Below are 576716 nucleotides of genomic sequence, written 5' to 3'. Positions count from 1 at the left end.
ATGAGTTGAATTGTTGGAAACCTGCTATTTGTACAGGACAAAGAGAAAAAGAAGAGAATAGTTTCCTTTTTCCCATGGAGTTGATAAGATTATAAGAGGTGCCAAGTGAAACAATAAATCTGACAGCAATGTAAGTGTCAGGTTGAATTTAGAGAGGGAGAGACAGGGTGCAGGGAGAAGAAGAAGAAAGAGAGATTGAGAGAGAGAAGCTTGCAGCTAGAAAATGCTTCATTGAAGAGGCAAGTCTTAAACTGGTCAGTGAAAAGAGGCAAGACTCAGACTCAGATGGAAGAAGGTGCTCTGGACCCAACAAATGGTGCAAGTGTGGAGAGAATATATGAGTCAAGCCCAGCTGGGCAACAATGAGGAGAAAATCAGACCCAGGCCTGTGTAGCAGGAGCTGTACCACGGGCTTTCTGGTGAGGTAGCAAAGCCAAATGTTTAAAGTGATATTTACATATGAATCCATAGTGATTATCTTTTGTTTCACTTTCCGTATTTCAATTACTGAGGTCAACTGCAGTCCAAAAATATTAAGTGGAAACTTCCAGAAAGAAGCAACTCACAAATTTTAAATGGCACCCTGTTTTGGATAACAAAACAAAATCTTGAGCAGCCCCAATCTGTCCCACCCCCTCCTGCCTGATATGTGAATCATGCCTTTGTCCAGTGTATCTACATTGTATATACTACCTGTCCATTAGTCACTTACTAGCCATCTCGGTTATAAGATTGATTGTTGTGGTATCACAGTGTGTGTGTGTGTTCAAGTAACAATTATTTACCTAATAGTTGCTCCAAAGTGCAAAAGTAGTGATGCTGACAATTTTATTGTTGTTTGTTGTCGCATTGTTCAATTTTATTTTTAGTTATTGTTGTTAATCTCTGAAGATGCCTAATCTATAAATTAAATCTTATCATAGACATATATGTATAGGAAAAACATAGTATGTGTAGGGTGTGGCGCTATTTGAGGTTTAAGTTATCCACTGAAGGTCTTGGAACATATCTTCCACAGATAAGTGGGACTATCCTAAATGAATGATGGAATAAATGAATAAATGTGAGAAGAAACAAGTCTTCCTTGCAGAATAATTCCAAATAACATACGTTAATATTCTCATCTCCAAGAAAAGAGGCCTTAATTTACTTCAGTCCTTAACTGGCTGAGTAGGTAAGACATAGTTGCTTTCAAAGGTCAGAGCATTGAAAGGGACAAATAGCGTCACACAGTGGAGAAATCAGTCAAACACCACCTTAGCCAGACAGTCAAAGCTGACGTTACTGGTGGATATAATGATAAAATTTGATTAGGCTGTTTTACCTCTGTGGTATTCTTTTCAAAACAACTTATAGCCCCAATTGAATTGTGAAAAAAAATATCCTAAACTGGGGGACATTCTACAAAATACCTGATTAGGACTTCTTAAAACCGTCAAGGACATACAAAATAAGCAGTCTGAGAAATTGTCATAGACCAGAGGAGACCAAGACCATGGGACAACTAAATGCAATTTGGAATCCTGGATTGCGTCCTGGAGCACAGAATTAAAAAGTGCTAATGGGAAAACTGGTGAACTCCAAACAAAATCTAGAGTCTAGCTGAGACTGATAACCGCTGTTGTCTTGTCTTGACAAATGTATCCATGGATGATAACCTTAGGAAAAGCAACATTGGCTGAGGAGTATGTGGGAACTTACTGTGTTGCAACTCTTCTGCAAATCTTACATAATTCCAAAAAATGTTTACTGAGAAAAAAAATTTATCCTACAGCTAAAGTTTTGGAAATTTTTAGATTTGCAAGCCCTTTTCATCCCTGTGATGCTGGCATCATTGTTTGTAGTATCCAGTGGTTGAGCAAATGCAGACCAGTGGAAATCCCTTTTATGGTACAATGGTTCAGAGCCCATGAACTATGATGAAAGCCTGTCCCTTCTACCCACTAGCTCTGTGGCCTTGAGCAAGTTACTACATACTTTTTCTGTGTCTCAGATTCCTCATCAGTAAAGCAGAGATAATAATTGTACTTTTCTTCTACCTTATTGCAAGGATTAAATGAGTTACTGTATGCAAACTGCTTAGGATAGAGCCTGGCAAAGAGAAAATACCATCTAAATATTAGTTTTTATCACAAACAGTCACTAATGCTTTTAAATAAAATTGTCCTTTGATCACAATGATATCTGCAAACATTTACAATGTATGTAGATCATGCTATGACATGGATAAATTTTGAGTACATGATACTAAATGAAATAAGCTAGTCACAGAAAGACAAATACTTACGATTCCAATTATGTGAGGTCCCTAGAATAGCCAGATCCACAAAGACAAAGTAGAATGGTGTTTGCCAGGGTAAGGGGACAGAGGAATGGGCTTTAAGTGTTGAATGGGGCCAGAGTTTCAATTTTGCAAGATGAAGACTTCTGGAGAAGGATGTTGGTGATGCTTTCACAACAATGTGAATGTACTTAATGCCTCTGTCTTGCGAATTAAAAAATGTAGACAAGGCAAATTTTATGTTATGTGTATTTTACACAATTAAAAAGAAAAAGAGACTAAAAAATAAAATACATGTGTGACACATACTATTTCCTCAGTCTGCAGCAATGTGGATGAGTCAGGGATTTATATCCTGAAGAGCAGAACTAGTTCTACTTACTGATTTTCATGTCTTTGCATCAATCTTTGCCTTACCTTACTCCCTACCACAGGGGCGGGGATGTACCCACAATGGCATGGTGACACAGGAAGGCTGACATCCTGGGTTAGGTGTCAGTTATGCTAGGACTTCCAAGAGCAGAGACCCCAGGGGAGAGGGGTGACACTGTCCATGGAGGCTTCCAAAGCATGGGCTGCATACCAGATCAATGGAACCCAGGGAATCTCCGTGGATCATACAGACTGGGAGAGGATGACCAGGGCTACAGGTTACAACATGAAGTCCTTTCCTTCCTTCCTTTGTTGCTTCCTTCTTTCCTTCCTTCCTTTTCCCTCCATCCCTTCATCCCTCCCTGCTTTCCTTCCTTCCTTTCTTCTTTGTGTTTTACTACAGAGGAGGGCATAGCCATGTGATCATATAATTTAGTCAAACCATGAAGTGAGCCAAGAGCCACCAGGCACCTCTTTTTAAAAAGACTCAGCATTAAAAAAAAAAAAAGACAGTGTGGCACATAAGGAGGCACAGTCTGCCACCTTGCTTCCTACTTCCATTGACTTCCTTTTTAAAGTCTCCATCAAAGGCCAAAACACCGTGTGTCTTTCTGAGAAGTGTGACCTAATGGAGGAGAACTGAGAACCTGAGCTCTGGAGGTAAAGATCCAAGAGCAATTCCTGGCCCTGCCATATCCTGTGTGTTTTGGAGCAAGTTACTTTGCCTTTTTTTGTGCCTCCAGTTCCTCCCTCGAAATTATGGCTAATAAATAATGCCTTCTTCATAGGGTTGTTTTGATGATAATTTGAGACAAAAAAATAATAGAAGACTTCCTGGCATATTAAGCATAACATAAATGTTAGTATTATTGTGATCAAGAGCATTCAGTGTTGTGATCAGGAGTGTTCAGTGTTGCAAAATATTCAAGGCAAAGGAAGAACAAACAGGATGGGGCCACGGGACTGTCCTATAGGAGCCAAGTCAAGGCAACTGTTGTAGGGGCTGGTAGTTGGAAGGGGCTAAAAGCCAGATTACAGAGATGGGAGTAAACATACATGGTTCCTTCCTGCTTCTGTGTTTTCATTCATATTGTTTGACTCTTGAATGTCTCGATCTGCCTTTGAAGTTTGACTGACTGCTACATTAGTGCCTCAGGCACATGCAGACAGGAAGTTTTGGGTTTCTTGTTGATTATTTAAGACGCTTGGTGCAGCAAATGTTAGGCCCTTTGTTAATTCTCCAGCAGGGGCAGAGGACCCTGACGCCCAGAACTTCACCTGGCCTTTCTTCTTGTCTCCCTGGCTGTCCGCAGGTCAATCAACAGGGTCCTTGGCATATGCACAGAAATAATATGGAAGGTGTCGATCTTTTTTCTGAGTGCTTTGTTTTGGAAATTGGGGCCTGTCCAGGAAGGTAAAATGAGCCAGCGGAAGCGTCAGAGAGCAAAGGCATTTTACCAATGAAAGAGAAAGGGAAAGAGAGGGGCCAAGCTGTGTCCATTCTGTGCTGGGAAAGCACAGACCATTTCTAGGTCTTGGTGAGTTTTCCCTCAGAATCCTGCAAGGCTTCAGGGAAAGTGCTTCATCTTCCCTGGAGTGCTGCCTTCCCCTAGGACTGATAAATCCCCTGCTTGAATGTGGTTGAGAGGAGACAGGATCACAAGAGTTTTCAGTACTATTTAAAAATAAGAGAGCTGATTTTTTATAAACAAGTTCAGCTGGGGCAGGGCATGGGCAAATGGTCCAACCACTTTGGGCAATGGGGTGGAACACCTGGGATGAGGAGCCACTTTAGCTGCACGGACAGAGAGCAGAGAAGACAGGCCTCGGTGAAGAAGCAGGATCCCAGATGGGCAGGGATTTAGCTCAGTGGTTCCCCCGCCTGCCTTGCAAGCGAAAGGTCCCAAGTTCGATCCCCAGTACCAAAAAAAAAAAAAAAAAAGCAGGATCCCGAAGACGAAGGCCATGGGCCCTGATCTCTAAATGCCAGCTGAACAAGTAGTAACCAACTCAGTAGAAACCGACAGCGAAGAGGAAGGACACTCCTTGGAAAGAGGATACTGTGCCAGGAGACTCAGCTTTTCCTGCATCTGTAAGGTAACATAAGCCATTTGTCACTTTAAGAGAAGAACGAGGCAGGGGGAAACTTACATGATTATGGATGCTGAGAAGTCCTACAATCTGCCATGTGTAAACTGGAAACCCAGGTAAGCCATCGATGTATCAGTCTGACTCTGAAGATCTGACAGCCAGTGGGGTTATGATGAATTTTCAGTTCAGCAGTAAGGAGATGAAGGGAGATGGCCCAGGTCAAGGAACGAGGCAGCAAAAAGAGGAAAATTCCTTCTTTTGCTTGCTTTTGTTCTGTTCTGGCCCTCAAAGGATGGGATGATGCCTGCCCACACTGGGAGGGGCCATACACTGTACTGAAGGCCAGTTACCACGCCAAATGTAATCTCATCCAGAACACCCTCGCAGGCACTCCCAGAATAATGTCCAGTCTGGCATAGAGATAAGGGCAGCGATGGGCCTGGTGCTTCTAGAAAGCCAAGGGACACCAAAAATTGCCAGCCGAACACCAGATGCCAAGGGAGAACGTAGAACAGATTCTCTCCTAGCCTTAGAAGGAAGCACTCTTGCTGCCATTTTGATCTTGGACTTTTAGCCTCCAGACTGTGAGACAATAAATTTCTGTTGTTTAAGGCACCTACTTTGTGGTTCTTTATTACAACATGTCTAGCAAACTAATATATGTAAAAACAAAACCACTACATCTCCATGTGTTCTATAAACAAGTAATGACCTGGTGTACAGAAGCAAAGTGTCCCGAGACAACCCTGCTATGAGGGAGTCACAGTGAAGCCACCAGCAAGTTTGGTGCAATGTTGATAGAGTGCTGGGTCCTTCATAGGGCTCTGCAGAAAAACAAGGAGCAGACCAGAGGGCTGCTGTCTTGTGTCAGAGTCCTTTGCTCCTTTGGCCTCTGGGACCATCCTGCCTTTAATAACATAATTTAAGGCCGTAATTCTCTTCAGGCAATTAATGATTCTGCAAAAACTCAGAACTACAATGACCAAATTATGAAAGAAACAAAATTTGGGTCTGCAAATGTTCTCTTTTTATATTTGCATCATGAATTAGTGACGAGTTGGCAACATCAATTGCAGGTCATTTTGTGTTTTTCCTAGAGGAAGTGGGGTCCAAATTTGTTAGCCAACCAGTCTAGAGATGTCTATGGAAACCCCACTCTGACCCTCCCTCCAAGAACACCTGCAAGTGTTGATCAGTTCTTTCCTCTGGAGCTCTCAGACTTTCAGTCAGGTGTATTGTTTGTGTCAAAGCCTCTAAAACAGCAATGAGTCAAATGACCAAAACCCCCCAGGCACTAGAAGGAGATGCTGTTGAACCAGACTGACTCAGACTGAGATGAGTTGCTCAGTAGATAGAAGCAGGGGGCCTTGGGATAGGGTGGTAAGATCTACCAAAGGCCAATCTACTCTTATAAAAGCTCTGGAGCAAAGGAGAAGGCACAAGACTCAGAGAAGAAGGCGGGGCAAGGGTGGGGACACCGGGGAACAGGAGCAAGTCATCTGCAGAAGCAGCGATTAGGTGCTCAGTGGCAAGCAGCAAACAGTCCCAAGGTGCAATAAATGATAATGGGAGAAAAAATATCAAGGTTCTACAGATTCAGAGAAAGGGGAACACACAGCTACCCACACCACCCCTCATCCGGGGAAAGAGAACTAATGTTTGCTGCATACAACAGTCTCTATGAGACACCAGAACCACCAGGGGCGTCACAAGGAACAGATTCTTCAGTGGCGGGGACTCATTATCTGGAATTCCATTTCCTTTACTGTACTTAGCTATGGTGTCTGCTGCCTGTTTATTAATAAGTGCCCACTTAGAAGCAGGTGGAAAAAAAAAAAAGGAAAAAAAAAAAGAAGGTGGAAGTCATTGTCTATTTTTTTTTTTTTTTAAAGCCTTGGGTACTTTTATGTGAAAATCTTTTTTTTTTTTTCCCCATTAAGTTTATTGGTACATTTTCAGTATAAAATACAGTTACATTCATCATTGGGATCTTGTACCATTACATGAGTATCTTGGTTCTTATTTTTTTCCCCTTCCCTTACCCTCCCTTCACCCCCTCCATCCTTCCCTATTTGCAAAGACCTTGTTTCCATTTCTTTTCCTCTTCTCATATTTTTTCCTTTCCCTTTTTTCCCTTCCCCTACCCCTCCCAATTCCCCTGCTCTTTTAGACCTTTTCTTCCTGTTACACAATATCAGTTATACATTTTTTAAATTACAATATTAAGATCTAGGAGACATTACCACAGATTTTACAGAATTTAAAAGGATATAGAAAGCATATTACAAAAAATCTTTTTTGAAATAAATTTGACAACTTCTAAGAAGCACCTTGGAAGACAAATTAATGAAACTAACTCTGGAGGAAATATAAAATTTGAATAGCACCTATTAAAGAAAGTATATTCCTAGCTTGAAAACTTACCTATATGACAACAGCAGGCTCATAAACATTTTAACTGATAAGTTATATCAAACAATTAAAGCAGAGAAAAGAAGGAACACTTCTCCCCTCATTTTAGGAACTCAACATTGTGCTAATCCTAAAACTGGATAAAGATAATAGAAGAAAAAAGTATGAACAAAGATAGAAATTTGTTTAACAAAACAAACTATTGGAGGTCAGATCTGGCAGGATGTAGAAAGTGGTTTTGTTATAGGGATGGCAGTGTTGGTTCAGCATTGGAAGGTCCACCCCCAAAAGTCATCATTTTAACAGAGGAGAGGAAAAAGCCCTATGATCCTGTCAGTAGTTGGAGAAAAAGTATTGGACTAAATTCTACAGCTGTTCGTGGTAAAAGCTATCAGGAGACTAGAAGTAGAACAGAAACTTCTCAAGGGATTAAAGACATGTACTCCATGCTTCCAGCGAGAATGCCTTATATAAATGGAGAAGATACAATGCTTTCTCCTTAAGGTGGGGAACAGGGGCAGATAAGCTTACTCTTTATTTGTCCATTAAACTTTGAAACCTAGTCCCCACCAAAATAGTCTGGCAATAAAATGATACAACTAGGATAGGATTGGCAGGGCAGAAGCAAAATCTTTATATGTAGATGAAATGATCATCTACAGAGAAAATACTAAGAAATCTCTAGGATCCCCTAGAACTTGTACTTGAATTTAGCAGGATTAGAAAACACAAGGTATATATAAAAATTCAGGTCTGTGTATACTTGCTATAAATGAAGAACTGGATATTGAAATTTAAAAGTTATGTAGGAGTACAAAGGACCTAGAAAAGTTAAAAACAAAAACAAAAACAAAACAGTATTGGAAGACGTTTAGTGCCCAATTTTAAGACTTCTTCTAAAGCTACAGTAATCAAGGCAGTGTTGGTGTAAGGAAAGATATATAGATCATTGGAATAGAATAGAGAATCTAGAAATAGAACCATACATATATGGTCCACTGAGTTTTGAAAGATTATTTAACATTAGCATTTTATAGAATATAAACTCAATTCAAGAGCTGAGGAAGAGATAGTGTTTTCAGCAAATGGCACTAGAACACCTGGTATCCATATATAAAAAATTAATCTCAACCCTTTTTTTCCATACATGAAAATACCTTGAAGGGATCTATGAACCTAAATAAGAAGGCCTAAAAGTATAAAACTTTAAGAAGAAATTATAAGGGAAAATATTTATGAATTCAGGGTAGGCAAGAACTACCTAGGATACAAAAAACATGATGTATAAAATAAAAAAATTGATAAATGAGATTCAATCAAAATTTAGAACTTTAAATGACATCATTACAATGAAAAGTAGTCCTTAAACAGACCATATTTACAATACATATAACCTATGACCAGAATATATAAAGAATTCTTAGAGCTCATTAATAGACAACCCAATTAAAATGTAGACATAAGAAGATGACAAATAGCCAGTATAGCATAAGGAATGGTGTCCAACTCTAGAATCAGAAAAATACTAATCAGTACAATAATAAGACTGAATTATACATTCATTGGGGAGATGAAGTTAAAAGTTTTAAAAGCCTTGTCATGACTTTTTCTTTTTGTTGGATTCTCCCCCTTTAGGTTTAATTTGTCATGCCCAATGGATTCATTCTGCTGGGTTTCCTGGCGTTGTGATCCTCATTGTCTTTTCCTAGGATATTGTCTAAAATTTTTTGGAGTGCCAGTTTGGTATTCATGAAGTTCCTGAGGTGCTCCTTGTCATGAAAGTATCTTATTTCTCCATCAATTTTGAAAGAGAGTTTTGCAGGGTACATCAATCTGGGTTGGAGGCTGTTTTCCTTTAGGGCTTGAAATACATCACTCCAAGTTCTTCTTGCCTTGAGGGTTTGCATTGAGAAATCTGCTGTGATTCTGATGGGCTTTCCTTTCTATGTGATTTGTTTCTTTTCTCTCACTGCTTGTAGAATTTTGTTCTTCTGTTGGATTTCTGGAATCCTCACTATTATATGCCTATGTGTAGATTTTTTTTTTGATTAAGGCTAGCTGGAGTCCTGTATGCCTCACTTATCTGTATGTCAAGTTCTTTTCCCCTGCTTGGGAAGTTTTCTCCCATCACGTCTGTGAACAGATTTTTTATGTCATCTGCACTCTCTCCTCTTTCTTCATTGACTCCAATCAGTCTTATGTTATTCTTCTTTGCATTGTCTAGCAGCTGCTGGATTGATTTCTTGTGTTCCCTTACAATTTTACAGCAATTTTTCTTTTCCTCCTCACTAATTGCAATCTTTTCTTCTATATCTGAAATTCTATCCTCACATTGGTTCATTCTGCTGCACAGACTTTTGATGGAGTTTTCAATCTCTTGGAAATCTGTTTGTATCTGTTTTATGGATTCCATTTTTTTCCTATGTTGGGATTCCATCATGTTCCTCAGATCCTCTATTTTTTTATCTGTGTCCTCTCTAGATTTATTAATCATGTCTTGCACCATGAGCAAAATCTTTGCTGTTATCTGAGTAATTATTTCTGATTTCATTTTTCCCAGATCCTCTTTTGTTACCAGTTCAGAGAGTCCAGGTGGTTGAGTATCAGAGTGTTGCATCTCGTTTCCCTTTGGGGTTGCTGTAGGTGATCTAGAACTCTGTTTTTGAGGCTTGTTTATGTGTTTTCTCATTTCCACGTGGGGATGGGGTGTGTGCTTCTGGCACCCACACAGCTCACCTTCTCTGCCCTAGGAGCTTGGGATGGCAGCGGGGGAGCTTCCTTCCGGGTTCTGGGACTGGCTCAGCTTCTCTGCCCTAGGAGCCTGGGATGGCATCGGGGGAGCTTCCTTTCTGGTGCTGGGACTGGCTCAGCTTCTCTGCCCTAGGAGCCTGGGATGGAGGCGGGGAGCTTCCTTCAGGGTGCTGGGACTGGCTGAGCTTCTCTGCCAAGTCATTGTCTATTAAGCAGAGGCTCTATGAGAATAGAAGCAGGTCATCTAGTCTTGGTATATTCTTTTGTGCCATAAACATAGCCCCTGACTAGCTAGCAGCCCTGTGGAATCTCAGCCCTCTAAAGACTTCTTCACAGGGAAGCTCATCACCTGTGACTATGGAGGGAATTTGTTTAAACAGTATTAAACCAGGAATTTCTTCAGCTCTAGAATTTGCTTAGTCTGGGGGAGGCCTTTCAGAGCACTTAGGGGATCCCAGCATGTCTTTAGAATGGAATTTCCCATAATGGTGTTTGTACTTGAGTTAGGGGATAATACCAGGGAGGGAGGGACATGCCTAAGGTGACAGCAAGTCAGTGGGTGAACTCATGGCTTTCCTCACCTGCACTCTAGGACATGTCATTATGTTTGATGAGGGTGTTGAGTTATAGTGCAGCCACATGTCCAAGCTGAGAGAAAATTCAGGTGTTATCAACTCCAGTTTATATTTTCATTTCAGAGAAACTGTAGACCAAGGAGGAAAGACTTTCCCAAGGGATTTTTAGTGGTTTCTAGGGATCACTAGGGCTAGAATTCAGATCCTTCCAAGGCCAGGTCCCAGGCCACTTGCCTACACTGGCTTCCACCATTTCCATACCTTCTTTTTTGCTGGAACTTTGTCGTGGTGAAAGCACTGACGTCAGGGCCTCTGGATGGAAACAGAGAGAGGAGGCAACCAGGGCTGCAATTCTAGTTCAACTGTGCTACAGTTGGCCTCAGACTTCATCTGTCTATGTTGATTTTTCTGGAGCCAAAGAAATATGACTACTTAAAGTTCCAAGTCATGTACAAGGCAGTGCCATGTGCTGCCTGTGCCTGGATTAGTCTTGTCAACTATTTACTTCTGTCTGAGACACATAAGCTTATGTGGTTACTCACCACATCCCAGGCTAGGGCAATCTTCATGTACCAGTTTTGCAGATACTTGGGTTGCTAACCTGCTCAGAAGTTTCTAAGTGTGTGTGTGCCTTTCATCCAGGATTATCCTGCAGAGTGGACAGGCTGCCAGGCAGATAGCCTGAGGCTGACCCAAACTCCCTGCCAGAGTCCACAGTGGCCAGATGGTGTGGTCAAGTCTAGTTACATGACCTCTGTAGGCTATAGTATCCTTCTCTGGACATCAGGGTTTATGATTCTTATAAAAATGTGGCTACTGAAAAAAAAAAATATGGCTACTGAGAGGACCAAGTGAGGAACCAATGGAGAAATGCTTAAAAATGAGTAAGAGCTAGGAAGCTAGGTACCCTGGTGGCCCCTTGTTCATTTCACTATTCTACCTACTATGAGATGACCTGGTTATGGGCAGAGATGACCTGTCATCTCCTGCCAAAAGATATTCTGCAAGTCAAAGGTTTGTTGTCATTTTCAAAATTTAGCAAAGTGGGCAAGGATGCTCCCACTGGAATCTGGATCCCTGGGCACTGGGGGAAAATTCTGACCTGGACCCCTTGGTTGCCAGGACAGGATACTGGAGCAGGCCTGATTCAGGACCTGGTTGGCAGTGTTCCTGCTGGGAGGCTGGAGTTTACATAGAAGAATGAGGTTGAACAGGAGCAACTTCACGGATACAGGGAAAAATACACCCTTGATGTGGGTTTCCAGGGTGCCTTGATATACTTGGAAAGTGCTCAGTTAGAAATGCGGTTCTTGATTCCCATTAAGACTTAAATGCCCTTGGAAGTGATAGCCTAGTGTGAGTTAGAAACACATGCATTTCTGTGTTAGTGAGTTTGCCAGATCCTTGTGGATCAAGAATTTGATTCAGGCTGGAGATAGGGGAGGAGGGAAGAACATGAAAGAGAGAGGAGAGAAAGAGAGGTATGCAATTCAGACCAAGAATAGTGCTGTGCAGTTATCAGAGGTTAGTTTCTGGTCTAAAATAAAGTTTGGCGATTACTTATAACTTGAAAATGGCAGAATCTCCTGCCTCCTTGGGACCCAGCAGTCTTGAGATGATTTAATTAATTGACTTTTTGTTCTTACCCATTTTGACAAAACATCAAATTCATTTTGTACTATTAGATGATCTGTTCATTTAGTGTATGTGTGGTACCTATTTTAGGAAGTCTGACAACATATTAATTTCTGTCATCAGACATTCCCATTCCAAGATGCTTTCTCTGCTTGCTGTCTTTGCCAGATCTTTGCATTGTTTCTCTTGTTTTGCTGCTTAGAAGGGTGTTTCATAAGTAACACATGCACTATGATTTCTTAAGATGATAATCATGATGATGATGAGAATGTTTTAATTAGCCAATCTCTTAATTTTTCTTAAACAAGTCTGAGGTCACAGTTTCCTTGACCTGCTCTACAGTTAATATGCAGCAGGGAGAGAAATGAGAATCCAGTTCCTTACATATTACTGGCACCAGGATTTCTTATCTTTGGCTATCTGCCTGGTTTCAGTCAAATGGCTTCCCCTCTTGGGTCTTGGTTTCTGCATGTATACAAAGAGGGGGTGGATCATAAAGCCTTAGGCAGATGCCTATGAGGGTCAAGATGCCCAATGAATTGGTGAAACAGGACTGATGGGGACTGTGGCGAACTGGAGAGGCTGTGCCTATCTAGCGTGGGAGCTCCTGAGTACAGATGGTAATGCCTAAGGACCCAATTCTGTCAGAACACTCTCCTCCCGAGAAAATTCAGAAATTTGTATTTTCATTTTCAAGTGGTGATAACTAGTTAATATTTTTTAAAAAAAATGTTACAGGGCAAACAAATCTCAAACAGATTGTCATCTCCAAATAGGAATGTAACGTTTGGGAATGGTTGTACACCATGCAATGCTATACTACACTGTAACGTCCAGGGGTGGACAGTAAATCACTGCTCTGCTGCATCATGCCACTGCTCTACTGAAACATGCAGCTCCTTGCAATCCTAAACCCAGAGGCAATCCTAAACCCAGTGTGGGTAAAGAACTAAAGCAGCAGTTTAAAATAAGACAATTTAGGGCCAGGGAATCAGCTCAGTGGTTGTTCTGCCTGCCTCAAAAGTGCAAGGTCCTGAGTTCGATCCCCGGTACCAAAAAAAACCAGACAATTTATTTGAAAATGGGGAAGGGGGAAGAGAGATGACAGACAGCTACTTTGGATGAGTAAGGAGAATTTGAAAGTAACTCATGGATTTCTTGTCTGCAGCTCCTTTTATTGAGATCTTTGACCTACACAGGCTCCTGGTATATGATTGGCTCCCTGGTTTATCTTCCATTCTAACCTTGGATTTCTTCCGGCCATGCAACTTGTCCCGGTCCTTTGGTAGAGGGTAGGATTATAATTCTTTTTTTTTTTTTTTTTTTTGTACTGGGGATCGAACTCAGGACCTTGAGCTTGCCAGGCAGGTGGTGGCACCACTGAGCTAAATCCCCAGCCCATGGTAAGATTATAAATGGGGAGCCTTTATGGACAGGTAGGCTAAAGGATTAAGTGAAGGAGAAGTTTGTGATTCTTATGTTAATTGTGCTACCTAGGAACTTCCTGGTCCTCAGTTCTTTGCCTTTGTCTTCCTAATTGCTTGAGTTTAGCTGCCTTTGCTGTTCTAATTGCTGAAGTCTGGCTGCAGAGGTCAAAACTGCCTTATTAATTTTTAATAAAGCTCAATGAGGCCTTTATCCTACCTACAGTACCCCTCCCCCCCCAAGAAGATCTAGAAAATCCTCTCAATGAATAGGCTGTAGTTCTTTGGATAATGTTAATTCATGGTAAGAAGAGATATTCTGATTCCCTTTCTAGTCTTAAAGATACCATTTCTAGTCTTTAAAGTTAAAGTAGTAATATAGGGATAGGGCAAGTAATTAAAAAATGATATAGGGCAAGTAATCCAAATAAGCAAAAATAATCCAAACAAGGGAAATATTATAACTTCCAACCTGCTAGATATCTGAAACACGAGTTTATGTTCTCTAAATTTGAACAATGAATTCTAGGAACAACAGGCTGAGAGTAGGAAAAATTTATTGAGAGAAAGATAGCTTCTATCTAAGAGAGACAAAAGGGTTGAGAGAAAATGGGTTGGCTGCTCACTCAACTTTTCAAAGGTGTTTTATGGGACAAAGCCATGAGGTGAGGCGGGCTCAAGGTGGGATAAAACTATAATCAACTAGTAAGATTATATGTACAGCCGCTTAGGTAATTTGATCCAATGAGAATCACAAGATGGACAAAACTATGAAAAACCAGTAAGATTATGACAAGTATAGTCCCTTTGGTAATATTGATTAAATGGGGATCCAAGGGGGAAACAAGTCACATAGCAAGTGTATAAGGGATGAGCAAGGATTTTCAGTGGTAAGGGTTGGGTCAGGGATCTTTCTTGGAAGATCTTGGTCCCCCACCCAGGTAAATGATATGTATTTAGAATATCAATCACTGCTATTCTTCCTGTGTGTGTGGTAGTTTCTCTTCTTTTACAATGCTGGCCTTCAGTGAATGTGTCTTGATTGTCCTCCATATTGGGTCCTCAACTGTCCTCCATGCTGGTTCCTTGCAGGCCAGCCATATCTAACTGCAAGATGTCTAATTAACTTACCTATCTACAGTAATATGTTGAGGAGGGACAGAGTCTTTGGAAACCTTCTCCCGAGTAGAGGATACTGCCAGTTATTTTTCTCATTTCTTCTATTTTTGGTCAGAGATCCAGTACTGAAGGGATCTCTGAGTGTATTCTCCAGTTTCCCTATGGGCTGAATTAGTCTTTCTTATGTGGTTCAATAGTTCCTAGCATCAGTTTCAGAGTAAAGTTTTGCTCTGGAAAGGTACTTAATGTCTCTTGATAGAGTTCTCTACCAGACAAAATGGCCCCGACGGTCCTACATTCTAAAATGGCTGCCATTCCTAAAATGGTTCCCGCTTATGGAATTGAGCCACTTGGGGGCGGGGGGGGGGAGTGAAACCTACCCCCGCTGGAGAAGCAAAATCTAACTTGTTGCTCCACCCTGCTACCCATGTGATCCTCACCTTCCAGTCACCTGGTGTCCCTGTTGCTCAGCTCTCATCATACTCTCCCCACTGCACTGCCCTTTATAAACCTCACCCCAGTTAGTCTTGTCCCCTCTTGCCATTGTTCGAGGCAGCTTGGCAGCTCCTTCCCCAATAAAGCCCTTCCTCGAGTGCTCCTGTTTCGGCTTGTTTTCTTTCATCTCTGAGCTTTAGCTTCCTCATGCGTAAATGTGGATAACCATACCAACTTTGTAGCATTATAATGCAGATTAAGTACAATAGTGTTTATTAAAGAGACCACAGTGTCTTGGGACAAAATAAGTACAAGGTCTGATTTTTAAAATTGTGTGTTTAAATTTTTAAAAATATATTGTCATTATCCCCCTCAAAATACTACTTTCAGGCCCAGGCATTTAGCTCAGTGGCACCGCACCTGCCTCACAAGGGCAAGGTCCTGAATTTGATCCCAGGTACCAAAAAAAAATAAACAAAAAATACTACTTTCAACTTTTAACATTCTTATTTCATCTTTCTTGTCATTTTCTGAAGCAGTTCTGGGAGTCTTCTTTTGTGTCTTTATGAATGTGATAAAAAATTCAGTGAATGCTGCTGCCAAGTGCTATCCAATGGAAAGGCAGGCTTGTAAAAATATTATGGTGTGTTCTCATCCACCTTATTCACTTATTCACATGGTACCATGTGACTTCTGGCTCTTCAAAATCAAAATGACCATGAAAGGTAAATGTTTTGAACTGATTCAGGACGTTGAGGCAGTGACAATAGCACAAGTAAGGACCTAAGAGAAGACTTTCAGGACTACTTCAGAAAAAGCAAAAAACTATCAAATTAGTGTGTTTGAAGCAAGGGGAAGTATTTTTATTAATGCATCTTTTTCTGTAATAAATTGAAAAAATTTTTAAACATTCACTGCAGGTTTTTTTTGTAGTAAAACATTTGTTGGTACATTTTAGATATATGTAATGATAATATTCATCATAGGGAATCTGTACCAGTACATGGTGTATCTGTTAGGCCTGTCCTAAATCAACAGGAAAAATAAAAAGCCTGCTTTAAACAAATACCAGCAGCTTCCCAGTGAGGCAAATGGACTAAAAAATATGGTTTACAACCCCTTAAGGTCCAGTAATTGTGTAAATACCTGAACAGACTGGCCTTGGGCAGCTAAGTCACAGATATGTCACCCCAGATTCCTTAGCCCCTTCAATACCTATATAAGCCTAATTCCTTTCCCAGTTAATTGCTAATATCTCTCTCTCCTGGTGTCAGCCCATCCACCCACAGTTGAAATCTCTCACAGTTAGCTGCCATTGTCTCTCTCCCATTGTCAGCCTGTCCACACACGGATGTGGTAAACTCTGCTTTTCCCAGCTAGCTGCTAAAATCTCCGGATTTCTAGTCCTTGTTAATTGGGATAAACTTTTCTTTCTCTCACAACGAAGAACCTGTTTTTGTTGACAAGTGGATTCTTTGTAACAATATCTTGCTTCCCCCCCCCCACTCATTCCCCCTATGTAAAAAGCCTTTGTTTCCATTTTTCCTTCAATTTTCTCTCTTTTTTCTCATCCCTTCTCTTCCCGCCCCCATCCTCCTCCCTTGTTCCCCTTCTCATTTGGACATTTTCTTCCCATTTACAAATGTCTATTGTACATTTTAGTCCTTATTTCCACTTTCAGTTTCTCACATCAGAGAAACAATGTGGTATTTAAACATGTATGTTTTTATGTCACTTAAGAGCATGGTCTCAAGGTTCATCCATTTAGCTGGAAATGTCTCAATGTCTCAATCCTTCTTTATGGCAGAGTAGTACTCCATTGTATAAAAAAACACATCTTTTTTATCCATTCATTGATTGATAGGCATTTGGGCTGTTTCCAAGATTTAGCTATTACAAACTGTGCCATTATAAACATGGGTGTGCATATATCATTGTGGTATGAGGCTTTTAATTCTTTTGGAAAGATACCAAGAAGGGGAACAGCTGAGTCAAATGGAACCTCCTCCTGTAGTTTTTGATCAGACTTTGTATTTCATTCTTCTATGGAGAAATAATACCCATTCTTTAAACCTTCATTATTCAATATAGTAACTAACCACCAACCACATGGGGCTACTGAGCACTTGAAATGAAGCTGGAACACATTGAGATCTCTGGTAAGTATAAAATACAGAGTTTAAAAATTTTATATGAAGAAAAGAATATAAAATACTAATTACATGTTGAAATTATCATATTTTGAATATATTGAGTGTAACAAATGGCAGAGGAATGAGACCACCTGAGCAGGCTAGTGAAAACAAAGAGGTACAGACTTTATTCACGTGGGCAGAGGTGGACTCATGGCAAGCAAGAGGCCGCCAGCGCTGAAAGAAGAAAAGGCAGGAAGCTTTATAGGGCGCTGGAAAGAGAAGTCTGGCACGTCTATCACATACAGTGGTCAGAGCAAATATTTGTGGTTGGGGTCCATGCAGCGATCAAGGCAGATGTATGGATATTTTCAGGTAAGTTGGCATTGAAAAGATGTTGTACTTTCTAGTTGTTACCTCTATGTTGGGAACAATACATTCTGTGTGCTGTGTTCTATCTGCTCTGAGACAGCACTGGCTTTTGTCAAGTGGAGACAGCACCTGCATCGGCTGCCTGTTTTGTTGTGGTTTTTTTGTGTCTTGTCAAACTGTAGCTTAGAATTAAAAAGCAGATTCATTAACCATTTCAGGTCAACCCTGACATTGAGTTACACAAAATATATTGTTCAATTAATTTAATCTGTTTCCTTTAAATGTTTTTAAAGTAAAAAATTAAAATTTTAAATGATACATGTGGCTTACATTGTATTTTTCTTGCATGGTGGTATAAAAGTTTCCCAGAGTGGATGGTCTAGCACCCAGAGATTTTACCTAGCAGGGTTCCTCCTATAGATTCATCTAAGAAGAAAAACTCAGGCACAATTTGGTGGTAGGGTACAAAGACAATCTGGACTGATAAAAAATGGCTAGGATTATTATTAGCCAATACTCAACCCGGACATAGAGTTGCTTTTCCCTCATTTGAGATGAACTGAAGTGGAATTTTGCTCTGATTCCCTATGAAGAGACAGTGGTAAATCACAAATACTCAGTGAGCATTTGTTGTGTTTATTCCTCCAGCTGTGGGTCACATAATTATAGCACCTGCCAAACACCAGAGCCATATCTTCTAGGATCAGACCCAAGGAATTATTCCCACTACTATTGACATTGTACTGGTGTCCCAATACAATTAAAAGAGAGAATTCAATTTGATATATAAGAATGGCTTTAAGAAGAAAAAAAAAAATCCTTGTTTGCAGATAAAATGCCACTGTGTTTGCTAGCACTGCCGTAACAGAATACTGGGAGGCTTAAATCACATGAATTGATTTTCTCATAATTTTGTAGGCTACAGGTCCAAGGTCATGGTGTTGTCAGACTTGGTTTCTTCTAAGGTCTTTGTTTTGGCTTGCAGATGCTGTCTTCTTGCTCACATAGTCTTTCCTATGTGTAGGCAAATTCTTGATGTGTTTTGTGTCCAAATTTTCTCTTCTTAAAAAGGACACCAAGGGCTGGGAGTTTAGCTCAGTGGCACCACACCTGGCTTGCAAGTGCAAGGTCCTGAGTTCAATCCCCAGTACTGGGAGGGGAGAAGGACACCAGCCAGATTAAATTGTGCTATCCAGGGCTGGGGATTTAGCTCAGTGGTTCCACCGCCTGCCTTGCAAGCACAAGGACCTGAGTTTGATCTCCAGTACAAATCAATCAATCAATCAGTCAATCATGCCTATCCCAATGGCCTCATTTTACTTCATTCACCTCTTTACAGGTCCTATCTCCAAACATAGTCACATTCTGAGGTTCTGGGACTTAGGACTTTAACATATGAATGTAAGGGGACAGAGACACAATTCAATTGATGAAAGCTTATGTACTTGGAAAACCTTAGAAATCAATGATGGTGCTAAATCAAAAAATTTTGGAAAGATAGTTGGATATAAAATTAACATATAAAATCTAGTACCTATGACACACATAATAATAACCTGTTAAACGATACCATAATAGAGAAAATACTACTTACAACAACAATAAAAAGATTAAATACTTTGGTAAAAACTTTGTTAAGTTTATTTTTGTTAGAAACATGCAAAATCTATACAAAGAAATTGTAAAAAAGATTCTTGAAAGACCCAGAAGTAGACTTTAAGAAGTGGGAGAGCCGGCCTGGGGATGTAGCTCAGTGGCGCCAAGCACAAGATCCTGAGTTCGATCCCTGGTTCTGCAAAAAAACAAAAACAAAGATCACACCTGTAATCCCAGCACTCAGAAGGTAGAGACAGGAGGATGACCACAAATTCAAGGCCAGTCTGAACTACATAGTGAGACCTTGTCTCAAAAATAAATAAATAAATAAATAAAAATAAATGGGAAAGATATTGCCTATTGCTGGCTAAGATGACTCACTGTTATAAAGATAGCAGTTCTCCCTGGGTTAAATGTCAAATCTGCTGTAGTACCAGTAAAAATACCAACAAACTTTTCTCCTTTTTCTCTTCTTTCTCCCCCTCCTTTTCCTCTTCCCTTTCTGTTTCTCCACTTCTTCATTCTCCACCTCCTCCTTCTTCTTTGAGTCAGTCAAGTTTATACTAAAATTCATATGGAAAAACAAGCATGTAAGAGTGGACAGAAAAGACTAAAAAAAAAAGTCTGAGGGACACTATTCCATGTTAAAACATATCATAAATTATCTTTAATTTTAAAAGCATGATATTTGTATATGCAAATAGCAGTTAGTAGAAAAGAACAAAAAGTTTATCAATAGACTTAAGATCATATGGAGAGATTTGGTGTATGATAGAGATAACACCTCAAATTACTGGAGCAAAGATACTTTTAAAAATAAATGGTGTTGGGCCGGGGATTTAGCTCAGTGGTTCCACTGCCTGCCTTGCAAGCACAAAGTCCTGAGTTCGATTCCTGGTACCGCCAAAAAAAAAAAAAATGGTGCTGGGAAAACTGTATCCATTTGGAAAATAAAAATCTTAGATACACATACACCATACACAAGTATAAATTCCTAATGGATTTGAGATCTAAGTATAAAACATGAGAATGTAAAAGTGCTAGAGAAAAACATGAATGAGTTCCTTTCAAACTCAGTTTAGAGTTTAATTCAGTTCACTCTGTCCCCAAAACCCAGAGACAACAAAAGAGAAGATTAATCAACTTGATTACCTTAAAAAAAATCATGGCAAAAAAAAAAATTTATCCTGGGTCCAGGATTTAGCTGAATGGTTCCGCTGCCTGCCTTGCAAGCACAAGGTCCCGAGTTCAATACCCGGAACCAGAAACAAAAACAAAACTGGCTAGGGATTTAACTCAGTGGTTTTGTCGCCTGCTGCGCAAGCGCAAGGACCCAAGTTCGATCCTCAGTACCAAAAAAAAAAGAAAATCCCAAGACACTATCATGTAACTGTGGGCAAGTTCTTAAAAAAACAAATTCGTCCTAACAAGCCATGATAAATAAATACAATGTGGGATTCTAGATTAAATCTTGGATGGGGAAAAAAGACATTATTTGGAAAATTAGTGAAATGGAAATAAATCTATAAAGTATTGTATCAATATTAATTTTCTGTTTTTGATAATAAAAGTATTTGTGCTATATAAAATGTTAATATTAGGGAAAAAGAGGTAAAGTTTACATGGAAACCGTACATTATGTTTTTGAATTTTCCATCATCTAAAATTGCTTGCAGTTTTTATTTCCTATTTTCTGTTTTAATCAGATGTTACAATGAGACCCTTATTCTCAGTTTCAACTGAGGGACTGATAGGACTTACTGTGATTCCAATTAAATGTGAGACACCTTTTTTTTTTTTTTTGGCAGTACTAGAGTTTGAACCCAGGGCCTGCTGTATACCAGGCAAGCACAACAACTGTATTGGGCTATAAACGGCTATCCATGCCAGGCACAGAAGTTGTTAAGCCATCCAGCGAAGAAAACCCTGTGCTGTCCCTTTTCTTTTCCTTCCATTCTCCAACTTCCACCTCCAACATTGAGCACAGGTAAAGTCACTGTTGTCATGTGAGAAAGGAGTTGTAAGAAAGGAGAGAAGACAGCAGTCACAGCTTCCTTGGCCTGGTTGCAAGGTTCCAGCCTGGAGAACATCTTATCTAAAGCAAAGATTTAACTCTAAATCAATTCCAGAAATATTGTGTTTGCAATTTTAGTGACCAAAGGCTTCCTATGAAGAATGAGTAGAAAAAAAGAAATGTCAGAGCTATTAGAATTTTCATCCAAGGGCAAGAGGATATTTTCCTTGTTGAATAAAGTTTATTTGAGCATCAAATAAAGTTTATAATGGGCATAAAAAAGTTTCATTTAATGTCACATTATGCTTATAGGACATATAGATTATACAATTTATGCCTTTATTTAAGTACCTTAAGTGTACTCATTTTAAAGTCTATGTCAGACAGTTCTATAAGATTAATTTTATCTGGAATGAATTGATGTTTTGAATGTTAATTCTGTAAACTGTCTTTATAAGGATTGGGTTTCTGCATATGTTTTGGGATTTTGATTTGCAGTCTTATTTGAGTTTAGGAAGGCTTATTTATCCCCTCCCTCCCTCTCTTTCTTCTATCCCTTGCTTTCTTCCTTTCCTCCCTCCTTTCCCTCCTTTCTTTTTTCTTTTCTTAAATTCTTTTATTGGTACATTTTAGGTATACAATTCATTTACATTTATCACTGGGTGCTTGTACCTGTACATGATGTATCTTGGTTCTTATTTTTCCCCATTACCTGTGCTCCCTTCCCTATTTACATAGACATCATTTCCGTTTTTTTTTCTTTTCTCACAATTTTTCTTTTCCCTTCTTTCCTTTCCCCTTCCCCTCCCTTCACCCCTTCATCTTTGGACCTTTTTTCCTATTTCAAATTATCAGTTATTCATTTTAATCATTTTAATCCTTATTTACGCTATCAGTTTCTCACACTAGAGAAACTATTCAGTATTTACACGTGTGCCTTATTTATTTCACTTAAGAGCATGGCCTCATTATGCATCCAACTATCTATGAATGACTCTAGTTTTTCATTCTTTATGGATGAGTAGTACTCCATTTTATAAAAGAACCACATCTTCTTTATCCAGTTTCCAGTTGATGGGCACTTGGGCTGTTTCCAAGCTTTAGCTATTACAAACTATGCTGCTATAAACATGGGTGCACATATATTGCTGTGTTATGATTCTTTTAATTCTTTTGGGAAGATACCCAGCAGGGGAATAGCTATGTCAAATGGTACCTCTAGTCCTAGTTCTTTGGGGTATTTCCATACAGACTTCCACAGTGGTTGCACCAGTCTGCACTCCCACCAGCAATGGAGAAGGGTTCCTTTCTCCCCACACCCCTGCCAGCATTTGTTATGGGTTGATTTCTTGATAGCAGCCATTCTTTCTGGGGTGAAGTGGAATCTTAGTGTTGTTTTCATCTGCATCTCTCGAATGACGAGTGATGTTGAATATTCTTTCATATATTTATTTGCTGCTTTTACTTCTTTGTCTGAGAAATGTCTGTTCATTTCAGATGCCCATTTTTGAATTGGGTCTTTGAATTTGGGGGGTCTGATTTTTTTCAGTTCTTTATATATTCTAGATAGTAGTCCTTTGTCTGAGGTACAGCTGCTAAAGATTTTTTCCCACATTGTATGTTGTCTGTTAGCTCTGTTGGTGGTTTGTTTTGCAGTACAGAAGCTTTTTAGTAAGATGAGATCCCAGTTGTTGATTCTTTGTGCTAGTTCCTGTGCTACTGAGGTTTTGTTCATAAAGTCTTTTCTTATGCCAATGTCTTCAAGAGTTCTGTCTAACTTATCTTCCAGCAAGTTTAGTGTTTCTGTTTTAATATTTAGATATTTAATCCACTTCAATCTTAGTTTAGTGCACAGTGATAGGTATGAGTCTAATTTTAATCTTTGGCAGGTTGAAATGCAGTTTTTCCAGCAGCATTTATTAAATAGGCTATCTTTCCTCCAGTGAGGATGGTTGGCTCCTTTGTCAAAGATGAGGTGGCTGAGTATGTCTGGAGTTGCTTCTGCATCTTCTAATCTATTCCACTGATCCTCAGGTCTGTTTTTGTGCCAGTACCATGCTGTTTTTATGACAGTAACTTTGTACTATAGTTTCAAGTTGGGGATTGTGATACCCCCAGCCATGTCTCTGTTGCCTAGAATTGCTTTTGCTATTCTAGGTCTCTTCTGGTTCCAAATGAATTTTTGGATTGTTTTCTCTAGTTCTGTGAAGTATATTGTTGGAATTTCAATTGGCATTGCATTGAATCTACATAGTAGTTTTAGAAGTATGGCCATTTTCACTATATTGATTCTTCCTACCCAGGAGCAAGGGATGTCTTTCCATTTTCTTGTATCCTCTTTGATCTCTTTTTTTCATTGTGCTGTAGTTTTCAATGTAGAGGTGCTTCCTTTGTTAGATTGATTCCTAGATATTTCATGTTTTTGGATGCTATTGTAAAAGGAATTGTTTCCCTAATTTCTCTCTCAGTGAGTCTGTTATTTGTGTACAAGAAGGCTATTGTTTTGTTGAAGGCTATTGTGTTGACCTTGTATCCAGCTACTCTACTGAATCTGTCAATTAAGTCTAGAAGTCTTTTGGCGGAGTTTTTTGGGTCTTCTATATAAAGTATCATATTGTCAGCAAATAAGGACAGTTTAACTTCTTCCTTTCCTATCTTTATTCTTTTTATTTTTCCCTTTCCTAATTGCTGTGGCTAATGTTTCCAGAACTATATTGAATAGGAGTGGTGATAGTGGGCATCCTTGTCTGGTTCCTGATTTTAGCATGAAAGTTTTCAGTTTTTGACCATTTAGTATGATGTTGGTTATTGGTTTTTCAAAGATAGGCTTAATCAAGTTGAGATAAAGACCTTCTATTCCAATTTTCTGTAGCATTTTTGTCATGAATGGGTGTTGGATTTTGTCAAGCGCCTTTTCTGTATCTATTGAGATGATCATATGGTTTTTGCCCTTGACGCTGTTAATATAGTGTATTATATTTATTGATTTATGAATGTTGAATCATCTTTGTATCCATGGGATAAATCCGACTTGGTCAGGGTGTATGATCTTCTTGATGACCTTCTGTATTCTGTTTGCCAGTATCTTGTTGAGGATTTTTGCATCTATGTTCATTAGGGAGATTGGCCTGTAGTTCTCTTTTTGTGTTGGGTGTTTCCCTGGTTTTGGAATCAAAGTAACACTTGCTTCCAGGAATGAATTTGGAAGTATTGCTTCCCTTTCAATTAAATTGATGAGTTTAAAGAGTAATGGTGATAGTTCTTCTTTAAATGTCTTGTAGAATTCAGCAGTGCAGCCATGATGACCTGGGCTTTTCTTTGTTGGCAAATATTTTATTACATTTTCAATTTCACTCATTATAATTGGGGTGTTTAGAATTTCTGAATCTTCTTCATTTAACTTTGGCAATTCGTATGTATCTAGGAATCTGTCCATTTCTTCTGTGTTTTCCATTTTATTAGAGTACAGGTTCTCCAAGTAGGTATTGATGATCCTCTGGATTTCTGTTAGATCTGTTGTGACTTCACCTTTTTCATTCTTAATTGCATGTATTTGCACCTTTTCTTTCCTTTTTTTGATAAGATTGGCTAAAAGTTTATCAATTTTATTTATTCTTTCAAAAAACCAACTCTGATTCATTGATTTTTTTTGTATTGTTCTTTTTGTCTCCATTGGATTGATTTCTATTCTGATCTTTATAATTTCCTCTTGTATGAGCTTCAGATTTGTTATGCTCTTCTTTTTCTAGCAGCTTGAGGTCCTGCATTAGGTTATTTGTCCAAGTTTTCTCTGTTTTCCTAATATGGGCATTCACTGCTATGAATGTCCCGCGTAGAACTGCTTTCATTGTGTCCCATAGATTCCTGTATGTTGTACTGGCATTATCATTTACTTGTAGAAACTGTTTAATTTCTTCTGTGACCCATTGGTTGTTTAGGAGGGTGTTATTCAGTTTCCATATGTTTGTGGGGGTTTTGGGATTTATGTTTTTGATCTCCAATTTTATTGCACTATGGTCTGATAATATACAGGGGGTAACTTCAGTTCTTTTACACTGACTTAGACATGTCCTGTGAGCTAGTATGTGGTCTATTATGGAGGATGACCTGTGTGCAGCCTAAAAGAATGTGTATTCCTATTTTGTGGGGTGGAACACTTTGTAAACATCTATTAAGTCCATTTGTTCAATATCTTGGTTCAGTTCTAGAATTTCATTGTTAACTTTTTGTCTAGATGATCTGTCTATTCGTGATAGTGGGGTATTGAGGTCCCCCACTACAGTTGTGTTAGTGCTTATTTGGGTTTTCATGTCCATTAATATTTGTTTTGTATAGTTGGGGGCATTTGTATTTGATGCATAAATATTTAGGATTGTCATCTCTTCATCTTGTATTGTTTCCTTCACAAGGATGTAGTGACCATCTTTGTCTCTCTTAATTAGTTTTGGTTTGAAATCTACTTTGACTGCAAATAAGATTGCTACCCCTGCTTTTTTCCGGGTTCCTGTGGCATGGAGAACTGTTTTCCATCCTTTTACTTTCAGTTTATGAATTTCTTTTTGAATAAGGTGTGTTTCTTGTATACAGCATATTGTTGGATTTTGCTTCTTAATCCATTCTGCCAGCCTATTTCTTTTGATTGGTGAATTGAGGCCATTAACATTGATGGTTATAATTGATAGATATTGATTCATCCTTGTCATGATGTTTTACTTTTGTTGGCTCTTTTATTTCTTATTTTTTCCCCCTTTCCCTTTAATGTCTTACCTTGCCTGGTGGCTTCCCTCTGTTGGGCCTCATGGAGTTGTGACCTTCATTGCTTTTTTCTAGGATATTGTTTAGGATTGCTTGTAGTGCTGATTTGGTGTTCATGAAATTTCTCAGGTGTTCTTTGTTGTGGAAGTATCTAATTTCCCCATCGATTTTGAAAGATAATTTTGCAGGACACAACAGTCTAGGTTGGAAGTTATTTTCTTTTAGGGCTTGAAATACTTCACTCCAGGCTCTTTTTGACTTGAGGGTTTGTGTTGAGAAGTCTGCTGTGATTCTGATCGGCTTTCCTTTATAGGTGGTTTGTTTCTTATCTCTAACTGCTTGTAGGATTTTGTTCTTCTGTTGGGTTTCTGGGATCTTGACTATTATATGTCTAGATGTAGATTTTTTTTGATCATGGCTAGTTGGAGTTCTATATGGCTCACTGTATGTCCAATTCTCTACCTCTGTCTGGGAAGTTTTCCACTATTACTTCTGTGAACAGTTTTTTTATGTCAGTTATACTTTGTCCTGTTTTTTCGTGGACTCCTATCAGTCTTATGTTATTCTTCTTTGCATCGTCTAGCAGCTGCTGGATTGATTTCTTGTGGTCCCTTACTATTTTTAAGAAATCTCTGTTTTCATGGTCTTTAACCACGATCCTGTCTTCTATATCTGATATTCTATCTTCAGATTCTCTTAATCTGCTGTGGATGCTTTCAATGGAGTTTTTAATTTCCTGAATATCTGTTTGAATCTGTTTCATGGATTCCATTTCTTTCTTATGTTGAGTGATCATGGTTTCCATTTCTTTCTTATGCTGGGTATTCATGGCTTCCAGCATGTTTCTGAGCTCATCTATCTTTTTTTTTTATCTGTTTCTGTTCTAGATCCTCTAATCATGTCTTTCACTCTGCTGACCATCTCTGTGGATATCTGGGAGATTATTTCTGCTTTGAATTTTTCTAGAACCTCATTCATCTGTTTTGTTACTTCCTGTGCTATCAGTTCAGGCAGTCCAGGTGGTTGGTTATCGGACTTTTCCACCTCATTTCCCCTGGGGTTTACCCTTGGTGGGGTGGAAGTCCGAGTTTGTGCCTTGCTTAAATATCTTCTCATTTGTGTTTTTGGTACTGTCCTTGGTTTAACTTCTGGGTTGATACTTCGAAATTGCTTATTGTAAGTATCTTTGTTGCTTGTAATTAGAACCCTTATGGAATGATTGCTTCTCAGAGGTGTCTTCCAGATATAGCTGGTCTTTAAGTTTTGAGTCTCTAATGACTCTGAGCCTATCTCATTTTCATTATACCAGGAAGGATCACTGGCTAGATCAATAACAACACCTTAGCCCAAGTGATATAATCAGCAATACCATAGCATCAAGTACATCTTATAAAATGACATTTTGTGGTAGTTATTAATCTATCACCTTTAACTGTGTGAATTAAATCAAAATCGAGGACCAACCCAACATATGTTTATAGTGAATAAATTCTTCAATATAACAACTTTATCCTTTGGGATGGGGAGTTAGAAGGAGTTGGGGGTCCCTCCCTTCTTCTTCTTCCTCACTCTTTCTCTCTCTCTCTATCACACACACACACACACACACAAACTCTCTCCTCCATATCAAGCAGCTTTGTGGTTGTCCCTGATTCAGAACTGGACCACCGGACCCTAGAGAGGTCTTGCCCCGTAAGTGTTTGGGGATTCTGCAGATCTGGATGCAGAGAAAAAGGACAATCAGACTCAGTTCTTGGTCACAAAGCAATGTCTTGTTTTTCTGTCTCTTTAGTCTAGAGCTTTGGAGATCCAGAGCCCTGGACTGTAGAGGTTGGTTACCTAATATCATGGGGAAGAAGAGAGCCCACACTAGGTCCTTCAGAGGCCTCTTTCTGGTCCCTTCTGCTGTCTTGGCTGGAGCTATCTTGATCCTCCTTGCCACCTCCCTCCATATCCACTGCCTGTCTTCAGACCTGGGGCCCAGCAGGCTGCAGCTTCCACTCTACTCTCCACTCAGTGCTCCTACTTCATGTTTATAAATATGTTAATTTTTGTTTTTCATGTTTGTTTGGGTAAGTATTTTTGATTATCTTGTAACATATTTTATCTGTCTATATTCAGTAATCAAAGAGTGAATGCATGGCACCATTTTGACAGGAAGTACCTGCAGTTTCTAAAATCCAAACAAATGTTTCTGCTACAAGCTGAAAGAGGGAGAAGAGCTGCCAAGGCCAAGCTGGGGACTTTATGAGGCTTAGAGTGTGCAGAGAGGAGCTCAGAAGGCCATCCAGGCCAGAGACACAATAGCAAAGGCACAGGGGCCAATGTTCTTGCTTAGATATCCCTGGCCAGAGCTGAGAGCCCTGTTACATGATCTCACATGGACCCACACTTCTTTGTAGTTTTTATCACCATAGTAATTAAGTGTATGAATTGCCATAGTTCACATATTCCCTTTTGGTCTAGCAGCACTCACTCATTTGGGGTGCCGAAGAGACGTCAAGGTGTGGAGATCCACTTCCCTAGAGTATCACATTGCCATGAGGTGTTCCTCATTGTCTCCCTGAGCTCTGCTACTGAGTGGTATGTGATGCTGCTGATGACTTGGTCACAAAGCAATGTCTTGTGACCACTCCATCTTTGACCTCTTTTATTCTGGGTGCAATCCCTCTCTGTCCTCTATTTATTCTCAAAGGCACTCTCTTCCTCTTTTTCTTTAACAACCATCCTCCATGGCCCATTAAATTCTAAGTCAGAATGATTAGCAATGGAAAAACTAATTTCCCTTCCTTGAGGGCAAAGAACTATTAGTCTCCTAATTTTTCAAGGAGATAAGGGAAAATTAATTATATTCTGGCTGCAGAGAAAGACAAAACAAAGTAGTAAGATTTCCAACTAATTATGGATTTGTTTATTTGTCCTTCAGTTATATCAGCTCTATCATGTATTTTGAAGCTCTATTGTTCAATGCATAAAGTTTAGGATGGATCTTCTTCTAGTAACAACACCCCTCTTCTGTGTCTATACTGTTCTGTGTTTGGCTGGTTCTTCCCTTGGCAATCAGGTTGACCCATGATACAGACAAGGTCAGGGAGAATTACGCACCCTCCCACCCTGGCAATGACTGGCTTAGGAGTATAAGCATAGTGCCAAATGAGCTGATCAGAGATATTGAGTACATCACAGAGTTTCATTGGACTATTGATCCAGTTTAAGTCCCTTAGATCTTGAAACATCTTTCCTTCCCCAGGTAACAGAAGCAAAAATGCACTTTCCCAGACAAAATGGAGCTCCCAAAAATACAGCACACTTCCTCTTTCTTTTCCTTTCAATTTATGCAGGCTTCAAGCCCATTTGGATGGTGCCACTCACAATCAGGGTGGTACACATCTTCAGGTTGCTGGACTCTAGCAGCTGGGCCTGGTAGGAGCAATAGAAGCTGACTGAATGCCAGCCTCTGCTATATACCAAGTAGATGAACACTATTTTCATTTTGGACATTTATATTTTAATTTTTTGTGGTTTTTAAAAAGAATTTTATTTTACTTTTTTTTTGGTACTGGGGATTGAACTCAGGTCCCTGTGCTTGCGGGGCAGGCCGAGGAACCACTAAGCTAAATCCCCTGCCCCAAGAATTTTATTTTACCTTCATTTATTTTATTTCTTTTTTTTTTTTTTTGGTACCGGAGATAGAACTCGGATCCTTCCGCTTGCAAGGCAGGTGGCAGAACCACTGAGCTAAATCCCCAGCCCCAATTAATTTTATTTCTATAACTCTACATTTCTTTATGTAAATCAAAGTTTCATTTTGGTATAAAGAACTTCTTTTAATATTTCTTTTTTTTTTTTTTTTTTTTGGTACTGGGGATCAAACTTGGGTCCTTGCGCTTGTGCAGCAGGCGGTGAAACCACTGAGCTAAATCCCCGGCCCTCTTTTAATATTTCTTGTACTATAAGTCTATTGACAATGAATTCTCTTACTTTTTGTTCACCCAAGAAAGAATTTCTTTCTCTCTATTTTTTGTTGTTGTTGTTTGGAGTCAGGGTTTTACTATGTAGCCTAGGCTGCCATACCAGACTGGGCTCAAACTTGCAATCCTTCTGCCTCAGCCTCTCAAAGGCTGGGATAGTAGCCATGTGCCACCATGCCTAGTTATTGCTCCCTCATTTTTGAAAAATAATTTAATTGTATATAGGTTTTCGGAATGATAGGATTTGTTTGTTTGTTTTTCCATTATCTTCTGACTTCTAGTAAGATGTCTGCTGTAATTCTTTCTCTCTCTCGCTCTCTCTTTTTCTTTCTTTCTCCTCCTTTCTTTTCTTTCTTTCTCCTCCTTTCTTTTCTTTCTTTCTTCTTTCTTTCTTTCCTCTTTCTTTCTTTCTTTCTTGGTAGTACTGAAGATTCACAGGGCCTTCACTTTGAACTACTCCCCAGCCCTTAACTTTTTTTTAAATTTTGAGACAGGGTATCATAAAGTCCCTGAGTGGCCCAGGCTGGACTGGAACTTGTAATCCTCTTGCCTCAACTTTTCAGAATGCTGGGATTACAGACCATACTCAGCTCATAATTCTTATTTTTGTTTCTCTATACATAAAATATTTTTCCCTTTACATTGCTTTCAAGATTCTCCTTTTGCTTTGTTTTCAACAATTTTAATATGATATACCTAAGAGTGTATCCTCTTCAGTGTTGGTATTTATCATGGTGTTTGCTGAAATACTTGGATCTGTAGTTCAGTGTCTGTCATTAATTTTGGAAATCTCTCAGCTGCTATTTCTTCTATTCTCCTTTTCATTTATTTCTTGAACTCTAAATATGTGATGTTAGAGCATTTGATATTGTTTCACAGATCTTGGATGTTTAGGTTTGGATAATTTTTATAGATCTATCTTTAAGTTCACCAATTATTTCTTCAGCTATATCAAGTCAATATATTAATGAGCCCATTAAAATACTTTATTTTTTTGCTATATTTTCATTGCTAGCATTTCCATTTGGTTCTTTCCTATAGTTTTTGTATTTTTGCTGATCTCGCACATTGTCCCTATTTTGCATTAGAGCCTTTAACATAGGAATCACAATTGTTTAAAATTCCCTGTCAGGTAGTCCCAACATCTGTGGTGAATGTGGTTTTGTTAATTCTATTCTGTTCTAGTGGGTTTCATAAAAGTTGCAAACTTGTAGTGTTTTGTTTTGTTTGTAAAATTGGGAGCAATACTTTTTCCAGTTTGGGGCATGTAGAATAGAAACTGGGAGTCAGAGTTGAGTTAATTTAAAGGAAAAGAAAATGAGAAACTGCCAGATGATTTTCTTCACTTGCTCTGTGAATAGAATTGACAACTACTTTTTTTTTTTTTTGGTACCAGGGATTGAACTTGGGACCTTGTGCTTGTAAGGCAGGCAGTGGAACCACTGAGCTAAATCCCTGGCTCAGCATTTCTCTTGTAGTACATTTCCATTTGTTTTTTCCTGTGGGGTAAGTGATTCCTAGTCCCATTTACAGATGAAGTTCTGGAGAGTTGAGAAAGGAGTCTGGCTTCCCTCACATCATGCTAGCCTGCACAAGAACATATGCACTGCCTCCTGGGGTTATGAAGAGGGACTATGAGATTAGGAGGAAGCTGCAGGAGGAAGTGGTGCTGTTCCTTCTCCCTAGGCTGCACTTAGGAGGGCAAGCATTTAAGGACAGAGCTGAGGAAGGATTGAAGAGTGTAGGGAGAGGGGGAAAATCTGGCATGGCTCAAGTAAGCTGAGATTTTAGCTGACAGATTTCACAAGACTCGGGAAGAATTGGATTTTAGGAAAAAACCAGTAGCTGGAGAGACCTAGAAAGCTTCCCATGAAGCCCTTTTCTGACCACGTGTGGGAGGTAGAGTCCTCAAAGCCTTGGAATGTGGACCCAGTACCAGGGCAGGCATGGAGTTTTCCCTAATGTTGGGAGGTCCAGGCTTTGGTTCTGTGTATGTGTGTGTGTGGGGGGGACTGGAGGCAGAGAATGTGGGAAAAGCAATGATGGAAGTGGAGCTGCTGGTAACACTGTAGTTTCTGCTCAGTCTGAGCTCACCATCCCTCTTCCTCAGAGACACTCCCAGGCCCACTACTCCAGGCCAATGGTGGAATTGCACCTCCTTCCTTCTACACACACACACACACACACACACACACACACACACACACACAGATGACTTATTGAAGGTTACAATTACATTTTTACCCACTCATGCATTCATTTGTTCATTCAAAAAATATTCACTATTGCCCATCCCTGAACACTATAGTCTGGTCTCTGAAAATAAAGAGGATGGACATGGGAATGGATTAGCTTAGTGGCCTTTAGTGCTCTGTTCCTCTCTCTTGACCCGAGGAAGGGCCTGAGTGTGGGAAGGGGTAAGGATCTGTTTTCTAGAATCCCCACAGGTAGGTAATGCAGTGGTGTTTCCCGGGGAACCTGGCCAGGCACCAGATCCCTGCTGCGGGGGGCCATGAAGGAGGCTCATCTTCGAGCATTCCTTTCAGAGTCTCAGCATGCCAGGTTACTCAACATGCCAGGTATTGTGCCATGCAGTCCTGCCCTGATCTTCTCCCCCGCCCACTGTGGGCCTCTGCCAGACTCTTTTTTTGCACAACTGGCCTTCCACTTCCAGGCCTCCAAGCCGCCTTTCCTCCTCCATGCCCACCCAAATCACGTAACTTCATGGCCTGTCTCCTTCTAGAACCTCATCTGAGTCATCCAGTTAAAATTAAACATGCTACCCTCATGGATCGCACATTGTTTTACTTGTGCCTCTCTTTTACACTTAACTTCTTTCAGGCTTGTTTCACTAGAGGCTGCTTCTGAGAACTGGATTTTGACTATTCTCCCTGCCTCCCAGGTTGTGGTCAACTGTGTTAAAATAAGACTAGACCATCTCATGCGTGATGCACACACAAGCCACAGCCTCTCATCACTCTCAAGATCAAGTTGAACCTTCAAGGCTGTGCATGCCCTGCCCTCTTCCTCTTGCCTCAACTATAAACCCCTTGAGAGCAGGGACCAGGGCTTAGTGATGTTTTATTCTTTAACATTTCTAGCACTTGCCTGGCACAGAGTACTCAATAAATCGATATCAGAATGAAATGCTCATTGAGTAAACTGGTTTCTACAAAGCCAAGAGCAGTCTCATTTCCTCTTCCACACAAACTGGCCTGATGTTCTACCTTTGGTGGCATAGCTGGGTGAGGAAGTGGGGTGTAAGGGGTGGTCCACCCCCAGTGCCACACTTTTTGGGTGGTATTATTGGCCAAAAGGAAAAGTCTAATGTAGCAGTTTAATCCATTCAGATGTGTTGGAGTGTGGCAAATTCAAGGACTACCCCAGCAGCATGAACTGTTGCTATGGTACTCTCTACTGTCATCATTCCATATTCTTTTAGTGTGATTTAGGAAGAACATTTTTTTACTTATAATTATTTGAAAAAAATTCAGATTATTTTCTCTATCTTAAGAGGTTCCTAACCAACAAATTCTCTACATCAGCAATGGACTGGCTGCTGGTTACTTTCAGTTCTTGGAAGAGCAACAAAAGTTTCTGCCAGCTTTTGTCTCAGAGAGCCTCATAAGAAATCGAGTGAAAAGTCCCAACATTGCTTTTTACTTTGTGGGAAGAGGAATCCTTGAAGCTAAAGAAGATTTGGCAGAAGAGCCAGAGGCCACATTTTCCTGGTAATAGCACATCCAAAGTCTTCTCTTCAACCCACGGACCTGAGCACATTCCCTCACATCTCCACCTCCTCCTCACATTGTCTGAGTCTGAGCATTTTCCATTCTGTGTCTTAGTTCCCACGTCTGTCAAGTGGAGATGTAATACCTGGTTCTCAGAAGACAAAATGGAGACTCCACAGTGAACTACTGTGTATCTATGGAAAGCACCTAAGTAGTGCTCTCCTGACCCCTTGGCTTTTATTTTTTCATTAAGTTTATTGGTACATTTTAGGCATACAATATGATGACATTCATCATTGGGAATGTGTACCTTTACATACCCTCTTGGTTCTTATTTTTCCCCATTCCCCTGCCCTCCCTTCAACCCTTCCATCTCTTCCTATTTTCAAAGACTTTGTTTCTGTTTTTTTCCTTTCCTCATATTTATTCCTTTCCTTTCTTTCCTTTCTCCAACTCCTCTCACTTCCCCTTCCCCTTCCCCTTTGGACCTCTTTTCCCTATTTCACATTATCTATTATATGTTTTGATCTTTTATTGTGTGCTATATCTGACTTCATAAGCTTCTAAAGGAAATGTCCACATACTTGGGATATGATTGTATCTGATGCCAGCCTGATTACCCCTGAAGCTTCCACCTTCCCCAAAATGTGGAAGTGAACTTGAAGAGACCATAGTCACTGGTCTTGAATTCAAGCCTAAAAAATCACAGACTAGGCCAGGCATGGTGGCACACGCCTGTAATCCTAGCACTTAGGAGGCTGACGCAGGAGGATCACCGTGAGTTCGAGGCCAGCCTGAACTACATAGTCTCAAAAAAAAAAAGCACACAGACTCAGGATCTAGCCAATTAACCTTGCTTTGAGGTTGTGGCAACCTTGCTTTTCTTTATCCCTAAAGTGATGGAATTATGGGAGAGTTAAAAGGAGAGTTGGATTTTTAAACTTTTTTTTCTTGACCATGGAAATTTTTTTTAAGGAAAAGCTGACAGAGGATACAACTATGTGAGGAAACTCTTGGAGCTGCTGCTGTGTTTAAAATAGGAATCAGAACATGGTGCCTACATTCCTTCATCAGTATAAGCAAAAACTGTAGGGCTTCTATGAGTCAAGTTAAAAAAAAGCCCACAAATATGGCCCAGTCATCCCACTCCTATGTATTTACCCCAGAGAAATGAAAAACATATGATCACACAAACACTTGCATGCAGGTGTTTATTGCAGCCTTTTGGTAATAGTTCCAAATTGGAAACAACCAAATGTCCATCAATAGGTGAATGGGAAAAGAAAGTGGTATATTTGTATACTGGAATTCTACTCAACAATGAAAGGAATGAATGAACTATTGACATATGGAGCAACACTGATGAACCTCAAAATTTTGATGCTGAAGTGAAAGAAGCCAGGCCATAAAAAAATATACTATATGTGGCAGTTAATCTTAATTGTCAACTCGACTAGCTTGAGACTCCTGGAGAGATGATTAGATCATGAGGGTGACACATTCATCAATGGATAAATCCACTGATATTCATAGCTAAATGTGCTGCTAGGAGGTGGAGTCCAGTAGGAAGAGGTGGGTCAAGGGTGTATCTCTCACTGGCACTTTCCACCTATGTTTTGCTTCCCAGCTACTATGAACTTTGAGCAGCTTTGCTCCACCATGGCCTTCTGCCATGATGTTTCTGACAGCAAACCATGAACAGAAACCTCTGAAACCTAAGCAAAAATAAACTTCTCTTTCTTTAAATTGTGGTGTCAGGTATTTTGTCCCATAGATGGGAAAGCTAATATGCTATACTTTATTATTTACCATATAATTCTATTTATGTAAAATTCCAGAAAATACAAACAAACCTATAGTGATAAACAAACCAGTGGTTGCCTGGAGATGAGGTCAGGAGGAAAGAATTACCAAGGAGTATTAGGAAACTTTAGGAGTGATGGAAAATGTCACATCTTCACCAAGATGCTGATTTTATAGCTGTATACATATGTCAAAACATACCAAATTGTATGCTTTAAATGTGTGCTATTTATTTTGTTATTACATGTGAATAAAGTTGCAAAGGGAGAAAAGGCCACCAGACTATTTTACCTTGGAGAACTAACTTTAAGAGCATGAAAATTCTTAGCAAACTTTCACCAAAGCTGGATCGGTGACCTTGTTCTCTCCAGAGACCAGAGTCCAATGTTGAGTCCAGTTCCTGTCCTGTTGGTATTCAATGACCCAGCTGGTGAGACATTCTAGAAGTTTCTAGAAAGATGCATGGGAAGCCTCTTTCCCCTTTTATTGGCAAATAATGTGAGAACCCACAGTTTTCTATATTTTAGTGGCTGCCAAGTAAATGTCTAAATGTCTAGCTTTTGCTGTATCCTATCCTGGGAGGGCTGACTGTGCTCCCACGAATGAGCCTTTCAATAAAACCTAATCTCCCCCACCTCCAAGTTTTCTTTTTGTTTTATGATCAGATCAATTTCTTCAAGAGGCCCCTATGTAAGAGGCTCCTTGAAGACAAGCATCTTGTGGACCCATCCTGTGGAAGCCACTCTCTAGGCATGGGGTTAAGGGTGATCAGCACATAGGGTGGGAGTGCTGGCTCACAGATTTTCCAAACATTTGAATGACCTGAAAACAAATAACTTTGTTGTAACACCTATCAAGAGAGGAGCAGATGTTTGCTGACTTCTATCTTGCCAAGAGCTGCTCCACATTTGGCGGCACTCAGAGATTTACCAAGAAAGTACTAACCAAGCAATAAGTTCTTGTAGTTTGATTGTTTTCTTTTCTTTTTTCTTTTTTTGGTACTGGGGATCGAACTCAGGTCCTTGCGCTTGTGCAGCAGACAGCAAAACCACTGAGCTAAATCCCTGGCCCTTGATTGTTTTCCTTTAAAAAATTCTTTCCCAGTACATGTTATATGTACAATAGTGGACTAGGTACTGGGAACTATGCAGGAAGCTCATGACTGAGGGGCCATGATCCAGTCAAAGACAAGACAGGGCACCAAGCATCACATCAGAGAGGTGAAGGGCACACCAAACACTTACTAAGTTCCTATATGCTACCAAAATGATAGGAAATAAAGGAGGGTCCAGCATCATTAGGCAAGACAAAATGGGGTTTAAGGCAAGTCCTAAGAAACTATAAAGGAGAGGAAAAAGTGACAAGAAAGCCCAATGGTGAAGCTAAGAAATAGTAAGAGACATAGAGTGAAGTTTAATTGGATTGGGCACAATGTTTAATATGACAATAATTACATAAAATTGGAATTAAAAATTACACATGGATTCCAGAGGTATATTCATGTAAACTGTCTTCAGTGATATATCTCAGAATCAGAACATTAGTGATATTGAAATCACAGAGTGATTGCAAAAACCACCCAGTTGGACTCTCTGAAGTGGTAACAGAAAAAGTAACAAAGAAGATGAATGAGGCTCTAGAAAAAATCAAAGAAATAATTTCCCAGATAACTACAGAGATGGTGACCAGAATGAAAGACAGGCTTAGTGACTCTAGAGCAGATACAGATTTAAAAAAAAATAGAGAAGCTCAGGAACATGATGGAAACCATGAATGCTCAGCATAGGAAAGAAATGGAATCCATGAAACAGATTCAAACAGATATGCAGGAGATTAAAAACTCTATTGAAGGGGCCGGGGGTTTAGCTCAGTGGTTTTGCCGCCTGCTGCGCAAGCACAAGGACCAGAGTTCGATCCCTGGTACCAAAAAAAAAAACAAAAAAAAAACAAAAAAACTCTATTGAAAGTATACACAGCAGAATGAGCCAATGTGAAGACAGAATATCATATATAGAAGACAGGATTGTGGTTAGGGATCATGAAAAGAGAAATTTCTTAAAAATAGCATGGAAAGAAATCAATACAGCAGCTGCTAGATGATACAAAGAAGAATAACATAAGATTGATCAGAGTTGATGAAAAAGCAGGTGATAGTACAAATGACATAAAAATCTTGTTCTCAGAAGTAATGGCAGAAAATTTCCCAAACAAGGAAAAAGAATTTGACATATAGATAAGTGAGTTATATAGGACTCCAATTAGCCATGATAAAAACAAACTTTCACAAGGCATATAATAGTCAAGATTTTAAAAATTCAACACAAGGACAGAATATTAAGAGCTTTTAGAGAAAAGAAACAAATCACCTATAAAGGAAACCCCATCAGAATCAAGCAGACTTCTCAGTGAAAATGCTCAAGTCAAGGAGAGCTTAGAATGAAGTATTTCAAATCTCAAAGGAAAACAACCTCCAACCCAGATTGATGTGCCCTGCAAAACTACCTTTCAAAATTGATGGACTTCCATGACAAAGAACATCTGAAGAAATTCATGACCACCAAATCAGTACTCCAAAGTGTTCTGAGGATATTCTAGAAAGAGACAACAAGGATTACAACTCCATGACCCCCAACAGAATGAACCCACCAGGCAAGGCAAGAAATTAAACAGAAAAGGAAAGAAGGAAGCCAACAACAGGAAAATAACATGACAGAGATAAGACAATATATATCAGTTATAACCATCAATGTTAATGGTCTTAATTCACCAATCAAAAGAAACAGACTGGCAGAACAGATCAAGAAGCAGGATCCAACAATATGCTGCATACAAGAAACACATTTAATTAAAAAACAAATTCATGGACTGAAAGTCAAAAGTGGAAAACAATATTCCATGTGACAGGAACTCAGAAAAAAGCAGGAGTAGCTATTCTATTTGCAGACAAAGTGGATTTCAAGCCAAGACTGATTAAGAGAGACAGAGAAGATCACTACATCCTTGTAAAGGGAACAATCCAAGAGGAAGAGATGACAATCATAAATATATATGCACCAAACAGCAGTGCACCCAACTATATAAAACAAATATTAACAGATATCAAAAGTCACATGAGCATTAATGCGGTTGTAATGGGGGACCTTAATACCCCACTGTCAAAAATAGATCAACTAGACAAAAAATCAACAATGAAATATAACTGAACCAAACTTTTGAACAAATGAACTTAGTAGATATCTACAGTGTTCTACTCCACATCAGAATACACATTCTTCCCAGCTGCACATGGGATGTTCTCCAAAATAGACCACATACTAGCACTTAGAACATGCTTAAGTACATGCAAAGGAATTGAAATTACCCCATGCATATTATTAGACTATAGTGCAATGAAATTGGAAATCAAAGGCAGAAGAAACCACAAGAACTTCATAAACACATGGAAATTAAATAATACCTCCTGAATAACCAATGGGTCACAGATGAAATTAAAGAAGAAATCAGACAGTTTCTACAATTAAACAATAATGACAATACAATATACTGAAATTTATGGGATGCAATGAAAGCAGTCCTAAGAGGGAATACCCATATGGGGAAAACAGAGTGAGCTCAAATAAACAACCTAATGTTGAACCTCAAGCTTCTAGAAAAAGAAAAGAAAATCAAGCCCAAAGCTCATACAAGGGAGGAAATTATATAAATCTGAGCAGAAATTAATGCAATTGAGACTAAAAAAATAATACATGAACCAATGAATCAAAGAATTGGTTCTTTGAAAGATTAAATAAAATTGACAAACCCTTAGCCAACCTTATCCAAAAAAAGAAAGAAAAGACTCAAATCCATGCAATTATAAATGAAAAGGGTGAAATTACAACAGATCCCACAGAAATCCAGATCACCAATACCTACTTCAAGAACCTGTATTCTAATAAGATGGAAAATACATAAGAAATGGACAGATACCTAGATACATATGAATTACCAAAACTGAATCTAGAAGATATAGAAATTCTCAATAAAGCAATATTAGCCAATGAAATTGAACATGTAATTAAAAACCTACCAACAAAGAAAAGCCTGGCCCTGAGGGACTCACTGCTGAATTCTATAATAAATTTTGGGAAGAGCTAATACCATTACTTTGCAAACTCTTTAAAAAAATTGAAAGGGAAGCAATATTCCCAAATTCATTCCTGGAAGCAAGCATTACCTTGATTCTGAAAGCAGAGAAAGATCCAACCAAAAAGGAGAATTATAGGCCAATCTCCCTAATGAACACAGGTGCAAAAATCCTCAATTAAAATAATGGCATATCAGAGAAGGATATCAGAAAGTGAAAAGAAATCCCTCGTTCTTAAGTAGGAAGAACCGATATAGTGAAAATGGCCATACTTCCAAAATTGCTATATAGATTCAATGCAATCCCAATTGAAATTCTATCAGTATATTTCACAGAACTAGAGAAAACAATTCAAAAGTCCATTTGGAACCAGACTTGAAACTATACTATAACTTGAAACCATACTACAAAAATTACTGTGATTTAAAACAGCATGGTACTGGCAAAGAAACAGACCTGAGGATCAATGGAACAGATTAGAAGGCAAACAACTTCAGACATATTCAGCCACCTCATCTTTGATAAAGGAGCCAAACACCCTCACTAGAAGAAAGATAGCCTCTTTAACATATGGTGCTGGAAAAATTGGCTTTCCACATGCCAAAGTTTGAAACTAGATCCATATCTTTCACCATGTACTAACATAAAATAAAAAAGGATCAAAGATCTAAATATTAAAATGGAAACACTAAATCTGCTGGAAGAGAGAACAGGTAGAATGCTTGAAAACATAGGAGTAGGCAAAGACTTCATGAACAACATGGGAAATACTACAAATAGTCAACAACTGGGACCTCATCTTATTAAAAAACTTTTGCACAACAAGAAAAACCACCAACAGAGTGAAGTGAACCCACAGCATGGGAAAAAATTTTTATCAGCTATTCATCAGACAAAGGACTATATCTAGAATATATAAAGAACTCAAAAACCTCAGACTCCCCAAATTTAAAGACCCAATCCAAAAATGGGCATCTGAAATGAAAAGACATTCTGAGATGAAGAATTAGAAACAGCAAATGAATATATGAAAAGATGTTCAACATCACTGGTCATTCAAGAGATGCAGATGAAAACAACACTGAGATTCCACTTCAGCCCAGAGAGAATGGTTGCTATCAAGAAATCAACCCATAACAGTTGCTGGTGGGGGTGTGGGGAGAAAGGAACCCTTCTCCATTTTTGGTGGGAGTGCAGACTGGTGCAACCACTATGGAAATCAGTACAGAGATACCTCAAAGAACTAGGGCTAAAGGTCCTATTTGACCCAGCTATTCCCCTGCTGGGTATCTTCCCAAAAGAAATAAAAGAATCATACCACAGCGATATATGTGCACCCATGTCTACAGTAGTACAGTTTGTAATAGCTAAAGCTTGGAAATAGCCCAATTGCCCATCAACTGGAAACTGAATAAAGAACATTTTTTTTAATAAAATGGAGTACTATTCAGCCATAAAGAATGAGAAACTAGAGTCATTTATAGCTAAATGGTTGCATATTGAGGCCGTACTCTTAAGGAAAATAAATAGGACACACGTGTAAATACCGAATAGTTTCTCTAGTGTGAGAAACTGAAAGTGTAAATAAGGATTAGAAGGATTAATAATGAATAATTGATATTTTGAAATAGGAAAAGGTCCAAAGGGGTAGGAGTGATGGGAGGGGGAGGCAAAAGGAAAGAAGGGAAAGGAAAAATTATGAGAAAAGAAAAAAAAAATAGAAACGAAGTCTATGTGAATAGGGAAAGGTGGAGGGGGTGAAGGGTGCACAGGTAATGGGGAAAAAAATAAAAACCAAGATACATCATGTACAGGTACAACCACCCAATGATAAATGTAAATGTATTGTATACCTAATATGTACCAATAAAAGAATTTAAGGAGGGCCAGGGATTTAGCTCAGTGGTTTCGCCGCCTGCTGCGCAAGCTCAAGGACCCGAGTTTGATCCCCGGTACCAAAAAAAAAAAAGAATTTAAGGAAAAAAAATCAGCCAATAACAAATGCTGGAGGGGTTGTGTGGAAAAAGGAACCCTTCTCCACTGTTGATGGGAGTGTAGACTGGTGCAACCACAGTGGAAATCAGTGTGGAGATTTCTCAAAACACTAAAACTAGAGGTTCCATTTGACCAGCTATTCCCCTTCTTGGTATCTTTCTGAAAGAATTAAAAGCATCATACCACAGCAATATATGTACATCCATGTTTACAGCAGCACAGTTTGTAACAGCTAAATCTTGGAAACAGCCCAAATGCCCATCAGCTGATGAATGGATAAAAAGTTATAGTTTTTTTACAGAATGGAGTAGTACTCTGCAGTAAAGAAGGATGAGCTACAAAGTGATCAAGAAAGGATTTTCACTTTTCCATATTGTTTAAATATCCTATAATTAACTGTATTTCTGAGAGACCTGTATGCTCTTTACTATTTATTTTATAACTTATTATTGTGCTGAAATATATATGTCATAAAAGCTACCATCTTAACCTTTCTTAAGTGTAAAGTGGCATGAAGTATTGGAGGCCAATCAATCCTCCAATCTGTTTAGAAAGGGAGTCAGGCGAGGGCTAAAGAAAGACAATAGAGACATAATTTCATAATACATGGGGTGCTGAGAGATGAGTGCCTCAGAGTGGGCAAAGACAAAAATACTCCCAAGCTAGCCATTGTTTATTGGGTACATACAATAATGGGAAGGAGTATCTGGTGATTTAGAGGTGGTGGTAATTTTATGTTGATGAGGACCTTAGGTCTATGAAGATCTTATGTTGATGAGGGTCTTATGTTGCTGAGGACAGTGAGATGAGCAAACCATTCTTTCAATAGCAGGTGGGATGAGATAGCAGGCTGATAAGTCCTCCCCCTAGGTGAAACCTTTCTCTCTCTCTCTTGTTTTTTTTTATTGCTACTCGATTTTCAAAGAACCAAGATGTCTTCAGCTGATGTAATCTTGCACTTGAGTGTCACAGTGTCACGGGACCATTGAGGCCACAACTTGTGACCAGAGGCAAAACGGAGGTATGTTTCCACATGCCATAGCCAGCTCGCAGGCAAGGAAACATTGGGCCTTAGACAGCCCTAATCATAATTTAATTATGAAATGATTTTTTAATTATGAAATGATTTTCCCCCAAAATTATATAGAATGGCTCTCGACAATGAAGTACATTCTCATAGATGTGCAATCGTCACCACCATCCAGCTCTAGAACTTTTTCATCTTTAAACTGAAACCCTGTGCCCACTGAACAATGACTTCTCATTTCCCCCGCCCCACACTCCCTGGCAGTCACCATGCTATTTTCTGTATCTAGGAATTTGACTAATTTAGGTGCTACATATAAGTGGAATCCTACAGTATTTGTCCTTTTGACTCTGGTTTATTTCACTCAGCATAATGTTTTCAAGGTTCATGCATGTGCTACAGCATGTCAATATTTTCTTTTAAGGCTGAATGATATTCCTTTGCACGGATATATTACATTTTGTTTATACTTGTTGTTGTTGCTTTATTTTAAAACAGCTATTCTAACAGGTGTCTTATGTCTTTGATTTGCATTTCCCTAGTGATTGGTGATGGACATGTTTCATGTGGATCTGTGAATTTTCAGTAATAAAAATAATTAAACAAGTTTTGCAATAAATAGAAAAAATACAGTAAAAGGCCTGGAAAACCTCCACATATATATCTTATCTCATTAAATGTTTCCAATTTTCAACAGATGTTTTTCCTTCCACCATATGGAGTGGTTCTCAATGGTGACATCAACAGCTGCCAGGCTTATCTCTGAAACTGTAACCCTTCTAGGCAAGCAGTGGCCTCCAGGGAATCTTTGGGACTGCAGAATCTCTTTGTGTTGGTGACCACATGGGAGGAAGGGGTCAGGGATGTAAAAAGGTATAGAAGAGGTGAGGAAGAAGAAAATTCACCCAATTAATATATTAAAGAAAGAAGTTACAGGCTTCTGAGAATTTGCAGCTGTTTTCTTTCTTTTTTCTTTTCTCGGTACCGGAGATCGAACTCAGGACCTTGCGCTTGCCAGGCAGCCGCAGTGCCACTGAGCTACATCCCTGGCCCTTGCTGTTTTCTTTCTAGATGGGCTGAGAAAGTGACCTCTAGCAGGGCAGTTCTTCTGCCTCGGAGGGAAGGCAGCCCCTACACAGTTAAAGGCAGTTTACAGTTGGGGAATTTGCTGTTTCCCAAATGGTGGTGACAACACAGTTCTGGCTGGGTTTGGAATTTGCTTGACCTAAGGGAAGTTTCTAAAAATGCTTTCCCCCTCCCCTTGAGCTGTTGATTAACTTACATAGTTGAGAGACTTTCTAAAGGCTTGTGGACAGTCTATCTTCATTTTATGGAGCTTTGCATTTGTACACTGAACTCAGTTTTCCTTCATTACCAACTGTCCCCATCTCTGTCAGATCTGGTAACTAGGACTCTGATCCAGGGAGGAGACATCAGTAAGACGAAGCAAAGCTCAAAGGGAACATTGAGACTTCTTGGCCGAAACTTTAGACCATTAAGGCTAAAAGGCTCAAGCCATTCTAGTGATATGACTTACTCTCGATCTGGATAGTTGTACACATTTTGCTCAAATCAGAAATAGAGTGGGTGATCTCTCACCTGCATCCTTTCCTGCCTTACTGCTTTCACAGCCGAATTCAACCTCCTGGAATAGCATGGTGTTTATTAGTTTAAAAATGAACTAACTCTTCAGTTCCCAGAAGGACCATGTAACTGTACTGGGAGATTTCCATCTGGGGAACATGACCTCAGAGTGTGACTTGCTCAAAATCTCTGTATAATTGTAGTCCTATGAAAGAAGTTTTGAGAGCCCACTGATAAGGGACTTTGCTCTGCCATACCTTTTGTGTGGACCATCATTTCTTCTTTCTGACAAATTGTTTATGTGCCCTGCCAGGCCCTGTTGAGGTTCCATCTCCTCTTTGAAGCCTTCCTTCACCCCCTAATCAATTCAAACTGTCCTCCTTGGAGTCCCCAGCACCTCAAGCCCACTTAGGACATCCGAGAGGGGTCCCGTGCAGACACTTGCCCAATGTCGAGTACAGAAGCAGGCTTCGGTCATCTGTTTGTGATGCTTCTCTCTCATGTTGTGGTTTCTTATGAGGCAGAGCCAGGCTCCACTTGTTTCACCCTTGTTGTCTTAGGAGGATGAGAGACTAGAAAGAGGACACCAGCACCACTACTAAGGGAACACATGGTATGCTACTCCCGGTATTTCTATGGATGCCACTTTACACTGTGCTTCTTTACTTCCTAGAGTCAGGAGGCGGAAGTTCGGGGTTTTTACTGAGAAACCCCATAGGCCTATAGTTCTAGGCACTTTCCCAGAAACTTGAGCCTGTTCCCGTACTGCATCCTGCCAAGCTCCTCTGATGACAGCCAATCACAGCATCTCCTGGGGGATTCCTGACTTGGGGGAAACATGTACTGTCTGGAGCCAGATCCAGAAAAGAGCTAGAGATGCCAGAAGACTGAGGAGGGAATTGCTAAGGGGCTGGGGGCAGCTGATGTGCATCATCCTTCTCTGGGCAGGTTGTAGGGAAAGGTAAATAAAGAAGACCATTTACAGAATCCTGTGAGGGCCTGCCAGCACCCTGTCCTTGGTGCCCTGGAGTGTGGGTTGACCCGTAAGAGTCAGCTAACTGAGACACCTTTCTGTTTCCTTTTATTTTTTTTTCAATTTTTATTTTCTTTTATCAGTACATGTTTGCCATACATAATATTCAAGTTTATCGTAGGGACTTTGTACCTATACATAATATTTCTTAATTCTTCTTTTTTCCCATTCCCTCCTCTCCCTTCAAACCATTTTCCCCTCCCTGTTTACAAAAGTTTTGTTTCCACTTTTCCCTTCCATTCTTTTTAAAATCCCGTTTTCCTTTCTTCTCTTTCCCCTTCCTCCTTTCCCCCCTCCCTTGTTTTCCTTCCCATTTGAACAAATTCTTCCTACTTCTCAATATCTATCCTCCATTTTGCTCCTTACTTACCCTTTGGGTTTCTCACACAAGAAAAACAATAAGATAGATAAACTTGTGTCTGATTCATTTCACTTAAAATTATGGTCTTGAGGAGCACCCATTTACCTAAGATTGTCTCAAGTTTATCTTTTTTAATGCAGAACAGTACTCCACTGTATATAAATACCACATTTTCTTTATCCATTCATCTATTGATGGATATCTATAGGCTCTTTCCTAGATTTAGCTATTATAAATTGTACTGCTATAAACATGGTATGCATATATCACTGTGGTATGATGCTTTAACTCTTTCGGGATGATACCTAGAAGAGGAATAGCTAGGTTAAATGGAGCCTCTAGTTTTAGCTTTTTGAGGAATTCCACACTGATTTTCACAGTGGTTGTACCAACAATGAAGAAGGGATAAGTGAAGTTATATTACAAATCTTCAGTGATTAAAAAAAACAACAACAGGGCCAGGGATTTAGCTCAGTGGTTTCACCACCTGCTGCTCAAGCTCAAGAACCCGAGTTTGATCCCTGGTACCACCCCCCCCCCAAAAAGTATGATACTGGCAAAAATAACAAAACAGAAAAACAGACTCGAGGATCAATGGAACAGAATAGAAGATGCAGGAAAAATCCCAAGCACACTCAGCTACCTTTTCTTTGACAAAGAGGCCAAACACCTTCACTGGAAGAAAGCTTTTTTTGTAGTGGTCCATGCCTGTAATCCTAGCATTTGGGAGGCTGAGGCAGGAGGAATGCTGTGAGTTTGAAGCCAGGTGGGATTACATAGTGAGATCAGGGACAGCCTGAACTACATAGTAAGACCCTGTCTCAAAATAAATTTAAATAAATAAATAGTGCTGAGAAAATTGGATTTTCACATACTGAAGATTAAACCTAGACCCATATCTCTCACCATGCACTAAACTAAAATCGAAATGGATCAAAGATCTAAATATTAAAACAGAGGGCCGGGGATTTAGCTCAGTGGTTCTGCCACCTGCCTCGAAAGCGCAAGGTCCCAAGTTCAATCCCCAGTACCAAAAACAAAAACAAACAAACAAACAAATATTAAAACAGAAACATTTAATCAGATGGAAGATGGAATAGGTAAAACTCTTAAAGACATAGGTATAGGCAAAAACTTTATGAACAAAACCCCAATCGCACAGAAAATATTGCAAAGAATCAACAGCAGGGATCACATCAAATAAAAAAAGCTTTTTTTTTGGTACTTGGGATTGAACTCGGGACCTTGCACTTGTGACGCTGAAAAAAGCTTTTGCACAGCAAAAGAAACTACCACCAACAGAGTGCAGAGACAACCCACAGAATGGGAAAAAATTTTGACCAGCCACTCCTCAGATAAAGGACTAATATCTAGAATGTATAAGAACTCAAAATAATCAGATCCCCCCAAATCCAAAGACCCAACCCAACAGTGGGCATCTGAAATGAAAAGGCACTTCTGAGATGAAGAAGTCGAAACAGCAAATAAATATACGAAAAAACATTCAATGTCACTGGTAATTGGAAAAATGCAAATTAAAACAACACTGAGATTCCATTTCATTCCAGAAAGAATGGCCATTTATTTATTTTAAAGTCTCTCCCCCCTCCCACCTCCCTAGCTCCCTGCCTGCATTTGGAGCAAACAATGAATGATTAATCAAAACCTAGTTGTGGCTTTAACCAATTTTATTCTTTAAATCTTTGTATACCTTTCAAAAATTATCAAAAGTAGTGTAACAATATCACAGCAAGATGGAAAACAGAAAAGAAAAACCTATGTGCTCATAAGTGCATTATTGTGACACAACCATCAGGTGTGTTCTGTCCCATGTTAGTGTCTCTACTCAGTCCAAATCCTAGCTAATGTGAAATACTGTGTGTTCCATTTTTTGTTTTTGTTTGTTTTCCCTCCTCGTGTCATAGATATATTTTCCTTGGAACTCTGTGGTTTCTGTAAATCACTTCAGTGTCTGTAGACTATAAAAGGATGGAAATCCTTTAAAAATGGTCTGTTATATGCTTTATTTAAACTTTTACGTTTAGCAGAACTATTCCTTTAAAAAATGTATTGGCTCTGTCCCATGCTCAACTCTGAATCTCCTATTTAGCTGTCTGTTTCCTGGATTTTGGTATCTTGGTCCCTGGAGAGTCTGATGGCCTCTTCAGGGCTCCTCCCTAATCTACAGGAAAGCACAGAAATTTCTTCCTAAGCACATTTAATGTGTGGCCCTTCAGATCTAGCCTGTGGACATTGCTCCTTTTGCATCCCATATGGCAGACAGTGAGGGACACAGGCAGGCCTGGACCAGAGTGGTGAGACCTGTGAATGAATGTGTGGGTCACTTTAAATGGTTTCTGACCCATGGCAGATGAAGTGTGGCCCATCTTAAGCAGCCATGCTGGTGGGTGATGGTCTTGCCAAAGACAAGTCCCACATACCTTGAAGAAGTGAAAGACTAAATTAAAAATGATATGGAAGGGCCTGGGATTTAGCTCAGCGGTTCCGGTGCCTGCCTTGAAAGCGCAAGGACCCGAGTTTGATCCTCGGTACCAAAAAAAAAAAAGATATGGAAATCTTAACTGACAGTTAACAGGAAGTGATGAAGAGCATATATACAAAACCATGTGTAGTGTACATTTTGGAATTTTAATGGAATTTTTCAAAGATAACTTTTATTAGTTTTATTTTCTACTTTCACTCTGACTTCAGGACAAGATGCGACTGTATGATTTTGGGGAATGACCTAAGCCAGCATTTTTGATCTTTCAGCATTTGTCTTGTAGCTTCTACCAAGGGGAAGTGAAACAGTCACATTTTGTCCTAAAGTCAGAATGAAAGGAGAAAATGAAAATAATAAGTATTATCTTTGAAAAAGTCCATGTCCCCACTTACAGGCATGCATCAATCACTTGCAATGAGATGACCTCTCAGAGAGGTGGGCTAATATTGTAATGGTAGGATCAGCCAACACACACTGAGTCAGTGACAGCCCTCCAGGAGGTGGAGACTCAAAGACAAAGCAAACTCTGGCTCCAGACTATAATCCAGAGAGGCCAGGCTGCTGGATTCGTAGACTTTGTCTTCAGGGATGTTGGACACTATTAGCTCTTTCTTGCAAACTACATTAGTTGGCATTCATTCCATCAATAAAAAATTAAAAATTATTTCTACCATCTTGTATGTTAATTATTGAACACTAATTTAGATTTTGAAATCAAATGGTTAGTGCTTCAGATGCTAACTAACCACTCCTAGGATGTAGATTAAAATAACCTTACAACTGGGCTGGAGATTTAGCTCAGTGGCACCTGCCTCAAAAGCACAAGGTCCTGCGTTTGATCTCCAGTACTGGGAAAAAAAAAAAAGCCTTACAACTGAAGGACTTATAATGGAGGACTGTGCTTCTGAAAGAAACAAGGAAGCTCCCTGGGAACTGGTGTGGAAAGACCCCCAAGGCTTCAATGGAAACAGCAAGGTATAGACATGTGAGTGAATGATTTGGTGTATTTTGTGTATGTGGAGGTGGAAGGCACAAGCGTTTATACTTGAATTTGCTTGTGATCACATGAAGAATAAATGAAAGAATGCCTAAGTTACTTCTGGGAAAGGGGTTGAAAATAGGGCTAATAGGGATGGTGTCTTAGTTACTTTCTTGTTGTGGGATAAAACATCCGCAAGTTAAAGGGGAAAAACTTTATTTTAACTCACAGTTTGTAAGGTCTCAGTCCATAGACAGCTGGCTCCAAGGCAGGGTGGCACAGCAGAGGGGCATGGTAGAGGAGAAATAATCCATGGTGTGGCAGACAGGAAGAAGCAAGAGTTGAAGGTAGGACCCACCTCCTCCCACCAGGCTTCATCTTCCAGCATCACACCCAGCTATAAACTCATCAGTGGACTGATACATTTTCGAACATCCATGATCTAGTCACCTCCCCAAATCTTCACCTATGAATGTATGAAGCTTTGGTGGAGATATCTTGATATGAACCATAACAGGTGGAAATGGAAGCAAGACTTTCAATGGTAATACCTTTTATATTATTTTGGTTTCCTAACCACATGAATGTATCACCTACTTTGAGAAAACAAATATGTAAGTTTTTACACATATACATCATACTGTTTATATAAAAGTATTTTAAATTACATTTCATGACAGACAATAGGAATGGGGTGCTCATCCCTGCCCTCATTTTAAAACAGCACTTCTCAAACCATGGGGCCAAGAATGCCAAACCACAGGATAAACTTACCTTGCTGGGAGATCTTGAAGGAAAACAAGCACAGACATATTCTAGAGTAGAATGTAGCTTTGCTAAAAAGCTTCCTTTAGTTCTTCAGCATGGATAAGCAGTAACCAGGTGATGTCTGTACCCAGCATTATGCTGTGATGGAGGTGATTCATCTGCAAGAACCTTGGGACTTTCTAAAGCAAATTTCCTTTGGTCTCCACAACACCTCTAGGAAGGTAGTTTTATTCCCAAATGACACAAGAAGAAACTAGGGCTCAAAGGCCACTATTTGATTAATTTAATTGAAGGAGCTTTCAGATCAGTCATTTTACTCTAACACACAATTAGTAGCTGTTTTGTAAGGAATTTGTGTTCCTGCATTTAGTTAAAGAAAAAGAGCCATGTCTTGCTCTTTGTTTTTGTTTTTTCTGTTTTTCATTTACAAACTGCCATTTTCCTGAAGGATTGAAGGAAAGTCTTCATAGGTTAAAAATAAGGTCTGTGGAGGACAAAAGGAGGAAAGATATACTGAGATATGGCTCTCATCTTTCTCATAGCCATAGCTAAGAGAATCTTGAGTTGGTCCTGCTTTGTGGTTCTTGCTAGGTCTCTCAAGGGAGCAGAGGTGCTGTGGGCAGCTGGTAGAGTGGCAGGCTGGTGGCACCGTGACAGCAGATAGTGCTAGCATTTCTGGCTTTCTGTCCTTCGGTGATCTGCAAAAGAGAAACTCTAGACCCTCTCCAGAGATGCAGTGTTATCAGCAGAAAGGCATCAGTTGATGGTAAGTGTTGCTCCTTATCAGTGGTTTCCACCTCTGACTCACCTGCCTGCAACACTCTTCAGTCCAGAGTTGGCACTTTCTAAAGGGCCACGGGAAACAAGAGCCTCCTTTCTGTACCATTTGCACCCTGATCCCAATGTCTCCTATTGACATCACATGATACCCTTCTAAGAACCATGGCTTTTCATTTTTCCAGCGGATTCCTGTTAACAGAGGAGGAAGAGAAGACCTGTGAGAGGTGAGGACTCTGCCTGGGGGAACAGGAGGTAGAACCAGGCCTGGCCTGAGTCAGGAAACCCTAGGCATGACTTCTTCTCTCTGTGGCACATGTTGAGGAGAACTCTCCACAACTCTTTGCTAGCAGAGCCTGTGTCTGATTTGCTGCTGTTTCCAGTGCCAGGGACATTTGGGGTGGCCTCAAGGGGCAGGTGACCTGTGCAGTAACACAGGGCTCCATGACCAGAAAAGGTCCATGATTGGTTTGATACTCTGCTGTTACCATCTGAAAACTCTGAATTACTTTATCTTTATCTTTATTTATTTATTTATCTTGATTTTTAAAAATTTATGTTGTAGTACAATTGTCCACCCTTATCCAAGACCTGATACTGAACTATATGTACTGTTTGTGCCTATGTATACAAGTATATACCTATGGTAAAATTTAATTTATAAATTAGATACAGAAAGAGATTAATAACAATAACATAGAATGATAACAATGTACTATAATAAAAGTTATTTAAAATTTATTGTCTGTTTCTAGAATTTTCCACTTAATATTTTTGAACCACAGTTGAAAACAAGTAACTGAAACCACAGAAAGTCAAATCATGAATAAGGGAGACTACTATAAAATATATCTAACAAAAAATTTTTCATTTTAAACCATTTTTAAATATACCATTCAGTAGCATGAAGCACATTCACAACATTGTACAACCATTACTATTACCCATCTCTGGAGCTTTCTCATCACTCCAAAGAGAAATGTGTACTCATTAAATAATAATTCTCCCTTACTCCCAGCATATCTATTCTGTTGTCTGTCTATGAATTTGCCTATTCTAGATTGTTCATATAAATGAAATCACGCAGGATTTGTCCCTTTGTGTCTGGCTTATTTCACTTAGCATAAGATCTTCACATTTCACCATATTATAGCATGTCTCAGAGTTTATTATTTCTTTTTAAGGTTGAGTCATATTACTTTGCATGGATATACTACAGTTAGTCTATTCATTTATCCCTTCATAGACATTTGTGTTGCTTCAGCCTTTTAGGTATTGCATATAATGTGTCCATGAACCCTGGTATACAAATTGCTATTCATCCAATTGGGGAAACATAAGTAAATAGAATTTGGTAAATAAAAAACCTTCAAGCACACAGAGCCAAAGGAAGAAAACAGAAAATTTTGCAGGTGGTAAAAATTTAGGGAACTTCTTCTGAAGGATACAATTTCTTGGTTGATTTCCTTTTTCATTTGCATCAACCTGTTCATCCCTGACTAGTTGTCAGACAGCTCATTGACTTAATAACCGTTTTGGGAAAGAGGGGAGAGGGAGCAACATGACATTAAGTCTACCTCCTTGACTAAGAGCTGCAGCCCAAATTCAGAAATGCTAAATGTGCACCTTAACCTGGGTAGTTATTGAAGCTGGGGGAGGGGTAATATGTTATTCTCTCTTATTTTAATAAGCTTTACATTTTAATAAATAAAAATCATCTGAAGAAACATTAAAAGACTATCTTGGAGTAATGGAAAAAGGATTCATTTACATTCTAACTTAACTCACCTTCCTTGGCTCATTCTCCATTCCTGGGAGTTGGACATTTGTAAATTTGTTCAAGTTCCTGTCTGCACACAGAAGGCCTCCCAGGGCCCTGGAGGGTCATAAACAAGTCACCCTGGGATAATTCCCCTCCTCTCCACCTTCTGACCCCAAACAATGCAGTGAAGTGGATTCCAGTAAAATTAATTTTCCTAATGGGAGAAGAAACAAGGGGTGAGGGTAGCCCCTTCTCTTCTTCCTAGGCAACACACTGTCTTCTGCCACTCGCAGAGGGCCAGCTGTAGCTGAGCTCCCAGGGAGAGAGACTGGGCTGTAAAATGATGCTGCCTTCAGCCTTCAGCCCCTACTTCCTTATAGCCGGAATTTTAACAAAAAAGAAACATGAAACCAGATAGCGATACTCTATCAGGCTTTCATGTGGTTCCTGGACATCTGTTGAGAAACCTCACACTGTGGAATGAGTCACCTGGGTTCGGCCTCGCATTGGCTGAGAGAGTCTCCTGATCCTGGGGAGGAAAACTGGTCTCACTTCCATGGCAAGGAGCCGACAGCACTGCTTGGCTCAGTGATGCTGGAGCACTTGGCTACCATTACTGCCTCCCAGCTTCCTCCTGGCCCTGGCGGTGTGTGTGTGCCTTCCCAAAACCAGCTGCTAAGTTTGGAGGAGAGTCCTAGCTCATTCAGAAAGATGAGAAAGTCCCTGGCTCAGCCAACAAAATCTGGGTGAGCATCAGTCCCATAAAGAACAGAGGATGAGAGCTGCATCTGGTTTTAATTTTCCAACTGGTCAGTTCTGGGGTGGCAGTCCTGATGTGATTGAAAACCTGTGAAAGCTTCTTAATCCTGCAGGAAAAAAAAAAAATCTCATTTTCCATATAAGCAGCTCAATCTCATGGTTTAGATCTGAAGATGTGGGCCTGGAAGGTAGCTCCCAGAATGGCCTGAAGAAGCGCAGAGTACTGCCTGAACACTGCAGGCCCATTTCCCTAACTAGTGTGCGCCACTCTTCCTATGGCCACTCTTCTTTCTTGTCTAGAAGGGCTTGGCCATGGTAGCACAGGATCCTGTCCTCCAAGCCAGTCCTCAGGCAACTTTTCCTTCCCCTCCATCTCTTCTGGCCACCACCCTCTGTGTACTATGGACACATTTGTGTCATCTTTCTGGAAACGGATTTGGAAAGAAGAGTACAGCATTAACTGGTCATAGTGGCCCATGTCTGTAGTCCAGCACACTGTGAAACTGAGGCAGGAAGGTCACAAGTTTGAGCCCAGCCTAGGCAACTTAGCAACTTAGTGAGACTCTGTCTCAAATTTAAAATAAAAACGGGTTGGAGATGCAGCTCAGTGGAAAGGCACTGAATCCAATCCCCAATTCCACAAAAGAAAAAACAGAGTACAGATGTTATCTTTAATATCTCTGCCTGCAGAACATCTCGAGCAATGGCAATGTCCTAAGGAGGTGTGGGGTTGGGGACCACACAATGTCTTACAATGTGAGAGCTGGAACAATTATAACTCCCTTTGAAAAGAAAAAGTCTTAATATACACTCGAGTTGGTGTTGACCTAACAGGCCTAATTCCCTTTAATCCTTACTACAGGCTACCTGAGGTAGTCCTGTATCCTCATTTTGTAGGTAAAGGCAGGTTAAGTAACGTATGGTTACGTGTGTGGTAAGTGACCAAGTTATTATTCATACTCAGCTCTGTGAGCCAAAACACATGTTCTCACACTAAGCTACATCCTGGAGGCACTTTAGACAGCATTCTGCTTAGAGCTTTCATTACTCAGTGAGGCTGAGGCTCTGGGTTTCTAAGGGACTTGGTAATGTTGTGGCATTAATCAGTGGAAGGGTGGGGACAAGAAGCCAGATGTCCCATCTCCAGGGTGGGAGTAATATGGTTGACAGAGCTTGTGCTGATGGAATGGGCTTCAGCAAGTTGATTAATACCACAGAACCACCCTGACTCTGTCTAAAATCGGCATGGGAAATATCTACGTTGTGGTTTGTAGTGAGGGGTGAATGAAGTTGTCAATGCAAAGCTCCCAGAGTAGAACATGACCTTTCTTAGGGACTTAATAAGGCTGCTATTATTATTTACTCTGGCAGTGGTACCATCCTATTTCACTTGTGGAGTTCCTCTTTGTTTGCTAAAATAAGTATGCCTCGTTTCCTTAGCGGAGCAAGGTAGAGCTGAACACAGGGAAGGCCCTTAGGGGTTCTTACTAATTGGCAGATGGAGTCCCTTACTAGGTCCGTAGTTTGGAGTAATAATCTAAATCCAAACTTGAGCTTTGAGAACTGCTGAGTCTTGGCCAGAGCCACTCTCCTGTGAGGAAGAAGATGGCAGTATACTGATCAATGTCTTCATGAGCTCAGGATGGAGGAGTTTCCTGAGACTTGTACCTTATAATCCTCAAACTGGGATAGTTTTTAGAACTAGTTGATCCCACAAGATGGCTGCAATTCTGAGCCACAGTGAATATCCTTAGGGAAGTTTGGGCATTTGGCAAGGGGGGTGACCCTGACCTGTTGGCATGCATAGGGCGCCAAAAGTGAAAGTGGCTGGGAATTTGCCCTGCCTGCTTGGCAGAGCTCCTCTCACTCTGCCCAAAAGTGAAGCAAAATTCACCTTGCCCGATTAAAGGAGGACTTAACAATGAACCGACAGCAGCAACTATTAGGGGAATTTTTTAATTCCTTGCCCTTCATTAAAGCCCTGAGTCACCTCTGTTCTGCTGGGTGTCCCCTGGAGCCAGGCAGCTGCAAGGAGACTTGGGGCAGAAGTGCAGGTTCCTCATTGGCAAGGCCCCTTTAGCAGTTTGGGGACATTTACCATGTGCAGTTTTGTGTAATTTTTTCTACAGAAGGCCCTCTAAATTGCATCAGCTGCAGAGTTTCTCAGTTCACCCATGGCTGTTCAGGGCTAAACTTGGGCCTCCAAAGATCAAGGAATCACTTCCAGAAGAGATTTTAGGGCATCCTCAGAGGCAGCGCCCAGAGCCATCCCTCAAGTGTAGTGAAGACATTTCTGGGAGAAAGTATGCAATTCTTAAACCCCTGGGCAGGATGGGCAGGGCTTATTAGGCCCTCAGAGGGCTGGGTCCTGGTGGGGAGGAGGGGAAAGGATGGAAGGAGTACAGAGAGCTGGGAGAGCAATATTTTGAAAAATGGGAGACTGGTGGGCCTCCACTGGACTCTTGGCAAGTAAAAATCCCCTTTGAGGCTTTGTTCTCAGCACAGCTCTGAAAGAGGTGCGACTAGCTGGTGCCCCCTAGGGCTTGAAGGCTGGAACATGTTCCATTATGGAAAAGGCACTGTAGGGCCCTGAGCTATGAGGGCTTGGGCCAGACTTCCTCTGATGGGCCTCAGTTCCCTGAGGTGTAAAATGCTCAGTTGAGGGCCAGGGATTTAGCTCAGTGGCACCGAGCCTGCCTAGCAAGTGCAAGGTCATGAGTTCGATCCCTGGAACCAAAAAAATAGCTCAGTTGAATCTTAGGAACAGATCTAGCTGAGAAGTGGGTGAAACAAAGAAACAAAGAGAAGACATTGGTACTACTTCAACCTCTAGAAGAAATGCCCCATTTCAGTTAAAAAAAAAAAAAAGAGCAAGTGATCCCTGACTGGGATGAGGTCTTTGTGTTAGGAGCAGCCCCAGGCAGAAGACAATCTGGATCTGCCTGTCATCCTCAATGAGCGCAGCTTCACCAGCTCCCCTTGCAGTTTGGCCAAACAGAATGGACAGGAGTGCAGGAGGCTGGGAGTCCTAGCCATGGTTGCTGGCTGTTACTGTCTCTGGGCCCCAGGATCCTTTCAACACTCATGAGGCCACCTTCTCATCCCCTCAGTGCTGGTGTGGATGGGAGGTGCCTTCCTGCTCCTGTTCTTATGGAAGGTGTTGTAAGCCTGGCTTTAAAAAGGATAAAGTTCCATTCATACTTAAAGCATACTTACTTACTTAATTTCTTGAAAGGAAATCACAGTGGGGCTCTATAGTCCTGATTTCTGGGGATAATTTCAGCACCATCCATGGAGCTTTTATACCTGGCCTAGTGAGCTGGTGAACCCTCGTCTAAGAGATGTGTTCTGCAGGATCACACTGTTTTATAAATGGGTCAAATGTAACCTCTTTGTATTGGCCTAAAATGTCCCTGGGTTGCTTACTTACAGCAGGTAGGGCCATTAGCTCCAAGCTGCTAGAGCCACTGATTCTTTTTTTTTTTTTTTTTTTTTTTTTGGTACTGGGGATTGAATTCGGGACCTTGTGCTTGTGAGGCAGGTGCCGGAACCACTGAGCTAAATCCCTGGCCCAGAGCCACTGATTCTTACATATTTAATTGCTTTTATACAGGTAGTTCCCAACTTTCCAACTTACTGACGTTTTGACTTCACAATGATGTATTTTGCTATGCTAATAGAAAACATATTTTGAATTTGGACATCTTGGCCAGTGATGTGCAGTACAATGCTCTTCAGAGCTGCTGGGCAGCATCAGTGAGGCACCGCTGGGTCAGCCACACAGCCATGATGCTCAACAGCCAATGGTAAACCCTACAGTGTGCCATATTTGATAAATTCCCTCGGGTATTCAACCCTTGATTATAAAACGGGTTTTGTGTTAGATGATTGCCCACTGTAGGCTAATGTAAGTGTTCTGAACACACTTAAGGTAGGCTAGGCTGAGCTATGATGTTCAGGAGGTCAGGTATACTAAATGCATTTTCAATTTAAGATATTTTTACCTTACAATGGGTTTTTTGGGGAACACTGACTCCACTGTAAGTTGAAGTGCTCTGTATAGTTCAAATAAACATATTTCTGGCCATTTAGAGCCTGTCTGGTTTGCATACTCCACAGAACTGTGCAGCATCTGCCCAATGAGGATGAGACAACCCCTGTAGCTGAGGAGGACCCCATACCGCTGCTGTACTTTGGAGCTCTCTGATCCCGAGACTCCCCACCTTGCAGAGCCACTTCACCACAAACCCCTACTGACCTCCCCGTCTGCCCCAGGATTTCCAGTACCCTCTTCCCTTCCTGGGGTGGGCTTGCCTGCTGTCTCTGGAAGGTCTCTTGCCTCCCTTGTATTCCACACTGTCCAAGTTCCCCCTAGTAAAGCTTGCTTGTGTTATTACTTCTGTAACCCCATCTCTTCCTTGATCAACCCGGGAATTCTCAAACTTACCACTCTGTCTCAGCTTCCTCTTGAGTCAGCTGTCAGTATTTTCTCAGTGCTTATGTAGGTGCTGTGCAGACATTACCTGCACTGTTGGGAAGTTTTCCAGCATGAGGTTTGCTCCTCAGGTCTAGGGCTTTAGGGACAGACTCCTGGGGAGCCAGAGGGAAGAAACCCACACTCAAGGCAAGTATCCCAGGTTTCAGGCTCTCTGTGACCTTGGTCAGACAAAAGCGACTGGAGAAGATGCCAAGGCCGTGCCAGCACAGGGACCAGGGCAGACAGGCACCAGGGTGCTGTCACGGTGGGGGTGGAGTTACGGAGAGGGAGGGTTGGAGCTGAAGGGGCCCACTAGGATCCACAGGTTCAGCTTCATTGTGTAGAAAAGGAATCTGGATGTTGTGTGCAGTGACTTTGCCAGTTCCCATGCTAATCACTGGCAGAGCTGGTGCCTGGTCCATTACATTTCAACCACAGTGCCATGCTTGGTTATGCACAGGCTGGTTCATCTTACAGTATCCTTGAGATGATTTGCCATGATAGAGGTACCTGCAGACTGACCAGTAATGTATTTTTATCTTACAGCTGTGAAATCCAAACATCTTGTTCCCCTGGTCTCAGAGACTGGTTCAGGGTCAGAAGTATTCAGTGGAGCTGATGATAATAGACACTGATTTTGCTGGACTTGCTGAGAGTGGGGTGTGTGTTCTTCCTAGATATATACAAACCTGGGTAGTCTGGACCTAGAAACACCAAAGAACCCTTGCCTCACATAGAAATGAGAATGGGAAAGCCCAGAGAACAAAGGTTGCAGGGTGGCGGTGGGGGGATGAGAGAGAGGAGAGAAGGAGACTCAGTCCTGGTAATGCTGCTTGAGCTCCTAAATCCAGCTTCACCGCAAGTTCTTCTGGGACTTTTTAGTTATGAGAGAGTTGAAATGTCTCATTTTTATATAACAAATTTGAATCAGATTTCCACTCATTTGCAACATACAATGGGGTACCAATTCTGCCATCCCCCTGTTCTTTTCTACCATTATTCTTTGGCTTTGGTTTTTTAATCATCATGCCTTCCTCTGACAATCTCAGAGTTCAGCTCAGTTGAAAGAACATTTGCTTGTTAAACAGGAATATTACTACATCCCAAGATCTGCGTTATTCTGTGGGAGAGAATCAGAGATTATTAGGACACAGTTCCTGCTTTCAAGGAATTATAGACTCACACTTTGCTATTAAGTGAACTGCAACACACAGTAGTATGTGCAATTATGTAAGTCTACACAAGGCCAGGAACATGTCTAGGAAGAAGGAATTTAGCCTGGGCAGGCGAGACCAGCTACCATGGGGAGATGATACTAGAACAGGATTCCAAGTGACAAAATGAGAGGGAGATTGGAAGAAATATACTCTTGAGAGACAACAGATCTTCCTCCATCCTTCGCTGGCCTGGCTTTAGGTGAATTGGTTCTTTGGATTCCTCCTCTGTGAACTAGACCTTTCCTACAAATAATATCTCCCTAGAGAAGCTTGGATCAGTTCTTTGGGGCTGAACTAAGGCTATTTAGCCCAATGGGCAATGCTGAGCTTCCTAGCCTGAGAAGAGAATATTTCTTTTTTTTAATTTTTGTTTTATTGGTACATTTTAGGTATACAATATAATTACATTCATCATTGGAGATTTGCACCTTTACATAATCTCTTGGTTCTTATTTTTTCCCCATTCCCCTGCCCTCCCTTCGACCCCTCCATCCCTCCCTATTTATAGAGACTTTGTTTCCATTTTTTCATTTTCTTTTATTAATTCCATTCCCTTCTTTCTTTTCCCCTACCCCTCCCACTTCCCCTGCCCCTTTTCTTCCTATTTCACATTATCTATTATACCTTTTAGTCCTTATTTACACTTTCAGTTTCTCACACTAGAGAGACTATTTGGTATTTACACCTGTGTCCTATTTATTTCACTTAAGAATATCACCTCAATGTGCATCCATTTAGCTATAAATGTCTCTAATTTCTCATTTTTTATGGCTGAGTAGTATTCCATTTTATTAAAAAACCACATTTTCTTTATCCATTCTCCAGTTGATGGGCATTTGGGCTGTTTCTAAGTTTTAGCTATTACAAATTGTGCTGCTATGAACATGGGTGCACATATATCACTGTAATATGATTCTTTTAATTCTTTGGGGAAGATCCCCAACAGTGGAATAGCAGGGTCAAATGGGACTTCCAGTCCTAGTTCTTTGAGGTATCTCCATACTGATTTCCACAGTGGTTGCACCAGTCTACACTCCCACCAGCAGTGGAGCAGGGTTGAGTGGGGTATTTTAAAACATGTATTGGGGGCTTTGACTTTTGTGTTCATATATTGGAGCATTCTTATCTGGAGAGTCAGAAAGCTTTACTTTTTTTGTGAGGTCTCAGAGAGCTGAGACAGGATCAAATCCAGGTGGATTTTATTAGGCCTTTTTAAGACTCTGGCCAAGCTGCCCAGTCTTCCCTCCTGATGCCGACACCAATGAACCATTGTTCTCAGGACAGTACCCAACCTTCTGTGTCTCCACCATGCTACTGCCTCTTCCTTATTACCATCCTGGTGGCTTCTCATCCTCACACCTCACCTAGACTGCCACTACTTCTGAATCCACAGTCCTCTTCTGGATACCCAGTGTATATGAAGGGTTGTGGGAACGTAGAAGAATACATTTGTCTCCAGGAAGGGCCCTGGCAAGTCCACATTAAGGGTCCTTCCTGCAAGACTGATATATTCCTTTATATGGTCCCACAATCCTTCATGGACACTCTAGGGGAAGAAGGAAAGGGGAGGTTACGGGCCAAGCCCAGGGTCTCTCAATCAGATAGAACTGGCCTTTGCTGTCAACAGTCAACAGTGGTCAATTCTAAATGCTCACCTACTAGGGTTCTATACAGAATGAAATCATTTGTGCCCTGAGATACCATAAAGACCCCTCTGGAAGGATCTAGTCGAAACGGACAACCCTTGTCAACTAACCACACCACTCATAAGCCTCCTGGCATCCCAACATCATAACCATTATTAAATGTTCTGTTAGTTACTTTTCTCTCATTGCTGAGACAAAATACTCATCACCCAAAGTTAGAGGGGAAAAGGTTTATTTGGCTTATAGTTTGTAGAGGTTTCAGTCCATAATCAGCTGGCTCCAAGGCAAGGTGGCAGAGGGCAACAGTTCATGGTGGCCCAAAGATAGCAAAGCAACAAGAGATCTTAACACCATCTTTTTGTCCCTTTTATCTTATCCAGACTACTTAGGCAGGTTGCACTCATGCCCTTAATCCTTGTGCCCTTCGGCCTCACCCAATCGTGAATCAATCACATTCTATGTTATAGATGGTACACATTTATCCACTCACTTAAACTCCTTTTTGTGAGGAAAAGAAAAGTTTATTCCAGTCAACAGAGATTAAAATCAGGGAGAAATTCTAGTAGCTAGCAGGGAAAGAAAACTATGCTTATATAGATTTTGAGGAAGGGGCTATAAACAAAAGGAATGTTTATGATTTGGATGCACAAGGATGGTCTGCTCAGGTGTGTAGACAATCACTGGACTTCTCCATGCCAGAGGGATGGTATACTTCATTTTGTGTCCATTCATCCTATCTACTGAGAGGTTGCTGATGTTTACTAAAAGCAGCCTGTTTGCTTTGTCCTATATGTTTAGGCCAGGCATAACACTCTAGATTCAGCCACCTCTGAAAATGCATGAGGCTTTGGGGAACATCTAAACACAAGCCATAACGGATGTGTTGTTATCAGTGAGCCTCTTGGGAAAGAGACTGAATGTTTTTATCTTTCTGTCTTCAGTGCCCCACATAATATCTAGTTTATAGCTTATCACAGACATACCCAAAATATAGGTGGAATGAATCAGGGAGTGAGTAAATGCAGGAGTGAATGAACGAGCCCTTCCCCCAGACGAAAAGGGGTGATCAAAACAAATCTGGGCTCTAATCAGTACAGCTATGGGCAAATGAGCTGGCCTTTGGAAGTCTTGCCTTTCTCCCCTGAAAAGGGAAGACAGTGGACACCTGAGGTGAGGCTCTAATATTGATTCTAGAGGTCTGCTCTTTCTAACAATGGCAAGCTTCCCCAAGTAACTTCAGCTCCCTCTTGAAATACTTTTAGTTTGGTGACTTATCAGAATCTTGCAGTAATTAGAGAACCAAGTGCCCTGAAGGCCTTTCTAATGCAAAGGTTCTTTGTGTTGACCTCCCAGGGTCCTGCTATGATTAGAATAGGGCTGGCTGGTCATCAGCCAGCACCTGGCACTCCCTCCCTCCTTGCACACTCCCGGGAGGCTTCCCGGAGGATGCCTGCTGCTAGCCACTGGGACCTGGTGTCCAAGCCCAGTGACGCCTGGCTACTGCTGGGCCACCTTGTGGGCTCTGGCATGGTCACTCAGGAGATGTTAAACCATCAAAGAAAACAGCTCCTTGCTTTGTGAACTTCTCCAGACTACAGCAGACGACAAATATTCAAGCTGAAATCTACCAGAAAAGCCTGGAAATTGAACTTCTGGAACTAGAAAAAGAAACAGCAGATATTGTTCATCCTTCCTATTTGGCTGAGAAGTGTCACACCCTGCAAAGCATGAACAGTCATCTGGAAGCAGTGCTAAAAAAGAAGAGGTCCCTCAGGCAAAGGCTGTTAAAGCCCATGTGCCAGGAAAACTTACCTATGGAAGCGATATATCACAGATACATGGTACACTTGCTACAGTTGGCTGTGACTTTTATTGAGAAATTGGAAGCCCATCTTGAAACAATTAGAAATATCCCTCATTTAGATGAAAATATAAAGAAAATGAGCAAGGCTTTTGCCAAGGTGAATATTTTCATAAATGAGACAGAGGAACTGGCAGAGAATATACTCAAGTGGCGAGAACAACAAAAGGAAGCTACTTCTCAGATCCCCAAAATGTTAAGATGAAGAAAATTATGCTCATAAATATGACATAGTTATGAAGTCTGTTTCTGGTTGATTGTCACTTGGGTATATAGGCTTTGCTGCTACCTTACTGAAAGAGCCCTGTTTTTATTGGAGTACCAAGATTCAGGGTTCAATAGGACCAAACTTACTTTTCCTTTGATTTTTATACATTCTTAATGTACTTTTCAGAAAGCTAATTCAAATAAAATATAGCTGAATTGATTATCATAAATGAGTTAACCATTCCTCAGGTAGAAAATTCTTTATTTTATTATGCCTTTTTTTTTAAAAGTCATCTTTCTAAATTGTCTTCTTGAATCTGAAAATGTCTGTGGCAATTATTCCTATGGAATTGTCATGGTGTTCAGGAAAGAATAACATAGCAGGCCTGTTCTTGTGAAGGCCTACTGACAAGGCTGGTCCTTGGCTGACCCTTCTGGGTGCTCAGGTCAGGAGGGTTCCCTCCACTCTCACTAACAGTAATGGCTCAGTGTGACTCAGCTGTTTGTATAATGTGGCTTATGCTGAACACTTGCTTTCCTTGTGGGAGTTGAGAATTTTGATACATGCCAGTTAAAAGGATCCTTTGTGACTAGTCCCTAGTAAAACCCTGGGGCTGTATCTCCAACAACTTTCCCTGGTAGGTAACATTTCATGCATGTGGTCACAGTTCAGTTGCTAGAGGTGTGTGGCATAACTTGTGTGATTCCACTGGCAAAGGACTTGTGCCTGGTTTTCCTCAGACTTCGCCCCATGAACCTTTTCTCTCTGCTCTTTTGATTCATGTGTGTGTTTGTGTGTTCCTGTGTTCGTGGCGCTAGATCAAACTCAGGACCTTGTGTGTGTGCATGTGAAGCACCTGCTTTACCACTGCGCTATAGCCCAGCCCTTGCGTTGTGGGCTGTGCTATAATAGACCATGGTTATGAGTATGGTGATGTGCTGAGGCCTGTGAATCCTCATAGCAAGCCATGTTCTTGTACTCCCTAATGCACTGTTCAATTTCTGAGGGTGTTCACTGGCAGCCTTAGGAACAGGCAAAGAGGAAAAGGAGACCAAAGAAAAGGAACAACACATTATAGTAAATTTCTTACTGTTTATCCTGTAAAATGCTCAGACATTTCACCTGAATTATTGTTCATATGATAGTTCATAGAATACTGGTCATGTACTACTAACAAAGATGTATTGATTTGTATCACAGCTCTAACCACTTCTGGGTTATTTTGTTTTCAGACCAAGGATTCTGTTTTGCTTTAAAATGTGTACATTGGTGTTTTTATACTGTTGCATTTGCTGCATCACAGGGGTCCACTGAGCCTTGTTCATCACTCTCCTTAGCAAGAAGACTTCACATAATAGATGAGTAAAATAGATACTCTTAAGGAAGCAAGATTATTGCCAGAAAAATGCCCTGCTAAAACAACAAGAATTGGGCTAGAGATTTAGCTCACTGGCTCTGCTGCCTGCCTCGCAGGCGCAGGGCCCTGAGTTTGATACCCGGTACCAAAAAAAAAAAAAAAAGAATTATGTTTTGAAGTCTATATCACTAACTTTTACAAATGGTATCTAGAAGAGCAGTAGTAATATCATTTTCTTTTTTTTTTGGTACCGGGGATCGAGATCAGAACCTTACGCTTGTGAGGTGGGCGCCAGAACCATTGAGCTAAATCCCCGACAGTAGTAATATCTTGAACATTATGTAGACCTTAGCAAAGGCCTTAATTGTATTTCATCATAAGTCTGTTCACACCCAGCTTTTTTTCCTGATGTGATGTCCTGTATGTATTAGTGTGTGTATATACATATACAGTATTATGTGTCATGTCACCTACCATGTTGCAAATATTGATATGCCTGGTTTTGTATATGTTTTTCTCAAAATATCAAAATAAATATGTAATTCTTAACTAAAAAAAAAAAAGGATAGAGCTAGACATTCCATTCAGTTCTCTCTATATAAGACCACATTACCTCACCACATTGACAATACCTGGGGGACCACATATACCTCATATAGGCCAAGGTCACTTCTCCAAAACTGGTGCAAAGACAATGCAAAGAAAAAATTCAACAACGTAACTAGAGGGTATAAAGGGAAGTGATCTGGTTGGAGATGTAAAACTAGAAAAGAGACCAGTGAGAGTGGGTGGGTCAGAAGATGAATTGAGAGAATTGGGAAGTGGAAATGAAAGAAGGGGCTTGTAAAGAAGTTATTATTAGAAACTGGACAGTTGAACTCCAGGGCCTGTTTCCTGTTCAATAGATGTGTGTCAGTCCTGGTGACTGAGTGTGCTTTTGTCAGGGTAGTGGGGACCTTTCTCGCTGTGCCACGAGAGGAGAGGATGCTGAGCTTGTCATTCTTGGGTCTTTGTGCTTCAAGGTCAAGAGTGTTAGAAGGGTACCTCTCCTAGGATGTACACTCCTAATCCCCTTTGACCTTGTGGACAACCTGGTAGCCAAAGACAGCTGCTCTGGACAGACAGATTGTAGAGTATGGCAGTGGGCAGCCTATATAGGGCAAGCATCAGCATCCAGGAGGATATTCTTCACTCATGGTTAAGACCAAAGTGTTCTCAAGAGTGGGGAGATCTCAGAGAAGCCTTTAGTGTCACAAGTCCTTGCCAACAGGTTAGTTTAGTTTTCTGGGGTCTGTTACTCCAAGGGATTTTGGCTAAAGCAGTGTTCTTGAAGGCATGTTTCCATGGTTTTCTGTTAGTGCCTCCAGTGGAAGAGTAAAGCCCATTTCTTTAGTGCTACAGTGAGCCTGTCACTGAATTGATGACTCCCAAATGCTCTCCCAACCTCCTTCCCCATCTCCATTGCTTGTTAAGGATGCTGGAATTGTGAATCACTTCCACAGTCTTCTCTGCTGATAGGTGTGGCCACATGATGCCCCTTTAACCCATAATAGAGAAGCAGAAGCCTAATGAGGAAGGAAATGGGGGAGTTTCTGAGGAAGATTATGGCTTCGTGATAAATGAAACCGAGAGAACCTACTCAGGCTTTTTCCTTCCTCCTCCTGTGCTGTAAATACTAATATGATGGCTGGAACTGCATTAGATATCACGTAATTAGGAAGGCAGGCTCAGAAAATGGCAGTGACCTCTGCCCTGGCATGACTACTTCCGTGAACCAAGGCCAGCAATGTCCTCTCCTCTGGCTTCTTGTCTGTTTTTAAAATACTCAAATGGTGAAAGTGCTAGAATTGAGTCTTTTGCTCTTTGGAGCTCAATGGAATTATATGTGATATCCAGGATTTCTCAGCACCTTTAATATGCCAAGGGGTATTTTGAATCTCTAGGAGGACAGGATGTTCAGCGATTTCAAGCTTCAATGATTAAGATACATTAAAAATTTGTGTGTGTGTGAGAGATTAGTGTTTCAGGTATGTCCCTCAAGAAACTCTGGATGGAGGCATCACATCTGGTGTGATGGACGGGCTCTGAATAGCCTCTTCCCTTTGAGTGTGGGCAGAGCTTGTCAGTTGCTCCTAACCTGCAGAACATGGCAAAGATTATGGGATGCACTGCCATGATTAGGTTGATAGATAGATGAATGGTGCATTGTATGCACATATATGTAGCTGTGTCTTGCTTACATGTGCTTGAGAGTCTCCTGCTGGCCCTGAAGCAGTAAGCTGCCATGCTTTAAACTGCCTATGGAGCCAGGCACAGGGCAAGGAGCTGCTGCAGGCTTAGAAGCCAAAGTCCTCAGTCATACAACCATAGGGACTGCATTCTGCCAAGAGCCACAGGAGCTTAGAAGAGGTCCCCAGCCTCCCATGAGCCTGCAGCACACCCTGCCGAAAACTTCATTGCTGCCTCGTGAGACCCTGAGTTTAAAAGTTAGCTGTAGCGGGCCAGGGATTTAGCTCAGTGGGTTTGACGCCTGCTTCGCAAGTGCAAGGACCTGAGTTCGATCTCCAGTACCTAAAAAAAAAAAAAAAAAAAGCTGTAGCAAGAATTCTGATCCACAGAACTTGTGGGTGTTGTTTCAAACACTCAGTGGAAATTGTGCACTGCAATAGAAAACTAGTACATCTGGGAAAGCACCAGCCCAGTACAGCGTTCCAGCCTGCATGTTGGCTCTGTTATTCTGGGTCTGGACTGGTGAAGTTAAGGCTTTCTCAGTGGCCCTGGCTTTCAGCACCTTTTCCTCAAACAAGGATGCCCTATCTCGAAGGCTTTTTACATATAACACCCTAATCCAATGAAACAGCTCAAACACAAGCTGTTCTGCCAGGAGTCCCTGGTCCTCAGTGGCCTGAGTCTTCAGAAATACCAAGCTGCCTCCTAAGGAGAGTTCATTCAGTGTCCCATCTACCCCGAGAGTGCTCGCTTCAGCAGCACATATACCATCTATCCTGACAGAACTTGGCTGTCTTCCTTCGGGGACATGGTTATTACTTCCTGGTGTTTTGCTTATTAATTGTTGTGCCCAGATTGTGAAGTCCCAGAGACCACCAGGAGGCCATTTCCGATGTAAGCACACAAGGGTCGTTTATTCAAGCTTAAGCAGGGACTCTCAACTGTCACCGACACAGCGGATCGAGATTGAGAGCCCTGAGTCCCTAACTAGCAGGGTTTTTATTGAGAATACAACAAGCTTTGGTTATTAGTAGCCAGGTGATTGGTTAATACTCAATACATATGAAGTGTAGGGTTTTGGTTGGCTAGGCTTTGGGGGTCGAAGGGGATTACGTATTGGTTTTTGTGAGGGAGAAAAGGGGCAAAGATTAACGGCCGGTTGTTACATACTGATCGTTAGCAGACCCACTAATGGCCGCATCTATCTTGTGTGGACAGTCAGCTCATTAACTGCTTATCCTACAGATAGTGTGCCTGGAACGCTCTCTCCCCGGGTACACAGGTGGTTGGGTAATAAACTCAGGAATTTCAAGTGGTGAATTCCTAGTTTAAGCACAAATTTGAGAGAACAAAGGAGACGGCTCCAAAATGGAGTCATTTTGGTCCCACATTCCCCCCTTCTCATGATGCTATAGAGGGCCAATCATGGGCCTCTGGGGGTTAATTTTATCAAGTCGGTAGGAATTGGCTGGTATTGGGACCTGAGCACCATTAACTGAACAGCGTTAATTCGTTTTTTGATGAACGAAACTAGTCTATTGAGCATACAAGGTCCAAAGGTCAACAGTAGTAACACAATAAGCAAGGGGCCTAGCAGGGTAGAGATTAGGGTAGTTAGCCAAGGGGAAGAATTAAACCAAGATTTGAACCAGTTTTGAGATAGTTCTTTTTCTCGCTTACGTTTGGCGATGTCCTCCCTAACTTTAGCCATGGACTCTTTGACCACTCCTGAATGATCTACATAGAAGCAACATTTTTTACCTAAGGCAACGCAGAGTCCTCCCTGTAGAAGGGGGTGTCTCGTAATATTGTCCTGCGAATTACATGGTTGCAGCCCGGTGTTCGTGAATCGACCGGGGGGAGGGTACACCCCTTTTTTGTTTCCCCACATTCAGGCCTTCCCCGTGACTCTAGGTTCCAGTGTCCGATATCCCAGCTGTCAGTGGCTAGCCGACAGAGATCAAACTCTAGAGCAGGCCACCAGGTTAATGGTGGGCTCACTTTGGACGAGCTGTTAATAATGTCACCTGTGGCGGTACTGATGATCATCCAGGTTAAATTTAGGGGAGCATGTGGGTTCTGTCCTCCTAAAATCGGTGTCAAAAGTACAGTTACCACAATCATGACCTTTGACGACGCAGCTTGAGTTTGAGGGGATTGTCTTGGTCTTTGGACACCTGCCATGATGGAACGAAGTCCTCTAGGACAGCGTGAGGATCTCGACCTTGAGAGCGGTGGGCGTGGTCAGGACTGTGACGTAGGGTCCTTTTCAACGGGGCTCAAGGTCCCTTTGTCGGTGTCTCTGGACGAAGACCCAGTCTCCTGGTCGATAGCGATGGGGCTCGGGAGGCGGTCTAGTTTGATATAAGGCTTTTAATTTAGGCCAGATATCCTCGTGCACACTTTGGAGGCTTTTTAAAGAAAGTAACAACTTTTGGTCATCAAATTTAACAAGCACATTTGATTGAAGGTTGGGAATAATGGGAGGGGGAATTTTAAACATGATTTTAAAGGGAGTTAATCCCATCTTATAGGGTGAATTGCATACCCTATAGAGGGCGAAGGGAAGGAGAGTCACCCAGTCACCGCCAGTCTCTAAGGTTAATTTAGTTAAGGTCTCTTTTAATGTTCTATTCATCCTCTCTACCTGTCCTGAACTTTGGGGTCTGTATGCACAATGTAATTTCCAATCCGTCCCCAATATCTGTGCTAGGGTTTGACTCACCTTGGAAATAAAGGCGGGTCCATTATCTGATCCTAGCATTACTGGAAAACCATACCTTGGCAGGATGTCTTCTAGCAGTTTCTTAGTCACACTTCACGCTGTTTCATGTTTGGTAGGAAACGCTTCTGTCTATCCTGAAAAAGTGTCTACAAAAACTAACAAGTATTTATAACCATACCTTCCAGGTTTTACCTTGGTGAAGTCCAATTCCCAATAGGCTCCAGGTCGGCTTTCCCTCAGCCTATTTCCTGGGTTGGCCCTATTGTGGGTGGCATTTGTCAATTGACAGGCTTTGCAGGTAGCAACAATATGTTCAATTTTAGAATTAGCATCACGGATCTTAATTTCAGCATGTCTCAGGAGATCTTGCATTTTTCGAGTGCCCATGTGGGTGGTCCGGTGTATCTTGGAGAGAACTTGTTCTCCCAGCGCTTTAGGCAAGATGACTTTACAATCAGAAGATTTTCACCACCCGTTGAGGCACTGAGGCATAGGTAATTGTTTTATCCAATTTAAATCTTCTTCAGTGTACTGGGGTTTTTCTGGTAGGGCTGCACTTCCCGGATCGGGCAGCTGAGTGGCCAGTGTCAGATTAATCTTTAAGGCTATTTTTCGGGCTGTCTGGTCAGCTAAATTATTTTCTCTGGCAATTGGAGTGTCGCCTTTTTGGTGTCCTGGGCAATGGATAATGGCTAATTTTTTAGGTAGCCAGAGGGCTGTTAAGAGGGCAAGGATCTCCTCTTTGTTTTTAATAGTCTTTTCTTCAGCTGTCAGGAGTCTCCTTTCTTTGTAGATGGCCCCATGGACGTGTGTAGTGGCAAAGGCATACCGGCTATCTGTGTATATATTTAACTTTTGGCCCCGTCCTAGAGTCAATGTCTTGGTCAGAGCTATGAGCTCCGCCCGTTGTGCTGAGGTCCCGGTGGGCAATGGTTCTGTCCAAATGACCTCAGTCTCTGTCACCACTGCTGTTCCTGCATACCTGCGGCCATCACGAACAAAGCTGTTCTCATCAGTGTACCAGGTATCATCTGCATCTGGCCATGGTTGGTCGCTCAGATCTGCTCGAATTTCATGTACCTGGGCTAGGATGTCTGTGCAGTCGTGAAGTGGAGCCTCCAAGTTTGGGTCTGGCAACAGTGTGGCTGGGTTTAAAGCAGCTGGGGCCTGAAAGACAACTCGGGTTGGATTTAGGAGTAAGCTCTGGTAGTGGGTCAGGCGAGCATTACTGAGCCATCGATCCGGAGGCTGTTTTAGGACTCCCTCAATAGCGTGAGGGGTGGTCACGCACAGTTTTTGGCCTAATGTCAACTTGTCAGCATCTTTGACCATTAGAGCCACTGCTGCAATCATTCTTAGACACGGGGGCCATCCTGATGCAACTGGATCAAGTCTTTTTGATAGGTACGCCACTGGGCGGCGCCATGGCCCTAGATGCTGGACCAGGACGCCCTTAGCGACTCCTTTGTTTTTATCAATGTAAAGGTGGAATGGCTTAGTAATATCGGGCAAGCCCAAGGCTGGTGCCGTCAGCAAGGCTGTTTTAATTTGATCGAAAGATTTTTGTAGCTTTTCTGTCCATTGAAAAGCCTGATTGTCTTTGGTTGCCTCATAAAGGGGCCTTGCGAGCTCTGCGAACCCCGGTATCCATAGGCGGCAGAAGCCCGCCGATCCCAAGAACTCTCTGACTTTCCGAGGAGAATCTGGTGTGGGTATCTTAAGAACTGTCTCTTTTCTAGCATCCGACAGCCATCTCTGCCCTTCCCTAAGCATGTACCCCAAGTAGCTTACCTCGGGTTTGCAGATCTGGGCCTTTTTGGCGGACGCCCGGTACCCCAGTTCTCCTATGACTATCAAGAGTCTCTTGGTTTCACTTAGGCAGTCTTCCCGCGTTTTAGCTGCTATGAGGAGGTCATCTACATATTGTAACAGAGTTAGTTGGGGGTTCTGGAGGCGAAACTCACCCAGGTCTTCATGTAGGGCCTCGTCGAAGATGGTGGGAGAGTTTTTGAATCCTTGGGGTAATCGGGTCCATGTCAGCTGTCCGTTGAGGCCTTGTTCTGGGTCACTCCATTTAAATGTAAAGATGTGTTGGCTTTTGGGTGCTACCGGAAGGCTAAAAAAAGCATCTTTGAGATCCAAGACTGTGTACCATCGATGGCTCGGGGGAAGTGAACTCAAAAGGGTGTATGGATTAGGCACTGTGGGGTGGATGTCCATAACCCTCTTGTTCACTTCCCGGAGATCCTGCACTGGCCGATAGTCATTAGAATGAGGTTTTCGCACTGGCAACAAGGGGGTGTTCCAGGCTGATTGACAAGGCCTAAGAATCCCCTGAGCAAGCAACCTCCTGATGTGTGGAGTTATTCCCTTCTGGGCCTCTAGGGCCATAGGATATTGGCGAACTTGTACAGGATCTGCCCCAGGTTTTATTTTTACAAACACTGGTGCTCTGTGTGCAGCTAACCCCATGCCTCCAGTCTCTGCCCATGCTTGTGGGAACATGATGAGCCATTGTTCTATGTCAGGATCAGGAGGGGCCCTCTTCTGATGTAGCAGATATTTATCTTCTAGGTTTATGGTTAGTACCTGAATGGGCCTTCCCTCTTGATTAAGGACTTTTGTGCCCCCGGGTTGGAAATGAATTTGAGCCCCTAATTTAGTCAGTAAGTCTCTTCCCAATAAGGGGTAGGGGCAGTCTGGTATAATCATAAATGAGTGGGTTACTTGGCCCACTCCCAAGTCTACTGTTTTTTGGGTTGTCCATGAATACTTTTTCATGCCTGTAGCTCCTTGAACCCAGGAGGTCTTATCAGAAACATGGCCACATGGTTTAAGTAGGACCGAATGTTGAGCCCCTGTATCCACTAGGAACTCGATAGGTCTCCCCTCCACTTTTAGGGTTACCCTGGGCTCGGGGAGGGGTGCCGAACCCCGTCCCCCCTAATCATTTAATTCATCCATAGCCAGGATAGGGGCCTTGGGGCGTCCTTCCTGTTGTTTCTTTTTGGGACAGTCTCTGGCCCAGTGTCCATACTCTTTGCAATGAGCACATTGATTTTTCCCCAACTGGGGGTGCTCTCTGCGTCTCTCTTTGTTTTCTCCTTCCACCGCAATCTTTTTTAGTCTACGTTCACGTTCCTTCTGTTCTCCCACAGTGGCAGCCAGAAGGATCTGAGCTAAGTTTCGGGTCTGGCGGTCATCAGCTTTTTCTCGTTTCTCCTCTGCGGTTTTTCTATTGTTATACACTTTCTCTGCCACTGCCACTAAGTCCTGAATACTCTTTTCTCCTAACCTATCTACTTTCTGTAACTTTTTCTTAATGTCTGGCGCCGCCTGGTTGACAAAATGTATTATTACAGCTGCCTTTGTCTCAATTGCTTCTGGGTCCATAGGAGTGTACCTACGAAAAGCTTCCTGAATTCTTTCTAGGAAAGCAGCAGGGCTTTCATCTAACTTTTGTTGTACATCCCCTACCTTAGCCAAATTTGTAGGCTTCCTCGCTGCTGCTTTCAGACCTTTTAATAGAGCCTGGCGATAGACCCGAAGCCTCTCCTTACCTTCCGCCGTGTTGAAGTCCCAGTTGGGTCGGGACAGAGGAAAAGAAGTGTTGATAGTGTCAGCATCGGTGGTGGGTTGACCATTGTCACCAGGAACCAATTTCCTGGCCTCATTCTGGATCCTCTCTCGTTCCTCAGTGGTGAACAGGACCTGCAGAAGCTATTGACAGTCATCCCAAGTGGGCTGATGGGTAAACAAAACAGTTTCTAACAGGTTAATCAAATCTCTAGGGTTATCAGAGAAATTGGCATGTTGTTGGCGCCAATTATAAAGATCACTTGTAGCAAAGGGCCAGTAATGGTGAGGCTGGTTCCCATGCTCATCAGGGGGCCCTATCGCTCGCAGCGGACAAACAGTAGAGTCTGCTGGTCCTGCCGGCGAGGCGGCGCGCCGGTGACGAGTATTTTGGGCGGGACCATTACGGTTGCCAGCACCCGGGGCGGGCTCTTCCTCCCTAGCCCCGGCTGGGACTGGGTCATTTCTTTCAGCCTGCTGTTGCGGAAGAGAGGGGAGAGAGTAAGGGGGAGGGAAAATAAGATCTTCTTCGGTCCCTCCCTGGAGGACAGGGTAGAGTGGCGCGGTCGGCTTGGTTTCGGTCTGCTTCTCGTCATCGCGCCCTCTAGGAGTCTTCTTACTGGCTGTCAGGATTAACTCTGGCTGCTGTTGCTGTGAAGGCAAAAAAGGCTTAACCCACGGGGGTGGGTTAAAGATCAGAAATTCCCAAATGGCAATGTAGGGTACCTGGTCGGGATGAAGGATGGCTTTACGAACTCCGCGTATAATTTGCAAATCAAAAGTTCCCTCGGGGGGCCATCCTACCCCAAGGGTGGGCCACTCCGAGCTACAGAGGGTGATGAACTTAGCCTTTTTAATTTTTAAACTTAGGTTACGAGCGCTCTCCCTAACTTCCTTGAAATGATCTTTCATGAGGGAAAGGGGGTAGTCACAGTCTGTCCCATCGTCTCAGTCCAAGTCAGTACAACACACAGACAAACACAACAGAAAAACACGCGAGACAAAATCGTCCTCCGCCTGATCGGAGGCAATGCAAATGGGACGACGGCCTCCTGCCGTGCCGCGGGAGCGACCCGCACCGTCCCTCCAGGAGTCTCACTGACTCGTACTCTTGGGGCACTCCGTCCCCACCAGCGGAATCCGGAACGTCTTCCAGGATCCCGGGTCGGCGGCCCTTGCAGCGCGTCCGCCTAGACCGTCTGCCGACCTTCCCAGAAAATAGGCCCAGACTTTACAAACACAAAAAACACTCACCAGCCGGCGTTGACCCTCCGGTACGGGAGTCCTGAAGGTCTTGGGATCCCGGACGAGCCCCCAAATGTTGTGCCCAGATTGTGAAGTCCCAGAGACCACCAGGAGGCCGTTTCCGATGTAAGCACACAAGGGTCGTTTATTCAAGCTTAAGCAGGGACTCTCAACTGTCACCGACACAGCGGATCGAGATTGAGAGTCCTGAGTCCCTAACTAGCAGGGTTTTTATTGAGAATACAACAAGCTTTGGTTATTAGTAGCCAGGTGATTGGTTAATACTCAATACATATGAAGTGTAGGGTTTTGGTTGGCTAGGCTTTGGGGGTCGAAGGGGATTACGTATTGGTTTTTGTGAGGGAGAAAAGGGGCAAAGATTAACGGCCGGTTGTTACATACTGATCGTTAGCAGACCCACTAATGGCCGCATCTATCTTGTGTGGACAGTCAGCTCATTAACTGCTTATCCTACAGATAGTGTGCCTGGAACGCTCTCTCCCCGGGTACACAGGTGGTTGGGTAATAAACTCAGGAATTTTAAGTGGTGAATTCCTAGTTTAAGCACAAATTTGAGAGAACAAAGGAGACGGCTCCAAAATGGAGTCATTTTGGTCCCACATTAATCATTCTTTCTTGTTCTCATTTGATATTTAAAATAGATGTGTTCCTATGAAATTGCTAGAAGAATAAATAGGTGAGGTGAGCAAATAGGTTTTGTCAGGCCCTTTTGCCGAAGTACACTCTCAAACTAATTTTTTTCTTTTTAATAAAAAGAAAGTTCGTTTACCTGAAGGTTTTTCTTTGGAGTACTGGAGGTTGGGTCCAGGTTCTCATGCATATGAGATAAGCACTCTACCACTAAACTCCATTCTTCAGCCCTTTAAAAATTTTCATTTTTAAACCGGGCATGGTGACACACACCTCTAATCCCAGCACTCAGAAGGCTGAGGCAGAAAGATTGCTGTGAGTTCAAGGGCAGCCTGAGCTGCATAGTGAGCTCTCAAGGCCTGAACTACATAGTGAGACCCAGTCTCAAAAAAGAAATTTTTTTTTTCATTTTTAGGCAGTCTCACTAAATTGCTCAGTCTGATGTGTTAGCTACTTTTCTCTCATTGCTAAGACACAATACCCAACACCCAGGGTTAAAGGGGAAAGGGTTTATATAGCTCACAGTTCATAGAGGTTTCAGTCCATAATCGCCTGGCTCCAAGGCAGTGTGGCACATGGCAGAGGGGCCTTGCAGAGGACAAATAGTTCATGGCACCTAAACAGTATAGCAAAAGCAATAAGGAACCTTAACAGAGTCTTTCTGCCCCTTTTATCTTAGAGTACTTAGGGCAGCACTCATGCCCTTAATCCCAGTGCCCTCAGGCCTACCCCCACCATGAATCAGTCACACACTGTAAATTCAGCCAGCTCTGGAAAAGCACAGGGTTTTGGGGGTAACTCTAAACACAAGCTCTAACAGCCTCACCTTGAACTGACAATCCTCCTGCCTCTACCTCCCAGATAGCTGGGATTCCAAGTGATTACATCACTGTGCCCAGACCCGAAGATTTTAACATTTCATCTTTTGCTCCAAACACTGAAGCTGTCACCTTCAAGAAAGAAATGATCTCAAACCCATGTTTTGCAAGTACATATTTGCCACTTTCATCGACCCTTCCTAGAACTGCATTCCACCGAGCACAGAGGCTGCCATTGTTTCCCACTACCAATAGTTACTGACCTGGAGCTCAGGTGACCTGTCAGAATTCACAGGTGAGCTCCCTCCCTGCAAGCTTCCTGTCATGAAGCCTCTTGCCCAGCCCTCCTCAGCTCTCCTCCATTTGCTAACACACATTTGGCCTCCTTTTTATAAAGAGACAGACTGAAGATTTGTCTACATGGCAATTAGAATTGCAGAATTGTTTTAAAGGAAACAAACACCATCACCAAAAGCCCAATGGAAATACCAACCACAAACAGATAAATTTTGCAAAAAGAAAAAGACAAAGTTAATATTCTCATTATAAAATGAGCACTTTCCTTTTCACTAAGAATTAAGTGGGTTCCCCTTTAGAAAAGTTGGCTGAGGACAGAAATGTTAAGTTAGGAAAGAAGAAATACAACTAACCATGGCCTTTTCAGTAACTATGAAAAGATAAAAATATCCCAATTTACATGAATCAGAGAAATACAAAACTTTAAATTTTAAAATTTATTTCAACATGAGTATGTAGCTCAATGCAAAGTTCCTGGGCTCAATTGTTCCCTCAAAAAAAATTTTGTTTCAAGAGTTTTAAATTGGCAAAGATAAAAAGGAATGTTAAACCTAATGTACACAAAGATTAGAAAAGATGGGCACCGTCACAGCAGATTTTTAGGACTCTAAGACCTAATCAAGAAGCCAGTGATTAGTGTTATGCCTGGGCTCAGTACCGCCATTTCTATAGACCCCAGCTTCTTCCTGTGGAGACACATCAACCACATATTGCTGAGTGGAGAAACAGCCGGACCAGTGTGATTCCATTCATCTATGATCACTTACAGTGTATAATCAGATCTGTACAACATACAAACGAGGAAGGGTTTATGAAATTGGTTACAGCAGTTTCCTCTGATGGTGAGATTTACAGGTATCTTGTTACCAAGTTTGAGAGACCCGCCTGTTCCTATTTCATCCTCACACAGCAACTTGACAGAAGCCTACAGCCCCTTCCTTCCCCTTCTGGAAATTAGGATGGAGGAGTCCTTGGGCTGAGCTGGATTTTTAGGGCACATTCACAGTGGGGAAGAGTAAATGTAGTGTGAAGAACATTTTACCTACTGAGAAAGGTCACTCATGTTGAACAGGGAAATGATTTCTGATCAGAAGAAACCTGTGCTGCAGCTAACTGGGTAGCAAACGAAAGGCTCCTCCTGGCTCTGACCCCTCCTACACCTAAAACACGTCCGGCAAGTATGAGTGCGACCCCATGATTTCCTTGTCTTTTGTGTGTGTGTGTGTGCAGGGGATTGAACTCGGGTCCTTGCACTTGCACAGCAGGCGGCGAAACCACTGAGCTAGATCCCCAGGCCTCTTCACTGTCTTTTGATCTCAGTAGAGTTTCTGTGACCCCTGCTTCTCGCCATATGTAAATAAGGTGAATCTTAGTGTACCTTTCTATCCAATTGCATAAGCTGAATGTATCTACCTCAACCAATGAACTAATGCTAAGTTTCTTGCCATTGTATCCTCACCACCTCCCTTTCCAAATCTACATAAACCCTGTTCACTGCCCAGACAAGGCTGATCGCTTTGTGGAGAGGTCCCCCCATCGGTCCACTAGCAAAGTAAACCTGACTTCCAGGATGTGTGCTCGATTCTTCTCTGCCCGACTCTGTTATACCACCTATAGCTACAACAGTGTGAGTTATATTTGCTACAATAATGATAATGCTAAAAATAAAGAACAACCACCTTAGGAGCCTGAAGAAGCTTCCTAGACTGAGCTTCCCTAATAACCAACTTGCTCATGTGTAATTTCTCTTTTTTTTTCTTTTCTGGAGCGTTTATCCCTACCCTCTACTCTTTTGTATTGTGTGAATCTTTTTCTTTCTTTTGAGAATGAAAGGTTTACAGTGTTCCGGAAATCTTGGAAAGAAATACACAGAGACACAGAATTCAGGTAAAATAATAAAATTTCTACTCGTGAGCGGGCGGGACTGCCAGAAGGGTGAGACTGCCAGAAACTGGTCTGGTTAGTATCCTTGCGCACCCCTTTGTTCAGCGTTTCCCTTTTTACATCCTTTTTAGCATCTCATCCCTAGTGGTCCTTGATGTGTAAATACAATTCCAGTTCCTATTTATAAGTCACAAACACGAGATAGGCACATATACATTGTAAATTCACCCTGGCATTGCAACTTTGTTAGGTTAATGAAGTTACTGGTTAAAGAGTTAGATTACCTTCCCCTTAAACAAGGAGAGTTATGGGAAAAGCAAATTTTAAAAGAACACATTACTTATTTTGCTTCTACAACTACCTTAATATTCAATCTATTAAGTTATCTAAAACTTTTCCCTATCAACAGGAAGCAAGCCAACCAAGCCACAGTAAATGGTCTAGCAGATGGTGTCCTCCCACCCCAGCCACCCTACAACATACAATGATCCAAATGGGCAAGTAGCTGAGGTATATAACAAACACGTGAGCATCTTGGGATGGGGACGAGTAGTGGGAGGTTTTCTGGGCTTTTCACTCCATTTTCTTGGAAACAGTTGAGCTTATTTAAATGTGTCTGGATGGACAGTGTTATGAAGAACAAAAATGAGAATTTACTTTTGTTTTTGTTTTTTGGTACCAGGGATTGAACTCAGGACCTTGTGCTTATGAGGCGGGCACCGGAACCACTGAGCTAAATCCCTGGCCTGAGAATTTACTTTTAAAAATCAGTTTCAAAATTTCTTCTCTCTGGACCCAAAATTCACCCTGAAGAAAAGATTGAGAGGAAAAAAAAAAGTGAACCTTGAGTTTTCAGTGAAGGTGGGAGAGGGTGACCCTTTCTTCTGCTCAGGGGCTAGAAACCCCTCAGTCCAGGTGGACCTGAGGGACGTTGGTGGACAAAGACTCTGGTGACCTTCTAAAAGGACTTCTTGGCCCAGGCAGACCCCAGGTTGCTTCATCTTCTGGTTTCAAAAAGAAGGCAGACAAGGGTTTTCATATCATTCTCCCATGGGTGACTGATTGGAATATTTAAACGATGTATGAATGAAATGAACTTGAGCAGGAGCAGCCTTGGAGATCATCTTATTGAGTCTCATTTTGGAGATGACCATCTAAGCCCCAGAGGAGGAAATGACCTGTCCAGAGGAGCCCAAAACCTGGACCATGTCTAGAACTGCTAATTATGATGTGGTCTGACTGACTGAGTGCCTGATTGTGCTAGGGATTGAAGCAAATGCCTTTGCACTGAGCTACATCCTCAGTCCTTTTTTATTTTGAAACAGGGTCACTATGTTGCCCTGTTCAGCTTGAACTTGTGATAGTCCTGCCTCAGCTTCTCAGAGTGCTGGGATTACAGGTGTGTGCCATTATGCTCAGCTGGTGGTGTGATTTTATTAACTAGCAGCACCTGATGGCCCTTTCAAGTAACCAGAAGTAGTTAGGTTAATCCCCTGCTACCCTGCTTTTTTCTTTCAATTACTTGTGCATTCATATTTATCTCATCTTCGTTATTTTCTAGGCAATTTGGGGAGTTATACAGAGAGTATTTTTTAATGCTAAGTAGTTAAGACTTTGTGAGGTATACTTTTATGATGTAGTTTTAGTTGTCTTGGCTTATGCTCAGGAAATTTGGGTTGAACATTTCCACCTTCTGTATTTTATTGATATTTTCTTTTCCTTTTTTTTTGGTACTGGGAATTGAACACGGGTCCTTGTGCTTGCGCAGCAGGCGGCGAAACCACTGAGCTAAATCCCCGGCCCTTATTGATATTTTCTTTGAAGCCAAATGTAAGATCAATTTTTGCAAAGATTCCAAGCCCAAAGTAAAAATAATGTTTATTTTCATTTGTAAGGCACTGGATTCTATGCATGTGTTAATTGGAAGATTATAATCTTCGCATGCGCCATGTAATTTATTTTGTTTTACTAAAACTTTCAAATTCAGAATATATTAAGGTATTTCACTACATTATGTGTTGTGCACAGTTTAAGTCCTTATATTTTCAGTTTTTGTTTTATGCATCTATATGTTATTTGGAAGATCAAAATTTATAGATGTTTTATTTTTTCACAGTGTACATTACACTGTACTCTAATAGGTCTTACAACTGTGATTAATGCTTTGACTTTAAATTTCACTTTGTCTGGTGTTTATCTATTCCTGCTTTCTCTTTGGAGTACATCTGTTTGGTTTTCCTTTGTCAATCTTTTATTTTCTCTAAGTATGTTGCTTATTTTAATATAAACTACACGTGCTAATTATAAAAAGTTTGTGTAATTCAGAAAATATGAAGAAGAAAGCACTAAATCACCAAAGTTCTACTACCTAAAGATATCACTGGACTGGTTTCATTCTGGACATTTTTCTATGCCCAGAAAGAAAGCAAGATCTTAGAGGAAGACAGAAGCAGAGAGAAAGACAGAGACAATGAAACAGATAAAAGCAAATTATGTAGGGCTGGGGATTTAGCTCAGTGGCACCGTGTCTGCCTTACAAGCGCAAGGTCCTGAGTTTAATCCCTGGTACAAAAAAAAAAAAAACAGAACCCAAAAAACAAATTATGTAAAGATAGTATCATACTATATGAAACATTTTTAAAACTAGTGCTACATTTAATTTTAAATAAATTTAACAGGAACAAAAGCTTAGGTCAAACTGTGTTTCGGATCATTGTACCTCTCAACAAGGAAAATAAATTTTTAGAAGACGCCACCAAATTTAAAGGAACTTGAAAAGTTGAATTCATTGAGGATTTTACAAAATGTTATTCCATATAGACAGGATTGACTGATTATATTATAGGAAAGAAAGGATAAGCATTCAGATACATCCTCCTTCTTGCTCTCTTCTTCCTCTCAGCTGCAATGCTGATAATATTCTAACTGTCTGAGTTTACAAGATTTCCAATGTGGGACTGCATAACTCTGTAATCATAAAACTCCCCTAGCCCCAAGCGTGATTGAATGTGAGTAAATAGATAAAGATGCTTGTTAGTTCCGGGACACTAGATAAGATCTGTATCAGCCATAATTATTCAACTCTTTGTTCAAAACCTGATGTTCGAACACCGCTATCTATAGAACAATCTACAAAACATCTGCGGACCATCAGTATGTGTCAGACTAATTAACATGCAAATGTAAGACCACTAACCTTTGTTCCCTCTTCTGTAAATTTCGCCTCTTAACTCCCCTGCAAGCCCCTATAAAAAGAGTCTTGGACTTTGGACTAAGCCTCTCTAAACTACTCTGCTTTGGGAGTGCCGTCTGGCCAGACTAAGGTCTGTTTCACTTTCCAACTTGTCCGGTGTGTTCCTTCCTGGGTGTTCTTCACTGCAGTCAGCTCCTTGGAGCATTTGGTAAGGACAGCAGTCTTACACCATGTGCATTCTGAAGCTTTAGCTATCTTGGGTGTTTGATAGCATTCTTATACCTGAGCAGAGTATCTGCTCCCATGGATCCCTTGGTACAGGGCTCATGGTTCTGCAATCACTGAAGACTGAACTCGTGAATCAAAGGAGGAGGTTGGGGGAGTTTATTGGAAATTAAAAAAAAACAAAAACAAAAACAAAACAAACCTCCTGGTTTTCCAAGAGGAGTCCTAAATGGTGTAGCCTTACCTGGCCCCCATCCAGAGTTAATATAGATATACAGAAGGCAGTAATTTCTAGATTGTTTAGGGGTCACCTATCAGATATTTCTGTGGACCTAAAATGATCAATTGGAACTCAGACTTAACCCAGCTCTTCAACAGGCAAGGCTTACGGGAAACTGGGATCTTAGGAAAAAACTGGCTCATTTGCATTATAATTTCCTTGAAATTCAGGAATTTAATACGGAGTGGCTGCACCTCCTTTTAGTAGAGAGTTGTCTGTGTTCCTTGCTGCCTGAGGAAGTTCAATTCAAATTCCTCAAACCTCATTCTTTGTCCAAAGTCCAAATTCGCTGTCCATTCTGTTTTTGTTTTCTCTTTTTTAAGAGCAGGAAGAATTTATTGAAAGATAGCTTCTGTCTAAGAGAGAGAGAAGGGAGACCAGAGAGTGGGCTGCCTGCCCACCTAGATGTTTTATTGAGCAAAGCCACAAGGTGAGGCGGGTACAAGGTGGGACAAAACTACTACTATTAGATAATTAATAAGATTACAAATATAGTTGCTTAAGTACATTTTTTTTTTTTTGGTATGGGGATCAAACTCGGGTCCTTGCGCTTGCGCAGCAGGCAGCAAAACCACTGAGCTAAATCCCCAGCCCTGCTTAAGTAATATTGATCAATGGGAAATCATGAGGTGGGGCAAAACTATGGTCAACCAATAAGATTACAACAAATACAGTCCCTTAGGCAATATTGATTAAATGGGGAAGCAAGTCACTTAGCAAGCATATATGGAACAAACAAGGATTAGCAAGCATACATGGAACAAACAAGGATTTCCAGGAAGGAATGGACTGAAGATGTTTTGGTCCACACTCAACCTGAATGCCTATTTGGAATATTAATCACTGTTGTTCATCCCTAGGGGAAGTATGTGGGTGTAGTCCTTCCTCTTTTTTGAATCTCAACCATCTGTAAACGTGTCTTCTGCATTGATTCCCTCCAGGGCTCAGCCCTGTCTAACTGCCTATATCTCATTAATTTAGCAGTCTACAATGTTTCCCCCCCTCTGAAGAAGTATCCCTAACTTTGGTTAGGGGAGAAGGGGTGTAGTTTCCATCTAACTGCTTCAAGCTGAGAAGGGTTGATATAGAGAAGACCACAGTCAGGGGCCCTCTCCAGAAAGCTAATCTAATGGGCCTCAGAAGTCATATTGTAGTTTAGCAGTTACGAACTTTTTACAAGGTTGATCTAGTAATTCCCGTAAAAAGAGTATAGAACATTTTTGGTTGATTTCATCTGTATGATCTCTTGGAGTTTGGCAGCCTCTAGGCAAGAATAAACAAAATTTTCAAGAAATTAGAGCATGTATAATCAAAGCGTAAATACTAGAATAGAAAAGCAGATTGGGGAAAGAGCTGTGAGACCAAAGTGACTCCATTTTGCTAATGTGAGACCAGAATGACTCCATTTTGCCAAAATGGAGTAGTCTCCTTTGTTCTCTCAAATTAATGATTAAATATGCTCGATCTGGGACAAAAGACACAATCTGTAACACAAGATTCCTAAGTTTATTACTCAGCCATCTGTTTACCCAGGAAATGAATATCCTGGGCCCATTATCTGTAAGAACAATCTGTCAATGTGCTGTCAGTACTGGGTGGTAGTGACCATTAGTCACCGTGTCTGCTGGCCATCAATACGTGACAGTCGCCCACTAACCTTTGTCCTTCTTTTCTTTTGTAAAACCTACATGAAATCACCCCTTACCCACCGCCCCCATGAGTTCAGCCAATCAAAAATGTACACTCCAAGCTCGCTAAATGTTAACCAATCATGTAATTGCTAAGTGGAAAATCTCCAAACCTTGCTGTAACCTCTATAAAAACCCCACTAATTTGGAACTCGGGGCTCTCAATCTTGATCTGCTGTGTCGGTGACAATTGAGAGTCCCTGCTTAAGCTTGAATAAATGACCCTCGTGTGCTTACATTGGAAATGGCCTCCTGGTGGTCTTTGGGACTTCGCAATCTGGGCACAACAGAGCCATATTTAGAAACTGTTCATAAGGGACTGAAATAGTGATTATAATCTACTGGCTTTTAGACCCCTTTACTGATAGAAGTTATCTATAAGTCTGATATTTTGTCTTAAGTAGAAGATAGTTTAGTGGCTTTGAAGGACAATTTTAGCTAAGACGTTTAAAAACTCTTGTTGAGCTCTTGTAGAATCTACCATAGTTTTTCCTAAGGACCCGTAACAGTGGTCAGCTGCCAATATAGCTGGAAATTGCCCAAAGAGGTCAGCAATTGGAGCCTCTTTTAGCTTTATTACAATGGCATTATTTTTATGCATCTTTTGGTTATACTTTTTTTTTTGGTTATACTTTTCTGCTGGGTGTTTATGACCAAGTCAAAATGAGACCTATATTAATTAAAATTAATCTCTTGTTATCTATCAAGGTCATTAAGTCTCCTTAGGCATTACTTTGGAACCATGCATACACCCTCTCTGTTCAGTCAGTGTCAGCCATCAGGATGGGTCACGGCCTTGCTTCACCATGTTTGTTTCTGTGAAAGCGTGGGAGATTTTCCCTCTTGGTGACCCTCCTTTGGGATACTGTATACCTGTTGATTTTTGTCCTCTGGCATCCAGCAATCTCCCTGCTCAGGAGTTTGAGTGACTCACCAGAGTTGTAGGATCCTGTAGAAAAGGTTCCCTCACCTCCTGGGTCCTCATTGACCTTGGAGGGTTAGGGCCAAATATTGGCTATCACTGTCTTTTCTTAATTTTTATCAACCAAGTCTATCTCAGGCCCTTCCACTAGCAAGCTATAAGCTAACTAAATAAACTATTTTTTTACACCATCACATCTATCTATGTCTATGGGGTCAGAGTAATGGGATATTTGATTTTAATCATCCTGTAGTTAACAAAAGGTCATTCACTATCCAGCAGATTTTTGAAAAGAATTTATAGTATTGTAGACAAGTTAATTAGATATATTAAAGGCAGTTAGAGAGGGCTGAGCCCTTGCGGGAGTCAATACAGAAGACAATTGACTGAAGGTCAGCATTTAAAAACTGAGGAATGACTACTCTCACATACTTCCCTAGTGATGAATAGCAGTGATTGATATTCTAAATAGACATCCATCACCTTAAGTGGGAACCAAAACCTTCCTTGCCCATTTCTTTTCCAGAAAATTCTTATTCATTTCATACTTGTAATCTTATTGGTTCATTATAGTTTTGCCCCACCTCATACCCACCTTGTGATTTTCCACTGGACTATAGTTTTGACCCACCTTGAACCCACACACCTCATGGCTTTGCTCAAAACACCTTTGAAAAGCAAGGTGGGTGGGCAGTCCCCTTTCCAGGCGTCCCCTCCTGTCCTTCTCAGGCAGGAGCTGTCTTTCCCTCAATAAATTCTTCCTACTCTTAACCTCTATTATTTCTAGAATTCATTCTGTTATACTAAATTGCCAGACTCTGAGCCAGATTTGAGTCCTTTTATTGCCAGTGATTGAGAGCGGCTCACACTTGAAAATTCTTGACAATGAAAAGCAGCTTGTGGGTTACTTTTTTTTTTTTTAAATTAATTGGTACATTTTAGGTATACAATACGTTTACATTTATCATTGGGTGCTTGTACCTGCACATGATGTATCTTGGTTCTTATTTTTTTTCCCCATTACCTATGCACCCTTCACCCCCACCACCCTTCCCTATTTACATAGATTTCGTTTCCATTTTTTTTTTCCTTCTCATAATTTTTCCTTTCCTTTTTTCCCTTTCCCCTTCCTGTCCTACCACCCCTCCACCTTTGGACCTTTTATTTTTTCAAATTATCAATTATTCATTTTAATCATTTTCATCCTTATTTACACTTTCAGTTTCTCACACTAGAGGTACTATTTGGTATTTACACGTGTGTGTCCTATTTATTTCTCTTAAGAGGATGGCCTCAATATGCATCCATTTAGCTATAAATGTCTCTAGTTTCTCATTCTTTGTGGCTGAGTAGTACTCCATTTTATAAAAAAAACTACATCTTCTTTATCCAGTTTCCAGTTGATGGGCACTTGGGCTGTTTCCAATCCTTAGCTATTACAAATTGTGCTGCTATAAACATAGGTTCTTTTAATTCTTTGGGGAAGATACCCAGTAGAGGAATTTGTGTGTTTCTTTTAAGTGGCTCTTCTAGTTGGGGAGGGCTCAGAGAGGGGGAGCACAAGCGGAATTTCACATGAGCAGAACTTTGCTAAGTTAGTGGGGGTCAGGGAAAGTTTCACACAGTTGAGTTTAAAGAAAATATCACAGAGGTGCGGAGTATTCTGTTCACAAGGTCATGAAGATAACATATAGCTGCAGACTGCTCTACCAAATGGGAAGGTCATAAAGATAACATACAGTTGCTCTACCAAATGGGATGTGGCAGCATCAACCAAGGAGACTCTCAAGGAGGGACAGGGAGGTGACCACCTGGAATCACTAGACTTTACATGAAATGGGGCGAATGGTGATGAGTCATAAGATGGAGTCAGGTCGGGTATTACAAGTCTTTGGTTTTAGAGAACATGAACCAGCATCTTGGATATTTAACAGGTTGGGAGTTATAATATTCCCTTACATTATTTGGAGTATTTGGAGGTCCTATACCATATGCCCTATAGCAGTAGATGTGTTTTCTGAGTCCTCTCATCCCTGAAAATGTGAGCTTTTGCTTTCTGCTTACCCTTCATCTTGGCTGGATATGAGACAGGATATTGTGGCATAGCAAAACTGGCTGGGGAAGTAGGTATGACCTGTTAATTACAAGATCCCAGAATACATTCACAAAACCATTTCAAAAGCCCACATGTGGACTCCTTACAAGAACTTGAGCAGGTTTTCAATAGGATAGCCTAGACTTGAAGCCAGCCTGAGGAGTGGATGATACAAAAAAGCAGTCCACATTGAGTTTTTGCTACTGTATTCACTCTTGCATGTGGCTCACCCTCACACTGTAGGGTATACTTTTATTCCTACTTTTACTTGGCCCAGACTCTCTCTGCAGAATCTGTTTCTAACTTTTGATAAAACTTCGCTGTCTTGATCAATTCTTTGCTCAGGACAGAAAGAATCTAGAAATCACCCCTAGAAGGAGACTCTAGCACCCTAAAACCTGGTAATAAATAGTGTCCACTTAGATCATATTCTTTTTTTCCTCCAGATCATATTCTTTTTCCTTCTAGACATTTCTCTTTTGTTCTCACACTGACTGGTCCCAGAAAGACATCTAAAACCTACCTCATTTTTCTCCTTGTAGGTACTTTTTTTGGTTTTGAACAGAAAAAAAGGATATTTTGTTCCTGAGCTTAATGGTTTAGCCAGAATGTGTCTGAAGGTTTACCATTACAGACTTTTCCCAATAAATGGCATATATTTTCAATCTTCACACTTTCAGCTGGACCCATAATAGTTGTGTGACTTTGGAGAGATCACTCACCCTGGGCCTCAGTTTCTAGAATCACAGAGGGCAGCAATATTGGTCTTAATCACTGCACAGCATTATTGTGAGGGTCAAATAAAGAAATGGATATGAAGGCATTCTGCAAATTGCACAGTGAATGCTATTATGTCATTATTTAGGTGTAGGTGGCATTAAGCCAATGCTTTCATAGCTCCCACCTAGTTCCATTAAAAATCAACTCAGAATTTCCCAAGGGATGATTTGACTTCTTGTTCATGCAGAAACCTGACATTTCCTCTTTGCTCTGGTGGCTGATCTGGGATGGTTTTCTAGAATGTAAATTGCTCACAAGTTGTAAGCAAGTTCAAATTGATGAACTCTGGGGAGAAGATGGTAGGGGATTGGGTTGAATGAACCTCAACCTGAGAATGTAATATTATGAACTTGAAAGGCTGTAGCCATCTTTGCAATGGTTCCTCCCAGTACTATACATGCATGATGACTTATGGACACTGTGTTGGGTAGAAGGAATTATGTTGGTACAGTGCCCTGGGCAGGGTTTCTCTAAATGGGTTCCCCTGAGACATTTAATGATACAGGGTCTGTTCCCAAGTCACCTTCCTTTGGGAAGCTGCCACATTTGTATATTGACTCAACCTCTTAGATATGCTGAGGGAGTATTTAAGTTTTTAAAAGCTCAGAGAAGACCCACAGTTAAGAAACTTGAACAATTTTAATGTGGTATTTCTTGAATTTATTTCATCATGAAACCCCAACCCTCATTTTAGCATATGGGCTGCCACAAGAAGTAGGAAGTGTCATAGAGAGCAGAGCTGGAATGTGGGTCACACACACAAAGATTTGACTACGTCAGACAGCCTGGCTTGTTTAAATTCAGCCTTGGGCTGGAACATCATGGCCTTGAGTATCATTGAGCACATGATGGCCTCCAGTGGGAATGAGCTACAGTCTGGCCAGAGATGCAGCTAGGAATGAGGAGGAACACATCAACTGTGCAGGCTGCCTCTGGCTCAGGAAATCTCTTGGGGGAGCAGTAGAGGGACCAGGAAGGAGGCAGGCTGAAGGGTGAGGTGGGATCCCTGTGCAAAGTGTATGGTCTGGTGGCAGAGAAAGCTCTGAGTCAGGCTGCCAGCCTGTTCAAATCCCACCTGCACCATGGACAAGCAAGCTCTGTGAGGCCAGGCAAGTCTCTTCCAATCTCTGTCTCATGGTCCTTGCATGAGAGGGGGATGGTAATAGTTCCTGCCTTATGTGTTTGTAGAGAGCTTTGCAGAGAGCCTACCAGATCAAATTTTCAATAAATATTAGCTATTAGTTCTATGCTAATCCCTATTTTCTTTTCTGTTGTGTGGATAACTGCTTCCTTGTCAGGTGGCTCTCTGGGATATTGGAGTCAGTCTCTAGGGGTGGGGGAGGAAGGTGCCTCTCTAGCAATTTGTGTGCACTATGGTGGGAAAACAGCACAGAGAGGAAATAGCTCAAGGCCAGGGCTTACCCCAAAGTCCCAGCTGCCCTCACCATGCCTCAAGCTGCTCTGGTCCATGTAATCTGTGCTGCCCTGGAGCGCAAGCCAGATAGGCTCCCCAACACACACACACACTTCCTCCTTGGAGCTCTTCGTGTTCCTGTAGCCCAGTGGCATACAGAAGAGAGAGGTGGAGAGCTCCTTCCATGGAATCTGGCTACCAGGACCATCCTGAGCAGAGGCAGAAGGATTTGAAGGCACCTCAGGGCCCTGTGAACCAGAATGTTCTTGTCTGAGTGCTCAGAATTGTTAGAATCTTTGCATAAAGGCCATTGGGCCTCCAAACTGATCCTTGGTACCTGGGGCAGGGTAAAGCTGTGGCCCATTACTTTTTTTTTTTTTCACATAAAAATAATATTTATTAACTCAGACTGTACAAAATATTTAGTCAAACCAAAACAATTCCACAAAAACTTAAGTAAAATCTTGTATTCTAGATAGGACAGGAGACTGCCTTTAGCTTAAGATGCAAAAGAAAAGCAAAATGGCTGCCATTTCCTATTGTAGAACAGCCAGCCCTGTGGGGATCTGAGGTGCGAGGCACTGCAGTTGATCTAATGTTCCTTAGGTCAGGGGCAGCCCACTGCCCAGAACTCAGCTCAAGCAATGGCTTTGTTGCTATTACAGCAATAGGATCCTTGGTATAAAAGTTCAAACAAAGCTCAAAGCCCACAGTCCTCCCTGGAGGTGGCAGTAAATTATAGGTGGGTGAAGGTAGGATTCCTCATGGGTGAACTGAGGCCACAGATCAGACCCTTGCAAGGGGCCACTCACTATGCTCTAGGGCCTCAGGGAACACTCTACCTAACTCTCAGTATTTCTGATTCTTTGCTGCTAGAAGCTACTTGGTCAATGAGGTACCAAGGAGCCCTACAGGGACTGAAAATGAGAAAAGGGGACTGCCTGAAGCCCAGTCACTGTGGAAAAATGGAAAAAAATGGAGTCTCCCTGATCTTTTATCAAGAAATTCCTAAAATAAAGGGGTAAAAGAATCTGAGTATATCACAGTTACATAGATTTGTGATAAAAGACTCAGTACTATAAAGACAAAAGTTTCCCCTAATAAATCCATAACATGTAAATTCAGTTTAATCTCAATTAAAATTTCCAATGAATCTTTTGTGACCTTAACTAGAACAATCCATAGTCAGTGCCCTACCAAACATCCAGTCTTAGAAGAATAAATCAATGGAAGTGTATTTTCAAGGAAAAAAATAAAGGATGAAACATGGACTCTATTCTGGAAAGAAAAGGAAGGATGGTTTGTGGGCAGAAGCCATTGTGGTCAGTGGCTAGATGTCTTCATGAGACATCCAAGTGGAAGAGGTGACCGTAGAAGTGAGCTGCTATGAAATAAAGAAAGAGTGACTAGTGTTTTGGTCACAGAACTGAGAATTCCTTGACTGAGTACCAGGTTTTATCAGAACTAAAATATGATCTAGTGGTTAAAATAAAAAAGGTGACAGAGGTAGTGATAACACAGTCACTGGAGGAAAAGACCTGAGCAGGAGGTCAGAGATGGAAATGAGGCTAGTGGCAGGGTGGTATGACTGACTAGCATCCATATCGAAATAGCACGAGGTTCCTAAAAGGGAAGGGGAAAGCGACTCTGCAGCAGCACTTGGGCAGCAAGGCCATGGCCACCTCCAGACCTGGGACACGGAGGGCCAGGGTTTGGAGAAAGACTTCATGGGGGCTCTCCTGTGTTTGCAAGGACCTTATATATTCCAAAGAACTAAGAATAGCCACATTTCCATTATTTGTCCCCATTCACCTTACCTCCCCAACTCTCCCCTGATGATTAAAACTGGTTTATAGTCATCATAGGAGACTTTAGAAATCTGGACTTTTTATATTAAAAATGAGGGCCGGGGATTTAGCTCAGTGGTTCCGCCACCTGCCTCGCAAGTGCAAGGACCTGAGTTCAGTCCCTGGTACCAAAAACAAACAAAAAACTCTATATTAAAAATGAGTGTAGCTGTACATAGTGGCACACACTTGTCATCTCAACATTCTGCGAGGCTGAGGCTGGAGGGTTGCAAGTTTAAGCTCAGCCTGAGCAACTTTACGAGCCCCTATCTCAAAGTCTCAAAGTAAAGAATAAAAAGGGATAGGGATGTAGCTCAGTGTGAAGGCCCTGGGTTCATCCCCCTGTACCACACACGCACACACACACACACACACACACCCTGGGTTCATCCCCCTGTACCACACACACACACACACACACGCACACGCGCGCTATCCACACACAGAGAAGGGGGAAGGTGACATGTGAGAAGCTGGAGGAGGGTTTTTCAACAGCAGCATCCTTGACATTTGGGCCAGATGATTCTCCCGTGTGAGCCTGACCTGTGCATTGTGGGATACGCAGAAGCATCCCTGGTCTCTACTCACTACACGCCAGCAGCAACCCTGCCTCAGTCATGTTAAAATATTTTTTTCAGATACTGCCAAATGTCCCCGGGGATAAAACTGCCCCTGATGAGAACCCTTGGGGTAGAGGTGAGCCGTAGGAATAGAGTTGGGATAGGATGTAACTGGAATGGACAGGGAAGGTGACAGAGGATGAAATCCAGGCAAAACCGCAGTCTCCGTTTATGGCCCCCATGGCACTCCATGAAGCTTCTCTAAATTTTAGTGTAGGCTCAGTGCTCTCTCATGGCTACCTCCACCACCTCAGATTTCCCATTAGTTGACCATGTGCCAGATATTAATGGCAACATTCCTGCCTGATACTGAGAAGCACTCGTGGTGGGAGAGAAGGGGTGTCACATTCTTTTTGAGACCAGGAACTCCTAGCTTTCAATTAGTCCCCAATTTTCTATTTAAAAATATGGCCTCTAAAACGGACATAAGGCTATTGTTCCTCTTCATGATAGCCCACCCTAGGCTGTAGGGTATATTTTCTTTCCTCCTTTTTTACTCAGCCCAAACTCACTCTGCAGAGCTAATTTTTCCCTTACGCTTGTTTTTTTTTTTTTTTTTACCTTTAATAAACATGAAACTTTTCCACTGTTAAAAAATGAAAATGGGTCTTCCTGTAAGAGCCTATGTTCCCATTCAAATGTACTTAAAAAGTTGAGATATATAATCAGCAGTGTCCTTATTCAAGGAAAAACAATCTAATATGACATCATTTATTAATATCAAGACTAATGTGAATGTACTTAATGCCAATGAACTGCACACTTAAAAATGATTAAAATGACTAATTTTGTAATGTGTATTTTATTACAATTAAATTAAAAAAAATATGACAAGAAAGGATACCCAAAATTAAGGCAATCTTTATTTACTTTCCTTGTAATCATATCATGTAAGGCATAAGTGGTGCTTATTTGACAGGATACCGGTTGGTATTTTCATTGGTTGGATTTTCATTCAGAAATGTATCATGTTAGACTGGCGTCAATGTGAGGCACTCCTCTGGCACAGGCTTTTACTTTCTTTTTTTTTTGGTACCGGGGATCAAACTCAGGACCTTGCGCTTGTGAGGCAGGCGCCGGAACCACTGAGCTAAACTTCCGGCCCCACAGGCTTTTACTTCTGATAAATGCATTTTTCCCTCACTGAGCCTGGCTCAAACTCAGTCACTGTTTTAGCAGCATGAAGAGCAGTGTGGCAACTTCCCTGAAGGTCACCTGTTTTACCACGTGAAGTAAGAGGTGTGCATGGTGGCTCCTGGTTCTCTCAGGCCACATTCTGAATGATGACTGCGATGCCTTGGCCGCCTCCAATGCAAGCTGAACCAACAGCGTATTTTCCACCTCGACGCCTAAGAAAGCAAGCAGTGGCTGAAATCTACTCTGATAGTTAGATTAATTAAAGTGAATTAATAGCAGTCAGATTTGGATTATTCATTCTTACTCAGTTTGGCTTCTTAGTCTTTCCCATAATACTCAGTTTTGGTTTATAGGCACAAGAGCTGAATATTTTTATTCAAAAAAAGAAACCCAAAAAAGTAACACAGAAGAAGGCAATCGAAGAAGAGGATGGGTAGGTTTAGGGCTAGAAGAACTGAAACAAATACACGAACTTATGTGTGCTGTGGAAAAAGAGTGAAAACAGGAGATAATTTAGATAAATAAGGGAATTCGAAAAACGAGGAAGGGACATTCAGCTTCTCTGATTTACATGGTTTTAGATTCTTATGGCACTTCAGAATATAAGTAATTAATCAAATTTGTCCATATGAAAGAGCAAACAGCTGGTCGTGGTGGTGCCTGGGAGGCTAAGGCAGGAGGGTCCTGCGAGTTGAACACCAGGTTGGGCTACATAATGAGTTCAAAGCCAGGCTGAGCTATATAGAGAGACCTTGTCTCAAAAAAGAAAGAAAAGGAAAGCAGATAGTTTAGAAAGCATTTATGTCCATTTCATAAAAATTAGACTCATAGAAAAACGTCTGTTCCCATTCTTCAGTCCTGACATGGTGACACTGAGAATATCATCTAGGAATTATTGTCATACATGTCCAGCGCTCATTTCAACCCAGTGATCAGTAAGTGAAACTAGTCCCATTTTCTTTAGTCTAACAGGGAGTTGGTGGAACTTTTCAGCCTCACATATTTGGTTTCCTTTGCAATTTTCCTGCTAATAGAGAAAATGACCTAAAATACACAAGGCCAGAAGGAGGAGCTCTTCTATCTAAACTAGAGTATCAAACATGCAGAGGGCTCCCCCCGCCACCCCTGGCCCCCCGACATGGCAAAGGGAAGTCTTAGACGCAAACTGCCAGTTTGCTTAGGTTCCCTAAATAAGCACTAAAATGCAAAGTGCCCTGTGAACCAGGGCCTCCTCCTGTGATCACTGCTGGTCATCAGCACCAGGTGGGCGAGCCTCACAGAGCAGAGCTCGGCCCCCAGTGGAGAGTGAGTAACAAGTCCACTGACTCATCTGCAAGGCACTGCAGAGTTGACAGAGGGAAAAGGGGCAAAAGGTTGGACTGTTCTGAGAAAACTGAAATTCGTGTGTTTCTATTAAAAAAGCACATCCAAAATGGAACTACCTTAATTCATGAACCAGGTGTGCGGTAATTCTTGTTCCAGATCCTCCCAATGGGTGACCCAAAGCAATGGCTCCTCCATTTACATTGGTTTTACTTGGATCAAGATTCAAACTCTTCTCAACAGCCAAGTACTGGGGAGCAAAAGCTTCATTCACCTTAGAAAAAAAAAGGTAACAGTGGTAAGAGTCTTTATTCACAAACTTTTAACCAAAGTGGTCCAGTCCTACTGAGAAGCGAACTGTGCTATTTCTTCCTATTGAAATTACATCATGATGCTATTTGAACTTATCTTTAATCATTGTGTAAAGATATCAGGTTTTTCCAGAGAGCAAGAGAAAGAGAGAGAATAATAGTCAAAATAATCATGTTCAAGGTTATCTAGAAGTATCTTCCTTTACAAAAGATATAATGTTTAAAAGCAGGTATATTTAATAAATGATATTTTGCATCAAATACATTCCTTAAAGAAAACATCAGTAATCTTATAAATGGACACTACAGGCAGGGAGATAATGTAGAAAGCTCATAGGTTTTGGAGACAGATAGATGGTTCAAATCTTGGCTGAATCATTTATTCGTGTGTGATTCTCCACATGTTATTTAAACTCTTTATACTCACATTTGCTCAACTACAAAATCCATCTGCAGTATCATGCTGAAAGTCATTGTTAAAGTTAAATAAAATCATGGACTGTCTAGCATATTACCTGTCAGACTGCAAGTACTTGACAAGTGGCTGCTATTATTACCCAGTACTAAGAGCCACTCTTCCAAGAAGGAACTGGCAGTCAACAAAGAATAAACCTTCAGAGCTTGAGACACAGAGAGAATGGTTACTATGTTCAAATGAGGCAGAAAGGAAAAGTGTCATATTGTTATATTTATACTTACCAAGGCTGTCTATGAGAATTGTCTTGCTTCATTGGCAGTACTATAATTTTATCAGGAATTTTGTTTTGTTTTGTTTTTTTGGTACCGGGGATCGAAGTCAGGACCTTGCGCTTGCAAGGCAGGTGCAGGAACCATTGAGCTAAATCCCTGGCCCTTCATCAGGAATTTTATAAAAAAACTGATTCTGAGGAAGGTAACATTTGCAGAGTTGGGCCAAACTCAGTCTTGTTCTCTTTCCTACTATATTTTGGTACTTTTCCTAAAATTATTTGTCCTAAGATCCAACATTATTCATTTGTTTTATATCATCATACTCAAGGAGATGGTGTACTAAGAGACCTAGAATATGTTACGAAGAGTAAGCTTCTGAACCAGGGGAACCAGGCTGTCCTTAAGTATCTATATATCTAGAAATGATAATGAACAGCTTTGCAGACTTGCTGTATTTTAATGGTTTTAAGCATGAAGTCTAATGTCAGAAATTTAGCGTTACCTACTTGCAGTCACAAATACAGTGGTACTTCAGTTCAAGAACTTAAGTTTTTCCACGATTCTGGTCACAAACTGAATTGGATGAGATCCAAATAAAATTCAATGGTTAGGTTCAATGTTGACCTTATGGCGAAATTTGATTAGATTCTCATCCAATTCAGTTTGTGACCAGAATTGTGCAAAGAATTAAGTTCGTGAACTGAGGCATCACTGCACAGTATGATAATTAAGCAGTCCCCTGAGTTTCTGAACTACTAAGAATGAAGATTTACAGATAAACCATTATTCACCTGAAACCATGGTTTCCTGGGTGAGAGATTACTAGAGGAAACCACACACATACCTACCCCTTCTTTATCATTTAAATAGATTCCTTTGTCATATTAATTATTTCCCAGAGGCAAGCAGCATAGCTTAATTACCTGAAATTTTCAGATACTTCCCCAAAGTGAAATGTATATAATTCACTGTGTATTTTCTACTCTGTCTCTTCTTTTAATTATGGTAAATGCTTAAGACATCTTTGTTCTAATATTAATATTTTATATAATCACTCTTGTGGCAGGAAGTGTAGCTCAGCAGTAGAGTATGTGCATAAGTCTATCCTCAGTACCACACACACCACTAGTAAATTTAAATTTCCAGTGTCTTCTATCAAGCCACAACTATGGTGTAAAAGCCAAAGATAGGTTTGAGGAGGCTTCAATTTGGGGGAAAGGGCAAGAAACTTGATTTGGCACTAGGTCAATTCTTTTGTCCATATTTTTTTCATTTAAAATGGGATTATGGTTACTTATTTCTCTCCTACCTTCTGTAATACTCAGTTCAATAGGCATATCAACAGTCTAAAATGTAACAGAGTAGTACAAAGTTCCAAGAAGTTCCCAGGACTTTATAGTTAAGTAGGAGCAATCAGGCTGTTTAAGTTATTCAAATATAAGCATTTTAATCAGGCATGGAAAAGTACTAGCACAAGGCATATAATATTTACGTAGATATGCATCATTGGGAAAGGCGAATAGTACCTGCACAAAGAGTTACAAAATCCTAAACTAAAGCCAGTGATGCTATAGAAGTAGGTGGTTCACTCCTGTTGTAAAAACAGAACACTTACCTCTACCAAATCCATGTCCTTGAGACTCAGTCCTGTTTTTTTCAATGCCCCACTGATGGCAGGAACAGGACCTATGTAAGAATAAGATTCTCTTATAGAAATCGTCATCTTATTTATCTGTCAAAATTCTTCCTTACTTAATAAGGAAGAAATAATGTGACAGAGTTAGCAGTAGCCACAAATCTTGCTGCCCTGTCAGCACGTGTTAACTGATGGGACAACGAAGAAACAGAAAATAGGACCAAGGTGAAAGGCTGTTTGACTCTGTAGTTAAACTGCAGGTGTGAGACTTCTATGAAAAGATCTACCATGTATGGCTTTAGGATTTCAAAAGTCCAAAGAAGTCGCTGGTGGGGTTTACAGTCAGTTACAGATCACACTTGATCTCAAACAGCCGGGCACAATGAGTGCTCTCCATAAGTTCATGGGATAGAAAATTTGGAGACGAATCTGGATAAAAGGCAAGAAATAGCAGCAGCATCTCCACAGAAGCACAGCACAGAGGGGCTCCCACTTCGGGGAAAACTACCTAAATAAAGTACGAAAACAGTCCTAACTCCAAAGGTAGGGAGAGGATTTAAAGAAAACATGATCCTTGACTCAAGAAATGCAAATCTACCTAATAAGACTTTTGATGTAAACTTTAACTCTTATATTTCTGATGATTACCACTGAAAGTTTAATATTGCTCCTAATTTTAAATAAATCAATGTTTTTTTCCAAAAGGTAAAAAGTCTCACTAGAGAAGATTATCTCTTCTGTTCATTCTTGAAGTATGAAACTGCAGTACATGTCTACAAAGAAAAACTGTATCTTTTGTTGAATACAAGTAGTCAAACTTATGTAACAAGTTTTACAAATATACCTAAGGTAAGATGTAAAATAAATCTTTTTGTTTGTTTGGTTTTTTTTGGTACTGGGGATCAAACTCGGGACCTTGCGGTTGCAAGGTGTAAAATAAATCTTTATAAGAAAAATACAATTCAATATAAATAAAATGTTAAGTTATAGTGCTCTTTGGACACGTCTGCTTATTGAGTAGGACCATCCATTTAATGTCTTTTGATTTAAAGTGGCAGTTCTGGGCTGGGGATTTAACTCAGTGGTTCTGGCGCCTGCCTTGCAAGCGCAAGGTCCTGAGTTCAATCCCCACTACCAAAAAAATAAAAATAAAATTAAAAAATAAAGTAGCAGTTCTATGTGGCTACTAATTTATATGGAACTGAATTCCAGATTCTCTCTGCATACGTGTCCAAACATAAAAACATGATTGATAGTAAAAAGTAAAGTACCAGATATCCAGCATGGTCAGAGGATTGTTTGTCAGCTTTCCATCACTATAATGAAATATCTGAGATCATTAACTTATAAAAGGAAAAGGGATGATGTATCCTTCAGTGTTAAAAGATACACAGAAAGAGAAGCTGAAAATTCTAAGTCACTGTATCCACGATTCTATCCTCAGAAACATCAGTAAACCAGAATCAATCAGCTCATGTTAACTCATAGTTACTATAGTCAAATATAACAGTATGCTGGGTCATAATCCTTCTCAGGTGACTCTACTTACTGGGACTAAGGAAGGTTTAGTATTCTTAAAAGTAGACCTCATTTCTAGTCCTGGATCCTGCCATTAACAGGTACAACTTTGGGCACTTCTTCGGGTTTCAAAGTTCAATTAAAAAATGCTTTAAATTGACTGTTAATCTTTGCCTTTTTAAGTACTAGAATTCTATGAATGAACCCCTAAAAAGATAACACTAGAACAGCTAAAGCTCAGCGGCTTAAAGTTCCACCCACCCACCTCCACCACTGCCATCCCTGAGGTGTTTCAGGCAGCAGGGTCTTTCTGGAACTGTGCACTTCCTCAGAGCTATTGCTGTTCTCTTCAAGTTTCTTCAAGTCTTCATTCATGGATCTGCAGCTATTTTGCAGGGCCACAGACTGCTACATGGTAGGTGTCTGCAGAACCAAGGACCACTGGTCTTACAAACTGGATTTCCAAATGAGTCCCCACTATCCTCCCTGCTTGTTTATCTGGGGCACTTCTCTAGTTACCTTGCTTAATCCCATGCTACAAGTGATAGGCAAGCTTCGAGGTAAAGAAGGCATCTGATATTGACATACTTAGCAGGTATAGCTGTGCTCAAACCCTGAGGAAAAAACCCAATCCTGCCACAGTGGTGTTCATTGTACTTTAGGGCAGATATCCAGGCCTAGGAAAAGAAGGAAGAAAAACATATTTTCTTTGCTCACCAGCTAATGCTAACCCGTCAGAACCCATTAAGTGAGGTTAAACTGGATGACTATAAAGTAACTACTTATCTAAATCAGATAAATGTGATGGATCATCAAAGCATGTAGGTATTCTGAAGAAAACCCAATTCTTAGGCTCCATTTAGCTATAAATGCCTCAAGTTTATTCTTTATGGCTGAGTAATACTCTACTGTATTAAAAACATCTTCTTTATTCATTTTTCAGCTGATGGGCAATTGGGCTGTTTCTAAGATTTAGTTATTATAAATTGTGCTGCTGTGGGGCTGGGGATTTAGCTCAGTGGTTTCGCTGCCTGCTGCGTAAGTGCAAGGACCCAAGTTTGATCCCTGGTACCAAAAAAAAAATGTGCTGCTGTGAAAATGGCTGTGTATATATCACTGTGATATGATGCTTTTAGTTCTTTTGGGAAGATACCTAAAAGGGGGATAGCTAGGTCAAATGGAACCTCTAGACCTAGTTTTTTGAGGAATCTCCACACTGATTTCCTCAGTGGCTGCACCAGTCTACACTCCCACCAACAACAGAGGATATTTTTTCCCCACAGCCCCACCAGCATTAGTTACTGGTCAATTTCTTGATAATGGCCATTGTTTCTGGAGTGAGATGGAATCTCAGAATTGTTTTAATTTCCATTTCTTGAATGAACAGTGATGTTGAACATTTTTTCATATATTTATTTGCCTTTTATACTTCGTCATCTGAGAAGTATGCATTCATCTCAGATGCCCATTTTTGATTGGGTCTTTAAATTTGGGGGGTTTGATTTTTCCGTTTTTGTTGTTGTTGTTGTTGTTTTATTTTGGTACCAGGGATTGAACTCAGGACCTTGTGCTTTCAAGGCAGGCACGGGAACCACTGGGCTAAATACCTGGCCGTCTCAGTTCTTTATATATTCTAGATACCAGTCTTTTGTATGAGGACAGGTGGAAAAATTTTTTCCCACTCAGTTGTCTCTTTACTCTGTTCATGGTTTTTTCTGCTGTGCAAAAGCATTTTAATAGGATGAGATCTCAGTTGTTGATTCTTTATATTTCCTGTGTGATCAGGGTTTTGTTCTTAAAGTCTTTGCCTACACCTATGTCTTCAAGAGTTTCACCTATACTCTCTTCCAGGAGATTTAGTGTTTTTGTTTTAACATTTAGATCTTTGATCCATTTTGATTTTACTTTAGTGCATGGTGAGAGACATGGGTCTAGTTTTAGTCTTTGACATGTGGAGAGCTAGTTTTTCCAGCACCATTTATTAAACAGGTTGTCTTTCTTCCAGTGAAGGTTTTTGGCCCCTTTGTCAAAGACAGACAGTTCAGTGTGTTTAGAATTGTTTCTGCATCTTCTATTCTGTTCCATTGATCCTCGGGTCTGTTTTGTTTTGTTTTTGCCAGTACCATGCTGTTTTTATCACAATAGCTCTGTAGCATAATTTCAGGTCAAGGACTGTGATGCCCCCTGCCTTGCCTTTGTTGTCCAGAATTGTTTTTTCTATTCTAGGTCTCTTCTGGTTCCAAATGAATTTTAGGAATGTTTTCTCTAGTTCTGTCAAGTATGCTATTGGTATTTTGATTAAGATTGCATTAAATCTGTGTAACAATTTTGGGAGTAGGTCATTTTTACTATGTTGGTTCTTCCTACCCATGAGCAGGGGATATCTTTCCATTTTCTGATATCCTCTTCAATCTCATTTTTCAGAGTACTGCAGTTTTCAATGTAAAGATCTTTTACTTCTTTTTTAAGATGATTCCCAAGTATTTAATTTTTTTTCAAAGCCATCATGAAAGGCATAGTTTCCCTAATTTCTCTCTCAGTAAGTTTGTGATTTTGTGTACAGGAATGCTATTGATTTTTGATTGTTGATTGTATCCAGCTACATGATTGAATTTAGTTACTAAATCTAGTAGTCTTTTGGTGGAGTTTTTAGGGTCTTTTATGTAGAGTATCATGTCATCTGCAAATGATAGTTTAACTTCTTCCTTTCCTATCTTTATTCCTTTTATTTCTTTCTCTTGTCTAATTGCTTTGGCTAATATTTTCAGAACTACATTGAATAGGAGTGGTGACAGTGGACATCCTTGTCTTGTTCCTGATTTTAGAGTGAAAGCTTTCAGTTTTTGACCATTTAGTCAAATGATGCTGGCTGTTGGTTTATTATAGATGGCTTTTATCAGGCTGAGATAAAGACTATCCCAATTTTCTATAGGGTTTTATCATGAATAGGTGTTGGACTTTGTCAAATGCTTTTTCTCCATCTATTGAGGTTATCATGTGATTTTTGTACTTGGCTCTGTTAATATGGTGTATTACATTTATTGATTTGCATGTGTTGTACCACTCCTGCATCCCTGGGATGAGTCCTACTTGGTCAGTTTATAATCTTCTTGATGATTTGCTGCATTCTGTTTGCCATATCTCATTGAGGATTTTTGTATCTATGTTCATTAGGGAGATTGGCCTGTAGTTTTCTTTTTTTGGTTGGATCCCTTTCTAGTTTTGGTATCAGGGTAATACTTTCAGGAATGAATTTTGGATTACTGCTTTTCTTTCAATTTCATTAGAGTTTGAGGAGTAGTGATTAGATCCTCTCTAAATTTCTTATAGAATTCAGCAGTGAATCCATCTGGGCTTTTCTTTGTTGGTAGGTTTTTATTTACCTCTTCAATTTCACTGACTGTTATTGGGTTATTTAGAATTTTTATATCTTACTGATTCAGCTTTGGTAATTCATAGGTATCTAGGAATCTGTCCATTTCTTCTGTGTTTTCCATCTTATTAGCATAAAGATTCTTGAAATAGGTATTGATGATCTTCTGGATTTCTGCAGGATCTGTTGTGATTTCACTTTTTTAATTCCTAACTGCATGGACTTGAGTCTTCTTTTGATAAGGTTGGCTAAGGGTTTGTTAATTTTATTTAATCTTTCAAAGAACCAACTCTTTGATTCATTGATTCTTTGAATTTTTTTCTTAGTCTCAACTGCATTAATTTCTGCTCTACTCTTTATAGTTTTCTCCCTTGTATGACCTTTGGGCTTGACTTGTTCTTTTTTTTGGTACCGGGGATCAAACTCGGGTCCTTGCGCTTGTGCAGCAGGTGGTGAAACCACTGAGCTAAATCCCTGGCCCAATCTTTTTCTTTTTTTTTGGTACCAGAGATCGAACTCAGATCCTTGCACTTAAGCAGCAGGCATCGGGCAGCAGGCAGCGAAACCACTGAGCTAAATCCCTGGCCCTTGACTTGTTCTTTTTCTAGAAGTTTGAGGTTCAGCATTAGGTTCTTTATTTGAACTTGCTGTTTTCCTGATGTGAGCATTCACTGCTACAAATTTCCCTTGTAGGGCTGCTTTCATTACATTTTATAAGTTCCAGTATGTTGTATTGGCATTATCATTTAATTATTGAAACTATCTGATTTCTTGTTTAATTTTATCTGTGACCCATTGGTTGTTCAGGAGGGTGTTAATTTCCATGTGTTTATGAAAATTTTGTGGTTTCTTTTGCCAGTGATTTCTAATTTCATTGCACTATGGTCTGATAATATGCATGGGATAATTTCAATTCCATTGTATTTACTTAAACATGTTCTATGTGCTAGTATGTGGTCTATTTTGTTTTGGGTTTTTTTTTGGTACCAGGGATCGAACTTGGGTCCTTGCGCTTGCACAGCAGGTGAAGAAACCACTGAGCTAAATCCCCAGCCCTATGTGGTCTATTTTGGAGAACATTCCATGTGCAGCTGACAAGAATGTGTATTCTGATGTGAGGTGGAATACCCTGTAGACAACTAAGTCCATTTGTTCACAAGTTTGGTTCAGTTCTGATATTTGTTCATTTTTTTATCTAGCTGATTTGTCCATTTGTGACAGTGGGGTATTGAGGTCCCCCATTACAACTGTATTAGTGCTTATATGATTTTTCATGTCTGTTAATATTTGTCTTATAAAGTTGAGTGTGCTGGTATTTGGTGCATATATATTTGTTATCTCTTCTTCTTGGCGTTTTCCCTTAACAAGTATATACTGACCTTGCCTCTTTTGATCAGTCTTGGCTTGAAGCTCACTTTGTTTTCAAATACAATAGCTACCCCTGCTTTTTTCTAGGTTCCTATCACCTGAAGTATTATTTTTCATCCTTTGATTTTCAGCCTAGGACTTTATTTTTGAGTCAATGTATTTCCTGTATGCAGCAAATTATTAGATCTTGTTTCTTGACCCATTCTGCTAGTCTGTTTTTTTTGACTGGTAAATTGAGACTATTTACATTGATGGTTATGTATTGGCTTATCTTTACCATATTATTTTCCTGCTATTGGTTCCCTATCTTTTTCCTGTGTTTAATTGCTTGCCTTTCCTGGTGGTTTCTTTTTATTAGTGTTCTTTGAATTGTGGTCTTTGTTATCTCTTTCTAAAATATCTTTCAGAACATTTTGTAGAGCTGGTGTGGTGGTCATAAATTTCTTCAGCTGTTCTTTGTCATGGAAGTATCTTATTTCTCCATTGATTCTGAAAAATAGTTTTGCAGGGTATATCAATCTGGGCTTGAGGTTGTTTTCTTTCAGATCTTGAATTTCATCCATTTATTTATTTAACATTTGAGCACAAGTATCAACACTTTCTCATGAACCGAGATGCAGCAAAGAACCAAAAAGATGATTCTGGCCCTCATGGAGCTTACTGGTGGCAGGATGGGGAGGAACAAGGTTATCTATTAGGGAACTCTACGTATTACAGCTAAAAATGAAGCAGAAGAGGGAGGGTATAGGGCATACTGGATAGTCAGAAAAGATCTTACAAGCAAACAAAAGCTGATATCCAAAAGAAGGGTTCTTAGCAAAGAAAAGAAAGTAAGTACACAGTCCCTGTGGTAGAAGCATGACTGCTATGTTCAAGAAACGGGAATGATACTATTTTGTAGCCTCAAAGTTTCAGATCTTGAAATACTTCCTCCAAGCTCTGCTTGACTTAAAGGTTTGTGTTGAGAAGTCTACTGTGATTCTAATATGCTTTCCTTTATACACTGTTTCTTTTCTCTAACAGGTTTTAATATTCTGTTCTTGTGCTAAATATCTGGGATCTTGATTATTACATGTCTTGGTAGATTTATTTTGGTCATGGCTGACTCAAGTTCTATATGCCCTGTTATCTGTGTGTCCAATTCTTTCTCCATGGTTGGGAAGTTTTCTCCCATTACTTCTGTGAACAGGTTTTTTATGTCCTTCTCACTGACTCTTGCTTTTTCACTGACTATCATCAATCTTATGGTGTTCTTTTTTGCATCATCTTGCAGCTGTTGGATTGTTTTTTTTATGTCCTTTGCTATCTTTTTGGGTTTTTTTTGGTACTGGGGATCAAACTCAGGTCCCTGCGCTTGCGAGGCAGGCGGTGGAAGCACTGAGGTAAATCCCTGGCCCTGTCCTTTGCTATCTTTAAGAGATCTTTCTTTTCATGATCACTAACTGCAATCCTATCTTCTAGGTCTGACAGTCTGTCTTCACTTTCTTTCATTCAGCTTTGCAAACTTTCAATGGAATTTTTAATTTTCTAGATATGTTTGAATCTATTTCATGTATCCCATTTCTTTCCTATGTTGGGCATTCATAGTTTCCAGTATTTTTCTAAGCTCTTCTATTTTTAAAAAAATCTATGTCTACTCTAGATTTGCTGAGCATGTCCTTCATTATGATCATCATCCCTTTTTTTACCTGAGAGATTATTTCTTTTTTGATTTTCTCTATAGCCTCATTCATTTGTTTATTTACTTCTACTGCTATCATTTCAGAAAATTCCAGTAAGTGGCTTCTGATTTCCTTTATCTCATTGACCCCTGGATTTGTTCTGGGTGGGCTGGAGGTCTGGGGTTGTATTTTGCTTCTGTGTCTTGTCATTTTCTATTTTTAAATTTTAATTTGTTTTCTGTGTTGATACTTTTAAGTTTCTTATGTTAGGTAGCTTATCACTAGTGTTGAGGCTTCCCTAGGAAATGTCTATTACTGAGAGATGTCTTCTAGGTGTAGCTGGCTCTTGGTCTTTGTGTCTGTCCCAAGATCCTATCTTCTCAATTTATTAGGTCTGAGAAGTTGCTATTTGGCTCAGCTTCCAGTCCTTTGGTACTGGACAATGGTGACAATTATAACCTCAGAGAATCACAGTGTTGTCATACAACGGCAAAAAACTGATTACAACAGGTATGGCATCCTGGCTAAAGTAGTGCAATTAACAATATTATCAAGCACAGCCTAGAAACTGATAAACAGTGGTAACTGCTAATTTGGTACCTTTAAGCATAAGAGCAAGATCTATAGCTATATAACAACATCGAACATAAACCAGGAACTTGTATGCAGTGAGTTTACCTTTGGTAAAGTGATTTTACTCTGTGGCGGGGGAGGCGGGGCAGTGTTAAGAGGGATAGAAGACAAAACAAAGTGACAACTGGAGAGAAATATAGTAGAAGCAAGGCTAAAGGACAGTGGATGATCACCGAAGCTTTGGGAAACTGAAGAAGAGGACAGGATTGAAGGAATGAAGGAGAACGCAAAAGAATACCAAACCAAACCAGAAAGACTAGCAACAATGTTCATTCACATAAAAATATAAAAAAAATTAAGACAGTTGAGAGAAAAAAGATGAACAAAGAAAACACACAATAAAAGTAAAAACCTAAATAATGAAGAAAAAAAAGACAGAAAAGGAAAACAAAATGAACAAACAAAGAAAAAAGGAAAAAAACAAACCAAAACAATAAAATTCCTATGGTATCCACAGTTCTGAAGTAATTTCCCACTACTTGTCTCCGCTGCCCAAGCCTGCTTGTGCTGCTGGTTGCAAGTCTGCAAGTCAGAGGGAGGGCTGACTTCCCGGCCCAAGGATGCCTGCATTATTGGTTGCAGGGCGGGGAAATGGTAATTTCCCACTCCTTGTTTTCATTACCCAAGGCTGCTTGCCACTGGTCGCAGCCACGTCTGCAGTCTGAATTCCTCTCTCCTACCAGTTTGTAGGGCAGGAGAGGTTGTATTGTTCCACTTGCTATCTTCAACCCTGCTGCTGGTCCCTAACTTTGTGGTCACTAGAGGTTTCAGATAGCTGCTATGGAGAAAAAACACCTTTTATTTCTAATTCATTATTGTCAAGTCAAGACTATATATATTTGTAGGGAGTTCCAAATTTTCTCCAACTAGTACACCTGTATCAACCTAGATAATTGTTTATAATTCTTCATTTTGCTAATAATCAGTCCTATCAGCTGAGCCATGGGAGAATTACTCTGACTTCCTGAGAGAATGTTTAACTCACAGTGAAAAGGATACTTTAATTACAGAGACCTGGATTCAGATCCTGACTCCATCACTTACTTGTCTGAAACTTTACAAGGCAACTTCCTTACACTTCAATTGCCTCATTTACCAAAAAGTCTCACTGTAGCAGTGAGCTGGGAAGACTGAGATTCACTAGTGAGTATGTGTACAGCCACCAGGGAGCAGTGGTGCCATCTTCAGTCAGCCTTCGCTCTCTCACCCCAAGATTGCCTGTCAGCACCATGCAATTCTGTTATTTTCTCTGTGTTAATTTTTAAATATCTCAAATCAACAATAAGACATGATTGCTACCCACAGGGAGTTTACATGGTCTTGATTTTCCTAAAATGATTTTTTTTTTTTTGGTACCAAGTATCAAACTCAGGACCTTGTGGTTGCGAGGCCGGAGGTGGCACCACTGAGCTAAATCCCCAGCCCAAAAAGATGATTTTTTTAAATGACTGCTTGAAATCTTCATTTCTCTACAAGTCACCTTGATGTGGCTTTTTCAGGAATCTGAATTCCAAAGAAGACCTATCTCCAAAAATAGAACAGAATCAGTTCGTTTCATTATAAACTTACCAATACCCATAATAGATGGATCACATCCAGACACAAAGTAGCCCACGATTCTTGCCAGTGGGGTGAAGTTATGTTTTTTAACAGCTTCTTCACTAGCTATGATAACAGCCCCAGCACCATCAGATATACCCTTGAAAACAAAAACAGCAGACACATGAACTGGTAAAAGAATCCAGTTAAAGTTTGAATGCAGTATTTTCTTTCTCTGGCAGTTCTAGAGGTTGAGCCTAGGGCCTCACACATCCTAGGAAAGTGCTCTACTACTGAACTACATCCTCAGCCCTTTTTGTTTTGAGACAGGGTATGGCTAAAGTGCCCAGGCAGGGCTCATACTTGTAATTCTCCTGCTTCAGCCTCCTGAGTAGCTGGGATTACAGGCACTACCCTGGTGCCTGGCCTGTCACAGTGTTTCTAATGGAGTAGAATTAGGAAAAGGGTGGTACACAGGAAATGGTGGCGTAATTTTGGATACAACTTGTAGTACTGTGGTAGATTGGGATTATTTTAGGCATAGAATACAACTTCACTAAGGCACAACAGGAAAGGATGTCACAGTAAAGCTTATAGGTAGATGGGGATAGATATAAAAAGAAATTTGATATATTATATACACATGAATGAAAAAAAGTGAAAAATAAAATAAGAAATCAGAAAGATTTCCTTCTAATATTTTGAAAAGACTAAGAATTAAAAGAGTATCAGGGCCCCTAGCTAAAATATTTTGTGTTGGACTATTAAACCCAAATTAACAGAGTAAGAACACTCTGGTTTAAGCTAAATACCTAAAGATTAGCATGAAAGTATCTAAAAGAGACCCCATGTTCATTTTGCATGAAACATAGCAGGAAGAGTTCAAGCTGATCTGGGGTGACACAAACCGATGCATTCCCTGCAGTGACTGTCCCTTCTTTCTTGAACACTGGAGGAAGTTTCTGTAACTGCTCCAGGCTTGTTTGGGGCCGAGCATGCTCATCTACTTGCATTGTTTGTTTTCCTTTCCTTGTCTTCACTTCTATTGGCACCATTTCATCATTAAAGTAGCCAGCATCATTAGCTGAAATATAAGAAAGTCTGTCATAAGAATGAAAACCAAAAAAAAAGAGAAATAAGAAAGAAATCAAACATATGCTTCAATTTAATTTCTGGTCTATTTTCCACTCACATGGGCCTTTACTACTTATACAAACTTGCCTTCCCTACTGGAGGATTTAACACACTGTCATGCGTCTATGCAGATACATTTTGTACCTTTAGAAAAATTATTCTTTTGGGTTTTTCACACATTTTTTTTTCTTGCAAGATACCATTAGACTGTTAGGAATATCAGTCTATTAGTTACAGATGAAGTGGCACTAAATAGATTTTAACTTTCTTTAGGTAGACTAAGAAGATTAAAAAATTATCAAGTTGCATATCCCACCAAATAATCTATAATTGCAATTTAACAGTAATACACAACTTGAAAAATTATAGGAGCTATCACCAATACAAATACACACATAAAAGCATCTACTTTGAATGTCTATTAGAATGGACTATAGTAATCTACAGTTTCAAAAGTAGAGTAAGTCAGAAATAATACAACCTTAATCTGATTCTACTTTAGGCAAAATATTGCCCTTATATGCCTTTATTTGGTTTTAGAACCACCTTTTTAGATAAATAGGCAAAGAAAACATTGTTATCTCTACTTTATTGATATTCAGTGAACAAATGACTAGGTCAGACAACCTGTAGTTAGCAGAACTAAAAACATAAATGATAGCTCTCAACCTCTAGATCAGTAGTGTTCCACTGGAACACAGATGAGCCGAATGGCATCAGCTCCAATTCACTTTCCCTCTGAAATGTAAGATGGGCTGCAACTTCATTACTTCAAGTATTTAATACCCCAGATAACAGTTTCCATTTGCTTATAATAACTTTAAAAATCCTTTTCAGGAGATAATAAATTCCTTCATCTTATTGTACTGATGAGTCAACTACCGTTGTGTTGCTCATTTAGGCCTGGCTCAAGGGCACTGCAGCCAAGGTTTTGGACCAGTCAAGTGTGAGTCAGGTATAATGATTCTCAATCAGGAATGGGAGGAGGCATAAAAGGACACCCATGGGTCTTTTCTAAACCTCTCAGTCTTCCTTGTGACCACATGATGGCTCCTAGGAAAGGACATCCTCTGTGCCAGTTGTGACAGTAAGCAATCACCTTTGATGGAGTGTGTTGCGTGCCTCAGCATGCTGTACTGACAAATGAACCAGTGCAAGACTAAAGCCAAGTGTCCTCAAAGGGCCAAGGAACAATACTACTTTTTAAATAGTATTAACTTCTTTCAAAAGAGAAGTTGCCAGTTAACTTTGCAATATTAGAATATCCAATCATTTAAAAACAAAGAAATAATATAAAAATGTGATTTTTTTCAAAGGTATGAGTTTAAACTATTATTATACGTTCATTATAACCATGTGTGTGCGTGTGTCTGTATATGCTACTGGGAACTGAACCTAGGGCATTTGCACTGGACTGCATTCCTAGCCCTTTTTTATTTGGAGACAGAATCTTATGAAGTCACTAAGTTGCCCAGGCTGGGCTTGAATTTGTGATCCTTCTGCCATAGGCCCCAGACAGTGAGGATTATAGGTGTGTGCACCATGCCTCGACTTCATTATAATTTTAGAGGGTGAAAATCTTTCCTATATTTTTATCTGCAGATATTGATAATCACGCAGTTTTGCTAACCAGCTTTCCATCTCTGCTGTGACTGCAGGGCATATTTGTCACAATCTTCTCTGCTTATTTTATGTTGTACAGCAAGATTCTCTGCAGTAAGTGCCATGGCGAGTTTAACATGTGGATCTGTTAATCCTTCCCACAAAGAATCTTCCAGCTAAAAAGACATTAATAAAGGTGATTTGTTAAAGCATTATATTTTTAAACTAAAATGTTATAATTTCTTTAAACAAGTCAATCCCAACATAGTAAAATGAGATTTTCTGATAACATTTTCTATTATTATTCATATTTGGTTCTTGGATTTAAAAAAAAATCAATTAAAAACCCCAAATGTCTCATAATAAAATATACATATTCTGTCTCTAAATATGGAACGCTAAGGAGAGCCAAAAGTTAAGCATGCGAGGTAAGAATACAGGAAGTCACCCCACAATCAAAAATTAAACTCTTAAGATTGTATTTCATAAGAAACCTGACACTGAGTTCTTATGAAATGTTTTCCTGTAGCCATCTCTGTAAAGTAGTTGTGAGCGCTTTAGGAAAGAAGAGATCTGTACTCCTTGGTCATCCAAGGCTTTCAGTGACAGGTATAGCTGGTCCTATCAGCTACTAACAGGCAGAAAAGAACTGGGATCGGATCCCTGTGCAGCAGAAAGATTGTTAATTATTATCTAAGTAGTTAGAGTTTCTAATGGGTATGTACCATATGCTGCCTCAGCACCTTCAGAGCCACTGATTTGTCCTTGCAAAGAATTTCTTAAATATATTTAGCATCTAAAATACTGCTAAAATACTCCTACTTTCTAAGTCTCATTCCTTCCAGGTTCAAAAAGAGCCAGGTGAGAAACTGAGTGAACAGTGTAAGTCAACCATTATTACAAGAAGATGATAAATCATAACATGTCATCATGGGAAGAACTATGTTCTTTATCAGTATGAATATTCTAGGGTCATAGCTCTCAAAGATGGAAGGATCAGTTTCTGTCTGATTGATTTAGGACAATATAATCTGATCTAAGGACAGTATTTCCTGTGATGAAGAAGAAACCTCATTCAATGGAGACTGCTCCAGAAATACAGCTTCTGTAAATCACGGTAGAGATTTAATTACTCAGAATCCTAGCCACTGAGTACAGATTAACTTACAGATTGTCTATTTTTTGTTTTTGAGACAGGGTCTCTCTGTGTAGTTCAGCTTGGTCTTTTGAGTTTTTTGTTTTTGTTTTTGGTACCGGGATCGAACTCAGGACCTTGCGCTTGTGCGGCAGGTGCCAGAACCACTGTGCTAAATACCTGGCCCAAGACTCCTTTTTTTTTTTTTGGTACCCGGGATCGAACTCGGGTACTTGTGGTTGCACAGCAGGCAGCAAAACCACTGAGCTAAATCCCCAACCTCAGCTTGGTCTTGAACTCACTATGTAGCCCAAACTGGTCTTGAACTTCAGTGATCCTTCTGCCTCAGCCTCCCAAGTGCTGGGATTATAGGTGTACGCGACCACACCCAGTGCTCTTTGCCTTTTGAAACCACTTCTCTTTCTCTACATCTCCTACACCTATATCTACTAGTTAAATCTAATTCCATGGGGTTCAAATGTCAAAGTCAACAATGAAAATAGAGTTCTGAAATAATTTGCAAATTTCAAATTGTCACATCTTGCCAGTATTTGATAAACAAAATAGGTTACAAAATTAAGTATTCTCTTCCTTAAAAAGTCGTGTTTTTAAAGTCACTCATATAATAACATATGAAATAATGCAAAACATTTTCAATGGTTCCAACCTTGAGATCAGCCCCAAATCTGGTTCCAAAACGGATGTTTCTGACACAGAAGGAAGCCTGGCTCATGCTTTCAGTTCCTCCACACAAGACTACTTCAGCGTCTTTAACACAAATTTCCTGTTTAAAAACGACGACAACAAAAAGCTCATTTATTGGGCCCAGAGTATATATTCAGAAGTACAAATATTTTATAAATTAATGGCAATTCTAATAAATGTTTTATCCTAGCTTAGCGTGTCAAAGGAAATACCTTAAAGTACTTGAAAAGCCAATGTTAATGTATCTATTCCCAAGATATAAGGGAAAAAAACCACCAAAACCATTTGTACACCCTACCTACCCCTGCCTACACTTGGACTAAGAAAGGTAACTCGTGTGTGTGTGTGTGTGTGTGTGTGTGTGGTGTGTGTGTGAGAGAGAGAGAGAGACGCTGAGGGATGAGCAGACTGAACGCAGGGTCTCACATACAGGTAGGCTAGCACTCTACCACTGAGCCTCAGCCCTTATTTCATTTTTATTTTATGACAAAATCTTGCCAAACTGTCCAGGCTGGCCATGAACTTATGATCTGTCTCAGCTTCTCAAGTAGCTGGAATTAGAGGCATGCACCACAGCTCTAAGTTTAAGAAGAGTAATTCATAACTCAATATAAATCTTAAAATCTGCAGAGATTTTTATCTGGCATAAGTGTACAATAGATAATAAAGGGCAAGTCTATTTAAAAGGCATAAGAAAAACTTATCCTCTTAACAGATGCACTTGAAGGAGCCCAGAGATCACTATGAACTATGTCAATCTGAGGGATTTAGAAGAAAGTACCTATTTTATCTTCTCTTTCCACTATTTGCATTTCTCAGAAAAGATGCAATCCAAAAAACCTCTGATGTTTAAAATTAATGCCAGGAAAATGTATATATTGTTATAAATACTAATGTGAAAATAATCTATTTATTACTCTTGTTTATTTCGTAAGGAAAGGAGAAGACTTGTATTTTTTTAATTTTTTTGGTACCGGGGATTGAACTCGAGAACTTGCGCTTCCGAGGTAGGCAGCAGAACCACTGAGCTAAATCTCTGGCCCAGAAGACTTTTATAAATAAAACTGGATTTTACTATACTCTTGTGCTCAAAGGAACACACATATTTACTCTACTGTCATTTAAAGAGATCATACTAGTTTGTACTTCTACCAACAGTATTATGCAGATCCTTTATAACAAAAAATATTTTCAAGGACATTCTTAAATTCTTCAACTCTGCTCCTTGCCTTACTGTCTTTATTCAGTATTCTTAGACTTGGGTTCAAATCCTGCCTCTATGATTTAGTAACCTTAATGTCCTTAATAATCAATTTCCTGGCCCAATAAAAATGAGAACAGTAATATGTTCTTGCTTCACAAGATAGTTATGAAGATTAAACTAGATAGTGAGTGTAAATTGAGCACAGTGCCTGGTAAGAGGACGCTGTAAAAATGACAGCTACAGGCTGAGGCTGTGGCTTAGGGGTAGAGTGCTTGCCCAGCGTGGAAGAGGTCTTGAATTCAATTCCCAAATCACAAACACACAAAACAAAATGATAGTCATGCTGGGGATTTAGCTCAGTGGTTTTGCCGCCTACTGCGCAAGCGCAAGGACCGGAGTTCGATCCCCGGTACCAAAAAACAAAACAAAATGATAGTCATGATTAGCTTTTTAAAAAATATTATGGTGGGCCGGGGATTTAGCTCAGTGGTTCTGTCGCCTGCCTTGCAAGCGCAAGTTCCCAAGTTTGAACAAAACTTACCATTTTAACCATTTTTAAGGGCTCAGTTCAGTAGCACTGAATATACTCACATTGCAGTGCAATTTTTCTTATCATTCACCTCTAGAACTGTTTTCATCTCACGAAACTAAAATTTCATACCTATTAAACATGAGCCTCCCTTTGTCTCCTTCCCCAGCTCCTGGAAACTAGCATTCTACTTTGTTGTCATGAATCTGACTACTCTAGTACCTTGTGTAAGTGAAATCTTATAGTATTTGTCCTTTTGTGACAAGCCCTTCCACTTGAAGCTTCTACTTCAATCACATTGAATATTTTTCCAAGAAAAGTCAAATTTTATCTCATCTAATGGGTACTGTAAAAAGTAAAAAAGCTAAAATAGTCTATTGACATGGAGCATTCATTCTGGTAACTCTTAATATAATGTTCAGAAAATTACATAAAATGTTGCCCATACCTGACACCCAGTCACAATGGACTGGAAACCAGAGCCACAGAGCCTATTAACAATGAGAGCTGGGGTTTCTTTTGGGACTCCCACGCGTAAACCAATATGCCTTGCTGCGTATATGGCATCTGAAGAACTCTGGACCAGAGAGAGAGACAATGAAAATAATTTCCTCTATGAATTCAGGCATTAAGAACAAGCACAAAAGACATGGAAATGCTGGTAATCTATCACATATGATAAACTATAAGTCTTTAAAGTAGGACACAATGCATATAAGTATATTTTATATAATACGTGCCTATGATTTGAAGAGAGACTATAATTTGGCCAATCGTGTTTTTTGCATTTTTTTGTGGTAAAATAAATATAACATAAGCCTTACAACATTAACCATTTTTAAGTATGGCATTAAAAAATCTTTTCCCATAGCACCTAAAATGGCCTCTACTAGGGACCCAATGTTTGTACACTTTGAAAGAATATACAGCTTCAATTATCTGCGTGGATAATCTATTTTGTATACCACACACAGCAAAAAAGAGGGGAAGGGAGCTCCTTGTTCCCTACAACAAACACTGATCAAGCCCCTAAAACGTGAAGTTATGGGAGGTGTGTTTTACTGCCTGGGTCTGCCGCTCTCCTGCTATAGTTTGGATCTGGAGTGTCCCTCACAGGCCCATGTGTTAAAGGCTTGGAGTCCAGCCCAAGCTGGGAGATGGTCAAACCTTTAGAAAGGGGAGCCTAGTGGGAGGAAGTTAGGGAGGCATTTCCCTTCCTGTATCTCTTCCCTTCTGGCTGCCATAAGGTGAACAGCCCTTTTCCACCATACACTCCAGCCATGATGTATGCATGGCCATAGGTCCAAAGCCAACAGGGCCAAGGGACCAATGGACTGAAAACTCTGAAACCATGAGCCTTTCCTCCTTTTAAGTTGATTAGCTCAGGTATTTTGTCATAGTGATGGAAAGCTGGGTAACACATCTCCTTAGGTGGCACACAGAGAAAACCAATTAATTTCACATTAAGTCTAAGAAGTCAATTTTAAGAAGCACTTTTTAAGAAGCAATGAAATTCATCCCTAGTCAAACATATGTACACAGTTTCCAGAATATATGTTGCTTTGACTCAATACTTCTGAAGCCAAAGAATTACTCAAATTACAAATTTCATGAATGTATAACTATTAACTTATTCATCATGTGGCACAGTAAAGGAATTATTTTTGGAAAATGATCAGGGTAAGTAACAGAAGTGAACAATGCCCCCTGCCCTACTAACCTGTATGACATTGCCTACAATGACACTGTCAACAGTTTCAGGTGGGACTTTGCCAGCAGACAGAGCAGCCCTGGCAGCAAACTCATTCAAATCAATAGCACTGTAGTCTTTCAGAAGACCTCCGTAAGCTCCAAAGGGTGTTCGCTTAGCAGCAACAACAAACACACCTAATGCAAGAAGAGATTTATAAGCAAGCACAGATCAGTTGGTATCTCTTAACATGCTTTAAATAATCTTACTGTGAAACTTTACTGTAAAGTACAATTTTCAGTTAATAGTCACTGCCTATTTTTGTAACAGTGGCTTTTGCTTCATTTATCTTTACCCTTTCCACGTAATTCTTCCAATTTCATTAGTTCTGCTTCTCGTCATGGATGAATATGTTCTGATCTGACCACAGATAACAATGAAAAACTCCCCACAATATAAAAGAAAAACTATGTGAAGGTCCTAGAAATGAACAAAAGTAGACAGATATGAAAAACAATTGAAGAAGGGAACAGCACACAGTGAATGCCCCATTTATTTATTTATTTATTTATTTATTTAATATATATATATTTTTCCATTTATTTATTGAAAGCTAGCACTCCGTGCTGCATGGATTGAATAGAACTCTGAAATCTAGTCATAATGGCCTGCAGAATCAGAGAAGAAAGTTCACGGCAACTACAGCCATTGAAAAGTGATGAGAATCCGAAAAAGAGGAACACCAAAGAGGAAGAGTATAGATTTTACATAAAATTGCCCAAACATCTGACACTTGAATCACACAAATGTGGATCAGATCACAAGTATCTCAGCCAAGTTTAAAAACACTGACTTTGAATTTGAGGGGCTGCCTACCATAGGGAAAGACACAGTTTGTAGTATGAGTTCAGCCAGAGTTGCTGCTTGCAAAAAATTCACTGAAGAAATGAGTCTAACAAATGGTGCTGGAAAAACTAGACAGCTACATTTAAAAATATCAATCTAGACACAGATTGTGTACTTCTCACAAAAATTAAAAATGAATTATAGACTTAAAATATAAAATGTAAAATAGAATTTATAGAAGATAATAGAAGAAAACAATCTGTGTGTTTGATAATTTTTTTAGATATAACACCAAAAGTATAATCCACAAAGGAAAAATTTGTTAAGTGGAACTTCATTCAAATAAAGAACTTCTGCTCTTCAAAAGACATTGTTAAGAGTATGAAAAGACAAGCCCCGTCTGGAAGAAATATTTGCAAAACACTTAGCTGGCAAAAGACTGGTATCCAAAACATAAAAAGAGCTCTTAAAGCTCAATAATAAGAAAAACAAAGAAGAAAACAAAATCAATTTAAAAATGAGCAAATGATCTGAACAGATACCTTATCAAAGAAGTTATAGAGATAGCAAGTAACTATATGAAAAGATGCTCAATGTGATATGGTATTAGAGAACTGCAAATTGTAACAATGAGATACTATTACACAATTATTTCAATGACTAAAATCTCAAACACTGACAACATCAAATGCTGGTGTGGAGGTGGAGCAATAGGAACTAATTCTTTGCTGGTGGGGAGGCAAAGCAGTACAATACAGCTACTTTGGAGGACAGGGAGTTTCTTACAAAACTAAACAAACTCTAACCAGGAGTCAGACATTGTGTTCCTTTGTATTTACCTAAATAACCTAAAATCTATAAAAGAACTTACTCTTAATTGCCAAAATTTGAAGCAACTAAGATACTCGTTGATAGCTGAATGGATAAACAAATTGGGGTGCATACCATGGAATACCATTCAATGATAAAAAGAAATGAGCTATAAAGCCATAAAAAAGGAATCTTAAATGCATACTGCTAAATGAAGGAAGTCAGTCTGGAAAGCCATATGCTGTATAATTCTTTTATTTATATCTGAAAAAGGAGAAGTTATGGAGACAATAAAAAGATGAGTGCAGGGCCGAGGATTTAGTTCTGCCACCTGCATCGCAGGCACAGATCCCCAGTATCAAAAAAAAAGAAAAGAAAATTCAATTGCTAAAGATTTTTTAAAAACTTAAAATGGTGAAGACACATTAACTCAGGCTTGGCAAGGTGTGCTGACAGCAAGAGAAAACAGCAGTAGGAGAAAAACAAGAACTCTGCCCTCATTTCTAACAGCATTGCCAGGTTAAATATTCACTCATTTTCCTCCAGCAACTATAGAAAACAACCAGGACACATTAAGGAAAACTGCTGTGGCATCCTTTTCTGCTTCAGGAGCCTTGGCTGCTTGCTCTGAGGGGTTACAGGAACCTTCCCAATAATCCAATGAGCAGTAAACAATATTTGGTGAAATATTGGGTGAAAATCTCCCATTAAGCAGTAGGATGGGTGCTAAGAAAAGTCTGGGGTATTGGTTCTTGACTGAAATCTGATCAGCTAATGACAACCTTTACCAATGTTAAATATGGTCCCATTCAAATGTGTCTTTCCTTAACAGTAATCAGTCCCGTGCCCTGCTTTCTGACTACCAGTCAGTCCTGTAAGCACTTCATATGTAACTTGAGAGAAACCTGCTTTAACCTTAATGTATTCTAACTAGTCTATAACCATCACTTTTTCTTTTTGTTTTTTTTTTGGTACCGGGGATCGAACTCGGGTCCTTGCGCTTGCGCAGCAGGCGGCGAAACCACTGAGCTAAATCCCTGGCTAACCATCACTGTTTGAAGCTCAAAGGCTTGAGTTCTAGTCATACCCAATACCTACCTATGTTATTACAAATGATCCACTTTACCTTTTCTGGACCTTAGTGTCCTTAACTATAAAAGCAGAGTAAAGGGAGAAAATATGACTACCATGTCAAACATTGTTAGTAAACATTGTTGGTAAACCGTATCACAAATTTATAAACTTCCTATTTAATATAGGTGTTGGTGTACATTTTTTTTCCTTTATTGGCTCATTGTTTTCACAAAATTTTCAATGAAGTCTGTCTGCATTACTAGAAAAAGGTAACAGCTACTGGTAAAATATTAAAACGAGACATTAGTAAGAATATTATTTTTTAAAAATAGCTCATTACAAAGGCAGCTTCTAAACGAACTGGGTTTAAAAATATCAACATGCTCCTTTATTAAGTAAATGTAATTAAGTTCCGAATTGGGAAGTGCACTGGTAAGTGAAATCTATATTGTAGAAAACTGGACACACTGCATTTTGTGGCAGAATATTTACTTTGCATTTGATTTGTTCACATGCCATTTTTGGCTCTTCTGACTTCCGAATCCCCAAACCAATGCCTACCTGACACCCTCTACTTGGGTGCTTCACAGGTATCAAAAACTTCACCTAAAACTGAATTCTGAACCTCCCTTTCCAACTCTACCTCCCCGTTTTCCTCACTCCGTAAGAGGTAACATCAGAAACTAGTTCCTCAAGCCAGAACCTTTAATCATTCATTACGTTTCCTTCTCTTTTACTCACCACACTCAAAATCACTTTGTTCTACCAAATGCACCTCCAAATCTGTGTCAGGTCATCCTTCCTTACCCCCTTTCGCCCACTCCATTGACCCCACACAGTCAACACCTTAATTTGCTATTGCCTGGACCTCCGCAATCCTTAAACGGTCTTTTTATTGTCCCAGAGCCTGCAGGAAATTAGGCCCAGTAGAAACCAGACGCTGTCATTCCCCGCTTTAAATCCTTGTATTGCCTTCCACGGGATTTACAATAAAACCCCACCTTTTTCACAGAGCCCACTGGTCCTTAGACCACCAAAATGTTCAGTTCTTAGATCCTGTGAAACCTTCCCCTGTCTCGGTGCTTTGATAAGTCCTCGTTGAATATTCTTCCATTGACTCTGATCACTTGTTATGAAAATGAAGTTTATATAATTTTTTAAAACAAGCCAGTAACTCTGGAAATGCCTGCACTGCCAGTAGTCTCAAACGAAAATAAGAGACAGACGTTTCGGGCAGAAGTTCTGGGGGACCTTTGTTTTTGTTTTGTTTTGTTTGTTTGTTTTTTGGTACCGGGGATCAGGCGGCGGCACCACTGAGCTAAATCCCCGGCTGGGGGGACCCTTTTGAAGCATCAATTCGCCCCAACACCCCCCACCCCCAGATGGTCCGGCTCCTCTAGCTACTCTGGCCCAAGCTACTCTAGCTTTGGGGGGCGCCCCCGAAGTTGAGCTCGAAGCCATGGGTCACTACACCGCGAAGGAGCGACCTCCAAGGTCAGAACAAACTGACCTTGGTCTCTAATAAATCCGCTGAAAATTACACTGAAATCGTTGTCGCTGAATCTTACAAGCACGCCCCTTAACCCAAACGATCTCAAGTCTGCCCCACAGCCGAGGAGACTAAACTTCTCCCAAGACCACTGACTGTCCACTGAGCCCGAAAGCGGAGGCCCGGCCCGGCGTGGGATCAGACCCGCAGGGCGAGGAAGGGGTTGCGCTCACCTCGGAGCAAGGCCATGGTGGCAACTTGGACCGCACGAAGACCACTTGTTTTTGCAATGCCCAGAGGTTCAGAGGTGACCTGGAGCCGTAAAGTCCGCAGCTTTCACTCCCCGCGATGCCACGCCCCTGCCCTTTCACCCACTTCCTGCAGGCTCCTTGCTCGGCCCCGCCCCGGGCCCGCTGTGGGCGCCAGGCTCCCTTTTCGCCATTCCGTGGGAACCAAGGATGCCACCATCTCTGGGCAGCAGGCTCGGGGAGACAGGCATCATAGTTTTTACGGACTTTGGAGAGGCTCTTTTTTTACAGACTTTCTAGAGAATTCCTTTGCCATCACCCGTTCCATGCTAACCTCGTTTTGTAAAATCCCCAACCCGTCCCTCCTCGCCCTTGGCCCTTAGATACAGCATAAACAACTACTAGTGGTCTGGACGCCCAATGCCTCAAGGGCTCCAGAGAGGTGGGGCGGGCGGCTGCGGGGCTAGGGGCGGGACCGGAAGTCTAGTGGGTGGGGCGGGAGGGGGATTGGCTGCTCAATCCTGCGGTTGCGCAAACTGTTGGGCGGAAGTCGAAGTAGTTTAGCTGGGGACCCGGCGGGTTTCTGGGTAACTGGGGCGGCTTGGGCGTTAGGAAACGGGGAGGAACGAGTGTGGTAGGGAGGGGACAGGGCTCTCCAGTGTCCCCAGTGCAGCCCCCAGTGAGCCCGCGGTATTTTCCTTATATGATCAGGCGCCATTGTGGGCGGTGTTGCTTGCCTGGAGCCTGAGAGGATTATGAAACGTGTCAGGCGAAGTGGGGCCAGGGGACCTGGTGTGGGAGAATTAGGGGTGAGGGACAAGCAGGTGAGGGTAGGCTAAGAAGAGGTTGAGGGAAGGCCCTGCCGCTGTAACGGTGAGTCCTGGCCAATGATGACTAGACCACTGCGCAATCTGAGTTCTGGGAACCAGGTGATGGAGTGTGTTGTAACAGACTGAGGCCAGGCAAGCTGGAAGCGGCCTGGGCAGAGGAGAGGGGAGAGCACCTTAGAGCCAAGGCTTTGAGGCAGCCAGGTTGCCCAGGGCTTGGTTGACTGCGTGAGAACGGGTCCTGGGAGGCAGTGATATTTTCTCAGTTGTCAGCCACTGCTTGCCATGGAATCCTGCTTTTCAAACTCTGGCGGCACTGTTGTAATGTTGGTTTAAAAAAAAAAATCTTATGGTGAAAACTTAACTACAGTGTATAGGAGAGCAGAAGGGCTTGTTCAGTAAACACTCGTGAATTTGCTGTTTCACATCAATCCCTCTGTTCTTCAAGCTAGCCATCTTTATTTTTTAAAATAAGATGATACTCTACTTAAACCCACAAATACTTCAGCTCACATTAGAGTTGAATATTTACAGTTCTTTTAAAGACAAAATTTCTATGTGGCCTTATATACAAATCTTAAGTTAGATGAACTTCACAAATACACTTAGAAAACTTTTTACATTATTGTATGAAAAAGTAAAACTATATATACACACACACAGTCTTGTACACACTTCTATTCAACTTTCCTTTGTCCACCGCATATTTAAGAAAAGGGGGGCTGGGGATTTAGTTCAGTGGTGCCACCGCCTGCCTCACAAGCGCAAAATCCCGAGTTCAATCCCTAGTACCAAAAAAAAAAAAGGTCTCACAATTTCCCATTCATTATACAAATCACCATCACATACTTTCAAAAATTACTGTTTTCTCTAGTTAGAAATGTCCCTAATGTGTGGGTCCTAACACATTGAGTGAAAAGTTAACATGTTAAAACATGTAAATACATGTAAGAATATTTACATAGTCTCAGTATTAGAAGAGTAACTTACAATGGAGAAATCTTGTATTAAGTAAACGATCAAGCTTAAGGTCACCAGTAATAGGACCAACTCATGGGCGCCCCTACACCGAGGACAACCTCACTGATGTAGTATTTCTCCCAAAAATGTCTAACCTGAATCTAATCATAAGACTCAAATTGAGGGACATTATGCAAAATAACTGATGTGAGCTCTTCAAAAATAATGTGCAAAACAAAAAAGCTGGGAATGGTATGATTAAAGGAGAGTAGAGATGTAACAATTAAATGTAATGTGGAATCATTAATTGAAACCTGGATTCAGCAAAACCTCAAGGACAATACTGGGAAAGTTGGGAAGACTTAAACATAATTTGTATATGGGATAGTAATACTGACATTAATTTTCCTGATTATGATAATTATACTGTAGTTATGTAGGAGACTGTCCTTTTTTCTTAGTAGATATACACTGAAATACTTAGAGGTGAAGAGTTATGATGTCTGCATCTAACTCTCAAATGCCTCAGAAAAATTAATGGACAGAGAAAGAAAAAGCTAATGTGAAATATTACCAATTGAATCTAAATGAAAAGTATATGGCTATTGTTTTATTTTTACTGCTTGTCTATAGATTTTAACGTCTTCAGAATAAAAACTGGGAGGAAAAATCCTTTAAGAAAGCTACAAACTTATTTGAAACACATTATTCTCTAAAGTATTTAGTCATTTTCATGTTTACATAACTAAGCAGGTGACATTGTACAATGCTCAGTATGTCTATCAAAATTAATTACAAGTTTTTACCCTAGACATGGAAACTCTCATGAGATATAAAGTTAATTGTTCTAAGACATTTAGCTTTCACTATTTTTATTTATTTATTTATTTGGTACCAGGTATTGAACTCAGGTCCTTGCGCTTGCACAGCAGGTGTTGGACCCACTGAGCTAAATCCCTGGCCCACTTTCACTATTTTTAGAAATGCAGTATTATCTTTCTGTACTTTTTTTTGGAGGGAGGGGGGTGTTAGCATAAGATTAGAAATTAGCAAATCTGTTGTCAAATACATAAATCCTAGTGTTAACATTTTATCAATTTCAGTGCTACCTGGACTCAGTCTTATCTCCCACATTTTCTGGGTAATTTTTTTATGGTTAAACAGTTTTCCTTGCCTTTTTGTAACACTCATAATTGATGGCAGCTTACCCAACAGTGGCTTTAGAAGTCTCAATAGGAGAAAATATGGAAAGCTAGTGAAGTCAGTAGGGACTAAGACAATTTTTTAAAAATGAGCATATAAATCTGAAAGAGTAACAACAGTAATGTATGTGCTCACTGTTACTCTAACAGTTTTGGTGAGAATTTCATTTTTGTTCATTGAAAAGCAATTATTAGCTTGAGTGTGGTTTGTCCTTGCAATAAATACCTACTCTTCAGAAAGTTCAAGTTGCCAAACAAGGTAAAAGAAAGAAAATGTAGACAGAAAATAATATAGATACTCATTTGCTGAATTCCCTCATTTTAAGTTTTATTGTAAGTCTTGGTGAGTTCCAGTAGACTTAAGACATTGAACTGAGTTGAACTGAAATCTATTTGTTTCTCTACTTGTTTGGAAGTTATTTGCAGCATCTATACCCTTAACAAGCCTTAGTTAGAATTTCATTTAGTCATATAATTTTAAGCTAAATCCCGTACCTCCTTGGGTCTAAGTTTACTCTGTAAAATACTAACGTTGGTGGAAGATGACCACATTGCATCATCTTCAGCCAAACACTTCCATAAACATATCTATAGTTGAACAAATTGGGTTGCTCATCGTCCTCCATGCTCATCGTCCTTGCAACAAATTTGGTTGTTTGTTGTCCTACTCTTCATGGGAAACTGCACAGCAAGGGCATAATTTATGGAACTGGGGCATCTTGGTAAAAGGGTGTTAAGATGTGGTCTTTGGAGAGGGTCCAAAGGTTCACCCTCACTTTGCTGTCACAAAGTAGGGGTGTCTTTGATGAGACATCTCTATGTGCAGTCATTGGTCTGAGAAATGGATCTGCGCTGTTGTCACAGCATCACTCAGCAGTACAATCCTGTAGGACCATTGTATGTGTAGTCTGTCTGCTGATGGGAACATCATTATGTGACATCTGAAAACTATAAACTTACCTAGAAAGGGGGCAGATTGGAGCCAGGGTAAAGCCACATGTCATGAAGTCCCAGTCCCTCCTAGTAGTTGGGAGAGAGGTTGTTAAGCGATCCATGGTTTACACAGCAATTTTCTTTTTATCTGTGCCAAAATTACAAAGTGGTCATTTCACCTCACTTCATCAGTTAAAGAGCAACCTTGTCTGATGCTGGTGCTTGTAAGATTATTTATGTGCAAAAGAACAGCATGGCCTAGCAGGGTACACCAGGCCTACTTCTAATACCTCTAGGACTACCTCCAGTGTCAGACCAGTGGATGTTTGGCTGCTTTTCTTTCTCAGCTGTTACTAGGTAAGTCCATCTTGATTGAAATTTGGTACTTCCTCCATAGTTTTCCTGATAAGCTGTTAAAGACAGGACTAGATATGAGTATGAGCAGGAGATGGAAGCTGGTGTCTCACACATACTAAGTACATGCTCTACTGCTAAGCTACGCTCTAGTCCATGGTGAACACTGTATTTCAGTAGTGGTTCCTACTGAAGAGTGTTTAAGAGGACCATCCCTGTAGATGTGTTGTTAAATCTGGGTGAGGCTGATTACAGGCCTTTATAAGTGATTCTAATGTATGTTTCTAGTTAAGAAACAGTATCCCATGTTCCATACAGATGTTCAGTTTTTGGGCTCTCTTTCCATTGGTCAATTTTTTTTTAATTATTATTTTTTTGTACTGGGGATTGAACTCAGGTCCTTGTGCTTGTGCAGCGGGTGGGGAAACCACTGAGCTAAATCCTTGGCTCCATTGGTCAATTTTTCTCTGTGCCAGCCACACTCATCTTACAAAGGCGTGATTGAAAAACAGGGTGAATGTTTACAATTTTAAAAATGTATTATAGTAAATGGCAGATTGCCATTAATTTCCCACAAAATACTCCTTTTGCACTGATCCTATCATTCTTGCCACTTGTTGAACCAGTTCTGGAAATCTTCTGGCTTTAGTTGTGATGTTGTAGCTGCCCTGCACATCCTGAATCAACTCAAAATGTTTTTTCATGTTGTTTTCACTTTGGGTAAGAGCCAGAAGTCACACAGTACCACATATAGTGAATAAGGTGGATGAGGATACACTAATATTTTTGTGAGGCTACCTTTCTGTTGGATGACACTTGGCAGCAGCACTCACTGATTTTTTTTTTTCTTTTCTTTTTGGTATTGGGGATCAAACTGAGAAGCCTTGCACTTACGAGGCTGGCGGCGGATCACTCACTGTATTTTTGATCACACATCATAAAGACATGAAAGAGGACTTCCAGAAGTGCTTCAGAAAGTGGCAAGGATGATGGATGTAACTGAAGCGAGGGGGACTAATGGCAATGTCTCTTTTACTATAATAATTTTAAAATTTTGAACATTCACTATGTATTTTGATCATAGCTTGTAGTTACTAGAGTTTCATGATGTCTCAATATCTGCTACGGAAAACCTTCCCATTTTCTCCACGAGGGCCCTCCTCATCTGTGTGCTTTTTCCATATACATTTGATAATGAGCTTGCCATTTTCCACAAAAACTGACTTGAGATCTTGATTTTTTTTTTTGCTTAAATTCTTTTATTGGTACATTTTAGGTATATAATACGTTTACATTTATCATTGGGTGCTTGTACCTGTACATGATGTATCTTGGTTCTTATTTTTTTCCCATTGCCTGTGCACCCTTCACCCCTCCACCCTTCCCTGTTTACATAGACTTCGTTTCCATTATTTTTTTCTCATAATTTTTCCTTTCCCTTCTTTCCTTTCCCCATCTCCTCCCACCACCCCTACCCTTTTGGACCTTTTCCTGTTTCAAAGTATCAATTATTAGTTATTAATCCTTTTAATCCTTATTTACACTCTCAGTTTCTCACACTAGAGAAACTATTCAGTATTTACACGTGTCCTATTTATTTCACTTAAGAGTATGGCCTCAATATGCATCCATTTAGCTATAAATGACTCTAGTTTCTCCTTCTTTATGGCTGAGTAGTACTCCATTTTATAAAAAAACCCCACATCTTCTTTATTCAGTTTCCAGTTGGTGGGCACTTGGGCTGTTTCCAAGCTTTAGCTATTAGAAACTGTGCCGCTATAAACATGGGTGCACATATATCTCGGTGGTGTGATTCTTTTAATTCTTTTGGGAAAAACCCAGCAGGGGAATAGCTAGATCAAATGGAACCTCCAGCCCTAGTTCTTTGAGGGATCTCCATACTGATTTCCACGGTAGTTGTACCATTCAACACTCCCACCAGCAGTGGAGCAGTGTTCCTCTTTCCCTACAGCCCCACCAGCATTTGTTATTGGTTGATTTCATGAAAGCAACCATTCTTTCTGGGCTGAGGTGGAATCTCAGTATTGTTTTCATCTGCATCCCTCAAATGACCAGTGATGTTGAACATTTTTTCATATATTTATGTGCTGCTTTTACTTCTTTGTCTGAGAAATGTCTGTTCATTTCAGATGCCCATTTTTGAATTGGGTCTTTGAATTTGGGGGGCTCTGATTTTTTTCAGTTCTTTGTATATTCTAGATAGTAGCCCTTTGTATGAGTTACAGCTGCTAAAAATTTTTTCCCACATTGTAGGTTGTCTTTTAGCTCTGTTGGTGGTTTCTCTTGCAGTGCAGCTTTTTAATAAGATTAAATCCCAGTTGTTGATTCTTTCTGTTACTTCCCGTGCTAAGGTTTTGTTCATAAAGTCTTTTCCTATGCCAATATCTTCAAGAGTTCTACCTAACTTATCTTCCAGCAAGTTTAGTGTTTCTGTCTTAATATTTAGATCTTTAATCTACTTCAGTCTTAGTTTAGTGCATGGTGATAGATATGGGTCTAGTTTTAATCTCTGGCAGGTTGAAATCCAGTTTTTCCAACACCATTTATTAAATAGGCTATCTTTCCTCCAATGAGGGTGATTGGCTCCTTTATCAAAGATGAGGTGGCTGAGTATGTCTGGAGTTGTTTCTGCATCTTATAATCTATTCCACTGATCCTCGGGTCTGTTTCTTTGCCAGTACCATGCTGTTTTTATCACAGTAGCTTTATAGTATAGCTTCAAGTTGGGTATTGTGATACCCCCAGCCATGTCTCTGTTGCCCAGAATTGCTTTTGCTATTCTAGGTCTCTTCTGGTTCCAAATGAATTTTTGAATAGTTTTCTCTAGTTCTGTGAAGTATATTGTTGGAATTTCAATTGGCATTGTATTAAATCTATATAGTAGTTTTGGAAGTATGGCCATTTTCACTATATTCGTTCTTCCTACCCAGGAAGAAGGGATGTCTTTCCATTTTGTTTTTTTGTTTCTTTTGGTACTGGGGATCGAACTCGGGTCCTTGCGCTTGCAAGGCAGGCTGCGGAACCACCGAGCTAAATCCCCAGCCCTCCATTTTGTTATATCCTCCTCGATCTCCTTTTTCAGGGTGCTGTAGTTTTCAGTGTAGAGGTCTTTTGCTTCCTTTGTTAGATTGATTCCTAGATATTTCATGTTTTTGGATGCTATTGTAAAAGGAATTGTTTCCCTAATTTCTCTCTCAGTGAGTCTGCTACTTGTGTATAAGAAGGTTATTGTTTTTTGAGTGTTGACCTTGTATCCAACTACTCTACTGAATCTGTCAATTAAGTCTAGAAGTCTTTTGGTAGAGTTTTTTGGGTCTTCTATGTAAAGTATCATATCATCAGCAAATAATGACAGTTTAACTTCTTCCTTTCCTATCTTTATTGCTTTTATTTCTCTTTTCTAATTGTTGTGGCTAATGTTTCCAGAACTATATTGAACAGCAGTGGTGATAGTGGGCATCCTTGTCTGGTTCCTGATTTTAACATGAAAGTTTTCAGTTTTTGACCATTTACTATGACGTTGGCTGTTGGTTTTTCATAGATAGCCTTAATCAGGTTGAGATAAAGACCTCCTATTCCAATATTCGGTAGGGTTTTTATCATGAATGGGTGTTGGATTTTGTCAAATGCCTTTTCTGCATCTATTGAGATGATCATGTGGTTTTTGTCCTTGACTTTGTTAATATAGTGTATTACATTTATTGATTTATGAATATTGAATCATCCTCCCATCCCTGGGATAAATCTGACTTGGTCAGGGTGTATGATCTTCTTGATGACCTTCTGTATTCTGTTTGCCAGTATCTTGTTGAGGATTTTTGAATCTATGTTCATTAGGGAGATTGGCCTGTAGTTCTCTTTTTGGGTTGGGTCTTTCCCTGGTTTTGGAATCAAAGTAACACTTTCTTCCAGGAATGAATTTGGAAGTGTTGCTTCCCTTTCAATTTCCTTGATGAGTTTAAAGAGTAATGGCAATAGTTCTTCTTTAAATGTCTTGTAGAATTCAGCAGTGCAGCCATCAGGACCAGGGCTTTTCTTTGTTGGTAAATTTTTTATTACATTTTCAATTTCACTCATTGTAATTGGGGTTTTTAGAATTTCTATATCTTCTTCATTTAACTTTGGCAATTTGTATGTATCTAGGAATCTGTTCATTTCTTCTGTGTTTTCCATTTTATTAGAGTACAGGTTCTCGAAGTAGGTATTAATGATCCTCTGGATTTCTGCTGAGTCTGTTGTGACTTCCCCTTTTTCGTTCTTAATTGCATGGATTTGAGCCTTTTCTTTCCTTTTTTTGATAAGGTTGGCTAAAGGTTTATCGATTGCTCTGATCTTTATATTTCTTCTCTTGTTCGAGCTTTGGGTTTGTTATTCTCTTCTTTTTCTAGAAGTTTGAGGTTCTGCATTAGGTTATTTATCTGAGTTCTCTCTGTTTTCCTAATATGGGCATTCACTGCTATGAATGTCCCGCGTAGAACTGCTTTCATTGTGTCCCATAGATTCCTGTATGTTGTACTGGCATTATCATTTACTTGTAGAAACTGTCTAATTTCTTTTTTAATTTCCTCTGTGACCATTGGTTGTTCAGGAGAGTGTTATTCAATTTCCAGATGTGTGTGGGAGTTTTGCAGTTTCTTATGTTATTGATCTCCAGTTTTATTGCACTATGGTCTGATAATATTCAGGGGGTAATTTCACTTCTTTTACATTGATTTAGACATGTTCTATGAGCTAGCATGTGGTCTATTTTGGTGAATGACCCGTGTGCAGCTGAAAAGAATGTGTATTCCGATTTTGTGGGGTGGAACACTCTGTAAATATCTATTAAGTCCATTTGTTCAATAGCTTGGTTCAGTTCTTGAATTTCGTTGTTAATTTTTTGTCTAGATGATCTGTCCATTTGTGATAATGGGGTATTGAGGTCCCCCACTACAATTGTATTAGTGCTTATTTGGTTTTTCATGACCGTTAATATTTGTTTTGTATAGTTGAGAGCATTCATATTTGGTGCATATATATTTAGGACTGTCATCTCTTCTTCTTGGATTGTTCCCTTCACAAGGATGTAGTGACCATCTTTGTCTCTCTTAATTAGTTTTGGTTTGAAATCTACTTTGTCTGCAAATAAGATTGCTACCCCTGCTTTTTTCTGGGTTCCTGTCACATGGAGAGCCATTTTCCATCCTTTCACTTTCAGTCTATGAATTTCTTTTTGAGTTAGGTGTGTTTCTTGTATACAGCATATTGCTGGATTTTGCTTCTTAATCCTGTCAATCTCCTTCTTTTGATTGGTGAATTGAGTCCATTAACATTGATAGTTATAATTGATAGATATTAACTTATCCTTGTCATGATGTTTTACTGTTGTTGGCTCTTTCTTTTCGCCCCTTTCCCTTTAGTTTCTTACCTTGCCTGGTGGCTTCCCTCTGTTGAGCCTCATGGAGTTATGACCTTTGTTGCCTTTTTCTAGGATATTGCTTAGAATTGTTTGGAGTGCTGGTTTGGTGTTCATGAAATTTCTCATGTGTTCTTTGTCATGGAAGTATCTAATTTCCCTATTGATTTTGAAAGATAATTTTGCAGGATACAACAGTCTAGGTTGGAAGTTAGTTTCTTTTAGGGGTTGAAATACTTCACTCCAGGCTCTCCTTGAGTTGAGGGTTTGTGTTGAGAAGTCTGCTGTGATTCTGATGGGCTTTCCTTTATAGGTGATTTGTTTCTTTTCTCTAACTGCCTGTAGGATTTTGTTCTGTTGGGTTTCTGGGATCTTGACTATTATATGTCTAGGTGTAGATTTTTTTTTTTTGTGGCTAGGTGGAGTTCTATATGCCTCACTTATCTGTATGTCCAATTCTCCACCTCTGTCTGGGAAGTTTTCTACTATTACTTTTGTGAACAGTTTTTTTTTATGTCAGTTGTACTTTCTCTTTTTTTGTGGACTTCTATCAGTCTTATGTTATTCTTTTTTGCATCATCTAGCAGCTGCAGGATTGATTTCTCATGGTTCCTATTTTTAAGAAATCTCTCTTTTCATGGTCCTTCATCCCAATCCTGTCTTCTATATCTGATATTCTATCTTCAGATTCTCTTAATCTGCTGTGCATGCTTTCAATGGAGTTTTTAATTTCCTGAATATCTGTTTGAATCTGTTTCATGGATTCCATTTCTTTCTTATGTTGGGCGATCATGGTTTCCATTTCTTTCTTATGCTGGGCATTCCTGGCTTCCAGCATGCTTCTGAGCTCATCTATTTTTTTTTTTTTTGTTTTTAATCAGTTTCTGTTCTAAAGCCTCTAATCATGTCTTTCATTCTGCTCACCATCTCTGTAGTTATCTGGGAGATTATTTCTGCTTTGAATTTTTCTGGAGCCTCATCCATCCGTTTTGTTACTTCCTGTGCTATCAGTTCAGGGTGTCTAGGTGGTTGATTATCAGAACTTTCCACCTCATTTCTCCCAGAGCTTGCCTTTTGTGGAGTGGAAATCTGAGTTTGTGACTTGCTTAAATGTCTTCTCATTTTTGTTTTTGGTACTGTCCTTGGTTTAGTTTCTGGGTTGATATTTTGAAGTTGCTTATTGTAAGTATCTTTGTTAATGTATTTAGAACCCTTATGGAATGACTGCTTCTCAGAGGTGTCTTCCAGATATAGCTGGTCTTTAGGTTTTGAGTCTCTAATGACTCTGAGGCTATCTCATTTTCATTATATCAGGAAGCACAACTGATTAGATCAATCACAACACCTTAGCCCAAGTGATACAATCAGCAACACCATAGCATCAAATACATCTTAGAGAATGATAATTTGTGGTAGTTATTAATCTATCACCTTTAAAAATGAAGGGCCTCCTTCAGGGTATGTCTCTGCTGTCATAATAGACAATGTGGGCCGCAGTGTGTAGTTATAAGTCAATGAGTCTCAGTAAGTTAGTCCCAGACCCATGAGATTCAGGCAGATTTCTGGCTGCAAGTCCCAAGTTGAGCTCCCTGTCCTCCTGCAGGGTTGCACTCTGCAAGGTTCTAATGTAGGTTTCAGCTGCCTTTCTCCTGAAGAAAGTCCAGGTTCCAATGGGAGCTGATGATCCCTTCAACTTACCAAGCATGGTGGTCTGGTGTGCCTTTATTGCAGAGATTCCCTTCACTTTTCCAGTGGGCTTGTTTTCATCAGGGAGCCTGAGAGAGGCCCTCTCTCTGTTGTTCACTTCTGCAGCTCAGGACAATGGCTTTTATGTCCCCCTGTGCCTCTGCAGTGTGGAACCAAGTACCTGCATAGACAAAAGGTCAGATGCGGGAGGCGGGGGCTGTTGTTGGAGGCACCCATGCGGCCAAGGTGGCAGCTGGTGGGTGTGCCTGGGGGGGCTCCTCCTCACCCTGTCTTGGTCGCAAGCTGGTGGAGAAAGCCGGAGCAAGCAGGTCCCAGTCAGCCTGCAACCGGTAGGCCCCACTCTGCCCCACTCTGCCAAAGAGATCTTGATTTTAATCTACAGGGGACAACTGACATGCTATTGGAGGTGTAGAGTCTATCTGTGTACATGGTTTATTTCTCCAATTTATGTTAATGTTTCTCAGTTTTTCTAAGTTCCTCCACACAGCTCTTGTGAACATTTCCCCATTGATTTTTTAATTCCATCTTTACCATATGCTATATTATGTGATTAGGTCTGCTTCTGGGCTGTGTGTTGTGTCACTGATCTGCTAGTCTATACTTAAACTACCTTAAATTCTGTAGTTTCAGAGTAATTGCTCAATAATTTTTGTTATCTTATGTGGAAAATTCTGCTCTAATCTCAACTTTCATACCATCGTGCACTGGGAGCATTAGGCCAGTTTCTACCACCACCAAGGCCTAGCTCCAGTGTCAGACCAGCTCTTGAACACTGTCATGGTTTAAACAATCATGATGCATGTTTGAATATAGGCCCCAAAATGAAGTCTCTCAAAGCATCTCCATGATGAATGTAATCATTATTGTACTATAAACATGTATTAATAAAAATTAAAAATACACTTTAGTCAATGTGTAGCTGAAGTTTTAATTTTTAGATTTGGCACACCACTTTATTTATTCAAAAGTATTTATTTCCACAAATTTTTATCCACAACTGAATATCATAGTAACTAGTACAAGCATTTTTCTATATACAAGGTGTGTGTAGTTTACAGATTTGTCCAAAATGGAAAAAATATTTTTATGAGCATTATTTATTCTGTAATGGTAGATTTACCCCTGAATATGTTGTGAATTTCTTTGAGAGGCAGTCCTTCATCTAAACATCAGTTGATGGCAAAACATTATATACAAATCTGGATTATTCTATTATGTCACTTTAGAAAGTGACTTAATTTCATCTGATTGATTCCCTTTATTAGAACTAGAATTTTAAGGAAAAACCATCTTTAGTATCCAATGAATTTTTAAAAAGAAAAACCCTATCCTTAGCATTAATCTCTAATTTGCTATGCTTCCTAAATATTCTAATTATGGCACCAATGTGTACAAAAGTTAATTTGGCTCATGCAACAAATTAATTTTAGAAACTGACCGCAAATATTCTGTGAGGAGAAATGAAAGGGTCCTGCCTCATGCTGTCACATTTTAGTAACTATTTAGTCATGTAGGGATTATACAAGTGCTTCAATTTAGGATGTTCTTGCTGCCTTAGAATTAGGTCAAGTGCTTGAAAATTTAATTTATACAAAGGAAATGGACTCTAATTCATTTGGTACTATAATCTTAATTTATTAAGGCTCTAAGTAAATATTTGATGGATCAATGGTAGAACTTTTCCCTAAAGTTTTTAAGCTCCTAGTTTGTTTTGTTCTTTTACAAAAGCTTTAAAGTTTATATTGAGAAAAATCAAGGAAAGCAACTCCTCTTGACATGCTCATGGAAAGGGGGCAGGGAGGGGGAATCTACCTTTGAGTTTTATCTGCTTCCCAGGTATGCCACAGGTACCACCCATTCTAATTGCATCTCCCCTCACACAGGGAGAATCCATGCAGGTATATGCTTGTCAGCTTCAGCGACAACTAATTCATGTTTAAATACACCCATGACTATAGGTAAACAGGTTGTATATAATACTTAAATTGATCTATAAATGTTTGATTCTTAAGTAATCTTTAAAATTCTTCTGTTAAAATCAAAAGTCCATCATATTACACTGAACATTCAAATTCTTCTGACAGCAACTTATTTCAAAGAAACGATCAATAAATCAGTTATTTCAGTAACTGCTAAAGGCACATAGTGAGACATGTTGAACTAAATTTTTAAATATTAACATCTAGTGCAGAGTTTAAACCTTTATGTTATTAACTTGCTAGTGATTTCATAAAGTTGGGAAGTTTGAGTTAAACTGACATTAAAATGACAAAGAATAAAAATGCTAACAAAAGATTAAAGTTTCCTAAAGATGTTTCTTTCAACCTCCATGTTAAATAGGGCAGATCTAAGCAATATGTAACCAATTACTGTATTTCATGGCTTCGCTTTTTTTGGGGGGGTACCGGGGATCAAACTTGGGTCCTTGTGCTTGTGCAGCAGGGGGTGAAACCGCTGAGCTAAATCCCTGGCTTTACTGTATTTCTTTACTCACCTATAAATTAAGAATAGTTCCAGTGAAATACCTTGAAGAAATCTAAATCTGCCGTTTCTTAGGCTAAGTAGAAGACTAGCCCCCCCCCCCCCCCCGCTTGCTCCATTTACTCTAATTGCCTTTGGCATCTAGTGACAACCATGACAGCAGAGTAGCAACCCAAAGAGATGGAGGGAATAATGATATGACAGTATAAAAGGATAGTAAGCCATTGTATTTGTGGAGTCACTGTTTGTCAAAACTGCTTATCACTCCAATAACAAGGCATTTTTAGTTAACCTGAAGGTTAAGGTCAGTCTTTGCATGACAGACTCAGTTTCAAACTACAGTGCATCAAAGAGCAAATTATATTTCATAAACAACTTTAACAGGAAGAGGTAGCCTAATCTCAGTTGATTTCAACTGGCTTTCCAAAGTCAGCATGTGAGTTGAAAGGTGTCATGGACGTCAGTGACTGTGTAGCTCTGAGACAGAAGGGAAGGTGGTGCTCTGTTAGATGCCCAAGAGAAGCCAGGATATTTAATGTGGACACAGGGGAGATGATGCTGATGACAACTTATTTGGACATGACTGTCAGCAGGAGCTGGGCCTCCTTCTGGCTGCAGCAGGTGGGAGAATGACCGGGGACACTGATCTGTACAGGTACAAGACATTACTTTTCAGGCCTGTGCCCCAGTAGTTTTCTAGGTTGGGTGGCTGAGTACAAGAAGGTGGCAGTGGTGGTAGAGTTGTTCTACTTCCAATGTATGAAAGATGGAGGGTGTTCTTGACTGATTTGCAAACCATCTTTTCCTATTAAAGGAGCAGTATGTTATTATTAAATATAGGAAAGATAGTAAAAAATTGGTGGGAAAGTATGTAGGACTTTCTATTGCATGATTGCTTTTAAACAGTCTTAAAATCCTTCAAAAAGAGCAGCCAGTAAACATCTAAGCCTATTATTATTGAATCATCTTTTTAAAATCTTTTACAGTGGAGATATATGAAAAGGGGAAGTTGGCCCAGGCCATTTTATCTTCTCAAAACAAAAAATAAAAAGCCCCAAACAAAACAAAAACAAAAAACCCAACAAAACAAAACCCACAAATCTTTGGATAAATTAATGATCACAGATTATTTTTTAAAGGCTTTTTTAAGCAAATAAATTCTCAAAGCAAACTCCGTTTAGCTCATTGTGGATTATTATGGCTTGTGCTTAGATGTCCCCTCAAAGCTTCATGCAGTCATAGGTGGGGCTTTTTCAAAGGTGGCTGGATCTAGAATGTGTGACTCTGGAATTGATTCACAGTGCAATGCTAGGTTCCAGGGCACTAGGATTAAGGGTGTGAGTGCTACCTGCCTTAAGTAGTCTGGATAAGATAAAAGGGGCAGAAAGACACTATTGAGGCCCCTTGTTACTTTTGCTGTCTTCTGCTTGCCATGAACTTCTCTGCAATGCCCCTCTGCCAAGCCACCCTGCCTTGGAGCCAGCAGATTATGGACTGAAACCTCTACAAACTGTAAGCTAAATAAACCCTTCCCAGGTATTTTGTCACAGCAATCAGAAAAGTAACTAAAACATGTATCTTGGATGTCTGGAATTAGTAGTACATTACATAATGCTTTTATAGTAGCATTAAGAAATCAACAGCTTTCACTCTGACTTGTTTAGTTTTTACATCTTTAAATAAAATAAGTTATTCTCTTTTCATATTTAGCATATATACATTTTTTTTTTTTTGCAAAGTTTTGCTGGACTTGGTAGGTGAATGTACTACCACCTGAAACAGTATTTTCCCATCTTCCTTACATCTGGAATAGAAGCATTTTTAGCATAAATCTTCCATAAATCTAAGGCTACACAAAAGAACTTGAGCAATTATGGACTTCGTCTTTGAATTTTGCTTCAGAAATCAGTACTGACAATGTTTGGTCTGGAGGTCAACTACACCATTATCTGATTCACCAGTCATTGACATATACTTCTGAGAAGCTTCTTGGAAGCCCCTGGCCTGTATTTTGTTCTTAAAACATCTTCAGAAGCTCATCTATACCTATCCTTTGTCAACCTGAGTAAACTGTCAGTATCAGCAATTACCATGGTTATTAGTACCATTATTTGTTAAAAGTCCTATAAGGGCAATTGCTATCACATATTTTGATATTATCTTAATTTGAACATTCTCCAGTTATATGAAAATATCAAAACTAGGAAGCTTCCATTTTGTAGAACTGGCTTGGTGGCTATAGACTATGATGTGTATTTGTTTAGGCTGAAAGCAAACCTTAAAAAAATATTCCATATTTCAAGTGTTTTTATTCTGAGAGTAGATACAAAAATTAATGACATAGATGTGTTTCATTCTGTCTAGTTCAGCATTCTCTCCATCTCTGATTTGATCCACTTTTACCAGATTTAACAGGTCCTCAGATTCACACGACTGCATATGTTTCCTTGTTGTGCTCATTGGAAATTTAGCTGATGCTGGAAAGGTACGTCTTCAGACTTCATTAAGGAACTCTAGGTTGAGACATGCTGGAATGTGGATTGAGTCCATGGTCAGAGAAGATGGATTAAATGGAAACAAAACAGGAAACATGTGTTTGAAGTCTAACAGCAGTTGCTGAGGGTCATTCCGCTCTTGTAGTTGAGCCTGTAGGGAAGAATAAGACCACATAAATACTTAGTGCACACAAGTGAGTTGGCACACAGGATGAGAAGACCTCTAAGATAATCAAGGTGAACCTTCAAGACCAGGAAAATATGGACTCCCTATCCCTGAGGTATTTAGAGGTGTGAGAAACCCTGGGTTAGGGTTGTTAAAGATCAGATGATTAAGCATTCTTTCCAGTTCAAACATTATTTAAAATTTTGTTCTATATAAAGGAGAATGTAAAAATGGATCTCAAGTGTAGGCCACGTGGAGAGGCATAGCAGTGAGGTGGTTAAGGTCATAGGTTCTGGAAGCAAACAGCCTGAGCTCTCATCATGGCCTTACCTAGCAAATTTCCGAATCTCTCTATGCCCTGATTTCTTCATCTGTAGGATGGAGTGGGAAAGACTAAAATCACATAAATGGCAGAGTAGGAATTCTAGGGGCAGTCCTTTCACTGAAGTGACTATTGAGTTGGAAAGACTATTGTTATAATTTATCTCAGAACTTTGGAACTTGCTTGGACACTAATTACAACCAGAAGAGTACTTGATGAAGGGAAAGGTTAATATTTGCTGAGAAAGCCTTGCATGTGAACCAGCTACTGTCATTGTCCACCATTCTTCAGCCCCAGAGAAGCTATGAGGCTATAAGGCCAATTCCTGGAGCAGCTGGCTGGTACCAGGGCAGGCAGTAAGGACCCTGTTTTCCAAAAATGTGGGATTGTGCATTTTGGTTTATCTGCTGGGTCCCAGTACAGGTCCTAGGATACAATGGCTACTCCTAATAACATCATCTGGAATATTTAAGGATAGATCCTCTCTCCCTTTCCCCCTATTTGAAGCCAGATATTTTAGGAAAATACAATAACCAGAAATAAAACATTCAGTAAAAGAGTTCATTGGGAAACCTGAAAGGATCAGATAGGCAGAAGAAAGATCAGTGAAGTTGAAGATAAGGCAACTGAAGTGATCCAGCACGAGAGGAAGAAAGAAACAGAAGAGTAAAAGTGAACAACGTCTGAGGAACCAAGTAACAATATACTAATATACATCACGGGGTGGGGGGGAGAGATTTAAATAATGCTTAAATATGTCTCAAATATGATGAAATACATATCTCTGTACATCCAAGAAGCTCAATTAATTTCAAGCAAGATGAATTCAAAGAAATTCACAATAAGACACATTATAGTCAAACTATCAATAACCTATTTCAAAGAATTTTGATACCAACAAGAAAGAAATGACTTGTCAAGAGATCCTCCAAAGGGGCAAAGGGGAAGGGGAAGTGGGAGGGGCAGGGGAAAGGAAAGAAGGGAATGGAATTAATATGAGAAAATGAAAAAATGGAAACAAGATCTGTAAATAGGGAGGGATGGAGGGGGTGAAAGGAGGGCAGGGGAAGGGGGAAAAATAAGGACCAAGAGAGATTATGTAAAGGTGCAAATTTCCAATGATGAATGTCATTATATTGTATACCTAAAATGTACCAATAAAATAAAATAAAATTAAAAAAAAGAGATTCTCCAATAAGATTAACAGCTGATTGTTCATTAGAAGCATGGAGGCTAGGAGGCAGTGGTATGGCACAAAGTCCTAAAAGGAAAAATTTTTTCAACTGGGAATTGTGTATCTGGTGAAAACTGTTTCAAGAATGAAAATGAAGCTGGGGACGGTGTACACTTGAAATCCTAGCACTCTGAGAGGCTAAGGCAGGAAAATTCCAAGTTTGAGCCTGGCATAGGCAATTTAATGACTTAGAACTTGTCTTAAAATAAAAAATCAAACAGACCTGGGAATGTAGCTCAGTGTAAAGACCCTGGGCTTGATCCCCAGTACAGAAAAAAAAAAAAGATAAAATTAAATAATTTCTTAGAGACAAAGGACATTATGTTTTAATTAAAGGTTCACTCCATCAAGAACAATTAAAACATGTACCTAACAACAGAGTTCCAAAATATATGAAGCAAAATCAACAGAGCTGAAGGGAGAAACAGTTTTTCAATAATGGCTAGACACATCAATTCCCCACTTTCAATAATGGGTAGTGTTATGGCTTGTGTCTAGATGTCTCCCCAAAGCCTCATGTGGTCATAGGTAGGGCTTTTCAGAGATGGGTAGATCTAGGTTGTGTGATACTGGGGTTAAGGGCGTGTGATTAGTAAATTAGCCCACTGATTGATTTGGCATAGTTTTGAATGTGGATAGTGGGAAGGCCCACTCTGGATGTGGGTGGTACCATCCAAAGGACAGACAGCCTGGAAGGGATAAAAGAGAGAGGCATACTGCTGCCTGGTGTTCAGTGCTTGCTCCTTTGTTGCCTTCTGCCGGCCCTATCATGCCAGGGACTGTTTCTCCTCTGCAGTGTCCCTCTGCCATGCAACTCCGCCTTGGAGCCAGCTAACTATGGTCTGAAATCTCTACAAACTGTAAGCCAAAATAAACTTTTCCTCCTTTAACTTTGGGTGTCAGGTATTTTGTCTCAGCAACAAGAAAAGTGACTAAACAGGTAGATTAACAAGACCGAAGAATCAAACAAACAGAGGCCATGAACAACACTTTAAATCAGTCAGACCTAATAAACACACATAGAACCCTCCACTCGAGAGCTAGAATCCACATTTTTAGTGTCCGTGGAACATTTTCCAGGATAGACTATAGATTACACAAAATACATAGCCTTAGTACACTTGAGATCCTACAAAGCATTCTTTTCTTGTTGATATGAAATGAGACTAGAAAAGGAAAACTGGAAAATCCATACTAATGTTGAAATTAATATGTTCTTAAATAGCTAATGGGTCAAAAAAATTAGAACAGGGAGAAGTTAGACAAGTTAAAGTGAAAGTACAAACTCATGGGATATGAAAGTAGCACTGAGATAAATTTATAACTTGTGTATGCCTGCATTAAAAATGATCTCAAGTCAAGTCTATCTGAATACCTCAGGGAACCAAAAAGGAAGGGCAAACAAAACCCCAAGCAAGCAGAAAGGAAATAAAAAAAGACTAAATTCAGAAATTAAATTAATAAGTTAGAAATGAAAGTGAGGCCATCACTATCAATTTTACAGAAATTAAAAAGAATGAAAATGCTAAGAATTTTACACCGACAAACCAGATAACCTGGCTGAAATGGACAAAATTGTAGTAACAGTTGAAACTGACTCGAAGAAATAGGAAATCTGAATAGATCTACAAGTAATGAGACTGAGTTAGTAACTTACTATCTCCCAATAAAAAAAGCACATAAGATCAGATATCTTCAGTGGTGAATTCTCCTAAACATTTAAAATAGCACTAATTCTTCTCAAATTCTTCCAAAAAAATTGAAGAAGAGAGACTATGTCCTACATCATTCTGAAGCTAGATAACTAAAGCCAGGCAAAGACTCCAGAAAACATAAGCAAAATAAACCTCAAATGACAAATGTTATATAATTATAATTATATGAAACTTCTAGAATGGCCAAATACAGAGACAGTAGAAAAGAGGTTACCAGGTGCTGGGGAAGGAGAAATAGAAAGTTACTGCTCATACGGACAGAATTTCTGTTCAGGATGATGAAAAAAAAAGTGGTTGATGGTTATGTAATAGTGTCACTACACTTAATCTCATCAAATTGTACATGTAAAAATGGCTAAAATGGTAAAACACTGCTATAATTTGGATCTGTAATGTCTTCTAACGACCTATGTGTATTTTTTAACTTTTTTTTTGGTACCGGGAATTGAACTTGGGACCTTGTACTTGCAAGGCAGGAAGGGGAACCACTAAGCTAAATCCCCGGCCTGAAAGACCTATGTGTTAAAGGAAGTTTTTAGCCTTTAATGCTACTGGGAGCTGGTAGAACCTATAGGAGGTAGAGCATAGTGGAAAGAAGGGGGAATGCCCTAGAAGAGGATACCAGGACTCCTTGTTTCTCTCAATTCACTGCCATGAGGTGAAGCCATAATGTACTGTGTAGCCACAGGTCCAAAACAACAGGGCTAAGTGACCATGAACTAAAATCTTCTGAAACTGTGAACCAAAATAAACCTTTCCTCACAGTAATAGAGAGCTAACACATTTAAGTACAAATGGGGTGGAGGAAGGGCACTCTTCTCACGAGGTTGTGAGGCTCAAAAGAATTAACGTGTGTAAAGCACGGAATATAGTTGTTATCATATGGTATGAGGGCTCTATTTGTTATTAACTTTGTTGTGTGCGTCTTTTGTTCTTTCTGCTTGTGCATCAATAATTAACCTCTGAATTGTACAGGTAGAAATTGTACTTTTACAAAGGCCATTGAACTGTTCAAATATTACCAAGAATAAAATCAATATACTTCAATTTCACGAAAACACAGGTCATCCCATACTAGCATGAGATAAGACAAATGGTTTTTCTCTTTGAGACAACATATTTCTTTGCTTCCAACAGAAATAACATTTTAAAGCTTATTTATTAGTCAGTTTTCTGGCTCTGTGATAAACAATTTAAAGCAGGAAAGATCTATTTTGGCTTCTGGTTTAAGACAATGGCTGGTCAGCTCCATTGCTTTGGCCTATGGCAAGGCAGAAACATTATGGCAGAGGAAAGCTGCTTGCCTCTTAGCAGCCAGGAATCTGAGAGGGTGCGAGAGCCCAAGAAAGACTGTATCCTTCCCAGTTACATCCATAGGGACCTGTTTCCTTCAACAAGGCCCCACATCCTAAATAGCCCATTCAGCCATGAACTTATCAATGTATTAACCCACTGATGAGGTTAGCACTCTCACAATCCAATCATTTCTCTGGGTATCTCTTGATCAAGTCAAGTTGACAATCAAGATGAACCACAAGATTACCTCTTTTTAACCTGACACCTAATCACATCTCCTTAAACCACAATTAACTTCCAAATAAAGATAATAACAAGGTCAGAATTCTGCTTAACATGATATAACTATGCTGTATACAACCAAAAGTGTAGTAATGTCCTCCCTGAAGTCTCAACAGTTCCAGCATTACATAAAAGTTCAAGTCCAGGTTCCTCGGGAGCTGGAGCCCTGACAGGCCCCGGGCCGGGGCTGCGTGGGGGCTGGAGCTATGGAGCCCCCTCTTCCCCTGCGGCAGGTTTGCTTATCCCAGGGAAGAAGTTTAGGGGCAGTAGTGAAGGAAGCAGGGCGGACCAGGAGGAGGGATGTGGTTAGGCGGAGGCAGAGGCGCCGCCACAGGGACTCAGGGACTCGCTGCCGTTGCCCCAGCCCCGCAGCAACCTCAGTTCCCGTGGCCGTCTCAGCCAGAGAGGAGTCTTGAGGAGGAGACTGCCCCCCCCACCCCCCCCACCCCACACCTCCTGGTGGATAATTTTTGGTTTATACTTCAGCTTTAAATTAGACTGTTCATATAATACTTTAATTTTTTTATTGTGCCTTGTCATTTTGACCAAGGCTATGCAGGATTGCACTGGCTCCGTAATGCAGTAATATTGATAACTGAAGATAATAAGTTTCAAAAGGATCTTCCATTGTTTTGAGAAAGGAAAAATGAATTTTATAGGACTTGTCCTATGCTATCTCAACTTTTAAAACTAAGTTCTCCTTAAAAGCACTTGTATTGTGTGTCCAGTCTAAGTTCTATAAGTATAGGAGAACCTGCTTACCTTCAAGGTAAGTTATGGCAATACACTGCTTCAATTCTAATTTATTTTTCATTTCAAAGGGCAAATATGTTTGCTGATTTTCTCTTTGCCTGCACCTTGTTGTCATGAACTTTGTTGGCAGAATTGTTCCCGTTCTTAATAAAGAAAACTGGAAAAATGTTCATTTCTTGATGTTCCCTGGATACGATTTCTTGAGATGGCAGTTTGTTGGACACATGGATGTTTCAGATTTGTACTCACTACCGACCCTGCTTTGGTGTGCAGCTGGGGGGCCCAGAGAAGTACCCTCTGTATCAGACCAGCTTTGTGATGAACATTTGTTCACATGACCTTTGCCTTTAAGTGTTACCTTTTGCCCTCCAAATTAAAGAACTTCATGCCACTCTTAAAAAAAAAAGAAAAAGTTCAAATCCAATGTTTCCTCTGAGACACAAGGCAACTCTTAGCTGTGAGCTTCTGTAAAAAACAACAGAAAATAACAAAAAACCCCAAGTTACATAACCTCCAAATACAATGGCACAGGTTAAGCCTTCCCATTTCAAAAGGCAGGAAAAGAGAGACAGAAAAGAATCAGACCGAAGCAAGAATGAAACTCAGCAGGACAAATATTAATTCCTGTAGCTCTAGGACCAGCATCTGAGGTCTGTGATGCCATCATGTAACATTAAAGAGTTTGGGTGGGCCTGCGCATAAGGCCTTGATGGTTGAAGCTTGTATGGTCACTCTTGGGCTGGCTTTGCTCATCCCTTTGACTTTCTTCAGCAGATGTTCTGCATTCCTGGCTTCTCCAACTTCCTGAGGTCTCCAGTGCAGCTTTAGCTTCACTTTCACAGCTTCACACACTGCCTTCTTAGCAGGGATTCTAATCTTGTTAAATATTGTTGTCCGCAGGGTTGCTAAACCTGTTAAACATTGCCTGGTTTCTCTTTTGAAATTTGAATGGAAGCCTCCTTGACCCCTCCACTCTTGCATTCTGCATGCTTGCGAAACCAGCATCATGTGGAGGACACCAAGGAATGTCACTAGTTTAAGAAGTAGCCAGCCCCCTTGGATGATGATGCAATGGTTTCTGAGTGCCTGGAAAGCTGAGCACAGTGAAATCACCCTGAAGAAAAACATTCCTTAGATATTCCCTGCCTGAGCAGAGCCCAAGGGTTCTCTTCTCAAAGGAAAGACTTACACTCTTATATTCTTGAACCTGTGATGGGTCAGGTCTTGCTGTTTTCTGAGAGGCCCTCAAGGCATCTTTCTTCTTGTCCTGGTACAAAGTATTTGGCCTCTTTGTGATGGTCCTAGTCTTTTCAACAACCATACCATCTGTGGCTCCAACTTTACATATGCTTTTTTTTTTTTAATGGCCCAAATGAAAGTTTTTCAAATCTTTTGCCTATTTTTTTCTTCTTATTCTCACTGTAAATCTGGCTAAAAGCAGCTAGCAATACTTATGCCACTGCTTGAATGTTGCGCTGCCTTGAAATTTCCTCCCTAGATCACTTAGTCTGTCACCTTTAAGCTTAGCTTCACACAAAGTTTTAGGGCATGAACAAAGAGTAGATAAATTCTTTGCCAGAATGTAAAATGCATGCTCAAATAGAGTTCTCATTTATGTCTGATACCTTATGAACACAGTCTTTACTCTCTAAATTCCTATTGCCATTCTGGTCTTCTAGCCCCCAAGGAGAATTGGCCATTAAGCACTGCTTATAGCATTCCAGCATTTTCCTAGCCAACTTCTCCAAACTTTTCCAAATACTTCCTATAAACCAGTTCCAAAGGCTCCTGAGCCTCATAGCCACATAGAGTCACAGCAATAACCCAACTTTTTGGTACCAGTTTTTTGGATTAGTCAACTTTCTGTCACTGTGGCAAAGCCAGAAAAGATTTAGTTTGGCTCACAGTTTCAGAGGTTTCAGTCAATGGTTGACTAGCTCCATTGTTTAAGGGCTGTGGTAAGGCAGAAACATCATGGCAGAGGAAAAATGCTTCCTCATCCAGCCAGGAAGCAGAGAGAGGGTGAGAGCGCCAAAGAAAAGTCATGTCCTTTAAAGATATGCCCATAGTAATCTACTTCTTCCACATAGGTCCACCTCCTAAATAGCTCATTTAGCTATGAACTCATCAATTGATTAATAGCATTCTCACAATCCAGCCACCTCTCTGGGCCACTCTTAATTCAATCAAGTTAACAATCAAGATGGACTGTCATAGGTTGTAAGTTTTTAGAGGTTTCATCATTTCCCTATTTTAGAGATGAGAATATTAAGAGATATTAATCTGCTCACCTCCTCTAGGAGTCAGTTGTAACACTCAGAGCATCTCTATTTTTCTTAAGACTTGAAAGAGAAGCTGTGGTCAGTAAATGCATGGTAGCATTTGAAAAGTGCTAGGAAACAGGCTTACAGAAGGAAGTTAGTTTGAACATAGGATTTTGAGGTAGTTCTTTTGTTGTTTTTTTTGGGTACCGGGGATCGAACTCAGGACCTTGCGCTTGTGAGGCAGGTGGCAGAACCACTGAGCTAAATCCCTGGCCCTTGAGGTGGTTTTATAGTACAGCAGGTTTTAAATTATAGGTTTTCTATAAAACCTATAGTACAGGTTTTATAGTACAACAGAACCTCAAACTGTCCAAGTTTTCTTAAGCTTCCTGGATAATGAATGGAAAGTTGTCTTGGGCCAGGGATTTAGCTCAGTGGTTTTGCTGCCTGCTGCGCAAGCACAAGGACCTGAGTTCAATCCCCGGTACCAACCCCCCCCCCCCCCAAAACCTGAGAGTTGTCTTTACATTCCCAAGTACTGATCACAAAATACTCATATTTAGCATCTTAAAAGATGGGCTAAATTTTAAAGCAACTTCAACAAAATTCAAATTATTTTAGAAAATAATTTGAAATAACAAGGAACATTTAGAAGAGATAAAGATATTTAGAAAGGAATAAGCAACCAGCCTCACTAATTCAGGTTACCAAATGCAGTGACCTGGCAGAAGACCCACTCTGGAATTGATGGTTGCTCACACTCATCCTACTGTGAGCTTTGCTATGTTTGTACTACAAATGTTTCACACAGCATATGAAAGTGCACAAAACCTATAAAGTGGGAGACACTAGAGAAAAACTCATTCTGACAGTCTTTAAGCTCCTTTCACTTTTCTATATTAGGTATATCACTGGGCTCCCCTACCTAAAGGGCTTGAAAAATTGTAAAGGATTGATACAACAGTATATCAACAGGATGAGATGCTGGGTGCAGTGGCACACACCTGTAATCTCAGCACTGAAGGAGACTGAGGCAGGAGGATCACAAGTTTGAGTCCTACCTGGGCAATTTAGCGAGACTCTGTCTCAAAATATAAAATAAAAGGGACTGGGGATGTAGCTCAGTATGAAGGCCCTGGATTCAATCCCTAGTACTGAAAAAAAATTATTTCAATTTTTAGCTGGCACATAAAAAATGTACATATTTAAGAAGTACTATTCCATGAGATGTTTTTTGATATGTTCAAATCTACATTTTAAAGATCTGTATATACTGCACATACTGGTCTGCTTTAATAAGAGACTTGCATTTTTGGTACATGAGTTGAGGTGCAGGAGAGTGGAATTGATTGTTCACCATTTCCTCTGAATACTCTATTGGAAAAACAAAATAACTATAGCTAGAAAAAAAAACCCCAAAAATATTTGTTGACAGAATTGTCAGACACTGAGATTGATATCTGAAGAAGACTTAGGATCTGACTGTACATATTTTCAGAGACTAACCCTTAACCTCCATGACATTTTTCCTTTGTCTTTACTTTGTTAAACCTGCAGTCTGACTTGGCATGTATTCTTTGACCTTTGACATAATTCTCTTCTTGTAAACTGTGCTGTTACCAGTTTATAATCAGTTATGGTTCTCCCTTTAATGTGTCTCAGACATTCAGCAAGGAGTAAAACCTTCTAAACTTGTGTTTTTGCTTGGGGCATTTATCAGCCTTCCCTAAACATTAGTCCTGTGCTCAGGGACAGGTATCAGTGGCTGTTCTTCCATCAGCCAACTTGTCCTTCCTTTTAAGCCGCTGGCTCTCTTTGTTTCCTGAGTCCTTTCAATCAGCACCTCCTGTGCCCAATGAGATGCCCGTGGGGATGATTTTCTCCCCACTTCTCTCTGTGGGATGCATCTTAATAATTCCTGGTATATCCCCCATTGTCCTTAAGGGAACAACCAACCTTCAGTCTAACTTGGCACCCATTCCTTCAACTTTGGCCTCTATTCTCTGCTTAGACACAAAGGTTAAAGTTACGTATTCTTTACCACAGCTCTTTTCAGACCCAGGGGCCCTTTCTAAATCTCCAAATTTCTACACTGACGCATGATAAGGTGTTTTGAATAAAATCCCAAGTATTTCAAAGGAACATCATCTTATACAAAAGCCCATGTTTCCTCAAGGCTCTTCAACATCTTTGATCAACCCCTCTTTTGGTTCCTTTTCTCCTGACTCTTATTCTTGTTTCATGTTGGCATTACTTCACTGGTTAATGTACCATATCTCTGCAAGGTGTTTCCACTGTGTAACTGTAACATACTATACTATGAGTTATCATTTGATGCTGTTTTTTTTTGGTACCGGGGATCGAACTCGGGTCCTTGTGCTTGTGCAGCAGGCAGTGAAACCACTGAGCTAAATCCCCGGCCCTTGTTGCTGTTAATCACTGTGACACACGAAGACTGGGCACTCAGCCCAAATTACCTGGAGGCTCAGGTTGAGTAAGCTTATTTAAATAAATAAAAAATATCCATTTTAAGGCAGACTTAAACAATCATTAGCCTAATATGTTTTCTTCCAAGCATATTGCTAAGGGCAAATATTAAAAGTCTTAAAGGCAAGATTTAAGAGTTCAAATTGTTTTCTTAAAGAACATCTTGTTCCACTGAAAGGCAGGGTTGGTGTATTTGCTTTTTCAATTCCTTTTGGGTGCCTTAGTTCAGTAACATGTTGGCAATAAAATACTCAGACTATGTCTAAAACTTGAGAGGCAGAGTTATAAATGTTCAATCCTCTGTGTGTGCATACAGTCATATGTTATTCATGGGTGACAAGGGTCATGTTTATTTAAGTAGAAGGCCTAGGAATATAAGGCTTTCTAGCACATCATGTAACTAGTATTTTTATTAATAAAGAGAAGGTTAAAACCCAAATTTTCAAGTTCCTTTGCAGTTTTAGCTTAGGCCTTTTTATAAAAATTGACTAATATTTTAAAACTCACCTGGATTGTTCGTATGAAAGACACTGTTACTCGTTCTTCAAATTCATTCAAGGGAGTATAAAGGTTTAAAATTTTGACAATCTGTTGGAATGAAAACAAAGTTTAGCGCAGAGCTAAATGAACAGAAGTCAACTTTTGAACTTTTAAGAGATTATATAACATCGGTATTAGAGAATAATCCTCTAAAGATAGGACCTACAAAGCAGATGAAGCCAGACTGACACTGATACTAGGAATCTCCATCCATGGCTGTGCCTGGAAGATCTAAGCTTCTTTACCACATTTGTGTCCATCTGTCCCTTCCTCTGTTCTTGGTGACTTGTAAACAATGAAGAGTTTAGAAAACTGTTACCTGAAATCTTCAACTTCTTATCTACAAGTAATTTAAGCGTTTCTTCCAAAAAGTACTGGGGATCTGACATTAGGTGAGGAAGGTCTTATTTAACAACACCTAACAGCCTTACACCCTCTTCTCCCCATTAAAAATTCTTTTACATGTGAGATTTTCTTATTTGAGATGGAGATAATCTCCTTTCTGCCTACCAATTATTTGATGGAAGTAGCTTGCCCCAATGCTAAGCCAGCTGCATTTCAGAAGTAAACTTATGAAAGTAAAATATATTTAAAAGTGGGGACAAGTTGGAAAGCTTTCAATACATTAGCAAGAGGAAGCAGTTTTATTAAGAGTTTGAGAATATATCTTTTAATAGTTATTGGAGGAGGTAGCAACTAACTACTATATTGAGTTTGGAGTTAGCTGTTTCTAAGTGCTAGTTGGGAAGAAGATGCATTTAGTTTGAAAGTTTGGTTTCCTTGTGCTGGTCTCCATGGCTCATTTCCAAATAGGTACCCTTATGATGGAGGGTAAGATCTACCTATTTGTGAAAAAAAAAAATTTACAATGGTAATTCATCTGCAGCCAAGTAATAATATAAATAAAATATGGCATTGTATTTATTATGTATTATTTAAATATCTCTCAATGATTTCATATAAAACAATGAGTCATCAGTGAAGCTATGACCATATTGAAATTATAACTATAAAAAACCCAAATAATTGTAAAAAAGCGAATGCCTTATGCTGTTTCAGAATTTAAAAAAAATTTCTAGGTAAGAAACAATCTAGAATTCATTGTTTAAAAAAGTTGTTACTTAGGCTGGATGTGTTATGGGTTTGCTACTTTATCTTCCAAGTGAGCAAGAAGGATACAAGAATTATGGAAAACAGCTCACAGACTGAAGTGGACTCTGGTTCATCAGGAACATCCCATCAATGGCAACCTCAGAAGTGTGTCAGTAGGGCATATAAAGGTTAGGAGAGAACACTAAGAAGAACCACTGGCAAGAACAGATTGGAAACAGAAGCAGGGCTTGCCTCAGGTACCATGGCTGATAGAGGCCTAGAATAACCATACCTGCTGGGTGCTGAGGGAAGTGCACAGAGAGCAGATGGCCTCTGCATCCTCATGAGTTTTCTTCTTTAACTGCAGGAGTTGGGCTGCCTGGATCAGAGGTTCCATGTTCTGAACTGCTCCACTCTGGTGAAGGTTTCTTCCCCGAAGCCACTCTTCAAGTTGGCTTATGTTGTACCTTAGCCATAGTAAGAAGTAATTTTTTTTTTTTGGTACTGGGAATTGAACTTGGGACCTTTCACTTTCGAGGCAGGCACCAGAACCACTGAGTTAAATCCCCAGCCGAGTAAGAAGTAATTTATTGGCCTGAGGACACCTGGTATGTTTTGCAGACCTGCTGCAACTCCTACCATCGTTCTCGTCACCTTAATTATCTCACTTGGCTAGAAGCTTTAGAAGTGCTTGGCACTCAGTTACTATTTATTGAATGAGGAATGAATAAATGAATGAATGGGCGCTTACAATTAAGCAAAGATTAAATACTTAACATAGCCATATAAATTAATTTGGTGGAGGCATTAAATATACTGAAATTAAAAACTTGTATTCAACATCACAAACACATTTATACTTCTGTGTGAGCCTTCATGCCTGTTAACTCGAGTTCTCTCTCTGACCTAGCCACATAGATCTAGTCTTTAGACCATGTAATCTTCTTTAAGCTTTGATTTGTTTACTAAGTCATCATTTCAGATTTGATGAATTTCACCAACCAATAAAAAGGAGATGGAGATTTGAGTCACATACTGTCTGTGACAAGGAGAAACGATCAGATTTGGATTTGACTTCTAGAGACAGATGCCTTGTGTTCTGATCCCAGCTAGTGTCGGGCCCACTCAGAGTGTTGCAGTAAGGCCCTCTCACCTGAGTTGCATCCCCGTGCTCCAAGAACAGACATCCTTCCGCAGGAGGAGGTTGTTGAGAGTCACTGCGTTGATCATGTAGAAGAGCTGTTTGAACACCTGAAGGATGATCTCAGGATCTAAGCCCTGGTCACACATCGCCATATGAAAGGAATTCATCTGGTGGACGATGGCTTCCAGGCAGTATGAGTTATCCCCGTCCACCATGCTGGAGGAGCGTTTTCGGTAGCCCATTGGCTTCATACCAGATAGACCCTGAATGCTTTCATTTTCCAGCATGGCAGAAACTGAAAGAAAAGCATAGTTGCTCTCAAGCAAGTTCCACCATTGGACCACTCAGATCAAAGAGTGCTTGGGGCTTTAGCAATGATACATTTCAGAGATGTACAATATTGACCCGGTCAGGAATTTATCACAGTTGGCAAAAACTTTCTAACATGTTGGACACTATATGGAATAGTTATGGACAAAATTTTCATTTAAATTTATTGGTGATGGGACAAAGATAATGAGTTTGATTCTGTACTATCTGTGCTAAGAGTCCAAAGTTTGAGAACTGAGTAATTTGCGTGTAGTTACCGCCCTGCCACTATGTCAGTATTAGTTTAGTAGGTCCAACTTACTTAGTTGAGTAACATTTAACTGTGTGCCAGGTACTTTATGTTTAGTACCTCTTTTAATTATCCAATGACTCTGTGAGGTACAATCTATTTTACTGATGAAAGCATTGAGGCATAAAGTGATTAAATAATTTGCCTATAGTCATGCTGCTAGGAAGTGGCAGGGTGAGGGTCTGAAGCCAGATCTGACTCCAGAACTGGTATGATCAACCATCACATTATTGTGAATTCTGAAGTATCTCCAGCTTGATGTTAATTTCCCCGAGTGGTGCCTTAGGAGAGGACTGCCAGAGAAGTAGGAGGATGTGGAATGACCTCCTTCCAAGAGATATCCTTCCGGATTGGTCCTACTTGGCATTCATCCATAACCTACTTGTGCTGTAAGAACCAGGAGAAGGCATTACACATGGATTGAGGTTCAGTTCCTCCCCAGCCTTCATGGAGTACAGTGAGTGATGTACATACGTGTCACTTTTAACTGAAAATATAACTGCCTTGTTTTTCAATTCTGATTTCATGTTGGTGCCCAAGTATATTTGCTGCTTTGTACAAAGTAAATGTTTAGTAAACATTATTGCCTGAGTGCTTACTGTTGTGTTCTTTCACACATATCTACATGCTTTCTTTCTTCAGAATTAAGTGCATAATGGGTTAGAGGATTACATTTTTTCACTGTATATTCATTTTTACTTTTCAAGAGTTTGTATTTATTACTCATTGAAATTATTTGCTTTGGGAAAAATAATACAATATACTACAGGAAAACAGATAAAGGAAAAATCATATCACTTTGTTACCATAATGTATTTTTTATGGGATGGCTTTGAAAATTTTACAGGTCATTTAGGTATGGTTAGCATACCTACTCATGCCTTCACTGAGAAAGCTTTTGCTTTGTGGAGACCATGGCTAATATATTTGGTTCCCAGAAGGCAGGAGAGCTTACCACAGCCACCCCTCCTTCCGGGTCCTAGGACAAGGTTTCTGAACCTGGGCAAACTTACCTATCATAGGCTGCAGCAAGCCCTCGGCGATTTTAATGAGCTGCTGGTAGATCTGAATGGAAAGGTCACTCAGCACCTGACGGTATTCAGTGAGGTCAAAGTTCTTAAGACAGTGCTCATTCTGCTTCGCAGTGTTTTGGGTCATGAAACCCTATAGAGAGAGGTGTGCATTGCTGACATTCTATGATCTCCTGGGCTCAGAACAACTTTGGGGGCCCTACTCATGTTATGGTTTATATCTAGATGTCCTCCTTAAAGTTTCATGCACTCATAAATGGGGCTTTTGGAAGGTGACTGGATCATGTGGATTAGTCCACAGATGAGTTGATAGCTAAAGGTGATTTGGGAGGTGAAGGCTCATCAGAGGACCTGGGTCACTGAGGGCATGGCCTGGAAGGATCTATTTCCTCTCCTTCCTTGAACTCTCTCTGCTTCCTGCTGCCATGACATGAGCTGTTTCTCCTCTGCAGTGCTGCCCTTTCTTGGAGCCAGCTGCCTGTGAACTGAAATCTCTACAAACTGTGAGCCAAAATAAAAAAAAAAACCTCTCCTTTAATTTGTGGGTGTCAGGTACTGTATCTCAGCAATGAGAAAAGTAAAACAGGTCAGGTTAGTACTTATAAGATTTTCTACAAAATCCTATCAGGTTTCAAGGCCTTGATGATAGCCCTTCAACTTGAAGGCAGTGCAAAAAACTCAATATGACAGAGAAGTCAGAACTGTGTAATTAGAAAGGCTTAAATCATGGAGTCCAAATCCCTGAAGTAAAGTGATTTTCCTAAAGTACCAAAATGTAGGTTGGTACCAAGTCAGAGAAAGGAGATCTATGCTTTCTGTGGTCCCTACTCAGGTTACTCTGAAATGTTGAGAGTATATAAAGCCCTTACAGGAGCATGACCATGGCCTGGATTATATGCCTGTACAATGAGACCCTTTATATAGCATCTATCACTGAGTATCAGAAATAACAGATGAATTGAACTGATTCTATGGTACAGCACTGTGTCCTCTTAGCTTTTTGTACTAACCAGATGAAACAACATATAAGTTAGGACAACTGTCAACACTGAAAGGACTCACTGACCAATGTCCTTTTTATTCAGCCCAAGGGAGACCAACAGCAGCCAAAAAGATCAGTGCTTTCAAAAAGGTGAGCATCCCCAGCAAAGCCTCTTGCACTGTGCCAAGGTATAAAGCAATTTTTAATACAACAAAAAGAGGAGGAATAGAGAATAACTGGTTGCTAAGAGAGTCTTTCTTCTTCCTTAGTAGACTACCCAGACCTGGTTATGTGCTGGTTAAAGTCTTGTCTGACAAAGGTCTACTACCTTGAATCTATAAAGAACTTAAAAAGATCAGACCTCCCAAATTTAAAGACCCAATCCAAAAATGGGCATCTGAAATGAACAGACCTTTCTCAAAGAAGTACACATGGCAAATAAACATATGAAAAAATGTTCAACATCACTGGTAATTCAAGAGATGCAAATGAAAACAACACTGAGATTCCACCTCACTCCAGATAGAATGGCTGCCATCATGAAATCAACCAATAACAAATGTTGGTGGAGCTGTGGGGAAAGAGGAACCCTGCTCCACTGCTGGTGGGAGTGTAGACTGGTGCAACCACTGTGGAAATCAGTATGGAGATACCTCAAAGAACTAGGACTGGAAGTCCCATTTGACCCAGCTATTCCCCTGCTCAGTATCTTCCCCAAAGAATTAAAAGAATCATACCACAGTGATATATGTGCACCCATGTTCATAGCAGCACAGTTTGTAATAGCTAAAGCTTGGAAGCAGCCCAAGTGCCCATCAACTGGAGACTGGATAAAGAAAATGTGTGTTGTTTTTTTTTTTTATAAAATGGAGCACAACTCAGCCATCAAAAATAAGAAATTAGAGACATTTACTGCTAAATGGATGCACATTGAGGTGATACTCTTAAGTGAAATAAATAGGACACACATGTGTAAATAACAAATAGTTTCTCTAGTGTGAGAAAGTGAAAGTGTAAATAAGGACTAAAAGGTATAATAGATAATGTGAAATAGGAAGAAAAGGGGCAAAGGGGAGGGGGAAGTGGGAGGGGTAGGGGAAAGGAAAGAAGGGAATGGAATTAATATGAGAAAATGAAAAAATGGAAACAAAGTCTTTGTAAATAGGGAGGGATGGAGAGGTTGAAGGGAGGGCAGGGGAAGGAGGAAAAAATAAGAACCAAGAGAGTATGTAAACGTGCATATCTCCAATGATGAATGTCATTACATTGTACACTTAAAATGTACCAATAAAAGGATATACAAAAAAAAAAAGTCTTGTCTGAGAACATCAGCACATGGGACAACAATCTACATTCTACTTAGAATATATATTAACATTGGATAAAGTGATAAATCTCAATTAAATAACATTAAATGTCACTCTTCACCTCAAGTAAGAACAAATTGTATCACAGTTACACAACAGAAGGCCATTTCTTCCACCTTTAACCCATCCCTTTCAGAATTAAAACAGATGATCAAACTGAGGTTCTGATTCTCAGGAGAGATGTTAAATCAAGCCACCATCCAAAGAAGGTAAGAATGACTGGGGTGGCCATCTCCTTGTATTGTCTCATAGAGAAGAGTGTCAAAATTTGTTCTGGCATAAAAGATGGAACGAATCTATAAAAATTGTTGTGTGGTTCTCATCTACACTACATCTTGACTGTGGGAAGTGTGGATAGTGAGATATGTGAAAACAAGGGGAGAAAGGAAAGTAGAAGAGACCTGCAGGGAGTAAGTGGTCAGGGCTGGAGCCAGTGAGGCTCTCATTGGAGACTCTAGGTGGAAAGCGCACCATTTGTTATGAGGTCACTGGGCTGAATGCAGAGCACAAGGGAGGTGTTTTCAGGAACCAGAATTGAGAAGGGCAAGTTCTACATAGAGCTAGGCCCCATAGGTGCAGAGAGGAATACAAAATGATATTAGTTGCTGCAAATAAAATCTGAAATCATTGGACAAGTAATCACATTTGATTGGAAACATGAAGCTGGGCCTCAAGGTCAGTTTACACTAATGTAGTTCTGATTAGGGACTGAATTCTTTACTTGTGACCATCTTTACCTATCCTGAATAGGACAAACTAATCAGGTGACTTAGGATATAGTCTTACACCCTAAACAACTTGGCTTTCTTGCAGCATTCATGGAAATGGGTTCTTTTAGGATGGCTTCAGAAACGTAAGTTCATTAGGATTTCCCTGGAGAATCCCAGGGGGCTCTCTGACAATGGGTGGATTAAGCAAACTCATTTTCCTATCATTTCTACTTACTTAAGGGGTGCTTTTCAGGGGGTCCTTGGCTAATCAAAGCCACTTGGAGTTAGGTCTCCTGTGGCTTCCAGTCACCAGGGATGATAAGGCATGCTCACAGTCTGAGGTCTCAGAAGGTGCTCCAATGACCTTACATCATCATCTTAGGGTGTCCAAAGCAGGGATGCCTTCTGGGAACCCATCTTAGTACTCACCTCATCTCCACTGTACTGCTTCAAACAGTGAAGCAGGCGGCAGGTGTTGGATAACCAGAATGTTGTCATCTCAAAGTCATCATTGTGCTTCTGTGAGAAGAAATGGACATCCCCAGCTATGAGTTCCTGTCAGGTGAAATGCTTACTCTCTACTTATCTTACTGTCTTTCCCACTACTACCTAGCAGCCCTGACTGGCAGGGCACTTGCCAGTCAGAGAGGAGATCCCTTGCTGAGAGGTTGTGTCCCTGTTCCTCCACTACAAGGAACAGTACATAGAACCCCAGCTGTTCCCCTGATCAGTGATGCACATTCAGAGCACACATAAGAAAAGCTGCCTCCCACAACTGAAGAACATGACGCCAGGTAATGCAGATGAAGCTCAGCCCAGCAGCCCCAGGTGCTAGTCTAACCCCTTGGTCTGGCTGGCCCCAATTCCAAACTATCAGGTCTTCAACATAGCCAGGGAGCAGACCATGAAATATTCTGGTGTTTCACAGATGTAGAGGGCAGATATCCAATAATTTCAAGTATAGAACATGGCAACTAACTCATAACTAAGTGAAAAAGGCCGCTCAGCTACCCAAACAGTTATGATCCAGCTTCTGCACCATAGAGCTCATTCTTTGAGGCAAGCATCATCGTTATTTAAATGGCAGAGAGTGGTATGAGCTGACAATAAATCAGTTGAATAGTGACAGCTGGAGGAGGCTAATTTAGTTCAGGATAGCAGACAGGTTTCCCTAAGGAAGTGATATAGTCATACCTGGGCTGACCTAGACTGACCTAAGACTCCAGCTGGAGATTGTTAAAGAGGTCAAAGCCAGAGACACAAATTTGAGATTATGTGTATTATCATATTTAGTGCTGTGAGTGGATTAAATTGCACATGGAGGCTTCAGCAGGGAAGGCAATGCAGCTTCCAGGAAGCCAGAAGCCAAAGGCTGGCTTGGTGTTCACAGAGCAGGGACCATGGGCTAATAGACATAGAATTTGTCTGGCCTCAGTGCTCTTGAGGAAGGCTTGCATCTGGAAGTGGCAGTATGGGGGAGAACTGAAGACAGTCTCTAAGAGTAGTAATAGTTGGGGCTCATGACTGGCAGGAGGCAGAACATGTCTTCCTGAGAGCTAACCTCCCTCAAAAGTCTCCCTTTGCCACCACACCGCCCAGCTTTCTGTGGGCAGAGCTTGACTCTGCAGGCTATCCTGTGTCTACACTGGTGAGAGCCTTATGTCTTCAGGCAGCATTCCTGAGCTGCTTCAACACCTGTGACAGCCAAGTCCTGGTCCAGGCTGCCTCACCTTGTAAATTGATGAATGCCAACAGTTCTCCTTGTGCCACACCCTGGGCAGTAAGCTCCTGGTCCCTTGGAAAGATGGAAGAATGCTCGGTTCCAGATGTGGCCCTGAACTCTGTCCAAGGTGAGGCCCACCCACCACTGGCTGCAGCAGGACATCTCCCTAGCTCTGTGGCACTGAGCAGCCAAGCCTTTCCTAATTACAGTGCTGGGTGCCTCTGGAGGCTCACCAGAGAGGTGGTTTTGGGTCTATACTGGAGTTCTGAGCTTCCTGCCATTTCTGAGCCTAAGCACCTTCCTCTGGGAACTGTTGGGCATCCCTGTTACCACAGTTGGAGGCTTAACAGAACTTGCTTCTGCAGAACCCAGATAAGAGAAGCAATGGCAAGATGCTACCCTTACCCAGTCTACTGTGAAAACCGAAGCCTCTTACCTTAAGGACTTTCTTAATGCCATTGATGGTGGAGGTCAGCAAGGAGTGCACCTTGATATCGTCATTGGTGTAATCCGCATGTCTGATGCACATGTAAAGGATGTATGCAGGGAGACAGGGCACCGTGCCAGACAACATCTGGGGCTTCAGGTCTAACAACAGTGACAGCAAGAGTGAGATCTATGAGGTCACTTTGGCTGTCAGAATTCTCACTTCAAATAGAAATGTTTACAGTATTTCCTTGCCGCTTACTGAGAAACAGACTTCTCACAGAAGGTCAGGAGAAAAGGAAAGAAAGTGCACAGAATATGTAAATTCTTTCCCACTTCAACTACCAATAGTTTCAGACATCAGAGAAAAAAATAAAACTTGCTGGGTGTGGTTGTGCACCCCTAATCCCAGTACTCAGGATGCTGAGGTAGGAGGATCACCATGAATTCGAGGCCAGCCTGGGCTACATAGTGAGTTCAAGGCCGGCCTGCATTACAAAGCAAGACCCTGTCTCAAAAAAGAAAAAAAAACCAACCAAGTTCCTAGTTGTTTGACTACAATATTAAAACAGGCTCCTAAAGCCTTATCCTTACAAGATGTAGGAAAAAGGCCCACAAGTTACACACAGATGTGATGGTCCTCAGCCAAGAAGGGCTCCAGTCAGAGGCAGGCTTTAGACAGCAACTGGCTCCCTTACCATGGGCACAGTTGGTTCTCCAACAGCCAGTGTGCAAAGGCAGGCCGCAGGTGAATTTGGCCAAGTGTGTGTTCCCAAAGACAGAACCAGTCTGCCAAGGACTGGGAGCAACCTCTGTCCTATGTAGCCATCGGTTTGGGACTGAATTACCTGACAACACTAGCCCTGTTCCCTGCCAAACGGCCTAGCAGGCCATTGCCACTCTGCCTTTCCCAGCACCTTCCCAGCCAGTCACTTCTTCCAAGTCTTCTCTTCTGCATCCTCCCTGCCTATCTTCTCCCAGGTAGGTCTTCTTAGGTAAAAATGTGAGGGCCTTGTGACTCTCCCCATGACCTGTGCACTCATACTCAGCTCTTTGGCCCTTCCTCACTAAAGCCCCTGAAGAGCCAGGGAGAAACTGTCAGACTGCTTACTAATCCAGAGTATGCTGAGGGAGCCAGCAAACCAGGCTCAAAGTAGGATGGGATGGCAGGAGCTCAGGGAAGTGGGAGGAAAGGCCTGGGGCAAAGGCAAAATGACAGGTGAGAGAGAGGCCCTGGGAATCTCACTGGGGCTCTCACTATACCCTGGCTCTCAGCCTTCACTCTCATTACCTGCCCAAACCAAGCCCCATGAGTCCCTCTAGCTTTGGAATGCAATGACGGGAAGCCATCCATGGTCTACCAGCTGGTAGGCAACATCCTTGAGACTTCTGCTAGGGCTGATCTGGGTTGAGTGGGCCATGCTGCCCTATCTCCATTTGCTACTTGGGTTACAGCATCCCTTCAAATTTACCCATCCAGCTAAGTGATAACTACGGGCCTTAATACTTTGGGTACATGGTTTAACATTTAGGCATTATGTAAATTCAACAAATGGCTGTACTTTGGCCCTTAGCTCTAATTAGAATACCAATAGTATTCATCCAGAAAAAAAATATTTTTTGTAGGCCCAGACTTCTAACCTCTAAGTTCTTACTATGACTAAACAGTCTTTCTTGGGCTTCACAGCTAGATCTTAGCATCTTTAGGGGAGGAGACAGTCATATGGAATTATCCAAGCACAAACGTGAGCAATCTACAATCTGAGAAGAGTGACCCTGAGCGGTAGAAGGTAACAGGGAAAACTCTCATCTCTTGGTAGCTGAGGTAGCAGGTCTGGCACTCCTGAGGACCAAGCTGGGGTGGGAGGCTCTGGAAAGCAGGTCCAAGAGCTGCCTAGTATCCCTGGGGAGGACATTAGGGCCAGGTAGGTCAGCCCTGACACTGTCACATGCCTGGTGAGAAACTGCAGGTGAATGCAGGGACAGTATTGGTCAACCTTGATGAACTTCCATGATGGGGCAATGGGATCCTGACCTAGGCACTCTGCAAGCATGAACTCAGTGAGCATGTGAACTACCTGGTTTCTTGCTATGTAGATTCTGATTCAAGAATTCTATAGCAGAACCTGGAATTTTTCATTTCTAGTATTTTCTGAGAGGATGTTGATGCTGCTGGTCCATGCTGTGAGCAACATATTATTATTATTATTATTATTATTATTTTTCAGCTACAAGCTTGATGCCATTTATTCTTCACCCTGCCCTCAACTGAGATTGGGGTTGGACATGGGGAGCTTTCCTCTTGGTCACCTTCTTGGCTTGTGAAGAGGTCTTTGTCCCATTCTTCTTGGCCTGGGTAGTGCTCTTCTTTCTTTTTCTGGGTGATGACGACTCCACAATATCCTCACTGGAGGGCTCCTCCTGCCTCCTGTTATGGTGACTGTCTTCACTCTCCAGGTCTCCTCGGCTTTCTGAGCTGGACTCTGACATCTGGGCCAACTCTCCTGGGCTTAATGATTGGCTCAAATCTGCAGGCGAAGACTCCGATTTCACTGGACTTTTCTTCAACTTGCTCTTCTTGGCTTTTTTCTTCAGCTTTCCCTTCTCATGTCATTTCCTCCTCTTTGTCTTTCTCATTTTCCTTTTTCTTGTTTACCTCTTGATCACCTTATTGCCCTGGTTCTTCCCTGTGGGGCTCTCAGAGCGCCAGATGGTGATGGGTGCTGAGTCAGGGGCACCAGGGATTGTGCCCTTGCCTGGGTCAGTGGGCGTAACAATGGGTCTCACCTGGGATGGGATGGAAGGCTTGCTTTGTTCTTCCTCATTTAGGTCATCTGTCCCACACTCGTGGGCGATGGGATGATAGATCACTGTCAGAGAGACAGGCGTGTAGCTTTTGCAGCAGCAGCCACACCAGAACTGCTCCACACACTCTTCCTCCGGGAAGAGTGGAAAGCAAGGGTTCTAGATGATGTTGAAGCAGGTTGAGCCCACATCTTGGGAGCAGGTTGAGCTTGAGTCCCAAGAGGTGCTGCTGTTTGCCTTCTCTGAGCATTCCTTCTGCCTGCCACACATGGGACTCTCAGCCTGGCTCCCCCACAATCCCCTAGGGGTTCAGAGAGAGAAGCCAAAGGCACAGTGGGCTTGGCTAGGCCACCAAAAAGACTTCCCCCTTGCTCTTGGAGCACAGTAAGGTTTCCAGGCTGGGGCTGGGCTAGTAGTACCAGGACAAAGCTGGAATCACAGTCACAGTGGCTGATAGCATGCAGATGCAGGTTGTGGTGGCCACAGTCAGAGAAGGGTGGATGATGTGCCCAGAACACTGTTTGTGTTTCCAGCAGCACCCTTCAGACTCCTTGCATTCACCTGACCACTGTGGCATGCCTTCTTGTTGTTGTTGTGGTGGTGTGAGCAACATATTAACCTTGATTTTCGTAATTCTGTACTACTGGTACATTGTCTTCCTCATGTTATTCATGAGAACACTGGTCTTCAGCCGCACAGCCAGGAAGGAAAGAGCTAAGTTTGCAAACAGGCTGTCTAGCTCCAGCCCCATGCTCCTATGTGCTATATCACACAGCGTTTATGAAGGAATTTGAGTCTTTGATCCACTATGTACCTATTGTGTGACCTAGGCAATTTACTGGAATGATCTCAGTTTTGTTTTATAAAATGAGAGTACCATAGTACCTACTTAAAAGGCTGTTGTGAGGGTTGAACAGGACAAGGAGAGGAGGCTAAGGTGGTTGGCAGAGTTTCTGGCAGTAGGACATACCGTAAGGTGCTGTCACCCATACGGACCTTCACCAAGGAAAGGTGCTGTGGCTGCTGCTGGGGAGAAGTGAGTGGCAGCTGGGGCCACGCTGGTAGCTCCCCCACCCTTGCCCACCACAGGCAGAACAGATACCTCCCTTTCTTGAGCTTATACGAGCCTCCAAATGGGTGGAATTTTTTACCTGGAAAAGCAGTGGGTTGTTTTTAGGAGCAGCTGGAACAGTGGGTGTGAGGTAGAGAAGAGAAGTGAGCAGGGCTGTGTGAGAGCTGGGATTGAGGTGGACTGTACTGTGGACAGAAATGGGAGTGGGGAGGCCGTGTGAGGGCTGGTGTGTGGGGTGCCGTGGTAGGTCCTGACCTGTCACCAGGTTCCTGATGAGGAGGGTCTCGTCCTCCTTGTGGTACTCCAGCATGCCCTGGAAGTCCTTCTCTTTCCGCTGGACCGTGACCTGCCTGGTGAGCTCATGGTGCCTCCGATCACTCTGGGCCAACGCCTGGGCAGCTGAATGGGAGAGAGAGGACAGGATACATGAATGAGGACTGTAACAATTTATATCTCGGTGTCCCTCTAAAGCCTCATGTGCTCCTAGGTGGGGCTTTTGGGAAGTGACTGGATCATAGGGGTGTGATACTCATCAGTGGGCCCATGAATGAGTTCATAGCTAATTGTAATTTGGGAGGTAAAGCCTGGTCAGAGGAAGTGGGTCATTGAGAGCGTGGCCTGTGGGGAGGGCTGGGACTGGTGGGCAGAGGCTTGGACCTAGGTCTGGGAGTCAGCACTCTGGTCCCTGAGCTCCCATACTCTATGTGATCTGTAACACCAGCCTGTACCACAACCTCAATGTGGCCTTAAGATTCAGCAGTTGATTCTGTGTCCACTTCAGACAAGGAGAGGAGAAAACCTTTGAAATGGCAATGGGTAGGTTTTGGAGCAGAGAAAACTTGTGAAGGGTATGAAAGAGCAGGATGTTCAACCCATTCTGTTGGCAGCTGCTTCTTCTTCCCTATTAAGCTGTAGGAAAATGGGGTGGCATCTTTCTGGGAGGATGTTGTAGCACTGGCCAGACCTGCTCTGCTTGGCTCCCTTGAGTGGCCAGAGAGCAGACATCATAACACAGCTGTAGCGCAACTGCAGGGGTACAAGACCAAGGACACTGCCTATGGCTACGGGCAGGGAAGCAGAATGGTGCCTAGGGTGCAGAAAGACACTGTCCCCGACATCCAAAGGGAGAGTCAGGTTTGGAAACCTGTTAAATGCAGTCCATGTGACTACAGAAGTAATTATTTAGGAGGAGCTTTGGTGGTACAGTTGGGGATTATAAAGCCTTGGTCAACCCTTACTCAAGCCTTCCTTCAGTCTGACCCCAGAGGGAAGGGTGGGAGACACCCACAGATTTAACCTCTGGGCACACCTGGTTTCTACTGCACACAGGGTACTGTTCTAAGCACTGGAGCAGACACAGTGGAGTCCCCAACCTTGTCCCTGGCCTGTCTAGACATGGAGATGCATCTGTATCTTCAGGTGGAAACACACTGTACAATGCAGCTTGGCCAGGAGCCAGGCCAGGAGTGTGCACCATGGGTGCTGATGGCAGCTGAAGCTGGAAAGTCTCAAAGGAGCAGGCAGAATGAAGGATGGGCATGATTCAACTACCAGGCAGAAAGTGGCTGGTGCATCAATCTACCAGATCCCACTTCACACAAGCTCCTGAATGGGAGAGAAACAGGCAGGCTCTGTGCGTGTGTGCAGGGGCAGTGTGGAGAGGAGCACCAAAGGTCAGCTTGGTTTTGACTTTGCAGGCAAAGTGGGGAGGGGATGGAGGACAGACAGTGCTGTGGCCAGAGGCAGGGCCTGGGAAGCTACTAAGTCATCAGGGGACAAGGGACAGGAATGGTTACAGGAAGAGGAGGGGCAGACACAGGAGGAAAAGGAATGATAGGTTTTCAGAACTAAGCCAAAGGGAAAAGCTAAAAGCCAAGAAACTAGGAGAATGAGAACAAGCAGAAAACAAGAAATCCAAATAATGGAGGGGTTCCATGGGCAGGAATGGGGCGGGACCACCAGCTAGAAGAAACCACATCTGCCTGTATGTGAGCACGTGCATGGACATCCCTGGCCTCCTAGAGCCCCTGATCTACAGCAGCAGGTGGGTGTAAGCTGGTGATTAAACAAAATAACATCTGTGATCAGGACTGTGCCAACAGGTTGTAGTGTCGGGACAGCATATGACAGGAGCCCTGGGGTGATGGCTCTTGAAGGTGAAGGATGAGAGGGATATCGGGAGTGAGGGGCCACACAGGGTTCCACACAGAGTGGCATGTGCTTAAAGACTGGCATGCTTAGATGTGCAGCAGGGGGTCAGAGTAGAGGCGATTCTCAGTGCTTTGGAAGCATCACTTAGATAACTTTCTAAACTGGACTACAGACTAGAAGTTTAAACTTAACACTCCATGGCATGGGGTGAGGCCCCTGGAGATGGGGGGTCTTTGTGTTACACAGCATTCTTCTTTTACCCCAGAAAGTACTGTGAGTCCTTTGAAGGAAGGAACTACTAGGTCATTCTCTGTGCCCCATTTCTCTCACCCCACAGATCTTTGGCTCAGAGTAAGCACCAAAAACCTGCTTAATTCACATTTTCCACTGGGACTCTGACAATGGAGAATATGTAAGCTCATGGGGTCTGAATTCTTCTATTGCACGGCTAGAGCAGGCACAGCCACTGGAAAGATGGCAAAGTGGACAGTGTGCCAAAGGGTAGCAGCTCTGCCCTGCAGCAGTAGCGGTATGCATCTTTGCCTCACGAAACACAATATACTCATACACACTATACCTTCTAGGTCCTGGACTTTCTTCATGTAAATCTTCAGTTGTTTTTTGAGCTTTCTCTCATTCTTCTCCAGCTTCTCGACCAATTCTTTAAGGTCCTGAAAAGTAGAAGGAAGCAGAGTTAAAACAGACTTGAGAACTACCCTGGATGGAAGGTAGAGTACTTGCTAGGAGCAAAGGAACCAGAGTGGCTTGCAGGAAGCTGTCCAAGGGGCCCAGCCAGTGTCCCAGCTAGAAGTGCTGCCCCTACGCAGGCTCCGGCTCCTTGCAGTGCAGTCCCGGAAGCAGGCAAGCCCAGGAAACAGGCATGAGTCAGAACTCATTATCTCAACAATCACAGGGCAAACTCTTCCTGGTTCTGGCACCTTGTGGAATCCCAGGGCTCCCCAAGCCAAGTTTCCTCAGGTTGCTATGGCACTCTCCAGGAGACACTCAGCCTGGGTATCCTGGGGCAGGGTGGGCAGTGCCCTGGGAAGTAATGGACAGATGGAGGTGTAGGAATGTGGGCACAGGGGGAATTGGCTGGAAGGGCCAGTGAGATGACCTGGGGCCCTGAAGCCAAACAGGGTAGCAGCTGTGGCCCCAATCCCTAGCAACTGCTGCCATTGGAAACAAGTCAGCCCCCTGGGGCGCGGAACAGCAAGCAATTGAGGGAAGGATTTTGCTGCCACTGATGTCACCCTGATCCAGCTAAGCAGTGGCATTCTGTGGCAGGGGAGGTAGAGAGAAAGAACCTGTTCTGTCACTTTAATAGTACAGCCTCAGTGATTCAAGTGATCGGAAAGACAAAAGTAAACATGCTCTCTTAGAACCTCTAAAGGTGTCTTAGATGACAATTTTTTGAGGCTGGTCCATAGCCAAAAGTTCAATCCCAGTGCTGTGGCCAATGAAGACAATAAGGTCTAGTCATGGACACTGTAATGACTTCATTTATTTACCTTGATAAAAAGTAAAATTAGGAAGAAAAACATTCTCAGATTGAGACATAACTGAAAACTGAAAAATGACAGAAAAAGAATAGAGTAAACCTAGGTCGGGGCTCTACGAGTGGACTCTACAAAGAGTTGGTACAAAGGACCTAGGTGTCTTGAGAAATGCCAGCAAGTGGGCAGCGGTGAAGTCCAACTCCATCTCATCCCCAGACACCCTTCTCGAGCTGCGCCGAAAGCATTTTAATGTCCCCGCAGCTGATTTGACTTTGCTGCACTGCTACTGCCACCCACACTTCATGCTCACATAACCTTTTCCACATCCAATCACGTGTAATCCTCAACGATGGCCCTGACTCTAGCAGTGCATGCATTGGTGCTTGGAGGCAAGTGACTCAGCTGATCCAGTACATGAGGAACTCAGGCTGCGCAGGCTGAGCCTGGCCAGGTCCCTGGTACTGCAACAGCCAACTGGTCCCCATGCTCACCACTCTACTCACAACTAACAAATCTAGAAAATGTGCTCGGGTCTTTCCCAACATTGTTTAAAAAACACTCTGGAAGGATAGACAATAAATACTCCAATACATACGTGCAACTGATTAAACACCAAACACTTCAATAAGGAAAGATGAATTCAGCAGCTGGGCATAAAGCTCTGGTGTGTAAGCCAGCTTCTTGAAGAAGCCCAGGAAGGGGGAGTTTGGAGCCATGGCACTGCTGGTGGCTTTGTACTGGTGAACTCCTATATCTTGCTTGTTAGCTCTTTAGGCCAATACCCCTCCTCCCAAATATCATAAGGTCATATCTTTTAATGTGCTGAGCAAGATTATATAAAGTCATGCCTCCCAAACTTGCTGTGAGTTGGAACCACCTACATCTTCAAAGTTTGACACCAACAAACTTAGGATAAACAAAAGGTAACAGAGTGCTGGCAAACTTGTGAAGCTACTGAGGTGCAAAGTCAGAGGCTAAAATTAACAAACTTACAGGACAGAGTTCAACCCAAGAGAAACGATGGCACTGAAAGATGAATATGACTGAAGGTATCTCTAAACTTTTCAAGTTGCTACCTGGAGAGACAATCACATCCTCCCTTCTACACACCCCTCTAAGAGCGTCAGTGATCTCATGACCACACTAGCCAGAAGCAATTTCCCCTAAATTACTGTACACGTGACCCCTCAAGTTCCCTGGTATACTGTGTTGTGTTTAACTGTGCACACATGTCCTCCTCCCTGATGGATGTATGTGCTCTGCTGGCCAGCACACGGAAGGCACCAAGATTTGCTGAGCAGAAAACATAAACCAAACTACTCCTGGAACTTGCTGGGGCTGGCTTTGCTTATGAGTCCCAGCCTCAGCCTGGGTCAAGGAAGATCCCTGTCTATCTTCATCCTCACCCTCGCCTGCCCAGCAGTGATGGCAAACCTTTTAGCGCTTTCAGTGATACAAACAGCTCGCTGTAGCACATGTGCCATAGGTTTACTCACACTGCCCTAGGGCTCACTACTCTGGCAGAGGGGCCCATAGTACTGTCTTCTTTTGCTCCATTGGTCTCATAAGGTGGGACTATCCACTTTTTCCATTCACTGACTCTCCTATGCTGTTCTTGTGAGTGAATATAGTGCCTGCATGGTACACACTCCTCCTTGCTAGGTAGGGTCATCCACCAACCAGATTGTTGGTCAATGGCCCTCCAGGCAGCATGGGCTGGCAAACACATTTTCCAGGCTGCCACCTTTCCCTGGCAGACACTGGCCTAATGATCTAATACGCATGTTTCTTTCCATAAAGCCACCTGTTTACATTCATATGAGCAACAGACAGTGATGTGAAAATGGAAAATGGGAAAAAAGGAAGGAAGGGTCATATGTATACAAGTTTACTTGGAAAGCTGCTGGTCCAGGGACCACCCCACTCTTCTTGGGATCAATAAACTCCAGCTTGCCTGGTTACAAGGAGAAATGGCAGCCTGGACTCCCAGGCTGGATGCATTGCTGGTGTGTGGCCTGTTGCTCAGGTTTGGGGCACCTGCTGCTGTTTCCCCATAGGCACACTCACTCCAGAAGGCAAGTGGCTCTCTCATGTCATCCCACCCCTGCCCCGTACTCCTGTCCTGGTATCTTTTTGTCCATACCCTTCATCTCCCTCCTGCTTCATGCCAAACTACACAGCACATCCCCTTCATGCCTTACTTCCTCTCTAGAACCTTCCCTCAAATCGATTTTCTTTTTGTAATATTTGTTGTTAATCTCACGTAGAATCATGTTTTAAAAAACACCATCTCCTTTTTTTTAAATATGCCTTACATTTACGACCTGTAAGCTCTCATGGGACAGAGACTTACTTTCCGTTTGTCTGGCATCTTCCAGGGTTCCTTTGGTGACTGCCTGCAAGCTGGCCATCAATAAGTCCTCCTACTGGGAGATGGGGTCTATTCCCCATGACACCTGGCCTAAGGTAATCTGTCTTGGTCAATAGCATGTGGGGCAGTAACACTGTGGTAGTTCTGGAACCAGGCCTTAAAAGGCCCATGGCTCCTGCTTCATCCTCTTGGAAGATAGCAGCTCAGGCTAGACCAATGAATGGGACAGCAGGTGGAGACAGAGGCCACTTGGAAGGAGAATGGAGATCTCAGACATGGGAATGAGGCTATTTTGGATCTTTTGGCCCCAGTCAGTGTCAAGTGGAACAGAGACATGATGTTCCCACTGAGATCTGTGAGACTTCCTGATCTATACTACTTTAAGCCACTAAGTCCTAAAAGGTGTTTCAGTTATCTCTCATTGGTCAACTGGGGATTTCTAGAATCTTTGTTCCTACTAGACAGCCAAGGACACAAACCCTCCTGTGTGGGTAAAATCTACCCCAATGCTAATTTCTTACAGCACATGCTTAACAGAGCTGCAACCCACGAAGAATAGCTACTCACCAGGTTCTCATTGGTCAGCCGGGATATCTCCTGCTGGACACCAAATTCCACCTGGGCCTCTGGGGAGAGCAGCAGTGTCTGGCAGAAGGTCTGTTGCTGTTTGTCCATTTCCTCTTTCAGAGCCTCCACCTGGGCCTTGAGACTTTCCACCTCCTCCTCGTGTTCTAGGCTCTGGGCCTGCAGCTGTGCTTCCAGCAGCCTGCAGCCAGAAAAAGAGGACAGGTGATCACGTGGATTGGGATGGCTCCCCCAACTGAGGACCACAGACAGAAACACAATAGGGGAGTGGCCAAGCACACAGCAGCAACTGGGTATCACCAGTGGGGGTTGATGGAGGGAGACAGACACTGTGGAGCTCATCAGGCAAGCAGGCCAACCTGTCCTCTCAGATGATGGGAAACCAAGGCCAAAGGCATTCCTGGATGTAGGCCTTTTTCTTGACTTGTTCCTCATTCTATGAGCTTAATCTCTTGCTCTGGGACTGAGACACTATCTCCAAATCAAAATGTCAGGGCTGGGGATTTAGCTCAGTGGTTCTGCTGCCTGCCTCGCAAGCACAAAGACCTGAGTTTGATCCCCGGTACCAAAAACAAAACAAAACAAAATACCACGACAAGTAAACTTCTTATAGCTTCTTTTAATGTGTTTTTTTTTTTGGTACCGGGGATCAAACTCTGGTCCTTGCGCTTGCGCAGCAGGCAGCGAAACCGCCGAGCTAAATCCCCGGCCCTGATAGCTTCTTTTAAATTCAAGGATTCATTTGAACTGCCCCATAGTTCACAAGAATTATTAAGACAAAACTCCAATAAGCTAAGCTAAATATATTATTTTCTGTATAGATTTCCTACACATTTTAGAAAGGAAAGGGGCCTATACTTTGCTTTTCTATTTGACTTCACCATTACTACCTTTACTTTATCCTACATAAGCAACTTTTATGACATTTTCCATCGAACCCAAAATAACTTGTAGCTAGGTGTGGTGGAACACATCTGTAATCCCAGCACTCAGGGAGGCTGAGGCAGGAGAATTGCAAGTTTGAGCCCAGCCTGGGCAACTTAGAAAGATCCTGTCTCAGGAAAAAAAAAAAAAAAGAGGTATGGAGATGTAGCTCATTGTGAAGCATTATGAAGGCAATAGGTTTAATCACTAGTACTAAAAAAACCCCAGCTAGGGCCGGGGATCTAGCTCAGTGGTTCCAGCACCTACCTCGCAAGTGCAAGGTCCCAAGTTTGATCCCCGGTACCAAAAAAAAAACCCCAACTTATATCATGGATTGGGGAGAAGGCTTAGAGACTAAGTCTAAAAGGCCAAAGGCCAGGGCTCCCACACTTTGGGGAGGCTCAGCACAAAGCTCAGCAGAAGCCTCATTTATGGGAGCTGAATTACCATGGCAACACTGCTGTCTTTTGGGGGTAACAAGCCCAGCATTCGGATTTAGTCAACTTCATATGAAAGAAAGGTAGGGGAGGCTGGATGAAAGGGACTATAAAAAGCTTCCCCAATCTGGTCTGCATGGGGCAACACGTCCAAGCCCTTTCCTGAGATACAGTAAAGACTCTGATCAGAGCTAGGCATAGAGCTAAGAAGCGGGCACTGCTCAGGGGACAGCTGTTAGAGCCCCTGGCTGCTCCACAGCAGAACTGAGTACAATCTGGCTCCCAAGGCCTTCTCAACAAAGTGACACAATGAATGAGGATATGATCAAGGACTCACCTGTTCAGCACAGGTCTATTATCAATGGAAAATAATAATATCAATATTGGCTATAATACACTAAAAGTAATCACCAGTGTGTTGTAAGTTTAACAAGGGCAGGAGCACCTGGGTTCTAGGTGTGCTGTCCAGGGATGCACTTCATGACCTATCCTGTGTGTTCCCTGTTCGTGACTGCATTACTCTCTAAGTAGGCTTGGGGCAAGGACTTGGTGTAAGCCCTGTCCAAGCATCAGGCTAACCCCCTCAATGTGAAAAGGAGAAAGATAAGGCTGAGAGAGGCTCCAGGCCACAGCCAGGGCAAGGCTGTTTTAATAAACCAGGTCTGATGCACAAGCCTGTATGCTATTTTATTAACACATTCATTTACTCATTACACTACACCTGATTTGCTGTCAGAGTGGCATAAGGAATGATCTATTTTGGCACAGGGGTCCCTCTTCCAATAAAACAAATTTCTGAGTGGGCAATAATGTGATCTTTTTGAATAACCACCACCTTAGTAATGTAAGTAGCAGGTATGTAATGTTTACACTGCTTGCCACATGCCAGGTATGCGCAAAGAGCTTTACCTTCATTAATCACTTTCCTTATAATGACTCGGTGCAGCAGGTCACGTTCTGATTCACTGCCTTCCTGTGAGGAACCATCCTAATGTCAGCTTCCTCATAGGATATGGGGCCACAAAGGAACCAGAGAAAGCCTGAAGAGCCAGGAGACACGATACCTCCTTGTTGCTAGGACAGAACCTCTACCACATTATCAGTGGCAGGAGGAAGAGGGCCACCTGAGAGGTGAGTATCAGGGAAGGGTGCCAGCTCCTGCCCCAGCTCTGATACTACCTTGCTGAGGGAGACAGTGATGGCACTCATGTTATCTCTCTGAGCCTGTTTCCTCTTCTGGGAAACAAACCGAAATAGCATCACCCCATCTCTTCAGTCAGCATGTTTTTTTTTTGGTACCGGGGATCAAACTTGGGTCCTTGTGCTTGCGAGGCAGGTGGCGAAACCACTGAGCTAAATCCCCGGCCCACCCCATCTCTTATTGAGAAGCTCAAAAAAGCTATGGCACAGCCCCTAAAAGTCACATACTAGCAACAAACATGGAGGCCATCGTGTTGTGTTCTTTCAATCACTTCTGAAGGCTAACAAGTAACAGTTCAGACTCTGGTATCAAATGCTAGACATTCCACTTAACCAGCAAGTCCCTGAAACCCCCCAAATGCAGTGCTCTTCCCCATAAGGGTGTGTGAAGGTCAGACACACGGTAAATGTATAGCTCTTGGCTTTGTCAGCTCTGGGGACCCTTGACACAAGGACCAGCTTGTGTGCTGATGGTAGGCTCCAATGAGCCCTGCATTTGGAGCACAGCTGACAGCCATGTCAGGCTCATGGTTTTGGCTGATCCTACAGAAGGTGGAAGCGGCACAGGCCTGGGAGCCCCCAGAGGTAAATCTTTTCAGTATTGCTTTTAACAGCTGTGTGCCTGTCATGATGCAAGCTCCCCGTCTTCTCTATTTCATCATCTGGAGAATCAGGGAGTTGGATCATGTGGCTTCTAAGGTTCAACTGGGCTACCCAGTGCTATCTCCTTGACCCAGAAAGGCAGCCTCCCCTAGGCCATCCACACAGCCTCAGCACAAATTGACAGGCAGCTCCAGGGACTACAGCCAGCAGCCCATGTTAACTGTGCCCTGTGCCCTTGCACCCATCTGGCCAAAACACAAGGAGCACAGACGTGAGCAGCACACAGAAGAAGCAGACACAGGGAGACAGGAGTGAATTTGACCTGGCAACTTGCTTTAGGCCTTGGTAGGCCAAGCCGAGTTCTCCATCTTCATTCAAATATCCCCAATCCTCAGTCTGGCTAGAAATAAAGGATAGAAAAACAGGGTATCCAGTACAGAGGAGAGAGACAGGCAGGCAGAGAGCCTAGAAATATGAAGTGATTCTAGCAAAGGTCTGGAAACCAGAAAAAGGCAAGGAAGAACTCCCTTCACCCATCTTCCTCTCTAGCTCCCACATTTTGGGTGCCTGCAGATGGCACCTCTTCCAACTTTCCCAGATTTCAGTCTGTCTGGGAAGCAGGTCCATGTGGCCTCATCTGAGGCCCACTAATCATCACAGATGGGGGCACATGATGTCAGGGAGAGAACAAAGGGCTGCACCTTCTCCGATCACTATGTAAAGAGGATGGACGCAGCAGCACTTCCATGTCTCATACCCAGCATGCTGCCTTCTGAAGAGGAAAGACTGCAAACAGGGCTGGGAAGAGAGAAACCAGTGAGTGCACAGAGAGCTACAGGTGGTGAGCAGGCTCTCACTGTGAGGGAGGACACTGTACTGCCACAAAGCAGCAGGTGACGCACGTGGGGGACATCGGCCTCAGTGAGGATGAGGAAGGAGTGCACATTTTGCCAGCTTTTCAGTGTACTTCTTTCTGTCATGCCTTAAGGGCACAAAGGCATTAACTAACCTTAACCCTAGCTCTCCCTTATAGAATCTTGGGTAAAGAAATAGCCTAACAAGTTCATATGTTGAGAACTGAATGATCTGTCCTCCTGACTGGCAGTCGGTACATTCTCCAGTTTACTAACTTGGGAAAGCAGGTTACCAGGGACCTTTCTACCTGCACACTGCTGCTGTCTTCAGGGAGTGCAGGTCTGTCAAATGCGAGCAAAGGCAGCTCCAGGAGGGCAGGCTTGTCAAATGCTCCTCCCCATAAACTTCCCCACTTCACACACACCTGGGCACATGAAGACCCTTAAAGGCCAGCAGGACTGGGTGGAGGACAGGGAAGGTACTACTGTCCCCACCAGGACTCTGCCCATGAATAATGAAGCAGGAACTGCAACCATGCTGCCTGAGGGATGATCAGTGACCTTTTGCTAACTCCCAGGTGGCAAACTATTCATCCTCAGGAAGGTTTTTGGCCCAGGTGAGCTGCTATCTTGCCCCACTAGCTTTTGTGTGATGTCCAGGGAGTGAAACTACCCACTAGGGGTCCCCCCCAAGGCAAGCTTTAAGGAAGTGGTACTCAGAACTTGAGGTGCTCATTACGAGCTGCTTCTTGCGCAGAGCTAGTCATATCCACACCAGGCTTTCTCTGAGGGTCTGAAGGAATAAGACAGATGGCAGAAAGGACACTTCTGGGGTCTCACTATGGCTCCTGTTCCCTGGCCAGCCCCTTACTGTTAAGATTGAACACTGAGGGGGCCTATTGTCAACAAGGTCATCTTGGACACCCCTCCTACCCAGGACTTTTGCCTTGCAAATGCTTAGAGCTCCCCCAGATGTTGCCTTTGGTAATAGTCCACCTTTCCTGCTCATGGTTAGCACTTAGCTGTTCTCTGTGTTTCACCTGTCCCAGAAAATCTAAAAGTGACCTGAGGCTGTGTTAAGAGGGAGCACCTTCCCTCTCAGGTGTTAATGACTGGATTTAGCAAGGGCCCTGTTTGAAGTAGTACTTTAACCCAAAGGAGAGCCCTGAAGGGCAAGCACCAGGGCAGAAAGGGATGAACGCAGGGATTCTCTAACTCCAGCCTTCTCCTTTCACAGTGCTCTGAAGCTCCCCTGGCCTGTGGCTAGCAGGCCCTTCAGAGCCTCTAAGGGGCTGCTGGGTCTCTGAGAGTCATCTCACTTCTATATTTCCCATCATCACAACCACACTCTAGGGTAGCACATGTGTGATGCTGAGATACACCTTGAGTAAGTTAGTAATATTCCCCTCATTACCAACTTCATAAGAACTCAGATTTCTGAATACTAGAATGTGGCAGGTATTGTGGACAGAGATAAAAGGGAGAACTGTACAGCCCAGGCACCCTACATTGTTCAGGAAATCAGGCACACAAGGAGACAAAAACCCTGAAAACCAACTTAGCAGAGGCCTTTGCTGCTAGATGAAAGGAAATCAAATCCCCAGAGGTGGCTTGCCCCATCTCACACCCAGGCCTTTTAGAGATGGAAGCCAGAGAGGAAGCAGCAACTGCTGGTAGGAGAAGGAAAGTCCCACACAGGTCACAGGAATTTTAAAAAATTGTCTGATGTCAATTAATAAACCAACAAATATTCATGGAGAACCTCCTGTGCATAGCCACTGTGCTGAGCCCTGTTCCCAAGAGGCCATACACATGAATGAATAAGCAGTAAGCAGTCTCTGACCACAGGAGGCAGCCAGGTGCAGCGTGTGGAACACAAGCCTCTCCAAGCAACTCCTAGCTCTGGCTCTATCAAGCCTTGGCCTGGGCTTATCACCTGCGCTTCCTGGACCTGTTTTTTCATGTGAGGTCAAAATGGTCAGCTGGATGATAACAAAAGTCTTTCTACATTTTAAATTATTAGCTATAAAGGTCATGCATCAAATATTTACTTTCCCTGTCCCCACAGGGGAAAAATAGGATCCAACAACTAGCCCTGTGCCATGGCTAAGGAATTGCTTCTCTGCAGACAGAAAGAGACATGGCTCCAGCTTTCTCAGAGATGGTCAGGTTCTTGCTTCTAGAAAGACCCAATGTGCCTCAGGTGCTTGTATTTCTTTAGTTCACATGTGGGCTTCCTCTTTAGCAGCCCAGGATATTCGCCGTGAATCTCTGAGAAGTAAGAGAGGGTACGCCAAACACCAGGAACACAGAAGCCTCTCAGGCAACAGGCCTAGCCATATAAGATGGAGAATTTGTGGACAGCTATGGTTTATGGACTGAGGTATAGCAGACTGCAGCTGTGCTCCTGATTCAGTTCGATGTGAGAAATGCTGCAGAGACAAAATCTCAGTTTCTGGGCGGTTAAAGGGATGCCTCTTGAGGAGGGAGCTGGCAAAATCAGGCTCTTTTCTCACCTCCTCTGCACCTCTGAGCAACATGTCCCGCAGATGAGCTCATGGCTGGATGAGCCAGTCAACTCCAAGCACATCTCAAGGAGACTACACACACTATTTGCCTTGGCAAATATGATCTACACTGACAGAGGGGTGTGTGTGTGTGCATGCGCATGTGTGTAGCTCCAGATGTACCCACCTCAGCTTAGGTGGCAACAACAAAGCTATTCTTGGTGCCTCCTGTTGTTTCCTAAGACTGCCAGTGGAAAGGGGTGGTGAGGAGGGTTCCTGGGACCCGAGGAAAGGTCCTGTACAGCACCATCAAACTCATTTTGGAGTTCTACAGCCTTGGCAGGGCTTGGAAGAAAGTGGCCAGGAGTCAAAGGAGATCTATCTTGGAGCCAGACCTGAGTCCGACCACCTTCATGCCTAACTTAGCTCTCTGACTTTGAGGTAAGGCTGGTCTGAGAGCAGCAGCAACTTCTCTCCGAACACAGACAGCCCAGAGAAGACTAAAGATTTCCAAAACCCAGCCCCCTCTTTCTCTTAGCATTCTTGCTAAGAAAACAGTCATATTGATGCTGGTTCTTCTTAGTTCTGGAGCTAGAAGCATGAGAAAGCTAATGGAAACAGAAGAGCTATCTATGATTGCTTCTCCCCCCAATCCAGGGGAAAGACCCAGTTGTAAAGACCAGAACAGAACTTTACAAACTACGAGAATCAGCAAGAGAAACTTGGGGAATGTGGCTGTTTAGCAGGACTGTGATTGGGGTAGAAATATCTGTGCCTGGAATCAGTGGCTGGCGAGTGTGTGACTGAAGACATGGTACCATGCATAACTCGACCCCATCTCACTGTGGTGGGTGCCCTTGCTGGCTGGGCTCCTCAGAACCACTGTGGGGCCCTCCCAGCCAGCCTGCTGGAGTGCCCTCTTGATTCAGTTACAAAATATAATTACAAAATTTTCTCAAGGCTGAGTCTGAAACCAAATTGGAAGAGATAACCCCAATATAGTCACTTCTAACAGCACTTGGTGAGGCAGGCACTGGGCACTTGGGTCCTCAGGTCTCCTCCTTCCCATGACAGCAGCTCTTTTCTGTTCTTAACTCAGGTTCATAGGCTATTAGCCAACTATTTATTGTATGCTAGGCTTGCTGGGAATGGAGTTATTTTCAGATATAATAAAGCTGTTTTTATTTTATCACCATCATCATTATTACCATAAAGATAACACCTCCAGGATATTAATTGGCCTCTGGGAAAATATAGTCTGGGACTGATCTCTGACACCATGGGGATAAAGAGAAAGGGGGCTGATAACAGTGAGTTTTGAAGAAGAGAAAGATAAGCCAAGCACAGGCTGCTGGTTTCTTTCTACTTTAATATCACCTATTTATTTTTCTTATTCATCTCATTCCTTATCTTCAACTCAAGATAATTTAAAAAGATTAAATCTTCACTCCAGTTTTACCAGTGAGGGAGTCACCTTCATTCCTTCTCTCCATCCTTTAGGGAAAGAATTACCTCTCTTGAAATACATTTCATTTCTTCCTAGGGTGCCTTCTGACTATCTACTTTCACATTACCAAATGCTCACAGCCTAGGAGGCATGATTACTGGGTTCTACCTGGACTCAGTAACAGGCCAGTTGTGTGCCTGAGCTGCTCAACTCTCTGGGCCTCAGTTTCCTCATCTGTAGAAAGAGGGACTCCACTAGAAGATCAGGGACTCAAAGCTCTAAGGCCTTAGTAACGCTGTATTACTGAAGAAACTTCAGGTTGTACTTACAGTGCCACCTACTGACATTTTCTGGAAGTGCTTCCTGTTTTCAGCAATTCTGAACAAATGTTCAGTGATTGATAGCTCAACAGGAAATTAGTTGAGATGAGAGAAAAAGGAAGCCAGGGAAAAGGCCAGCTCTGATTTTACAGGTCTAACTTACATAGTCTTCTCCATACCCACAAAAGGCACACTACTATGATTCACAGATGAGGCACGTGAGGCACTGAACAGTTATGCAATAGTTACTAGACAGCAAGTAAGCAAGGGGACCTGAAGGCCACCATAAGAGCCAGACTCTGCCACACCACCCAGATCTGGGGAATTTCCCTTTTATCCACTGACAATCCCCAGCCCTGTTGTTTCTGTCAAGCAATCCTCTTTTTTGCCTTAACCCTTGGTTAGTTCATTCTTGAAGAGGCAGATGTTCCTGGTTAACTAAAATCCAGAGAAATCTCATTCTGGGTAAAATGGTAGAGGGAAACCCTTCCCATTCAACTTCGGTAGTGCTTCGCTTGGGTTCAATCTCCTTTTAAGTGACAGGGGATGAGCCCCTACCACATAAGTGAGGCTAGTATTACAGCAGTTGGCTGGAGCAAACACCCCACCATTATTTGAGCTTCCTCTCCATGAGAAAAGCCCCTTTCGGACAGTCTTTCGGAGTTCTCTGCTTCTTGTCATCCTCCTATGGAAGCTCTCTATTCCTAACACACCTAGGGAATACTGGCTCTAGTGGCTTCGGGTGTGTTGGTCCAGTCTTGCTGAAGCTAATGACAGACTTCCCAAGGGCTTGGGGCTAACAGAGTCCACCTTCAATAAATAATTCCCTGATGCTAAGCACATGACCAATGCCTGAAGAAGAGGGAAGGGTCCTCCTTCCCTCTCTGGGTTTAGCTTACAGAGAGGTGGGCCTTACCTGTTTGTCTGGCAGACTCCATGATAGGCCTCAATGGCGTCTTCCTGATCCACATGCTTTTCACTGTTAGGCCAGCTTGTTCTAGCATTAATGTTCGGTTCCTAGAAGGCCCCAGAAGAAAAAAAACTCTGGCTATAAACAGCTGCCATGAAATGACTTCATATATAAAGAGAAGTATAGAGACATGTTTTGGGAAAAGACAAAAGCCTAGAAGGACACAGATAACTGCAGTTAAACACAGGCAAAAATGTGATTTAAAAGGCTACCTTAGAAGAGACACAGAGTGACACGGCCTAACTGGGAAACACTGAGTGCAAGCAATGAAGGAGATGGCAGAGACAGTATCCCTGGCAAGATAAAGTACACCTGTCCGGAGGACATGATTAAACTCTGGCTCAGAGTTGAATACTCTACCCTCTTTACCAACTACTTACCCAAGGCCCAAGCTACCCCAGAGCCCAGGCCCAGAAGTAGCCCAGACTATTAGAGCCAATGGAGTGACCACATGGCTTCTGTCCCCTCCTCGCTCTATAATCTGTCCCAGAAGGGAGAACATTATTAATTGAGACATGCCACCATGGGAGGGCTGAGACAGAACATTTTTCTCCACTTTTGTTTAGAAACAAGCAGCAAGAGGCATGAGGTAAAAAACATGGTCATTTCAGGTTATGCATCTAATTCTTTGTCTTATTCCTTTTTGAACCTATGAGTAAATTTAGAAGATTCTAGAAACTTCTAGCTCCATTTCTCAGGAAAGATCACACAAGGCCCTTGTGCCCCCTTTAGAGGCAATCCAGAGTAAGAGAACTGCTCTTTCTGGTTTAAGACCATCGTGGGTAAAATATCTAAGACAATGTAGGTTTATTACCTAGCATCATCCCCAACCACCCCAGTCATCGTGGCCTTCCTGTTACCGTGCTCTTGCCAGCAAGCCTGCGCTGGTCAGCATTCACAATCTGGGTCCTGAGGATGAGCACCTCCTCCTTGCGGACCTCGAGCTCCTCATTGGCTAGCTTGAGCTGGTTTAGCAGGAGGCTGTAACTGTCTGGGGAACTGTGAGGGGTGTTGTTCTGTGTGGCTTGGTCAGCTACAGCTTTCCTCAGCTCGTTCAGGTCATTTTTCAGCTTCTTATTCTCCGATTCCAGCTCTTGCCTCTGGAAAACAGCCCAAGTGACAACCCGTTTACTCTCTCAGATGGCCTTCTCCTCCCCTGCCTTAACCAACTCAACATGTCTAAGAATGCACTGCCTGCATGTTTGTTGCTGAACCACAGGACAACAGAGCCAGGACCACTGGGCACAATCTCTATTTTCTGAATGAGAAAACTGAGTCCAGTGAGGGGAAGGCTGACAGAAAGTTTAAAGGCTGAGCCTGGGCAAGAGGCTGGGACTCCCATCTTCTGACCCAGGGTCTTTCCCACCACTTCAACATATATGTGAAGATTCTGGAGGAGATTTAAAGCCATGCACGGAGAGAGTGATTCTGCAGACATGAGGAGGGCCCTGGGGTAAGGTGACTAATCTTTAATGATTATTGATGAACTCATGAAGCCTGTGGTGAGTCCATTTATTAAGTTCAGGAGAATTCACTCAATGCCTGAGTGATTTTCCTGCCAGCAGCTGAATGCCATCCTCAGGAGAGTCAGCATCACATGGTGGAGGAATAGTGTGCTTGGAGCAAGAGCCCTGGGTCCTCACCATGGCTCAAGGTACATTCTGATTAGTCAGATGGGCTCAGTGGCAGAAGCTGTAGGCTGGGTGTCTGGTTTACAGCCATTCCAAGTTCCTACTCTGGAGTGAGATCCTGCTCCAAGACAAACAGGGTCAGCCCGAGGGAGAGCTCCAGCTGTTTGTCACAAAGATTCCCACCCAGGGCACACTTGAGAAGTATCTATTTATTCTAGTCTCCAACCATCCCTGGGTACCACCTTAACTATATCACCTCTGCCCTGCTACCCACCTGGGTTACCATTTCTACATCATTCTTCCTGGCCCAACAGTGCCATAAAAGGGTACATAGGTTTTATTGTACATAATATAAAATTTACCATCTCAACTATTTTTAGGTATACAGTTCTGTAGCATTAAGCACATTCACACTGTGGTGCAACCATCCCCATCATCAATCTCTAGAACTTTCACCTTCTCCAACTGAAACTATTCCCATTAAAAACTAACTCCCCATCTCCACTCCTGGCCTCCAGCAACCCCATCTATCCACTCTCTGTGTTTGACTTACTCCTCTAGGTACTCATAAGTGGAATGGGATAGTATTTGGGTGAAAGACATATTTTTGATGCACCCAAATGTCATGCCATTCCTTTGGAGGACTCTTTTATCCTTCCCTTCTGCTAGGCACTGTGGCTCAGTGCTAGGGACACAGTACCTACTTAGAGCCTAATGATTACACTAAGGTAATTAGTGTAAATCATTGCACTGCAGTTTGGGCCATGCTGCAACACAAGTGAACTAGGGGTCACAGAAGGTCTCCATCTACTGAGTCTTAGATGTATGAGCAGGCTCCCTGGAGGGGGTGACTGACAATTAAGGAGCTGCAGCAGTTAGTCAGGTGAGTGTTCCAGGCACAAAAAGCCCAACAAAAGGAGAAGGGCCAGGATTAGCTGAGGAAATGCAATGCAGAGCAGGGTGAGGAAGGAGTCAAGAGGTACAGGTGAGGGCTGTGAAAAGTGAGGGAAGGAGCTAGACTTGGGACCTTGTAGTGCTGGGCAGAGGCAAGAATAAGGTGGCATGGGTTGTGGCAGAGACCAGAGTGGAACATAGAGTGCCCCACTCAGGAAGCAGAACTGTCAGGATGTGGTGACTGGGTGTGGGAAGGAAAAGTCTAGATGTTTGGGCCATCTCTTGGGACCAGTAAACCCAAGAAGGGCTCTGCACATCAGATGCATCTGACTGTGGTCCCCAAGGTACATGAGTCAGAATGATGGGTCTAGGATTCTAGGATACAAAGGTAGCTAGAGATGGATTAGTAAGTATGTGGATGAAGGCTGAAGTTGGGAGAGTATGTGCGGGTGGAGTGGAAGGGCTGAATTATTCAGAAAAAGAATGCAGAATATGGCTGAGAGCAGGTTGAGGGTGGGGTGCCATCGCCTGTACTCCTGGCTTCCTTTTTCCAGATATCTCTGCAGCCTGTCCCTGGGCATCTCTAAATCAATTGGGTAGATTAGATGGACGCTTCCTGCGGAGGGATCTGGCATCTATTATTTTCCTTCACTTAATGCATTTCTGGAGAACACTTTATAAAGGTGTCCACTTCAAAGCAGGCCATATTTCACATGGGAAAAGTGTTAGCTTGGGTGTTGCACAATTTCAAGTAAGGGATAAATGCATTTTTTTTCATTTATGGTAGGAAGTGGGTCTTGCCAAGTTTCAGGCTGGCCTTGAACTTACAATTCTTTTGCCTTAGCCTCCCAAGTAGCAGTGTGCTACTGCACCCAACTAACATACTTCTATATATAATCAACACCACCCTGCAACCCTCTAACTTTGCAATATTTAAGCCAATAAAACCAATCCATGTTCTATAGATAAAGCAGTACAACCAGCTCTGTCTCATGAATCTTGCTAGCCTTAGCAGTGATTGATGCAGCTTATTTTCCTAAAATTCTGAAAAACTTTAATGGAATAATTATGGGTATCTCAGGTGTGTCAAAAAGCAAACAAAAAGCCTAGTTTTATCACAATATAATAGTTTTAGTATATGTGCTGCCTAAGTGAGCACATCCTTTTTTTTTGGTGCCGGGGATAGAACTCAGGGCCTTGTGCTTGCAAGGCTGGCAGCGGCACCACTGAACTAAATCCCTGGCCCTAGTACTTATGAGAGTGTAACAGAACAATTTATATGTTTGGCAATTAAGACTGGTTAAGAAAATTGTCATAATCTTGTTATAAAGTTTTAACCAACCATGAAAAATCATGTTTTCAAAGAGATTAGCAAGAAAAAAGTGAAAAAAGCAAAATATAAAGTTCCATATATCAGCTATGTACATAATGGAGTGGTTAAGCTTAATTGTGTCAACTTGATTGGGTTGGGAGCCACTGTGGTGATTAGTAAACTACACTTCTGGGTGTGTCTGGGTGAGTCATGGAGGTGTGACCTTAGATACTGTATCTGATCCTTTACCCTCTTTCTCTCTGGCACTGTTCCCTGGCTCTGCTTCCCAGTTGCCATGACCAAATATCTTTGCTCTGTACACTCTTCCACCATGATGTTTCTCCCTTGCAGCCAGCTGACGAGATGGACTGAACCCCTTGAAACCATGAACCCAATTAAACCTATCCTCCTTCAAGTTACAGGTGTCAAGTATTGTGTCCAAATAATATGCATAGACAAAGCATTAGAATATTCAAATATCAGAGGATGCCTCCAAGAGGCAGAAATAGATTTAAAAAAATTATTTATATTTTCTGGATAAAAAAATTTCCAACATGAGTAGAATCACTTTAAAAAATTTACAAATAAAATGAAAAACTTCTGTAGAAGAGCTTAAGGAAGTTAAAAAGTCACTGATAGGACCTTCTTAATTGAACCTTTTCTGGTTCATGCTCACCAAAGTTTGGGTGGTAGGTTAAGATGAAAAGTATTTACCTGTCAATCTGGGCTCTTAGTTGCTCTGTTTTTCATTCTTTTTGTTTGTTTGTTTGTTTTTTGGTACTGGAGATCGAACTTAGGTCCTTGCACTTGCGAGGCAGGCAGCGGAACCACTGAGCTAAATCCCCAGCCCCGTTTTTCATTCTTGAGCTCTGAGTCATTGGGCACTATCTCCTGATCTCAACTCAGCTAAGGCCCAGAGCAGGAAACCCAAAGCTGCCAACTGCCTCAAACTGGTCTACTTTCTGCCCAGCAGGTTCTCAGACCATTGGGAAAGAGAGCTCTTTTTGGCCACTTGACCTGTCCCTCATCTATGCTTGGCCCCAAGGATAGTGAACTTTTCCCCTTCCTCCCTGGTCCCACACCCACCCTGTCTGCTCTAACCACCTGTGCTGCCCACTGTCCTCTGCCCACTGTCCTTGACACCTTGACCCAGGCTGTTGGCCCAACAGGCATCCCATCTCCTAGTCCACTCCACATTCCTTCAAGCTAACTTGGTTAAGCTAGGTATGACAAACCCGAGGACCTTCAATTTGACATCAGCCCCAACAGGTGGCATAATCAAGCCTTGTGTGTAGCACCCAAACAATACATCTCTGAGTAGAGCAGAGATGGGGTTACTTTATACATTATAGAAGGATCTGGCAATATGTCTAACTTTTGGTAGAGGGTATCTAGGGTTTAATCAAAATTCACCACTCACTGAGGGGTCCTCCCAGTATAGTCTTATCTTATAAATCCACATGTGGAAGGTTTTTCAAATCCAATTAGACAAGGCTCCAGCTGGAAAAGAGCTAAGGCCTTCCACAGGAAAGGAAGCTGAAGAATGGCTGCACAAGGCCCCCTGCAACTAGTATTTATTGCATAGACCCCAGGCTCCTTAGGTTTTAAATCTTTCAAATATCACATGAAGCAAATAAGTCTAAACAATAATTCCAGGAAGAAAACCTGGTAAAATGCTCCTTCCCTTTCACAAACCATTGGTGTAGCCATAGTTGTTTAAAAATCTAAAAGGTGCTGGCAAAGTGGATTTCTACATGCAAAAATATGAAGGTGGACCCTTACCACACACCATACACAAAAATTATCTCAAAATGGACCAAAGACCTAAATGTTAGACCTAAAACTACAATATTCTTAAAGGAAAACACAGAGCAAAATCTTCATCACATGCAATTTGGTAATGATTTCTTGGCTATGACACCAAAGACATAGGCAACAAAAGAAAAACAGTACTTCATGGGGGAAAAGTACATGAAAACATTATCAACAGTGGGAATATGGTGGTATATATTTGTAATTTCAGGTATTTGGGAGGCTGAGACAGGAGGATCACAAGTTAGAGACTACCCTAGTTGACTTAGGGAGACCCTGTCTCAAAATACAAAATAAAAAGGACTGAGGTTGTAGCTAGCGCTACGGCACTTGCCTAGCACGCACGAGGCCCTAGATTCAATAACCAGTTACCCCCCCCCAAGACATTATCAACACAGTAAAAAGGCAACCCAAAGAATGGGAGAAAATATTTACGATTCTTATATTGTGTAGGCAGGCTGGAGCTGTAGCTCAGAGGTAGAGCACTTGCCTAGCATGCATGAGGCCCTGGGTTCAATCCCCATCAGAGCAAAAGTAAAACAAAAAGTTGATAAAGGATTAATTTCCAGAAAATACAGAGAACTCCTAAAACCCAACAATCACAAAACTGATTCAAAAATGTACAAAGAACTCGAGTAGACATTTCTCTAAAGAAGAGTATACAAATGGCCAATATGTACAGAAAAAGATGCTCAAAATTACTAATCATTAGAGAAACAAATCAAAATTAAAATGAGATACTTCCTTATATCCACTAAGATAGCTCTTCTCAAAAAACAAAACAAAAAGTTGAAGTAAGGATGAGGAGAAATGGGAAGCTTTGTCATTGTCGGTAGAAGTATAAAATAGTGCAGCCATTATGGAAAACAGTATAGTGGTTTCTCAAAAAATTAAAAATAGAATTATCATATGACCCAGCAATTCTACTTCTGGGTATATACTCAAAACAATTTAAAGCAGGGTCTTTTTTTTTTTTTTTTTTTACCGGGGATCAAACTTGGGTCCTTGTGCTTGTGAAGCAGGCGGCACAACCACTGAGCTAAATCCCCGGCCCTAAAGCAGGGTCTTGATGAGATGTTTGTACACCCAAGTTCATTGAAACAATAGTTAAAATGTGGAGCAAACCAAATTCCACCAATGAATGAATGGATAAGCAAAATGTGGTATATATATATTTCCTAAAAAGAAAGGAAATTTTGACATGCTACAACATCGATGAACTTCAAAGACATTAAGGCTAAAGGAAATAAGGTGACCGTGAAAAGAAAAATATTGTATGATTCAACTTGTATGAGGCACCCTAGTAATCAAATGCACAAAGAAAGAAAGATAGAACATTGGTTATCAGGGGCTCAGGAAGAGGAGGAATGGGGAATTGCTGTTTAGGTGGACAGTCTCAGCTTTGCAAAATGAAAAGAGTTAGAGATGGATAGTGGTAAGATGCTTGTATAATATTGTGAATGTATTTAATACCCTGAAGTGTATGCTTAAAAATAGGATGATCGGGTTGGGGATTTAGCTCAGTGGCACTGCACCTACCTTGCAAGTACAAGGTCCTGAGTTCGATCCCCAGTACAAAAAAAAAGTTAGGATTATAAATTTTATGTTTTGTGTATTTTATATCATAATAAACATTTTTGAGAAAAAAAGCCACGGGAATGATTTTTCCTGGGCAAGGTAGCCATTAACAGAATTATCTGTAGTCCTACAAGTGACTAGCAGATTGGATAAACTGCCACATTACCAAGTCATTAGGAATGGGAATAGAGGTTGGGACTGGTCTGACACCCCTTTTCTGTACACTCTTTCCTACCATGAAGCTCGTTCATCCTTAGACCTGAGGTCTCCACCATTCCACCTTGCTATCTCCAGCCAGGCTGGCACCTGATGCATCGGGGAGATAACTTCTGCTTTACATCTGCCTCTGCAAGTCTGGATTTTTTTTCAAAGTGCAATTTTATTTCAATGCCCACATTTTATTTTAGCTGAAGCTGTATCAGGTAGGTAAGGCATGTATTATCATTCCTTGGGGGTAAATGCAAATTTTCTTTCATTTCAAAGACACTAAAGTCAACTTAGTGAAGACACAAGTTTTAGTGAAATAGTAGTGAAGACATAAAGTGTGGAAAGAAGTAATTTGTTGATGTTTCTACTTATTACCCACAGAAGGCTGGAGTTTAGGGCCTAGTTTTCTGATGCCCAGCTTTGTCATCTGTCCTCTATTGGCATACACACAGTCTTACCTTCAGACTGTTGTAGGCCAGATCTGAATCCTGGTCCAATTCATTCCTTGGTTGTTCCATCTACACAAGCGAAGAGACAGAAAAGTAAGCATGGGCTACAAGGCACATATTCCACAAAAATATTTCTGACAACAGTCAAACATGCTCATTCTGCTTTTGCATAAACACTTGGCACACTCAGCTTCCACAAGTGCGTTTCTGTCCCTCTTTCAAAACATAGCTCAATACTCAGGCTACCATGAAGTCTTCCATAAACAACTCCTTCCTGCCCCATTTTATTCATATAGTCCCCACGGGTGCTTACAGGTTGAGTTTATACAACATTGTGTTATAGGTTGAATTATGGCCCCCCAGATATTCTGAAGTCTTAATCTCCCCCAACCTATGAATGTGATTTTATTTGGAAATGGGTTCTTTGCAGATGCAATCAAGTCAAGTGATTAGTATGGGCTCTAATCCCACAGGTAACCTCATAAGAAAAGACATACACACAGGAAAGAAGGGCATGTAAAGGCAGAGGCACAAATTTGAGTCACATAGCTGCAAGTCAAAGAACTCCAGGGATTGCCAACAACACAGGAAGCCAGAAGAAAGGCATGGGACAAATTCTATCCCAGAACTTTCAGAGCTGGCTTTATCAACACTTTGATTTCTGGCTTCTAGAACTATGAGACAATAAACCTTTGTTGTTTTAAGCCATCAATTTGTGGTCCTTTGTTTCAGCAGCCCTAGGATGCTAATGCACATAGTAAAACTTAAGTATCTATTAATGAGGTTAATGAGCTGCACTTAACTTTGGGAGGGGGTTGCTCCTATGTATTCTGCTTCCCAGCTAAACTTGAAGCACCTTGCATAGGAGCAGCCTCTTCCTCCACCCTCTACAACAGGTAGCAGGATAGCTGGTGCCCAATACATGCTTAGGACACATAGCCTGACTTCAGAATTTCAAAAATCACAACTATAGAGGATAATGGTCAGAATAATAGCCCATTAGGACTCAGCTGAGCCAAACACTCCTATAATTACTTCGCAGCCATTAGATTTTCATTGTCCCAGGCAAAGGGGGATAGAAAAAGCTTTTCATAAGTGACTAACTGCTTGAGATGAGTACAAGTAGTCTTCAAGATATTCCTGAAGAAGATAAGTCTTTAGAGCTAAAAACTGATGCAGTTTATTGAGATTATCTACAATGCTTACAACCTCAAGTCCAGGTGAGGCCATCATCAGCTGTGAATGGATAAGGGGTGCCCCAGGCTTAAGAGACAGCAAAGGACCTGAGCATGTCCCACAGTCCTTTTCAGTTGAAGGATGCCTACCTTTACTGCACTATTTCTAGGCCTGAGCCCAGGAAACACTTCACCAAGATTCCAGCCTTTACCTTGTACCATCACCCATGGTACAGGGGATGTGACCATCCAGGGTCAACACTCCATCTGCTGCCCAGGTAAGTGGCCTGTACTTATGCTCTGTGTAACACAGATTTGCCACACGATCACACGTAATGCCATGTAAGTACATTAGGTTTTCAGAAAATACAGATCAGCTACTCAAACTCAAGGGCCTGTGTACTAAGATGGGTTGGCAGTCATGTTTCCAACTGTGCATCCCTCATGGCCAAAATGACTGCGAGGCCAGAGAAAGGGAGCTAGATGGATGGAAGGTAAAAAACTGACAGATGGCTTGTCACTGAGGTCCCACTCACCCAGGGGCTCAGTTATTCCCTGACTGATGGTACATTCCACAGACTTCCCTGCCGTTCTTCATTCAGTGCATAGCCTCTTTCTAAAGGTGGGACCTGGGGCCATATTGTTCCAGAATAAAGACCCAGGTAGTTCAGGATCCTTCTTGGGGCTAAGGGCAGGTCCAGGAACTTGAGCCTTTGTAACTTAGTCTTAGAGGTTTGTAGGATTCCATGCTCTCCACTGTCTCACTCCTGTCCTTCTTAGTAAGTGGTCAGAAGCAAGCACATGCTCCTGAAGGAGATCTTAACACACATGGTGGAGCTAGGATTCTAGCCTACTGTTCTAAAGGTTGTTCAGTGCTTATGTTTTGAGGAAAGAGATACCCTTTTTCACTTGGTCTCAAGTCACACACAAGTTCTGCAACCATGATTCCAAAATTACTTGGCACTTCTGTAATGGGGAACAAACCCAGAGAATGAATCTTTAGGTGCAGCAGGGCGGGCTAGGAACTTTTATGTCGGATGGCATCTGTGTAGCTTTTCACATGCTGATAGTCCCTGACTTATTACAGTTGACGGACAAGTCTTTCAACTTTATGATGGTAGAAAAGCAACACATGTTCTGTACAAATTGTACTTCAAATTTTAAACTTTGATCTCTCCCCAAGTGAGCAATATGCTGTACGATCCTCTTTGGGGATGCCACACAGAGGCAGTGACCCACAGCTCCCAGTTGGCTCCACCATCACAAGGGTAAACAACCAAGATTCTACTGCCTGCCTTGTTGCTAAGCTAGGATGTTCAGAAGGTGAGATGCATTAAAAGCATTTTGCACTTAGGGTGTTTTTAACTTATGATGGGTTTATCAGGACATAACCCCACCGTAGGTCCAGGAGAACTTGTACAGCATCTGATTTATACTTGCCTGTCAGGGTGGCTTCCTTTATAATTGAATGAGTCATTTATAGACCTAATCCTTTCATTCCCCATTCTGAATCTAATCCACTTGAGAGATTTAAATCCATCAACAAGATTTACCTCTCCATTTACTGCTCAGAAAAACAAAATACCCAGAAGATTTGATAGCAGTACAGGTCAGAGTCTGCACAGGATTTAATTGGAAAGGGAAGATGGGTGATGCAAAAGTGGACTACACGAAGAGGCAGGAATGGGGTGGGCTAAGGATTCAAGAAGGGTTTCAAATCCCACTATTCACATTCAGACCTTAGAACAGACCAAAAGCCTTTGCCAAACCCATAATGAAGTTAGCTAATGATATGACCCAGGTCAGAAATGGACTTATATTCATGAGAAGTGGTCCATTATAATGCCAAGGAAATAAAAAGTGGTTCTTCGGGGACAGGGGATTTAGCTCAGTGGTTCTGCTGCCTGCCTTGCAAGTGCAAGGACCGGAGTTTGATCCCTGGTACCAAAAAAAAAAAAGTGGTTCTTAATACTTATTACCACTTATTGAGTGGTTCTTATCTATTGTATTCAATAAGATTTCTATTGCTATAGCAATAGGCACCCTCGTAGCTTCCCAGTGCAAAAAGCCTTTGCCATTGAGGGCACTAGGGGAGTGTGTTCCTGTCCATCTGGAGTAGGACTCTCACCAACTCAGTGTGACTCCAACACAGATGGAAGGCACCCTGAAACCTAGCACCAGCATGATCCCAGGGGGCCACATGAGCCCTGGTGGCCATGGGCTGGGTTTTTGTCTCACCATGGCACCATAAGGGTGCCTAGCTGTGTCACGCACCTGGCCTTTTTTGCTCTCTTGCTGCTCTCTCTTCTCCAGCTGTACCTGCAGCTTCTTCCGCTCCTGTTCAAGCTCCCGCACTCTCTTCTGTAGCTTCAGGAAGACTGTCATATCCATGGCTGCCTTCTCCACACCAATCTCCTGCAAAGGAAGAGAAAAGCAGGGAAAAGAGTGTGCCATAGTACAAACACCTGGGGGAGCACACAGCACCTTGCTGTCTACTTCCACATTAGCCATCTGTCTCCACACTCCTCCCAAACATCAATCTGCACCTCAAATACAAAGCCACTGCCAACCAACTAGCTTTTCTCATATTAGAGCTGAGACTCAGGCTCATCTTCTATCTGATAACATCTGAGTTGTAGCCATCCCTCCTGTGTGGGCCACTTAAAATGACCAATCACATATTCTAAGAACAAATGGATACAGACATAGCTATTTTCTTTGGAAGCTAAGAGTTCACTTCTGGAAAATGGCTTTATACCTTAGAAATTATAAAACTCAGGATTTAACTCTTCCTGATGAAGAATCAACGTAGTTACTAATCACTGTAAATGTGCTGTCAACCATCACTTGATTTTATCTTGAAAGAGAACAGCAGCCCCTGCCATAGAGTCCATTTATCTACCAGATCTTAAAGCATCAATTTCCCTGTAGATTTTTTCCCTTCAGAGTTATGCTTGAATTTGCTCTCCAGGGTTCTGCGGTGTGTTGTGTGTGCACACATACATTTGTCTGTGAAAGGGTAATGTGCACAAACATATCAACATAGGCTGCTTTTAAGTACACATATGACACTATAATGTGGCCCTACTGGCATTTAATGAGTGCTTCGTGCTTCACTGGCACTGGATCAGTCTCAGCTTCCTTGAAAAACACAGACCTGGAGATAGGAGTGCTTATATCTGCATGGAATGAGGCATGCAGACAAACACTGCCAGTGCATCTGACTTTATGCAGAATGAAGCTTCCAGGGGCCCAGCTTAGGAGACTGAAATAGCAAAGTTGAAGGCCTTAAGCCAGCATTTACTGAAGGCTCACTCAGCACACAGCAAGCAGCAAGCCTCATGGAACAGCGAGACGACCTCTTCTCCCAAGGATCACCCTCTAACCCATCACTATCTCTGTCATCTTTTATTTTTCTTCATGGCACTTAGCAGTATCTGCAGTTATAGCACACATTTCTTCTGTTAAGTGCTTACTGATTACCAAACAAGCTCCGAGAGAGCAGGGACTTCTCTGGCTTGGTCACTACTGTTTCTCAGCATCTCCTAGTAGTGCCTGGCACAAAGACAGGCTCAAAACACGCTGTTATCATAACCGTCTGTCTTCTATATCTGTCTCCACCTGCTGTATAAGGTGTGATTATCTTCTTTTCAAATGCCAAAGGAAAAAGTGTGTATCCGTGACAAAACTGCCCACAGATCATAACACCTATGGTACAAGATGCTACAAGGCTATTTCTAGTAGGCAAAGTTACTGTCACCCAGCATACATCCATTCCAAACATTTACTGTTTGTTCTCTGAGTTTTACCTAGCTTCTAAGTATTTTCTGGTACCCTTATTGATATTACTTTACATCCTTTGATACTAGATGGGGCTGATAAATTGTATTTATTTTAATGATTTCTTTGTAATCCAGACATTTCACTCTTCTGCTTCAGTTTCTGGGTTTTATGAAAGGAATCAGGGCAATCAGGCAACCACAGCAGCCCAGAGATCCTGTTCTCCAGGATTAGCTCTCGGGTTCTCTGGTCACCATCAGCAGGAGAGCCCACCTCTGCGGGCAGCTCCACACGGGCCATAACACACCCTCTGGGGCAGGACAGCTGTCAGGAGCCGGCCGACTTACCTCCACCTGCTGGAGGGTGTCCTCGGTGTCTCCGACCTCAGAGGTAGAGATGGAGGGGTAATTGGAGTCAGATTCTAAGCTGCTCTGGTTTGATGAGTTCCGCCTGTGGCCTGGGGTTTGCTGTTCAAGAAGAACAATGTGACAATGAACTAAAGTTCATGAGAACCTCTCAGAGAGCAGCAGGTCCAAGAGTTGGACTCCTGCCTCATTTTTCAACAAAAATAGGTATTACTCTTTCTTGGAATGGGGGCTAAGTAGAACTATTTTCACCGAACACTCTGCCTACAGTTCTTAGTTATTCATCTAACCAGAAACACGACGATTCGAAGAGCACACAGCTCTGAGGAAAGAACCATGTTTCCTTGTCTCTTAATGGCATGCAAACCCATGACACTTTGCCTATTTCTCTGTAGTCTCCCGGGCAACAGCACTTCAGTCCTGGTCTTGTCCTCAAGGTATGTAGCCTTGGTTATATTATAACCAACACTGTTGGTTATATTATATTATATTATTGTACTATATTATAACAGTGAGACCCTGTTATAATTTTTTTAAAAAGTTGGGGCTGTAGTTCAGTGCAAAGGCCCTGGGGTCAGTCCCCAGTATGTGAGGAAGGGAACAGACGCAAAGGCAGACCAGTACCTACCTACCTCCCTCTTTCCGGAAAGGAATGCTGCAAAGCTGCCACAGACAGCCCCTCCCTTCTACTATACTGCATCAATTTTGTCATGAAAGTTGTAGCAGATTAAAAATAGTTTACCATTTAGACTGTTCATTGAAAAATATCTTTTGGTTTTATCCATTTTTGGCATCTGATTTGGCTTTCAGGGTGCAAACTGAGCTAGAGAATTTTTCAATTTCTATACAAGATCCTATGAGCTTCGTTTCCTTGTTTTCATGCAATTGACTTTTTCCATTTTGTTTGAACACACATGTCTAGAAGAAATGTTTATATGGGATAAAGGAGAACGGTAACTCCTGAAATATGAAAACACCGCACATACCCTTTGTTTCATCAGAGTTTAGGACCTGCAATCAAGTCCTGTGGATGGCACTCTACACAAACCAGTGCAGCTGAGACTAAACCCTGGCCCTCTTGCTATTTCAACCCAGAACGGGAAACAGAAGTGGTGACACACACTGTTTATGGACAGCTCCATAAACTCCTAGCCAAGATATTTACAAGACCCTGACGCTGGAAAAGGAGCATCCTTAGGAAGGACCCACCCAGTCCAGGTGCCATCTTACAGGCCATGTCCCTGTGGGAGGGACAAGAACAGATGCTGTGTCTCGTGTGCACACCGCACACTCACAGATCCGGAGGTAGGCCACAACGTGGTGCGTGCAGGTAAGGGCCACAAAGCAGTATGAAAAGGGGCCTGCACCGTGGGGCAGCAGAACTGCCCCTCCCCCTTTAGGGCAGTCACCTCGTCCCGCAGGTTGTCATATCTCTGCTCCAGCTGGGAGTACTCCTTCACAAGGTTCTGGTACCGGGAACGCTCCTCCTCCAGCTCCTTCTTCATTAGAAGGTTTTCCTTCATAGAGTTCTGGGCAAACTCATCTGGAAGGGAGACACATGAAGCTGCAGGTTCACCATCTTAACTGATTCCCCAGCCCATGCCCACGCGCTGATGCGTGCTTTCTGATTACTCTCTTCTAAAAGGCTGCCTACGACAAGCTCCTCACAGAGGCACTGGATGAGTATCTTATGTTCCTCTCCTACAACAGAGCCAGGGACTCATTACTTTGGCCTAAGTCATAAGAACTCTCAGTTAATGTGCCTGCCTCTCTTCCAACCACTGCCATGGTGACTGCTGGTAGCATTCCTGGCAGAGCCAAGGTTTCATTCTGCAATTTCTTCCTATTCTTGACCTCTCAAGTTTTTGCAGTGCAGGGAGATTAAAGAAGATTAAGCCAAATTAGGTTGGGGGGAGAATGAGCAACATGGATAGACTTTTCCTCTGCCAAAACTTACTACTCATAGTAATGGAAAGGAAAAGCTACAAGAGAAATTCAAAAACAGCTTATCATTTCATTAAGACTTTATGGCAGGTGGGACTGTGAGACCCTGTGGTTTAGCTATCTTGTGATATGGGTAAGAAATCTGAGGACTGAGTAGGAGATCTCATCACACTGAACTGGGGAAAGAACTGGGGACTGGGGCATCTACCACCCCTCTACAGCCAAAGAGCAGTGGAGGATGGATGACAGCCCAAGTTAGTGGGTGCATGAGAGAGGCTGACCTAGGTCCCAATCTAAGATGCTCTCCTCTGCAAACATTAACAGGTAACTCACTGGGTAGAAGAAACAGGTACTATGGATGCTAAACATAAAATATCACCCTAAGCATTCTCCCTGTGCATCCTTCTCATTCCAAATATAAGCCCTCTGAGGTCTGTTCTTCCTGTCCATTTTGCAGATGAAGAAACTGAGGACCTGCTGAAGGCTACACGGCAGCACATGGCAGAGTCAGGCTTGACTGCAGATCTCCCTCAGGTCTTGTGCATGTGCATTATACTATGTGTTAAGCATATGGCTGCCCTCATTCACCTACTCAAACCAAATGTCACCACAGGATCTTAAAAATCAGCATCTTCTTTTCTGTCTCTATTATAGCCCTTTCACTATTGCAGCATTGAGGAGTCTTTAGGGGGAAAAGCAGCCAAGAAAGGGGATTAAGATCCAAAACATAGGTCGGGGCTTTGGAACTTACCTTTCGACTGGCACAGGATCTGGCTGTTAAGCTGTTCTTTCTCATCTTTCAAGAGAGCATTTTCTTGCTCTAGGTCTGCAACTCGCTGAAAGAAAGCAAATGGAAAAATGTTTCCCCAAGATGCTAGCCAAAGCAGAAGTTCTTTTTGTGGCACTTGAATTTTGACTGGTCATGTGTAAATTCTCTTTATTTCACAAAATTGAGTTCAAGAAAGCTACTTTTATTCTGAAGAAAAAAATGTATACAAAAGGAAAATCCCATTACAAGACAGGCAAGCTCAAACTGCTTGTAGCCATCTAGTGCCCATAAAAACCTCATGGAAAGTCTACACCCAGTTCACATGCCTTGCTGAGGGACTCACAGGGACCACAGACTTTCACATTATTGGGCTTATTTGCTAGTCTCACTAATTTTTGAGCTCTCAGATGTGAGTCTTCAAAAGCTGGAAGGTCACAATGAACAAATTAACTCTGATCTTCATTCCACCTGTTCTTCCCTGTCTCACTGGACTAGCACAGCCAAGATTCTGGGAAAGGGAAGCAGATTTGTTGTTGACATTCAGATATCCAATCCCAGTGTTTGGCTTCTTATGCTGCTGCTAAAGAAACATGAGGTAAATATTACTGGGAAAAAAAAGGCAAACCAAAAAGAAAGGAAATACTAATTAAAGTCTGGTCTGTTCAAAGAGGAAGGATTAAAATAGTGTAAGGCAAGTGTCTAAAAATGAAAAAACTTTAAATTTATAATTGGAGGAAATATTCATATAGATTGTTTTTAAGGTAATTCAGATGTGTGCTCTGAGAAGGATGAGAGAGGGTGTAGTTCTGCTGCACTTGACCCACCTTTCTACTTGGAACCCCTGGAGATTCATTCTGCAGGGGGCTAATCGGTAATTTTCCTCCCTAAAATCACACACTCACTTTTGTGATGCTGAAGAGGAAATAACTGGGAAAGAATGGGGGAGGTGTGTCGGTGTCCCTTCATTTAGGCACCTAGCCCCCAGCCTGTACTTCCCCCGGGGTGGCTGAAGTATCACACATCACCACTCAGGAAGCTCATGTCATAAGTGTAGTATGAGACAAAGACCATAAGCTTCACAGGCACACAGATCCCAGGCTCCATAAACTCCAGTTTCCCCTCTGTAACACTAATACCCACCTCATAGGGTTGTTTCAGCGTTAAATGAAATGATGTATGTGAAGTACCACGCAGGAGGTTCTGCATATAGCAGCTGATTAATACATGTAGACTGTTCTGGAACATGAACTTTACTAGGCACTAGACAGAAACATCTTTAAAATCATTCCATCATTTACCAAAATTTTAAGGCAGAATATCTGTTTTTTACAAATTCTAAAAAAAAAAAAGAAGAGGAGCACTTCTTCTCAATTCTCAATTCATTCTGAGGCCAGTATTACTGATACTAAAATTAGACAAAGGTATCACAATAAAGAAAACTATAGGCAATACTTTTTATGAATATAGTCAAAAATATTCAATTAATATAGTGAATGTCTATGATGAAAATGCCCAATAAATGAAATAAGGAACAGAAATAAATTTCTGCAATTTGATAAAGGGCATCTTCAAAAGCCTATAGGGGTTTTACAGGAACCCTACAGGCTCAGGTTCTACTCTTTTTGGTGAAAGAGTGAATGCCCTCTCCCTAAGTTCAGGAAGAAGACAAGGAGTCTGCTCTGCCACTTCTACAGTATTTAGTATTATAATGGAGGTTCTAGCCAGGGCAATCAGGCAAGAAAAATAAACGTATCCACACTAGAAAGGAACAAGCATTTGATACAGGGATGGGTTCTGAAGATGTGACAGCTCCCAACGTGGTCCCTTAGTTCAATCAGCAACCTCAGATCAGCAACCTATGATCTAAAACCTGAGCCAACACTTCAGTGCAGGGAAGCCACGACTAACAACACATATGCCACCAATGCTTTCTAATATTAAGCCTCATTTCTTCCCTCCATCTTTCTCCAAGGCTCTGATTCATGAATGCAGGTCCAAGGGTTAACTTGGCTTTGTAATTCTTAGCCATACATCAAAGTGTCATCGGGGGAAGGGGGGTTGTTTCTCTTGCTCACCTGAACAATTTTGGAAGTAGCCCCATTTTGCCATCAGTGAGCCATGGGCAGAAATAATCCCACACTCAGCTCTGCATGCCAGGAGGCCAGAGAAAGTTTCTCTGGTCACCCTGCTTTAGGTACAGGCCAGCTAGCACATGGAATTTGTCAACAGTAGGGACAAACTTCTGCAGCCAAATGGTTCCCTTTTGCAACACATCAGGGTGCAGTGAGAGACTTTAACAATACAGAAAAGGCAGATGGCATCCCAAGAGCATGATCAATGACATCTTTGCAGGTTTTAAGAGTTATTAAACATCATTCAACAGCTCTCTTTTTAAGGGCTAGGGTAGGAAGGGAGAAATCTCAATTCTTGCAGGAAATATTATTTGAAATGTTTCTAATTTTTACAAGGGTATGTGGGACAGCTTATTAGAACCAATAATGGGGCAGGGATCCTATAACTATCAGGATAACACAGTCCCTATTAAGTCAAATGAAACAAATGCCCCAACCACGTGGTAAAGAACTGCATTTGCTACTGTATCTTTGTGGATACAAGGGTAGCTGTGGGCTTTTTACCTTTTCTTTTTCAAGTTGGATATTTGTACTGTCAAAAGAGTCAACTGCAAGGTTAGTAGCAGAAAAATCATTGACAAACTGATTGGATGATGCCTATCAGGAAAGTTTCATCTGTCATCTGCCCTTAATGCTGTGCACCTACCAGGTAGTAGAAATTTGCATGGCTCTTGGTAGAAACAACACCTCTAATTCTGCAAAGTCCTATGAAAGGCTACTTGCCCATTTTCTTGCAGTAAGGCAAACAAGCATGAATATTCTATGTAAGTGGGATGTTAAGTTATTTTGCCAATGGAATGGGTGTAAGAAAAGAACAGAGAAGCAGAAAATGAAGCGTGGACAGAAAGTGCAGAGAGGATGGTACAGAAAGAAAATGTGAGCCGACCTGTGATGTTTGGGTGTTAGACACCTACACAAATTAGAGAAAGAAAATCAAGGGTGTTCGCTCTCTTGCTGCTCTAAGGAAAGGAGGTATCTGGCCTATCAGAACAACTCTGGAGGAGAGGCATGGCAGATTCTAAGCCCCTCACCTAGTACCAAGGGCATCAGGAGGCACTCAACACAGTGTAAGGTAGAGCTCATGACCACAGTGAAATTACAGGTTAGGTGAGAAAATAAAAAAATATTTAATGAGCTCTTACTATATGCATAACCCAAGCACTATTATAATTTTTAAAACACCTTTAGGGTAGGTACCATTATTATTTGTTATTAAGAAAACTAAGGCAGAAATAAGTTGGAGAACTTGCCAAAGGTCACAAAGCCAAGAAAAGGAACATGTGGGATTTGCCTGAGTAGTCTGAGTACAGTCCAGGCTCTGAACCACTATGCCAACCTGTCTCCTGACAGTTCAGAAGACAGACATAGGAAGAAAAGCAATGAACGAGCAGGCCTTGCATTATTGGTTCCAAGACCTTCATGCTGGAACTATCCAAGGAAATCAGTCAGTAGGTGGTGAGTCTGTGACTGAAGACATGATACAATGCACAACTCAACCCCACCAGGCTGAATGTTAGCCTGGGGTCTGCTAGGCATCCCTCACACATGCCAAAGACCCCTTTCAGAGCCAGGGAGCTGTTTGTGGGTCACTCTTCCTTACCCAGGACATCCATGCACCAAGCTAGACCTCATTTTGATCACCAAAGGACCTTCAGAGCAGATTCTGGATAATGAGCTATTAACTCTATGCCAAGTATAGCCCTGGAAGCCACCTGCCTTTCGTCAGGGACACCAAGCAGTTTGGCCATATGAAATACCACAGCTGTGCAAAAGCAATCCGCATAGGCATAACTGAAGCTTTAAGAATGAAAAGGCAGGAAGTTAAGGGCCTAGGTATGGACTATACTGTAAAGAGGCTAAAGAGATTTCTTTAGTAGAAAAGGATGTGGCTATGGCATGACTGGGACTGCCCTGGGCTCTCTAGACACAGAGATGAATTCCTGACACCCCCCCGCCCCCCGCCATGGGCCAAGGCAGTGGTTGCCAGTTAAAGTCATCAGGAGTGGGGGCCTAATGTGTTCCAGGATGCCAGTTCCAATACAACATTTGCTGCTTCTGCTGACAGAAATATCAAACCTATTAATTAAACATCTACCAACAGTCGGCTCCCTCACTCTGCTTTGCTGGTTTCATCAATCTCACTCAATGTAAAACAGGACCCTGGACTGGTCTAGCAGGAAGCCAAGTGTCTGATTATTTAGCATCTGTTAAGATTGGACACAGTGTTTTTGCTGAATATTAAATCCCAACTAGGCACAGAGACTAAGACAAAAAAATCTGTTGTTATGGTTTAGATTTAAAATGACCCCCAAAAGTCTCATGTATTCATAGGTGGGACTTTTGAAGGGTGATTGGATCATGAGGTGCTAAAATGATGACTTCATAGCTGGATGTGATGTTAGGAGGTAGGGCCTGGTCAGAGGAGGTGGGTTACTGAGGATGTAACATGGAAGGTGTATTCTTGTCCTCAGCTCTGCCTCTCTGCTGCCTGACTGCCATGAGGTAATTCTCCTCCTCTGCCATGTCTTTCCATTATGCTGTTTCTGCCTTGGAGCCAGCCAACCATGGACTGAACCCGCTGAAACTGTGAGCCAATTAAATCTCTCCTCAAGTTGTGGGTCTCAAGTATTTTATCCCAGCAATGGAAAAGTGACTAAAACCCTTGGCTAGACCCTCTACTTCCCCTAAACACCAGAAAAAAGAAGGTTTTACAGACCCTAGAAAAGGAAGAACATTTGCTTCTATTTTTTTTTTTCCTGGAAAGTGGAACCTCTTAGTTAATGGACCATTTTATGCTGGTGCTTTTGAGTATTACTAACTTGGGGTTCCTTTTTGGATTCAGAGAAGGAGTCTCTGCTCTTTTTCTTGTTCTATTGTTCCACTTCTTGCAGTGCCCTTGATTTTTTTGTTGCCAGTTCCAGGGTCTAATTTTATTTAGGACCTTGGCCAACATAATCCCAGGAAACAGCAACTGCAAGTTTGAGGCCAGTCTGGGCAACTTAGTGAGATCCTGTCTCCAAATTTTAAAAAAGGTGGGGGCACTAGAGATGTAGCTCAGTGGTAGAGCACTTGGCTAACATGCACAAGGCCTTGGGTTCAGTCTCCAGTACAGTGGTACCTCAGTACACAAGTGATTCTGTTTGCAAACAGTTTGGTTCTCAAAAAGAGTTCGACAAAAGTTTGCTTCCATTCACATACTCACTGGGTGGATATTTTAAAATATGCTCCGAGTCCCCAAGTCACAAATTTTAGCAGGCAGCAGGGAAGAAAAACTGGGGGGTGGGTGATGAGTGCTACCCTGGGGGTGGAGTTAGGAGAAATGGTTTTATGGCTCAGCTGGGTGAATAAACCATCCAGGTGTCTAATCTGACTGTACATGAAAGGAGCAATCTTTTTATCTTTTCTCCCAGGGGCACCAATCTCAAGTTTTCATTTCTTGATCTCTTCCTTCTGCCTTTGGATTCTACCTTGGTTTTTATTCACATAGAAATTTCACCATCTATCCTCCTCTAAAGATTAACAGCACAAGAGCGAAACTCCACGGTTTGTAGGTTACAGACGTATGGTTACATTTTAACAGGCATGTCCTAGCACCACATGCTGCATCCCAAAGAATGAAATCCAATTCCTTCATGAGGGGAAGATTTTGTGATGTGTTAAAGCAACACATGAGGAAGGTGGCTTTGTGCTGCCTGAAGTCCCAACTGGGTCCCACTTCTGACCCTGGGACTTGGAAGGCAGAGGCTGGCAATGCTAAAAGTTGTGCCTGGGTGGGTGGCACGGATGATGTAGGCAAGCCCAGTATGAGCGGGCTTGGAAGGCTTCATCTACCTTAGATGTGTGGTTCTCAGCTGTGAGAGCAGAGGCCAGAAGAAGGGAGCGGGGCCGTAGATTAAAAGACCGGTGCAGATAGAGAACGGTGAGTGTTCTCTATTCCTCCCAGAAGTCAAACACAATCTTAGGGTGTCAGCCAGTACGGGTCTTGAAGGGGCCTTAGAGATGATATGAACCAACTTTTACACACACACACACACACACACACACACGTGCACATGTGCAAGGGAACTAAGGCCAAGGAGATTTCCTGCACATGTTTGACAATAGAAGAGTGGGGATGAGGGTCGGTATTCCAGCATCTACCCTGGGACCTTTTCTGTGCCAGCACTGACTCTATCCCAATTTTGAAGCTGCTCTTCCAACATTATAAACACTGAATCTCTCCCTCCTTAGATCTCCAACCCATTGTGACTTCCCAGTGATAGACAGATACTAAGCACGTGGGTGATGTGCTATTTTTCCTGTAGCATGAGGGTCATTGTAGAGACAGGGAGAGAATTATAGTATTCTGGGCCCACCGATGGCACACCAGTGGCACTGTGGGACTTTCCTGGATGGAACAGTTATCTGGGGAATGAAGAGGGGATTCTTTGTAATATGACGTTTGGGGCAGTGGGGACAACCCCAGGAAGTTCTGTTTCATAGGGTGGGGGAAAGCCTATGGAGCGCACCAACCACAATGTGTGAATTATGTTGGAACTATCAATATAAACTTGGGTAAACTCTCAAGTCACAAGGATTTGTTGATGGGTAGTGACATCCAGAAGCTGCCGCTAAGTCCTAGAACAGCCACCACCTCTGTAACAGCTCTCTTGCCATCAAGGATGTGGGACACAGAGCTGAACCAGGGACTGACCCTAGGCTGTAAGAAAGATGTGCAAAGGCAGACACTATCATTTCCAAGGGATGTCATAGGGTTTAGCCAATGGCAGCAGTTTAATCAACACTTGCTCAATGAGTGGATGCATCCTGTGTGTCTCATCTAGAAGTGTGACCACTTTCTAAGGACAGAAGAATGGTAGGTCTGTCAGCATGAGCCCCAGTAAAGTCAGGGGATTTCCCAGCCTAAAGAAGAAATACCTCTGAGATTGCTCTGTTGCCAGTCTACTCAGCTCTGCCCTTCACTCATACCTTTCTCAGCTCGTCCTTCTCCCTGCTGTGGGCATCCTCCAGGACTTGGCGCTCCGAGTGGGCCCTCTGCAGCTTAGTGTGCAGGCTCTGCACCTCTTCCTGCAGCTGCTGGTAATGTGCCAGCTCTTTCTCCAGCTTCTCCATCTCCATGGTGTGAGTGACAGTGACGGCAGACAACTGCTCCAACAGGGTCTTGTGCTCTTTGTTCTGCAGAGAACATCAACAAACAAGGAGAGGGGAAGAGGAGGTGGAAAGAGATGGTTACCGAGCAAGGTAAAAGTGTAAAGACCATCAGAAAAAGACTTCCAAGGTGGAATGAAAGTTCACAATCATCACATGCCTGAGTGCTCTCCTGCTAGTTCCCTAACAAAGCTTCATTGTGAACCTAGGAGAAATGAGGAACTCACAGAACAGCAATCCTAACATTAAATAGTCCAAGGGCTTTTATGAGCACTTACAGAGCTGGCTGACAGCAGTTTGCTTTCTGTTTTGGTTGGGAACAACCTCCACCTGCTCTGGAAGTTGCAGGAACAATGCAGCAGGCTCCCTGGATTTGCACTCCTGCCTTTTAGGATTCCCTGCCCCTTCACACCGAGCCCTCCTGCCTGGGAGATGCTAACACAAAAAGCTGCAACCTAATCACTGGCTCTGAGACAAAGGACCCCTTCAGAATCCCCTCTTCCAAGATCGCCCCCTATAGAGGGCCAAGAGGCCCCCATAGGGCCTCAGATCCTTCTTGCCACCTGTCATCCTGGCTTGTCCCATGCAACTCTGACTCAGGAGACTGCAGTCTGGCCTAGCCTGCCCCCACCATTACCCTGCAGACTGCATATCCAATTATCAGCCCCTTCTTGCAATCCTCCCATGTAGCTAGGGCCCTGAAAACCCAGGGCTGGAGCTTAACACAGTGTAAATGATGGGCAGAAATCAGGCTGTCAGAGTTGAGAAAGCACTGGTCAAAAATGATTAGAAGGGAAAAGTAGAGAGGAGGAAGGAGGGATCTCCAAATAAGGAGGGGAACTGAATAGTCATTAATTATTCTTCATTGCTGTGCTCTGCAGGAGCTCCAAATAGAACAGAGATATTGGCTAAAATATCAATAAGCTAGGGCATCAGACATCAAGGATTAACTTGTATCAGAAATTAGACTTCAGAGAAAGCAATGAGGAGCAGTGAAAGAAAAGCTGTTGGACCCCATACAACACCACAAACAACATAACCTATATGTACACAGGCTAGTAGCACATTTCCTGCATGAATATAGCAGGACAAGATTTACTCACCCTTTGTGGGACCCTCTAGGGCAGTGAGTGAAGCTTGTAGAGCTTTTAATGATAACAGCCTGCTGTGGCATGTGTACCATAGGTTCGCCATCACTGCTCTAGAGCATAGCCTATTTCCCACACCTGGTCTGGCTATTGGCCTCACTCTAAGGAATCACAAAGAAGAAATCCAATTAGGCAGCATTTATTCAGAAAGACCAATGTTGCTCAATAGCCTATCTGGGTCTTGCCTGGAGGCTGAGTCCAGAGGGGAAGGTATGCTGATCTGGCCACCCTTTGACCTCATCTCTGCTCTGGGCTGGAACTGAGGTTCAGCCCAGCTGTTACCTCCTGTGGCACAGCCTGGGTCAGATCACTAAGGTGGAAAGGAAGAGTGGGTTGGGGTCCCTAGGTGGAGCTGGGTGGAGAATGGAGAAGACTTACACGGTAGCGGTGGCAGGGGGACATAGGCATATCCTTCACCGTGCTAAGGACAAAGATGACACCTTGGGACCCTTGAGGCCAACTATGATGCGTGTGGGCAGCCCAGCTTTCCAGATTCTGACATTGCCAGAGGCTCATGGAGGTCAGAGCAGCTGGAGCTGGGCAGACCCATGCTTGAAGCCCAGGTATGTCCTTGATCCTCTGTGCATGTCTGATCTAGTTACCAACTTCCTCATGTGATAGGGACTCCCATCTAAGACAGTTGTTATCAAGTCGTAGGGGGTGAAGCACTTAGGTGGGTGCCTGGCACACACTAAATGCTCCATAAACATCAGTGATCCCTGCTGGCCAGAGTTCTCCAGGGAGGGCCATGGAGAGCTGCCTGGGATGTGGGTGAGGAAAGTCCCACAGCAGAGCCTGGGGAACTCCTCCGTCCCATCATCCCCATCGAAACACAACCCTCAAGGGCTCCCTGAGGCTGTATGCTTTGTGTTCTGAATGTATGATTTCAGAAAAGAAGCCCCCAGGAGGGCTCAGCAGGATCTTTGCTCATCCTGGTGCCTGAAAGTGTCACAGTTGTGCAGCTGAGCCTGGTGCAGGGTGTGGCACAGGTCGTTAACTCCATCACTCCTTGGAGGCACCCCCTGAAAAGGGAGGCGAAGCGTGCCAGAGCTGTCCTAGTCAGGGCCATGTGGAGGCCTGGCCAGGCCAGCCCTGCCCTGCACCAGTGAAGGCCTTTTCCTGACACCAGTGGCCTAGTCTGCCCTGGGCAGGGGCCTGGAGAGTTCTCAACGGGCCCTTACTCTCTCCTTGGACAACACAAGAGGATGCTTGCTGTACTCCTATGGCTGAAGCACATCGATTTGCCCTCAATGAACAATAAGGAACCTGTATGAGGAGACAGCCTGGGCCTCTGCTGTTTGTTATTTTTCCCCAAAGCTCATTTTTTTTTCTCTCTCAAAGGTTCAGTCAGGCAAGGTCTTTTGTATAGTTGAAATGTTTTTCCAGTATAACTGGTAAGTCGTTTACCTGTTCCCCAGTCAGTGACTCTAAGCCTCTGCTGGCCTATGGGGCACCTTTGTATAAACAGAAAAAGTACCACCTTTGAGGGGGATGAACCTGAGTCTGCCCTGTAGGTACACAGAGCCCCGAGGGTGCACAGTTTGAGACAAAGGATTCCCCTTGCTCCGGATAGCACTGTCCCAGGGCAGGGTCACGTACATGGGTGCTCTTAAGAATCAAAATATTGACTAATTTAACACATTTGAGTGTCTAAGAAATATATATGGAATTATATTGATTTGCCTAATTAAGTACATAGAATTATAGTGATTTAAAAGCCATAAACTGGGCCGGGGATTTAGCTCAGTGGTTCTGCCACCTGCCTTGAAAGCACAAGGACCCGAGTTCGATTCCCAGAACCAAAACAAAAAACAAAAAACAAAAAACCCCTATAAACTGAATCTGCATATTTGTAGGTATATGGCTATAAAAGATACTTAAATATAATCTTATATTCACAAGGGTCTAAGAAACCTGATTCCCATTCTTAAAAAGTTGTAAGTTCAAGCTGGCCAAGTTATTATATGCATGGGCCTGATTAAAGCCAGACTGGAAGAACTGAGTTCATGGTCTCAATTCATTTTGGCTGAAGAATGTCACACTGGGGGCCAGCACCAGGGACATAAGAACTGCTCTCGAGAACTTTCAATGCATTTGTTGCTGAGTGCTATCGAGAAGGATGCGGCTCATGACACCACAGATCACGAAAACCCTCATAAGAAGTGTCTCAGCACCAGGGACAGCTCCAGCCATTGCAATCACCTCCTGGTTTTGTGAACTCTCAAGCTCTCTTTTCCTTCTGTTGTTCTGTTGAGATCCCAGTGTCAAATGTGTCTCTCCTTTCCAGTTGGGGGTACTTGGCCTTAAATCATGAATTTGGGGTGCTCTCCTTACCCTGGTGTTATGTTTCAATTTCCTCCCTTGCTCATTTCTTGGCAGTAGGGATACTTGCACAGGACTCCCACTTCCTGTAACTGAGACAGAACCCAGGCCAATCCCCAAGGGGAACTTTGTCCACTACCCTATGCCATTCTGACAAGTATCATGGGATAACCTTGCCTTTGGCAACCCTGGCACATGCATGAGTCACTAAGAATCTTATGTGTCAACAGAGTAGCTGCCTGAATTATTTCCAGGGATTACAGAGAAGAAAGAAATCCATTCATTTTCAACATCTGGGCCCATCTGCTAAGAGATAACAACAAAACCAGCAGCTTTAATACATTCACAATGGGGCCATACGGTGGACCTATGACTTATGAATGAAATCTGTTCCCTAGGGCTGGTTGTAAGTCAAGTTGGTTGTAAGTCAATACAGCTGAGATCTGGATGTTTACCTGGGTACATGCTATAGACAACAAGAGGCAGATGAATCTTCTGTTAACCTAATTAACTCAAGTTGTTCATATGTCAGGCCAGTTGTAACTTGAGGGTCCACTGTAATTCATATGTCTCACTGCCAGGCGGCTCGAACCATCAGTGGTACATGCATGACTGTCCTATGCATGACTGTACCACTTCTACCACTAGTGGTACAAGCTACCTCATGGGCTAGTCATGCATGTACCACTGGTGGTTCAAGCCAGCAGGAATGTGTTAAACAGCTGCTGGTAAAGAGTATGCTGATGCCTTATTTTCCAACAGGTTGTCAAGTATGTTCTCAGACACTGGGTCACAGTCCCCACTGTAAATGCCCATCAGCCCCAAGGACAATGCTATCTGTATGAGAATGAACCTAAACCAAGGTTAGAATCTCCTCTGTACTGAGCTGTTTTCTTCATATGTCTCAAGAGGCTCCCAATGGGTAGAGACTTAACAATTTAAAGGTTAAAGGTGGTAGAATATATCCTGAAACCATCCTGCCAAATTTTAATCCAAGCCAGCTACTTACTAGCAGTATGGGATAAGGCAGATTACTTACTATCTTTGTGCCTCAGTATCCTCATCTTTAAAATGTGTATAAAGTTAGTATTTACCTCATAGGGTTTGGTGAGGATTTAGTGAGCTAGTGTGTGAGAATAGTGCCCAGCACATGGTCAGGCAACATGGGAAGGGTGTGAGAAAGCAAGCTCTAATCTGCCTCTTCTGACCTTCTGCTCTATCCATGGCACCCTGCTCAACATGGCAACGCCTGCCACTGTACACAGATGTTTTCCAAGCAGGAAGCTTGAAGCAGAAAGCTTTTTGAAAATAGGCCTTTTAAATCTGCTTCTTTTTGATATTCAAACATGTGGGTTGTAAAATACCAGATTTATTTTTATCTTCTGGAGTCAACTTCAGAAATCAGCAAGGCCAATGCAAAGCCCTATCTGGAAACTCAGGGCTGTGGTGGGTACACAGGGCTCCTGATGGGGGCAGCAGTCAAAGCTTCTTGTCCTTCTAACTGCACTTTGCCTGGAAGGTTAACTGATAAATGTGACTTTGCAATGCCTTTTCTGCTCACTCATCAACAGCCATAATTGTAACAATAAAAACTTTGGTGCTTTTTGTGTTGGAATTTTTCAAATGGCCAGTGCCAGAAACCAAATCTTTTCCTTGTCCCTGAGTGGGTCCCTGCCTCTCTTACCTGGTGTGTCACTACAGGCCAACCAGAGGCAGGGATCGAGTGCCCCCAACCAGCACCTGGGCTTTCTGTCTGGATTCCCCACTAAGGAGCCCAGCAGAACAAGGCTCCCTGGAGAATTCACCAGAGAACACACCTGGGTGATAGCTCTTCTCAGTGAGCCTGGTCTCTTGCAAGCGCAGGGCAGCAGGGACATTCCACTGCCATCTGGGCACTGCTTTGGAGCTCCTGCTCAGGACAGCTGGTTTACATACAAAGTGGCTCCGTTGTGTTACTATCCTATTGGGCTCACGAGAAGCTTTTAAAATTTCCAGTGTAGAATAGGTACAGTAAAACCAAGTGACACTCAGAGCCATGCCTGGTGCCCTCAACTCAAAATTTCTCTTTCTTCACAACCCCACACCAGGCACACCCTTTGTGTCCTTTCTCTTCCTCCTTTCCTTTCTCAGGAGGTATCTGAAACTCTCCAGGGAGTTGCACGAGACTGGCCCTGTGGTCACCTTAACACCCTGCATGAACCTGGTGACAGCGAGTTTCCTTTCAACTCTGGGAGCCCAGCTCAGCAGTGGCCACATGCAGGACAGGACTGGTACTTCAGCAATGTTTGTGATTAAAAAGATAGCACTATCCTTTTTATCGCTATGGGATCAGACCTGGGTGGAATCTAGGTTCTAGCACTTTCTAATTCTGTGGCCTTGGCAAGGTACTTGATGTCCCTGATCCACAATTTCTTTCTTTTTTTTTTTTGTTACTGGGATTGAACTCAGGACCTCATGCCTGCCAGGCAGGTGCTGTGCTGCTGAGCTAAATACTCAGTCACAATTTCTTCACTTACAAATGATCTTACAAAATCACATGAGAATCACTTGAGAGTGAACATAAAGCACATGTTACAGTGCTTGGCACATGGTGCTGTTCAGAAGGGGAATCCAGCCTAGTACAACCCATTGTACTAGGCTTCCTCCCCATATTACAGCACTCAATGTGTGCCAATGACAGCTCCTGTCCCAAACCTAACAGAGCATTTGAAAGAATCAGGCACCAAATAAAGGTCTTCTGAGGGGAAGGACTGGCCACTTGAGGGAGTGGATGTATAGATGAGTGCATGGGCATATGTCAGCCTCATCTTTCCAAACTGGATTCCACCCCAGGTCTGTCTGACCCCACATAAGGAGCCCAGTGGTCTGTGCTTGCCTTGAATTCCTTGTAGTACCTTGCACAGCACTCTGCCTTACAGAAGCTTAATCAGTGGCTCCTTGCTTATTTGATTGCCTGACCTGGGAAGGTGGTCCCTGAGTTAAAACATCCCAACAGTGGTGACCACTTCCTGAGTTGTACACCAGGCCATCTCAGTTTCTCATCTATGAGGAGGCAGGATGCCACCATGTACCTCATGGGGGCTACACAAACAGATGAAGTGCCAGCATAGCACTGGCTCACAGTGACCCTCTGAAGCACTTGTTATTGCTGCTGCTCTGCTGTGCTGTTCTGCAGGGGCATTGGAATAGGGGATGGGACTAGGACTTGGGGCTCATCTGTCAGTTTCCAAGTTAGTGGCTTGAAAGACATGACCTATTATCTTACAGTTCTAGAGGTCAGAAGTCTAAAAGGGGTCTTGCGACTGTGATCCTTCAGGACATTCTAGGGAAGAATCCATTTCATTGCCTTTTCTAGATTCTAGATGCTACCTATAATTCTTGGCTCGGGGGCTGGTATCACTTCTACCTCTGATTCTGTCCACATATCTCCTTCCCTGAATCTTACCTGGCAGCTGCCCTCTTATGAGGACACATATGATTACACTGGGTCCACCTATATAATCCAGGCTCATCCTTCCATCTCGAGAGTCTTAACTTAATTCATATTTGCAAAGCCCTTTCTGCCCTGTGAGGCAACATATTCACAGATCCCAGGGACTAGGACATGGACACCTCCGGGGTCATTGCTCTGCCTGGCACAGTTAGTAACAGTTCTTGCTGAGCGGGTGGTACCCTCAGGACTTGTGTGCTCCCTCAGGCCTCTGGCATGTGCAGCTCCCCTCAAATAGGCGTGGGGCCCCAACAATGGGTAGGGAGTTCCTGGCACTGACCTGGTCGTCAATCTTGCGCTGCAGCTGGACCACTTTGTTCTCCATGCCCACATTGAGGCGTTTCAGGTGCTCTGCTGAGCGGGCCTCTATCTTGAGGGCTTTCAGCTCTTGCTTGGCTTTCAGCCTGCGGAAGGCACACTGGATGACAATGGCTGCGTCCCGCAGCCTCCAGAAACACCTGCGTGCCATCCAAGCCCGGGCGTGCTTCTGGATGATGGTGGCCTTGTGCTCCAGGAGGACCTGGCAGGGGACAAGCACACATACTCTGTGGATCTGCACTGCAGGACAGGAGCAAGGGAGCTTATGTGACCATCTTGGGGGGAGAGATAAGGTCAGCCTCAGGTGTAAGATGTCAGTTGTAGACAGACGTGTCCCATAACATGTAAGAGGTTGATGGCTGTTTGTTTTATGAACAAGTTTTAGCTAGGTTCTAAAGCCCATGTATCTACAGAGAATCAACTGTCAAACTCTTGTTTTTACCTTTATTTTATTGGTCAGGGAACCATGTTGTAGTACAGTCTAAAAACCTCAGAGTTGTAAAGGCCTACTGATTATCTCATTCATCTCTCCCCATCTGACAGGTGCAGGTCACAACCCAGAAGATGAAGCAATGTACATTAGTCAGAGCTGCCAACGCTTAATGGCTTATAATATCTTGAGAATTTGTTTTTCTATCAAGTTAAAAACAATTCAGGGAATGAAAGTATCAATGTTTTTGCCTTAATAACCTGTAAAATAAATGTTCATAGGATGAATACATAAGCAAAAATGTTGAGAGATTAACATGCTCAACACCACAGCTACTACAGAGCTGAGTCACACCTAGAGCTTACTCTTTGTACATGCTGCCCTCTGCTGGTTGCCTCCAAAATGTCACCTGCCCCTTTCAGGGTGGCACCACGTGGGGTAACACCAATCTCTCAAGCAATTTAGAGAGCCTTGTCCCACCGGCCCAGGATTCTCCCCATGTATTATTTCAGGTGTGTTCCACCCACCCTGATGCTTGACCACGCATATTTTCTGATCATGAATTTATGGCTTTATTTTTATTATTTAGAAAAATCACACATTTCTTTGTTTTTTGGTACTGGCAGGACCTTGTGCTTGAGTGGCAGGCGCTGGAACCACTGAGCTAAATCCCCGGCCCAATCACACATTTCTTATCATAGAAGAGTCAGATATTCATTTTAGGAAAACAAACATTTTACATGCTTCTTTCAAGTCATCTTTGACATGAGCATTATGCTTCAGTTGCACAGTTGGTTGATCAAATGTATCCTGATCTATGGTTACCTAACTGGAGATTTCAGCCTCACTGGAAGAATGCAAAGAACAATGGCCTAGCAGGATGAGGTTGGCATCCCTCTCCCAATTTCACCTGTGTGGGCTTTAGGCTCCTAATCCACCCAAGAAAAGGGCAGGAGCTGCTGATGCCTAGTACCACCTCCTGCTCTCAAACGTGAATGAGCCCAAGTCAGAACAGGAGGCCCCACTGCTGGCTGATACGTGACTCAGTTTCTCTGGGCAGCGTTGGTGTCAAGGGGTACAAAGATATGCACCTTTCCTTCTTAATGGAACTTTGAAAAGGATTTGGTGAGATCAGAGATGTGAAAGTATTTAGAAAAAAGTCAGGAACATCTAACACTCATCACTGATGCTTTAGTTGTAAATCTGTAGCATGCAAGTCCCCTGGGGTGGCTACTCACCTGGCGGTAGATTCTGCGCACAAATGTGGCCCGAGCAAAGGCCTGGATGACAACAGCAGCCCTGCAGACTCTCTGGTAGGCCCGTCGGGCCCTCAGCATGCGGTACTGCTTCTGGAACACCACAGCTGCACGTGTCCTTCGCAGGTACTCAGCTAGCCTGGGGGAGAGAAGATCACAGGTGGAGTCAGTATAAGAGCACAGAGGACCCTGAGAACCTAGACACAAGCCCCTCCCTCTGCACTCCTACACAGACACCAAAGGCCAACTCTCACCATTCTTCCCAAATGCAGCCATGATGATGCTCACTCAGGTTCAGAACAGCAGAGTCAGCTTTCTCCTTCTGGCCAGAAGTCTTAGCACCTGACACCCTCTTCGATCCTGACTCAAATGCTCCCTGTGCCTGTACCCTCAGCACTCCCCATCATTCAGTGTTTACACTGCTGTCTGTCTGTCTGTCTGTGCCTAGCCAGGCTCAAACATATCCAGAGCCATGTCTCCATCACTCTGTACTCCTACATCTTGCTCAGGACCTAGGACAGCAGGTGCTGGACAAATACAGGCGGAATGATAAAAACTTTCTCTGGTCCCTAGCAATTCTCTTTTCTCATCCTACAACTTTCTGCCCATCATGCCCTGAATGGGGACCTCTCTCTTCTCTTTCACTTCTGCACTCCCTACCTCACCTCCCCAGAAAGACAAAGAGCCAGTTTGACACTTTCTACTCTTCTTAAAAGTCTGGTTTGGTGCTGGGTCACAGCAAGTATTCAGAGGCCCAAAATGCCAAATTCTAGAAACGACCTTGGAAATCATTCAGCATGGCCCTGTAAGAGGAGGTGATATACCCAGGCCATGCAATGCATACTTATGGGAATGCATGATTCTATAGTCCAGCTCCTTGCAAGTGCTTTCTTCCTATTTGGGCTTTTCCTGGATCACATGTCCCTGCAGGGAAATGCAGGCCAGCTCTATCAGGTCTTCACCACCAAAGAGCCCAAGACACAGTTCTGCACATACAGGCCTCAGTGATGATTTGACTACGTGGCATGGACTGTGGAGAAACACTTATGCATTAAAACTACTGTCCTCTCATTCCTACAGCTTGTGCTCCAGAGCTTCTTTCAATAGTTCAGAGGAGGTTAATGGCATTTACTCTCTCTGGATATGCTTGGATAAGCAGCTTATGGTGAGCATGAGAGGTCTCAAGTACTCAAGCAAGGAGGAGCACTCTCCTACCTTTATGATACACAGGAGGCCTGCTCTGGGCTTGGCCTTCAGGGTGCTATCTCTTTTCTTTTTAAATCTCTAGCAGAGATGGCTGAGGAGCCACCTGTGAAATTTTGGCTCCCAAACAGACCATTGCATGGCAATTATTGTCACTCCTCCAAGGAAATTCCAATTTGGAGAGGGCACTGGCTATGAACCAGGGATGGATCCAAATCTGACAACTTGTGTAAAATGCCTGAGGTGCATCTCACTAGAGGCTGTGGCCCTTGTGCTCAGGACACATCTCAGCAGAGATGGCCCCTCCCACTAGCCTCAGTGGAGCCACTCCTGTTGCACTAGCATCAGCCTAGGAAGATCAGCTGGGAAAGGAATGGTTATAGTAGCTTCCTCTGCACAGTGTCAGGCCAGGCAGGGGAGCCTGACTGGCTCTACCACAAGGTGGCTGTTATGGTTGGATAAGTCACACCCTCTCCTTGATGGCTTGGTATACTAATTCATAAAAGGGCTCCCCAGGAATGTGCCCTAATTACCAAACTCCAAGGGATTCTGAAACTCATGGTATAAATGAGGCTATGTAAAAGTTAACCATGAAGAAAGGCTCAATCTCTTTTCCTAAAAGTCACTTATTTACTTTGGGATTTAGGCAATGGGAAAATGGTTGATTTGTGCTAAAATCAGCGGGTTCTAGCTGAGTATTGGTAGGATGAGGGGATGGGGCATGGGAGGGGCAGGAGAGCTAGAAACTAGACCTACTCCTGCAGAAGGGCATTAGAGCAATAGGTCCAGACATTGGGAGAATGTCAAGATACAGATGGGGCCAATAGGAAGCACTCTAATTGCAGAACATAAGACAGGCAGGCTCCCTCTTTCCAGCTTCAATCTGCTGCCCTGTACACATCAGCTGGGCTCACCTGCGGGCCAGGTATCCTCGGCAGTACCTCTGCAGGGTCATGGTAGCTTTTTTCAGCCTTTGATATTTCACCCTTTGCAGCCATCCTCGGACAGTTTTTTGGATCATGATGGTGGCTGCCCGGAACTTGTCAGCCCGCAGCTTCTCCAGATAGGCCACCTGGCCTGCCCGGAAGAAGATCTTGGTGCGGCCAAACTGGAACTTGTCAGGATCCTTTACAAGGCAGGGAGAGGGGCTGGTTGATCATTAGTGAGCAGCAGGGTAGCACACCCCACATCATCCAGTTCTTTCAAGGCAGAGTGCCTTGCCAGACCTCACATACTTCTCTGCAGGGACACAGACTCCCAGCATTTGTTCAACAGACACTGAGTCCCCACCATGGGGCAGGCACTGGACTAGGCACCCAGGACATGGCCATGAACAAGATATCTGCCCTCATGGTGACAGTAGACAGACACACAAACAAAGATACTCTTTTTCAGACAGTGGTGAGAATTAAGGAGGAAATGAAACCGTGGATGTTTTAAAAAGATGATCAAGAAAGGCATCTCTGGGAGGTGACATTTGAGCAAAGACCTGAATGAAGAAGGCAGTCCCAGTAAAATATCAAGAAGGAGCATTCCATGGCTATCATCAAGAAATCAAATAACAAATGCTGGCAAGTCTATGGGGGAAAAAGGAGCCCTTCTACATTGTTGGTGGGAATGTAAACTAGTACAACCCCTATGGAAATCAGTATGGAGATTTCTCAAAAAACTAAAAATAGAAATTCCATTTGACCCAGCTATTTCCCCTGCCAGGTATCTTCCCCAAAGAGTGAAAGACATCATATTCCAGTGAGATAAGCATGCCCATGTTTACAGCAGTGCAACTCATAACCGCTTAATCTTGGAAGCAGCCTATATGTCCACAAGTAGATGAATGGATAAAGAAAATTAGATATTTATATACAGTGGAATACAACTCTGCCACAAAGGATAAACTTGAGTTATTTGTAGGAAAATGGATGCAACTTAAAACCATAACGTTGAGTGAAGTAAATCAGACACACAAGGTTAAATATCACATGGTTTCTCTTTTATGACATACTCAAAAGTATCAATAATTTAAAAAGCAAAATAAACGATAGATAATAGAAAGCAGGGAGATAGGTCTTGCAAATGGGAAGGGGATCAGGAGATGGGAGGGGAAAATAAAATAATTAAGATGTACTGTGTCCATGTACCAACTCCCCAGTGAACTTATAATCATTACGTACTACAAACATGTATTAATAAAAAAATTTTTTAAAGAGGGGCATTCTGCAAGAGCAGAACAAATGCAAATGTCCTGGGGTGGCAAAAGCTAAGCATGTTTGAGGATCTAAAGGCCAAGATGGCTAAATGTGGATTGTAGGAGGAACCAATCACCAAGGGCCTTGTAGATAACTAGAATGGGAGCCGTGGGTTGGGGATGTTGAGCAAGGCAATGACCTGATTATCCTCAAATGGCCACACAGTTGTATACATAACTACAGATCGCAAATAACCCCCAAATAAAACTGTGCTAGAGATGTTTGTGGACCTATAATTACTATATTATATCTACAAGGTTAAAATTACTTGCTTTTCTCTGTGTTCACCCCAGTGGATAAGGAGAAATAACCCCTTTGGGTGCTGGTGGATAAGCCTAACTTAACCAGTGACAACTGAGAATGCTTTGCAAACAAACTGACATCCAAGTGTGTCCGTTGGCACAATGGCCCTAGTAAGACAGGAAGGAATGAGCCATGGGCTATGAAACACATACATGCAAATAGGACTCATGTAGGCAAATAGCCCTGAAGGACCACTGAGTCATTCATGGGTTGAGCAAGAATTGGGCTCCACACACTGGGAAGGCTGCATTGCCTAAGCTGTGCAGGAGCTAGGAGCTCAGTCCCAACTTGAGTGTCACCAATAAATCTCCTTCATAGGCCTGGCTGCTGGGGAAATTAGGAGGGGGCGGGGTCAGGGCAGACTCTCATCTCTATGTCTGCTCAGGGCCACATCTCCAGAGAGCCTGCAGCTCATGCTGAGAGGCAGAGGGCTAGACAAGGCTGGGAAGCTTCAAGGAAGCCAAGGCCATGCTTTGATTGCTGGCCTATGAGGGAGGATCCTGTCAGCAAGGGAGCAGGTCAGGGGCAGTGAACAAACCTGGCTGCTCAGCTTCAGCAGATGCAGGGCCTTGGGTGAAGCCTGCAACCCAGGAAACAGAGCACAAGTGCTTCATTTGTTATTTTGGAAATAAACAACAAGGGGCAATTTGGGCTGTGAAGCCACTGCTTCTACAAATAAGGTTTTCTGAACAAGGTGTCGCATATGCTCCATCCAGTCACCAAACAGCTTGATCTGCACTCTCTACCCCATGTGTCTTGAGCATACTTTCCAGCCCAGAACATACCGTTCTATTCATACACTAACCAATCAGTCATCATCTTGGGGAATCTTTTCTCCATGAGCCACACACTGAGGAAGGGAAACGCAGTCTTAGCAATCCAAGCCACTCTATATATTTCATAAATGATAAAGTACTGAAGCCTAGATAAAAATGGTCAGGTGACTTGCTCCAGGCCACTCTGAAATATTAAGGAATCGAATCCAAGATCTGAGTTTCCTTGGCCAGAGGTCTCTGATATATCCTGCTTCCTTTCCTAATTCTGTGCTCTTTATACTTCTCATGCACATAATACCTGGTACTGTATGGGTTTGCAACAAAAGCCTGTTCTTACGTTCCTTCACTGTCATGATGAAGGTTCAGGTTCGCAGGATTGTCAGTCCCCATGGTATGATTCCCTACAGTTATGTCTGTGCTCACACTAGAGTATTAATCCTGGAGAGCAGGGCTCATACAGCACGCTTTTTAAAATCCCTCACTCTGACCACTCCAGACTAGAGCATGGAGAAAGAACTGAATATTTATTTGTGGAGCTGAAGCAGCAAATTCACATTAAGCATGAAAGGGCATTCCTAAAGTCCTTGCAGAGGAAACGCAGCCAAAATACCCATTTCTCCCCCAGCCAACTGCAGGGGTGAAAGTTCTCCATGATGCCTACTGAAGCAGCCCCCAGTTCCCAGGTTGCCCCCCTAACGCTATTAGGACCTGTTGTCTGGCCTACTAGCCACTTTCATCCCTTCTTCTCTCCTAATTATTCTGTTCTGAAATGTACCGAACACTTGCTCAAGGCAGGGCAAGGGTGGCACATGTCCTTCAAGGTCAACTTGTGACTCTGCTGAAGTCCAGCCAGTTGGCACAGCACTAGGAGCATGAGTGTCTCGATGATGTGGCCCAAGAAAGAGGTGGCGAAGGACAACAAGGCCTCCAGGAAGGCTAACCATGCAGAGTGACACTAACCAGGCATTGTGGTTTAGGCCACAGGAGTTTGAGTCCAACTGTGCAACACTGGGCAATTTACATCAGCTTTCTGTGCCTTGGTTTCCCCATCTCTAAGATAGGCAATGCACATTCCTGACAAGGTGGGCCATTACTAGCAGGCTTCCAGTCATATGGGCTTAGCTTGTCACCCATGCAGCCACCTCTACTTACTCATCACTCTGGTGATAAATAGGAATTGTACTAGGAACACAGCAATAGTAAGGTCCTTGCCATTCACCTGTTCACAGTCCAGTGAAATGACAGACAAGCCTTCAATCACAATATAAGAAGATAAATGCGACAAGGGAAGACAGGCATTGAGTACTTTTGGGCCACAGAAAATGGAGTTGCTAACTCTACCTGGGAGGCCAGGAACAGGCTTCTCAGACCAGGAATTATCTGAGAGCTCTGTTTGGGAACAGAGCAGAGCCTAGCTAGCAGGTGAGAGAGGGAAAATGCATTTCAGGCAAAGAAAACACAATCTATCATGTAACCTTTGTTCAGGCAAGTCCCTGTGCATTCATGCCATGACTGTGTGGTGGGTACCCTTGAGCCAGGCTCAGTGCTGACATGGAAGGGGGATGTGTCACTACAGAGACAGGTCACCTGAAGGGAAGGACATGCGTATCTGAAATGGGACAGCAGGGTATGAGCTATGAGCTGGGCACTGAGAAGCAGGCAGGCTCATCACCAGTGAGAAAGAGGCAGCTGTTCTTGGCAAGGCCCAGAGATGCACATGTCAAGAAGGCAGGTCCCAGGCAGGGCACTTGGTCCTATGACACAGAGGGGAGCAGAGCTCAGGGTATATCCTTTGTTTGGAAAGTGGAGGTTCTGCTAGTAACCTTGGAGAAGTCCAGAGAAGAGAGGCAAGTAGACAATAGAGAAGGCAGCCACATGGTAGAGGCCTGGACTGCATATGAAGAGACCATGTCTGATACTAGTTGACACTCCATGTCACCTGAAATCAGCTCATTTTGAACACATTTTTCTCACCCACAAATAACAAGATCATAAACCTGGGACACTGTCAGATGGACCGCAGCAAAACCTCAGCTCACCAGAGCTCCAGGAACAAACCACAGCTCTCAATTAACCAGCCTACTACCCTCTTACTCTGTTGTTCAAAAGGGGAGGGGACAAGGGAGACCAATATTTGGGCTTACCTTTTTAAAAGACAACTTTAAAATCTTACACATTCAGTACAACACCTTGTGTTGTCCTAAGCCTGACTCTATAGGCTCAGAAAATGACTGACATATTTGCTGAATAAAACATGACCTTAACGCTTGATTATTTGTTAATAAGCTACTCTAAGTAAACAGATTTCCTAGCAAAATAATACTTGAAAACTTAAAATTTTTGATATAATCCTTTTTACTGTCTTCTAAAAGGGAAGATTCTCAATAGGGTTTAGCCCTTTATGGAGAACTTATCATACTCTGCTATAATCCCTGAATTCTTTGGAACTACTGGAATGTTTAAAGGTTTGCCACTCATGGCACTATCTTTATAACTGTCAACTCTCAATTGTCAGGTGTTCTTTCAGATTGTTTCAATTAAAACATAAATCTACTGCCTGATTTTAAATAAGTAAATGGAGAGCTCTGAGGCTAGCTTTGCAATAAGGTAAAAGTGGACCAGCTCTTTTCTGCTCTGCAGACAGGGGCTGTGCCTGGGATCCAGATCAGGTCCCACCCAGGTACAGTGGTGGGAATGGCTGGGGAGATGCAAAAAGGCCATGAGGTACTCTAGGTAAGGGGCTTTTTGTTTCTAGTCTCTGATGCAGGAAAGCTGATTATCATCTTAGAGACAGTCTCAACAAGGACGATGGCAGACGCTGTAGCCCTCTGCTGAGCCCAGCTCACCTTGATGAGGCTCTCCAGCACAGACTTGCAGATGGCCTTCTTGTCGGTGTTGCTGAGCTCTCTCTTCTTGACCAGCACCCGATATCGGTGGAAGAAGTCATGGTAGGTCCACCTGAAGGAAAAGCAAAGGTATGTCCGGTGACATGTTCTGCTTCTTGGCCACACTGGGCTGTGGGTAGTGTAATGGGGTCAATGCTATTGAACAAAGTCATTCTCAGGCAGCAAAAAAAGTCCCTGGGGAGTTTTGGCTTCCCTACTGTCCTCCAAAAAGTCCAGTCTGTATTGGTTCCTGGAGTCTGGCTGAGAAGAGAGGGATCCATGGGCCGGGGGACACCTTTTGAGAAATGAACAGAGGTCTCTGTCCATAAACACGCAGCTGCCCTCCTCTGCAGACATTGCTGGTGTAGGGCACCTTTGGATGTTTTGTAGTATGGGGGACTGAACTCAGGGAACACTGAGCTAACCCAGTCCTTTTAAAAAATTACTATAATTATTTTTTAAAAAAATTATTTTGATGCATGATCTCCCTAAGTTGCTCAGGCTGGCCTTGAATTTGTATCTTCCTGCCTCAGCCTCCTAAGCTGAGATTACAGGCATGTGTCACCATGCCTAATCACAGCTTTGTTTTTAAATGTTGATTTACTTCTTATAGAGCTGATAACTATTATGGTAAACGCCTTTTCTTTAAATGCAGAAAAGTATACACTAGAAAAGAAAAGGTGGCCATATACTACTTCCTAGTCCCTAGAGGTAACACTGTTCATATTTTGGTACAGTGTAGAAAGAATCACTTCCTACCCCAAGTAGATTTTGCTTGATTCCCTTTTCTCCATCAGTACAGTAGACACCCTGAAAAGACACCACTTGATTTCACATAATTGAAGAGACCTCTAATTTGCTACCTCTGTAAGGAAGTGCCGGTTTGCTAAGTTTGGGAAGGGAGTTGATAAGAGGGCCTCAGGTTTGCCCCCCCCCCCCCCACTTCGGAGGCATCTTTACATAAACAAATTAGTCTTCCACAAGCAAATCTGTTTCCTAGGCAGGGCTGCCCTTCCTCACTAAGGCAGCCTCTGTTCATACTTCCCAGGTACTCCTCAGTTCTCATCTCAGTTTTCAGAGATGCCCATACCCTCTGTGAATAACTGCACTGTGAGTCAGCAGAGCCCCTCCTGAAAGGGAAGGAGGGAATTTTGGTCTAAACTTCTGTGAAGGTTGATGCAGCCCGTGCCCAACTTTCCTGAGTCCTGTGTGGTGACAGTGCAGAGCCATGCTGGCTCAAACTGCAGAGCATTGGGTGGGGCCAGCATGCTCTGTTCTCCAAGGTCTCCTGCTGGGTGCACCTTGTTTAGAAGTCAACAGGCACTGGCTGCAACTGCCACCAACGGGTGCCCATGCTGAGGGACTGGCCAGCTACTCAGATTGACATGCTAAGGTGTTAAGTAGAAAATGAGTGGTCTGTATCCCTTCCCCGTAGCTCTTTGCCTCTAAAGAGTGTCCTTTGGAAACTTCATCTAGAAAAGCAAGTCAGGGGCCCATTGGGGCAATGGAGTGCACTGAGCTCGGGGAAAGCTCCTCTGCTTTGACTCCAGAACCTTTGGACAGCTGAGGTTCACCTTCCTGGGATGAGGAGGAAAGAAGACTGAGCGCCTTGTCTCCCTCTATGTCCCCTTCTTCCTCTGTAAATATTTTTCTTGGCTTGACGGAATATTTCCAATATAGTAATGGGTTTCTGGAAAGGGGGAAGTGTAAGAATAAATATCAGAATGACATTTTTCCATCTTTTTTCCTCTATGTAAGAGTAACGATTTTGCTCCTTACTTTAAAACAAAAGCTTTTCTGGAAGAGCACTTACATTAAGATAAAATTTACCCTTTAAAAGTACACAATTCAATAATTTTAAGTTCATTTGCAAAGTTACACAACCATCCCCCGTATTGAATTCCAGAACATTTTCACAACCCCAAAAGGAAATTCTACACCCTGAGCCATCCTATCCCATTCTCTCCTTTCAAATGTTGGCAACCACCAGTGTACTCAAGTCTCTACACCGCTTTGCTTTTTAACTGGTTCAGTCTGTTACAGATGCAGTGGAACTAGGGAATGAGAGCACATAATACACTCTTCCAAGGCCTGCTCACTGTCCACAGGCCTCCCTTCAGGGAGAGGAAAGAAGGTCCTCACAGTGCCCAAGCCCTCTGTTTTAAGGCCAACAAAGAGCTCCTCTTGCTCTTATGGCCTCTACTCGCTGAAAAGAAACTTTTTTGCCCACTAGCTGTGAATGGATTGAGAGTCAAACCTCTGAGTCACTGGCCATCCTGAAGAGGCTGCTTTGAAAATGGGAATATTTAAGTTCTTTGCTCAGCTAAATGCTGCCTCAATTATTTCAATCATGTACAAAAATATCAAGAAAAACCCCCAGCCTTAACCAGTCCTTGAATGACTTAATACCAGAGGCCTGAGGGACCTACAGTTGACAAGCTGAAAATCATGTGTGCGTTTGTTTTTAGTAGGTGCTTTCTATCCCATCCCCCTCCAGTTTTAAATATAGACCATTCTTTCTGATACTTCTACATAGGGAAAGAAGGATCTGAGCAAGAATCAAATGAAATACTGGATACAAAAAAAGAGCGTCATAAAGTCTAAGTCTCCGTGTTGTCCCTGCCCACCTGTCAACACCTGACTAGGCTAACACAAGTAATGCAATCTCTGAGGGCACATTCTACATCACAGTTATTTGTGTACTCATTTGTCTTATTTCTTCTTATGAGTTTGCAATTTTGCTGGGGGAAATAATTAAAGCAGCATTTAGCTAGGCTAAACACCTTAAATGCTTCTAATATGAAAATCTTACTGCTGACAGATCCATAACTCAAGGAAATTATGAGACCAGGAAGATGTGACTGCTAAGATATCAAAGCCAGTTTGGAACAAGCTTGGAGGACAGAAGTACCGAAACCTGGTTCTGACCCACCCTGGTCATTCCCAGCCTGGATGCCTTACCTCCCTCCTACCTATAAAAGAGGCAAGAGTCTCCACCTCACAAAAACACCTCACAGGGATTTAGAAGCCAATGAGTCCATCATGCAGACTGTTTGGAAAGGTGCAAAACTTCCAAATATCTAAATTGCTTCTTCTTTCTGTGCAAGCCTGTTCCACTTCTTTTCTCGCAAACATGTTCTTAAAACATAACCTGTTCCAGAGGTTGGGTAGAACTCTTGAAGACACTGGTGTAGGAAAAGAGTTTATGAACAAAACCTCAGTTGCCCGTCAAGTAGCACAAACAATCAACAAATGGGATCTCTTCTTATTAAAAAGCTTCTGCACAGCAAGAGAAACCACCAGCAGTGTGAAGAGGCAACCCACAATGTGGGAAAAAATCTTCACCTGCTTTTCCTCAGACAAAGGTCTACTATCTAGAATCTATAAAGAACTTCAAAAGATCAGACCTCCCAAATTTAAAGGCCCAACCCAAAAATGGGCATCTGAAACGAACAGACCTTTCTCAGACAAAGAAGTAGAAATAGCAAATAAACACATGAAAAAATGTTCAACATCACTGGTCATTTGAGAGATGCAAATGAAAACAACACTGAGATTCCACCTCACCCCAGAAAGAATGGCTGCTATCAAGAAAACCAATAACAAATGCTGTTGGGGCTGTTGGGAGAGGAACCCTGCTCCACTGCTGGTGGGAGTGTAGACTGGTGCAACCACTGTGGAAATCAGTATGGAGATACCTCAAGGAACTAGGACTGGAAGTCCCATTTGACTCAGCTATTCCCCTGCTGGGTATCTTCCCCAAAGAATTAAAAGAATCATACCACAGTGATATATGTGCACCCATGTTCATAGCAGCACAGTTTGTAATAGCTAAAACTTGGAAACAGCCCAAATGCCCATTAACTGGAGACTGGATTAAGAAAATGTGTTTTTTTTTTTTTAAATGGAGTACTACTCAGCCATAAAAAATGAGAAATTAGACATTTATTGTTAAATGGATGCATATTGAGGTGATACTCTTAAGTGAAATAAATAGGACACTCATGTATAAATACCAAATAGTTTCTCTAGTGTGAGAAAGTGAAAGTGTAAATAAGGACTAAAAGGTATAACAGATAATGTGAAATAGAAAGAAAAGGGGCAAAGGGGAAGGGGAAGTGGGAGGGGTAGGGGAAAGGAAAGAAAGGAAGGGAATTAATATGAGAAAATGAAAAAAAGGAAACAAAGTCTTTGTAAATAGGGAGGGCTGGAGGTGCTCAAGGGAGGGTAGAGGAAGGGGGAAAAAATAAGAACCAAGAGAGACTATGTAAAGGTGCATATTTCCAATGATGAATGTCATTATACTGTATACCTAAAATGTACCAATAAAAGGATTAAAAAAAAACATAACCTGTTCCACATACAGGGTGTGCACTGGAGTTTAGGGGATGGGGGATACCAGGTGTCCATATGAAGGCAAAGGGTCCACTGAGAAGCACACCATCAGTTTGGGCAGAGATCGTCTGCTACAGGGCTTGGACAAAAGGCCTGTCAAGGTGTTGGTCACTTCAGGACCCAGAATCACATATGGGATCCTCTTCCCATGGACCTCTGAACGCTCCTAGAGAGAAAGCACTCCCAGGAAATGCTCCCTCACCTCTAATAGGAGAACCTTCAAAGCAAAGCTGAAAAAAATGTGTGATTCTTTTTCCAAAACTAGAACTTCTTAACAGGACTTTGATTTGGTGGGAACATTTGGATGCTCAGTGAGACCATGGGTTTAACCCAGGATAATTTTCTACTATGGAGCCCCCCCCCCGCCCCCGCCCCGAAAAAACAAAACAAAACAAAACAAAACCACACACTGCATTTTAGCTAGTCCTGAACGGGCTTAGAGCCTTCTACTTTCTATTACAGATCTGCTTGTGTGTGTATGAGGAGCTCTGTTAAGCACAGGCCTACCTTGTCTGAGATATTTTAAAACCTCTCAACACTTATCAGCAACTACCAACTGTACCTTTATACCCAGTTGCATATTATAGTTTTAAAAAATCATGCTTTACTGGCTACTCAAATGGTTAGACCCTGACACCCCCCTACACACATACCATACAGTTAAATCTCTTCTACCAGTTTCTCAAAAAAGGGACCACTGTCTTTGGTTTAACAGTTCTTTAGTGTGTGGCACAGTCCCACAAAATATAGCATCTTTGGACCATCTCCCCTCCCTTGGAACATTAAAAGCTCTCAAGTACTTGCAAAATGTTTACTACAGAGCATAACTGTAGTCCAGAAAGGCTTCTTGGGAACAAACAGCCATGACTGCCATCTGCCTCCAGTGGGCCTCATTCCTTGCACACATCCTCTAACTCTGGCTGGAGGGGTCCTTTAGCCCACTCCTGGGCCTGGGTACCCTTTCATTCTATTCTGTATTAGTGGTGGGAGAACAGCCCCATCCTGAGTCTATGACCAGGCCCTGACTGTGGTCTATGGAGTCTCAGCAACAGCAGTTACCCCTTAAATCTCCCTTCACTGCAGCCCTGCTCCCCCTGGATTCCGACTCACATGTTGGGAGCCTAGCTGAGCATCCCAGACTTCAATGTCATACTTCCTTTTAAAGAAAGGCCTTTACTTGGTTTGTTCTGGTCTGCTGGGGAGAAGCTGTCCTGACCTGGCCACATTTTAGTGTGTGGGAAAAGCCCAGGGCCTGTGACTGCTTCTATGGAGGCAAGCATTCAGCAAGTCCATAGTCTGGACGGATGCCTGCTAGTAATGAGCTCCTCAGATTGGAGACAGTGAGTGATTATGCAGCTGTGAATGAAGCAGGAAACTCGGTACTTGGGGCATTGTTTTGGTTGACTGAGGACCTATTTGGATCCTTACATTGGATTTAAACATCTGTATATGGGAATACTCTGCAGAACAACATACCTGCCTGAGAGGTATGCAGGGGACCAAGGTCGGCACTGTTGCAGATCTTTCTGCTGTTTCTCTTTGGGGCATATTTCTTCATGCAGATGTTGGCTGCATTAGATAAACTCTGAGAGTCCCTACAGTAAGATCTTGCTGTGATTGATGCTCTAAGTCATGGAATCTCTAGGACATCAGGCCACAAAGAAAAAAATCCTAAAGATGTCATGGTGGATGATCCCAAGGGTTCCTTAGAAATGCTAAATCAAGATTAAGTGTGTCAATTGTACTTTAATATATTCCACTATGCTGCCATTCATCTTTGGTCCAAGAGTCCTGGTCAAGCATCCCATGTCAATGGGAGGCTTCTCTTAGTAGGAGCCTATGAGCCTCAGCAGGGACAATGTTTCACATAGGAACCAAATAGCAGTTTTGAGGTTAAGGCACTTACCCAAATGTGAGGCCTACCAACTAGGTCTAATGGTCCCTCTCTGGATATAGAGTTGTTGATAATCTTCATATTGGCCATCCAAACAACATATACATCTCTGTTTTCCTCTTTAAAGGAACAAAACAGGAGAGAAATAAATTCAATTGGATACAAAAGTCTTTTAGATATAAGAGTTTTCTTTGGAAATATACCAGGAATGGACAAAACTTAAAGGACAGGGATGGTGGCTCACACCTGCAATCCCAGTCCTGTGGAAGGCTGAAGCAAGAGGACTTTGAGTTCAAGGTCAGCCTAGCCTACATAGAAAGACGCTGTCTCAAAAATAAATAAGTAAATGAACAAACAAATAAATAAATGAATAAAAAAGACAAGAGGGCAAAGATGAAGAAAGCATATCTTCTTGGAGACTCACAAGTGCAGGCAGCCTTAACCTTATGTGGGATGGTTCTCCCTCACTTTCTGTCTAGGAGGACTGATCCAATTGCTTTTCTGGGATTTGTTTTCTCATCTGCAAAATGGATGTGATACCACCTGTCTTGTCTATCTCAAGAGTTAAAGCGATCTTTTCCACAAACAGTGCTGGGACAACTGCATATCTGCATACAAAAGAACGAGACTGGGACCCTACCTCACATCATATACATGAATTAACTCCAAATAGATCACTTAAAAGTGTAAAACAAAAAAAAACCTTAGAAGAAAACAGAAATCAACCCTTGAGGCTCTGGGTCATGCAATGATTATTTAGCTATGACACTCAAAGCACAAATAAAGAAAAAACTAGATAAATTAGACTTCTTTAAAATTAAAACATTTTATGTTTCAAAGAATGCCATAAAAAAAGCTTATAGAATGAAAAAATATATTTGTAAGTTGAATGTTTCTTAAAGATCTCATAACCAGAATACATAAAAAAACTCTTACAAATCAACAGTAAGCAAATAATCTATTATGCAGAACCCTCTTTTTTTTTTTTTGGTTCTGGGGATCGAACTTGGGTCCTTGCGCTTGGGCAGCAGGCAGCAAAACCACTGAGCTAAATCCGTGGCCCAAATAATCTATTATGGCTTGTACCTAGATGGGCCCCCAAAGCCTTATGTGCTCATACGTGGGGCTTTTTGGAGCTGGCTGGATCTAGGATATGTGATACTTGGATTAAAGGTGTGTGGTACAAAATTAGACCACTGATTGGTTTAGCACATTTCTGGGTATAGATAATGGGAAGGCCCATCCTGGGTATGAGTGGTACCAAACAAAAGCCTATAGCCTGAATGGCATGAAAGGGAAAGGGAGAGTTGCTGCTGCTGCTTTAATGCTTGTTGCCTTCTGCCTGCCATGCTATGGACTGTTTTCCTCTGCTATGCTGCCCTGCCTTGGAGCCAGCCAACTACGGAGTGAAACCTCTACAAATTGTGAGATGAAAGAAACCTTTCCTCCTTTAACTTTGGATGTTGGGTATTTTGACTCAGTAATGAGAAAAGTAACTAAGACGTAACCCAATTTTAGAAATAGGCAAAAGATTTGAATACACATTTTTTCAAAAAAGGCCAATAAGTATGTGAAAAGATACTTCATGTCATTAACCATCAGGGAAATACAAATCAAAATCACAAGGAGATACCATTTCATTCTCATTATGATGGCTATAAAAATAAAGACAGATAATCACAAGTACTGTATCAGTAAAAATGTGTAGAAAGGGGAGCCCTTGCCAGGTGGTGGTACATGTTTGTAATCCCAAGTGTTCTAGAGGCTAAGATGGGAGGTTTCAGAGTTTAAGGCTAGTCTAAGCAACACAAGACTTCTTTAAAAAAAGAAAAGGAGTGCTTGCTTCGGCACCACATATACTAAAATTGGAATGATACAGAGAAGATTAGCATGGCCCCTGCGCAAGGATGACATGCAAAAAAGAAAAGGAACCCTCATATAATGCTTGTGAGAATGTAAAATGGTGCAGCCACTGCAGAACAGGACCCTACCTCATATCATATGCATATGGCAGGTCCTCAAAAGGGTAAACGGTGACCCAACAATTCCACTTGCAGATATATACCAAAGAGAAATAAAAACATATGCCCCCACAAAAATATCTACACAAATGTTCATAGCAGCATTATTCACACTTGAAAAAAACTAGAAACATCCTAAACATCATCAGCTGAGGAATGGATAAAGTAAAATGTGGTGTATCCATACAAAGAAACAGTATTCATCAATGTAAAGGAATAAAGTACTGATGCATGCTACAACATGGATGAACCTTTTAAAACAGTACTATGTGAAAGAAGCCAGACACAAAAGGTCAAATATCATATGACTGTATGTAAATGAAATATCTAGAATAAGTGAATCAACCAAAATGCAAAGGTTAGTGCTTGCCAGGGCCTGGGAGGAGAGAAAAGGAATGACTGCTAACAGTTTCTTTTCAAGGTGCTGAAAATATTATAAAACTAGATAGTGGTGATGGTTGTACAATGGAATATAATGAAAATCACCAAATTACCTTAAAAGGATGAATTTTGTATTATGTGCATTATATCTCAATAAAAAGTGTGATGGAAAAGATGAGGTTTGTGGGCAACATTCATTAAGTAATTCATAATCAGGAGTTGTTATCCTTATTTCAACACTAACCTTATGAAGGAATTCCTTGGGAAAAGGCTGCATGATGCTCATTATATGCCTCACATCACTATAAATACCCCATATTGCCCTCCCCCCACATATCCTGGCCCTCCCAGGGAACACAGCCTCAGCCACAGAAGTGGCCCCAGCTCTGAAGTTTGCTAAGCTTTACTGTAGGGGGAGGGAAACACAGTTCCTCCCCACTGGCTCTAAGCTGGGGTTGAAACACAAAGAGGGGACCATACAGGAAAACCCCAATCAGTCCTAACATGGCCTGCACATGACCAAGTGGCTGCAGATGGGCCAACATGCACCTCCAGAATAATGGTTTCCAGGCAGGATTCATTTAAAACATCACTTGGAAACCTTGCCAAAAAGCAAATGGTCAGGGCTCAGTCTCAGATTCAGACTCTTAGGTCTGAGGAAGGGCCCTGGCTTCTGAAATTGGTAAGTATACCCCGCTAACTGATGCATAGCCCTGGGTGTACACCACTAGGTCAGACTGCAGTCCACAGAAAAGAGTACAGAGGTTGGGCAAAAGAGTCAGGACTTGAGGCTATAAGAGCCTGAGATAAAGAATCATATCACTCTAAAATAAATTCTGCACTATTCTCTTTCTGAAGGATATTTAATAGCAATGGAAATAATTGTGGGTCTGTTTTCGGTTCGAACATGATTAGGTAGGAAGGTAAATCAGGCAGATTCTATGGCACCCATCTAATTCTACAATCTTAGACTATTTATCCCACATGAGTTTAGAGAGATAGAAGTTGAGGAGCTGGAAATCTTTTTAGGAAACCTACATTTTTATGAAGATGATGGGTTGAAGTGAGAACTGGAGTTTATGCAGTTTTGTTTTGATTCATTTTTAAAGTATCAATTACACATTCATGGAGTCCTCTACCACACTTGTTTTGGTTAAGCAGTATTTACCCGAGTTCCTTCAGTCACAAAACTGTGAGCCCAGGGAGACAGGTAACTGCACAGGCACGAGAGCCAGGAGCTGTGTAGGTAAGGTTCTGTCCCTGACAGTGCATTCATCACTGTGCTTTATGCACATTGAAATGAACGTATTTCTTAGCCACTGCACAGCATTTCAAATAGAATGATACATTTTCATTTAAAGCCACACTCCCAAGAAAGCCATAATTCTTAGAAAGGATAAAAACAATCAGGTACCTTAAAGCTTGAGGAGCAGGAGCAGCCCCAGATAGCTATTGCTGGCTGGCAATGCGACAGTTGTCCCCTCTGGCTTGGTGGACTGTAGGGATATTGACTGAATCTCAAATTTGGAAGAGGTAAGAATTTTCCTCTCAAGACATCAGTAGAGCTGATGCAGGACTGTGCCTGAAATGCTTGAGGTCTTGAAGAATGGCCCTGTGGAAGATTCATCACCAGCCTCTGCAATCCAGGGCAATGTATGGAATTTCCTTTACCATTTTCCTTCCTTTGGTCACTCACACAACAGAAATGTGGAAAGACATATAAACTGTAATTCCGATAATCAAAGAAGCCCATTGAAATGTCCTAAAGACACAGCTGTGGAAAGTTATGCAGCTCCTTGACAGGCTAATACAAGTGATATCACTTTACTGAGTTTTCGGCAACTAGGGAGCTTTGTAGATGACTCCTAATCTGCCCATATTCCACTCAGGTCCCTCTGCTCCTGAGAAAGTTTCCCAAAGTTAGATCTGCAAATAGAGCTCAGCTCTATACACTGAGGCTAGCACACACTGCACTTGTTGTATACTTCCTTTCATAGCTGATACCTTGCAGGCAGGTGACATCCATAAAATTTCATTTGATTTATCCCTAGATACAGCAGACAAACATGAAGAGAATTTAGATGAAATAGTATGAATGATTCAACGTCACTGTGATACTAACCAAAGTACCATAAAATCACCATGCTGCTGTCCAAAATCTAATGGCAGTTCAGGGAGGGAATCCTCTCTTGGGCTCTTTGGCAAAATGTGCTAAGGCAACAAATGTAAGGAGAGACATGAAAGGAGCATCCTGGATCTAAGCCCACACATTTAAATCACGGCTTTAGACAACATTTTCTGTGATACCAGAAGCATGTCTTTCCTTCATTACACTTTCCATAATACCTGTAATTACATAAACAGAAGGCACAGATGCAATTATAATTACCCTCTAGAAAGAAGTCTAAAACAGTTAGGATGGCAGGAAAAACATCCATCCATCTGGCAACCTGTAAGAGGCTAGTAAGTTGTGCTCATCTTGATCCTGCTGGAAACTCTGACTGCAGCTGGGTGGGATCAACAGTAGGAGAGGCCACTTTCCACATGGGTCTAAAGACTTGGCAAGTGTGAGTTCTCTTACCTGCCAAGAAGAGGCTGGCTGGCCGGGGATTTAGCTCAGTGGCACCATGCCAGCTTTGCAAGCACAAAGTCCTGAGTTCTATCCCTGGTACAAAAAAAAAATGGCTGCCTGGATGAGGAGAAAGCACATCTGATGTCCAAGCATACTGCAACTAGGAGACTGAGCAGTGGGCACAGGGAACTGAGAGTTAGAGAATCCCTCTTTACATTTCAGTCCATTTCTGGACAGTGTGCTGCTTTGCAGCTGGTGGCATCATCCCATTGTCTCCCCACCAATCCAAATCCTCCTCATTCTTTAAGGCCCAGCTCCAGCCTCACCTTATCCAAGAAGTCTCCACTCCTCCCAGACTTGCACTACAAACTTACATCTGGTTATGAGTTACTCTTTAACTGCTTCAAGATTGTGTCACTTCTAGCTGTGAATTTCTTGTGAGTGTGGGCCAGCACAGAGCTGGATGCTCCATACAGGAGACACAGAGAAGAGAGATTAAGGGGAGAGAAGGACTTCATAAAGGGGAGATATTGTTCTCATTTCACATAAAGCTCATGTGAGATCCCAGAAGCAAACCTTCTCCTCCTCCTATCTCTAGAACAGATTGTTTTATACAATGATAGCAAACCCAGTAGGAGTATGGGTGACACACACTGAACTCTGATTTCATGCAGTGAGGCTTTGAGGGAGCTCAGCTGGTGAATCAGAGGTGGCAGGTGGCAGGTGTATAGACCCCTGGCTATGCAGGGTTTATAGTTAGCCAGGTCAAACCCATGGGCTTCTAAGCCTCTTCATTTTTTTTGGTACCGGGGATCGAACTCAGGTCCTTGCGCTTGCGAGGCAGGTGCTGAAACCACTGAGCTAAACTCCCAGCCCAGCCTCTTCTTGGTGTACAAGAAGACACCCTTGGCATGACACCTCCTCCAAGTCACTTGTCCTACCATTAATTCATTCTGTTAGAAAGTCCTTGGTGAAATAGGTGGTTCTTTTTACACAGAGATGGACCCCACGATTTCACCTGGCATAGATGACCACATTGTCACATGCGTCCCTTGTGTCTTCTCCATGGCTTGATGTGGTCCTGATTTATATGCTTTCCACTTTACAAACCCACCATTAGACACAAAGTGGTAAATTATACACAAAGGTGAACACCTTGAATTTCTCTGCTTATGTTCAGGGCCCTGCAGTATATAGCACAGGTATGGCTGTAGAAATTGGCATTCCAAACCTTCTTTTACAATGGCCCTAGAGAGTTTAGCATGGCATGTGTTTGAGCATACTAGGGCATGCTCTACCACTAAATTACACCATAAGCCCTTTTATATAACTTTTAAACTGACCCATTCCATTGCTTAATAGTTTCAGGATACTCTTTCAAGGTAGCCACACACATTGGGATTTCACAAAACAAAGCTAGAAATTTCTGATATAGACATATTTTTTCCAAATACTTACACCCATAGGGAGGCAACTTCTTGCTCATATCTGGATGACTAATAAGTATTTTGTTAAATGCTTAAATGCTTGGTACTGTGCTGAGGACTTTATCTCATTCCTTACAACACTTGTGAAGTAAGTAAGGTCATTTTACTTAAAGATAAGGAAACCCAGGTTTTGAGAGATTTATTAACTTGACCAAGATCACCCAGCCAAGAAGTGCAGCGGCCAACACCTGAAGCCAGGCCTGACTACAAAGGCCAGGGTTCAACACACTCAGACTATTTCAGCTCTTGTCCAGCCTTCAGTTCCAGAATTTGGACTCTAAAACATTAGAGAATGAGGAGCAGTTAGTGCTATGTCAGGTCTCAGGTCTGGGCCTGGCACAGGGGTAGAGGGCAGTCTTTCAGGACCCCCACCCAAGTCACTTCTTCCTCTGATAAACCTATGTTTGAAGGGCAACGGGGACTTAAGCAGTAAGATGTAGGAGGGGCACAGGAGTGCTGGCTCTAGACTCAACTCAGCCTCCAGCAGCTCACTTGTTCCCTGGGACTCATTGTGGGAGCACATATTAGATGACCACACACCTTATCTAACCTAACACTGAGAAATAGTCATGCCACAACATTCTTTCTGCCACAAACTTCCCTCCTACAATTTCCAACCCAAGTTATTTCACTAAAAACAATATGTTGGTCACAACCCATTAAACTGATTTCATGACCCACTAATGGGTTGCAACACACAATTCTGAGAAACAGCAGACTAACAATGGTGGAAGTAAAGAAACCTTTGGTAGGTGACACCTGTCTTGGGAGTCCCAAAAACATAAGACTGAAGTGCTAAGAGTGGAGTGGCTGCCCACAGAACTCAGTTGGAAGATCAGTAGCTCAGCAGCACCCCAAGGTCATTTCCTAACTCTTCAGCTGTTGGATCTGAACCCTATGCATGTAGCAGAGACTGAAATTTCAGTAGTTTGAACTTAGACCTGAGCCACTCAACCTGGGACCTGGACCCTCTCCCCTCAATCAAAAGATAGAGATGCTGGATGCTACAGGGCAGACCGAGAAAAGGAATGCCATGCCTTATCTAAGAAGCAGAAGCTAGCCTATCTTCATAAAAGGGGGTGGCTACCTATTAGTGTGTAAACACCAAAGTCAAAAAATGAGAAAGGGCCCCAGGACACACTCTGCCTTTTTTCCTAAGCAAGGTAAGATGTCGTTGAAAAGAAAAAAATTAATGGCCTTAGACTTGGCTCCCATGATCATCCTGCTGGGTTTTGAAAAGCTGCCTAGATGTTGCAGATTAGTAATTGTTCTTATACTTTCTAGGTAAAATGCAAATTCCTAATTCCAGCAACAATTTTCCTCCAGGCTTAACATGTGGGAACTGTTTATGGTTAAGCTGTTTATGGGTAATTAACCACTGCATGTGAAATGGTCCCCCACTGCAGGGGAAAGTGACAAGTGGAGAAGAAGGCTGTCCTACCTACCCCCTCATCCTCACTCTGGCTCCATCCACCCTGACACTCAAGGGACTTCTCAGGACAGATGATCCTCATGGGCAGTACCACAGCTCTGGGCTGCCATGCTGCTCAATTCAATCCTAGTCAGCAGAAGCTGCTTGGTTTATGTCACACTAGTATGTAATTTGGTGTGAGCTAGTGGGATTGTCACTTGCTTCCCACCCTATTTCAGGCAAGCATCCACAGGAAGTCCATAGTCCTGGCATGGCTTCCTCAGACTTGGAGAGCTTCAGTGGCTTATCCACAATGCACATCAGACCATGAGATTTATTTTTTAACTCAATGAAATTATATTTTCCACCTTAGGGACTCTATGCTAAAAGGTAAATGGATCTAACAATAGATGAATGGTTAAGCAATATGTGCTATAGACATGCAAGGAAATATTTTTATTTTATTTTTTCAGTACTGGGATTCAAACTCAGGACCTTGCGCTGGCCAAGCAGGCATAGCATCACTGAGCTACCCCTGGCTCCCTGCAAGGGAATATTATTCAGCCTTAAAAATAAGAAAATTCTGTCACATGCTATCAATATGAATGAACCTTGAAGACATTACACTAAGTGAAACAAGTCAATCACAAAGAGCAAAAATATTACATGATTCCAATTATACAAGGCACTTTAAGTTGTCAAATTCAGAGACAAAGTAGAAAGGTGGCTTCTGAAGGTTGGGGGAAAGGGAATGGGGAGGGTCATGGTTGATGTAATTTGCTCAAGGATTCATGTGTTGAAGTTTAGTCCCCAGAGTATTAGGAGATGCTGAAATCTAAGAGGTGGGACATACTGGAAGGTCCTTAGTCCAATTGGGACACCAGAAGAACCCCTCAGAAGGTATTATAGGACTCCAGGTGCTCTTTAGCTTTCTATCTGATATTACCTATCCCTCCCACATAATCTTGGACTTTCCTCCTCTAAAACTATGAACTAAATAAATCTCTTTTCTTTATAAAGTTAGTTTGCTTGAGGTATTTTGTTATAGTAACAAACAGGAATAAAACAGGGAGTTTCTATTACATGTTTTACAAGATGAGATGAGTTCTGGAAATGGATGGTAGTGATGGTTGTACAACAATGTAAACATACTTCATGCTACTGTTTAAAAATGGTTAGGACAGTAAATATTATGTTACTGTATTTTACAAAAAAAAAAAAAAGAAAAAAGGGCATGTGAGAGTTGAATGTAGAAGGAATCCCTCTGCTGCTCTAGCTAGTTCATTACCTGGACCAGTGACAATGTAGAATTTGAAAAACCCAAAGGATGTTACTGTTAATCCCTGTATTTTTCACGTCAAACTGAAATTCTTATTTCCATCAGCATCTTGCTTGGGCCCTCAGGGTGTGGGAACTTTTTTGAGGATCTGTTTCTGGTTAACAGTAGGTATGAGGACTCCCGGGAGCACCCCACTGGACTGCTCTATAGCAGCCCAGAAGGGTGTGGCTGGCAGCACATTACCTGGATGGATAGCCAGCTGCACTGATGCGAATCGTCTCCAACACCCCACAGGCTCTGAGTTGCTGCACGGCTCTCTTTGGGTCAAAGCTGCCAAACAATAAAATAAGTGATGAGTGGGTATGCTGACACATAGCAAACAGAACAGGAGAGAAGGAAAGCACATCTTTCCCCACAGCATGTATGGATGGCTGTGTACAAAGCTGGGGTAAAGCACAGACTGATTGGCAGGTGAATGGGCCATTTTAGCATCTTCAGTTCTATGCATGAGGCATTTATGTACATTCTTAAATCCTACCTGGGTGATCTTACTTCTTTGCCTAACTGAATTCTGCCTACCCTCTAAGACTCATTCCTGCCTCCTCTCCAGAGTGTGCCCTGTTTCCATCCACACGGGCATGTGTCCTAATTCAGTATTCATAGCTCATGCTATATGTCTATAGCTCACTTAGCACCATAAGCATTACTTGGGTTGGTGATTAAAAAGGTGAATTTCAGGCCAGGCAGACCTGGGTTTGACTCATGACATGGCCACAAGCAACAGCACATTTAATTTGGGGCAAGATTAACCTCTCTGGGTCTCAGTATGTGATGGGATAATTAAAGTACCCATTTTCTAGGGTTAGTACGAAGATTAAATATAACAGCCCATGGAAGCAAGTAGAACAGCTCCTGGCACAAGATCAGGGTACACATAGTTAGCTAGGATCATGACAGATACTCATTAAGAATCATGTAGATGAAGAACTTTGTCTTCCCATCTTTAGAGCGATGGGTCCATTTTAGATCACTCCCATGCCCTGTGATGCCAAGCCTAGCACCTAAAACCCAGAATTCATTCACACACAGATATTGAGTGTGATGCTATAGAATAACTCAAACCTCATGTGGGCTTCCTAAAGGCAGTGGTGCTTGGAGATTAGAGGACACAGTAGTGCACACTATAAGGCAGACTGTAGGAAACACGGTGAAAGTGCTGTGGGACCCCTGAGGAAACACATCACGTTGGCTGGGTGATCAGGGAGTCTCGACTGAGAAAGAATTAAACTGCTATTTATAAGTGGCTAAATCTGCCTTCCCATTCTGCTAGAAGAGATGAGAAATAAAGCTCTCTTTCCTTCTGATTGTCTGCAGCCCAACTACAGCTAAAGGATATGGTTCTTTTGTTCCTCCTCCTTTATAAATGGAATGGCAGAAAGGAGGACCACCCCCAGGTTCACAGCCACACATCATAGTGGCTGTCATCAGAACGCTGGCCAGGACGTGGGGAGCCAGCTTGCCTTGGTGGATAAAAAAGAAAAGAAATGGGGGCTACATCAGCTCTAGGACCTGCAACTGCCCAGCAGGCAGCCTCTTGCCACACCATCACTCTCCACAACAACCCAGGTATTCTCTTCCCAGTGGCGAGGCCTACCCAGATACTGGAACCCTGCAGATGTATGTAACTTGGGGGTCTGCCATCCTCAGACTCACCTGTCTCCATGGGACTCCCTGTCTGTCCTCTCCTCTCTCAGTGACCTGCTCAATGTGTAACCCATATCACACTCTAATGCTGAGTATCACATGGGCCCAGGACACAAAAGTCCATTAATACTGTACATGCATTTAGCAGATGATGCCTTGGGCTGGCCTGGGCTCAGCAGGTACTTCCCAAGTGACTGACAAGACAAGCTCCCTCTTCACTCCAGGCACACTCTGAATCCCATGAGAGCTGTGGATTTTGGGTCCCAAGAAAGTTCCATACTCTCCTCTAGGCCTGCACTTGCTTCCATTCCTCACTCCTCCCCTCAGCCTGCTCAAGTCTTGTATTCTCTCAACACCCAGTTCCCCAGATATCATTGTTCTGATCAGTCCTGAATGATGCCAGCCTCAGGTCACCCACAACCCTGAGAGTGTAAAGCACAACTGGGTGCTGAATTTTACACAGTCCCAAACAACAAAGTTACTCTGTATGACAATTTCATATTTTTCACCAGAATCAAAGCTCCTCCAGTGCTAAGGTCTTTTAGGACTGCAGGCATACTATTTTCTGATACCACACTGTGTGCAGTCTTTTGGTCTTCCACAGGATGTAGCACAGGTTCTGGGAGCAAAGGAGGGCCTTGATCAGTATCATAAGGCAGTTCTTTGGACATAAAGACTGCTAGTGACCACACATAGAATTTGGGATGCAGGTTTTACTGTCTAGTCTCTGCTCCACTCACCTCCAAGGCAGGCAGTTGTGTCCCAAATTATGAGTGTAAAGCAAATGCCCTTAAGCTTTGCAAAGGGTGTTCTATGGACTGGGGACTCCCTCTGCAGGACTCCACACCTCCCCATAGCAGTCATATGACCACTGGTGCCTTCTCTCTGCCTGGCACATCCACAGGGAACTCAGCTCTACACAAGGTAGGGATGGCAGCATGCTCAGAAGAATCTGTAACACTTCACTTCTGGTGCCATGGGAGGTATGGGTAGGGTCCCTACTCCCTCTAGGACCTCCCACCACTTTTTTAGTGGAACAAACAGATGCTCCTTAATAACCATTCCCTTCCTTAAAAGAACTATTCCTCTTTCCTGCCATCCCATCCCTCCCTGGTCTTGTATCTCCCTGCATCATGCTTTGTGGACACTGTGCATCTTGGCTTTTGACTGGGTGGGTCCTGGTCTGATGGCCAGGGAATAGCTTGCTGAAAGTCTCCACCTACACACAACATAGCAAAAGTCTGTTGGGAATAGTGTGTGTCCACGTGTGCATGCGTTGTCAGTCTTCTCTTGGAGCTGTACACACCACGCCTAGAGCTGGTTCCCCAGAAAGCATCCGGCAAGTAAGCTCGGCCTTAACTTCTTCACTGCTTCAGAAGCTAAGCCAAACCACTTCATTCCTCACAACTGCTCTTCCTTCCCAAGATGGCAACATCACCCGCTGTGCTCTGGGCTGGAGTGAATGTGGGTCAGCCTCAGCTCTGCTACCAACTGCTGGCATCACTCTGCAGAAGACATGATGTCTCCGTAACACATTTTCCTCATTCACTCAGCGGGTGCTGAGGACATCTGCTGTCTATAACTCACAAGTTTGTTGTAATGGCCAAGTGATATGAAAAAGACTTTTCAGAAAGAAGATAAAAGACATGATACAAAGAAGATACTGCCACTCTTTTCCTCTTCGTACACTCTTCGGAAGCTGTAAAGATAGCCAGCCTTCTGTATTCTAATCTTAGACCTTCAGTAGTGCAGAAAACTCCTTATCAAGCACATCTCCCCTTCTGCCTGCCTGCAGTTGCTGAGTTGATGAAGAATGGAAAACCAGGCCTTCTGCTATTAAATTCTGGAGGATCCTAGTGAGGACAATTATCATCTAACTCAGGTTGCAACAGATACATAGAGTCAAATGGCAGCTTTCCATTTTCCCTTCCCGGTACAAGGTGCGTGAACAACAACAGAGCCTGGAGCTTGTTGGATGCAGAGTGAGAATCCCATGATGTCCACACTGGGCTCCACCTCTGAAGTTAGATGTCACTCAATCAGTCCTGTACTTCTTCAGGCTTGGCAATATCTCACAGGTACAGCTCCAAGACTCTGGGACCAGTGGGCTGGCCTTCAAGGAACCTGGCCAGGTCCTCTTCCAAGTGATTGTAGATTCTAACACTCACCCCAGGCCACCTCTTCCCTGAGTGAGGAAAGCCCTTTTATTGTTTGATAAGGAATGGGAAGAAAGACATAGAAATTTCCTTCTAAAATATTGCCAATAACAATAATTCTAATCATATGAATGCTTATACTTCTTACAAGTAGTTCCATTATCTCTTTGGACTTTTTTCATTAGGATATTATAAAATCACAATTAACAGATAAAACAATGAGACAAAGTCAATAAAAGACTGCTTTGTGATTAGCCAAACAATCAGTAGTGAGCTTGAACAAGAATTCAGGTTTTCTGATTTGGTTATTATTTTTTTTATTCTTCCCATTCTCTGTATTTGTTGAAAAATTTTGATCCTGGAGACAAAGAAGGGTCTTAGAAAAAACAGTGTTAAGATTAGAAAGTCCCTTTCTCATCCATGTCTCAAATGGGAGGGAAACCCACAGAGTACCTGGCACTTGGAAGGTACCAGGCTTTGGTCAATGAACGGCCCAGGGCCATAGCTGGCTGGGGCAGAATAGGTACTAAGCACCATCTTTCCTCTTCCAGGCCCTTCATGTTACTCTGTCCTTCACACATAATCTGAGTCTTTCACACACATTGCTCTTCCATCAGTTTCTTTTCCTGCAGCCAGCCAGTAAACAGATGCCACACTGGTGGGGGCGGGGCTCTCAAGCACGTCTCAGGAATGTGGAGGAAGAAAGTGAGCAGTCAGCACAATTCAGAGAAGACTGACTCACTGTTGTCTCCTTAGTCATCTTCCTCCACCCCAAGGCCCATGGGGGAGGGCTCAAGCTTTATTAAATGACAGGAACTGCAGAAGGCAATTCAAATGTTCAGTCTGAGTGTCAGAGTTGCCAAAATGAATGATATCGTAGAAAGAAATTTCTATGGTTTCCCTTTTGGTCTTAGCATAAAGAAAGATGGGAATGAAGTGTTTAAAAAAATTAAAAACCTATTTTCCCTAGGCAGAGGGAATGGCACATGTGGAGGTCCAGAGTCAGGGAAGAGGAGCTGCTGAGGTGAGCAAGAGGCTCTTTAATGGCCTGCGGTGTACTCAGGCAGGAACAAAGGAGGTCTGGCTATCGCAGTCACACAGTCAGGTTGACTCCTTGATTCCACATGAGAGTGAACATGGAAGGGGAGGGGCGAATAAAGGGCAGCTGCATTTGATCAGTGGTTGCTGGATGTAGGCACTGAAATATTACACTGAGCCTCATTAATGTGTATAATTGATACATGTTAATAAAAATTTTAAAGGAAAAAAATGAAGAGGATCTGGAACAAGGAAATAGGAAAAGAAAAAAAAGGGAGACAGTGAGTTAAATTTTCATGTAGATTCCATAGGACTTTAATGATGATGAGACAATGAGAGTAAAGGAAGTGGAATCAGGGGGTGTGCTGTTCAACATGGTAGCCACTCCCCATCTGTGGGGATGGGACATTTAAATGAAACATTCAGTTCCACAACCACACTAGCCACATTTCAGGTGCCAACTAGCTGCTACTGCATTGAATGCTGCTGCGTACAGAACAGTTTCATCATCATGGAAGGTCCTGCTGGACAGAGCTGGTCTAAAGTGACGCGGGTTTCTATTTTGGGGCATCAGGTCTGGTAGGTGAATGAGATGTCAGGGATGGTTACGTATTCACTAAAGCAGAGACCAAAGAAAGAGCAATCATTTTTGAAGGAAAAGACCAAGAGTGTGGTCTCAATCATGTTGAATGTGAGGTGGCCAATGAAGCTGTAACAGCATGCAGAAATACTGGTCTGGAGTTTGGCAGAAACCAAAGATGGGCAAGACAATTCAGTTACTTTAACACAGATTTGAAGCCAGCCAAAGGAGTGTGGATAGAACTGAAAGGAACAATTTCAAGGTAGAGGTAATGAGTGAGGAGAAGGTAAAGTGGATAACCTGGAAGTGCGGTGGCAGAGGCAATGTGAGAAGCAGGACGATCTTTGTGTCCTAACACTTCATGTGTATTTGAGGGCTGGCTTCCTCAGTGCTGAAATGCCCTTTCTGACCACTTCTGCCATCCTTGTATGTCTGAATTTAATATTTTATGGGAGAGACACAGCCTTCCACATTTAATGACACACTTCTACATGATCCTCATATTTGATTCAAGAATGCACATTCAGCACTACTGCAAGCCCCAGGTAATGGCAGAACAATATTTTCTCACCCTCTTGAATTCAGGAGAGTTGCAGGTGCCATCCAGCAACATCCATCAGCCTGTGTTCACACATAAAATCACCTGGCCAGTCACCATGCTGAAGCTGCAGAACCCCATAGGAATGGGCCCCCACTGCCTCTGAACCTCTGAGGAGGAATGAGGTTCTTGGGCTTGCTATGCCCAGCAGGTACTTACTGAAAAGGCAGCTTGTCATCGTTGGGCTTGATGCAGCGGACATAGTGTGGTGTTGTGGCATTTAGGGTTTCCATGAGGCGATTCAGCGAGTTGCGAAACTGGGAAAGCAAAAGTCAGCACTTGGTTATTTTTAACATTTTGTTGAATGTAAGGGGGAAAAAAGCCTTCATACTGTTGATGATAGTAGTAGTTGTTACTATTATTACTGTTAATCCAAAAGAACAGGGGAAGAAACTCAGAGACCTGGGACCAGATTTCAGCTGACATTGCTACCTTGCTGGGACCAAAAATCAAGTCCTTCCCTGAGTAGGGCCTCTATTCTAACTAAATGAGCAGAGACCATCCCTTAATGTGCTTAATTCCAAGGGATAGGGATTAAGTGAGATGAAAAGGCAAGTGAGTGCTGAGAGATAAGAGTGGACAGCTGAGCACCGGGGTCTTGCAGCCTTGACATCCACTGCAGGAGCATCCTAGGAATAACTGTGTTTATATCAGATGTCCAGAATTGGCAAATCCACAGGAATAAAAGTGGTGGTAGCCAGGGGCTTCTCTCTGGAGATGCACTGGGGGAATGCCAACAGAAGCCTCAGAAGAAGGGAGAGGTTTAGCAGACTCTTGATCCCTGAGCTTATTCAACTCTTCTCTCTACCCTGCAGATGTGACCCCCTGCCTCCTTATAAGCTAATCACTGTGGCTGAGCCTCAGCTATTAAGGTATTGATTGGGGCTATCCTCATTTATCTTCCCTTTCTTCTGTTAGTCCTCTCTAGTGGAAGTTTTGGAGTTTCCTCTTCAGTAAAAGCTTGACCTAAGTGGCCAGGGCTGTTGACACCAGGCCACTGTGGCCTGCCTGCCCCCATAGCCAACATCTACAGAGAAGCCAGCCCTGCCACATGTGTCACAGCCCATGGCTTCTGGCTATGAGCCTGGGGCTGACCTGGTGGCCCACAGTTTTCTTGTGCTCTTTGTTGGATGCCTTCAAGGGAGGTTTGGCAGGGCGAATGTTGATCTTCGAAGATGACCCCTTCCCAGCTGAGGTGGTGGCGGGAGCAGCATCCTTGTCATCATGAAACAAGTCAGCTACTAATGGGAACTAGAAACAATCACAGGAAGAATAATAAAAGTGAGATCTCTTGCACTTTATATTGTTTAAGTTCTTCCAAAATTGCTTTCCTAAGATATGCTCACGAGAAATAAAGGCACGTCCACACAAAACCCTGTACACCATTTACAGCACCATTATTCATAAGAGCAACCTATTAGAACTCCTCAAATGCCCATCACCTGTTGAGTGGATGCAATGTGTTATATATCCATACAATGGAATATTGGTCAATAATATAAAGGAAAGAATGTCTCATTCATGCTTGATATAGATGAACCTTGAAAACATGCTCAGTGAATGAAACCAGGCACAGAAGAACACATAGTGTGTCATTCTCTTTAGTGTATGAAATGTCCAGGGAACAGAAAGTGATTTAATGATTGACAGAGCAGGTGGAGGAGAAAAATGGAGTAATTGCTAATAGATACAGGGTTTCTTCTTAGATTAATGAAAATATTCTTGAATTTATAGTAGTGATGGTTGCACAGTTTGGTAAACATACTAAAAACCACTGGATTGTATACTTCAAAAAGTGAGTTTTGCTGGGTGTGGTGGCACATGCCTATCATCTCAGCATTCTGGGAGGTTGAAGCAGGAGGATCCCAAATTTGAACCCAGCCTGAGTAACTCAGTGAGACCCTATTTCAAATATTTTATTTTAAAGCTAGGGATATAGTTCAGTGTGATGGCCCTGGGTTCAGTCCCCAGAAATCCTCCTCTGCCTACACATAAAGCTGAGTTTTGTGGCATGTGAACAGTTTTAAAAGGCTGGAAAACAGTAGCTTTTCCTGACAATCTTATTTAACCTTCACCTATGAGGATGGGCATAATTTCATTTCCATGTGGTATGGTAGGAGGCAGAGATAAGATCTCACAGGACTATGTTTGAATACCATTTCTCATACTTGTTGGCCTTTTTTTTTTTTTTTTTTTTTAACGTTATATGATTTCCCTGAGCCCTGGTATAAGACCATATGTGTTATATGGGGTTGTTACAAGGATTCAGTTATGTGGCTTCTCTGGGTTAACATCTCTGTTGGTAGCAAGGTGTAGATGGACGCCTTGGATGAAGAACTGGTGGCACAGAGTCCTGGCCATCAGGCCCCTCAGCCAGACATCTCTGCCTCAGAACACAGCTCTGCCATCGTGCCCTGGGGAAGTCAAAGCTGGGGCCAGTACAAAGTACTGTGAGGCCTGTAGCAAGAATCTGCCCACGCAGAGGGTAAAGAACTCAGGTCCCCTTTGCCAACCTTGCTACTTCCATCCTCAACAGACCAGAAGCTGCTAGTGGCCCAGGCTCTAGGCTCTGCTCCTTTTAACCCACTTTGCATCCACTTGTTTTAAACCCCACTTAAATGCATGGTTCCCTCTTCTTCCATTATGATGTCTGAATGCCCTGGTCTAGTATTCAAGGACTCCATAATCCAATCCCGCTCATCCTCCCTCAAAAGATACTTTGCAAAGCAGTCAGGCTGACCCCACCTGCTGGCCCATAAAGCAGCGCACTTGTTTATTTCAACCTCTACCCCTTTGCTTATTGTGCTACTCTTACTTGAAACACTCCACTCCTTCCTACTCTGTTTATCCTGAGGCCCATCTCTCCAGGACCATTCCTGTGTCCCCTGTGATCCTTTCCAGAGTACTCACCCATTCAAGCACCCAGGAGGCACCTGAGGTCTGTGCTAAACCCACAGCCTACCAACCTCTTCCTCCAAGGAGGAAGAGGGCTGGACACCTAGGACAGAGCTTGTTTCAATATTCAAAGTTACCCTTGTCATTTACACTGGCAATATCAAGGAGGTAGAAATACAAAAGAGTTTAGAATACAGCTTTCATCTTTGATGTGCTTGCAATCATGACCAAGTACATAAAAATCCATTCCAAGAAATAATCCTCCAGCTGATAACATGTCCTGAAAATTCAGAGCGGGAGATTTAGGCTGAGGTAAGCTAAGTATTCAAGGTCCAACATCACCTTCATAAAAGGCATCCTAAAGAGCAGTGACGGCCAGCTTCTTCTCTGATCATGTTCTGCTTTGAATTCCTTAGAATCCTCTGCAACTTGAGACTCAGTTTAATTAGAATTCATTGGGCACCTGCCGAACATTATAAGTAGGCCATCATACTGATAGCTTGGAAAATAAAAGGATCATATAATGGACAGGTCCAAAACTCACAAAATAATTTAATGGCATCTACCCTCAGTATTTCAACTCTGTATTTCAGGTGAGGTGTATTCAAAGACTCTTAGAAGCCTACAAATATCAGGCAACACATACAGTCCTTTCATATTACAACATACAGTATGCCCTGGATCATCTCACTCTTTTCCTTCCCCTCCCATACTCCGAGGCAGTACAGTCATGATGTCAACAAGCTAATGATGTCTCAGCACGAACATGTTAGTGTCCAGAGAAAGAAGCATGATGGTGCTGTTGGCACATTAGAGCTATTCTCAGAACCTGGATGTTAGACTTCGGCGACTTAGCTCATTTGAAGGCAGGTTCTGCAACCTCATTAGGTAATTATGCTGCAGGATAACATGAGTTGGGGGATAAAACAGGTCATGGCCATCTCATTCCATTAGGGCTTCTTGAAACCTGACATTACTCAGGACAGTCATAGTATCACTGTCCAGAACTTGAAACACATCTATTTAAAAACTGGCAAAATCAACCATTAACAAATGCTGGCGGGGGTGTGGGGAGAAAGGAACCCTTCTCCATTTTTGGTGGGAGTGCAGACTGGTGCAACCACTGTGGAAATCAGTACGGAGATACCTCAAAGAACTAGGACTACAGGTCCCATTTGACCCAGCTATTCCCCTACTGGGTATTTTCCCCAAAGAATTAAAAGAATCATACCACAGAAATATATGTGCACCTATCTTTATAGCGGCACAGTTTGTAATAGCTAAAGCTTAGAAACAGCCCAAGTGCCCATCAACTGGAAACTGGATAAAGAAGATGGGGTTTTATAAAATGGAGTACTACTCAGCCATAAAGAACGAGAAACTAGAGACATTTATAGCTAAATGGATGCATACTGAGGCCATACTCTTAAGTGAAATAAATAGGACACACATGTGTAAATACTGAATAGTTTCTCTAGAGTGAGAAACTGAAAGTGTAAATAAGGATGAAAATGATTAAAATGAATAATTGATAATTTGAAATAGGAAAAGGTCCAAAGGTGTAGGGGTGGTGGGAGGGGAAGGGGAAAGGGAAGAAGGGAAAGGAAAAATTATGAGAAAAAAAAAAATGGAAACAAAATCTATGTAAATAGGGAAGGGTGGAGGGGGTGAAGGGCACACAGGTAAAGGGGGAAAAAATAAGAACTAAGATACATCATGTACAGGTACAAGCACCCAATGATAAGTGTAAACATATTGTATACCTAAAATGTACCAATAAATATATGAATAAAAAAATAAATAAATAAAAGCTGCAAAATGCAGATACTTGGCTCATTGAATACTCCTCCATCTGATGGCTTCTGATATTCTTTGTGTAACAGGTAACATAAATTCCATAAAATAAATATTAATTTTCACCAAATGTTAAGCCTAGTCTTATGCAAGAACACCATACAATCAGAAAGGATTAGCCAGGGCCAGGGATTTAGCTCAGTGGTTCCGCAGCACTAGGACCGGAGTTTGATCCCTCGTACAAAAAAAAAAAAAAAAAAAAAAAAAGAAAGGATTAGCCTGAGTATGCCTACCCACACAGACAAGGTTATGATGGTTCAAAAGCGGTATCTGGTGCTGGTTAAAGTTATAGACTTGCTTCCTATATCAAGTATTTAAAACTAAAATAAATACAAAAAATAGTTCTTCCAACATGACTCTCAGGTATTAGAAGTTTACATTTTTTAGTTCAATTTTAGAGTCAGAAGTAATTATATATAAATCAGTATTTTATTTTACACAGTGTGGTTGCTAGTCAGATGGGTTACAAGGCAATGAGACAACTGTGTGTACTTGTGTGATTACATGTGCACATGTGCTGGGATCAATGTATATTTTAATTCTTCCTCTGCACTCTCTATTTCTCACTGCAACACCAACCACCAGGGGTGTCTGATTTCCATTTTTTTGCACAGTGGTTTACATGCAAATAAAGGTTGTGGTTCTTTAGTTTTCTGGCCTGGGTTTTAAGTTCAATCTAAAAACATCAACTGATTGGTGTTGGAGATGTAGCTTTGCAGCAGAGTGCTTGCATAGCATGTGATAGGTCCTTGGTTCAATCCCCAGCATCACAATAATAAACAAATGCCAGCACCATCCAATGATCTTGAAGCCAAGAACCATCTGGTAAGAAGCTCGAGCTCAATCTCATTGCTAGCTACCTTGTGGCTGCAACAGGATGGAGACACTGAAATCAGCACTGGAGAATGCTACCATATTCCTGACAAAAGCACACCCTGAATTCTTGCACCAGGCCTGGAATGGGTAATCCTATCTCTTCTCTCTCAGTGTACTATTGGCTGCCTAACAAGGTGGCCAAAGACAATGTACCTTCTCCCTTGACCTACTTCAGTCCTACCTGAACAGAAGTTCTCAGGCTGCCTCCCCACACTACTGAAATGGATCCTGAGAGACCATTTGCGGATTCTCCTTGCAAAGCCCAGTGGCTAGAAATGGTTTCATTCTTCATCTTATCTATCCTCTCCAAAGCTTCCAATCCAACCCATTCCTTCTTCCTGGAGGCCTTTCTTCTGCTGTGGTGGTTCTGCCTCCTCCAGTTCCTCCCTGTCCTCCCAACTTCTCCTCCAGCAACTCCTAGTGGCCCATCTTCCTGCTTTCCCCTCCTCCACACTGCTGTTTGCAAGATCTGCTTATTTCTTTCCAATACTCATTCCCTGGACAGTCTCCAGGTGCTTCCATTATTCCTCTCAATCCTCTCTCTCCAGTCTGGCTCTTTTTTCATCACTGTGATCGTATTTCCAGCTATCTGCTCAATATCTTCCTTCCTGTGGATGTTCCACTGGCAACTCCAAACTTGACATGGTGAAAAATTGCCCTCACATACTGCCCTCTGAAATTAGGGATCTTGCCTTCACCTACCTCCTGTCTCAATCAAGTATCGAGGTCTGTCCACAGTTAAGTGTCCATAATCTTTTCTGCACAAAATAAGAATGCTGCAGTCCTGGTTCAGGATCACCAGAGTTCTCTTCTAGACCACTAGTTATACCTTCACATCCAGAGATATCCCACTATCAGCCAGAGTTTTCTTTGAATGAAAACTTTATTCAGTAGTCCCTTGTTAAACTCATTGGCCCACAATCTATGCCAGAAAGCCACCATAGTATGCATTAACTGAGACACATGGGGACAAGAAGATAGCCGCCCAGGGACCTCTCAAGAATGGTATCAGAGTACCCAGGCACATATGAGAAAGGGCAGACTGGTATGGAGAAACTTCCACAGAAAAATAATGGGAGCCTCAGGGAAAGTTCACATTTTAAAGATATCCTTCTGACTCAGTCTGTCATACTAGAGCACACTTCCAGCTGATTAAATTATAATCTATACACTTTCTAAAATGAATTTTCAAGATGTTTGTGGCATGAGTAGGAATGGACAATCTTCATAATGATACTGCTTGAGATGTAACTTATTGTGTGAAAGATCTGTTAAATGCTAAGGTCAGAAACGTATCAAAAATCACACAAGGAAATCTAAAATCAGATCACTAATAAGTATTTCAAATTTTCAGCCCTTTTCTCTTGCTTCTGTCAGAGAAGCAGTCTATGCTTTTTAATACATTAATGAAGCGATCTGTAACTTAACAGAAATGGAAAGCTGTTCAAGGCAGACTTTCACCTAAGCTGGCACTGTCCCATACTTTGGGTATAAACATGGCCAAGGTGCAGTCTGGAGAATTTATATTTTGTTTTAAAAGCTATGTTTTAATTATGGCTCTCTGATACTAAGAGTGATTTGGAAGAGGTAAGGTGAGTTCTTCAAAACATTAACTCTGGAAAAGAGCTATAGGCTTCATATTCAATTTAGGATTTGTTTTTGTAGACTCAGTGACCATACAGAGCACTCTACGCTGACCACAAGACCGAAAAACCAAGGTATCCTGTGCAATACTGGGCTATAGGTAACAGCCAAAGACCTATGCAAAAATTATCAATTATTGTCACTTCCCACCCATCCATCTGAGGGCTGGGACACAGAGGGACTCCCCCAGGTGTGTCCCAACTATAAACAAACTCAAAATTACAATGAAAAATAGTTACTTGACAGAAGATTCATACAAAAACCCTCACATAGCTGGGTGAGGAGGAGAAAGTTTCCTTCAACCTACTCACTCTGGATATGCTTTTAGAACTATGGAGAAGCTTGTTTATAAGTTTGCTGACCAGGAATGAAGTCCTTCACATCATTATCAGTCCTGGGAAATGGCATCGATACAGCCTTTCTAAAAATCACTTCCTTTTAATTAAAAAACAGTTACAGTAACATATTCAGACAAACCAAGCACTTCCTTAACTGTGTTTGTCACTTATTTGAAAAGGGTCCATAGGTATTGGGTTTGGTACTGTCTGCTATTGAAATTTATAGTTTTTAAAAACCTGAGGCAAATCTGTTTGAAAAGGGATTAAGAGAAGTATGAAAACACTTTCTAAAGACCATTTGACAGTTTAAGGAAATATCAATTACAGCTGTCTGCTTAGCTGTTACCTTGGAAATCACACCTATTCTTTGTGCTTATAAGGATACAAAAGAGATTTCCTTTACAACAAACATGTGAAACTAAAACAACACACAGTAAAACAGTTTGATGAAGATCTCTTGCCTAGAATCTTATCTTTAAAATCTATACCTGCAGCCGGAATGGCGGTATACACATGTAAGACTAGCACTCGGGAGGCTGAGGCAGGAGGATTGCTGTGAGCTTGAGGTCAACCTAAGCTATATAGTGAGTTCAAGGCCAGCCTGAACAACATAGTGAGACCTGTCTCAAAAACAAATAATAACACCCCCCTGAAAACAAACAAACAACAACAACAAAAAAGACACAACCCCCTCCCCCCAAAACACTATACCTGCATATGAATGTTTGTTGTGACTATTTACAAGAGCCAAGACATGGAGTCAGCCTAGGTACTCAATGATAGATGAATGGATAAAGAAAATATGGTGTATTATATATACAATAGTGTGATTCAGCCATAAAGAGAAATGAAATTATATTACCTGCAGGAAAATGGATGAACTAGAGGACATCATTCTAAGCAAAATATACAAAAAACAGACATCACAAATTTTCTCTCATACATGCAAATTTAAAGAACTGAAAGTGGAAGAAGGACTATTATGGAAGGGAAAGGAGAATGTGGGGAGCAAGAGAAGGTGAACAAGATTAAAACACAATCTATGTATATATGGAAACATCCCAGAGAAACCCATTAATTTGTATAATACGCATTATTATAACTTAACTATGGCTGTAAACAATCAAAATACATTTTCTTTTTAATCAGCTCTTTTACATGGTTAATGCTACTGTTTGGGAGAAAAATCTCCATTGTTTAGACAGAAAATTTTTAGTTGTCAGTTTTCAATGGGCTTTGAGGGAAAGACTGCACCTCACTCTTGGGAAGATGATAAATATGCATATTCCTGCACTGGAAAAGGGACAGTGCTTGCTCTTGTATCAGCTGGAAGTTCTCTTACAGAGATACCTGCTTTTCTGAGCATCAGTAGCTGCCTTTCAACAATCAGCACAAATACCATTAACAAGCAGCACTCCAAGTACATTTAAGAACAAGCATTTTATAATATGTTGACCATCTCAATGTTTCTAACTAAAGTTTTAAATTTAAAATACACTTTTAAAAAAAGAAAACATTTGCTCTAAATGGCATGCATGTAGACTTTAAGGAACATGTTAGTGTGGAAAGCAATGGACTCATGTACACCATTATTCCTTCACAGCTGAAGTCATCAGAGTGGAAAGGAAGTGGGGGAGAGAGCACTTGGCCTTGGTCCAAGCTACTCCACTGTGACTACTGGACCTTAGGAATTGTCATGGCTCAGGTTGGTGGCTTTAAGCCAAGACTATCTTTGAGCCATTTTGGCCTAGAGATTCTTCCTGTTGGCATGCTGTGAGAGATGGTATCAGGACTGCCGGCCAAGAAACATAGCCTAGGATGGCCCTCGCTGCCTGGCCTGCACACCCAACTCACTACTTGTCCCTCCAACCTACACACAGTGTAGGATACAGGACCCTGGACATAGGAGAATGTAGGAACAGAACATCTTCAGAGAAAAAATATTCTCCTTTTGAGGTCTTTCACCACGTTTAATAAAATATTATTTTTTACAATAAAAAATGAGGGGGAAAATTATTCTTTAGTATTTAAAACAAATGAATATGTTAATAGTTTCAAGTCATGTTTTTAAAGAGGCATTTCTTAAGTCTATTTATAGCTGTTGTAGATGTGAAAGCAATTAGCTACATTATAAACTGTTAGGCAGTGGAACTGGCTTTACTAATTACATTCTCATCAGCACCAGTTTATCTCACTGCTCTTGCTGGGGGGGTCTCAAACATCCCTGTGCCTGGCAGGCAGGTGGGAGTCCTTTATCTCACACTGCTTAATTGGTCACACCAAGTTGCTAATTTCTTATCAGGGATGCCACACAAAGGAAAAAAGGTGATAGCTTCTCATAATATAAAAGTAAAATTGTGAATTTAACCAAAGATTTGTGATTTAGCTGGGCTTAAACAGATGAAAACCAATAAAAATTGGGCATTACATATTTAACTAACGACATAGGGCCTCGAACCATTGTAGTCTCTTTTTCTACCTGTAACATGAATTAGCAACATAAGCTTCAGAGAACTGCTGTGAACACTAAAACACATTGATAATGGGCCTGTAATTTGTATGTCTTGATGCCAGGTGGCTTGAACCACTAGTGGTACATCCATGACTGTCCCATCAGTAGGTTTTTATTAGTAAAATAACCCAATAGAAGTGATTAGATCTGTTTGTACCACCGGTGGTACAAGATGCCCAATGGGACAGTCATGCATGTACCACTGGTGGTTTAAGCCAGCAGGAACTTGTTAAAGGAAATGATAGAGGTTCAGAGAACAAGGATCTCAAAAATGCTTAAGTGACAGATGCTGCTTGACATGGCTGACTGCTTCAAGATTGAAAGCACACTTAGGAATGTCTCTGGTTTGTAGCTCCATCTGTGTACAGCCAATCTATGGGCTTATGGTGCTCTAGTGCTGATCTCTGCCTTCTGTCCTGGGGGTAAGTCTGAACTGGGCTGGAAGGCTCCTGGTGGGGAGCTGCTGAGCTCTTCCTGTGAGGGTCTTTAGCCCAGATCCCTACCTGGCTGACCTACATGTGGCTGGTCACCACCACATCATCTCAGAGAGCTGGGAATGGGCAGTAGGGTGGCAAGAAGGTCACTGGTTCTTTAGAAATATTAGGTGGTGAGCAGAAAGCTAGAACTGTACTGGGTGAGTTGAAAGATAAGAAGGGAGTATGTTACCTTTTAAGAGAAGATCACAGACCTATTTGTCCTCCAATTTAGCAACATCTATAAATTTTGATGCATACATCCTTTGAATCACCAATTTCACTTCTAAAGTTTTACCGAATAGACAACTGTACAAGCAAGCAAAGACATACATGAAGGGCACTCACTGACACTTTATTTGAAATAGCAAACTGCCAGCCGTTATTTAAAATAGGAAAAGTAGATGGGTACTCATGTGGAAAGATGGCCAGGATACAATGGTTACTGAAAAATTACAAAGGAGTAGGTATATATACTATGACTATTTAAATCTTAAAAAGATGTACTCATGTGCTTGTTTAAGCAAAATAGGAATTCATCAGAACATGGGTCAAGGAGAAGAGATGGCTTTTATATATTTCTGCACTATTTGAATTTTTATGAGTCTATATTTCATTTCCAATAAAAACCCAGTATCCCCAAATCTAAAATGATACTCTTGTACAAAAAGAAGACTACTGTCTTAGAAAGGCCTCCTCACAAGGTCAACCCCCAGCTGGTGCCTGAAACTTTGATTTCAGGAATTTTCAACATTTCCCAGTAAATCCAGCTCACTATGCCTAAAATGACTGTGCAAACAGTATAGTTAATGTTGAATACCTGCTTTCCTCCTGGGTGTCTGGAATGTTGGTTCATTTGAGGCAGAGGGTGCCTACATAACTGATCCTGAATAAAAACCCTGGGTACCCAGGCTTAGGCAACATTCCCTGGTAGACATTTCACAAGTATTTTTATACTTGTTTCTTTGGGGGAATTCAGCACATTTTGTGTGAATCTACTGGGAGAAAACACTCGGAAGCTTGTGATTCCTCCAGATGTGCCCCATGCACCTGTCCTTGACTTTTTTAACTTTATGTTCATTTGCTGTAGTAAATGATAGCCTTGAGTACACATGAAGAGTTCTGTGAGTCCGCCTAGTGGACTACTCAACCTGATGGTGGTCTTGGGATCTCCCAACATATCTCATTGTTTTCCATAGCACCTTCCTTCTGACCTTTGTGGTATTATCGTAACTTGTACTTCATGACAAAGTATATCTTTCTGCATTTTGTATATATGTAATAACTGTATATCTTTTTCACTATAGCAAGATCCATGAGATTAACTATACGTGTTGGTTGTCACCATACTGTGTACCACACAAATATTCAGTAAAGTTGTTAAATAAGGGGGAAAAGAAGCTCAGCTACTAAAAGAAGAGGATTTTTCAGAGAGTTAATTGGCAATGCTCATTTTCAGGTCTGGCATCCCTGAAAGTCACTCAAATTAAAACAATCAACATAGTGGCAGCACCAACCCTGTATTTAATGAGAAGTACCAACTCTCTTTTGTGCTTCTCCTTGAAAGAAGATATTGATACCCAAAGACAGAGGTTCCTAGGCCTGGGACCATTGTCAGACATACAGGAGGTCACTGGCCTCTCAGCATTCCAGGACACCCAGGATGGAAGCAGTGCTCCAGTACCCACACATTACAATTCTCTTCTTTCCCCATGGCCTCAGGGTCCTCTTATCCCCTCCCCACCAGCACTCTTGGGAAAAAGGTAAAACTCCTGTGCATCATGGACTAGAGATTTAGAAACTTGGGGAGCTATGAAGTTAATCTTGTGTTGAACTCCAAAATACCAGATGGATGGAGTCACCTTCACCCAGGGACTAGTTCTGATGTCCCAGATATCCAGAGATGACAAAGAGGAGGGGTCTGCCCTGGGCAGTCCACATGCTGCTACCAACTTAAATCCTCTCTAAATCCTCAGCCTCCAGGGCCATGTGACATAGCAGGGTTTACTTGGCTTTAAGTCCTTCGGTCCTTTTTATTGGGTATATTTTCTCCATTTTATCATCTTACCCTATTGCATTCATCTAAAGCTTATCACAAGGAGAAATTCATCTGTCATTTCTACAGTGTTATCAGGCCCCTGCAGTGAATTTGGTACCATGCGGTCTGAGAGAAAGCTTCCTAAACCCTGCCAACTTCTTTCCTGGGTTTCCTCTGAAGGGCTGGAGCTGGCAGCAGCATCTGCACTGCGTAGAATGCTGCCGTGCAGGGCTCCTCAGCTGTCTTCATGCTTCCTCTCTCTTCCAGGTATCAGTGTACATCATCTTTTTCATTCCACAAGACTAGCAAGTACAAGGCACACTGCCTTGTTAATCTTTGAATGAGAACAAGTGTGTCAACAAGGCGTCTCACAAGCAGGTGATTTAACAAATGTATGTGGAAATCGGTGCCTTGTTTCCTTTCCTGTAGAATGGACCAACACAGTGTCTGCTCTTTTTGCTATGCTCATGAGGGAAACAGCTAAAACTGGACATAATGGAAAGATTCCAAAATACATTTAGGTGACCTTTAACTCTCACCTTCAATTCCATTAGATTTTGGTTACAGAGAGGCTCTGAAGACTGACTCCTAACAGAAACTACATGAATACTAGGATAGGAAGGAACAAGATGGAAGACAGGTAACTTAACCCATATCAGCAACATTTTCATCTTTACACTCACTGCTATCCCTCTTCCTGAATGTAATCCCCTCCCCGCTGTCCTTCCATCTGCAGGGATCTTTCCCAGTTGTCTCTCCCTACCCCTCCTAATTTCTTCCTCTCATCAGGCTATACTCAAATATATTCAGACTGAAATAACCAACAAAGCCCTTCATCTTCATCTTTGCCTGCATTAACGTATGTCTGCATCGCTAAAGTCCACAGTGAGGCTGACGCCAGCTTCCTCAACCTAACTCCAGCTGTGGACATACTTGCTCCATTCCCCATCCCTGATGCTCTTTACCTTGCTGGCCTTCAGGATGTTGATCTGCTCTTCATACACCGTGTCTCTGTTTTTCTCAAGAAAACCATCTGAAAGGTACTCCACCTGGGGCCACAGTAATGGAAAGAGAAACAGTGCTTTAGCCTCCAGCAGTTTGAGTCCTTGAATATAGTAATACCTTGGTTCATGTAGGCTTCTGTTTGCAAACAATTTGGTTTACAAACAGAAGTGTTCAGCAAAGTTTTGCTTCTGTTCACACATTGGGTGATAAACCTGACCTTGGCCATCTTCCCCAAAACTGTAAAACAAATGAAGTTTGTAAACTGAGGCACCACTGTAGTTTCATCTCATCCATGTGGAATTTTCTAAAAAGAGCTGTGAGTAGATGGGAAACCCACAGATGTCCCCACTTAAAATGCAAACTCAGTAAGTCATTAGGATTGACACAAAGGGAACTGAGAATTCACTTTGCAAAAGAAAATACTGTCTTACAAGGGAGTTCCCGAAATAGAAGGCTTCATTGGGGCTCAATGGATGAGTTTCTCAGTCACACCCCAGACCCACTGGTCAGATCACGCATTTTAACAAGCCCCTAGTTAATTTATGTGCACACCATAGTCTGAGAATTAAAAAGAAATCCATTTAGGAAAGTTCTTTATCAACACCCATCTTTGGGAAAGTAAGGGATATCTTCCTCCTGGCCCAGAAACCTTAGTTTACTTAAGGGAGGGCTAAGGCAGGGCCAAGGTGGCAAAGAGGACAGCCACCTTATCTGCAAAATGGATGACAATGAAGGATGTGCTGGACATGCGGGGTTTCTGGAAGTGCTGGCTGCTTGAGTGGCGGTCATATAGCTTCTGAACCCAGTTCTGGTCAGTTCCTTTGGGGACCTGCAGAATCACAAAATAAGGCAGAGTGAGTCGCGCGGAACACGCCGAATCAGCCCGCTGCAGACAGGCAGGTCTGTGCACGCCCTACCGAGGTCCTGAGTCTCGTGGAAGACCCCAGATCACCTCACTGCAGACAGGCAGGTCTGCCCACACCCTACCGAGGTCCCCAGTCGCGCGGAAGACACCTAATTACCCCGCTGGAGAAAGGCAGGTCTGCCCATGCCCTGCTGAGGTCCTGAGAGGCACAGAACACGCCGAATCAGCCCACTGCAGACAGGCAGGTCTGTGCACGCCCTACCGAGGTCCTGAGTCGCGCGGAAGATGCCGAATCACCCCGCTGCAGACAGGCAGCCACCTGATTCCACACTACAAAGACGCAGAGGACACCAGACCACCAGACCAAGGTACTGAGTCCCACTGCTCCTGGTCCAGAGGAAGGGGCTTCCCGGGCACCATCCCTTCCGCTGCTCCCAGCCCAGAAGAAAGGGCTTTTGGGCCACCTTCTGTCCCGCTGCTTCTGGCCCAGAGGAAGGGGCTTCTGGGCCACCATCCCTCCCACCACTCCCGGCCCAGAGGGAGGGGCTTCTGAGCCACCATCCCACTGATCCTGGTCCAGAGGAAGGGGTTTCCCGGCCACCATCCCTCCGGCTGCTCCCAGCCCACAGGAAAGGGCTTTTGGCTCACCATCCCTACCGCTGCTCCCGGGCCCTGTCCCACCTCACCCAGCTCAGAGGAGGTAATCTGTGCAGGCACTTACAGCCCCCCGCCCCAGCTGAAATGAGAAAACACTTAAATAAGTCTCAAAACCAGACTTCCAGATCACCTACAGCAACCCCAAAGGGAAATGAGATGGAACACTCTGATTCTCAACCACCTGGACCCACTGAACTGGCAACAAAAGGGGATCTGGAAAAAATGAAATCAGAAATAATTTCTCAGACAACAGGAGAAATTGTGCCCCTAGTGCAAGACATGATTAATAAATCTAGAGAGGAGCTGAGGAACATGATGGAATCCCAACATAAGAAACAAATGGAATCCATAAAACAGATGCAAATAGATTTCCAGGACATGAAAAACTCCAGTTGAAAGTCTACACAGCAGAATGAGCCAATGTGAGGACAGAATTTCAGATATAGAAGATAAGATTGCAATTAGGGACCAGGAAAAGAAAAATTGCTTCAAAATTATAAGGGAACATGAGAAATCAATCCAGCAGCTGCTAGATGATGAAAAAAAAAATAGCATAAGACAGACTGGGCTCAATGAAGAAACAGGAGAGAGTGCAGATGACATAAAAAATCTCTTCACAGAAATAATGGCAGAAAACTTCCCAAGCAGGGGAACAGAGCTTCACATACAGATAAGTGAGGCATATAGGACTCCAACTAGCCTTGATCAAAAAAAATCTACACATAGGCATATAATTGTTAAGATTCCAGAAACACAGCAGAAGAACAAAGTTCTCCAAGCAGTCAGAGAAAAGAAACAAATCACATACAAAGGAAAGCCCATCAGAATCACAGCAGACTTCTCAACACAAACCATCAAGGCAAGAAGAGCTTGGAGTGACATATTCCAAGCCCTAAAGGAAAACAGCCTCCAACCCAGATTGATGTACCCTCCAAAACTATCTTTCAAAATGGATGGAGAAATAAGATACTTTCATGACAAAGAGCACCTTAGGGACTTCATGAATACCAAAGCAGCACTCCAAAGAATTTGACACAATATCCTAGGAACAGACATTGAGGATCACAATCCCAGGAAGCAAAGCAGAATGAACCCATCTGGCATGACAAGAAATTAAACGTAAAGGGGAGAACCCAACAAAAAGAAAAAGTCATGGCAATGACAAGTCAATACATTTCAGTTATAACCATCAATGTTAATGGTCTCAATTCACCAATCAAAAGAAATAGACTGGCAGAATGGGTCAAGAAGCAAAATCCAACAATATGCTGCATACAAGAATCACAATCAATTCAAAAGGAAACTCATAGACTGAAAGTTAAAGGGTGGAAAACAATACTCCATGTGACAGGAACCCCAAAAAAAGCAGGAGTAGCTATGCTCTTGGCAGATCAAGTAGATTTCAAACCAACACTGATGAAGAGAGATGAAGAAGGACACTACATCCTTGTAAAGGGAAGAATCCAAGAGGAAGAGATGACAATCATAAATATCTATGCACCAAACACTAGTGCACCCAACTATATAAAACAAATACTAACAGACATGAAAAGTCATATATGCACTAATACAGTTGTAGTGGGGGACCTCAACACCCCACTGTCACAAATAGATAGATCAACTAGACTAAAAATAAGTAATGAAATACTAGAACTCAATCGAACTCTTGAACAAATGAACTTAACAGATGTTTCCAGAGTCTTCCACCCCACAAAATCAGAATACACATTCTTCTCAGCTGCACATGGGTCATTCTCCAAAACAGACCACGTACTCACACATACAACCTGTTTAAGTAAGTGCAAAGGAATTGAAGTTATCCCCTGTATATTATCAGGCCATAGTGCAATGAAATTGGAGATCCATAGCAAAAGAAACTCAAAAAATTTCATAAACACTTGGAAATTGAACAACACACTTCTGAATAACCAATGGGTCACAGAGGAAATTAAAGAAGAAATCAGACAGTTCCTTCAATTAAATGACAATGACAATGCAACATATCGGAATCTATGGGACACAATGAAAGCAGTCTTACGAGGGAAATTCATAGCAGTGAATACGCATATTAGGAAAACAGAACAAGCCCAGTTAAACAACCTGATGCTGCACCTCAAGCTTCTAGAAAAAGAAGAGCAGGACAACCCCAAAGCTCATACAAGGGAGGAAATTATAAAGATCAGAGGAGAAATCAATGCAATGGAGACTAAGAGAATGATACAAAAAATCAATGAAGCCAAGAGTTGGTTCTTCGAAAGAATCAACAAAATTGACAAACCTTTAGCCAACCTTGTCAGAGAAAGGAAAGAAAAGGCCCAAATCCATGCAATTAGGAATGAAAAGGGTGAAATTACAACAGACCCAGCAGAAATCCAGAGGATTATCAATACCTACTTCTAGAACCTATACGCCAATAAGATGGACAACACAGGAGAAATGGACAGATTCCTAGATACATATGAATTACCAAAGTTGAATGAAGAAGACCTAAAAATTCTGAACAACCCAATATCAACCAATGAAATTGAAAATGTAATTAAAATCTTATCAACTAAGAAAAGCCCGGGCCCTGATGGCTTCACTGCTGAATTCTACAAGACATTTAGAGAGGAACTGCTGCCACTACTGTTCAAACTCTTCAATGAAATTGAAAGGGAAGCAGTACTCCCAAATTCATTCCTGGAAGCATGCATCACCTTGATCCCCAAAGCAGAGAAAGACCCAACTGAAAAAGAGAACAATAGGCCAATCTCAGTAATGAACACAGATGCAAAAATCCTTAATAAGATACTGGCAAACAGAATGCAGAAGATCATCAAGAAGATCATACACCCTGATCAAGTGGGATTCATCCCAGGGATGCAGGGATGGTTTAGTATATGAAAATCAATCAATGTAATACACTATATCAATAGAGCCAAGGACAAAAACCACATGATTATCTCCATAGACGCAGAAAAAGCATTTGACAAAATCCAACATGCATTTATGATACAAACCCTACAAAAAATTGGAATAGATGGTCTCTAGCTCAAACTGATAGAAGCCATCTATGAAAAACCAACAGCCAATATCATACTAAATGGTCAAAAACTGAAATCCTTCACACTAAAATCAGGAACAAGACAAGGATGTCCACTATCACCACTCTTGTGCAATATAGTTCTGGAAACATTAGCCATGGCAATTAGACAAGAGAAAGAAATAAAAGGAATAAAGATAGGTAATGAAGAAGTCAAATTGTCATTATTTGCAGATGACATGATACTCTATATAGAAGACCCCAAGAACTCCACCAAAAGTCTTCTAGACTTAATAACCAAATTCAGTCAAGTAGCTGGTTACAAGGTCAACACACAAAAATCAATAGCTTTCCTCTACACCAATGACAGACTCACTGAGAGAGAAATAGGGCAAATAATTCCTTTCACAATAGCATCCAAAAAACTGAAATACCTAGGAATCATCCTAACGAAAGAAATCACAGACCTCTTCTCTGAAAACTATGGCACTCTGAAAAGAGAGATTGAAGATGATATCAAAAAATGGACAGGCATCTCCTGCTCCTGAGTAGGAAGGATTAATATAGTGAAAATGGCCATACTTCCAACACTGCTGTATAGATTTAATGCAATTCCAATTGAGATCCCAGCAGCATACTTCATAGACCTCGAGAAAACAATCCAAAAATTCATTTGGAGCAAGAAGAGACCCAGAATAGCAAAAGCAATTCTAGGTAACAGAGACATGGCAGGGGGTATCACAATCCCCAACCTGAAACTCTACTACAAAGCTACTGTGATAAAAACAGCATGGTACTGGCAAAGAAACAGACTTGAGGACCAGTGGAACAGATTAGAAGATGCAGAAACAATGCCAGACACACTCAGCCATCTCATCTTTGACAAAGGAGCCAAACACCCTCACTGGAGGAAAGATAGCCTCTTTAATAAATGGTGCTGGAAAAATTGGGCTTCAACTTGCCAAAGATTAAAACTAGACCTATATCTCTCACCATGCACTAAACTAAAATCAAAATGGATTAAAGATCTAAATATTAAAATAGAAACTTTGAACCAGTTGGAACAGAGGTTAGGTAGAACCCTTGAAGACATCGGTGTAGGAAAAGATTTTATGAACAAAACCTCAGTTGCCCGTGAACTAGCACAAACAATCAACAAGTGGGATCTCTTCTTATTAAAAAGCTTCTGCACAGCAAGAGAAACCACCAGCAGTGTGAAGAGACAACCCACAATGTGGGAAAAAATCTTCACCTGCTGTTCCTCAGACAAAGGTCTACTATCTCGAATCTATAAAGAACTTAAAAAGATCAGACCTCCCAAATTTAAAGACCCAATCTGAAAATGAGCATCTGAAATGAACATACATTTCTCAGACAAAGAAGTAGAGATAGCAAATAAATACATGAAAAAATGTTCAACATCACTGGTTATTCATGAGATGGAAATGAAAACAATGCTGAGATTCCACTTCAGTCCAGAAAGAATGGCTGCTATCATGAAATCCACTAATAACCAATGCTGGCGGGGCTGTGGGGAAAGAGGAACCCTGCTCCACTGCTGGTGGGAGTGTAGACTGGTCCAACCACTGTGGAAATCAGTATGGAGATACCTCAAAGAACTAGGACTGGAAGTCCCATTTGACCCCTCTATTCCACTGCTGGGGATCTTCCCCAAAGAATTAAAAGAATCATACCACAGTGATATATGTGCACCCATGTTCATAGCAGCACAGTTTGTAATAGCTAAAACTTGGAAGCAACCCAAATGCCCATCAACTGGAGACTGGATAAAGAAAATGTGGTTTTTTTATAAAATGGAGTATTACTCAGCCATCAAAAATGAGAAATTAGAGACATTTATAGCTAAGTGGATGCACACTGAGGCGATACTCTTAAGTGAAATAAATAGGACACACATGTGTAAATACCGAATAGTTTCTCTGGTGTGAGAAACTGAAAGTGTAAATAAAGACTAAATGTATAATAGGTCATGTGAAATAGGAAGAAAAGGAGCAAAGGGGAAGGAAGTGGGAGGGCTAGGGGAAAGGATAGAAGGGAATGGGGCTAATATGAGTAAATGGAAAAATAGGAACAAAATCTTTGTAAATAGGGAGGACTGGAGGGGTTGAAGGGAGGGCTGGGCAAGGGTGAAAAATAAGAACCAAGAGAGACTATGTAAAGGTGCAAATTTCCAATGATGAATGTCATTATATTGTATACCTAAAATGTACCAATGATTAGAATGAATAATCAATAATGTAAAATAGGAAGAAAAGGTCCAAAGGGGTAAGGGTAGTGGGAGGCACAGGGGAAAGGAAAGAAGGGAAAGGAAAAAATGATGAGAAATGGAAAAAATGGAAATAAAGTCTTTTTAAATAGGGAAGGGTGGAGGGCGTGAAGGGAGGGCTAGGAATGGGGAAAAAATAAGAACCAAGATGCATTGTGTAAAGGTACAATTCCCAATGAGAAATGTAACTGTGTTGTATACCTACAATGTACCAATAAAAGAATTTAATTAAAAAAAAAACAAAACAAAATAAGGCAGAGTGCTTTGTGAAGAGGAAAAAGGAAGCACTATCACAGCAGAGGGTCGGAGTCAGTACGTTGGCTCTGTAAGGTGGATTCAGCTCAAATCAGGACCTTAACTAGACCGTGGAAAGAATGACTCAATCATGATGTTCAGGGTCCTGCACAGTAGGCCATCAACCCACCATGTGAGGGCTGTTACCCACAGAAGTGTGCTGACTTGCCAAGGATCTGCTGGCTGGCAAAAGCAGGAAGTTCAAATACAGGATAAAAATAGAAGCTGAGGGCAAGGGAGCAGAGTCTTCTCTGCAGCATCATGAACACCCCCCCCCCCCCGCCCCCGGAATAGCACACTTCCACCCTGCTTGCTCTGGTGGAGCCTGCTGCACAAAAACCCTCTCTCCTCCCCAGGCTCACCCATAGCACTATCCAGGCTCAGCCCTAGCATCCTTTTTTCAGAGGCTGTTCCTGACCACTCTTGACTTTGTCTCCCTCTTCTGAAATTTCTCACTATTGAGGTTTACTTATACACACACACACACACACACACACACACACACACACACACACACTATTCAGCACTGGTTTCATTGTATTTTTACTACACACTTTGTTTCTTGCCCCTCAAGGACCTAGAATGGGGCTCTGGTCACACATTGGGTACCAAGTGCCTAGTGGTTGGTCTGCCTAGGACTAATATCTCTGCCTCCCCTCAGATGTAAATTCAGACTTAGAGGTTTCACTCCGCACTAAGAATTCCCAGAGGCAGCCCCTTTCAGTGTTTTCATGGATGGCTTCAAAAGTGAACAAGCACCTTGCTTCACTGAAAACATAACAGGGTCATGGTAACCACAGTTCAAACTGTTAAGGATGACAGCAACTTGTCCAATAGAAGGTGCTCCCTCCTGTGTCATCCCTGACACCCACTCACCAGAATGGGTTCAGTCCTTAGTTACGGGTCACTAATAAACCTATCATTAATTTACATTGTACATCTGGATCAAGCAAAGATGAAGGTGACCCTTTAGTAGCCATTTAAAAAGGGTTTTGCTTAGTAAATGAATAAAATTTGTGGGATAAAGAAAGTGCTTACATACTTGAGAACAAACTTCTTAAATCCTTTGTAAGCAAACAGATTTTCCTAAGATTCAATGTGTATTGTATTGAATACACAACAAGAATTGAATACTCACTGCTATGTGCTATAGGAAATTCAAAGAAAGAAAATGCTTTATTGAAAGAGGCTATTAATTGTGTTGAGCAGACAATAAGATATTTAATTCAGCATTTTCTATATATGCACTGTTTTATATTTGTCTACAAGCATTCTGTGTTTAGAACCACCAGGTGTGGGGGAAGGATGGGTCACCCTGGTGGGGCTGTTTGGACCAGTTAGGCTGAGGACAGGAGTAAAACAGACCTTGAGGGTCTGACCCAACTAGGGCACAGAACTATAAGGGCCACCTAAGTAAATTCTTAAGACTGCTGGTAACAAAATCACACTGATGCTAAGACTGGACTTCCATGAGAAGACCCCATGTATTATCCTACGTATTCGGTAATTCAGACTGGCATGAAATAATTAGCAGAGGAGACCAACAGTCAAGGTCACGTTGCATACATACTTTTTAACAAAGGTTCATCTCTCTTTTTACTCCCCATCCCACCTCCAGCAATAAATAAGGACCAGCAGGTATTTATATCAATTAAGATTCTCAGATAATACTAATAGCTAATGTCCACAGTGGTTCATGTCAGTCATGCAGTTTTCTACACATTTGAGATATATCAATTCATTTAATCCTCATATCACTCTATGATCTAGGCACTATGTTTATACAGAGAGAAGAGGAAAAAGAGACAGAGGTTCAGTAACTTGTCCAAGACCACAGAGCTGGAAAGCAGGCTGGATCTAGGGTATTTTTTGCTATTATACAAACCTTGGGACCTCGAGGAGAAATTATTCTATCACAGAAGCTGCAATCACTAGTCTGGGATGTCCCCTGGAAGCAAAGCCTGTCCCCAACAAAACTGTGACTGGAGATGGCTACTAAGGACTTCACAGGCAGTTATTCACCTCCGCTTCTTGTCCCTGTCCTCCTGGACTACTGCCACCAGCAAATGTCTCTCCAGACACTCACTGTCTTGTTCCATCCCATATGTCTATGGCTCCCTGATTCCTCTTACCTCTGCCGACCTTTCACATCACCATGCACCAAAGCACCTCTGGATCCTCAGTCTCTGAGGAGTACTCTCTGCCTGCTCTTTGCTGTAACAGAGCCCAGCAGGGCTCAGGACTATGCAAACCGAACAACTGTCCAGGAAGGAGGCAGCTACTTTCTCTGCAACCAGCAGCACCCAGTGCTGCTTTGGGCCTTTACTCTTCCACCCTCATATGCCCCTTCCCTGCACTCTTAGCAGAACACCAACTCCTGACAGGTCCAAGCAGACTTCTTCTCTTTCCCTTCACCCAGGTGCTGGAGGAACTCACACAGCAACTCATTTTTCCTTCACCAAGCCCTGCTGATCCAATGTAGTATAAAAGTGTTGCTGCCAAAAAATAAGACCAAGTTTCACCCTTCTGTAGATTAAGACTCTGCTTCCAGCTCTAATCGAGAGTGGATCTCAATGACTCCTTAATCTCATCTGTGAAATTGTGTACTCAGTTATTTGCTCTCTCACTCATGGGGCAGCTCTCACCTTCCTCCAGCCTCTGTAAGCTTCTGACCTGCCTCTTTCTGGCACATGCCTCACTTCCTCCTTCACGGGGAAATGGAGGTTGTCAGGCAGGAAACTGCAAACTCCAACTGTGACATCCAGAAACTCATCTGCCTCCAAGTCAGCATCCCACCCAGCAGCCTGCCTCCTGCTTCTCACAGACAAGCCTTCAGAAGAAAGTCAGACTCAGTATGTCCATGGCCTCACCTCCAATTACTGAAACTCCCCCTTGACCTGACAACTCCCTTAGAACTGCTCTACCCAACAGACTCGAGGTGGCCTCTCCCATGGCTGAGCTCCTGGATGCCCAGTCCAGACTCTCTCCAATCAGTTGAAGAAAACCTCCAGGGCCACTGAAAATACCACAACCCTTGAGCTAAAAGAATAAACTCTCCTGGGAGCAGGATGGCCCCAAATGAGAAGAGAGAACAGCAATGGCCCCACTATCTTCAGCCTGATGTCACTGGGAAGCCACAAGGATTAGGAATGTCCAACTACTCAGCTCTTCAGCTGGATTCCACAAAACAAAACAATCCATACAAGGTAGAGTCTGCTGTTCCTGACAAGGTCATCTTTGAGGACCCCCAACACTGTCTCTCCAGCCTATAGCAGTAATCTGTATTTTTACCCACTATGGTTGCTTTCAGGGGTCAAGCCATCAATTCCAGATGATTTCTGCTCAAATGCAAATATGCCACCCAAAAAGAAGCATACACTGACCTCTCATATTCTATAAGCCCAGCCTAATTTGTTCCTCTAAGAGGGAGGGGACTGATGTATGGCGCACTGGATGGCAGGAAATGTCCAGCCTGACTATGGCTTAGGGGAGGGCAAGGACTATAGTGCTGTGCTCCGTTTCCTCCCACCCCATGGCAGCCTCAGAGCACACTGCAGACTGGAGAGTTTAGGCAAAAGCAGCCTGAAGTTAAAATTTCCTACAAACCCCTCTTTCTTACTTCCTGGGATAGCTGTACACTGTATTGTTTGTCAGTTGCTTGGGGTCTGACTATAAATGCTGGGGCTTTCTACCTAAAGGAACCTGAGCAGTTTGATGTTGTGGTCCTCATGCCTCCCCTGCAGTTCTGAGACCCATGACAGGTCCCGGGGAGAAGCCCTCATGTGCTGACCCTTTCAGTCCATAGCCAGGTGTGTCCACACTTCTAACTGAAACCCCAATCACTAGCCCTACTCTCTGCAGCACATCTCCAGCAAGTGATTTTCCCACTGGCTGCTTTCCACCACCAGTCCAACCCTCTCTTGGCTTTGTGTCCTGTCATGTGGGGGTCACAGAATTCAATTCTTCAAAGTGAGATCTCATTATTTTTTCTCAGCCACAGAGGATCTGAGAGACAAGAGGAAAGAGATGTATCCGAGGCAGCTTTCACAGTTCGAAAGGCTTCATGCCAAGGGATTCCTCATTGCCCAGCTGCAACAGACAACATAGGAATTCTCAACCTGTTGAGGCTCAGGGCTGTGGGTGCCTCCAGAAGGCCACACCCCTATCTATTAAAGTCAGATTTGTTACAGTATAATTTTCCTACAGTAAAATGCACCCCTTTCAAAGGGATCAGTTAAATGACTTTTGACACATGTAATGACATCTATCAATTTAAAATCATCCTGCTAGATGCTGCAAATTATACTCAATCACTCTAACTTCACAGAACAATGAAGTCTGGTGTGAAAAGTTTCCACACAGTGGGCTTCTGTCTTATTCCTTAATTCAGCATTCATCTCACCTCCCCAGCCACATTTGCAGTCTTGGCCACCAGTGAGTTTAAATGGGTCACATTCATGACACTATTTGGCATCTTGACATCCCCAGCCCACACCAGCTCCAAGAGCAGGAAACCTGAACTTTGAACAAAACCAAGGAGCTCCAGGAGGGGAAATCACAGTGGCTGCATGTAGCTCAGTGTTGTTTTTGAGTTGGTGTACCTTTAAGTCATTCTGCAGCCCATGCCCCTCACAGCCTGCTATGGAATCTGACATCTCCAGGCCCTACCCCTATTCACTGGTTCAAATACAACCTTGCCCTTCTTCCCTTGCAAGTCAGGAGGGAGGTCAATTTCTCCTCTCCAAGGCTTTCCCTCAAGATGAAACACTCAGCATGTGCATAACATGTTTTTGGCATTTGACAGATTACAGTGGCAGGAGTCAGAAATACAGTTTCATTTTTCTGTAGCTTCTCTTAAGTAAGACAGATGCCCATAGTGATGCTGCAGGTGGTGTGTGTTCAGAAGGAAGAGAGAAGACAGGAGAGTCTGGGGCATCTCTTGGACTGGGACTATCTCAGGCTGCAAAATCTAATGCTTTTGGGAGGTCACTTTCATAACTGCTGAACATGGCTTGTTTTGTGGGCCACCCTGCCTGAGTCTGGCTTGTTTTCTCTACAACTGCTATCTGCTATGGGCTCTCACATCATTCCTGGAACTACCTGTTCTGAGCCCAGCACTGTTCTGGGTTACCCTCAGGGGCGGAGGCCCATCCAATTCTATCCTTGTGCATTGGGACCAGTGTTCCCACTGCTGTAGTTTGACATTCTTGTGAGATATTCTCTTGGGTGGTGGCACCTCTCAGCTCCTCAGAAGACAAAACAAAACAAATCTACCAGCAGCCCTACTTTGCTGGCCAAAGGCACATAAATCATTGCAAACCCATTAGGCAGCTGCTGGTCATACAACTGGTCTTCCTGAAGCGCTGTGGTATTTTGTGAGAGGCTGTGAGTAAATGGGAAAGCAGAGGCCAAGTCCTCTGGGGATCCTGCTTTATGGCTACTTAACTCCTCATCATAGAACCAGGTAGACTTATGTAGGACAGCCAGCCTATCCTCTGTATCCTCAGAGTTGTACATGACCTTCACCAGCAAGGAGAGGAGTGAAAACCCAGAGTTCACCTCAAGCAAGGACTGGGGTGACACACTGGCCAGCACCCTAGAGGCCTGGGCTGAACATAGGACTGGGTGTAGGGTGGGGGATGTGGAGCTATAGGAGATAGTCACTGATAGGAAATCCCAAAAGAGATGGAGAAGGGGTATGCTCTTGGCTGAGCTTGGGGAAAAGGCTGTTAGCTATGGACCAGAAAAGTGAGGAGTCGACAGCAGGAGGGAGATGGGAGGGCTTAATGCTGTGATGTCAGCAGTTTAGTTAGGTGCCACTCAATCCAGGGACAATCATTTTACCTTGACTCTAATCTCCTAGGTTGGGCAAACCCAGACAAACACCTGACAAGGCAAAGGCAAAACAAATACATGACACATGACAAATACTTGACACACTGAAATTATTCCTGCTTGGACATGACTTTGAAGATAAAGCTCATGTCTTTAAAGAGATACTGAAAGATGATAGAAGGTAAAAATGTGCCAGCTATAGGATTCAGTATATTTTCACTCTGTCACCTATTGTTTTATTAATCCTTCCCTTTCATTTCACAGTCAATGAAAAAGGAGAGACCTTCTAGAAGAAAAACTCATCCACCTTCCTAACCATTAAGCCACATCCCCCCCTTTACAGGCAAGGTGTGGGAGAAAAGAATATCAAAGCAATGGAGTTCATCCCTTTCAATACCAAGATCCATGTAGTTTCTAGAGCTTTTTATTAGTTTCTGGCACTGGAGGAATGAACCATTTACTCACCTTATCAATCAAGCACAAAATTGGGAAAGACCGTGAAGATCAAAGCCAACTCCTCTCAATCCATAAGGCAGGAAACCAGAAGCCAAAGAAGTTAGGCAACTGATAAAGTTCAGATCTTCTCACCCTACACTTCCAGGGCTGCCAGGAGCTCTCCCTGTCACATTGGGGAGAGTCCATTAAAGCCAGGCAGAGGGAAATCTGTAAGTCTCACCTGCTACTGTGCCGTGCAACTCAGAAGCCGTTTCACACGGCAAAGATGATCCTGGGCTTTGAGTCCTCATTGGAGATACCTGTCTAGATGCTGGTTCTCTTGGTATCTAGGACATCTGAGGCACCAAATCCATGCCACCATGTCATGCCAATTTCTAACAGCTGCTATTATCTATATGCCAAAAGATGTATATATTACCAGTATACCAACACCTGTTCATCACACTTAGTGCATGCAGAATGGATAACAAAGCTTCTTCCAGAACACCAAGGATAATCACAGATCAGATCGTAGGTTTGAGATTTCACATGTTTCCTTGCATTACACAGCTGCCCACTGTCCCACAATTCAAGTCTAGAATTGGATCAATTTGATGATAGTATCACCAGTTTTACCTTACATTCTTCATCCAACAGGTCCAGGATACCCAGCTTAGCTTCTATGAGATCAATACAGGGTTGGTTATCATAGAAATCAATCAAAGTCCAAGGGATCTGCTCCTTCATGTATTCTTCTTGCTCCAGTTTGAACACGTGCTAGGAAAAGAAGTAAAAAGTCAAGGCAGGTGAAATGCAGACACATTTCTCCTGAATTCACAAGTAGTTCTGGGACCTGGAAGATGACAGATAACTGTTAGAAAAGGTTTGGGCATTAAATTACAGTTATGACTGCAAAACAGAAGAGGTTGCTGAGTGAATTTTCCATTCCTGTGCAACCCTCTCCTTGGTTATTTTAATCATTTTAAAAAATATCATTTTATTGGTACATTTTAGGTATACAATATAATGACATTCATCATTGGAAATTTGCACCTTTACATAATCTCTCTTGGTTCTTATTTTTCCCCCTTTCCCTGTTCTCCCTTGAACACCTCCAGCCCTCCCTATTTACAAAGACTTTGTGTCCATTTTTTAATTTTCTCATATTAATTCCATTCCCTTCTTTCCTTTCTCCTACCCCTCCCATTACCCCTGCCTCTTTGCCCCTTCTCTTCCTATTTCACATTATCTATTATACCTTTTAGTCCTTATTTACACTTTCAGTTTATCACACCAGAGAAACTATTTGGTATTTACACATGTGTGTCCTATTTATTTCACTTAAGAGTATTGCCTCAATGTGCATCCACTTAGCTCTAAATGTCTCGAATTTCTCATTTTTATGGCTGAGTAGTACTCCATTTTACTAAAAAAAAGCACATTTTCTTTATCCAGTCTACAGTTGATGGGCAATTGGGCTGCTTCCAAGTTTTAGCTATTACAAATCGTGCTGCTATGAGCATGGGTGCACATATATCACTGTAGTATGATTCTTTTAATTCTTTGGGGAAGATCCCCAGCAGTGGAATAGCAGGGTCAAATGGGACTTCCAGTCCTAGTTCTTTGAGGTATCTCCATACTGATTTCCATAGTGCTTGCACCAGTCTACACTCCCACCAGCAGTGGAGCAGGGTTCCTCTTTCCCCACAGCCTTGCCAGCATTGGTTATTGGTGGATTTCATGATAGCAGCCATTCTTTCTGGACTGAAGTGGAATCTCAGCGTTGTTTTCATTTGCATCTCTCGAATGACCAGTGATGTTGAACATTTTTTCATGTATTTATTTGCTATTTCTACTTCTTTGTCTGAGAAATGTATGTTCGTTTCAGATGCCCATTTTTGGATTGGGTCTTTAAATTTGGGAGGTCTGATCTTTTTAAGTTCTTTATAGATTCGAGATAGTAGACCTTTGTCTGAGGAACAGCAGGTGAAGATTTTTTCCCACATTGTGGGTTGTCTCTTCACACTGCTGGTGGTTTCTCTTGCTGTGCAGAAGCTTTTTAATAAGAAGAGATCCCATTTGTTGATTGTTTGTGCTAGTTCACGGACAACTGAGGTTTTGTTCATAAAATCTTTTCCTACACCGATGTCTTCAAGGGTTCTACCTAACCTCTGTTCCAATTGGTTCAGAGTTTCTATTTTAATATTTAGATCTTTAATCCATTTTGATTTTAGTTTAGTGCATGGTGAGAGATATAGGTCTAGTTTTAATCTTTGGCAAGTTGAAGCCCAATTTTTCCAGCACCATTTATTAAAGAGGCTATCTTTCCTCCAGTGAGGGTGTTTGGCTCCTTTGTCAAAGATGAGATGGCTGAGTGTGTCTGGCATTGTTTCTGCATCTTCTAATCTGTTCCACTGGTCCTCAAGTCTGTTTCTTTGCCAGTACCATGCTGTTTTTATCACAGTAGCTTTGTAGTAGGGTTGCAGGTTGGGGATTATGATACCTCCTGCCATGTCTCTGTTACCTAGAATTGCTTTTGCTATTCTGGGTCTCTTCTTGCTCCAAATGAATTTTTGGATTGTTTTCTCGAGGTCTATGAAGTATGCTGCTGGGATCTCAATTGGAATTGCATTAAATCTATACAGCAGTGTTGGAAGTATGGCCATTTTCACTATATTAATCCTTCCTACCCAGGAGCAGGGGATGTCTGTCCATTTTTTGATATCATCTTCAATCTCTCTTTTCAGAGTGCCATAGTTTTCAGAGAAGAGGTCTGTGATTTCTTTCGTTAGGATGATTCCTAGGTATTTCAGTTTTTTGGATGCTATTGTGAAAGGAATTATTTGCCCTATTTCTCTCTCAGTGAGTCTGTCATTGGTGTAGAGGAAAGCTATTGATTTTTGTGTGTTGACCTTGTAACCAGCTACTTGACTGAATTTGGTTATTAAGTCTAGAAGACTTTTGGTGGTATTCTTGGCGTCTTCTATATAGAGTATCATGTCATCTGCAAATAATGACAATTTGACTTCTTCATTACCTATCTTTATTCCTTTTATTTCTTTCTCTTGTCTAATTGCCATGGCTAATGTTTCCAGAACTATATTGCACAAGAGTGGTGATAGTGGACATCCTTGTCTTGTTCCTGATTTTAGTGTGAAGGATTTCAGTTTTTGACCATTTAGTATGATACTGGCTGTTGGTTTTTCATAGATGGCTTCTATCAGTTTGAGGTAGAGACCATCTATTCCAATTTTTTGTAGGGTTTTTATCATAAATGCATGTTGGATTTTGTCAAATGCTTTTTCTGCGTCTATGGAGATAATCATGTGGTTTTTGTCCTTGGCTCTATTGATATAGTGTATTACATTGATTGATTTTCATATACTAAACCATCCCTGCATCCCTGGGATGAATCCCACTTGATCAGGGTGTATGATCTTCTTGATGATCTTCTGCATTCTGTTTGCCAGTATCTTATTAAGGATTTTTGCATCTGTGTTCATTACTGAGATTGGCCTATTGTTCTCTTTTTCAGTTGGGTCTTTCTCTGCTTTGGGGATCAAGGTGATGCTTGCTTCCAGGAATGAATTTGGGAGTACTGCTTCCCTTTCAATTTCATTGAAGAGTTTGAACAGTAGTGGCAGCAGTTCCTCTCTAAATGTCTTGTAGAATTCAGCAGTGAAGCCATCAGGGCCCGGGCTTTTCTTAGTTGATAAGATTTTAATTACATTTTCAATTTCATTGGTTGATATTGGGTTGTTCAGAATTTTTAGGTCTTCTTCATTCAACTTTGGTAATTCATATGTATCTAGGAATCTGTCCATTTCTCCTGTGTTGTCCATCTTATTGGCGTATAGGTTCTAGAAGTAGGTATTGATAATCCTCTGGATTTCTGCTGGGTCTGTTGTAATTTCACCCTTTTCATTCCTAATTGCATGGATTTGGGCCTTTTCTTTCCTTTCTCTGACAAGGTTGGCTAAAGGTTTGTCAATTTTGTTGATTCTTTCGAAGAACCAACTCTTGGCTTCATTGATTTTTTGTATCATTCTCTTAGTCTCCATTGCATTGATTTCTCCTCTGATCTTTATAATTTCCTCCCTTGTATGAGCTTTGGGGTTGTCCTGCTCTTCTTTTTCTAGAAGCTTGAGGTGCAGCATCAGGTTGTTTAACTGGGCTTGTTCTGTTTTCCTAATATGCGTATTCACTGCTATGAATTTCCCTCGTAAGACTGCTTTCATTGTGTCCCATAGATTCCGATATGTTGCATTGTCATTGTCATTTAATTGAAGGAACTGTCTGATTTCTTCTTTAATTTCCTCTGTGACCCATTGGTTATTCAGAAGTGTGTTGTTCAATTTCCAAGTGTTTATGAAATTTTTTGAGTTTCTTTTGCTATGGATCTCCAATTTCATTGCACTATGGCCTGATAATATACAGGGGATAACTTCAATTCCTTTGCATTTACTTAAACAGGTTGTATGTGTGAGTACGTGGTCTGTTTTGGAGAATGACCCATGTGCAGCTGAGAAGAATGTGTATTCTGATTTTGTGGGGTGGAAGACTCTGGAAACATCTGTTAAGTTCATTTGTTCAAGAGTTCGATTGAGTTCTAGTATTTCATTACTTATTTTTAGTCTAGTTGATCTATCTATTTGTGACAGTGGGGTGTTGAGGTCCCCCACTACAACTGTATTAGTGCATATATGACTTTTCATGTCTGTTAGTATTTGTTTTATATAGTTGGGTGCACTAGTGTTTGGTGCATAGATATTTATGATTGTCATCTCTTCCTCTTGGATTCTTCCCTTTACAAGGATGTAGTGTCCTTCTTCATCTCTCTTCATCAGTGTTGGTTTGAAATCTACTTGATCTGCCAAGAGCATAGCTACTCCTGCTTTTTTTGGGGTTCCTGTCACATGGAGTATTGTTTTCCACCCTTTAACTTTCAGTCTATGAGTTTCCTTTTGAATTGATTGTGATTCTTGTATGCAGCATATTGTTGGATTTTGCTTCTTGACCCATTCTGCCAGTCTATTTCTTTTGATTGGTGAATTGAGACCATTAACATTGATGGTTATAACTGAAATGTATTGACTTGTCATTGCCATGACTTTTTCTTTTTGTTGGGTTCTCCCCTTTACGTTTAATTTCTTGTCATGCCAGATGGGTTCATTCTGCTTTGCTTCCTGGGATTGTGATCCTCAATGTCTGTTCCTAGGATATTGTGTCAAATTCTTTGGAGTGCTGCTTTGGTATTCATGAAGTCCCTAAGGTGCTCTTTGTCATGAAAGTATCTTATTTCTCCATCCATTTTGAAAGATAGTTTTGGAGGGTACATCAATCTGGGTTGGAGGCTGTTTTCCTTTAGGGCTTGGAATATGTCACTCCAAGCTCTTCTTGCCTTGATGGTTTGTGTTGAGAAGTCTGCTGTGATTCTGATGGGCTTTCCTTTGTATGTGATTTGTTTCTTTTCTCTGACTGCTTGGAGAACTTTGTTCTTCTGTTGTGTTTCTGGAATCTTAACAATTATATGCCTATGTGTAGATTTTTTTTGATCAAGGCTAGTTGGAGTCCTATATGCCTCACTTATCTGTATGTGAAGCTCTGTTCCCCTGCTTGGGAAGTTTTCTGCCATTATTTCTGTGAAGAGATTTTTTATGTCATCTGCACTCTCTCCTGTTTCTTCATTGAGCCCAATCAGTCTTATGTTACTCTTTATGCATCATCTAGCAGCTGCTGGATTGATTTCTCATGTTCCCTTATAATTTTGAAGCAATTTTTCTTTTCCTGGTCCCTAATTGCAATCTTATCTTCTATATCTGAAATTCTGTCCTCACATTGGCTCATTCTGCTGTGTAGACTTTCAACTGGAGTTTTTCATGTCCTGGAAATCTATTTGCATCTGTTTTATGGATTCCATTTGTTTCTTATGTTGGGATTCCATCATGTTCCTCAGCTCCTCTCTAGATTTATTAATCATGTCTTGCACTAGGGGCACAATTTCTCCTGTTATCTGAGAAATTATTTCTGATTTCATTTTTTCCAGACCCCCTTTTGTTGCCAGTTCAGTGGGTCCAGGTGGTTGAGTATCAGAGTGTTCCATCTCATTTCCCTTTGGGGTTGCTGTAGGTGATCTGGAAGTCTGGTTTTGAGACTTATTTACGTGTTTTCGCATTTCAACTGGGGCAGGGGGCTGTTAGTGCCTGCATGGATTACCTCCTCTGAGCTGGGTGAAGTGGGACAGGGGCCGGGAGCAGCGGTAGGGATGGTGAGCCAAAAGCCCTTTCCTGTGGGCTGGGAGCAGCCGGAGGGATGGTGGCCGGAAAACCCCTTCCTCTGGACCAGGATCAGTGGGATGGTGGCTCAGAAGCCCTTCCCTCTGGGCCGGGAGTGGTGGGAGGGATGGTGGCCCAGAAGCCCCTTCCTCTGGGCCAGGAGCAGCGGGACAGAAGGTGGCCCAAAAGCCCTTTCCTCTGGGCTGGGAGCAGAGGGAGGGAGGTTGACCAGGAGGCCCCTTCGTCTGATCCAGGAGCAGTGGGACAACGGCTCAGAAGTCCCTACCTCTGGTCCGGGAACAGTGGGACTCAGTACCTTGGTCTGGTGTCCTCTCCGTCTTTGTAGTGTTGATCCAGGTGGCTGTCTGTCTGCAGCAGGGTGATTCGGTGTCTTCCGCGCGACTCAGGACCTCGGTCAGAAGCTTTTTAATAATAAGAGATCCCACTTGTTGATTGTTTGTGCTAGTTCACGGGCAACTGAGGTTTTGTTCATAAAATCTTTTCCTACACCAGTGTCTTCAAGAGTTCTACCTAACCTCTGTTCCAGCCGATTCAACATTTCTATTTTAATATTTAGATCTTTAATCCATTTTGATTTTAGTTTAGTGCACGGTGAGAGATATAGGTCTAGTTTTAATCTCTGACAGGTTGAAACCCAATTTTTCCAGCACCATTTATTAAAGAGGCTATCTTTCCTCCAGTGAGGGTGTTTGAATCCTTTATCAAAGATGAGATGGCTGTGTCTGGAGTTGTTTCTGCATATTCTAATCTGTTATACTGGTCCTCAGGTCTGTTTCTTTGCCAGTACCATGCTGTTTTTATCACAGTAGCTTTGTAGTAGGGTTGCAGGTTGGGGATTGTGATACCCCCTGCCATGTCTCTGTTACCTAGAATTGCTTTTGCTATTCTGGGTCTCTTCTTGCTCCAAATGAATTTTTGGATTGTTTTCTCAAGGACCATGAAGCATGCTGCTGGGATTTCAATTGGGATTGCATTGAGTCTATATAGCAGTTTTGGAAGTATGGCCATTTTCACTATATTAATCCTTCCTACCCAGGAGCAGGGGATGTCTGTCCATTTTCTGATATCATCTTCCATCTCTCTTTTCAGAGTGCCATAGTTTTCAGAGAAGAGGTCTTTGATTTCTTTCGTTAGGATGATTCCTAGGTATTTCAGTTTTTTGGATGTTATCATGAAAGGAATTATTTGCCCTATTTCTCTCTCAGTGAGTCTGTCATTGGTGTAGAGGAAAGCTATTGATTTTTGTGTGTTGACCTTGTAACCAGCTACTTGACTGAATTTGGTTATTAAGTCTAGAAGACTTTTTGTGGTATTCTTGGCATCTTCTATATAGAGTATCATGTCATCTGCAAATAATGACAATTTGACTTCTTCATTACCTATCTTTATTCCTTTTATTTCTTTCTCTTGTCTAATTGCCATGGCTAATGTTTCCAGAACTATATTGCACAAGAGTGGTGATAGTGGACAACTTTGTCTTGTTCCTGATTTTAGTGTGAAGGATTTCAGTTTTTGATCATTTGGTATGATATTGGCTGTTGGTTTTTCATAGATAGCTTTTATCAGATTGAGGTAGACACCTTTTATTCCAATATTTTTGTAGGGTTTTTTAACATAAATGTATGTTGGATTTTGTGAAATGCTTTTTCTGCATCTATTGAGATGATCATATTGTTTTTGTCCTTGCATCTATTGATATAGTGTATGATCTTCTTGATGATCTTCTGCATTCCATTTGCCAGTATCTTAGTAAGGATTTTTCCATCTATGTTCATTAGTGAGATTGGCCTATAGTTCTCTTTTTTGGTTGGGTCTTTCTCTGGTTTGGGGATCAAGGTGATGCTTCCTTCCAGGAATGAATTTGGGAGTATTGCTTCCCTTTCAATTTCATTGAAGAGTTTGAACAGTAGTGGCAGCAGTTCCTCTCTAAATGTCTTATAGAATTCAGCAGTGAAGCCATCAGGACCTGGGCTTTTCTTAGTTGGTAAGTTTTCAATTACGTTTTCAATTTCATCAATTGATATTGGGTTGTTTACAATTTTTAGGTCTTCTTCATTCAACTTTGGTAATTCATATGTATCTAGGAATCTGTCCATTTTTCTGTTTTCCATCTTATTGACGTAAAGGTTCTGGAAGTAGTTATTGATGATCCTCTGGATTTCTGCTGGGTCTGTTGTAATTTCACCCTTTTCATTCCTAATTGCATGGATTTGGGCCTTTTCTTTCCTTTTTCTGACAAGGTTGGCTAAAGGTTTGTCAATTTTGTTGATTCTTTCAAAGAACCAACTCTTGGCTTCATTGATTTTTTGTATCATTCTCTTAGTCTCCATTGCATTGATTTCTCCTTTGATCTTTATAATTTCCTCCCTTGTATGAGCTTTGCGTTTGTCCTGCTCTTCTTTTTCTAGAAGCTTGAGGTTCAGCATCAGGTTGTTTATTTGGGCTTGCTCCATTTTCCTAATATGAGTATTCACTGCTATGAATTTCCCTCATAAGACTGCTTTCATTGTGTCCCATAGATTCCGATATGTTGTATTTTCATTGTTATTTAATTGAAGGAACTGTCTAATTTCTTCTTTAATTTCCTCTGTGACCCATTGGTTATTCAGAAGTGTATTGTTCAATTTCCATGTGTTTATGAAATTTTAGCTATTTCTTTTGCTGTTGATCTCCAATTTCACCACACTATGTTCTCATAATATATAGGGGATAACTTCAATTCCTTTGCACTTACTTAAACATGTTCTATGAGCGAGTATGTGGTCTATTTTGGAGAATGACCCATATGCAGCTGAAAAGAATGTGTATTCTGATTTTGTGGGGTGGAACACTCTGGAAACATCCGTTGAGTTCATTTGTTCAAGAGTTCGATTGAGTTCTAATATTTTATTACTTATTTTTTGTCTAGTTGATCTATCTATTTGTTAGAGCGGGGTATTGTGGTCCCCCACTACCACTGTAATAGTGCATATATGACTTTTCATGTCTGTTAGTATTTGTTTTATATAGTTGGGTGCACTAGTGTCTGGTGCATATATATTTGTGATTGTCATCTCTTCCTGTTGGACTGTTCCCTTTACAAGAATGTAGTGTCCTTTCTTGTCTCTCTTAATTAGCATTGATTTGAAATCCACTTGATTTGCAAATAGGATAGGTACTCCTTTTTTTTTAGGTTCCTGTCACATGGAGTATTGTTTTCCACCTTTAACTTTCGGTCTATGAGTTTCTTTTTGAATTAAGTGTGTTTCTTGTATGAAGCATATTGTTGGATATTTGTTTTTGACCCATTCTGCCAGTCTATTTCTTTTGATTGGTGAATTGAGACTATTAACATTGATGGTTATAACTGATATGAATTGACCTATCATCGTCATGACTTTTTCTTTTTGTTGGATTCTCCCCCTTTACATTTAATTTCTTGTTGCATCCAATGGATTCATTCTGCTGTGCTTCCTGGGGTTGTGATCCTCATTTTCTCTTCCTAGGATATTGTCTAAAATTTTTTGGAGTGCTGGTTTGGTATCCATGAAGTTCCTAAGGTGTTCTTTGTCATGAAAGTATCTTATTTCACCATCAGTTTTGAAAGATAGTTTTGCAGGGTACATCAATCTGGGTTGGAGGCTGTTTTCCTTTAGGGCTTGGAATACATCACTCCAAGCTCTTCTTGCCTTGAGGCTTTGGATTGAGAAGTCTGTTGTGATTCTGATGGGCTTTCCTTTGTATGTGATTTGTTTCTTTTCTCTGACTGCTTGGAGAATTTTGTTCTTCTGTTGTGTTTCTGGAATCTTAACAATTATATGCCTATGTGTAGATCTGTTTTGATCAAGGCTAGTTGGAGTCCTATATGCCTCACTTATCTGTATTTCAAGTTCTTTTCCTCTGCTTGGGAAGTTTTCTGCCATTACTTCTGTGAACATTTTTTAATGTCATCTGCACTCTCTCCTGTTTCTTTGTTGACTCCAATCAGTCTTATGTTATTCTTCTTTGCATCATCTAGCAGCTGCTGGATTGATTTCTCGTGGTCCCTTACAATTTTGACGCAGTTTTTCTTTTCCTGGTCAGTAATGGCAATCTTATCTTCTTTATCTGAAATTCTGTCTGCCCATTGGCTCATTCTGCTGTGTAGACTTTCAATGGCATTTTAAATCCTGGAAATCTGTTTGTATCTGTTTTATGGATTCCATTTGTTTCCTATTTTGGGATTCCATCATGGTCCTGAGCTCCTCTCCAGATTTATTAATCATGTCTTATACTATGAGCACAATTCCTGCTTTTATCTGAGAAATTATTTCTGATTTCATTTTTTCCAGATCCTCTTTTGTTGCCAGTTCAGGGAGTCCAGGTGGTTGAGTATCAGAGTGTTCCATCTCATTTCCCTTTAGGGTGGCTGTAGGTGATCTGGAAGTCTGGTTGTAAGACTTGCTTCTTTGTCTTCTCATTTTGATGGGGGGAGGGGTAGGGTGTGTGTGCTGTTGGCCCCTCTCCTTTGTGCTGGGAGCAGTGGTATGGCGGTCTGTAAGACCCTTCCTCTGGGCTGGGAGCAGTGGTATGGCAGCCCCGAAGCCCGTACCTCTGTGCTGGGAGCAGTGGTACAGCGGCCCATTTTAATAATCATTTGTGTTGCCATCGCCAAACCAATCACAAGGAGCTCCCCACCTGGCCTGCATTGTTTAAAAACCTTGAGAGCCCAGGCTTAGATGCGTGGGAATCAAAGGAGATTGTTTACCTTTTCAACACAGCTGCCAGCATCATATGACCTCACCAGCAGTGAAGAGCCAGTTCTGAAAGCTGGGGACACCATGAGGAAATGCAGGGAAGGTCAGGGCAAAGCTGCAGCCCACTGACCTCAAGTGGAAGGGAGGTGGCCCCGGGCTAGGCATCTACTCCAGAAAAGTGTGAGGCCTCCCCCATTCTCAGGGGCATAAACATGACATACCGAGTTGAACTGTTGCTGGAGCTTTTCATTCGCAAAGTTGATACAAAATTGCTCGAAGCTGTTTACCTCAAAGGTCTCGAACCTGAAAAGGGAAAGAGGCAAAGACAAAGGTAAGAGATACCTCCTTTGATGGAAGGAATCACTGGGAATCACAAAGCTACCCTCGCCTCAACTCTTGGCCAGCTCTGGCCTTAACACAAGCACTCAAGTCCTCTGCTCTGCTCCTGTGCTCACAGACCAGTGTTGCAGGTCAGCACTGCAGAGCTTCAGTAAATTAGCAAAATAAAACATAGCTATTTTCATAACTAGAGAAAGAATTACTAGTGAGAAAATTTAGGGATAGCACAGAAGGAAAGGTCAGCTGTGATTGTCTCATGTCAACCACCAATTACATCTCAGTAGGTCTCTCTGGGAGATTTAAAATTTTTGAAAAAAATTACAATTATCTGTACAACTTTACTTTTTTTTCATTTAACTTTCCATTACAAACAATTGCCCACACTGTTCTTCAAAGGGATTTAGATATTAATGTCTGCCTTGCCAACTAAAGTATAGATCAGGGCTGTGGTCAGAGACCTGGAATGCACAGAGGTACACAGGAAAAGGTAAAGGGGACAGGTAGTACTGAAGTTCAGCTGCCCCCTCAGAAGCCTGGGATACCTTATCCCAATTCACACAAAGGAATCTCATGAAGGGGCAGTGGGCTCATACAGATTATCACAGTTTAATCAATCCTTAACTGAAGGACACTTTTTCCAGTGTTAACTGCTATCAAAACTGATAATAGCATATACAGTACATCTTCAAATTCATGATTATTTTGTAAGGGTGCTGTCCTAGGAGAATTCTCACATCCAAGAGTACTATTTCTTAAAAAGAATTAACTTCCAGAAAGATAGAACTAAGTTATTACCTCACTCTTACCACCCAATGTATGAAAGAGCCTTATTCTCCTAACACTAGTCAACAGTGTTTTAATCATCTTTAGAGTTTACAAGTAAGATGCACCAATTTTAGTATACTTCAATGCATTTTTGACAAGCAGCATACAGAGTAGAAGGTACATAGAAATACAGTTGCAAAAAAGAACATTTTCTAGGTAGAGAATGTTTTCATTACTTTGAAAATTTCTCTTCTGATCTATTCAGGTCAATCTATCCTCCCGCCAACTGAGAATACTGTATCAAAGCTCTGGTAAATAGTGTACATTAACTTTTTAAAAATCTTTGGTTATTTGGTATGTAAAAATGTCTTTGGACTTTAATTTCTTTGATCCTTAATAGAGTTCAACACTTCTCTATGTACTAGTAATCTGTACTTTGTGAATTGTCTGTGATTCTTGGTAAATTTTGCCAGACAGTATCTAGTCAAGGCCTGATTTAGGCCAAGATTGAACAAGTAACAGAAAAATTCTCAAGACATTAAGGACAGTGGGGATGAGAGGACTTCAAATGACCAGAAGGCTGTGCAGATGAGACTCAGGTAATGGGTGGATATCGTATCATTCACCAAGCTGGCAACATTATAAGCATTGGCAGCTTTAACTAGGAATGAGTGGGATTTACCTTGCACACTCAACAGTGGCATCAAGCTGTGTGTGGTGGGGAGAATGGGGGCAGAAATTAGAAAGGGAGAGGTATGTTTTTCTTGTTCACAATAGGATGAGTGCCACTAGTGGCCCTGTTCAAAACCATCCACAGACAGCTAAGGTCCAAGTGTTTTATGAGTTTTCATTTAATGCCCACAATCACTAAGAGTGGAGGTCTATTATATATTAGTCTCATCCTACAGTTAAGAAAACTGAGGTAATTGCTCCTTGGCCTTTTGGCTAAGATCAAGTGAAGAAAACTGAGGTATGAGGAGATTAAATAACCTGCCCAAAGTTAGAAGGTCAGTAGGCAGAAGGACAATATTCAAAACCAAAGTTTGATTTCTGAGACCACAGTCTTAATTTAGAGTGGTATAAATTCTCATTAAAAAAATGAAGAAAAGATGGAAGGGGTTGAAAGGGCTATGGACAAGAAGGTAAGTTCCCAGAAGGGGATATGTCCCAATCGCGGGGAGCGGGAGAGGCAGTGGCACCACCACAAGGGGATCTGGGGCTAGGGACAAGGCTTCATCCAGCCTTTTCCATCATCTTTGTCTCCACTCCTTCCTACTCACCAATATAAATGGCTAAATGTTCAGTTTATATAAAGTGTCATGCAAGCCCTTCCAAATACTGCCCTTCCTAAGTACCACTCTCAGAAATATTTGCCCTGCCCTGGAGAGGGTTGGGTATGGTGGTGGTAGGGTAGCAGCACACTGTACAGAGGGTCCAGCAGAAATGGATGCATCAGACAGGGCTGGATCAGTGCGTGCAAAACATCAGGTTTCTCCAATATCCACTTCCCCACCAAGCTGTAAGACACAGGAAAGTAGGAAATCTTGAGATCAAAGGAGTCAACTGCTTGGAGACAACCATATTAAAATACAGCCTTTGGCCATGGCCATGTGGGAGGAGTAATTCTAGGTTAATAAAACAAGATCATAGACGCAATCCATGCTAGGATAAAGGAAGGCATCCATGTGCAAGCCAAGCCAGGAAGAAGAAAGGTGCTGTGTGTGCCAGTCATTACCCTGGAGTGAAGACCTCCCAGTCCAGACTGACAGTCCTATAGACCGAGTTATATCATTTAGAATCACATTCCCTCAACTCTGCAGAGAAGCTGCTATTAACAGCCAAGCCCAGATAAAATTTAATAAAACCTGGAAGGAAGACAAAAAAATCCACCCTAGCAATTGGCTAGATAATAGCAACTGGGTGTGCTGGCAGAGCTCACACTGAGCTCTGCAGATAGAGGATTTAAATATCTCTCACTTGTCATTTTTTTAAAGGTTTACATTAGTAGCACTTCAGAAAGAACATTTTCATTAATTTGAGATGGCTGAAATTAGCTCATAATTTCCCTATTTCTAAGATATTATCTAGTAACAATTCCTCTGCCATCTAATATAATTACTGTAATGCCAAGGGGCAGGGATGAATGAGGGGCTCGGGTAGCTTAGAAAATGACTAACCTCAGCAAGCCACAGTCAGGGAGATAGCACCACTTCTCTTTCACAATGGAATTATATTTGTCGTAATTCTTCCCATCAACAGAGATGACTTTTAAAAATAAACACAATGGGTCAATTTATAGTCCACAGTATTAAAATGTCAAAAGGAAATTTATATACTAGAGAGAAATGGACTTCTCCTATAAAATCAAGGCTGAGAATATTCAGAACAAAACCCTTCGGTGGGAGGAAGGTCAGAACAGAATAAGGCCGAGACATGGTATCAGCACTCCTGGTGGTACAATGGTCAGCCTCACTTCAATTTCTGCCTATCTTCAAAATACCAGTTGAAAAGTATACAATTTCTTTCTCATTCTACTCCAATTTCAGGGTGTAGTAGGGACTACAAATGCCTCTAAAAATAAGGCAGCAACTGTTGCAGAGTGAAATGGCAATAAAAAGACATCAACCAGTTATTCTGAGCTAATTATTCAACTCCATTAATGTCTCACTCTACAAGCTGGAGAGAGAGCAGGGAGCCAATGTGCTGGTTTAAAGCTGGGCGACAGTTGGGGATCTCCTAGCTCAGCCTACAAAGATCACTCTCGGGCAGTCTACCCTTGGGTTTCATATAGAGGAGGGCTTCCAGGGAAGGATTGAGTCATACAGGAAAAATAATGTGGGGAAATTTGTTTCAGATGAGCCACTTAAACAGGGCCAGACAAGTGATCCAAACATCCTTTCAAAGCCCATATCCATCCTGAGGTTGATGAAATCTCACAAGGCCATCTTGGGGTATGCTAGGATAATGTTCTGACCTCTCTACTAAGCAATATTGAGCTGCTAAGTTCTTAAAGTCCTTCAAATGGCAAGACTTGAATTCTGTTTTTTTGTTTCTCTCTGAACCTAGATCCACCCCCATGCCCCCACTCCTGATCCACCATTTGCCCTTCAGAGAGAACACAGGCCAAGGCACTGCTCATCCTCAAGGCAAAGAACATTTACTCTTCTTGAGGACCTCAGCTCTTTCAGTTTGGCATATTCCCCAACTGTTGCTCCCCTTCATGGCTGGAACCACAGTTTGGGACAGGAAAATGTTCATTATATGGTAATCCTTTCCAATGGATCAGCCAACTGCCTCAACATCTGTGAGAGCTTCAAGGAAGTGCAAGTCACAGTTCCTGCCTCAAAGGGCTACTGGGAAGATGATAAAAAGTTGGTATGTAAAACTCTCTCAAAGGGGTATAAACTTTATGTGCTCTAGATTTTTAAAGGAGAGTTAGGTCATGGAGGTGGGTGCTGGCATGGACAGAGAGAACAGGACTTCACCTGAGCCTTAGAAACGTGGGAGGACCACACTCCAAAGGACTGTTTGCCTTAGAGAAACATTAGAAAGTTGGATTTGGCTTTGGAGCACTTGGAGTTGTATTGCTTTCTTGGGAGGCTGGAGATTCCAAGGTGAATCCAATAACTTCAAATGATCTGATAGGTGTGAGAACACGGGGGCCAGCCATGCATGTCCACCTCATGTTCAGGGATGTTCTGGGCCATCCAGGACAAGACCACTGTTCAGAGGATAGAGGGTCAATGTAATCACTGAGTTTCCCCCCCTTCATTCTTCATAACAACCTTTTCATACTGGTCTAGAAGAAGCTGGGTAGACCTCTCTGAAAAACTACATTGGGTCTGTAAAATTATCTATAAATTGATTTTTCAGAGTGAGACCAAGAAAACAAGACAAACCAAAAAAAGAATAATCTCTTCTATTAAAATAATGAAGGCAATAGATTTGTCTAATCTATGGAATAGGAAAAAATATTTGTAAATCATATTTATAATAAGGTGTTAATATTTAGAATATGAAGAAAACTCCCAATACTCAACAAAACCTGATTTTAAAATGGGCAAAAGAACTTGAATAGACATTTCTCTGAAGATCTATAAATGGCTAAAAGGCATGTGAAATGATAATCAACATTATTACTCACTAGAGAAAGGTAAATCAAAACCCTTCAGATATCACTTACATCCAATATGATGGCTACTTTAAAAAATAGTGTTAGCAAAGATGTGCAGAAATTGGAAGCCTTGTTCAGAATTGGTATGAATGTAAAATGGTGTAGTTGTTATGGAAAACAGTGTAAATGTTCCTCACAAATATATATATATATATTTTTTTTTTGTACAGGGGATCGAACTCAGGTCCTTGCGCTTGTGCCGCAGGTGGCACAACCACTGAGCTAAATCCCTGGCCCCTCACAAATACTTTTTAAAAATTACTATATAATTCAGCAATCCAATTACTAGAATTAAAAGCAAAACCCTTAAGGCAGGAGGATCTCAAGCTCAAGACCAGCCTGAACAACCTAAAAAGACCCTGTGTAAAAAAATGTAAAAGGGCTGGTTATGTAGTTCAGTGCAAAGCTGAGGCGAGGGAGGGACCTTGAAGAGAGTTTTGCACACCATTTTCATTATAGCATTACAACAGCTGAAGGTGGGAGCAAACCAAAATGTTCATCTGTGGGTAAATGTTGTAAATACAAACAATGGAACATTAATTATTAAACCCTTAAAAAGAAAGAAATCTGATCACATGGATGAACCTGAAAGACATTATGCAAAATGAAATAAGCCAGTCACAATAAAATAAAATAAATATTAGATAATTCCATTTATATGGGATATCTAATGTATTCAACTCAGAAATAAGAATGATGGTTGCCAAGGGACTAGAAAAATGAAGAATGTTGGGCTTAGTGGGTATAGAGAGTTTCAGTATTGCAATATGAGATAGTTCTGCAAATTTTTCACAACAGTGGAAATATACATACACAACAGTATCAAATTATATAAAGTAGTTAATGCTATGGTTTTTTAATTACAAATTTTAGAAGTATTTTAAAAAAATAAATCATTAAAGAGCATTGAATTGAGCTGGATGCTAATTTTGTATTAAGAAGTACACAAGAAAGTAACACAAGTCTGAGAAAGATATAAAATTCCAACAAATCCCATTTCCTGTTCCTGCAGCTCCATATTCCCTACTTGCTGTCCCTAGTTTCTCCCTCAATGTTTCTCAGTGAGTGCATGACTCTACTATAACCTGCACTGCTCCAAAAGTCTCTCAAGCAACTGTTTTCAGCAAGAATAGCATGGCCATAGCCAAAGGCAAACAAATGTGTATTTTTTCTAACTTGAACGCATTTATTTCTTGTTGCTTCAAGGAAGAAAGAGGAATAAAGTATTAAGGTTGCAACTAATCAAGTCCATAGAGGCAAATGCTGGTTTATGCAACACGAAAAGGAAACCCCAGCCAAAATCTACCAGGCTCTCCTCTATTAATTTCATCTCCTGCCTGGTAAGAAATACCCTGCAGGCAGCTTCACAGATCCTTAGTTAAGGAGAACACCTTGGCTTGGGTTGGCTAAATTGCTCTGGGTATTGCTTGCTTTGCAACTTTTTGGAAGCTGGGATAAGGTAGCAAGATGAAGGATGTAAGGACACCAGGACACTGGATGTCCTGAACCATGCAGGAGAGCCTGAAGGAAAGGGGGTCACCATAGTCCTGGTGGAGGCAGTCTATAGCCCATGCTAACTTTTTAGAAGTTCATCACCTTTTCTACTCTACAAAATGCCTACCAGCACCTGATTTAACTCAGTGGTTTCGTTGTCTGCTGCATAAGCGCAAGGACCTGAGTTCGATCCCCTGTACCAAAAAAACAAACAAACAAATACCTACCAGGCAGAACATTACGACACACAGAGATGTACAGCATATTGCTAGCTTGGTGCGCTGTTTGCTTATTCATTTCTGTGTGTGTATATTCACTCTGGGCCCTAACGCTAGTGAGATTTTAAATATTTATGGAAAATGTAGGGCAGCTAATCTGTAGTACAAAATCCTTTTCATTTCTGCCTTTATAATGAGCCTGACTGCTGGGCCAGTAATACTCTGGATAGGTGCAATTCATCCAGGGACTGTTATCTCAGTGGAACAAATTAGCGCCTACTTGTGGTGGGGTGACAAGAATTCCAGCCTCACTTCTTAGCTTTGCGCATTTCTAACCTAATGAGGGAAACACCTGCTTATTTGTTCCTGTTTAATAAATGGGGTTTACTATACTCAAAAACATCCCACCATTCCTCCTCTTTTCTCTGGATTCTCACCTTTTTTATTACATGTGACAAGGAATAAGAAAATCAAAGCTAGCAGGTAAGCCTAAGGGCATCTTCTCTGGGCACCAAAGGAACCCCATTCACAAATGAGAAAGAATGAGAGAAAATGGATAGGTGGTGGTCTCCTTCTCCAGTTGGTGGTCAGGGATGTGAATAGAAAACTAAAAATAAAAAAGAATGCCTGAGAGTTCCCTGATTCCAAGGAGGATCAGATGCTCTTCAGAGAGAATCCCTTTGCATGGGTGTGAACAGAGCCTAACAAGGGGAGTCAGTCTGAAAGGGAAGGGAGGTGAATAGGCTGGGTGACAGTGGGGCTATCCAGTGTGCTGCTCACTTCAGGTAACTGGGGATGGCCACTTTAAAAAACAAGAGAAATTCAGTGGGTATCTGGAAGGTATCTGAGTCCATAAGAGTAAGACAGAGGAGATACCATAACTGGAAAAGGGAAATGACAGGAAATAGTTCACATATTTTATTTCAAGTTTTTACCAGAGGTTCTTCATTTTTCTCCCAGATTAAGAAATGATGTCACTAACCTGACAACCAGAAATAGTACCTCTAGACTCAAGCCACCTGCTTTCTGGTGGTCAAAGATTTGGTTTTAATCTCCTGAGGGTTCATTACACAGCCTCTGACCAGAAGAGAGCCTGGAGCAGGCACGTGTATGAAGGATCATTCTGGTAGATCAGACTGCTGGGAACCATGCATGTGTGTATTTAAGGAATGTCTGCGAGGGCATTCTCAGCACCAGGGGCCCAAAGACAGCCAGATTGTTCACTGACCCCAAGCTCATACCTAACTTGTTCTCTTTTCCTCTGCCTATAGGGCATAAGCTTGGTACTGCACTGAGGCAGAAGAATACACATTGGCATTACTCCCTCCACAAGGAGAATAAATCACTTTATGACATAGTTTAAAAAAGAGCAAATTCTCTTCTTAGAGAGAACAAGGATTTTTTTAAAAAATAGCATTCCTCGAGGGAAACAACACTAAGGTAGGAAAGTTCCCCAGTGGGCAGGTCAGTGCCAGCTTGTCATGTGGGCTGTGTCACAACCTGTACTCCCTGCAAGCTGCTGTCAGACGCTCTCAAAGGAACCCATAGGCTGCTCAGAGACAAAGAGACACACAGGCCAGGAGCTGGCACTAAAACTAGGAGACTGCATCTGCTTGATTGTCACCATCTAGCAACAACTACACCTTTCAAATCACAGGCCAGATTTCCCTGCAATCTATGTCTCTACATCTCTCCTCTGGGCAATCACAAGACCTTGGCAAAAATAAATTCAACTAGGAAAATTAAACGGCAAATATAAGCAAAAAATCTCAGCTTGTGTGAGCCCAGCTGACAGTGCAGACTCAGCAGGCCAGGAGCCCAACTCCCAGAATCCTCCCAACAATGAGCAGACTGTCACTGGGGACCTTTGAGAAGGTAGCAACAGTCCTTTCCAATTGAAGGCACTGTTAAGAAAATATGTAAATAAATAGAACTGAGGCATGGTGTTTTACATAACAGTGAAGTCCTAATATTTTTACATACTATTCATAAGTCTGCATACTAATCTTTCTGAACCAAAACATCGGTAAAATTAAGATTCTTGTACAGTCAGATTATGGAATCAGGTCAGATACTGCAGCCTGGGTTTCTCTGGGTCTTCTTTCTGAAAGCAGCACTAAAGGTCAGTATTGTGGGAAATCCAATGTCCTGAAAATACTCAAGGTAGAGGGAAGAATAACATAGAATCCATTTTTGACAATCAGGCAATGAGTTCCCAGAGAGCACAGACTGTCCCATGCTCTCACAAGAGCAACTGGAAGGGATGAGCACAAAGCAAGTGCTCTACTGACCAGAAGGAGAAAGGCTGAAACCCTGAGAATGAGTCCCACTCATCCAGCTGAATCCCTGAGAATGAGAGAGCCCTTAAGAGAACACATCCTTCACCTCCTTCTCCTGGGCGATTCTCCACGGTTGGCTTCTCATCAGCCATGAGGTTTCTTTCGCACCTTTTCATCTTCCCTCACTTCCCATTTTCTTTCTTTTTTTGGTACTGGGGATCAAACTCGGGACCTTGTGCCTGCAAGGCAGGCGGTGGAACCACTGAGGTAAATCCCTGGCCCTCACTTCCCATTTTCTACCTTTCTTCTTTAAGAATCCAGTTCAACTCTCACTCCCTGTACTTTCCCTGATAGTGCAGACAAGTATGCCCTCCTTGGCCTTCAAATTCACATACCACAAATGTCCAAACCCTCAGATAGACCTTCTGGTAGTTACTTCCGATGCCTCTTGCATTACTTAATTGAGCATGCTCCTTAGCTTATATAAAGCCAGAAATCATGTTTCCTTTTTTTCTCCTCCATAGCATGGGCCATGGTTCAAAGTGAAACCCAATGATGAGCAACAGCATGAGAGAGAGATAATTAGGAGAGCTAGTTTTTGCATTAGAAGTGACCGCTTCAAGAGGGGATTCTTCTTTATTGCAATCTCATCACAAGGCAAGTTCCAGCTGAGCTTCAGCCCACTGAGCAGGGCTTTACTCCACAGCACCACCGTTCTTCTAATACTGCACTTCTATGGGTCTGGTTTCTATTTTAAGACAGAGCCATGGCTTCTAGGATTTAAAGACTCAGGAGGATTTAATCTATTATTAGCTTAAAGAGGGCAGGACACTGGTAAGAAAAGAAGTATAAGGCAGTTGCCACCTTATTTATATGACTTTAAACAATTCTAAATGTATGTGGAAAGAAACACAGACTGATTGTGGCTCAAAACTTCATTTGAAGCTATAAAAACTGAAGACCAGAAAGGGGTTGTGATTTTTAGTTATTCAGGTACTGGTGACATCACTGATACAAATGGCAGTCTCCTGGTGGCTAGTCAAGTACATTTTCTATCATGTCTTGGTCTGGTAAACATATACTTTTACACATTATAGTCCTTTCAATCAGCCTAGGATTCTGAAAGGCAGAGAAACCTCAAGAAGGATCACACAACACAAATCTGTACATCACAGGGAAAAATTACAGTATTAAAATCATCACCTTGACTGATGATATAGTCAGTGAGGTTGGATGGATGGCTGAAAACATAACTGAGATATAACACCTGATGGTAACTTCCAGGATGATGCGAGGCAAGTCATTTCCCTTTCTGGGCTTCAGTTTCCCATACTAAAAATGGGTTTCTGCCTACAAGGTTTCTGAATGGGGAAATTACTGGTGCTACTATAGGACCAATTTTTCCTTAGGTCTGTCCTCTACATTGTAGGATACCTAACATCTCTGGTCTCAGGCCAGTAGTTATGTTAGCCATCATGACAACCAAAATGCCTGCACACATTGTAAGTTCTCCTGGTTGAAAACTACTAGGAAGCTCTCAAGGCTCTTTCTGCCTCTTAAACTCCTGCGTGGAGATGATATTGACCAGCAAGGGCAGTGAAAGCTGGGAGGACTGCAGCAAGCCTACCCATAGATGTCCAGGACCCCGATGAAGGAGTGCTGCTTGAGGGAGGTGTGCAGGGCCTTGTTGATGTGTTCCACAATCCAGCTGAACAGCTGGGCATAGATATGCTTGGCAAGGGCATTGCGAGCGTTGACCACCTGCTGCAGGGACATGGTCTTGACATAGGTCTCTGAGGTAGTGACCAGCTTTCGATGGCACAGCCAGTGCTCCATTTGACTGTGCTCCACTCCTAGCAGGTGGCAGAAGTTGCTCAGGTGTTCATCCTGGGGCTGGGGGAAGAGTGAAGATAGGTTCAGGAAGGGCATGGAAGACAAGCCGCCTGACCCCATTCTCTTTCTGGTCCAGAGGGAAAATAAGCAAACCCAAGACTTCTCAGAACTCTAGAACTTCATCTCCCCAGCTAATGGACACACACAACATGCACACACACACACATGCACATACACACACCGAGGTGGAGAGCCTGATTAGCGTTGCTCAAACTGATCATCACACCTACTAATAACTAAAATTATCAGAGATTTTAAAAACAAAACATTGCCATGTTCCTATCCCTTCTCCTGTACTGCCAGGCTGCTGCTAACAGGTAGGAGGGGATTGACTAAGTGAAGAGAGCAGAATGAGAACTGACAGCTTAGAAATGGATAATCCATCCAGAGTAAGAAGCCAGAAGGCAGCAGGCACACACTGAACCTGCAGCTAGCATCTGCAGAGGTCCACACATAGTGCTTAGCTACAGCCCAGAAAGTGGTTCTCTTCCTGTGTCTCTGCCTCAGGTCTACTTAGCTGGATGCTTGAAATGAACATCAGCTTCTAAGGCTGGAGGGAACTTTCAAGGAATTTGGCCACCGCCTCCACTCCCAGACTTCAGGAGAGCAATGTGGATGGACAGGGCAGTGACTGCCTTCTGGGTGAGCAGGTTATGGAGAATCATCCTAGGATTTTATAGCCTTCTCCTTCAAATTGTATGATACCAACAAATGTGTTCAGATATGCTGGGGCAAGAAACAGGCTAAAGCCCAATGGGCAACAGCCCTCCCAGGGCTGATGTCACATCATCCTTTGCCTCCAAGCACACACTCTTTCAACTCGCCTCAGTGATACTAACTCACACATAACTGAACTTTGTTTACATTCTTAATGCACTTGCTGTTGGAGGAAAAATTAATCACCTTGGAAAGCTAGGAAACATGGAGGAAATATAGAACAGATTTTGACCTGAAATCACTGGAAATACTTTTATTGATAGTTTCGCATGTATTTGGAATTAGGAATTCTTCCAGTTTGTCTTTTTTCCATAGAAGCTGAGCTCCAGAGCAGTGCAATGGTTTATCTGGATCCACTGGATTCAGGGGTCCTTCTATACAATGCACCAACTAGCTATCCAGCTGCCTCTAGGAGCTACATTTGAGCCTTCACTTGTGTTTATCCAAAAACCTAATCATATCACCTGGCCTTTGAGCCAATGGATAACCAAACTTCCTACAGGTCTTATCTTCAGAAATCCACAGAAGTCTCTTCAATATCCCCTGCTGGCCACACAGGACATACCACCATATAAGTTTACCTTGGAAAGCTGATAACCCAGCCTTGGGCCTGCTGGAAGGCTTATTAACTCTGAGGCTGAAAGGGAATCCTTTTGAACACCATGTGTTACTCCTAATAGCCCTACATTCCTTGTGGGATTCATTTTCTGATGAAGCCACCTTGTAGAATTTAAATGAGGGCTTTTTCAATAAAAATACAGATAGCTATCATTTTGCCCTTAACCTCATATCCTCAGGCCATTTTTTCTCCTATGGGTATCTAAAATCCATCTTTCCAAAACAAACAAATATAAAATAACAGAATCTCAGAGTCAAAAGAACTTCTCCAAATCATCAAGGCCAATATTTTTTGAAAGCAATTTGTAGAATACAATTGCAAAGAGTGTTAATTGGTTTTATTTACACCAGGTTAAATGCAACGTCACTGGTGCATTTAATCACCCAGTAAGCACCAAGAGAGATTATTTTAAAGTGGACTTCTAGAGCTTATTCACCCAAAGAACTATTGGGTTCCTGGGAAAACATCTTCAGAAATGCCATTCTTATCCACCTTCTTCTCATTCAGATGAGGAAAATGAGGCTCAGTGAGGTTCCCCAATGACACCTGAGCAGCTTGGTGTGGGCTGGCTGGGTGTGGAAAGCACTCATCTTTCATATACACTCAGCAGCAAGGGTTGCCCAAGTCACTTTTCTTGGCCAGCAGCCTTTTACTCTGCAACTTCCCCCATTTCTCCCCTTCCAACATAAAGCCATATGGGGTGGAGTTTAGTGCCTGGCAGACAGTAAGTTCAGAGGTGGCAAGTATCCAATTTGTTCATCTGATCTATTTCCAAGAAATTCTTAATTGCTATGCACAGCACTGCAGATGGATTTCCTGACATTTAAATGGCCTGCCAGCAGCAAACACGATGGTCTGCTTCCAGGTACCCTCCCCTTCCCAGTGCCTCATATTGTGAGTGTGGTAGAGGAGGGAACACAGTTAGGGATCTCTGATAACCACCAAGGGACAGATTTCCAGCCACTGCAGTGGGGTTTGCTCCATGTTCACCTGCTTCTTAGCACTGATTAAAGGAACTAACAGAAACTGATTTAAGGGAGTGTAATTACATTTAAATATAATTAAATGATGCTAAATCCATTAAAAATAGCCAGCACTATAGGTAGCAGATTAGTTTTACAGGCCTATATTGCCAAATTCAAGGAACAAACTGCCTCTGGTGTCCAAGTAATTGGATGCTGTTGTATCTCCAAGGTAACTCTGGTGATTATGGAACACATTCTCAGGCCTTAATTAAAAATAAAAACTACTGAGCAGAAGGCACATTGTTTATGGGTAGACAGCCTCTTCGATAGGAGGCCGTGCCATGGACCTGAAAAACAAGACAATATCTGAGAGAGGCTATCAGCAGAACCATTTAAAGATACATTTCTTGAGCTTACACTCATGCGAAGCACCCTGCTGAGGACCAGTAGGGCCACCAGTATGTGGAAGATGGACTAGATCAAGGGGTCAAGAGTCTGGAAGAAGAAGCAACACTGAAAGCAGTGCCGGGAAACACATCTGGGGGTGCTCAGAGGCCAGGTATAGATCATCAGAAGTAAGATCAGAGACAAAGTACTTATAGGCCCAAGACTGGCCTTTCCAAACAGGCACCAGCCTTGCTTGTACTCAGCTGCAGGTGCCAGGAATTCCTTGGCCTGCTTCTCCTGCCTTACAACTGAGCTGCATTAATATTTGACTTTCTCACCCATGGTTACTCTCATTTGCATCACCCAAGTCCTAGAGTACCACAATCAATCATCCAGCTGTGTACTTCTTCTTCTTCTTTTCTTTTTTTTGGTACTGGGGATCGAATTTGAAACCTTGCGCTTGCAAGGCAGGTGGTGGAACCACTGAGCTAAATCCCCGGCCCACTGTCTACTTCTCGAATGCCTACTGAGTCCTGGACTCTGCTGGTGACATGGACAATCCTTACTCTCATAAAGTTTGGAAGGCAGGAAGATGAAGGTAGGAAGACAAATGCAAAGCAAATAATGACACAGCAAATGCAAAATAACTACATTAAGCTAAACTGTGCACATGGTGGGGGGTGCTGTAAAAATCCATGACAAGGGACTGCAGATATAGCACATGCTTAGCCTGCTGGAAGCTCTGGGTTTGATCCCCTGCACCCCTCCCCATGACAGGGGTATGGGACTCTGAGAACATTGAGGAGGGGAGGGGTGTTGAGTGGAATGGAAGCCAAAGGAACATTTGTCATCTTTCTTGAATCTTAACAATATAAACCAGGGGTTTGTCAATGCAAACAGTCCTAATCTTTCCTGTCCCTGACACTGGGCAGAGTATGGCTGCCCTAAGAATCCATGGAATGTTTACTGGGGTGTGTATGTGGGGGAGGCACAGACTTTATGCCTTTCTTGTTAGGTGTGAGACACCTCAGGAGCAATACTACCCAGGCCCTAGAGACTCAGACTGGGATGGGATTTGGTCTGTATTGAAGGCTCATCCACCACACCATGGGTCCTTGGCACATCCCAGTCTCTCTCCTAGCATCGTTGCTGCCAGCCCCATCCACCCTAACATGTGCTCACACAGACATGAACATCAGAAACTGCTTCAGGGCACTCAAGTCTGTAGTTCCAACATTCCTTCCTTTCCCACTGGGTCCATGTGGGAGCTTCAAAGCCCTCATGAGGCTACAGAGTCCCAGTCATCAAACTTCAGAACATTTTTTAAGGGAAAATGTGTGGGGGTGGAAGGGAGACAGATGATAAGCTCTGCTGGTCCTAGCTAGAGCTCAGGTCTTCCTCTCCCTAAAGACAGAACCAGTTTCATCTTCTGATAACCTCTAACATAGATAAACAACAGGAAGTTAATAAATATCCACACAATGGAAAAGGTAGAATACCAGCTTTAGTCTAGGCCAACACCACTAAATTCCTGAGAGGACTCAGTAATTGCTGACTGTACCACTGCACTGGGACTTGCTCCACCAGCCACCCATCCATGTAGACATCATCCACTACATATCAGCTACTACACTGGACACCAGGAAAAGAATTTTCATCATGAGCTTTTATGGAGCATTTTACAGTGTGCATGACTTTCATGTGGACATCTTACTTAATATTTGGCCTCTTACTGGCAGAATCTTGGCAAGTGTGTCATTATCTGTCTTGTCAAATTAGACTATAAGCTCTTCTAAGACAGTCACCAATATTCTTTCATCTCCTTGCTGTAGGGATCTCAGTCTGGAGCCCTGAAAGCACCGCATGGATTGATAACATGTTGTAGAATTCCAAGTAACTCAGGATACTTGGAAAATCAACCCACCAAAAAGAATTTATTGAATAGCCACTAAATTTCTTGCCCTTAGTGACAGAAATTTGATGGCAGCTGATTTGAAATGTATTGGTTCTTTTAAAAAATTATCAGCGAGTGAACAGAAACCATTATGGTTAAGAATAAACAACCTAGGGCTGCCCTCTAAGTGCAGAGACACATTTCAGTCACATCAAACTGTAAGAATAAATTGTGTACACTTTATCTCTGGCGCTGGGTTGCAACTTACTGATATGCTACAGGAATCACCATCACGCTCAGCCTGAATCGCCACACTTCCCAGGTGCAGGATAGAAGCAATTATCTTAAAAATGCTTATCTGATGGGACTCTCTCACTCCTGGAAGAAAAAAAAAAATGAACGAATGACACTCAATATCCATGCTATGATAGAAAGGACATTTTACCCCTTTTAAGGACTTTAATAAAAAAATAAGGTTTGATTTTTCCTTCTGGGGCCAGTGACTTCTAAAATGATCCAGGCTGCTCACCAAGTAATTACCACTCACAGTAACAGCTCAAAAGGCAAAGGGGCTTTTGTACTAAAAAAGAAAATACACTCATTCTGATTGTCCCAATAAAACCAGATGGGTCACACTACCATTTCAACTTCTCAAAAAGTACAAGAGACAAAGCAATCGTACTCATTTGGACTTCATTTCAACCAAACATTTTATGGATGATTTTATGAGTCTAATAAGAATGGTTACTTATCTGTGGTCATTTTTCTCTCAACATAATATCCTGCAAACATCTGTGACACACATCCACAGTGTGGGGGACGAAGGGGAGAAGCCTCCTGGGATCACTGTCTTAGGGGCTGGCTGGCCAGCAGGCCTCTGGCCAGTCTCAGGTAGGAATGGTTGTTCGCCACGCTGTATGTACCCACATAGTGACATTCATACACACCCTCACCAGAACCACTGTGGCAGCAAACAGGATTATCAAATTTGTTATTTACCTATGTGAATTATCAAAAACATAAAATCTCTGAAAATTTATGTTTAGCTTGAAGGTATTAACATTTCCTTTTAAATGAAAAGATATTTCAGACTTGTAAAAAAGCTACAGAATGATATAACGAACATTAGTAAACCTACCACTCGATTTAAGAAATGATACAGTTTAACTCCATATTCCTCCCAGTAACAGGCTAAAAATACTTTATTCAGCTAAAAAAAAAAAAAAAGGGAATACCTGTGTAAAAGGGAGGCACAGATGTGTCATCTTGGAAACAAAACTTTCCCCAGATATTTTGCAAAGTGGATAACTAAAGTATGAACAAAGTACAATGAACACTGTTTAAAAATACCTTCTTACTATGGGATTCTCTGAAGAAGCATTACCTCACTACAGGAAGCAAAAACTAAACAAAAGTCAAGGAACAAAACCTAAGGAGTGAAACAGAAGTCAGCAATCTATGGTCCAATTACTTTTTTTGTAAGTTTTTGTTGTTGTTTGAGACAGGTTCTCCCTATGCAGTCCAGACCAACCTTGAACTCACCATGTAGCCCAAGCCAGCCTTGAACTTGTGATCTTCTAGCCTCAACCGCCCAAGTACATAAGTAAACTTTAATCAGGACACAGTCATGCCCACTGGTTTGTTTTGTCCATGGCTACTTCTGTGCTACCACAGCAGAGCTGGGTGGGTGCAGAGAAATCACATGGCACATGGCTCACAAAGCCTAAAATATTTACTACCTTGTCTTTTAAGAACAAGTTTGCCAGCCCCTGGAATTTAAAAGAAATGGACAAATTTCTTGAGGAGTAGAGAAGACAATCTTATTAAAATACGTAATTTGACAAATGTGATCTGCCTTGAGAATTAAAGTATCCATCTCACAGCCTCAGAGGGACCATATCACCTTCTGCCTACCACTTCTTGCCCAGCACTACAGAGGCCATGGTCGGAAGCCTTCTCCTGTCTCTGCATCCAAGTGTCCTCCAAACCCCCAACTCCAGATAAGACAGGTGTGCAATGATGCTAGGGAAGTCAGGGTGCCCTTTCTCAACTCATTACCTCTCACTGTCATATCTTTCCCTCCTTGTCCTGCTCAGTGGTCCCAGGGCTGGCCCCACACCCTTCTGTGCTTGCTGGTGGAACATCAAGCTCGATCAACCGAGGACACTATAGTGATGTACAAGGAAACAGCAGCAGGGAGGCATTTTCCTTCCTGGTTCAGGGTCCGCCCTAGTTATAATAATCATTTATCTGGGCGCCCAAAACCTCCTTGATGAGTTCTCACTGTGCAGAGGAGCTCTTGGTGTGCCCACCAGTGGCTTCTGCCCATCAGCTGCTACTCCTCAGTCATTTTGCCCTGCTATATCCTAAAGCAAGCGCAGCCTGCTTGTGCATGTCAGTGCTGGCCCCTACTCTTTGGCAAGTTTCTTTACCACATCCTTTTAGTCATGGTCTAAAGTGCAGCCAAGGGTAGAGGACTCTTCTACTCAATACTTCCTGTGCTGGCTGCTCCTTGCCCTGGTGATAGCTGCTTCCTTTGCACTACTTTTGGACCCTGAAGGTCCTTTGTGTGTATATGTGTGATACTGTGGATTGAATCCAGAGCCATTGCATTGAGCTACATCCCCAGCCCTTTCAAAATCTAGGATGAGAGTCACCAAATCACTGGGTTGCCCATGCTGAGCTTGAAACTGAGATCCTCCTACCTTGGTCTCCCTTTTCATAGTTAATCACCCACTGCTACTTTGGTTAAGAATTATTGATATTAATCTTCTCTGTTGAAATAACAGTGTGATTTCTATCTCTTGACTGATAGTTCATGGGTACAAAAGACAAACCCTACGTATGTTACCCAGAGAAAGTACTCATTGAGGATTTCAGGACATGAGGGCCTGGCTTCCTCCCCACACAAAGACTAGGGCATGTCCTACTTGGCCACTGGATAAAACTTCCCTGACTCCCACTACAAACCTAATATGCTGTCCCAAGTTAGTCACATGGCTCAGAAGCCAGTGTTCTGCCATGGTCAGGGAGGGAGTCAGAAAAACCCAAGGGTGTCCTGAGCTGCTTCATGCTGGCTTCTCAAGCTTCCCTTTATTTCTGCTGCAGGTCCCAGAAATTGAACTCTTCCATCTCCCAAGTAAGAAAGGCTTTCCCTTTCTGAGGAAAAGGGGTGCTCCCCAGAAAACCTGGCAGAGAAGAGAGGCAGTTTCCTTTAGCTCTACTGTCACCTTCTGCTTCTGGCAGAGAGAACGTCTTGCATCACTGTAAGCTCGATATGGAAACAGTTAACACGATTACAGTGGATGTGTTTCAGAGCTACTAATGTTTATGGTGCTTCCAGCTCGGTGCATGGGTAGTCAGGCCTCAGTGCAGTGCTCTTCCTGCTGGAGCACACTGCCTATGAACCTGACCACAGCACCAAAGCCCTACTGGATATTCCTCTATCAGTTTCAATGCCGGAGAAAGTGAAAAGGAAAACTTCATCATGCCTTTATTTTTAAAAGGCCAACAAAAGCTCCAGATTCTAAGCTTTGGAGCTTGAGGGTTGGGGTGGATAAGAATAGGAGGAGGTTCACCAAGCGCAAGAGGGTGTACCCATGGGCTCACGCAGGTTGGCAAGCTACATGGGACATTGTCTTTCTTCCTCCCCTCCATAGGATCAGACCTCTGGGCCTGTTTCTCTCATTCAGAAGCTCCTTACCAAGGAGTGTGAAGGCTTGTCGAGTCTTCTCAAAATCCTCTGCATCATCAACACCCTCGATGGACGTGTCTCCTCCCTGTGATGTATAGAAAAAGTCCTCTGCACATGCTGTGGGAGGCAAGGAAATAAGGTGTAAGACACTGGACAGAGCTTCAGCCTTGCATCCCCTAGAGATCATGATTCCCTGACCAAGCCCACTGATTTCTACTCCCCGATGGTTCTATACCCACGCCAAATTTAGTCCTTGCTGGATGTGAAACCCTTTAAAATATTCTTTATCCATAATGGCAAGTGGGAGAGAGAATTGAATAATAAAAGAGAAAATGACATTACACTGACAGAATGTGCTGCTGTATTCATGTAAAACATATGTTAATATAAAAAAATAGGTCATGGATAGTTTAATTTAATAAAATTCACCCAGATTTGTTTTCTAACAGGGTCTGTTATACACAAGTAAAGCACATACTTAGAATCACATCCTAGAATCACAGACTTCCATGGCCTTGATAATCTTTGCCTGACAACCTCATTTGACAAATGAGGGGCAGTGATGTGTTCATTTGTTTTACAAAGTCAGGACACACTCAAGCTACTTAGGCACATAAACAAGTACAGGTTGAAATTCTTAGATGTTTGCTCTCAGCCCCTAGCTTCTCGTCCTCAGTCAGGCCTCAGATAACTGCTTTAGGGACAGCTGGTAAGAAGGGGCCATATTGTGTCTTATAAATCAAAGTCAGGCTAAGCAGAGGGCAAAAATAGGAGAATCCCTGGCTAGAAGCTGCACATGAAGGATGGCAGCACAAGCTCTCATGTAGGTCCTGGCCTCAGAAATCAGCGTCTAGGGCAATGATTGCCCATAATCGTAATTACCCTTGAAAATCATGCGAGTCACAAAATACATTACCTTGTGTGGTACAACCCTGCCTGGTACTTTGTGTACAACATTTGGTTTTGACAGGATGCCAAAACTAGGCGTGGGCTGGTTTTCCTCCTCCCCAGAGAACTGCTCTTAAATTCTTTTTCTGTGACCCAAGTGTGTATGGTTGAGTACCCATCAGCTAAACATGCTTAGCTGAAGCTTCATGGCAACTGCCATTTCTCCTCAGCACCTTGTCCTTCTGATCTGATCTCTCAAAAACATCTGCAGCTCTTTCCTTTCTCCCTGCTGACTCCCAATGCCCTGAGTCCGACCTTCAGCATCTGTTGTCTGGGGTCCGTTGCAAAAGACTTTAAATCCATCTCTTTGCTTCTGCTCATGTCCTTTCAGACCGAACTCTACGATGCTGGTAACTCCAATCACTCTCCTGGTTGAAGCCCTTTAGAGGTCCTACTGCCCTCAAGGAAAAGGTCAACAACCTGGGACAGCCTCTTGGGACTTTTGTGACATGGCTACTTCCTACTGGTCCAGAATCATGGCTGTTCCTTTTCCATCTCTATGTCCCAGATATGCCAATTTCCTCGTTGTCACTCATCAGTTCCGCCCTCTGTCCATGTTGCCAAGGGTCCCTACCTACCTTTCCTTTCTCATCTCTCCCTATTTCCTTATGTTGTCACAGAGTTTTTCATGTTACAAGCCACAGTTAATTTTGTAAACTCCTCTGGCCCATTCACCAAACTTTACCAGGCCCAGCCAGAAAGTGGCAGAATTCAGCCCTAAACCCTAGTTTGACTATACAACCTGAGCTATAACATTCAGACTACAAAACTCACAAGAATGAAGAGAATATCAGTGGTATGCTAGGAGAGGAACTTCCTGAAGGAGTAGCTTAACATACTGTGATGACTGGAGATCAAGACATGTGAACTGGAGAGGAAAAGACTTCAGCCCTGCTCACTCATAGCTTCTGTAGAAAAGAATATTTATGAAGAAAATCATACCAGATCTTTGCTGAAGACAGCAGTTAGCTCTTTCAAAGCTAATTACTCAGTAAGCTCAGAGACAGAATAATATTACAGTTTCAAAGACTTAATAAAAACAATTCTTTTTTCCCTTTATACTCACTTTTCAAAGTATCTCATTCTGATGATTTTTATAGTGCCCAACTATATTTCTCTCATTTTTTGGACAAGCAAAATGAGGAACAGGGTTTTAAGAGGTTGCCCAGGTTCACCAGGCATTGCCTAAGCCTGAAACCCCATTACCTGATCACCCCACTGTAGAGATGATCATTTATGTCTGGCAGCCCATGACTTGGCCATACACAAAACCTAACTCATTACTGAGAGTCAGCCAAACACATCAGAGTCACCTAAGATTCCAAAGGAGTCTTCTAAACTTGAGGGAAATCATCTTTTGAAGACCCTACATTGTCAATGGCCAGGGCCTCATTGCTTGATGTTCTGAATCAGATAAACCACCCTCTACCTTCTGTGCTCCTAGTTCCCAAAACTCAAGCACAGCTGGATAACTTCTTCAAGCTGTGGTTTATCATTGCAGGAGTCATCAGGACCAGTCACAGCAGATCTCTGCTGAACTATCTGAATCCAATCAAACCAAACATCTCCTTTCTGCTTTGAGATCTCCAATCACTTGTTAATACCATGCTTCAGACCTTCTTAATAAGAGACAAAATGCAGTCAATCTTACCCCATCCACCTGGCGTCTGGATCTCAGCTCTCGTTTCAGGCCCATGAAGGCAGCACGGAACACTTCATCACCCAGTTTAGATTGCTTTCTTTACTAATAATCCCCAAGAAGAAATATACCACAAAGCCTATTAATAGGCAGACATTGGATCAGGCAGTAAACAGACCACAAAAGGGGCATGACTCTGATTTGAGTATAGAACCATCAAGGCCAAGGACAGAATCTAGCACCTCACCCAGGGAAGCTTTGCTCTGACCTGTGCAAGTCAAAGACCTTGTTTATAAAACTGTATCAGTATACTATGGAAAATAAAAGAAGGAAGAAAAAAGAAAAGAAAAGAAGAGGGGCCAGGTCTGGTGGTGTATGTCTATAATCCCAGCTACTTAGGATGTTGACGCAGAAGGATCACAAATTCAAGGCCAGTCTAGGCAGCTTAGTGAGATGCTGTTTCAAAATAAAATTTTTAAAAAGGATTGAAAATGTAGTTCAGTGGTAGAGCACTTGCCTAGCATGCTCAAGGCCCTGGGAAGACAGGGAGGAAAAGGAGCAAAATAAAACCTTATTCTTGGGCCGGGGATTTAGCTCAGTGGTTTCGCTGCCTGCTACGCAAGCACAAGGACCTGAGTTCTGATCCCCGGTACCAAAAAACAAAACAAAAAACAAAAACCTTATTCTTTAATCATCTGAGGATGTAAGGGGAAACTGGCCCTTGCACCTTGCCTTCATTTATTCATCAACAAATTATGCATGAGACTTTAAAAAAAAAATCTCCTTCTGAGGTCATTTTAAATGTGACTGGAGTAAGAGGAAGAACATGGATAACAGGATGCAAATCTGCATTCTCAATTTCCAGAAAAATACACAAAATTCATGCCTGACCACTGGCTTCTGGAAAGTCTTCTCTGTATCACTGTAGAAGAAAAGGGTAAGGATATGAGGCAACTCTAAAGAGTCACTAGGAGCCCTTAACTAGTCCTTCACTTATTTGACTTTTCCAGCTACTGGAACAGGGTTATCAGTAAAACCACACCAAGCTTCAGGGCTCACAGCCAGTCCACCTACAAGGTTGAAGACAGCCTCACATCAGAGCACAAGAGTTTATCAAAGGCTCTTCATTTCACTTCAAGATGTAAGAAACTGATCAAACTGGGTAGTTTTCAAGTGTTCTAGCTGGGAGCCCAAAGGGGCAGGCACCTTGCCCTGATGTGGAATAAGGAAAAACCATTTTTAACCCCAACACAACTCAAATGAATGCAAAAATATAATTTAGGATGTTTTTGTTCCTGTTGAAGTTATATTTGGGACAAAGTGGTCCAAAATCAACCAGGTGGATCTTACTGGTGTTGTATTTGTTCACTCTTTATAAAATTAACCTTAGGGGGAAAAATATCATTTCGTGCAGATTGGTCCTGAAAAAGCCTGCCAGGCCTGGGGTCCACTCTGGGCAAGAAAGAGGAAGGTGGCAGTGTCCGTGTCCTGACTGCCTACCTGTCTACTTGTGACGAAGAGCTGACATCAGAGCCAGAAGGTGCCAGGTTAGGGTACTGCTCAAACAAGGTCTGCTCAGCACCTGCTCTACTTAGCAGTTAACATGCATTCCTTGTCTTTGAAGCAGCTGCAGAAGAATCAGACTTGTTAACAACTAGAGATCAGGAAGAAACAGTACAGCGGATATCATCTAGAACTTCATCCCTGGATCGCAATTGAAACAAGACTTTCCCAGGGGACCCTCTGGCCTGCCTGAGCTATGCTTCCTGCAGCACAGCCTTATCATTCTGTATTGTAACTCACAAGCTAAGCAAAAGCAGGAGCCATAGCTGTTCTAGTCAATACTGCATCTGCAGTATCTACCATGGCCTGAGAAGACTGTGATGAATGAACAAACAAATGCTAAACTGCATGGTACATGCATCAAGTAATGCATGAATTTATAGAAAGAAAGCAGAGTTCAAGGGTAAACCATTAGTGGACCACTTGATGAAAGTAGCTATTGGAAGCACAGCTGGGTCTGGTCCAGGCTCCTCAGGATGGGCTAGGATCTGGATCAGGGATAGCAAAGCCTTGGAAGTGTGTGTGTGTGTGTGTGTGTGTGTGTGTGTGTGTGGTGTGAGATAGACACACACACAGAGCTGCAAAGACCAATTAACCTCTGCCTAGACCCCAAGCTCTTTATACCACCCTCCAGCTTTGGCTCTTTCCATACACCCCAAAATACAGACACCAGGCTGGGGACAACATGGCACTTGGTCCCAGGCTAGCCCTCATCACACACCTGAGCTACAGGAACTCAGTAGTAGGAATCTGTCAGTACTACATGATACAGACTCACACAGAAAAGTGGACAGAGGCTGCAGGCCCAGGCAGAGGTGCTGTGTGGTATAGAAGCACGAACTAAAAGAGGCAGGAGGATTGCAAGTTTTAGCCTAGCCTGGGCAACTTAGCAAAAACCTGCCTCAAAGTTGTTTTTTTTTTATTAAGTTTATTGGTACATTTTAGGTATACAGTACAATTACATTCATCATTGCGATCTTGTACCTGTACATGATGTACCTTGGTTCTATTTTTTTCCTCATTTCCCTCCACTCGCTTTACCCCCTCCACCCTTCCCTATTTACAAAGACTTTGTTTCCATTTTTTCCTATTCTCATGTTTTTTCTTTTCCCTTCTTTCCTTTCCTCTGCCCCTCCCACTTCCCCTACTCCTTAAGAACTTTTCTTCCTATTTCAATTATCAATTATGCATTTCGATCCTTATTTACCCTTTTTAGTTTTTCACACCAGAGAAACTATTTGGTATTTACAGGTTTGTACTATTTATTTCACTTAAGAGTATGGCCTCAATATGCATCCATTTAGCGATAAATGTCTCTAGTTTCTCATTCTTTATGGCTGAGTAGTTCTCCATTTTATTAAAAAACTACATCTTTATCCAGTCTCCAGGTGATGGGCAATTGGGCTGTTTCCAAGTTTTAGCTATTACAAACTGTGCCTCTATAAATATGGGTGTGCATATATCACTGAGGTATGATGCTTTTAATTCTTTTGAGAAGATACCCAGTAGGGGAATAGCTGGGTCAAATGGGACCTCTAATCCTAGTTTTTTGAGGTATCTCTATATTGATTTCCACAGTGGTTGCACCAGTCTGCACTCCCACCAACAATGGAGAAGGGTTCCTTTCTCCCCACAACCCCGCCAGCATTTGTTATTGGTTGATTTCTTGATAGCAGCCATTCTTTGTGGGGTGAGATGGAATCTCAGTGTTGTTTTCATCTGCGTCTCTCAAATGACCAGTGATGTTGAACATTTTTTCATGTTTATTTGCTGCTTTTATTTCTTTGTCTGAGAAATGTCTGTTCATTTCAGATGCCCATTTTTGGATTGGGTCTTTATATTTGGGGGGTCCGTTTTTTTTGAGTTCTTTATATATTTTAGATAGTAGACCTTTGTCTGAGGAACACCTGGTAAAATTTTTTTCCCACATTGTAGGCTGTCTCTTAGCTCTGTTGGTGGTTTCTCTTGCAGTGCAGAAGCTTTTTAATAAGATGAGATCCCAGTTGTTGATTCTTTGTGCTAGTTCTCATGCTACTGAGGTTTTGTTCATAAAGTCTTTTCCTATGCCAAGGTCTTCAAGAGTTCTACCTAACTTATCTTCCAGCAAGTTTAGTGTTTCTGTTTTAATGTTTAGATCTTTAATCCACTTTGATCTTAGTTTAGTGCATGGTGAAAGATAGGGGTCTAGTTTTAATGTTTGGCAGATTGAAATCCAGTGTTTCCAACACCATTTATTAAAGAGACTATCTTTCCTCTAGTGAGGATAGTTGGCTCCTTTGTCAAAGCTGAGGTAGCTGAGTATGTCTGGAGTTGTTTCTGCATCTTCTAATCTATTCCACTGATCCTCGGGTCTGTTTCTTTGCCAGTACCATGCTGTTTTATCACAGTGGCTTTGTAGTATAGTTTCAAGTTGGGGGTTGTGCCACCTCCTGTCATGTCTCCATTGCCTACAAATGCTTTTGCTATTCTAGGTCTCTTCTGGTTCCAAATGAATTTTTGGATTGTTTTCTCTAGCTCTATGAAATACATTGTTGGAATTTCATTCAGCATTGCGTAAAATCTATATAGCAGTTTTGGAAGTATGGCCATTTTCACTATATTGGTTCTTCCTACCCAGGAACAGGGGATGTCTTTCCATTTTCTTATTTCCTCTTCGATTTCTTTTTTCAGAGTGCTGTAGTTTTCAGTGTAGAGGTCTTTTGGTTCCTTTATTAGATTGATTCCTAGATATTTCATTTTTTGGAAGCTATTGTGAAAGGAATTGTTTCCCTAATTTCTTTCTCAGTGAGTCTGTTATTTGTGTACAAGAAGGCTATTATTTTTTAAGTGTTGACCTTGTATCAAGCTACTCTACTGAATCTGTCAATTAAGTCTAAAAGTCTTTTGGTGGAGTTTTTTGGGTCTTCTATGTAAAGTATCATATCATCAGCAAATAATGACAGTTTAACTTCTTCCTTTCCTATGTTTTTTTTTTTATTTCTTTCTCTTGTCTAATTCCTGTGGCTAATGTTTCTAGAACTATATTGAACAGGAGTGGTAATAGTGGACGTTCATGTCTTGTTCTTGATTTTAGTGTGAAGGATTTCAGTTTTTGACCATTTAGTATGATGTTGGCTGTTGGCTTTTCATAGATAGCCTTAATCAGGTTGAGATAAAGACCTCCTATTCCAATTTTCTGTAGGGTTTTTTTTTTTTTAATCATGAATGGATTGCCTCAAAGTTTAAAAGGGGGAGAGGGGCTAATGATGTAGATCAGTGCAATGACCCTAACCAAGTTCAATCCTGTCCCACAAAAAAAAAAAAAAAAAAAAAAAAAGCCTGCTCACTATTCTAGTGCCTCTAGATCAAAAGCCTCACAGCAAAGGAAACTTGCCAGTGCATTCATTACTGGAAACAAAGGATGGGCCCGGCTATCTGAGGGGGACAAGGTGATTCATCTCCTCACACTGGCTCCAGTGGGGAGGTGCTTTTGGTTGTTCCATCTGGTTGTGTTAGAAGCTTCCACACCTGTTCAGAAGGGATCAGACAGCCGGGCAGCACTGAGTCTCACTCACCTGAGCCCTGTATTATCTTCTGCGATAATGCTACCCATGCCTCAGTGAAGTAGAGTCATCACTGTATCACCCTGGGTTTGTCCTTACCCTCCCTTTTTGCCTCAATCCTAAAATATGACTTAAAACATGTTGCCCACAAGTAGGTGATATGAGTTATCTAAATCTCTAGATCCACAAGGTAGAAACTCATGTTTTATGAAAAACAAATTTCCACCTTTACCTTCTTTCTCCCTCCCACACTTTCTGTGGCAGGCGGCCTAGATACAATTAACCCTATTTTACTAATTGAGCAGTGAGGTTCAGTCATGGCCACATTACAGACAAAGCTAAGAACCCACAATGGAGGGACTGGGCAGAGCGCACTTCCTCCTTCCAGAGCCCCCAGTTGCACCACTCACTGTCACAGCAGCCACCCTAGAGGACAGGCAGGTACCTGCCGACTTACTCAGTGCAAGCTCTTTGAATTCCGGGAGACTGGCAGCCGCACAGAGCTGGTAAAAGATATGGTAATTCCTCTCATCATCTGCCTGCAGGAGGAAATGGTGAACAGCTGATTTTAGGACAGTGATCTCCAAGATCATAACCTTATCCACTCTGACCCCAGGTGTCCAGGTGGTAGGAGCCAAGTTCACCACTTTTCCTGTTTTCTTCTACAACCCTATACCTTCAATTCCCACTGCCTGATTTTCCACCTCTATTACGAGGTCTTCTTCTAACCCAAGGGTATTATTTTTTTTTAACCCAAGGGTATTTATCTCTTCACTTATACAAAAACATTCTGTTCTTTTTTCCTTCTGTAGAGAACACCATTGTTAGCCCACAAATGGTGGGTCAGTGGATCAGCAAATACTTATTCATCCATGCTGCTTGACTAGTGTTCTATAGATTGCAATTTCCCCACTGTAAGCACCCTTTCTCCTCTGGGAGGCTTGGTGCTAAGTGATGGCTGAGCCTGCTCATTCTGTCGGGCTGGGCAGTCAGGGAAGGTCCACACTGAGAGGACTTCTACTGGACACCTGTGGCCAGGCTAGCTGACTGGCAATGGTTGGTGGTAAAGACTGGCAAAGTCTGAGCAAAGATAGCAAATGAAGAGGAAACTTCAAGAAAGGGTTCCTGGGATGGAAGCACATCAGACTCACACCCAACACAGCAGGCTGCTCCCTCTGGTGCAGTAAAATAAAGGTTTTTGGGTGCCTAAACCAGCCCACGAGGTGCATAGCAAATCTGGGCAAACAGGGAGTTGGTTAAAGCACTCAGTAGACATTTGCTAAGCATGAGCATGGAGCTGTCACCAAGAAACAAGGCAAAGCACAAGCAGAAAGCAATGAAAGGTAAACAGAAAACAAGAACCAAGTTGGGGAAGAAGCGAGAACTCCATTTACTTGAAAAGGAAACCAAGTAAGGGTGCATGTGGAAGTGTCTATTTGCACATATACACGTTTATATATGTTTTTAATCTACCAAATAAAAGGCTCCCATGACAGCTACTTGCACAGACTCTGCCTCTGCCTGAAGGAATGCCTTGTTCTTTGCTATATCTAGGCTCTAAAGGAGGGCTAACACACAACAGGCCTCAGTACTATATGTGCTTGTTGACGGAATCAAAGCAAACTGTATAAAGGTTCTTTTTTTTTTGTATAAAGGTTCTTGAGGACTACTGCCTATTCCATCTGAATAAATACCCATGATGAAAGAAAAGAAAAAGAAGCAAAAGAATGAATACTTTCAATTCCAGGCTCAAAAGGCGAGCTGCTCTTGGGACACAGGGAGTGGGGCAGGGAGAAGCAAGGGAGGTCTCATCCAGAGAATGAAACACAAAAGGGCCTACATCCTCCCACTCACCTGGAAGACCACTCTCGACTTCTCCAGCAGGTAGGTCCGCATGTTGGCCCCAATGATGTGGTACCTTTTGTCGAAACCAATCTGAATGTACTTCCCGAAGCGACTACTGTTGTCATTGCGAGTGGTCTTGGCATTCCCAATGGCCTGGACAAAGCCAAGAATGATGGGGAGGTCAGTAAAATGGCTGGGGCTTTCCTGATTTGGGGTCTATAGGTTTTTAGCAGCAGCCATCTCCCTTTTCCCCCACCCTCCTCACTTTCTGAACCTCTCTGCTATCATGACGACAATGGGCTGAGGCAAAAATTCTTCAGCTTACTTAAACCAAAACCAAACTTCAGTATTCAGCCTCCTTTACTCCTAAGGATGGCTAGTGAGAGTAATGAGCTCTTTAAAGACTAACCAGTTGGGAGATGTACTTTGTTATCCCACCATTCTTCCTCCTCTACCTGGAATACACATGTGATGGCTCTGGCTATAGCAGCTGTTTTGGAACCACGAGAAATAGATCTACAGAATCATAGAAACCTCAGCTTTGACATCCTTGAGCCACTAAACCAATGGCAGTGGCCATTAGCTCTGAACTATCTGTGAGAAAAACTAGTCTTCTTGTGCTTAATTCACTTTTACCAAACTTCAACTGGACAGGCAAATGATATTCCCAAATGATAAATAGTACTTCCTAGAAACAAACCACTAATTGACAGCCTTCCTGCAACATATTTCATTACTGAGACAAGTCAGGATGTCATCATCTTGTTATTTCTTATGTAGTAGCAGCGAGGGACACAGTTCAAAAAACTAGACAGTAATTTTTAAAAACGAGTGGCTAAGTGGTTTCTTTGTAGGATTATTTACTATGACTATAAAACACCAAATGAATTCATTGGTAATAAATGTATTAATTAATTAATCCTTTACACATATTTACATTTTTAGGTGGTTAAAACACTTGAAAAAAATCACTCGAACTTTTCAGTGGCCTAGGAAATATGAGACACAAAGAGGCTGGGGAAAAAACCCAAATCCAACCCACTTCCACTCCTGCCCAGCTGAGTACAAGTAACACGATGGCAAAAATCTTCAAGCCCCACAAGGCCAACTGGGATCTATTATTAACTAGGTGAGCAAAATAGCTGAACGCACATCATACTGCTTCAAAGATCAAAATGCTGACCTCTAACACTGGTGAAGAAGGCCCACTAAAGTCTCCCTAAGGAACACTTACCGCTGCTACTTTCAAGGTGAGTACCATGAGGCCTCAGGTTCTGTGACTGTCCACTCATAGGGCTCCAAGCCCGGCTCTGCACTAGGGGAGTGGTGTAGCCTGGGTCTGGCCTGCTCTTTTCTACCTATGCACCTGCCACCCTCCAAGTATATCAGGTACAACACTCAAATAGTCACATTTCTTTCCACTTTTCTCTGTCCCTCTGCCATAGCTTTAGCCCATGTTACTATTGTCTTTTTTGACAGTTGCTCCATAAGTCTCTTTGCTCCTGCTCTTGTCTCTTGCTGTAAGTTCTCCACTCGACTGCAATTCTTGGTTACATCTCTCGTGTAAAATGCTTCAGGGAATCCCATTACCCTCTGAGCTAGTTTTCCGTTCTCAGTACAGCTTCTGGACCTGGCAGGATTCAGCCTGGTGTTGCTTCTCGTCCCTTTTGCCTCTAGTGAACCTCAGTTTCTAGTAATCCTACAGACTTTTTTTCTTAAATGCCCCACATGATCTCCGTACTAGAGACACTTTCTTCCTACTGTACCCTACACCCAGCTGGCTTCTCTTCCTCCAAGTCTCAACCCTCAGGCAGGAGGGGGTCTCCTGGGGGAGACCCCCTCCTGCTATGCGCACTCTGGGCCCTGCATTTCCCCTCTCCTTGCCTTCCCTGACATGCACCTGGGCCCTGACTGTCAATGAGATCAAAGTTCTCCATACCTTTCCCAGTGCCCAGCAAGTGGTAGGCATTTAAACATATCTGAGTGAATGGAAGCATAAATGAACTTGGGTTTCAGTTTCCCTCCATTGAAATGAGAATTTACTACTCCTTGTCCTCATGTCACTTGCCACTCAGTGCTCCTACAACCCTCAACTAGAGTTACAATATATTCATTTAGGGTTGAAGTATATAAAGCAACCTGGTGTGGTGCACAAAGCACCAAAGACACAGTGTGGTCCTCTGCAGGAAGCGGGGTAAGTACTATAACCTTTGTGCGTCGAATTACTCTGAAGTACATCTTAGTGCTTTGGACATGCACAAGGTCAGGGGCAGGCTAGAGCTCAGCCAAGCTGACATGATTCTCCAAGAGACACCTCATCAGAGGAGTTTGTGTCATAACCTGCCTCCAACAAAAGGAGATAGGGAAGTATTCCCTCAACAGCTCAGCAGAGGCCTCAGTATACCGCTCCTCCTCCAGAGACAGAGGTTTGACCACTCAAGGAACACAAGATAAGAGAGACTGTCACACTTCAGTAAGCCACTTCTGTTCGGGAGATGAAAAGTAAACCTGTATTGCCTAAAATGTTGGTAAAACTTAGCATTTCCCAGGCCTCCAACATGGGTTAGGCTCCGGATGGGGCCCCTTATCTCATTTAATCCCAGAAGATCCTGATGTGATAGACATTATCATCTTTCATCATTATGGGAAAATTTAGGCTCAAGTAATATGCCCAGGGTCACAGGGCTGGGAAGTGGCCAAGACAAGACATAAATTCAGAAAGGCCTGGGTCCAAAGTCTGCATTCATTTTACATAGGGTCACCATCCTTCACACTGTGTCTCTCAGCTCTCCACCCTCACACCACACAGGAAGCTGCCACACTCTTGGGCAACTTCTCACAGCTCAAATGGCCAAGTTGAATCAAAGGTAAAGACAGAAATACCATTCCTTGCTTTTACCTTTTTATATGGGGGGTAGGGACAGAAGACACTGGGGAACCAACTCATTTTGAAGCTAGTAAGAATCCAACATCTGCCTTAATTTTCCAGGGTAAACTGCATCTCAGAGTAATTAAATGGTTAGTAAGGGAAAGCTTCCTTCATAGATCTAGTCCAGCTAATAAGCACGGGGTAGAGGGAATAGAGTAAGAGTATATCACCATCTTGTAACCTCTGTTAATTAATAGATACAAGTAAAACCAACAGCTGTCAATGTGACAGAAGACAATCAGATAATTCTATACCTCCTGATTGATGCAAGCCCACAGAGCCACATATAAGGATTTTTGTTATAAAAAAACCCCAACTGAACAAGCCTGTAAAATTTACTATCCTTTTACAGAACACACAGGAGCAAAGGAACATGCTGAATATTATCATGAGGATACAACCAATGAAGCCCAATTTGTGAAAATTTGCAAGGACAATCTAGCTTCAACAATTAATTTTCAACTTCAAAATTTTAATTTGAAATTTCAAAAAAAAGTTCAAATGTTGTAATTTGTCAAATGGCACCAAGACTCTTTACATTTCTGAGTCATTCCTTGGGAAAACTTAGGAAAACCTTGCCCAGGGTATATAGATCACTGCCAAAAGATCTATCCTCATAAGGCTGCTTTGCCAAGTGATATGATGAGTCTAAAAGTACTAAAACAACCACTCGGAAGAGCAGCTGGGCATATCTACTAAAACTGAGCATGCATGCATCTAACAATTCACCAATTTTAATTCTAGATCTTACCTAGACAAATCCTCACACAAGTGTACAAGTGAGCATGCACAAGAATGTTCAATACAGACCATATTTAACAATAAAAATTAAAAACTAACTGTCCACTAGTAGGGGGAATAGATAAATAAAATGCAGTCTACACAATGGGATATACAGCTGTTAAAAGTAAAGTACAGGAGCCGGGGATTTAGCTCAGTGGTTTCGCTGCCTGCCTCGCAAGCAGAAGGTCGCGAGTTCAATCGCCGGTACCTAAAAAAAAGGTAAAGTAGAGCATATCTCGTGGTTAAATAAAAAAATGTTAATGAAAAGCAGCAGCAAAAATGGTTGACAGACCACAACACTAATTTATACAGCATAACAGCACAACCTTCTTTGTGGCTTATCCGTACAGAAATACATGGTAAAGCAAAAACAGACCAGAATAATCTCAGTGTGATCAGATTGTACAGTAAAGAGGTACACATCAAGCAGTATGAAAACAGAGAAAGGAGCAATTAGTCACACTCCACAGACTAGGAAAGGCTTTAAGATGTGAAAATTGAAGTGAATCAAAGTACATAATTACACTGCAAGGAAAGAATAAAGATTTTACTTATGAATATAACACAGACAAAGTGACAGGAAGGGGTTAGCATGTGCTGGTGCATGGGATATCACAAGAGATGAAATGCGGAAGGTGTGTAGTGGGTGGATTATTATACAAACAGGTTAACAGCAGCTGGCTTTCTGACGTATCTTTAAAAGCAAACAAAAACCCTGAAAATTACCTCTGCTCTTGGTTTCTATCATTTTCATCTTACTGTACTCCTGCCCCCTTTCCTCCCAGCAGGGGAAGTTTTTATGGTTCTGGAAGCCTGCAGACTTCTATTACCCCAAGAAGTCACGTGACCTTCTGGTCTGGACTTGGGTTCTGTCCCCTCTCCCACAGTCTTTTGATTAGCAATGTTCTTTTAATCAGTGCAGATGTGTGAACAAATCCCTCCTGGGATGTTGACAAGCTCTTAAATAGAATGGGGTCAGACAGTGGCAGCACCAACAATAAATCATTCTCATCCGCCCCAGCCAATCCCAGTCCATCCTCTCAAGTTGCCTTAATTCCAACAGCTGCCACTTAGTGCAGCCTGCTGGGAATTCTGCCTCCTAAGACTGCCTCAGCTCTTGGTCTCCCCAGGAGGCATCTGCAGTTGCTAGGCTGCTTCGGAAGCAAGGAGATGATGACACAGGCATAAGTGCTTGCTTCATGGGGAGGTGTCACCCTGACCCATGACAAGGGCAGAGTAACCAGTAATCAGCTGTCCCTGATTAAGACATGCCTCTGTTTGTTACAACCCTCTGAGGAACCACAAGCTGACTGGCCTTCCTGATTCAGGAAGTGTTTTCAGACTTTGGCAGTGCAAAAGTCTCACATCTTCTCTTCATGCTCACATCAAAGCCTTCTCTTAGAGATAATACTTAACAGCTCAAGGAATAGTCCCTGCAATGACAAAATTCTACATTTCACAGAATGCACCCTTAGACTTACCCACAGTTCCCAAAGTACCAATCTGTACAAGGCAGATAACTAATGCCTTTATTTACACAATCATGTAAATTAGACTGGTTCATATATATATATATACCATGTTTGTTTTGGGATATGCATGTTGCTCTCCCATTTCTCTCACACCAAAGCCCCCTGCTTCCAGGGCAGAGGGGCTACCAGCCTACTCAGGCCATAACGGATACTGCAAACACTAGATAATTTTTAATCACTGTAATTTAAAAAGTATTCTCAAAGCAGGGACTCAAGCAAAAATCTGCATACCAGTATCCAAAGCAGCACTATTTATGATATCCAAAAGGTGGAAACAACCCAAATGTCCATCAAGAGAGGAAAGGGTATGTCCATGCAATGAAATATTATCCAGCCATGAAAAAAACCAGAATACTGATACATGGTGAAACATGGATGAACCTTGAAACATGAGGCTTTGTTAAATAAGCGAGACACAAAATGCCTCACATGATTCCACTTGTATGAAGGTCCTAGATCAGTTAAATTTAAAGACAGGAAATTGAAAATGGGTTACTGGGAATGAGAGAAAGGAAAATGGAGATGCTGTTAAATGGAAACAGAGTGCTTGGCTTGATTTAAAAAGCTCTGAGAAAAGATGGTGGCAAAGGCTGTACAAACACTGTGAATGTATTTAATGCCACTGGATTGAAGACTTGGAATGGTAAATTTCTTGTATGTGTATTTTACTCTAATAAAAAAGTGTTTTTAAAACATCCCCTTGTTTCTTATTTGGTAATATGGGGCTCTGCCTTCACTGAATTCTCAGTATCACTAATAATTTCTTCATTCAGTCACCAGACACCAAGGATTTCTTCTACTCTCTTTTGCCCAGAATAACCACTTGTTCTATTTCTAAAAGAAGTACCCTAGGTCTCTGAAATCTCACAGCTTAAAAGATGAGCAGAATTTTGAAATTCAAGGGCAGAAAAGAAAGCCTGCTTTCATCCTCACTTGAGGTAAAACACAATGTTTACTGCAGAGTACTGTTTCAGCTGGCTTGGTACAGGCACACAGATGACCCTATGAAGGCTAAGGCCACAGTCCACAAATGCCTTCTGAATTGGAGCCATGGCCTAGGCCCAACCTTGGGGCTTAGAATAAACACCAAGTAATCAGGCTACCAACTAAAGTTGGACTATAGAGGGTTAAATTACAGGAAAGCCACTTATTAATCCATGTTTATAGCCAATAAAACAGTTCATAAAAAGTTTAAGGATATTGGGACAAGGTATTTGCTATAATATTCAGTGAAAAAGTAGAAGGAAATAAACCAAAATGTTGAATGATTATCAATACGCTATGCAGTGATGTCACCTTTTAGAGCTTTCAATGATCTAAATAGGCCACTGCAGCACACATACCATAAGTTTGCCACTGCTGCAATAGTATTACAGTGGACCCTCAAGTTATGACCAGCCTGACACACAAACAACTTAGGTTAATTAGGTTAATGGAAGATTCATCTGCCTATTGTTATCAATAGCATGTACCCAGGTAAACATCCAGATATCATCTGTATTGACTTACTACCAACTTGAGTTACAACCACCCCTTGGGAATTCACAGAGTTCATAAGTCAAGGGTCCACTGTCCAGGGAATTCTTTCCTTTCATTCTTTCATATTTTTCAGTGATCACCTCATATCTTTTTAATAGTTTAATTGTTCTGCAAGGAAGTACCCAGACCAGCAGCATCTGTTTCACCTAGGAACTTAATAGACTCGTAAATTATTGGGTCCTTTCCCAGACCTTGTGACTCCAACTCTGGATAGGGGGTCCAGAAGATAAGCTTTAACAAGCCTCTAGGCAATTCTTATATATATCTTACTATTTGAGAACCACTGGAATAAACATGAGTTTTTCTTTTTATGTTCAATAAAAATGCCTTCAACTATATTGGGCACTTCCCAATTCATATAACAATACTAAAACTTGCTTTTGTTGAATTATTAAAGAATAGGTAGTATCCTATTAGTCAGCAGAGAAAAGCTTTTCGGATAATATAACTCTGAAGATAGGAGATTCTGCCTGAATAACCAATAAACTCCTGTGAGCTGAGACCCAGAATTACTCCTGCACTTGGTAAAGGAAGAGGGAGACAGAAGGGGTTGGGGACAGTCTAGGTAACTTCTGGCTCTAAAATAACTCACCATGGTGAGATGATGGTGCTCAGAACTCTTAGGTAAACCAGATGTGATCCTGGCAGTTTGAGGTCTCAAACGGACTTTTTTCTGAATAAAACAAAAGGGGCTGCCTAGGGCTGGGAAAAGGGCCCACCCCTAACCAGACTGTAACCCAGGCAATAATGAAGAGACTTAGCTTCAAAGGTGGCCCAGCAGCTGTGAGGCCATTTAGTTCTGCTCTACCAGAATTATGTTTTTATATAGGAAAGAGAAAAAAAATCTTCCTGACCCTAAAACATGGTTATTTATAGCAAAATCTAACCTTTAGGAAACTTCTCTAGCTCTATACTTATATCATCTCCTCTGTATCTATCCAGCCCAGGGCCCTCTCCTAAATTCCTGGCTGATTCAGGCAGGGGCAAAGACATAGAGAGGAACATGAGCAGGTCAGGATACCCTCACATCTGAAGGTTCACAGGCAAGGGCTGGAGGGAGAGGCGTGAGTGTTGCCTATGTGAGCCACTTTAAGGATTCCACGAACAGCCATACCGAACATGACATCTAGAAGGCTGGCTGCCAGTAGAAGGAACTCCAGCCGGGAAGGCTTTACCTCCATGATGGGACTGGATGCCAGAACCTTCTCTTCAATGTTGGTCTCACTGGCTGAGCCACCGACTGTGGCGAAATAGCGCATGGCATACTTGGCTGACACCGTCTTCCCAGCTCCAGACTCCCCGCTGACTATAATGGATTGGTTCTTCTCATCTCTGGAAGGAAAAGTCTCTGGTCAGTCGCTGGCCATGGAAAAGATCTGTTACCTTTCAGAGACTCTTTCTGACAAGGAGTTGAATCTGATGAGAAGCACCTCTCCTATTCAGGGGGATAAATGTAGACAACAGTGTGAACATAGTCTGCCCTCTTTTGTTGGCCTGCACAGAATCTGAATGTGGGAGGAAGAAAGCAATTCTAAGCAGGGCTTACAGATGGTACCTGCCCTGCATTATCACCCACAGGAAGGGAACTGTAGACAGCAGATCAATCTCTCGAGTTCCCACTGAGTGCAGTTCCCGACATCACTCCCTTACATACATATACACTATCCGGTACATGATTTTTCCTTAATTTCTCTAACATGCCCATGCTGTGCCACTGTAGAAACCAACATTTCTCTAAGAACAAGGATCTTTTCTTCTCTTGCACTGAGCCTCGCATGTCACAGACACATATTTGAACATTTCTGTTCACAAAGATATATCACAAAGGGCATGCTATTAGCCATCAGGCTGATCTCAAGTTTTCCAGAAAAATGGGTAAAACAGCTATCAATTTGGAGTTAGAGGGATTTGAGTCGGACTAAATGGAAGGCAGAAAGAAGATAGCCTATATCAGTTAAAAAATATGTATATTTTTTCTTTTAAAATAGAGAGGAGGAACAGACAAGTAATGGAAAGAGCACCCCATCATGGATGGACGTTAAAAGCAGAGGGATGTAAAAAACATTTAAGAAATAAATTATTTGTGAGGGCTGGACCAAACCACTCCCCCTTCCATTCACAAACCTTCCACCCATGAGGGTAAGTACTTAGCTTTGAATGCCTAGTGCCAGGAACCATGGCTGGCACAAAGTTTATGGTGAATATATACTATTGGACTAGTGGTAAGTTAGGGCTCAACTAGGGTTCTTTTACAAAAGAAGGCAGGTTTAGAACTTAGGACTCCTGGTACCATCCCAGGGCTCCTCAGCCCAGCTCCTGTGGCTTCCTAAGCAGAGTAGGCTATAGAGAACCATGGGAGGCCTGCCCTACCTTGCAAGTTAACAAACGTCAGCTGAGGCTTATTGACAAAAATGAATGATTATCAGCCTCTTTTCTGAACTGGGCCAATAGCCAAAAAGCTGAAAATGTGGAGTGATGATAGAGGAAATCTTTCCTCTATCATGAGGAAAGTCCACTGAGATGGACTAGACCAAAAACTATCTGATTGGAGGTGGGAGCACCAGGGGAAGAGTAACAGGTAGGAACCTGGCTGAAGAAGTCTCATCTGTGAGCCACTCTTCAAGGTCAGCAAGAGGTGGGTTGTCTCAGCTCACACAAATTGTGAGCAATGGGGGAAAACTGAATGGCTTTAGGTAGCTAGCAGACACTGCTGAGAAGACAAAGCTGAAAAAAAATACATATTTCAGATTGACTATCCAACCAACTCCTTGGAAACTTATGTAGACTCCTACCTAGTATTTGGGGACAGAAGTATAAGCACTTTCTGAGCACCTTTTAGTTCTGAGATACCATTGTTGTCATCAGAGCATTTGTTTCTCCTCACCTGCTTCTGTGACATATTTACACAGAAAGGTGTCCTGTAAACAAGCCTATGAGTGCTGATATTTCCCACTCTCATTTTTAATCTTAATTTTGATATCACATCTATTGGATGCAAGAGACGATAGGTGTAACTTCTGCTCTCGATACCTTCAAGTACTTAGAGAACTGCTCAGAAGCATAGCTATCACAGATGAATAAGAGTATAGTAGGCTAGACTTTACACTTCTGAAACAGATAAGTTTGATGGCATCTTAAAACTTCCCTGTGCATCTTCAATAAGGAAAACTGGACTGTGGCTGCCACATACAAATGTTTGTGGAGTTTCACTTGGTCTGTGGGTCTGACCTAAAATAAATGGATGAATTTTGTATATGATTAAGACTTACTCCTCAGGAAAGAGCCATTTAGAGTGGAGAGGCACATAGTTCCCTGAATACTTAACAAGGATCCCTGGGAAGTAACATAAAGACATCAGGAGAACACAAAACAGACTTGGGTAGGGGAGGTGCTGCCAGGCTCCTTTGGCAAACAGCATACCCAGAAGATTGGACTACCAGGAAACCAAAGTAACATATTACACTTTGTGAAGACAAATAAGGCACAAACCAGTGACCCCTGTCATTTTTTACTTAGTGTGTCAAGTTTGAATTGTGCTGAACATCACTGGGGAATGAAAAGTCATGTACTACTCAGAGAAGAGAAAGACTCACATAAGAGGTAGAAAAGTTTGAAGAGCCAATAGGCTATTCTAAAGACAAGTGGACTGGAAGTAAAAAAAAAAAAAAAAAGTGCTAGTGTATGTGACAAGAAGTGTCAAGAATTCAAAAGGACAAGGAATCAAAGTAGTGAAACAAAAACAAGATGAACCAAATACTTGGCCAAAATATTATCAGGAGTTTTAAATGATTCCCAAGTTTTAAAATCTTTGCATTTGAGTCTTTTTGGAAAAACAAGTATAGGAAATAGCCGTAAGTACTAGCCCCTAATTTAACTGATATTGACATGACACAGGTAAGGCTAAAGTTAGATAAATTATACCTTAAAGAGCTTTCAATGATGCAAACAGCCCGGTGTGGCACACGTGCCATAGGTTTGCCACCACTGCCTTAGACCAACAAGTACCTTTGAAAGTGTCCCTAATTTAGACTTATATAAAAACGTTTGGGAAAACTGACGATTTTTATTTAGCCTGATTGTACTCTATCTAGCTCTACTGAACTTCTTATGCACAGACTACCCAATCACATCTCTGGACTAGTGCAAGACTAAGTGCACATTAGTGTGTAACAGCCCTTAAGGGATAAGGTACGACAGCACTCTCAGTCTCTTTCTATATATGATAGCTTCTTTTCCAGCTCATTAGAGAAGTGGAATCCAAAATATGGGCACAGAACCTTGGCTGCCCCACTGATTAGCTACCTTACTTTGGAAAAGGTAGTTAACTTATGTGACCTTCAGATTATCTCAGTGTAGCCTCTTAGGACTTTGATCCCTGAAGCCCAAGCTCTTCTAAGTAGTCATCTTGATTTAGGTTCCAGGATCTCTAATTTATCCTAACATGCCTGCCAGATTAAATTTCTAAAGCCCAGCTCTAATTAAATTTTTGTACTGCAAACATGTGCAAAAAAGAAAAAAGAAGGGGATTGAGATGGGTAGAGGGGGAAGGAAGGGAAGAGAAAGGAGATGAAGAAAAGAATTAAGGTGTGTCATGTACATGTGCCAACTTCCCAAAAGGAATGTAAACATTATGGACTACACACATGTACTAATAAAAAAATGTTAAAAAATTAAACGACTCATTGCTTATCAAATCAAGCCCAAAATTCCTAGCTCAGCATTTGAATCCTTCTATAATGCATAAATAATCATTTCTTAGCCTTTTGCATAAGATCAAGTGTAGTATCTTTTATTAGTTTAATGCATCATGCTAAAGCCCTTAACAGGTACTAGGCAAACTGAAAAAAAAATTTTTTGATCTGCCTTGAGTCCTGGTTCTGCCACTGACAGACTTTGTAAGTCACTTAACCACATCATAGAGAAAATTTTGGCTCTTATATGTTTGCTGCAAGATTACATGAGAAGACCTCTGTGCTTCTTATAAGATGACAGTTTATAGTTCTGCCACACTGGCCTAGTCTCTGAATATTGCACTTTCCTATCATCACTGCCTATGACATTCCCACTACATGAAATGACCTTCACTATATAACTTCCTACTGAATTCCTACCTGCGTCCAGTGCCAGAAGAGTCTGTCTTGACTCCCTACCATAGGCATCGCAGAAGGTAATAATTTCTCCATCTCCTAAAGTCTCATATTGCTTGCTTTGTAACACTTTAAAAACACTGTCACATTTCAATTTATATTGATGTCAGTCCCTGCATGGTTGTTTTACTTGCTGTATTACTTTGGGTTGCTTCTTTTTTTCTGGCCTTTAATCTTTTCATCTCTAAAGCAGAGAGCTATGAGTTGGACTTCCCAAGTGATCTTGTCTTCTCTGGCATTCCATAATTCCATGACTAAAATCCTAATAGGAAATATGAATAGGGAAAAGGTCTTAGTTCCAAATTTCAGGTATTTGGGGTTGGTTGTGAGGGACATTTTATAAGCATGGAAACCTACCCAATGTCCTTCAAAAGTATAGACAATGTGTAGCTCCATCCATTCAGTCCAATTATAAAGATGATTTAGCTGGCAACTTGGGTCAATCTGTTTTTCAATAAATCCCTTTCTCTTGAGCCCAATGAAATTCCCTTCAGAGAAAGAAAGCTATGGCCAAGAAATTTAGTGCCTGGCTGTTATTCAGGTTCAGCTGTCTTCAGTAAGTTATGCACTACTGTAAACAGGAAATGCCCTTAAAGGGCTGTGCCTCAGACAAGAGCACAGGATTCCCAGGTTAGAAACCCAGCCACTCTGCAGCTTCCAGGCAAAACACCTAATGGAGTACATGAGCACACACACAAAACTACTCCCCAGTTCACACTGGACCTCTTTTTAGAAACTGAGTAGTGAGATCTAATCATTCTAAATCACTCTATTTCTCCTGCAAAAGTTTTGAACCAAACCACTGCAGCACTTTAAGCTCACAAGCAAGATCAAGCTAATCTCCCCACTTCTGGATGGGGCCACAGGGAAAGCAAAATAATACAGGTAGCCATCAAATAACTGAGATTGCTCTACACAGAGGAGGATGCCACCGATCAGCCAGGGAGTCATTGAGGAGCTCTGCTCTAAGAAACCCTGCTGAAGTATTATCTTGTTTGGGCTTCATGCAAGCAGTAAATTGCCACCTGTGGTTTTTGAATCAGCAACATATACACAGAAGTCAAAGGGCAACTGTTCAAGTTATTTCAGGGTGGCAAGAAAAGCTCCAGGAATGCTCCAGAGGTTTGGCTTCCCAGCAACTAACTTGGTTGTGACTAGTGAGACTAGGTATCCCTCTCCCACAGGTTTGGGTACCTTCCCCATGTCATTCCCCATGTTCTCACAGCCACAATCAGTTCACAAGCTAGTCACTTAGCTGGGAGTTCCCTGCGGGCAGGCACTGTGCTCTAACCTTAAATCCCCAGGGCTCCTGACACCAAAACCTATTCTTCCACTTCTTATCCCAGTTGAATCTCCATGTAAGTGGTTCTAGTCTTTTTTTATTGCTCCAGTCAGAAACCTAGGCATTGTTACTATCTCCCCCAGCCCTACTTAATACAACCTATTCAATTTATCTCCAAAATACAGTGCACTTTCTTCTCTACACCTTTCAATATAAGCCCTCACCATCTCTGATACATATTACAATAGCAGCTCTCCAGCCTTAACTCTTTCTTCCTTTAATATAGCCTTCTCATGTGACTTCCTGAAAACAAGGCTTGGACCTACCTTCCCCCTGTTTTACTACTTCCAAAGGCATCTAAGTAAGAGCCATGTTCCATGTGTTCAAGGCCTAGGGGGCCTAGAGCCTCTTCCCAGCATCACTGCCTGCTGCTCTTCTCTTTGACTATATCTAGGCCAAACAGAACTTTATTGTCTCCTATTTTGCAGTGGCCTGAAGTTATTCCAGTTCAAACTGATTTCCTCTTCTTTGATCTCACAACTGTTTTTTTTTTTCTGGTACTGGGGGATTGAACTCAGGACCTTGAGCTTTCAAGAGGCAGGCGCAGTGCCACTGAGCTATATTCCCAGCCCCATCTCACAACTCCTAATGCCTGGTACTCAATCATATTCTGTCTTATGGCAGCTTAGGTATAATTGCCTTTTAATGTAGTTAACCAGCTATTTGCATTGTACTCCAATGTTTTTACCAAAGTCTCAGCCATATACCCTCTGCTTAAAATGCATAAAATTATTGGGTGGCAGTCTTTCCATTTTAAAGAGAAAACAAGTTTGAAGAGACCATGTAATGTGCCCAAAATTTGTTGGCTAGTGAGACACCCAGCCCACACTTTTTCTTTCTTTTTTTTCAGACAGGGTCTCACAATGTAGTTCAGGCTGGTCTTGAAATCACTATGTAGCCCAGGCTGGCCTTGAAGTCACGACACATCTCCTGGGTGCTGGGATATACAGGTGCACTATCACATCTGAGAGCCCAGCCCAAACTTGATCACAGAATCAAATCTCTTTGTACAGCTTTCCATGAGGTTATGGCGCAACTTCTCTGAATCATTACCACATCCCTTCTTGCACAATACAGCAGCCATGTACAAATCCTCCATAACAAATCTAGCCTCAGTACAAGATTAAGTATGAATCAGGGATCCTCAACACTGATTGGCTTGACAATATCTCCTCAGCTGAAGCATCACTTCCTCAGAAGTCCTCCCCAATCACCCTCTCTTCTTGGCATTTACTATACAATTTACTAATATTTTACGCATTTACCTCATGTTCCTCTTCCCTGGTCTCCCCCACCAGAACATATGTCCCATAATAGCCAATCTCGGACAAGGATTTGGATGGGTAGGCCAGCACCTGGATTGGGTTAGGAGAGTCCTTAGCAAGGGCTATCATGTATAATGGCACAGGCAGAGTTCAGCATCTGGAGCCCAACAGAGTTGTGCACTTTCTGCCAGCAAAGCCAAACTTGGTAGTTTTTACCCTAGGCTCAGTCTTCCCACAGCTCACCTACAGGAAAAGCACTGACTGCAGGGAGCCTCCTGAGCCTCTCACAGGTACAATTTTATTTCCCTGAATTAGAACTCCCCTGAGAGAAGATGTAGAGGTGGGAGCTCCACCTGCTTAGGCCTCAATACAGCACAGTTGCAAAGCAGGAAGGAGGGAAGCCTAGCTTGCCAAGGCACAGCAAGAACACCCCATTTATGAACACATCATTAAGCCCACTATTTTCTTCTCCTGTAGTGAAAAATTATCCAAAAATTTGGGTGTGTCAGTGAATATATTTTGTGCATTAAGGAGATAATCAATCTACTGCTTCTTGCCTATGTCTGACTATTCTCTAATTATACTGTCAATGCCACCACTGAAATACAGATCATCTACTATGGTGAAAAGAAAAAAAATTCTGGAAAATAGGAAATTTTTTAAAATTTAGAACTTATGTTCAACAAAAATATCTATATCAGCACCTTGGACAGCACTAGCAATTGTGAAAGGAAAATACAGCTGCAAAGAAACAGAAACAATGTCATTTCAAAATAATACTATATATGGTTTAATGCACTGCACTGCTACACCCTCCACTCCCCCTGCAGGGCTGAGCTAGGGCACAGCCCAGAATTCAGCACAACCCATTCAGAAAGGTCATCATAAATATCCATTCACAACTGTGTAACTGATATTCAGCAGTCAGACTCCTAAGCATCTACTTGGTAAGACAAAAGTCAACCTGTAGCAGTGTAAGAGACAAGTACTTAGTGCATTTAATGTCCAAATATTTTTCCACTTCAGTTTCACAGTGGCCCATGTGGCACTAAGTTTTATTTATAAACCGCCTAGGTATAGGATGATACAGGAAGCAGCAAAATGAATCCATCCCCTCCACTTACTTGCTGTTCCCAAGAGAGGCTGTCTCCATCTCAGGAGTGAAAGTACTACAGCAAGAACCCCAGGAACTCATGCAGTTTACCCCCTCACTTGCAGATAAGCATGGGCAGAGTGAGATGTGGCTCTGGCCATGAGGCTTCTCACTGAATGAGAATGTGCCAGTTTCTTTGCTCTTAAAATACGGAGCTGGAAGATGATCGCTAAGATCTCCTGCTGTTTCTATAGTCTGTGATTGCAGACTCAGGCTATAGTTGCGCTATGTGATACATTCCACATCAATTGCAGTTATGTGCTAATCTCCAAAATATACTTTGGAACTCAGAACCCTGTGGATTTATGTCAGCGTGAGCAACAGGGGCAAATGTTTTCTGTGACTTTATACTTTATAGACTTTTTTGCTTAATATTACTATGTAGGGTTGAACTATGATACACGTATATATTTATAGCCTATAGTGCCAAACATTTTTCAACTATTTTATTTGCCCCTGGAACTATTTTGCAGTGAAGGACACACTTAAGTACAACCTTTTCTTGGCCAGCAGTCTAGATGGTATTTGAAGTCAGGTGCACTTGAGAAACTTGCCTAAAACCCCAACCTTTTCTCTGTACTACACTGTCTCTTTGATAGACCACCAGTAAGATACAGGTCTTTTCTTATTTCTTTCATAAGCATAACTTCAGCCATTCATCTTTTAAGTTTAGAGCCCTCTGAAGGTCAATTTTAACATAGGCCCCTCTTTTCCAGGTGGGCTCTTAGATGATCTCATCTTCTCCCATAATTCTAACTGCCACCCTCTAGTTGTCCACACTCTGATATCTCCCCAAACCTAACCTTCCCCTCAGAGTTAAGCACATGTGCACATCAGCCCTGAACAACTGCACAGGGAGAATGCAGAGGTGCCATGAAACCTATATGCCCATAACAGTGCTCTTCATCCCTGAGAGGCTCAGAGACCTGTAGTGTAATGAGTGGGGACCTTGGGAACTACCCTGGACCCCATTCCCTTCCCTCCTCCATTATGCCAGGCTGACTATACTACCTTGATTTTTTAAATAATTCATCCCCCAAACCCTGCTCCTGATCTTCTCTTTATTAAATCCCACTATAGTAAAAGTGGTCTATCCTCTCCTCTATTTGTCCTTCCTCACTGCTACTAGAAAGATATTTCCAAACACCCATTTGAATCTGTCTAGGCTCTGCTTGGTGCACTCTTTCATGAGACCCTATGGCCTGGAGGATGCATGATATCTTCAGCACTGCAGGTCTTTTGTGACCTGTTGCCAGAGCCAGTTCAGGGAAGAGTCAGGCTGTGCAAAGTGTGGGTTCAGGGAACTCTTATTGCAACAGATGGTCTCTGGCAACACTTTGTACAGAAGCATCATTTGGTCACTGTAGGATTCTCTGCTCTGGAAACACCCCATCTGGGTTCTACACCAGACCAGTTGGGTCACAATCTCTAGTGGTAGGGCCTGGATATTGGTTTTAAAATTCCACATGTTATTTTAAAGTCCTGCCAGAACACTAGTTCTGCTGGCATTAAGAACAACTGTGAAAGACTCAACAGCTTTGTTAAACAGGCTCAGGTACTTGCAACAATTTAAATACCTTGCAACTTATTCATGGTTAATATTAGCCTACACACAGTGTAACACAGTTTAAAGATTAGCTTAAAAAGACTCGTTTTTAATTTGTGAAAGTATTAACTCCCCTTCTGAACAGCAGACAATAGAAGCCCTACATTTAATTTCAAGTTCCAGCTATTCACTTATGATAAATCACCTAGAAATCAAAGCAGTTTCCTCATTTATTTGATTTAAATTATTGACTCCCATAGTTGGCATAGCAGTGTAGGTCTGTGCACCTTTGCATGTCAAGGTACACAGATGCACATACATTAACAAGGGCATACTACTACCTATATTGTCCTAATGCAGTGGTGGCAAACCTATGGCACATGTGCCACAACAGGCTGTTGGTATCATCGAAAGCTCCAAAAGTCTTGCCATCACTGCCCTAATGGAAAAAACTCACACCTTAAACTGTACCATACTCGAAAGACTATAAGAGTTCTTTTATTTATAAATATACCATGTGGTGCAGCCACCTGCCTTGCAAGCTCAAGGTCCTGAGTTCGATCCCCGGTACCAAGAGAAAAAAAACCACTATGTGTATAGCAGCACAACTAATCTAAATCTAAATCTAAATCACAATTAGCTAAATCTTGGAAGTAGTCTATACGTCCAACAACAGATGAATGGATAAAGAAAATGTGGTATTTATGTGGAATACCACTTTTGCCATAAGAAGGGTAAACTTGAGCTATTTGTAGTATAATAGATGTGCCTCGAAACCACAATGTTAAGTGAAATAAATCAGACACCCAAGCTTAAATATTGCATTGTTTTTCTTATATGAAAAATCCAAAGTATAAAGAGCAAAATAAAAGCTAGATAATAGGAAGCAGGTGATAGGGAAGGGGACTGAGAGATGGTGGGGGGGGGTGAAAAGGATAAAACAGAATTGAGATGTATTATGTTCATGTACCAACTCCCCATGAGGAATGTAATCCTTATACATTACAAACACATACTAATAAATAAAAACTGAAAAAATACAGCAAAAAACCACAGCAGTTTTAGCAAAATCTGACTTTGCAATTATATCACATTACAGCTATTGCAGGTCTTATTTTTATATTCATCACCACTTCAAAATCATAGATATTAGATCTTCTCTAAACATAACCCTTTATATTTGCTACATCATAAGTTCCTGAAACATTTTGATAACTTTCAGTATAATCAATTTCCTTTGTAAAACTACATTATAACTTTGATTTTGCCTCTTGGCCCACAAAGCCAAACAAACTATCAGAATCCCTTTTTAATTAGGGCGCATCACCACTGTGCTGCAGGGCCTAACACAGACCTCATTAACCTTAGTGGAATTAAAGACAACAAGCAATACTTCTTAGAAGTTTGACTCTTTGATTGTATAATAAACGACTCACTCTCTCAGGGAATTTCAGGCAGCAGGAGTAAGCTGGGAAACATTCTGCCTGAGAGGGGCTGCGGATGACAATGCCACACCCAAGAGTGGTCATTTGACACATGCAGGCCTCTTAAATGAAGAGTAAGGAAGCTGGGCTACAGCACTGCTTCTCAACCTTGAATGTGCACCAGTTTCTCCTGGTGAGCTAATACAATCAGACTACTGGAGTCCAAGCCCTGTTTCTGATTCAACAGGGAAAGAATGGGGCCCATGAATCTATGTTTCTAACAAGTTCCTGGGTAATGCTGCTGCTGGCCGACACCCTAGAGTCACTGGTCTAGGTGATTTCCCCAACCCTATAGGGGCTTGAAATTTCACAGTTCTCTTCCTTGAACCTGAAGCTGAATCTTTCTTGTTTATTTTGGGTTTGTAATCTAGAGGGTAAGCTCAAAGGGAACAGTGCTGATGGACCCATCCCCACCTCTCATCTGGCTACCTCAAGGCTCTTGTATGTCTTAATTCAGATACTCTCACTGGGTTAAGCCTTCTCTATCCCTCCCATTAAAGCAAGTGGCTCCTTTCTCCTGCCTCAGAAATTGTTTCTTCAATCACTGAAATATCTGAGTGACTGAGGACTGGAGGTGGGGAAGACACGTACTCAGGACTGAGTACTGAGTGGTGTCAGGAACTGAAATGGTCATGGAGGAGCTGTGACAGTGGTTAAGTGACACAGAACACAAGGCCACTAGAGTGAACAGATACTGTGGCTGGAAAATGAGATCTCAAAATATAGCTTAACTATGAAAAGATACTACTAATAACTGCAGTCGTTCATGTCAACTATTTAATATGTATACCAAATTACCATGCAGCACAGCGATTATGAATATCATTAAATACATTACACTGATTTTGCTGTAGGTTTTACTCAATTGCAAAAGTAAATGCTCAATCTTCAGTGGTTTGCCTACATGATGACACCTTTGCACTTCTTGTTAACTGGTTTCAGGAAGTGTGACAACTACTAAAATCAAGTACCAAACAAATTGTTCTGGCTGGAAAAGGTAGTGAGTTATGAGGCAATCAACACACAGACAAGTTCTAGCTTGTGTGACAAGTACCAAATGAATAATGGGACAAAATTGTATCAAAATGCATTGAGTACCAAATTCAGTGAGTTTCAAAGCAATCCAGTACCAAGGTATGACTGTATAGCTTTCAAATTTTGATTACTCTTTCCAGGCACAGATCCATATCCTTGTAAAGCTAACTGCCTTAGGACTCTTACTTAGGACCCAATATTTCAGCCAGAGTTACAGAGGCAGATACAAGAAGGGTCTCAATTAAGTAAAGTTGTAAAGTCTTTTAAGAAAAACTGTGATAAGGGAAACAAAAAGGCTCAGGCCAAAGCAAGTACGTGCAACTTAATTTCTCAGTGCTTCCAAAAGAATAGTAAAGCTTACTGTATTAGAGGCTCACTCAGATTAAGGGCATGGGATCTAAGATTCAAGAGCTACTGGTTATGGGACAGAGGATTCATACCTTTATTAGGGAAAAGCCAACTACAGGAACCAGTGGTAAAGCTGCAAGGCCAGCAGGAAATGGTATGGGGTCAATGTGTCTCCATGTTCTGGTAACATATCTGGAGATAAGAGCATTTCCATTTTCTCCCTTTAAAAAGACTCTGAGAAGACTGGAAAAATCTCTGGAATTCTCAGAGAGGAACAAAGAATTGAATAAAGGATAACATTTATTTTTCCATATAGTTTGCTTTGACCAAGTGGCCAAGACCTGAAGAAAGGAAGACTTCAGTTACTGTGTCCATAATGACATCCAGGTTACACAAAAACCAGTTCTTTGCACCTTGAGCTTTCTGGCCATTCTTCCTCATCATTTTCATCCTTAGCTTCAAACCCCCCTCCCGCTTCTTCCACATGCAATTTTTGTTCAGTTCACCAGCATCCCCTGAAGAACAGGAGCAAGGCTAAGAGTATGCCACAGGGAAGGGCCTCACATCACCACACCAAAGGACTTGCTTGGTTGGTGTCATTCTGGGGGCACAGGGAATTTTGTGATGTGTCTGGGTAGGAATTCACTGTGCCCTGCAATATGAAGCCTCACCAGGGACCCCATGTCCAGTGAATCCCACTGGTACAGACTAATATACAAGGACTGACCACAGCAGGATGGACAGGACTCAAAAGTCAGGGAATGCAACATCAGGCTGTGAAGACTTGCGAGGCCTAATGTAGGGTGGGTAGACATAAGAGTGCCACCAAGAGAAGAGAATCAGTCTGACCCAGTGAGTTTCACCTCCCACCCAGGCAGAACTGGCACCAATAAGAGCTCACAAAGGACTCACTGCAAGTTCAGAGTAACAAAAACACCTAGAGGCTCCAATCAGTGGGACTACTGATGCTCTCCCTTTGTAGACTCACTTTTCTCTTATATCTCTCTTCATATGGAAATTCTTCCATCTCTATCTTCTATCCCTGTTTCACACACGAAACACCCCCTGCCCCCATCCCTGGCTCTATGAAAGCCATCTAGGGAAATTAGCCCTGAAAATTCACCTAGAAGTAGGCGCATCTTCCTCCAAGAGGTCACTGCTTGTACCTGGATACCTGCTAGGTGACTACTACTTTCTTTTCCCATGTATATAACTGAATGTGAAGAGGCTGAACCATGTGAGAGCCACACTAGTTGCACAGCCCCAGGCAGATATTACAAGTCCAGCATTCTTTTGTCCTACTATGCCAAGGCCCTTTCAACACATCCCACATCCAACCACAGGAGATGCTGCTCCATGAAACACCTCCTTCAGACTGAAGGCATTCAGACAAAGACATCATCTGCTTCATAGCTTAGTAGATAATTCATGTATCTGTGGAGCCCAGAGCAAGCACATAACCAATGTCAGCTCTATTTATCACTAGCACTCTTTTATTCATGGGTCTCCTTGGTACAATGTCCCAAGTCTGTGGATTGTGGGATACAAATGAATTATGTCCATAAGGTCTCTAAACACATCTGAGTCCTCAAAGACAGACTCGCTTTAATGGTTTGGAAAAAACTTGTTAATGGAAAGCAAATCAATCATTCATTAGGCTGGCAGAAAAACTTGCCAACTCTCAGAAACATCTCTAACAAACTTAAAATCGAGGAATACCACTCTCTTCTCTCAGCCACACAGGCTTTGGATAGTATTTGACTGGCACCATCTGGAAAATCCTGTCCTGTAGGTCTAAACGTGTCACCTCTACTCCTCATTGTCATCCTTCCCACTGAAGCCATCTGAGTTTGAAAGTATCCCAGGTGCTGGGATTACAGGCACGTGTCATTATGCCTGGCTCAAAAATTAACATTTAAACTGGATTAAAACAATCAGTCAAGAAGTGCTTTATGAACACAATGGTAAGAGCTGACTCTCACATAGCCTCTTCCATGTGCCAGTCATTTCTATTTAGCAAGTGTTCCTTCAAACAATTGTAGGAATAAGGTCTTATTATCACCCTCATGTTACAGATGAGGAAAAAAACTGACAAAGAGAACTGATATGACTTGACAGGACTTGCCTGAGGCCACACAGTTGAGTGGCAGCCTAGCTCCTACACCCACTCCAAACACCATGTTGCTGCCTACAATGAAGGATGCTGCCTTGACAACATAACATCAAAACACATATTTATAGTGGGCAGTCATTTCAACAATCATGCTAAAGCAAGTGGTAGATTTAATAAGCAGTTCCTAAGAATCACAACAAAAGGTGGGAGGTACCTATCCCAAACTAATTAAAGAGGTAACATTTTTATCTGGCTAGTTCAGATGAAGATCTATGCCCCTGTCTGGTGTGATCACCTGCCTCACAATACTATGCTTGCTTGTCTAAAGGAAGAATAATGTGAAACCATGTCACGCTCTAGAGGCATTTATTCTCCACTTGGGAGACAAGACAGCAAATTACACACATACACACAGCTACAGTGAGGCCTTAAAAACCTGTATTTACCTCTGAAAAAGGTAAGTTTATAAACATGTTTTACACTGTACTATAAGTAGTGAGTAAAGGAACTCTAAGCTATTGAACAATACAAATTTGTATAAGTCACAGATCTTAATATAGTCCATTATGATGTTTACAAAAAAGGTTAAAGATTATTAAACTCCAAATGAGAGGGCACAACTGTTCAGTGGTCAGCCTGCCTCTGCCCTCCCACTTTCCTTCAAGATCACTATAGAATCCAGCCACACCTGCTCTTGTCTTGCTGGCCACCTGGTTGTTCTATAACACATGATCCCCTGTTTTATATATATCCCACTCATCCAAACTCACTCACCCTGTGGCCCAATGTCTTGGAGCCCAGTGTTCATCTAGTCATTTCATTCAAAAGTGTTCCTACAAACTAATTCACCATAAAGGCTTCCTATGATGTCCACTTCGACCAAGGACAAAGTTGTTTGGTTTGGACTGAGAACTGTCTCTGTTCACATTGAGACGCAAAAGTGAAAAGTGGTTTGATCCTGGCCAGGCATCCTACTTTAATTTAAGTTTAGAAGGAACACTAGACAGGGGATCTGGGCCTTAGCCCACACTCAATGTAAGACATAGGAAGTGCCCTCTCCTCCCTCATACTCAATTTCATCTTCTTTAAAATAAACAAATTGGACCAAGGCACCTCTAAGGATCTTTCAGTTACCAACACCTCTGATTCTGTCCCATTTTCCCCATCATGGTCTCTGTATCCCATCTGTAATGAGTATAAGGTGGTCCAGGTGAGAGACACAACCCATTGCCACCATACACCAGGGCAGGGTGACAGTCCACAGATACCTCACTATGACTGTGCTGTCAGCACCTCACCAAGCTCATCTACTCTGTAATCTACCCTCACTCCTCAGTTACCTGCCCTGTGAGTGACACTGTATCACTTCATTTTCTACCCAACTGATCCCCTTTTACACCAACTGTGCATCAGCTTACAGCACACACTGCAGATTTGGCTTCAGACTTTCTTGCCAAACATGTATGTCAGCCCTGCCTCACTGAGGGATATGGAGGAGGCATCATCCTTATGAGAATAAAATCCATGCAGTACTTACCAACATCTCATTGTCCACTATATGCTAAAATTATAAAGGATCTTAGCAAGTACACTAGTCACTTTTCTCATCACTGGGATAAAATAGCTGCCACACACAACTTAAAGGAGATGAGGTTTATTTGGCTCATGGTTTCAGAAGGTTCAATCATGGTAAGCTGGGTGCAGGGCAGAAATGACATAGCATAATGGCCTGAGGGAAGAAAGCTGCTAAACACATAGCAGCCAGGAAGTTGAAAGAAAGCAAGAGCCAGAGAGAGAAAAATATACCCTCCAAAGGCATGTTCCTTCAACCAGGTCTCACCTCCTAAAAGCCCATTCAGCTATGAACACCAATGGATCAATCCTCTGATGATCCACCCGATCAACTTTTGAAAGCCCCACCTCTGAGTACAAGAATTTTGGGAGAAATTTTAGATCTAAACCACAATAGTAAGTAAGGAAAGAGACCAAGAACACTCCCTCAATTTCCTACCACCACATCCACTACCATTCCTGCAGCAGTACTAGCTTCCCTCCATCTCCTTCATAACAAAAGAACCCTGCCTCCTGGTGGAGGGCAATTTCATCCTCTGAGCTTTGACTCTCTTCTCTATCACCCTACCCATGTACCCCTTTAACTGCCCCCCATACTCCACAGCTTCCACTTGCTTTCTCATGTCCCTCCCCTTAGCATTTTCACAGTAATTGAAAACAGACAGACCCTCCTTCTTCCCCAGTAGTGTGGAAGATGGACTTTAGAGTTAGAAGATGCAGTGGAAAATTTTCTGGTTGCTGGACAAAATACCCTACAACCACAACTTAAAGGAGGAGATGTTTGTTTGGCTCACAGTTTCAGAGGTTTCAGTTCATAGTTGACTCTAAGGCAGAAACATCATTGCAGAAGGGCATGGTAGAACAAAGCTGCTTAGTTCATGATAGCCAGGAAACAGCACAGGAGATCACCAGACAAACATAGCCTCCAAAGGCTTTCCTGACTTCCAATGGGTCCCACCTCCTGGTAACACATTCAGCTGTGAACATCAGTGAATTGATCCACTGATGATCCAATCACCTCTCTGGGAGTCTCTGAATCTAATCAAGTTACAATGAAGCTCAACTGTCACAGAAGACATAGAGGCACAGCCAAGCAGGGCCCGCTCAGAGGCTGTAGTAGTGACCTGAGGCCAGGAAGGGCCCTGAACTCAGGTATCAGGGGTAGAAATGAGAAGCAACACACTGAGTCTTATTTCAGAAGTGTGACATAGATGACATTTTCTCTCAGAGAATATACATATTTTAATAGTTTTTGACTCAGAGCTGACAGGAATGGTAACACTTTAAACAAAGTGACAGGCCAGGAAGATGGATATTTTTAGACAGAAGAATCTTTAGACAGTCATCTCATTAATATAACAGTCACTGGTCTACTCTGAGAATTTCAAGGGCTGCTATTGTTTCTGGGGCAGACGTGCTAATACTCAAGGCACTCATGATTTATTTATTTTTAAAATTTATATTCCTAAGTTCTTTTATTGGTACATTTTAGGTATATAATACGTTTACATTTATCATTGGGTGCTTGTACCTGTACATGATGTACCTTGGTTCTTTATTTTTCCCCATTACCTGTGCACCCTTCACCCCCTCCACTCTTCCCTATTTACATAGACTTCATTTCCATTTTTTTTCTTTTCTCATAGTTTTTTCTTTCCCTTCTTTCCTTTCCCCTTTCCCTCCCACCACTCCTACCCCTTTGGACCTTTCTTCCTATTTCAAATTATCAATTGTTCATTTTAATCATTTTAACCCTTATTTACACTTTCAGTTTCTCACATTAGAGAAACTATTCAGTATTTACACATGTGCATCCTATTTATTTCACTTAAGAGTATAGCCTTGATATGCATCCATTTAGCTATGAATGACTCTAGTTTCTCATTCTTTATGGCTGAGTAGTACTTCATTTTATTAAAAAACCACATGTTCTTTATCCAGTTTCCAGTTGATGGGCACTTGGGCTGTTTCTAAGCTTTAGCTATTAAAAACTGTGCCGCTATGAACACGGGTGCACATATATCGCTGTAGTATGATTCTTTTTTTTTTTTGGTACCAGGGATCAAACTCGGATCCTTCCACTTGCAAGGCAGGCGGCAGAACCACTGAGCTAAATCCCCGGCCCCTGTAGTATGATTCTTTTAATTCTTTGGGGAAGATACCCAGCAGGGGAATAGCTGGGTCAAATGGGACCTCTAGTCCTAGTTCTCTGAAGTATCTCCATGCTGATTTCCATAGTGGTCGCACCAGTCTGCACTCCCACCAGCAATGGAGAAGGGTTCCTTCCTCCCCACACCTCCTAGGCACTCATGATTTATACCCACATAACAGCTGCCCTCCTGGGACACAGTGTGGAGGAAGCTGTTCAGAGAGGGGAGAGTTAAGACTGTATCTGTCCAAAATCCACTGCTGGCTCTGCAATCCCAGTACACATGCATATATAGGAACACATATATGTGCATGCTAAGGATGAAAGGTCAGCTACACTATGATATCTGAGAAGCCAGCAGGTGGCAAACTGGTTGGCTCATGGTTGGCCTCGCAGCACATACCGACATTGCACAGCTATGAAAACTTCTCATTACAGAGCAAATTATTTTGCACAAGCTCAGCACTCTTCTGGAAGAACAGCTAGAAATCCAAGTGGTCCAGAGTCAAGCCACAGAGGCATACAAAAGTCAAAGAAACAGCAAGAGCCTTTGAACAGGAGGCCTTAGAATCAGGTTCTCTAGCACCACTTCTGCTGCTTATGATTTGGTGGCTTTGGCCTGGCCCTCTACCCTCCCAGGCCCACAGCTCTCAATAGGCGGCCTTTCCACACTCTTGGAATTTTGGAAAGGTTCTATGAGATAAGGGAGACAAAAGAGAGCAGGAAGCTGAAGGGCAGAATACCTGTGAGAGTTACAAAGAGCACTAAAGACCATGCTGAGTGAGCATGCTGCCTGATGGAAGGTGATGTTACACTGCACAGGCCTGCCCCAAACACTTCTGGGTGCTCGTATAGTCACTGCAGGAGTACTCTGCCCCATCCTGTTCTATCAAAACAAAAATCTTAGACACATTTCAAATTGCTTCTAAGGAGGAGGCATTACCCCAGTTGAGATTCACTCACTAGCCCAGATTTCCTACTTTGTAGTTTCCTCCTTCTCTACTAGAACTTCAAATGTTAATGTTCCCTCAGGACTAGATCTGGGGGGCATCTTCCTCCTCCCCAACTCTCCTTTCTGCTATCATCCATTCCCAAGGCTGTAAGTACCATCCATAGCTAAGACCTCTCCTAATGGTACTGTATATGCAGCTACTAGACAGTGCTGTTTGAGTGAAAGGGTTAGTGTAAGACATCCTGGACCTAATAAAACAAACAAACACTTCATTTTCTACCCCTACCCCAAAAAGTGTCTCTACCTCCTTCCCCCAATCTTCCTGGTCTCAACAGACAGAACTCTCATTCCTTAGTTTTCCAAGCCAAAAACCCAGGAGTGTACCCAACTGGTTCCCAGCACAGGGTTTGGAATTAGGACACTCAGGTTCATATCATCTTTGCCAACTGCCAGCCAGGCGCCTTAGGAGAGATGGTTAACTTTCCAGGGGCTACACTGCCAAAACTATAAAACTGAGTTTTCCAGTGGCAATCAAATAATGCTTAGGGTATCTGAGAATGTTCCCTTTTATCATAAAAGCAGGGACTAAAAAAGCTTATCAACAAAGCAGGGAAATATTTCTGAGATATGTTAATATGCTTTTCTCTTCCACATTTTTTTTTTACATGGCATTCTCCTTCCTCAACCCAGAAATTTGTCTCAGGATGACTAGGATATTATAATAGGAGGGGGAAGTACTACGAAGTTCAGCTTTTGATTATCAACACAAGATCTGGTAGGGATGGGGGGGTTCCTAGTATAATTGTCTTGAAATCCTGTTCTCTTCTGTGAACAAGGAATGTTTATAAATCTTTTAAAATCCCAGATACCATGATCTAGGCCTAGGGGACAGGAACATCAGTTTTGATATACCTCATGGTCAAAGAGAATTCAGGATGTGGTGTGATGAAGGTCTCAGTTGTGGAGGGAAGCTAGGAGAGACAGCCTGGGGGTAGGAAAACAAAGGAACCAAGGGAGGCCTACAACATTACCACTCCCCATTTGGGCATTTTACCCCCACTTCCCAACTTTAAAACAAGTTTAGGGGAGGCTTCTGCACCACATTAAGGAAAAGCCAAGCCTTAAGGGGGAAGCCCATGTTCAGCTCTGATATCCTGTGGCTAATGTCTGACAGCAGACCAGAATCACTTCAAGAGGCAAATGATGAATCCACAGGATGGGGTTGGGGGATAACGGGGGTGAAACTGACTTTTCTGTCAGAGTGAAACAGTCTTCTAGGCTGCTTCTTCAACAACAAACCATCTATTCTCTTCTTATAGATCTCCAAAGTGACAAACTCCATAATGTTCTATAAAGAAGTCATCTTGATGATTTAATACTGTGATAGTAAAGACATTTTTATTATTTCTAAGAACATAGCATCATCAGCCCAACTCAGGTATTGCAAACAGATCTGGAGAACAGGAAAACCTGGATTCTAGAATGGACAGTCACTCAGCTATGCTTCTGGACAAGTTCTATGGTGGGCCCACAACATACTACCTCATGCAATGGTCCTCTACAAAGCCAATATGATAAATGTTCAGAGGAGATGTACTGGAATATTTTGGTTGGTTTATTAGCAACCATCTCAGCAAGGAACTATTAGTAAATTACTATTACTGCAGGTCTAGATCCCAGGAGAATGAAAAAGGGCCATGATCCTCTGTTCTTGTTAGACTAGAGCTAGAATCTTGTCACAATTATAGGTGCCACTTTTGAGAGAATAGTAAGAAAATTTGGAACATATTCCCATGAATTCCATCAGAATGGTAAACTGTCATGTGACCAATGCTAGTCAGACCAGAAGTTTAGCTTGATGAAAACTAAATGATCTTTTCCAGAACAGTCTGCTCAGTGCCGACTCCAGAAGAGACAGACTGTAAGGTGAAAGTGAGTGAAGGAGATGGTTGTCCATCTCTAACTGACTTCACACAGAGCTTCCAAATAGCTTCTCAAGCACACAACTGCCTCTAGAGTGAACTAGAAATTTCTATTCCAGACTGGGTATCACACAATGAAGATGGTGGAAGGAACCCCAGCCCTGTAGAGTTTGATCAGGGAACCTCAGGAAGAGAGACCTTTGTCATTCTATTCATTACATCAGCATACATTCTGCAAAATAAAAGGGGCTCTATAAATATAAGAAAATAAAATGAACAAAATTGCAGAAATGACAACCCCACAAAAATAGGAAGAAAAATCTCTGCTTTGGATTGCTGAGCTAGGGTTTGTACATGTCAGGTAATTATGATGGATCAATAAGTGCAATGACAAATAGAGTAATACTCTAGGAGTCCCATGACCCAATGGAGAAGCAGAAGAAACCACAGCGAGGATATATTGATCCCCAATATCCTAACAGAACATCAGCACTACACATTTAAACTAAATGCAGCTAGAGATAATCTGAACAGTTCACACATCTGTATTAGCATGTCCTCAACAATTTCTTAGGAACACAAAGTAGGGGCACAGCTACTAGATTCAAGACATTTTCTACAAAGACCTCCAATAATTCTAAGTATTCTTGCTCTTCTAAAGAAAGTTAATTCCCTTTTTAACCAAAAAGAACGTCTTTTAAGTCATTGATCATGAAGCATTTTTGTTCTCTATTCTGGGAATGCAAAGACCAAATTAATTTTGTCATCTTTTGGCTATAGGTACCCCTTCTGTGCCTTCCAACAGCACTGATCTATAACAGGGGAAGGAGCCAGGTAGGCATAAAGGCATTTGCTTTTAAGTCTGTCCACTGTGGCTCTAAAGGACAAACATGGACTTTCTCCAGTCCACACTTCACTGCCTGAAGGCCTGTCTACACCACTGTTCATCCACAGAGTTCTCACTTCCCAAGACTGCTACTGACAAAGAGCAGGTGGGTCACCTAGGCTGCATAGGTGTTTCAGCATAGCTCTCAACCCTGCCTCAGACAGCACCTTGGAGTGTTTAATAAATATCAATGCCCAAGCCCCAAATAAGTCGCAATCTTAGGGGTGAGGCCTGGATGTGGGTAGTTCAAAGCCTTCCTAGATGATTCTCATGCAATGCAGAGAAACACTGCAGAAGAGGTGAGGCATGTCCTAAAATTGGAGGATCCCCCTCCTTCTAACAGGCTTTCAAATTCTGTATCTTCTTTGCTTAACCAAAACCTACTCTCAGACCCTTGCTTCACACTGAGATGTCAAAAGCAAACAGGTAGGATTACTCAAGGATTGAAGAAACCATCAAAACTTGTGAAATGGAGTCCCTTCTGGGAGCACTGAGTCCCTTGAAGCACAGATACTCATCTATTCCAAAAGTTTCCCCAACACTACTCCAAAAACATTCTCCTTTCTGAATCACTTGTGGAGCTTAAAAAATACAGAGGAGGATATGGTTTCACTCTCAAGATTCTTATTCAGGACTGGGAATAGGGGCTCTTCAGTGATTTGGATGCAGAGCTATTTAGGGGAAGCTCTGCTTGTTCTATCATAAGCAAGTCAGATCTAGTCATGTACTAGGACTTAATTCTAGTTATCTCCATGGAAAAAGACCTCCACAAACCAAAGCACTATGCATTGTTGTACATCTAAAATAATCAAAGAGCTACTAAAAAGAGCAGTGCTCTTTAACATAACCTAGAAAGAGAACAATAATAGGGAAACAACTGCCATGTATTCTTAACTGTACCTCCTTTGAAAGGAATGGATTACGCTGACTACCACCTTCCTTCCATTGTAAAGGGAGCATTGATGAGAACCACAGCAAGTGTCTGACATACAGTTTTTCCAGCACGAAAGAGAAACTATCCATAAAGCATTGCTTATGTGACTTTAGCCACTAAATGAATAATCTCTTACTTTGAAGTATGTATCTTTTAAATTAATTTTATTGGTACATTTTAGGTATACAATATGACACTGATCATTGAAAATTTGTACTTTTACATAATCTATCTTGATTCTTATTTTTTCCCCATTCCCCTGCCTTCCCTTCAACCCCTCCACCCCTATTTATAAAGACTTTGTTTCCATTTTTTCATTTTCTCATATTAATTCCATTCCCTTCTCTCCTTTCCCCTCCCACTCCCCCTTCCCCTTTGCCCCTTTTCTTCCTATTTCACATTATCTATTATACCTTTTAGTCCTTATTTACACTCTGTTTCTCACACCAGAGAAACTATTCTGTATTTACGTGTGTCCTATTTATTTCACTTAAGAGTATTGCCTCAATGTGCATCCATTTAGCTATAAATATTTCTAGTTTCTTATTTTTTATGGCTGAATAGTACTCCTTTTTTTTTTTAAAAAACCCCACATTTTCTTTATCCAGTCTCCAGTTGATGGGCATTTGGGCTGGATCCAAGTTTTAGCTATTACAAATTGTGCTGCTATGAACATGGGTGCACATATATCACTGTATGATTCTTTTAATTCTTTGGGGAAGATACCCAGCAGGGGAATAGCTGGGTCAAATGAGACTTCCAGTCCTAGCTCTTTGAGGTATCTCCATACTGATTTCCACAGTGGTTGCACCAGTCTACACTCCCACCAGCAGTGGAGCAGGGTTCCTCTCCCCACAGCCCCACCAGCATTTGTTATTGGTTAATTTCTTGATAGCAGCCATTCTTTCTGGGGTGAGGTGGAATCTCAGTGTTGTTTTCATTTGCATCTCTCAAATGACCAGTGATGTTGAACATTTTTTCATGTGTTTATTTGCTATTTCTACTTCTTTGTCTGAGAAATGTCTGTTCATTTCAGATGCCCATTTTTGGGTTGGGCCTTTAAATGTGGGAGGTCTGATTTTTTTAAGTTCTTTATAGATTCTAGATAGTAGACCTTTGTCTGAGGAACAGATGGTGAAATTTTTTCCCCACAGTTTGGGTTGTCTCTTCACATTGTTGGTGGTCTCTCTTGCTGTGCAGAAGCTTTTTAGTATGAAGAGATCCCACTTGTTGATTGTGCTAGTTCACATGCAACTGAGGTTTTGTTCATAAAATCTTTTCTGATGCCAATGTCTTCAAGAGTTCCAGCTGGTTAGTGTTTGTTTTAATATTTAGATCTTTAATTCATTTCAATTTTAGTTTAGTGCATGGTAAGAGATATAGGTCTAGTTTTAATCTTTGGCAAGTTGAAACCCAGTTTTTCCAGCACCATTTATTTAAGAGGTTATCCTTTCTCCAGTGAGGGTGTTTGGCTCCTTTGTCAAAGATGAGATGGCTGAGTGTGTTTGGAGTTGTTTCTGCATCTTCTAATCTATTCTACTGGTCCTCAGGTCTATTTCTTTGCCAGTTTCATGCTGTTTTTGTCACAGTAGCTTTGTAGCAAAGTTTCAAGTTGAGAATTGTGATACCCCCTACTAAGCACATATCTTTGTTAATAATGAAAAACTGAGCATGTTCTCAAAATATATAATTATGAATTGTGTTCTGTGCTACCATACTTTTATGTACATTATAAAATATATAATAATATTTTAAATTTTAAAAGGATGTGAAAAAAGCAAAGTTTAATGTATTTTCTTGAACACATCAATGAATCATCTTCCCAAAACTGATACCTAGCAGTTTGAAGACTGATGTTCCAACCCATTCACTATCACAGGCACCAGAAGTAACCATTGCTTCTGGCCACTTACAAAAAGCTGCTTTCTGGTGTCTACCATGAGTTTTTGTTACCGGTATCTGGCTAACTGCCATATCGAGTAACTGACTTTAAAACATCTGAATTGTTTGGTTCTTGCAGTGTACTATATTATTGCCTCTTTGCTTAAACTTGCAGATGGCATCACCAAAAGGGAAGAGTTGTTCACATTCTAATTCTAATTGTCAGGGCTGCCAAGCCATTACAGTACAATTTCTCTGACTGTGGAACTGAAAGCTGTTTGTCTTTCATCTTAAAACAATAAATACATTTAAACATAGTGCACCTGGTGCTTACTTCCTCTAGACAGATTGAGAGTGGAACTGCAGAAGTTATAGGTGATTGTAAACATAAGCCTAGAAGAAAGCCCAAAAGAACCTAGCTGAGCACATAGAACTGGTCATCCTTTGAATATTCACTGGAAAGTAATATTGGTTCTGAGGATGTCCAATGAAGGGAATCACAGTAAACTTTTAATTCTCCTCCCAGCCCTTCCTTCTTTTGGACACTGTGACATGATAATGACACACATTACATGTTCCATATCAGTACCATCACTATCACTATGTCTGACGTTCACTAAACACTTACTCTGTCAGAAACCATACTAGGCACTTTCACTTATCAATCAATTTAATTCTGACACTTGTCTGAGTTAGATGTTATTGCCTGTTGATAAAGGTTTAGCCTGCACCTATGTAGTGAGATGAACTCAAGGAACTGAAGGTCACACAGTTTGTCTCAAGAACACAGCCATTGTTCCTGTCCTTAGACCCTGAACTCTTCTTAGCTGCCTCGCTTCAGTTCATCTTCTTTTGTACTCAACTTAGGCACCTTGGCTCATGAGGTTTGCAGCTGCTCTGTGTTCTGGGATACAAACATGAAAATGTGCAGTTTGAAAAGAAAGAGTGGTTAACATGGCGTGAAAGGCATTAGTATGATGTAAATAGAAATGCCATTTTATCCTGCTAGACTTCACATTCTATTAGCTTTTTTTTCACCAAAAATCATTTCAGACACCTTGAAAACTATCTTACTCACATGCCACCACCATTAATTTCATAAGAAACCACGTAGGGTGACAAGTTTGACACTAACATTAGAAAAAGGCCATATGAAACAAAAACAAGGTAGAATTGCCTCAAGAGCTCATCTCCACAGGGCTCAGCGCAACACCAGACTCTGCGCTTAGTATTCCACATGTTTTAACCTGTTTATGCCTCACAGGAATTTGAGAAAGCAAGGGCGCACACAAATGTTCTTGTTGCATTCAGAAAACCCAGCACCTTACGTACAGGAACTTGATCAGGTGATGCTGGGATGCTAGCTGGGGTCCATGCTACCCTACTTGCTCAGACAGAACCAAAAAAAGTTACATAGAACCAACCTAGTGTGCAGAGGTTTTATAAAGACTAAGTGCTTTTTTCTATCAGATTAAATGATTAGTACTGGAAAAAATACGGTCCCTATACATAATGTGAATCTATCCAGATGAATAGTACTTTTTTTTTTGGTACAGGGGATCGGACTTGGGACCTTGTGCAGATAAGTAGTTCTTAATCAATGGACAAGAACAGACATACATGCATCAAGTTAGGGAGACCTAATCTGTAAAATGTAAAAATCAGAATGCAAGAAGATACGGTTATGGAATCATGGACCAGAGGCACAATGGTGAAATGATGCAATATGGATAGCTGGAAAATCCTGTTCAGCACATTAAAAAAAGTCAATTGCACAAGTGCATAATGAGAGCAAATCTCAAAAGGTGAATTTACAGTGACAAAGTAAATCAGTAGTTACCTGGGAGTGGTGGAGTGGACTTCTAAAGAATGCAAAGAAACTTTTGGGAATCAAGGAAATATTTTGATTGTGGTGAGGATTTCATAGGTGCATACATGTATCAAAATACATCAGACATGCACTTTAATGTGTGGCTGCACTTTACAGATGTGCAGTTTATTGCCAGTCAATTAAACCTCATTAAAGTTGTAATACAAATAAGTGCTTGAGCATGCACATGGACAGGAGGGGACAGATATGCAGCACCCTGCAAAGTCAACAATGTGAAATGCTTGCCAAAAGCTAATTGACTCGTGGTCTTCTCTACCAAAAATGCTGCATAAAGAAGTTAACTCTTCACCTCATTCAGGATGCCTTTTCCAGTGACCTCTGCCTCTCATACCAGAAAGAAAAATCAGATTGCTTCCTCTGATAACAGAACCACAGAGTATGTGAAAAGCCACGCTCATAAGGAAAGGGTGTAGGAGCCCCGATGTTTGGCCTAGAGTTGAGGCAAAGTATGACAAATGGGGCTTCCATGCCAGAAAATGCCCACTGGCCTGGACAGTTGGACAGGTTGAGCTCAGGCTCACGGGTGAAAGCAAATGGAGAGTGAGCAGAGGAGAGAAATGCCCACCAAAGGAAGCTGCTAAAAATGATAGAAATCTGAGACCAAGTTGCCTGCATTGGGTATGGTCAGGCAGCACCCACATACTGTTTGCTGAGACGTTGTATCTGGTGTTCCTAGAGTGTGCAATGAGTTTCTACCAGAAAAATGCAACTCGTCTCCTTTCTAAAAACATGCTATAATTCTCCAGGTAAAAGAGTGACTGTTAGTGAACTAAAGTATCCTTTAGCTTTATGATTGTAATTTGGAATTTAATCTGACAAAGCATACGGCTATGTGGCAGATGTGCAACTGTTAGTAACAGGTATAAGCTCTATACAGTTAACATAAGTTGGGCAAAGAAAATTGCCAATATATTGTTTTCTAAATGAATAATTACAAAAAAGATAGTGTTATACATTTACCATTAATTTCTTTTAAAATAGGGATGTTATCACTAGTTATATTCACTGCACACAATTTTCCCCTGCAGTTGAAAATTTAAATAGCATTGTTAACATGATAGGCAGACATAAATAATCATAGTTATCTAAGAGACTAGTCTGGATCAAAGATGTTACAGACCTTAGTTTCCTAGCATCCCTAGGGATGGTAATCACAGGAGGTCGCAGACAAGGAGACCCAAGTGATCAGGGAAGAATAGGTACAGATGACAGGCACAGAACTTTCCAAGGATGAATCTGCACAAAGTGCAACATTCAGAGCAGGTACAAGAGGTCAGACATAACACCAGAGAAGAGCAATCTATTCCTGGGTTCACACATCTGGAGTGTCTCCCACACCATATCCTAATGCCATTTAAGGCCATTTTTTTACTTGGAATCATAGACAATGAGAAAGAAAACAAAACTCCCTCCAAAAATCAGTTGACTGAGGCATGATTTCAGGTGTCACAATAAAAACTCAGCCGGTCATTGGTCCCTACTTACGGACCTCCACAGGGATTCCCTCACTGATTGTATCCAAAAACAGCTAGTGAAGTCATGTGTCAACTTTAACAGTTGCATCCCAAAGTTTTAACATGTTCCCAGCAGCTTGAATGACTGGTGGTACATGTATCACTGTTGCACTGAGTGGTTTGTACCATTGGTGGTACAAATGGATCTAATCACCTTTATTAGACTCTTTACTAATAATGAAGACACCTGATGGGACAGTCATGTATGTACCACTAGTGGTTCAAGCCACCCAGCAGCAAAACATATAAATTATGGCTCCATTGTGAATATGTTAAAGTAGTCATTAGCATTCAAAAGCTCCTGACAACTTCTCACTGAATTCTCTTTTTCTCCAAGGCAAGGCCAACGTTCTCCCTAAAGAGTGAGGACACTGGGGGCCACAGAGGCCAGAGGGTTTTCCAGGTCATGCAGTAGGTCAGGAGAGACAAGGCTACCAGGAAAGAACTCTGGATCCTCCAGCACAGCAAACAACTTACAAAAGAGCAAAACCTGGTCCTGCTCTCATTAGCATCATGTTCTTGAACTCAGAACATTAAGTTACATTGAAAATACCTCACATCTCCAATTTCCCCTAACTCCACAGCCCAGAATAACAAGCTACTTTATCAAAAATTAAGCTGTTGTTATACTACCTAAAAGGTGATCTCAAGACAAACTGTTCATTTCGCTAACTTATATATAACACTTTTTAAACATTTTCTCAAAGGTCCAAGTTCCACAAATCCACAGCCTAGAAGAGATACTCAAAAGTCCCAAGTCTATTCTCATGCACATCAGAGAATTCTACATCTTAATGACTAAGATGATAACATTGTCAATTCCATCCTTGTTGTTGTTCAATCTCCAAATATGGAGAATTCATAGCTTCTTCAGTCCCTCTTCCTTCTGCAACACATCTACAATCATAAATTTCTATTAGTGGTTATCTTTTTCAGTAGAACACACACTGACACTTCCTTCCATAATGCTCCCTGGAAGGCTTTCAAATTTTCTACCTGTTCTTTGCATTTGTGGGGACACAAACTAAGCAAGATATTCTCTCCCAGGAGTTCAACAGGGCTTTGCATTAGAATGCCCATTCCCACTGACCACAGGCTTTCACTCTCATGGATTCCAAACCTACCTTAAGGGAGACACCCACTCTAGCATAGGTCCATTTCAGTCACCATTTAGGACTATGCCACAAGTGTATCTAGATGAATTCTCCTGCCCCAAGATCCCAGGCAATAGCAATCCAGTCCTTCACTATTAGTCATGTTTTGGCAACACAGCAGAGACAGATGGGGAATGTGCGTGCTCAATTACCTTGGCTATCTAAGCAAATAAATTTTGTCTTTCAGAAAAATAACACAAAACAAACAGCTCAAAAAAAAAAAAAGATCAAACCCACCAGCATAATAAGATGTGCTCCTACCAAAGCAACCAGGAAAGGCACTAAAACTCTAATCCCACAATCCTACCATAGAATCTAGATACTTTGAAACCATTAAGAGAAAAAGTCTATCCTTTTGGCCTTTAGTGTTGCCTTGGGACCAGTCTGCTCTATTCTGACAAGACTATCTGGGACTTGTGAACAGACAATTGAGGAGTCTTATGGCTTCTTGGCTAATGCAGGATGCTCTGACCGAACAGATTGGGACTGGATTCCATCTCTATTTGCTAATTTTATGACCTTAGAGAACTGTTCAATGTACTTGAATCTCTATCTTCATCAGCATCAAAGGGATAACTAATCTGATGTGACAACTGCAATAACTAAATGCATTAATGTGTCACTTATTTCTGTTCTTCCTTGAGTGCATGACAATCATGAGCCCTGGAGTGAAGTACAGATGATACAAGGAAAAGAACACCCTACTAGGTAGTGTCATACTTTTTAATTCCTTATTTTTCATTCATTCTATACAGGTCATTTATAACCGACAAGTTATTTTCACGACAAATTAAGCTCATGAGAAGATATTCTTATCCCTGGAAATGGTATAAGAACACAGAAAAAAGATTACTTGAAATAGGATCCATGAAAGAAAATTTTTACTTTGAACAATGCTTAAATTGTATTACACTCTTATTCAAGAAGCTCTAAAATATCTCCATTGCTCTGGGCCAGTATTTCCCAAACAGTGCTGCACAGAACATTAGTCCCTTGAGATAATCTTTGAAAACAGTTTTGTGTCCAACTATGATTTGCAGAGGCACCATAATGCATCCCCATCTTAGAGATTCAGAATGTATGTCAATAGAGGGGTCCTGAGAAGCTCTGCCTTAAAGGAAGATGCTTAACTTGATTAATCCAAAGTTTCCCAACTCATCTGACCACATTGCTCACTCTAAGAGGACACATAGAGCTCAGCCCAGCTGCCAAAGGTCTACCTTGTCTTTAACTCCAGCCCCCAAAACTCCCTATAGATACACTCACCATGTAGGTGAAACCTGCCTGGGTACTGTTCCCAGGTCCTGCCTTTTTGTTTATAATAACTTTACTGACAGAACACACAATTCACTCATTTAAAGTGTATAACACAATGGCTTTTAAAACATTTTCAGAGTTGTGCATCCCATCACACTCATCAGAAATCAGTATTTCTCCTCGAGCTTCCAACTATTAATCTATTAGTTTGCCCATTCATGACATTTCATATAAATGCCATCATACAATATATGGTCTTTTCTATATGGTTTCTTTCATTTCCTACTTTTTCCTGATTTACCAATATGGTAGCATGAGTCGGTTCTTTGTTCCTTTTTATGACCAAATAATATCCATTATATACATACTCCCTGTTTTGCTTAGTTATCAGGTGATGGACATTTAAGTTGATTTCACATTTTGGCTATTGTGAATAATGCTGCTATGAACATTTATAACTTTTCAGACTGAATGTAAGGGGATATATATCAGTGGAATCACTAGGACTAGGACATATGAGAATTTCATATTGAACCTTTTGAAGAACTCCTAGACTATTTTCCAAAGTGGCTGCACCAATTTACATTTCTATTAGTAGTGTATGAGTATTCTGGTCTCTCCACATTCTTGCCAATACATGTTATTTTTTATTACAGCCATCCTAGTAGGTAGGAAGCAGTATTATCTCATTGCAATTATGTAACCATGTCTTTTGATGCCTGCCCTTATGATAACAGTATTCTACCTACCTAAGTGCTTTCTCAACTGCATCCAACCAATTCAGCCAGATCCAGATAAAACCCTACAGTTTTCTTGGAATCTGAAACATTGTCTTCAAATTCAATTTAAATTACACTAAGGCATAGCTTCAATTTATAATTCCTGTAATTATGGGCTTTTGCCTTCTTACGTCTTCTCTTTCCAACTAGTGAAGTCTTTAAGAAGTACAATAAGGGAAGTGGCCTCTATGTCAATCAACAGATAAATGGACAAAGAAAGTATGGCATTTACAATGGATGCTCCTTGAGACCATAATGCTAGGTGAAATCACTCAGACATAAGCTTAAATATTGCATGGTTTCCTCCTATATGAGAAACTCAAAATATAGTATAAACAAACACCAAAATAAAAGGAAGATAATAGGAAATAGAGATAGGTCTTTTGGAAAAGGGAAGGGGACCAAAAGGTGGAGGGAGAGGGTAGAGAGAACAAAGAAAGGGATTGAAAAAAACTGAGATGTATATGTACCAGCTCCCCAGAGGAATGTAATCATTATGTACTGCAAACATGTACTAATAAAAAATAAAGAAAATTTTAAAATAAAATACAGATATAAGAATTTTAAAAAGCGAAATGAGGTCTTACATTTCTTACTACTTCATAAATGTTTACTGACACAATTTAATGTAGGGGCTGAGGGAAGTAAAAGTAAGGGAGAGGGAAAATAAATGGAGATGCTATAAAATCATTCTCTTGAACCTTGGCATGGTAGTGCATGCCTGTAATCCCAGCATTTTGGAGGATGAATCAAGAGGATCACCGCCAAATTTGTGGCCAGCCTAGGGTACATAGTGAGTGCAAAACCAACCTAGACTACATAGCAAGACCCTGACTCAAAAAACTAAAAATCAATCAATCACTTTTTTATACCAGGGGAGGAGGAAAGAGGGCCCTAAAGAAGTCAAGGAGAAATGAAATGCAAGGGATTTATTCTATTACTCAAAAAATGAAATAATTCTGAGGAGCTGCTGCTCTCTTAAGTTTAGGTTCAAGGTCACAAGAACAAGACAAAGATAAAAGGGAACAGAACTCGGGCTGCTTCGCTTCCCAGATGTTTCTTCAATCCTAGTCTCACTGCTCCTTGGTGAGCATGAATAGCAAAGCAAAGCAGGAACTCCCCTTCCTGCCCTGACCCTTGGGAGAACTAGAATGAGGTTATTCTCACCTGGCCATCTGCTTGTAGGCTTCTTCTGCCACAGCAAAGATGTGGGGGTCCATGTCACCCATGTTTTGGCCACTGTAGGCATAGATGACATCTTGTCCATAGATTGGCAATTGCTCATAAGGGTTAATGGCAACAAGCACAATACCTGCAGACAGACAAGGCAGTCAGATTTCTATAGCACAACACTCATGTGGCATCAGCTTAAGGCATCAATCATGTATATTGAAACTAAAGAATAAGAGGGGAACATGATGAGTCTTAACCACTAAACTAAATCAAGACATATCTGTGTGCTTCTGAGCTAGAAAGAAAACAATGAGATACACACAGGCCAGGCCTTCAGCCATCTTATAGCCTGGAAAAGCTGTGTCCTCACACATGCACATACATGTGCACACTTATAAATGATCAACAAACTGAGTTCATAAAATACAGCTATGCAAAGTGTTGCAGGATGAGAGAGAGAAGGATTCTACCAATAGGTATGAGACTTAAAAACTCATCTAAGAGGGCTGGAGATTTAGCTCAGTGGTTCTGCTGCCTGCCTCGCAAGCGTAAGGACCTGAGTTCAATCCCCAGTACCAAAAAACAAATAAACAAACAAAAAACAACAAAAACTCACCTAAGAATTAAAATATGGGGTAAGAATTTTTTTCATTTATGTATGGTTTATCTTAACTAAAATACAATTTATGGACAGAGTACAGTTGGTGTACTACTTAACCTCTCAGTGCTTCAACTATAGAATGGAGATAACAACTGCATTGACGTGGGATATCTGCAGGATAACCTGACAAATAGTGGGAATAGTCACACTAGTGCTTTGCACAGGAAGAACTGTGTGTTTGCTTTTTATCATGTAACATCTTGTATCTTAATTTTTTCTTACATCTTGTGTTTCCCAAAAAGGATGTGTTGTAATGATGGGTTTAATAAACATTCTGACTGAGCAATTGGGGAATCCTGTAAGATTCAGAGCATCTTTTATAGATAGGTGGGGCAAATTGGTATTGGAGAATGTGCAAAGAAAAAATGCAAATTTAGTCTCCGAGACAAGACAGAAAAATGACCTTTTCTTTCCCCTAAGATCGTATTTTGGATGTCAGAAGACCCATGCACTGAGGAATAAAACCAGAAGGTTTTCCAGTCACTGGGCGTAAGAGGAAGCAAGAATGGTCAGGTTTCTGGGCATGGGAATTCTGCATTGTGTTCCCCTCTACTGAGATATGAGGAATCTGAAGTGTAATAAATCAGATTATTCCAAGTAAAGACACAAAGGCCAGGACAGGAAAGAGATACATAAGTCTTCCAATGCAAAAAGACTATCTGGATCAAAAACTGAGGTCCAGAATCCTGATAAATTCTATAAAACAAGACTAATCACTTAGAGAATCCTCTTAGAAACATCCATGCAAGTTCTTGTGGTTATTAGAGATTTCTATTAATCTAACTCATGTAGCATTCAATTCAAATTTTCATCTCAGATCCTGAGGTTACATTTTCCTAAAATACTCCAACTCCCACTAAGAAGCAAGTAGTTCCCTGATGGCTTAGGAAGGCACCTGGGCTACCTAGGTCCCTGAATGGCTGATGCCAGAGTTGCTGTGGTGTGCCTGGATAAACAGGGACCAAAAGGAGGGCAACTTTGAGGTATTCCTAACATTGCAAGTTACTGGTAATTTACCCTAAAAAGGGAGATTTTTCTAAAAAAAAAAATTATTATTGAAGGTTCTGATAACAGCTTTTTTCTTTCAAATCAAATTCCCTCTAGCAGTTGGGGTGAAGGAGCTTTTGGGAAACTATTCCTCTCTCAAACACTAAAATCTGGCAGAACAGCTCACTTAATCTACTAGCTAACTTGCCAATTCCAAACCCAAGTTGAATATAAAAATGAAAAGGCCGCTGGGCACCTCAGGCATCACTATAATCAAGAATAAGACTGGGGCTCTGCAGCACAACCAGGACAGTTTCCACAGAGATGCTCCCTGGTCCAACTCCCCAATCAAGTTTCCAACTTGTCTGCTTCTCAAGCAACAGTTCACCAGGTTTTATTTTTGTCATATCACCTAACAAAACTCAAAGGGTACAAAGAAACCAACAATTGGAATATGAGAAAAGGATAAGTTTTAAGAAAAATATGATCATTTCAGGACTTTGTTTTAAGCATTTGTTATGGATTTCCTCATTAATTCAACAAAGATTCATCAAGCATCATGTTTATACATAGGCAAGTGAGAAGGTCAGAGAGAAAGGCAGCCTTTTGAAGCAGAAAGCATAAGCCAGGCTTATATGTACAGGTGTGTATTTCATGGTGAGAGTATACACCAGAGCTAGGATACTGTGATGGACCTACTGCTATCTTATGAATCCAAGGACAAGCCTAAACCAGCTGCCCCACTGGGTATGGCCCCTTTCTTCCTTGGTTGAACTGTGATTAACACCAGCCATCCTGAGGCAAAGGCAGCTTGTCATGTTCACTGATTGCAAATGTTTTGAGGGATTCAGATGAGAAGTACTTGAACATGAGCAAAAAATCAAGAATCTTAACCATTTAATAAACTAACATCTAAACAAAAGCATTTTCAAACAGATGTCCCCTACTTACCACAGTAAGTGTAGATATGGTTGGACTCCAGGAAACGGACCTTCAGGTTATGTAAAACTGCAGGCTCATGGAGATAGCTAAGGGCAGTAAGATCATTTTCTCCCACCAAGATATCGGGATTCCGTAAGAAGGGCAGCTGGTTGCTTTGGACATCAATTGGGTATTCTCGAATCTAAAGAATGCAAGTAGCAAACACAATGAGGCAGTTATTAAACCTGTATTCATTGTCTTATCTTCTTGGCTAAAATCATTACCCTAAAATGACCCTAAGTGCTTAAGATAAATAATGTTTTAAAGAAAGGCAAGCTGAACAAAATACCTGTGTTTCCATGAGAGACGAGCCCAGGTGGAAAATTTACTGATAATATAATCTCAGTGTAGCAACATAAAAGACCAACATAAGAAATTCAGGAAACACAACCAAATTTAGGAGCACTTTTGCTTCTTAATAAAGAAAGTACTCAGTTTTTAATTCTAGTTGGCACAGGGGTAGCTCTTTCTCCCACTGAGGAGACTTTCCTTGATTGGTTGCATTTACTGGTGAGATTTACTTGTATTTTCCTCCAATCCACATATTTCCCATGTATTTGGATTATCTGCAATTGAGGCCCTGTGCTCTATAACTGGTCTCTGTTTGTACCACTTGCACATATATTTCTCCAAACCTAACTGCAACTTCCTCTAGGGTAACAATTTTGCTTTTACCTAAAGTACAGTTAAGAACTTGGGATATATATGTGCAATCAAGGAGCAGGGTTCTACATCTTATGCTCAAACCTCAGATGAGAGCTTTCTACTGTACTTTTTTTGACATATCATTTGGACTATATAAGTCCACAAAAGTGTTTGAGAGGACAAGTGAAGCTATACACATGTACATGGACAGTAATTTATAAAAGGTGGAGGTGGTATTTTAAACATCTAAGCAGGAGGAAGTTGGCTGGTGTTCACCATGTTTTATCTGACCATTAAATTTCTAATAGTGTTCTTGAGAATAATCTGGGAAGTTTTCCTGATCTAGACTTACATTTTGAGAACTCTGGAATAGGGCCTAGGAATCTGGAGTTTAAAAAAAAACTCCAATTTTTTATATAAATGGCCTATGGATCATATTTTAAGAATTACTGTTCCATGTAAGACTTTTTAGGAAATTCCATGGACACAGATTCAACTTGCTGGGGTAACAGTCAATTTTTAAGAAAATGAACTATCACTGCTCTCTCTCTAGGCCCTACTTTTAAATGGCCTTGCACAACCAAATCTTAAGGTAAAGCCACCGAGTAAAGTATAATGTTTGTGAGTGCTGAAATAAAATGTAGTAACAGATCCAGAAATAAAATGCAAACATGTATAGAAAATTTGCACATAATGGTAAAATTATAAACAAATGGGTATAAGGAATTTTTAAAATATTAGTAGTAGGTAAATTAGCCATTAGGGAAAAATCAAGTGTTTCATTCTCAAACTAAAAAATAATTTAGATATAAAAACTTAAAAATAAAGCCCAAAAGAATTAAGGTGAAAATCAGAAAATATTTGTATAAGTTTGAGGAAAAAGAACTTTTGAAGGATGATTTAAAAAAAAGCTAGAACTACAAAAAATATTAATAAATTTGGCTATAATATAGAACTTTAAAACTATCATAAAACACACCACCTACAAAGTCAGTCTGGGGAAGGGGTCAAGTATTCTGTATTACACAACAGAATTCATACTCTTCATGTCTAGAGTTTTTAAAAATCAAGAAGAAAACTAACAGCTCCAACAGAAAGTTGAGCACAGTATACGAATCACAAAATAAGAAACAAATGGATGGCATATGAAAAATTATTCATGTTGGCCACTCACCAAAGAAATGCAAATAAAAGACTTTAGCACTAATATTATCCACCAGAGAGGTAAAGGCCTAAAGACTTAAGAAGACCCTCACAGGAAGAGTGTGGGCAACCAGGTCCACCCCATATGGGTGCAGACTGGCCCTACCTCTCTGGAAGGCAGTAAGTGATAGGGTCTCTGAATTTTTCCTTCAAAGAACCCTTCTTAACTTAAAATAATCTTACAAGTAAACAAAAATACAGACACACTAAAACTATAAATAGTGAAGATCGAATGTGACAGACCCATATAGATGGTCAGGTAGTTACCCACAGTATTCTCCTGAATTAAAAAAAAAAAAGCAATACAGATGTAGTATACAAAAGTAGCCCACTTATTTAAAACTATGTATTAAAGTCTATCTGGAACAATGTCTCACAAAATGCTATTGGTTATATCTGTTAGTGTGATTTTCTTCTGTGTATAAGTTGTTTTTCATTTTTCTTTTTAAATCAAGGTTCTTTTCTTTCTGTGAAATGTTTTATGTGCATTATACTTTCTCTATTCAGGAAACTAGCAAACAACTATCATGGAGACAATGCAGCAAAAAGCTCCACAAGATGGGAACAAATGAAAATAGAATGCTGAGGGTTGATTTTAGTTCATTAAATTCTAGAGTTGGTAGCTGTGTTAGTTTTTTCATTACTGTAATAAAATATATGAGATAATCAACTTATAAGGAAAAATCACTTATTCTGACTCATAGTTTCAGAGGTTTCAGTCGATCTTTGGCTCTACTGCTTTGGGCCTGTGCAAGGTACAACATCATGGCAGGGAGTGTGTGGTGCATCCAAGAGGTTCACTTCCTGGTGGGCAGAAGCAAAGAGAGAGGGGAAGGGGCTGGAGTTCCTACACCCCCTTTAAGGGCGCACCCCAATGATCTAGCTTCCTTCCACAGGCCTCAACTCCTACAAGTTCTACCCCTCCCTATAGCACCACAGGCTGGCAACAAATCACGTAACATATGCACCTTTGAGGAATATTCAAGGCTCAAACTCCATCATCCAAGTCAGCAGTGTCACTGGGACTCTGCAAAGCCTCCCTCCATAAACCATTCTAACAACATCCACTGGAGATGTCCAGCAACTCTCCACGCCAACCCCCCATCCCCTTGGCAAGTAGTACAGGGATGGTCAAGCACGGAGCCGCAGCCCTCATTCCACCTTGTCCTTCTATATTCAGATTGGAAAGCCATAATCTCAGCCCAATGTCTGCACACCCCAAGGCAGAAACACTAGCATTCTATCTTTTCTCAAAGGAATCCCCTCTCAGAAGACTTCCCACAATCGTGTAGCGGCAAATGCATATGCAATTTTGTGAAAACATGCCCACAAATAGGCTAGTGGTTACAGTAAAATTGATAAGGGTAAAAATGCCAGAGGAGCAGAAAAGAGGCAGGAGCTGCAAGCTCAGCACTCCAAGCTACAGATGGATGAGTGGACATCCAGAGGGAAGGAGAGACTTAAGAATAGATTTTTGTTGTTGACAGGAATTTGAATCTAACACAGCTACTACTGTCCAACATTTACAGCTAACTATGGCTCCAGAGGTGCTGAGTATTTGCAATGACTGCAACATCAAAGATGAGGAACACACTATAATATTGAACAAGTCATATTACTCCTAAATTTGTTTATGAGAGATGTAGGCACAACATTCCTAAAGCAAAGATGCTGGTCCTTGTATTGGCAGCTGGGTGGAGATTGAACAGAAATGAAAATATCTTTATTTATAAAATACTATTTTATATTTAAAAATAAAACTGTTAGGCTTACTTCAATACTTTTGATAATATATACTTGAAATATTTAAACAGATGTAGGCTTGCATCATCTTGCCACAATTCCACAAAACGTTATAGTAGGCTTGGATACACTGAGAGCACACTACTCCCTGTAAAGCTCATCTATTCCCCATCTTCCTCTCCCTCATGAACGGAAGTCAGGCCCTTGCACATAGGGAGCATTCACTTTCAAGGTGGCTGACAGAGGGTGGATACAAACTCAGTTGAAAAACAATCTAAAGCCAAAAACCATGGTAACAGGGGGAGAGTTTTCCTAGCCACTAGAGGGCAGGAGTAGAGCAGTTTGTAAGGGAGGAGGGGCCAGGAAAGAGACTTATCTGGCCAGTTACACTCCAGTCAAAGCATGAGAGTGCCACATATATCCAAGGATTGCATCTTCTAAAACACCTGATCTACTTTAGAGGCAGGGTTCTAGACTAAGGGTTAGCACACAGACAGCTTATACTTATCACGGCTCTGAGGAGAAAAAGGTAGAAGACACAATCCTTTTCACATCAGAGTTAATATAAAATACATTATGGTAGGTAACATAAGCCAGACACAGAAACGCAAACACTGTATAAATACACTTGTATAAAGTACCTGGAACAATGTCACAGAGACAGAAAGTAGAATGGTGTCTTCCAGGGGATGGGGAAGGGGACTGGAAAGTTAATGTTGAATGAGGACAGAGTATCAGTTATACAAAATGAATGGTTTATGGAGGGAGGCTTTGCAGAGTCCCAGTGACACTGCTGACTTGGTGATGGTTCCACAATGCAGAAGCCACTCAAGTGAACATTTAAATATGGTTAACATGGTAAATCTTATGTTACATATGTTTTGCCACAATAATCATGAATGAATGAAGGTTAAGCAGTGAAAAGCCTAAATACCCTGTAAAAGTACAAGATAGATCAGGAGTAAGGTGCAAGATCCTGCCATTAGCCCAGGGTTAGGATACTTTCTCTAGCAGATAATCTGACTGTAACCTTTTGCCACTGCAGTGACTTTGCAGGCTGGGAGAGCAGCTGGGTCAGATATCCTGCCAGCAAGGATGGTTTCTGCTTCAGAGGAGATGCTTTGTGAGCATTCAGCATCCAGCCACACAGCTTCTATGCTCTTGCCTCTGGTGCACAGTGTCTGAGTTGCTCAGAGTTAACTGAGAGCAAACCACAGCCCGTGAGTGACCTGGACAGACTCAGACAATCAGCCTGTTATTTCTCCACAGCTGCTGATCTCCAGTCCCAGGGTTCCTTCTGATTCCATGCTGACTGCCCTCAAAACCAAGGAGGGCAGAAATGGGCCCTGGGAAGCTGCCAGATTAGTCATGCAGAGCCGAATCTGTGTGCAGCCAGAGAGGCCAGCATCTGCTCTGTTTAGCAACATGGCAGATCATTCCTCACTACCTCTGTACAACTTTTAAAAACACCCACCCACTTGAAAAGATCAACTGCAATGAAATCTGTTGGAGTAGAAGACACTAGTCAAGTGGGTGGATTAATTTCATTTCATTTCAGGCATGGGGTGGGAAGTTATTCAACATGGTAAACAGGATTCCATCTGCTAGGGGGTTTTTTTGCAGTTCAAAACCAACAAAAAGGGGTTAGCAAAATCTGCTGGCAGCTAGAGAAAGGTTAGGGCCACACTTTCTTACAAACTTACAGGGCCTCCTCCAGTTTTAACAAGTGGCATGTGCAAGTTGATACAAAACAGAAGTTAGTAGGAGAATGTTCAAGCATTGGGTTAATCACTAAACCATTAGGAAATGGAGACCAGACCAAAGTGCTTGAAAAAAATGAAAAACAATGAGACAGTAAATAGTTCAGTGTGAAAGGACATGAAACAGAATTTGTGTTGCTGGAAGTCAGAGGGGGCCAATAATCATGCCAAACCAACCTTGCCTCCAAGCAACTCCTGCTCTACAGGCCAAACAATCTACCCCAAAGCTAATTCTTGATGTCTTCCCACCTCTTTGTTGAAAACCTAGTTCTCTCCCTGTCTCTCCCACTCTATACCCTACATGAACTACTGCCTGCATCCTCAGCCAGTGGTGACCTGACTATTCTGGGGTCAAGGTACACTGGTTTCCTTTCCTTCCCTTGTGCACACCCAAAAGAGACTTTTAGGTCTCGGGGATGTGGCACACACAGCTCTACCAGGGTACTCTACTCTCAGCCCACAGCACCCTGACCCTCCAGCTGACTTCTTTCATACCCTCTCATCAACAATTTTAGCCTTGCTGAGCAGCCAGGCCACAGTAGGTTCTTAAATCTGTTCTCCCACACCTCATATACTTGGTGCCATGTTTTGATTTGTCATGGAGATGCTGTCTCATTTCTATTTTGTGTTCACTGTCTCATCTAACACAGAGCTACTTGAAAAGGTAGGGCTGCAACTTCCACCTATCTGATCCAGTACAGTGCAGGGTGAGCATTAAATATGTGAAATGCACAAACTACTGTGGGCTGATCACAAAATGCTCATGAAAAGGGAAAATTGAATTAGACTTCTTAGGAGGAAAAGAATCACAATTACTACCTTGTCTCTCTCTCTCTCTTTTTTTTTTTTTTGGTGCCAGGGATAGAACTCAGGACCTTCCGCTTGTGAGGCAAGTGATGGAACCACTGAGGTAAATCCCTGGCCCAACCTTGTCTCTTTTAAAGGAAACAACTTGAAAATCCTAACAAAAAAGAATGTTCTTTACAGAAGCTAACATATGCAGAGTTATGTGCCAGGTACCACTTTAAGTACTTATTACGTCTTAACTCAGTTTATTCTCAAAATCTCTTTAGATAAATTACCATCTCCATTTTTGCACAGGAAGTAATAGGCACTACTGTGGTTCATATTGAGAATGTCCCCCAAAGTCTCATGTGCTCTGAGGTAGGGCTTGTGGAAGGTGACTGCATCATGGGAGCACTGTGGTCATCAGGTGGGGCCTGGTCAGAAGAGGCAGGGCACTAAGGGTGCGACCTGCAAGAGTGAATCTCCTTTCTGTCCCACTCCTCCTTTCTCTGCTTCCTGGATGCCTTGACGTGAGCAGCTCCCCTCCACCCAGGCCCTTTCACCAAACACTTCCTGGCCTGGAGCAAGCGACAACGGACTATAACCACTAACCAAAATAAACCCATCCTCCTTTAGGCAGTTTAAGTGTTAAGTATTGTGTCTTAGTGACGAAGAAAGTGACTAAGGCACCAAAAGAATACTAGCTTGATCAAGGTCATAAAGCCAGTAATGACCCAGCCAGGATCCAACCAAGCAGGCTGGCTCCAAAGCCCATGCTTTCACACCATATCTGCAGTGTCCCTTGGGATAGCTCCTTTCTTTCACCACCCACACATGCCTCAACCCTACAGAGGGGATTTCTTGTTCCCGCCAATCTACCAAATAAGATTCTTGCCCCATACATTGATGAATTCTCCACTGTTAACTCTAATGGAAACTTACCATGTGATGAGCACCCTCATGGTTTAGTACTTTCTTACTTATTCTCATCAGTAGCAACAACAAAAAAGTAATCCAGAGTCTCAGAAGCTTTAATGACCAGGAAAAACCTAAGCGCACAATGTACCATAAAATCCTAACCAGCTTCCCTCCCACTTCAGGACCAGCACTTACAGTTTCATCTTCCAGTTTGAGCTGGAGACTCTTTTCTCCCTCTTTATAGTCCTTGGTTAGTTCAGCTGAGCTCCACACTTCATCTGGGTCAGGAATCCAGACCCTTGTGTACTGAAAGATAAGAGAAGAAACTTAGGTACAAAGTGGAAGCATTACATTTCTAAACACACATCTAGCAGGGATCCGTCAGGCAAACTTTTAAAACAATCTGCACACATCTTTCTTCCTCTTCATTTCAAAACACAAGGTGATCCAATATCATGATAACAGATAAATAACTCACAGGATTGATAGCAGAGGGCACCTTCTAACTCTTAAGAAAACATTACAAATCGATGGAATTAGAATTCTGCGAAAGACCACTAAGCATACATTTGATTATATCTGCAAGAGTTTTGCATTATCCTTTCAGAGTGATTAAAGAAAAAAAAAAGAAAGAAAAGAAAAAGAAAAGGCAATGTCAGAAAGAAGATCTAGCATGCTAAAAGCAACAAAACCACACACATAAAAACCAAGACTTAGAGCCAATCTTCACAGTTTGGGAAACCCTGCTCTGATATTTTGCATTCAGGGGTCAAGCCATTTTCCCACAGAAAAGTGGTCAACAAATTCAACGCATACTTCAGCATCCTAAATTGTCAACCACTTAGATTTCTTTGTGCATTCTTTAAGCCAGAAACATCACCCAAAATTCTTACTCCCCAATCCCCAGTTGCTATCCTGATTTGGAGACAAAGTCATTTAAGCGGGCCAAGTTCTGGTGGGAAAGAACACAGGCCTTCTTGGTAAGCAGTAAGACAGGGAGTAGTTGCCTTCACTGATAGCTGGACACATCTCTACTTCACTCTGATTCTCAGTCCCGGTTGCATGTTAAAATCACCCAGGAAGCTCTGAAAATATAAACTGTGGGTTCCACCTCAGACTAAGTCAGGGTCTGGGGTGACAGAAAAGGTCCTCAGGGGGGACATGCATGTGCTACCCTCAATTGCAACATTTGGATCTACTACTGCTATCACTCCTGGTCTCCCCTTCATACAGCTGTCAAATTCTGAATTTTCCTCTCTCAGCTAAGGGATTTCCATGGGGCTCCTTTGCTTTAGCAGCTGTGTGTATGTGTACACACATACATGCAATTTTTGTGCCACACAGTATTCTTAGCAAACCTGAAACAAATGGCTCTTTTGACCAAAAGGTTAGCCACAACGTATGCTTGGGTCAGAATAATCCACACTGGGTCAGCTGAGTAATAGCTCTAAACACAGGCCTTATGGCCAGTCAGCTACCTGTGTACAAGCAGCCAGCTGGCTCTATTTGGGTTCCGTCTTTTTTTAAGACACTATTTGCCTCCTGGTGGTCACTGGTGTTTGTTTTTTAAAGCAAACCTTGAGTCCTGCCATACTTGTCTCTAGTTCACTATCGAACAGTGGAAGTCCTAAGCCAATACAATCAGAAAACTAATCAATGAGAAAGCAAACATTGCCCCATTTATATCCTTTTATATCCTTCACATTCAACCTCAGGGTAGGTGGCCAAAGTCATGTTTTCTTTCTGGTATTACAAAGAAAAAGACTCACAGAATCATAACCTTCTCCCTGTGTCCCAAGCCTGTCTCAGAGCATGATATTACAGTTATCTTTACAGTAAGATACCATAGCACTTTATAATATCAACTTTATAGTTACAGTGTCTGAGAGCTTCTGAGTAAAATATAATCTCCAGAGAAAACTTTCTGAGCACTTGCCAACCTCAACAGTCAGAATTCTTTTTACCCTCAGGTGTTTTAACTGACCTTCTCCACAATCATATAAGCCCACCACCCACTCAGCTGCAACTATAAGATGCTGTCCCTAAGCTTTGGGTGAGTGGCCTTTTTTCAGCCTCGCTATAGCTCTCTGGTCACTATGCAGAATTATGTTCCTAGAACTTCCCCTCTGGTCAGCACACCCAAGAAAGTTTGCCCAAAACAAAAGTCTCCACTCTGTGAAAATGATGTCCATCATGGCTCAAGATACCACTTTGACAAATAAACAAGGAAGAAACAGAGGAAATCCCAGCAAATACAGAATGGAGGTGGGGCCTAGTGTGGCCTTCACCCCACTGCCCATGTGCCACTCACTGCATAGTTAACTGTAGCCAGCACTGGGAGAATCTGCTGCCTGCCTACTTCCTCTGTTCAATTCCTATTCTGAGAGTGCATTTATCTTTCAATTTATATAAATCTCGCTTCTGTAAGTAGACTGAAAGTACCCAGTAGGCAGAAAATTGAGTTCTGTATTCTCTCATATTCACAGAACCTACAACAGCATCAAGGGTGTAGTAAGATCCTAATGATCCTATATTTAGCTCTTCCCTCCTTCCTGTGAGGACCTTGGCACCACCATAACCTAGGAACATGTTAAGAACACAGACCCTCAGCCTTCACCCAGACCCACTCAATCATCCTGACCACTGTCTGATCCTGCAACATGGTCTCACACTTCTTCACCTGGGAATGGGTTGGCAAACTACAGCTGGGGGCCAAAGCTGGCACCATGCCTTTTTTTGTACAGTCCCTGAGTTTAAAATGGATTTTAAACTTTCAAATGGTTAAAAATATCAAAAGACTGATAGTAACATAACATGAAAAAAATTACACAAAAGTCAAATTTCGATGTATATAAACAAAGTTTTCCTGTAACACAGCCACACTCATTCTCATACTACGTATGGCTACTTTCACACTTCAATTATAGAGCTGAGTTGTTGTGACAGACACCCTATGGCTCAAAGCCTATGCATGGCTTGTGTCTAAGATGTACCCCCCAAAGCCTCAGGCAGTCACAGGAGGGGCTTTTTCAGAGGTGGCTGGATCTAGAGTGTGTGACATTGGGATTGATTCTTGGTACAATGCTTGGCTCACAGGCTCTGTGATTAAGGTTGTGAGTGCTACCCGCCCTAAGTAGCCTGCATAAGATATAAGGGATAGAAAGAGCTGTGTTGTTGCTTTTGCTACCTTCTACCTGTCATGAACTGGTGCCCCTCTGCCATGTGCCACCCTGCCTTGGAGCTAGCTGATTATGGACGGTAACCTCTACAAACTGAAAGCCAAATAAACCTTTCCTCCTTTAACTTGGGGTGTCGAGTATTGTCTCAGCAGCTAGAAAAGTAACTAAGACTGCCTATAATATTTGCTGCCTGGCCCATTACAGAAAGTACCAACAGAAAGGCCAACCTCTGCCTTGTACTTGCTACCTCTTCTGGCATTAGTGTCCTTTCTTTACCTGCTTGTCTTGGCAGAGTTCTAAATCTAGCACCGCCTCCTCACTGAAGACTAAGTCAGCCCTACTCAACCATGAGGTCCCACAATAAACCCTTCTCTGGTTAGTTTCTTTCTGGTTTTGCAGTTATTTCTTTCACATCAGTTTCACCTCATTTCTGCAAGATTGTTCAGGTACACTATCAGGCATCTTTTTATCCTTGGGACCTAGCACATCCTTGCCACATAGCTAATGTTTGCTAAATGTTCACTAAGCACAAAAACAATCAATAGAATGTACATTTATGGAGCACTTAGTTTATACCAAAAATACACTGTGGTAAGTCCCACATGACCCAGTACAGTACAAACATGGAAATCCCTGAATGAACTTCGGGAACCTTTAAAGTCTAGTTTGGCAGATAATTCCCATAAAATATTCTCTAATCGGGTGGATACGACCAATACCTAAGGAAAATAAGAACTACCCAGTGTGAGAAGGAGAAACAGGGTAGGCAAAAAGTTAATGACAACTTAGAGAGGAAGAGGGTAGTGAAATTCTTATATAATTTTTAGGATACTGTATATGTAGATCTGATCAAGAAAGCCTTATGCTCAAATCCAGTAAACATTTGACACCTACTATGTGCCTGCTGTGGGCTAGATGCCATCATACATTTCTTCCATCTCTACATTAAAGACATTACAGATATTGCATTGAGATTATAGGAGTTCACTGTTATACCAGAATGACATCAACCCTCTGTTCTGAGGGCACACGGTAGTTGGCATCTGTAGCCCCCTCATTAACTCCCATCTGTTTCTTGCTTCACCTTTATCCTACTTCATGGATTCTCAGCCTGAAGCTCCTGGTGTGCAAGGCTATTTACCCAAAGTCATGTTACCACACATGATGAGCGATTTAGTGGATGTCCAAGGGTAATCTACCCATAATCAAATTTCACATGCTCACTCTGCAAACAATCACTCACCATTCCTTCCCACCCTCCACAAGACCCACCAACCTCAGGGAAGATGCATGGCCTCCAGAGCAGTATATGATCAGTGCAAATTAAACACCAAGAGACCCACAGAGAGAAACTAAAGTAGAGAGAGACAAGAACAAAACTAGCTAGTAAAGACCTAAGGATGGAAGAAAGACATGTCTCAGTTCAGAGATTAATGATTTAGAGGGGATGAGTTTCTTTTTAGAGTGAGGAAAATCTAACTAGGCAAAAGTAATGGTTATGCAGTATCATGAATATACTAAATGCCAATGAATTGTTTAGTTTTATATTTTGTGACTTTCCTCTCAATTTAGAAATAAATACACCACACACATTGTGAGTGCAAGAGTGCCAATAGTATCTTCTGCACCCTTTCCTTGCGTGGGTTTTGGCTACTAGCCTATGGGAAAACAGTAAGATAAAAATATATTCTCACAGAAGGTTATTTTATGAGCCATATGGAAATGCTCTACAACCAAGGTTCTGAGTTGCCTCTTAATTTTTCTCACCTTCAAATAATTCCTTTGAACAAATCTGACCTCTACCGGCTTTACTATGAGGCAGCAGACTGTTGAAAAGACAATCTCACCCATGTAACTTAATTATAGGTCCACCCAATCTATCACTATCCTGTGTTAAACATACTTAATTCCATCATATCAATGTAAATACAATAGCAAGTCTGACCTAATTATCAAGGAAGAGATTTTGATTTTGAATAGAGCTCCACATGTTAACTAGAGAAGACAGATGCCTCCATTAAATACAGAGGCATTAGTACTGAGCTGTTCTTCCAGCCCCTGTTCATTTCTTTCATCTCTGCAGGGCTAGCTCCAGTGGCAACTCAAGGAGTGGCTGCCTGCAAACACAGTGCTCAACCCTGGCTGCATTTAAAAATCACCTAGGGAGCTTTCTATCAATTCCCATGCCAGGCAACATCCCAGACTATTTACATCAATGTCTGAGGGTGGGAACCAGGCAATGTTTTTGAAGCTGCCCAGATGAATCCCCTGAGCAAGCTAAGTTGAGAACTAGTAGTCCATGTGCCTTGACTAGGTAACTGGACACATAGACCCTCATATGCCCAGATGCCTCATTCCACTGGCTTTTATGAAATCCCAGCCTGCAGATTCTCTCTCCTGATATCTAAGGAACTCTCCAAAAGGTCCAGTAAAAATGTAAATACAATGTCTAAAAGAGCACATCATTTACCATTTATGTGAATTTTCATGCAGTATAGCACAGTGGTTAAGTATAGAATTCTAACCTCCACTTATTAGCTTAAGTTAATGCACGGGTCTGAGGCCTGTTTTCTTCAGTTAAACAATAGAGTAAAAATTATACCTACTGCATAAAGTTTTCTAAGAATTAAAGAAGAACTGTGGTGCAGAGTACATGAGTATTACCCAATGATGATGGTGATGATATTGTGTACCATGTGTCTGGAAAGGTCCTGATGGAATTTTTGGATAAGATTGGGGAATGGGAATAGAAAAATAAGCCTAAAGTGTTTCACATTACTGTGATCCTTTTGATAACCTGCAGTCATAGTACTTAGATACTCATTCCTTACATTAAAATCTACTGGGATCTAACCTTCCTTAACTCCAAAAACCTGAGAGAAATCACTCTCAGTGCTGGCTGGAAATACAAGAAATAGCTTCAGATCTTTAAAAAAACAAAATCATCAATACCTATGTCCTATACTACTTGTATAATTAAGATTAAATCTCTGGGGGTAGAATACAAGTATTGTTTAAAAAAAAACCTTTCCAAGTGATGAATATGTTGTGATAATTAAAACACTATTTCAGAGTGAGGCCCAGAGCAAAGGCAGATCTTAGGGAAAGACAACAGACACATCTGAAACATTCTCTCCATGCTGCCTCCATAACCTTTAACTTAAATAATCTTAAGGATATTAATCATTTCAATTTAGTTTCAAAACTGGGTTAATGTGAACAGGGTTATCACTCCTATTTTATAGAGACCAGAGAGTTAAAAGTATTAAACAATTTGCCTAAATTCTCAAGAGCCAAGTTGGGGGAGAACCAGAGGAAACATCTTAGTCTCAGTCTTCCATTGCCTACCTCTCCTGCAGAAATATTAATTTTCTTAAGTGTAACCCAGATCCTGCTGAGCATGTACTCTTTACAGGTAAAGGGTCATGTAATGGCACATGAAAAAAAGCACAAATGCCCATCTATAATGATGGCAGGCTGAAGATTCAGTTGTAATGGAGTCTGGATCTGAATCAAGGAAGCTTAGACACAGATCCCCAAGAAGAGACCCCATGGCCTAACTTGGTGGCAGATCATCTGCCTGTCCATTCCTGTGTGTATGAAGCCAAGAGTAAGAACACTGTCTGATTCTGATTTGTTTATGCTGTATTCCTGGGACTAAAATAACATCCATTTTTTTTACTGGGCACTCAAATCTCTGCTCCATAATTGAAATCAAAGTCTAGTTAGGGGACGGTGGAGAGCCGTTCTTTGGATAGAACAGAAAATATAGTTAATAAGCATTTTCTCAGAACACAAAGTTTTACTAAAACTTACTGGGGAAGATACAAGTTTGAAGTAATCAGCATCCATTCAATGAACACAAGACAAGAAACTTCTCTGCATATCATTCTAAGTTCAAACATGGTAGCACCAACACACAAAAAAGTCACTAGCAGAGAAGTAACTTGTCAGAGTGTGAGTTTCAAGGAAAAAGGTAGCTGTTTATTCAAATAAACCAGACACACAAGTTTCAATATTACATGGTTTCTCTTATATGAAAAACTCAAATTATAAATAAAGAATAAAATAAAAGGTAGATAATAGGAAGTAGTGAGGTAGATCTTTTTTAAATGGGAAGGGAATCCAAGGGATGAAGGGAGTTAAAAGGGGTAAAGAAAGGAATTAAGATGTGTTTATGCACAGGTACTAACTTCACACAAGGAATATAAACATTATGTACTACAAACATAAATAAATAAATACCCTCCTCCCCCCAAAAGGAAGATGATGAGATAGCACTCAGACATCACCCAGCAAAAGGACAAGAGCCTCTTTCCCATCATCGGCTGCAGCCCCAGGACCAAGTATGAAGTAACAGAAAGAGTACTTGAGGACCAAGAGCTCAGAGACTGAAAAATCCTCTAGGCCAAGTGAATTTGTACCCCCTTATAAATGTGCCCTCTTAAAATGACAATATTCAAGCTCAGTTCTTCAAGGAGTTTAAAACATGCAAACACTTAAAGGCACTTTAAAGTCTTCTGTTTCATGTAAACATGTCCACCTTGAAGCTACTCCTATTAAAGCAATAGTTCTATGGGGGACGAAGAAAGGAAAAAATACATCCAAACTAAGCTAGTAGTTTCATTTGGCACCACCATAAGGGTAGTTTCTCAAGTGGCTTGGTATCTGGTAGAGTACAACCATGCTGCAGGAATTATGAAAACATCTTGCCTGACAATGGGTCACACCTTACTGTCTTCCAAATTCTCACTTTGCAAAAGCTAAACTAGGCTTGTCATCCCATCTCAGCAGAATCTCCCTCAATCATCTCTGTATTTACTAATGTCTAAAGATAGTGTCTGTGGGCCCAGACACCAGCTGAATCCCAAACCCAGTAATGATTACTCCTCCAAATTTTGGAAGCCAAAATATTCCCAAGGGCGGGCTGCTGGTCGTCTTTCCCTGGGCTCTCACATGGGAGACAGGAGACAAGGAGGCTAAGAGTCAGGTGTAAGGATCTTGTCTCAATTCCAGCAGCAGGGGAGATTCTACATTTCTGAGGCTTAACTTCCTCATCTGTGAAGTGGGGAAAATATCTTCAGTACCAGCATTATTGTTAGGATTAAATAATGTAGATAAAACACTTAGCATAATATCTAGCAAATAGGTTAAGTGCCTAGTAGTTATTATTACCATGCAGGAACTGTGGCCCTGAGACTGATACACGGAGAACTCCCTCTAGGAGAGCACAGATACAACCAAGTAATACCAACAGAACGATGTGCACAAAGTCTCACGGGAATACCTACACTCATGGCTTCCCATTTATTTCCTGAGTTACTTAACTCTTCCTCCCACAGTAGCAAGCCAAGTTTCTCAGTTTGTTCATTCCCATTAACATCTTCCTAAATCTATTATACCTTCACATTTCCCAAAGTGCTCTTTGCTGGGAAGTTTCCTGTAATTTAGAGCCAGAGAGAATTCTATGCAAATATATTATTTGTCCAGTGCCAAGCAAGTAACTGAAAACTTATGCGTGATTCCAGAGCCAATCAGGTGGATCCTAGGGCCCAACTCAGTTCCTTCCTGATCTTGCTCCATATAAGCAAACAAGGCTAATGAGAACACCAAAAGGAACCATAATATAATGCATACAGATCAGGACAGCAAAAAGCCTCTCAGAATCCTTGGAGTAAAGGATAGAAAAAAAAAAAAAGCAGAAAAAGGTTTCATTTTGTAATGTGTTCATACATAGTTAAATGGCAAAGTTATAATACTACCTATCTTTAAGTGAAACAAAAGTCAATTATATACCAAAAGGCAAATCCATCTACATATGTCTGGAACTGTCCATTACAGTTTTGATATCTGCTACCTTCCATGCTATGGCATATCTTTTTCAACTTATACATTAAGAGTCAACTTGTTGTGATATCTGATTACATCAGTCATAATTTTATCTCAATCATCATTCTGTATTTGTATTTGAAGTTTATAAAGAACCAAGTCTCCATGTGGCTGATGGCAAAATTTGGTATTCTGAAGATGTAGTTAACAGAGTAAGTAGTATGTCCTCAAGTGACAATTTCACAAAATGGGAAGTGCTTGGAGTACAGGAAGAATTTTTCAGTCATTTATGGAGCCAATTTTTACCAGCAGCCTATCTTAGTGATGGGAGCTACACTGATACCAGAGGCTGAGAGACAGCTTTAACAATATGTTGATGCAGTCACTCCTAGACTTTTCTCTTACATATTTACTTGATCAACAGACAGTTTAGATAAGTACTTCCTGCACGTCCACTTCTAATGAATTGGAATACAAATTCCTGAGTATAAACTGGAGGTAAGGGATAATATTTTTGGAGACTCTGAATGGCTTATTTGGAAAGATCGCTGCAGATCCCTTATTTAAAAGGACTGTGTAAAGGTGGCTGTGGTGGCACACACCTGTAATCCCAGAGCTCGGAATTAGTCTTAGCTTATAATCACCATCATACTTATTAGAAAGTCATAGCCCTAGAAATATTTACCATGTCTGAACTGTTTAGCTCTTTTTCTTTTAAATCTGTTCCATTATGTGAACTCTCTAAGCAACCAAAGCCAGCAATGACAGAAGTTATTTCAGGCTAAGCTCTCTTCTGCAAATAGTATTTCACTGATGAGAATAAAGTAACCAAAAGAATGCATAGGAGTATCACTCTTTTCTGAGCAGTAACTTTGGGGAACCTGTATCCTGCATCTGGAATGTGAGCACACTGATTTGCTCTTGCTATTTTTTAAGAGATCACTCATCCTGGAGCTTAGGTGTCTCACATCATATCAGTCTCCTCACCCCCAATTACTCAAACACTTCATCTCTGAGGCTTTTCAACAAGCATTCTTCAATTGCTGCATATTCCCACTAAGTTACAAAAGCCTACAGGCTGAAATATGGAACTAGTTCAGTCAATACTGCACAAGTACTTACTCAAAACCTCTGCATATCAGGTCCAGTGTGTGCTGGGGAACAGTGAAGAAAGCTATGTCCCTGTCTTCATTGACTTGGCCACATCACAAGCTAATCTACTGCAATGGGCCCCCTGCTTCAATAACATCCATAACCTTGGCACTTACGGGGGACCTCACCTAGAACGGGTCGTTAGGCAAGACCTTGCTGAAGAAGTAAAGTTTGAGCTGAATCCTAGATGGACAAGTTGTGGGCTGGGCAAGACAGGCAGGGAAGTGGTTTCCAGGCTGATGCCTGTGACAAGTCGGGAACAGGAAGAAGAGGGGCATGCTGAAGAACTTCAAGGCTAGTGGGAGTGTCACATTACTGTTTTCTTTCAATTATTCTACGGTTAATGGAAAATTACATATGGATTTTAGATATGGGAAAGGATATGGTCAAAACTGTATAATTTAAAAATCAGTGTCTTCAGATTGATGTGGATGGAAAAAGAATTCAGTATGGGAGTAGAGTTCAATCTTCCAATGTGCATGATCCCAACCGCTTCCCCCCTGTCCTCACATGAGCACTGACAATAACAAGGGAATCAAGGACATCATTTATCCACCTCAACCCTCAAATAACTTGTATTTAAAATTCTGCTCCTGAAGCCAGGCACGGTGGCAAATGCCTGTAATCCCAGCACTCTGTGAGGCTGAGGCAGGAAGATTCCAAGTTTGAGCTTAACCTAGGCAATGTAGCAAGACCCCATTTCAAAATGAAAAATTAAAACTGAGTTGGGGATATAATAACTCAGTGCAAAGGCTCTGGAATCAATTCCCAGTAATGCTGAAAATAAAAAAAATTAATTTAAAAATTTAAAATTCTGGGGCCAGGGATTTATCTCAGTGGTGCCACGGCTGCCTGGCAAGCACAAGGTCCTGAGTTTGATCCCCGATACTGCCCCTACAAATTTAAAATTCTGCTTCTGAATATTTCATTTATCTGGTATTTTATTGCTCCAAATTGCTAAACTGCCATTCCAATACTACCTTAGAGATATACCTTATTTAGGATTTTGAATCCTTTTTATTCAGGTATTATTTTATTTCACCCTTAACTAGGTCTGTCAACTTTTTTTCCATCATATTTTTCAATGTGGAACTTGTTTGGAATTTTAAAAACTTAATGCTAAGAAGAAGGAGTACACTGGCAAGCAGGCCCAGTAATAGCATCTGAAATCCGGGGAACTCAGAGAAAGGGAAAGATGCTCTAGAACCAACACACTTGCGTGTTGAGTGGCAGCCATGAGACTGGTTGTGACTTTTGAGCTGTGAATTTAAATTGGTGTGTGTGATTAATATCACTTAACACCCAAAGCCATTAAAAGGATGCCTTTGATTTCCAGCACTGTTCTAAGAGGAATTACTAAACAGGCATTATCAATGGTGCAACCTGTCTATTGGGAACTAAACTATTCTCTGGAGAATTCTATCCACTGTTTATAACAACAAATAGAGTTGCTGGGTATCACACTCTCCAGGATGGCCATGGCTACCTGAAACTCCTCTATGCCAAGTACACATATTGTAGGGACAGTCAGATGCAGTTTCGAATTGAAATGTCCCTTTGTGTCCAGTTGGAGAGTGGGTCTGCAGCTAAAAAATGGGATGACCCTCTTTATATTCCTAAGAAGGAACTTGGGACAGTTTAGAAGAAGAATGAAGGAAAGACAAGGTTACTGTGAAATGTATCCCTTACATGCTCTACTTTGAAGAATGGAGGTGAGACTATAGGATTATCTTAGAAGAGTTAAAATGAGAGAATGTGACTAATCTCAATTTAAAATGTTGCCCCCAAAATAGTATCACCATGAAAAACCATTTAAGGAAGACCTATGAAGTGAATGAGGGGATCAGCATGGGCTTCATGATTGTTTCCGAAGCTGAAGCCCTTGCTCACTTCCCACCTGTAGCTCCCCTGAGCTACACTAACACACACATCAGGGAAGCAGCACTGCTCCAACGGTCTGGTGTTCAGAGCCTGAGTTACACTGCTACACATAACACAGTAATCTATGGGCAGAAGCAACAAAGAAGCACTCCAGTCTTACTAGTGCTGTTTTCCTTACCAAGTATACCACAGGAATATTCTAGAAATGCTTTTTTTTTGTAACAAATACTTTAAACTAGAAACATTTTAAATCCAGAGGAGCTCTTAAACTATGGGGCAACCTGAATAAGCTCTATTCCCAACAAAATTCTCACTTATACATACATAGATGCCCTACATACTAGGTAGCCAATAAGCTTTTGGTCAATGCACTGGTAGATTAGCCCAGGCTATTGAAACAGATGTGCATCTCTATTTCAACAAGTATATGACCTGGTATTAAACATATTAGCTGCTAAATTATTCACATTTGGGCACAGCCTGAATCACATTGTATTCTTTCCAATACCACTTAGGTGTGAAAATAGTGATAAGCCTCTGGTCTCCAGCTCCAGCCTTCCTCAGTGACTTGGTCCCAGCACACCTTGGATAAGAGCCTGGGGAAGCACTACAAGGGACTGACTAAAGTTCCAACAAAGGTAAGTAATCAACAGTCTCTAAATAAACTGAAAATGTACAAAAGGAGACAAGAAAAGCAATCACCCCAGTTCAAGACACAGGGCTGAGCTGCATTTATTCTTTTCAGGATGAATGACAACATAAAGCTGTGAATGTCAAGCAAAAGACAAGTGGGACTTGGTGTGGCAGAAGTGTGGATCTGGTTGACAGTTTACCAATACACTCAGACCTTCTTCAGCATCCAAATAAAACTGTCTTGGACTAATCATTCCCTTTCCCTCAGCTTTGGTTTTTCCAAATAGTAGGTTAAGCTAAAATAAGCTCTAAGCATTTCTGTATCCATTTATCATTTATCCATTTATCAACACCTTTCTGTTTCCCAGTAAGAGGGTCACACAGTAAAGTCTTCTAATGTCCACCTCCAATTCGTCCATGGAAAATTCAAGGTTTGTGGCTCAACAGAAAGGCTTCTCTTTGATCAGGAGTCTACCAGCTTAGTGTTTTGTTTTCAGAGGAAAATGGTCCTGTCATTGTTTAATAGGTGAGGGAAATGAGGCCCACAGAACCAGTGCCTCTCCTGAAAGCATGCTGCTCCTTGAAGCCCAGCAAGTGTCCTGAGAACCAGGAAGAAATAGTGAAAGGAAAAAAGAACTTTTTAAAAAAATCATTGGATACTTAAAATAGGTCATCAATCGGCCATTCTCTCTCCTGCTATATCCATCATCTGCTTGTATTTGATCCAGCACCTTCGTATGTGGGTTAATGCTTTGCTTTAGATTGTGCTTTTATTGTTGACCTCAGGATGAAGAACAGCATCATGTTTTGACAGAGTCACAACTCACAGCTACACTGTCAACTACCAATACATAGCAAACTTTTCCCTACCAAATCCCAATGTTCCATACCCACAAGAACCATGTGGGTAGGATGCTACTGCCATCTAGTAGATAGGGCTCAGGGATGATGAATCTTCTACAGTGCTCAGAACAGTCCCCACAAAAAAGGATCATCCAGCCTCAATTATTAATAGCGCCTGGGGTGAGAAAAATCTAGAGTTATCATCTAACAAGAAAAACATAAAACACCCCATCCTTCGTAGTGTCAGTCCATTGCCTACAATTACATTTACATTCCATTTACAGAATAAAATTTACACAAGATTGTTTACAACCTGATGCAAATTACTTTTCTGGCCACGTCTCTCCCTGCTCCCCTGTTCCCACCCATGCTCACTATTCGTGCACTCCGGCCACACTATCCTATTTTCAAACACTTTTTTTTTTTTTGTACCCCAGGATCAAATTCGGGACCTTGCGCTTGAGAGGCAGGTGGCGGAACCACTGAGCTAAATCCCTGGCCCTTTTCAAACACTTCTTAAGCTTCCATTTCTGGATCCCTCCATGTGTGTTTTCCTCTGCCTCCTCCTTTCCTCCTCTTTCCCTATGTTACTCATCTTTGGAGGTCTGGCTAAAATATTCCTTTTTCAGGCCTTTCTGTTCACACTAGCCCCAGTGGTCTTTTTGTGTTTCACTGTATCAGTGTTGAAATGCACTACAGTCACTGTAGATGCAGTTCATCTGTGTCCCATATAGATAAGGATAGGGCCTGGGAAGTATGCTTGCTGAATGGATGAACCCTTGTGCACACACTCTAGCACTATGGATTCTTGCTTCTCATAGCAAGAAACTGCAGCCTCTCTCTCTCTCATCAGAGGTGCTAAATATAGTACTATCTAAATAACCCATCAGTGCAGGGCTATCACCAGCTCCAGAATATCTGGGCATGAGGGTGAGCAGGTTTGTCATCAAACCCCAGTATAGAGTCTGGCACCACTGCATTTCTCTCTGCACAGTTAGCACAGCCATGGCTCCTGTTAACTTCCAGGTCTACTCTATTGGAACTCCTGAATCTGAGAATTTCTGCATCCTGCAGACTCAGAAAGCTTTCAGGCAATGGTGTATTAAGTAGTGTTTCATGTTTGTCTAAAACTAAATGGAAGAATTTCAAAAGCAGGAGTCTTAGCACCAGGTTAACAGCTACAAGGGAGTGTCGAAAAGGCATTCCACAATGTCTTAGACTACTGCCCTTTTTTCTATTAATAAGGGGCAAATCAACAGCTGGATTCTAGAATGTGCTATCACACAGGCAACTGCCTTCCATCTCTACAGACAAGCCACCTCTATAAGTCTCGGGCTAAAGGGAAATAGACAGAAACTACGCCACAGAGGTCTCCTTAGCACTACCAAGTCCTGTTAATTCCATGGGGACACCTCTTAAAAACCCTCCAGGGACTCCAGAAAAACACTGATGCCAGCCCTGTGGGAACTGATTGATGCCTTTGAGGAAGAACATTGTGAATGTCTGGTAATAAGCAGTTAGAATGCATTTACAACTTATATAACAGAAATCATTTAAAAAAGAAAAACGGGTATTTAACAGTATTTAACATTTGCCTCTGCTCTGTGAGGCTGAGACTCTAACAAGCTCCAGGGATCCAGTCCAACACCTGTAGGGCATCAGTGGCTGAAGCCAAAGCTGCACCTTTGGTGGAGAAGAAAGCCAAGAGTAGCTGCTGAATGGTTTGGTGAGCATGGAAAGTGTCATAGAAATCTGAAAATGGGAGTTGGTGGTGTGAATGCTTGTACCAGACTGGTTGCTAACTATTCTGTGACTTGGGATAAACTGCTGATCTATATCTTTCCTTGGTTTCCTTAACTGTAGGAGCTGTTTGTCTTACCTCAGAGTATCAAACGAAAGTAACTCCAATCAGATATAAACACCTAATATGGGTACACATTGTTACTCCCAGGCACTGTGGTGCCTCTTAAGACATGATTTTGCCCTTGAGGAGTGAACCGTATGACTAAGCAGACAAAGCATAAAAAGAGGAAATGTCTGTTCATTTATTTGTTATCAGGAATTGAACTCAGGACCTTGCACTTGCCAAGCAGGCATGACACCACTGAACTAAATCCCCAGCCCAAGAAATGTCAATTTAAAGTATGTGGCAGATCATAGAATTACAGGAAATCAAATTAAATCTAGTGAATGGTACCAGCCCTTGAAGATGCTGAACAGGAGTTCCCAATGTCTGGAGGAGTACAGGCGGAAGCCCTAGGAGAGCATTTGACCTGAGTGACAAGAAGCATCTGTGGAACAGAGGCTGATACTCCAGGCCACAGGGTGCAGGGGAGCCCCTGAGAGCAAAGCCATTGGCTGGGGGAAACCAGGGATTTGGGGGGAGGTGTGGTGGGAAGTAAGTTCAAAAAGGAAAGCTGGAGTCCTATCATGGTAGAGGATTTAATCATCACTAAAAGGGTCTCAGCTATCCTTCACTCAGGAGAAGCCAGAGGAGGTTTGTGAGTAGGTGAGCAATCAGTATAAAAAGTTTGCAAGGATCACACATTATACCAATACAAAGTGTTATCATTGCTATTCTTGGCACCTACTGCTGAAGCTCGGCACCATGTGAGGGGTACCCAGATGGCAGAAATAAAAACATAAAAAACTGAGATAGACCAATGAATAATGTACACCAATTTAATCACCCAATAATACTCTGCACTCACAGGGAGCTGGCAAGATAAGAAAAGCTAAGAGCCTCTGGAAACTAAGCAAATAAAATCAAAGGAAAGTGAATTTAGGAGGACAAGTCTTCCTTTACACAAAACACTGTGAGAACTCGTGTTTCCAAAACAATCTGGCTTTCTTGACCAAACTCCTGGTCTGTCCAGCCCAACTGGCCACTTCATGGACTCTTCTCCATTCACTTTCTACTTGGCCCTCCTCCATTTTCTTATATACTTCACAGTCCTGCCATGATCTTATCTAGCCATGTGGCTGTCTACTCTCATGTGTATAACTCAGCCTCAACCTTTCTTGAGACCTAAACCCACATATCCAACTTAATATCTGTATTTTGTGAACAAAACATATAAAATTTTAAAAGTCATAAATGAACTCATGAATCTTTTCCTATTGCCTGTCTCCTTCCTAGTTTTTTCCACCTCAGAAAATGACATTCCAACCTACTTGGCAGCAAAACCAAAAAGGCTAGAAATTACCTCCCTTCCTATCTCCCCCTTACATCCATACCAAATCCTACAATGAGGTCCCTGAACTCTACATACTTCCAAAGGATATCCCAGAGCTGACACTTCTCCATTCACCCTAACCATTTTTTTTTCATTATTAGTACATGTTTGCAGTACATACTGTTTACATTCCTTGTGGGGAGTTGGTACATGTAATACATCTTAATTCTTTTTTCATCATTTTCCCCCACTCCTTCCTCCCTCCCTCCTCTATATCTTGATCCCCTTCTCATTTGAGAAAGATCTCTTTCCACTTTCTATTATCTTTTAGTTTGCTCTTTGTTTATATTTTGGATTTTTCAAATAAGAGAAACTATACGATATTTAAACTTATGTGTCTGATTATTCCACTTAATATTAATAAGGTGTATTCATTTTCCTATAAATGACTCATTTATCCTTCTTTATGGCAGACTTACACTCCATTGTGTATAAATACTACATTTTCTTTATCCGTTCGTCTCTCCATGAACATACACATAGGTTGCTTCCAAGATTTAGCTATTATGAATTGTGCTGTTATAAACATGGATAGGCATGTAATATGACATTTTTATCTCTTTCAGGAAAATACTTAGAAGAGTATCTGGGCAAATGGAATTTCTAATTTCAGGTTTTTTGGTGTTTTTTTTGATACTGGGGATCAAACTTGGGTTCTTGTGCCTGTGCAGCAGGCGACGAAACCACTGAGCTAAATCCCCGGCCCTGGTTCTTATTTTTTACCCTTGCCCAGCCCTCCCTTCAACCCCTCCATTCCTCCCTATTTACATAGATTTTGTTCCTATTTTTCCATTTTCTCATATTAATCCCATTCCCTTCTATCCTTTCCCCTAGCCCTCCCACTTCCTTCCCCTTTGCCCCTTTTCTTCCTATTTCACATTACCTACTATACATTTCAGTCCTTATTTACACTTTCAGTTTCTCATACCAGAGAAACTATTCGATATTTATACATGTGTGTCCTATTTATTTCACTTAAGATGTACTGGCCATTTATAATTCTGCAGAGAAGTGCCTATTCATTTCACTTGTCCATACTTTGGGTCTTTTACTTTTCAGAGATCTAACTCTTTTTTTTTAGTTCTTTATATATTTTAAATATTAGTCCTCTGTCTGAGGAACACTGTAGCTGGCAAAAAATTTTTCCCACTTTATAGGTTGTCTTTTCATTCTGTTCATTGTTTCTTTTGCTGTACAGAGGCTTTTAAATTTGATATGATCCCATTTGTTGATTCTTGGTACTATGTCCTGTGCAATTGGGGTTCTGTTCAGAAAGTCCTTGCCTGTGCCTGTGACTTTAAGAGGTTTACCTTTATCTTCCAGCAGATTAAGTGTTTGTTTTAACATTGAGTTCTTTGCTCCATTTTTATTTTAGTTTAGCATACGGTGAGAGATATGGGTCTACCTTCAATCTTTTGCATAGTCAGTTTCACCAGCACCATTAAAGAGGCTACCTCTTCTCCAGTGTGTGTTTTTGGCCCCTTTGTCAAATATCCAATAGTTGAATGTGATTAAGGTTGTCTTTGTATTCTCTAATCTGTTCCATTGATCCTCACATTTGTTTTTGTGCCAGTACCATGATGTTTTTAATCACTGTAGCTTTATAGTGTAACTTCAAGTCTGGGATTGTGATGTCTCTGTCTTTCGTCTTGTTACCCAAGATTGTTTTTGCTGTTCTGGGTCTCTTCTGGTTGTATATAAATTTTAGGATTGTTTTCTTCAGTTTTGGGAAGAATGCTAGTGGTATTTTGATTGAGATTGTGTTAAATTTGTATGTAGTTTCATAGTTTTGGCCATTTTGACTATAGTGGTTTTTCCTATGCAGAACAAGGGATATCTTTCCATTTTCTGATGTCTTCTTCAATTTCTTTTTTCAGAGTACTATAGTTTTCATTGTAGAGGACTTCTACTTCATTACTAGGTGTTTTTTTTTTTGGTGCTATTGTGAACAGTACTTTTTCATAATATCTTTTTCAGTGGGTTCATTATTGGTATATAGGAATGCTACTGATTTTTGCATGGTGATCTTGTATTCTGCTATGTTACTGGATTTAGTTATTAATTCTAGGAGCCTTTTGGTGGATTTTTTGGGGTTTTCTATGTAAAGGATCGTGTCATTTGTAAATAGTAATTTGACTTCTTCCTTTTCAGTACCTATCCCTTTTATTTCTTTTTCTTGCCTAATTGCTCAACATTTCAAGTAAGATGTTGAACAAGAGTGGTGAGAGTGGACATCCTTGTCTTGTTCTTGATTTTAGTGGGAAAGCTTTCACTTTTTACCCATTTAATATCTTATTGGTAGTAGGTTTGTCATACACGGCTTTTTTGAGATTCAGTTAAGATCTTTCTATGCCTATTTTCTCAGCATTTTTTTTTTCATGAAAGCATGTTGGATTTTGTCAAAGGCTTTTTTGGTGTCTATTGAAATGATTCTGTGATTTTAGTCCTTGTTTCTGTTAATGTGAAGTATTATATTTATTGATTTGGTATGTTGAACCATCCTGACATTCCTGAGGTGAAGCATACTTGGACATGATGTATGATCTTTTTGATGATTCATTGCATTCTACTTGCCAGTATCTTAAGGATTTTTGGATCTATATTCCTTAAGGAGATTGGTCCACAGTTTTCTTTTTGGTTGGGTTCTTGTCTGGTTTTGGAACCAGGGTAATGCCAGCTTAGCCTGGACCCTCTTAGTTGGCCTGTGCTTCTACTCTCTTCCCCCCTACCACACACACACACACACACACACACACACACACACACACACAGATCATTCTCTAATCAGCAGCCACACTGTCTTCTTAAACCACTGTATCAAACCATGTCGCTCCCCTGGCACAAGAACAGACATGTGGATTAATGCAACAAAACAGAGGACACAGAAACAGCTCTAAGCACACAACTATTGGATATTTGACAAAGAGACCAAAAACACACACTAGAGGAAAGATAGTTTAACAAATGGTGCTGAGAAAATCGACTGTACACATGAAAAAGATTGACCGGTATCGCTATATACTAAACTAAAATCAAAATGGATCAAAGATCTAAATGTTAAAACAGAAACACATTCTGCTAGAAGACAATGTAGGTAAAATACACGAAGACACAGGTATAGGCAAGGATTTTCTGAACAGAACCCTAATTTCACAAGAAATACATCAACAAATAATAAATGATATATCTAGTTTAAAAAGCTTCTGCATAGTAAAGGAAACAACAAAAAAGTGAAGAGACAACCTAAAGAATGAGGAAAAACACCTTGGCAGCTATACCCCAGACAGAGAACTAATTTCTGGAAGAACTAAAAAAATTAGATCCACCCCCCCTACACAAAAGAGCCAATCTAAAAAATGGGCAAGTGAAATGAATAAACACTTCTCAGAAGACAAAGTACAAATGGCCAACAAATACATGAAAAAAATGTTTAAGCTGGGTGTGGTGGCAAACACCTATAATCCCAGCACTTGTGAGGCTGAGGGAGGAGGGCTACCATGAGTTGGAGGGCAGCCTAGGGTTCCTAGTGAGTTCAAGGCCAGACTGAACTACATAAAAGACCCTGTCTCAAAACAAAAACAAAAAATCCAAAAGATGTTCAATATCTCTGGAATTGGAGAAATGCAAATTAAACCACAGATTCTACTTTAATCCAGAAAAAATGGCTATCATCAAGAAATCAAATAATAATAAATGCTGGTGAGGCTGCAGGGAAGAAGGAACCCTTCTACATTGTTGATGGCAATGTAAACTAGTATATTCACTATGGTAATAAAAAACTAAAACTAGAAATTTGATTTGACCCAGTTATTTCCCTTCTAAGTATCTTCCTGAAAGAGTTAAAGAAATATTACAGTGATACTTTCACATCCACATTTATAGCAGCACAACTCATAATAGCTAAATCTTGGAAGTGGCCCATATGTCCACTGAGAGAGCAATGGATAAAAAAATGTGGTATTGCCTGCCCCAATACTATCAGTAAGTGCGTACAGATCCCAGTGAGAGGCTGGTGTGGACCAGAGTGGTGCAGCTGCAGGGACATCCAGCCAGGGCACTTCCCTGACCCAGGCTGCTTGAGCCCACAAGCCCCAGCCAAAGACCCACTGGGAAAAGAGCTACACAGGTACACAAGCAGCAGCCAGAGGCCTGCCCCAATACTACTCCTAAGTGTGTGCATACACTAGCTGGGAGCCTGCCCAGCCACCAGCCAAAGGCCCTCTGAGACAACAGCTATGTAGGAGCACAGGCCCTAGCCAAAGGAATGCCTATATCATCCCAAGGGTGCACAGGCCCCACCCAGAACCCCAACAAGACAACAGGACAATGCAGGGATGCAGAAGGCCACCACTCTGAACCCAGAAATTGGTGCAGTGGTGAGCAGCACAGAAAAGGCTGCTCGGTGGCAAGCTGAGAATTAAAGACCACTGGGTAAGCAAAAAGTTGCCCCAACAAAGGCACAGCAGGCTGCATCGGTTGAAACCAGAAGACACATAACCAAGTCTCAAAACCAGACTTCCAGATAACCTAAGGCAACCCCAAAGGACAACGAGATGGAACAATCTAATACTCAACCACCTGGACTCCCTGAACTGGCAACAAAAGAAGATCTGGAAAAAATGAAATCAGATTGTGCCTATAATGTAAGACATGATTAATAAATCTAGAGCAGACACAGATTAAAAAAGAGGAGCTGAGGAACATGATGGAATCCCAACATAGGAAACAAATGAAATCCATAAAACAGATGCAAATGGATTTTTCAGGAGATTAAAAACTCCACTGAAAGTTTACACAGCAGAATGAGCCAATGTGAAGACAAAATTTCAGATACTGAAGACAAGCTTGCAATTAGTAACCAGGAAAAGAAAAATTTCTTAAAAATAGTAAGGGATCATGAGAAATCAATCCAGCAGCTGGTAGATGATGCAAAGAAGAATAATATAAGACTGATTGGAGTCAATGAAGAAACAGGAGAGAGTACAAACAACAACAACAAAAAACTGTTCATGGAATTAACGGCAGAAAACTTCCCAAGCAGGGGAAAAGAACTTGTCAAACTAGGCCGGGGATTTAGCTCAGTGGTTTCACTGCCTGCTGCGCAAGCCCAAGGATATGAGTTCGATCCCTGGTACCAAAAAAAAAAAAAAAAAGGAACTTGTCAAACAGATAAGTGAGGCACATAGGACTCAAGCCAGTCATGATAAAAAGAATCTACATCTAGGTCTATAATAGTTAAAATTCCAGAAACGCAACAGAAGAACAAAGTTCTACAAGCAGTTGGAGAAAAGAAACAAATCATATACAAAGGAAAGCCCATCAGAATCACAGCAGATTTCTCAACACAAACCCTCAAGGCAAGAAGAGCTTGAAGTGACATATTTCAAGCCCTAAAGGAAAAAAACCTCCAACCCAGATTGACGTACCCTGCAAAACTATCTTTCAAAACTGATGAAGAAATAAGATACTTTCATGACAAACAGCACCTGAGGAACTTCATGAATACCAAACCAGCACTCCAAAATTTTTAACCAATATCCTAGGAAAAGACAACAAGGATCACAACCCTAGGAAGCCCAGTAGAATGAATCCATTGGACAGAACAAGGAATTAAATGCAAAGGGGGAGAATCCAACAAAAAGAAAAAGTCATGACAAGGATAAATCAATACTTACCAGTTATAACCATCAAAGTTAATGGTCTTAATTCACCAATCAGAAGAAATAGACTGGCAGAATGGGTCAAGAAGCAAGATCCAACAATATGCTGCGTACAAGAATGAAGCTTCTTAATTCAAAAAGAAACTCATAGACTGAAAGTTAAAGGGTGGAAAACAATAATCCATGTGACAGGAATCCCCTAAAAGGCAGGAGTAGCTATCCTCTTTGCAGATCAAATGGATTTCAAACCAACACTGATTTAAGAGAGACAAAGGACACTACATCCTTGTAAAAAAAAAATTCAAGAGGAAGAGATGACAATCATAAATATATATGCATCAAATACTAGTGCACCCAACTATATAAAATAAATACTAATGGACATGAAAAATCATATAAGCACTAATACAATAGTAGTGGGGGACCTCAATACCCTAATGTCACAAATAGATCAACCAGACAGAAAATAACAAAATACTAGAACTCAATCAAACTCTTGAACAAAGAAACTTAAGAGATGTTTACAGAGTGTTCCACCTCACAAAATCAGAATACACATTCTTCTTGGCTTCACATAGGTCATTCTCTGAAAGAGACCACATATTTGCTGATAGAACATGTTTAAATAAGTAAAAAGGAATAGAATTTAACCCCTGTATATTATCAGACAATTGTGAGATGAAATTGGAGATCAACAGCAAAAGAAACTGCAAGAATTTCATAAACACATGGAAATTGAACAACGCACTTCTAAATATCCAAAGGGTCACAGAGCAAATTAAAGAAGAATTCAGTTTCTACAATTTAATGACAATGTCAATAAAACATATCGGAATCTATGGGACACAATGAAAGCAGCCTTATGAGGGAAATTCATAGCAGTGAATACTCATATTAGGAAAACAGAGTGAGCTCAATTATACAACCTAATGCTGAACTTCAAACTTTGAGAAAAAGAAGAGAAGAACAAACCCAAAGCTCATACAAAGGGGGAAATTATAAAGATCAGAGCAGAAATCAATGCAATGGAGACTAAGAGAATGATACAAAAAAATCAATGAAGCCAAGAGTCGGTTCTTTGAAAGAATAAACAAAATTGACAAACCATTAGTCAACCTTAGCAAAAAAAGAGAAAAGACCCAAATCTAAGCAATTAGGAATGAAAACGGTGAAATTACAATGGATTCAGCAGAAATCCAGAGGATCATCAATACCTACTTTGAAAATCTATACATGAATAAGATAGAAAACAGAAAAAATGGACAGATTCCTAGATACATATGAATTACCAAAGTTAAATGAAGAAGGCCTAAAAATTCTAAATGACCTAATATCAATCAATGAAATTGAAAACACAATTAAAAACTTACCAACTAAGAAAAGCTCGAGTCCTGATGCTTCTCTGCTGAATTCTACAAGACATTTAGAGAAGAACTATTGGCACTACTGTTTAAAATCTTCAATGAAATTGAAAGGGAAGCAATACTCCCAAATTCATTCCTGGAAGTAAGCATCACCTTGATCCAAAAAGCAGAGAAAGACTCAACTGAAAAAGAGAACTATAGACCAATCTCACTAATGAACATGGATGCAAAAATCCTTACTAAGATACTGGCAAATAGAATGCAGAAGATCATCAAGAAGGTCATACACCCTGACCAAGTGGGATTCATCCCAGGAAGGCAGGGATGGTTCAACATATGCAAATTAATAAATGTAATACACTATATTAATACAAGCCAATGACAAAAAACATATGATCATCTCAATAGATGCAGAAAAAGCATTCGACAAAAATCTAATATGCATTCATGATAAAAACCCTATAAAAATTGGAAAAGATGGTCTTTACCTCAACCTGATAAAAGCCATCATGAAAAACCAACAGCCAATATCATACTAAATGGTCAAAAACTAAAATCAGGAACAAGACAAGGATGCCCACTATCACCACTCCTGTTCAATATACTTCTGGAAACATTAGTCACAGCAATTAGACAAGAGAAAGAAATAAAAGGATTAAAGATAGGAAACAAAGAAATTAAACTGTCATTTACAGATGATATGACTGTATATAGAAGACCCAAGAACTCCACCAAAAGTCTTCTAGACTTAATAACCAAATTTAATAGAGTAGCTGGATATAAGGTTAACATACAAAAATCAATAGCTTTCCTGTACACCAACAGACTCACTGAAAAAGGAACTGGAGAAACAACTCCCTTCACAATAGCATCCAAAGAAATGAAATACCTAGGAATCAACCCAAAGAAAGAAATCAAAAACCTCTTCTCTGAAAACTACAGCACTCTGAAAAAAGAGATTGAAGAGGATATCAGAAAATGGAAAGACATCCCCTGCTCCTGGGTAGGAAGAACCAATATAGTGAAAATGGCCATATTTCCAAAACTGCTATACAGATTCAATGCAATCCCAATTGAAATCCCAACAGTATATTTCACAGAACTACAGGAAACAATCCAAAAATTCATTTGGAACCAGAAGAGACCTAGAATAGCAAAAGCAATTGTAGGTAACAGAGACATGACAGGAAGTGGCACAATCTCCAACTTGAAACTATACTATAAAGCCACTGTGATAAAAAAACAACATGGTATTAGCAAAGAAACAGACTGGAGGACCAGTAGAATAGATTAGAAAATGCAGAAACAATTCCAGACATACTCAGCTACCTCATCTTTGACAAAGGAGCCAACCATCCTCACTGGAGGAAAGATAGCCTTTTTAATAAATGGTGCTGGAAAAACTGGATTTCAACATGCTAAAGATTAAAACTAGACCTATATCTCTCACCATGCACTCAACTAAAATCAAAATGGATTAAAGATCTAAATATTACAACAGAAACACTAAACTGACCGGAAGAGAGGTTAGGTAGAACTCTTGAAGACATTGGTGTAGGAAAAGACTTTATGAACAAAACTTCAGAAGCACGTGAACTAGTCCAAACAATCAACAAGTGGGATCACTTCTTATTAAAAAGCTTCTGCACTGCAAGAGAAACCACCAACAGCATGACGAGACAACCCATAATGTGGAAAAAATTGCTCAAAGGTCTACTATCTAGAGTACATAAACTTAAAAAAAAATCAGACCTCCCAAATTTAAAGATCCAATCCAAAAATGGGCATCTGAAATGAACAGACATTTCTCAAAGAGATAGAAATAGGAAATAAACATGAAAAAATGTTCAACATCACTGGTCATTCGAGAGATGCAAATGAAAACAACACTGAGATTCCATCTCAACCCAGAAAGAATGGCTACTATCATGAAATCAACCAATAACAAATGCTGGCAGGGCTGTGGTGAAAAAGGAACCCTTCTCCACTGTTGGTGGGAGTGCAGCCTGGTGCAACCACTGTGGAAATCAGTGTGGATCTACCTCAAAGAACTAGGACAACAGGTCCCATTTTACCCAGCTATTCCCCTGCTGGGTATCTTCCCAAAAGAATTAAAAGAATCATACCACAGTGATATATGCGCACCCATGTTCATAGCAGCACAATTTTAATAGCTAAAACTTGGAAACAGCCCAACTCTCATCAACTGGAGACTAGATAAAGAAAATGTGGGGTTTTTTTTATTTTTACAAAATGGAGTACTACTCAGCCAGAAATAATGAGAAATTAGAGGCATTTATAGCTAAATGGATGCACATTGAGACCATACTCTTAAGTGAAATAAAAAGGACACAAGTATGTAAATACTGAATAGTTTCTCTGGTGTGAGAAACTGAAAATGAAACTAAGGATTAAAATGTATAATAGATAATATGAAATAGGAAGAAAAGGTGCAAAGGGGAAGTGGGAAGGGTAGGAGAAAGGAAAGGGGAAGAGAATTAACATGATAAAATGAAAAAATGGAAATAAAGTCTTTGTACATAGGGAGGGGTGGAGAGGCTGAAGGGAGGAAAAAATAAGAATGAAGATATATAGTATGTAAAGGTACAAATCTCCAATGATGAATGTCATTATATTGTATACCTAAAATGTACTGATAAAATGTGGCATTTATACACAATGGAGTATTACTCTGCCATAAAGGATAAATTTGTATCATTTGTAGGAAAATGGATACATCCTGAGGCTGTAAGTGAAATAAATCAGACACACAAGCTGAAATACTGCATGGTTTCTCTTGTATGTGAAATATGCCCCCACAAAAAATGTGCATCAGAATATTTCACTCCCCTACTTAAACTCTTTCGCTACATTAACAAAAATTTGAACTCCTTATGGTAGCTTCCAAATTCTGAATCTTTCTCCATCCTCATCTTTCCATCCAGCAGATGCCATAACAACTATATCCATTTCTTTTTCTTTTCTTGGAGAGTCTCAATTCCCAAACTCTCCTCTCCATCCTATGCCGAAGGATTTTTCACAAGGTTCTTTGTTGTTTTGTAAACCTCAGCTCAGAGATCATCTTCTTAAGGATCCTTTCCTGATCAACTGATCTCAAAGCAGGTCAGTTCATCACTTTCTACCATTCCCTAGGTCATGTTTTCTTCATAGCATGAATCTGTATTGATCAGGTTCATCTCCTGCCTGTCTCATGACTGTAAATGTAAGCACTGGGAGTTAAGAAGCCTATTTGTTTTGTTCACTGTGACATCTCCAATGCCAAGATCAGTAGGCACTCCAGTATTTGTAGAGAAGCCCTATGTGGGCTACAATAACCCACACGTATTGTAAGTACTTCACATCTGGAAGAAATGGGAATATTCTAGTTGTCCTTACTCTTGTGCTGAGATTCAGAGAGGAGAGAAGTCTTTCTGGATCCCAAGGGTCTGAGGGGAGAAGGGGATTCACCAAAAGGAGACAGAACAGAGAATGACAGAAGATCTCTCAGAAATGTGCTAAAGCATTGAGGAATCCAAGTTTCAAATACTTACTGGACAGTGAAGGGAACAGGGGAAGTTCATACACAGGAGTGGTGAAACCAATTCCATAGTGTAAATTAGTCTATCATTTCCCTTCTTGGCAGCAGACTAAAGGAGGAAACCAATTATCTGAGCACCACCATGTGTCAGCTACCACAGCAGGTATTTTCTATCCACTGTCATTTAATATTTAAGACTTCTAGTGAAACATCAACATCCTCTTTTCTAAGAATACTAGGACCTGCAGCTCATAGAAAGCACATCTTTCTCTGCCCAGGCCATACGGAAATGGCAAAGCAAGCCTGGGTCCTGGTATGCATGAGGTCATTCCTTTTTCACCCATAATGTACTGTGTTCCCCAAAAGAGACCAAGGGTTCCTGGTTTCTAGCCCAAGAAAAGAGGTACCAAAAGGAGAAAAGAAACACAGAACAGAAAGCCAACTCCTCTGTGAGTAAGCTGTATACTCATTGTGGATCGAGAAGATACAAGCTTTCTTCCCTAACAGAAGCCTGGAGCCAGACCTCTGGGCCAATGACTTCCAGCCCTTAGCACTCCCTCCTACCACTACTGTCCTATTTCAAAAGATAAATGTCAGTGACAAGGTACAGCTCTACCAGTAAATGCACATCAGAGGCCAGGGTGTGCCAGGCTGCAGAATAATCAGAAGGGCTGGACTTTGATTCAGCAAATGTGACTTCAAATTGTAATCTGAATCAAAAAAGTCCTCAAAGATCTCTTGGGAATCCTCTAATGACAGCTCCCAGATCAGGTCACTCTTGGAAAAATTGTCTCAAATAGAGCCACAGCTGTAACAGCAACAAGAAAGAAGGGTTGACAAGATGTTTCCTTGCTTTTAAATTGCAAAAGAGGTGGCACACATTGTTTCCTCTGAACCCTAATGCCCTGAGTAAGGGGCACCAGACATTGGAGATATCTGCCTTGCCTCAGTAGGATGACGGCAAAAAGAGGAAGGAAGGAAAAGGTGGGAAAAGAATAAAAACAAAATGAAGAAAAAAAAGTAATTAATTCCAAGCCAAAGTGTATTAGCAAAAGGTCACCCCCATCTTTCCATTCAGAATTGATAAATATAGATCAAGATTGCAATGAACTAGTTCAGGTATCTATTTACTTGGATGTCAACAGCCTTCTCCACTAAGAAAATGAAGAACAGGCAAAGGTATTAGAGATCAACCAATCTAGTATATACCGATACAGAAGGCATTCACATGGCCACCCCTGTACCAATCCCAGAGGCAAATGAAAGTACCAGGCAGGCACCTATAGTGACTATCCAGTAATGCCCCTCAAGCTTTTCTGAACTCAGAATTTTCCAGGACACACTAGGTATCCACTCCTGCTCTGGGCTTGTCACATCCCAGGAAATGAGCAAAGGAGGTTCCAGTAGATAATCTAGATAAGACAATTCCAAAAGTTGGTTGAGAAATCATCTTCACTAGGCCATAGGACCCATCTCTTACAAACTGGACTTGAGCAGGTATAACCTGAACTCTACTCACAGTCCTCCATAGCCAGACACCTGAATCATCGCCCACACTTTCTGCTCCTTCATGAAAAACCAGATAAGCAGGCACAAGTTCCTCATATAAAGTCTGTCAAAATACTCCCAAGTAATACTGAGTAGCTTGACAATGACTATTAGAAAACTAGTCATTTACTTTGTGTAAAATGTGAACAAACTTGTATTTTAAAAAAATACTATAAAATTGGGATAATTTGTCTTCATTTGCAGTAATTTTTAAATATATTCCCTTTCCATGTCTGTGTATGGGTTGGGAGGGTTGCTGGGAATTGAACTCAGAGCCTTTGCACTGAGCTACATCCCCAACTCTTTAATTTTGCATTTTGAGACAGGGTCATGCTAAGTCACCCAGGCTGGTCTAGAACTTGCAATCCTTCTGCCTCAGCCTCTCAGAGTACTGGGATTACAGGTATGTACCACTATGCCCTGCTGCCTTTTTCATGTCTTTACAAGTGAATGACTACTCTTCACTCTGAGATTATGTCCTGTTACACTATCTTTCCTTTTAAGGAAAAATAAACAGGACAGTAAGTGCAAGTTGGGGCTTTATGTCTTGGTTAACCTCTCTTGACAAAGTAATAAAACAAAAAATGACAACCCTACATCAGTGGCTAGAATTCTTGTGATCAGTTTGTTGCAGTGTTTTTCCTGGACTGAAATCCAAAGTCTGGGAACTTCTGGTATACACATTTCAGTTTGTATAACACACCACACTTTTGCACATAAGCCGAGTTACCAAAACTAGAGATCCTTGCTACTTTACTGTATGTCTGACTACAACTAAGAAATCCTATTCCAAGAGAAAGGAGCTTGTTAACTCATCAAGTGGCCTCCATCCAGTCATTTATCTCCTGCCTACATAAGGTGCTAACAGGTGATCAAGCCAATTAAATAAAAGGGCCGAGTGGTCACACTATTTCAAAAATCACACATGACCCATTCATCACCTAAAGGTTAAAAATGGTTATCTGAGGGCCAGGGATTTAGCTCAGTGGTGCCGCCACCTGCCTGCTTCACAAGTGCAAGGTCCTGAGTTTGATCCCTGGTACCAAAAAAACAAAATGGTTATCTGTATACTAAAGACACTAAAAAAGTTTTGTAAGTTTTAAAAATTTATAGTTATAATTTCTTAATTACACTTGAATAGAGTTTTATTTTGAAAAATGGCAATTGTGGAGAGATACTTGTGTTTTCTGAAAGGCACTTTAGGAGACAAAGGCATAGCCGGAAGTGCAGTTGGGTAGAGGTCAGAGCTCTCTGCATCTAACCTGCTGCAACCCCAGGCTCCCAGCTCCAGATCCTAAACTTCCTCAGAGCTACCATACTGGTCCCTATGTGATACAAAACATATCTGTTGGCCGCCAGTCTGCATACTCCCTGAGCCAGATTTTCCCATGACAACCACACAACCTGAACTGGAAGAAAAGAGCATACAAGGCTTCTTGGCATGGACTCGCCATATTTAATCTTTCTTTGTGTGCAAGAGAAGTCAAGGAATCAGGGTTATAACATAAAAGCAAGGCCAATATTAGGATTCTAGGGAAAGTGGGATACTCCCTTTACCCTGTTATTCCACTCCAGAGTCAAATAAAGTCGGTACCAGAGTTTCCAAAGTCAAGGATCTGGTTTCTATTAAATTAAATCCTGCTAGAAGAAGTCCTACACATGAAAGGAATGGATCAGTACTTGACATCTTCTCATAAATAAGTCTCAAATCCCTAAACATTTTGGGAATAAACTTCCCTCAAGGTCCCTTCCCATCCCAATGGGTCTCATGCTTTATTATCATATGCCATGATCAGGAAAGGTAGCATATTTTGGTGGGCTTTAAGGCAAACTTTTCTACCTAAGTTCTCCAATGGCAAAAGAAGGTGATGCATACTGTTTGCCCATCAGAATTTCTGACACTTTAACTTTATACTAAATGTGAATTTGATAAAATGCTCAATGTTAGTCATCCGGGGAAATAAAATTTTAAACAATGAGATACTATCACATACCACTACAAGAAAAGGGAAAAGAGGAGGGGATGAAAAAGAGAAGAAGCATTGATGAAGATTTGGGACAATGAATTCTTATATATCATTCATGGGCACATAAAGAGGTAAAACTTTTTTGAAAGCTGCTTAGAAGTTATCTACTAAAGCTGTGGACAACAACCTCTATGCCATAGCAATTGTACTGCTAGATATAATCCCAAAAGATAGGTACAAGACTATTCCAAGTACATTTTTCCTTAACTGCCAAGAACCAGGAATAACTCCAAGTCCACTAATGGTATAATGGATAAATTCGAACATATTCACACTATAATATAATAGTAGAGCAACAAGAGTGAAGAAACTACCACTGCATACAAGAAGGTAAATCCCAACTATAATGGGAACATAAAAATACATACTAAATTATTTCTCCTACATAAACTTCAGAAACAGGCAAAGGTCCACAAATGGTGTTAGAAGTCAATACAGCATTACTTTTGGGGTGGTGGGGGGTGCATCTGCTCAATAAACTGCAAAATGGTAGGAGACAGAAGGTAAACTTGGAAGAAAGTTGGGAGCCATGTGAGACTCAAACATGCCTTCCAAGAAAACATGTTTTCTCAGACAGTTTTACAAGCTTTTCCTTCCTCCTTCTCTCCCACCTTTCAATAGGTGATCAAAGCCTGGATTTAGGTCAACCTCTTCAATAGTTCTCACCTGAAGCTCCATCCTCCAGCAGCCCTCTGGTTAAATTATCTCCTGGTCACCAGAGGATTGACTGACAGCTTGGGTTTCTTCACAGTGAGGACATTTTTTTGTGTATGAAGAAACACAACCCTGCTCTCTAGTAAAATGTAAAAAGCTGTCTGCCAAATAGAGTAACCTTTCTCTGCACTGGTTTGGGGGTTTTGTGTTTGGTTTTGATCACAGCATCCAAATCAAGTGTTCTAGGGCAAAAAGGGTTATATAAGAACAAAAGTCTTATTTCCAGGAAAACAACATTTTTAGTACAAGTTAACACCCTTTTCTTTTTTTGTTTTTTTGGTATCGGAGATCGAACTCAGGACCCTGAATTTTAGAGGCAGGTGGCGGCACCACTGAGCTAAATCCCCGGCCCCAAATTAACATCCAGATTCACACATGCATCCTTCTCTAACCTGCCCTCTTTACTCTACAAACTTTGTTAGAGAATAAAATCCAGAAATTTACAGTTATAATACAAGAAAGAACTGTGGGAGGGGAGAAGAGTTTGAGGCTAGCTCGGGGGCATTTTAAAATCTGAATTCTTCACATTTCTCAAATGCTTGGTTATAGAACTTGAAATTTTATCATAAAAGTGATGCATTTGGCTTAACCATATCCTTTTCTTTAAAAAGGCAAACACACCTCTAAGAAGAACCTGGTATGTGTACACCCACATAACAAGTCAGTGCCATTCACAGAAAAAAACAGTAAGGACTGGCACCTCAAATTCCAGAAGCGTCTTTTTATAGTGGATTAAGGCAACCAAAAGGGTAATGGGTCTCAGTGCTCATAAAGGTACCAAGGGCTGAAGGGAGATGGGAAAGAGGGTGAAATACAACAGGGGGTAGACAAGTTGCCAGATATCACAGTGGTCCTTAAAGTGTGGTTAATGGATTTCCGGACCTTGGCCTAGGTCTCACATTGTAAATGTAAAGTCAAGTGTATTACCAGCATGGAAACACAGCTACCTATACAAAGATTATTTTTAGTGAGAAAAATGCTTCTTAGCATGCTGGACACATGATCAGAGAAAATTTGTAGCAATCTATCCATATTATTGGGGGCTACCTATGCATATTCAAACCAATTCATTGTTTAAAACTTCAACTCAGATCCAGAGCCTCATATTTCCTCTGCCTAAAGCAAAAGCATGGGAGATAAAACATGGTAGTATTACATAGAATGTTACTGTGAGCCCCAATCCTTTCCATCTCTCAAGGCAAAGTTTGGCCTAATGTTAACTGGAGGACTAGGATCAGAATTTTTCTAATTGTTATGGTTTATACCTAGATGTCCTCCCAAAGCCTCAGGAGCTCAAAAGCAAGGCTTTTGGTAGGTGATTGGATTATGGAGCTGACCTGCTGTTATAAGGTAGGGTCTAGTTGGAAGAGCCAGGTCATGGGGGTGCATTCTCCCTTCCTAGCTCCTCACTTCACACTCCGCTTCCATGAGGCAAGCAGCTGTTTCCTCTGTCGTGCATGCCCTTTTGCCATGCTGCTGCTTCTTTGAAACTAGCTGACCATAGACTGAAACATGAGCCAAAATAAACCTCTCCTCCATTACACTGAAAGTGTTGGGTATTTTGTCTCAGCGAAGAGAAAAGTAAGTAGGATACTCATGAATACTTCTTTCCAATATTTGTCCCTTTTAAGAAATGAGACCATTAGTCACTGAGGTTCATTTTATTCTGAATAAAAATTCAAAGTTATCAATACAACAGAAAAGACTTACAAATTTAAGGAAGAAGGAACTCATTTTAGGCAATGAACTGTTTTTATTCACAGCACTCCAGTCACCTAATGTGTGTGGGGTTTTGCCTCACCTAACCAACTCTCCAGACATCAACTGGGTGCCCTACAATCACTGTGAATCTGACACTAATTACTTGTCAGTTATACAGATTTCACAGGTGAGGGCTGTCCCACAAAATTGGCCCACATGAGTTGCCAGGTGCAGGTCCTAGGTTTCCACCTGTATTTTTGACCAACCAATTATAAATCAAGGTTCCCATGACCTCCTTGTGGATTAACTAATGGTCAACTTGGAACAACCAGCTTGAACTGAATCAACGTGGTATGGGCATGGAAGACCCCCCTGAGGATTGTTGCCAACAGCATCAAGAGAGACCTGGAGGGGAAGACCGTGGGCTGTTGATTTTCTAGGAGACGCTTGCTGTAGTTGGTTTTCCTGATTAGAACTTGGCTGTTCTCATCATCGGAGCTCAGGGCCTTGCTGTCACTGGGAAAGGCTGCTGTTCTCATCAGGGGAGCTCTGATCTTCAGCATGAGCATCACTTCCTGGCTCCAATGTGGATCCCTCAGCCTGGTGGCACAAATCCCTCCCTATGCCAGCACAGGTTTTCTGGCTTCCACCACTGGTCATTGGGCCTTCCTGGTGCAGATCCTCAATATGGACAAGTATGAGACATTGCCGTGGGCTCTAGGCCACTGGCTGAACTGGTGGAGGACATTGCCTTGGGCTTTAAGTCTTTAGTTGGACTTGTGTGGGACATTCCTGTGGGATCCAGCCCCTTACCTGGATTCTTTGGGACTCTAGTGTGCAGTTAGATCTCTTGCACTCCTCTGCGTTTGACTTTCTGGGTGAATATTATAAAATAATCCTACAAATTATGTATCCTGTATTAAATCTATTCCCTTGCAGACCCTGACTACAACACCCTTCATGTATAATATTTTGCTAGAATATCTCATAGAACTTTAAAAAGTGCTTTACTTACTCATTTATCATAAAGGACACAACTCAGGCACAGCCAAATAGGAAATGTGTGTAGAACAAGCCATGAGGAAGGCACACAGTCTCCATGCCTTCTCTTGGGGTGCCACCCTTCCAACACCTCCATGCATTCACTAACTTCTTCAGACTTCATCTTTTAGGATTTTATAGAAGTTTCATGACATCAACATGATTAACTGAATCACTGACGAATGGTAATTAACTCTAGGTCCTTTCCTCTTCCTGGAGGTCAAAGGGTAGGATTGAAAGTTTCAACCCCCTAATCATACGTTGATCTTTTTGGCATCTAGCTTCCATCCTGAAGCTATCTAGGGGCCCCTAGTCACTAAATTAGCACACAAAAGGACATTTCTACTCCTTCAGATTCCCAGGCAGCTATGTGTCAGGAACTGGGGACAAAGACCAAATGCTGTATGTACTCATCCCTGAGTTGCATGTGACCTGTGGACATTAGAGCCTTGAGCAGACAAAGGCAAGACAGAATACTACCTTTATTCAAAGACAGTTAAATTTACCTTAATTCACAGCTTCAAAGAATTTCCCTATACCTGGTCAATCATTCTACAAATGTATGAGCTTAATTACAAGGTTGGTCCCCAAGGCCACATACACCTCGGGGAGAAACACGTGCAAGTAGAAATCACTACCCTGGTACCCAGGACAGTCAGGGATTTCAAACTCACTCATGTTATACACTCCAATCCACCTCAAGAAAGAGCTACAATTAAAAGCAAATTACAGAATATAACTTGGTCAGTTCCCTGAACAAGTATCACAGCAGTTTCACAGTAAAACTCCAGAGCTGGGGTGTCTGCCACAAGTACCTGTGCAACTGAGGGAGTTACATAATAACCCATTCCTTAGTTTATCATAAAGTCTCCTCCAAAAGGTAGATGGGAGAATTCTATGATACCATAAAAGTTTTTAGAAGAATACCTGGCACCTACTAGTTACTTAGTAGCACATACTGTCAAAATTTGAGCTTCAATTTTCCATCTGTAACATGAGAAAGGTGTTTCTCATAGCACTTTGCCCAGGATAAATCTATTGTCTATTTTGATGCAGAACATTTGTCCTCTCAGCTCTCTCCTGGGATATACTCAGTTTTTTAAAAGCTCTGCATTATCTATTTTTATTGTGCTCCCTAGAGCCTTTTTACCTTCTACATCTCACAATAGATTGGTGGAGACAAAAATGTGTTCACAGGAATCTAAATACAGAATCAGAGAGAGAGAGAGAGAGAGAGAGAGAGAGAGAGAGAGAGAGAGAGAGAGAGAGAGAGAGAATATCTCAGGAAGAAAGCATATATTCAATTTTTCAAATCTCTCAAATCTCTTCTTCTGGGTCTTTGGCACAAAGATGGTTTTACAGTTGGGCTTAAATACTCAGCACCAGTACACTCATCACTCACAGCAACTCTTTTACTTACTGGAAGCTTCTAAAGTGTTCCTGCCTTCTGGGAACTTTTGAACCAAATCTATATGGCCAAAGAATTTCAACGCTTGCTCTGATGGTAGTAACAGAATTATAGTTTGAAAAACTTACAAACATCCCGTTTGACCTCACAAATCCTCTAAAAAATAAATAAGGCAATTATTCTTCCATTTCTAGAAAACCAAAGAGGCTGGAGTATCAAGACTCAGCAAGTTTAAGTGAACTTCCCACTCTTCCTATGAGTCTGAAACCTGGGTCTTTCAACTCGAAGCCAAGACTTTCACTCCATTTTCACCTACCTCCCACTTCAGAACCATGAAATTCCCAAGCAGCTCCAGAATGTATTGAATAGCATCAGCAGTCCTTGTCTTTCCTGATTCTGTCTAGATAAATAACTGAGAGATCAGATGATGGGTGGTCATTTTTCCACCATAATACCAGTTTAGATTATTTGAATTAGCAAAACTAAGGATAACAGGAAAAGCATTCTCACAGCATACATTCTTTAGGGCTTTATAGAACTCTACATCTGTAACATCTGCAGTGCAGTAATGACTAGCTTCCTAACCAAATAATCATCCCATCGCCACTTACAGTTTTAAAAAAATATTTTATTTCTGTTACTTTCCTCAAGGATACTGGTCATTCACCTATCACCACCTTCTGGAAATTACACATAATATGAAACTGGGATAATTAAACTGGTTGAAACTAGGTTATATGGTGATGTAATCATCCATAAAAGTGCACAAAGATCATTTAACATATGAATGCCATTTAGGACAGGGCTACTGCCCACAGGGAAGGGCAACCAGGCAACACAGCAGAAACCTGTACTGTTTTATTGCCTATCTGAGCAGCTGTATTTCTTATTTCAGCTGCTGTCCTTTTGACCACAGTAGTCATGGGGGGAGGGGCACAACTCTCTCCATCCATTCCCTTATCCCATAAACTGCAATATCTCCAGAAGTGCTTCAGCTGCCATTCTGTGGGAATGTTCTCTTTATTCACTGGAAGTCTTTGTAGAACTTAACATCACAATGGTATGGGGAAGAGGCAAAGTCTTATGAGAAATGGTGCCAGGAAAGAGGCTGTGACTACCTGCCCTTTTTAAAGTAAGGCAAGTAACTCACAGTCACCACGAGCACGGAGGTAGCCTCACAACTTCAAGATCTTCCATAAAAGAACATCCACAGGTTTGTTTGGAAAACTCTTTGTAGTTGTAAGGATGCTTTCCAGTTCTCTGTTATTACTTTTAAAAACCTAATATAGCATATTTTATTCTCAGCACACAAAGAGGTCTCACCCTCATCCTGATTAACAATGCCACATTAATAAAACATTCTTGGATCCATTAATTCAAATAAATATTTAAGCACCAATGTAGCAGGTGCCAAGACACATGGACAATTAAGACAGTGTTCCTACTGGAACCAATCAATTCTTCCCAGTGCTTAGTCTCTCTTCTCAGTTCTCTGAGATCATACATAGTGGCTTTTTGTGGATATCTGATAAATGATTTTGTGAGAGGCCAACAGTATTATAGGAATGTCAAAATATTTTCCTTAAAGAGATTGTAAAACATTTGCATAAATTAGGCCCTAAATATCATCTGGCTATCCTGTTCCTTGGAAGGATTTGGACTAAGTTATAATATTCAGTCTTATCAATGTGGCTGGAAAATGATAAATTTTACAATACATTCAGGGTCTGAGTACAACAGGATTAAATACAGGGTATTGGAAAGATCAGTGGGCCAGGAGCCATGTGATCTGGGCTCTCATCTCTGACCAGAAGCATAGCTGTCATCGAGTCCCTACTCAACTTCTTATGAAGGCACACTAACCTTACCTCTGCTGGCTTCTGAAATATATCAGTCTTTTAAAAGTTTTTAATTATAAAATATCAAGACTTAAAAGAAGTGCAAAAGAGTTAGAACAACCAACCATATTCCTAACACTCGGTTTTAACATATTTTGTAGCATATTCCTATTTGCTTTTGAAGTTACTATTGAGAGTCAGTTCCCCAATCCATAACCTCTCTCTACTCCAAAAGATGGCTATTATTTTGGCAGTGGACTGATTCTCTCACATCCATGTTTGTACACTATGACATTAAAATATATTCAAAATATATAATATTGGGTGGTTGATGTTTCAGATAAATGATAGCATATACTACATATTCTATAATTTATACTCACCATTGATTTTATCCTTTTACATACATATAAATCTGGTTTGTCGTTTCAGTATTCCATCATGTGGGTATCACAATTTACCCATCCCTCTCTATTGGTAGGCCTTGACATTTCCATGTGTACTATATACTGTACAGGAACTAGGAACAAAAAGGAAAATTATATAATCCTTGCATTGGGGGCCAAAAATAGAGTTCCCTTGTGGAAATGGCAAACCTGAAGAATCCCACTGGCTATGCCAACAGTCAGATCTGTATATGGAGAGTTCAAGAAGAGAGCAAAGGCTTAAGGAATAAGCCTAGAAGTTTATGGATACAGGTGGAGGTTGAAGCCACAAGAACAGACAAACTGGCCGAGGGAACACACGAGAATGCTCATCTCAAAAACACGAGACATTAAATATTGGGGTGGTTTGTATACATAATCAAGAGGCCACTCTACCAATATTCCCAAATCAAACTGACTGGAAGTAGTGACCTTCTCTAGAAAATCATGAAAAGGACTCACACAAGTAGCATACCTGGAGTATCTGGTGTGCCTGACAGCTAGGACATCATAAAACCACATCATCAACATCATCTCAGCACCACAGCATCACGTGGCCAGAGACACATCTTACTACTTCAGCTTTCCCCCAGCATTCTGACAGCCTTCCTTAAGCTATAGTAAGGTAGGATTTGGATATCTGCAAAGATTTTAATGATATACTGTTCACACTCTCAGCTGTTCTAGGGACTCTACTTAGAGTCTGAAATAAAATAGAACATTGAGACAATCACATATACCTAGCAGTATGTGTCTGTCATCTACGTAGACATCAGAAAAACACACCAAATGAGATATAAAAGTAGCAATAGAAAAGGGTTGGCGCTTACAAGGCAGATCTGAAAGACCAACTCAGGAAGCCCAGGGCAATCACTGGGACTACCAATGAGTAAAAGGCACCTCACAGAGATAGGTAAGGTCCTCTGCCTGCAAAGCACAGGTGATGGCAAGAGCAGGAACACCAACATGAGCAGGATCAATGGGGAGGAGAAGGGCTGCACATAAAACAACAATGTATTAGGAATCAAAGAGCAGTGGGGTGAGGGATGGGTACCCCAGAAATTCAGAGACAGAGGGATTATTTTAAGTGATACAAAAGAAAGGCTTCATGGAAGCAGCGACATTTGAGCAAAGCTTTGAAGGGCATACAAGACCTGACCTGCAGAGAGCAAACAGGTAGAGGCAAGAGCGAAGCCAGCCCATGTGATGCCCAGCAGCAGCCAGGGTGAGGGAGCCTGCTGCGGGATGGCAGTGGGTTTGGCTACAAAGGCAAATAGAGGGAAATAAAGACAGAAAGTCAAGACTGTAGGGTGACCACAGAGTACTCTGAATGCCCTGCTAAGGAGAAAGGACTTCATGCTGTAAGCTAGAGAGGCCACAGAGAATTTTTTTTTTCTTTTTACATTTCTCATTGGGAATTGTACCTTTATATAATGCATCTTGATTCTTATTTTTTCCCCATTCCTAGCCCTCCCTTCACCCCCTCCACCCTTTCCTATTTACAAAGACTTTATTTCCATTTTTTCCATTTCTCATCATTTTTTCCTTTCCCTTCTTTTCTTTCCCCTGCCCCTCCCACTACCCCTACCCCTTTGGACCTTTTCTTCCTATTTTGCATTATCGATTATTCATTCTAATCATTGGTACATTTTAGGTATACAATATAATGACATTCATCATTGGAAATTTGCACCTTTACATAGTCTCTCTTGGTTCTTATTTTTCACCCTTGCCCAGCCCTCCCTTCAACCCCTCCAGTCCTCCCTATTTACAAAGATTTTGTTCCTATTTTTCCATTTTCTCATATTAATCCCATTCCCTTCTATCCTTTCCCCTACTCCTCCTACTTCCTTCCTCTTTGCCCCTTTTCTTCCTATTTCACATTACCTATTATACATTTAGTCCTTATTTACACTTTCAGTTTCTCACACCAGAGAAACTATTCGGTATTTACACATGTGTGTCCTATTTATTTCACTTAGGAGTATTGCCTCAATGTGCATCCACTTAGCTATAAATGTCTCTAATTTCTCATTTTTGATGGCTGAGTAGTACTCCATTTTATTAAAAAAACACATTTTCTTTATCCAGTCTCCAGTTGATGGGCATTTGGGCTGTTTCCAAGTTTTAGCTATTACAAACTGTGCTGCTATGAACATGGGTGCACATATATCACTGTGGTATGATTCTTTTAATTCTTTGAGGAAGATCCCCAGCAGGGGAATAGCAGGGTCAAATGGGACTTCCAGTCCTAGTTCTTTGAGGTATCTCCATACTGATTTCCACAGTGTTTGCACCAGTCTACACTCCCACCAGCAGTGGAGCAGGGTTCCTCTTTCCCCACAGCCTTGCCAGCATTGGTTATTGGTGGATTTCATGATAGCAGCCATTCTTTCTGGAGTGAAGTGGAATCTCAGCTTTGTTTTCATTTGCATCTCTTGAATGACCAGTGATGTTGAACATTTTTTCATGTATTTATTTGCTGTTTCTACTTCTTTGTCTGAGAAATATCTGTTCATTTCAGATGCCCAATTTTGGGTTGGGCCTTTAAATTTGGGAGGTCTGATCTTTTTAAGTTCTTTATAGATTCGAGATAGTAGACCTTTGTCTGAGGAACAGCAGGTGAAGATTTTTTCCCACATTGTGGGTTGTCTCTTCACACTGCTGGTGGTTTCTCTTGCTGTGCAGAAGCTTTTTAATAAGAAGAGATCCCATTTGTTGATTGTTTGTGCTAGTTCATGGGCAACTGAGGTTTTGTTCATAAAATCTTTTCCTACACTGATGTCTTCAAGGGTTCTACCTAACCTCTCTTCCAACTGGTTCAGAGTTTCTATTTTAATATTTAGATCTTTAATCCATTTTGATTTTAGTTTAGTGCATGGTGAGAGATATAGGTCTAGTTTTAATCTTTGGCAAGTTGAAGCCCAATTTTTCCAGCACCGTTTATTGAAGAGGCTATCTTTCCTCCAGGGAGGGTGTTTGGCTCCTTTATTGAAGATGAGATGGCTGAGTGTGTCTGGCATTGTTTCTGCATCTTCTTATCTGTTCCACTGGTCCTCAAGTCTGTTTCTTTGCCAGTACCATGCTGTTTTTACTACAGTAGCTTTGTAGTAGAGTTGCAGGTTGGGGATTGTGATACCCCCTGCCATGTCTCTGTTACCTACAATTACTTTTGCTATTCTGGGTCTCTTCTTGTTCCAAATGAATTTTTGGATTTTTTTCTAGAGGTCTATGAAGTATGCTGCTGGGATCTCAATTGGAATTGCATTAAATCTATATAGCAGTTTTGGAAGTATGGCCATTTTCACTATATTAATCCTTCCTACCCAGGAGCAGGAGATGTCTGCCCATTTTCTGATATCATTTTCAATCTCTCTTTTCAGAGTGCCATAGTTTTCAGAGAAGAGGTCTTTGATTTCTTTCGTTAGGATGATTCCTAGGTATTTCAGTTTTTTGGATGCTATTGTGAAAGGAATTATTTGCCCTATTTCCCTCTCAGTGAGTCTGTCATTCATGTAGAGGAAAGCTATTGATTTTTGTGTGTTGATCTTGTAACCAGCTACTTGACTGAATTTGGTTATTAAGTCTAGAAGACTTTTGCTGGACTTCTTGGAGTCTTCTATATAGAGTATCATGTCATCTACAAATAATGACAATTTCACTTCTTCATTACCTATCTTTATTCCTTTTATTTCTTTCTCTTGTCTAATTGCCATGGCTAATGTTTCCAGAACTATATTGCACAAGAGTGGTGAGAGTGGACATCCTTGTCTTGTTCCTGATTTTAGTGTGAAGGATTTCAGTTTTTGACCATTTAGTATGATATTGGCTGTTGGTTTTTCATAGATGGCTTCTATCAGTTTGAGCTAGAGACCATCTATTCCAATGTTTTGTAGGGTTTTTATCATAAATGCATGTTGGACTTTGTCAAATGCTTTTTCTGTGTCTATGGAGATAATCATATGGTTTTTGTCCTTGGCTCTATTGATATAGTGTATTACATTAATTGATTTTCATATACTAAACCATCCCTGCATCCCTGGGATGAATCCCACTTGATCAGGGTGTATGATCTTCTTGATGATCTTCTGCATTCTGTTTGCCAGTATCTTATTAAGGATTTTTGCATCTGTGTTCATTACTGAGATTGGCCTATCGTTCTCTTTTTCAGTTGGGTCTTTCTCTGCTTTGGGGATCAAGGTGATGCTTGCTTCCAGGAATGAATTTGGGAGTATTGTTTCCCTTTCAATTTCATTAAAGAGTTTAAACAGTAGTGGCAGCAGTTCCTCTCTAAATGTCTTGTAGAATTCAGCAGTGAAGCCATCAGGGCCCGGGCTTTTCTTAGTTGATAAAATTTTAATTACATTTTCAATTTCATTGGTTGATATTGGGTTGTTCAGAATTTTTAGGTCTTCTTCATTCAACTTTGGTAATTCATATGTATCTAGGAATCTGTCCATTTCTTCTGTATTGTCCATCTTATTGGTGTGTAGGTTCTGGAAGTAGGTATTGATGATCATCTGGATTTCTGCTGGGTCTGTTGTGATTTCACCCTTTTCATTCCCAATTGCATGGATTTGGGCCTTTTCTTTCCTTTCTCTGACAAGGTTGGCTAAAGGTTTGTCAATTTTGTTGACTCTTTCGAAGAACTAACTCTTGGCTTCATTGATTTTTTGTATTGTTCTCTTAGTCTCCATTGCATTGATTTCTTCTCTGATCTTTATAATTTCCTCCCTTGTATGAGCTTTGGGGTTGTCCTGCTCTTCTTTTTCTAGAAGCTTGAGGTGCAGCATCAGGTTGTTTAATTGGGCTTGTTCTGTTTCCTAATATGCGTATTCACTGCTATGAATTTCCCTCGTAAGACTGCTTTCATTGTGTCCCATAGATTCCGATATGTTGCATTGTCATTGTCATTTAATTGAAGGAACTGTCTGATTTCTTCTTTAATTTCCTCTGTGACCCATTGGTTATTCAGAAGTGTGTTGTTCAATTTCCAAGTGTTTATGAAATTTTTTGAGTTTCTTTTGCTATGGATCTCCAATTTCATTGTGCTATGGTCTGATAATATACAGGGGATAACTTCAATTCCTTTGCACTTACTTAAACAGGTTGTATGTGTGAGTATGTGGTCTATTTTGGAGAATGACCCATGTGCAGCTGAGAAGAATGTGTATTCTGATTTTGTGGCGTGGAAGACTCTGGAAACATCTGTTGAGTTCATTTGTTGAAGAGTTCAATTGAGTTCTAGTATTTCATTACTTATTTTTAGTCTAGTTGATCTATCTATTTGTGACAGTGGGGTGTTGAGGTCCCCCACTACAACTGTATTAGTGCATATATGACTTTTCATGTCTGTTAGTATTTGTTGTATATAGTTGGGTGCACTAGTGTTTGGTGCATAGATATTTATGATTGTCATCTCTTCCTCTTGGATTCTTCCCTTTACAAGGATGTAGTGTCCTTCTTCATCTCTCTTCATCAGTGTTGGTTTGAAATCTACTTGATCTGCCAAGAGCATAGCTACTCCTGCTTTTTTTCGGGTTCCTGTCACATGCAGTATTGTTTTCCACCCTTTAACTTTCAGTCTATGAGTTTCCTTTTGAATGAATTGTGTTTCTTGTATGCAGCATATTGTTGGATTTTGCTTCTTGACCCATTCTGCCAGTCTATTTCTTTGGATTGGTGAATTGAGACCATTAACATTGATGGTTATAACTGAAACATATTGACTTGTCATTGCCATGACCTTTTCTTTTTGTTGGGTTCTCCCCCTTTACATTTAATTTCTTGTCATGCCAGATGGGTTCATTCTGCTTTGCTTCCTGGAGTTATGATCCTCAATGTCTGTTCCTAGGATATTGTGTCAGATTCTTTGGAGTGCTGGTTTGGTATTCACGAAGTTCCTAAAGTGCTCTTTGTGATGAAAGTATCTTATTTCTCCATCCATTTTGAAAGATAGTTTTGCAGGGTACATCAATCTGGATTGGAGGCTGTTTTCTTTTAGGGCTTGGAATATGTCACTCCAAGCTCTTCTTGCCTTGGTGGTTTGTGTTGAGAAGTCTGCTGTGATTCTGATGGGCTTTCCTTTGTATGTGATTTGTTTCTTTTCTCTGACTGCTTGGAGAACTTTGTTCTTCTGTTGTGTTTCTGGAATCTTAACAATTATATGCCTATGTGTAGATTTTTTTGATCAAGGCTATTTGGAGTCCTATATGCCTCCCTTATCTGTATGTCAAGCTCTTCTCCCCTGCTTGGGAAATTTTCTGCCATTATTTCTGTGAAGAGATTTTTTATGTCATCTCCACTCTCTCCTGTTTCTTCATTGACTCCAATCAGTCTTATGTTATTCTTCTTTGCATCATCTAGCAGCTGCTGGATTGATTTCTCATGTTCCCTTATAATTTTGAAGCAATTTTTCTTTTCCTGGTCACTAATTGCAATCTTATCTTCTATATTTGAAATTCTGTCCTCGCATTGGCTCATTCCGCTGTGTAGACTTTCAATGGAGTTTTTCATGTCCTGGAAATCTATTTGTATCTGTTTTATGGATTCCATTTGTTTCTTATGTTGGGATTCCATCATGTTCCTCAGCTCCTCTTTAGATTTATTAATCATATCTTGCAGTAGGGGCACAATTTGTCCTGTTATCTGAGAAATTATTTCTGATTTCATTTTTTCCAGATCCCCTTTTGTTGCCAGTTCAGTGGGTCCAGGTGGTTGAGTATCAGAGTGTTCCATCTCATTTCCCTTTGGGGTTGCTGTAGGTGATCTGGAAGTCTGGTTTTGAGACTTATTTACGTGTTTTCTCATTTTGACTGGGGTGGGGGGCTGTTAGCACCTGCACGGATTACCTCCTCTGAGCTAGGTGAGGTGGGACAGGGGCCGGGAGCAGCAGTATGGATGGTGACCCAAAAGCCCTTTCCTGTGGGCTGGGAGCAGCCGGAGGGATGGTGGCCGGGAAACCCCTTCCTCTGGACCAGGAGAAGTGGGATGGTGGCTTAGAAGCCCCTCCCTCTGGGCCAGGAGCAGCGGGACAGAAGGTGGCCCAAAAGCCCTTTCCTCTGGGCTGGGAGCAGCGGGAGGGATGGTGACTGGGAAGTCCCTTCCTCTGGACCAGGAGCAGTGGGCCGGCGGCTCAGAAGCCCCTACCTCTGGGCCAGGAGCAGCGGGACTCAGTACCATGGTCTGGTGGTCTGGTGTCCTCTGAGTCTTTGTAGTGTGGAATCAGGTGTCTGCCTGTCTGCAGCGGGGTGATTCGGTGTTTTCTGCGTGACTCAGGACCTCGGTAGGGCGTGCACAGACCTGCCTGTCTGCAGTGGGCTGATTTGGCATGTGTTCCGTGTGACTGGAGACCTCTGTAGGGTTTGGGCAGACCTGCCTGTCTGCAGAGAGGTGATTCAGTGTCTTCCGCGCGACTCAGGACCTGGGACTGGGGACCCCGGTAGGGTGTGGGCAGACCTGCCTGTCTGCAGCGGGGTGATTCGGCGTGTTCTGTGTGACTCAGGACCTAGATAGGGCGTGCCCACAGAGAATTTTTGAATTGGAAAAAGGAGAGATGGGAACTGAGCCTCAGGAAATGTCAAGGGGCACAGCTACCACACATATCAGGAAAATAAGAGATAGAGCCCATTTGTCACCAGCCAGACCCAGCTTACATGCAGGTAGCAGCACTGGTAAAACTACAGAGGTGAACTCCCCCTATTCCAGGCCACCTCCCACCTCTAGAGGTTGAACCCAGGGCCTCACGCATACTTGGTAAGTACTCTACCACTGAGATACAGTCCCAAACCAAAATCTTTAAGTAAAAATTGTGCCTCTATTTAACTCTAGATTAGTTCATAAGGAATGAAATGGATAATACAATGTGTTTTTTAAAAGTCTACATTTTGACATATCCTCTTGCATAACCATACTTTCGTGCTCCTTCAAGGACCAGTTTGAGCCTATACTTTCAGAAATTACCATTTCTGCTAATTATCTGGATTTTGCATTTGAGCACATTACCATTTAAAATGTATGCATTCATACATATATAATTTATATCTTCCATTTTCCAGAAATGATTTATAGCACAGTAGTTCATTTCATACTGTCTTTTCCAGTCATTGTTTTGCATATCTATTCATCTATATTATAAAGTTCTTTTGAAGAAGATTTCTGTATTGTACAACTTTGGTACTTCCAAAATTTTTGGCATATGCCTGTGCAAGGATCTGTTGATCCTTGTTAATGGGCTTCAGCCTTGGTAATATCATCTAGGGGGAGAAAGTCTCCCTAAAATGTTTATTTTTCCTGGTGTCAGTTCCAGCCAAACTGACTTTTGAAAGGCAAGCCAGCTTCTCTGTATAAGCATCATTTTCATGTATGTTTTCTTTTTAATTGACACATAGAAATAGGACATATTTATATGGTATTATGACATTTCAGTGTACAACGTGCAGTGATCAGATGAGAGTAACTGGCATGCACCTCAGAGATGTAATCATTTCTTTGTGCTGGAAATACTCAAAATCTTCTCTACTAGCTATTTTTAAATATTCAATTAATTGCTGCCAATCAGTTACCCTACTGTGCTATAGAATGTAAGAAGTTCCTCCTGACCAAATGTACTCCTACACCCATTCACCACCTTCTCTCCATCCTCTCACTCCCACCCCTTTCTCAGAATCTGCTTACCATTATTATACTCTCTTAACCAACTTAAAAAAAGTTTATCTGAAACTCTATAACAAGGACTTATAGGCTGCTCTTGCTAAAAACACTGACTCTTCATGTGGGACTGCAAATGTCCAATGGATAACTAAAAGATAAAAATTTGGCATCTTTGCCTCCATTTTACATCTATCTCACTTACTCTGGCAGTCACCTTGGGTTCCAAGAACCAGTCTGATCAGTAAACTTCTTGTGATGAGTGGAAACTAGCCCCAGCCAATAGCGTTTGGTCAGCTTTGTTAGTGAGCTTGACTATGCACACACTTCTGGTCCCCTTGTCTATATCACCTGGGTACTCATGTCAGTACTCCAGAAGATAGGGCTGAAAACACAGGTCCCCTTGTTTTCCGAGTACCTCATACTGAGTAAAGTTTCCTGCTTTTCACCATTGCTCTTTTATAAGTGGCTGGGCCTGATTTGTTAGGACCCTGAGTCTGGCCTCTGGCCCAAGACCCCAGTAACAGCTTAAGTTATAGGATCCCCTTTTTAAGGGCAAGAGGCATGAAAAGCAAACCAAAATTTCCCCTCTGAGGGAAATTAACAAAGGACGCCCTTGTAAGACGCACTGGGGTCTTCCCAAGAGAAGGAAGTCATTGTTCACAAAGATTCCAGGAAATGACAGCCATAGGATATTAACTAATATCCCTTATTGGTCTTGTCTCCTACATACATCTGGGATTAACAATCAACATTCATATCCTCTACAGATCAACATTTTCACTAACCTGGGAAATCACCACCATCCTGCTTTGAGTGGGTTTTCCAAAGCAGCTTCCTGCCCCTTTTTTAAAATCTTTTGGGGAATTTTTTTAAGTCAACATCTCAAAAATATAATTTTTATAATTGGAATTATTCTCTAGCCTTTTATGTACTGAAGTCTTCCTACAACTGACCTGCTGTGTGTTCCAATTCAGCACAGGGGACTTAGTATAGCTTGGATCCATCCAGAAGGAGCCTTGCTTCCTCTATAGCACGATCCCACATCATCCTATAGTACTAAGTGAGGGGGTTCCATTATCAGTACTCAAACAAGCTATGTTCCAAGTTCTAAGTCTGGAACTCAGAATTCAGTTTTTCCATAGAAATAATCCTAGCAGTGCTAAATTCTCAGGAGAGCCCATACAACCTATATGCTTCAACACAGTAAATATGTTTCTATAAGGAAGTCCATCTCAAATCACTTGTCATCAGGTATGTATGTATCTGGGCATCCTTGTACCGTCAAGACAAGGGAATTGCCCCAGTTAGTGGAGGCCCTACTTGAAGACAAGGAAGGGCAATGACTACCCTTGTGTATGGACACATTACAGCCACTTGCCACCTGGTCCAAAAAATCTAGACCAAGATCCCTGCTATTAAAGGTAATGGAGCTTATAAAAAGCATTTTAAGTATCTAGAGACCCATCTAAAAAGCCTTGATTAATCAATGAGTATTTTACTAACATGAATGTTGTACATTCCTCTAGTATACCCAGATCAATAGAAGTTCTCATCTCTCAAGTTGTTTAGCACTTTATCTCAAATCTCTCCTAGGGTGTTTACAAAATTTACTCGTTATATGAATATCTGTTCTTGTATTCTTGGAACCCCAGCCGCCATCAACACCAGTACAATGTTACTTTATAGATGGCATTTCATCGGAGTCAATATCCACAAATCTCATCCCTTAATCCTTATAACCATGCCATGAAGTAGATATACTCAGAAGAGATGTAACTAGCATGGTGGCACATGCCTGTAATCCCAGCACTCTGGGAGGCTGAGACAGGATTGATTTCAAATTCCAGCCTAACCTGGGCAACTTAGAAAGACTGTCTCAATGTTTTAAAAATTTGCAAAGTGCTAGAGATGTAGCTCAGTGTGAAGGTCCTGGGTTCAATCCCCAGTGCAGAGTGGGCAGGATATACCTAACACAAAGTACAACTGGTAGCCTCCAAACTTCCATCCAAATCTGGCAACTCTGCTGCCTTCTTTACAGCACTCAAGGGTGCTTCTGCCATTGTGCAGGAGGTTCTCAGGGTACACAGGCAACCATTTGTTTTTCAAATGAGCCACCTGTCTGAGAGCCACCTGGCTCAACACCACACCCTGTTAAATGCAGCTCAACACACCCACACCACACACACATTTCTGTTCCACTTCTGCAGATTCAAACTTCTATTTGCATATAGGCTTATGCTGAGAATTTCCCAAAGCTTTTAATATTGATATGCTAACAAGAAAAAGAGGGTATGGAGTTAGAAAAAGCACAGTTTTGCCCAAGAGGATAATAACGCACTAAGACCATCCTCCAAAGACTGAGAAAGAAAACAGTGGGATTACTCATGGTAGGTGAGCCTTATGATGGGCTATCACTGGAACTATAGCCCAAGCCTCTACCAGTAGATAGAGACTATTTCAGGCCTGTTACTTCACAAGATTTGGCATCTGATATGCTTCTGTAGGTTTCTAATTTCAGCTGCAAAGAAAGTGAGTGTCCAGCAAATGAGGCAGACACATCTAAGGGCCCACAGAAACAAAGAAGAATCCAAATGAATAACTGCCTGCCTTGAAGGGATTTCAAATAAGAGGCTCAAAGATGGAAAGAAAAGATTAGAAGAAAATGAAAGGAAAAAAAAAAACAAACCAGAAGCAGGCATAGCCCTAAGCTGAAATTCAGAAGAATCGTGAAACCAAGAACAGTGATGGGGGAGAGAGATATTAAAAGGGATGACTGGGTCTTGCATTTGAAATGTGAATAAAGGAGATTAGGAAGATTAGGGGACAAGCCCAAGGTTACAGAGCATAATAGGGATGAGAGATTATACAGTATGTTGTTCCTGCTTCTGGGTTCTCTCTAACTTCACACAACTTTGGTGGAGAATCGGGTTGTTTTTGCTTTTCACTACTGAGGATTGAACCCAGAGCCTGAGCTACATCCCCAGCCCTTTTTTACTTTTTATTTTGAGACAGGGTCTCACAATTCACTAAATTGCCCAGGCTGGGCTCAAACTTGTGATCCTACCCCTTGAGCCTCCTAGAGTGCTAGGACTACACCTGTGTACCACCACACCTAAGAATTAATTTTTCATTTAAAAATAAAAGCACTCAGTCTGTTCACACTATAAAAGGCTTTCAAAGGTACCATCGAGTTCCAAGAAAAGGGTGGTCAGCTACTTGGCTGAACCATAACTTTTCAGCCTTTCCAACTGAGTGATACTCAATTTCTTAAAAGGCCACAAGCATAAATGAATGTGCATGACATTCTGGAGCTCAAAGTGGATTGGTGGTGGCAGATGCAGGAAGTGATGCTGTAGCAACCAGGAACAGCACATTAAGTTGATACTTGATTAATTGTTGATTTACTGAATCTCTGAATAGTCCAGACTGTTGGTTTGGACTCCAAAAATACTTTATTTTCAAGAATTGAAATGATATGTATGACATAAAATTCAGATTCCATCAAGGAAAAAGATTGAGAGATTGACAGTATTTTCTTTTAAAAGACTTCATAAATTTTAAAAGAACTGGCAGAAGATGAGAAGAAACTTTCACAAACATAAAAGAAAAAGGATTAATATGGATTATTCTCAAAGCTTCAAGTCAGAAAGAAAATACGGACAACGTATAAATAGAGCAGATAACTTATGAAAAGGTGTCCAACTCTACTCATGATCCAAGAAATGATCATTAAAAGGTAACATTTTTAACTTATGATCTTTACAAAATAAAAGATTCTCAACACCAAGAAGGGAAAAAGCCACACTGTTGCTGTTGACAGAACTGCAAAATGGGTTAAATCCAAAAAGCATCATGACCTCACCATACCACGTCTACGAGTCTCTCTTGTAGAAGCGCTGGGTTGAGAGTGAGGAAGTACACAGCTGCTACTACAGATGTGAACTGCAGTGCAGTTTATAAATGCAGGAACACAGAACTGCCCAAAATACCCATCAACAGAAGGCTGGTAACAAATCATCATATGGTCACCCTCACCCATGGAAATTTTATAGACAATAAAATGTACCAGACTATTATGTATTGATTTGAGAAGAAAATGAAGGTATATATTAACAAAAAACAGAAGTCAAAAAATATTACATACAGTATGATTCTTGTTTTGTTTTAAAAACTCCACCTATCTGTGGAAACATAGTCCATGTAAGCAAATGGTTAGTCCAGAAAGATTGGCACTAAACTTAGCAGTCTATTTCTGAGCAGATGGGCTTAAGAGAGAGGAAATATATTAAAAAGCATGGTAAGGTTATAGATAATACTTTTTTCTTTGTTTTCTACATTGCCCTGATTTTCTGTAATACTTATAGGTTCTTTCATGTCAAAGAGTTCAATTTAAAAACTAAATGTTTCATAATGAAACATAAAAAGCAGTTCATTCTGGAGGAAAGAAATCCACCATCAAGGAGAGACCTCCAGCAATGACCCTCATATTCCACTACTGCCCCATGAGAACATTTGTCAATACAAAGAAATAAGGCTATACATTAATGTTGCTTTCATTAAAGACAAAGTAGACCAAGGCACCCTAGTGTTAGAGTGCTTTATCCATAAACTCGATACCTGACACAGAGGCTTCTTTTGCAGGACTGACTCTTTCTGTAACTATTAGGCTACTGTGATCTAAGGCTGGGACCCACTGCCTGTGGACCTGCCCAACAATAGAAATCTGCAGTCTTGACTAGTTCCTGCATAACATTCCCCACAAGCAGCCCCTCTAGAGTGTACCCATTTCAGAAAAATATGGTTCCACTAAAACATCTTCTGCCATGGTTGGCTTGACAAAGCCATTTATCCTTCAGGGACTGATGCCCTGGCATGGCCAATAATTCTAGCCATGAAATCAAAGTGACAGTAATGACTTGTTTCAGCTCCTCAGTACACCTAGGCCGGCAGTTAACCCATGCAATCAAGGGCCTAAAGCAGGGCTGGGGATTTAGCTCAGTGGTTCCACAGGTCCCCAGTACAATCCCCGGTACACGCCCCCCCCCCCGCCAAAAAAAGGGGGCCGAAAGCAAGACCTTAAATGAGCAGCTTTACCACAGTTACATTTTTGCTTCACCAACAAACTCTTGGTAGTTGCTCAAATAATTAAACAGGCATGTTTCCTGGGGTCTAAGAGGAGGTTTTCTTCACAATTTAGCGTATGCAGGTGCCTATACAGGGTAGCCTCCATGGGAAGTACACACATGGGTAAATTTGCCCTGAGTCTCAGATATAACCAAGCCCCAATTGTGACTAAGGGCATACACCTGTGAGACTGCCTGCCTTTTAGAAAATACATAGTCTAAAATCATTTAAAAGACATGAGTAGCAAGCATAAATATATATGCATCAAATACAAATGCCCCCAACTATACAAAACAAATATTAATGGACATGAAAAATGAAACAAACACTAATAATTGTAGTGGGGGACCTCAATATCCCACTATCAGAAATAGATAGATCTAGAAAAAAATCTACAACAAAATTCCATAATTGAACCAAGCTATTGAACAAATGGACTTAACAGATGTTTACAGAGTGTCCCACCCCACAAAATCAGAATATACATTCTTTTTGGCTACACATGGGTCATTCTCCAAAATAGACCACATGCTAGCTCATAGGACATGTCTAAGTAAATGTAAAAGAACTGAAGTTACCCCCTGAATATTATCAGACCATAGTGCAATAAAATTGGAGATCAATAGCATAAGAAACTGCAAAACCTCCACAAACACATGGAAATTGAATAACACTCTCCTGAACAACCAATGGGTCACAGAGGAAATTAAAGAAGAAATTAGACAGTTTCTACAAGTAAATGATAACGCCAGTACAACATACAGGAAGCTATGGGAAACAATGAAAGCAGCTCTAAGAGGGAAATTCATAGCAGTGAATACCCATATTAGGAAAACAGAGAGCTCAAATAAACAACCTAATGCTGAACCTCAAGCTCCTAGAAAAAGAAGAGCATGACAAACTCAAAGCTTGTACGAGAGAGGAAATTATAAAGATCAGAGCAGAAATCAATGCAATGGAGACTAAGAGAATGATACAAAAAAATCAATAAATCAAAGATTGGTTTTTCAAAAGAATAAATAAAATTGATAAACCTTTAGCCAACCTTATCAAAAAACGAATAGAAAAAGCTCAAATCCATGCAATTAAGAATGAAAAAAGTGAAATCACAACAGATCCAGCAGAAATGCAGAGGATCATCAATACCTACTTTGAGAACCTGTACTCTAATAAAATGGAAAATACAGAAGAAATGGACAGATTCCTAGATACATATGAATTGCCAAAGTTAAATGAAGAAGATATAGAAATTCTAAACCCTCAATTACAATGAGTGAAATTGAAAATGTAATAAAAAATGTACCAACAAAGAAAAGCCCAGGTCCTCATGGCTGCACTGCTGAATTCTACAAGACATTTAAAGAAGAACTATTGCCATTACTCTTTAAACTCATCAAGGAAATTGAAAGGGAAGCAACACTTCCAAATTCATTCCTGGAAGCAAGTGTTACTTTGATTCCAAAACCAGGGAAAGACCCAACCCAAAAAGAGAACTACAGCCCAATCTCCCTAATGAACATAGATTCAAAAATCCTCAACAAGATACTGGCAAATAGAATACAGAGGGTCATCAAGAAGATCATACACCCTGACCAAGTTGGATTTATCCAAGGGATGCAAAGATGGTTCAATATTCGTAAATCAATAAATGTAATACACTATATTAACAGAGCCAAGGACAAAAATCATATGATCATCTCAACAGATGCAGAAATAGCATTTGACAAAATCCAACACCCATTCATGATAAAAACCCTACAGAAAATTGGAATAGAAGGTCTTTATCTCAACCTGATTAAGGCTATCTATGAAAATCCAACAGCCAACATCATACTAAATGGTCAAAAACTGAACTCCTTCACACTAAAATCAGGAACAAGACATGGATGTCCACTATCACCACTCCTGTTCTGGAAACATTAGCCACAGCAATTAGACAAGAGAAAGAAATAAAAGAAATAAAGATAGTAAAGGAAGAAGTTAAGCTGTCATTATTAGCTGATGATATGATACTTTACACAGGAGACCCAAAAAACTCCACCAAAAGACTTTTAGACTTAATTGACAGATTTAGTAGAGTAGCTGGATACAAGGTCAACACTTAAAAAGCAATAGCCTTCTTGTACACAAATAACAGACTCACTGAGAAAGAAATTAGGGAAACAATTCCTTTCACAATAGCATCCAAAAAATGAAATATCTAGGAATCAATCTAACAAAGGAAGCAAACGACCTCTACACTGAAAACTACAGCACTCTGAAATAAGGGATGTAAGAGGGAATAAGAAAATGGAAAGACATCCCCTGTTCCTGGGTAGGAAGAACCAATAGAGTGAAAATGGCCATACTTCCAAAACTGCTATATAGATTTAATGCAATACCGATTGAAATTCCAACAATATACTTCACAGAACTAGAGAAAACAATCCAAAAATTCATTTGGAACCAGAAGAGACCTAGAATAGCAAAAGCAATTCTGGGCAACAGAGACACGGCTGGGGGTATCACAATCCCCAACTTGAAACTATACTACAAAGCCACTGTGATAAAACAGCATGGTCCTGGCAAAGACACAGACCCGAGGATCAGTGGAATAGATTAAAAGATGCAAAAACAACTTCAGACATACTCAGCCACCTCATCTTTGATAAAGGAGCCAACCACTCTCATTGGAGGAAAGATAGCCTGTTCAATAAATGGTGTTGGAAAAACTGGATTTCAACCTGCCAAAGATTAAAGCTAGACCCATATTTATCACCATGCACTAAACTTAGATTGAAGTGGATTAAAGAGCTAAATATTAAAACAGAAACACTAAACTTGCTGGAAGATAAGTTAGGTAGAACTCTTGAAGACTTTGGCATAGGAAAAGACTTTATGAACAAAACCTCGGTAGCACAGGAGCTAGCACAAAGAATCAACAACTGGGATCTCATTGTATTAAAAAGCTTCTGCACTGCAAGAGAAACCACCAACAGAGCTAAGAGACAACCTACAATATGGGAAGAAATTTTTAGCAGCTGTACCTGAGACAAGGGTCTACTATCTAGAATATATAAAGAATTGAAAAAAATCAGACCCCCCAAATTCAAAGACCCAATTCAAAAATGGGCATCTGAAATGAACAGACCTTTCTCAGACAAAGAAGTAAAAACAGCAAATAAATATATGAAAAAATGTTCAACATCACTGGTCATTTCAGAGATGCAGATGAAAACAACACTGAGATTCCACCTCACCCCACAAAGAATGGCTGCTATTAAGAAATCAACCAATAACAAATGTTGGTGGGGGTGTGGAGAGAAAGGAACCCTTCTCCATTGTTGGTGGGAGTGCAGACTGGTGCAACCACTGTGGAAATCAGTATGGAGATACCTCAAAGAACTAGGACTATAGGTCCTATTTAACCCAGCTATTCCCCTACTGGGTATCTTCCCCAAAGAATTAAAAGAATCATACCACAGTGATATATGTGCACCTATGTTTATAGCGGCAGAATTTGTAATAGCTAAAGCTTGGAAACAGCACAAGTGCCCACCAACTGGAAACTGGATAAAGAAGATATGCTTTTTTTATAAAATAGAGTACTACTCAGGCATAAAGAATGAAAAACTAGAGTCATTTATAGCTAAATGAGTGCATATTGAGGCCATCCTCTTAAGTGAAATAAATAGGACACACGTGTATAAATACTGAATAGTTTCTCTAGTGTGAGAAATTGAAAGTGTAAATAAGGATAAAAATGATTAAAATGAATAATTGATAATTTGAAATAGGAAAAGGTCCAAAGGTGTAAGGGTGGTGGGAGGGGAAGGGGAAAGGGAAGAAGGGAAAGGAAAAATTATGAGGAAGAAAAAAAAAAAAGGAAATAAAGTCTATGTAAATAGGGAAGGATGGAGGGGGTGAAGGGTGCACAGGTAATGGGGAAAAAATAAGAACTAAGATACACCATGTTCAGGTACAAACACCCAATGATAAATGTAAATGAATTGTATACCTAAAATGTACCAATTAATATATAAATAAAAAAATAAAAATAAAAAACTATCAACCTTCATACTCCCTCGAACAAACCTAAAAATGGTAACAGTTTCCTTTATGTAAATGATTCAAGCACAACTACAAAAGGAAATGATCCTCACAACTGCTATTATACTTAAGATATGGCCCATTTTGTTTCCATATAATCCATCTTTTCCAAGCATGGCATCAATTCATAGCTCAGCATGTCTCGATCTAGAGTTCCTCAGTGAAATCTGAAGATGTACCTTTCCAACCTAAAATATGTCCAGGCCTTTATCTTTGTACCTACTGTTGAGAAAAACAATTTAAGCTAAAGACAAAAAAAGAAAAAACTCCAAAACAACTAAAACAGAAAATATACATCAAGCAACAGAGGGAAAAGGGCTTAGACAGGGAGAGTTAATTAAACAGATTATAGAGGCTTCTTAGCACAAGAAGATTTTAGGGATTCCTGAGCAGATGACATGTGAAGACTGCTTCAGGACAGTCCATCCAGCCACAGTGACAGGCACAGCAGAGGCCTATGGGAACAGGAAAACAGAAGTTTGATGAGCTGCCAGTGGTTCCTTCCATTTCCAAAAGTCAGTCTTAGATGCAGAGCCACTCAGTCTTATCTGGTAAGTAAAATGTAGTTCATTCTTAGGGTTCTTACCTCAGATAGTTTACCCTAGGACACAAAGACTTTACTATGAAAAGTTCTCAAGTAGGAGAAATTTGAGCCTCATGAGATATTTGGCAAGGTCTGGACATTTTTACTTGAGTTTTGAGCTGCCTTTAGGTGGTGTGGCTGGGCTTCCACCTCCCTTCAGTAATTATCTTTACATAAATTCATAAATTCATATCAATTACATAAATTCATATGATGTTTAGCTAAGAAATATCTTAAGAGTTACTTTTCCCTCAAAAAGTGAACTAGCTTCACCAATGCTAATAGGCATCTAACATTAAACATGTAAAACTTACCTTCTACCAAAAAGGCAACAAATACTAAACAACAAATACTTCATAACCCTCCATTGCCTGCCATGGGCTCACTGGGCCAGTGTGGGACACTAGGCATAGGGCCAAGACTCCACAGTTCTCACACAGACCCTCCGTGTTCTAGGCATTGGACAATGTTCAAGGACTTATCTCCCACCACCCAGTGGGCACTGTCCAAGCACAGGGCCAAGATACACAGCCAAGATATTTTAGCAAAGCCCTGGCTGGCTCCTGGAGGAATGGTGTAAAGTCACATGCCAGTAATGCCAGTGTGGGCCAGTGACAGAAGGAACATATTTTCTTTTCTACATGAGCACGTCTGTTTGGATATTCACTAGAGTAAATTCTTAAGTGACTAATTCACAGTTTCACTTTGTCGACATTAAAGCAAAGTATTTTATGTGACATCTGCTTCTGCTAAATCAGGATGCTATTTCTTCCTAAGCTGTCACACTAAAGATAGGAATATATGGTGATAGTTGTGATATGAAGGCCTGAGAAAATTATGTTTTCAGACATGGGAATCCTAGTTTCCTTGAGAATACAGGAAAGTTGTACTACTACAAGTCAACAGGCCCATGAACAATAAGAAAACCTCAGCAGTAGGCAAAGAACACACTTAATTTATATTCAAGCAGGACATCACCTGAATATCATGAAGGGAAAGAGAAGCTTTACCCCTCTGCCCACCACTCTTTCCACTTAGTCCTTTATCCTCAAAGCATGCAGTATTAGCTGGTTAGATTCCAGGACATAAACTGCTGTTAGCAGGGAATCGTCACCGGGGTTCAAAGGCCACACACAGCGCTTCTGTCTTTTCACTTCCACTCCTCCATGTGTAGGGATCAGCAAACTGAACCAAAGGTAAGGCTCCTCAGTGCTGGCTCTTTCTTCTGCTCCGCTCTGTCTTTGCATTTCAGGGGACGTTTTTCCACAGAGCACAGTAAGACTGCTAGGTAATGACTCTGAGGGGCAGGTAGAGCCAAGACCACCATCCAAAACTGTGGTGTTTCAACATCATTTTGTGTACCTTCAATAAAAGAGATTTTTATTTGTCAACCATACCTCAATAAAGCTGGGAGTAGAAAATGGTCACAGGGGGCTGGGTATTTAGCTCAGTGGTTCCACCGCCTGCCTTGCAAGCACAAGGACCCGAGTTTGATCCCTGGTACCAAAAAAAAAAAAAAAAGATTATTACAGAGGTGAGGATTCAGCTCAGGGGTTTCGCTGCCTGCTGCACAAGCACAAGGACCAGAGTTTGATCCCCAGTACCAAAAAAAGAAAGAAAGAAAATGGTCACAGGGAGAAGGGGAGCAGTACTCAGGCATCCCCATGTCATGTGATCTTTAAGTTCTATGCTATCTTGGTTGCCACATATTAAAAAGTGACTTTTTAAAAAAACCCTCCCCAAGTCTTAACCCTAGCAAAAGGAGGATGTGTCTGGAAACCTCCTCAATGGTCCTGCACTGCACAGACACAGTGAGAAGCTAGATGCAGGAATGGCTGCAGATCACAATACTAGTGCCAGGCAGGGTTTCTGCACTTGGTAAAATGCCCCTGACGCATGGCAATAACATGCTTCAAACTTGTCCTGCATGGCCCAGAAGAGAAACTAAGAGTCTGGCTGCTCCAAATGTGGTGCCCAGACCAGGAGCGGCAGCATGACCCATAAACATGTTAGAAATGCAGAATCTCTAACCCTAGACCCAAGGAATGAGAGCTCCATTTAAAAAAAAAAAAAAAAGCGTCAAGGTATTCTGAATTCACATTATGATTTGAACTTGTTCCAAAACCACTAAATATTGAAAGAGTTAGATGATCTTGTACCAGCCCAGAGTTTCACAAAGTCCTTTCCTACCTCTCCCCAATTTTAGCCTCACTCCAAGAAAATTTCTGCCCTCTCTCAGAAACAGTAAGTGAGGGTCTTTTTTCTTCCTTCATCTTGATTTCATTCATCCCTAAAGCAGCAGCATAATCCAGTGGATTATATGTCATCAGTAGGTACAATTCTGATGTTCCTGAAATAGGCTCTGCCCCCTCCTTCCTACTTCTTCCCTGCATACCCCCTGCCCCTCCTTGCCTGCCTGTACTCAGGGCTATAGCTTATCTTGAGCTGCATCCTCTTGTGGTCAGCAAACCAGCAGTCTGCTTTGTGGACTCCATCACCTTGCTTTTGGGCCTAACCACAGTCTCAACAGTTTACCAAAGGTCCTAAATTTGAGTATAATTGGGTACACCTAGATGTGCACTAAGCCATTACCATAAGTCCTCATTTCTAACCAGATTTTTTTGTAGATATTCTATCAACTCAATGGGGGGGTATTCTAGCTTAACTATTTCTGGACATTGTTGTCAGTATTGCACTACCTTCTGCATGTCCAAAATCCTTAGGACAGGTTCATTAGATCTCAATCATTTTTTTCTTTGTAAAGATTCCAAATGAACATCTGGGAACTCTTTCTAACATAATACCAACCAATCTTTCAAGTTTGATGGATCTTAAGAGCATGAAGTTCCAAATGGGTAGAGCAACCATGCAACCTCATTCTGGAGCACAATTTATAAGCTATGTTGACCTGAGAATCTCCTTTTTAGTTAAAGAGAATTCCCTTTCTACTTAAACATTTTTAGTTTTTAAAAATAATGCTTTGGCAGGGCATGGTGGTGCACACCTATAATCCCAGTACTCAGGATGCTGAGGTAGGAGGATTGCCAAGAGTTCAAGGCCAGCCTGGGCTACATAGAGCATTCAAGGTTAGCCTGAATGACATGGTGTTACCCTGTCTCAAAAAAACCAAACAAACTTTGCCTTAGTTTAGGTCTCTACCATGAAATAAATCTGATCTTCACTTATGGCTAATTTATTCAATGAAGAGAAAGATTCTAAAAGGCTAATATTTAGATCAAAAGACACAATTAGCAAAAACTATGTAATTATTATCTTTGTGATTGTTCTTTTCTTTGGGAAGAAGCTCAAGTAGTGTAGGCCTCAAGAAAGACATTCTTAGAGCCTGGATGTAGCTCAGTGGTGCTGCATGTGCCTCGCAAATGCAAGGATTTGAGTTTGATCCCTGGTATAAAAAAAAAAAGACATTCTTAGATTTCCCACAACAATGGAGCTCAATCCTCACTAATAATTGTAACAGTATTCATAATAATAATGATAAATTTCATACCACACTCTCTTAAACTACAGCTAAATAGATACAACTATCACAGCTTTTCCCTAAGTTTAAAAATGACATTTCATATCCTTTGACCCTGAACTTATTTCCATGCTAGCATTTTGCCCATTTGGGATTTTCCCCTGGCCTTGCACACCTGTTCCAGGAATCTTTCAAGTGAGAGTGATCTGTGAGTAGGCGCATACACAGACATCTTTGGACTGATGATCCCGTAGTTGTGTGGAACCATCATGAGCCCATGAATACAAAGTCTGGGGCTTGGGGAAAGTAGAGGAATGCTGGAAGGATTAGTCTTCCCTCTTCCCAGCCTCCCTGATTCAACTTTGTTTGATTAGCTTTTACTCACTGATTACTTAACCTTGGGAAACCAGTAATACCTTGAAAATATTTAAAGATCCAAAAGTAGTATGAAACTTCGAACAGGGCCTGAAGTTCCCTCTTCATCCTACTAAGAGTGACACTCGGGCAAATGTTGGCTGAGAGCAGAGGGACACAGCAACAGTCTACCATACTCTAGCCAGGAGGCCCAATGAGGGGCTTTCCTACCATATCAGCCTTTCATTCTAGAGTCAATCATCAGCACAAGGAGCAGCACCAAGAGCATGTGGGACATGATCTGTGAAATCCACTCTAAGCTGTCCACGATGGTGGTAAACACCTTAGAATATCTGACCATCCACTGGACCCAAAACTACGAATAGAACATGAAGGTATCTCATCTTTCAGGAAAGATATTTCCAAAGAAAGAAAAGACAGGAGGGCAACCCAGATGGCACACAGAGGGTTTGAATCCTACATGTAATATGGAGATGGAGCTATTTGGGGGCTGTATGGGGATAAAAAGTGGGGGAGATCAAGCCATCGTGGTGATAGTCTGTCAGCTTATCAACGTACTCAGTTTCAGAGGGCCCCTGTAGGACACTTCTTATCCGCAAAATGCACAGATGTAGGCTCCACATGTAGCATCTTTCCCCATTAACCTTCAGACTGGGAACAGATGGGTGAGAGTATCCCAACCCTGCTGGAATGTATATTCAACACTGGCAATCACAGAATACCAGCAGGCCAGAGCAACAGCACCTGTAGGCTGGCTGGGTCTCAGCTGAAAGAACTGCAATGGAGCTCTCTAAGGACCACCAGGACTCAAATACTGGAAGTAAGCAAGAAGAGGGGATAAATGAGGACATTTGGTAACAAGAAGTAAAGACTTGGCTTCTGGCACTTAGAAGAACTATTTCATTAGAGGCCAGGAAACAAGGGGGGAGGAGCTAGAAGAAGAAACAAGACAGGGACCAGTCACTAGTAGTTGGGCATAAGCAAGACATGCATCTCCTGGTAAGATGTAAGAAACAGCCAGTAGAGCCTGAGCTAGGTAGACAGCCAGGAGGATGAGATGGAGGGACTCTCAGTTATAAAGACCTGGGGAATGTTGACAGTTAGATATCATCATTTAGAGTCTTAAGATATCAACTTTTTAACCAATCAAAACATTGTGGTTGTGGGGCAACATCTCTAACCTGTGAACCCTAGACCAGCTTCACAGAATCAAAGAAACATGGGGAAGACATATCTTTAAAACAGCCCCATACTTGCATTCTGTATGATTCTATCTCTAGGACATTCCATTTCTAGTAATGGAGAACAGATCAATGGTTTTATGGTTAACACATTTTTTAAAATTACTATGTGTTTGCAGTGTGTACTTGTCTGCAGAAAGGTTTCACCTGATTTCAAATAGATGTATCACTGCACAAAGGTTAAGAAAACCACTGCTTTAGAATAATCAAGTCACAGGGCCTCACATAGACCATTCTGAGAACAGGGTCTGGTTGGGTACATGAACTAAAAAGCACCACTCTAGACCCCCAGCTCAATGCCTTCTGGCAAATCTGGCAAGACAACAAAGCTCTCAGTTGAATCAAAAATACTCCCTGGCAGTGCTCTTATGCAGTGCTCCCTAGGCATCTTCTCCTGCTACTTAAAGAACTACCCCAAGTCCATTTTACTCATGACAAATGCATCTTTTTAACCCTGTTACTCCAACCTCTCCCTGCTGCCCTGTTCCTGATTCAGTGTTAATATTTTCTCAGTTCCCCAAGCAAGAAGCCTGCACATGGCTCTCACTTCTGTCTGATTAATCCACCAAATATATCTCCCAACCATCGTCACTAGTAATCTACCTCTTTCAGACCCCTCTTTTCCTCACTAGGATTAAGGTAATGGACACCTAACCTTTAATTTTTTTTAAAAGATAACAACCCGAATTTATTATTAGATTTCATTAGAAACATCAAAGGGGAATGAAATGTTGTAAATAAAAAAGTAGGCCAAAAATAGTGATATAAAGCAAATAAACAGACGTGCAAGTGTGTCTCTTGGAAGAAGAATCCATGGTTGAGAAGACACCTGCCTGAGTGATGCTGGTGGGAACTGCTCAGTGGTCAACCCTGGGAGCCGAATGAATGGCCATCAGCAGAGGATGCGGGACAGCTGTGCTCCACCCCCATGACGGTGCCACCACTGAGGAGGAGCAGCGCGCAGGGATCCCAGCCTGGTGTTACTGCTTGAAGAAGACCTGCCAGAAACATTTATACCGAATGGTTCCAGTTCCACCCTCTCTACTCCACCAGGGACAAAAAGCACGTGGTCAGCTTGGGATGAGAGGACAGGAGGGGATAGCAGCGCCACAAGAGACGTTCCCAAGTGATGTGTGAAAGTGTTCTGCACCTCCACTGGGTGGGAGGTTTCACAAAGACTGCTGTCCCCTCACACTGTCTCTGCACTGCATACTGCACTTTGTGTTGGGTTCGGTATCTGTGCTTAAGTAGCTATCCATGTGCACTTGAAAGTTATGACCTGCTGTGAATCCTCCACTCCTGGCCACCCAGGGGTTATCAGCTGAAACTTTTGTATCCTTTAAAGAAAATTATATTGGACATTTTGGGATCATCTCCATAGTCCCTATTGGAATTGAAAGGCAATTGAAGTCAACCCAGGAAAGAAAATCATCCTCAAATCCATGAGATCTCTAAGTGCTGACATGAGCACTATGTCTTGAAAGAGAATGGACTCTGGATGGGAAAGCACACTTCTCCCTGTGCCTGCTGCATCTTAAGCATCTACACATTTGCTGAATTAAAACTTCTGATTCATCAAACTCCAACATCACAGGCAGCTTTTCTGGTTTCTCATTGCTGTTTCTAAGGAGCACACAGATAGATGTGTTCCACTATGAAAGGAAGGGGCCCCGGGGTCTTCTCATCAGAGGGGGCGGTTTGGCTTATGACCCTAGCATTGCGACCTCACTTCCTTGGCGACAGGTCCAAACAGAACTCGGAACCCTGGAGTCACTGGGCACCACAGTCCAGCGACGGCTGCCTAACAGTCACTTGGCTGGAGAGAGTCAGCAGCGATCATGCTGTGCTGCTTTCCCAGGCCTCGAGGCTGCAGCAACAGGACCCCGCGCAGGGAAAGCACTTGGGCGAGAGTGAGAGGATGGATGGCTAAGTCCCCATGTTTCAGGCCGCTCACCAGGAACTGCCTGGCCATCAGGGGCAGCACAGGGTGCGTGTCACCAGACCCAGAGACCTGGGGACCTGAGATGAGCGGGAGCCCAGGGCAGATCTCCCTGGACTTGGACACCTGACACTTGGGGCCACCAAGTCCAGGACAGGTCCAGTTAGGCCCGGCCACCACTGTGAGTCCCCTGTATAACTCCCGCCCTTCTTCCTCACTTTGAGGAGGGTGGGGGACGAGGTCAAGAGGGAGGCTCCTCCTGGGCAGAGGAAGGTGTGGGAGGCTGTGAGCCCAGGGCCCTGGCCTGCGCCCCCAGGACGGGGCTGAGAGGAGGAGAAGGGCAGTGCCCAGTGATGATCCACAGCCTGAAGAGCCTTCTCCCGTCCTCTGGGGTAGAAGCCTGAGACAAAGCTGTTTGTGTTTCAGGAGCACAAGGTTACCTGGGGCAGAAACAGCACAAACTGTGGTCAGGCAGAGCCTTGTGCTTGCTGCCGGCTGTCAGGCACTGTCCCCACAGAGCTGCACACAGGACACTGTGTCACTTCTGTCCTGTCACAGCTTTATTCTGCCGTGTCACCTCAGGGCAACTCCTGGCCAGGGCCCAAGTGGTACCCACAGGGGCTACGTGACCTGCAAGTGTGGCAGTGAGCACAGCCAGGAGCCTCTCAGGACCAGGAAGTGGGCCTGACTTTTTCTGAGCGATTAACAGACTCCAGGGACAGGCTGGCCTCGCAGGAGGCCTGGAGCCAGGCTGAGCCTCGGTTTCTCTCTCCACCACGGGACCTGAGGGTGGGTGGGCTCTTCATGCCCCAGGCCATGACCTCTCCTTGTTAATGAGCCATGAATCGGTAGCATTTCTGTGTGTCCCTTCTGAAATTACCTTCTAACATGCATAGCTTTTCTGCCGGGCCCACTTGTGCCCCTTCTGGTATGAGCCATGATGGCGACTTGCAGAGTGGTCTGGGCTTCAGCCTCCAGCCCTCCTGATGGCCTGGGTGGGCCCCAGTTCCATCTCTCCCCTCTGTTCCATCACAGATTGGGGCCCAATGGGAGGAGAGCCGGGCAGAGGACTGCATTGTGAGGACGGCGCTGGCAGGCATGCAGCGCCCCGCTGAGGGAGCCCCCGGAACGGGACTTCCTGGACAGCTGCCCCATCCATGCAGACTCCCTCCTGGACCCCTCTTGGGCCTGCATTCCCGCCCTGCAGGAGGGGATGGTGAGAAAGTGAGCTCTGTGGTCGGCACCCAGGGGCACTTGGCCACTGTGGCCCCAAGTCTTTGGAAGGTATGAGCCCTGCCTCAGCCTGCTCGCAACTCTGAGCAGCAGGGTGCTGAGAAAATCAGGCTCTCGGCATCACTGCGGGGCAGAACTGGGGTCTCCAGGGCAGTGCTGACCCAAGGCCTGCCAGATTCCCTTCCATCTCTGGCCGGCTGTGCTTTGCCCCACTGAGCCCTGCACAGGGGAAGGCTGTCCGTTCCCTGTAAAGGAGACCGCAGAGTGACTCAGCAGGCCTCTGGTCTTCCCAGAGCAGAAGTCTGTGGGGACACGAAGGGCCCAGGCCCACTGACATCAGGGAAGAGCAGGTGGGGTCCCCATTCCATGGATGTATGTGAAGACACACAGTGTGCAGACCTTTCCCAGGGCTCAGCTGTGATTGCCAGTAGCCAGAGCAGATGCAACCCCTGCCCTCTGGGGCTTCAGTGTTGTTTGGGGTCCTCAGTCACCCTGGACAGCTGAGCAAGCATTCCTCGCACTGCAGTAGATGGCACTTTCCCAGCCTCCCTAGATGTGGATCCACAGCAGTGCAAGAAGAGCCCAGGAGCGGCATAGACACTGGGCAGCACAGCGCTGCAGAGCTAAAGCCTGAGGAGTGGTGGGTGGGACAGATGCCCACTGTCCCCCACGTCTCAGATCGTTACAGAGCAGTGGCCCTGTGCTCTTAAGTGTAACACGCAGCAGACACCAGACTCTGTCCTCATGCAGCTGACAGTGGGGACAGGTGGAGAAACGGTGTGTTGGGCTGCCCTGAACAAGGCAGAGGCGGTCGCACCACAGAGCATGGAGCCTCCTGTTAGGCTCTCGGGCTACCTGGGCCAGCACTGCCCCACTGGGCATGGAGAGGGTGGGGCTGGAGCATGCGCAGCTAGGGCAGGAGGCCTACTTGTCCATTTCCGCATGTTCCCTGGGCAGGCAGCATGGGAGGAAAGGCCAGGCCTCTCACTCTGCCTCCTACCTGCCTTTCCAGGTCCTCCTTTTTTGTCCTCTACTTCTTGGTGCAGCTGCACTCCCAGGAGAATCCACCACCTGAACTCCTGGCCCAGCTGGAGCAAGCTGAGCCCACTGAGGCACAGCCCACGGGTGAGGAGGATGGGTGTGGGCCTGTGGGCATGAGGGGAGGGATGGGCCTTTAGACACAGAGACAGCTTCCGGGTGCTGGGGTGACCTGGGATCACTGAGACCTCAGCCGTCATGGTCTGGGAGGACTTCCTGGGGAGGCTTTGTGCACAGAGCTGTCTGATGGGCAGTGGGGAGGTTTTGCCCTGGGAGGGAACATGGACAGTTGGTGACTTTTTCTTCTCTTGGAACTACAGGACCAGCTCTAGCCCTAGCTGAAGTCCCATGTGCAGAGCCCGAGCCAGCTCCACATGCAGCTTCCTGCCCAGCGCTGGGACCACAGCCAGAGTCCATGGCAGCCCCTTCACCTGCTGCAGTGCTGGGGTACCCAGTGGTTGCACGGCGGTCAGTGTCACCTCCTGAGCTCCACCTGGGGCCAGCTCCTGGCCCCCTCCCACTGTTCCCCTCACTTATGCTGGCTCTTGTTTTGGTATTTACAATTGCCCTTATTTCTTGGATTTATATAAATAATAGAACTAGCTTTTAATAAAACTTAAAATTTTAGTGTTTAAAAGGGTCAGCGTGGTGGCCTGAAGTGCCTTCTCCCTGTGTGCGCCCATCCCCAGAGCACTGTGCTTGGTGGCTCCTGCCCACGCCCCTGGCCACTGCTCCTCTCATGTCCCCACGGGCACCTGGCCTGCAGGGTTCACACCAGTGAGTCAGACTTGCCTTTGGCCACACAGTCGTGAGACGGGCTGATGAATCTTGCGCTATGCAGAAGGGGAAACCCAAAAAGACCCTGGCCATTTTTCATTGGCTTCTTCAGTAGGTAATCCAGGTTGTGTTGCCAGACAGGATGTATTTATCACAGTAAGATAACGTGTGCAGTCTGAATGAAGGACAGGCGAAGGGCACTGTCGCAGGAAACCCACTGGGCTGTGGCCTCCCCTAGGCGCCCCCTCCCTGTCTGCATCTCGGGGTTCAGGCTGTGTCTTCTCTGCTGGGAGGGGGTGTGCCACTCCTCAGCTCTCCTACCATCTCATTACTTATGTGGGGACCTGGCCTGTCAAGCTCAACCCCACACATTCAGGGCCCCAGTGACACAGTTGGCTCAGCAGCCTCTGCTCTCCTGGTTCCAGGGTCCCCGGTGGGTGTCTGTGTCATCAATGCTGCTTTTTAGGGTGGAAGCCTGGCAGCGGAGACTCCGGTCATAGTCACAGGAGCGGGGCCAGTGATGGGCTCCTTCTGCGGAGTCTGCAGGGCAGAGCACGCCGTCCTGGCCGAGCTCCAGGTGACCTCCCGGACATCAGCTCCGCAGGTCTTTGGGCTCACCCGGGGACAGTCTGCTCTGGCTGCTGTCTGTCTCTGCTCAGAGGGCAGAGGGACAGGACAGCACAGCCCCAGCCTGCCTACTTGGAGATGGACGAACATTCTCTCCATCTCTATTAAATTTTACTTTTAAAATATGAAACCACAGAGCATCCTGGACAGCAGAGGCTGGAGGTTCCTAGGGTGTATGGTTCAGCCCTGCCCATGGACTGAGGTCTTTACAAATCAGTAAAACTTATTTCAGTACTGGGGATTAAATTCAGGACCTTCTCACTGAGCCACATCAGCAGCCCATTTAATGTGTGATTATGATTGTCAGAGTCTTCTCATTAAGTTGCCGTCACCCAGCCTGGGCCTCCCAGAGTGCTGGGTAGCAGAGCTGTACCACCTCACCTGGCTTCACTGAGCGGCTCTGAAAAACGAATGGATCCTGATGGCTGGGTGTCCACCATTAATGCTTGGGTCAGTTCAGCATCTCTGGCTAGGGCAATGGGCTCCACCAGAGGGGGTGCTGCTCCCTGAGAGGCCAGTGAGTCGCTGCCTCGTGCCAGGTGAGTGACATCATTCTGGGTGGGTGACCACAGGCTGAGACCTGACCTCCCTCCCACACTGCCCTGGTGTGCCCAGTCCCCGAGTGCTTTCCTCCTCTCCACACGCTGAGCTGGGCAGAGAGCAGGGTGAGTCTGTCCCTGGGTGATCTCACTCCTGGGGCCCCAAATCCTGCATAAGGCTGCAAGCTGCACACAGCCCCACGCCGGAGCTGCACCTGAAAAGCTGCAGGAACCATCTTTCCGGTGTCCACGCACAGCTGCGGCTCCTGACTGCACCAGACTGTCCTGGAATCCCTCCCTGACCGCACATATGCACCCCATCCTGGCCAGATGCTGCTGGGCCCTCACACTGTGCCCCACCACCCACTGCACCGGCCACAAAGAAAGGATCATCCAGACAGAGCCGGGCCTTGAGCTAGCAATGCCAGGGGACAGGGACTGTGTGCTCCATAGAAGTGACTTTGAGAGCAATCCACGGTTTACAGATTTCCCCACAAAGCCCCAGGTGGGGCCTGATTTGGCTTCCACGCTTTAAAAGTACCGACCTCACCATGAATGTAACCACTATGTACTGATGAAATAACAGCAAATTATAAGCAATAAGAGGAAATGAGGCCTTGATGGCAAAACCAAAAGAGAGGGGAGTGAAGTGAAATTCTTCAGGGCCACATGGCCCTCCAGCTGCCAGCTGGGGTGCAGCAGGTGAGGCAAGCCCAGGGAACCAAGTGGCAACCTCGGAAGTCAAGCACATCTGCTGGGATCTCTGTGGCCAAGCTTGGGACAACAGTGATGCGAAATGTCGGAGCCCTTTGCTCTGTGGACAGCCGGGTGCAAACACATGGGGAGCTTGCTGGGCACTGGCTGCCCAACAACCCCAGAAGCAGCTCACGCAGCCTTGGGGGAGACAGCAAGCCCACACTCCCAATACCCGGCACAGAAAGTAAGCACTGACTCAGGTGAGTCTTCTGAGGCTGCACTCTGCACACACTGCCTTGGTCCGCTGCTCAGGGCCCTGACGCCTCTGTCCCAGCTTCCTTCTGGGTGCTGGGACCGGCTGAGCTTCTCTGCCCTAGGAGCCTGGGATAGAGGCAGGTGGCTTCCTTCCGGGTGCTGGGACTGGCTGAGCTTCTCTGCCCTAGGAGTCTTCTTGGCCCTAGGAGCCTGGGATGGGAGCCAGGGAGCTTCCTTCTGGGTGCTGGGACTGGCTAAGCTTCACTGTCCTAGGAGCCTGGGATGGAGGCGGGGAGCTTCCTTCCAGGTGCTGGGACCGACTCACCTTCTTGGCCCTAGGAGCCTGGGATGGCAGCCAGGGAGCTTCCTTCTGGGTGCTGGGACCAGCTGAGCTTCTCTGCCCTAGGAGGCTTCTTGGCCCTAGGAGCCTGGGATGGCAGCAGGGGAGCTTCCTTCCAGGTGCTGGGACTGGCTGAGCTTCACTGCCCTAGGGGGCTGGGATGGAGGCTGGGGAGATTCCCTCCTGGTGCTGGGACTGGCTGAGCTTCACTGTCCTAGGAGCCTGGGATGGAGGCAGGGAGCTTCCTTCCGGGTGCTGGGACCGGCTTCACCTTCTTGGCCCTAGGAGCCTGGGATGGCAGCAGGTAAGCTTCTTTCCAGGTGCTGGAACTGGACCTAACCTTTAATTTGGCCTCCACCTCAATGCACACTCCTTAAAATATCTAAAGTGAAGGAGCAGTAGAACAGATTAGAAGATGCAGAAACAACTCCAGATATACTCAGCCACTTCATCTTCGACACCCTCACTGGAGAAAAGATAGCTGGAAAAATTAGGTTTCAACTTGCCAAAGATTAAATCTAGACCTATATCTCTCACCATGCACTCAACTAAAATCAAAATGGATTAAAGATCTAAATATTAAAATCGAAACGCTAAAACGGCTTAACAGAGGTTAGGTAGAACTCTTGAAGACACTGATGTAGGAAAAGATTTTATGAACAAATCTTCAGTTGCCCATGAACTAACACAATCAATCAACAAATGGGATCTCTTCTTACTAAAAAGCTTCTGCACAGCAAGGGAAACCACCAGCAGCATGAAGAGACAACCCACAATGTGGGAAAAAGTTTTCACCAGCTGTCCCTCAAAGGTCTACTATCCAGAATCTATAAAGAACTTAAAAAGATCAGACCTCCCAAATTTAAAGACCCAATCTGAAAATGGGCATCTGAAATGAACAGATATTTCTCAGACAAAGAAGTAGAAATAGCAAACAGATACATGAAAAAAATGTTCAACATCACTGGTCATTCGAGAGATGCAAATGAAAACAACACTGAGATTCCACTTCACCCCAGTAAGAATGGCTGCTATCATGAAATCAAGCAATAACAAATGCTAGCGGGGGTGTGGGGAAAGAGGAACAATGCTCCACTGCTGGTGGGAGTGTTGACTGGCACAACCACTGTGGAAATCAGTATGGAGATACCTCAAAGAACTAGGACTGGAAGTCCCATTTGACCCAGCTATTCTTCTGCTGGGTATCTTCCCCAAAGAATTAAAAGAATCATATCACAGTGATATATGTGCACCCATGTTCATAGCAGCACAATTTGTAATAGCTAAAACTTGGAAGCAACCCAATTGCCCATTAACTGGAGACTGGATAAAGAAGATGTGTCTTTTTAAAATAAAATGGAATATTATTCAGCCATAAAGAATGAAAAACTAGAGACACATAGGTAAATGGATGCACATTGAGGAGATACTCTTAAGTGAAATAAATAGGACACACATGTGTGAATACCGAATAATTTCTCTAGTGAGAGAGACTGAAAGTGTAAATAAGGACTAAAAGGTATAATAGATAATGTGAAATAGGAAGAAAAGGTGCAAAGGGGAAGGGGAACTGGGAGGGGTAGGGGAAAAGAAAGAAGGGAATGGAATTAATATGAGAAAAAGAAAAAATAGAAATAAAGTCTTTAGATAGGGAGGGTGGAGGGGTTGAAAGGAGGCCAGGGGAATGGGGAAAAAATAAGAACCAAGATGGATTATGTAAAGGTGCAAATTTCCAATGATGAATATCATTATATTGTATACCTTAAATGTACCAATAAAATTAATTTTAAAAAACTATTTTAATTCCTTTTAAAAACTCAAAAAAAATCTAAGGTGATATTTCAAAAATTCAAATCTCATAATTTGTTTCCTTTACTTTGAACTCTTTAACAGCCTCCTCCACTACCATTAGGGTCAAAATCCTACAGGGTCCACACAGTCCACCACCATCTGGTCCTACCCAGAAGTTTCTCCTCTCTTACCACCAACCCATGGAAATACCCTCCTTGGGCTTCCCTAATGGTGCCCAACTCTCATAACTAGGCCCTCACACTACTCCTCCTTCTGATATTGTGTGCTATTCCATGTATGAATATACCACTGTGTATTTACTCCTTTTTCTACCTGAAATGTTCTGGAATATCCCAACAAATTGTTTTTCTAGCTACTCTTACCTCCAGGTCCCATAGCCTGGATATCACTTCCCATCAGAAATGCTTCCACCATCCCCATTTCCCATCTGAGCCAAGTGTTCTTTTCTTCTAGTTTCCACAGGACACAGCTTTCCTAACTCCATGTTGTTAAGCAATAGCTTGTCTGTCCCTGACTAAACCCAAGGCTGTGAAGGTCGAGTATCTTATTTACTGCTACATCACCCTCAGTGCTAGCTTATGATGGGAGCCAATGTTTGCTATCAGATAAATTGGTCTCCTCCACTTCTTGTAAATAAAGTATCATCTTGTAATTCTCCCACATCACACAGCAAGCCCTGGAGAAATGATCACTTACAAAGACTCAATTTGATGCATTCTCTGAGAGGCTACAAGGGGAAGAGAGCATCTTGCCACAAACAGCTAAGCAACAGCAACAGAAATTAATGATGGGAACTCAAGCTGCCTCATTTCTAAATCCTGCACTTTGGCAGCTTACCTGACCCAGGGCTTTCAAATGCCCTAGACTACCTCCAAGGCTCCAAGATCCATCAACCACTAAAGAAATGGGATGAGATAGTCCATCCTGTCACAATCAGAACAATTCTACCTTGTTCTGTCTTATATCTTGAGCTTCATAGTGTGTTTGAGAAAGTTTTGATGCTAAAATTTGACAAGACCCCAAATCCTATTACTACCCTTTCATTTCACAGTTGCAAAACTGAAACTTAAAGAATTTAAGGGGCTGGCTCTAGCTACACAGCTATTTAGAGCAAGAGACTGTTCTCAGCACTTCTTCCAGGTTTTCAAGCTATGTAGAGCTACACAGACATGCAGCAATAGAAAGAGGAAAATTGCCCTGCCTAATCATGCTCCTGTTTTGTTGTATACATTTTTTTGTTCTTTTTATTTTAATTAAATTCTTTTATTGGTACATTGTAGGTATACAACACAATTACATTTCTCATTGGGAATTGTACCTTTACATGATACATCTTGGTTCTTATTTTTTTCCCATTCCTAGCCCTCCCTTCACCCCCTCCACCCTTCCCTATTTACAAAGACTTTATTTCCATCTTTTCCATTTTTCGTCATTTTTCCTTTCCCTTCTTTCCTTTCCCCTACCCCTCCCACTACCCCTACCCCTTTGGACCTTTTCTTCCTATTTTGCATTATCGATTATTCATTCTAATCATTGGTACATTTTAGGTATACAATATAATGACATTCATCATTGGAAATTTGCACCTTTACATAGTCTCTCTTGGTTCTTATTTTTCACCCTTGCCCAGCCCTCCCTTCAACCCCTCCAGTCCTCCCTATTTACAAAGATTTTGTTCCTATTTTTCCATTTTCTCATATTAATCCCATTCCCTTCTATCCTTTCCCCTAGCCCTCCCACTTCCTTCCCTTTTGCTCCTTTTCTTCCTATTTCACATTACCTATTATACATTTAGTCCTTATTTACACTTTCAGTTTCTCACACTAGAGAAATTATTTGGTATTTACACATGTGTGTCCTATTTATTTCACTTAAGAGTATTGCCTCAATGTGCATCCACTTAGCTATAAATGTCTCTAATTTCTCATTTTTGATGGCTGAGTAGTACTCCATTTTATAAAAAAAACACATTTTCTTTATCCAGTCTCCAGTAGATGGGCATTTGGGTTGCTTCCAAGTTTTAGCTATTACAAACTGTGCTGCTATGAACATGGGGGCACATATATCACTGTGGTATGATTCTTTTAATTCTTTGGGGAAGATCCCCAGCAGTGGAATAGTGGGGTCAAATGGGACTTCCAGTCCTAGTTCTTTGAGGTATCTCCATACTGATTTCCATAGTGCTTGCGCCAGTCTACACTCCCACCAGCAGTGGAGCAGGGTTCCTCTTTCCCCACAGCCCCGCCAGCATTGGTTATTGGTGGATTTCATGATAGCAGTCATTCTTTCTAGAGTGAAGTGGAATCTCAGCATTGTTTTCATTTGCATGTCTCGAATGACCAGTGATGTTGAACATTTTTTCATGTTATTTATTTGCTATTTCTACTTCTTTGTCTGAGAAATGTCTGTTCATTTCAGATGCCCATTTTCGGATTGAGTCTTTAAATTTGGGAGGTCTGATCTTTTTAAGTTCTTTATAGATTCGAGATAGTAGACCTTTGTCTGAGGAACAGCAGGTGAAGATTTTTTCCCACATTGTGGGTTGTCTCTTCACACTGCTGGTGGTTTCTCTTGCTGTGCAGAAGCCTTTTAATAAGAAGAGATCCCATTTGTTGATTGTTTGTGCTAGTTCACGGGCAACTGAGGTTTTGTTCATAAAATCTTTTCCTACACCGATGTCTTCAAGGGTTCTACCTAACCTCTGTTCCAACTGGTTCAGAGTTTCTATTTTAATATTTAGATCTTTAATCCATTTTGATTTTAGTTTAGTGCATGGTGAGAGATATAGGTCTAGTTTTAATCTTTGGCAAGTTGAAGCCCAATTTTTCCAGCACCATTTATTAAAGAGGCTATCTTTCCTCCAGGGAGGGTGTTTGGCTCCTTTATCGAAGATGAGATGGCTGAGTGTGTCTGGTGTTGTTTCTGCATCTTCTAATCTGTTCCACGTATAGAAGATAAGATTGCAATTAGTGAGGAGGAAAAGAAAAATTGCTTTAAAATTGTAAGGGAACATGAGAAATCAATCCAGCAGCTGCTAGACGATGCAAAGAAGAATAACATAAGACTGGTTGGAGTCAATGAAGAAAGAGGAGAGAGTGCAGATGACATAAAAAATCTGTTCACAGAAGTGATTGGAGAAAACTCCCAAGGAGGGGAAAAGAACTTGACATACAGATAAGTGAGGCATATAGGACTCCAGCTAGCTATAACCAAAAAAAACCTACACATAGGCATATAATAGTTAGGATTCCAGAAATCCAACAGAAGAATAAAATTCTATAAGCAGCGAGAGAAAAGAAACAAATCACATAGAAAGGAAAGCCCATCAGAATCACAGCAGACTTCTCAATGCAAACCCTCAGGCAAAGAAGAGCTTGGAGTGATGTATTTCAAGCCCTAAAGGAAAACAGCTTCCAACCCAGACTGATGTACCCTGCAAAACGATCTTTCAAAATTGATGGAGAAATAATATGCTTTCATGATAAAGAGCACCTCAGGAACTTCATGAATACCAAACCAGCACTCCAAAAAATTTTAGACAATACCCTAGGAAAAGACAATGAGGATCACAACCCCAGGAAACCCAGCAGAATGAATCCATTGGGTGTGACAAATTAAATGCAAAGGGGGAGAATCCAACAAAAAGAAAAAGTCATGACAAGGCTTTTAAAACTTTTGACGTCATCCCCCTAATTAGTGTATAAGTTAATCTTATTATTGTATGGATTAGTATTTTTCTGATTCTAGAGTTGCACACCATTCCTTGTGCTACATGGGCTATTCATCATCTTATGTCTACATTTTAATTGGGTTGTCTATTAATGAGCTCTAAGAATTCTTTACATATTCTGGTCATAGGTTATATGCATTGTAAATATGGTCTGTTTAAGGACTACTTTTCATTTTAATGATGTCATTTAAAGTGCTAAATTTTGAAGGAATCTCATCAATTTTTTCTTTTATACATCATGTTTTTTGTATCCTAGGTAGTTCTTGCCTACCCTAAATTCATAAACATTTTCACTTACAATTTCTTCTTAAAGTTTTATACTTTTAGGCTTTCATATTTAGGTTCATAGATCCTTTCAAGTTATTTTTATGTATGGAAATAAAGGGTTGAGTTTAATTTTTTATATATGGATACCAGGTGTTCTAGTGCCATTTGCTGAAAACACTCTTTTCCTCTGCTCTTGAATTGAGTTTATATTCTATAAAATGTTAATGTTAAATAATCTTTCAAATCTCAGTGGACCATATACGTGTGGTTCTATTTCTAGATTATCTGTTTTATTCCAATGATCTATAGGTCTTTCCTTATACCTACACTGCCTTGATTACTGTAGCTTTAGAGGAAGTCTTAAAATTAGGTTCTAAACGTCTTCCAACACTGTTTTTTTTTTCTTTTTACTTTTCTAGGTACTTTGTACTCCTACATAACTTTTAAATTTCAATATCCAATTCTTCATTTATAGCAAGTATACACAGACCTGAATTTTTATATATACCTTGTGTTTTCTAATCCTGCTAAATTCAAGTACAAGTTCTAGGGGCTCCTAGAGATTTCTTAGTATTTTCTCTGTAGATGACCATTTCATCTACATATAAAGATTTTGCTTCTGCCCTGCCAATCCTATCCTAGTTGTGTCATTTTATTGCCAGACTATTTTGGTGGGAACTAGGTTTCAAAGTTTAATGGACAAATAAAGGGTAAGCTTATCTGGCCTTGTTCCCCACTTTAGGGAGAAAGCACTGTATCTTCTCCATTCATATAAGGCGTTTTTGCTGGAAGTATAGAGTACATGTCTTTAATCTGTTGAGAAGTTTCTGTTCTACTTCTAGTCTCCTGATAGCTTTTACCATGAACAGCTGTAGAATTTAGAACAATACTTTTTCTCCAACTTGTGGCAGGACCATATGGCTTTTTCCTTTCCTCTGTTAAAATGATGACTTTGGGGGTGGATCTTCCAATGCTGAACCAACACTGCCATCCCTATAATAAAACCACTTTCTACATACTGCCAGATCTGACTTCTAATAGTTTTTTGTTAAATAAATTTCTATCTATGTTCATACTTTTTTCTTCTATTATCTTTATCCAGTTTTAGGATTAGCACAATGTTGAGTTCCTAAAATGAGGGGAGAAGTGTTCCTTCTTTTTTCTGCTTTAAATGTTTGATATAATTTATCAGTTAAAATGTAAATGAGCCTGTTGTCATATAGGTAGGTTTTCAAGCTAGTAATATACTTTCTTTAGTAGGAGTTATTCAAGTTTAATATTTCCTCCAGAGTTAGTTTCATTAATTTGTCTTCCAAGGTACTTCTTAGAAGTTGTCAAATTTATTTCAAAACAGTTTTTGTTTGTTTGTTTGTCTTGGTACAGGGGATCGAACTCTGGTCCTTGCGCTTGCGCAGCAGGCGGTGAAACCACTGAGCTAAATCCCCAGTCCTCAAAACAGATTTTTGTAATATGATTTCTGTATCCTTTTAAATTCTATAAAATCTGTGGTAATGTCTCCTAGATATTGATATTGTAATTTAAAAAATGTATAATTGATATTGTGTAATAGGAAGTAAAGGTCAAAAGGACCAAGAGAAGTGGGAGAGGTAGGGGAAAGGAAAGAAGGGAAAAGAAAAAATATGAGAAAAGGAAAAGAATGGAAACAAAGTCTTTGCAAATAGGGAAGAGTGGAGGGGTGAAGGGAGGGCAGAGGAAGGGGGAAAAAATAAGAACCAAGATACTCATGTAAAGGTACAAGATCCCAATGATGTATGTAACTATATTTTATGCCTAAAATGTACCAATAAACTTAATGGGGAAAAAAAAATCTACTGGTCTCAGAGTTAAAGCCAAACCCTTGAGGTGGCCTTGAAGACCCTACCCAGTCTGCCTCTTATCCTGCCTCCCCTCTTCTCTGGCTCCAGCCATAGGCTTCCTCAAGGTTCCTCACCAACACTACACCCAGTGTACCTCAGGCCTAGACATCTGCTGTTCCTTGTTTGGAATCTTCTTCTCCCCATAGCCATGGTGCTCTGTCCCTTACATGGTTCAAGTCTTTGCCCAAATGTGAACTTCTCAGCACAAACTCAGATTTCACCTCACTCCAATTCATATCTTCCTTCCTCTCCATTCTTTTTTCCTAGTACTGAAAAGTGTCTATGCACTCAGTACTTCATCTTGTTTCTCTTCTTTACTATGAGACAAGTTCCACGTGGCCTGGAGCCATGCTCCTCATCCCTCACTTATACTGGAGATTCCCTGCCTTTGGTAGACACTTAAGTATTTGAATAAGAGTATATTTACTTTCAATTTACACAAAAAAGTGGGGTACTTAATTGGCAAAATTGAGCACCTTTCCAAGTATACATACTGAAAAACCAGAGCTAGGATATAAAGCTAGATCTATAAGGCTCCATAGCATGCTCTAAGTTTATCCTACCTCTTCTCTTAAATCAGTAGAAAGGGCTCAATTTGTTATCCCTGAACCTATGCCCCTAAACCAGCCAATCACACTCCATATATGTAGACTCTCAAAGTATAGGACCTTCTAATTATTTAGACTAAGGTTAGAAGTTAAGAACAAAACTTTTACTCCATCAGTAAACAGTTTCCAGCAATGTTTGTAGCATGTATTGCTTACAATGATGAGTTTACGAGGGCTGTAACCATCTAGATAATCTTGACAACACAGAATAAAGGTCTTTTTAAAAAGTAAAATTTAAAAAATCAGAATAAAGTTAATAAAGGGGGAAACACAGAACTAAACATTTACAGATTCAGATTACAGAATCTTACTAAGTACAAACATGTCAGCATCCTACAACCAAAATACATATATCACAAACAGCAGCAGATGTGAAAGCTACTTTAAAGAGCCACAGTATTTCTACAATATTGAGCTTTCTTTCAGGATTAGGTCAAAGAATTCCCTCTGGCAAGGTCTTGTTAAGGTTTTCATTCTTTGGTGAGGATCACACTAAGTAAGGAAATGGTAGAAAGAGAAAAAAAGCATACTACTTCAAGAGTCACTCCAAGATCAGGGGAGGGGGAACTATAGCTGTGTCTCTATACCCAGTGGTCTTCAGACCTCAGTTTAACAAGGCCAGTACTGAAATAAATTTCACTACCATCATTTATAATATGCAGCACTTCTTGCTGCAAATAGTCAGATAAAAAGTTAAACCACAATTATCTTACAAAAGATAACTATTCATTAAATTACAAAGTCCCTACTCTGAGTAGTAAATTAGCATTATATTAGTCATAGATTGAGACAGATACACACCTAGCTTCAAGATTATCATTTAAATTAGTAGGCAGGAAAAAATTACCTTTCTGAGTCTTATCTTTTGCAAGATGTGCAGCAAACTCTCTAGACAGACAGCATCTTTCATTTAAATTCATGTTCTCTGGATTAATTTAGATAAAACAAAGCTCAAAAGAACCAGGCACTTGTTAAACCCTATCTCCCTTAAGGGGTCAGTCATAACTACCCTCTATAAGGGCCATTATTGTTACTTCCATTTCTGTATGTTTGCAGAACATTTTGCAATTATCACCAGAAGTTATTAAGGTCCTTAAATTCTCTACAGTTTATTCTGGTAAAGGGAATCTCATTAAAGCCAAACTAAATTTACTAACAGAACCATAGAACTGGAAAGTAAGTCTTAGCTTTTCCCTTCATCTCTTTAACCTACTGAAGGACTTTGATTCTTACTAATTCATCCCTTTGTCCAATAAAGCAACTTGGGAATACATAAGAGTCACCTGGAGACTTTATGGGATACATTTATGCAGCACCTACTATGTATTGGGCAGGCTCTAGGCATTGGAGTATAGAGGATAAAGTGGTAAGGTCACTGCATTCAGGGAGCTCACATTCTAGTGGGGACAACAGATAAAATCAGATACAAAGCCACCTGGAATGAAGAAAAGTAAAGCTTCATAAGGGGCTTGGAAACTACCTCAGTGGGACGAACCAAGAGTGTTATTCAGGTAAGACTGGTCACAGAAGTCTTCTCCAGGGGTGTGACAATGCAAAAGAGAAGGAATGGGAATGAAAAAGCAAACCCCATAAATATTTAGCAAGAAAAAGTATAATAAAAGAGGTGAAGTTCTGCTCCAGAGAGATCTGGATAACTAACTGAAGCAACTTTATCACAGGTGTTCAAGTCCAAGAGCCTCATTTTGAGAAAAATACTATAAGGATCAATATGGAGTCCTCTGTACACAGCAACAAAAATATAACCCATAATAGTAAGCAGAGCATCAACACCCAGAAGTAAAGGCAAGGCCCCTGCTGAGCCCTCATCCATTTATACATGTCAAACGGGGTTAAAAGGGAAACATGTCAAGGTGGCCCCACAGGCTCCTAGGCTCAAACCCCATGGCCCTTTCTGCAGCTAAACATGACTGCTCTGTCTTCCTTTGAGCAATCACTGGGTATGGCTATGATATAGGCTATGACCTGTTAAGAACCCTGTCCTATATGCCCAGACCAATGCAAGCTCTTTTCTGATACCAGCACCACCACCCCGGCCCTACCATCAAGTATACACACCTACACTATCAATTTCCTACTGAACCAAACATTTCTGAGCTGGCACACAGTAGGAATCCCACAACTGCTTGGTCAATCATAAATAACAATGATTAATGACAACAATAACACCCCTATTATGACATTTATGAAAATGAACCAATTTCCAGCAGCATAATACCCAACATAATGGCTTTCTACTTTCACAATGTTAAAACAAACTGTCCCATTTATTACAATAAGACATTTATTAACACAACATAATCATCAAATCACAAACACCCAAGCCTATCACCCACATTAACATTTAAGATTTTCCTTTAATGACAGTTACATGGATGCTGAGTGACTGCCTATGAATAATGCATAATTATAGCATTTTCTCATTACCAGGAATAGTTGTTTCCCAAGATAGATTTCAACTCTCTCAGGCACCTGCCCCTCCACCACTACATACACCGCTGAGTGTGAGGAGGCATTTCCTGAAACTTTCTACCCATTCTCTCAGAAGAGTATCTGTTCAACACCTTAGTGGGCAGCACTGGCTGCAGAACAGTGACAAAACTGATAACCACCCTGCCCTTGAAAAGTTTTCCATTCTAAAGCAATCTCAAGGGGTGCTGTGACATAAAACCAAGAGCCTTGCCTTGCCTTCCAGGACTCGGGGCTGTCTTCCATGGTGCTGCTGTGATAATTTCTACCAACTTTAGCTCAGGGCTCACTGTGAGTTGGAGGCACATAACTACATTTTACATTTGTGTTAAGAATGAGGGACAGCTAAACATTAGATGGAAAAAAAACCCCTCATCTATTGGGTCAAGAAATGCTGCTTTGATTTGGTTTAATTATTCAAGTCAGAGAGCTGCTATTTCCTTTATGTCTGAACAACAAGTGTAGCCTTGTAATTATCTGGTTCAGACAGTGCATTGTTATTCATTTCTGGAGATTAAAGAACATCCAAAAAAACCATCAACTACCCAAAGATAGGCACAGTGAGGACCTTAAAGATTGAAATCAGTGCAAGGGTCTTGAATTGGGCAGATTCCATCAGGCAGAGCTTCCTAACAGTCCCTCTTATGCACTCCCCTCTCTAGCTTTGATTGTTACTCTCAAAGTAATTCAGGCAGCTGTTCTTATCTCCCAGGCATCTCAAATGCTATTTTAGCTTAAAGAGCTTGAAAGTTTAGCTTTCGTCCAAAGCCTAAAGAGCTGCTACACCAATTGGAAAAAAGAGCACACAATTAACTCATTTTATTGATTTCCCAAGTTCTCTCCAAGACTGAACAAATGGGATCAGATTTCAAAAGATTAAACTTCCATCTCACAGCCCCATTTATAGCATTAAAAATCTGCCTGCCACCTGAGCTTGGTTTCTCCATCCTTGGTCACTTCTCTTTAAAGCAGCAGCATGCCTGGTTACTACTACATCTGGTTTGACGTCAGCGGCATGAACAATAAGCAATGGCAATGGGCATGTGGTATTATCAGCCATTTAACAGATGAGTAAACTGAGGCATGGGTCAAAATTTTTCTAAGGTAGAGTTTGGTTTCCCTCTTTAAAAATGTCATGTGGTTGTTACAATACTGAATTTATGCTGTTTAAAATTTGGAGAATGCAGAGTCAAGTCACAGCTGCCCAAAGAAAGAAAGAGAATGGAAACCTACTTCTCAGCAAGGTCCAAGGTTTCAGCTAATGGACTCATACGTGGCCTTTTCCCTATTCTCCATAATTCCTCACCAGGTCAGGCTTGCTCACCTACATACTGACAGAGAAAAGTGGAAGGGTAGAGTGCAGAGGAGACCAGCAATACTGGCATTACCTCAACAAGTGAGCACATGGTTGGGGTAGCTGCCACCTTGGTGAAGCCCATCACAGATGCTGTGCTCACTAAGACCTTCTTCACCCATAGAACCCTCCTCAGACCAAAGCTGAGTGAAAAGGTACATGCAGGTACCTGCTGCCCCCTTTCATAACCAAGAGACTCCTAGTTTCTTCAAAGAATACTTGTATACATAGATGTAGTGAAATAAAAAACCAGAAAGTGTGAGGATCTAAGTTTTAATCCAGAACCTAATGCAAACATGTTGTTTGATTTTGAACAGTCACTTTTCTGCTGAGCCTCAGTTTCCCCTTTTGAACAAAGTTATTGATCAGGATCCCTTCTGGTTCCCATGATATATGCCAGCCTGCTCAGGCGTTGTACTTTGAAGTGCACCTGCCCACGACTTATACCTGTTTCTGCACCTGTACCTTTGTCCTCTTCATACCTGTCCCATGCATGCCAACAGCTCTCCTACTGATACTGGTCCTCAAGTGGGGAAGGGCCTGACCCACTGTCCCAGGATGCTTCTGAGAGCCCTGTGGCTATGTCTCAGCTCCTTCCATGCAACACATCTATTTCCTCTCCCACTCACCTCACCATATATGAGTGGCCCTGGCTAATCTTCAAAAAATGTCTGTGGAGTTGTGTCTTAAGGCGAGCCTCAATTACTTTACTCTCAAGTCATCAGTTACTCTCAAGTCAGCAGTTGCGTGGCCACCTCCCTTCAGATAGAACCCCTGTTCTTCATTTATCAAGTATGTCCTGAGTGCCTACCATGTGCAGGCCCTGTCCTGGGCCTAAGAAGACAGTGGCAGAAAAAAACCAAACTGTATTTGTCCTCATAGAACTGACAGTTTATTACTGCAGGTCTCTTTAAACCTCTTAGCATGGATTCGGGCATTAAACTGTGTGGACTTTCCTAATAAGTGGATCAATGATTTCCTGAGAGAAGGTTCAAAATGGATTGCCAGACAAATTTAAGAAAAATCTCAATAATAATCATGTCATACATCCCTGTGATCCTGAGACCAAAGTTCTTGGGTATAGGACATGGCACAATTGGTGTTGCTCCCTGGAAGACATGGCTACTGTTTTCTGCCCAACTTTATATGCACCTTGAGGGGAAATCTGTCCCCACAGCCACTTTCTGTCTATAATAGGGATGGAGCACTTGAAGCACAAAATAGCCTTTATCATTTATTTTCTAGTCAACTGTGAGTGCCTAGGTGTTCAGCGATCGTAGAACTTTAGAACTCTATTGTTAACAAATGAATTTATGTGGAGCAGGATGCTTGTTTCCCAATGTAAAAGGAAGCTCAGACCGAAGCTTAAAAAGCAGTTTTGCAAATAAAGGACATAGGGTTGATTCTACTGATCCAAACTGGAATCATTCACTTCAGAAGCAAAAGACAGCTTCAGATTTAATTTCAAAAATAAGCACTCAGGAGGCTGAGCCAGGAGGATCGCTACAAGTTCGAAGCCAGCCTGGGCTACATAGTGAGTTCAAGGCCAGCCTGAATTACAGAGCAAGATTCTGTCTCAAAAAACAAAAACAAAAACTCCAAAAACCTACTGCATTTAAGGTCTCCAGTGTGTCAAGTGCTCAATTAACATGGTGGGTAGAAAACAAAGGTGAATAAGATAGCTCTGACCTCAAGAGGCTTAATATTACTCTGGTCAGGGTAACAGTTCTCAACGTTTGGTCCCTGGACCTGCAGCATCAGCACTCACTTTAGAAAATGATAGCAGTGCACATTTTCAGGTCCCACCCCAGAGCTGTTGAATCACAGGGCCACGACTGGGACTCAGGAATCTATTTATCAAGCCCTCTGAGCAACTGTGATACACATTAATGTCTGAGAATTGCCGAAGTACAATAAACAGGACCATCAATAGCACAAAGAATCGAGTCTGTTGATGCCCTTTAGCTGTGAATTGTTCCACACATACCCAACATTTTCGACAGCAACATACTGTCATGGCATCTGTTATATAGCATTAAGTACTTACCATCAATTACCAATTTATGATGAGAAAGATGATCCCTATGCTCTAATAATCTCTTTATATTTCTGTATAATTGGTAACTTATTTGAAAAATGTCTTTTCTTTTGTTTTTTCTCAAGACATGGTTATGTTTTTTGGTCCCATGGTTTGGGGGGGGGGGCGTAGAACATAGGTGAGTATGAGTGTGACCAAGGCGTTACAAAAAAGCAGAGGATAACAGTAAGTTTTTACAAATGTTCTCCAGAGAAGAGATCTCAAAATCACACGAAAAAAATGATGAGCTCACGAATCCTAAGCTCCCTGGACTTCAAGGCCCTTCCAGAAAGATCCAACATCATACACATTTGTAAAGTTACACACTTTCAGCACTTTCAGCCCCATTAATGATCAGGAACAGGCCTCCATGAGAAACAGCTCCACAGGAGATCAGATATGAAATTCTAAAAGTTTGGATTATATAATTCTACACACTATACCACCACCCCCTTTCTCTCTGGGAGTCTGGTTTGCTTTCTCTCTAGAACTACAATCTATAATCTATACAACAGGAGAATTAGCATTACCTATTTGCTCTTTCAATGTTCTAAAAAGCTTGGAAAAAAAAAAAGTGACTGAATTACCAGGGGCATTCTTCTCTGCTGACAGGCACTGCACCACCCAGCAGAGCAGGAAAGAAAGAAAAGCAAAAGCTGGAACAACTTTTGAGCTTTAGCTCCTAATGGAAATGATTTTGTTACTAAGTATAGCCTTTTCTCCTTTGGACCCCTCCCTGCCTCAGGTCTGAGTCCACATGATGGGTCTCTGGCTTATATAATACCACCACAACTGGCACCTCACGCCTGGTCTGGGAGCCTCTCTAGCCAGGACTGTACAGTAAGCACTTATTGCACAAAAGAAGTGAAAGTGAATGCTGGGCCACGCTGTCTCCTTCAGAAACTGCTCCTGCACTGCCAGGTTTCACGTGGAAGGGAAAGAAAGGATAATGGATTTGAGTGCATGACAGCCATACATTACCACAGGCCTAATGAAAATGGCCTTTTATTACTGCCTCGGCCTCCTCCGCTCAGTGCAGTCAAGAAAATGTTTGTCAAATCACTGCAACTCAATAGGATACGCTTTTTGTTTGTTTGTTTTACCCCTGAGCCAGCTAGAATGACCAACGGTTCCAGTTTTCCTGGGACACTCCTGGTTAAGTCCTAAAAGGCCCTGGTCCTGGCAACCTGGGACAATCAGTCATGCTAGAACCAACTGGGCCTGTGGCTGCTGCTAAAGGAAAATAAATCTATGCCGAGAGCACATTCTTACCATGAACTCCAATTTTTAAAAAGTTGTGGCAAAAGATCACTGAAAATAAGGTCTTTCTGGTAAAGAGCCTACCTCAGAGCTAGGAACCTAGGCTGGGATTCCAGTGCATGCAAAGGGTTGCAGACCTCTAGGAGGGCTTGCCAAAACAGTGCTGGGCCCCACACCCCATGGAACTGCATCCTAGGGCTGGGGCTACACTCATGATTCTGCATTTCTAACAAGTTCCTGGATGCGCTGTATCTTGCTAGTCATGAACCACAGGAGGAATACTACTAGCCTGAGCTACAGCTGAAAAAGAAACTACCCTACTGAAAAAGCCCATATCAACTGTCAGCTTTCCTGGGAAGCCACTTAACCTCTCTGGGCTTGATTTTATTTTTTATTTTTTTCTACAAAATGCAAATGATGCCTGAAGTCTCAAATTCTGGACTTCTAGGACAGTGTTCTCTAACTTTAGCATGTGTTAAGAACCCCCTTGGGAGATTTGTTAAAATGGATTCCTGGGCTCCTCCCCACTTGCTAGATTCAGCAGGCCTCAGGAGTGCCTGGGAATCTCAATTCTCACCAACTTCAGGTGCTGCTAGTCCTGCTGCCAAGTACCCATTCTGAGTGGCACTGTCCTACCCAACAGGAGATGCTCTGCCCAACAACACACTCCTTAGGCAGTGTATTTTTAACAATTTTTCACAGACAGCTGAGTAGTAATGACCCTACAGGCTTCACATATTTCAGCTTAATTTTTTAACCCTCAACAAATTCTATTTTCTCTCCATGCTCATTACACCAACAGCTGCATTCCATCTCCCTAAACTTTTTTGTCTGTGGATTTTGAGACTGCTGTCTCTGCAGACAGGGTAATCTTGTGGGCTGGGAAGTCTTCTCTTCAATGATCCACCCAGTTTGCATGACAGAGTCACAGAAAAACAAAAGTCACTGAAAAGGACAGTCTCTGAAGAAGAGAAGAGTTGCAGTGGCTTACCCAGAATCCCAGAGCCAGGGGGAAGCAAGAATTCTATCTCCAGCAGTAGTATTTTAATGGGCCCCTTTTCCTCTCTATGGGAGGATGGGTTAAAGGGAAAACCCACCACTACTAGTCAACCCAAGTTGCTTGCTAACCAGTGCTGCAATCTATCCCTGCCTAACACTCCTGCTCCTTTTCAAGTGCTTCTCCCAGGATTTCACAGAAAATATTAAAAGAAAATGGTAAGCTGAGTGCCATGGCACAGGCCTATAAATCACAGCTACTCAAGAAGCTGCTCAGTGAGTTAGGAGTATGAGTTCAAGGCCAGGCTGGGCAGCTCAGTGAGACCTTATCTCAAAGTAAATTTTTTAAAAAGGACTGATGTGGAGCTCAGTGGGAGAGTGCTCGCCTAGCATGTGCTAGTTCAGTTCCCAGTATTTCCAGACCAAAACAAAAAAGATTAGTTGAAGGAGATTGGCCAATAAAGAAAAAATATTTCATTTGTTTTGGCTAACTGGTGATAGTTAAAGTATTTTAAATGAGATAGTCAACTATTCCCTTCCCCCAGAGAGGCCTATAACTAGGGAGAGGTTGTGAGGCAGCCTTCGCATAGCTCCAACATTGAATGTTAGGTTTGCCAAAAACTTATTCTTTAAAATATTCAGCTTATAGCACATGGGTCATTAAATAAGGTATTAAACACCACCACTGGTGTACTCCACAAGGAGAGTGCTGTATGTGTCTAAAACTTCTTAAATATTTAAGCAATCTTCTTCAACGTTTATAATACAGAAAGAAAGAATAAGACCCAGACCAGTACTTTTCACTTTAATTTCTTTTGGGGGCCAGAGCAGAAGATCTGAAAATGGTCAGCTTCATGACTTCCACAGTCAGCGTTCTCCTCAAAGGAACACTCTGCCTGCCTCTAAATGTGGAAGAGACTTAAGTGGAGTTTGGAGGCAAAGTCTGCCCAAAACTGGCCTTCCAGAGTCATAGGCTTCCAGCATCTGTTCTCAAGCCCTTCCCTGACTCACACAAGGCAGCAAAGGAAGATGGTGGTGGCAGGAGGGTGACATCTCCAGTCCCAGGGCAGAATAGGTCTATGTTGCTGGAATGCACGGAACCCCACATGAGATCTCAACAGGCCAGTCCTAAGGAGCATTGCTAATGTCCTTCTCCCCTTATACCTAGGTTAGCAGGGCAGGATGAGTCCCAGGCAGCGGTCTGCCAGCATTCCTGCATCTAGTCCAGCCAGCTGACCCTACCTAGGTCACATCATATCAGAGCTCCATTTCCTTCATTCATAAAAAGGAGGTAATCCCTGCATGGCTAGAGACTGGAGGTGCTTGTGCCAGGGTGAAGGGCTGCCTTTGCTCTAGGGGAGTTTACCCCACCTTTAGAAGAGTAGTGACAAGCACTGCTACCTCTGGTCAGCTGGTAGGTGGTGAACACTACTCTACATTCTGTTTAAAAGCCTATAAATATTCCAGGAGCTTCTCTGCCAGTTTCCTCTGCTGGGTTGCTAAGGATCTCTTCTGTCCACTTCCCACCCCCAATGCCAACCCCAGAGGTCATTAAATCCAGAAACTTACTGGCAAGTTAGTTGCATGTTCTCTTCACTGGGCCTTTGCAAACACCACTCCCCATACCTGAAATGCTTTCCCTTCTCCTCCTTGCTTTTCAAATTCCTCTAGGCTAGTCTGGATTCCTCCTCTGTGAGATTTTTCTGTCCTGAATTCTTTTACTCTCCTGCCTTTCTTCCAAGTACCTTCATGAAGCCTTTCTCTGAGCTCCCCTCACCACTTTCAGCTTCCACCATGAGCCCCCAATGTGTACCCCACTGTACCTAGAGGGTCTTTATTTTAGTTTGTATACCTGCTCCTCTCCTGGACTGTAATCTCCAGGCCTCACTTATTTCTTCATCCTCAGTGCCCAACTGCTAAAGTGGTTTAATAAATACTGTTAGAATACATGAATTGATCTCTATCTAGTAAGATAATTTGATTATAGTATCAATGAACTTAAAACTTAAATACTGGTGCAACCCACTCGAAACAAACTAAGTGTGAAAATCAGGTTTATCTAAAAGATACAAAGGGCTGTTGCAACAAGATTTACCAGAGGACATTTTAAAATATCAAGTTCCTGGGCATTTAAAACAAGATTCAGTCTGATATTTATTTTTCCAGGAACTTGCTTTCAATTCAGTCCAGCAAACGTTTACTGAAAACCTAACAGAAGCTATTCTTCACAACTCATTACATTTGGGGCTTTCCCTATGTACTTCTTCATTTTCATCGTTCAAAGTAATTACAAAGCATCTTCTTCAAGAAGTCAACAGGAGAAGAGATTCCACAGGCCCCTAACGATTAGGAGTTCTCCTCTTCAATGCTCCAGCCTCTGGCACGGAGATGTCCTGGCTCATGGACATATCAGCAGACACCCACAGACCCCTAGTCCCCATGCAACCACCACTAACAGTCCTTTTCCCCTGAAATCTCTAGTCTTCACCTTTGACTAAAATATTTGAAAGACACATCACCTTTAGTTTCTTTTTCCTACTTCCAAAATCCCAACTCCCCAGGGAAAGTTCAAGAGCTTTGGAGTCAAATAGGCAGCCCTGAACTGAACCCCAACACTACTACTTATTCCCTATGTAACTTCAAGTAGATAATTTAGTCTCTCTGGCTCTCTCCTAATGTAAAACGCAAGGAGGTGTGAGAACTAAATGCAAGGTGCAAAAGCACCAGAATATCAGTTACAGAGCAGGCAAACTATCTTTCTCCTCATCACACAAAATTCACCTTAAAAGCCACTCCTTCCAGGAAGTCTGCTGTAAGTCTCAATAGAAATGTGGCTCTTCCTTGATGTTGCTTAATTAAAAACAACCCTAAAATGCAGATAAAAAAATCACTAGGACGTACCATTTTACATCCTCTAGGACAGCTACAATAAAAATAAAAACAAAAAGATCAGCAAGGATGTGGAAAAACTGGAACCCTCAGACACTGAGTGCTGATGCAAATATGAATTGATGCAGCTGCTGTGAAAATTTTTTTTTAAGAGTTGAACAAAGAACCCTATGACCTAGCAGTTCCACAAATGAGCATATACCCAAAAGAATTGAAAACAGGTATCTGAATACTTTTCCACGAATGTTCACAAGGGCACTAATTCATAATAGGTAGAAGGTGGAAACAATCTAAATATCTATCAGCTGAGGAACATAGACAAGATGTAGTATATATGCACCCAGGGGACGATTAGCCATAACAAGAAATAAATTTCTCATATATACTACAAATAGATTAACCTCAAAAATGTGGTAAGGGAAAGAAGATAGACACAAAAAGTATTTTATGAGTCCATTTATATGAAATATCCAGGCAAGCAAATCTACACATCAAAAAAGCACCTGTGTGCGTACATGTTTGCAATACATGTTTACAGTCCTTGTGTGGCGTGGTACATACACATGACACATCTTAATTCTTTTTTTCATTCCTTTCCCCTCCCCTCCCATCTCTAGATTTCCTTCCCATTTGAGAAAGATCTATGTCCCTACTTCCTATTATCTTTTATTTTGTAATTTGGGTTTTTCATATAAGAGAAACCTATAGGGCCGGGGATTTAGCTCAGTGGTGCCACTTCATGCCTTGTAAGTGCAAGGTCCTGAGTTCGATCCCTGGTACAAACAACAGAAGAAGAAGAAGAGGAGGAGGAGGAGGAGGAGGAGGAGGAGGAGGAGGAGGAGGAGGCGGCGGAGGCGGCGGAGGCGGCGGCGGTGGCGGCGGTGGCGGCGGCGGCGGCGGCAGAAGCAGCAGCAGCCTATATTTCACACTGGTTTTTATAGTCTAGAGAGGTTCTAGAGATTGAAACTTTTATTCTCAAAGCTTTATAGACTTTATTATAAAGTCATGAGATTCTTTTTTTAAGCATTTTCCAACACTGTTAAAACATTTTCATCAAAATGTGGCTTCCTTAGTTGAATAGACACTCGTTCCCAAAGTGGAGATGGGTACATCTTTTCTTGTGTGTATGGTCCCATCAGCCTCCCTCCAGCCACAGGCTACTGGCATTTCCATTATCAAAGCCATCACCCTGGCTCTTTCTGCTGTTTTTAAGAAAAGATTTATAAGGAAAGTGTGAATGTTTTTCTACCTCAACTCTGTTTTTAAGTGAACATTAAAGAGAAAAAAACTTTCAAAGAACAGGGACACCATGAGACCAGAAAATACTTTGGAACCAGAAGAAAAGAAAATTCTTAAGCTAGAATATATGTAAACCTATGAGGTAAGTGTCAAACTTTCCAAGGGTCTTTACCATTATTAACTCCCACAAGACTGCTTGCTTTTAGCAAATCTCTCCTGCTACTTGATTATTCTGAATATTACATGCTATGTTTCCTGATAAACTTTAATTAAAAATATTTCAAGAATGTTAATGTGTCCATCTTAATAAACTCGCCAAAGTTTATTGCAGCAGTACTCACAAGAGCCAAGATATGGTATCAACATAAGTGTATATTAATGACAAATATAAGAAAATGTGACACACACAACATGCAATGTGTTATCCAAACAATCCTATCATCTGCAGCAGCATAGACAAAGCTGGAAGACATTATGTTAAGTGAAACAGGCCAGAGACAGAGACAAGTACCACATGCAGGATCTCAGTGAGAGAGAACAGTAGCTTCCAGAGGCGGGGGAAGGGAAGAGAAAATGGAGAGCTTGGTCAATACATATGAAGCTACAATTAGATTGGAGGACTAAGTTCTGGTGTTCTACAGCACGTTAAGGTAGCTACACGTAACAAATATTGTAAATTTCAAAATAGCTATAAAAGGTTGTTGAACATTCTCACTACCAAGAAATGATAAATGTATGAGGTGACAGATACGCTAAAAACCCTGAGTAAATTATCACACAATATATACATCATCAAAACACTATACTGGAGCCGGATGCAATCCAAGCACTCAAAAGGATGGCAAGTTCAAGACCAGACTGGGCTATACAGTGAGGCCCTGTCTCCAAACAACAAAAACAAAACCTGTACCATGAAATATGTATAACTGTGTGTCAAAAACAAATTCTTTAAAAATGTAGTCTTCAAGAAAAAAAAATAAAGAACTTGATAATCCTACTTTAATTTTGCCTGCCTGGTAGAGACCAGAAGTAAAGCTATGAGAGCTGCAAACACCAACGAAGGGATGGAAACCAACCCCAAAATTAAGGACCAGAGGGGAGCAGCCGAAGCAAACTCACTGGACTCCTTACCCAACCCTATTGCCTGGCTGCTCAAACATCTCTAGGCTGGGTGGGGGAAGGGGAGTGTCTGTCTCAGGTGGTAACCCTACTGAACTGTCTGTGGCAATGCAGACCTGGTACAAGTACCAGTGACTCCCAGCCACATGGGCGGCTTAGGAGGAGCACAAAGCCACCTTTACAGCTTCGCTTCTCAAATGGTACTGTGCTGTATACCTCCCTAAATATTAAATGGACAGAAACCCTGGATTTTAAGGGATGGGTCAAGTGGAGATACCTAGAGTTTTACTTTTGTTTAGGAAATACTTATATCTAGCACTTACGAGGTACTAGGAACTGTCAAAAGAGCTTTTAAAATACTAGGTCATTTAATTTTCAAAATAACACCTTGATGATCAGCAATTCTATTTCTAGGTATATGCCACAAGGAACTGTAAGCAGAGATTCAAATAGATAATGTACACCGATGTTCAAAGCAGCAATAATTCCCAACAGCCAAAAGGTAGAAACAGTCCAAATGTCCCATTGACAGACGAATGGATATATATGATCCATCTGTACAATGGAATATTATTCAGTCTTAAAAAGGAAGGGAATTCTGACACATGCTAACAAATGGATAAACATTGAGAATTTCATGCTATCTGAGATAAGCTAGACATAGGGACAAGTACAGTGTACCTTGGTTCATGAACTTAATTTGTTCCATGATCCTGGAAATGACAGCCATGTTCATGTTCATGCAGGAAAGATGGCCACAATCATGTTCATCCCCCAATGCAGAGTTCACAATCAAAAACAAAATTTTGCCAAATGCTTCTGTTTGTAAACCAAATTCACAAACAAAAGCATTTGTTAACTGAGGTACCACTACTCTGTGGTTTCACTTCTTCAAGCAACCTAGAATAGGCAACTTCATAGAGACAGAAAATAGCATGGTGATTGTCAGGGGTTGGGAAAGGAAGGGATGAGAAGTGTTTCATGGGTAGAGTTTCAATTTGGGGTGATGAAGACACTGTGGAGGTGAATGGTGACACAACAAAATGAATGGATTTAATGCCACTGAAATGTTCACTTAAAATGGTTAATTCATGCTTAAGATTGTAAATTTTATTGTATATCTTTCACAATTAAAACTGCATAAAGATTAAAATAGGAAGTTTTAGGGCTGGGGATTTAGCTCAGTGGTTCCAGCACCTGCCTCAAAAGTGCAAGGTCCCAAGTTCAATCCCTGGTACCAAAAAAAAAAATTCAAAACAGGAAGTTTTATATTTTACCATACTAAAATTAAAAACCCTCTGAGACAGGCTCTCATCATAATGTTCTTTTTCCAGATCCGGGCTCTTTAGCCAGTCCAGACAGCAGCCTGGACACCAGGGACACAGCAGTAAACAAAACAGCCTCTACTGTGTCCTGAAAGGGCCTGCGCTCCACTAAAGCAACCCACATCAACCATCATTTAATCACCACTGAGCCACAGGCCACAAAAGTGAGAAGCAGAGATAAGGACAGACGATCAGCACAAGGATGCCGGGAGGGAAAGAATCCTGTTGTCTGCACCAAATCCAACTGTTCCTCTGATGAGCAAAGGCCATGATGAGTCAAGAGATCACATGTTCCTGCTCTCAGTTCATACATAGCTCAGCAGACTCCCCAGTGGACAGGAGTCATGCATGAATCATCTCCAGGACCTGTTCAAACTGGTCTCTGCACAATAACACAACTGCCCCAGCTGCCAACACATTTTCACACCACCTTTCAGCACACTATGGTAGTGATGACTGTACTATAGAATGGCTCAAACTTCCTGGGTTTGAATCCCAGCCCTACTATTCTGTGGCTTTGTAACCTTGAGCAAGTTACTCAATTTCTCTGAACCTCATCTGCAAAATGGGAAAATATACTTCAGAGCGCTATAAAATTAAGTGACATGACATGAAAAATGTTTTTTAGACTAGTTCGTACCATATAAAGTTATCTGTTATCATCACAATTATCTTATTCCATCCTCATGAGACCTAAAATGCAGGTGGGGAAGGACCAACTATCTCTAACATAGGAGTTTGAGGCAGAGAAGACAATTGCTTTCCCCATCATATCTGGGGACCTACAATAATCGAGAGGTATTTGATGAAAATTTCAAGCATCTAACATTTGGACACCTAAAACATACCACATAATAACTACCACATTTTTTGGTGGCTACAGGAATCAAGATATCAAGGCTATAGGAAGCAAGACCTCAGGTTCTTTAAGCCCATCACCTTAGTCTATAACCCCAGCAGCTAAATTCAGCAGCCTTCACTTTATCCATTGGGAACCTGGAGTAAGAGCCCTCATTTTATTTACTGCCTACTACAGACCCAGCCATTATACCATAGGGAAGGCAAGAGTGGTAAAACTCATGGTATCTGCCATTCAAACCTGGTAGGGGAGGCAAGTAGTACTCAGAGAAAGTAACTAAACACTGGAGGGACAGGTACCACACCACTAAAGTTGGGCTCTTGTGGAGTCAACAAGAGTAAGAGGAACCCAGCTAAGCTGACTCAAGTGTGAATTGGTGCAATCAAGGAAAACTCTGAAGCAAGCAGTAAGGCTTTAAAGGGTGCCTCCTGTTATTGTTGAGATTTCATGCCTCAACTCCAGCCAGCCAAGATGACCAGAGACTTGGCCAAACATTCTGGGTGTGTCCAGCAAAGTTTCTGGATGAGATTAATATCTGAATTGGTGAACTGAGCACAGCATATTTCCACCCCTAATGTGGCTGGGCCTCATCCAATCAGTTGAAGACCTGAATAGAACAAGAAGACTGAGTAAGAGAGAACTCAGCCTACCTGACTGAGCTGGGATATGGGCTTTTTCCTGCCTTCAGACTCAAACAGAAACATTGGCTCTCCCTGGGATTTGGGTCTGCTGGCTTTTGGAATACATCCCACTAGTTGTCCTGGTTCTGAGGTCTTCAGATTCAGACTGGAATGCCATCAACAGCTCTCCTAGGACTCCAGCTTGCTGACTGTACATCTTGGGACCCATGAGCCTCTATAATCATGTAAGCTGATTCTATATTTTATGTATCTATGTACACATACACATCTATACAGATGGTTTCTAATGTAAGATGGTTTAAATTGATGACTTTGACTTCATGAGAGCATTCCCCCATACAATATTCTGTTTGCATCTGTCAGTACAGTATTTAATAAGTTACATGAAATATTCAACACTTTATTATGAAATACGTTTGTTAGATGATTTTGTCCAATTGTAGACTAATATAAATGTTCTGAGCACATTTAAGGTAGGTTCCCTTTCTCTGGATGAACCCTAACTAATACACCAGTATGAGCTTGGTAGACGGGAAAGGGGAAGAAAGTTCCTAGAAGTATAAGAAACCACATATGAAGGTGAAAGAAGATGAGAGCAACTGAATGAGGTGGAAGCCACAAGAAAATAAATGGCTTTGAATGGAAGAGGGGACAAATAGCAATGAGGACAGTGAGGCAGAACAGGGTATTTGAGGACAACTGATTGATTCCAAAGGTGACTCTCCATCCAGGCAGACTGACAGGATGCCTGTGATCTTGTGAATCACACAAAGAATTTTAGGGCAAGCAATCCTCCATGCATGAGAGTAGAAAAAGCTGGAGCCCAGGAGGTCACTGGGTGGCCATTGCATCTGTCTAGCCAGGAGCCATGTGAGGCTAGGTGGCAGGAGACTCTTGCCTTTGAGAACAGATGCTCACACTCCCTTTGACCTAATCAATAGCTTGGGGAGCAGTTCCACACCCTGCCCAGATACAAACACAAAGGCCAAACACCCCAGAGTTGGGGGGGGGCAGCTATCTGCACCGAATAATCTAAGATCCTTTACACTTCCCAAGTTGGTCACTTTATCCCTCTGGGATTCCATCTCCCTTTCCAAGAAATAGAGTGCCATGCTATTTACCTCATAGAAGGGCTGTAGGATAAAATGTGAAAGAACATTCGAGGAGGAAGGGGCTGAGAAAAAATGGGCATCAGCAGAAATCACCCTGGTATGAAGCTTCCAATCACTCAAACATCTTGTAACCCTCTAGAAAAACAGGCATTTTGTGGATGAGACCTGCAGAGGATCACATCCATAAAAACACTCCTGAGCCTCATTAAAGTCACAAACAACAATCTGCTAAATCCTGGCAATGAATCACTACTGGATGCTTTTGCCTTCCACACTAACATGCAGTTTGCACAGATGGAATATGATGGGGTGGCCTGGGTAAGGTGAGAGAAAACACCCAAGCCTTGCCCCACAGAGGTGGAGGTGGGAATGATGAATGGGGGTCAGTGGATGAGAAGGGAGGCTGAGTCAGAGCAGGACTCTGGAGAAGGCAAGGACCTCCCAGTCTGACAATTTCTGGAACTGGTGGGTGAAACCCCACAGTGATAATCCATAATAGCACATTTACCTACCACAAACTTTAGGCATCCCAAGGAAGCTCTAACAGACAAGATTCTAGCCCCTCTTAATTCTGTCATAAATGGTCATAGTAACTAAGGCACTAAAGATGTTCCATGTCTGAATAGGAAAACAGGAGATAGCTTAGATAAAACAGAAAATGTGAATAATTAGAGCTCCTGTGTTGTGGTTTATGTGTGATGTATACTGAGGGCTTGATCAGAGATGGACCCTAGAGAGGTGATTGTATTGCAAGGGCATTAACCTCTTCAATGGACTGATCTATTCATAAACTTATAGTAGAATGGGCTATTAGGATATGGAGCCCAGTTGGAGTTAGGTCACTAGAGGTGTGCCTTTGAAAAGTGTATTTTGCCCCCATCTCTTCTCTGTGTGGCTCTCTTACCCTCTCTGATTCCTAACTGCCTTGAGGTAAGCAGCTTTCCACTGCCCTGATGCCATGATGTTTCTGGCTCAGCATAGGCCTATAAAAGCAATGGAGCTGGCCAACCATAGACTAAATCAGTGAAACCATGGGCCAAAATAAATGTTTCCTCTTTAAGCTGCATTTCTCAAGTATTTTGTCACAAAAAGCTGATACAGCTTTTCCTACTTCTACCATAGGGAATGCAAGCAAATGTTCCAGAGCAGGTCAGTATCAGAGATGTGATAAGAACAGCTGCGCTTAGAGACCTGTCACATGGTAGGCCCCATTTCTGATTGCCTTTCATGTACAGTATTAACTCCTTTAATTCTCACACCCTATAAGATATCATCTCCATTTTGCAGATGAGGAAACTGAAACAAAGAGATGAACTAAGTTGCCCAAGGTCTCTAATGAATAGCACATCTAGAATTTCAACCCAGGCAAGTGTCAGACTCCCAAACATGGGCCCTTTAAAGAGTGCCCAAGTTCACAGGTTCTCTGCCTCTCTTTGCTAAAGTAAATGTTGGGGATAATGGCACAGGAGCCCCTTTCAATAAGAAAGGTCCAAAGAGAGGCTCTGTTGACCATCTAACTTTTCTAAAATGAACATGATATGCTTCTGTAGGCAGAAAAGCAGTCAAATCAAACTGACTTTTTTCACTAACTCTCCCCCACTCTCCCTTCACCACCACCCAACGCCCCATAATCCCAAGAGATGTGCAGGACAGAGCTCTCTACCCCACCTGAGCACTCAGCATGTCCAGCACAATCCATGCTAAATTAGCTCAAAAACAGAAACATCAATGCAACCACAGCAAGGCTGAGCACTTAGGAGGTTGCCAAGAGGCTCCACTGGAATCAGCTGTCAGCTACCTAGTGATCTGATTAAGAAACGTTGGTTAATACTGGTGGTACAATTAAAAATACATCAGCCACATCAAAAGAAAAAAAGCCTCTTGTGACATTCCAGAATTTGTTCAACAAAGTAAAAAGTTCTAGCGATTATTCTGCAGAAGGAACTTGGGACTTCAGTCTTCCTAGATGAGGGGAACTTCCCATCTGCCCTGTGGATGTGATGAATGTACTCTGAAAAGTGTACATAGTTTATTTTTGTGGTTCTGTGTAGCCTAGGCTTCTTCCCCCACTCCCTTTGGCTTTTTGAGAGAGGGCCTTGGAATGTAGCTCAGACTGGCCTTGAACTATTATATAGCCCACGCTAGCCTCAAACTCACAATCCTCCTGCCTCAGTCTCCTGAGTGCTAATGTTACAGGCATATGTCACTACACCTAGCACTATTGTGGCTTTATGGAAGGTCTTCCTGGCCACTGGCAAAGCTCCTTTGCGGGGGAAAAAAAAAAGAGAACCATGAGTGTCTTCCTGAGCTGAACTGCTGGGCACTGATGCACACTCAGTGAATTTACTGTTTAGTCATGAACACTATGGAAGGGTTCTCCACCCACTCCGCTGCAGACCTGAATTCTAAGAATACTAGTGAAAATACTGAACCAGTTAGGAGTGGTACAGATGAACCAACAAAATCATCTAAAAGGATGCCACCACTCCTTCCCTGGCCGTTTCTGTCTGTTCAATTTTACAAGACTAGCTTTACCAAGTTACTGTGATGTGCTTTGCCAACTGAAAACATTTCAAGAATCCTCAATGAACTGCCTCTATGAGGGCTGAAGCCAGTTCCTTTTGGTCTTTAGAGCCCTAACTGAACTCCCCTGCAGGAGCCACCTCCTTCTGATGACTCTGCAGCCTTTTCTCTGATGCCTTGCAACTCTAAGAGTCATGGATCCCAAGCAAAGCAGTTACATGGGAAGAAGAATGCTGGCAAAATACCTATCATGTTCCAGCTGCAGAGTATGGACAGGCCTCTTTCTCCAACCTGCAACTCTACAACTGTTGGACAAGAACCTTGTTCTGCCTATTCACAGATTTTTGTGAGAATCAAGTGAAATGACATATGTCATGGCACTTTAAAAAATTGAAACCCTATACTGGTTCATAGTAGTCATTAACTGCATGGAATCCTAAATGGAATGCACAAAAACAATCCTGAAAAAAGTCTTAATCCTAAAACTATTTAATAAAACTCAAGCTATAGGCTCCAACCCTCCAATCCCTTTCCCTCATTTCCAAGACTTAGCTACAGGGAGAGACATTCCCCTCCATTCAAGCACAATATGTACCCTGAGTGCTTAGGACTCTACAATGAGCAGCCCAGTCATCACGAAACCGTACTCAAAACCAGATTCAGTGGAAAAACAGATGCCAAGCCCCCTCCTCCCTGCCACCTATAAAGGCCCACCAAGCAACCTCCTTTCTGACACTGGCCCCAAACATTTAAATAATGGCACAATACTTCGCATAGTGCTTTATACCCCCTGGAGTTAAATTATCATAATTGTTGTTATTCTTTGATAACGAGGTAGGCAGAATGGTGCTTTAAAGGCATTTGTAGCAAAAATCAATGAGACAACATCCATTTGAAAGCATTTAGCTGGATACTGAGATCAGTGCAAAAGCTCATTTGTCACCATGACAGGAAGTGATAATGTGACATTTCACAAGTTTCAAAGCAGCAGGGGAAAACCACCTCCCCTCTATTATTTGTAGTAACGCTGGACTTCCAAGCACACGCTGCATGAACTATGAATCACTCTAATCATTCAGCAGGCTCAGTATTAACCTAGCCATGGTCCACAATCAAATCTGTGCCTGAACTTTTTCAGAAAAGAACACTTCTAATTTCTGCACCTGCGGTTCCCCTTTCCTGGCAATAATAATTTGCAGAATTCTTTATTTAAAGAGGCTTCTGCTCCTCCACAATGGGCACTGGCAAAATATACCACATTTCCTGTTCTCTTTTCCTTTCCCAACTGTGCCACTTCCTCCTTTCTACTTTTAAGAACAAAAATCAAGGACAGAATGCAAGCATTATCCCCCAAACCATCATCTAATCTTTGTTTTGCAAGAGTGATCACCGTGGTCCTTCATAGATTCTCCAGTAATTTAAAAACAAAATAGCAGAACATGTCTGGGGGAGAAAAATAGCGTTTTACATCAGGGGCTCAGATTCTGCTTCAGTTACTTCCTAGCTGTGTGACCTTACTCAAGTTACTAAACCTCTCTGGGTATCAGTTTTCATTTATGTAAAATAGAATAGAAACTTCCATCCTTCTGCAGTTGTAAAAAAATATAAAATTACATAATAGATGTGTCACGTACTATGATATAACTCACATAACAATGGTCTGATGTCAACTAAAAATGCTAATGATAATGGCATTAACTCTAAGGTTGGGCAACAGCAGTCTCCAATAAACCAGGGAAGAAAATGAGCACTAACACTCATTTCACCATGCCCATTAAAGGACTTATCTCTGCCACACTCCTCTCTTATTCTCTACCATCTCTCTTCTGAGGACTAGGGTTGCCTATTCAATTGGTCCAAGAATAGATGACAGTGGTTGCTACAAATGGTAAAAGGAAGAGACACTGGATGGAGCTCCAACATTTACAGGTGATTAAGTGAGAGTGTGAAACTTGTCCACTTTAAGAACCTCAGTTGAACTTAAAAGGCAGGTAAATCATATAGGTAAACATTTTTTAATCTCTTGCAATCATTTCACACTGCTTTCCTTCATTTCACACCTCTTTCTCACAGCACCCTGGTTACATACAGCTGCAATGGCTGAGATGTTTTTGAAAGCCTTCTTAGATCAATTGGAGGGGGAAATATTTTCTACTGATTTATACAGACCCAAATTCTCTTTTTTTTTTTTTTTTGCAGAAGCAGGATCAAACTCAGGACCTTATGCTTGCCAGGCAGGCGTGGTGCCACTGAGCTACATCCCCAGCCCCAAAGTTCTTATTTCTTGATAAGCCTAGAAGATGATTCTCCAAAACCAGCCTATGATGAAGTCAGAATTCATCCAGGATCTATTTTCTTCCCATGAGTCAAAAATATCAGTGAGGAAGAGTGAATCTAAAGTTCATCCATCCCATCCATCTACCCTTGAAAAGCACTTCAACATGGACCATCATGCAAGGTAAAACAAAGTTCATCAAGCTAGACAGAAGCTGTCTTCTTTCTTCATTCTGTTTTCTCTATCTGGTACTTGCTTTCAATTGGAAAAGGTGAAAATAAGAACAAAGAAAATACCACTGCCCAAAATCGGAGAAGGAAGTTCAGAAGGACGAGTCCTGCCTCAGATGAAACTGACTGAACCTTCATTCTCTTCCATAGTATTGAAGGAACCTACACTAGAAACAGTAATTGTCCTCAGGTATCCTGAAGGATCCACTGAAAACAAACGTGCCAAAAGCCCATAAATAGCCCACTGTGAAATCCCGAGGGGATAGAAAGCCCCCATTCATGCTCTGCAATTTTCATCTTTTGCCTCTTTAGAACTTTAAATACCTGCCACCTATCGGATACTAGAAAAAAAGATTCCTTCAACAGATTTAACTTTTAAAAAAATAAATAAACTTCAAAGACCAAGATGGCTTCCAAGATCCCGTTCAAGACTAAAACTAGATGATAACTGAAAAGCAGTCCTCCCTGCACATCCTGCAGGAGGCCTGTCCCACACTCCTCACCACTCAGAGGTATATCCAGTGACCACCCAAGGGTGGGAGCTTCCTGGAACTGGAGGAAGAAGTCTGAGGAATACCAGCCTGGCGTGTAATGATACCTGGGTTGTCATCCTGGAATAGTTACACAGACAAAGCACTCGGTTTCAGTAAATCTCTTGATGTGTGTATGTAAGCATATTTCTCAAGCTACATTTCTAAATGAGCATTTCTTCCCCTGCTTTTTACTTACAGCCACACAAAAGAATCCATTCTGAGGATTCCCACAATTCCCTTCACACATTGCCCTGGTAGTAAAGGTTTGGAGAATGTTAGATTGGGCAGCAGAGGAAGGAAAGCAGCAGCTCTCAGGCATCGTTCAGAAAGGAAGACTAGAAACACAAAATGCAAAACAAGTGCAGAGATGGAAAGAAGTAGAACCTCAGATGAAGGCTTGTGTGCTGTGAACATAAAAGACATCCTCAGAGGGCAAAGGTAGCTGCAAACAACTGCAGAAACTGCCCAATAATGGAAGGTGACTCATTCAGCTGCTCAGAACACAGTCTCCTGAGGAACACAGAAGTCACTCCCCACAACTGCTCCTGGGGTGGATACTCCACTGATTACTCAGCAGTAGCTCTCAAATTCAGGTCTTTATCAGAATCACCAGCAAAATATAGTCAAAACAAAGGGCTAGGCCCCTCCTTACCTCCAGGAGCCCAGGTCTCTGGATATGCTTTACTAGTTAGTTCTCCAGGTGACACCAAAATCTGAGAACCACCACCATATAGCCGTTAAAAGAGAGAGAATTCTTTAAACAACAAAGGGAAACAGTCTTCAAGAGAGTGAGAAAAAAGAAAGTGCAGAACAAAGTGATTAGCATACTGCCTTATGTAGAAGAAAAGACAGACAAAAATAAAGGAAGAAATTTTCTAAAAGGGCATACAAACAAAGATAGAATATCTCATAAAATATCTACAAGAAACAAGTAATACTGTTAAGGCAGTAGAAGTGCCTAAATGGGATCAAAGGTAAAAACAACCACCACATTTATTTTCATATCTTGAATTTTGAACTATGAATACATTGCCTGATAAATTTTTATTGCTTAAACTTTAAAGTGTAGACAGAGGGACAGAAACAAAAGTTTGGTTTTTTTTTTTTAAATGTGATTCATGGATAAATATATAGCTGCCTTGAGGGTTGGTGTTTCAGAATTTTTGAAGAAATGTGACACAAACACCCTTTGGTTTAGGCAGGAGTGTTCCTTGGGCTACTGCATGGGTTCCAGACGTAAAGGGGGCGACACAGTACACCGACCTGGGGAGAAGGGCTGGGGACAGCTCAGGAGACACCTTAAATGTTTTCCTCCTAAATTCTGTCTTCCAAGTCAACTGCCAATTCTTTTAAAGAAAATACTATTCCTAAACCACCTTAATATATCCCCCATGTCTGGAGTCAGTTAATCAATGGCTATTGCAGCTTACTGTCTTTGCATGAAATAAAGCAATTATTTAGGAACAGGCCCCAAGCTTTGGAATTAAGTTCCTACAAACTACTACAAAATCTTTGAAATGCTCTGACTACAATATATAAGTTCCCCTAACAGTGGTGGCCAACTTATGGCACAAGTGCTGCAGCTAGCTGTTTGTCATCATTAAAAACTCTAAAAGGTCTGCCATCACTGCTCTAAGACAACTCCGACCCCTGCTTTTCCTCTTTAAATCTACATGTCAACCCATAGCAACCTTTAGTCCTCATGATCCTGGTGTCAACAAAACTCCGAGCTCAAGTGTTTATATTCTGCCTCATATTCCTGGCACTATTTCCTTCCCTCTCATTTCCTGTATTCTTTGGGGAAAGAAAAACAGGCACATATCCTTTCACTGTCAACTCTCTCCCCGCTTCAAGAAGTCCATCTTTCAGTCTATTAAGGCACACTTAGGTGAGTCCAGAAGACACCTTACAAAATTTAGGGAAAGCTAAAAGACATCAAGAGTATAAAGATGAAGAGGAAATAGAGAATCCAATAATACCATTAAGTTATCACGTCTCTTTGCCAGAGTAAAAATCCCATCTCTCAGCTTATATCACTGCCACTTGTTTATACACACACTTTTCACTGGACAGGAACACACTAAAGGAGCAAAGATTCCAAGGATGTTCCAAAGCCAGCTTCCTGAGTTGACAGAGTTAAAAATATTGTTTTGTTTGTTTTGGATACATCATTCCCAGATAGTAAAATGTATATTTGAAATGCAGTTTTGATAATTTTCTATTTATTTCCTATATACATATTCTAAAAAATGATTCTTTAAACACTACCACCAGCCATAGTGTTGTAAAAGTATGTTTTTAAATCTCTAGATCCTGTTAGATTGTTAGAAACTGCCATGGGGTAACCTGGATAGTTTATCAAGGGCCCTGGGAGAAAGGCTAGACAGCGCTAGGTGCCAAGGACATACATTAGGGCCTCAAATTGTGCTTATAGAGGTCTAAAAGTTTTACAGTACGGTAGAATTTACAGTGCTTTTCAGGTCATCTCTTTTCACCATACAAAATGTCATGGGACAAAATGTTATTTCATTTGACAAAGGAGGAATTAAGAGATGAAGAACTTACCCATGGTCATAGTTTGAATCTAGAAAATCCTCCAAGTACACATCACGGGATTTTCCACAGTATCACACGCTTCTGTGAACAGTGCTTTGGAGTTCTGTGACCTCACATGATCAGCTAATTAACTCAGGTGATGCAGAGTAAGCAAGGCAGAGTGGAAGCAACAATAGGCCTTAGAGTCTCAGACATCAGGGTTCAAATCCCAACCCTGACACTTAGGGGCTCTTTAGAAAAGAAATATTTTAAACCTCTCTAATGTAACTAAAGAAACAATCTCCTACCTTGGAGGAATATAGCAAAAGTGAACAGAGATGAAAACAAATTCCTAGTATGCTGTCTGACTCATAAGTGTTCAATAAGTTACTACTAGTTCCGTGAAGCATTCCCTAACTACCCAACTGCACTATGATCTCTTCATCTTCCACTGTCAAAACATTTATGAGTCTTTCTACAGGCACTCATGTATTACAGTAACTGGCATCAAGAGTTTATCTTCCAAAATAGATAAAAAAAACACTTTGGGATGGAAGGGAGGATGGCTAATACTTCATATCCTTCATAGACTCTTACAAGATGCTGTTTATAGCAAGGGTTCTAATATTTAAGAATGAGCTAGTTCAAGGGAAAACAGGTTTCAAGATGACAAGGGGCCATAATAGCAATTTCTTTCACATATAAGCAAAAGGTTTATCATTCAAGAGATGCAGATGAGAACAACACTGAGATTCCACGTCACCCTGGAAAGAATGGCTGCTATCAAAAAATCAACCAACAACAAATGCTGGCGGGGATGTGGGGACAAAGGAACCCTCCTCCATTATTGATGGGAGTGCAGACTGGTGTAACCACTGGGCAATAAATATGGAGATACCTCAGAAAACTAGGATTAGAGGTCCCATTTGACCCAGCTATTCCTCTGCTGAGTATCTTCCCCAAAGAATTAAAAGCATCATACCACAGCAATATATGCACACCCATGTTTATAGTGGCACAGTTTGTAATAGCTAAAACTTGGAAACAGCCCAATTGCCCATCAACTGGAGATTGGATAAAGAAAATGTGTTTTTTTTTTATAAAATGGAGTACTACTTGGCCATAAACAATGAGAAACTAGAGACATTTATAGCTAAATGGATGCACATTGAGGCCATACTCTTAAGTGAAATAAATAGGACAAATGTGTAAATACCAAACAGTTCCTCTGGTGAAAAACTAAGTGTGAATAAGGATCAAAATGTATAATTGATAATTGAAATAGGAAGAAAATGTCTAAAGGTGTAGGGGAAGTGGGAGGGGTAGGGGAAAGGAAAGAAGGGAAAAGAAAAAAACCATGAGAATAGGAAAAAATGGAAACAATGTCTTTGTAAATAGGGAGGGGTGGAGGGGGTGAAGGGAAGGCAGGGGAATGGGAAAAAAATAAGAACCAAGATGCATCATGTACAGGTGCAAGATCCCAACGATGAAAAATGTTCGGCAAGTACACATACCATTGACGCATCTCAGGATTTAGTCCCATCTTCCATAAGGTAAAAATCTACACTCCATTAACACTTCTAATAAACATTCTTTTATGCCCTGCTTTATGTTACCACTGTGTAAGGCCTCAGAAGACGCAAAGATGTCTAAGACACAGAACTTTCCTTCAGAGAAGCTTTCATAAAACAAAAACACATCAACTAAAATTCTCCACAATTTGAGAGGGAGTGCAAATCCTGCTCTGCTAATTTGTAGCTGCACTCAGTTTTCTCAGCTGGATATAAGGGAGCTAGACAGATTATCTTCAGTATCTACTGCAGCTTTGTCTTCAGTCCATTAATAAATTGCCTCTGGAGACGTGTTTAAAACAGATATCTATTTTCAAATGTCATTTAGTAATATACGTTTTGACACTGATGCTGAATGACTGCCACTTCAATCCCCACAACAAAGAGATTTCAGAATTCACCATTCCTTGGGCCGGGGATTTAGCTCAGTGGTTTCGCCACCTGCTGTGTGAGCACAAGGACCTGAGTTCGATCCCTGGCACCAAAAAAAAAAATAAATAAATAAAATTCACCATTCCTTTCCGCCATCTTTCCCACATGAGAAACTGATTGTTTATTGGAAAGGGTTAATGGAGAGAAGGAGCAGTAAAGAAGTATGCCCACCTGGGGGCTGGGGTGGGCCATCAAGGGGTAGGCAGCTTTGAGCAGAGCAGAGAATGGACTAGAGTGCCAGTGCAGCAGAAAGGAAAATTAAAGAAAGGCACAAGAATGGAATGTTAAATTGCTCTTGGTTTCCTTTTGAAGAAGGATAAAAAAGTCCAGCCCACCTCATTCGATTCTAAAAAGAATTTCAAGCAAAACCGCACTGGAGCATTGGTGTAGGGCTTTTCCTTCTTTTGTGACCCCCGAGTCTTTAAGAAAGAGTGAAATTGTGCTCAGTAACCTATTTGACGTGTTCTCCCAAAACAACATAAAGAAACTCTTTGGAGCCTAATTAGTTATGTCTTTAGGTGTCCACACAAGGAACCCATTCCTCCATTCCCAGGTAGTATCATGGGAAATTCTCCACGTATTTGCTTCAACTTAGCCCAGAGCCCAGCAGTTCTCCCCCAGAAATGTGAGCAAGCAAAAGCCTGGGATGGTGATTCTGCAGTGAGGTCAAAAACCACAGGCATGAGGGTCCACATCTAACCTTACTTCCCCTTTCCCAGTATCTCATTCCTAACAATAAACAATCTACAATAATGCACACTGATAAATTCCTGTGTTAACTTTCCACAAGTCCTTATGTATAATATTAGAATATTCAGCTAATTTGAGGAGGCCAGAGTACAAGAAATATTTAGGTTCAAAGGCATTTGGAAAGCCCATGGACTTAAATATTATTATTATTATCAAATATCTATATAATTTCAATGTGAAAAACATTTACATACACATTTGTTATTAAGATCTGTGAGATGGATCACAAAGTAACAGAGGCGAATAATGTGAGCCAGTGCTCCACACAGAATTAACCACATGTACTCGATTCCCAGAGTTTGCTCTGGGGAAGGAACAAATGCAAATTTTGTCTTAAAGGATTACTCAAACATGGTCCAGACCCTATCAAGAGAGTCTTCATCAGCTAACAGGAACCAAGGAGTTCACGTGGCTATGGCCCAGTTACCCGCATTCAGTGGCCATTGTCCAGATTCCCAGTGCCTGGCTGTAGTTAATGTGAAGTGAAGAACACCCCAAAATATAGGCTCTGCCTTACAAGTATGCTTTAAACTTCATTTCTCTTTAATTAAGACATGGGGGGGTGGGGATGTCAGGCTTAACACAAAGTAACACTTATTTTAGCAAAATAGCAACCAAAATATAAAATGCCTAAGCTATGTGTTCAGAAATGAAAGGCATTAAGGAAAAAAAACACTCAACACAGGATACAATATATCTAAACACTTAGATATTATTTTTTAAAAATTTTATTAGTATGTGTATAGAACACAATGGTTACATTCTTCATGAGAAGTTTGTACACGTACATATTTTAAATTATATTTTTTAATCCCTTCCCCTTCCTCTCCCTCCATCTTGGTCCCCTTCCCTTTTGCAAAAGATCTATCTCCTTTTTTCTTTTATTTTTTTCGGTACGGAGGATCAAACTCAGGACCTTGCACTTGCAAGGCAGGTGTGGCACCACTGAGCTAAATCTCCGGCCTATCTCCTTGTTTCTTATCTATCTTTTATTTTGCTGTTTACACTTTGAGTTTCTCATGTAAGAGAAACCATTAATATTTAAGCTTATGTGTCTGATTTATTTCGCTTAACATTATGGTCTCAAGGTGCATCCTTGTAATTCTTTGTCCTTTTCTTCAGGAGACAAGGTCAACTCCAGGGTGAGAGTTGCATAGATTGGTCTATGCATAGACCATCACCAGAACCCTGGCCAACTCTGCATAGTGCATTAGGGTTAAGTGGGGCCAGAAAGTGGGACCTGGGAGATCAGACTCTTCTCCTAAGTCCCCCAAATGTGGCATATGACCATCAAACTGTTTTCTTTTGTTCCAACAATGAAGAAATTCTAAGTCATTCACAAGCAAGAAAGCTTCTAACATTTTTAGAATCAGCCTTCTTCATCAGCATGATTTAGGGACCACCAAGGAACAGGCTGTCAATGCGAGAGATGCAAATGCGTGAAGGAGGTTCCTTGGGACCCCCTCTCCCTGTGGAGAATGCTCACCTTGCCCTAAGCCTCACTGCTTGGCAAATCACTCCACTGGTACCACCAGGGATAGGAGCCATGGATTTAAATGGGACCCTTGCTCTGCTCTTCTATCCACGTATTCCTCATCCCATTTCCTGAGAAGATGCAGCCCATCAGCTCTGAAATAAGGCAGCAGAGGCACTGCTTCCTCTCACCTAACCAACTGGACTCAGGCTCTCTACAGTGCCTTACACTACATCAACAAATCCACAAATGCACATTAAACATAGTTACTGGATGAAAAATTTTTACATTTATATGATTTGCTATTTGTCACAGTTATTCTATAAAATTCACTATACTTGAGACTCAAATGTTCATGTGTGGTTCTAGATATAGCATTTAAGAGATTTTATGCTGCTCATGACTATCTTAGTCATTATTTTGGGAAAATGAACAACTGTTTGCCTGCTATTTGCAAAATGCTTAAAGAAAGCCAACACATGCTATTTGTTTTCAAACTAAAAAGTAGCAATCCTTCCTTCCCAAACATGAGGCTAAGTGGGTGACCAGGAAGAAGATGTAACTGATGTCTCAGAGCATGGTAATTTTTGATTAACACAAGAGGGAAATCTCAGGTTATACTACACAAGAAAACTATTTCTCATATAGGGCTGGTTGTTCCACAGTCAAAAAATCCAATTGTTGTGTGTCTATTCTCACACTCACCATAGAAAGAAAATTCTGCAAGCCCACAGAAGTCCTTTCTGATATTTACAATCAAAGAAGCAAACAGCCTGCAAAGGAATGGAAACAATCTTTATCCAGCAAAGAGGCAGGAGGAGAATCTAAGAGTTCTAGAAGAGACTTGAAGCATAAGGGGTTGAAAATAGAGCCACCTATCTGCTTAAAGGTAACAATCTATACAACTCACCCTCACTCTGACCCTAGCTGCAAGTTTAGAGGTCTTCAGGTTCAATCATTCACTAAAAAGACTCACAGAATTCACTGAAACCCATTATACTCAAGACATAGTTTACTTCAAAGAATGAATACAGATTAAGATCTAAAGAAATTCAAAGGAAGAGACATAGGTCGGAGTAAAGTATGAAATGTGTTACCTTCCCGGCATAAATGTGTAACCATGTGCACAGAATACAGCCAACCAGGGAAACTCAACTGAGTGTTCAGAGTTTTTATTGGGGCTCCATTATATGTGTGGCTGAGTACCCACATGAACTCAGTCTTCAGCCCTTCCTTAGGCATAACCCAAAGTCCTCATCATAAATCACAATGTTGATCTTTCTAATATGACCACATCCTGCCTTATAGTGTGACCAGCTCCTAGCCTAAATCATATTTTTCTTTCTTATATTCTAGCCCCAACTAAATCATGATGTCCGCAACAAACCAGACCCTTTTGTAGGCAAAGCTAAATCCTTTAATACAAGGGAGCAAATGGCTGTGAGCCAAGCAACGAAGTAAGTCATAGCCTGCTGGAGTTGAAGCCCCTGCCTCCTCTCATTGCCTACCACAACTCTTTCAAAGATTGACCCAAGGCAATGAGTTAGAAAAGCTGCTGGGTACTGTGGTGTGTCCCTATAATTCCAGCTACTCAGGAGGCTGAGGCAGGGGGATTGCAAGTTCAAGGCCAGCCTGGGCAATACAGCAAGACCTCACTCAAAAGATAGGTCCACATACCATTTCTTAACAACAACAAAAAATAGTTTCTCCATGGGAATTCTGTTATTGCTTCCAGGACAAATGGAACTTGACTTTGCTCAGATTCCACCAGCTATCTTTTTGCAAGCTAATCCAGAAGCCTTCCAAATCAATACATCCCTCAGGATAGATTAGGTTCTGCTGTGGTCACAAACCACCCAAAATTCCACAGGCATACAATAAACATTTGCTTCGTTCTTCTCCTCTACATTCACTGTGGGTTGGATGAAGGTTCTGCTCCACATGAGCCTCATCCTGGAATTCAGGATGTGGGAACTCCCCAACCTGGAACAGAGCTGGTTACTACTGCAGGGAGGAAAGAGCTTGGCCAATTATGCGCAGTCTGAAATATCACAAGAGGCTTCCATTCACATTTCCCTGACTTACCCAAATCCCATGGTTATACCCAAGTTCAACAACAGGGTGAGGAAGTGTGATCCTACCATGTGATCAGAAGGACAAGGAAAACCAGATAGTGATGAGTAGCCAAACAACTGCTACATCTATTTCCCAACCAAAGTAGGACACATCCTCATCTAGGACTGTGAAAAAGGCTACAAGGGGGATTTGGGGAATTGTGTCACTCATAAAAACCAACATACAGGAAATGTTTTCCACCTGAGTTCAAACTGAGAACTAAATGTCTCCATTTACCTGACTGTCTTGTTTGGGTGCCAAAATCCAAAGTTCCCATTATAAAAGGTTAGTAGTTCCAACTCTGACTCCAAAAAACCATTAAAACAAGACAGTACAATGGCCAGTGCTGGACCAAGTGCTTAAAGGATAACCTTAGTCTGAAAATCATCAACAAAGCACACTCAAGGTTCACTTTAACACATCCCTGTGGGTTTGCACAACTGTTACTACATGCATAATTGTCCCATCAGGCAGCTTATTATTAATTTTATTAGTAAAAAGACCAATAAAAATGATTACATCCATCTGTACCACTAGCGTACAAATATACAAATTACAGCCCCGCTGTGAATGTGTTAATCAGCAGATCCAAGTACACCGAGGTGTAACAGGTAAAGTCACAACAGTATCTAACTGTAAGAAATCACAGAAGAGACAAGTGCCAGAAGAAATGATAGGAAAATGTCCCTTTTCAAGCAGAGAAGAAAAGGGAATATCAGACTCCTGATAAATTACCAATTCAGCTCCATATGAGTTACATTAAAACCCCATCACTTCATCAAAGACTTCTTCCCAGTCAAGGAGAATTTGGTACTTGTATTATTGAATTTTTTAAAAATCTAAATGAAGCCTTTAATGTTTCTATTAAGTTTTAACTTGCCTGTTCAAACCCATCAAGGTAACTACAGCCCTCAGCAGTACCCATGAAGAAGGTCACTGGCAAATTACTGAGTACCCATAGGAAAAGGAGGGTAGGAAAAGTCTGTCACATGAGTAATAGTAAAGAGGAGTGGACATATTTAGTCTGGGGAAGCCTTGAGAAGTACTTGTCCAAAAACATGTGAAAAGCTGCCCTGTAGCATACCTAGGTGGTCTTCTTAACTCAGAGGTGGGAGTAGAGCCAATAGGTGGGACTCGAGAGGCAGCCTTCTTATTCAGACCACTTTCTAACAGTGAGTTTTCTGCAGGGTTAGGAACCATGGTCTTCTGCCACTGGGTGTTGTCAAGCAGGACATGGCTGACACCAGTCATGGAAAGGGGAGTGGTTGATCTATATAGGACTAAGGATTCTAGGTGGTAATTCTATCAATATTTATCTGGACACATGAAGGCTGGGAGTAAGGAAGAGTGAAAAAGTTCTGAAACATCAGAACCAGATCCAGAAAACCCCTAAAGATCCACAGATACAAAGAGTGAAAGGCTTTTATCCCCTTTTTATTCCTGCTGTTATTTCTGTGCAAGAACTTTTTAAAAAAAACTTTTTATCAGCACGTTTGCAAAATTACATTCATTGTGGAAAATTGGAACATGCACATAACATCTTATTTTTCCTCTTTCCTTCTACCCCTCCCCTTTTTCTGCCAGCATCAGATTCATTTATTTATAAGTTCTTATAAAATTAATTATCATACATACAGATTAACAGCCAGACTAACAGGCCAAAAAACAAAACATATAAGACAATTATACTAAATAAAGGTACACTTTTAGATACATTGTCCATGCTGGATTAAAATAATTTTTTTCTCTTTTTTCCTATTGTCTTTTACTTTCCACTTTATATACTGAGGTTCTCATAGAAGAGAAACCATGTGATAATTAAGCGTGTGTGTCTGACTTACTTCACTTAACATTATCGTCTCAAAGTGCATCCATTTTCCTAAAAATGACTCAAGTTTACACTTTTTATGGCAAAATAAGACTCTGTTGTGTATAAATACCACAATTTCTTTATCCATTAATCTGCTGATGGACATATAGGCTGCTTCCAAGATTTAGCGATTATGAATTGTTCTGCTATAAACATGGATATGCACACATCACTGTGGTATAATGTTTAACTCTTTTGAGAAGATACCTAGAAGAGGAACAGCTGGATCAAATGAAATTTCTATTTTTAGTTTCTTTGAGGAATCACCATACTGATTTCCACTGTGGTTGTACCCGTTTATACTCCCACCAACAATGAAGAAGCATTCCATTCCCCACTGCCCCAGCCATAGCCTTTCAGCATTTGTTTTTGGTTGATTTCTTGATGATGGCCATTCTTTCTGGAGTAAGATAGAGTCTCGACTTGTTTCAATTTGCATTTCTTGTATGGCAGCGATGTTGAGCACTTTTTCAAGTATTTATTGGCTGTTTGTACAAGCACTTATTCATTTCAGATGCCAATTTTTTAATTGGGTCTTTAAACTTGGGAGAGGGTCTAATTTTTTTGAGTCCTTTATAAATACTACATATTCATCCTTTGGAAGACAAGACCTTATAAAGGAAAAAATTTAGGAGCTATCCATATGCACAAACAAGAAGCTCTTTTTCTGAAAGTCACCATGGGAAAGATGACAGAACTGAGCTGAATTTGTGTACAGGCCTGTCCCTGTTTCCTCTGCACCCATATTAATCCTGCTAATGATCTACATGGTACATTCTGCTTTATTTTAGTGTGTGTGTGATGGGGATTGAACCTAGGGTCTTATGCACATAGACAAGAATTCTACCACTGAATGACATTCCCAGGCTTTTTTAAAAATTATAAAACAGAGTCTAAGTTGCCCAAGCTGGTTTCAAGCTTGTAATCCTCCCACCTCAGCCTCCAGAGTAGCTGGGATTGCAGCTGGGATGTGCCACCATGACTGGAATATTCTATCTTTTTCCATTTCTCCCATAAAGGTCCTTCTTAGGGCTGACCATACAGTAGGCACTCAAACATTTTCCTGCAGCCCCCAGCCCACCATTCAGAGACATTACCACCTTGTTAGAAAGCAAAGGCTTTGACTTACTATGTGACAGCCTATGAGAGGCTCGACCGCAATGAGAACATGTTCTAGATAGATGACTGCAAAGTGAGTTTCAGGACTCCTAGTGGCCACCAGAAGACCAAGATAAATGCCACTTCCTGGACCATTCCTCCCCATCAGGAGCACTGATTGGATTGTAAGAGTCCAAATAATCCCTTTAAGTAAAAAGTAAATAGATTACAAAAGCAACTAAATCATTTAACACACCATCAGCGACTCTTTCCCCTTTCTCTGTATAAAGGGCTGGACCAGCAAGCATCACCAGGGCAGAGATCTGCATGCTCTTGCTGCCACTCAAGACCACCTCACATGCAAGTTCCATAGAATAAATCTTTGACTACCAACCTGAAGCAGTCTGCCTTTCTTCAGCCTCAGTGTGCCCTCCACCTTTAGAGGGTGGTCATCGGTTCTATGGGAGTTTTCCTAGTATCATGCCTACTCAAAGTTCACTTTTCACTCTTCTATCCAGAAGTACAACTTAACTGGAAAATACAACAGGAGATGGTCTTCTCTGGAACTATGTACATGGGGAAGAATAGCAAATAAACCTGGGACAACTCTCAAGAGTTTTTAGAGAAAAAGAAATTTATTTAGTGATACAAAGCACTGCCTGGGCTGAAGGAAAATGCTGGTATTCCAAATGGATGAAATCTACAGGTAGAACTGCATAGGTCATAAATCTGAAAAGCCTTTTTCCATGCCAAACACAATGTCTAACGGTTTACCTAAACAAAGTCCACCATGTCTGTTGAGGACAGACCATCCTGTCTCCAGGATGCATCATGTGCACAGGTGGTTGAGTCTAAAACACAGGCAAAAACAAGCCTGGTGGTAGAACTTAAGTCCACACTTCTTCAAATCCCTCAGGGTGTTAGGAACACACTGAGGCTCAATACATTCTTCCAACTGATCGCCCAATAACCCTAAAACAGAACTTCCAGGAGAGGCAGCAATTAATTGCCTCCTTTCAGGGGAAAACTTCTGCCTGGAATTTTTGTAACTTTTTCACATAGAGGAAGTTAAAGCTACCACATACTCTAAGATGCAAAAATTAGAATGACTATAAAGTGATCTACTTTGATGTATCTTTAAAAGTTTTAAAAGCAGTAATCTCAGTATCATCTGCCAAAGTGAAATATTTAAATAAAAAGTGCTGATGAGTGCTTTAAAATGCATTTCTTTCATCATAAAAAGTGTATTTTCCATTAGCTGAAAAAAATGTATTCAACTATCTAAAAAGATTATTCAACCAGCTTTAATCCAAAGTCAAAAGAGGTAAAAACTGTATCTACTACTATCTCAGAAGAGATTTCTGCAAACAGGGAAAAAATGTCATTTGAAGTATACAGAAGCATATCAGGAAAAAAAATGGGTGGCTTTCCATTAACGTGTTTTAGAAACTCAAGTCATTCTAATTAAATCTTGAAACTTGCTACACCATTGGTCTTCACTGGTGTCTGACATTGATGGAAGAAATCATTTACCAAAAATTGATACACTTCAAGACATTTTCTGTGGGAGTTTTGTTTTGTTTTTCTTTGTTTTGTAAATTAAAGAATGAGCCCTTCTCAATGCACAAATTACCAAAGAAATTCCCTACAAGGCATAAAAGTCAGCAGAAGACAGAAGCTTAGTTTAATTATGATTTATTGAGGACAAATTACATGGCAGGGAGTATTTTTCAATATACTTTCACATTCTACCGTCACTCAAGTCTAACCCTGACAGGCAGATGGGCAAGGTATCATGAAGTATTTGTGCCAGACACAATCTTGGCGGTCTTAGTCCAAGCCTCTCATTTTAGAGATGGGGAAACTGAAGCCCAAGGAGGTAAAGCCACCTGTCCAAAGTCACACAACCAGTGAATGGCAAATCCTTGAGGCTAGAAACAAGCAAACCAGGATCCTCTCACCTGACCCCTCTACCCCACTGAAGCCAAGCACATTGGCCTGCTTCAATCCAGTGCAGCCAGGAAACTAGACTCACCTGACTACATCAGAGAAGAAAGCTGCATCATGACACACACAGTGGGGAGGAAGAAGCCCGGGAGCAGGGAGACCAAGGGCTGTGCTCTCCTTCCAGTGTCACCTGTATCTAGCCTATCTCAATGTTTCATTGAAGAGGACAACAACCAAAGAAGTTGCTGTTTTGGACAAACATTTTTAAATTCTTTCATTTTCTCAAGAGCTATTAAATCTGAATTAGCTCAACCCTAAAATTTAACCTGTATTTTTAGATCTCTTTAAATGTTTTTGTATATGAATCATAGATTCTTAGAATCAAAGAGAATGTTATAAAAGTCAAATCCCTCTGGGTAAAAATAAAAAGCTTACATATTTAGGGTTGTTTAGGCACAACAAACAGCTGGAAAGACATAGGACAAAATGGTTCTGCAGCTAATTCTGGGGAGGGATGGGGGAAAGGGAGGGACACACTTTTTATTTTGTGCAATTCTGAACTTCCTGCTCTCTAAGAACTGTACAACTTCCCCATATTCTTAAGGATCATCAATTCACAGGCTCCACTGCAGGCTGCAGCCTTGTCTCTTTATAGGTGTGATCCCTGATAAACCACTAAGACCATCTCCAGCCTGGGCAAACTTCAACTCCAGAACTGTTCTTCCAAAAGCTCACAGGTCAGTTGCACAAGCAACTTCCCAAGGCAACACGAATGTCACAGAACTCACCACAGTGGCCTCTTCCAGGTATGGAGTCAGAATCCTGGATCTACACGCAGTGCCTCCCCTTCTCCTGCCACACTAGGTGAGGGTCTTCCTAGAACCTCTCTCAAAGAAGGCTTCTCAAATCACTGCTGCTGCCCTCTCCCGAGTTGCCAGAATTACTACAGTGACCCCTTTTGTTAGTGCCCAGTACTTGGGCCTCCAGTTCACCCATGGTAGGACACATGGGTTTACTGAATACACAAAGTGGAAGAAGTTCGTTCATTCTTTTGCTCTGTCTTCACCAAGCAACAACTTTATGCCAGGTACTGTCCTAGGCCCTGAGGATGTGGGCAAAACATTGTTCCCATGTTCATGACCCTTACATTCTACAGACTGAATCAGAGCTAAGATCCATTTATGACTCCCCAGTGCTTCAGGGAAAATCCAAACACCTTAGGCAGCCTACAAGTCCTTTCCTAATCCCACCCCAACAACCCCAACCCCACCCACCTCATGGAATACCAAACTCATCCACTCCAGACTCCATGCACCATTGCCAGCTCCCCAAGTATACATTGTTTTCTCATCCTTCTAGACACTGTTCCCACTGCCCAGAACATTCTTTCATTTTCCATCTTGTTACTGTGTCCTTAAGGTTAGTCTCCCCCAGGAATCCCTCCCCAACATGACTCAACAGACACTTTTTATAAGTCCCTGGGCAGGTCCCAGTCACAGCACTTTGTACACAGCCCTGCCTTTGTGGATTTAATCCCCCAGCAGATCAGAACCTCCGTTGTACAAAGGCCCTACTCTATCTCCCATCTCTCTCCTAGCATGCCTGGTACTGACACTGGTCCATTAACACTAAACATTAAAGGATCTGCTTTCTAAGGAGCTCAATAAGTAACTTTGCTGCCAACTCTAGGAGGCTATGAGGTAAAAAAAAAAAAGGCAAAAACTGTTACCAGACTTGACAGACATGAAAAAATGGAGCAGTAAAAGCCACAACACGTAACTAGTAACTAAAAATAAAGCTATGTCCACAGCTCTCTGCCCAACTGTCCCCTCTACACCTCTCCTTCTGGTACTTTCCAGTATTAAACATATCAGGTGTGGCCACCGACCCTAAAAATCTTAGAGATTAGCAAGTACATGCATCAGTTTTCATGTTTCATTTTTAAGACCAATTCTCAAGAGACTTCCTGTGTCTTTCTGGATACTCACCTTAAAAGCCACTTAGGACAAGCTTTGGGTTTTTCCTTGGATGTGGTTAAGAGGGACCTTTCTTTTTACTCCAAGGCTGTTTGTACTTTTGCCTTGTTGTTTCTAATCTTATGTCCCATGCCTCACTCCACGCCTACAATGAAAATGGCTCCAAAAGTTAAACATGCCAAGGCTCCATAGTTCATAGTTAGCATGCTGGTGCAATATTCCAAGGATAAAGAATTAGCAGTACACTGACCAACCATGAATTCTTCTTTGGAACAGTGGACACCACTCAGTTGCTTCCCCAACACTGACCAACCAGCAGAGGTGACACAGAGCTACTGTGGGTCTCAGCACCTATATGAAGTATCTAAATTCCAAAAATCATGATTCAAATATGACCTTAAATTTCTATTATTGAGACCTTTGAGATATTTGTGGACTGATGTCAGGCGACCTAACTTGAAATATAGGCTCCAACATTCTCTAACTCTATGGCTGTGTTTCATCCCTTGCAAAATTGAGATATAGGTCAACACATTGTTATGCAAATAGACCCGACTACTCAAGAAAAGTTGGTTCTAGCCAATTGCTCTAGTATGCTTGTTTCCCTTCCTCCAAACTCTGACTTGTCAACTCTTTGTCCTGGTCACTTAGAACCACAGTGATCTATCTAGGTTTTTTAGGGAACGGTCCAGCCTGAATCATTCCAGCTCTTATGTTCTGCCTTCCAGGTCCAGGGATGCACAAAACCAGCAACCTGAGAGCCTGGATCCCTGAGGAACTTCCACCCAGTTCAGATCCTCCCCCTACTCAGATCTAAGACAGCTGGGTGAGCACAGTAATTGGAATGAAGAATTATGTAAACAAGAGTGTTAAGCCATCATGAAGATGACATCCTTTCTGAACCACAATTTCCCACTCAAAGACCAATACATGCTATAGCACTTCAATTTACCAGCCTTTAATGAAAAGCACAGCCTCCCAATACATGTCCCCATCAAGCCGCTCAGTGTTTCCTGCTGAGTGGCAAATAATTAATTAGAGCCACCTGCCTAGTCACACAGTGCCCTATAAACTGCTTCACAAAACTTCATCTGCATTTAAGGGCTGGACCCATGGAGAGGGCATCTTGAACAGAATCTGAGAATACTGTATTCTGAGATAGGAGTTTAGGTTAAGAAACTAAGTGTAACCCAGGTATGGTGGCACACTCCTGTAATCCCAGCACTTGGGAGGCTAAGGAAGGAGGATTGCTTCGAGGTCAAGGCCAGCCTGGGATACACAGTGAGACCCTGTCTCAAAAACCAAAATGGAAAAAAAAAAAGAAACTAATATATTCCTCCTACATTAAGACAGATGAAAGAAGACTGATATACTTGAGTAAATGAAGTGCTGCCACTTTCAGCATGATTCTAAAGCACAACTTTTTGGTGATTCTCATTTTAGAATTTAAGTCTCTGGACACTTTTGTATCAGAAGTGAGTTTTAAAAGCATATTCCATTATGCCCTGTCACATACAAGACTGAAAACCCGAAGGTCTTGACATCTCAAGCTTCCCCATACAACAGCTACAAGAGAGCCGGTGATTAGTTCACAAGACCAGACAGGCCCACATGATCTAACAACCCTGTGTGTTTTATTATGATTGTTTTATATTTAATTTTAAAACTCAGGAAGGGCAAAATTACTCTTTCCTAAGTTCTTATACTGAAGTTCTTATAACCTAACAAAGATTGAGCAAACTATCATTGTATATTAGTTGGTATACATTAAAAGGACAGTATGTACTCTGTAAAACTAAAAAAAAAAAAAAAAAAGCAATTGAATAATATCACACTGAAAAGAAACTCAAGTCCCTTGTTCATACACTAGTGAATTCTGGATTCCACAGTTAGGCAAGTAGCAACTAGAATTTATTTTCCTTATGAAAAGTGCAGGAAACCCAACTAAAGTTATTGTTGGTGATATATTCATGGAGATTTATGCAGAAGGGGGGTCATTTCATTGTTATGACAATTGACAGGTAATTTGGGTTCCTGATTAGGCTTTTCTAAAAAATATCAGTGTCCTGTGATATACAGTAATTGGTCATCCAGGTTAAATCCCAGCTTACCTAGTAAGACACTATGGCACATTTACATCATATATTCCAGTTACAACAGATACGTATGGTCTCGTAAGGCACAAGGATTTAGTGCTCAGAGTATTATTTTAAGAACAGTATCTTTCAGGCCGGGAGGGATATGGTACACCATGAGAGATTTAATAGGGATGTGCAAGATCGTAGGTGGAATATATTCTGGTAATTCATAAGCACAAGTAACATAAAATAGGAGAAATATTTCATTTTCCTTATAAAAATTTTCAAAAATACAGGTCAGCTGATGAACAAAGAGTTGAGTAAAGCCTTGTTCCACACTACTGTATCCTGGCTACCCAGCCCCAGGGACATCTGAGCGCATCTCTGCATCACCTCTAATGTCTCATTGTCCAGATGTACATCATCGGCTCATACACCAAGATGCCAGTGAGGCCAGGACCTGTGTGAATCTCCTCAGGACAGTCAGGCACCCCTCCCCTCAGCTCCATAGTTTACCTCACAGAGCCTTCTCTTTACATAACACACTTGCACACTTCATTTGTGTGGATGGCATATGCCAAGAGAATAGTGATGGCTGCCTCTGAGAAAGAGGCGTTAGAGAAAGGAGGGGATGGGATTTTCACTTATTCTGGAGATTTCGATATTGCTTCAATTTTTACAAAATTATCATATTTGTACTGTGAATTTTTTTTTTATTAAACTTTTGCATGCATTTATTTATTTGGTACCGGGGATTGAACTTGGATCCTTGAGCTTGCGTGGCAGGCGCCGGAATCACTGAGCTAAAGCCCCAGCCCACTGTGAAAATTTTTAAAGCTTACAGAAAAACCACCAACATGTATCTGACAATCCACCACCTCACAATATTAGGGTTACAAAGTCTCCTCTTTGCACACTAAATTTGGTTCTAATTTTAAAAATTCTAATAGTCAATGCTCTACACTATGCCCTTCTTGATTGATAAAGATAATTCCAAGCAGCAAGCATACCAGGGAGAGCCAGGGGCAATGTTAAGGTGTAGTTCAAGGAGCTTTGGATAACAAAGTCATCTTAATACCTTGTTTCTATTCCACAGAAACACATCCAATAAAGTTCACATTTGCTACGTATTATCTAGAAGCATCAAGAGGGCATTTAGTACAATATACTTAAGCAAAAATTCAAATTAATAATCCATTAGCTGTTCAACAAGCACTTGTAATTGGGGAAGGCAAAGAGTGCGGTGGGAGGGACAGGCATTAATCATAAGGAATACTTTCCCAACAGTGAAGGGCTGGTTAAAGCTCTGGAATGAATGATCAGGGGACCACGTTCTAGCTCCCACCTCCAAAATTCCTTTAAAATAAGATCAATTCTCATCAGTCCATGGCAGATCTCCTAGAGCCATGCCTAACATAAGCTGTTGTGTGATGGATAGGTTTATAAGGTCAGCACCCAAAAGTCTATTTGCCTTCTAGGTGCTTTGCCCTTGACAATAAGAAGGTGGCACAAAAGTTTGGAAATGTCTGCTATAGAGCAAACAAATTTTAATCACAACTGCAACTCTTCTAGTGGTTTAACTCAGACCAGTCTGAAAAATAAAATTTTAAAATCTGTTTTTCAAGTTTATATGAGTGAAGATATATGAAGTTTCTGGCATAAACAGACCTTCCATAAATCATAGCTGCAAATCACTCCAGGTAAGAAGTAGTCATGTAACATAATTGTGCCTTTAATAAAAATATAGCTTCTCATTAGAACTCACATAACTTTAACCAGTATTGCTACTGGGGCTTTTTGGTGGGGGAGACCCAGGACTTTGGCTCTGAGCTGCACATTCCAATCTCACCACCCCAGCCCCCAAAACCCTCTTTGAGACAAGGCCTCACTAAGTCACTAAGTTACCTAGGCTAGGCTCAAACTTTCAATTCTCCTGTCTCAGCCTTTCAGAGGACTGGGATTATAGGTGTACACCACCATCATCTTTTAAAAAAATATGACAAACTAAGACAAGATATAAAAGAACCACAAGTGATTATATTCAACCAAGTACGAGTACTTATCTTGGTAATCCTTGAATAAAAGATTTTTTATATCACTAAGTATTTTGAGTTGTCCTAAGGTTTGCATATCCATCACTGCTTCTAAGCCCATTCCAGCAATTTATCTACATGATAATAAAGAGACCTGACTCCTTCCAAATTAATCAGAGAAGAGTCACTAAATTGCTTTGCCTAGCAATCCAGGTAAGTGCAGTGAGTCTGTTTCTGTAGTACTGGGGACTGAACCCTGGAATTTTGAACTAAGCTATATTCCTAGCTTTCATTTTGAGACAGGATCTCCATAAATTGCCCAGCCTGGCCACAAACTTGTGATCATTCTATCTCAGCCTCTTGCATAGTTGAGACTACAAGCTTGGGCTACCACACCCAACTAATTCTATTTCTTTTATCAGAAGAGATGCATAAGGGAAGGGAAAAAAGTTAAATGTACTCACATAAGACATATGTGTCCTTTACCAATCAGAAAATCAATTCTTTCACCAGTAAATGAGAACTAGGAGTTTCTGAATACTAAAGAGATTCTTAGCCAGGCATTGTGGTACACACCTATAATCCCAGGACTCAGGAGGCTGAGGCAGGAGGATCACTGCAAGTTGGGGCCCAGCCTGGGCTACATAGTGAGTTTGAGGGCAGATTAAAAAAATATATAGTGAGACCCTGACTCAAAAAAAATATTCTCAGTAACACTACAAAGATCCAAATATGCTTTTTGAAAAAGGTCATGGTGTCACCAAGCCTTTAATAAAAGCATGGTTTTTTTTTCCATTAAGTTTATTGGTACATTTTAGGTATAAAATAGTTACATTCATCATTGGGATCTTGTACCATTACATGAGTATCTTGGTTCTTATTTTTTCCCCATTCCCCTGCCCTCCCTTCACCCCCTCCACCTTTCCCTATTTGCAAAGATTTTGTTTCCATTTTTTCCTTTTCACATATTTTTTCTTTTCCCTTTTTTCCTTTCCCCTACCCCTCCCATTTCCCCTGCTCCTTTAGACCTTTCTTCCTATTACACAATATCAATTATACATTATTTAAATTATAATATCAAGATCTAGGAGCCGTTACCACAGATTTTACAGAATTTAAAAGGATATAGAAAGCATATTACAAAAATCTGTTTTGAAATAAATTTGACAACTTCTAAGAAGTACCTTGGAAGACAAATTAATGAAACTAACTCTGGAGGAAATATAAAATTTGAATAGCACCTATTAAAGAAAGTATATTCCTAGCTTGAAAACCTACCTATATGACAACAGCAGGCTCATAAACATTTTAACTGATAAATTATATCAAAAAATTAAAGCAGAAAAAAGAAGGAACACTTCTCCCCTCATTTTAGGAACTCAACATTGTGCTAATCCTAAAACTGGATAAAGATAATAGAAGAAAAAAGTATGAACATAGATAGAAATTTGTTTAACAAAACAAACTCTTAGAAGTCAGATCTGGCAGTATGTAGAAAGTGGTATTATTATAAGGATGGCAGTGTTGGTTCAGCATTGGAAGATCCACCCCCAAAAGTCATCATTTTAACAGAGGAAAGGCAAAAGCCATATGATCCTGTCACTAGTTGGAGAAAGAGTATTGGGCTAAATTCTACAGCTGTTCATGGTAAAAGCTATCAGGAGACTAGAAGTAGAACAGAACCTTCTCAACAGATTAAAGACATGTACTCCATACTTCCAGCGTGAATGCCTTATATGAATGGAGGAGATACAATGCTTTCTCCTTAAGGTGGGGAACAAGGGCAGATATGCTTACTCTTTATCTGTCCATTAAACTTTGAAACCTAGTCCCCAACAAAATAGTCTGGCAATAAAATGACACAACTAGGACAGGACTGGCAAGGTAGAAGCAAAATCTTTATATGTAGATGAAATGATCATCTACAGAGAAAATACTAAGAAATCTCTAGGAGCCCCTAGAACTTGTACTTGAATTTAGCAGGATTAGAAAACACAAGGTATATATAAAAATTCAGGTCTGTGTATACTTGCTATAAATGAAGAATTGGATATTGAAACTTAAAAGTTATGTAGGAGTACAAAGGACCCAGAAAAGTTAAAAAAAAAAAACAGTGTTGGAAGACGTTTAGTACCTAATTTTAAGATTTCTTCTAAAGCTACAGTGATCAAGGCAGTGTTGGTGTAAGGAAAGACATATAGATCATTTGAATAAAACAGAGAATCTAGAAACAGAACCACACATATATGATCCACTGAGTTTTGAAAGATTATTTAACATTAGCATTTTATAGAATATAAACTCAATTCAGGAGCTGAGGAAGAGATAGTGTCTTCAACAAATGGCAGTAGAACACCTGGTATCCATATATAAAAAATTAACCTCAACCCTTTATTTCCATACATAAAAATAACTTGAAGGAATTTATGAACCTAAATATGAAAGCCTAAAAGTATAAAACTTTAAGAAGAAATTATAAGGGAAAATATTTATGAATTCAGGGTAGGCAAGAACTACCTAGGATACAAAAGCCATGATGTATAAAAGAAAAAAAATTGATGAGATTCCTTCAAAATTTAGCACTTTAAATGACATCATTAAAATGAAAAGTAGTCCTTAAACAGACCATATTTACAATGCATATAACCTATGACCAGAATATATAAAGAATTCTTAGAGCTCATTAATAGACAACCCAATTAAAAAATAGACATAAGATGATAAATAGCCAGTATAGCACAAGGAATAGTGTGCAACTCTAGAATCAGAAAAATACTAATCAGTACAATAACAAGATTGAATTACACACTCATTAGGCAGATGATGTTAAAAGTTTTAAAAGCCTTGTCATGACTTTTTCTTTTTGTTGGATTCTCCCCCTTTGTGTTTAATTTGTCATGCCCAGTGGATTCATTCTGCTGGGTTTCCTGGGATTGTGATGCTCATTGTCTTTTCCTAGGGTATTGTCTAAAATTTTTTGGAGTGCTGGTTTGATATTCATGAAGTTCCTGAGGTGCTCTTTATCATGAAAGCATATTATTTCTCAATCAAATTTGAAAGATAGTTTTGCAGGGTACATCAATCTGGGTTGGAGGCTGTTTTCCTTTAGGGCTTGAAATACATCACTCCAAGCTCTTCTTTGCCTTGAGGGTTTGCATTGAGAAGTCTCCTGTGATTCTGATGGGCTTTCCTTTGTATGTGATTTGTTTCTTTTCTCTCACTGCTTGTAGAATTTTGTTCTTCTGTTGGATTTCTGGAATCCTAACTATTATATGCCTATGTGTAGATTTTTTTTGATCAAAGCTATTTGGAGTCCTATATGCCTCACTTATCTGTACGTCAAGTTCTCTTCCCCTCCTTGGGAAGTTTTCCAATATCACTTCTGTGAACAGTTTTTATGTCATCTGCACTCTCTCCTCTTTCTTCATTGACTCCAATCAGTCTTATGTTATTCTTCTTTGCATTGTCTAGCAGCTGCTGGATAAATTTCTCACGGTCCCTTACAATTTTAAAGCAGTGTTTCTTTTCCTGGTCACTAACTGCAATCTTATCTCCTATATCTGAAATTCTGTCCTCACATTGGTTCATTCTGCTGTGCAGACTTTCAATGGAGTTTTTAATCTCCTGGAAATCTGTTTGCATCTGTTTTATGGATTCCATTTGTTTCCTATGTTGGGATTCCATCATGTTCCTCAGATCCTCTATTTTTTTCTCTGTGTCCTCTCTAGATTAATCACATCTTGCACCATGAGCAAAATCTTTGCTGAGTAATTATTTCTGATTTTATTTTTCCCAGATCCTCTTTTGTTGCCAGTTCAGAGAGTCCAGGTGATTGAGTATTAGAGTGTTTCATCTCGTTTCCCTTTGGGGTTGCTGTAGGTGATCTGGAACTCTGTTTTTGAGGCTTGTTTACATGTCTTCTCATTTCCACGGGGGCCAGGGGGGTGCTTCTGGCACCCGCATGGCTCACCTTCTCTGCCCTAGGAGCTTGGGATGGCGGTTGGAGAGCTTCCTTCCGGGTTCTGGGACCGGCTCACCCTCCTCTCTAGATTTATTAATCATGTCTTGCACCATGAGCACAATCTTTGGTGTTATCTGAGTAATTATTTCTGATTTCATTTTTTCCAGATCCCCTTTTGTTGCCAGTTCAGAGAGTGCAGGTGTTTGAGTATTAGAGTGTTGCATCTCATTTCCCTTTGGGGTTGCTGTAGGTGATCCAGAAGTCTGTTTTTGAGGCTTGTTTACATGTCTTCTCATTTCCAAGGGGGTGGTGTGCTTCTGGTGCCCAGGCGGCTCACCTTCACTGTCCTAGGAGCATGGGATAGCAGCGGGGGAGCTTCCTTCCGGGTGCTGGGACCAGCTCATCTTCTCTGCCCTAGGAGCATGGGATGGCAGCAGGGAAGCTTCCTTCCGGGTCAAAAGCGTGTTTTTAGAAGTTAACTTCAAATCCTTTTATACCACTAGGTTAAAAGGTGAACTAGAAGACCTCTGAACTTTTGGTTGAGGATACAGAGGAGAAACCCAGCACTTGCTGTGGTCCTAACACAAGGACATTTCAGTATGGTGCCATGTTTTCTCTAGAACCACAGCGTACAAAGATCTGCCAGAATGTGCTCACTTAGTAAAAGCTCAAGTAACCACAACCCAACTAAGCAGAACCAGGCCACTAGAGTTCTAGAAGAAATAATGGAGTCAAAGAAACCACATTTGTAATCAGTATGTATGACAAACATGTACTAACAAACATAAAAAAGATATAAAGCTTGATTTAATACCTGTATATCTTAAACGTGAAAAAAAATTCATATTTAACACCAACTTTTAGGGAACATCTAGTATCTACACATTCAACATAACCTCCTATGTCCTTGTCACCTATTGAACAAAGAGTAAAATTTGCCATTTCAAGACATTAAGACCAACCTTCATATATGTGGTTATCTTTAGCTCTTTTCTTTAGGTGTAAAAGTGACCCAATTTAGGAAACAGTTTTCACATCACATCTCCTAAACAGCCTCTCTGCTTTGATTTGGGGCCAAAAGTCCATTGTGACACCTCTCCTCCCCACCCATCAGCTATTCCATCCCAGCAGTCACACCAAGTTCCATCACTTCTACCCTCAATGCACATCTGAAATCCATTCCCTTGTCCCAACACTACTGTCACTACCCAAGTCTGAGCCAGGACCATCTTTAACCTGAGCCACAATGATCCCCTATAACTGATCTCTCCACCTCAATTCTAGCTCTCCTCCAAGTCATTCTTCACAATGTCACATGAATAATTAATTGAATCTACACTGAATTAAAAACCAGCAATGAATTTCCTTTGGATACATGATAAAACCTAAAATTTTTACCCCACCAAAAAGGCCTATGTGATCTGACCTGGGCCTATCTCTCTTATCCTCACAGAAAGTCTACTCCATTCATTCATACCAGGGATCGAACTCAGGACCTTGCATTTGCCAGGCAGAAGCAGGTGCCACTGAGCTAAATCCAGGCCCTACCCCTATTATTTATAACACTCCTGCCTCTCTGATCTTTCTTTCAACTCCTCCAACATAAACCCTTTCCTGCCAGCCCTGGGATTTTACACTGGCTTCTCTCTCTCTGCTTGAACCACATTTGTCTTCTTCCCAAATCCAATCAAAGCCTTTCCCTCAGCTAGCTGCTTCCCTTTTGCTTCCTCAGAGAGGTCATACCTGATCTCCATTTTAAGATAGACATCCCTATTATTCTCATACCATACTGTTCTTTTTCACTCCAATGACCATCAAACTGATGATCTCACATTTAGCTATGTGGTGATTTAGTGTTGGTCCCTCCCACTTGGCCACAATTGTATGAGGGTGGAAACCATATCTTTTGTTTACAAACATATACCCTGTTCCTGGTATAGAATAGGCACTTAAACAATGGTGAAACTCAAGAATGATTGAAAATATTTAAAAATTGAGTTCCACATTTATCCAGCCAGAACTCACTTGAAGGCCCCAGGTTCAAGTGAAGGTTTCACTGTAGCAAAAGAAGTACACACAACTAAATGCTGGCATTTTCAGATGGAAACAGAGGAGAGCAGGAAGTACATATAATATTGAAGTAAGCACCTGAAGCCACTTCCCTGATAACATTACTTCATAATAGGAGCCAGGAAACAATGAGTTTTGAGTCATCAACAGGCAATATGCAATAGTTTTATGTAAGGTCTTCTTGGGGCCACATGTCCAATGCAGAACAGTGATTGGCATATTACAAACATTTGTTTATAGCACAAAGAAGGAAACGGGGAGAAAGATCCATGGACCTCCGAATTAGTTCACGCATGAACTCTGCTGAGGACCTCTGGACTCCTTAACCAAATCTGCCCTCTCATATGCATAACACCTCAATTCTGTAGGCCAACCTCCATTCCCTACTTTTACACAGATATTCAGGCATTTCATCTACTTTCTTACCTTCTTGGAAGAGCCATTTCTGATCATTAAGACCCACAATTATAACTTTTCTTGCATGAATTTCTAGCTATATCTCTACTGTTCATGTATTTACAATTTCATCATGTAATGCATTAGTACATGGAGAACTGCAGACTCCTACAACATAGAAAATAACTTGGAAGAGCCTTCAAAGATCATCTAGTCAAAAAACCTCATTTGCAAGTAAAAAACCCAAGGACCAAGGAGGGGATGTGATTGAACACACTAAAATGAGAATGCCAGTTTCCTGGTTTCCAATCTAAAAACTCCTGGTTAATCTCTGCAAAAAGCCAAAGTTCTCTGAAGCAGCAGCTACAGCTATCACCCACCTGGCACATATAGAAGTTTGTGTTATAAGTACCTGGTGACTGGGTAAGATGATATGGTATATGGATAATGAAGTCCTCCACATTAAACATTCTCTGCACCACCATGTTTATTATTATGATCATTGTTAATGGATATTTTCATGTGAGTTGGCTAACAAAGCATTGTAAACTCTACAGCTCCTCTCATGCATGAAGATTAATAGCCATAAGAGACAAAGGTTTGAATTCATTTCCCTGGGAGACTCCCAAAGAAGTTGTACAGGTTTGTCCACTGCTATCAATCATTTCCGAAAATAGACCTTGGTGGATAAGGTGCACAGTCAGCCTCAAAGTCAGGTTAACCAGCCTTAGGCAGATCTCCTCTCACTCCAAAGAGATCACACAAAAGATACAGACTTTCATTCAACTGATGTCCCCCTTCTGTACGTCATCCCTACGCTGTCAAGGAAAAGATGCTTTTCTGTTTTTTAAGTGTGATATTTAAGGCTTTCAATCCCTGCAGAAAACTTCTCAAACATATCAACCCCCTGACATTTTCAAGGAGCCTTCATATGTTTATTATCTTCTTTGACCTTCACAACCATTTTCTAAGGCTGAGCCCAAACTTAAAACCCAGAACACTCAAGCTGAGAGACATTAAATGATGTCCCAAGTCACCCAACTAGAGAGCTGGAAAGCAAGGCTTCAGGCTCCCAGATATTCTCCAAACCACCCTCTAACTTCTCATAGTCTGCCCATATCATATCAAATCCCAACCCCTCTCCCTGATTCACAGACTTACCTCCCAGTTCCTCTAACTTGAATCTTCTACTCAGCAAAGTTCCTCCATCTCCAGGCCTTTATGTAGCCCTACACCTCCATTTCTAGAGGTCTCTTGAGTCCTACTGCTGAGATTACTCCAGGTCTTAGTATCACAATCTCTTGCATACTCAGCACCCCTACCACTTACCTTACACTGGCTGTTCTATCTGGTATGGTTTGGGCTGCAGCTGCCATAATTCAAAACAGTGTCAAAGGGCAGGAACTCTTCTGCTGAACCCACATTGCATCACCCTTTCATAATTCAATAGACCCAAAAACACTCCACAGATAATGTAACCAAGTTGCATTCTAGAGAATCACAGTATGAACAATATTTACACACTCATGGATGGCATGGGCAGGAACAAGCATGATTCCCCTCACATTGAAAGGACCACATAATAAATGCATGATGTGCCAAGGTCAGTACTTCTAAATAAGGACAAAACATCAGGCAAGAATATCCAGTGTAAGCATGGAAGTAGAAACAATAAGGCCTACAAGGTGCATATCTACCTGGCTAACTCAAGATCAATCCAGGTAACTGCTCCCTGAGAATTCTTCTTTATTGCTTTTTAAATGCTCAGCTGCCCAGCTGCAGAGGGCATGGCTAAGTGGCAGGCTCTCCAAGAGTTACCAGTCATTGGACCTTAGCACAGAAAAGGGGACTTACAGATAAGTCTTATGGTGAGACCCTGCTCTCTACAAGAGGGTGATGAGAAACAGGTTCTTTGACTTGTGGATTCTACAGACCAGTTAACATTTACTTGATTACTATCATCAACATTCTCCAAAAGAACAGACATTTTATTCCCCTCAAAAGAAAGAACTACTTCGGCAAAGAGCTACCCTTTAGCTGAATAGAACACTGTAAAGAAGCCACAGAGCAGGCACACTCCCACCAAAAGTCAGGTTGGTGTAGCTAGGGATTTAGCTCAGTGGTTCCGCCACCTGCCTCGAAAGCTCAAGGACCCGAGTTCAATCCCCGGTACCAAGAAAAAAAAAAAAAAGTCAGGTCTGTGAATCCTCTAAGTGGTGTTAGCTCAGCGGGCAGCAGCTTGGGGGATCACTCCAAGTCATCTGAAATCTGAGTCCTTAGATGGAAACTTTCATCCACTAATCCTAGCTGTGACCTCAGTGGAAGTAAATACAAATCCTATGGACCTGGCACCAAGTAAAACCTCAATAAACATTAACTCTACCCATCTCTCCCCACTCCAGAGTCCATCTTAAGCTCAGATTTATGTGGAAATAGCATTCACTCCCATTGACCACCCCCAGCCTCTAGTCAACCCATTTTGAGCTCATTTTCTTCCAAGGAAAAGCCCTTGAATTATGGTGACCATCACTCACATGTTAGGTTCTCAACTCCCACACTATCACCACCCTCTCGAGATAATCTTCAATTTGTTCCCTTCTTGAAATATGGGACTCACTTTTGGAGGACTGGGCACAACACTCTAAAGTCATGGTTGTCCCCTTGGGGAACGCACAATCTTGCTGAGAAAACAAAAAGCTCATAGAAAACAATGAAGGGGGCCAGGGATTTAGCTCAATGGTGCAGCACCTGCCCAGCAAGCACAAAATCCTGAGTTTGATTCCCAGTACCAAAAAATAAAATAAAATAAAAGAAGAAGAAAACAAAACAATTCCCTTCCCCCTGCAAAGAAACAAAACCAAAGTCATATACTTAAACACTAAATTGTGTGACCAGACACTGAAGGTAACAGAATTTAGAGGAAAGGGATGATAATGAGGAGTTTCTAAGGAGTAGAGTCACCATTCTTATCCTATTCCACTTTTTCCTTTAAAAAAAGACGATCAGATTACAGAAAGCACATTCAACCCTGACTCTGGCTACAGCCCACTGCCTCCATTTCCTTCACCCCCTTAAGAGGTCATCAGGGACCCCTAGCAAGCATCCTTAGAGGCAATCAAGTTCTAGAGCATTGGTAGTCAACAGCGTGCCACCTCAGGCTGTTTGTTATCATTGAAAACTCTAAAAGGTTTGCCATCACTGTTCCAGAGTCCCACTATGGGCAACCAGGAAGCAATGGAAGTGTTCTGGGCTCCTGAACACTCACTGGAAGACAGCTCTCAGGGAGAAAGGAGCTTCTTCCCTGCTCCCTTGAAAGAGGAGTAAGAAGTGCCACCAACAGCAAAGGAAGTTTCTAGAGGGAAAAAAAATTGCAGGAGGTTTTATTTTAGATGTTAAAGATGCCACTTTCAGGAAGATGGGGAGGCCAAAGAAGCCGGCCAAGAGCAGGGCCACCAGCTTTTTGCTAAACTGGTTTGGCATCAGGTTTTTTAAGTTTATAGAAATAGCTACAAAGGCACCCACATGTAGTGCAGATGGCCAATGGCCACTCGTTTAGCAATATTTCCCAGCAGAAGGCAGAGAAGGAGCCCCTCTTACAAGGAGGCTTCACTGCAATTCTCAAATTCCTCTGGGTATCAATCTTGCAGGAAAAGGGTCATTTGTAACTGTTCTGCTCTGCCCAAGCTGCTGCTTCTAATCAAGTTCTAAAATGCCTTTCTGCATCTTCACATGCTCCAGTAACAATGGTGTGAGGAAAACAACCTTCAGAACATTGAGCCATCTCTCCCCCAACCCCTAGAAAGTTCCTGCCAAATGCAAACATACTGTCAAAACATCTCTGCAACTCATCATGGGAATCCCTGTGCCAGGTTTGACACTGGAAGTTAAGGGAAGCAGAGTACCTAATATGCCATTTGACAATCTAGAAGGCGTGTGCTGATCTGCCAAGGAAGATCAGCCTTTCTATAAATATCCTTTGCCTGGAAAGAGCTTGTTTTCTAGATTGCCAACGCTGCTCAGCCACAGCCTCATGTGACTCAGGAAAGAGAAATGCCAAAGTGTCAGATCAGGAATTCTTTGGCACATTCTAAAAGCAACTTGGAACCCCTAAGCCCTCAACCATATTACATTAACCCCTGATGCACAGTCCCTTTGTAGTCCTGGTCCTGAAGGATAGATATCAGAGCTGATCTATCATTTCCAATGTGTGCAGACTCCCCAGGGCTGCACTGGACCAACCTTTCTGCAACCCACAGGTCAGCAGAGTATCCCCAAAACACCAGAAGTGGAGTCTTCTAGCTGTACGGCATCACCAGCTGATGCTACCCTACCCCATCCTTCTGACTCTGACAGGGAAGGCTCTCTTTCTCCAAGAATAATATTGGCAAAGCAAAGTGCCCTTGGCAGAGATATCCTTTAACAAACCAGGAAAGGCAACTGCATTTCACATGTCAACTTTTTTTTGGGGGGTGGGGTGGGGTGGGGTTCATACAACTGTAGCTGACAACACAAATGACTTCATGGAGCACTGAGTAAAGAGCAGAACTTCTGAATGAGCAGTTACCAAAGCTTTTGGCTTTCTAACATGAGATGATTCAAGACATCACATAAAACAGATCTCTAGTGAATGAAAAGCCCAACCCAGCCTATTAGTATTCACTTTTTTCCTCTCCACACCACCTCATTCCTCTCCACAGGGGGAAGAGTCATGTGCAGGGGTTCATCTACACTAACACAGAATATGCAGTGCACTTCAGGGTGGCATCCCTTCCCCTAGGTGGCCACTAATTTCCCCAGGAGCTGGGCAAAAAAGGACACCATTCATGTGTTGGTTTCCCCTCCACCCCAATGTCAGCCCAGCCCTGCCACCTTCATGTGCAAGGCCTTTTTCCCTCTTCTGCTACCTTAAGAAGGGAAAACCCTGGCAGCAGCTCTGGCAAAAACTGAGCACAGCTCTCTGGGGATACACAAGCTCAGTTTCTCTGCCTATCTTATTTCCTGATGGTCAGGCCCCACTGGTGGCCTGGGTGCTAGATACTGTGGGAAACTCGATGCACTGCATTTCTGATAGTACCATGAGTACCTTTCCAAACAAAGCCAGAGTCACAGGACCCGTGAGAACCTCCTAAAAGCAAGTTGGGCAAAACAGCTTCATACAGCAGAAACCAGGCACCTCTCACAACACCAGAATCATTCGAATTGCAGCAGGATGAATTCACGGTCCTCAAAGCCACACCTGGGCTGGCCTGTCTGCTTGCATCAGGACTGGAGATGGCAGGGTCATGATGCCAATTCTCTGGGTTGACATTTTTTTCTTTTTCCCTTTTTCCCTCAGACAAGGTCTCACTATGTGATCCAGACTGGCCTCAAAATTGCAATCCTTCTGCCTCAGCCTCCTGAGTGCTAGGATTACAGGTACATACCTCCATGCTCATGATGCCAACTTTCACTTGCTCTGAGATCCCAAACAGTTAAGATGACCTCAGACATTTATGTTTAGATACAAATATCATTAAAATATCTCAAGTCATTGGACAGGTAACATTACAGGCAAAGAAATTTGCATGGAAATTAAGTGTCACTTTGCCACATGAAATGGATTTTACTACAAGATGGATTATAGTTCTGGTTTTAGACAAGTAGCTAGGAGATCCTTATGCAGGATTCAAAGACCACACAAGTTGGCCCACAACAACCTCTTCTCTCAGTCTACCAGGCAATCCAACCTGAGGTGCCTGCGGCATTATTTTTCTGGATGGAGTAGTTCTCCCTCTATTTCAGGCCTCAAATGTGCCTCTTGAAGTTATGCCTTATTGTGGGTAATATTCTCCTTAAATAAAACATGACATTCCAGCCTCACTAATGACATTGTTATGCCATGTTGCTGACACATCCCTCCTGCTTCAGTGAGACAGCTACTGAGAAAGACACGGCATAGGTGACAACCAAGCCACTGTCCCCACCCACGTCACAGCATTTTTGTGAAGGCAATCATCTTTTGATAAGGTATTCACGTTCGTTATACAGAGTCTGTGACTCAGCAACTCCCATGGAATTAGATGTGTTTAATAAAATGACAAGCTTTTCAACTTAAGATGACTTCTTAAAATTGAGTTTCTATTAAGAGGAAATAGAAAAGGTTCCCTCCTGCTGGAGCTGAAGACAAAACGAGAAATATGCAGACTGGAGGCAATTCAGCACCAATATTACCATCAGGTATAAAGTGCTTCATGATGGTCTCACCACTTCGAGGGGTTTTTACTGCTCATCGTGTACATGGCAACATTTTGGTGTCTATGATGTACTGGGCATGACCTTTACCTTGCAAGAGGATAAACAGAACAAGCAACTGGGCTACAGATTTGTACACCTGGAATGTTAACTAGTGACCAACTCAGCAGAGATGCATCTACCAGAATGCCACTGATTGATGCATAAAATAACCTGGCTGGCTGCCAGGTGTGATGGTGCATGCCTATAAACCCAACACTAAGTAGGCTGAAGCAGGAGGATCAGTATAAGTTCAAGATCAGCCTGGACTACCTAGTAAGTTCAAGGCTAACATAAACTACATAGTGAGACCCTGTCTCAAAAAACCTAAATAAATAAATATCATTGTTGGGCTGGAGGTGTAGCTTGGTAATAGAACACTGGCTTAGCACGTACAAGTCCCTGGGTTTAATACCCCGTCATGCAAAAAATAAAATAACCTGACTGGAAAACCAAGCCAGGCAGATTCTCCATCCCAGGGGCAATGTTCACTCAGGCACTCAGGGTAGATAAAAAGTGTTAGATGGTTCCAGAGCCCTCTCTTCCAGTCCAGGGTGTGGACTGTTCATGGATGATCAAGCACTTTCTCCCAAAGTGACAGTTAAATTCAAAGACTTGTCTTTGTCCTCTGCCTTTTATTGGCAATGAAAGGAGTCACTACCTATGCCAAGTAAATCACAGCTCAACTGCACAGGCAGGCATTCTTTGTATTGGTTACCTTGCCATTCAGAGCTTTCCAAGAACACATACTGGCCCCCAGACTCATGAGCCACTCACTCTGTGACCCACCCTGAAGAATAGGTTCACTTGACTGATGATCAACTGCAGCATTCTGACCTTGGCCCCAGATTTCACCTGAAACTTAACTCAGTCTAGGCCCTCAGTGTTGATTATAGCAGCCCAATTTATTTTCTGACATAACCATGCTTAGTGTTTTGTCTTTCTGGTGCTGGGGATAGAATCCAGGGCTTTGAGTATAACTGGTTTTGTTTGTTTTTAGTTAAGGTTCAGAAAAGGTAGCCACAAGAAGATTTGTTAACTCTCCTGTTTTTTTTGTTTGTTTTGGCACCAGGGATTGAACTCCGGACCTTGCGCTTGGGAGGCAGGCTCCGGAACCACTGAGCTAAATCCCCGGCCCCAACTCTCCTGTTAAAATAACAAGTTAAAAAAAAAAAAAAAAAAAAGACTGGACAGGCATGGTAGCACACACCTACAATACCAGTATTCTGGGAAGCTGAAGCAAGAGAATTGCAGGTTCGAGCCCAGCCTGTGTAACTTAGTAAGACCCTGTCTCAAAATAAAAAATAAAAAGAAAGCCTGGGGAATGTAGCTCAGTGTGAAGGCCCTGGGTTCAACCCCTAGTACTGGAAAAAGAAAAAACATAGTGAGGCACAGTGGCACATGCACACCTATAATTCCAACTATTCAGAAAGCTGGGGGCAGGATGACCTCAAGTTCAAAGCCAGCCAGGCAACTTAGTAAGATCCTGTCTCAAAATAAATATGAAAAAGGGGCCGAGAACATAGCTCATTCAAGGCCCTGGGCTCAATCACCAGTACCAAATAATTAATAGACAGATAGACAACTCACTCAATTCTAGGCTAACATAATCCCCTTAAAGCATTTTCTCTAGTTTATTGATCTTACATGTTACAAGCTGATCACAAAATTAATTTAAACTACATGTAGACAAAATAAGTAAAATTCTCTTCCTCTCTCCCACCTATCAGGAAAAGCATTTATAAGTCTGGAGTTTTATTTCATAAGATTCCACATGAGACCTGCTGCACAAGCACAAGGTCCCAAGTTTGATCCATAGTACCAAAAAAAAAAAAAAAAAAGATTCCACATGAGAAAATTAGTTGGCAAAGGTTTTGTATGGAAACATCACTGATAGAGACATGATACATTACTTTTTGAGAAGGAGAAATTATAGCTATTTTTCCCAGGTATCTTTAGTGTAAACAAGTTCAAGCATGTAACACTTTGCTGTCTGAATCTTGGACACCAATTTTTAATGCATTTAGAAAGAAATTCCAATCTTTAATGCACATAACCAATGGCTTCAATTCTTTAAGTGAAAATATAAAAGATGCCAAGAAAGTTTTTAAAAAAGAACTCCACAGAAAGGATGTTAAAGACTCATACAGTTAACTGAGTCCTTTAAGCATCTTTTCAGTGCTTGTCATCTTGGCAAGCATGCCCCAGCTGGGAAAAGACTCTAAGTACAATGTTTGAACAAGACAAAAGAATCTCCCTTATTTCCACAGGAAAATCCTTGCTGTGTATTGCAAAAGATCCCCTCTACTTCTGCCTCCTTGTATAAATTCCCAATTTGAAAATTCGAAGTATATTACTCAGCCTATTTTGAGGTAATGAGCTGAGTATCTTCACAGGTCTCACTCCACATCTCTAGGTACTAAGACTGGTCCATCTCCCCCAGGTGCCCTCATCTTTGTTTTTGAGGCCAAAGACTTTCTATTACCAACCCTTGAAGGCTTAAGTCACTTAGTGATAGCAATAAAGGACCCCTGGCATCTGTTTCCATTCATCTCCCTCAGTTTCACATTCTGCTACTCCACATCATTTAACCTCCCCCTTGAACCTCATGATGACTGATCAACTGTCGCAACCTCTACAGACTCAATTTGCAGCCAATGAAAAATAAGATAGAGAAGGCAAATAGCTTTTAAAACATCAAAACTGGCCTACTCCATGAAAGGTCACAGAAACACTTTCTCTCCTTGTCTAAAAAATCCTATTGGCTGTCCAAGCCCTATCTCTCCTCAAGAAGCCTCCTCTTTCCTTGCTCCCATAGCTATCCCAACTGACACAGGAAATGATCCATAGGCAGGAGATTATCTCCTATGCTTAGGGCTTCTTGCACCATTTTTTTTTAAAGATCAAGATATCTATCTATCTATCTATATATATATATATCTTGAACATTCAAGTCCTCAAAATAAATCAAACAAACCCATCTGCCATCTGGTCCCATGTGTGAGCCAAAAAAACACTTTACTCTCATTTGTAGAAACCTACATATTCAGCATAAAGGCCAGTGCTGCCCTGGGGGCTTACAGTCTAGGTTTAAACAAACAACTCCCAAATAAAATATACCATTAGAGAAAATTGTTAAATTTCACAGAGGGCCAAGCTTCTATGGTATTTATATTGCACTTATATTAAGTACCACATGGGGCCTTGGCTGGCTTTTGTTAATTCTAAATTATTCAGCACTCCATTGATAGATTGCTAATTAAAATACTAACCCCTAAGGCACAGGCCTAGCTAAGAACAGTCCTCTTGGCTCCCTTACTTCCTCTAACCACATCAGAGCAAACCTCTTTATCTGCCTCCCTCCCCTTTAACTGCTACAGTACACCAAGGGCCTTCACTCTGACAAGTCAAACTTGTTTAACAGCTAAGAATGGAAAGTGGAAAATCTGAGAGGTGATTTACTGAGGTCCTTTAAGAGGCCTGCTGCTCCAGAAGAGCCAGGAAAGGAAGGACAGTGCCGACACTTGGCATTTCAGAAAGCAGGCTCTCTTCCTGGAATATGCCTCAGGTCCCTTTCTCATGCTGCAGGGACTACCTGTCCAACAGGGGCTCTTCCCCTTATCCCCTGAGTACTACAGTCCTCAATCCATGCTCCTGAGGGCCATCAGTGCCAGAGGACATGGTGTGCCCCAGACAGTGAAGGGAGAAGAGAGGGTCTCTGAGACCCTGGACTGGACCCCACCACTCCTGAGGCCCATTGTGAATCTGGCACCAGCGTCTCTGACCCCGCTCTTGGTCCACCACTTCCCTCACATCTTGCTTTGGTCTTCAATGTCCCAAACACTCAGATATTAGTAGGTTTAAAAAAAATGTGTAAATAAAAAGTATACAAATCCTAACAGCTCGATGAACTTTCAAAAATTCATCCATCTGTGTAACCAGCAGTCAGATCAGAAAATATCCCAGAAGCCCCTCATGGCTATTCCCCCTTCCAGCAAGAAATATGTTTTCAAGTTTAAATTTCAATGAATATTATTTCAATCCTCTGAGCAACCACCACTTCTGGGTGATTTGTCTCTACGGAATCAGATGGGATGAAGGATACATAGGGAATGCAGGGGAAAGCAAAAGGCTAACATTTATTTAATAAAATACCTCCTGAACATCAGATTAAGTGACAGGTACAAAATCTTTGTGATCAGAATTACCAGTCACAAGACAATTAAATGTAATGTGCCACCCAAGAGCTTGCAATGATCAAAGCAACTGGCCAAAAATATGACTCAGCAGTGATTAGACTATAATCTTTAAAATTATCTGAGTCACAAAAGTCAGAGAGAGACTGAACATTCCAGACTAAAAGACTAGAGAGAAAGGATAAGGAGGTGAAATGTGTAATCCTGAATTGGATTCTTTATGGTCAAGGATGTTATCAAGTAAACTGGCAAAACTTGAAACGCAGCTCAAGGTATATGGAAGCTTCTAAGATTATTCTTGCAACTTTTCTACAAGATTGAAATGGTTATAAAACAAGGTTGTTTTGTCTAATTTTGGGGGGGTTCTGGGGATGGAACCCAAGACCTGGTACATGCTAAGCACACACTTTACCACAAGCTACACTCCCAGCCCTCAAAATACCATATTTCCTAAAAGACAGCTTTTGCTTTTCACATTTCTACCTTCTTCTTGCCTGGAATATGACATGATGATGAAGTCCTTTGATAAATACAGAGCACAAAAATGAGACTAGAGCATAAAAATGAGACCAGAGCTGTAGACTTGCCCACTGATCCACTTGAAATGTTATATGGAAGGAAAACTCATTGACGGTTCATGACAGTTTCCTGTTAGCCAAGACAATCATAACCTTTTTATTTATTTATTTATTTATTTTTTACCATTATTGCTATAGAAAAACAAAAAAGTTAATAGAAAATCTCTGACTTGTCACAAGAGGGCAGATGATAAGAGTGTGTGTTTGCCCAGCAATGGGCAGTAAAGAAAAGAGGTCTGGCCAGAAACAAGAGCTGGTCCTTCAGGATCTGCCAGCACAGTAGCACCTGGTTCGGCACATGCTGAGTCACGTGGGCTGTCTACTGCCTCACCACTTACACAGTGCTGCCACTATGAGGAAGATGCTGCAGGCCGGACCTCAAGTAACTTTCGGAACATTATCGGCAAATGAACAGGTGACTTCTGTAAACAAATGTCCATTTATAATTCAACTTTGTTTCTCAGACATCTTTCTGTAGTTCACTTTCTAATCACAACTGATTCTTATTACCATGATACTACTTCTGGTTGGACCAGTATGTCTTCCTCTTTGAAGTTTCTTCTCACTACTATATTAAGTTCACTCGCACTCTCAACTGTATTGTGAAATAAATCCAATTGTTTCCGTTTAACACACTCAAAAAAATCAAAGGCTATTAAGGCACTTGCCCAAGGTCTCACAGAATGGAAATGTTAAATGGAGCAAGAACTCTGATGCAGGACTCCCAATCCAGTGTTCTTTTTCCTAAACCACATAGTATATCATTAATAACACCATCAGTTTTTAACATTTCTTTTCTTGCCTTCATAGAATTACATTTTAAATGACTAGACAAGAGTAAACAAAAGAAATGCACATATTTCATACAGCCTTAGAATAATTAATGTGCAAGAAATTCAATGTCATCCTCCATCTTTCTTTGTTGTTCATAACTGTTTCAGAAGGGAAGAGTTATAAAACACTCCATGGTGAGCCCACATCTTCCCTGAGACTCTTCTTGCAGCTAACATGCCCTCAGCTGGGATTTGCCAAGCCCTCAAAACTCCACAGAGGAGGCGGGATCTCAAATGCTTGCCCACCACCCCCATACAAGCCTATTCATTAAATCTGCAAGTACCAAGCATCTGTTTTTTAAGACACAGTACTAGGCACTTGGCATGGTTCCTGCCCTCATGGAGAAGTCAAGGAGATAAGGCAATTATGTAAAAGTGAAGCAATCATCCAAGAGGTAAATAGAAGTGCAGGCCAGTGACAGGTACTGAGGCATAAGAGAGGACGTGAGCAAATCCCAAGACCGTGCAATGGATCAACCTTATTTACAGCATGCAAAGAAGAGACTTCCTTAGCCCAAGGTAGAAAGGATTTATCAAAAGCTATAATTTGACTTTGGTTTTAAGAGAGAGAGAATAAACTTAGAAATTGAGAGGGAAAGACTATTCCAAGTAGGTCCAGTCTGGGCACAGAAAACTCACAGTATTTTCAGAAAATAATGAACAGACTGACTCACCCAATGGGAAAGAGTGGATCACAAAGTGATAATAAACTGATTGAATAAACTGATTACAAGGGAAGCTTCACTGGCTTAGACAGAAGGGCATTTGTAGCTCAAGTGCCAAGAAGTCCTGGTGGGTTCTCAGGTTGTTTCAGCAAAGGCACATGGCTGCACAGGAGGGGTTGTGTAGAGACACCTTTTTTTTCAAGATGTTAAAATAGGAGTGTGCACGATCCCAGCCAAACAACCAACCACCATAAATGGTTGCCACTTAGTGAGTGCTCAGCACTATTCCATGTATTTCACCCTTACAACAAACTAAGAGTGTTATGGCTTGTGTTTAGATGTCCCCTCAAAGCCTCATGCGGTCATAGGTAGGCCTTTTTCAGAGGTGGCTGGATCCAGAGTGTGTGACACTGGGGTTGATTCATGGTGAAATGCTAGGATCAAGCGCACTAGGATTAATGGTGTGAGTGCTACCCACCCTAAGTAGCCTGGATAAGACATACGGAATAGAAAGAGCTGTGGTCATTCCTTGCTTTGCTATCTTCTGCCTGCAATGAACTTTCTCCTGTGAGATGGCTATCTGTCATCTACCTTGCTGTGGAGCCAGACAACTATGGACTGAAACCTCTACTGTGAGGTAAATAAACCTTTTTCTCTTTAACTTTGGGAGTTGAGTATTTTGTCCCAGCAATGACAGAAAAGTAAGACAAGGAGCAAAGATCATAGGCAGAAAACCAGAAGCACCACCTTAGTAACAGCAAATCCAGAACTAGATCTGTAGCAATGGAGCCTGCCCCCAATCATGCATTTCACTAACGTGCATGGGTACCTAAGAGTTGGACCAGAATGGCTGCTTAAAGTCATTCAAAAATTGTAGAACGAGACAAAGATTGTAGATTCATTCTAGCCACTGCTGGGAGCCTGTGTTTATTAAAGCAAAGCTGTGACAGGACAGCCTCAACATAATACAGAGGAGGTGAGTACAAATATATCGGCCAGCCTGGCTCATTTCAGCCTGTCCAGAAGAGAGAAAGTATGCTGACCTCAAGGCCTAGAAAATCGAAATTCCCAATACATTCCTGACACAGTGACATCCCATCACAGTGAGCTCTGTCAACCATGGATTTGGCTAGGCTCAGAATCCAAGCAAGACTCTCACCCTCAGTGAAAGTGTGAGGTAGGGTTTATTTCACTGGTACTGAAAAACCTGTAAAATCATCTAGAGAAGTTGACCGATTGCCACACTACTCTATAAAGTCAGCCTATAATAACATCATTAATTTATTTTAAAAATATTTACTGAGCATCTTCTATGTGCTCCACATATTCTAACAACTGGAGACTGAGCAATAAACAAGTTCAGTGCTCTCAAGGGCCTCAGAATCTAGGTGAAGAAGACAAGCACACAGAAGTGCCAGCTATAGGTAAGTTAAAGGCAGCAAAGAAGGGCTCCCAAAGGAGGGGCCTTAGCAGAAGCTCAAATGGCAAGAAGCCACCAGTGCAAAGACTTGAGAGACAATCCCCATGTAGAAGGACTAGGGTGAAGGCAAGAGGCCTGCCACATTTAGGGAACAAGGAGGTGGCTGGTATCAAGTGCAGGAGCATGAAGTGCAAGAGACAGGAACACTAATGAGCCAGGGTAGGCAGGGGCCAGATTACATAGGACCTTGATAGCCCTATAAGAGGCTTGGATTTTATTCTACAAGCAAAAGGAAAGTAGTCAGGCAGTTTTGAGCAGAAGAGGGACAGAATCTGACTGATACTTTTCAAGACCGATCCAGCCACTGTGGAGAATAGAGAGGAAAGAGACCAAGGAAGAGACAGGGGACAAGTTAGACAGTTTCTATTAACAGACCAGAAACCATGAGAGCTCAAAAGGGCAGAGTGGGAAGGAAGAGAAGTGAGAGGCTTCAGGTTATGTTTGGGAGTCACAGCAACAGTACTTGCTGACAGAGTGGGTGTTGAGAAGGGAATCCAGGATACTGCCTGGATCAGGGGCTTAAGCAACTGGATCATGACAGTGAAATGGTGAGAACTGAGAGGAGAACAGGAATAGCTACAAACAAACTCACTTCTAAGCATCTTATAAGTGAGGTAGCAATTTTTGAAAATGTATACACTTTCAGATGGAACCATTTCACCTTCCATAACGCGTCAATGCAATGATTAATGTTTTATGTCAACCTAAATGAATTAAAAGAGGACTAGAGAGCTGGTAAAACCATTTCTGGATGTGTCTGTGAGGGTATTTCCAGGAGAGATTAGCACTTGAATCAGTAGGTTAACAAAATCCACCCTCAACAAAGAGCAGATATCATCTGAACTAATGAGGGCCCAAAACAGAATAAAAAGGCAGAAGAAGGGCAAACTCTCTTTCATTGAGCTAAGCATCTCTTTTTCTGCCCTCTGACATGGGACCTCTTAGTTCTAAGGCCTTTGGACTTAACATTGGTGATTTTTACTTTCAGGACCAAAATATGCATTACTCAGAGTTCTCTGGATAAATACAACACTAGGATATAAATCTATAAAAGGAAATTTATTATGGGAATTGGCTCCCATGGTTATGGATGTAAAATACTAAAAACTGAGAAAACACAGTAATATAACTAGTAACAAGGAACTTGACTCCTTTGGACATGAATAAGTTGCTAAGACTTCAGGAAAACACATACATGGAGCAAGTATGCAGAAGATAGATCCTCCCTCCCCCACCAGCCCACAGTCCCTAATTAGGTACAATACCACAAGATGACATGGGTTGGAAACCCAACTTCCAGTCCATTCAGTCCACCGTGCACAGCGACCTTGGGTGTGCCACCTAACAGTGCAGGGTCTTAGCTCCTTCTTAATCCTTCCTACCCTCAGGAGCTCTTGTGAACAAGAAAAATGACAAGTAAATAGGAACACAATTTGGAAAGTATACAATGTATATATGTGAGAAGATACTGTTAAAACAAATTGCTGATAGTTTCTGAAGCAGAAATGTAAAAGCCACCTGTGAATTCAAAGCTACCTCTCCTTTCCCACATGGCCATAGTTAGGGGATTAGGGTAGAATGGTAATATACACTTAGACATTGATGTGCATGCACAAAGTAGAGATTTTTAAAAATTTAATTATACAAATGCTTTACCTAGCATGCTACAGGATGCCTAATGCTGACATCCTGCATCTTCAAAAAGGTATCTGACCTAAGCCATAAGGCCCTATTCCTAGAAGAACACACCCCATGTCAGGGTGCTGATCAAGTGACAAGCACAGTGCTATCTGGAAGAGACAAAAAGCAGCCAGCTATGCCAGGACATCAGTACATCGCAGATCCATCACTATTGGAATGTTCAAAACTAGAGCTAAATCACTAGCTTCTAGGGAAGGATGGGGAACTGACATCTAAAAAAGGTAAAGCAAATCCTAGTTGGCCTCACAAAATTTGATAAACTTCACTTCTGTAGTTAGAACCTGAGCATCATTTCTGTGTAAGAAGGTCCATGAAGCACCAGCTTTGCCAGATATAGCCTCCACACTAGGCAACTCCCCCTTCACTTTCACTCTCCTCCACTACCCTCAGCCTTCCTCTAAGTCCCTTCATTCATTCTCATCCCTTTCCTGTCTGCAGCTAAACCACAACCCATGAGGCTTCATTCTAAAAAGGATAACAGGTGATCCTTCCAGTTGCCTTTTGTACCTTAGCACTAAATATCCACAACATGGAACTAAAGCACATTTTAAACTGTTTTTATACTGAACCAATATTATTTCCATTCTCAAATTCAAGCTGGAAACATTTCTCTGAGAAACAAAAACCATATAAATGCAGTTTCTTTACTTCTATGGATAAATAGGATCTCAAGAACAAAATGGTTTACTCTGCCCTTCTTTCACGATTTGAAGTTACTCTTTTTATCTTCATCTTATGTTTCTTCCTGATAAACAGTTGTTTCTAGCCACCTTTCAAGTAGACAAGAAGTTTCAAGGTCACAGGGGTCAGACTCCTATTGAAAGGCACTCCCCACGGCATCTTTGCTGGACAGTGCTGACACCTGCAGAAATGATGCCCTCATTTCCACATAAGGCTGCCCTCCACATCTGGAGGGGAGTGGTCCAAGTAACCACATGCTCCTGCACTAAGTTAAATCTACTTCTCTGCAACATACAATATATCCACTCTTCATCTTGCTCTTTGGACAAAATCAGAGGGGGAACACAAGCTTCACATGACAGCACTGCAGTATTTCAAGATCACATGTTTTCCCTGGACAATAAGTCCTGGATCCCCTAGCTGTTCTTCACATGCTATAGTATCCAGGTACTTGCTGTTCCAGGCATCTACCTCTGGATGAGCTCTATTTATTGAGGTCTCCTTAAAATATGTCACTGAGATCAAAACACATTACAGTGGAATCACATCTTATTGAAAAGGAATGAGCTTGATCCTTTTTAAAATTTTTATTAGTATATCTGTAGTACATAATGATTACATTCATCGCAGGGAGCTGGTACACATATATAACTCATCTTAATTCTTTTTATGTCCCCTTCCCCTTCTCCCCCTCTCCCTCCCTGGGCTCAATTCTAAAGTCAATAACAAAGCAAAAGCTATGCAGCACCAAAATTACCCTTAAAATCCCTTATACCTGCCCCCATCATCACAGTGAGATGACCCCACTTCCAGGGGCTCTGAACTAAGGAAATAGATTTCCTCCTCCCATGTCACCTGCACCTTCACTAAGGTTGATTGTTCATACAACTAGAGTTATTCTTGGTTTTTCAGTTCATGTGTTTCTTGGGGCTTTTTGTGCTCACCTTGCACATAAAGCTGCTTACCTGAAATGTAAATACACTGATGAGCCAGATTTACCAAAGTTGTAATGTCACTGTTACTTCAGTCTTCTTCAAAGGATATCTGTTTTCTTGGGGTCTTCAAAGTTTAGCCTCCCTTCCATGCCTGGTCTCTGATCCAGGCCTATATTTCTTGACAGCCAAAATCTAGCACTGATCAGTGCTAAGCCAAGGAACTTTGTAAAACTTCCATTCTATAGTCTCACTTTTGTGAATCCTTTTCTTGATAATAAAATAAAGGTCATAAAGAGGTTAATGTGATAAGAATCTGACTATAGTACATAAAATCAATAGTACTATCCTTTTCTAAAGTCTAACAATTTAAAGCAACTGCTTTTATGCCCATAAGACAAACGTGCACTCTTGAGGATCATTTATCATCTCAGGGGAAAAAAATATTGGCATCATTTTCCTGCCTGTATGTTTCTGATTACAAACATTCATTCATTTGTTCATTCATTCATTCATTCCAGTGCTGGAGATCAAACTCTCGGCAAGAGTTCTACCACTTAGCTACATCCCCAGCCCCTTTGATTAGGCTTAAAGTTGTCTTAAGTTAGCACCAGAATCACACAGATGATAGCTGGCACTCGGGCATCGAAGATGAACAATATAATTTTATGAGGAAAATAATGAACACTGACTTTTGAAAGACTTCATATGGCACCTCTGCTCAAAACAACACAAAGGCAAGGCATGGTGCCACACACTTGTAATTCCAGCGCTCAGAAAACTGAAGCAGGAGAATCATGAGTTCGAGGCTGGTTTGGGCAACTCAGCACGACCCTATATCTCAATATAAAATAAAAAGACCTGAGGATGTAATTCAGTAGTATAGCACTTGTCTAGCATGAACTAGGCCCTGAGTTCAGTTCCTAATACCATCACACACAAAAAAAAAACCCACATAATGTCAAAACAAAAAAATTAATTATATAAATCAAAATCAATTATTCTATGGAAACAAGCCCACCTTCAAAAAAATGTTGGCCTTAAGTCAATTTTGCTCTCAAGAATAAGCTCTAGTTAATCCAGTCAAGGACTACGTGGTAAGATGAAAAGTGTACCCCAATGTATCAGAAGCAGCCCTGAAAGGACCTATACAAATAGACTCTTCTATATTTTGAATATTACTATTCTAGAAGAGCTCATTTTTTGAAAGAGGGGAACAGACTCTTATAATACAACAGCTTAAAAACTTCTTTTACATTTGCATTTGGAGTGCATGCTCATCTTTGCTTTCTTCCACAGAAGGCATAGTAATCTGTGGGAATTACTCTTAGATGTTACATAATATTTTCTCAGTCTCGAAAAGCTACACAAAGCTCTGAGTCCTGGCTCACTCCATCCAATCAAGCTGTTTCCCCAAAATCCATCTCTTACAGGTAGCCTTGAGCAATTTTTCAGGCTAAAATGGGGATTCTACCCTAGTGGGTTCTTTTTAATAGCTCTGAAGGCTGAAAGAGCCCTGCTGATGTGATCTCCACCAGCAGCCACTAAACTGGTTCAACACAGAGAGCCCCATCCTCCCCAAACATTCAAGGTAAGAGAAAGAAGGGCATGCTGAGGGACAGATGAGCAAGGGGGAGGTACGCTAGGCCATTCAAGAAAATAGCAACAGGTGAGCTTCCAGCCCACTATCTGAGAGCTCCCATGACCCCAAGGAACCTCAGGAACTCCCCACTACACAGGTACATCCCACCCTTGACATTTTCAAAGGGCAACAATATTGGTAAGACACCTCCTTCATACATTCCTCCTGGATGGAACTTAGTATACCATCACCTCACTACTAAGGATTACATCTTATTCCTCTTTTGTACCCAATGTTATGCTTGGTATCAAGAAGATTCTCAAATCTGTGTGTCATACAACATTACCCAATTCATCCAGGCTGGGCACAGAAGATATGTCAGCTGTCGGGGAAATAGTAATTCTGGCACATATTAGCTGAAAAGACATCTCTGCAAAACAGAGCTTCAGACTCACCTCAGGACATCACCAAGTTCACAGCCCAAACTGTACAAAGTAAAATTGGCAGCATTTCCTCCTGTATAATGCCCTGTTAGATCAGAAAGCATAGTACTAAAAACTATCAAACTTCTCTGGCTCTGTGCCATGAACTAGCTCAGCTACTAACCAATGTTTCCCACGGTGAGTAATTATGTAAAAAAGATGCAATTTCTTTGGGTAAGTGCCTTACACAGCAAGTTAACAGGAAGAACTTCAGGCGCATAATAAACAAAGCTCATCAGAGAAGTATGACCACTGGCAAAGCACAAAAAGCATAAGGTGAGATTTTAAATGCCAGTGTTAAGGCAAGAGTTTATTGCATAACATAAAGTGGAAAATAGTACCCTTAAAAGTTTGGTTGGTACTGTACTTGGTTACATAGCTTTAGATACAAGCTACATTCCAGGGCTTTGGATGTTATTTACCACTCAGACACATCATGATTCTTTATCCAGCATTTAGGCAGTTTCTGATTTCTGAGTGGTTCACACTGCAACCTGAGCACCATTCAGACTGATGCCCTCAGCACCTGTCCCCGTGAGAGCTCCACACATTACTGAGTGTTGTGTAACCCCAGCAACATGCTGAGTGGGATTTGGTTACATACTGCCAGTCAGATTTCAGGGATATTAATACTGTACAGTGAATGATCCCCAGAGCCTTTATTAAGAATGGATTAGAGAAGGTTAAGGAATGTGAGGTGAGAGAGGAGGGAGGAAGTAGAGGATGCAATTGGAGGAAAAGGTGAAGACTCAGAATGCTTTTAGAAGAGGAGATGGACAAAATCCAAGAAGAAAAAAAGATCAGAGTCTTTGTACTAACAAATGTTAAGGCCCACTTTCCAACATCAGTTTGAGGGGGCAATAATGGATTTCAGCCCTCCTAGACATGGAAACTACCACAAGAATCTAGAGCAAAAACTGAGATAGAAACCAGACTTAAAAGGAAGGCAGAAGGATGCAAGTTCCATAAATAACCATAAGAAATGAAACTAGGCCCAGGACAAATATCCTAAATCCTATTCTATGGGATGAAATACAATAACTATATTTTCATCATTTCTCTGAGTAATTCTGATGCATCTAAAATAGGAAACCCATGGCTCTGGTGCCTGCAACATCCATATTTCTCTTGATAGAAGTACATGGTTTCCATCTGTACCATCTTGGCAAGTTCCTTGGGTCAAAGGGGCCAAGCTACCTGGACCAGGGGTAGAAATCTGTCCGGGAGCAGTCAATCAAAAGGCTGCATCCTACAAAAGCTTTAGAGCTTTGGGCATCTATGACAGGGACAACATTGCTTGTGGAGCCAATGTACACTGGAACTGGAGATTCAGAAAGGGTATTTAATCCAGAGGTGAAGAGACAGGAAAAAGAGCTGAGGCCAAGAGGAATTGAGTCTTGTTGATGCCATTAGCATGAAAAGAAATGCACCCCTGCTGCTGACAAGATAATCTGGTCCTCAAAGCCACAACAATTTTGAGCATCTTTCCAGTCCCCTGATACTTTCTAGCTCATTAGACCAGGTTGTTCAGGCCAGCTAAGCCAGGATCCCAAGAAAGTTCCATCTCCCTTAATGCCTAAAGCATCCTTAGAATAGAACCTATAACTTGAAGAGGGCTTGCACCCAGAATACCCAAGTACACCAAGTCCCAGGATAAATACAGTTGTCCCATCTCATGGTATCAACAAGAGATGCTCTTCTCTGTACAAACTGGGGAAGCCCATAACCAAGAACTGCACAAGAGTTAGGCCTGGAGATTCAGAGAAGAGGATCTAAAGTGACATGTGGGTCTCAAAACCAGAACCTGAGAACCCCTTTTGTTATCACTCCACAACTGAAAGAAGAAAAACATTGTCTAACATCAGAGTTTCTCCATCAGTGCCAGTATTTTGCTAGGGTAAAGGACCCAAATCAAGGATGGCCAGCTGACAGACAATGAATCAGCACCCAGAACTCCTTTTCCTAATCTTCAGGCTCTCACCTCACACTGCCTTGTGGCTTCACCAAGAACAAGATCTTCTATAGACATAATTATCAGCAACTAAGACAGTTTATCTGTTATGGTATCTCATCAAAAAGCCTCTGAGGGTTGTATTAAGATTCCTACTCCTCTCATAGATAACTGAAGCCAGGAAGTTAACCCTAAGGCTATACCCTTGGAAAGCTGAAGAACTAGTACAGTACTCTGAACCCTGGTCTAGGCACACCGCAAGATTGTGATACTAACCTCTATTGTGTTTTTTCTTCCCTCCCTCTTCAACTTCAGAGCTCAGGATGTTTTTTAAATTGTGGTAAAATACAAAGCAAAACTTAGCATCATAACTATTTTTAAGTGTACAGATCAGTGGCATTCATATTGTTGTACAACCCATATCTACAGCCAAAACTTCATTGTTATCTAACAAAACAAATCCTGAACCTCAAAAAAAACCCACTATTGTCTCAGCAATTACCTTGTACTTTGTCTTTGTGAATTTGACTAATCTAGGCACATCATATATTGTGTGGAATCACAAATGTGTACTTTTTTAACTGGCTTATTTCACTTAGTAAAATGCCCTCAAGGTTCATTCATGTTGCATCCTGTGTCAATTTCATTTAAGGCTGAATGTATTCCAGTGTATGGATATACCACATCTTGTCATGTGTTCACCCTTATAATGAACACTGAGGTGGTTTCCACCTTCTACCAACCATAAATAATGATGCTCTGTGCCCTTTCTTCTCTTTCCTTTACTTATATTCAGTACCTACCATCCTGTCTGACACAGCAGGAACAGAACACAAAGACCATCCTTCCATTTTCAAAAGAGCATTTTAGAAAATTAGGTGGAATAGGCTTTCAAATTTGATTTTTAAATCAATAGATATTAATGCTATTATACTTGTCATAATGGAGGTAACTATGTGTCCATGCATTAATTGTATTAACATACATTTAATTGTATTAACATATATATAATTTAAGTGGACTATAAATCAATTTAACAAAATTCTATATGAGTCTATTTTTTTTTTTTGGTTTTTTTTAGAGATAGTCTCACCATTCAGCCCACTATGTAGCTTTGAACTCATTATCCAGTCCAGGCTCTAGCCTTGAACTCAGGACAATCCTCCTGCCTCAACCTCCTGAGCGCTGGGATTACGGGAATGCATCACCACGCCCAGAAATTCTTTAAATTTTTAATCAAACAGACCAGAACTGCCACATCCAAAGGAGTATTTTCCTGACAGGCTCAGAGCCTCTACTGTGTTTTTACTGATCACTGAGAACATTCAAAGCTCAACTAACTCCAGAGGACAACAGCTTGTGAACAACCACACAACACTGGTAACCATATCTGGAAATCAACATTATTTTTAATACCAGTAAGTCAGTAAATCTCTACCTCATCCAGGTTTTTTTCCCCTAAACGTTTGGTTATTTCTAAAAGACAAAGCCTCTACAAGAGAAAGGTTTCTAAGCATAATGACATTGCCACCATAGAAAGCAATCAAAAGAATGGACATCAGATCTGAAGTTCATTTCAAGTCAGCTTCAGATGAGGTGATGGTGAGCTATAGCTTTCTCATACCTCTCCCCAAAGCAGCAATTCTGAAAGAAACAAAATTCATCATGCTGGTCATAACAATCTATCCCATTTTAAAAGCACTGCCACCAGCTTGGTGTGTGAAATTTGTTGTGGTCATACACGTGGTAAAGTTACAATTAAAAGAACAAGCAGATTGATAGCAAAGAAACAGTTTCTGGCTGAGGAGACATTCATTTTCCTTGTTTCACAAATAAACATTAGCCCTCCTTAGGGAATAAATGCAAATTTAAAATGTGATTAAATCTGATGAGATGAAGTAAAACAATTCATCTCTTTTCAATGTACTAAAACCTCTTTAATGTTTATTCACAAAACAAATGAACCACTGAAAATCTCAAGGTCAAAAGACTACTGTGTATGGATGAGTCTCTTCCTCCCCATATCAGATACTGGTCTCAATATTCACTCAGACAGTTACAAAATGGTCTGTATTTGTTGCCTGAGGATCAGAATCTTCAGATGAAATCTATGATATTATTTTCTTTTCTAAAGGGGATAAGACTGAAACCAAACAGACCTAGTTTTTCTCCCCTGATTCACTGCTATCACTTTTGAAAACCACCTGCTCTGCTCAATCTCAGATGAAGGATGGAGAGTCACATTTGCCCTCCTCCCCATTAGCAAATATGTATGGGTCTTGATGAGATTGTGAATAAAACCTTGTGAGTTATCTGGAGGAATGAATAAAAGCAAATTGCCTTTTGACATAGGAAGGCAAGGGCAGAAATATATATATATGGCCGAAATTACAGATAACATTAAGATATTCAAAAACAAGCCTGTCTTATCAGCTTTCACATTCATCAGTGTTGCTTTGTTGTTGCTCCACATTAACATCTTGAGCTAAGCCTCTGCAAGCAGGTGTAATACAAAAGAAATGAAATGCAACATTTCATTATCTCCTGACAAGGGCTCCTCATTCCATAGATCTAGGCAAGCACCAGAGGAAACAGATGGGCTTTCCACTGGTTATCTAAGCCCACAGCCTCGCCAAAAATCACAAGAGAAGATAATATTATACTAAAGGTGGCTGCTGATGAAGAAGATCCATGGCCTGGAAATAGGAGGAGAAGGAGAAGGAGGAGAGTCGTCCCGGTAGAATTTAAACCAATTCAGTAACATTTGTTGGGTACTTGTGGTATGCCAAATTCCATCTTGGAAACTGTGAGGTAAGTGAACATAACATTCAACCTTTGTTTTCAATAAGAGCAATTTTGCAAATATACACTCAACCAGCAATTGCACGCATAAAAGAAAAATAAAAATGGAGGATCCAAAATAACCCGTGCTCTCAAAGCTTTCTATTTGGATTTGTAACTTTTAATTTGGCTCAGTGTCAGATCCTATTTTCAGCAGAACCACTTTTGATACTTAATTGATGATGCATAGTAATAAATACCTACGAACTCACTATTTCAATTAGTAGACTTAATAGTATTGTTCCCAGTCCTGTTTCCTTGCTATCTTTACCTCAAATTATCTAGTTTTCTTTCCCTTTATTCCTTAGTTTTTCCTTATAGTTGTATCACTTGCAAATCCTTCAGCAATACTGTTCCTTTTGTTTCAGAAACTCAGACTATATTTTGTTCATATTGTTCTCCAAAGCACCATGAACAATGACACCTAAGTTGGGCATCATAGGAAATGAGGTGATATGTTCCATGAATATTTCACCTGGCTAGTGGAGCTATCCTGGGGTCTGGTGTAAATGGCCAGAGCACATGATGTAAGATAGTTAAATATGGTACAATTTGTACGGTCAAATATTTTCCCCTCTCACTGTCCCCATGATACCATTTCTAGGCCACAATATGAAGGCTGGTCTCCAAACCAAAGGACCTGAATTTCTTGGTGTTGAAGCGATTACAAGGTTTTTGTTTTGTGGCACTTGGCACTGAGTTACATCCCCAGCCCTTTTTATTTCTATTTTGAAACAGGGGCTCACTAAATTGCCCAGGCTGGGCTCTAACTTGCCATGTTTCTGCCTCTACCTCCCAAGGGCTAGGAATACAGGCATGTGCCACTATGCCTGGCTAGAAGTCCTTTAAATTCATACAGAAGGCCTCTAGATGTTATTTCTCTTAGGATTTCATGTCACAGTGTATTTGAGTTTCATAATGGCAAAAACTCTGAGAAAAACTTTTCAGGATAGGCTTCATTCCTCTCCAAACATCAGCAAGGATAAGAAAAGCTACAGGGTCTGTGTCATTATTAAAAGTGTTTAAAGGAGGGCAGTAAGCATGGCACAGTGCAGCATGCCTGTAGTCCCAGCTACTCAGATCACTTGAGGCCAGGAGTTCAAGGGTGTCACAAGGAGGATGCATATAGGCAATAACTTATGAGCCAGTGAATACATTTTAAGAGGAGAATTATGAGCCATTAATCTCGAACTCATATAGGTAATTTTGCTCATTCTCACAGGTAAATTAGCAAGATATCAGCAGTACTCATCCATGTCCAGGTCCAGACAACTTAAGGACTTCCTCCTTTTGTCAAATTTAAAATGCCTCTAGGCTGTGGGGCGGGGCCTATGCAGCCACCCTTGTGCCTCCTTGTCCCTTAGTGCCAGGTGAACATCGAGCAGGCCACTGGCACCATGAAGATCTGGACTTTGGAGCACGTATTTGACCACCCCTGGGAAACTGTAACAACAGCTGCGATGCAGAAATACCCAAACCCTATGAACCAGAGTGTGGTTGGAGTTGATGTGCTGGACAGACATATAGATCCCTCTGGAAAGCTGCACAGCCACAGACTTCTCAGCACAGAGTGGGGACTGCCTTCCATTGTGAAGTCTATCATTGGTGCAGCAAGAACCAAAACATATGTTCAAGAACATTCTGTAGTTGATCCTGTAGAGAAAACAATGGAACTTATATCTACTAATATTTCATTTACAAATATGGTTTCAGTAGATGAGAGACTTATATACAAACCACATCCTCAGGACCCAGAAAAAACTGTTTTGACTCAAGAAGCCATAATCATGGTGAAAGGAGTCAGCCTCAGCAGTTACCCTGAAGGACTGACGGCAAGCACGATATCTTCCAATGCTAATAAAGGCCAAGAAGCAATGGAATGGGTAATAGATGAATTATTGCTATGTGTACTTAAGAAGATCAAGAGATCTGCTAGCTTATTGCATGATAGATGCAATTGCTTCTCTTTTTTTGGTACCGGGGATGGAACTCAGGTCCTTGTGGTTGCGAGACAGGCGGTGTAACCACTGAGCTAAATCCCCAGGCTGGTAATACATGAATTAAATGCTGAGACTGAAGAATTGGGAGCTTCAGCAAGAGGAAGCATAAGGACACCAATGGTGGTGGCCGCATTTGTAGAGAAGAAATGATAAGGAAAGTTGATATACAGCACCAGGTCCCCCAGGTCTCTCCAAGCTGACAGTATATTTATTTGTTATCTAAAAAACACAACTATATTTTAGGTAGAATTTTTTTTGATAAGCTAGAGTGAGGCTATGTGATTTTCATCAAAACAAAGATACAGGGGTTTAAATCAGAGGGATCATCTGATGTTAGTATGACTTGAAATGACTAATGGTTAGGGTTCCAGTATTTATGTGAAAATGTAACCATTTTTTAAAAAGTACTTGGAAAAAATTGGTATTGACAGTGAGTCTTCTTAAGGTAGAGTGTTAAAGCTTTTTGGGCATTGGGACTTCACCTGGCTGTGGACCAACCCCAGAACAAAGCAGAGCCGCCCCTTACATACACACAGTTGCGCTGCTGCTGCTGCTGCTGCTAACTAGAACTATGCCTGAGGAACTCCTTTTAAAAGAAGAAACTGTGGCTCCTAGGGCAGTGAAGCTCAGCTGGTCCCAGCACCCAGAAGGAAGCTCCCCTGCTGCCATCCCAAACTCCTAGGGCACAGAAGTTGAGCCGCGTGGGCACCAGAAGCACCCGCCGCCCCCTGCAGAAATGAGAAGACACATAAACAAGCCTCAAAAACAGACTTCCAGATCACCTACAGCAACCCCAAAGGGAAACGAGATGGAACACTCTGATACTCAACCACCTGGACTCTTTGAACTGGCAACAAAAGAGGATCTGGGTGGGCCGGGGATTTGGCTCAGTGGTTTTGCCGCCTGCTGCGCAAGCGCAAGGACCCGAGTTCAATCCTCAGTACCAAAAAAAAAAAAAAAGAGGATCTGGGAAAAATGAAATCAGAAATAATTACTCAGATAACAGCAAAGATTTTGCTCATGGTGCAAGACATGATTAATAAATCTAGAGAGGACACAGATAAAAAAATAGAGGATCTGAGGAACATGATGGAATCCCAACATAGGAAACAAATGGAATCCATAAAACAGATACAAACAGATTTCCAAGAGATTGAAAACTCCACCGAAAGTCTCTGCAGCAGAATGAACCAATGTGAGGATACAATTTCACATATAGAAGATAAGATTGCAATTAGTGAGGAGGAAAAGAAAAATTGCTTTAAAATTGTAAGGGAACATGAGAAATCAATCCAGCAGCTGCTAGACGATGCAAAGAAGAATAACATAAGACTGACTGGAGTCAACAAAGAAACAGGAGAGAGTGCAGATGACATTAAAAAATGTTCACAGAAGTGATGGCAGAAAACTTCCCAAGGAGGGGAAAAGAACTTGACATACAGATAAGTGAGGCATATAGGACTCCAGCTAGCTATAACCAAAAAAAATCTACACATAGGCATATAATAGTTAGGATTCCAGAAATCCAACAGAAGAATAAAATTCTATAAGCAGCGAGAGAAAAGAAACAAATCACATACAAAGGAAAGCCCATCAGAATCACAGCAGACTTCTCAATGCAAACCCTCAAGGCAAAGAAGAGCTTGAAGTGATGTATTTCAAGCCCTAAAGGAAAACAGCTTCCAACCCAGACTGATGTACCCTGCAAAACGATCTTTCAAAATTGATGGAGAAATAAGATGCTTTCATGATAAAGAGCACCTCAGGAACTTCATGAATACCAAACCGGCACTCCAAAACATTTTAGACAATACCCTAGGAAAAGACAATGAGGATCACAACCCCAGGAAACCCAGCAGAATGAATCCACTGGGCGTGACAAATTAAATGCAAAGGGGGAGAATCCAACAAAAAGAAAAAGTCATGACAAGGCTTTTAAAACTTTTGACTTCATCCCCCTAATTAGTGTATAAGTCAATCTTATTATTGTATGGATTAGTATTTTTCTGATTCTAGAATTGCACACCATTCCTTGTGCTACACTGGCTATTCATCATCTTCTTATGTCTACATTTTAATTGGGTTGTCTATTAATGAGCTCTAAGAATTCTTTACATATTCTGGTCATAGGTTATATGCATTGTAAATATGGTCTGTTTAAGGACTACTTTTCATTTTAATGATATCATTTAAAGTTCTAAATTTTGAAGGAATCTCATCAATTTTTTTCTTTTATACATCATGGCTTTTGTATCCTAGGTAGTTCTTGCCTACCCTGAATTCATAAATATTTTCCCTTATAATTTCTTCTTAAAGTTTTACACTTTTAGGCTTTCTTATTTAGGTTCATAGATCCCTTCAAGTTATTTTCATGTATGGAAAAAAAGGGTTGAGGTTAATTTTTTATATATGGATACCAGGTGTTCTAGTGCCATTTGCTGAAGACACTATCTCTTCCTCGGCTCTTGAATCGAGTTTATATTCTATAAAATGCTAATGTTAAATAATCTTTCAAAACTCAGTGGACCATATATGTGTGGTTCTATTTCTAGATTCTCTGTTTTATTCAAATGATCTATATGTCTTTCCTTACACCAACACTGCCTTGATTACTGTAGCTTTAGATGAAGTCTTAAAATTAGGTACTAAACATCTTCCAACACTGTTTTTTTTTAACTTTTCTAGGTCCTTTGTACTCCTACATAACTTTTAAATTTCAATATCCAATTCTTCATTTATAGCAAGTATACACAGACCTGAATTTTTATATATACCTTGTGTTTTCTAATCCTGCTAAATTCAAGTACAAGTTCTAGGGGCTCCTAGAGATTTCTTAGTATTTTCTCTGTAGATGATCATTTCGTCTACATATAAAGATTTTGCTTCTACCTTGCCAATCCTATCCTAGTTGTGTCATTTTATTGCCAGACTATTTTGGTTTAGACCTATGTTTCAAAGTCTAATGGACAGATGAAGAGTAGGCATATATGCCCTTGTTCCCCACTTTAGGGAGAAAGCATTGTATCGTCTCCATTCATAGAAGCAGTTTTTGTTGGAAGTATGGAATACATGTCTTTGATCTGTTGAGAAGGTTCTGTTCTACTTCTAGTCTCCTGATAGCTTTTACCATGAACAGCTGTAGAATTTAGCCCAATACTCTTTCTCCAACTAGTGACAGGATCATATGGCTTTTGCCTTTCCTCTGTTAAAATGATGACTTCTGGGGGTTGATCTTCCAATGGTGAACCAACACTGCCATCCCTATAACAAAACCACTTTCTACATCCTGCCAGATCTGACTTCCAATAGTTTGTTTTGTTAAACAAATTTCTATCTATGTTCATACTTTTTTCTTCTATTATCTTTATCCAGTTTTAGGATTAGCACAATGTTGAGTTCCTAAAATGAGGGGAGAAGTGTTCCTTCTTTTCTCTGCTTTAATTGTTTGATAAAATTTATCAGTTAAAATGTTTATGAGCCTGCTGTTGTCATATAGGTAGGTTTTCAAGCTAGGAACATACTTTATTTAATAGGTGCTATTCAAATTTTATATTTTCTCCAGAGTTAGTTTCATTAATTTGTCTTCCAAGATACTTCCTCGAAGTTGTCAAACTTATTTCAAACAAGATTTTTGTAATATGCTTTCTATATCCTTTCAAATTCTGTAAAATCTGTGGTAATGTCTCCTAGATCTTAATATTGTAACTTTAAAAAATGTATAACTGATATTGTGTAACAGGAAGAAAAGGTCTAAAAGAGCAGGGGAATTGGGAGGGGTAGGGGAAGGGAAAAAAGGAAAAGGAAAAAATATAAGAAGAGGAAAAAAATGGAAACAAGGTCTTTGCAAATAGGGAAGGGTGGAGGGGATGAAGGGAGCACAAGGGAAGAGGAAAAAAAATAAGAACCAAGAGACTCATGTAATGGTACAAGATCCCAATGATGAATGTAACTGTATTGTATACCTAAAATGTACCAATAAAGTTAATGGGGGGGGGGGAGATCGCCAATAGATGAAAATGTCCAAGTTTTCTGTTCCCTAGTTCACTGCCAAATATATTTTGAGTTGTATATGATGAAATGTAATTGAAATAATTGACCTTAGCAAGTGTTTAAAAAAATCAATCACTTAGGCCATAGATGAGGAGGGGAGGCCATTGATCAATGACCTCTGGGCCACTAGCAAAATTCCAGAATAATAAAAGAATCTTCAAAAAATAAAAATAAAAGAAGAAACTGTGTAATTGTAAAAGACATTAATTTGTGGAAAATAACTTGCTCTGCTAGAAACCACAGTGATTTGATTTGTTACTTAAATGATATTTTTGGAGTGAAAATTATCACTGAAGTAATATATGACTCCAACAAAAGTATTTTATTGTATTTTTAAAGAGTACTGTATTGGTTTACCAAAAGTTTTATAACTTAGTAAAGGGATTACCTTCCTTGGGTTTGTACTTTATGACTTAGCATGCTGTACCATGGGCTGGTTATGCTAACTAAAAAAATAAAGTCATTATCTGAGTTTTGCAGCACTCTTAAACAGTTGACACTTAAACAGAAGAACAGCTGTTCATATCTTTTAGCATTTCACATCTGCTTAATTTATAAATTGCCAAGTGTCAAAATCATGGTTTGTAATTGCTAAGGCATAATACGTCCAGTTATTTGAATATAATTACTTTTTGAGGCAATTGTGACCACAAAACATTTTTACATGAGGAGCTGTACATCATTTGAAATTAGTCAAATGATGTCTTGATCTCAAGCATAAATCTCAGTTACTTAATGTTTTTAATACCATGGAGCCACAGTGGAGGTGTGGGGGTATTGGGGGAGAAAATTTAGTTACTAATGGGGGAAATGGAATGGTCTACATTAAGTAAATTGCACTGCAGGTTTTATTTATTGGAAATCCTTATTTTGGATAACAGAGTGGTTGCAAGTGGAAAACAATCCAGAAAATGTATTTTATTTAGTATTTTGTACCGGGCAGTTAACCACTAAATGATATCTTTGATACTTGGAAGTGCTGTATACCATTTTTGTTAAAAGGTGATTAGCTTTTGCTTTTTTTGGTTCAGTTTCCTATAAAGAGACCAGTTAATACATATAAACCACAGAAACAGTACCAAACTTTTAAAATTAGTGTTTTTCCACTTAAAATATTATGTGGCTTAAGAATTCTTAGGACATTTGTAAATTATGTTAAATTCTAATGAAGTTTCTGTCAACTTTTTTGTAACCAAAAGTGATTCTAAATACTTGATTCATGGCTTCTATTAAAATATAAACAAGTTCATAGAAAGTTCATTGAAAAGGACTAAACTGGAATAAAGTGTTAAATTATAGCTATTAAAAAATGAAAAAATAAAATGCCCCTGATTGGAGGATGTTTCTAAACAGCACTCATAAATCCCTTGATGAGCTAATGCTTTGGGTCATGGAACAGTTCTGGTAAAGTTCTCTCCTCAGGTTCCAAGGGAGAGGCCAAAGCAAACAATGAAGTGAAGAGGATGCACTCATCTCCCATCAAATGCCTGTCCAGCCAAGTGAGGCAGAGTACAACTATAAACCTGAAGACCTCTGGTAAGGGTGGAGATGGGAGAAGACTTCCAGGAGTCTCATACCTGGTTCTCTGGTCGTAGCCCCAAAAGGAAGCAAGATGCCCATGCAACATCAAGCATGGTAGGAAGGAAGATGCTTTTCACAGTTGGTCTTTGAAGAAATGGAGGCAGGGAAAGTGGACCAAGGCCCTGTACTGTGAGACTTAGTAACTGACTTTTTGCTCCTTGCATTTCACATACACTGTTTAAATTTTGCCTTTAAAAAAAAAAAGTGAACTCTTTTTGAACTACCTGGCCTGAGAAAGGCCAATAGCAGGAGCTGAGCCTACATTTGGCACAGAGTTTTAAGCACCAGGATGTCCACAGGGCTAGGTGTGGTGGCGACAAAAGTATGAAAAGCAGCAAATTCTCAGAACAAGCTGCAGGACTGGACCATTTGTCCTTTCTACACATCCTTTCTCTCTTCTGATCTAGCGGGGGTTTCTCCGATGCTGGGGAAGTGAGAGAACAGCGCTAGATAAAAAGGACCTTCCAGGTTAGGCCTTCTTTTATGCACAAATGATGTTCCAGACCCACCATCAGGGGACAGAGACTTCACAAAAGGCAGCAAAGCAGTGAGCAGAAACCAGTCGGCTTTGGGCATACCATATAAGCCAAAGGTCCCTCACTTGTAAATGGAGATGACAGAAGTATCTACATCAGTCACAGTGGTGTTTAATGAGCTGATAAATGGTACAAAGAAATGACCTGTCACAAAATCTCAATAGCAGTTCTCATAACCAGGGGATTTTTTTACTTTAGAATTCAAAGACATATGAATGCAGAAAAAAAAAGACATGTGAATGCAGACAAAGAAAGTTGGAAAATACATGTCAAAGTACCTTATTTAAAATATTTTTGCTAGGTGCCACAGTGCAGGCTGATAATCCCAGCTACTCTGGAGGCTGAGACAGGAAGATCCCAAGTTCAAAGCCAGTCTAGCCAAGTCTGATGTCTTAGGTCTGGTGACTCAGTGAGACACTGTCTCAAAATAAAAAATTTTAAAGGGCTGGGAGATACAGTTCTGTGGTAGAGTGTTTGCCTAGCATGCACAAAGCCCTGGATTCAATCCCCCAGCACCATCAAAAAATGAAAAAGAAAAAATACTTAACCCAAATATTTTCTTTCTATGCTTTCCCATCTCTACAAAAATAAGCAGTTAGATGGGGGGAAAAAAGCTATAAGTAATGCCAGTTAATATAAATAGGAAATACAAGGAAAAGTATACATGATATCCAGCATATGAAAAGATGCTCAACCTCCCAATAGAATTGGACTTTAAAATAATCATGAAGCTTTTACTACAAATAAGGCTTAAAAAGAGGAACAATGACCAGAGCTTGGAAAGGTGGAAAAACAGGTGGACAGGTTTTTTTCTGAATGTTTCTGAAGACTGTAGATGTGCACACCAACAATTCCACCTTTGCAAATTTATCCTGAAGAAATAATGAAATGAGGTTACAAGAATGTTCTGTGCCATTTTTTATTATATTAAAAAAATGGAATCAACCTAAATGTTCATCAAAATGAGAACAATTAAAAAGCATTATGGCACTCTCATACATGGTCATATTATGCAGCCATTAACAACAATAAAATTGCCTGTATAGGCTACAAAGGGAGAAAATCAGCCATAAATTAAGTTTTAGAATAAACCCACCACCAGCAGCCCATGCTGGAAATTGAACCCATGGCCTTTGGACTGAGCTACATCCCCAGCTCTTTTTATTTTCAAGGCAGAGTCTAAACTGCCAAGTTGCTCAGGCTGGGCTCAAACTTTCAATCCTTTTGCTCAGCCTCCCAGAGTGGTAGGATTATAGTCATGTGCCGCCATCCCAGACTGATCCCATATACTTTTTAAATACATACTGTATATATATAATCTAAAGCAGCTTCGCCCAGCAGAAATAAAATGCAGGGCTGAGGGTGAGTGTCAGAGGCAGAGCACTGGCCTAGCATGTGCCAGGCTGAGTTCAATCCTGGCATTACATTAAAAAAAAACAAAACTACAAGTGTGAGTCACACATGGAACATTAAATTTTCTAAGAACCACCTTAGAAAGGTGAAATGAATAAAATATTCAGCCCAGTAAAATTATTATTCAACATATAGCTGATATTTAAAAAGTACAAATGAGATACTTTACATTCATTTTTCTAAGTCTTAGAAATTTGGTGTACATTTTACTCTTACATCCCAATTTGCTCCAGCCTCATTTCAAGTGCTCAGTAGCATATGTGGTTACTCTATTGGACATCTCAGGTTCAGAGAATATACATAATAGTAGCTGTCTGAGACTAGGATAGAGACTTTGTTTTCCTGCAGTGTATGAATTGTTTCAATAATCATTCCTATTCGGGGGGGGGGGACATTGTGAAAAATGCTTTTTAATTTTCCTTTAAAGCTATGATAAAAGACCAGAATGTACAGCTTAAGTTTAAAACTTCTTTCAAACTACTTTTGTTGAGGGGTGGGAGGCAGGAACCTTTTCTTCCATGCCGTGGCTGCCCATAGCTCTGGTAGCTACGTGTTTGTAGCAATCTATCACTACCTCACTCACCAAGTACCCCTGTGATCAATGCACTGAGAGAAAAGAACTCCGGCCCCATAACAGTGACTGCTGCCCAGTACTGTGACTGAAGAGAAAGCAAGCTAATGCACAGGGGCCAAGAACACACAGTGTGCCAGACACAGTACATGGAACAAATCACATAACCCTCCAATAATCTTCCCATGATACAGGTAGCACCCCCCAAGTTTTCAGATAAAGAAATCAAGACACAGAAAGTATCTGCTCCAAGGTGTCATAACAGAGAGCCTTAACCACAATATCCAGGGCAGTTCACATCAAGATCATAACCGCAAAGGCCAGGATTACTCATACCAAGGCCATGCTCTTACTAATACGATGCTAGAAGACAACTGCGTTTCCTCAAAGAGAAGCAAATTCTAAACATCTTTTATGTCCAAGAACTCCAGATCCCAACACTACCCCTTTATACTTATTCTGATAGCTCTAAATTATTTCCATTTATACAAACCAACATCATCCCAATTTCAACTCTTTTCCCTCATAATCAAATACTGTAGTTGAGTTCTAGTCTCATTAATCTCTAGGTAAGTATAAGAAGTATCACAAGCACATCTTACACCAAGATCTTAGCTTATACAGTAAATTCCATTCTTCAATAAAAGGAAACTGGCAGATTATCATCTTAATCAAGGAATCAAAGTGACCCTATCAGTAATGAGACACATCAATATCACATATTTCCTGAAATGATGCACACCATTTATGATGTGCCCCAACACACACACACACACACACACACACACACACACACACACACACCCCACACTGGGGATTAAACCCAGGGCTTCTCACTGAGCTAAATCCCCAGAACTTTTTATTTTGAGACAGGGTCTAAGTAGCCCAGGCTGGCCTTGAACTTGCAATCCTTCTGCCTCAGTCTCCAGAGTAGCTGGGATTACAAGCAAGAGCTACCATGCCCTAGTTCTAGTATGTTCTTACCAAAAATTCACAACTTCCATCTAAGCCTGAGAAAACATCAGACAAGCCTAAGCTGAGAGACATTCTACAAAATAAGTGACCAATAATCTTAAAGTGCCATGGTCATAAAAGACAAGGGAAAAAAAAAAGAAGAAACTGTCATCAATAGGAAGAGATCAGAGGGCTACGTGTTAAAAGCAACATGGGATCCCAAATGGGATCCTGGCCTGAAAAAAGGATATGAATGGAAAATGCGTGACATTCCAATAAAGTCTGTAGACTAGTTAATAGTATATTAACTTTGATTTCCCAGTTTTGATAACTACACTTTGGTCATATGAAGTGTTAACATTAGGGGGAGTTGGGAAAAATATGCACAGGAACTAGGCTATTTTTTACAACATTTCTATAACTCTAAAATTACTTCTAAATAAAGAGTTTTAAAAATAGTACTATGATTACCATTCCCAAATACACTTAGATCATCACTGCCCTGATGCTTAAATTTACTCTCCCTATCAAACCCTTCTGACAGTATCCTCCTTCCCATCTCCTGTATTCAAACCTTATTCTTTCTTTCTCCCAATCGTATTCATTTTTCAAGGCCCAATCATGCCCCATGGCTCTAAGGGAAGCTCTTGCCATATTACAGCCCACCAGACCAACACTTCCTTAAAGGGCCTGTGACTCCCAGCATCTGCACTCCTCTCATGACTCATGCATCATCTTATATTGTCAGTTAACTCTGTATATTTAGGTTTTATCACTAAACATATGGGAGGCTCCCAAAAATGTTTGATAATGGCCTCTGTTCTCCATGCAGCCTTGCAGCCTAAGAGTGGGGTTGGGGGACAACAAGACATCAGATAAACTACCAAAGGAAGGCAGAGCAAGAGCCCACTGCATGAGCACAAGTAGAGGCAGTCAGATATGCCACGGTGAGGAACTTCATGAAAATGTGGGAATTCTGAGGATTACCAGCAAGGTTAAGGAAGGCTGACTGAGTTACAGGCCACCTGAGAAAGGGGAGCAGAGGAGAAAGGGAATCAGAGCTAGGGAAATGCAAGACAGCAAGCTAGGAAAAAGGTGAGAGTAGGACACTGCTCTAGGCTCACTTGGGACCCTAGAGAGGCCAAAGATCTCGAATTGCTAGACACATGCTCCACCAAGCCACTATGAGTTATGGGGTAATTTGGGTTTCAGAGTCAGATCCTGAGATGAGGATTCTTGCCCAAAAGATTTGTTGGGCAGTGTTCCCAGGAAAGGCTAATAGGGAGTTGGGAAGTGGGACAAGGAAAAGAAGCCAAGCAAGGGTGTAACGCTGAAGAATGCCCCAAGCAGAGTAACTCTAGCTCGGCCTTGCTGAGAACTGTGAAAACACTGCAGATCATGCTTTAGAGTTGTCCCATTTCCAAAGTTGGGGGATAGGAAGCTAATGTTTTAATACTCCAATTATTTATGGGCTTCTCTCTTTGCATAAGATGTAAACTCCCAGGCAAAGATGGGAAGTACTGACAAAGTGACACAGGATCTGGCTACTGGCAGTAATTGCCAAGACAGTGTGAAAGAAGAGAGTAAAGGGGAGATGAAGGGGCAGTAACAGCATCCCCTACCATGGACTGTCAAATCCTCATGTCTTTAACCCTGTGGAGGTCACAGGGCAGGTGTTACTTCTTATCAATATACAGTTACGGGTTGAGGATTTAGCTCGGTGGTTCCGCTGCCTGCCTTGCAAGCACAAGGTCCTGAGTTCGATATCCGGTACCAAAAAAAAAACAAAACAAAATACCAAATCCAATATACAGTTATAAGAAGAGTCTGTTTGCATGTCTTAGATTAGCTGTGTCCTCCAAAGGGTTGACATCATCTTTATTTTCCAAATAAAGAGCATCACTCAAGACCCAACAGTCAAAGACTGAATGAATCATCAGTCCCTCCAATGGTAAGGGTAGATAAAGAGAAAAGAGGTGGCTTTTGCTGCCTTAGAAACTGATACTTGGGGAAAACCTACTTATCGGAGTCATGAGTGAGGGAAAATTAGAGGACATCTGCCCAAAGTGCAGGGGTTCTATTTTTTCAAAGGATTGGTACCCAAATCAACACTCTTGATAAAGGCCTCTGTGTTCAAGCCTGCCATATACAGAATGTACCTACCAGTAAAGTAACCTCCTAGCAGCATTCAAAAATTCACTGTGGGAACTGCAGTGAGGTTGGGGTGGACAGTGGGATGGAGTGGCTCAGTAGAGAGTGCTTACCTAGTATGTACGTGCAAGGCCTGGACCTTGATCCCCAGCACACAAAAAAATAGATAAATAAAAAATTAAAGACCAACAACAACGCTGCTTGGACACCAGACACTACTTGCCAGTTAAAAGCCAAATGAGAAAAAGGATTATATGAAGGCACTGGTTTCAGTCTGATGACTTCCCAGTTGCTGTTGGCTAGAATCCAGAATAATCCTCTGCAGAGTTACACTATTCAACCTGAAAGAGGTTATATATTTTATATTTTTTAAATCAGGCTATTCATTCTTTGTAAACACTATAATCAAATTATATTCACCAAGCTAGCACATGCTTTGGCTTCTTTCCGGGACCTGTACATATTAAGCCCACATTGTTTACTTTTAGGTTGCAAGTTAAGCACTAACACTTGCCACATACACACCGCTTATGACAACAGGGCCCATCCTGGGCTCCACCTTTCTGGGACAGTGAATGAGGCCGACTCACCTTGACATCACCCTGAAAGTGTCTGGCACAGACCTGGATTTTCTTTCTCTGTACTCACTACAAAAAAAGTAATTTCTCTAAGGTGAGATGCTTGGTCTTCTGAAAACAGGGATGTCTTTGTTAATGGGAAGTGCCCTTTGCCAGTGACAAAAATCAATGTCCCCCCTCACCCGAAGTCACACAGCATATGAGCCTGCAATTGGAGAGAGCAGATAGAGCAGATCAAGAAAACAGTAAACAAGAGAAAGAAAAATATCTTTTCTTGGGTAACTAAGAAGACACTAATATACTAATCCCTTACCTGGAACAATTTAATATTCACACGCTAATATATACTGTATACTTAAATGTTTCATATTGCAATAATATCATCCAAATATATCCCTCAAGCAAAAAGTCTGATCAATAAAAAGCTTTGAAATTTCCATTCCCAAACACATAAATTTTGTTGGCATAATTGATAATTTCCATCATGCATAATATATTAAAGTGCATCCCTGGACCCAGTGTTCATCACATTAGAATAGCTCACTAGCAGGTTAAAAATAAAAGGGAACATTGGTTATTTCAGTAATATACTAAACATGAACAAATCATCTCCAAGAAGCAGTGAATTTGAGTAGCAGGCCCAATTTCTCTGTATAATTTATGAATCATATACACACTGATAATCCAGCCTGGCAAGTGGGGTTATAATGGTTAGGAAACAACACTATTGTTTCTCATAGTAAGGTCTAAGTGTGTTTCACTCTGCCAGAGAATAACTGCTCAAAATACGAGCCTGGAACCCACTGCTTAGATGTAAAATCTCAACTTTAGATTCAAAGGCTGAAAAATGATTAAGAACTGGAAACCCATTAATAGGGCAAGATGCGGTCCAACAGCCCTAGGGAAGAACTCTAATATTCACTTTGGTTTAATTATGCCAAACCAAAGAAGCTACTTTTGAATGCCTTGGGTTGCCTTCCAAGACCTTTCCATGGTGACACCAATTTTATTCTCCAAAACAAGAAAAACTATGCTGAAATCCCTTGAGTTCAGACTACCACTAATTCATCATTCCTAATAGTTAACATGCAATAAATGCATTTGTTTCTAACTAAAAAGCAAACTATTTTCCCCCTGAAAGTGCTCTATCTTTTAAAAGCAATCCAGTGTGTTTTTCAAAAAAACTAGAGTTCCAAAAATAAGATGTATTCAATAGTCCATTAGCTTCATACCGTATATGATAACTAAATATTGTCTGCTACAGGACTTTGTAATACACCGCGCTTACGTTTTGTTAAACCACTTATTTCACTTAGGAACACAGGTTGCATCTCCATGCACTTTGCTGGAACACGGCTCCAGCTCTCCACACTCGGTTTCAGGTTTTTCCCCCTTGCCTCACTGGTTTCCAGCGTTCATACGCAGTTCCTGACAATCCGATTCAGGGAAAGAACTGCAAGCGGTAGCTTTGAAGGCTCCTGGCCACACATCCAAAGGAAACAGGGGAAGTGCGCTTGCTTTCCCAAAGTCAGCCTTGCGGGAGTTCACGCCCCGGATCGCACCTTCCCACTTCTCACAGACTCCGGCCCCTCGGTGACAGTTACGAGGTGGGGAGTGCCTGGTGGTTTCAAAGGTGGTCTCCGCAGCAGCTAAGGCCCTGCCTCCAACCACATGACAGCCTCCTGGACCACATACGAGCGTCAACCCATGCTGGTCCAGTCCCTCTCCTTGAGAAAGGGAAATTTTTTAAATTCCTGAAACAGAGAAGGGCGGGCAGCCTGACGAGCCGAAGGGCTCCCCCAAGCGCTGGACAGCAGCGAGCGGTCGCCAGGTGAGGACGCGGAAGTTGCTCTTCCCACCCCGCCCAGACATGTCGGCCCGGGCCGGCGTCTCCGGAATCACAGGCTCACAGACACAGCGCGTACACGCGCACACACACAGCCTTCTGCCTGGAGGCGAGCGCACAGGGCACTGCCAAACATGTCCTCGCCGCCTGAAAAGACGAACAGGAAGACCAGGCATCGGGATATCCGAAACACTTTTTGAGTGGGCACGGGGCAAATGCTTAAAGGCCCTTCCCGGCCCACCAGCCCCCCGCGCGGCCGTGGGCGCTCGGGGAAGCGGCCGCTGCTCCCCTAACTTTAACCTCAGCACCTACCGCGGAACCCAGGCGTCTCCGCGCGGGCCGCACCTGTTCCTGCTTCTGAGCCCGAGCCCCGCGCGCCCACTCTGACCTTGAGGACATCCTGGAAACCCACGCCCCGCACCGGGCTCACGGCTATCCCACCGCTCCTCGCAATGACTGAAGCCCGTGTGGTACCCGCCCACGGAGGGCGCCTCCAAATGCCCATCACCAGCAAATCCGGAATGCGCTTCCCCAGAGATCCCCGGAGCGCCTCTCCCTCACAGCCTGCACCCCTCAACCAGTCCCGCACCCAAAAAGTTCAGGGCCCCCCTGGGCTGCCACGCAGGAGGGAAAGGAGGCCCGCGGCGCTGTGGGGCACCTGGGGAGCGAGGACTGCGCTGACCCGCCAGGTGCCACCCTGGGGTGTGAGGCCGGCCCCCGCGGGTCGGGGAACTCACTGCAGCGAGGGCGGCGGGGGGGGGGGGGGCGCGGGGGCGGCAGGAGCCGCGGTGCTGAGCCGGGCTCCCGTACCGCCAAACTTTCTCCGCCGCCGAAGTTAGGGGCGCCGAGGACTGAGGAGCGAGTCTCCCGCCTCTCCCAGCTCCGGGGCGCCTCACCCGCGCCGCCCGCGCCCGCGGCCGCACTCACCTGGCTGTAGAGCTCGCCCACCGACATGGCCCGGCCCCGCGCCCACGCCTCGCGGGCCGCCGCGCTCCTGCCTGCCCGGGACGGCGGCTCCCCGCTGCCTCGCTGCCCCGGTGGCTCTCAGTCCACGGCCAGCCCGCCTGGCGCCATCTTCCTGGACCGCTCCGGAGTTTCTCCCTTTCGCCTGCTCCTCCACCCCGACCTGCCCAGCCGGCTTCCTGGAGGCGCCGCGGCCGGCTTGCTCTTGGCCGGCACGACCTTTACTCCCGCGGCGGCGCGGCTGCGGCCGAGCAGGAGTTGCGGGCGGGAAGGGGAGAGGCCGATCTGCGCCGCTCCCCGCTCAGGTATGGGGAGGAGGTGCGAGCGCCCCGAGGAGGGCGAGCCAGGGAGGGAGGACCGGCGCGTCTGTGCCGTCGCCTTTGAGCCCTCTGCACCCCCGCAGCCACAGGGTCCTCGGGCCGGGGGCGGGGCCGGCGAGGAGCGGCGCCCTCTGCTGGACACGGGGCGCACTCTGGCACAGGTGTGTGCCTGCCGTGGGCACCTGCCGCACCACACTGGTCTTCCACCCAGGCTGTGCTCCACCGACGATGGGCAAGGATGCGGGGGAGTCAGGAAAAAAGAGGAGAAGTGACTGCAGAGGAAGAGGAAAAGGAGACCTGTCTGTAGCTGGAGCCCTATACGTTTTTCTCTCGATTTTACCCAGATGTATTAAAATCTAATTATGTCGTAGCTCATGATTAAGGTGGCTTGGAAATAGACTAAAGATCGTCTCTGCAAAACTGAATTCTCTGCGCTGAAATCCTGATCAGAAAGTGAGGTTCTCCAGTACAAATAGACGTATTTGCCAGTTTTACAAGTTCTAACTAGGCCACTCCCCTCAGAGTGGTTTCTTTTCTGGCAAGACTCACATTTTCTTGCGCTCTCCTATGCATGCTCGCTGTCCTTCTGCCGCTGTCTACCTCATTTGTGTCCCCTCTGCCCATGGCACTTGGCTGCCTACAGTAACTTCAGTTCCTCTCCAACTTCCAGCAAAACGTAGAGATTTCAACCAGAAATCGAAAAAAATTGGCAAGAGTCGGGGGAGTGAGGCAGTAGCTGTAGGAGGCACAGCCTTGGGCTTCTCTCCCAGGGCTTTGTCCCTGAGTGTGGTCTCTGCCAGGGGGTGCATCTACACCATCTGGGACCATTGTCCTGGAACCTCGTCCCCAGAAGGTGACTCTCTGGTGCATCTATTTAAATTTTTGCCAGTGAAGGCAAGATCCACCTGGGCCGTACTCAACATAGTTGCCTGGATAGTGATAATCACGTGGGGAGTTTTGAAAGCTCCTAAGAAGGAGCCCTATCCCCAGGAATTCTGATTCGTAGGTGAAGGACCTGGGTATCTAATTTTTTTTTAAGCTCTGAAGTTTTAAAGAATGGTACTTCCAAGGTTAACAAATTGGAGTGACCAAAGCTCCAGCAACTCTCATTGGATCTGAAATGGAACTATTCACATGACTAGCAAGAGCACAAAGGAAATGGTTCATTTTCCTCTCCTTCAGAAATCTTTCTTCATAGTTCCCTTGCCTAGATTCCGGTGGTTATTAAAGTGTGTCCTGCATCATGCTGGCCTTCAGCATCACCTGGGAACTTGTTAGAACTACAAATTAGGGCTGAGGAGCACTAGGCCCTGAGCTAAGCTACAGACCTAAAGACTCAAACTGTGATAGGGTCGACACTAATTATTTTCAGCTCTTCACCACCTTTCCAGGTGACCCTCCCTTCTCTGAATAAGAAAGCCTCCTTCCTTCATCCCTACCATGTCTTACTCTACCACTAAGCTCTGACAATGATCCATCCCTACCAGCAAATGTCACTCTCCTGGCTTCTTCTCTTTTCTCATTTCTTGCTAAACTTCTTGGAGGGGTAGCTTCACTCACTCTCACCTAGCCCCTCCTTAATTCACTGGTTCTCAACATTTTCTGCACATCACACTTCTGAAAAAGCAGATGCCTGGCTCTCCAATAAAATTTGAAAAACTTCTAGGTGAGTCTAATGACAGACAAAGTTAAGAGTTACTGCTTTAATCCTTCCTGTTTGGCTCCCACTCAACCTCATCCTTTTGGAATTGGCTACTCTCTCTGAAGCATGGGGTGGCAATTGATTTTCCCCCACCATAGCATCTATTCTTTTTTCCTCTTGTTTCCCCAGCCTCTCTATTCACACTCTCACTTTCCTATACTAGCCTTACTTCCTCTTCCTGGTTCCTCAGTAAAAATGTGCCCCATTTTTATTTATCTTTCTTCTCACCATGCCCCATATTATCTTTCAACATGACACTAACTCTCAAATTGAAGTCTAATCTTACTGTAGACCCACCTTTCCACCTGCCAGATAGGCATTGCTAGTAACTCTACTAATTACAGAGCAACCCCAACCCATCTCACCCCACCCTTCCTGTTCCAGCTGACTGGCTCCCATCCCACCTGGCACAAACCAAAAGCTGAATTCATGTTGACTGAACTGAATCCTATCCTTGATGGGAATAGTTAGCCTTGGCCAGAGCTTTGTGAATTCCTAATCCTTCAATTAGATATGATCTTTGCCTCCTTTGAATAATAATAATGACATTTTAAAACTTACTTTCTTCCAGGGACATGCCAAGCATTTTACTCCTGTGCTCTTGATGGAGTCTGAGAGCATCCTTACTAAGGGGGTTCAGAACACTTCACAGATAAGCAAAGGAAGGTTCAAAGAGAAGAGGGTATTCTAGAGCTACTATTCAGTTAGTTTCTAGAGTCTAAGCACTTGCTTTATATCAATGATTATTGAACTTTATGGTGTGTATCAGGATTACTGACTCCATTGGCTCGGGCTGTGGTCAGTAAGTCTGCATGTTTAATAAACACTCCACTTGGTGTATGCCCAGCTGGGTGTAGAAACGTTGTTCTATGTTCATGCTCTTCCAAAGTAAGACAAGATATTTGTTGAGAATCACTTGGTCTCTCTTCCCTCATCACTAGGTTCAAAAGGTCTCAGAGACAGGGACCACACCTAACCTGCATTTGTACCAGTCTTAGAACAATGCCTTACACAAAGTAGATCTGAATAAATAGTAGGTGAATTGAGCTAAGTTTGAGTCAGGTCTAAAGGAAATACTGCTGGTGAATTGGTGGAAAAGAGGGGGAAAAGAAAGGAATTGCCAAGTAGAAAAATTAGCGTAAGCAAAGAAAGAGAGAAGAGAGGAAGAAATTCAACTAAGAAGCCTTCTTATCAGCTGGCAATTATGTGAAAGTGCTTTGTAAACTCTGAATCAGTTTTCAGTGACAATTCAACTTATTTTCTTATAGTCTCTCTCCCTACACAACAGATTCATAGCTTCTCCTTTTCCTTCTCTATTTAAACTATACACACACTTGTGGAAAACTACACAAAGCATCACTAGCACCATCATCACTGTCCTGGTGGAGGAGCAGGCAGCAGGGACAGGTCAGGAGAGGAACACAGGATGAGGTTTCTGCTGCTGAGCTCCAGGCTGTGCTTCTCCCTTCCAACTTGTTCCTCCACTGGGTACCGGGACCACCATTCCCAGCCCTACAATTCCCCTGTCTTTTCACACCTCTGTGCATGCTATGTATCCTGCAGCTGAAAAGACTGGCCTCTTAGGCACTTTTACGTTGGGATCTGTATCATTCAGGATAGGCTAGGTTCCACTGCAGTAGCAAACTATCCCATAGTCTCAGTGCCTTAAACAAAAGTGGTATTTCTTGCTTATATTTCACATCTACCAGAAGTTGGATGTAGCTCTGTTCCACACCATCTTTCCTCTGGGAATCCATCTGGAAGGTTGCCAGTACTGTGGTAGAGAGAAAGGTGACATAGTGAACTCTACTTCCTAAAGCTTCTACTTGAAGACCCATTCACATCTCACTGGCTAGAACAAGACACACGGCTATTTGTGAATCCATTGCCACCCTTGCCCAAGTCAAATAAATGAATTCTGGGTCTGAATGAAGAGCCACAAAGCTGGAATATAAACTCCCTCAAAGTAAAGAATGAACTTTGCCAACATGGGAAGACAGGGAGAAAATGGATTTGTCCCCAAACGCACACTTGGGAATAGACTCGCTGACCCAGAATCATAGTTTTTGGGTAAAAGTCATCAATGAAAGAATGCTCAGCCTGGGCTAGGGCTGTAGCCCTGTGGTGATACACTTGCCTACCATAATGCTGGAGGGCCTGGGTTCAATTCTGCAGCATGACATAAACAGAAAAAGAAAAAATTAATACTCAGCCTCTGACATGTATGATGATGAAATGTATGATGTGTGCAGTGTATGCACACCATAGGGATCAGAGATTTTATATCATAAGAGATAGCTGTCATTGAACTTCTGGAGGTCCCCTTATCTTTAGAGGCCCATGTTGTCATTTCAAACCTAAGCCAGATTGTGATGTATTATATCTCTCCTAGAGTTTGAGTGTTGGGATGAACCTTATGGATTATAACCAAGAAATGCAAGTATGATTGAAATTATATTCTTTAACCAAGAAATGGGAGTAATAGAGTAAACTCTTGACTTAAGAACTTGATTGGTTCCCGAGGGCTGGTTGTAACTCAAGTTAGTTGTAAGTCAATACAGCTGAGATATGGATGTTTACCTGGGTACATCCTATAGATAACAAGAGGCAGATGAATTTTCCATTAACTTAAACCAAGCTGTTTGTATGTCAGGCCAGTCGTAACTTGAGGGTTCAATGTAGTTAAAATAGTTTTCTTCAACAGGTGGTCATTAAATCGCTGTGGTAGGTTGCTTGGGAATTGGCTGCTAATGATCCTTATGTCTTAGCTTCTACCCTTGTGTAATCTCTTCCCTTTGTGTGTGAGTTGGATTGAGTGATTTTTTTCTAGCAATAAAATATAGCTAAGTGATGGGATGTCACTTCTATGATTAGGTTATAAGAGGCTGTAACTTTTGTCTTGCTGGGATTCTGTCTGGCTCTTCTCATATGCTTGTCCTGATGAGGAGTCCATGTGGAGAGGACCCTATAACAAGAAGTGGGGGTGGCCTGTCTGCAATAGCCCCTGAGGGTCTGAATTTTCCTAGCAACTATGTGAGTGAGCTTGAAAGCTGATTGCTTCCACATGAGCCCAACAGCGCCAGATGACACCGTGTGTGCATGTGTCTGTGTGTGTGTGTGTGTGTGTGTGTGTGTGTGTGTATTAGTGTTACTGGGAATTGAACCTAGGGTCTCAACTTGCTAGGCAAGTGCTCTATCACTGATCTATATTCCAACCCCAAGCTGACACTTTGGCTGCAGCCATGTGATACACCCTGAACCAGAGGGTCCAGCAAGCTGTGCCTAAATTAAGGACACCATGAGAAAATAAACTCTGTGGCCTACAGAAACTGTGAGATAATAAATGCATGCTATTTTAAACTACTGGGTTTGAGGGTATTTTGTTACATGGCAATAAAGAACTAACACAATCACAGACAAAAGTGTTCTGTGGTGATTGGCTGACTGGTAAGAACTTCATCTTAGCCATTTCTCTCCTCCTCTTCATGGCAGGTTGGTGTGGCATGCTCCTGCCTGCTAAAGTAGCTGACTTCAAATTGAGGTTTGTTGTTCCCTGGTATGAGAATCAATTTCAAGATCCTGAATCTCCATGTGAATTCCTTCATAAATGGATTTGCCAAAAAGCAGTCCTGAAAGCAAGGGAGGCTCATTCTCAGATGTCCATTCCCACTTTCCCTTCCCTCTCCTAGTCCTCCGGAATGGGAGGGTGGGGCTTTGCCTGGGGGGCCAAAGCCTAACAAAAGACCAGTTAGCAATTTTATGCTGAGAAAGGTAGTGACTCTAAAGAAGGGGTTGCAAATTCTTCTGCAGGCCAGGTGGTTTCCAATTCTATGCTATCAGCAAAATTGAAAAAGAACCTAATCCAGTGATCAGCTGACTGGGTATTAAAAATAATCTTTTGATGGATCATTGTGTGATTTTTGGTAACTCAGAAGCAATTCAAAGAATTGAAGGCTACTGTTCTAACAAAATTTCTCTTCCTATTTCTCTATGTAAATAAGATTTCTCAGCACTTATGTTAGTGACCAAAATAGGAATAGATTTTTGAAGTTGTGCAATAATAACATTTGTGATGATAATTCAATTCAGAATAATTTTAATACTTTGACAACTGGAAAATTCAAAAATATGTTAATTCATATCCATATTTTTGTCATAGATTAGTATTATAGCTATCTATTAAGTGAGTTTCTAGTACAAAGATGTAACAGAAAAATTAGAGGAGAAGTGGAATAAAATTTCAGGCTCTAGGAGAAAAAGTGAGTTATTTAAAGAACTTATTTACTGTTTTTAATGGGCAGTGGAACTATGAAATTGCTATGGCAATTAGAGTCCGTTGGGCTCATTTAAACCATGATAAAACAGATTTTAAGGGATTATGTGTCAGAAATTACATCCTTTCCAACTACTGGAACTTACATTTTAAAATGTAGTTATTAGCTTTAAAATGTGTGGAGACATGCATGGTTTTCCAAGATTCATCTTGGGGCTCTGAGAACAGGAAATTCTGAAGCCCCTGGGGTGGAAGACAGCCACTTCCACAACCCCCAGATTAGGATCTTATTAGGAAATCAGGATTTAAAATGATGATAACAACCTTGACACTGTGGAACACTTTCAGCTTGCCAGTTTATTCTTTGATCCCCTCCAGAGCCACACAGACTTCTCACCTCTTCAAAGTTCACACTCCACCTGTGAGGGAGTAAATATTCACAACAGTATTCAACCCAGTGCCTAACTTGGCTTCTGCATAAGCACTCCTCCATGGGCAGCAGCGGTGGTGGGGGTATGGGAGGCTCAACATGTAAGGACAGTGGAAGATCATTGGAGATGTCTGGTTTGGGAAAGACAAGGCTCCTGGACTGTCTTAATTATTTTTCTCATTGCTGGTATAAAATACCCAACGCCTATAACTAAAAGGAAAGGAAACTTATTTTGGCTTATGCTTTCAGTCCATGGTCCACTGGCTCTAAGGCAAGATGCCATGGCAGAGGGGCACAGCAAAGGCAAAGCTGCCCACCTCATTCCAGCCTGGAAGCAGAGAGTGGAAGGAGGAATCAGAAAGGAGATATATCCATCCAGGTCATGCCACCAGTGACCTGCCTTTTTTTGACCAGACCCCACCTCCTAACAACAAGCCAGCTATAAGCCCCCATTATTCAATCACCTCCTAAAAGCTCCACCTGTGAGCACATGAAGCTTTTGGTGGACATAAATCATAACAGGGACTGAGGAATGGGGACTTCACAACTGTTTTTAAACACTAAAGACTTTGTCATGTGAAAGTGATTAGGCTGGTTCTACTTAATACAGGCCAGGTCCAAACCATATGGAAAAAGTTTCAGGTGACAGATGCTGGACAAACCTGAGGAGCAAGTGCAACATTTGAATTGGAAAAGCTGCTCACAAGAGGATGGGGGCATCTCATAGAGAAGTGAGCTTGCCATCCTGGGAGGACTTCAGGAGAGGCTGTACCATCACCATCAAGGATGCTGTAGATTCTGCCACTGGGTGCAGTGTCAGGCTGTACCATCAGTGGTTGTGTCCCAGGGGCACACCTGGCTTGCGACACCAAAGAAAATTTGGAGCTGTGCTCACAAATACTGGATTGATAACCTCAAGGGAAGAAAAGCTCCTCCTCCAAGCCTGCTCCCTGGGCAGGTCTGACATCAGTCTCTTACCTCTCAGTGACACTCTGTCATGTGTTCTTGTTAGAGCTGGGGGTGGGGGTGCACAGAAAGCTTGCTTTTAATCCTAAATGGAGTGAGCGGCTTTGCCTTCCTCACTTTGCTGCAAGAAGTGGTAAAGTTAGTTCTATTCTTAGAGTAAGAGGGAGGAAAAAAGGCCCAGTTTGGGCCAGGGATTTAGCTCAGTGGTTTCGCCGCCTGCTGCGCAAACATAAGGACCTGAGTTTGGATCCCTGGTACCAAAAAAAAAAAAAAAAAAAGTCCAGTTTACACTTTCCTAGAACCTCCAAATTTTCTGCTAATAGAGGCTGTTTGCAGGCCCCAAGAGCCATAGTATAGAAAACTAATGATCCTCTTCCCCCAGAATGGAATCATGGACATGTTAGGGCTTGGGTGGAGAGAGAGGAGGGAAAAAAATGAGGTGGCATGGGTCAGGGGAAATTTAGACATCACAGCCTGTGTGCCCACAGTCTGCACATCCCCATGAAAGCCCTCCAGCAATTGCCCCCCCCCCCCCCCCCCCCGTCACTTGTTCTCCTGTAAGTAGCTCAGGATTCCTTTCTACAGGACTGCAACAGCCACAGTGTATTTTATCCTCATCATCTTGCGCCCTCTTTTGGACACCTTTTGCCTTTTCTCTTATTTTCAATCTTCCATAATTCCTTGGCCTTTTAAAGTCATAACAGGAAGAACCAACTCTCTCATTTTACAAATGAAAAACTAAGGCTCCATGAGGAGGTTCGCTTTGCCCAAAACACACATCTAGCTAGTGTTGCTTCTGCTCTTGGCCTGGGAATTTGTAAGAACTAAAGAGATAAGAAAGGCCTGGGAGACCTGTTTAAGAATGTAGACCCTGACTCACAATCTCTCCCTATCCCACCTTAGCCAAAAAGTGTATCCTTTGTTCCGTACAACCTGCTAATAAGCCAAAATAAAACCAAGTAACCAAGAATTTACAGTGAGGCCCAAATCTGATTGGTTTCAGGTGAGATTATTTTCATATCCTGAGATTGAGAGGGAATCAGAGTTAGAGGCTGGCCTAAGGATGGGTATTAAATACATAACTGTGTATATTAGCAAAAAATCTGCCTAGAATATGCTGTCTGTTTCCAAATTCCATATGTTCAATCTACATGTTCAATCCCCAACACTATAAAAAAGATAAGAGAAGATGATATGTGTGTTTCATCCCAGATGCTCCCACTTAATTGTCTGGGGAGGGGTCTTTAAGCATTCCTGGGTGATCCTAAAGCACCACCAAGATCAAGAACCTCTGCTTAGAGCCTATGCCATACCTACTTCTGAAAAGCCATCCCACACTCACATGAGTATATGTCAATGTTCTACTTACTACCTAAGATTTACAAAGTCTGTAATATACTTTGAAATATTTCAGTGCCCTTAGTTTGAGCTTTAATTCTAGAGGTGGCCAGGTGACATGCTGTCAGAAATTCACATGGTCAGCTGGCATATCACTCCATGTAGCCACTACAAGTCCCTTTGCTCCATAGGTCACAATCAATTAAGTGTTGGCTAATTAATGTAATGAACATGAAAATTAGTTTTGGGGTTTTTTTTCTTTGTATTGTTTTGATGATACTGGGGATAAAAACCCAGGGACAATCTCCAGCTGTGCTATATCTCCAGCCCTGTTCTAAATTTTGAGACAGAGTCTTGCTGAGTTGTTCAAAATTGCAATCTCCTTGCTTTGGCCTCCTGAGTAGCTGGGATTACAGTTGTGCACCACCACGCCCAACTCAAAATGACTTTTTACTGATGAAATTGTTGAAGTGTTAAATAGAAGGATAGATGTAAGAAGTAAGCCCTCTCTGGGGGAAATTGGGCATTCAGGGTTTAGAGATTAGCTGCTAGACACTCCTCATTCTTCCCAGAAGAACCCATAGCATGATTTGAGAGTGCCCTGTCTCTGAATCATTAGGAAGGGTGCCCAAATTGGAGCCCGGTTTAGCCTGTGTCTCACCATGGTTGAGGAGGATTCTTACTGTATAATGCTGACTAAAAGTAGGAAAATCCTGCCTCTGGAATGCTGTAATAAATGAACTTTTCCTACTGCAAGCTATGACTGGCCCAGCCTCATAGGTTGACAAGAGTCCCTTAAACATGGGTGTTCAAACTTTTGGCTTGCCTGGGCCACATATAAAATATATAATATATTAATGTATATAAGGAACAAAATTTCCTTTTTAGACTTTTTATTACAACATTTTAAAAAGAATATAACATAAACATAAAAATAATGGGATATTTGTCCTTGTTTTGTGAAACTAATGCATGAATATCTGATTTGATGGAAGGGGCTGTAATTCTTAGTAAGTTCTCAAAGTACGCTTCAGAAATTTTTGGTCCAATTTTATTCTTCATGTGCTTCATCCTTGAAAACAGTTGTTCACAATTTTATGTACTACCCCAAAAATGACACAAATAAGATATAACTGAAGGGAGGAGGATTTTTCTCTGGGCAGATAGGTTTTATAAAAGTTAGTAAAGAGACATAATTAAATTTTTTCAGTGAGTTAAATAGTTACAACTTTATACACTACACTTGAAAGTTCACAGGGAATGTATTTGTGTCCACTGACAATAGTCACAAATATACCAAAAAATTGGTAATTTTTTTTCAGAAATCTTGAAACCTATTCTTAAATTCCTGTATTAAAACCAAAAGTAGGACTTCCAGGAAGATGGTGGAGGTGAACAGCAGGGAAACAGCCTCTCCAAGATTTGGTGTCCAAACACTGGAATATAGCAATGTAAGGGAGAGAAGAAGCAGGGAAGTGGGTCCCTGGACCCAGCAAGGACCTGAAGTGAGAATTGAAGCCCACATGGAGAGCAAGAGGAAAGATTTCAATGCAGAAGAAGGAGGAAGCAAGCAGTGCTTCCTCCCTGAGCCCTGACTCATGGCATGGGAAGGGCAGCTCAAACCTGCAGATGCACAGTGACTACTTGCAACCCTAGAGGCCTCCACAGAGAAACATACCAGTGAAACAGAGTAGTGGACGCAGTGGACTGTAGTACCTGATGAGTTATTCGGGTTCAGATGTCCCTCAGGAAAGGACAATTGGCTAGTATCCATCTTGGAGAGGGGCCAAGTGAGCTCAGAACTCAGGGCAGCTGAGGGCTGGTTCCATTAGGGTGAGGTGGAAGTCAAGGAGGAGGTCAAGGAGCCAAGTTCAAGCTGACAGGGAGCTGAGTTCAAGCCAGTATGAGAAACACTGAGTGTTGCAGGCTGAACAAATCAGGTTCCAGCATCACACCCAGAAACCAGCCTGACCTTCAGAACTAAAGGTGCATGCTTGCTGGTATTCTCCACTACCTCACTGTAAATCTGCAGCTGGCTTGTTAGGATTAATAAACACAGATCTGGGATCTGTGTGCCCAATTTGTCTACCAGTGACAGCAGAGACATGCCTTGAAGTGAATGTTTTTCTTATATTTTGCCTTTTCTTGTTTTTGTTTTATTGTTTTTTCTTGTTTGTTCTTGTTTTTATATAAGTGTGAAATTGATTCTAGATTTTTGTTGTTGTTGTTCTGTTCTATTCCTATTTTTTATTTCTCTCTTCTCTCTTTTCCTTCTGTCTTCTTCACCAGTTCCCTAAAGTTTGTGTAATCTTTCTTTGACCTCCAGCCTTGCTTCTAATCTCTCCCTCTTCTTCCGTTTCTCTATTTACTCCATTTAACCCCTTTTAAAATTTCTGCCCTGAGGGCGAAATCACTGAAGGCATATTTACTATATACAATTTTCTGGATTTTTTTTAGATTTTGTTATATAACCACAAATCTAGTTCATACAGTTAAAGGTGGCAAATCAATAGTTACCACAACTTGTCCTTTTCTAGGCTGTGTTTCACGCTATTGTTTTTGCTGATCGTACTACTTTAGCCAAGGTGACATAGTTGTTCTAATCAGTTGTTCTTCTTGGTATGCTAAGACTGAGATTGCCTAAGGGTCATAAATAATACTATAGGCTAGTGCCAAAGAACCAGGGTCTAGGCCAAATGGGCAGCCACTCCTCATCCCCAAAAAACTGAAGAGGTAGGATCTTGCTACAGACTCTAAACTCAAAAGCCAGCTACACCTGGAAAACATGTCTGAGAAGTAGTCATTTTCTAAGGGTTCTCAATACTAGCAATAAAGCTAATATATATATATATATATATAGAGAGAGAGAGAGAGAGAGAGAGAGAGAGAGAGCACGTAAGACGAAACCCCAGACTTTCAGCTCACCAAAAGCAAACCCAGGGACCAATGAGGTGAAACAATTCGAAAGCCACCCACCTAGATTCTCTGAAGTGTTAACATCAGAAGTAACAAGGCAGATGAATGAGGTTCTAGAAAAAATCAAATCAGTTTCTCAGATAACTACAAAGATGATGACCATAATGAAAGACATGATTAGTGACTCTAGAGCAGATACAGATAAAAAAAAATAGAAGAGCTTAGGAAAATGATGAAAATGTGAATGCCCATCACAGGATAGAAATGGAATCCATGAAATAGATTTAAACAGATATCCAGAGGATTAAAATTTCCATTGGAAGTATATGCAGTAGAATGAGCCAATGTGAGGACAGAATATCAGATATAGAAGACAAGATTGTGGTTAATGATCTTAAAAATAGCAAGGGAGGGGCCGGGGATTTAGCTCAGTGGTGCCAGCTTCTGCCTCGCAAGTGCAAGGAAGATCAAAGAGGATATCAGAAAATGGAAATATATCCCTTGTTCTTGGGAAGAACCAATATACTGAAAATGGCCATACTTACAAAATTGTTATATAGATTTAATGCCATCCTGATCAAAATACCAACAGCATATCTCACAGAATTAGAGAAAACAATCCTAAAATTCATATGGAACCAGAAGAGAACTAGAACAGCAAAAGCAATTCATACACAGTAACTTTATCTTTGGCAAAGGAGCCAAACAACACCTTCACTGGAAGAAAGATAGCCTCTTTAATAAATGGTGCTGGAAAAACTGGCTTTTCACATGCTGAAGATTAAAACTAAACCATATATTTCACCATGCACTAAACTACAATAAAAATGGATCAAAAATCTAAATATTAAAACAGAAACACTAAATCTTCTGTAAGATAGAATAGGTAGAACTCTTGAAGACATTGGTGTAGACAAAAACTTTATGAACAAAACCCTGATGGGACAGGAAATATCACAAAGAAGCAACAACTGGGTTCTAATCTTATTTAAAAGCTTTTGCACAGCAAAAGAAACCACCAACAGAGTAAAGAGACAACCCACAGTGTGGGGAAAATTTTTTGTCAGCTGTTCCTCAGACAAAAGACTAATATCTAGAATATATGAAAAACAAAAAAATCAGAATGCCCCCCAAATTTAAAGACCTAATCCAAAAATGGGCATCTGAAATGAACAGATACTGAAGAAGTAGAAATGTCAAATAAATATATGAAAAAATTTTCAACATCACTGGTCATTCAAGAGATACAAATTAAAACAAGGCTGAGATTCCATCTCACTCCAGAAAGAATGGGTGTTATCAAGAAACCAACCAATAACAAATGCTGGTGGGGCTGAGTGGAAAAAGGAACTCTTCTCCACTGTTGATGGGAATGTAGACTGGTGCAACTACTGTGGAAATCAGTGTGGAGGCAAAAAAACTAAAAGTAGAGATTCCATTTGACCCAGGTATTCCCCTTCTTGGTATCTTCCTGAAAGAATTAACTGCATCATACCACAGCAATATATGCACACTCATGTTTATAGTGGCACAGTTTGTAATAGCTAAATTCTGGAAACAGACCAAATGCCCATCAGCTTATAAATGGATAAGGAAAATGTTTTATTCATATGAAGGAGTACTACTCTGCCATAAAGAAGGATAAGCTTGAGAAATTTCTAGCTAATGGATGCACCTTGAGACCATACTCTTAAGTGAGATAAATCAGACACATGCTTAAATACAACAGTGTTTCTCTGGTGTGAGAAACCAAAAGGGGAAAAATAAGGACCAAAATGTATAATAGATATTGGGAAATGGGGAGAAAATGTTCAAATGAGAAACGAAACAAGGGAGGAGGAAGAGGGAAAGGAAAGAAGGGACAAGAAAAAAAGAGAATAAAAGCAAAAATGGAAACAAAGCTTTTATAAAGAGGGGATGAGGGGACAAGAGGGGGATGGGAAAAAGAGAAGAAGCAAGATATATCATGTACAGGTACAGATTCCCTATGATAAATGTGATTATTATATATATTTAAAATGTACCAATAAAGGTTTTGCTTTAAAAAAAACCAAAAACAGCCTGGGTATGGTGTTACATGCCTCCCAGCACTCTGGGAGGCAGAGGCAGGAGGATCAAAAGTTTGAGTCCAGCCTGGGCAATTTAGGAACTTAGTGAAAAAGTATCTCAAAATAACAAAAGGGAAGCCAGGCTTGGTGGTGCACAACTGTAATCCCAGCACTCGGGAGGCTGAGGTAGGAGGATTGCTTTGAGTTTGAGGCCAGCCTGGGCTACATAGTGAGTTCAATGCCAGCCTGAATTACAAAAAGACTCTGTCTCGAAGAATAATAATAATAATAATAATAATAAAAATAAAAATAGATAACAAAAAGGGCTAGGTGTGTAGCTCAGTGCAAAGCCTACAGGTTCAACTCCCAGTACTATGCAAACAAACAAACAAAAAACAGAAAGCAAGACTGCATATTTTTTGCTGTTCACATGATTGTGTTTAGCCAACATATCAAATTGCACAGTAAAATTATTTTCCATAACTTGGGCTTGCCATAATTTAAATTTCATTTTAAGCACTGTTACAGTTTGAAACATAGCACAGATAAGTTGATTTTTAATGTGAAGATGCATGTTTAGCTCATTTAATGAGCTGTCAAATCTCCAAAATGCTAAATCTATGAGTCATTTTTCATCTTTAAGTTCTGGCACAAAATTTTCCTTTGATTCAATAAATGACTTGATTTCATTTTGGAAAACAAAATATTTTCAACATTTACCCTGATTTAACCACCTTACTTCAAAAAGTAAATATTCCCATAATCAGCATCCATACTTTCAAGGAATTCCTAGAATTTATCATAATTCAATCCCTTGGACTTTATGAAATCCACAGCCCTGATGACAATTTGCATGACATTATCCATTTTTAAAGCTTTTGCACATAAATTTTCTTGATATATAATGCAGTCATAGTTCATCAAACATGAATTGCTTGGAGGTAATTCCATCATCTTCTATTATTTTATAAATCTCTCTCTCTCTTTTTTTTTTTTTACCAACCATGGCCAGGGACCCATCATATCCTCCAGATATGTTGACAAAGATTAAAATAAATCATTTGAAAGCAATTTTTATTGCTTCATGCAAATCAGGAGATCTTAGTGGTGTCTTTTTTGCGGGGGATACCGGGGATTGAACTTGGGTCTTTGCGCTTGTGAGGCAGGGAGCAGAACCACTGAGCTAAATCCCCGGGCCTGAGTGGTGTCTTTTAATGGCACCAAAGCAGCCATTTCTTCAGTGACTTTATGTTTGTTATCAACATCTCTAATAAGAATGGCTAGTTATGCAGTGTCTGCAGCATCAATACTTTCATCTATTGCCAAAGCATAAAATTGAAATTAGCAGCTTGACTCTCCAAATCTCTTTTGGTAGATTTTCCTGTGTCTTCAGTTCACCTGGCTATAATCTGGTGAGACAAACTGATTTAAGAAAAATACATTTTTTATTAGAACAAATTATATATCCCACACTTTCAATACATTGTTTAATAAACTATCAGTAAATGGTTTTGATTTTTGTAGTCAGATTTGCTACAACATAACTAGCTTTATTATAGAGTCCATTTGAGTTGTACCTGTTAGAAAATATTTTCTGTTGAAATAACTGACCTTTTCAGTTCCACTATTTTATCTTTAGAAAACATTCCTTGATATGTGCTGAATTTGGCAGCATGGTTTTACATATAATGTCTTTTCAAATTGTAGTCTTTTATTTATTTATTTTTTGCATTTAACATTTTTATTTTAGACAGAAAACAACAAAAATAAGCAAACAAACAACCCCCCCAAAAAGTGAAATAGGCTCATTAAATGATGTAAAGTCATCCTTTCCAGGAAAGCAGAAGGTAGACCAGTGCAGGTTATCCTCAAGGCCACACACATCCGGCTTCACTACTCCTTGCACTCTGCTGGGTTTTGCTCCTTCTTTGGGTCATAGTCTGGATCATTTTCCTCATCTTCTTCTTCCCCTTCCTCATCTGCTTCTTCACCTTCCTCATCATAATCATCATCATCATCTTCAATAGCTTCTCGAGCTTTCCACCAGCCACCAGTAAAGGCTTTCCACCAGCCACCAGGACAGGGTGAGGAGGACCCCCCCAGGGCAGGCCCACCACCTGATAGCTGGGCCAAAGGGAGCCGGCGGGGCCAAGGGGGGGGCCAAGTGGTTGCAGGCTGACTGGGACCTGCTTGCTCTGGCTTGCTCCTCCAGCTTTCCACCAGCTACCAGGACAGGGTGAGGAGGACCCCCCCGCACCAGCCAGTCCCACCAGCTGATGGCTCCAACAATACTGCCCCCCCCCCGCACTCTGGCCTTTTGGCTGTGCAGCTACTTGGTTACACACTGCAGAGGCACAGGGGGACAAAAGCCATTGTCCTGAGCTCCAGAAGTGAACAACAGAGAGAGTGCCTGTCTCAGGCTCCCTGATGAAAACAAGCCCACTGGAAAAGTGAAGGGAATCTCTGCAATAAAGGCACACCAGACCACTGTGATTGGTAAGTTGGAGGGATTATCAGCTCCCTTCAGAAACCGGACTTTCTTCAGGGGAAAAGCCGCTGAAACCTGCAGTAGAAACTTGCAAATTGCAACCCTGCAGGAGTACAGGGAGCTCAACTTGAGACTTCCAACCAGAAATCTGCCTGAATCTCACAGGTCTGGGACTAGCTTACTGAGACTCATTGACTTATAACTACACACTGCTGCCCACATTGTCTATTGTGACAGCAGAGACACACCTTGAAGGAGGTCCTTTATTTTTTAAAGGTGATAGATTAATAACTAACACAAATTGTCATTCTTTAAGAGGTATTTGATGCTATGGTGTACCTGATTGTATGACTTGGGCTAAGGTGTCATGGTTGATCTAAACATTTTTCCTTCCTGGTATAATGAAAATGAGATAGCCTCAGAGTCATTAGAGACTCAAAACCTAAAGACCAGCTAAATCTGGTAGACACCTCTGAGAAGCAATCATTCCATAAGAGTTTTAAGTAGATGAACAAAGATACTTACAATAAACCACTTCATAATATCAAGCCAGGAACTAAACCAGGGACAGTACCAAAAACAAAAATAAGAAGGCATTTGAGCAAGTCACAAACCCAGACTTCCACCCCACAAAAGGCAATTTCTGGGGGAAATGAGGTGCAAAAGTCTGATAATCAACCACCTGGACACCCTGAACTGATAGCACAGGAAGTAACAAAACAGATGAACGAGGCTCTAGAAAAATTCAAAGCAGAAATAATCTCCCAGATAACTACAGAGATGGTGAGCAGAGTGAAAGACATGATTAGAGGCTCTAGAACAGAAACTGATAAAAAAAAAAAAAATAGATGAGCTCAGAAGCATTCTGGAAGCCAGGAATGCCCAGCATAAGAAAGAAATGGAAACCATGATCGCCCAACATAAGAAAGGAATGGAATCCATGAAACAGATTCAAACAGATATTCAGGAGATTAAAAACTCTGTTGAAAGCATACATAGCAGATTAAGGGAATCTGAAGCTAGAATATCAGATATAGAAGACAGGATTGTGGTGAAGGACCATGAAAACAGAGATTTCTTAAAAATAATAAGAGACTATGAGAAATCAATTCAACAGCTGCTAGATGATGCAAAGAAGAATACCATAAGACTGATAGGAGTTCATGAAAAAACAGGAAAAAGCACAATTGACATAAAAAAACTGTACACAGAAGTAATAGTAGAAAACTTTACAGACAGAGGAGGAGAATTGGACATACAGATAAGCGAGGCATATAGAACTCCACCCAGCCATGATCAAAAAAAATCTACACCTAGACATATAATAGTCAAGATCCCAGAAACCCAACAAAAGAACAAAGTCCTACAGGCAATTAGAGAAAAGAAACAAATCACCTACAAAGGAAAGCCCATGAGAATCACAGCAGACTTCTCAACACAAACCCTCAAATCAAGCAGAGCCTGGAGTGAAGTATTTCAACCCCTAAAAGAAACTAACTTCCAACCTAGACTGTTGTATCCTGCAAAATTATCTTTCAAAATTGATGGGGAAATTAGATACTTCCATGACAAAGAACACATGAGAAATTTCATGAACACCAAACCAGCACTCCAAACAATTCTAAGCAATAGCCTAGAAAAAGGCAACGAAGGTCGCAACCCCATGAGGATCAACAGAGGGAAGCCACCAGACAAGGTAAGAAACTAAAGGGAAAGGGGCAAAAAGAAATAAAAGCCAACAACAGTAAAACATCATGACAAGGATGAGTCAATATCTCTCAATTATAACTATCAATATTAATGGACTCAATTCACCAATCAAAAGAAGTAGACTGACAGAATGGATTAAGGAGCAAAATCCAGAAATATGCTGTATACAAGAAACACACCTAACTCAAAAGGAAATTCATAGACTGAAAGTAAAAGGATGGAAAATGGCTTTCCATGTGACAGGAACCCAGAAAAAAGCAGGGGTAGCAATCTTATTTGCAGACAAAGTAGATTTCAAACCAAAACTAATTAAGAGAGACAAAGATGGTCATTACATCCTTGTGAAGGGAACAATCCAAGAGGAAGAGATGACGGTCCTAAATATATATACACCAAATACAAATGCCCCCAACTATACAAAACAAATATTAATGGACATGAAAAAACAAATAAGCACTAATACAGTTGTAGGGGGGACCTCAGTACCTCACTATCACAAACAGATCATCTAGACAAAAAATTAACAATGAAATTCTAGAACTGAATCAAGCTATTGAACAAATGGACTTAATAGATATTTATAGAGTGTTCCACCCCACAAAATCAGAATACACATTCTTTTCATCTACACATGGGCCATTTACCAAAATAGACCACATGCTGGCTCACAGGTCATGTCTAAGTCAATGTGAAAGAATTGAAATTACCCCCTGAATATTATCAGACCACAGTGTAGTAAAATTGGAGATCAATAACATGAGAAACTGCAAAACTTCCACAAATACCTCGAAATTGAATAACACCCTCCTGAACAACCAGTGGGTCACAGAAGAAATTAAAGAAGAAATTAGGCAGTTTCTACAAGTAAATGATAATGCCAGTACAACATTTAGGAATCTATGGGACACAATGAAAGCAGTTCTACATGGGAAATTCATAGCAGTGAATGCCCATATTAGGAAAACAGAGAGAACTCAGATAAATAATCTAATGCAGAACCTCAAACTCCCAGCAAAAGAAGAGAATAACAAACCCAAAGCCCACACAAGAGAGGAAATTATAAAGATCAGAGCAGAAATCAATGCATTGGAGACAAAGAGAATGATACAAAAAATTAATGAATCAAAGAGTTGGTTTTTTGAAAGAATAAATAAAATTGATAAACCTTTAGCCAACCTTATCAAAAAAAGGAAAGAAAAGGCTCAAATCCATGCAATTAAGAATGAAAAAGGGGAAGTCACAACAGAACCAGCAGAAATCCAGAGGATCATCAATACCTACTTCAAGAACCTGTACTCTAATAAAATGGAAAACACAGAAGAAATGGACAGATTCCTAGATACATATGAATTGCCAAAGTTAAATGAAGAGGATATAGAAATTCTAAACACCCCAATTACAATGAGTGAAATTGAAAATGTAATTAAAAATTTACCAACAAAGAAAAGGTCCTGATGGCTTCACTGCTGAATTCTACAAGACATTTAACGAAGAACTAATGCCATTACTCTTTAAACTCATCAAGGAAATTGAAAGGGAAGCAAGGCTTCCAAACTCATTCCTGGAAGCAAGTGTGACTTTGATTCCAAAACCAGGGAAAGACCCAACACAAAAAAAAGAACTACAGGCCAATCTCCCTAATGAACATACATGCAAAAATCCTCAACAAGATATTGACAAACAGGATACAGAGGGTCATCAAGAAGATCATACACCCTCACCAAGTCAGATTTATCCCAGGGATGCAAGATGGTTCAATATTCATAAATCAATAAATGTAATACACTATATTAACAAAGTCAAGGACAAAAACCATATGATCATCTCAATAGATGCAGAAATAGCATTTGACAAAATCCAACACCCATTCATGATAAAAACCCTACAGAAAATTGGAATAGAAGGTCTTTATCTCAACCTGATTAAGGCTATCTATGAAAAACCAACAGCCAACATCATACTAAATGGTCAAAAACTGAAAACTTTCATGCTAAAATCAGTAACAAGACAAGGATGCCCACTATCACTACTCCTGTTCAATATAGTTCTGGAAACATTAGCCACAGCAATTAGACAAGAGAAAGAAATAAAAGGAATAAAGATAAGAAAGGAAGAAGTTAAACTGTCATTATTTGCTAATGATATGATACTTTACATAGAAGACCCAAAAAACTCCACCAGAAGACTTCTGGACTTAATTGACAGATTTAGTAAAGTAGCTGGATATAAGGTCAACACTCAAAAAACAATAGGCTTCTTATACACAAATAGCAGACTCATTGACAGAGAAATTAGGGAAACAATTCCTTTTACAATATCATCTAAAAAAAATGAAATATCTGGGAATCAGTCTAACAAAGGAAGCAAAAGACCTCTACACTGAAAATTACAGCACCCTGAAAAAGTAGATTGAGGAGGATATAAGAAAATGGAAAGACATTCCTTGTTTCTGGGCAGGAAGAATCAATATAGTGAATATGGCCATACTTACAAAACTGCTATATAGATTTAATGCAATACCGATTGAAATTCCAACAATATATTTCACAGAACTAGAAAAAACAATCCAAAAATTCATTTGGAACCAGAAGAGACCTAGAATAGCCAAAGCAATTCTAAGCAACAGAGACATAACAGCGGGTATCACAATACCCAACTTGAAGCTATACTACAAAGCTACTGTGATAAAAAAAACAGCATGGTACTGGCAAAGAAACAGACCTGAGAACCAGTGGAACAGATTAGAAGATGCAGAAACAATGCCAGACACACTCAGCCATCTCATCTTTGACAAAGGAGCCAAACACCCTCACTGGAGGAAAGATAGCCTCTTTAATAAATGGTGCTGGAAAAATTGGGCTTCAACTTGCCAAAGATTAAAACTAGACTTATATCTCTCACCATGCACTAAACTAAAATCAAAATGGATTAAAGATCTAAATATTAAAATAGAAACTCTGAACCAGTTGGAACAGAAGTTAGTTAGAACCCTTGAAGACATCAGTGTAGGAAAAGATTTTATGAACAAAACCTCAGTTGCCTGTGAACTAGCACAAACAATCAACAAGTGGGATCTCTTCTTATTAAAAGGCTTCTGCACAGCAAGAGAAACCACCAGCAGTGTGAAGAGACAACCCACAATGTGGGAAAAAATCTTCACCTGCTCTTCCTCAGACAAAGGTCTACTAACTCAAATCTATAAAGAACTTAAAAAGATCAGACCTCCCAAATTTAAAGAACCAATCCAAAAATGGGCATCTGAAATGAATAGACATTTCTCAGACAAAGAAGTAGAAATAGCAAACAGATACATGAAAAAATATTCAACCTCACTGGTCATTTGAGAGATGCAAACAAAAACAATGCTGAGATTCCACTTCACTCCAGAAAGAATGGCTGCTATCATGAAATCCACCAATAACAAATGCTGGTGGGGCTGTGGGGAAAGAGGCACCCTGCTCCACTGCTGGTGGGAGTGTAGACTGGTGCAAGCACTATGGAAATCAGTGTGGAGATACCTCAAAGAACTAGGACTGGAAGTCCCATTTGACCCCGCTATTCCACTGCTGGGGATCTTCCCCAAAGAATTAAAAGAATCATACCACAGTGATATATGTCTGCCCATGTTCATAGCAGCACAGTTTGTGATAGCTAAAACTTGGAAACAACCCAAATGCCCCTCAACTGGGACTGGATAAAGAAAATGTGGTTTTTTAAATAAAATGGAGTACTACTCAGCCATCAAAAATGAGAAATTAGAGACATTTATAGCTAAGTGGATGCACATTGAGGTGATATTCTTAAGTGAAATAAATAGGACACACATGTATAAATACCAAATGGTTTCTCTAGTTTGAGAAACTGAAAGTGTAAATAAGGACAAAATGTATAATAGGTCATGTGAAATAGGAAGAAAAGGGGCAAAGGGGAAGGAAGTGGGAGGGCCAGGGGAAAGGATAGAAGGGAATGGGATTAATATGAGAAAATGGAAAAATAGGAACAAAATCTTTGTAAATAGGGAGGACTGGAGGGGTTGAAGGGAGGGCTGGGCAAGGGTCAAAAATAAGAACCAAGAGAGACTATGTAAAAGTGCAAATTTCCAATGATGTACATCATTATATTGTATACCTAAAATGTACCAATGATTAGAATGAATAATTGATAATGTAAAATAGGAAGAAAAGGTCCAAAGGGGTAGGGGTAGTGGGAGGGGCAGGGGAAAGGAAAGAAGGGAAAGGAAAAGTGATGAGAAATGGAAAAAATGGAAATAAAGTCTTTGTAAATAGGGAGGGGTCGAAGGCGTGAAGGGAGGGCTGGGAATGGGGAGAAAATAAGAACCAAGATGCATTATGTAAAGGTACAATTCCCAATGAGAAGTGTAATTATGTTGTATACCTACAATGTACCAATAAAAGAATTTAACAGAAAAAAAAAAGGAAACAGCCAGACACTTCCTAAGCACTGGAGATTTTAAAAAGTGACAGGCAACTACCCTAACACTACAACATGAGAGTTCATCATACCACCTAGAAGCAGCCACCTGCTGGCACCTCCTATAATGTTTGCATCTCCAGGTCTAGCAGCCTTGGAGTATGAAGAGGCATATCATTTAGGATTTCATTTCTATGCTCCAGCCAAAAGTTTACAATATACTTCTATTTCAACACATTACTCCATAAATTAGGCTGTAAAATTCTCATACATAGAAGTTGCCTTCATGTTCAAGCATTTTGCCATTCCTGCTCAAGCTGCTCTTCCCCCCTGCCCCCCGCCCCTTGTGGTGCGGAGATTGAATCAGGGTCTTTGCTCTGAGCTACGTCCCCAACCCTTTTTATCATTTATTTTGATACAAAGTTCTAAGTTGCCCAGGGTGGGCTCAAACTTGCAATTCTCCTGCCTCAGCCTCCCAAAATACTGAGATTATAGATTTGTGCCACCACACCTAACTTCAAGCAGCTCTTAAACCTTATCTCACAAGTGGTCAGAGAATTCACTGTCTAGGTTCTTGCTCCCTATTCCTCAAACCTCAGGAACCATCTACAGACAAGGATGGCTCCAGGAGAAGACACTGGTGGCCAAAATCAGTAAATAGTTTGACTCGGTCTTGGTGATCATCTTCCCTTGAGCTTGACTGTATTTCCCATCATCAAGATCCTGGTTTATTCCCAACAGCCAACCCCCTTAAAGTCTGGTCATAACAATCCAATCCTTATTTTGTCCCCAATGCTCATTTTTCTCTAGTTTCCTATGTGATATGCAGATCTTCCTGGGACCAGACTCAACCTTGCTCATTACAGTGTTCCTTTGGTCTATGATTCCATTTGTAAACCCAGGATTCATGACTTGGTCCTAATATTTGCAGCAGGTTTTCCCTTATGTCAAGACATATCTTCTATATCTTCTCTCTGATTAAATGCTATGATTTGCTCATTTTCCAGGATGCCTCTGAACTGTTGCTGAGACCTTCTCAAACTTCCTGCTCTGCCCTGGAGGATCTGTTTGGTTTGGGGTCAACAGTTCTTAATCAGGGTCCCATGGTACACTAAGGAAGCATGTGAACTGTCCCTGTTACATCACCAAATTATGATTTCAGTGTAAAACATATTTTGTTACCACTGAAGATACATGCTTTTAGTGTGTATGTGCATGCACATGTGCATGCACACACACACTAGGGATCAAACTAGGACATTGTACATGCTAGGAAAGTGCTCCACCTCTGAGCTACATCCTCAGCCCTAGATACACAATTTTATGAATAAAATGCAACTTGCTTTGACTGGGAGGTAAGAAATAGGGTAGCATGTTTACTAAAAGATTCCAGGCTAGGAGGTGTAGTCAGGGCAATCAAGAGCTTTCCTCACATCCTGGTGGTCAAAGGGAGAGTGAGCCAGCCCAGGAACTTGCACAGATATCTTGAGACCCTGTGATGGTGCAGTCATGGCCATGTTGTAATAAATGCTGATATGTCCAATGATGTTTTATGTCATTTAATTCCTTTGGTCGCGTCAACAAATATTCTGATATTTAAAGTGTGACCTAAAACCTACACAAAAATTGCAAGAAACATGATGAGGTTAAGTTCAACTTCCCATAACAAAGCCCTGGCATTATCAACCAGCCCTCTCTCTTTTGAAGACAAATAGTAATGGGGACTGGGATATTGCCAGCTGTTCTACAGTAAGTGTTAGAAACTGAACTGCACATTCCCTTTCAGCCAGAAGTTCAACTTTAGGAATTTATTTTCCTGATATATCCTCAAATGTGTACAGACAAATGTGTGAGTTCATCCATAATAGCATGGTTTGAAAGAACAAAAGACTATATACCCCCTGAACACCCATCTACAGGAATCTTCTGGTGGTCCAACACCTTAAGGATATTTGTCCATGATGGTATTGTCCCAAACTAAGATAGGATAGAAAGGCACAATGTTCCCCAAAAGGTGCTTTTTATTTTTACCTCCATAGTTGTCCCAAATGCCTTGCAACTGACCATGGCTCCCTCAGACACCCTACACCTGCTCCAAGACATTTGCTTTGGCTGTGGCAAGCTTCAACAACAGATCTACCCTCAGATGACTCTGTCCCACAGCCTCTCTGGATGAGTCTGCCCCTCTGCAACTGTCCCTAATCCATTCCACACAGATTTCCACCCCTACCCAGGCCTAAGAAAGCCTGCAGTTAGCTAACAGGATGCTTCACATGCATGAGCCTGCCTTTTCTCCCATTTAAGCATCCTCCCTACACCTTTACTGGGTCAGTCTGTGCACTGTTCCCCATTATGCTGCAGGTAAATCCTAATAAAGCCTCCTTCAGATGGTATATTTTTGCCTATTCATGATTCCTATTTTGAGTAGAAAAGACAGAGCTGGTAACACTAATGGCCACTGGTGGCAAAAGAGAAATTAACAAGAGTTACAGAGGGCTCCCAGTAGCTGCTGGCTGTAGTTGCCAGGAGAGCAGTGAGGAGGGCCATTAACTCCAAAAGCCGATATCCATTGGCCTTCAAAGCTCAGGGCTACTAACATAAAGGGAGCTGCACTTTGCCTTTTTATGTCTTCTATCTGAATTGAGCAAAAGAACCCTCAACTGATTGATAACAAAACTGTCTGAGATCTCAGCACTCTGGGAGTCTGAGGCAGGAATACACAAGTTCAAGTTTAGCACAGGCAATTAGCAGGACACTGTTTTAAAATTTGAAAAAGGATGGGGTATAGCTTATTGGGAAGGCACGGGGTTCAAAAGCCAGTACCACAAAAAAAGAAATCAGAGATTAGCTTGCCAGTACATTTTCTGGTGAGGATGAGCATTGTACACATACATAACTGAGACTGGCTAGTTTGGAATCAGAGAAGAGATAGAGGATAACTGGTTCTTGGGAAGGGGAGTGTCCTTGTGGGAGAAAAATGTATGAGAGGTATGTTTCCAGGGAATGGGGGATGGGCAGTGGGAACACTCCCCCCTGGACAGCCAGGGACAGTTTTAGGGTACAGGGATCAGAAGAGAGATGAATGTCATGGGGGTGGGGTTCTGAAATTTGATACTGCTTATACATAGCTGTATAGCCTGGGTGGCTTGGATGACTGCTTTTGTAAGAAAGGTCTTTCTCTGCTAAGTAATAAAAGAGGCACTCCTCTTCCTGACAGAGCAGATGCCTGTATTTGTCACGCATTTTGGGGAAACCACATTCAATCTAAATTATTTCCTTCCTTGCCCTTTTGGTGCACATAAATTTCTCCTGTTCTTGGCCCCAGACTTGGAATTTTATTTGCAGCTTTTACCATGAAATGATTTATTGTTTTGTGCAATTGCCCTAAATCCTTGCCTGGCTCTATTATTCCCTTTCCAGTTCTCTGCAAATCACTCTGAACTGCCTCCCACATCTCTCCCTTTGTCAGGTGCCAGATCCTGGCTACTTCCCAGGGCAACATTAAGACTCTGCAGTAATCCCTTTGAGAAAAGAGCTAGTGTAGCCACAGTTTGTTGTGAGAGAGGAGCCCTAGAAGCCAAGGTCCTGCAGGGGTGGAACAAAGGGTCTCAAGTTCCAACACAGGGAGAGGCATATGCACGCATGCACATCAGGGCATGATTAGTAGCATGCTGAGTTCACACACATACTTGGGACCAGTGAACCACAAAGAGACCACTCTATAAGGAATCAGTGGTACTTCTCCCCAGCCTTGCTTGGACCATACCTGTATATTTAAAGAGCTGATTAATCAAATCCATTACACTAGTATTTTCCTTCCTCTCTGTCTCCTTGTCTTCCATACAGATCATGACCACTAAGCATTTACTTAAAGCCTACCCTGTGAATGGTGTTCATTTCTAATACATGAAGATTCTCAATAAAATGAGAATTTTTGTGTGTTTTCCTTTGATTTTTGATAGAACTATTTACTTTTTCAAATGATTTAAGATAAATTGCATAATTCATAATTCTACAACCTGAATAAAGTTTCCAAAATAATTGTACCTTGATGAGAATATTAGATTTGTAGCCAAATGACCTAAGTTCAAATCTTGACCTTCCTATTTGCCTGACCAAAGGGCAGGGGCTTAGTCACTCTGGCCTTAGATTTCATTCTTTATTTATTTTGTTTAATAATTTCTGCCTACAAGAGAATGGATAAGTAAACTGTAGTGTATTGACATCATGAAATACTACCCAGCAATAACAAGGAAGAAGTACTGGCACATACAGCATTATGGATGAATCACATAGACCTGCTGAATGAAAGAAACCAGACACAGAAGACTACATTGTGTATGATTCCATTTATAATAAGTTCAAGAGCAGGCAAACCAGTGGATGGTAATTAGAAACTAATGAATAACTGCAGGTCAATAACAGGGAAGGGATTAGAGAATCTTCTGGGATCTTGGTAATGTCCCATACCTTGATCTGCTCCAAGTGTGTGAAATACTTCAATGAGCTGTACCTTTATGTATTTTGCTGTATGTCATACCTCATTAAGAAAAACACAAACTTATTAAGTGCCCATGACTATGAAAAGGACCAAGTAAGACTAAACATGCTTGTAATACACTAATGTGAGCTGTCATTAAGTAATAATAATGGCATTAGAAAGATGTAGGATGTTTCAGCAAGCTTCATTGTTCTTTCTTTTGGACCAGAACTAAGTTAACTAGAGCAGAAACAGAGCACTCCTGGGAAGTTACACAATTTTACTAGAAGGATATGATATGTGTATTGTCTATAATATTTCTGATGTTGCATTACAACTCTTAGCATTTGTTGAGTGTTATCCCTAGGTTATATCACCTCATTGGATTTCTTAACAGTTAAAGTGGAGCCATCCATTGTCCTCAATTCTTTGACCTCTCAACTGGCCTTGAATTGACTTCAAAAGTCACTGGGGTACTCAGGCCCCAACCTTCCAAGTTGCTAAAGCTCTGCAGCCTCTTGTTGCCTGTTATTAATTATACATCCTCTTTTTCCTAGAATTGATAGTCTAAGTAATTAAGTCTAATAGTGTTAACAATACAATCAAGACTGTGGCCTTAGTGAAAAGGAAGTAAGATGATCTGGTCTTGAAATGTACCTAAAATAGGCTGAACATTCCTGATGTATCAGTCAGTGTTTACTAGAGAAACAGATATAATACAAGATGTACAAATAAAAAAGAATTTACAGATGGCTGCCTACAGAGCTGGGTGTGGAAGAGTCCAAAGGGTCTGTCTGTGCACTGGAGATGCAAAGGATCCAGTTGAAGGCCTGGAGCTCACTGTAGTGTCCCATGCTAGTCCATATCAGGAAGCCAAATGGTCTACACCAGAAGGGCTGAAGGGTCAATGCTGGAGGTGGAAGAGTCTGCCCTGAAAGTCAGGAGAGGACATCCAAGGTGCAAGTGGAGACTGGAGCTCCTCTGAAGGAAACAGAAGCAATCCTTCCTTCTTTGTCTCCCTTTTATAGCATTCTGGTGATGATCCTCCTAAAGTGAGTCTTCCACACCCAGAACTATGCTGAGCCAACTTAGTTGGGCATTATTTACTCAAGTTGACACAATCACATCTGAAATTTTATAAGCAATTAATTTTTCTTAAAATCTAGTGGGGTTTAGGAGATTTTCCTTTTTCTAACTTGTAAAATGAATTTTTGTGGGGTCTATTCCAAAATTCTTGGACCTCCTCCTCCTGCTCCCAAGATAGACTCTCCAACTGAGTCAAATCCATTTCTTGCTATGAATTTCACATGACAGAATCAACCCTAGATGCTCTTTATCCCCTGTGAGCCACTTATAGTCCCTGCAATCTATAAACCTAGCTCAAGTGCCAACTGTTCCTGAGCCTTCCTCCATAACCCCAGCCATCATGAATCTCTTCCTTTTCCAAAACTCCTGAGCACTAGCAGTGCAGCTCCAAAGTATCACTTGGTTAACAGCCACCCTCCTCCAAGTCCCCAGCAGTTCCTCCTCCAAGCCACTCTGAACAAGCCTGAAATCTAAACAAAATAGTGTACTACTATTCAAACACATGTTCAAGGCACACTCTCAAACCCTGTCTTCCAAGCAGGTGCCTCCCTTAAACCCAAGCTACTTAGAAACTCTGGAACCTTCTTAGCATAGCAGTAAATCTGTTCTACACACTCAATTATATTCAACGCTGGCACTTGATTATATGTTGCTTTGTATTGTTCTCAGTTAGTTCTTGCCTTTAGTTCTGAAGCTTCAAAAAGACTAAAATCCTCAAGGGCAAACTTTGTCATTTTTATATAATATGCCCCACAGGGTCTAACAGAGAGCTTAACACAGCCAAGACAACACTAGTTACAAAAACTTTAGAGATTCTCTGCTAAAAACACTCTATGTTTTCTAAATTCAGCAAATTAATTTTATTCATATTACTAGTGGTAGTAATGCTGATAACCATAATGAATAATTGTTAGTGTTCTTTCTATAATTGCATTTGTTATTGATTTCTCCAGCTGTTAAGTGCAATTTATAAAAAGCCAATTGGACTTTAATCTGCACCACAGTTATTTCCCATGGTAATATTGTACTTTTTCATTATGTCTTAAAAAACTGTACTCAGCACATTTTGTAGACTGATGAAATAAAGTACCCCAAAACAACTCTGGCATCTGTGGCATGCATATCAATAAACATGTTTTATTTCCAATCATGTACTTCCCCGGTTTAGGATTATTTCCCATTCTATTCAAATAGCAACTGCAGTTTATTTACTTAACAGACAAGTGGTGTTTCTCATGGTCTTCCTCAAGTTGACAGCATTAACCTCCTTAATACCACAGGGCCACAATTCTTTATCCAAGTCCCTTGTGGCCAGATGCATTTTTAAATTATGAACTTTCTGGATTTTAGAAAGGCAGTGTGATACCTAAGCCACACAGATCTTATAGCGTAGATCCAAGCCAGACCTGGGGCAGTATCCAGTAATCAAAAATAGTAACAGTTCTATAGTAAAATCTATAGGAGTAAATTTACTCCTGCTCAAGTCAACCTTTGCTGCTAAGTAAGGTTTGATATTGAACTTTCTGGTTTCAAAGCTCCTTGGTTTTTGCAATTGTAGATCAAGCCTGGTGGGCCCATGGCTATCTTCTAAGCAATATGTGGAGTAGGACAGGCCTCAGGGTGTGTTAGATTCCAGATCCAGGGCCCTGCTAGGACTATTCATTTTTCACTCATTTGAAGACTACAGTTCAATTCAGTACACAGTTGTTGAGGGGTTTCTGTAAACCTGCCACTGTTCTAAGTACTGTAAGAGATTTAAAGGAGAACAAGACAGGTCTCTACATTAGTCAGCTCAGGCTATTCTAACAAAATACCACAGCTAAGTGGCTTCAACAATAGAAAATTATTTTCTCACAGTTACGGGAGGCTTGAAGTCCAAAATTAAGGTGACAACAGGGTTGGTTTCTAGGGAGGCCTCTCTTCTTGGATATTTGGCTTTCTCCCCATCTTTTTCATATGGCCTCTTTGTGCAAGCAGAGGGAAAATGAACTGTGGTGTCTCTTTCTTTTCTTACATGGACACCAGATCTTTAACATCATTAAAGCTTAGTTACCTCCCTAAAGGCCCTATTTCCAAACACAGCCAGATTGGGAGTTAGAGCTTCAACACATGAATTTCAGGAAAAATAAAACAAAACAAAACTCAGTCCCTAGCAGGCTCTTTCCCTCAAACAGCTCATAGTCTAATCACAGCGAATCTGATAGAAAAGAGAAACAAAGAGCTGGGTGTGAGCAGGGAGTCAGGGGCCTTCAGGATAGCTGGGGAGACCATGAGTAGATGACATGTGAGTTCAGTTCCTATGAAAGAAAGGCTGGAACTCCATAGGAGGATGTGGGAGGCAGAGGCACTATAGGGCTCCAGCTTGATGCCGCTACAGCCTTTATGGTCATAATCTCCAACTTACCTGCCAGGTAACCCTGGCACACATTCCAAACCTTATAGAATAAGCAAAGTGGTTAAGATGGTTAGCTGAGCACTTTGTGCTCACCACTGACATGCAGACTGGCCCATAACTAAGACTGGATGTGTTAGTAGCTTTTTTATTTTTTCTTTTTGTAGTACTGAGGGTTGAGGCCAGTAGTGTTCTTATAATGAGCTATATCCTCAGTCCTTTTTATTTATTTTTGTTTTTGTTTTGACACAGGGTCTAAGTTGCCCAGGCTGGCCTCAAATTTAAAAGCCTTGGCCTCCCAAGAAGCGGGAATTACAGGCATTTGCCACCATGTCTGGCTTGTTAATTATTATTGGTGGCCATTTTTTTTTTGGTCTAGCTTAGTATATAAACCTCTTCATCCTGCTCTGGGGTGTCAGGGTCTTCCTGCCTTGCTTCTGCCCAAGACACACTTCTGTCTATGAATCCTTAGTAAATTGCATTTTGTGCAATCCTAGATTCAATGCCCTCTTTCTTCAGTCTTACAGCACCTTCCCCCTTTCATGGTCTGTGCACTGAGCTTCCTGAAATAGGAAGTGTCCTTAAACAACACTGAGTAAAGTCACAAGATGGTAAATGAGTGTGGGGGTGAAGGGTCTGTCTGGGGACTGGTAACTGTTGGCTCAGCTGGATACTGGGCCCAGAGAGTAAACAAGCTAAATGTGTCCAAGGTGTACTGGTTCTGAGATTGTTTATTTATTTACTACCACTCGAGACCCATTAAGTCAAAGGCCTGCTGGCACCAAGTTCAAATGTTTGCACATCCAAATATTTTAAAAATAACACAAACAAGCAAAATTTGAATCAACAAAGACTGCCTGCTTTGCATACTCCAGGTAGCCTCACCCAACAGCTTCGACCTATGGATAAGCTAGGGCCTTTGTGGGAATAAGGCCCCAAACTGCTGTGAACCAGCTCCTGGAATTTGAGGGACTTCCCCTCTCAGGCAGCTCTGCCCAAAGGAAGCCCAGTTAAACTTGTGCGTTCTACTGCCATCCTGCGGTGATCTTTTCCCTTGATCAGCTCCAAGTCCCTCAAATCCTGCTAAGAGGTAGAGGGAATAGAACAAAGGAGGAACTTTGACTCAATGACCAGAGTCATGAAAGGTCAAACTGTCTTGCCCTCAGCCTACACTCTTCACATCAGCATAGCTAAGCTGCCTGCTTGCTTTCACTTGAAAACACTAGAATTTGGTTGAGGCTTCCAGAAGCAGAGCAAAAGCAGGCACGGCCACCAGTCTTAGGCACAGAGTCAAGACATGTGTTTTTAAAATTCCTGCTGTCCCAGTAGTAAAAAAGAATACAAAGACCTCACATTGCCTTCACGAGCCCTTCATCTGCTCTATGACGATGTTTGTGGCTTCTGGAAGCTAAAGAACATTTCCTGTCCTAAGCTCCCAGCTGGAGCCACAGAAACATCCAAGACTTATGACCTCTGATGACTCAGTGATTCATGTCTCGCCATCACCTGCCAGCACCAGGGCATGGACAGCCTTCTCTTGTTGGGTTTTCTGCCCCCTGTCAGCATCAGCCACTGGCCTGTCCATGCATTCTCTGGACTACTGTTTCTCTCAGCATGGCCTTTTCCCATTTCCACTTTATTTGCCTTTTTGGGGCCTGGGTGATTTTTTTGTTTTTTGTTTTTGGGGGGTTTTTTTGGTACCAGGGATCGAACTCGTGTCCTTGTGCTTTCGAGGCAAGTGGTGGAACCACTGAGCTAAATCTCCAGCCTTGGGTGATTTTTTTTTAAAATCAGAAAAGAATGTTAGATCCAGCAAGAAAGAACCAACCAGAGACCGATATTAAATCCACACAGGAGCTTATTACTGACCAGGACCTGAACCGAGCATCAGACTCAAGCACCAACTGGGGGGAGACAAATATGTTTTATACACCTTTAAGACCAACAGTTTCTAGGTCCCCCTATGGGATAGAACTAGTAAAGCAAGTGAAAGGTACAGAAGTGGAATGTCCTGCTGTTAGAACATTTGTAAAACAATAGTTGATTAATTGTTGTTTCTAAAGAGACTTTCTAAGGGGAGGAGGTTTCAAAGCTTCCTCCTTCTGAGTTCATCTAAAGGACAAGCAGGTGGATCAAGCAGCAATATGGAGTCTGTCTTGCTAACTTGGGTCTTTCATTCTCCACTGGTTCTTGTAACTTAATCAAATCTTTGATTCCTGTATTTACTCTTTGGCTTCTTTTAAAAAACATGTTTTAAAATCTCATAATTTTGTCTCAACACCATCAGTTTGACTGCATCAACCCTCTGTCTAACATATTTAGTCAGAGAATTTATAATGTAAGGTCCCACAAGCAAAAGCAGAAGTAAGATAACTAGGAGGCCTGCTACAGCAGAAACTAGGATAATTAACTATTAGCATAGAAGCAACAGGTTTTTTTCTAGGGCTACACATAACCCTCCTTGTTTCATGAACAGGAGGTCAAGTCCCCTTTGATTTCACAGGACCATCTCAGCTAGGGAAGTTTTAAATCTGGTTTTTTAATCTGGAGATCAAGTCTTTCAGGTGACCCAAATCTCTGGCTACTTGGTGGCTTAGGGCTTTAAAATTTGTGTCCTGAAGGATCAGGGAGGAAGTTCCAATAGCCACTGACCCGGTTATTCCTAATCCCACCAGAATGGGCACTAAAACAGGGGCCGCCCATTTACTCCTATAGTGTTCAGTGGTTAATCCCAGATGTTTGTGACCCCTTTTTTCATTATAATACAAGACATGTGGAACAACATACATGGTGACACAAAATAAAGTGGCAGATTGGGTAGCCAAGACTGATTTGGGAATGTATTTAGTCAAGCCCTCGGTGCAAGCAAACCAAGCATATCAGGACCAGGTCTCCTGGCTTGAAACTGAGGGGCTGGAATGTCACAAAGGGCTTTTCTCAAGCCTGTTGTATTGTAGCCTGGATCTCACTCTGAAGAATCTGTAAGGCTTGAAGAGACTGAAGTAAAGAAACATGAGAATTTTTTGTTATCTGTTTAAGGCTTAACTTAAGGAGGAGTGACGGTGGCCTTCCATACAAGATTTTAAAAGGGGTAAACTTGTCAACATATGGGGTACATCTAACTCTTAACAAGGCTAGAGGAAGCAGATTGGGCCAACTACCACCAGTTTCTAGAACATATTTAGTCAGGGTTTTTTTTTAGGGTTCTATTCATCTTTTTTACTTGTCTTGAACTTTGTGGGCGATAGGCACAGTGTAACTTTCAATCGATATGTAGTGCCCTTGCCAACAATTTGGATATCTGTGCCATGAAGGCAGGCCCATTGTCCGACCCCAGGTAATGAGGGGTGCCAAATTGGGAACTATCTCCTGGAGCAAAACCTTAGTTACTATATTGGCTGATTCTCCATGAGTGGGGAAAGCTTCTACCCAACCTGAGTAGGTGTCAACCAATACCAGTAAATATTTGAACCTATTGCTGGATTTTATTTTGGTGAAATCAAATTCCCAATGTTCCCCTGGCTCTCTTCCCCATAGTTGATTACCTTTGCTCCTTGGTCTCATCTTAGAGTTCGACTGTGTACACACCTGACATCTGGAACTAATGTCCTGGACCATAGAAGTCATTCCTGGTATTGAAACCTTAGAGCTCATTAGTCTTTTTAACTTTGATTCTCCCAGGTGAGTTAAGTGATGTAACTGATGAACAAGTTGTCACCCCAGGGCTTGGGGGAGACAAATTTGTTCATTTGTCCCTTTCCACAAGCCTGAGTCCAGTTTTGTACCCCCTTGCTTTTGGTTTTCCTCTTCCTCTTCTGGGGTATATGTGGGTCTTTCTGGCAGGTTGCCAAAGGGTCAGATGGACAGAATGTCTATTGGCCCCACTGGTTTTCTGGCCACTCATCAGGCCACATCATTGGCCTCTTGGTTACCACAGTCCTTGAAGCTGTCTCATTTTGGTGGCTTTTCTAATGAATAATGGTCAATGGCCTGGGTTCTCAAATTGCCTCCAATAAGGCTAAAATTTTTTTTTAATTTTTGATAGTTTTCCTTTCTGATGTCAATAGCCCTCTCTGCCTGTAGATGTCACCATGCACATGGGCAGTGGCAAATGCATACTGGCTGTCAGTGTAGATGTTTACAGCCTTGTCTTGACCTAACCCTAGGGCTTGAGTAAAGGCTACTAGTTCAGCCATCTGTGCTGATGCCCCCCGGCTTAATGCCTGTGCCCAGTGCACCTGTTCTCCTGGACTGACTATGGCAGCCCCCACATACCTGACTCTGTCTTCCATGAAGCTGTTTCCATCAGCGAAGAAGGTCTCATCTGGACGTTGCAGGGGAACACCAGTCAGGTCTGGGCAGTTGGTGGTGGAAATTGTCAGAGTGTCCAGAGAGTCACGGAGGGGCATACATATGAGTTGAAGTCTGGGAGTAGAGTAAGGTGGCCAGATTGAGGGCCATTTCTCAGATGAATTTGATATATGATGCATCCAGCAACAGGGCCTCGTACTGAGTCAGGTGGGCATTGGAGAGCCATCATTTTAGGGCTCCTCTCAGCAAGGTCTCTACTGCATGGGGTGCGGTGATGACCAGGTCCTGTCTCAGGCTGAGCTTATCTGTCTCTTTGACCAGGAGGGTGGTGGCTGCAACTGCCCTCAAACAGGTAGGCCATCCACTTACCACAGGATCAAGTCTTTTAGACAAGTAGGCCACAGGTCTGTTCCAAGGACCTAATGCCTGGGCTAGCACTCTTTTGGCTATGCCCCCTCATTCAGCCACAAACAACTGAAGGGGCTTGGTGACATCAGGTAGGGCCAGGGCTGGTGCTGACACTAAGGCTTTCTCTAAAGCCAAAAAGGCAGCTTTCTCCTTTTCTGTCCAGAGGGACTGTCTCTTGTGCCTGGAGTGCAGCAATAGTGACTTTTTCCAGTTTTTTGGCTAGGACTTCCTAGGGGACATCACAGTTATCATAAACTTTCTGGGCTATGCTCAGGAGTTCAGTCCTATTCTTTCCCTCAAATCCCTCTAATATCTGTAATTTCTTTCTAATGTCTGGGGCCCACTGGGAAACAAAGGCCAAATTTAAAGTTGCTGCATTTTTGGGAGCCTCTGGGTCAATAGGAGTGAGAACTCTATAGGCTTCCAAGAATCTCTAAAAACGCAGCCAGAGACTCCATTTTTCCCTGGTGAACCTCACTTACCTTACTCAAATTAGTGAGCTTTCTGGCAGCTGCCCAGAATCCCCCTAATAAGTGCTGGTGGTAGGTCCCCAGCCTCCTTCCACCATCATCATCATTGGGGTCCCATTTGGGGTGCCTTGACAGAACCACAGCCTCAGCCCTGGCCAAATACCCCAGGATTCTGAGAGTGATGCTGGGGTTTGGCCCCAGGGCCTCTTTGACTGCCTGTTGATAAATGTGGTCTCACTCCTCAGTGGTGAACAGGATCTGTAAAAGCTGCTGGCAATCATCCCAAGTTGGCTGATGGGTATGAAAAACAGACTCAAGAAGAGAAACTAATGCCTGAGGTTTTCCAGAGAAGGGGGGATTTTGATATTTCCAATTGTAAAGATCACTAGTTATAAAAGGGACATAAATCAATCCTCCCCCGGGCTCTGTCTGTTTTAAAGGAAAAAGGGAAGAGGAAGATGTGGCTGATGGACCATAGTCCTGTCCCGATCAAGTGCCAAAGGTCAATCGGGACCTGTGGGACCCTCACTCCCATGATCACATTCCAAACCTTGTGAGCAATGTGCATAGAAAAAGTTCCCACCAGGGGCCAACTGACTCTGAAACTGGGCCATTCTAATTGACACAGGGTTCTTAATTCACCTTTAGAAAATTTCATGCCATATTTATCTTTCCTGTCTATGGAATAAATTTTTTTGAAGTTATTTAAAAGACAATCAAGAGGAGTTCCTTCTGTGGAGTGTGAGGAACCCATAATTTTAGGCTGTGAAAATGCAAAAGGCACACAGAGTAAGCAGACAGACAACAATAAACAGACAAAGACAAACTTTGTCCAAGTAAAACCTCTGGGGCCAAATGAATAGAGATCCAACCCAGGGAGTTGCCCTTCTGACAATTCCAACCCAGTGAGTCTGCTTGCCATCATGAAGAGACTCTAGGTAGGGGAACCTGTGCTGCATTTGGCTTCCTCCTATCTACCCACAGTGCACTAAGAATCATTCGATTCTTATTTCTAGAGGTTTTCCCAATAAACTCCTGCAGGTCGGTTGATCAATGATAGGGCCTGACTAGGACCAGCCTACCTGGAGCCCTGTAATACCATCAGGGCGGCCTCTCCTTCTGCAGACTGGTGCCCAGTGGGGCCAAACACTGCAGATGTCTGATCCTGGTCTCTCCTAAAAAAAAAAAATGGTTCCAAGGTAATAAGCTCCAGAGCAGCTGGCTATCTCGCTGTGGCCTCCAAGAATGTTAAACCCAGAAAGAGAGAACCAACCAGAGAGCAATATTAAATCCACACAGGAGTTTATTACCAGCTGGGACCCAAGCCCAGCATCGGACTTGAGCCCTGACTGGGGAAAGACAAACATGTTTTATATACCTTTGAGGCCAACAGTTTCTAGGCCCTCCCTATGGGATAGAACTAGCAAAGCAAGTGAAATGTACAGAAGCAGAATGTCCTGCTGTTAGAACATTTGTAAAATAATAGTTGATTAATTGTTGTTTCTAAAGAGACTTTCTAAGAGGAGGAGGTTTTTAAGCTTCCTCCTTCTGAGTTCATCTAAGGGACACGCAGGTGGGTCAAGCAGCAATATGGAGTCTGTCTTGCTAACTAGGGTCCTCCAAGAGTAGTAGCATATGCATGTAACCCCAGCTACTCAGGAGGCTGAGGCAGGAGGATCACACATTTGAGGCCAGCCTGAGCAAGTTGAGAACAACCTGTTTCAAAAAATAAAATTAAAAAATTTTTTTTAAAGTTTGAGGATGCAGAACTATTGGGCTTTTATAGTATATGTGAGGCCTTGATTTAATTTCCAGTGCAGAAGAGAAAGAAAAACAAGAGGAGGAGAAGGAGGAGGGGAAGGGGGAAAGGGAAGAAGAAGGAATCAGGAAAATATTCGATGGTGACCCTTCCACTTTGGCCACTAACCCTTCCTTTTTTTCCTCCCAGAATAAATGAGGAAAAAATTCTGTGAACTTGTTCTGGGCTAAAAGATTGGCATTTCCAAAAGTGTTTAAGACTTTGTTCCTACTTTAAGGAACTCAGTGTCTAATAAGAGAAAATGCACACATACTGAAAAATATGGGGAAAAAAGGTTTGGTTTGGAGATGCATGCTGTAATCCCAGCTACTCAGAAGGCTGAGGCAAGAGGGTTGTAAGTTTGAGGGTGGCTTGTTCAATTTAGCAAGACTTTGTCAGAGAGAGAGAGAGAGAGAGAGAGAGAGAGAGAGAGAGAGAGAGAGAGAGAGAGAGAGAGAAGGAAACCAATCCAGGATCCTATAGGTCAAGTCATAAGTGTCCTATTACAGCCACACCCTGAGTTAAAAGTTCTTTTTCTCCACCTCATCTCTTTCTTCTTTTTCAATTCACCAGTGTAACTTTCTTTGTTTTCTCCCCATACTCTGCTTCATATCTTAATGATAAAATGCACTGGCCCTTACAAGAAAGATCCCATTTAAAAGGTAGTTGTCAGGAATATCCAAAGCCAGAGACCAGCTGTGATAGAAATCAGCTGCACAAACCTTCAAACAATGAGACTCTGATCAGTCATGTTTTGTTAGATTCACAGGTCCAGGATGCTTGGTGACCTCCAGACCAAGATAAGGCAGTCACAGCCTGTGTTGCAGAACTGGCCATTCATCAAAATTAATCCATTACTATAGCACCCACCTGTATGAGGCCAAGATAACATTTCCACCAAAGGTGCTATATAAACCTCCCCTCTGTGGCACTAGGGATGATGGTCACAGGTGTCAGCCCAAGCCAACCCAAGATGGTTTCTCATCTATAAAGGGAAGGATTTGGACCAGACAGCTTTGAATCCCTTCCAGCTCCAGCTGCACCTCAGTTTTTATGGAATATAGTTTTGTTCTGTTTAGTATGGGGGATTGAACTCAGGTCCTTGCATTTTCCAGGCAGGTGCCAATACCACTGAGCTAAATCCCTGGCCCTATGCAATATAGTTTTTACAGAACTATATCCACAAAGTCATTTCAAATAAATGTCCCACATTGCAATGCTTGGAAACATGAAGGCAATAATACTCAGCTTCTATCCAAAACATATGTCTCAGAACGTTATAGAAAATAATTGACATTTGGTGGCTGTGGGAAATTGTAGAATTTAGTTATCTAGTTGTAAGAATATGATCACAAGAAGTTTGTTAACTGAGAAAATTAAGAAGTTATTTCTGGGAATTTCCACAAGTCTGTTTGTTAAAAGAATTCCAGGAAACTTTAAGAGATGTTGTAAAATTTTACAGGAGAAAAACATGTTTTCCTAGCTTTCTTAGTAACCATTGTCTGGGGTCAGAGGATCATGGCCCTATGTACATCTGTGATGTTTGTGGTGGGCCGGTGGGCTTGACTTCTGCTGAGGTCACCCTGGTTTCTTAGTACCATCTGATAAGAAGAGGGCTGCAGTGTACTCTTAGATGTATGGATAGGTAAACAGAAACAAGGGATGTGTAAATTCACCTGTAGCTTTTATGAGTCACTTGTTATCACCAGATGTTAAAACCAAAAAGACAATAACCAGAATGACTAAGCTGTTTTCCTATATGTATAAAAGCCTTCTTTCCTTTGTGATCATTGAACAGTGTCAGGAGAATAAACTGCTGTTCATCCCCCAGGCTGTCTTCTTTTCTTTCTTTAAAGGTCAGTGCTCTCCAGGGTCTCTGGTCTCCCTCTAGAGAGACCACTGACAAGTGGTGCCTGAACAGGGACCTTGAATCCTCTCAGTGGAGGTAAGATGAAAATCAGGGAGTGATCAGCATTCTGTGAGTCAGGGAAGACTGAGGAATTTCTGGGTAACAATGGGACAGGGGTCTTCACAGTTTGGTGAAGCCATTTCAAACCTTAAACTTTTATTAAAGAGGTTTGGATTTCAGATCCATAAGGAAGATCTTAAATGATGTTTGCATATGGCAAACAGATTTTATAATTTGGCTGAGTTCAAGGAGGGCTGCTCTGAGGATAAATGGAGTAAAGTGCTTGCTTGTGTTCAAAAGGCTTATAGAGAAGGAGTAATGATTGATGACAGGTTTTGGGGAACTCCTATTGCAATACAGCTTGTTCTTCATTGTGCTAAAGGTTTAACTGCATGAACAGAGTTATCAGATCAGGCTAAATTAGCTCTTAAAGAACAAGGTTTAATTGAGGAAGATGAGAAAAATGTGACAAATGATTTAATTCAAATTATACCTCAGGATAAAGATGATAAATCTGATGAAGAAGGGTTTCCTTGTCCTTTGGCTCCTTTACTTCCCACTCAAGTTATACCCTCAGCTCCTTCTATGCTAACTCCAGCTGAAAAAAAAATTAGAAACCTTTGTTCCTCAGCACAAGGAGCAAAAATGTCTAATAAAACTATGCCCATACAACAAGATCTTTTAGGACCCATAGATCAACCTATGCCATTATTTAAAAACAATAATCTTTAAAAGCCAAATCTGAAAAACAGCCCATGACAAAATCATATCCTCTGCAAAATCGCAAAAGACAGGAATTTAATACTGATTCTTCTTCCTCCTCAAAAAGTATCTCAGGGGAAGATGAGAATGAGGAAGATTACTATTCACAAAATGTTTTTGGGTTCATTCTAAAAAATATGATTTTCCTGTGCATGTTCAACATGACCAACCCATATTTGAAACTGCTTTAAAAACTTTAAGTTTTGAGGATGAATTATCAGGCCCACAAATGGCTTATCCTATTATGGTAAATGCATAGGGCCAAAGGCAATATCAACCCTGGGATTTAAATGTTTTCAGACATTTAAAAAGGGCTGCAGTTGTCCATGCACCCCGCCCAGCCACCGCTCGCTGTGCTCTGCTCCTGCACTGCACCTCTCTGTAGCCGCCAGCTTCTGCCAACACTGCCACTGAGCAGAAGATGGCTGTGCCTCCTATGTACATTGATCTTGGAAAATCTGCCAGGGACATCTTCACCAAGGGCTATGGGTTTGGATTAATAAAACTTGACTTGAAAATCAAATCTGAGAATGGATTGGAATTCACAAGCTAGGGCTCAGCCAACACAGAGACCACCAATGTGACAGGCAGTCTGGAAACCAAGTACAGGTGGACCAAGTACGGCCTGACGTTCACAGAGAAATGGAACAGGGACAACACCCTGGGCACCGAGATCACCGTGGAAGATCAGCTTGCACACGGACTGAAGCTGACCTTCAATTCATCCTGTAAGATTGAGGGCCTTACCAAATGCTCCGAGGAGCTGGCTGCAGTGAAGAACACCTGGGAAGGAACACACCAGACAAGTTGGAAAGTAAAACAGACCTTTATTAGTCTGGCTAGATGGCACTCCCAAAGCAAAGTAGCTTAGAGAGGCAAGTAGCTCAGAGTCTGAGGCTCTTTTTATAGGGGGTTGCAGGGGAAGTTAGGCAAAATTTACAGAAGAGGAACAAAGGTTAGTGGTCAGCTGACACATACTTATGGTCAGCAGATGTTTGTAGATTGTTCTATAGATAGCGGTGTCCCGAACATCAGTTTCAAACAAACAAAGAGTTGAGTAATTTACTTTGGGACTTTATGGCTGATACAGATCTTATCTAGTGCCCCAGAACTAACAAGCATCTTTATCTATTAACTCACATTCAATCACAGTTGGGGCTAGGGGAGTTTTATGATTACAGAGTTATGCAGTCCTACAATCCTTCTCACCTAACACTGGGGAAAAAAATGCTAAAATCAAGATGGGGTACAAGCAGGAGCACGTCAACCTCGGCTGCAATGTGAACTGCAACATTGAGGGGCCCTCAATCCGTGAAGCCCTGGTGCTGGGCTATGAGGGCTGGCTGGCTACCAGATGAATTTTGAGACTGCCAAGTCCTGAGTGACCCAGAGCAACTTTGCAGTTGGTTACAAGACAGATGAGTTCCAGCTTCACACCAATGTGAATGATGGGACAGAATTTGGTGGCCCCATTTACCAGATGGTAAATAAGAAGCTGGAGACTGCTGTCAATCTTTCCTGGGCAGCGGGAAACAGTAACACTCACTTTGGAATAGCAGCCAAGTATCAGATCGACCCAGACGCCTGCTTCTCGGCCAAAGTGAACAACTCCAGCCTGATTGGTTTAGGATATACTCAGACCCTAAAGCCAGGAATCAAACTGACACTGTCAGCTCTGCTGGATGGCAAGAATGTCAATGCCAGAGGCCACAAACTTGGTCTAGGACTGGAATTTCAAGCATAAATGAATACTGTACAATTGTTAATTTTAAACTATTTTGCAGCATAGCTACCTTCAGAATTTAGTGTGCCTTTTAAAGTTGTATGTCTGGGATGCAAGAATTGCTAAAAAATCATGTTAGAGCTCCAGGTTAAAGATGATTCAGCTTTAAGGTGTTACCAATTCAGAGGTACAGAAGAAACCTGATTCCAAAAAAGGTCCTTTCAGCTGTAGACTTGGGGGCAACTTGGTGGCCCTTCTAGATGCCAGGTTCCTTTTTTGAAAATCTAGATGTGGCTGCAAGTGGAAGCTGACCATGTGTAGACACTTTGTAAATCTACACTGAGTTAATGAATGAAATGGTGACTTTCTGAGAATCAAACCTTAGTTCCCTAACCCTAATTGGTGAGAAGCCCAAGGCTTGATGGTGTGTACAAACTTATCTGAAAGGGACTCTTTTAGACAGATCTTCAGGACCTGTTCCCACCCTAGCCCCTCCTCACCTCTTTTACACCAAAAGTAGCCCACAGGGTGTGGTAGCTGTTTCTTTTGTGCTATTTTGGGGTGGAGAAGGTGGATGTAATGAAGCCAATCATTCAGGATTTAATTCCTTTTCAGGTTGTAGTTTTTTTGCCCTTGCACCAGTGTATGACCAGCTGCAAGCTGGGAAGTCTGCGTAACTGTAATCACACGGTGACAGCACTAGAAATCTAAATTGGGCTTATGTTGTATTCTTACCATTCAATTTATTTTTCAACCATTTAATGGGTACATTTTAGAGCCTTCCATTTTGTGTGGAATTAGATCTTCCCCCTTCAAATGCTGTAATTAGCATCACTTAAGATAAAACTTGAATAAAATATTGAAACCTTAAAAAGGGCTGCAATAGATTATGGTATACAGAGTGATTATACATTAGGACTAATTGGAAACTTACCTGGAACTGTGGGCCATTTGACACCTTATGATTGGAATTTATTGGCTAAAGCTTTGTTGCCACCTTCTCAATTCTTGGAATGGAAAATGTGGTGTCAGGAAGGAATTAAAGAACAGGTATGATGTATTATGGCCAACATTAACAATCAACATATCACTGCTGATATGTTAGCAGGAGATGGACAATTTAATACTAATGCTGCTCAGGCACAGCTCCATCTGGAGGGAATTGAACAAACTGCTCCCATTTGTATGAAGGCTTTCAAAAAAATAACTCCTAAAGGGTCTCCCAGGGGAACTTGTACTAATATTAGACAAGGAAACTCCCAATCATATACTGAATTTGTTTCTCAATTACAGGGAGCTATTCAAAGATAGTAGAAGGAGAAGAGGCTCAACAAATGTTAAAAATGTTGACCTATGAAAATGCAAATGCTGATTGCCATCACCTTATCAAACCTATAAAAGACTCAGGTTCTTTAAATGATTATATTAAAGCTTGTAGAGAACAGGGATCAGAAACTTATAAAGCTAAAATACATGCAGCTTTTTTGACTTAGGCCTTAAACTCTAACAAACAAAAATTATCTTCAGGATGTTTTCAATGTGGAAAACAGGGACATATAAAGAAAAATTGCCCTGTGTCAAAGAATGAACCATCATTTAATCCAAAAAATGCTACAAAGAAAAATAAGGGACCAGGGCTATGTCCAAGATGCAAAAAGGGAAAACATTATGCTAATGAATGTAGATCTAAGTTTGATATTGAGGGAAATCCCTTGACAGAAAGAGTAAAGTTGGGAAACCGCTTCCCGGGGGTTATCCCAGTCCCCCAGGCAAGTAAAAATTGGGAGATGATGAGGCCTATCAACAATCCTCCGATTCAAAAATTTCCCTCTTATCACTGTGTCCAGCCACTGCAGGAAGTGCCGCAGTAGACATTCCTGCCTTGGAAGACATTGTCCTCTCACCCAGACACTTACCTGCTAGAGTTGGAACAGGAATTTATGGGCATCTACCAAAAAACTTTTGTGCTTTAATTCTAGGACAGTTTAGCCTAACATCTAAAGGTATTATAGTTCATACAGGACTCATCAATTCTGACTACATAGGAGAAATAGTAATATTGATGTCTTCTCCTGTCTATTGGCCTATTAAAAGGGGTGATAAAATAGCTCAAATATTAGTTTTACCTTACAAAGCCATTGGATTGTCAGATAAAAAGAGAATTGGAGGTTTTGGAAGCACTGATTTATCTGTAAATTGGGTCAAAAAACTTACTGATCAAAGACCTTTATTAAAAATAAAAATCAATGGCAAGTTATTTAATGGATTAGCTGATACCAGAGCAGACTGTTCTATTGTATCAGAAAAAGACTGGCCTAAATCATGGCCAATAGAAGAAGAGCCATGTCATATTCAAGGAGTAGGAACGCAAGAATAAAAAAGATTCAAATAGCTGTTCATATATATAGGGATGAAGGGTCAGAAGGACAATTAGCAACTATTAGGCCTAGGATTGTGCCATTACCTATAACCTTATGGGGAAGAGAATTATTACAACAATTTCATGCCCATCTTGTTATACCTTTTCAAAACTCCTACTCTAAAGAAAGTAAAAAAATGATGGAAAAAATGGGTTACACCCCTGGTCTGGGCATTGGACAAAATGAACAGGGATTAATTACTCCCATTCCCAATAATGGACAAAGCCCAAATGACAAATCTGGTTTAGGATATTTTGGAAGGGGCCATTGTAAAGTCTCCAGAACCCATTAAATGAAATTGGAAAAATGATGACCCCCTTTGGGTAGATCAATGGCCCCTAACAGCAGAAAAATTGGAGGCTCTTAAACAACTGGTAAAAGAACAATTAAAATTAAGACATATTCAACCATCTACTTCCCCTTGGAATTCTCCTGTGTTTGTTATTAAAAAAAGATCAGGTAGATGGAGAACACTTACTGATCTCAGAAAAGTAAATAATACTATGTTACCATTGGGAGCTCTGCAACCTGGACTGCCATCCCCAACAGCCATTCCAACAAATTGGACTTTAGTTATTGTATATATTAAAGATTGCTTTTAGTCTATCCCATTACACCCTGATGATACTGCTAGATTTGCTTTTTCCATTCCCTCCATTAATTTTCAGGCACCCTTAGAATGATATGAATGGACAGTTTTACCACAGGGAATGATGAATTCCCCTACAATGTGTCAAGCCTTTGTAGGTACGGTTTTACAATCTGTCAGGCAAAAATATCCAGAACCTATGATCATTCAATATATGGATGACATTTTGATAGCCCATATAGATAGACAAAAGGCTTCAGAAATTTTTTCTCTTGTACAAGAGACATTAATGGAGGCTGGATTTTTTCTAGCCCCAGATAAAATTCAACAGACTACACCCTATGAATATCTTGGTTTTCAAATTACCAATACACAAATAATTCCCAAATCAATTACCATTGATAAAAGTAAATTAAAAACATTAAATGATTTTCAAAAATTGTTAGGTAATATTAATTGGGTCCATCCTGCTTTAGGCATTGTTACTGGCAATTTAACAAATTTATTTAACACTCTTGAAGGGGATCCAGGTTTAAACAGTCCCAGAACTCTTACTCCAGAAGGTGAAAAAGAGTTACAATTGGTAGAACAAGCTTTTCAAAATAATATGCTAACAAGATTTGATCCAAAATTGGCTATAGGGCTCATGATCCTTCCCACTAAATTATATCTTACTACAGTTTTGATTCAAGATCAAGGAATTTTAGAATGGATACATTCTAAACATAAATATTCTTCTATTAATTCATATGTTAGTATAATTGGTAAATTAATTTTAGGAGGAAGAACCAGAAGCAAACAAATGTTAGGAAAAGAACCAGATAATGTTATTTTACCACTTACCAAAGAACAATTTGAGGAAACAATGAAAACAGATATTTTACAATTAGCATTAGAAGATTATTTTTGAAATATAATGTTCCATTACCCTGAAGGAAAAAAGCGGAATTTTCTTATCATGACAGAACGGGTTATTAATAAAATCATTGTTACTGAACCCCTTACAAAAACAGAAACTTATTTTATAGATGGAACCAAGGAAAAACAGCCTGCTATGTGGTCACCCAAAGAACAAAAGGTTATATCAACCCCATATCAAACGGCATAACAAAATGAATTGTTTGCTGTTTTAGCTCTGTTACAATGGAAGCCTGATGTAGCTATTAATATTGTTGCAGACTCAATGTATGTGGTTAATTTGATTAATCAATTAGAAACTGCCATTATTGGCACCTCTTCATCCATAATACAATTTCTAACTAAAGAGATTCAAGCCCTGATCAGAAAAAGACAACAGCCTATCTATATTACTCATATAAGGGTGCATTCCAATTTGCCTGGACCTTTAACTTTTGGCAATGATCAAGCAGATAGATTGGCACATCCTAACAAAGATTTAATTTATTTCAACAATGCTCAACAAGAACATGATACTTCACATACTAATGCAGGGAGGCTACATCAAAGATATAAAATTCCATATTCTCAAGCCCATAAAATTATTAGATCATGTCCAATTTGTTATCCACTACACTTAAAACAAGGGCCAATGGGAATTAATCCAAGAGGTTTAAAACCATATCAAATTTGGCAGATGGATGTTACTCATTATCCTCCGTTTGGCAAATTCTGTTATTTACATGTATGCATTGATACTTATTCCAAATTCATATGGGCCTCTGGTCGTACAGGAGAATGAACTAAACATATTATTGTTCATTTATTAGAATGTTTTACTATAATGGGAATTCCTGGATCTATAAAAACAGATAATGGACCTGCATATACTAGTTTAAAATTTAAAAATTTTTTACAAGAATATCATATTAAACATGTTACTGGCATTCCTTATAATCCTCAGGGACAAGCACTTGTAGAACGAGCTCATCATATGTTAAAATTACAATTAAATAAAATAAAAAAGGGAGAATATGGGGAAAAGGAAATTGATTCCTTAGGTGAAGGACAAAATGTAACCTTTAAGAAATTTATGAAACAATACAAACACATCAATGTTTACATATTACTTTATTTACATTAAATTTTTAAAATTTGCCACAGGAGACATTGAATCTCGGGCTGAAAAACATTTTAAAGAAATTGACTCAGAATCAACTCAACCTGTCTGGGTAAAATTAGATCATGATAATTGGACACGAGGACAAATGCTTGCAAAGGGGAAAGGATATGTTTGTATTTCCACAGATGGTGGAATGACCCAAATCTGGCTTCTTGAATGAAGAATTAAATTCTGGAGTCAAGACAATAACCTGGACAATGGATCTCCAAGAACGAATAGTGCTTAAACAACCTTTAAGCACTATTCCAGAAGGATCAAAAGAAGAGGTCATCAAAAAAATTAGAAAGCTCTTTCTTAAGCCAAAGAGAAAAAGAAAGAAAATGTCTCATGCTAAATGCCATTCCAAACTCCCTGATTGAGATATGTTAACTAATCTGGTAACAAAGGCTCGAGACTACATGTCATCTATGGGGCCAGCCACCCCTGCACCTAGACGCTCAGTACTTTTCTTCCTTACTATAATATCTCTATTAAATTCATCTACTGCTCAGGTAGGTATAAGTATGTCGGATTATGATTATTGGGCCCCTCAAAATGGTACTAGTACTATTATAATTAAAGATTGGATAAATGTCAAACCTATAATATATATTCATGATTCCTTTTGGACTCTCCCTCTCTATTCTAACAAAATGTTCTTAGATTCAAACAAAAGATTCAAACAAAACTTTTATAAAGTCCAAGAGGTAAAAAGGGAAACTGATGGATTCCTTTTGTTGGGAATGACAATGTTTGCTATATTGACCCATAATTCAGCATTTATTATGATCATTATTTTTAAGTCATTATTTTCTGGAACATTGGCAATATTACCCCCAAAACAATTAGACCTTGCTGGTAATGTTTGGATTCAGCTGGCACAATCACTTAATTTGTCTGAGTTCTGTTTAACTGTAGATGTAAATTTACATTATATATTAGAGAGTTGTCTTGTCCCAGTGTGCACTCCCTTGAGTCTGATACGACCTTATCCCCTGTTTAAGGACATCCCAGGAAAAAATCTTATGTATGAAGATAGTTACAATTGGGGAACCCCCTCTTATTTTAAACCAAAAAATGCTATTAAGTTATATACACCTCAGATGATTATGTTAAACAATACACAATGTGCTATATATAAAAATTGTACTATAAAATGTCTAAGATTACAAAAGTTAGAAAAAATGACCTGTTATGAGGAACAAAAAATCATATATAATGATGGTCATGTACCTTTACCATCAGGATGGTTTTATACATGTGAAGGAGTAACGTTTAATTATATCCCTGCCTATTTGTCTGAGACTCAGTGCTGCCTAAGTCATTTGGCTGTAATATTGTCCGATGGAACTGATTTGAAAGTGCCCAAAAGAATTAAACATTGGTCACCCTATACTGAACCAGGATGTGATGATGATGTAGGTCTCTTGACAGATGCTCAAGTGATACCTATGATAGTATCTGTGCTTGATCAGCCTGCCATAGGAATTCATGCAGAAAAGGCAATATGAAAATTGGCATGCAAGGTGGTCAAAGGTCTAAATGCTAGCTCATCTGCCTTGGCATTAATTAATCAGGAGTCACAAGAACACCAACAGGTTATACTAGACAACAGGGCAGCAATAGATTACTTGCTCTTGTTCCATCATCAAGGATGTGAAAAAATAAAAAATATGTGTTATTTTAATATGACTGACAATAGCCCAGGGATTCAAGAAAAAATAAAACAATTAGAAGAAATGACAGAGAAAACACATAATGAAAAATTAGGATGGGATTTGTTTCAATGGTTAACCCAATGGTTGTCTAATATGCAATGGTTAAAACAGCTTTTTCTTGTAGTCATAATTGTTACCATATGTTTGTTGTTATCATGTTGCAGCACACAAATGCCTACCTTATTGTATGGGATTGTGCCCAAAAGAAGGAATTACTTATATGTTAAAACAAAAGCAGAAACCATCTCTATTCCCTTTATACAACAATTAATGAATTTAAGGATGATTTTTTCAATATTATTTCCTCTTTTATTATATTTCTTGCTGTTTTATAAAATTATAGAGGGACCAAACATTGAATTGAGCCAGCATAAGATGTCTACCTTCCTGGCCTTTCAAGATTCCATCTCTTGATCTTCTCAATGTTATAATCAAGAATTTAGCCTAAATAAAATAAAAAAGGGGGAATTGTGGGAAATTGTAGAATTTAGTTATCTAGTTGTAAGAATATGATCACAAGAATTCCAGGAAACTTTAAGAGATGTTGTAAAAGTTTTACAGGAGAAAAACATGTTTTCCTAGCTTTTTTAGTAACCAATGTCTGGGGTCAGAGGATTGCAGCCAATGACTCTATGGATGGTGAGAGAGATACGGTTCACTATGTACATCTGTGATGTTTGTGGTGGGGCAGTGGGCTTGACTTCTGCTGAGGTCTCCCTGCTTTCTTGGTACCATCTGTTAAGAAGAGGGCTGCAGTGTACTCTTAGATGTACGGATCAGTGAACAGAAACAAGGGACGTGTAAATTTGCCTGTAGCTTTTATGAGTCACTTAGAGTCACTTGTTATCACCAGATGTTAAAACCAAAAAGACAATAACCAGAATGACTAAGCTGTTTTCCTCTATGTATAAAAGCCTTACTTCTTTCCTTTGTGATCATTGAACAGTGTCAGGAGAATAAACTGCTGTTCATCCCCTGGGCTGTCTCCTTTTCTTTCTTTAAAGGTTGGTGCTCTCCAGGGTCTCTGGTCTCCCTCTAGAGAGACCACTGACAGGTGGCAGTTCAGGCTTTCAGTTCCAGCTGACAGTTTCACAAGTGGCATAAATGGAATCACATAGTTTTATTGTTCCCTAAACTAAGTGTGATGAAATATCCTTTTCCAGTTATCTCAGGGGCTTCTCCTTATAGGAAGCTATTATTTTTATTAGATGAAACTCTCATCTGTGTTCTGAAAGGCTATTTTCTCTCTTTATATAAAATAATCAAAACACCAGAAGGCTGGCTTATAGAAGGAAAAAAAATGCATGCCTGTGTGTAATATGTATATGGAATGTGAATGCATTTGTGTGCTTGGTGGATTTGTAACAAAAAAAAGGTTTGGACAGAGACCACAAAGTAGTGGAAACAGAATAAAAATAGCCTTATGATAATAGCTTAAACAGCAACCCCTAAAAAGCATATTGGTTAAGAGCACTTTGATACCAAATTAGATTATGGTAAGAAATCACAGTGGTATGTGGTGATGTAAAATAACAATCCCGCTTCATTTTTTTATTTTTTTATTTTTTTTGTGTAGTACTGGGTATTGAACCCAGGGTATTCTACTACTGAGCTACATCCACAGCCCTTTTTATTTTTTATTTCTTTTCATTATGAGTCAAAGTCTCACTAATTTGCCCAGGCTGGGCTCAAATTTGCAATCCTCCTGCCTCAGTATTGTGAGTAGCTGGGATTATAGGTGTGTGCCACCATGCCTATTTTTTAATTTTTTGACATCCAAAAGATATTTTATTAAAAATTATGCTGTAGCATGAGGAGGAACAGTACACAAAATTATCTCATGACTCTACCTTAAAGCAATAAAAAATAGTTTATTCTCACCCAAATATGAGTGACCATTATCTTGAACATGGTTCAAGTCATCCTGAATCACATGTTCTGCAACAGAAGAGGTTATACGAACTTTTACAGTCACAGAACAGAAAGTAAAAATACATTTGACAAATACATTGGTTGGAGGATTGGCTGGATGGGCTACAGAAAAGTGTGGAAATATCTTCTGTCAGTTTCAGATCTTATTCTTAGCTTTAGGGCTGGTGGAGGCTAGAGGTCTGCTAAGATTAGCAATAAATTCTGTAAGTTTGACCTAATAGTCATGAGGATATTAGGTCACATACAGAGGTTGAAAGTTAATGGATAGTAAAGGGACTAAGAAAGCTCAAGATAATTTTGGCTCAACTTCCGATATTCCCTCTCTCCATAATCACAATGTTCTACTTAACCAAGGGCTTAGCCAAGCAGTCTGCAGGATCTTCAGAGAACCTCAGTTGAAAGAGAGAGAGATTTTCTTTGATTTCTGTTTCCCATTTGCAGAATAAAAAACTGAATAAAATACACATGATGGGGTTTTTATACTCTAGAGATCTACAATTAATTGATTTTACCCATACAATCTGTTGTGGAGAAGTGAAAGGCAGAGTAGGTAAAAGTGTAGACTCTGATTAGAATGGGTTCAAATGCCAGTGCCATTTACAAAATAGGTTATTTTCCAACACCAACAACCAATTCTGTGATTCTCTGGACATCAACTGGGTTTTGAGCAGTTCAATCCAATTCTGGTACTAACTCCCCAGAATTAGCTCAGCCCCACTGCTGAAGGGCTCAATCTTATAAGACTGCCTCCATTAGTGGGCCAATCCCAAATCCTGGGCCACTTGTACTTCTGACTGACCAACTATAAGTTAGGGTTCCCATGACCTCCTCCTCAGGTTCAATAGTTTGCTAGAACTGCTCAGAGAACATAGGAGCAGACTTTACTTTCACTGATGAGTTTATTATGAAGGGTAGCAATTTAGGAACAGACAAAGGAAGAGATGCTGCAGGGGATGGGGCATAGAGCATCCATGTCCTCTCAGTCCACATCTCCCTCTAAGCACCAATCTGGAACTTCTCTGGAAATCATTATCAAACTCAGGAGGTATTATAGAACTCAGTCTCTGTCTACATCCTCTTAATTTTCCCCATTCAAGGAGATGGGGTAAGGAGGAGGAACTTAAAGTTTCAACTCTAATCCAGGTATGTCCAATCCCCAAAGTTGAGCCCATTTCTGGCCCTGGACACCTAGTAATGCCACTCCATGAGATCATAAACTTTAACATTATTGTGTGATTTTCAGTGATATTTTTCATGATTCTAGTGCATGGTGCTCCAGCACAGACTGGGTAAGTGACAACAGAACATTGTGTAGCAGAGGGCACAGTTTAGTGCTAACTCCATCTCCTGTGCCTGGTACACAGTCAGGAAAATCAAACATTTCTCTGTCAGATGTTACATGAGATGTCAACATGTGTTTGTGTGACATGGTGGCACATAATATTTCAACCTACATACACATGTGTGTGCCTGTGAAGACAAGTTTTTATTGTTATTAAGCAGACATTTAAGTTTTCTTATTTAATTATTAAACTTAGGCTTGTTATATTATTTCATAAAATAATTTAGTAAGTTAAAATAACATTTTATAGGGATACCTGTGTATGTATCAGCAAACATCCAACCCATGTTTACAGCAGCACAATTCACAATGATTAAACTGAGGAAACAGAGAGAATCTCAGTCAACAGATGAGTGGATTTTTTAAAGTGTGATATATATATTTAGCTAAAAAGAAGAATGAAATCATGTCATTTGAGGGAAATGTATGGAACTGGAAACCATCACGTTATGCAAAATAAGGCAGACCCAGAAAATTAAACATCACGTTTTCTTTTATATGCAAAATAAAATAGAAATAAGTGAATGAATGAAATAAAGGAGATATGACAGGAAACTAGAAGGTAGACTCTTAGAAATAAGAAAGAGGATCAGAGACAGGGGTAAAGGTATTGATAATGCAAGATGTGTTATATATGTGTATCAGTTCTGCAAAATAAATATCACTTTTGTGTTACTAGCATGCACTAATAGCTTTTTAATAGCTTTGGTATATGAAGTATGACAATGTATCCAATGGTAATTTGCTCATGATACTGTTATAATTATATAAACAGCATTGCTAATACAAAAGGGGTTGCTTATTTATTTTATAAAATTTCAGCATGACTAATGTTGTCTCAAAAGAAAACAGAACCCCCCCAAAAGAAAAATTGTTGGTGAAGAAAGAGTAGTCAATGAAAAATGGACACATGAATATTTTTGGTCAAAAGAAATAAGATACTATACTTAATTTGTAGGGAAATCATGTCAGTTTTCAAAGCTTACAATTTGAAAAGGCATTGTATGCAAAAACATGCTATCAAATTTGATGCATCTTCAGGAATGTTTCATAGAGACACAATAGTGGGCCTAAAAAACTGTCATCTCAATAAAAGCTTTTTGGGGGGTGGGGTACCAGGGTCAAACTTGGGACCTTGCACTTTCGAGGCAGGTGGCAGCACCACTGAGTTAATCCCTGGCCCAATAAAAGCTTTTTATTTAAGTTACTACTCAAATCAGGTCCAACTCACAGTGGGGTCAGTAGGCCCCTGAATCCATCCTGTGGTCATTTCTCCAGTTCCAGAATACATAATTGACATAAATATACTTAATACCTGGAGAATCCTGGTATTGGTTCCCACTCCTAGTATATTACCCTCTGTCCTCCAGCACGCACCTATCACACAAGATCAACAAGAAGAGAAGAATAGGGCCTGAATCACAGATGGTTCTGCATGTTATGCAGGCAACATCCTAAAGTGGAGAGCTGCAGCACTACAGTTTTTTTCAGGGACATCCCCGAAGAACTGTGGTGAAAGCAAATTTTCACAGTGGGCAGAATTTTGGGCAGTGCACCTGGTCATACTTCTTGCTTGAAGGAAAAAATGGCCAGATATGTGACTATATACTGATTCATAGGCTGTAGCCAGTGATCTGGCTGTATGGTCAAGGATTTGGAAGGCACATGGCTGGAAAATTGGTGACAAAGATATGTGGGGAAGAGGTATGTAGATGGACCTCTCTGTATAGGCAAAGGTTGTAAAGAAATTTGTATCCCTTGTAAATACTCATCAAAAGGTGATCTCGGCCAAAGCTTTAAAAATCAAATGGATAGGATGACTCATTTTGTGAATTAGCAGTCAACTTCTTTCTTCAGCCAGCCCTGTCATTGTCCAATGGGCTCACGAGAGAAGTGGCCATTGTGGCAGGGCTAGAGATTATGCATGGGCTCAGCAACATGAACTTCCACTCACCAAGGCTGACTGGGCTACAGCCACTACTGAATGCTTGATCTACCACAAGCAGAGACCAATACTGAGTCACCAATATGGAAACATTCCCCAAGGTGGCAGATCAATTGTATTGAACCTCTTCCATTATGAAAAGGGTAGTGCTTTATCCTTGAAGGGATACACAGTTATTCTGATATAGTGTGGATTTGCCTTCCTTGCATGTAATGCTTTATTGGGAGCTCTTCAGATCCCCAAACATCTTTAGGGAGAGTGATGGGGAATAAAAGAAAGAGAGAGAAACAGTATTCAATGTGCAATGAGGGATCAGGAGGAATCTATTTCTAGTAGACAGGCTTCAATGAACTCCATGGTGGGCCCACTTTTATTAATCAACAAGAAGCACAAGGGAGGGGGTAGTATACTATTCTAAGAATAGTGACTGCAGTAAGTTTATAATAGCCAAACAGGAACCAAGTTTAGCTTCTAAAAGGGCAACAAGTTAAGGTCCTTCCCTGTTGGGAGCAATTCTACATAATTTGGGGAAAAAATAATTTCACAATTAAATTAAGATTAGGCCTAGTTTTCCTGCCTACAGGCCAGCCAGGGCATGTTGAGACATAACTCCATTTTCACCTCTGGTCACAGCTAAAATCCCAGTGGTCCATGATGCTGTAATGCTCCAGGGCAGGATTACACCAGCTGAAGACACCCTGTGGAGGAACAAAATCTTCATCTTCATAAGTTCCTCACTGTTCTAAGATCATTACAGCAGTGGCTGTGGCCCTTAAGATCATCTGTTACTCCAATGTACTGAATAAAGGTGTGGCAAGCTCGAGGTCTTTTGTCTTTGCTTCCCAGAGCAGCATTGATCAGGCCCAAAGCTCAGCTTCTTCTCTTGTCTTTAGCAATTAATTCACCTTGTGCTGTCATGGCTCACAGGTGACTAGAACTCACTGCAAGAGTTCTAGTAATGTCCACTTTCCCTGATCCCTACACTTCCCCACACCAGGATGGCTGCATTTTGTCACCCTCAGCAGAATATCTTGCCTCAGGATTACCATGTTTATGGCTTTCCACACAGCCAAGAAGTCATACTTTTCTGTTCCCTAGGCAAGTTAACACTAGGCCTTAGGACCATGGGGCCTGTGGCCTGCCCCCCCCCCCCCGCATGTATATCATGGCTGGTCCCCAACAGTGCTTCTGTCAAAAATACTATCTGTGGACTTATAGAATGCCTCATCCATCATCATGGTATTCCACATAGCATTGGTTCTGACCAAAGAATGTACTGCTTGACCAAAGAAGTTTAGTGATAGGCTCATGCTCATGGAATTCATCAGTTTTACCATGTTTCCCACCACCCAGAAGGAGCTTAATTAATAGAATGGTGGACTGGCCTTTTGAAGATGCAGTCACAGCACCAATTGGGTGGCAATACTTTGCAGGGCTGAGGCAAGGTTCTCTAGAAGGCTATATATGCTTGTAATAATCATCCAATATATGGTAGTTTTTCTCCCATAGCCAGAATTCATAGATCCAGGAATCAAGGGGTGGAAATGGAAATGGTACCAGTCAAAATTAGGGAACTACTGGTAAAATTTTTGCTTCTTCTTACTGCAACCTTATGCCCTACTGGCCTAGAAGTTTAGAGGGAGGAAGGCTTATACCAAGAAGCACAACAATGATTCCATTGAACTGGAAGGTAGAACTTCTCTCTCTGGCTCTTCACGGCTCTTAGTCAACAAGCTAAAAAGGTAGTTACAGTGTTGGCAGGGATGACTGACCCAAATTACAAAGGAGAAATTGGACTACTACTCCACATTAGAGGCAAGGAAGAATATATTCTGCAGGAGATGTCTTAGGGAATCTCCTAGTATTTCCATTCTGTTATTAAGGTCAAGGGGAGACTACAACAACTAAATCTAGGCAGGATAACAAATGGCCCAGAACCTTCAGGAATAAAAATATGGGTCCCCCTGCCAAGTAAATAACCAAGACCAGCTGAGGTGATTGCTGAAGGTCAAGGTAATATAGAATGATAACAGAAGTTAGTTATAAATATCCAGCCAAGATAGTGTGGCCAATTACAGAAATCAGGATTGTAATTTTTCTTTCTATTTTGTTAATTTTGTAATTATGTCTTTTCTATTTTGTTAATAAGTTTGTGAATATCTACACATATGTTAAGGAAATATCTTTGTAACACAACATTAATTAACTTATTATTGATACTTAAGTACTGTTAAATCAACAATATTGAAGAGAAAAAATGACAAAGTAGTGATATCAGCAGCAAAATACTGCCTCTCTGGGATCCAGAATCAAGATACTTGGAAAACAAAACTTAGTGAAGAGAAAAAAAAGTTGATTGGAGAAAATTGGGAGGGAGCTGACAGGAAAACCAGAAATGACAGAGAAAATGGAGAAATAGAGCACAGTGCAGAAAATGAACCAAGTAGCCAGGGAACTCACCCTCACTCCCAGGGAAGGGAACCTGTCTCCACAGACACAAGGTAAGCCTGGAAGGTCAGCAGCTCCAGGGAGAAACAGTAGACTGAGCCAGCAGTGTTGGCCCCATGAAAAGCCCACAGTTATTGTAAACTGCAAAATCAGCATGGAATTTTACTCTGAAATTGACTCCTTCCACATGACAGGCTAGAGTTGGAAGAGAAATTGGGTACAGTACTCACCATATTTGAGAGGGTGTAATCAAGAGCTATTTGGGGCAGGGGTTAATTGTTTAAGACTGAGCCACAGGAGGCCCAGTTGACCTTTCCTGTGGACACAAAGGAGGGAACAGCAAGCTGCTCCTCCTTTGGCAATATCCTGGCATGCTGGCACATTGCAAGTGCCAGAGGATAAGTCAACAAGAGCTAAGATCTAGTTTAGAGAAGTACTTACCTGGGTACACTTTGCAAACAATGAGAAACAGATGAATTGTCTATTAACCTGCTTGCTTCCTTGCCTAAGTTGAATGAAAGCAAAGTAAGCCATGTGCTCAGAACTCTTT

At 41.5% G+C, this 576716-nt stretch overlaps 4 protein-coding genes, 3 non-coding genes and 3 pseudogenes across 12 annotated transcripts; 7 read left to right on the top strand and 3 right to left on the bottom strand.

Annotated features, from left to right (window-relative positions):
- The first annotated feature begins 61929 nt into the window (after window positions 1–61929).
- On the top strand, window positions 61930–62628 carry LOC101721389 (HAUS augmin-like complex subunit 2 pseudogene; annotated as a pseudogene).
- Window positions 62629–91239: 28611 nt separating this feature from the next.
- On the bottom strand, window positions 91240–118513 carry Acaa2 (acetyl-CoA acyltransferase 2). The gene is made up of 10 exons (XM_004855129.4): window positions 118039–118513; window positions 113617–113783; window positions 112345–112473; window positions 110126–110242; window positions 108352–108499; window positions 106496–106671; window positions 105618–105747; window positions 95475–95545; window positions 92978–93132; window positions 91240–91747 (listed from the first exon to the last, which is right to left on the bottom strand). Exons 1-10 carry the CDS (start codon window positions 118052–118054, stop codon window positions 91663–91665), a joined length of 1194 nt encoding a protein of 397 aa, XP_004855186.1. The 5' UTR covers window positions 118055–118513; the 3' UTR covers window positions 91240–91662.
- A 193-nt stretch (window positions 118514–118706) lies between these two features.
- On the top strand, window positions 118707–118848 carry LOC147830090 (small Cajal body-specific RNA 17). The gene has a single exon (XR_015445035.1).
- Window positions 118849–118934: 86 nt separating this feature from the next.
- Window positions 118935–119014, top strand: LOC147830089 (small Cajal body-specific RNA 18). The gene has a single exon (XR_015445028.1).
- Window positions 119015–134222: 15208 nt separating this feature from the next.
- Myo5b (myosin VB) lies at window positions 134223–520154 on the bottom strand. 5 transcript variants are annotated; one of them, XM_013075970.3, is made up of 40 exons: window positions 519717–520154; window positions 352591–352701; window positions 345311–345482; window positions 342706–342850; window positions 310390–310546; window positions 302441–302584; window positions 301044–301125; window positions 292904–293011; window positions 289469–289578; window positions 284353–284618; window positions 273678–273759; window positions 263082–263222; window positions 249757–249879; window positions 249011–249094; window positions 236511–236666; window positions 235575–235672; window positions 229583–229669; window positions 213861–213972; window positions 208604–208815; window positions 206469–206625; window positions 204763–205002; window positions 197343–197549; window positions 190225–190309; window positions 188939–189072; window positions 187512–187631; window positions 185659–185799; window positions 182219–182278; window positions 175187–175426; window positions 174273–174373; window positions 168551–168628; window positions 165047–165245; window positions 161187–161280; window positions 158714–158857; window positions 154592–154743; window positions 152862–152951; window positions 149356–149506; window positions 147733–148018; window positions 146872–147046; window positions 145455–145535; window positions 134223–134579 (listed from the first exon to the last, which is right to left on the bottom strand). In XM_013075970.3, the coding sequence occupies exons 1-40, from the start codon at window positions 519741–519743 to the stop codon at window positions 134427–134429; spliced, it is 5505 nt and encodes a 1834-aa protein (XP_012931424.1). In that variant the 5' UTR covers window positions 519744–520154; the 3' UTR covers window positions 134223–134426. The 5 variants fall into 5 exon arrangements, with proteins under 5 accessions (XP_012931424.1, XP_087049106.1, XP_087049113.1 ...); XM_087192980.1 differs by lacking the exon at window positions 519717–520154 and adding an exon at window positions 519102–519513; XM_087192987.1 differs by lacking the exon at window positions 168551–168628 and having other exon boundaries at window positions 519717–520153.
- On the bottom strand, window positions 154750–157656 carry LOC147830088 (protein PROCA1 pseudogene; annotated as a pseudogene).
- On the top strand, window positions 222024–222130 carry LOC147830087 (U6 spliceosomal RNA). Its single transcript, XR_015445045.1, has one exon. It is a non-coding gene; the product is annotated as a U6 spliceosomal RNA (small nuclear RNA).
- LOC147830086 (uncharacterized) lies at window positions 415723–418750 on the top strand. Of its 2 annotated transcripts, none has more exons than XM_087193003.1 (4): window positions 415723–415941; window positions 416929–417109; window positions 418139–418251; window positions 418485–418750. In XM_087193003.1, the coding sequence occupies exons 1-4, from the start codon at window positions 415891–415893 to the stop codon at window positions 418494–418496; spliced, it is 357 nt and encodes a 118-aa protein (XP_087049129.1). In that variant the 5' UTR covers window positions 415723–415890; the 3' UTR covers window positions 418497–418750. The 2 variants fall into 2 exon arrangements, 1 of the variants encoding a protein (XP_087049129.1); XR_015443728.1 differs by having other exon boundaries at window positions 415735–415941; window positions 416929–417177; window positions 418485–418740.
- On the top strand, window positions 501354–505259 carry LOC147830085 (PRELI domain containing protein 3B-like). The gene is made up of 2 exons (XM_087193009.1): window positions 501354–504991; window positions 505157–505259. Exons 1-2 carry the CDS (start codon window positions 504507–504509, stop codon window positions 505257–505259), a joined length of 588 nt encoding a protein of 195 aa, XP_087049135.1. The 5' UTR covers window positions 501354–504506.
- Window positions 520155–560411: 40257 nt separating the features above from the next.
- Window positions 560412–562089, top strand: LOC101723034 (non-selective voltage-gated ion channel VDAC1-like; annotated as a pseudogene).
- Window positions 562090–576716: the final 14627 nt, after the last annotated feature.

Source organism: Heterocephalus glaber, unplaced genomic scaffold (assembly GCF_053883595.1).
Source record: "Heterocephalus glaber isolate CG9 unplaced genomic scaffold, H.glaber_assembly_v1.0 deba00000331, whole genome shotgun sequence".
Lineage (NCBI taxonomy): Eukaryota > Metazoa > Chordata > Mammalia > Rodentia > Bathyergidae > Heterocephalus > Heterocephalus glaber.
This window is presented reverse-complemented; position numbering and strand designations above follow the sequence as displayed.

Coding starts and splice junctions, on each gene's coding strand:
- Acaa2 (XM_004855129.4), bottom strand. Junction 108,500..110,125: donor GATTTGGGGCTGATCTCAAG/GTTGGAACCATT, acceptor ATGTCTTTTTAG/CTGGAAGATTCTTTGTGGGA. Junction 105,748..106,495: donor TCACTGCAGGGAATGCATCG/GTTTGTGTCACC, acceptor TTTGTTTTCAAG/GGTATATCTGATGGTGCTGG.
- LOC147830086 (XM_087193003.1), top strand. CDS start 415,891: ATGTTTCAGGCCGCTCACCAGGAACTGCCTGGCCATCAGGGGCAGCAC. Junction 415,942..416,928: donor GCCATCAGGGGCAGCACAGG/GTGCGTGTCACC, acceptor GTTCCATCACAG/ATTGGGGCCCAATGGGAGGA. Junction 417,110..418,138: donor CCGCCCTGCAGGAGGGGATG/GTGAGAAAGTGA, acceptor CTGCCTTTCCAG/GTCCTCCTTTTTTGTCCTCT.
- LOC147830085 (XM_087193009.1), top strand. CDS start 504,507: ATGAAGATCTGGACTTTGGAGCACGTATTTGACCACCCCTGGGAAACT. Junction 504,992..505,156: donor GGCCAAGAAGCAATGGAATG/GGTAATAGATGA, acceptor AATCCCCAGGCT/GGTAATACATGAATTAAATG.
- Myo5b (XM_087192980.1), bottom strand. CDS start 519,188: ATGTCCTCAAGGTCAGAGTGGGCGCGCGGGGCTCGGGCTCAGAAGCAG. Junction 205,003..206,468: donor TGCGCAGAATCTACCGCCAG/GTGAGTAGCCAC, acceptor GTCCCCTGCCAG/GTCCTCCTGGAGCACAAGGC. Junction 165,246..168,550: donor GGCCTAAAGCAAGTTGCCAG/GTCAAATTCACT, acceptor TTCTGGCTGCAG/GCTGCTGGAAGCACAGCTGC.